Source organism: Heteronotia binoei, chromosome 16 (genome assembly GCF_032191835.1).
Source record: "Heteronotia binoei isolate CCM8104 ecotype False Entrance Well chromosome 16, APGP_CSIRO_Hbin_v1, whole genome shotgun sequence".
NCBI classification, from domain to species: domain Eukaryota; kingdom Metazoa; phylum Chordata; class Lepidosauria; order Squamata; family Gekkonidae; genus Heteronotia; species Heteronotia binoei.
In genome coordinates this window covers 306,019-806,820 of record NC_083238.1, presented here as the reverse complement: position 1 = coordinate 806,820, position 500,802 = coordinate 306,019, and the positions used below count along the sequence as shown (strand labels likewise).

The 500,802-nt window shown below is 45.1% G+C and overlaps 1 protein-coding gene across 1 annotated transcript; it reads right to left on the bottom strand.

Moving 5' to 3' along the window:
* Positions 1-15,576: 15,576 nt before the first annotated feature.
* On the bottom strand, positions 15,577-496,192 carry MGAT5 (alpha-1,6-mannosylglycoprotein 6-beta-N-acetylglucosaminyltransferase). The gene is made up of 17 exons (XM_060256988.1): positions 496,137-496,192; positions 340,596-340,991; positions 298,749-298,916; positions 268,193-268,269; positions 265,122-265,211; positions 216,570-216,641; positions 214,717-214,878; positions 205,958-206,127; positions 203,445-203,579; positions 197,486-197,619; positions 168,470-168,603; positions 145,559-145,708; positions 118,489-118,635; positions 69,294-69,410; positions 68,685-68,759; positions 48,246-48,403; positions 15,577-16,713 (listed from the first exon to the last, which is right to left on the bottom strand). Exons 2-17 carry the CDS (start codon positions 340,834-340,836, stop codon positions 16,515-16,517), a joined length of 2,229 nt encoding a protein of 742 aa, XP_060112971.1. The 5' UTR covers positions 340,837-340,991; positions 496,137-496,192; the 3' UTR covers positions 15,577-16,514.
* Positions 496,193-500,802: the final 4,610 nt, after the last annotated feature.

Here is a 500,802-nt window from a genome sequence, read left to right as displayed (position 1 = left end):
TGCATATAGTCCATCACTGTCATCCCTAAAATGCAGTTCCATGTATCCAACCATCTGTGAACTTTGCAAAGTACCCTCTGAAATGTTTTTGCTGGAGGGTAGTGGAATCTTAGAAACACCATAAACAGGGAATCTGCAGTAGAACATGGATAAATGCTGCAGGCATTTTGTTGCGGGAGGGGTTTTTGTTGTACTTCATATGATGTAGATATCTAAGCTGTCTGAAAAGAAGGGTATAAACATTGTAATAAACAAATAAATAAACAATTTGGCAGAAATCCTAGAATCATAGAATTGGAAGGAACCCCCAGGGTCATCTAGCCCAACCCTCTACACAATGCAGGAAATTCACAAATACCTCCCCCTAAGTTCACAAGATCAGCATTGTTGTCAGATGGCTATCTAGCCTTTGTTTAAAAACCTCCAAGGAAGGAGAGGCCACCACCTCCCAAGGAAGCCTGTTCCACTGAGGCACAACTCTGTCAGGATTCTTCCTAAAGCTGAGCCAGAAACTCTTCTGATTTAATCTCAGCTGATTGGTTCTGGTCCTACCTTCTTGGGCAGCAGAAAACAATTGCACACCATCCTCTATATGACAGCCCTTCAAGTACTTGATGATGATCTTATCTCCTCTCAGCCACCTCCTCTCCAGGAAGAAGAGCGCCTTCAACCTTTCCTCATAGGACTTGGTCTCCAGACCCCTCACCATCTTTATCGCCCTCTTCTGGACCCATTCCAGCTTGTTTATATCCTTCTTAAAATGTGATGCCCAAAACTCCAGGTGAGGTCTTACAGAGTAGAGTAAAGTGATACCATCACTTCACGTGATCTGGACACTATACGTCTGTTAACACAGCCTAAATTGCATTTGCCTTTTTAGCCACCGCATCACACTATTGACTCAGTTCAGTGATGGTTTAATTAAGATCCCTAGATCCTTTTTGCACATACTACTGCCAAGCCAAGCCAAGCCTTTTTAGCCACCGTATCACACTATTGACTCATGTTCAGTGATGGTCCATTAAGATCCCTAGATCCTTTTTGCACATACTACTGCCAAGCCAAGTCTTCCCCATCCTATGCATTGGATTTTTCCTACCTAAATGCAGAACTTTACATTTATCCGTTAAATATATATTTTATTGGTTTTAGCCCAATTTTCCAGTCTGTCAAGATCATCCTGTATCTTGTTTCTGTCAAGCCAAATACTTTCCCAGTTTATTTGCTCCTTCAAATGATTTTTGCTGAAGTCTTTTCAAACACCATTCCACTTCTTTATTCAACAAATGTCTTATTTGAGTTTGTAATATTGTAATTTCTTTTAGAATTTTCTTTTCCCCTGGTCTTTTTCTCAGCTCCCCTTCCTTCTTCTTTATTTCATTTTGAATGTCCAATAACTGTTTCTCTTTTCTTCTTTTATCTTTATTGTTCAAGGTAATCAACAATCCTCTCATTACTGCTTTATAAGCATCCCAGACCGTCTGAAACTCAATAACTTCCCTATCATTCACTTGGAAAAAAAGCTTTAGTTTCTTTTTTCTAGATATGTCACAGTTTCCTTATTCTGCAGCAAATCCTCATTCAATCTCCATCTTCTCAATTTCTTGGACAATTTTGACATTATTGGGTTTGACATTATTGGGTTATGCTGTGGGTTATGATCAGCCCCAATTTTAGGTAAAATCTCTATCTTCTTTGTTATAAGACTTAAGTCTTTAGTTCCCCACAGCATGTCAATTCTAGAAAAGGTTTTATGTCTTGCTGAAAAAAAAGTATAGTCCCGCACTTCAGGGTTAAATTTCCTCCATATATCTTCTAAATTTTCTTGTTTAACCAACTCAAAGAAAGACTTTGGCAATTTCCCTTCTTTCCCATCATTTTTCCCCCTCCAGATCTATCCAATATGTTCTTAACTGTTCCATTGAAATCTCCCATTAATAATGATCATAAGTCAATTCATTAAGTTTTTGTGTAATGTCTTTTTAAAAAGCGTCCTTTGCACCATTAGGCGCATACAGTTCCAATAACAACATTTTTTTTCCATTTAAAGTTGTCTCCACTGCTACAAATCTTCCATCTTTATCTTTAAACACTAATTTTGGTTCCAATTCTTGTTTAACATATAAAACCACTCCCCTTTTCTTCTGTTCCGCTAATGAAAAAAATTCTACTCCCAATTGTTTGTTCCATAAAAATTTATAATCCTTTTGTTTAATATGTACTTCTTGCAAACATATTATATGACAATTTTGTTTCTTAATCCAATGAAATGTTGCCCTTCTTTTTTGTGGTGAATTTAGTCCATTAACATTCCAAGACAATAATTTGTAATCCATCATGGTGCAAATTCTTTATTTTCTTCAAAAAATCTACGCAACTCCTGAGTATTTGTAAGTGTGACTCTTTTCCCCTGGAGTTCAAAGCTCAAACCTTCAGGTATAATCCATCTGAATCTTGTGCCATTGTCCCTCAGTTTTTCTGTCAATTTTTTATATGTTCTCCTATCATTTATCACTTGCCTTGGTAGCTCCTTCATGATTCTCACTTTACTGCCTCCCACTTTCAGTGCCTTTTCAAAAATTTTATTCATGATCCTTCCCACCATTTCTTTTGTCATATATCTTACAACATCTCTTGGTAGATTATTTTTCTTGGCAAAAAGTGAGTTCACTCTGTACATATAATCATACATATTTTTAGTCTCTTCCTCTAAGAATTCTGCAATTATTTTTATTATATATCCTTTCAAGTCACCATCCTCCACTTCAGGTACTCCTCTCAGACGTATCTGGGTTTCCATCATTTTGCAGTCATGGATTGTCACTTTTTCTTGAATTTTCAACAAGGTGGCATCATAAACTTTCATTTTCCCTTCTACTTCCTGCACTTTCTTAGCTGTTTCCCCAGCCTCCTTTTTGAGATCTTCCATATCCTTTTTAATCTCTGTAATAATTTCTTCTTTTGATTCATCTATCATCTTCCTCACCCCTCTCATCAGTCTGGCTTCCATTGCGTCCAATTGTTCCTGCATCTTCTCCATTGAAAGAGCCCTAGTTCGGGGCTGCTTGGCTTCAGACATTTAAAAAAACACCAAAAATTTTTAACTTCACAGATTTCAATTTTAACTGTCAAGTTCAAAAGTCTTACTTTTTATAGTCAGCTTAGTTTCGCCTTCCTCAGAGCTTTCTAGATCAGGATATCAATTTTTAAAGGCTTAAAACCCCCTCAAAAAACAGCGAAATTTTTGACCTCACCAATTTTTGTTTTAACTGTCAGATTCAAAAGAGTAGAATTTGCCCTTCACAGCAAGCCTAATTTCGCCATCCTCTGAGGTCCCAAAGTCCAGATATTAATTTTTAAAGTCTTTAAATTTTCCAAAATGGTGGCAGCGACTTTTTCTCACTCCTTAAAATTTCTATTCCCTTTTAAAAAATTCTGAGGACTACCCAAATAATGTGACCAATAGTTCTTATCTTCTTACCCTTTTCCCAGTTAGTTCCAGCAATTTATATTGTCCCGAATTCTTTTTATAACAATGTCTTTAATTAAGCCTCCCAGCAATGGCCGACGATGTTTCTCAATGGTATTTATTCCTAGAGTAGGTTTTCTTTTCACTACTTCCTGTTCTGGTTACTACAAAGTCACAAGAAGATCTCACGATACTTGACGTACTTCCTGTCTTGCTCAGACGTACTGCAGGTCTGTTCCAGTATGACGATGTTGCTTTTCTTTCCAAAACCGCAAATAGACAAAACAATAAATTCCTTCCCACTTTTTAGCAGTTTTTAACACTGTCCATTATAGTTATACAATCCAAATTTCGCCTCTTCCTTCCGTCTTCTTCCAAGCTCTCTATATTCCCTTTTCCCACCTTTTAATTTTGTCCCTTTAAGCTATAAATAGCTCCGGAGTGAAAAAATAATCTAATGTACCTTTTCTTCCGATTATCCAAGTTTCCACTGGTCTTTCAAAGCTTTAGCTGTTTTACAATGTCCAAGAAGGTTAGAATCCTGACGAGCTTATGTCAAATGAATGACTCTGGATACTTCTGCAGACGATGACTATGCAACTTCCCCTGAGACCCCTCAAAGCCTCAAAAGAGTCCCCGCCTGGGCTCTCTTTAAGCCAAGGTAAATCTCATTAAAGTTTTCCGTGCATGTCTTGGACTAATCTCTGAGAAAAGTAGGCAGTAGGCATTAATTTGCCCTCCACTACCCCGAACAGAAGTTCCAGCCAGCTCCCGTTATGAGAGGCAGCTCAGCTCGACATTTCCCTCCCCCGGAAGTCCAAGAGCATTTGAAATAGGGATGGGCTTGGACCCCCCCCCCCCCAAAAAAAAGAGGTGCTTTAGGGTCTGTGGTGGTCCACAGACAGTTCCGGTCCCACAAGTTCAGGATGTGGCAGAACAGGGTGGGGATTACCTAGGAAGAGGCTTCTCTTCCCCTTTCCTTCCAGCTGTTGCAAGCCGCAGCCAAGGGAACAGGAAGAGTCACCCAGGAAGGGACATTATTTAACCCTCTTGTTTTGCTCCCCACCCCTTCAAAGCAGTGGAGAACAAAACTGAAAGGTTAAATGGCTGAGGACACCACAACTCAGATGTCAGGTTTAAATGGCTGGCAGCCATTTAACATTTTGGTTTTGCTCCCTGCTGCTTCAAGGGGAGAGGAGAGCAAAAACAATGGGTTAAATATAGGGGTGAAGCGCTTCCCAGGAGCTATTTCCCCCCTCTTTTCTGCTGGCCCAGCTGTCTTGGGCTCCCTCTAGCAGCCCATTTAAAGAAATGGCACAAGGGAGCCCGAGACAGCTGAGCCTGTGGAGAGAGAACAGCCCCCAAGGGCCACACTGAACAGGCCAAAGTTCAATAAATGTTTGGGAAGCACATCTTCCCCCAATCCACTTCTTGAGCCCTGAACTGGCCCAAGTTCAGCCCTAATTTTGGCTCATGAGCCGGTTTGTGCCCATCTCTATACTGAAGTACTTGAGTAAAGAAATGCAAAAAGTGTTTGCAGGGGAAGTGTGCGGCATGAATCAGGGAGTTGGGGCTTTGCGAGGGTGGGACTGCACTCACCAATACAGGAGCTCTGGGTGGTGCTTGGACATGGAGTATAGGCATCACTTGTCTTGTTCCATCCTCTAATCTGGGATCCCCCACATTCCTCCCACTGTTGCCCCCCACAAATGAGTTCCTGGAGGAATGTGGAGGATCACATCAGGTGAACAGTCAGGTGGTTGCAACAGCAGTGAAGTGAATCTCCTTCGCTGTTGCTACCACTGCAGTTTCACTATGCCTGCTTCCTGCATGCAAAGCTAAGAAGGAGCAACAATACATTGCTGAGGGACACACTGTGGCAGAGCTGTTGTGATAATCATAAGACCTTGGTTAATGGGAGAAGTCCACTCAGGATTCCCATTGTAGCTGGCTAGCATGCTACATTAAAACACTGTTGTCTCATCTGGGAGATGCTCAGCTTGCCCAAGAGAAATAAAAGTATTGTAGGTGTGTCCTAGATACTGTGACTGCCTTGCAGCTCCCAGGATCATGGCTGGCTCCAGTGAATGTCTGGCAGGAGGAAAGCTTTGTCTGCTAGACATTTGGGCCTTCCACTGTGGTTGAGATTCTTCTGCTGTTAGAGCGACTACAATGGCTTGGCCTTGTCAGGGAGGGAGCAGATTAAGACTGACAGCTGGAGCTATGGCATCCTAATATTGTGAATCTATGAAATGATTGTTTGGTTATCATTTCCAGAGGTGAAGCCTCTCAACAGAATATGTTCAATCTCAAGTTGTAATAGTTTTTAATAGTTTTTAAAAAGTACATAATAAATGCATCTTTCCTCAAGGTAGTTTCAATGTTTTGGTAAAACTCCATTTTCAGAAAAATCAAAGCAGTACTAGCTACCAAAGAAGCCCTGCTGCTTATTACATGAACTGAAAAAGCACATCAATATGACCCTGTGACTCCAAAGTCAACCCACTTATCATCCTGAAGGCAAGATCAGTGCTGGTCAGTCTGCTTGCCCAGCTTATTGGAAATGGGACTTTGGGGGCAAAATTGTATGGTACTCCATGCTTACCTCCTTACCTCATTGACAGGATTGGCTCCTGAGGAATGGGACCAAGAACAAAGTCAAGGGCACAGTTCTGCTGGTAATCGTTATACGTAAGAGAAAAAAACCCTGAGCTGCTCTTACCTTCATTTTTAAAGTCTGTCATTGAATTAAAATAATACTTTGCAGAAGGCAAGTCACTTATTTCACATTGCATTATGCCTTGCCACTTCAGATGATTCATCAAGTGACAGTGTGTGTATTTTTCGTACCACACCACATCGTTACTTATCTTGCTTTTCTTTTTAAAAGCCTTGTGTATTAAATGCTGAAGGTATGATCCAGTCCTGCATGGTCATATCATGCACTTCATTGCATCTAGCAGTGGAAACATGAAATCAGTTTGTGTGGTATTTCTTATGGCATCATATTAGTAGAAACTCTAAGGCTGGCAGTTTGCCTCCGAATCAGTGAGTTGGCATGAGAATTAATGGTGGGGAAGGGTCACTTATAGGCACTGCATCTGATGCTCCTACATGTAACTTGTAGTTTACTCTTCCATCTTTATGTTTCAGGGATACAAAGCTCAGGGTGTGAAACTATCATTAATCAAGCACTTCAGTAGTTGCTAAGCAATTCAACCAGCTGCTAGATGTACAGAGACACTAATGCAAACTAATATTTAAGCTCTTAGACAGTTTTGCTGCCCTTTGTGCCCAGAGGCACAGTAATTACTTCCTTGTGCTATGATCCTATGGGGCATGTAAATATTCCATCCACATGAGTGAAGCTAGTCTCATGATGTTTTTTTATATAACAAGATTGGTGTTGTATTTGTCTATCTTGTGAATCCCTCAAAAAGAGACACTTCATAATGAATGAAACTTTTTCAATCAAAAACAGACTGATTTGTGGCTCCTTTGCTGTAAAACACAGCTCCTTTGCTGTAAAATAAATTATAATTGTATAATGAATGACTGAAAATTACTTAAGCTCCCAGTACTTATGATATGGATCTCTGACCTATAAAACAATGCTTTGAACAATGTTGAGATTATTCATTTCTGCTTAAGAACAGGGAAGAGATATAACACAACTGAGTCACACAGAAAACAATTTATTGAAAAATAAAGTTTTCCCTACAACAGTGAAAATGACACATTTCTTTGTCATTAAAATTCACATTCAGACATTTATTCCTTATTTTTTCTCATGTTATTAAAATTCTAATTTGACAGTTATCCGTGAATCAAATTGCTTGAACAAATATAGTGGAACACAATTTAAGAAATAAAAATTTCAAGGAAAATGAAAGCTGTGCTTTTGAAAACTAATGAAGCTAGTGTACAAATGTTATGCAGCTGATATTTCTAGAATTGGGAAGGCAATGTTCCATTCTCCCTACTGGATAGCAGTTGGCTTTCTCAAAAGATGCTTTCTCAACATATTTTCATGGTAAAATTGCAGTGATAACCTGCTCAATCTTTTATTATTCATTAATGTGTTCATCACTCTTGGAAGTATTTTTACAACTTGTTTTTGGAGATAGCACTCAGCTTCAGCAATCCAGAACAGCATGTGGGCAATAAAGGTAAAAGGTAAGTCCCCTGTGCAAGAACCAGTTGTTTCCGACTCTGGGGTGACATTGCTTTCACAACATTTTCACAGCAGGCTCTTTACGGGGTGGTTTGCCATGGCCTTCCCCAGTCATCTACACTTTCCCCCCAGCAAGCTGGGTACTCATTTTACCAACCTTGGAAGGATGGAAGGCTGAGTCAACCTCAAGCCAGCTACCTGAACCAGCTTCAGCTGGGATTGAACTCAGGTCATGAGCAGAGGGCTCCGACTGCAGTATTGCAGCTTTACCACTTTGCGCCACGGGGCAATACCTACTCATTAAAAAAACCCTCAGGCTGACACAGCACTAAGTTTGCCAACTCTGGTTTACGTCTCTAACATGGTCAGTTTCTGCCACTGAAAACAGCATGTTTTCATCATCATCAGAACTTATGGTTGCAAGTGACTGCTGGATATAAAACTAAAGGTGCCTCCCAGTTAAGAGCTTGAGATCTAAGAACCACTTAGGCCCCCTTTACATGTATTTGTTCTAGCCTACTTGCTACTACTGCTCTGTTTTGTTGTATTAAACATACTACCTAAGATACATTACAGGTGTTGTTAACAGGTTATACAAACATGACAAAAGACAGAATTGTGTGTGTGGAAATCTTTACATCTTGCCCAATCTAATTTGAGTATATTCCAAAGCAGGTATGTAGAAAGTGGATCTAAGGCTCATATGAAGGAATTATTTTGAAGTTCTAAAACAAGTCATTCCCTGTGTTGTATCATAAACTGCTTTTGAATTCCTCTTCAATTGTAGTGGAGCCATGTGGAAATGGGGAGGGAGCAGTGGGGGCAGTCTAAATCCTTCTAGAACTAATTTTACAGTCCTTTGGAACCCATCCAATTAGCATTTGCTGCATGTAGAAGTGTGCTAGTCTCTACATGGTTTATTTGTGCCACTTCAAAGCACACTACCAGGACCAACAAGAGCTGTGCTACTCAACTAGCAGCCATAACTAATTTTCTACTCTAGGCTTTTCCTTTTCTCTTCTTTCCATTTTAGCATTTGTGTGACTAGAAAATGTTTCTGCATAGGTACAGACACTGCAGTACTATAAACATACTGTATCTGTAGCAGTGCACTAATGTGCAGCATATGAACAATTTTCAATAGAAGAAATTCACTTTCACAATCTTTGTTTTAACGTAGGCCAGCTCAAACTTCAATCCAATAATGATTGGCCAGTAAAACTCATTTTTGGATATAACCAAGATTAAAAGTAATTCTTGTATCTTCAAATACCCGAGAAATTAACACCCGAGAAATTAAAACTGTCAATTTAAAGACAGGGCATGTATGTTAAATAGCATGGTGCAGTATTCTGATGAGCACTCAAGTAGGAGATTATACCAAGATAACATCTATCTTTTTATAACATAGTATTTTCTCTCTATATATAAAATTACATATATGCACACTTAAAAACATTTTTAGTACAGAATCGTTTGCCCTCACTAACAGTTATACAAGTCTTTTATCACACAACCATTTAGGTTCAACGTTCTTTAACCACTGGAATTTTTCCAGCCAATTAAAATAGAGGAAAAAAATAGTGACTTTCAATTTTGAGTTTCCAATAATATCAAAATACAAGGCTTTCATGATCCAGTGCAGAACGTCTACAACCAAATTGAATTAGAACTAAAGATAGATTTCGGTCTAGTAGCACCTTAGATACCAACATGATTTTTGAGGCCTAAGCTTTTGAGAGTCAAAGCTCTGTTTGCCAGCTGCAATTCAAGAAACAATTCCCAGCTATAACGTTGATGCAGTCAAATTTAGATTCCAGGTGGACTTTGGAAGTTCCAGCCAGGTTCCAAGTTTTTTGGAAGTCACATATCTGATGCATGGTCTATTTTTTAAAAGCAGGTGGTTGAGAGTTTAAAACAGTAACACAAGGAGAAGTTGGATCCAAAGGCTCCCTCCTGTAAGACAAGTCTTCCTCCAGAAGGAAGACACACTTAGCATGAAAGCATCTTTGCATCCAACAGACGTTAAATGAGATTGTAACTAAAGTTACTATCCCAGCCCAGCCTTAATTCTGGTTGTTAAAAAAAAAATCGATCGTTAAGCCCATGTGGAAAATACAGAGACTTTGTCTTTTGATTGGCTAGGCCACTTGGCTTTTGTAAGAATCACTTTCAGGAAAGGAAGACTGTTTTACAAATGACTCACATTGGCATGTTGAGGAAACTGGCCTGACAAAAACTGTTTTGTAACATTTCTTCCAGCACTGCTGTATTAGGGAGAGCTAGATTCAAGTCTAGTAGATTGTGTCAGCTACAGGAAAAGAGCTTTGAATCCCAGAACCTTATACTCTGTAAATCTTGTTGATCTCCAAGGTGCTGCTGGACTCAAATCTAGCTCTTTTACTGCAGACCAAGATAGCTACCCTCTGGAACAATATTAGAAAGGAACTCTGACGTTTTGAGGTGACCTTCATATATATCTATACATTGCTGCTGTTCAGTTAACAGAAGTCCATCAAGTAATGCTAGTTTTAACACACCAGCAGTGCAATCCTATGAAGGATAATTACCTGATTGTGCTGTTATTCACCTAATACATGTTAGATCACACTAGTAGTGAGTGTAGTTACTACCGTTTCCCAGTTCCCAAAAACATAGAAATTAACATTGAAGTTCTCAATATGCAAGGAGATAATAGGAAAATCTACTTTTTATCTATCCCATGTGTATGGTTGTAGAAAACACACATATATACACAAAATGAACAAAGGTTATCTAGATTATGAGTCTCTTAGATAAGATGATTAAACTTAATTCTGTATGCTTTATAGTAAATGAATGTTTTAACGCTAGATAAGAGCATGCTTGAAGTTTAAACAAAATTTGTATAACTGCTGCCATGCCAATACTATGAACATTGTGCAATCGGGGGATAAATCACAGTTTGGCTTTAGGGCATGATGACACTTTCTGTACAGCTTTATAGGTAGATGTTAATAATCATAACCTCAGTTGCAAGAACATTTTTAGGATGTGATATGATCAAAAAGTTAACTTCCCCTTCCTCCGAAAAAGAGCTATACAAAAATTAAAACACTTATTGGGGAAAAGCAAGTACCAATGTTATTTGATATCACATCAGCAATATGAAACAAACTGTGTACCTTTCTGAAGTAAGGGGACTTCCAAACATTCCAGCTTGGCTGATGAAGTACTGAATGTGTTTAATCATAGCAACAAAAGGTCTTGTGGCACCTTAATGAATTTATTGTGTCATGACTTTCTGTAAGGCTGATACATGCGTGTGACACAAAGCAACATTTTACCCATGTGGGGTTAAGTCATAAGATCAAACAGCTGATATTGATTATAGGCTACAGCGGTGTCTAACAACATCAGTGCTGAAGTAATGAATATTAACTCAATGGAAGAGACTCTGCAAAGATCTAGAGAATGGAGAAGCTGATTGAGGAATGGTGTCATCTGATTTGAAGAGGGATATATCCTCCAACAGTCGTGGTTCCTGGCTGGAGTAATCCAGGTGTGCTTGCCCAGGAATGCTACTTGAAGGCCTGAGGTAAAAAGACTCTATCCTAGCAAAGATAAGTCTTTCTTGTTTTATGTTTGCTTGTCTGTTTTCTTATGTTCTTGGTGTGATGTATTTTGGTTACCTTAGAATGGAATAAAAATATATTTTATATCAAAAGTAAATAAGCCTAGTCACTTGTGCATTCTCTCCCTGAGTGACCTGAAGAGTTGGCAACCCTCTTGCCTCACAGTGTGTTACAACTGAATGTATCCTACGCCACAACACATTTGAGAACTGACAAGCCTCTTTCAGTATGCTAACATAGCCTCCCCTCTGGAATAATATTAAATCATGCACTTCATTTTTCTTGACTTTAACTACTTTTCTCAGTATTCCACCTAAGTATGTGTACTTGTGTGTTTGAATTCTTAAAATAGCTAACAGGAATCACCTGATGTATCACAATGGTGGTGACCCTAAATCAGTTTTGTCCAAAAAGTATAAACACTAAATACATTTAACGTATTTCCTATTTACATAGTATAAAATCCTCCATGCAGAAACAGGAATATGTAAGCTGATATAACATTGGAAGCATGATCATCACTTGATATGCACTGAGCCACCTAGTGGGAAGGGTGGGATATAAATCACAAATAAATAAAATAAAATAAAAAAGTTTATTTCCAAAATATTTCTGTACTTTTAATAATATATGTTATAGGAGTTGGCCCTTATGCCGAACACTAACGTAGCAAAATACTGTCTGCAGACTAGTAAATTGTTTCTGACTCCACGAAATAGCCACATGAGAATGGCACAATGTCTAGAAGCAACAGAATGCTGAGGGCAACACAAAGGAAAGAACACAGGGGAGGAGAAATTAACCTTTGCAAACCCTTCAAATGCTGGAGGGGAACATAGTATGGTGAATGTGGCCCTACAACAGTGGTATGACTGTTGCAAAAACTAAACAGATGAGACCAGCTGTAAAAACTAAACAGGCAAAGCATGTGCATGGGAACAACACATCCTTTGAAGAAGAAAAACATAGATTTTTCATTGTCCTGGAGAACAGGACAATTATAAGAAGTGAGAAGAATAAGAGGAATCTTGCATTAAAGTTCCTTTCTGAGCAGCTACTGCAAGGCTCAGATGGTGAAGTCCTATTTTACCAAGCTGAAAATATGAACATTCTGTGTCTTATAAGCACAGCAACAAACCATACCAGTCCCCATAGGCATGAGATGACTGTATAATCTCTTGCAATAAGTATATTGTATCTGGATACAAAACTTTCTAAAATTAAAGGGCAGCGTTTTGTTGACTTGTTGGAGAATGTTCTTGTTTTTTGGAGAATGTTCTTGTTAATCCTTAATTGAAAATAATTCAGAATGTATAAGACAAATATTTACATAATAAAGTGTTCATTCTCAAATCAGTGTTCCAGTATAGTTGTTCAGGCATTGTCCACATCCCAAAACACAGTTTAAAACAACTAAAAAAGGAAACAAATATTATTAGCAGAATGTGTTATGACATTGTCATGCAAACACCAACACTTTCCCCAATACAATTGCTTCTACAAACTACAAAAAAAGGAGAAACCTCAACAAAACTATGTGAAATAAACCAAAGGAATATCTATTTACAGATGTGCAAATCAACTTGCATATATGAAATCAATGAGGTTTTTATTGGCATTTATAAACAGTGTATTCAATCTTTACCTTTCAAAGGCAAGCCATTTAATATTAAGTTTTAAAATATAAATTATGTAAATGCTTTTCTCAAGTTTTGGTAATGTCATGGAGCAAGATTACTGAAGATACCAGATCAAAACAAAAACAAAAACATCATGAAAAATAAAGTTTTTGATCTATCAAAACATATTGCTACTGGTGACTAGCATGTTTTCATTGTATTTATTGAAATGAGATCCATGAATTCAAACCCAGGATATCCTAAACCAAAATTTGCCAAAAGCTTATATTATACAGCAGGAAAGATAAACAGATCCACTTGTTCTCTTAGAATTTCTCAAAATCCTCAAGTGAAATATCTGGCCCCAGAATTCATTCATTAAGGGAAATACACAAGTGAGGACGGAGGGGTGGTGCCCACTTATATTAAATTGTACAGTTTTAATGAATGACACCATGAGAACAAAACCATCTGCTTTGCAAAGCAGATATCACATAGCTTCATTGACTGAGTTCAGACTTGACACCAAAGTCTGGTCTAATGCTATGCTGGTCAGTCTCTGCCTCATACTCTCATTCTCCTTTCATCAAAATTCCTCCTCTCCTCTTGGAACAAACCATAGTCTGTCCACAAGTAATATTTTGCAGGGATGTAGTAGCAAACGGAGAGAGGGGGAACAGAAGAGGGAGCACGCTAGCATGAAGAACATTCAGACTAACTCAAGCCATGGTTTGTTGTTATGTCTTCAGTGAGCCATTCATTTCTGCCTTTTAATTCAACTGTTCAAGAAATCTGTGATGCCTGAAGCATGGTTAGTTGAAACTCCAGTTAGCATTCCATACAAACCTCCATTTTAAACAAATACTATATTTGCCATAAGGCAAACATAAACATTCCACTCTCATGATTTGAAATTATTACTGTTAGAAAATGTTGCACTAACCCAGCACTGAAATAAAGGGAATGTAAGGTTTCATCCTATTATCAGTGAAATAATAAGATTTCTACAGGACATAGACTTTGTGTTCTACCATCTTATTACATTTTCACTCATTTTTATACCACCAGTAGCAACTAAAACATTTTTTGCCAACATAGAAATAGTCAGTATATTGCAACTAACAAATCTACAGATGAAAGGAGGATAAGTACATCCATGTCCCTCCCACTGGGAGAAAAACCTATATTACTGATCAATAAATATTGACAGCATTAACAAACTAGCAAAACCTTGGGGGTTATCCATGGAAAAGTTGAAAGAAAGTTCTTCAAGCAAGAGCCAGGCTCAAACTTCCCCACAAAATTTACATGAGCTTTGGATTCTCTTTTGTGGAGAAGAAATGTTACACTGGAGTTGAACTTCCACTTCTAAAGGAAACTAATATGTATATATTAACAAAAACATATTTATAGCACAAATATTTTCTAATGCTTTTTATTGTTGAAACAAGTGGGAGTGCTTTGTTGACTGCCAGCCTAAATTTACTGACATCTTGTTTCTCATCAGAAACACTCAATAAAACAAATAGTCAAGTCACTAGCAGCAAGTGTGAGCTGCTAGTGAATGGATGTTTTAGTAGGGTGGTCCCTGTTGCTATAAGTTGTACTTGTAGGCAACTCTGGATAGAAACAGCTTGAGACGACAACACACACATATGGAGAGAATCCAAGCTTATTGTAGAAAACTGACCAGAAGTTTCCTCATACCAGAAGACAAGGCATCATAACATGGAGTGTGAGGAAAGCTACATTTTCCTCCCATTGTACTGATTTTTAAAAACCCACACCATTTATACCTATTGTATAATATCTGAAAAAGGATCCTTTCTATTAAAAGTTTGTCATCACAATACTTAATAAAATAGTTATTGATTTTGCAAGTGTGGTATTTACAAAATGAAAAGCAACTGAAATAAAAGGTAATATTTTAAAAAATGGAAGCTGGACTTTTTTTCTTTCCTTTTTTTTAAAGAGACCCCTTATATCAGGGATGGCCAACGGTAGCTCTCCAGAGGTTTTTTGCCTACAACTCCCATCAGTCCTAGCCATTGGCCATGTTGGCTGGGGCTGATGGGAGTTGTAGGCAAAAAACCTCTGGAGAGCTACCGTTGGCCACCCCTGCCTTATATCTTTATAATTTGTTAGAGAATGTTTTGCCTCATGATCTTTGGTATGTCAAAAGATATGTCAGTGTTCATTGCAGAAAGTAATGAATACCAAATAACGAATTAAGAGAGATTACAAAAGAACAGAAATGAGTCTATTTTTCACTAGAAATCACCCTCAGATAAAATATTGAAAAAGCTCACTTTTTCCCAACCTGTGGTGGTTTTTGGATCTAGGTGCAAATGATGAAACATTCATTATCTACTAATATAATTTTCCCTCCAGTCATAAATAGTGCATTTAAGATGCCAGATGTGCTGCAAAAACATTTTTTTAAAATAAAAGTTGCTATACTTTTTTCCCAAAAAAGGAAGAACTGACCTCCTTTCTGCAGGCAAAATCTGCTTAACAGATTTTGATGAACTGAAACTTTTAATACAATGGACTGCTTCCTCATACTTTGCTTTTGTTAACTAGAAGGATGTCAGAAAAATGACCCCCACACACTCATATGCATGTTTTGTGTATGTGTGTCCAAATATGGCATATTAACAACCATTTGGATGTCAAGGCAGTCTACTCTCCTACCATACATTCTGTCATGACTGCTTTAATTATACTTTGATCTTTCAGTTACCTTTTCAATGTCTTATAGCAAAGCCAGGATAATATTGCTCCACGGACACCACTTCTCTTTGAATATTCTCACACTTATGTCTGCATGCCGTTCTGTGACAGAAGGGTAAGGGAGGAAAGGAGTGCAGTAATCATTCTAGCAGAACCAGCAAACCATTTACAATATATATATATATTTATGTGGGCATTTAAGCCCTGATGAATGCCACAATTATAATCTGTTATCAAGCCAAAAGGATTTGTCCGTCCAGCAGCCACCAGTCCTCCCAGTCCATGGTGCTATTGCTCAGGCATCTTGGAACAGCTGAGATGCTGCAAATGGTAATCTGCAAAATGTGAAGGGTAAGAGAGAAACCAATAGCCAACCGGGTGATATGTTCAGTAGCTGGGTTACCTTGTAGTTTCAAGTTCATTGGGACAGCACCAGCATTTATGGGTTAGCAAAACCAAAGAAACAGTGCACTTAGGATATGTACCAGTTTTTCCTGTGCGGTCCATTCGCTTACAGACCTATTTTTGTTCATGTTGTAATTGAAATATCATTCAGAAAATTGCTAATCTAGTTGTTGGATTTAAAAAAATGCATCTCAAACTCTTGGTTTACTCTTACAAAGCGCTGAACTTCATTTGTCACTGCCTCTCTTAAGTAGATAAGAGATTTCAATGAACTTCACTAGAATTTTTCACTTAAGGAAAAAAAATAGAAATCTCTGTGTTTTTTTAAATAGAAAATCTGCCCCAACTTGGTACAGATTTCCACTTTTCAACAGTTGTTCTGCCTGCAGCAAGTCAACTGGGCAAAGTGCAGGAAATGTCTTCTCTAAGTAGCTCTTCTCAGTAGCTCTTCTCTAAGCCACTTGTTTTCTTGTCCATTAATAAAGTTATAGGAGTTGTTGCTATAGACAGTCTTTACAAAGTGCAACTTGTCCTTTAAGGTAGTCTCTACAAGGACAGATCCTTTTGTGGTTTGGATGGGATCCTGCACAGCTGAATAGCAAGAGATCTCCTTGGAAAACACAGTGTTTTTTCTTTTCATCGAAAGATGGGATAACAATATCATTTGCGGATTCAACTGTATGGCATTCAATGTTGTACCTGCAGAATAAAATTCAAAAAACAAAATTACACTGCAGTTGCTTGTTCACAATAATCTAGGAAACAGTAATCACTATTTCCAATCTACAATACCAAATACAGGCAAGGTAACAGAGAATTGATTGTGAAGCATTAAGTTTCCATTTAGCTCATGAATAAAATATGTCATCATCAGTCAAGTCCTCCTTAGTTCCCAATTCCACAGTACCAAAGTAACACCAGTAATGTAAAAGGGAACTGCTTAGTGTTTGCTATTCTGTTTATCTAGAAATGATGTAAAATGCAGAAAATTAGGTTAAACAAGCAGTTTTAAGAACAAATCATCTAGCCATGGGATGGTATTTGGATATTTGCACTGTTAATGATGTTAAGATACTGATACTAAGATGCTCGTCCATAGCCAGAAATGGAGCAAGTGAGTCTCTGACTGAGACTCAAACCAGATGACATGCTGCCAAACAACATAATGCAATCAAATTGCATGAGAGTTCTAATAAGCAATGCAATAAAATTAGAATTACAGAATTTAAGAAAGTGCAAAAAAGTATCAGACAAATAGTAATGCAGAAAATAGAATTACAAATGTAGAAAACATAAAAGCAATTACAGCAAGACAGTAGATACAACAAAGAGATAATACAAATGGGGACCTGCAACAAATTAATGGGAGAGCTATTTATTTATTTATATTTATATCCTGCCCACTCTACAAAGACTCAAGGCAGCTAACATAAACAATATTAAAACAGTAAAACAGTAAAAGAATCAGACAATCAGCTATCCCACTGCCCCACCTTTGCTTCCTCCCCTCTCCCCTGACATCTCTCACACTTTTTCTCCCCTCTGCCACCCCTTTTCTTACACTCTCTCTCCTCCATCCATGTCATTTCATCTCTATTTTTGCCCCATCACTCTGTTTCTCTGCCTCCTCACCCTCTACTTCATACTGCTTCTTATTTTATTAGTTTTAAGCAAATTACTAAAATATAGGAAAAGCGAGACCCCATTTGAATGACTGCAAATATCTATCACAGATGCATAAAATTTTGTAGCTAAAAGAATGATAGGTCTTCCAATAAAAGAAGTAATGTCTCCATATAATCAATACTTTGGAGCAAAGGAAAAATTAAAAGATTTCTAGAGTCAGACAAGCAATTACATTCAAAGGTCATGTGATACAGGGTGTCTACACTACCTGCATAACAATTGCATGCTGAGTATGGTATGTTGAGATACCTCCCTTGCAAAACTCTCAGTGGGAGAGCATTAAGGCATACCAACATAAAGGCATGGCCTATAGTGAAGAACAGTCAAATATGAGCAGTAATCAGGAAGCTCTCCAGGTGGATGAATATCAACAAATTGAGTAGAACAAACAAAGATTGTACTGTTATAATATTACTTAAATAGCACCACTTGGCTCGCTACATTTACCCACAAACTACAAAAACTTGGCATTGAGGTGGACACTCTTTTCTTATGTGATGAATTATATATTTTAAGAAAAATCCAACTGAGGCTTATGGATCACGAATACCAAAAAGCGTTCCCCTCACATCCCCCTGTTCGCTCTGTAGCCAATCTAGGTATACTCCAAAGACATGGGAAGATACCCCATTATTTTTCTACTTTAGATTCCCCATTCCATCATCAGACTTTTACTCTGGCATGTTTAAATGCCTTCCCATCAACAGTTCTCTTTGGTAGGTTTAGACAGATACCTCTCCAAAATAGATTATGTCCATGGAATTAGGAGTCCTTGATTCTAGATCTCATATTATTTTAGAATGTCCTCTCCTGGCCTTACAACACAGACAATTTTTAGCTGAATACCTCCAACACCATGTATTTACTAAAAGGAAAACTCTAACCTACTTTTTAGAAAGATCCAAGTGGGCAGCCGTGTTGGTCTGAAGCAATAGAACAAAGCAGTAGACAAGTATCACCTTTAAGACCAACTAAGTTTTAATCAGAATGTAAGCTTTCGTATGCTCTTAAGCAGACTTCATCAGACAAAACTGGAATGGCAAGCCATCTTTAAATACAGAGAAAGCGAGCAATGAGTTGGTATGTAGAGTCATGGGAATGTTTTTTAGCAGATTAAAAGAATCACAAATTGGGTCTGTGCTTGTTTGGTATTGTTAACTGGGCTGTAACAACAGTGGGGGGTGATAAAAAGCAGACATGTCATAGGTGTGAAGTGCCATGAATTCTGGCTTCTAAGTTGTGGGTTTAAATGGAGGGCATTAGTATTAGGGGTGTGCATTCGGTTCGGCCAAACTGCATAGACTACCAAATCACCCCTGATTCAGAAGTATATGGCACCGTATACTTCCAATTCCATTTTCAGGCCATTAAACGGGAGCCATATAGATATTCGGAAGTATATGGAAGTCAATGGAAAAGGTGGGAAAGGAGCTTCTGCAGCCTCAGGGGAGCTGCTTGCTTCCTTTCCCGCCTTTGGAAGCCTTTTCCCGCCTCTCCCATAGCCTCCCTGAGATCAGGGAGGCAGGGGGAGGGGGAGAGGTGCCCCAGCAGCCAATCCAAAGCATGCATTTGCAAAATGCATTGCAAATGCATGCTTTGAAGGGCTTTTGTGTAGCTGATGGCTGGGCTAATCCCTCAGCCATCAGCTACATTGTTGTTCTTTTGTTTACTTGGGTATCCAAGTAAACAGTGTTCTCTGGCCAATCACAGAGCAGTGCTATTTTTTGAAACTGCTCTGTGTAGGGTCAGAGTCTGTCTGGCTGGACTCCATTCCATTGCTGTTGTGTTTTGTGTTGGTGTGAGAGAGAGACTGTGCTGTGCTGGCCCTTGGCCTCAGCTGCTGCTGCTCTCTCTCAGCCTTTCCTGACCTGCCTTGAGAAGAGAAGACGTCTAAGGTAAGACAGTCTTGGGGTTTTTTAGTTAGTAAAAGGACTTTTTAAGACTCAGAGTCCCTTTACTTATCCAGATTTGGGTGGGTGAGTACTGGGTAGCTTATTTGGGGTTAGGGGGTTCTGCTGGGGGTGGGGGGTTTGCCAATTTGGCCATATCTTACTTTAGTGAGAGGACTTTTAAAAGTGCAGTCTCCTTTTACTTTTCTTGATTTGGGTGGCTTGGATTTCTTGGGGGGGGGGGGGGTTGGGGGGGAAGGGTTGGTAAAGTTCCTGTATTGTTAAAAGTTAAGTTTTTTACTGTTTTAAAAGGATCCTGTGTTTGATTTGTTGCTGCTGTGTTGTGCTGCTGTTGTTCCTTTTCTCTTCTGGTTCTTTGGGAGGGGGGCTGTTTGGCCTAATTTTCATTGTTTAAAAGGCCACTTTTTAAACAGTTGAGTCTCTTGGCCTTGTCCTGTTGTCCCTTTTCCAGGTTCTGCTTTTTTTGGGGGGGGGGGGGGAGGGGATGTTGGTTAAGGAATCTATCTTAACCCAGGTTGACAGCTCTGTAATGACAGCTGGTGATCTAGCCGGCATGCTAGGTCACAGTGACCTTATCAACAGGCTGGTTTGAGCCGGCTGAAGACAAGTGAAGGAACCTGCTGAGTCAGCATGAGAGTGGACTGCCAGGATTGGCCAACTGAACTATAAGTGGACTGTGTCTGTAATGCACAGGTCTCTCTTTGAGAGTGGACGTGCTGGCGAAGCATTTTGTTCCTGTGAGTAATATATTGGACTGCACTAGTGAGCACAAGTTGTATATACTGTAAATACACTACTTTGGCACTAGCTGCAGGTGTCTGGCTGATTTCTTTCCTGGAGCTCAGTGTCGGTCTCATCACACCGCTCCCTCTGCTAGCGCCCGCACCGACAGGGTTATGGGCCCAGAGCGGTTCCGCTGCGCGGAGGAGCACCGTGAGAGTTGAGCTGACCGGGAGTTGTGAAGGAGCCGGAGGTGAGGAACGCCGGTTGCAGGACAAAGAAGCACCAGCTATCTCATTTCGAGAGCCAGAGGGAGGACGGCAGCCAGCTGTGTGGAGGAGTCGGCATCATGGCTCAGCAGCAGCTTGCAGTGGCCGTCGAGAAGCTTAACTCAGCCAACTACGCGGTGTGGAGCCTGAGAATGGAACACTACCTTAAGCATGAGGGGCAATGGCTGTTTGTAAGTAATCCCCCTGCCGTGTTATCTCCTGCCCAGACTGTGTTAGCCGATAAGGCGCTGGCAAACATCGTACTAGCAGTAGGAGATGACCAACTAGTATATGTGCGTGGGAAGGACACTCCCAAGGCTGCCTGGGACGCGCTCAGTGGGGTTTATGTTAGTACCACTGCTGGCTCCCTTATGGCCTTGATCAGGAAAATGTTCCGCACTTTAATGCCAGCTGGAGGGTGTGTAAGGCAGCACATCAAGAAGCTAACGGACTGCTTCGTTGAGCTTGAAGCCAGGGGCAAAACTGTAGCTCCTGATGACAGAGTTTATATTTTACTGTCTTCGTTGCCGCCTGAGTTTACTCCCTTAATTACATCCCTGGAGACGGTTGATGTGGCGACTCTGACAGTGGAGTACGTGTGTGCCCACCTGCTTGATTTCCAAGAGAGGATTGCAGCAGTGAGCTGTCCGGGGGTGTCGGCTGAGGAGCGTGTGGCTATCGGCTCATCTGGGAAGGCGTCCAAGAGCGAGCCGGCTTCTGCTGCTGGCAGGCAACCAAAAGCTGAAGTGGAGCTGTGACGGAAAGCAATGGGTTAACCATAAACTGAAGACGCACAGGGCTGCGTCAGGTGACCTGAGGGTGGGGGCAAAGTGCTGAGAGCTCTCAGGGAGGGAAAAGAAGTTGAAGGAGAGAAACTGCTGAGGCAGGAGTTCAGTCAGTTGATGTCTGACAGAGTGGAGGCCTGTCAGAGAAGTCTGTCAGTGGGGACCTGACAGAGACTGAGAGGGTCAGTTAGTGCCGGCCAGAAGGGCTGAGAGGGCAGCTGATCCTGTGAAGAAGCTGGAGACGGAGATGGGGAAGTCTTCCAGAGACTGCCAGCTGGACAAAACCAGCCAAGAGGGCTGTGTGTGTGTGAGTCAGTTAAGACCGGAATGGTCACAGACACCTAGGAACCACTCTGAAGATCTCGTGAGGAGGTTGAGGGAGTGGATGTGGGTCTGAGACACCAAGAAGGGCTGAGAGGAGAGACTTCAGTCGAGGGGTGAGACTAGACACATCAATCCCAAGAGGCCAGACCTTGGCTAGAGGTGGAGAGTGAGTTGAAGGGAAACTGTGAACCGTGTAACTGTGAAAGACTCAAGAAAGTAAAAGTGATTGTAAAGCCTGAAACAACAGAACAAACGTACTAGCCTATGTAAATATCTCCCATATCCCCAGTTTAAGACTTTTTGTTACAATAAATCTGTGGTTTAAGTTAAAGTTCTCGTGAGCCTATATTTTGTGCGAAGAGCAAACAAAGCTGCTGTGGTCCCATCAAAGAAACAAGTAAAAATACCCCGAAGAGACTAAAATATAGAGATCCAGTGAGGCCGTGAGGCGGGCGCTGCTATAGGAGCCGACTTCACTGTCTGTCTGACGTTGCTATGGCTGTGGATCGTCTTCGCACCTGCTACGCGTTTGCCCAGTGAAAGGGAAGCGGCGTGGACGGAGGCAGCGAGGGCAGAGGACCACCAGCCGATGTGAGGAAGAAGTCCGGCTGGTCACTTCTGCAGGAGAGAGCACAGGGTCTGCCTGGATATTAGACTCTGGTGCAACGAGCCATCTCTGCTGCGACAAGGAGCTGCTGAGAAATGTTGACATTCCTGAGCACAGTCATGTCAGATTAGCTGACGGTACTTCCGCAGCTGTTACTTGCTCTGGCTGTATTGAATTTCCTGTGCTAGATTGCACTTTGCAGCATGTTTTGTGTGTCCCCTCCCTAAGGTCGAACTTGCTAAGTGTAAGCATGCTAATTGACCAGGGATATCAGGTAAAGTTTGAAAAAGCCTGTTGTAAAATCTTAGGAGGTGGGGGGAAGCTGCTTGCAACTGGGAAAAGAGAGGGAAATATATATGCGGTACAGAGTCATTGTGCCCAGGTGGCACAGGTGTCAAATGTGCCAGTGCACAATCAATGTATACATCTGCTCCAAAGAAGACTCGGGCACTGTGGGTTTAGCGCGTTAAAAAAGACCTTACAGTTGGTGCCAAGTCTAAAGGTAAAGTCCTGCAGGTGTTACTTAGACTGCCAAGTCTGAAAAAAGACTAAGAGCAGGGCTTGCGTAGTTGCTAAGCAGAGCAAAAGAGAGAGTAAACGTGCCCTAGAACTCATTCATTTAGATGTTATTGGCCCATTGCCAAAGAGTCTGTCGGGGAGGCAGTATTGCCTAGTGGCCACCGACGACTATACAAGGTATTCTTGGGTGTTTGCCATGGTGCACAAATCCGAGGTATACAAGGTGTTTACAAAATGGGCTAAAGCGGTGGAAAGGGAGTTGGATACGCATCTTAAATCTATTCAGACTGACCGCGGGGGGGAATTCTTGTCACATGAATTAAAACGTTGGCTGGAGAATAAGGGCGTTGCCCACCGATTAGCGAACCCGGCCACGCCCCAGGAAAATGGGTTAGCGGAACGGCACGGAGCTACACTACAGACTTTGATGTACTGTATGTTAGAAGATGCCAAGTTGCCAATTTCTTATTGGGCAGAGGCCATGTATTCAGCTGTGTACGTGCATAATCGAATTTGGTGCAAAGCTGTAAATGACTTGCCTTACAGAAGGCTATACAATAAGGTTCCAGACTTAAGGTTTCTAAGAGTCTTTGGGACAAAAGCCTGGGTTGGCATCCCCTCCGAGAACAGGAGGGAAGGAGGGGGCCGGGCAGTGAGCCTAACTTTTCTGGGCTACAAGCCAGAAGCTAGGTGTTATCGCTTTTGCGATAAGAGAGCTAAGCTAACGTTCAGTAGAACTGCCAAATTTAACGAGCATTCCAGCTGGCCGAGATTACATTCTACAGAAAAAGAACTTGTGCTGCTGCCAAGTACTGATAACAGTGCTGGAACACGGCCCAGATCTCCAGCCCAGGAGCTGGCAAGCAGTAGGCCAGGAGAAGGTGAGCCAAATGTTGGCACAGAGCCACAGGCACAAAGTCAGGGAGTAGAACTTCCAAGTCAGGAGGTGCAACCTCTGAATCAAGTAGCAGAACCAGCCCAGGAGGTGGCAACCAATGAGCTCGAAGGAGTTGAGCCCAGTCCGAGCACAGGGCCACGAGTATCTGCTAGAGCCACAAAGGGTATCCCTCCTGCTAGATACAAGGTGCCTTATGTTACACTGGTAGTTAAACCAGACCCACCAGGGTTCCAAGAAACGCTCAGGAAAAAGGCTGAGGCGTGGAAGGTCTGGGTGGCAGAGTGCGAGGCACGGAACAGGGAGGCTGAAGCCAAACGCCAGAGGGAACTGGCTGACCAGGACAGTGATAATGAGTTCCTGGACTGGAAGTTGTAAACTTGTAAATATGATAAATGTGTAACCCTGCTGTCTCTGAACCAATGTGAAGGCATGTGTGCATAACAATGCAGAACATTGTGAGTGATGTACAGTTACCAAGTATGAATGTAAACTGTATCCAATGTTAAAATTCACTGTGGTTGGGTGCACTGGGTTCGATAGATTAGGAGGTGTGTTGGTTAAGGAATCTATCTTAACCCAGGTTGACAGCTCTGTAATGACAGCTGGTGATCTAGCCGGCATGCTAGGTCACAGTGACCTTATCAACAGGCTGGTTTGAGCCGGCTGAAGACAAGTGAAGGAACCTGCTGAGTCAGCATGAGAGTGGACTGCCAGGATTGGCCGACTGAACTATAAGTGGACTGTGTCTGTAATGCACAGGTCTCTCTTTGAGAGTGGACGTGCTGGCGAAGCATTTTGTTCCTGTGAGTAATATATTGGACTGCACTAGTGAGCACAAGTTGTATATACTGTAAATACACTACTTTGGCACTAGCTGCAGGTGTCTGGCTGATTTCTTTCCTGGAGCTCAGTGTCGGTCTCATCACACCGCTCCCTCTGCTAGCGCCCGCACCGACAGGGGAAGCTGGCACCTGGGTGAGAGACCCAGAACCAGTAAGCTTGTTGTGCTTGGCCAGCTCTCCCCATGTTGTTTGCGGCAGGGCTGGAGATCTGGCATCTGTAGATTGTGTGTTCTGTGGCAGGGAAGCTGGCACCTGGGTGAGAGACCCAGAACCAGCAGGCTTGTTGTGCTTGGCCAGCTCTCCCAGTGTTGTTTGGGGCAGGGCTGGAGAGCTGGCATCTGAGTTTGCTGTAGCCAGGTCTGCGGAGCGTGTTTTGTGTGGCAGTGACGTTGGCAACTGGGTTTATACTGGTTCCAGGCCTGCAAGGTTCATAAAGTAGATAGAGGGATGTAGTGCATTTGGGTCCTATAGAGATTATCTGGTGTGAAGTTAGGTTTGGCTTCGGGTGCCCCAGGGGAATTGGCCCCCCTGGTCCAATTTTTTTTTTTTTTTGGCCTTGTGGGTTTTGTGTGGGACAGTGCCCTGACGCTGCACAGCAGTTTGGGAGGCTCTCCTCAAAATCTCCTGCTCCCCAGAGCCACTTTTCCTACGACAATTACATTGAGGAAGTGGCTCTAATTGGTTTTTTCTCACCATTGGGAGCAGTGTTCCTTCTGGGGTGCCCACTGATGGGTGCAGTCTTTTTGGGCCAGGGAGGTTTCATGCTGGGGAGTCCCCTGAAGCTGCCCTGCAGTTTTGGGGTCTTTCCCTCAAACCCCCCTCTGGCCAGAGCCACTTTCCCCACAGCAATTATAGTGGAGGAAGTGGCTAATTGGGCTTTCACCATCATTGGTGGCAATGGGCCTTTTGGGGAGCCCAAACTTTGGGACTTGGGGGTTTTATAGCGGAGGGTTCCCTGCGGGTTCCCTGCGAGTTCCCTGCAGTTTTTGGGGCTCTCCCTCAAACCCACTGCCCCCCAGTAGCCTCTAATTATGCCCTACGTTGCCATTGATTTCAATGGCCCATAGGGTATAATGGTGGGATAGGGGCACCCTCTTTGGGTGCCCCTGGAATGGGACCCCCTGGCCCAATCTTTTTGGGACTTGAAGGGTTTGTAGGGAGAGTCCCTTGAAGGTCCCCTGCAAATTTGGGGGCTCTCCCTCAAACCCCCTCCCCTCCAGGTGGCTTCCAATATACCATATTTTGCCATTGATTCCAATGGCCATAGGGTATAACGGGGCCGTATATTCGGAAATAGCCACACATCTACCATATATGCGGCTATTCCGAGTACGGTAATAGGAAATACACGGTATTCCGTATCTTTTTGGCCCCGTGTATTTCCGAATCCGTGTAATTCCATATTTTTTTTTTGCACACCCCTAATTAGTATCTCAAGAGGTTATAACATCATTATAGTTTGCCATTTGAAGAAAAGAATACATTAAAATATAGTGAAAGATGGGTTAGTATATGTAATAAGATAAACAGCCAATGTCCCTATTTGAGTATGTCAGTACAAAAAACCAAAATATTCTGATACACTGTTCTAAAAGAGAAATACATTCTAGTTTGCCATTAGAAAAAAAGGGTACATTAAAATACAGTGGGAAATGGGTTAGTATATGTCATGAGATAAACAGCCCATATCCCTTATTTGAGTATATCAATACAAAAAACCAAAATATTCTGATACACTGTTCTAAAAGAGAACTACATTCTAGTTTGCCATTAGAAAAAAAGGGTACATTAAAATACAGTGGGAAATGGGTTAGTATATGTCATGAGATAAACAGCCCATATCCCTTATTTGAGTATATCAATACAAAAACCCAAAATATTCTAATACACTATTCTAAAAGAGAAATATATCCAGCTTACCTTGATTCATAGATCTTACATTCCACATTATTGTTCTTTGCAGCATCGGACTGTTCTTTCACCATCAGACACATCCACAGCTGAGTGTCCTTTCGGCTTTGGCCCAGCCGCTTCACTCTTTCTGTGGACTTGCCCAGTAGCATAGTGGGCACCTTCTGACCTGAGGGGCTCATCTTCCAGCGCCATATCTTTTAGCCTTGTGTTACTGTCTATGGGGTTTTCTTCACAAGGATACTGGAGTGGTTTGCCATTTCCTTCTCCAGTGGATCACATTTTGTCTGGGATCTCATCTGTGGCCTGTCTATCTTGGGTGGCCCTGCGTGGCATAGCCCTCACTGAACCGCACAAGCCCTCTCACCATGTCAAGGCAGTCCAGTTAACAATACCAAACAAACAAACACAAACCCCAATTTGTGATTCTTTAAATCTGCTAAAAACATTCCCATGACTCTACATACCAACTCATTGCCCACTTTCTCTGTATTTAAAGATGGCTTGCCATTCCAGTTTTGTCTGATGAAGTCTGCTTAAGAGCATACGAAAGCTTACATTCTGAATAAAACTTAGTTGGTCTTAAAGGTACCAGCACAATTTTAACAGAAAGGAAGAAGGCATTTTCATCCACCAATCTTGGTACCCAGCTCTGCAAAACACCCTACAGACGATAAATTGCAGAAAGTCACAGAACAACCAGTACATTCCACAGAACAATCAGCACAGTCAACAACCATCTTCCTTATCTTCACACCCCTTCCAACCCTCCCAGCAATTAACAAAGAACAATGGTCACATTCAACAGCCAGTTTCCTTATCACTACCCTTCCAGGAAGCCCCACCAAACAATGGGCACATCCACAAACCAATTGCCCTTCCACCACACCCCCTCCAGCCTAGAAATAGCAGCTCTCCAGCAGCCCTGGCCCCACTCAATGCACAGCAGCCAAGAAGGTCAGAGTGCCTGCTCCGGCTGCAACGCCACTGAGGATGTTCTCCGCAGCTGAGAACGAAATGTCTGGAAGGAAAACTTTCTCCAGTAGAACACGGCACTTGAGCCCGAAAGATTCTACAAACCCTAATGATGTTACCAGCCGTGAAAACCTGAAATCTTTGATAAAATGATAGTTGACATTATATATATAACACGACAGTCCACATAATGTATTTTTAGTGACAGGTTATAGTCTAAGCCAGGGGTGGCCAACGGTAGCTCTCCAGAAGTTTTTTGCCTACAACTCCCATCAGCCCCAGCCAGCATGGCCAATGGCTGGGGTTGATGGGAGTTGTAGGCAAAAAAAATCTGGAGAGTTACCATTGGCCACCCCTGGTCTAAGTGCTGTTTCTGGTTTGCTAATTTCACATGCTGAGTGCTCCATTTTGCTTCTTTTATGACTCCACATTGTGGCTTAGCAAACACAGCGATAGCAGCAGCAGTAGTCTTCACCAGTTGGGCGGGGAGTGGGGGAGCCAGACCACGAAAAACATGAGAAGCCTGAGCCCATCCTGGCCCTCTGCCAAGCATATTGGGGGCTGGAGAGGGGTAGGGGTGGGTAGAAGCCAGTTGCAGAGGCACACAGGCAGGTCTGGTGAGGCTACTGGCACTCGCTCTTCTCCCTCCCCTTCAATGGCAGCCTGAGCTGGTGGTGCCTTGGTGCCAGAGCCCTCTCTATGGCTCACAAAGGTAAACAACAACAAAAGCTCATAAAGGTTTACCTCAAAAAGGTAAACAAACAAAAAAGCATTTTCCCACTAGGCAGCTGTGTGTTCTTTAGAGGAGCCTTCAGTTGGCAGCTGCTGCAGTGCAAATTGCTGAGTGCGCCAAAGAGTTCTGATTTATAATTTTCTTAAAGAAGAGCATTGCTGGGTGAGATCCAATCCCAGAATCTAGTCCAGCATGTTTCCCTTTTCACCCCCTTGGCCACAAACCCCAGTTTTCATCCTAAAGTAGGGGATAGCTTCTTCTATGTGGAAACAACCTTCTGGTGAGTGAAAGTTCTGCTATATTTTAGATTTATTTTTAATTTTGTGACATCACACCCCACTAGTTTCCCCATTGGCACCCCCTGAGAATTTTCTGGCTACTGGTCTGGTTCAGAGGTAGTTATTTCAGTTTCTAAAGGTTGAGCCATACTTGTCAAGTGCTCCCCATACATCTTCAGGTCCCATCTTTAGGGGATCCCGAGGAGGGCTGTCCTATTTGTTTGTCAGGGTTCGGTTCCGAAGAGGAGACATCGGAGTCAACCATCAGTTCTGCCTCCCTCCTTTTGATTCCAAGGGAAGGGGCCTGCAACTCATCAAGGCCAATAGTAGGTAAGAAAACGAGTGGCACGGATAGAAGTAATCATTCGGGTCTGAATGTCAATTGAAGATGTTAGGGTGGGCACAGACCTGAACCTGAGCCAAAGTTCAAACTGAACTTTGCCCAGTTCGAGGCTTGGGAGGCATAGCGTGAAAACCACATGCTAGACACAGACCTCTTCGAGCTTTTAGCCTTGGCTCAGAAACTCGCTTGAGAACATAAGAACATAAGAACATAAGAGAAGCCATGTTGGATCAGGCCAACGGCCCATCAAGTCCAACACTCTGTGTCACACAGTGGCAAAAAATGTTATATACACACATACACTGTGGCTAATAGCCACTGATGGACCTGTGCTCCATACACTGTGGCTAATAGCCACTGATGGACCTGTGCTCCATACACTGTGGCTAATAGCCACTGATGGACCTGTGCTCCATATTTTTATCTAAACCCCTCTTGAAGGTGGCTATACTTGTGGCCGCCACCACCTCCTGTGGCAGTGAATTCCACATGTTAATCACCCTTTGGGTGAAGAAGTACTTCCTTTTATCCGTCTTAACCTGTCTGCTCAGCAATTTCATCGAATGCCCACGAGTTCTTGTATTGTGAGAAAGGGAGAAAAGTACTTCTTTCTCTACTTTCTCCATTCCATGCATTATCTTGTAAACTTCTATCATGTCACCCCGCAGTCGACGTTTCTCCAAGCTAAAGAGTCCCAAGTGTTTCAACCTTTCTTCATAGGGAAAGTGCTCCAGCCCTTTAATCATTCTAGTTGCCCTTCTCTGCACCTTCTCTAAAGCTATAATATCCTTTTTGAGGTGCGGCGACCAGAACTGCACACAGTACTCCAAATGAGACCGCACCATCGATTTATACAGGGGCATTATGATACTGGCTGATTTGTTTTCAATTCCCTTCCTAATAATTCCCAGCATGGCATTGGCCTTTTTTATTGCAAACGCACACTGTCTTGACACTTTCAGTGAGTTATCTATCATGACCCCAAGATCTCTCTCTTGATCAGTCTCTGCCAGTTCACACCCCATCAACTTGTATTTGTAGCTGGGATTCTTAGCCCCAATGTGCATTACTTTGCACTTGGCCACATTGAACCGCATCTGCCACGTTGACGCCCACTCACCCAGCCTCAACAGATCCCTTTGGAGTTCCTCACAATCCTCTCTGGTTCTCACCACCCTGAACAATTTAGTGTCATCCGCAAACTTGGCCACTTCACTGCTCACTCCGAACTCTAAATCATTTATGAACAAGTTAAAAAGCATGGGACCCAGTACCGAGCCCTGCGGCACCCCACTGCTTACCGTCCTCCACTGCGAAGACTGCCCATTTATACTCACTCTCTGCTTCCTATTACTCAGCCAGTTTTTGATCCACAAGAGGACCTGTCCTTTTACTCCATGATTCTCAAGAAATCCCACCCAGAAACATTCACGTGAAAAGGCTTGCAGAGGTACTATTTTGCAGCCCTGAAAACACACGTCAGGAGCCTCCCAAGCTTGTAGGCCGTGCTGGTTGCCAATAACAGACATCTGTCTCATAAGAACATAAGAGAAGCCATGTTGGATCAGGCCACGGCCCATCAAGTCCAACACTCTGTGTCACACAGTGGCAAAAAATGTTATATACACACATACACTGTGGCTAATAGCCACTGATGGACCTGTGCTCCATATTTTTATCTAAACCCCTCTTGAAGGTGGCTATACTTGTGGCCTCCACCACCTCCTGTGGCAGTGAATTCCACATGTTAATCACCCTTTGGGTGAAGAAGTACTTCCTTTTATCCGTTTTAACCTGTCTGCTCAGCAATTTCATCGAATGCCCACGAGTTCTTGTATTGTGAGAAAGGGAGAAAAGTACTTCTTTCTCTACTTTCTCCATTCCATGCATGATCTTGTAAACCTCTATCATGTCACCCCGCAGTCGACGTTTCTCCAAGCTAAAGAGTCCCAAGCGTTTCAACCTTTCTTCATAGGGAAAGTGCTCCAGCCCTTTAATCATTCTAGTTGCCCTTCTCTGCACCTTCTCTAAAGCTATAATATCCTTTTTGAGGTGCGGCAACCAGAACTGCACACAGTACTCCAAATGAGACCGCACCATCGATTTATACAGGGGCATTATGATACTGGCTGATTTGTTTTCAATTCCCTTCCTAATAATTCCCAGCATGGCATTGGCCTTTTTTATTGCAAACGCACACTGTCTTGACACTTTCAGTGAGTTATCTATCATGACCCCAAGATCTCTCTCTTGGTCAGTCTCTGCCAGTTCACACCCCATCAACTTGTATTTGTAGCTGGGATTCTTAGCCCCAATGTGCATTACTTTGCACTTGGCCACATTGAACCGCATCTGCCACGTTGACGCCCACTCACCCAGCCTCAACAGATCCCTTTGGAGTTCCTCACAATCCTCTCTGGTTCTCACCACCCTGAACAATTTAGTGTCATCCGCAAACTTGGCCACTTCACTGCTCACTCCCAACTCTAAATCATTTATGAACAAGTTAAAGAGCATGGGACCCAGTACCGAGCCCTGTGGCACCCCACTGCTTACCGTCCTCCACTGCGAAGACTGCCCATTTATACTCACTCTCTGCTTCCTATTACTCAGCCAGTTTTTGATCCACAAGAGGACCTGTCCTTTTACTCCATGATTCTCAAGCTTTCTAAGGAGCCTTTGATGAGGAACTTTATCAAAAGCTTCCTGGAAGTCAAGGTAAACAACATCTATCGGGTCTCCTTTGTCCACATGTTTGTTCACCCCCTCAAAGAAATGCAACAGGTTAGTGAGGCAAGATCTTCCCTTGCAGAACCCATGCTGAGTCTTCCTCAATAACCCGTGTTCATCAATGTGCCTACTCATTCTGTCCTTGATAATGGTTTCTACCAACTTTCCCGGTATTGAAGTCAGACTGACTGGCCTGTAATTTCCCGGATCTCCTCTGGAACCTTTTTTAAAGATGGGGGTGACATTTGCTACCTTCCAGTCCTCAGGAATGGAGGCAGATTTCAATGAAAGATTACAGATTTTTGTTAGAAGATCCACAAGTTCAACTTTGAGTTCCTTCAGAACTCTCGGATGTATGCCATCCGGACCTAACTTGTCCTGCTGGGTGGACACACAGCTGCCTAGTGGGAAAATGCTTTTTTGTTTGTTTACCTTTTTGAGGTAAACCTTTATGAGCTTTTGTTGTTGTTTACCTTTGTGAGCCATAGAGAGGGCTCTGGCACCAAGGCACCGGTCTCAACTTGTCCTGCTGGGAGGTGGGATATTTATAACTGATGGAGGTACACACATTGTCTTTGTTTGCTCATGTTGGGTTTTGGGAGAAAAGGGTGTCCTCATGACTGGGAAAGAACTTTGGTGCTGGGTGTGTATGTGTGTGGGAATTTACTGGATCTCCTGTTCATGATAAGCACTGTTATGCAAGACTTATTATTAGAAATATTAGTAGTAGTAGTCAGTCAGGGGCCAGGGAGCTTCAGCTTCCCTAAGGTTCCCTTGAAAAATCAGGGACCAACATATCTATGGAATCATCTCCTCTGGTAGATGGACATTACACTCTCAAGACAGCAATCTGTTAGTGGTCCCCAGTCCCAAGGATGCCTAGCTGGTCCCAACCTGGTGGAACTCTCTGTCAAATTCCATTAAGGCCCTGTGGGACCTTACGCAATTCTGCAGGGCCTGTAAGTCAGAGATGTTCCACCAGGCTTTCGACTGAGGACAGTGATGGTTCTATCTCAAGCTGGCACCCTTTTCTGTCTTTTGCTGCTGCTACTACTACCACTACTACTACCACTACCAACAACAATAATTGTTCCCAGTTACTGCCTCTGCCTGGGATTGCCTCAGTCTTTTATCTCTCCAAGAACCCTCCACACTTCTTCCTGTGTTTTCTCTGAATTGGTCCACTGGTATTCATAGGGGTTGACTTGCCTCCTGCCTGTGCATCTCCAATGCTCACCTCACTTCCTCTTGGGATTTGGCTGCTTGTACTGTTTCAGAGCAGCTGCCTAGGGTTGCCAAGCTGCTGAACCACAATACCTCCCACCTTCTTAGTTTTCGGTCTGATTTGGTCCACTGTGTCAAGATTTGGCTCTTGCCATGTTTTTGCCATGTTATAATGCATCTGCATTCTGATATGTTTTATAGTCCTACTAGGAGTAATGCCTGTTGTGGGAAAAAAATACAACAGGCTCTAGAAGGAGGCTCCCTGCCACCCTTGCTGTCTTCCCATCCACCTAAGTGAAGGTATTCACTTCCCCCCACCTTAAGGGGAGTTTATCTTTGCTATCTAGAGAGCAGTTGTAAATCTGTGTGATCTCCAGTGGTTCCCTAGGAGGAAACAGCATTGTACCTGTCTGAGGTTCCACTCCTCCTCAAACCCCACCCCTTAAATATCCATGAATTCCCTAACCTGGAGTTGGCAGCCTATCTCCTTCCCTTTATCTGCCCCTCTGACTTCAGCTTTCCATCTCCTTCTCCCTCCCTGCAGTTTCTATATAGGCTGTCTTTCTCCACAGTGCAGGGTGGGTAACCAAATCAGCTTACATAACTCTCTTCTGCCCCCTTTGATCTGAACAACAACTCTGTGAGGCAGGTTAGGCTGGAAGTCTATGACTGGTCTGAAATCAGTCAATCAGCTTCCACAGCATGGACCTGGGTCTGGCAGACCCCACTCTGAAGCCCTAACTCCTATGCCCTCCTCAAAGTCTACCACAGAATCTCCAGTAATTTCCCATCAACATGGAAAGATACCACTGAAGGCCTCTGCTCGAGTGTCTGTCACCCTTGCTGCCTTCCCACCCACTCAAGTGAAGGCATTCACTCCCCCCCCACACACCTCAAGGGGACCTGATATCTGCCATCTGGAGAGCAGTTGTAATTCTGAGTGATCTCCAGCCCTCACCTGGAGATTGGCAACAGTGGTTACCAGGAGGAAATTGTTGGTTTGGAATCTATGGCAGGAATGTCAAACATGCAGTTCAGGGGCTGAATCAAGCCCCCCGAAGGGCTCCTATCAGCCCCCTGAGTAACTGGCTGTCATCTGCTTCCTTCTCCTTCTCTCTTGGTTCATTCTGCATCACAGCTTGCTTTGCCAGGCTTCCTCAATCACACAGGAGCTACAGAGCAAAACCTCTATTTTCTCCATTGGCTGAGGCTCCCCCATTGGGGAGGAAGGGGGGAAGGCACAGCTTGTTTTTCCAGGCTCTCTCAGTTGCACAGCAGAGCTACTGAGCCAAGCCTCTCTTCCTTTTATTGGCTGATACTCCTCTCCCCAATCCCCTGGAGAAGGAAGGAAAGAACCAGAGCTTCCTTTGCCCGGTTCCCTGGATCCCATGGGAGAAATACAAAGAAAGCACCTTTAAGACCAATGAGTTCTAATGTTTTAATCATGTTTTAAGTTTTTAAAACATATATATATATTTGTGTTTGTCTGTGTTCTTTATAAAATTTATATCTCTGCTACCTAATCTTAAACAGGTACACACAAGGCCCAGCCTGACATGGCCTGGCCCAACCAGACATGGCCCGGCCCAACAAGGTCTCATTTATGTCAGATCTGGCCCTCATAACAAATGAGTTCGGCACCCCTGGTCTATGGCATTGTACCACTCTGAGGTCTCACACCTCAAACCCTGCCCTCTCCAGGCCCGGCCCCTTAAATCTCCAGGAATTTCCTAACCTGGAGTTGGCAATCCTAACGCCTTCCCTTTTTCTGCCCCTCTGACTTCAGCTTTCCACCACCTGTGCCCTTCCTGCAGCCTCTATATAGGAAAATTAGCTTTTCTTCACAGTGGAGGGGGGGAACCGAAGCACTTTACATCATTCTCTCCCCCCATGTAATCTGAACAACCACCCTGTGAGGCAGGTCAGGCTGGAAGTCTGTGACTGGTCTGAAATCAGTCAGTCAGCTTCCACAGCAAGGACCTGGGTCTGACAGACCCCACTCTAAAGCCCTAACTCCTATGCCCTCCTCAAAGTCCACCACAGAATCTCCAGCAATTTCTCACCAACCTGGAACTGGCAGCCATAGTCAGCACTGGGCCCAGTGAGTTCTGCCTCAGAGGCCTGTAGTGAGACCTTTCAGACCAACAGACTATCTCTGACAAACTGTTTAATAGGGAGGAGTCGTCAGCCATTACATCAGCTTACAGTATTCCCCTCTCCTCTCCCCCCTCCCTTTTATCTGAACAACAACAACCCTGTGAGGCAGGTTAGGCTGGTTTGAAATCACGCAGTCAAGCTTCTACAACCCTCACCTGGAGATTGGCAATAATAGTTCCCCAGGAGGAAAGGCTCCCCTCAGAGGCCTGTAGTGATACCTTTCAGACCAACAGTCTCTCTCTGACAGACTGTTTAATAGGAAGGGTTTAATAAATCCTATTTAATAGGGAGAAATCCTCAGCCATTACATCAGTTTACATCATTCTCCTCTCCTCTCCCCTCCCCCCTTTCATCTGAACAATAACTTGTGAGACAGTTTAGGCTGGTTTGAAATCACCCAGTCAGCTTCTACAGCCTTTGCCTGGAGATTGGCAACAGTGGTTCTCCAGGAGGAAAGGCCTCTCACTCATAGTCCATTCTGTCATATGAGCCCACTGTAGCCTAATTGGAATAGAAAGAGTGAAGAGTATTGGCAGGCGGAAAGGGTCCCTCCTTGCTGTGAATTAACATTTCTTTTGCCTCAGCTGCAGAGAAGGAACTCTACTGTTTTCTCATGAACACAGGCCCGTAGCTGGGGGGGGGAGGGGGCTGAGGGGCCAGGCACAACAAATATTTCCTGTTTTACACCCTCGCACCTCCCTGCCTGCTCTCAGACGGACTGTCCTGGACTTCCTATAACAGGCCCTGGGGAGAAGCAGTCCTGCTCAGTAAGCTCTCTGTCAGGAGATAACTGTCTCCGTCGAAGGTCAGTGACCTTCTGCTGGGGTTCTTGCCTGATGGGGCTGACGGTGGGCAGGGGAGAGTAGACTCAGCCAATGGCACAGCAGAGACAGTGTGAACCAATCCTGTGCAAGCCACATCTAACGAATGAAAATCCTCAGAATTGCCACCATGGTTGGGCTTTTATTTATATAACTGATGCTTTCAATTGTAGTCCATTTGCAGGCTCACATCTTTTGGTAACGTTGTATAAGTAACCTCTCTGCCTTGGCCAGTGGCACACGTTCTTTCACTGGCAGTGAAGGTCACCTGTTATCTGGCTGGCTGGCCGTTGCTTACTTTCACTTTTGAGGAAAGCTGTCTGAACTGGGCGGGAAGGGATGGGGAGGGGAGAGTGTCTGTCTTTGAATAATTGCCTGCCAGAATTTTTGCACCTAAATGTGTATGCTGTGAACATGCCAGTCATTGAATAAACCCTAATTTGATTTATATCAAAGAGGTGTGATTCATGACTGCTGAACAGAACTTGACACATAGCTAAAACTCACCTCCTCTATCTGCTGTGATCCTGTCCCCACACACCTCTGACACCATGAATGACCAAGACAAAGATGGGGAGGAAAAGAAGACTGTGCAGGCAACTCAAACTGAAGAAACCCCCGGCACTCCATATAAGGGACTGTAGGACCCACCACAGATGCCATGGTACGTCATAGCCAAAAGACAATCAAAGCCAGTGAGAGAATGGGACAACTCGCCAACCACAACCCCTAAATGGTGGCAACCATGACCCTCAGGGGTTAGAGGGCCAAAAGTTGCACAGCTACCAGCTGGATGAGTGACTCAGGAGAGGAGCAAGGGGCTGTTGGTGGATTACCTCAGAAAAAGAAAAGAGAAGCCCACTCCACAGAAATGGGTCAAGTGCTAATGGAAGTGCAGGAACTGGCCCAATCCTTAAGAGTGGAAATGATGACTATGGGGGACGTTTTTCTAGATGAAATTCAGACACTTAGCCCGCAACTGCAAGCCCTGCCAGCATAAGCATCCCCCGTCTGGGCATCCCCTGCCCAGGCACCACTGGGAGATGGACGTCTGGTCCTGGGATAGCCAGTGCTGCGGGGGGGGGGGGGAGAGCCAGGAGCTCCCATCTTCCTGGCAGGACTGGTGGTGCCAGCTCCTGTACAACCAAGTGTCCCAAGAGGCATTGTGTGGGCCGGACTTGTGGCTTCGAAAGACCCATGGGGGGGGGGGGGGAGGCTGAGGTTTGGAGGTGAAGTTTGATGGAGACCCAGACACACTGGGTTACTTCCTAGTTCAAGCTCAAGGCTACATGCAGGAATGGGAGCATCTCTTCCAGTCAGAAGCCAGCAAGGTGAACTATCTGGGGTCACGGTGGCTCAGGGATGGTGGCTCAGTGGTAGAGCATCTGCTTGGTAAGCAGAAGGTCCCAGGTTCAATCCCTGGCATCTCCAAAAAGGGTCCAGGCAAGTAGGCGTGAAAATCCTCAGCTTGAGACCCTGGAGAGCCGCTGCCAGTCTGAGAAGACAAGACTGACTTGGAAGGACCAAGGTCTGATTCAGTATAAGGCAGCTTCAAATGTTCAAAACTAGCCAGAGCATCTGCCAATTGGCATGTGACCCTGTATGAGGCTTGGGCGCTGGAACTGTGAAAAGCCAGTGGGTTCCTTCAAGCTCTTCGCTTACAATTCAAAGACCCACTCCAAGAGATGAGAAAACGAACGTCGCTGCAACGACTCTGTCAGGGAACAAAGTCAGTCTGTGAGTACTCAGTTGAATTCTGATCCTACGCTACCAAAGTTTGCAGGTGGGATAAGCAGATGAAGGTAGACCAATACCAGAGAGTCCTAGACTGAGAACTGATGCAAAATGGCTCAGACACCTTCTGGGATGGATCCAACTGGTGTGCGAAGTAGAGAACCGCCAACAAATGGTTGCATTACAAAGGCAACAGCAGTTGGGCCACAATGGTAAGGGGACTCAGTCCAGGGAGAGGGCGGGTGCAAAGAAGACCCCCGCCCAGACCAAATGAGAAAAAAGAATTAAACAAAAGCTGTGTTTCCAGTGTGGGGGTAAAAACTGCACTGCCATTGACTGCCCGGCCAGACCTCGAGTCCCCACAGTGGCCCAGAAGAAAGAAAATGGCAAGAAAAAGAAGAGAGGAGGGCAGCTTGATAGAGTAGGATGCAAGGGAGCTGATGGGGCAGCTGTGACCCTTCAACATTACACCAGACACCCCACTCTGAGCCAGCACTCTGTCATCCAGCAGGGAGAGCAGCAGTGAACAGCTGGCAAAAAATGACAATGACCTGCTGTAGCGGGCACAAGCCAGCAGATCTGAGGAGTTACCGCACCTCAAAGGGTGAGAACAACTGGAACTTTGTTTTTTATCCCCATTACTTTGATTAATCCAAAGTTGAAAAGGTTTATGCATATTAAGACTTTACTGGACTCAGGGTGTATCAGAGACTTAATCACTCCCTAAGTTGTGGTGGGGCTAGGATTAGAGACTAATGCCCTCCCGAAATGCATACAATTTGAACAAATGAATGGTACCACAATGAGAGGGAACCTGTGTACACAAGAAACTGAATCACTCCCCATTGGGTTAGGGCACCACTGGGAGGAATGGCCATTTGTAGTGCCCCCCCCCCAGCCAGCTTTGAGGTAATACTCGGGGTGGGATGTTTGGGAGACCATGATTCATATATGAAGTGATCAGTCCATAGTGTTTCCTGATGAATGGTTCAAAGAACATGTTTGGGTGGAGAAGCAGAAATTTTTGGAACTAAACTTAAAAGCATGGTTTCCTCCATCTGGCTAGCTTGCCCTATGCCACCCCCATGCTATTCCAGAAAAAGAAGGATGGGGGACTCAGGTTGTGTACAGATTACTGAAGCATCAATGCAGTGTCCATGTCAAATGCTTATCCAATTCCCCTGATAAGCATAGTAATACAGGGAAAATATTCATTAAATTGGATCTAAGAGATGCTTACTACTGAGTGTGCATAAGAGAAGGTAAGGAATGGAAAACTGCCTTTAACAGCCCCCTAGGACAGTTTGAATATTTGGTAACGCCACTGGATTATAAGGGTCTGTGGGGGGTGTTCATCTAGATGACATGTTAATTTATTCACAAGACATGGAGTCCTATGTCAAATTGGTGAGAGAGGTTCTTTCCACTCTGTAGCAGCATATATTATTTGCCAGGTTATCCAAATGTGAGTTTCACAAATCAGAATTAGATTTTTTTTGGTTACTGGGAGTCAAAGCATGGGCTGGGGATGGACCTGGAAAAGGTCAGAGCTGTGCTCGACTGGGAACCCCCCAGAACTCATCGTCAACTACAATCATTTTTGGGGTTTGCAAACTTTTACAGAGTATTCGTTAAGAACTTTCCTCAGGTAGCCTTGCCACTCACTGACCTGTAGAAAACTAAGGGGAAAGGACAAGAACATAAATGGCCTGGAGCTAAATTAGAATGGTTGGCAGAATGCCAAGAGGTGTTTGATCATTTGAAAAAACTTTCACCTCTGAGCCAGTGCTACAGCACCCAGACAAAAACAAAAAAATTGTGGTCCAATGTGATGTAGCCTGAGGGGCGTGGTTCGTTCAGCTGCAAGAGGGGGAGGATGGGTTGCTCTGTCCATGCACTTTTGTATCACAAAGGTTTGACTCCATGGAGCACAACTGTTCTGTATGGGACAAAGAAGCCTCCACCATTAAATTAGCCTTAATGATATGGAAGCAATTGCTGGAGGGCGTGAAAGTGCCTTTTGAAATTTGGACAGATTACAAAAATTTGGGGGCGCTAAAAACCTTGTGCAAATTAGGGACTAAACAAGTGAGGTGGGCAGAGTTTTTCTCCAAGTTCAGGTTCACTCTTGATAGCCACACTTTGAATTCAATAACTATTAAGGGCTAATAGAAATTTAAAGTAATAAAGTAATAAATAATAATATTCAGGTCCTAAAAGTTTGAAGTCTAAAAGACAAGCTAAGCATGCTTCTGCTTTTGTGAAGTTTGTGGTTAGCTCACCCAACAGACAGCTGAGGCCCACCCAATAAAGTGGATCTTTACAACACTAGACACCTAGCAGATAGAGGAACTTAAAGCAGTAAATAAAAAAGTAAAGGTAGTCCCCTGTGCAAGCACCAGTTGTTTTCGACTCTGGGGTGATGTTGCATCACAATGTTTTCACAGCAGACTTTTTATGGGGTGGTTTGCCATTGCCTTCCCCAGTCATCTACACTTTCCCCCCAGCAAGCTGGGTACTCATTTTACCGACCTCGGAAGGATGGAAGGCTGAGTCAACTTTAAGCCGGCTACCTGAACCCAGCTTCCATTGGGATCGAACTCAGGTCATGAGCAGAGAGCTTGGACTGCAGTACTGCAGCTTTACCACTCTGTGCCACGGGGCTGCAGTAAATAGAAAACCACAAAATGGCATAATACATGGATACATAGCCACCTGCAACTATGTGGGTGGCTCCTGGATGGGGCAGGAGGGTTGGCCCTGCCCAGTCATCACTGACACAGCCAGTAAAAGGAGGGTGGGCAGGGCCAGGTGGAACCAGGCCAGGTGGAACCACACAAGTGGCTCATGTGCCTGGCCAGGGTGGGTGGGTTTGTCCTACCCAGTGATCACATTTTCAGTCAGATGGCAGATGGTTTGGTCTATGCACTCCTTAAACCCATGTCTGACATCTCTCCCAAAAGCACTTTCTGGGGACAACTTGCTTCAGGCTCCATAACTCAGACCCCAAAATCCAATCTGCACATAACTTGTGAAGCATGTGGAGGAGCATCTCAGGGAGGTCCACTGCAAGTTGGATGGCTCTAGCTTACTCAGGGTCTGTTCTGTACACTCCTGAACCTGTTGTTTGATATCTCCCTGAAAAGCACTTTCCTGAGGTGCCTTATTTGGTGCTCTGTAACTCAGACCCCCAAAGTCCAATCTTCACCAAACTTGGTGGGCAGGTAGAGGCAAGTCAGCTGAAGATACCCTGCAACATTGAGGTCTCTAAGACCCCCAGGGGCATTTTTCATCCAAAACAGTTTACAAACTGGGCTTTCCCAGTTTTTGCCCATCCCGAAAAGATATCGTCCTATTCTTCCAGGTACCTCTGAGACACCTTGTGGGGGTTGGACAGCCATCTCATAGAGGGATGGTGCTGAGATCATGGAACTGTCTGCTTGGAGTCAACCTCTAATGGCACCTGGTCCTCTAGCAGCACATGGCCCAGGTTTGAAAGCTCCTTCTAGGATGCAGGTTGGGGATGATCTCCGATCCAGAGGCATTGCAGGTTTGTCTTGCAATGCTGGAGTAGGTTGCAGAGTTTCAACCAGTGCCTTATGCTGGGAGGAAGCTTTTTGCTTATCCTTCCCTTTCACTTTAACCTTCTTAGCAGGCAGCTCAGATGAGGCACGTTGTGTATAAGGTGAGTGTCAGCCAGAATGGGTCCTTTGAGAGCTTGGACTGGGGGATAGAGATATTCATGTAGAATTCAACAAAGTAGTCGCACGTGGCTTTTTGACAGTCTTAGAAGTTGGAGGATCTGAGGCTCTAAGTAACTCCTCCTAGAGTGCTGCCTTAAGTTTTGAAGCCCTATCTCCACAGGATTTGGGAGTAAATCTCTGGCAGCCTTGCAAGCGGACATGTTGTGTTTCTCCTCCAGACAAAACAGACATAAGTCATGCTCATCTGTTTGGGTCATGTTGGCATCACAGCAAGGCTTTTAAACAAAGCCTTCTGAGTCATTCTGAAGTGCTGAAGGTCCAAAGAACAACAGACACAAGACAATTCCTCACCAATGTTGAAGCTTGGAGATTCTCAAATGAGCAACATTCTCCTTCAGTGGAAGAAGAAGAAGAAGAATTGCAGATTTATACCCCGCCCTTCTCCCTGAATCAGAGACTCAGAGCGGCTTACAATCTCCTATGTCTTCTCCCCTCACAACAGACACCCTGTGAGGTGGGTGGGGCTGGAGAGGGCTCTCACAGCAGCTGCCCTTTCAAGGACAACCTCTGCCAGAGCTATGGCTGACCCAAGGCCATTCCAGCAGGTGTAAGTGGAGGAGTGGGGAATCAAACCTGGTTCTCCCAGATAAGAGTGCGCACACTTAACCACTACACCAAACTGGCTCTCAAGGAATTGAGGGTTGGGGCACTGCAGCATGGGAGCACATGGTTCCTCGGTGGGAACAAGTTCTATTCTGGCACACAGTGCCCCCTGGAGGCTCTCAGCTGCAAGAACCTGCTCATGCACAATATGGGACTGCAGAGAAGATCGACAATGAATCATAGCTACTACATAAACTTGTGAAGATATTAACATAGCATTCCTCCCAGGTATGTGAGGAGTTTTGAGATGAAAGTGGGGCTCCTAGGATGTAAAACAGAGCTAACTAGCTTCCAAAAATCATTCAGATTTCTATCACGTCCGGCAGCTTTGATTAGCTTTTACCAATTAGTGAGGCAAGTTTCTTCTTTACTCTTGTGTATAGCTTGTCTATAGGCATTTTTCCAAAATAAGAAAAGCTTGTAGTGTAATTGAAAAGCTAGCATGCCCGTATTCCATAAGTACCTGATAGCAAACTTTTTTAGACACTTACACTCAAGATTAAACCTGCTTTCTTTTTTTTTTGTAGGTTCAGTGTCAAGTCTGCTTTAAACTCTGGTCAAGCCTATACCTAACAGTGGCTCAGGAGAGAAGCATCCTGGGTGAAGCCAAACTGTATTCCATTGCTGCTAGCTTGAACTCTCCTCACCCCTCCTTTCCTTTGTTATGTAGTGTTGCTTTGAAATGGGAATATGTGAACGCTTTATCTGAGCCTTCTCAGGCCTGGCATCGGGGGAGGTTGGAGCCAGGGACGCTCAAGGCCGAAACGGGCCTGAGAACGAAGTAGTAACATCAAGGTGTGAATGTGCCCTGCATAGTGCCCCTCCCTCAAGAATCCCGTTGAAGTGTACCTTATATGATTGCATTCTACTGTATGATCTTTAGTCTTTCAATCTCAACATAGTCGAGAACAACAGTATCAATAAACTAGTTATTTTGTTTCAGCAAAGACTCGTTATTGAATCTGCCGAATTGACATTCAGAGCGTCAAGAGTGCCTCTTGCCATGATGTTTTGTAGTTGCTTCTGATTTCTGCTATGCTAGCCTACTATCTCTTTTGTAACAAGTCAAGCATACTTCTGCCTGGTCATAGAGACAGTCAAGGTCACTGGCTTGTCTACTGATGATTTTTGTGTGCACTTGCGAGGGGCCTGGGAACAGAACCTTGTGGGGAGGGATGGCTTGCTTCGGTGCCTTTCATTCAAAAGTGCAACAGACAGGTTAAGGAATATAAGTGTAGGGCCACTGCCTGCCATAATCAGTTTTTGCAAGAACCATCTTGCCCTATGGAAGTCAGTATTTCAATAAAGCCATTTTTGACGAATGATGAGTGTTGACAGCTGAATGACCGGGGACTTGACACAAAGTATGCAGGTAAGAAGTAGGAGTAGATCTGCTTTAGCTTACAGCAGCTATCATGCATGTGAGATCCTACTTTCCTTCCCTATTAGGAGCACAGTGTTCACCTGATAACATCAAGGTTCTACATAAAGTACAGTTTTCAGAACTCCATTTTACTATTCTCAATTTGTTATGGTCTTGACAGATGGGTATCAGATGACTATTTTAGGCATTTCCCCACACCATCACTCTTCTTCTCTCTTTCTGCCTCCCAACCCATCACTCTTTTTCTGCCCCATCACTTAATCAGCTGTCCACTTGCTTCCTACGCCTCACAGCAGCACTGGAAGTTCTCCAGGAATCACAATGGATCTTCCTGCTACAGACATCAATTCCCCTTAGAGTTGCCAGCTCCAGGTTAGGAAATTCCTGGAGATTTGGGGGTAGAGCTTTGGGACAATGAGGCTTGGGGAGGGAAACAACCTCAGTAGGATATAATGCCAGACTCCACTATCCAAAGCAGCCATCTCCAGAGGAAATGATTTCTGTCATCTGTAGAGCAGTTGTAATTCTAGGTGATCCCAGTTCACACCTGGAGGTTGGCAATGGTAGCTCTCATGGAGTAAATGACTGGTTTGGAGGGTGAAGTCTATGGTATTATACTACAATTATGTTTGCCCCGTTGTTCTAAAGATACTTTAACCAATAAGGCAGGTCTTAGATTAATTGAATTCTGCATAGCACACAATGCTATAATATTTAATGGTCTCTCCAAATTTCTGGCCACAATTGATTTTACTTTTTTTTCCACACAGGGTTGCAGTATGATAGATTTTTGTTTGGGTTCACCCAACCTTCTGTCATCTATTGATAACTTTTACATTGATTCGCGCACGGAAAGTGACCACTTGCCCCTAATTCTATCTTTAAGATTGGATCTGGAGGTTAATATGGTATCATCTTCCCAATCTGTGAAGGCCTCTGAAAATGTTCTAAAAAAAATCAAGTGGTCCCCGGCCCTAGAAAGGGAGTTTTCTTCCCTCTTTGGTTCTGAAGCACTGTGCAAATTAAAGGATTCAATCATAAATTCCAATTCAGATGATACAATCCTTTCAGGATTCTCATTATTAATTGATTACTGTAGTGCTAAAGCTAAACCTGTGATCTTGTCTAGGTCTAGTTTCTCTAGCTGGTTCAATACAGATTGTTTAGCTTGGAAACAAGAACTGAGAGCACAATTTAAAGAGGCCTGTCACTCCAAAGACCCAACAAAAATTAAAGCCTACACTGCTTGTAAAACAGCCTATCTGGAGCTTATTACATCCCAAAAAAAAGAGTTTTCTTTCAGAATAAATGGGACCAACTTTACCACTTGATAAAATCTAATGATAATAAGGCTTTCTGGAGAATCATTTCGGGTAATCTAAAAATCAATTCTGTTACTGACCCAAATATTTCTATGCAAACATGGGTTGATTACTTCTCTAACATTTTTGCTGCTCCATGTGTATTCCCTCCTATCTTAGCAAATCCCACAGTTACTGATATGCCGGTCTGGCACCCAGTAACTCTAGAGGAAATCAGTGATTTATTGAAGGATTTAAAAGCGGGTAAAGCACCAGGCCTTGATGGCCTTCCCGCTGAGGTATTCACAGAGTTTGCCGATTGGTGGCTCTTGCCCCTTGCAAAATTGTTCTCTTTCATTGATCTGCATGGCTCCATCCCAGTCTCTTGGCTTGATTCTATAATTATCCCAATATACAAAAGAGGGAGGTTGGAGTTACCAGAAAATTTCCACCCCATTAGTTTATTATCTATAGCGGGCAAATTGTATGCCAAACATTTAGAACTCCGATTAACTGACTGGATGCACCTAGGCAACATCATAGGTCCTGAACAGATTGGCTTCTCCAAAGGCAAATCTGCTATGGACCATTGCTGCACTCTGGCCTTCCTTGCTGAAAAATATATGCATACTGGGACAAAAAAATTATATGCTGCCTTCATCGATTTGAAGGGCACTTTTGATTCAATAGATAGAGCCCAACTATGGATTAAGCTAGGTTACCTGGGAATGGACCCTCGTCTGCTGTTTCTCTTGAGGAAACTTCATTCTAATACTTTTTGCCAAGTGAAATTTTCTTCTAGGGGTGACTTGACTAGCAAAATCCCAGTGTTAAAGGGGGTTAAACAAGGTTGCGTGCTGGCCCCGCATCTTTTTAATTTATTTTTAACTGACCTGGCTCAATTTTTGAACCCTATTAATGGTCATCCGCCTAAACTAGCAGGCCGAGCGGTCCCTTTATTACTTTATGCCGATGATACTACCATCCTCTCTTGCTCAAGTGTGGGCCTGCAAAGGTATTTGAATGACTTCTATGACTACTGTAATTGTAATTCACTCTCTATCAATTATGCCAAATCTAAAGTAGTTGTCTTTTCAAATTGCTGGCGCCCACAGAGATGGTTTATTGGCAACTCAACAATTGAGCAAACAAAATTTTTTAAATACTTGGGGATCACTTTTAAGCTGAGTTTTACATCGTAACAACACTGTCAACTTGGCTAAATGCTTGGCTACTCAAATTAAACAGTTTTTCTTTGCAAGGGGCAACCAATTTGTTCCAGCAGCAATTAAGGTGTTCAAAGCCAAAACGCTAGCCTAAATTCTCTATGGTATCCCTATATAGAACTCAGCATTTACCAGGACAGTGGAGGGCATTCAAGCCTCATTCTTTAGACAAATTCTTGGTATGCCAAAATGTGTGTCCTACTTTGCTCTCTGCTCTGAAGTGGGTGGGTCAGTCTCTGGTGGAGACAAAAGCCTGGATTGCAGTGTTTAAATTCTAGCTCAAAATTCACTTTAGAACAGATCCTAACAGCCTTCTTGATTGTATGAAAAGAGACCCATATATTTCATCCTGGACAGCAGTGCTTATGTCCAAACTTAATCAGTTGGGGATAGCTGATGATTTTTTTACTTCTGATGTGTCATATATCTTCAGATGTATTAAACTGAGACTGTGGAAGTTGGAGGAAACGAAACTACGGCCAACAGACCCTTATATTTTCTCCCCAGCTTCCTTAGGTCTTTATGCTTTCTGCGGCAAAATGCCCCATTATCTATCAGACTTAACCATTCCAAGTCATCGCAGGGCATTTATGTTGGCTAGACTAAATGCGTTTCCCTCCAAAGTTTTACATCGAGTCCATTTAGGCGACAGACTCTGTTACTGCTGAGTGAATATTCCCAACTCAATCCAAGTCATCGCAGGGCATTTAGTCTAAATGCGTTTCCCTCCAAAGTTTTACACTACACTCCTCAAACCCCACCTCTCAGGCTCTACCCTTCAAATGTCTGGGAATTTTCCAACCTGGAGTTATTTTCCTCTGTCTGCAGCCTTTGGTCTCTGCCACCCTCCTCCACAACCTCTAAGAAAACTACAGGCTTTCCCCACAGTGAGGAACAAAGCAGCTTACTTTATTTATGCACAACAATCCTATGAGGTAGGTTATGCTAAAAGTACGTGAGTGGTCCAAAATCACCCAGTCAGCTTCCACAACAAGACGGGAATCTGATCCTGCATCCTGCAGACTCTACTCTGAAGCTCTAACTGCTGCACCATACTGGCTTTCATAGGGTGGCTGCTGTTGAACAAGCAGCCAGGTCTAGTTATGTCATGCAAGTCAGGTAGCATCAAGTCACTCAGAGAGTGCTGCCAGAACTAGAGTTGCCAAGGTTCTCAGGCTGCTTTGTCACTGCTGCAGCCCCCAGGCTCTCCAGCAGCCCCCAGGCCCATTCTAGCCTCTAGGATCTCAGGCAGCCGCCACCCAGTCTGGTGCAGCTCCTAGGCTGCTTCATTGCTGCTGTGGTTCCTGGGCTCTGTGGCAGCTGCTGCCTGGTGTCGCTCTTGGGCTGCTTTGTTGCTGCCATGATCCCTGGGCTCTCTGGCAGCTGCCACCTAGCAAGGACCCTGGGCTGCTTCACCAACAGCACCACCATCACCAGGTCCACCATGGTTCCCAGATTCCAGCACACAATGAATTTTTTTGGGGAGATATAACTCCTCCCCTTTTTTTACATTTCAATTTTTATTTTTTGCAAACATGGGGGTGTGTCCCAAGTTTGCTGAAAAATCTGCTTAGCCATTGTGTGGCCTTGATCCATGGATTTAACTATCTGCAGATGGGGGCTCTGGGTGGCTATTAGAATATAAGATATAGCATACACAATTGCATAGACTACAATTGTATTCTCTTTATAAAAGTACTTTCCGGAATCACTCAGTTCTTCTTAAGAATGGCAGAAGAGTTAAAGGTGAGATGGATGGATGGATCTTCACAAGACAGTATTCATGGCTTCACTTTTTTATATCTAACCCCCCTGTACAGTGTACTGGAAAAGGAACTGTGAATGTGTTCAGAGTGTTGTCAACTATTGTCACTGCTGAGCTGAAAATCAGCACACTCCCAAGTTGGATGTAATACAAAGCAACGTTTTGTATTTTGAGAGTGGTGAATCTTTGCATCTTACAACTGAAGTTTATGTAGCAGATTATGCTATTAAGAAGTATCCAAGAGTTTCTCTCTCTCTCTCTCTCTAAACATAGTCCTGTTTGCCAGTTTGCTCTTCTATTCCCCCCCCCCCAAGCTTTTCATATGTGTATGTGTGTGTATGTTTTCAGACCATTGTGGTCAGGAAAACTAAAAAAATTGTGATAACAAAGACAATAAATGATACAGTATGTAGAGAAGGGGACCACCCCATGCAATTAAGAAGCCAAGATGCAACAAAAACCTGGTGAGGGAAAGCCCCAATATATGGATGAACACAGACATTTGTTGTTCCAAAGGCAGCAAGATCTTTCCTTCAGATTAGAAACTGTTTGTCTATTTATATTCAAGGGTTGGTGATACAAGCATAATTATTTTATATTGGGGCATTACTTACATTCTCTATGAATACGTATGCATTCATTTTGTATATTAATGAAAATGGCATTTCAGAATATGCTAAAATTCTCCTTTGCTTTCTTGATGCCTACACCTCAATACTTACTTGAGGAGGTCTTTGTCCTTGTTCAGGTGCTGGAAAAAGGAAGGCTCACAGATGAGCTGGTTTTCTTGACAAACCTGCTTACATGATTTCCCAGGGCCAGCAATTTTAACCTGCAGGGCACTTAATGGGGGCCACATCACTTGTCCATGGCAAAAATCCTGCAAGAATACAGAGCATTTCATGACAAAAGAAATCACTCTAATGATGCTTTCCCATTTAATATACTGTCATTAGAAGCTGCATATAATCTAAAGGAAAATAAGTGCATGTTATTGGAGCAGATCCAAAGGCCCTATGAGGCCTCTGTCAAATTTATACACTCATTTTGTCTCTAAGTAAATGCTGCTCAGTATAGGTTGTGGTTCCTATGGGTTACAAAGTGTTTTAAATGTTCTTATTCTCACAGCCCAAATTGAAAGAGTAGTTCAATCACATGTTCTATCTTGAAACAAGGATCATATAAAGCAAATGGAAATATACTCAGTATTTACTTCTATCACTACTGAAGATGGGTGACCTCAAAATAGCTGTCTTACTGCAAAGGAACTTCAAGAACAGAATGGAGAGAGAAACTGCTGAATTACAAATTATTATGAACCTTGGAACAAGCACCTCCCCAGGACTGAACAGGGATATTGGTTTTGTATCTCATTACAGGTGCTAAACCCACTCTCAGAGCTTCAAGAACAGAATGGACAGGGGAATTGCTGAATTACAAGCTATTATGAACCTTGGAACAAGCACCTCCCCAGGACTGAACAGGGATATTGGTTTTTTATCTCATTACAGGTGCTAAACCCACTCTCAGAGCTTCAAGAACAGAATGGACAGGGGAATTGCTAAATTACAAGCTATTATGAACCTTGGAACAAGCACCTCCCCAGGACTGAACAGGGATATTGGTTTTTTATCTCATTACAGGTGCTAAACCCACTCTCAGAGCTTCAAGAACAGAATGGAGAGGGGAATTGCTGAATTACAAGCTATTATGAACCTTGGAACAAACACCTCCCCAGGACTGAACAGAGATGTTTTATTTATTTTTATCTCATTACATATGCTAAACCCTCTTTCACCAAGTATAGCGATATATCCACAGTATTCCAATGTTGTATTTTTCTGTTAGGACAGTATTATCAGAATAATGCTTTTGTACTGACATACTCAAACAAGGGATATTGGCTGTTTATCTCATTACATATACTAAACCCATCTTTCACTATATTTTAAAGTATTTTGTTCTATAGGAGAGAAAGACTGACCAGATCTTAAGAAGTTTGAATAGGGTTGAATATGCAGGTTTATCTGCAAGTCAGCTGTACTCCTACTGGTTTGTTTATTTATTTACTTAAGACATTTATGAGCTGCCTTTCTCTCTTGAGAAACTCAAGGCAGCTTACAAAATAAATACAACATTATAAAAATAATAAAAACAACAATTATAAAACCCATAAAAGTCAGTTAAAAAAACTCCAATTATGACTGCCAACAATAAAAGTTTACTATCTTCGCATTATCATTTAGTACAACTACGGCTCGGGAGTAGGGGTGTGCATTCGGTTCGGCCGAACCATATATACAGCCGAATCAACACTGATTCGGCTGTATACGGAATTGGCCGTAGCCGATTCCCATTGCCGCCTATTATGTGGCAGCCGAATACAGCTCGCTGTATACTGCCGAATAGCTATTCGGAAGTATACGGCTGTCAATGGAAAAGGCGGGAAAGTAGCTTCTGCAGCCTCAGTGGAGCTGCTTGCCTACTTTCCCGCCTTTAGTGGCCTCTTCCCACCTCTCCCATAGCCGCCCTGGAATCAGGGAGGGGGGGAGGGGGAAGAGGAGCCCCAGCAGCCAATCCAAAGCATGCATTTGCAAAATGCATTTGCAAAATGCATTGCAAATGCATGCTTTGCAGGGCTGTTGTGTAGCTGATGGCCCAGCTGATGTTGTGTAGCTGATGGATTGTTGTTATTTTGATCTTTTGCTTACTTGGGTATCCAAGTAAGCACTGTTGTCTGGCCAATCAGAGAGCAGTGCTATTTTTTGAAATTGCTCTCTGTAGGGCCAGAGAACCTTTTTAAGGAGTCTTCCTGGCTGGACTCCTCCATTGCTGTGTTGGTGTATGTGGGTTGGTGTGAGAGATTGTGCTGCTGCTGGCTGGCCCTTGGCTTCAGCTGCTGCCTGCTGCTCTCTCACTCAGCCTTACCAGACTTCCCTGGAGTAGAGAAGACAAGGTAAGACAAGGTGGGGTTCTTGTTTTAGTTTTTGTTGGTAAAAGGACTAGAGTCCCTTTACTTGTCCAGATTTGGGTGGGTGAGTACTGGGTGGGTAGCCTATTTGGGGTTGGGGTTAGGTTCTGCTGGGGGTGGGGGCCTGGGGTGGGGGGGTTTGCTAATTTGCCCATATCTTAATTTAGTGAGAGGACTTTTAAAAGTGCAGTGTCCTTTTACTTCTCCTGATTTGGGTGGCTTGGATTTCTTGGGGTTAGGGTGAAGAGTTTTTTTGGGGGGGTGGGAGGTGGGGAAAGTTCCTGTATTGTTAAAAGTTTGATTTGTTGCTGCTGTGTTACTTTTCTTTTCAGGTTATTGGGGTGGTGGTGGTGCTGTTTGGCCTAATTTTCATTGCTTAAAAGGCCACTTTTGTCCCCCTTTTCCTGGTTCTGGTTTTAGGGGTGGGGGTGGTGTTGTTGACTGATTTGGCCTGAGTTTTCTTATTGGTGAAAGGCCACTTTTTAAACACTTGAGTTGCTTGGCCTTTTGTGATTCTGCTGGTTTTGTTTTGTTTTTTTTAAATTACCTCTGGTTGGTGTGGGGGTTGGCGAGGGTGTGTGTGGGCTGCGTCACTTTCTTGTTGTTATAGAGTGATTTTTGGAATCTGAGTGTGCTCTCGGTTTGGCTAGGATCACTAAATAGGCTGCCCCACTAATAAGGGTATTTTTAGGGATTGTGTTTTTTTGAAATTTAAAACAAAATTAATTCAGTTGGGGGCTTTATCTCCTTTCACAATTCAAGTAGGCCAGATAGGGGTAAAAGGCAGCATGCCTCTCATAAAAGGCAGCGTGACTACTAGGCCACATCAGGCTCCCTTTTAAAGAGACTAAGGTTGCAGCAGCGGTGCATCTGGCTTTCAGCCACTGAAAGCCGGTGCATCCTTAGATTTCCATAGGGTAAACCACAGCTTCTCTCACGTTATAGGGGACACCTGATTTCTAGTTTGCAAGGAAATCAGGTTTGTCCCAGGATCTAGTTAGGAGAAGTTTAACTAGGAGAATATAACAAGGATTGCCTTCATCTCAAGGTCTCTCACGACTTGACTTCGCGAACGAAGATTTAAGAAGGGTGCAGTAGTCCACGTCTGCTGCAGCTCGCTGGTGGCTGACAAGACCAATGCGGGACAGGCAGATCCAGCCACAGTGGCTGCAGGGAAAAGTCTGATTTGGGGTTGGTGCTGTAGCAGTGCAATTCTTCCTCAATCTCCTTTTGTCCTCAAGACCAGCTATGCGTGCGTTCTCAAAGGAAGAGACAGCCTGGTGGATGGTGTGCCTCCATGCTTTGCGATCTGAGGCTAGGTCAGACCACTGGTGATGGTTGATGCGACAGGTGCCAAGGGATTTCTTCAAGGAGTCCTTGTACCTCTTCTTTGGTGCCCCTCTATTTCGATGGCCGGTGGAAAGTTCGCCATACAGAGCAATCTTGGGAAGGCGGTGGTTTTCCATTCTAGAAATATGCCCTGCCCAGCGCAGCTGCGTCTTCAACAGCAGTGCTTCGATGCTTGTAACCTCCGCCCTCTTGAGGACTTCAGTGTTGGTCACAAAGTCACTCCAGTGGATGTTGAGGATGGTGCAAAGGCAGGAGTCGCAGGTGATGACGGTATAAAACCCACGATTCGGAGCCGTAGATGAGGGTTGTCATCACAACCGCTTTGTAAACATTGATCTTTGTGCCTTTTTTCTGATGCTTGTTGCTCCACACTCTTTTGTGCAGTCGGCCAAATGCACGATTTGCCTTTGCCAGCCTGTTGTCAATCTCCTTGTCGATCTTGGCATCTGAGGAGATGATGCACCCCAGGTAGCTGAACTGCTGGACTGTCTTCAGAACTGATTCACCCACAGTGATGCAGGGAAGGTGATAATCTTCCTGGGGTGCAGGCTGGTGGAGAACTTCTGTCTTCTTCAGACTAACTTCTAGGCCGAATAGCTTGGCAGCCTCTGCAAAGCAGGACGTCATAAGCTGCAGAGCTGATACCGAGTGGGAGACGCGTGCAGCATCATCAGCAAACAGTAGCTCTCGGATGAGTTTTTCCATTGTCTTGGAGTGAGCCTTTAGTCGCCTCAGGTTGAACAGGCTGCCATCAGTGCGATAGCGGATGTAGACACCATCGTCATCATCTAGATCTACTGCGGCTCTTTGAAGCATCATGCTAAAGAAGATCGTAAAGAAAGTTGGCGCAAGAACGCAGCCTTGCTTTACACCTGTGCCTATTGGGAAGGGCTCCGAGAGGTCGTTGCAATGTCTGACTTGGCCTCACTGGTCTTCATGTAGCTGGATGATCATGCTGAGGAACCTTGGGGGACATCCTAAATGTTCCAAGATTTGCCATAGGCCTTTCCTGCTAACGGTATCGAAAGCTTTGGTAAGGTCGACAAAAGTCACATATAGACCCTTGTTCTGTTCCCTGCATTTCTTTTGGAGCTGCCTGAGAACAAATACCATGTCGGTGGTGCTCCTGTTAGCTCTGAAGCCGCACTGGCTCTCTGGGAGGAGTTCTTCTGCAATGGTGGGCACCAGTCTGTTCAGGAGTATTCTAGCAAGGATTTTGCCTGCGATGGAGAGCAGGGTTATCCCCCGGTAGTTGGAGCAGTCTGACTTTTCTCCTTTGTTCTTGTGTAGAGTGATGATGATTGCATCGCGAAAGTCCTGTGGTAGTTTGCCTTGTTCCCAGCAGGTGACAAGTACTTTGTGAAGTGTGCTATGTAGTACTGTGCCCCCATGCTTCCAGATCTCTGGTGGGATTCCATCAACTCCCGCTGCCTTGCCACTTTTCAGTTGCTTGATGGCTTTAACAGTCTCTTCTAGGGTGGGGATCTCATCCAACTCTGTTTTCACTGGCTGAAGTGGGGTGAGGTGGATTGCTGAATCTTGAACTACGCGGTTGGCACTGAAGAGAACCTGAAAATACTCCGACCACCAATTCAGTATGGATGCCTTGTCTGTGAGGAGCACTTGGCCGTCTGCACTACGCAAGGGACTCTGAGCCTGATATGATGGGCCATATACTGCCTTCAGGGCTTTGTAGAACCCTCTTAAATCACCAGTGTCTGCACACAGCTGGGTTCTCTCTGCAAGCTTGGTCCACCACTCGTTCTGAATGTCTCGAAGCTTGCGCTGGAGGTTGCTACATGCGGCGCGAAAGATTGCTTTTTTCCCGGGACAGGAGGGCTGAGCAAGATGTGCTTGGTAGGCAGATCTCTTTTTCGCTAGTAATTCTTGGATCTCTTGATTGTTCTCGTCAAAGCAGTCCTTGTTTTTCCTTGTGGAGAACCCGAGGACTTCTTCAGAGATCAACAGGATGGTAGTTTTTAGGTGTTCCCAGAGTGCTTCTGGAGAAGGGTCTGTGGGGCAACTGGGGTCCTCAATTCTTGACTGGAGTTTTGCCTGGAAGGCAGCTTTAACTTCGGCTGGCTGAAGGCTGCCAACCTGAAGCTTCCTCCGAGGGATACCTCCTCTCCTGGGTGTGGGTTTAAAGTGAAGACGGAGATTGCAGCGTACAAGACGATGATCCGTATGACATTCCGCACTGGGCATTACTCGGGTGTGTAAGACATCTCGAAGGTCTCTCTGGCGCACCAGAATGTAGTCGATAAGGTGCCAGTGCTTGGACCGTGGGGGCATCCAGGTTGTCTTCAGGCTGTTCTTCTGCTGAAAGATAGTGTTGGTGATGGTGAGCTGGTGCTCCGTGCAGAATTCTAGCAGGAGGCGCCCGTTATCATTGCAGTTACCAATGCCGTATTTGCCAAGTACTCCTTTCCAGGCTTCCGAGTCTTTACCTACTCTGGCATTGAAGTCGCCAAGGATGATAACCTTGTCCTCTGAAGGGGTCTTCCGTACTAGGTTGCGTAGATCAGCATAGAAGTTGTTCTTTTCTGCAGGATCTGCTTGAAGGGTTGGGGCATACACACTGAAGAGTGTTGCATGCTGCTTGTTTTGAAGTGGGAGGCGCATGGACATGATGCGATCTGAGTGACCTGTTGGCAGGTTTTCGAGTTTGGAGGCAATGGAGTTCCTGACCATGAAGCCAACGCTAGAAAGGCGGCTCTCAGCTTTTGACTTACCCGACCAGTAGAGGGTATAGCCAGCACCATGTTCTTGAAGACTACCTTCCTCGGGGAAACGGACCTCACTGAGAGCTGCTATGTCAATATTCAACCTGAGAAGTTCGTGGGCAACTAGAGCAGAGCGTCGTTCAGGGCGACCACTGTCTACTGTGAAGCATGGTTCTGATGTTCCAACACGCAAGCTTAAGTCTTTGCACACTTTGTGAGGCAGGTGCATGCCTTTTCTTTGTTGTTATTTTTCGACCGCAAGTAAGGATGCCCGTTGACCGCGGCTAGCCAACTGGGGTGGGGGAGACGAGCTTTGTTTAGGCCACCTTTTCTAAGCCCCTCTCCATGTGGAGCAAGCAGTTCTGTCCCTAGATAAGGCTGCTTGGTCGTTCAGAGTGCTGCCGAAAGATGCTTTCGTCTCCGGGTCAGCATCAGGCGACCAATACCCTGAACCGCCTACATGCAGGATCGGGACTGCGGCTTCCAGTGGCATATTCCACCTGCCGTTTCACCCCTTCGCTGCAGGACTTGGTGTGTTGTGGGTTGTGGATGTGGATATGCCCTTCAGGCCTGCGCAGAGGAATTTTTAGGTGAAGCACAGTGTGCGCGGTACTGGCTCCACCCTTTCACCTTGGGGTCATCTGCCATGGCCTAGTAAGCCGGGACGCCGCCAGCGAGTCCTCCAGGTGGTAGGTGTTACATTAACGAGCTCTATCTGCCCGGGTTTGATGTTAGAGTTTTCCTTCTCTTGGCTGGCGAGGTTGGTGAGCCCAGCCTGCCCATCCGGTTATACCGCCGGACATTCGGTCGCACCATGACGTGGCAAACTCTGTGAGAAACGGGGGGGACCAGCGGGAAGGTGTTGCCACGGATGCAGTAATGCAGGAGAGGCAATTGGGGTGACCATCTGCCAGGCATAGCCGGACAGTGACCACGCGGCGTTCACTACACCGGGAAGGAGAGGCTATGTATTGTGCATACACTTTCCCTGGGGGGGCAGGATACCCAAGAGGGAGCCCACCCCTCCCCCCCTCTCAAGGTAGCCTTTTAAAAACTGCAGCCAGGTAGAGGCAGGATCACCTAGTCTCCTAAACTTTACCAGACTACTACCCCAACCCAAAGAAGGACAGGTTAGGGACCAAAAAAACAAATAAAGAAGCTTTGGTGGGAGGGTTTTTAAAAAGTAGTCAGGGCACCTGTTGGTTCAAGGTACAGTGCAGCGAGTTAGGTTTGTAAAAAACCCCACTCTCAGTTCAGGTTCTGTGAGACTGGCCAAGGGTGACATGAGTGACAGGCAGCAGAAGAGGGGCCCTGGGAGCAAGGCCAAGGAGAAGACTAGAGGGGTGGAGGGGAGGGGGAGGATCCAGGTCTGCCCCCCACCTGTGCGTGGGGCCACTCCACAGCCGCTTTCCAGCACTCCGACCTCTGGCCGGAGTGTGATGAAGAAGAAGGCCCGCCTTGGGCCCTTCATCGAGGCTGCTGCTGGGGTGCCCCCAGCTGAGGTGCCATTAGGTGCTGGCACTGCGCAGGGGTCTGCTGCTCGGGCAGTCTCTCCTCCAGCTGATGTCGCTCGACCTCAGCAGCCGGAGGAGGGGCAGCAAGAGCAGCCCTCCTTGGAGATGAGCTTTGGGGACAGTTTTCTGTCCAAAACAATCGCCCCAAGGAGGGTGCAGAGTGTCGTGCAGGAGCTGGAGGAGAAGCTGGTTGAGAAGGACCAGCCTCCTTCTTCGGTTCCTTCAGGCACCAGCAGTCCTTCAGTGGATGGCCAGGAGGGGAGGCCGCATGGGGTGGAGGGGAAAGAGATGGAGACACACGAGGTGCCTCCATCTCCACCCACTTCCCCCCGGCAGCCAGCCCCTCCTGCCACCCCAAGCACCTCAAAGGAGGTGGCTCCGGACACCCAACCTGCCAGTCAGTTTCGGCATCCGTTCACCTCTGAAGTATGGAAGAATTTCCAACTTATGGAGGATCCACGTTATGCGCAGTGCAAGCTGTGCAGGGCCTGGATCAGTCGTGGACGGGACCCTGCCCACCTGAATCCGGGGGGGATGCGGAATCACCTGCGGAAGCACCACCCGGGGGTGCTTCTTAAGGGGGAGAAGCAGGCTGGTGCTGTGTTGTCCAAGTAGACAAGAACAACACCCAGCCAGGAGGTCCGTCCCATCGCGACTATCTCCGCTCTCCAGGAGCGTTCCGTGGGAGAACAGGGACGCCAGGCATCTCTGCCTGAGATGTTTGGTAGGGGCACCTCTGTGCCAAGAGGGGCAATCAGGCACGGCAGGAGGGTGATTGCCTGGAACTTTGCCAGGTCGGTCGCCCATGGGCTTCCATTTTCAGTGGTCGAGAATCCTGGGGTGCGGGGGTTGCTGGAGTACCTGGCGCCCTGGTACAAAATTCCTGCTAGAACCACCCTTAGCAGGACCATTGTGCCAGCTGTTTTCAGGGCGACCAGATACTCCAGGAGCATTTTTCCCGTGCTGCCGGGGGGACTGTTCATTTCACCTCAGATATCTGGACCTCCAAACATGCGTTCGAGGGGTATCTCTCCCTGACTGCGCATTGGTGGCAACCCAGAGAGGTGGGTGGGGGTGGCAGAAGCGACAGGCAGGGTCAGGGTCGCCGAGCTGGCTATCGCTGGGCCTTGCTGCACGCTGAAGCACACAGCAGACACTCTCGGAGCCATCCTCTCACGGCAGTTAGAGGGCTGGGTAGGCAGCGTCCCCGTCGCCACGGGCTTCATGGTGACTGATGGTGGCTCAAACATCAAGGCCTAAACATCCAAAGTCAGGGCCTAAAACGCCTTCCTTGCATGGCCCACCTTCTCCACCTCGTGTTTAAGGACGCATTGGGACAGACGAAAAGCCAGGATCGTCTGTATCTAGCCGCGACCCATGAGTACCGACTTCTGCTCCAGAAGTGTCGGTACATCACGGGTCACTTCTCACACAGCAATACAGACTCGTATCGGCTGCGTGAGAAACAGACACTGACAGGCGTGCCAGGGCACCGCCTGATCGGTGACGTCAGCACACTCTGGAACTCCACCTGCGCCATGCTGGAGTGCATGGTGGAGCAGAGAGCAGCCCTGGATGCCTTTGTCTCTGAGACGAGGGTCTTTCGGGATGGGAACCGTCTCACCCAAGAGGATTGGGTGGTCATTTCTCAGACTGTGGAGATTATTGGGCCCTTCAAGACCTACACAGAAATGCTCTCGTCTGACACGGCGAGCATCGCACTGGTCGTCCCCATGGTCCAGATGGTCCGTGAGGACCTGGCCTCGTTTCTAGTGCCAGCTCAAGGCCGTGCAGACGTTTGTCCAGTGGTGCGCGCCCTGGTTGTTAGGCTGCAGGAAGGGCTTGAGGCCCGCTTTCAGACTTTTACCCAGGATAAGGTCTACATGATGGCGACCATGTTAGACCCGCGCCTTAAGGGCACAGTCACCGAGCGGGCCAACGAGCTCGATCGCTGGCGAGATGAGCTCTCCCAGAAGGTCGAGCGTTCCAGAGTCAGGGGGGGGGGCAGTGCCGGTAGTTGAGGAGGAGGGGGGTGGAAGCAGCTCATCTGCGACTTCTGCTGCTGTTGTTCATCCCCAGCCTCCCCAGCTATGCAGTGTTTCCCACCAGACTCACGTCACGAGGAGTGCTGAGGTGACATTCATCGGGCGGGTCGTTGGCCCCTCTAGGAGCGGTAGGGCACCGAGAGTGGAGACGGGTTCTGCGATGGTGAGGGACTATCTTTTTGAGCCCCTCGAGCCACAGGAAGCGTCTCCTTTGGACTACTGGGTCACGAAGGAGGGGGTCTGGCCGGCCCTCTCCTCCGTGGTCAAGGCGTTCCTCTCCTGCCCACCGACGAGTGTGCAGAGCGAGCGCGTCTTTTCACATATGGGCGACATTGTCTGCCCACATCGCAATCGCCTGCAACCCTGGACAGTTGAGCAGTTGGTCTTCCTGAAGGTCAACTTGCCAATGTTCGGCTCCCCGAACATGGACTTTGAGAGTGAATGAAATGAGCACCTACTTGTGTCTGCATCCTCTCTTGGCCCGTGCTTGGAAGACGCTCCTCCAATAAAAATTGTCTAGAGTCCAAAGACAGCCCAAAACTCACAAATTGATTGGCAGTGCATCCCCCCCCCCTTATCCCTCCCCAAACCAAAAGTGAATGCTGGTTTAAAAACTGCAAAACGATTCAAATTTCTCCAGTCCTCCATCCACACATGCCTAATAATACTGAAAGGGCCATTGCAGCCCCCAACTGTAACCGACTGCACCCACAGGCCCAGCCAGGATAACCCACCAGTTTTTTTTCAGGGGCAGGAGGAAGAAAGAGGGAGGTGCCAGTGATGATGACAGGCAGCCAGCAGCCATACCAATGCTGAGGTCCCTCTAATGGGACAGTGATGCTGGTGTGTTACTGCTGAGCTGAGAGAGAAGGAATGGTTGCCTTCCTCTCACATAATCTGAGGCCCTCCCAGTGATCTTCCTCATTTGGGGTGCAATTCTGGCTCGCCTCCTCGTGGTGCACCCTGGGTAACGCGAAAGAGCCGGGACCAGCCAACCATCCATCACTCAAGGTAAGTCAAAATGCTTCTTGCTTTGTGTCAGATACAGAATGATGTGGAGCTAGGTGTGGTGGTCCACCACTTCTCTTGTTTGAGACTAGAGTTGTGTTGTTTGGGGCAGGGAAGCTGGCACCTGGGTGAGAGACCCAGAGCCAGCAGGCTTGTTGTGGTTGGCCAGCTCTCCCCGTGTTGTTAGAGACTCAAATGGATTTGTAATCATATCATCTGCATATAGAGCAATCTTTTGTATATCTGAATTTATTTGAACCCCCTTTATCTTTTGGTTATTTCTTATGTACTCTGCAAGAGGCTCTATTGCTAAAATAAATAAAAGCGGTGACAAAGGGCACCCTTGTCTTGTCCCACGACATAACGGAATAGAATTGGATGTTGAGCCATTAATTTTTAATTTAGTAGATGGATTTAGGTACAAAGCTCTAATAGCAGTTTTAAATTGTTGTCCAAAACCCGTAATATCCAAAAGCTTATGAATGTATTCAGTATGTACCTTGTCATTGTGACCAAACTTTTTATTTTGCAATATATTGGAATAAATTCATCTATTCAAATTCAAATATACTTCTCCAATACATTACATATTTTCCTCCCCCCCCCCACACACTCTTATTCATGACCTCCGCCGGTACTTAAAACAAATTAAAAGCATATTAAAGGTAAATTCACAATTATAAAATCTTTAGAAAGAAAAAAAATAGCCCTTTCAATAGCCCTTTCTCTATAATTCATTTAGTATTTATTAACCACAAAGCTCAAAGTTATAAAGTCAACTCCGGAGTTCCAGCTGTCTTAATCTTATCTTAACTCATATATGCATAATTACTATGTAACTATATTCTACTAACTCAATAATCACGATTGTTCATTATCATTTAAAGTTCAATTGGTGTTGTCATAAACTACTAAATGACTCTTCACCCTCCATTGTATTTCCACGTAACTTTGGAATTTACTCCAGTCTTCTTTAAACTTCTCCAAATTGTTGTCTTTTAAGATTCTAGTAAGTTTGTCCATTTCACTCCAGTTAAGAACCTTTAAGACCCAGTCCCATTTTTCAGGTATTCTGTCTTGCTTCCACATTTGCGCATACAATGTTCTCGCCGCTGAAAGCAAATACCACAACAATGTTCTGTCTTGCTTCGGAAAGCTTTCCATTTGTAATCCCACCAGAAAGACATCTGGTGCTCTCTTAATATTATAACCCAAGATTTTCGAGATCTCCTGTTGAATCATTGTCCAAAATTGTTTCGCCTTTTCACAAGTCCACCACATGTGGTAGAAAGAACCTTCATGTTTTTTACATTTCCAACACCTATCTGAAGCTTGATTACTCATTTTTGTTAGCTTTTTAGGTGTCATGTACCATCTGTACAGCATTTTGAAACAGTTCTCTTTTATGTTATAGCACGTTGATATTTTCATTGAATTCTTCCATAGGTGTTCCCACGTCTCCATCTGTATTTCTTTATTAAAGTTAATCGCCCATTTAATCATTTGAGGCTTCACCACCTCTTCTTCTGTAGACCATTTCAATAACAGTTTATACATCCTTGAGATCAATTTTTCATTCTCACCCAACAGCATTTTCTCCATTTCTGTTTTCTCTCGTCTTATACCTGTGCTCTTAATGTCTTTCTCTATCAAGCTTTTAATTTGTAACAGCTGAAACCAATCAAATTTGTCCTGCAGTTCTTCAACCGATTTCATTTCAACTTTGCCCCCCTTAAACTTTAGCAGTTGTTCGTATGATACCCATTTCCCTTCCCTTACACTTTGCGGCATACTTATTACTTCTGTTGGCACAATCCAAAGTGGTTTCCTCTCATCTCCATACTTACTATATTTTTTCCAAGTATTCAGCAAACTCCTCCTTATATAGTGATGTGAAAAAAAAACCACCCATCTTCTCTTTCCCATAATACATATATATACGCATGCCAGCCAAAGATATTTCCATGTCCTTCTAGCACCAATAATTTTTTGTTGATCAAGGTCATCCATTCCTTAATCCATACCAAACAAACTGCATCATGGTATAGCATTAAATCAGGTAATTGGAAGCCGCCTCTTTCTTTCGCATCTGTTAAGATTTTCATTTTGATTCTTGGTTTGTTGCCCGCCCAAATAAACTCCGAAATCTTTCTTTGCCACAGGTTAAATTGTTTCTTATCTTTCACTATTGGGATAGTTTGAAATAAAAACATCATCCTTGGTAGAACATTCATTTTAACTGCAGATATCCTCCCCAGCATAGATATGTTTAGTTTATTCCATTTTAACATATCACCTTCTATTTTATGCCAGAGCTTTTCATAGTTGTTCTTATCAATGTTTTTCATCGTCATCTCCACACCTAAATATTTTACTTTGGAAGCAACTTCACATCCAGTGGCATCTTGTAATTCTTTCTGTTTGTTTAGTATCAGATTCTTAGTAAGGATTTTCGATTTTTCTTTATTAATATAAAAGCCAGCTATCTCACTGTACTCTTTAATTTTCTTTAACAACAAAGGCATCGTTTGTACTGGGTTCTCATTAATAAACATCACATCATCTGCAAAGGCTCTGTATTTATAGGAAAAGCCTTTCAACTTCAATCCCTCTATTTCACTGTCTTCATCAATTTGAGTCAACAAGACCTCTAGGGTCATTATAAACAACAATGGAGATAGAGGGCAACCTTGTCTTGTGCCTTTGCTAATCTTCAGTTAAGTCAGTATTCACACAGAGTTTTGCCTGTTGTTCTGTATATATTGCTTTGGTCATCATAAAATCATCTCCTAATTTCATTTTCTCCATAACTGCAAACATAAAGTCCCAGTTAAGATTATCAAAAGCTTTTTCCGCATCCGCAAAAAATAAAGCCACCTCCTTTTCTGGATGTTTTTCGTAATATTCAACAATGTCTATTACATTTCTGATGTTATCCCTTATTTGCCTCCTAGGGAGAAAGCCTGCTTGTTCTTCCCGAATAGAAATGTTTAAATGCTGTTTGAGTCTTTCCGCTAGAATTCTAGCAAATATTTTGTAATCATTATTCAGTAGTGAAATCGGTCTATAGTTTTTAACATTCGTGGAGTCTCTTTCTTCTTTCGGTATTAATGAAATAACAGCTTCTTTCCAAGAATCTGGTACCTTCCCATCTTCTCTAATACAGTTCATCAGCTTTTGCATTTTGGGTACTAGTACATCCGCCAAGACTTTATAAAATTTTGCTGAAAAGCCGTCTGGACCCGGAGCTTTCCCTAATTTCATTGAACAATTCGCTGCTTCAATTTCAACCTTCTCAATTGGATTATTCAAAATTTTTTCCATATTATCATTCAAAGGTTTCACTTTTAATCTTTGCAAATAGGCATCTATTTTTTATTTTTTTACCTGTTGACCTTTATATAGTTTGGCATAAAATTTAAAGAACTCCCTTTTAATTCCAGCTTGATCTACAATTTCTTTCCCTTCCACACAAATTTTATTTACAAACTTTTTCTCCCTTTTTTTCTTAAGTTGCCAAGCCAAATATTTCCCTGGTTTGTTGGCACCTTCAAATGATTTTTGCTGTAACCTTTTTAACATCCATTCCACCTCCTTGTTCAATAAATGTCTCAATTGATTCTGCAAAATTGTGATTTCTCGCATTATTTTCTTTTTCCCCGGTCGTTTTTTTAGATCTTTTTCTTTTTTGCCTATTTGTTTGTAAGTCTTTCAATTGTTTTTCTTTAGCTCTTTTGTCTTTGTTGTTCAATGAGATTAGTAATCCCCTCATCACTGCTTTATACGCATCCCAAACGGTCTGTGTTTTAACCTCTTGGTCTTCGTTTATTTGGAAGAAAGCTTTAGTTTCTTTTTCCAGATACTTCACTACTTCCACTTTTTGCAACAAATCTTCATTTAGTCTACATCTTCTGCTCTTTCTCATAGCCTTCGCTGACCACATTAGTGGATTGTGGTCTGCACCTATTTTTGGAAGAATTTCCATCTTATTTGTAATAAGTCCCAGGTCCTTCATGGCCCATAACATATCAATTCTTGAGAAGGAGTTATGCCTTGCTGAGAAAAAGGTATAGTCACATACATTAGGATTAAACTTTCTCCAAATGTCCTCCAAACTTTCTTGCTCTGTTAAATCAAAGAAGGACTTTGGTAGCTTCCCATCTTTCTTCTTTTTGTTTCCAGATCTATCCAGAGAGTTGTTGATGGTTCCATTGAAATCTCCCATTAACATAACCTGTTCATAAGTCACTTGATTAAGTTGTTGCAAAATGTCTTTAAAGAAAACATCCTTCGCCCCGTTAGGGGCATACAAGCCCAACAACAACGTTTTTGTTTTTTTTTCATTTATCAACACCTCCACTGCGATGTATCTGCCATCATTGTCTTTAAAAACCAGTTTAGGTTCTAGTTCTTTTTTAATGTAAAAAACCCCTCCCCTTTTTTTCTTTAGCTAATGAAAAAAATGTTCTCCCAAAGCCTTATTCCATAAAAATTTGTAATCTAATTGTTTAATATGCACTTCTTGTAAACAAATTATATTACATTTCTGTTTATTAATCCAATGGAAAATTGCCCTTCTTTTTTGTTGTGAATAAGTTGTTGTGAATAATTCTTACATTCCAAGAAATTAATTTGTAATCCATAATGTTTTCTCAGTTATTCTGTATCTTCAAATTCTTTATTGTCCACCAAAAATTCATTCATTCCTTGAGTGTCAACTATTACTTTTCGCAATCTTTTATATTCAAAGCTGAGACCTTCTGGTAGAATCCATCTATATCTTATGTTCTTCTCTCTTAGCTTGTCCGTCAATTTCTTAAATTGTTTTCTGTCACTAATGACCTTTCTCGGCAGCTCCTTCATTATTCGTACTCTGCTTTCCTCCCTCACCATTGGGGTTTCAAATTGCTTAAGATTCTTCCCCCCACGTCTCTCCTGGTAAACTTCACTACTACATCTCTGGGTAATTTACGCTTTCTGGCAAATTCTGAATTGACTCTATATGCATAGTCGCATAAACGCTCCATCTCCTCTGGATCTTCTTCCAAAAATTCAGCTATAATTGTGACAATATGAGTCTTCACATCCTCTTGTTCATTCTCAGGCACTCCTCTTAGCCGAATCATGTTCTCCATCAACTTACAGTCTTGTAGTATTGCTTTGTCTTGCATTTTCTTAATAGTGGCATCTTGATCTCTAATTTTCACTTCTATATCATCAGTCTTTTTAGCAATTGCTTGAGACTCTTTCCTTAGGTCATCAATTTCTTTCTTAAATTCTTTCTTTACCTCTTCAGCATTGGAGTTTATTTCCTTAGTTAATTTCTTCTCACTTCCAGTTATTAAATCCCTCATTGCCTTCAAAATTCTCACTTCCATAGCGTCCAGTTGTTCATGAACTTGTTTAGACATTTTACCCTCTCCCAGTGAGGCAGCTCTTAACCTTGTAACTCTTGATTCCAACTTCTGCTCAGACATTACTGACTGCCCATTACAGATAATGGGTTTTTAATTGGTATCTTCAATCCCCAATCTGATAGTTGCATTTAACAGAACAGATCTTGCCCTTTTCAACAAGCCAAGAAGCGCCGTCCTCAGAGCTTCCTAGCTCAAGATATTAATTTTTAAAGTTCCAAGCCTCTCTTTTTAAAAAGTTTTCCTTTTACCCTCTAGGGCTTCTTTTCCATTTTCAAGCACATAGTCCATGTTATTTAGCCCTTAGGGGAACGTTTATGTATGTTTTGAATCCTTTAATAGCCCACTTTCAAGTTATTTAGTGAAAATAAATATATTGTTTATTATATTACGCCGAGGAATAAAACCTGATTGATCTTCCTTTACATAGTGTGGCAGAATCTGTTTTAACCTTTTTGCTAATATAGTTGAAAAAATCTTTGTATCAGCATTTAGTGACGTAATTGGGCGATATGCTAAGACTGTAGTTGCGTCCTTGTTGGGTTTTGGTATCAGAATTGTGTTAGATTGTGTCCATGAAAATGGTAGCTTCCTTGTTTTTAAGATATTATTACTAAGCTCAACAAAAGGTTTGCATAACTCATTCTTAAAAGTCTTTTTAAAATTCTGCAGGGAATCCATCATTTCCTACTGCTTTGTTGTTCTTGAGTTGATTTATGGCCTCTATTACCTCTTATTCTGTTATAGCTTGATTTAGAAATTTTCGTGATTAGGTGATAGTTTATTAATTAAATTGTTACTTCGTAAATAAACTTCTAAATCTAATTGCTCTGTATTCTGATAGTCATAAAGCTTTTTAGAATATTGTTCAAAGCATTGTATAATGCTATTTGTGTCGTTATGCAGACTGCCATTTGAGTCTCTAACAGCATAAATATGCCTCGAGTTTTGTTTTTCTTTGATTTTGTACGATAAAATTCTAAGGATTTTGGAATTTTTAACCAATTTTTCTGTCTAATATATAATAAATCTTTCTGGATTTTATTAAAATTGATTCAAATATTTTCCTTTCAGCGTTTAATTTTTTCAGTGTCCTTGAATCACTTGTTCGTTTGTGTGCTAATTCCAAATATTTTACTTTCTCTGAAACAGATCTAATTGTATGTTCTTTTTGTTTTTTCAGAGCTGCTGATTTTGCAATAACCTATCCGTGAATAACCGCCTTCATTGTATCCCACGTTATCGAATGAGAAGTATCCTCTACCTTATTTTCTTTGAAATAATTCAGAATGTTTTCTGCAATTTGCTCTCTATATTGTTGTTTCAATAATATTGATTTATTAAAAACGCATTTGATGTTTCTTTTCATTTTATTTGATAATTGTAATTTGCATGACACCGGGGAGTGATCTGACCATTGTTAAATTTCAATATCTGTATTTTTTATTAAAGAAGCCAATCCATGTGTTGTTAAAATATAATCAATATGAGTATAAGAATTATGCCTGGGTGAATAGTAAGTGTAATTACGCTCTCCTTGATGCATGAGTCTCTAAATGTCACATAATCCTATACATCTGATTAAATGTTGTAAAGGAGATGAGAAATCTACCTGATTGGATTTATTTCGATATTTAGATGTGTCCCAGTATGAGTTCAAAAGAAAGTTAAAGTCCCTGCCTATCAAAATTTCCCCTCTCTGTAAAGTTTTAAGCAACTGTAAGACTTCCTCTAAAAATTGCATCTGGTTAGCATTGGGTTCATAGACTGACCCCAAAATGATTTCAATACATTCTAATTTTCCTTGAACAAACACATATCTTCCTTGTACATCAGTTAGGGTATCTATAGGTTCAAAACGAATGGTTTTTGATATCAAAATTGCAGTACCTCTAGCCTTTGATGATCCTGGTGAAGTATATTGTTGACTATACCAGTTTGTATTTAAAATCAGTTGTTTCTTATTTCTTAATGTGTTTCTTGTAACAAAACAATTTCTGGCTTATTTTGCATAGCCTGCTGAGTTATTCTCTTTTATTTAATTTTGTTATTCAGACCTCTGACATTCCATGACCAAACAGTTACCATTTCTGCTATCACTATAGTGGCGTCTTCCTCTCCAACAGAAAATAATTAAAACCTTAAGAAATACACAACTTTACCTTAAAAATTAACTTAGCAAGTTATCCTGTAACTTAACCCAATATACTATTATTAAGACCAACTTTGGTCTGTACATAACTATTACAGACCTTACAGACTCTGTATCTAATTTAAATCTTACTTTTGTTACTGGAGCTTTAACCTTTTACCTTGTTCTTCCACCCACCTCCCTCCAAATGTTATTTAAATATAACTTTAACCTCAATATTATTCTACAATACTTTGTCATTAATTTACAACAACAAACACTGCTGCATATCATATAATTTTATATCTTCACCAGTCCGTGTATTTGGTGATTTAAGTTCTTCCTGTTGCCTCTGGAACTGGAATCCTGCTTGTCTTCAGTGGAGACAAGGTGAACGATAGCTTTCTTTTGTTGGTTTTTGTTGTAGTATCCGTTGAAACATCCAGTTTGAATCCTTTCAGAAGAGACAGCCCCGTAGCAGAGTCATTGGCTTGCAAGGTTTTCCCTTTATGACGATATCTAATGTTAGCATAGCTTTCCTGCTATGGACCAACGATATCTAATGTTAGCTTCCTGTAATTTTATAGTCACGAATTTTAAAGTTTTTCTGATTTGCAGTGCTTCTGATGGAATGTCTGGGAGAACAATGATTTTTTCATTTTTATAATTCAAGTGACCATTTTCTTTAGCCTTCTTGTAGTCCATATTGTGTTCTCTCAAATCCAAAAAAACCCACCAGTATGTCTCATGGGTAAGCTTTCCCAGCTCTTTGCATAGAGCCTATTCTGTATGCCTTAGCAATACTTGGAGAAAAATCTTCTTGCCCTTGCATTTCTGCAACAAGCCATTGGTACATAAAAGTATTGAGGTCTGTGTTTCCTTCCAAAGTTTCAGCCATTCCACAAAATTTTAAATGGTTTTGCTTCATGGTCGTCTCAGATATCAATAGCCTTTCTTTTATCTTTTCTTTTTACATCTTCCTGAGTATTCTTTTGTTCATCCTTCAATTTTTGTCCCAGCTTCATTGCTGAATCTGCAACTTGAGTGGTTTTACTTAAAGTGTCAGCCATATCCTTAAGTCGCATAGAGACTGGCTGTAGAATTTGTGCCACTTTTTCCAGCACAATATCTAACAGTTCAGCTTTTAGCTTCTCAAAAGAGAAGGAGCAGTGCAGAAAGTCTTGGAGTGTTTGCAATGAAGAGGTCTCCATTTCGGTCTCTAATTGCTCCGTTTCAGTCACACCCGCCATTTTGTTTTTCTGCGGCGTTTTGCCATGATTTTCAACTCGCTGCAGTTTGGGGCTGAGGGGGACGCTTACCAGGCTGGATTTTGCTGTCTCTATCTTCTTCTTTACCTCCCCCGTTTTCTTCATATACAGCAGAGTTTGTCCAGAGCGTTTTGAGGTCTACAGTCTCTTTTAGGAAGGAGGAGTCGGAAGAACACTCAAGTTGCGTCCGCCATTTTACGTGGTTGCTCCACTCCCCAGGACTAAAAATTATGAAACACCATGGTTTAAGAGGCTTCTTTTGAAAAAAATTCCAGAACAGTAGCTGTAATGTATTACATGAGAAAGAAACAGAAGTCTAGTGGCATCAAGACTAGCAAATATTTATTATAGGCACGGCTCTTTTTGTAGCAGGAGCTCCTTTGCATATTAGGCCATGTCCCCCTGATGTAGCCAATCCTCCAAGAGCTTAGAGTGCTCTTAGTACAGGACCTACTGTAAGCTCCAGGAGGACTGGCTACATCCGAAGGGCATGGCCTAATATGTGGAAGAGCTCCTGCTACAAAAAGAACCCTGATTATAGGATAGGCTTTTGTGCACTAGAGCCCACTTGTCAGATATTTATTATACTTTAAGATGGTGTAAGACTTCAGTTTCTTTTGCCAAGTTAATAAAAAGTGCACTGCTACCAATAGGCCTTAACAGTTCCATTCGTTTGCAACAGAGAAAAAGCAGGAAAAATGCTTATACAAATAATAAAATCAATATGGAACACATACCTGTTTTTCTATGAAAACATTCATTCTCTGAAGCATCCCTTCACATGTGAACTCGTAGGGTAAGTAAGGTTCAATCTGTTAAATAAAACGTTCCATTTTAATTATGCTTTCAAAATAAATATTTTATTCAAAGTATAATTGTGCTACAACTTTGGACAAGAGCTTGTACACTGATGAATACATTAACACTTTTGAATGTGTCCTGTCTAAGTGTTCTTGTGAACAAGTCAATGTTTCATTCATCTATTCATCCTGGATATTTCTGCTTCAATAAAAATAAAACTGTTAAGCAACTTTCACAGCTGGAGCATTTCCTATCTAATATGCTCTGTGCTAGCATCTATTAAAAGCAGTTAATCTTCAAATTTTAGGTTGGTTCAAAAGAATGGTGACATCTGCTCATAGAACAGATGTTCCTTGCCTTCTTCCACCATTCTTCAGCAACCCTTTCCCATGACAACTGAAATCTGCTTTGTTGGGAACAACATGCGGTATGATGCAGGGAGCTACAGGTCAAAGGGTGAATTGCAGATCCCCCTCCTTTGCATGAACTGAAGTGTTCTCCACTCACATGAAAGCTAATTTGGATACAAACAGAAAAGTTTCAACCTTTTGGTTCAAAATGGCTCTGACTGCCCTTTCAACTTCAGAAAGATCATTGATGTTCACAGTCCAGACATGGGGCTTTCCAATGTAAACTTCAGCATATGGATGTTGAGATGTTAACTGAAATTTAAAAAACAAAAATAAATTCACAATCAGCTGTCAGATATGGCTGAACATCATAAATTCATAGGGAAACTTCACAATTATGCAGTGTGCAGACAGATTAGTATTTCTCCATTTAAACCATTTTTGTTTAATTATTTTACCCACTGTCTTATTAGGAATGTCAGCCTCTAGGTGGGACTTGGGAATCCTCCAGAATTACAGATCATTTCCAACTACAGAGATCAGTTCCCATGAAGAAAATGGATGCTTTGGAGGGTGGACTCTATGGTACTGCACCTAACTGAGGTCTCTGTCTTCCTCAGGCTCCATCCCCAAATCTCCAGGAGTTTTCCTACCTGGATCTGGCAACCCTATGTCTTGTTTAGTAAGAACTAGATATGAATGGGTACAAAACCCCATTCCTCCAAAATGGACAACCAAATGTTGATTCCATCCCAACCACACTGTTTATTGGACCAAATCCAGACTGTGGAACTTCTGAGGAGCTGTTCAATTGGGTTCATAATCAGGGGCATATTTAATTGTGTTTGTCTGCATCCTTTATAAAGTTTGTATCTCTGCTATCTGGCATTACATTTTATGACACACATGGCCTGGTCCGGCCCAGCAAAGATTTATGTCAGAGCCAGCGCACATAAAAAATGAATTTGACACCCCTGACTTAGAGGGAACATTGAGTGCGACTCTGTTTTTATATTCTATCTTTGGGTAAGTGTAATTTCATCTTTCATCTTTCTGCACATTCCTGTATTGGAACCATTAGTGAGCTTCTCACTGGAGGAGATGGGGTGAGTCTCTCATTGGAATAAAGCCTGCAAAGCCATGGCCACATCTGCTTCTTTTCTTGCTTGCAAATCTAGAGCATAATGTTTCAGAAAAGTGTCCTCTGATCACCAGGTTGCTGATGTGCAGATGTCTAGAACAGGGGTGGCCAACGGTAGCTCTCCAGACGTTTTTTTGCCTACAACTCCCATCAGCCCCAGCCACTGGCCATAATGGCTGGGGCTGATGGGAGTTGTAGGCAAAAAACATCTGGAGCGCTACCGTTGGCCACCCCTGGTCTAGAAGGAACTCACACCTGAATAGTGTGTCAGACACTAGAAAGTTATTATGATATAATGCAATGCTGGGTTCAAACTGTAATGAACTGCTTAGCTTAACTGACTACATTTTTCTATGCTATGCCATTAACCCCAAGCAGAAACCTTGCATATCAAAGCAGAAGTAAAGTTGCTACTAACCCTACTGTGAATTCCTGTCTCTGATACTAACAAAGGCAAACATCCTTTGAAGATAAAATGCCTCAGGGAAAGCCAGTTTGGCCATCCCTGTGAGAATATGAACAACAACGAGATAAGAGAAAACAACTGTGTGAAATGTATCACTTCATTGTGGGAATGTAGATTGTTTAGAAAACCTTGATGTACAACTCATTAAAATATCTATGCTTCTAGGGAAGCGTATCAGTTCCAATCTTGCTGCGCTCAGAAACTATGGATTATCAAATAAAGGCTTAAACATTGTAACAAATGGAGTCTGCTTAATTTGAAGTTCCATTGTCTGACATTTTGGAACTGATCCAATACGGGTTTATCCGAACCGGCAACTTTTAAAGCTGAATGGCTGCCAAATTTCCGGATAATGAAGAACCCACCAAACCTGTGGAAGAGCTGAAGACCCCTCCCGGAGTCACTGCTGTCCGACGAAAAGGGGGGTCCCCTCTACACTTCCAGACGCTTCTCATCACCCCGCATAAGTGGAAGCCCTGAACCTCAACCACCCTCATGGATGAGGCAGGGGGACGGTACGAAAACATATTCGCCAGACCGGACACCGGCGGGGATGGCGTCCTGAGAAGGGATGACGAGGATGGGCGAGGGGGTGGCCCGGACCGAGACAATGGCCGAACCCTATGAGGCAAGGAAAGCATCGAGCAGCTGAGGGATGAGATGTGAAATTGGGTGAGGGAAATTCGGAACGAAATCCAGGCCAACACGGTGCACTTCGCCCGCGAGGTGCAACGACAGCTGGATCAGATGCGAGAGCAACTGCGACCCGCGCATGACCCTCCTGCACCTCAGCCCGACCTGCCAGCGCCACAGCCCGATCTGCCGGCGCCGCAGCCCGATCAGACAGTGCCACAACCAGACCCACCGGTAGTCCCGCCAGGGGGACCAGCAGAGCTGCCGGCCCCGTTGGGACCCCCGGTGGTCCCAGGCCTGCTTGTTCCACCGATCCCGGCAGCACTGCCAGCGTGGCCGATGGGGCCGTTTGCCCCACAACCACTAATGCCAGGGGCCTGGGGTGGAGGCAGGGGCCGAGGGCTGGACATCACCTTCGATGGGGACCCGGAGGAGGTAGAGTACTTCACCATCCAGAGCAATAGCTACATGCATTATTGGGGAAATACCTTCCTTGAAGAGCCTAGCTGTGTGGACTACCTGGGGTCGAAGCTGAAAGGGGCAGCCAGGCGATGGTACGTGAGCCTGTACGAAAGCCGGGCTCCTGAATTGACCAACGTGGAGGGCTTCCTGCAAGCAATGCTACATCAGTATGGGGACCCCCTCCAGGAGGTGAGGGCCCTCATAGCCCTGCGTGACTTACAACAGGGATCCAAGTCGGTGAGGGAGTACATGGCCAAATTTAGAGCCCATTGCGCCAAGGTCCGGGGTTGGAACGAGAGGATGAGAATTGAAGCCTACCAATGGGGCCTCAACACGAGCCTCCTGGATCGAGCATTCCACCAGGCGCGACTGACCACCCTGGTGGGGTGGATACAATTGGCGGGGGAAGTTGAGACCAACATGAGACACATCGCTCTGCAACGACAGCAACAACAAGGGGCGAAGGGGGGACGTAGGCTCGACCGGGGGCCAAAACCGAGCCTAGGAAAGCACCAACCCAGGGGGAAAACCCCAAGCCAACACCAGGCCGGAAGTGCTTCCGATGCGGTGACCCGGGGTACCTGGCCGCCAACTGCCCGGAGAAGCCTCGAGCCCCCCCTAACCCCGAAACCGACCACCACGGGGCCAAAGAAGATACCGGGGAAGCCTAAAGAGCCCAGTTGGGACAGTGTCGCCACGTCTTTGGCGCTTGACGAGGATGTTATAACTATCGATGACTTGGGCGAGGAATCGTGGGAGCCAGAACCGGCGGGAAACGAGAGTGACCTGCACTGAAGGGTGCCAGACGGCAGGTCGTGGATTTGACGGCACCACTGCGGGTGAGAATAACTGGAGCCCTACTCTTCGTACCAGTGACATTGTTGAACCCAAAACAGAAGCGGTTCGTGCATGCCCGAGCTCTAGTCGACTCGGGCTGCACCCGCAAAATCATAACCCCAAGATTAGTAGACACCCTAGGGTTGTCCAGAACTCTCCTTCCCCACCCGATCCAATTCGAGCAGATGGACGGGACCGCCATGAGGGGGGAACCATGCACCGAAGAGACCCAAGGGTTGCCAGTGGGAATAAAAGAGCACTGGGAGGTGGAAGTCTTCGTAATTACCCCCTCATCGTTTGACGTAGTACTAGGGGTGGGCTGGTTGGCCCGACATCAGCCGGACATACAATGGGGGGAGCAGACGACAGACTTCACCGACCGACGGTGCACCCATCACCATTGGCAAGGTCAGTGGGGGCCGACCCCACCCCCCAAGAATGAGAAAATTTGTGTGTCAGTGGAGGTCCGATCCATCCCAAAGGAGTATTGGGACCTACGTAAAGTGTTTAGCGAGGAGGAGGTGAATGAGTTGCCACCCCATTGGGACACTGGGGCAGGAACTACCAAAAGCAAAGCTGTATTCAATGGGGTGGGCAGAGAAAGCAGAATTGCAGAAATTTATTGACAAGAACTTAAAGCGGGGGTTTATTAGGCCGGCCATCGCCCCGCACGCCGCCCCTGTCCTCTTCCGGAAGAAGGAGGACGGGAGCCTCAGACTTTGCACAGATTTTCGCGGGATAAACGGGATTTCAATGTCCAACGCCTACCCCATCCCATTGATCAAAGACTTGATAAGCACGGTGTCCGAGGGGTCCATCTTCACAAAACTGGACCTGAGGGACGCTTATTTCCGAGTCAGGATCAAAGAGGGGGACGAGTGGAAAATGGCGTTCAATGCGCCCGTGAGGCAGTTTGAGTACCTAGTGATGCCGTTTGGTCTGCAAGAGGCCCCCGGGGTTTTCATGAACTTTATAAACAAGGTGCTAAGAGAATACCTGTACAAGGGGGTGGTGGTGTACCTGGATGACATCATTATCTATTTGAAAGATCTGGCCTCCCACGTGCCACTAGTCACGAAAGTGCTCTCTACCCTGTATCAGCATAAGTTGTATGCGAAGCTATCCAAATGTGAATTCCACCAAACGGAACTAGACTACCTAGGATACCGTGTGTCCGGGAAGGGATTAGCGATGGACCCAGCCAAAATACAAGCTGTGCTAGACTGGGAGCCCTCGAGGACACGTAAACAGCTCCAATCGTTCCTCGGGTTCCCTAATTTCTACAGGGGGTTCATTCAAGGGTTCGCTCAAGTAATGTTGCCCTTGACAGATTTGTTAAAAACAAAAGGGAAGGGGCCGGAAGCCAAAAAACCCGGGGCCTGACTGCCGTGGACTCCCAAATGCCAAGCGGCTTTTGACGAGCTTAAGAGTCTGCTCACTAGCAAACCAGTATTAACCCACCCCAATGAACTAAAGCCCTTCGTGGTTCAATGCGATGCTTCCAATGTAGCCGTCGGAGCCATATTGATGCAGAAAGACGAGGAGGGGAGGCTAAGACCTTGTGCATACATCTCCCAAACGTTCTCGCACAAGCAGCGTAACTAGTCAGTCTGGGACAAAGAGGCGTTCACAGTGACGTACGCCCTAAAGACTTGAAGGTCCTGGCTAGAAGGGGCGAGAGTGCCTTTTGAAATATGGACTGAACATAAAAATCTAGAAGCGCTCACCGGACGGAGAAAGTTATCAGCTAAACAAATCCGGTGGGCGGGATTCTTTGCAAAATTTGACTTTATCCTCCAGCACATCCCTGGCTCAAAGAATTTTTTGGCCGATGCCCTCTCCCGCTCACCTCAGCATGAGAGCCAAAGGGAGGAGATCATAGACTCGATCATTCCCCCCTCAGCAGTCGTGGGGGGGTGACCACCCATTCCGGGAAGAAGACGAGGCAAACAGAACCTTGGGGGGGGGGGCAATCGGTTGATCGAACAGACTGAAAAGGAGGGGAAGGAGAGGCCAGACGGACTTCTGAAAGGGGAGGGAGGGTTTTGGTACCATGGGGGGAAATTGTATGTGCCCAAGACCCTCCACTCCAAAGTACTGCAGCACTGCCACTGCAGTAAACTGGTGGGCCACTTTGGCTATGTAAAGACACTGCACCTAGTGAATCGTCAATTCTGGTGGCCACAAATGAAAAAAGACATTTCTGAATTCGTTGGGTCATGTCCCATTTGCATCATGGCCAAACAGAGGGGGGGCAAGCCACCGGGATTTCTCCAACCCACCCCCACAGCTGATAAGACCATGGTCGGTGGTCTCTATGGACTTTATAGTAGAACTCCCAGCCTCACAAGGGAAAACAGTGATTCTGGTGGTGGACACTTTTTCCAAACAGGCGCACTTCGTTCCCTGTAAACAACTCCCCACTGCTAAGAAGCTGGCTTATTTATTTTTCCAACATGTTGTTAGACTACACTCATTCCCGGACAAGGTCATAAGCGACCGCGGGCCGCAGTTCGTTGCCAACTTCTGGCAGGAGTTTTGCAAAATGTCAGGCATAGAGCAGGGGCTAAGTTCCGCCTACCACCCCCAGATGGACGGACAGACGGAACGCATAAACAGTCTTCTCAAACAGTATTTAAGATGCTATGTAAACTACCAACAATCCAACTGGGTGGAGCTGCTCCCTTTCGCAGAGTACGGGTACAATAACAGCTTGCACAACTCCACCAAAGCCTCGCCATTTCAAATAGTGAATGGCTACGAAGGAAAGCCCTTTCCTTTGCTACCGAGTCCCGGGGGAACAGCACCACCTGCCAACAATGGTGGGAAGACATAAGGAAAGGCTGGGCAGCTATTCAAGAGAACTTAGAAATAGCTAAAAAAGACTACAAAGCTTATTTTGACAAAAAACACTCCCCAGAATGGGACTTTAAGGTGGGGGAGAGTGTTTTCCTATCTACCAAAAACCTGCCACTGCCACAGACTTGTAAATACTTCCCACCAAGCTGCGATGAATGGGTCAAGTCATCAGACCTGCAGGCCCCCTTTCTGCTGAAGAAGTTTTACCTACTGCACCCAGACAAACTCTGAGCAAGAGCTTAGGGGGGGCAGTATGTCAGACACTGGAAAATTACTATGATATAATGCAATGCTGGGTTCAAACTGTAATGAACTGCTTAGCTTAACTGACTACATTTTTCTATGCTATGCCATTAACCCCAAGCAGAAACCTTGCATATCAAAGCAGAAGTAAAGTTGCTACTAACCCTAGTGTGAATTCCTGTCTCTGATACTAACAAAGGCAAACATCCTTTGAAAATAAAATGCCTCAGGGAAGGCCAGTTTGGCCGTCCCTGGGAGAATGTGAACAACAACGAGATAAGAGAAAACAACTGTGTGAAATGTATCACTTCAATGTGGGAATGTAGATTGTTTAGAAAACCTTTGATGTACAACTCGTTAAAATATCTATGCTTCTAGGGAAGAGTATCAGTTCCAATCTTGCTGCGCTCAGAAACTATGGATTATCAAATAAAGGCTTAAACATTGTAACAAATGGAGTCTGCTTAATTTGAAGTTCCATTGTCTGACATAGTGGGTAATGATCCTTGTGCTCATGTAGAATGTGCCTTCACATCAAGGGGACGTGGCTCTCCAGATACCTTGCAGCAGGACTGGATGGCAGCTGCACCCACCTGGATAAGGATGGGGTTGATGCTGCTCTACCTTTCTTGGGTCCCCATTAACAAATAAATGGTGCTTTACAAAAAGACTTGTGTCTTTCTAAATAACGTAGGAGACCTCTCCGAACATCAATGGTATGCAGTGTTTTTTCTCTCTGGGAACTAGGGGCAGGAAAGAAAACAGGTAGGATTATTTCTTATGCAAGTTGGAACTCTGAAACTACTTTAGGAAGAAAATCCAAACTTGAATGTAGCACAGCTTGCTCATTGACTATCTTAAGAAAAGGTGGGTTCACTCTAAGAGCTGCAAATTCACTGACTTCTCTGGTTGAATTAACAGCCACTAAAATGCCACCTTTCTAGAGAGCATGAAGCTAAAATATCAAAGGCAGGTTTCAGGAGGCCAGCTAATACCAATCCAGAAGGGGGGAAGACATTAGACAATCCTTTCAAGAAGTGCTCAGGTAAGGCAGCTATGGCTGCCAAATGTGTCTTTTTGCTGACCTGTATTTTGGGACCTGTATTTATTAGGTACAAACAACAGATATTCCAAAATCAACAACACAGTGTAGGTGAAGGGGCAGACCCCTTGAGCAGTAGTCCAGGACTCAAATTGAGACCACTTCTGGTCATAGGAGTATCTAGTGGAAGGTTTACAGGCTTGCAGTAAAACATCCAGAACACCTAGGGAGACGTAATGATCTAAGTCTGTATCCTCCATGCTGTTAAATGCAGCCTTGCTACATTGTGATGCAGTAGCAAGCCATGTGCTAGAACAGGGGTGTCAAACATGCAGCCCAGGGGTCAAATCAGATGCCCAGAGGGCTCAAATCAGGCCCCGAGCAGCTGGCTCTTGTCTGCTTCCTTCTCCCTCTCTCTTGCTTCCTTCTGCATCTCAGTTTCCTTTGCAAGGCTTGCTCAATCGCCCAGGAGCTATAGGCTCCTCCCCCTCCTGATACCCTGGGGAAGGAGGAAGCGAGCCAGAGCTTCCTTTGCCCAGCTCCCTGGATCCCTCAGGAGAAATACAAACAAAGCACCATTTAAGACCAACGAGTGCTCATGTTTTAAGCATGTTTTATTTTAAGGCTTTTTAAAAAAAAAATCTTTAGTCGTGTTTGTCTGTGTCCTTTAAAAAATTTATATCTCTGCTACCTTATCTTAAATAGGTACATACATGGTCCAGCCCGGTCTCATTTATGTCAGATCTGGCCCTCATAACAAATGAGTTCAACACCCCTGTGCTAGAAGGGTCTGGAATGGGGTAAAGGGTATGTGTCAGACCCAAGGAACAACTCAGGTTAATAGTTCATCCTTTTATTCCGTGTATCAAAGGCAATACATCAGAATCTTTGCTAAGACTAATGTCTTAGCCCAGTGCTTCTCTATTTAACCCCTCACCCCAACCGTTATAATTCAAGCGCAAGCGCGGCAAAGCAAAAGCAGCTTTTGGCGGTACCCACTTTCCCCAAGCCTGAGAGTCCAGGTGGTCGTCATTAGTGGTTGACCTTGGTCGGTAGAAACCGCTTCAATAATAAGTTTCTCAGATAAGACTGCAGAAGCAAGCAAGATGAGCTAAGCAGGAATGCATTTAAGCCAAATGATACTGTTACAGCAAAACCATAGCAAGAGGGGTACAGAGACACTCTTGACTTTCTACCCCAAGTTCCCCTTCCCCGTGGTTTCCCCGGGAACTTCGTGTGAAAGTCTTTTATGAGTTTCCAACAGTTAGTATTGCTGGTGCGGACCCATTACACTTTGCTGCTTGGGAAATGGGTCCATTTGATGAGACAGAACAGTTCTCCATGCTTTATTTTGGCATCAAGGATCTCCTGTACTTCATGATGAATCTGACCACGAATCAGAGTTGGAGCTGGGGGTTGTTGCTGGGGGTGCCAGGCAGATGGTCCAGGGTCACGCTTGAGGTAGCTAACAAGGGTGGACATTTTTTAAGTTCTTAGGCAATTCAAGTTTAACAGTTACAGCATTTATGATTCTCTTTATGGGGAACGGTCCCAAATATTTCATGCCCAACTTCTTACAATTCTATGCGTTGGGAAGGTGCTTTGTGGAAATGTATACTGTGTCCCCCACCTTGAGATCCCATAGCTTAGAATGTTTGTTATCATAATACTTTTTGTATGACACTTGGGCTCTGAACAGCTGCTTTTGTGTAGCCTCCCAGCCCTTGGATATTCGCATCCACCAGTTTGTGAAGTCTGCTGGGGCAGTGGGAGGCAAAAGCAGTTCCGGGAAAGGCTTTCCCTCATAACCATTTACCACCAGGAAAGGGCTAGCATTCGTCACACTGTGAATGCTGTTATTATAAGCATACTCTGCAAATGGCAGGAGGGACACCCAATTGTCTTGTTGAAAGGAGGTGTAACATCTTAAAAATTGTTCAAGGACAGCGTTGGTTTGTTCTGTCTGTCTGGGGGTGGTAGGAAGAAGTAAGCCCCTGCTCCATTCCTTTTAAGGTGCAGAGGTGTGCCCAGAAATTGGCAATGAATTGTGGCCTGCGGTCCAAAATTACCTTGTGGGGGAAAGCATGTAGCTGGAAGACATGCTGTATGAACAACTGAGCCAATTTTTTCATTGTCGGTAACTGTTTACACAGGACAAAGTGGGCTTGCTTTGAAAACGTGTCCACAACCACCCACACCACCATCTTCCCTTGCGAAGGAAAAGGTCAGTTATAAAATCCATGGAAATACACTCCCAGGGTCATGAGTCCAAGGCTAAGGGCTGAAGGTGCCCAGGGAGTAAGCCCCCTCTTTTCTTTGCCATGACGCATGTGGGGCAGCTAGAAACATACTGCACTATGTCCTTGCGGAGCCCCAGCCACCAAAGCAGCCGCTGCACAAGGTGGATGGTTTTTACAAATCCAAAGTGCCCCCCCCCCCAATTTCGAATCATGGGCTTGTTGCATGACTCCCGCTCACAGCGGCTCGGGAATGAACAGTTTGTTGTTTTTGTACCATAGTCCTTCCGGGGAGGGCTTGAGTTGCAACTTGGCATCAGGCGGCATGCCCGTCAGGGCTTTCTTAAGTGACGTCAAAAACAAGTCATTTTGTTCCACCCTCTTGCATTCTTGTGCACGGGTGGTAACCAGCGCACTGAGTTGGGTGGGCGTAAATAACGAGTCTATCACCACCTCCCATTTGCTTTCGTGTTGGGGGAAGCGGGACAGCACGTCAGCCAGGAAGTTCAGCCTCCCCGAGATATGCCCCTGTGTGAATTTGAATTGGTGGAAGAACCCCGCCCACCTTACTTGCTTGTCAGTGAGCGTCCAGGTTGCAATTAGGGACGCGAGGTTTTTATGGTTGGTCCAAAGTTTGAATGGTTCCCTGGCCTCTTCGAGATAGTGCCGCCATTTCTCTAAAGCCAATTTAATAGCAGATGCTTCCTTATCCCACACTGCCCAATTGTGCTCCATGAGGGTAAATTTTTTAGACAGGTAAGCGCACAGGTGAAGTTTCCCATCCTCCACCTCTTGGAGCAACACGGCTGCTTGGGCGACATCGCTTGCGTCACATTGAACCACAAACCTTTTGTTCTCATCAGGGTGGATGAGGCAGGGCTCTGAAATAAATTTCTTCTTTAATTCTTCGAAAGCTTTTTGGCACTCGGGGTTCCAATTCAACTTGGCGCTCGCTTTCGCGGCGTGCGCACCTTTCCCCTTGGTTTTTAAAAAGTCAGTTAGGGGCAGGGTGATTTCTTCAAAATTGTTTATTAATCCTCTGTACAAATAAGCATACCAACCAAAAATATTTCCTTGACCTTCTAAAGCCAGTAATTTTTTTATTAATCAAAGTCATCCAGTCCTTAATTCATACCAAACATACTGCATCATGATAAAAGCATTAAATCAGGTAATTGGAAGCCACCTCTTTCTTTTGCATCCATCAGGATTTTCATCTTAATTCTTGGTTTCTTGCCTGCCCATACAAATTCTGAGATCTTTCTTTGCCAACAATTAAATTATTTCTTGTCTCTTACAATTGGAATGGTTTGAAAAAGAAACATAATTCTTGGTAAAACGTTCATTTTAATTGCAGATATCCTCCCCAACATGGATAAATTCAATTTATTCCATTTTAGCATGTCTTCTTCAATCTTATGCCAAAGCTTTTCATAATTATTCTTATATAAATCAGTAGTTCTCATCGTAATTTCTGCACCCAAGTATTTTACTTTTGAAGCAACTTCACAACCTGTAACATTTTGTAGCTCTTTCTGTTTGCCTGATGACAAGTTCTTAGTTAGGATTAGCCTGCTAACTCACCATACTCTTTGATTTTCTTTAACAACAAGGGTGTCACTTGTAATGGATTTTCATTGATAAACATCACATCATCCGCAAAGGCCCTATATTTATATGAAAAACCTTTCAATTTCAAACCCTCAATCTCATTATCATCATCAATTTGAGACAGCAAGACCTCTAGGGTCATTATAAACAACAACTGAGATAGAGGGCAACCTTGTCTTGTTCCTTTGCTAATCTTCATCTGCTCAGTCAAGTCAGCATTCACACAAAGTTCAGCTTGTTGTTCTGTGTATATTGCCTTGATCATCCTTATAAAATCATCTACTAATTTCATTGTTTCCATCACAGCAAACATAAAGCCCCAGTTGAGATTGTCAAAAGCTTTTTCTGCATCAGCAAAAAATAAAGCCACCTCTTTTTCTGGATGCTTATAATAATATTCTACAATATCTATTACAGTTCTGATATTGTCTCTTATTTGCCTTCTGGGGAGAAAACCTGGTTGTTCCTCTTGAATAGAAATGTTCAAATGCTGTTTTAGTCGTTCCGCTAGAATTCTAGCAAAAATCTTATAGTCGTTCAGTAGCTCTCATAACAGCTTTATATATGCGTCCCATACAGTTTGAATATTAACCTCTTGGTCTTCATTAGCCTGGAAGAAAGCTTTAGTCTCTTTTTCAAGAGATTTCACTACTTCAGCTTTTAACAACAGGTCTTCATTTAGTCTCCATCTTCTTCTCTTTCTCCTTCCCTTTACTAACCACATTAATGGATTGTGGTCTGCACCTATTTTTGGAAGAATTTCTATTTTATTAGTAATAAGTCCCAAATCCTTCGTAGTCCATATCATATCAATTCTTGAGAAGGAATTATGCCTTGCTGAAAAAAAAGTATAGTCACACCACAGTTTTTCATAATTGTTTTTAAATAAATCAATGTTCTTCATTGTTATCTCTATTCCAAGGTACTTAACTTTGGTTGTGACTTCACAACCCGTCACCTTTTGTAGTTCTTTTATTTTATTTGGTTGCATGTTTTTACAAAGGAATTTCGATTTCTCCTTATTTATGTATAATCCTGTTAGTTCTCCGTACTCTTTTATCTTAGCTAACAGCAATGGTGACACTTGAATCGGATTCTCCATTATGAACACTATATCATCTGCAAAAGCTTTGTATTTATAAGAGAATCTTCTGATTTTTAGACCTTCTATTTCTTCATCTTTTTGAATTTGTTGTAACAGAATTTCAAGGGTCATTATAAACAACAATGGTGATAACGGGCATCCTTGCCTTGTTCCTTTACTCACTTTCAATTCTTTGGTAAGGTCTGCATTTATACAGTTTTGCATGCTGATCTGTATATATTGCTCTTGTCATTTTTATAAATTGTTCCCCTAGATTAATTTTTTCCATTACCGCAAACATAAAGTCCCAATTTAAGTTGTCAAAGGCTTTCTCTGCGTCGACAAAAAATAAGGGCGCTTCTTTTTCTGGGTGCTTCTCATAATATTCCACGACATTAACAACAGCTCTTACATTGTCCCTTATTTGTCTTTTAGGAAGAAATCCCGCTTGGTCTTTGTTTATAAAGTTGATCAAGTATTGTTTCAATCGCTCTGCTAAAATTCTTGTATAGATTTTATAGTCATTATTCAACAATGAGATTGGTCTATAATTTTTTACATTTGTGCTATCTTTATCTTCCTTAGGAATCAAAGAAATTACAGCTTCCCTCCAGGTCTTTGGAATTTTCCCTTCTTCTCTTATCGTATTTAACAACTTCAACAGTTTGGGTGTTAATTCATCCTTAAGAGATTTGTAAAATTTTGATGTAAATCCATCTGGCCCTGGAGCTTTACCCTCTTGCATTGCTTTTATTGCTGCTTCTACTTCAATTTTCTCTATTGGATCATTTAATGTCTTTTTCATATATTCCGTCAAAGGTGCCACCTGAATGTTTCGTAGATACTCTTCCACTTTTTCTTTACTTATGTTCACACCTTTGAATAAATTTGCATAGTATTTAAAGAATTCTCTTTTAATTCCTTCTTGATCCACTATTGTTTTCCCATTTGCCATGATTTTATTTATAGTCTTATTTTCTTTCTTTTTTTTTAGTTGCCAGGCCAAATATTTACCAGGTTTGTTCGCACTTTCAAACGATTTCTGTTTCAAATTTTTAAAATTCCATTCTAATTCTTTATTCAGCAAATGTTTAACTTGGGATTGTAATATCGTAATTTCTTTTATTAATTTTTTCTTCCCTGGTCTTTTTTTCAAGTCCTTTTCTTTTTTATTTATTTCATTTTGCAGTGCTGACAGCCTTTCTTCTTTTGCTCTTTTGTCTTTATTATTCAATGTAATTAATATACCCCTCATTACTGCTTTATAAGTGTCCCATACTGTTTGAAATTCCATATCCTCCGTTTCATTTATTTGGAAGAATGCTGCAGTCTCCTTTTCTAAGAATGACACAATGTCTTTATTTTGTAGTAAATCCTCATTAATTCTCCATCTTCTTGATTTCCTTTGCAATTTTGTAGACCAGCATATTGGATTATGGTCCGCCCAAACCTTTGGAAGAATCTCAATTTTTTTTGTTATGAGGCCCAAGCCTTGGGAACCCCATAACATGTCAATTCTGGAAAAAGAATTATGCCTTGCTGAGAAAAATGTATAGTCTCTTACATCAGGGTTGAACTTTCTCCAAATGTCTCCTAGATTTTCCTGTTTAATCAACTCAAAGAAAGAATTGGGTAGCTTCCCTTCTTTATCATTCTTCTTTGAACTTGATCTGTCAAGATTATTTTGTATTGTCCCATTGAAATCGCCCATCATCAATACCTGATCATATGTCTTTTCATCCATTTGTCGATTTATGTCTTTAAAAAATTTGTCTTTCGCTCCATTGGGTGCATAAAGTCCTAGTAGTAACGTTTTTTTTTCACCTCTATCGTCACCTCAACAGCAATATATCTTCCTTCTTTATCTTTAAAGATTAATTTTGGCTCAAGTTGTTCTTTGATGTAAAAGACCACCCCTCTTTTCTTTTGCTCTGCTAGTGAAAAAAATTCCAACCCCAAATTTCTATTCCACAAAAATTTACTGTCTTTGCGTTGTATATAAACTTCCTGTAAACAAATTATATTACATTTTTGCTTTTTAATCCAATGAAATGTTCTCCTTTTCTGTGGTGAATTTAGTCCGTTTATATTCCAAGATAGTAATTTGTACTCCATTATGATGTTGGTTCTTTATTTTCTTCAAAAATGCTATGGACAAAGATTTGATGAAATGGAACAAGCTTAACTTGTCCTTACTGGGCAGAATAGCTGCAATTAAAATGAATATTTTGCCAAGGATAATGTATCTGTTTCAAACCATCCCGATTGTAAAAGATGCAAAACAATTTAACAAATGGCAAAGGAAAATTTCTGATTTCATTTGGGCCGGAAAGAAACCAAGGATAAAGATGAAGATCTTAACGGATGCCAAAGAGAGAGGAGGTTTCCAACTTCCCGATCTAAGATTGTATCACGATGCAGTTTGTTTGACATGGATAAAAGATTGGATAATGCTGTTAGACAAAAAACCTTTATGGTTAGAAGCTCACGGAAATAAATTCGGCTGGCACGCGTACATGTACTATGGGAAGAATAAAATGGATGGTTTTTCTCTCACCATTATGTCAGAATGGGGGGGGGGTGGGGGGTGGGCTCCCTCTGGGAATCCTACCCCCCCAGGGAAAGTGCATGCGCAATACATAGCCTCTCCTCTCCCGGTGTAGTGAATGCCGCGTGGTCACTGTCTGGCTATGCCTGGCAGATGGTCACTGCAATGGCCTCTCCTGCATTACTGCATCCGTAGCAACACCTTCTCGCTGGTCCCCCCCGTTTTCACAGAGTTTGCTACGTCATGGTGCGACCGAATTGTCCGGCGGTATAACCGGATGGGCAGGCTGGGCCCACCAACTTCGTCAGCCTAAGAGAAGGAAAACTCTAACATCAAACCCGGGCAGATAGAGCTCGTTAATGTAACACCTACCACCTGGAGGACTCACTGCCGGCGTCCCGGCTTACTGGGCCATGGCAGATGACCCCCAGGTGAAAGGGTGGAGCCAGTACCGCGCACACTGCGCTTCACCTAAAAAATCCCTCTGCGCAGGCCTGAAGGGCATATCCACACACACAACCCACAACGCATCAAGTCCTGCAGCGATAGGCAAGGGGCGAAACGGCAGGTGGAAGGTGCCACTGGAAGCCGCAGTCCCGATCCTGCATGTAGGCGGTTCAGGATATTGGTCGCCTGATGCTAACCCGGAGACGAAAGCATCTTTCGGCAGCACCCTGAACGACCAAGCAGCCTTATCTAGGGACAGCACTGCTTGCTCCACACGGAGAGGGGCCTAGAAAAGGTGGCCTAAACAAAGCTCGTCTCCCCCACCCCAGTTGGCTAGCCGCGGTCAACGGGCATCCTTACTTGCGGTCGAAAAATAACAACAAAGAAAAGGCATGCACCTGCCTCACAAAGTGTGCAAAGACTAAAGCTTGCGTGTTGGAACATCAGAACCATGCTTGACACAGTAGGCAGTGGTCGCCCTGAACGACGCTCTGCTCTAGTTGCCCACGAACTTCTCAGGTTGAATATCGACATAGCAGCTCTCAGTGAGGTCCGTCTCCCTGAGGAAGGTAGTCTTCAAGAACACGGTGCTGGCTATACCCTCTACTGGTCGGGTAAGTCAAAGGCTGAGAGCCGCCTTTCTGGCGTTGGCTTCATGGTCAGGAATTCCATTGCCTCCAAACTCGAAAACCTTCCAACAGGTCACTCAGATCGCATCATGTCCATGCGCCTCCCACTTCAAAACAAGCAGCATGCAACACTCTTCAGTGTGTATGCCCCAACCCTTCAAGCAGATCCTGCAGAAAAGAACAAGTTCTATGCTGATCTACGCAACCTCGTACGGAAGACCCCTACAGAGGACAAGGTGATCATCCTTGGCGACTTCAATGCCAGAGTAGGTAAAGACTCGGAAGCCTGGAAAGGAGTACTTGGCAAACACGGCATTGGCAACTGCAATGACAACGGGCGCCTCCTGCTAGAATTCTGCATGGAGCACCAGCTCACCATCACCAACACTATCTTCCAGCAGAAGAACAGTCTGAAGACAACCTGGATGCACCCACGGTCCAAGCATTGGCACCTTATCGACTACATTCTGGTGCGCCAGAGAGACCTTCGAGATGTCTTACACACCCGAGTAATGCCCAGCGCAGAATGTCATACGGATCATCGTCTTGTACGCTGCAATCTCCGTCTTCACTTTAAACCCACACCCAGGAGAGGAGGTATCCCTCGGAGGAAGTTTCAGGTTGGCAGCCTCCAGTCAGCTGAAGTTAAAGCTGCCTTCCAGGCAAAACTCCAGTCAAGAATTGAGGACCTCAGTTGCCCCACAGACCCTTCTCCAGAAGCACTCTGGGAACACCTAAAAACTACCGTCCTGCAGATCTCTGAAGAAGTCCTCGGGTTCTCCACAAGGAAGAACAAGGACTGGTTTGATGAGAACAATCAAGAGATCCAAGAATTACTGGCAAAAAAGAGATCTGCCTACCAAGCACATCTTGCTCAGCCCTCCTGTCCCGGGAAAAAAGCAACCTTTCGCGCTGCATGTAGCAACCTCCAGCGCAAGCTTCGAGACATTCAGAACGAGTGGTGGACCAAGCTTGCAGAGAGAACCCAGCTGTGTGCAGACACTGGTGATTTAAGAGGGTTCTACGAAGCCCTGAAGGCAGTATATGGTCCATCATATCAGGCTCAGAGTCCCTTGCATAGTGCAGACGGCCAAGTGCTCCTCACAGACAAGGCATCCATACTGAACCGGTGGTCGGAGTATTTTCAGGTTCTCTTCAGTGCCAACCGCGTAGTTCAAGATTCAGCAATCCACCTCACCCCACTTCAACCGGTGAAAACAGAGTTGGATGAGATCCCCACCCTAGAAGAGACTGTTAAAGCCATCAAGCAACTGAAAAGTGGCAAGGCAGCAGGAGTTGATGGAATTCCACCAGAGATCTGGAAGCATGGGGGCACAGTACTACATAGCTCACTTCACAAAGTACTTGTCACCTGCTGGGAACAAGGCAAATTACCACAGGACTTTCGCGATGCAATCATCATCACCCTATACAAGAACAAAGGGGAAAAGTCAGACTGCTCCAACTACCGGGGGATAACCCTGCTCTCCATCGCAGGCAAAATCCTTGCCAGAATACTCCTGAACAGACTGGTGCCCACCATTGCAGAAGAACTCCTCCCAGAGAGCCAGTGCGGCTTCAGAGCTAACAGGAGCACCACCGACATGGTATTTGTTCTCAGGCAGCTCCAAGAGAAATGCAGGGAACAGAACAAGGGTCTGTATGTGACTTTTGTCGACCTTACCAAAGCTTTCGATACAGTTAGCAGGAAAGGCCTGTGGCAAATCTTGGAACGTTTAGGATGTCCCCCAAGGTTCCTCAGCATGATCATCCAGCTACACGAAGACCAGCGAGGCCAAGTCAGACACTGCAACGACCTCTCGGAGCCCTTCCCAATAGGCACAGGTGTAAAGCAAGGCTGCGTTCTTGCGCCAACTCTCTTCACGATCTTCTTTAGCATGATGCTTCAAAGAGCCGCAGTAGATCTAGATGAGGACGATGGTGTCTACATCCGCTATCGCACCGATGGCAGCCTGTTCAACCTGAGGCGACTAAAGGCACACTCCAAGACAATGGAAAAACTCATCCGAGAGCTACTGTTTGCTGATGATGCTGCACTCGTCTCCCACTCGGTATCAGCTCTGCAGCATATGACGTCCTGCTTTGCAGAGGCTGCCAAGCTATTCGGCCTAGAAGTTAGTCTGAAGAAGACAGAAGTTCTCCACCAGCCTGCACCCCAGGAAGATTGTCACCCTCCCTGCATCACTGTGGGTGAATCAGTTCTGAAGACAGTCCAGCAGTTCAGCTACCTGGGGTGCATCATCTCCTCAGATGCCAAGATCGACAAGGAGATTGACAACAGGCTGGCAAAGGCAAACCGTGCATTTGGCCGACTGCACAAAAGAGTGTGGAGCAACAAGCATCTGAAAAAAGGCACAAAGATCAATGTTTACAAAGCGGTTGTGATGACAACCCTCATCTATGGCTCCGAATCGTGGGTTTTATACCGTCATCACCTGCGACTCCTTGAGCGCTTTCATCAGCGCTGCCTTCGCACCATCCTCAACATCCACTGGAGTGACTTTGTGACCAACACTGAAGTCCTCAAGCGGGCAGAGGTTACCAGCATCGAGGCACTGCTGTTGAAGACGCAGCTGCGCTGGGCAGGGCATATTTCTAGGATGGAAAACCACCGCCTTCCCAAGATTGCCCTGTATGGCGAACTCTCCACCGGCCATCGAAATAGAGGGGCACCAAAGAAGAGGTACAAGGACTCCTTGAAGAAATCCCTTAGCACCTGTCACATCAACCATCACCAGTGGTCTGACCTAGCCTCAGATCGCAAAGCATGGAGGCACACCATCCACCAGGCTGTCTCTTCCTTTGAGAACGCACGCATAGCTGGTCTTGAGGACAAAAGGAGATTGAGGAAGAATCGCACTGCTACAGCACCAACCCCAAATCAGACTTTTCCCTGCAGCCACTGTGGCCGGACCTGCCTGTCCCGCATTGGTCTTGTCAGCCACCAGCGAGCCTGCAGCAAACGTGGACTATTGCACCCTTCTTAAATCTTCGTTCGCGAAGCCAAGCCGAGAGAGAGAGAGAGATTATGTCAGAAATACTTTACTAAGTTCTTGGATAAAATACAAGAAATACGGGGACGAGAGAAAACCGCTATGGATAGTGCCAGCAGAAGTAATAAAAATAACAGCTGAATCCGAAGAAAAAAGAGAAATGTCATATAATCAACTGCTTAAGATTCAAGGAGACAAAATTGAATTAAAAACCTCAGAAGAGCTAAATAACAATTATGATTGGTTTCAAATGCAACAAATTAAAAGCTTGATGGAAAATGACATAAAATCAGAGGGAATTAGACGAGAACAAACAGAACTGGAAAGGGTCTTGCTAGGTGACAATGAAAAATTGATATCAAAAGTATATAAGTTATTAATGAAATGATCTACAGAAGAAGAAGTAGTAAAGTCTCAAATGGTCAAATGGGCAATCAATGTGAACAGAGAAATACAAATGGATGCATGGGAGCACCTTTGGAAGAACTCAATGAAGATATCAACTTGTCAAAGTATTAAAGAGAACTGTTTTAAGATGATGTATAGGTGGTATATGACTCCAAAAAAACTGGCTAAGATAAGTAAGAAAATGTCGGATAGATGTTGGAAATGTAAAAAACATGAAGGTTCTTTCTTCCATATGTGGTGGACATGTGAAAAAGTGAAAGAATTCTGGAAGATGATACAACAAGAAATCTCCAAAATTTTGGGCTATGACTTTAAGAAAACTGCAGAGACGTTTTTACTTGGATTACAATTAGAAAAATTTCCAAAAGAAGACAGGACTCTAATTTGGTACCTGCTATCAGCTGCTAGGACATTATACGCGCAGCTTTGGAAGCAAAAAAAAGTACCGGAGAAATGGGACTGGACCATGAAAGTTTTATCGTGGTGTGAAATGGACAAACTAACTAGAACACTAAGAGACTATGATTTAGAGATATTCAAAAGGGAGTGGAGAAAATTTAAAGGATATATGGAGAAAACTTGGAAAGTAAAGAAACATTGGACAATTTTTTAGTAGTAAGAATATATACATTGAACTTTGAGCAGTTAGAAGTGCCTTTAATATTGATTTTGAATTTATAACCTCGGGGAAGTCAACATTGGAGGGAGGGGGGATGGAAATGTCATATGGGTTAATGCGAGAAAAAAAAATTAAGAAATAGTTAAGTTTTGTAACCATATGCTACCAATAAATTGTTTAAACAAACAAACAAAAAAAGTATAGTCACGTCATTAGGATTAAACTTTCTCCAGATGTCTTCCAAACTTTCTTGCTTTATTATTTAAAAAAAAAAGACTTTGGCAGCTTACCATCTTTTTTCTTTTTGTCTCCTGATCTATCCAAAGAGTTCTTAATTGTTCAATTGAAGTTTCCCATTAACATTACCTGTTCATAAGTCATTTGATCAAGTTGTTGCTGAATATCTTTAAAGAAAGTATCTTTTGCCCCATTAGGGGCATATAGTCCCAACAACAACGTCTTTTTTCCGTTCATAAACACCTCCACAGCAATGTATCTGCCTTCATTGTCTTTAAAAACCAATTTTGGCTCCAATTCTTTTTTAATATAAAAAACCACTCCCCTTTTTTTCTTTAGCTAATGAAAGAAATTCTTCCCCCAAAGCCTTATTCCACAAAAATTTGTAATCCAATTGCTTAATATGTACTTCTTGTAAACATACTATATTATAACTCTGCTTTTTAATCCAATGAAAAATTGCTTTTCTTTTTTGAGGTGAATTAAGTCCATTTACATCCCAATAAATTAATTTGTAATCCATAATTATTTTTCAATTATTTTGTATTTTCAAATTTTCAAATTCTTTATTGTCCGCCAAAAATTCATTCATGCCTTGCATGTCTGCTATTGTTTTCCTCAGTCTTTTATATTCAAAGCTAAGACCTTCAGGTAAAATCCATCTGTATCTTATATTCTTGTCTCTCAACTTATCTGTCAGTTTCTTGAATTGTTTTCTATCAGTGATGACTTTCCTCGGCAGTTCCTTCATCATTCGCACTCTGCTTTCCTCCACCACCAATGGGCTTTCAAATTGCTTACTTAAGATCCTTCCCACCACGTCTCTTGTGCTAAACTTCACTACCACATCCCTGGGTAGCTTGCGCTTTCTGGAAAATTCTGAATTGATCCTATAAACATAATCACACAAACATCCCATCTCCACAGGGATGTCCCATCTCCGACTTCCATAAAGTCGGCTATTATTGTGGCAATATAATTCTTTAAATCGTCTTGGTCAGTCTCAGGTACTCCCCTGAGACGAATCATGTTCTCCATCAGCTTACAATCTTGTAGTATTGCTTTATCCTGCATCCTTTTAATGGTAGCATCTTGATCTTTTATTTTTACTTCAATCTCTTCAGTCTTTTTAGCTGTTGCTTGAGACTCTTTTCTTAATTCATCAATCTCTTTTTTAATCTCCTTCTTTACTTCTTCAGCACTAGAATTTATTTCTTTAGTTATTTCCTTTGAGTTTCTTTTCACTTCCTGTTATTAAGTCCTTCATTGCTTTTACCAGTCTTGCTTTCATAGCATCCAGTTGGTCTTGCACTTGTTTAGACATTTTTCCCTCTCCCAACGAGGAGGCTCTTGACTGTGTAACTCTTAATCCCAGCTTCTGATCTGACATTACTGACTGCCTATTGCAAATAATGGGTCTCAAATTGATCTCACCAATCCACAATCTGATGGTTGCATTTGATAGATTGGAGCATGCGCTTTCCAACAAGCACAAAATCGCCATCCTCAGGGCTCCCTGGTTCGAGAAATTAATTTTTAAAGTTTTTAAATTTCCAAAATGGCGGCTGCAATGTTTTCAAGCCTCTCTTTTTAAAAAACTTGTCCTTTTTCCCTTAGGGCTTATTATTCGTTTCCAAACACACAGTCCAGATTGTTTCACCTTTTGGGGATGATTTATGTTAGTTTTGAGTATTTACAGTCCAATTTCAGTTTTGAGTATTTACAGTCCAATTTCAGTAAAAAAACTTTGACCTTTCTATAATGGCCTCCGATGGTTCGCTATGATTTCTGGTTCATGAAAATACCCGGATGTTTGGAAGTTCCTCTTTCTCTCAGCAATTACTTCCTGACTCTCTGGCAATGAAGTCCCATTCTCCCTGATTGCAAATTTCATGATGTTTGAAGCACACGTCACTTCCTGCTTTGTAATAAGAGACTGCAGATTTGTTATGGCTGGGGTTTTTTTCAGAAGCCACAGGAATTTTCAACATAATCCATAGAAAGCTGGAACCTTGATGAGTTTATGTCAAATCAATGACTCCGGAGATTCTTTGTAGACAATGGAATGCAAACTCTCATCGGGGATCCTTCAAAGCTGAAAAAAAAAACCCTCTTGGGATCTCTCGTCAGCCAAAGTAAGTCCCCTCGAATTACTATGCACGTCTTAGACAGATTCCTTTGCTGGAAAATGTAGGCAGCAGGCATTAAGGTGCCTTTTATGCCCAAAACAAAGATCTCGGTCTGCTCTCTTAAGAGAAACAGGTCAGCTCATCATGCTCCAACCAGCTACAAATACAAGTTGATGGGTTGTGAACTGACAGACTGACCAAGAAAGAGATCTTGGGGTCGTGGTAGACAACTCACTGAAAATGTCAAGACAGTGTGCGATTGCAATAAAAAAGGCCAACACCATGCTGGGAATTATTAGGAAGGGAATTGAAAACAAATCAGCCAGTATCATAATGCCCCTGTATAAATCGATGGTGCGGTCTCATTTGGAATACTGTGTACAATTCTGGTCACTGCACCTCAAAAAGGGTATTATAGCATTGGAAGAAGTCCAGAAAAAGGCAACTAGAAGGATTAAAGTTTGGAACACTTTCCCTATGAAGAAAGGTTAAAATGCTTGGGGCTCTTTAGCTTGGAGAAACATCGACTGCGGCGTGACATGATAGAGGTTTAAAAGATTATGCATGGGATGGAGAAAGTAGAGAAAGAAGTACTTTTCTCCCTTTCTCACAATACAAGAACTCATGGGCATTCAATGAAATTGTTGAGCAGTCAGGTTAAAATGGATAAAAGGAACTACTTCTTCACCCAAAGGGTGATTAACATGTGGAATTCACTGCCACAGGAGGTGGTGGCGGCTACAAGCATAGCCAGCTTTAAGAGGGGATTGGATAAAAATATGGAGCAGAGGTCCATCAGTGGCTATTAGCCACAGTGTGACACAGAGTGTTGGACTGGATGGGCCATTGGCCTGATCCAACATGGCTTCTCTTATGTTCATATGTTCTTAGTGATGGGTACAAAATACAAAGTCCCTGAGGTTCTCACCTGGAAGGGTGCGGCCATCACGTTGACCTGCTGCTGCGCACAACTGTGAACACACAGTAGGTCATTGTCATTTCCCAGCAGCTGCTCCTTGTTGTCCTCCTCCGCTGATGCTTCGGGTGTTGGGTCTCACCACTGCAGGGTGGTGAGGGGGTCCCGATGGGACCTGACTTCTTCTTGGTCTCTCCCTTCATGGACATTGCAGGTTTGGGCTCTCTTGGCTTGCTGGGGCATTTGCTGGCTATGTGATTCTCCCTCCCACACTTGAAACACAGTCTCGCGTTTGCCTGCCGCTCCCCAGGAGTGATCGAAGGTTCATGGGGCCGTCTGGCCGAGGTGGGTTATGGGGTTTTCTCCTTCAAGTCTCGAGGCCCTCCCCTCCTTGCTGCTTGAGGTGGAGGGCTATGATTTTGCGGTGGTCCTCGACTTCACAAGCTAACTGGATCCAATCCACCAGTGATTGCAGGTCCCCCGCTTTGAGAGCCTCTCCAAAGATGCTGGAGTTGAAACCCCTCTTGAACTGCACGAACTGAACTCATTGGTATATTCCCTCACTGACTTCGAGCCCTGGCGTAGGTCTTGCAGTGCTGATATGGCATTTGTTTCCTGCAGTGGGTCTTCAAAGTGGTGCCTCAGAGCCCGGAGTAGTTCTCTAGTGGAATTCAGGGCGGGGGAACTGTAATGGAAATTAGATAAGTGGTGAGCCATACAACCCTTCTCCATGAGTCAGCAGAATCCAGGACAGCAGGGGGTTAAATCCTACACAGCATGGTAAATGAAGAACACCTGGGATGGGAAAGCTGTGTAGATAAGAAGTAGACAACTGTGGAGGGTGGGCGGTGACGGCCTCGGTGACGGATTCAGTGGCAGCTTTGGAAGACGGCAGAGGGAGAACAGCTTCAAGCACAGAAGACAGCAAGGAAGTGAAAAGACCTCACAAGGGAGAGGACAAACTTCTAAGCTGTGTGCAAGCTGTAGAGAAACCCTGTACTCCAGCCTGGTTTCCTGGACAGACTGCTAGCCTCATGAAGTAGACTTTTCTTTCTCCTTATAAAGTTCACTTGGGTGGGTGAGGGATATTTTCACTGTTACTCTTTGTTAAAAGCTGAATAAAGCTGCATTTCTTTGGCCACAATTTATTGCTTGTAAGAATCTCTAGAACTATAGGAACGGGCTTCAAATAAAGTCACAAACCAGTCCGCCGCTCCCTCCAAGCAACCCCCAATGTAAATCACTTTCGATGCCTCTGTTGGAAAGTTGCATGCCCACACGCTGAGGTGGCCTCTCACCAACACCATGAAGTACCTCAGCTTTGCAGGATTCCCATTGAATTTTGCTTCGGCAATCTGTGGCCCTCTGGGTACGTGAACCGGTTCCTCTGGCACCTCAATTATAGGGGGGGGGGGTGGCTCTTCACCCGCTGGAACTTCTTCCCCTGGTGCTCTCCTCATGCAGGTGCCCCAGTGACCTGAACATCTACTTCTCATAGTTGATGGGCGAGGCCTTTCATCTCCTGCATCAATAACTCATTCATCGTCAGAATCTCATCTCTCAGTTGCCGGCTCTGTGATGCTAGCGCTTCGTGAACCCAGTCACTGGAGCTTTCTCTCACCCCACTCCTACGGGGCCGTTCCACGTCTTCATCGCCAAACCCCCATGAGGGGGCAGGCTCTGGGGAGACCCGAGGGCCTCAATCTGGAGGGGGGGCTCCTCTCAGTATCTCCGATAATACTCTCCCGGAGATCTCTGGAGCCCCACTCCCTTTTTTGAACTGTGACGGAGGTGGGAACCACCTTTGGCACCTCCACCTTTGGTTCTTCTATCATAATTAGTTCTTCCTTAGCAACGTCCTTCTCTTCTCCCGACATCTTCGGGGATGGATGGTGGCTAAGGCTGTTGGTGAGTCTTAGCAATATGTCAGGACCCCAACCCAAGGAATAACTCAGATTAATAGTTCATCCTTTTATTCCAGGTATCAAAGGCAGTACATCAGAATTTTCTCTATTTTAACCCCTCGCCACAATCATTATAATTCAAGTGCAAGCGCAGCAAAGCAAAAGCAGCTTTTGGTGATACCCACTCCCTCCAAGCCTGAGAGTCCATGTGGTTATCTATGCTTTGTTAGCGGTTGACTTTGGTCGGTAGAAACTGCTTCAATAATTAGTTTCTCAGATAAGATGGCAGAAGCAAGCAAGATGAGCTAAGAAGGAATGTGTTTAAGCCAAATGATACTGTTACAGCAAAACCATGGCAAGAGGGGTACAGAGACACTCTTGACATTATGCAGTTCTTCTAGGTATGGGAATATAGAACAGCACTTCAAGTGTAAGTGTGCAACCACAACAGCTACGCATTTGGTAAAAACTATGCATGCTGTAGTCAGCCTGCAAGGGAGAAAAGTGTATTGGAACAATTGTGAGCCTTGCCTGAAAAGTAAGAACTTCCTATGCAGTTGGTGAATAGAAATATGAAAATAAGCATTCTTTAAATCAAGAACTGTGAACCAAACATCAAGGGCAAGAAACTCCATGACTGAAGATGAAGCCATTCCACATTTTGAAATTTTAAAAAATTTAATTTTCTAAGTTCCAGTATAGGTCTACATCCACCATCCTTCTTATCTACCAGGAATAATCTTGAGTGAAATCATCCAGGACTGGAGGCCACCTGGGACCTATTCCACCGCACCTGTACTAAAGAGCGCTCCCAAGTGGGATTTTAAGCTCTGGGTAGAGGTTATCTACTGTCAAGGCCAGGTGGCAAGGAGACTGGAAAAGGAACTCTAAGTTATAATCATCTTCAACTACTGAGAGCACCCAAATATTAGAAGTATTTTGGCACCAAGCCTCTATAAATTGTGCCAACCTATCCTAAAATGAAAACTATACTACTGAAGCAACTAGTTAGAGATTTGTAAGCTGTTGACCCTGGTCCCTCTGGAGGTCCTGCTGAGGGATTCTTGGTCACGGTGTGCTCTTTTTTTGGAAGTGAGTGGAACAAATGTTGAGGATACTTGAAAGACGGTTGGTGCTGCCTATGGACCCTACAGAAGGGAGTAGCAAAGCCGTGCTGTCTCTGGGAGTTGTCTGTGGGTTGGAACTGAGAAAAACATGTTTAGTTACCTCATTGTCTGTTGTCCTCCCCAATTGTATTAAAAAGTTATCATTAGTCTCTGAGAAAAGAGTAGACCCTTCAAAAGGGAGATCCTCTACCACAGTACAAGTCTCAGTTATGAGGACCATACTGCAGAGACAGGAGCATCTCCAAATAATGATAGCTGAAGCTGGTTGATACCTCTGTAGAATGTCTACCTGCATTAATTTCTTGTTTAGACAATCTAATTGCCTCAGATTGGATCAATTTTGCCAGTGACTTTAACTCCTCAGGTGCTTGTCTAGATACCAGGGGGAAATTCTCCCAGAGAAAAGCTGATACTTTCCATAATGGCTTGGTAACTAGCTATTCTAAAATTAAGGTCCAATGAAGAATAAAACTTTTTGCCTAAGGTATCCAGGCAGTGGCATTCCCTGTCTGCTAGAGATGAGTGTTGCCCAGGTCTTTGGGGTGCCTGCTTGTCTTTTGCAATTAATGAAGACAATGGAGGGTGTGTGGATAAAAATGCACAGGAATCCTGCTTTACGCTGGAAAACCAAGGTGTGACTTGCATGCAGGAAGACTTCTACCAGATTTGGACTGAGAGGTTGGACAGACATTCCAGAAAGGGAAAGGCCATTATACTGAGGGTATCTGAATAGAGACAGCTCAGGAGTTTGTTTTTAGGATGTTTGTTGGAAGTGGCCACATCCAGGGCCTTTACCATTCTAAGCATCTGTTCTCCATAGAGGCAGAGATCTTTGCTAGGAGAGGCTGGGTTTGGATCACCTACAGTGTCATCAGGTGATGGGTTCGAGGCACCCTTGGAACTGGCATGAGAAGCTGTAGAGCCTTCTTCAGGATCATGGAATGGAGACCAAAAAGAAACCATCACAGCACAGGTGCTCATATATCCTTTTAGACTAGGGCCCTGACCCTCTAATATGTTCTGCCCTCCTGTTTAGATATGATGGGAAAACATAATAAGAATGGTGAGGTGGTTCCACTGGTTGCCATGACAAAGGAGGTCTCAATTCCAATGGCTGTAACTATCCCACAGAGATACGTGGCTGATCATTGTCTCCATCAGAAAATGAACCTGCCAGGTAGGCTAGTTGAGGGGAAGGAGTGCAAAGTGAGGCCTAGAACCCTTCTTGGTCAGGTTGTAGAACCTTGGCTGGGCAATGAGTTTCAATCTATGTGTTGTCTCTGTCTTCTCCTTGTGGTTTAACTTACGTTTTTTGGTAGGAAGTTTGGACTGAGATTGGGTCTTAGTCTGAGGTTCTAATGGTGAGCATGGACATTTTGATTTTGTCTTCAGGGCAACCAAAGTGACCTTCTTTGGAGGAAGCAGAATGGACTTTACAGGCACTGAACAGGCCAAAAGTGGTCCAGACCTTAGTTTGGCAGTCAGAGTTGGAAAGGTGGACTCAAAACTGTTGATCCCGAAGTCAGTCTTTGGAAAAAGCCTTCTCCCACGGCATGGTGTTAGGTCTTGAGGACTGGTTTGACCGGGCCTTTGGAGTAAAGCACTGGCAAATTTGGCAAGATCCAACATTAAGAGCTTCACACAAGGATAGGAGACAGTATTCATGTTTGTTGCTGTGCATCATTTTTGTTCTGCATTTGGAACACTTTTTGAATAGTGTTTTGGATGTCATTGTGAACACTTTTTGAACACATTGTGAACAAGCATGAAGATTAATAGGACAAACTCATTACAATGGATTTGCCTTCTTTGAAAGAGGCTCCCACAGCCTGAAAATAGGTTTTTGATGGAGAAAAAACAATCTTCACCATATGCAAAAAGAAACAGAGCATGCTAAAAAAGTCTCCTATCCTTGCGGTGGAGAAAATGGAACTGAGGGAAGGGGATGCACTGCATTCAGAGCACATGATGCATTGAGTATGGATCTGGTGCATGCACCAGCTCTGGAAGGAGTTGAGTGCCCCCGTTTTTGGAGCTTTTAGCTAGAAAACAAAATGTCTGCGGCTGGCCTGTGCAGACACAGTTCCAATGGAGGGACTGCACAGGAAGATGGAAGATGAATTTCACCCTTCAGCCTTCCATCTCAGGACAGAACAACAAAAGCAATAACAACTTCCACACTTCAGAGTGATGTTGAAAACATTTTTTTAAAAAAGAAAAGCTGTGTAACAGAAAAAAAGGTTGCTTACCTGTAACTGATGATCTTCAAGCATTCACATTTATGGGATATGGCATGCCTGTGTTGATCTCGATCAGTAACTTAACAAGCTGTGAAGAATTTCCGTGGCCTTCCCAGTGACATGTGTAGTGGCTCCACCATACATACTCACTGGGAGGGGCACAAGGATCTTGCCAGTTCCTTCTGACTGCTGTGAAGTCCCCAAGAAAGCCAGAGGACAAACAGCAGTGGGGAAGGAGGGCAGGTGATGTGAATGCACTGAAGACCACTCAAAAATAATCAGTTACAGGTAAGCAACCTGTTTATCTTCTTTGTGGTCTCTGCATCACACCTATGGGAGAGTAACAAGCTCAATCCTACATGGAGAAGGGTGCTGTAAGGTATTAAAGGAACAGGCAGACTGCAAAACAGAGCATCCCACCAAGGTCCTTTCCTGAAGATGAACGTCTAAGGTGTAGTGCTTCACAAAGGTATGCAGAGTAGTCCATATAGCAGCCCTACAGAATTCTTGTAAGGGGGTACCATGCAGAAAAGCAGTAGATATAGCCCGCATCCTTGTTAAATGAGTGTGGACAGGTCCTGACAAGAGCTGTTTGACTCAAAAGAAGCACAATTTGATCGCCTCTATGATTCATTTTGATAGATGTTGTGAGGAGATCCGTTGGCCCTCCCTGTGAGGAGTACAGGATATAAAAATAGCAGGGTATGAGTCCTGTTCAGATACAGTGACAAAGCTCTTTTCACATCCAAGATGTCTCTTGGCATCAGTACTTGAGGATGGAAAAAAGACTGGGAAGGAAATGTCCAACTGCAAGTGGAACTCAGTTACCACCTTTGGTAGGGAGTTGACGTGGGGAATAAAAAAAAATGCCATCATCATGGAAATGGAGATAAGGAAAATCACAACATAGAGCCTTGAGTTCCCCCACCCATCTGGCAGAAGTTATCGCACAAGGAAAGCTGTTTTCCACAAGAGGTGAGAAGGAATCCAAAAAACAGAGGAGAGATCTGATGAATGGAGTGGTGTCCTATTGGATTCCAAGTAGTGAAGAAAGTTTTCTGCAGTTCAACATTATGTTTTCTATCCTATAAATGGATAGATGTCAACCTGTCCTCCACTCTGTGAACTTCAGGTAAGGAGCATCATGGTGGAATACCTGCCCCATGTGAGAGCAGGAGATCCAGGACCCATGGAAAGTGGTGAAAATCCCCCTCCAACTGATGGAGAAGTGAGGGGAACCAATGCTGATATGGCCACCAAGGGGTCACTAGTATGAAACTGGGACCCTCCCAAATGAACTTGTTTAGTACTGTTGTGACCAAGGGTATTGGTGGAAATAGATATAGGTGCTGCTGATTCCAGGGGTAAAGGAGCCTGTCAACTCCCACTTGTGAGCAAACTTCAGGGCACTTTCTGTTGGAGTGAGACACAAACCCATCAATATGTGGGAAACCCCATGCTTTGAAGACTGGTCTCAGGGAATCCCAGTTCAGCTCTCACTCGTTTAGGGAAGCACCCCCCACACTGCTTAGAGAGTCTGCAATGACATTCTGAATCCCCACAAGATGTGCCACTAAAAGGAAAATGCTCACAGCACAGCAATCCTCCCACAGTTCCATGGCAAGAGCACACAGTTTCCTGGAGATAGTGCCACCTTGATTGATGTAGCTTAATGCCGTTGTGTTGTCAGTAAGGACTGATATGACTTGTGAGGTTATCATCTGTTGAAATGATATGGCATATTTCACTGCCAAAAGTTCCAGAAAGTTTATGTGGTGACTGGTGAGATGTGAGCCCCATTTGGCACCCACACACACCCTGTTGATATGAACTCCCCAGCCGCATAGGGATTTATCCATCATGATGGTTGACAGCTGGGTCTGGAGGGTGGAAGAACAACACCAACAGGTTCCCCTTGTCTTCTTACCATTCCAGAGAAAGTAGGACCTCATGGGGTAGACTCAAACAAAGTGCCTGAGGGTGGATTTGTGGACTGAAGTTCTGAAGGAACCAAAGTAGCAATTTCCTCATATGTAGCTTGTTAAAAACTATTACTGCAGTTGTTGCAGCCATGATGCCCAATAGTCTTTGAATTTGTAGAGCTGAAAAGTACCATTGTGCCCTCATTTGATGAATCAAGGAGGTGATGATGTGTGCCCTCTCCATGGGGAGGAATGCTCTGCAGGCTGCTGAAATGAGCAGTGAATCAATGAACTGGACCTTGGTGGCAGGAACAAAGTTGGATTTCTTCAGGTTTGCCCAAAGTATCAAGCTCTGTAGGAGGTTGGTTCGTATGTGATCAAGGTGGATTTCCTCAGAGTCCACCACTAGCAACCAGTCGTCCATGTATGAGAATACAGTGATTCTCTGCAAGTGGAGATGAGCAACAATGACCACCATCGTCTTTGTAAAGATCCTGAAAGCTGCTGAAATCCTGAATGGAAGGACCTTGTACTGGTAGTGATGATACTGTGAGCCGCCCTGAGTCCACTTGCGGAGAGGGCGGGATATAAATCAAATGTAATAAATAATAAATAAATAATAAATGATCCCCTATGGCAAAATGTTTCCTGTGGTAAAGTCTTATGTTCAGGTAGAGATATGAAACCACACAAAGCCCTATAGGAGTGGATGTGTCTAGCTGAACAATATCGAAGACAGTGTCTGTGACCATCGATTGTAGTCTGAATCCTCCTGTCTGCAATTGTCATCAAAAGCCAAGGGAGACCCTTTGGCATTGAAAGGTTCAGACAGATGATGAGTCAGTACCGGGTCCTGATCGATCATCATGGTGTTTGCAATTTCGATCCTGTGGCATTAGTTGCCCTGAAGTGTCCAGCGTCAGTCACATGACAGTGTGGGCAGCTCCTGAATGCTGAGATTCTATGGTCCTTTGGTCTCAATTTACAGGTGTGTGGCCCAGTAGCCAAGGGAAGGAGGAGGCTAGCAGGTAGACAGGCTGGTGATCAATCCTGACCGGAATACGCTTCATGCTGAGGGGAGGGGAAGACCTACACACACAAGACAGTCTTTATTGGCATATATAAGAATATAAAATAGAGGGTCAACCAGGTTACATATTAAAATAATACATAATCCATACAGAATAAAATTAAGATTACAAAATAAAAACAAAGTGGCAACATAGTAAAGCCTGACACATGGTACTACATATCTGTCATATACTACATGGTGTCATGGTACTACATATCTGTCATATCTCTGGCTCAGTCAAAGAGCATTCTGGGTAGAACCAAAGTATAACCAAATGCTGCTAGCTCATACTCTCCCTACCCCCTCCCTTCCTATAGAGGGTAGCTTTGCTTTGAAATGGAAATATGTGAAAGTCTTATCTGTGCCTTCTCAGGCCTGGCTCACGGAAGGGAGTCAGGAGCCCACTATGATCAAGGCCATGCAAGCCTGAGAATGAATTGGTAACATCAATGTGTGAATGATTCCAGGAGATGGAGAGCTTCCCAACGAGGAAGGGGAGCCGGAGGCCCCTTGGCACATCTTGGACACCAGGAGAGCTGCCGCCTCCCCTCCACAGTCCCAGCTCGTGATCACCCCCCGGCAGTACCAGCTGCGGACCTCGACCACCACCATGGACAAGGCACCGGCCCACCGGGACGCCATCATTACCCGCAACGAGGAGGGTGCGGATGACTGAGCCAGAGCCCACCAACCCGAGCACCATCAAGCCGGGCGAGGTGGACAGCATTGTGACGGAACCGGCCTGATTCTGCCTTCAGGCCCGGTCCCGTCAGCTCCCTATTGAGTCGCCAACTCCTGGAGGGAGCTATTTCTCCTCCTGCCCCTTGAGCTCGCTGCCACCACCTGCTCAGTCCCGGGGTTCAGATTGAGAGGAACAGGACTCCCAATCCCCCTCTCCAGCTGTGAGGCTAGGCCTCCAGGTCCTCTGCCACCCTGCACTTGGGTTTCACAGAGACCTCAGCGCTTCTTTGGGGCACCCCTGGAGGATTGGCACCTTATCCAACTGCATGCCTTCCCCCTTCCCCGGGGCCCCCTTCCTAACACAGCGTGGTCTAAAGCGGTCTGGGGATCTATGTGGTACAGAGATTGACTGCCAGCATTTAAACAGTAAAAATCATTTATTTAAAAGAGAAAAGGATAGGGAAAGAAAAACAAAACAAAAACAGTTGCATCTAAAAAGTTAGCACAGCACAGCACACGCACAGCAAACAGCCTGACAAACAAAATGTGTTATAAACGCGTCCTGCTGGCCCTGATCTAAACTTGCCCTGTCTTGTGAATTACTTACTTTGTCTTACTGCCTGGAGGCCTCATTCTCTTTTGAATAGGCCGCATGCACAGGCAGGAGCTCTCCCACTGGCAACCTCTTCCTTCGAGCTGCAGCTGAGAACTCAACTCTCTTCCTGCCTAACACATGGCAAGAACAAAAGCACTTCCTGCCTCTCTAGGAGATTTTCCCCCTAGCGTTGTTGGTTTGGCTCTGGAAGGGAGGGGGGGAGTGAGGGGAAGGCTACAAAGCCTGCTGAGGGATTTACTGACCCCTGCCAAATGAAGCACCACCACTGACTAAAATGGCATTTCTCCACACTTCCCCCTCCTTAAATTCTGAGCCGGAGGGGTTGCCTCCTACAGAGGTGACCCCGTAGCAGAATCCAATCAAACAAGGAGAAACCCATTAACCAAAATATTACACAAACATTCAGGTATTTCTCCAATAATACACAAAGTCCAACACCCTAGGTGCCCATGTCCCTTCTGGACAACAAGTCGCACTGCTGCATTCAGAAGGAATGTCCAGTCTAAGATGTACTCCTCCAGCTCCCAGGACCACCTCTGGAGTTTGGTGCTCTCCCTTCGTTGCTGCTGTTGCTGGGGTGAGTGGTCCATCAACGGAGGAAATTCCTGGCCCCACATATGGGGATGGAAACTGCCCAGTCCCCACACAGTTGCTTCATCTTTATCCCTCATTGGTGGAATATTCCCTCTGTCCACTCTGTCCTCCCAGAAAACCACCTCTGGGGCTCCAAACAATTGCTGTCCCAGCTTCTTTTTGTCTCCTTCCTTCCTACCTCTATGCAACACCATGGACCTCGCAGAGACTGGCTGTGGTACATTCACCTGCACCACTTTAACTGCCTTTCCCATTTTCTCCATAGCCCCCACACAGGTAGCATCGTCTAGATCATCCACAATCACATGGGGTCCCTCCCATTCCACTTTCCGTTCACCAGCATGAAGGGGCAGGAAAACCATCACCCTATCCCCTGTCTCAGCTTCTGCGAACTCCACTTTCTGGTCCCTTGCCACCTCACACAGTGGATCCAGCCTAGGGTCACTTTGAACCTCAGACAGGAACATTTCTGGCTCCCCCAGACTTCCTATCATCTGTTCCTTCAAGCCACCCCTAGTCCCACTGTTTCCAGAACACTCAGCCAAAGTTTGATCTGGGTTCTCCACCCCCTCAGTTGGTTTTTCAGTGTCAGCCAACTGAGCTCCTTCCTGCCTGGAAGGCTCCACAGCATCCTGCTGCCCTTGTGGAAATTGGCACCCCTCTTCCCATTGGGCACATCCTCCTGCAGGGCTTGAGACAGGCTGGTCCTCCCCCTCCCTGGTTGGTGGTGAGGTGGCTTCCCTAAAGTTGCCTTCCTCCCCCCACCTTCCCCTGAGGGTTTGGCTTGGGTTCTCAGTCCCCTCGGTTGGTTTTTCAGCACTACCAAACTGACCCCCCTCTTGCCTGAAAGGTCCCACAGCTTCCCAGGATTCCTGTCTGCCCTGCTTCAAGACGACCTGTTTTGAGAGCGTCTCGGACGATCCCACTTCCTGATCCACAGCTACTTGGTGAACCGGTTCCAACCTAAGGCCGCTCCGGACCCCCTTCTGGAACCACTCCCGTCCCCCCAAGCCTTCAGCTATGTGCTCCTCTGAGCCCACATTAGCCTTGCTGCTCTCAGAACCTCCTGTGAAATCTCCACTCTCCACCTCGGTCTCTTCAGCTTGCACATCCTTTACGCTAGACAGGTTCCCTTCCTCGCTAGGAACATCCACAGCCTCTTGCTGCACTTGGGGAAAGCTACACCCCTCTTCCCCTTGGGAACACCCTCCTCCAGGGCTTGAGATAGGCTGGTCCTCCCCCTCCTGGGTGACTGCCCTCTCTTCGTCCTCAGTAACCTGGGCTATTTCCCCCTCCCTGGTTGGTGGTGAGGTGGCTTCCCTAACGTTGCCTTCCTCCTCCCACTTTCCTCTGAGGGTTTGGCTGCGGGTTACAGCATTGATAGAGTACTGGCCAACCAACAAATCCCGGCCCAATAACACTGGAACTGTCTGTTCCTTCATTACCCCACATTCAGCATAGGATTTACCTTCTTGTGGAGCCAAACCCCTGAACTGCTTTTGGGAGTGGTCTGGCCCCAGTTTAAACCTTTTAAATACAGTGGCTTTATAGGCCGCAAAAGTTATCCCCCCATCTTCCCTAGGCATGCTGTGATAGATGGCTGAAAGCTCTCCAGTCAGGTTGCTACAGAGGTAAGACATATAGTCCTCCTCTGCAATCCCCCACTGTTTGGCTGCCCTCTCAAAGTTGGAGAGGTATATGGAGGGGTCTTCTCCCTCTTGGTACACTGCAAAGTCCTTGGGGGTGACTTGGATCTCTTTGCTTAGTTCAGCTTCCAGACGTAGCACCTCAAGCTCATGGCGACGTTGCTCTTCCTGCTCCCGTCTGCGCATCTCAGCTTTCTCTCTTTCCTCCCGTCTGCGGATCTCAGCTTTCTCTCTTTCCTCCTGTCTGCGGGTCTCAGCTTGTCTCAGCTCCCTCTCTCTTTCCTCCTGTCTGCGGATCTCAGCTTGTCTCAGCTCCCTCTCTGCTTGTCTTTCCTCTCTCTCTTGTTCCTCCTGTCTGCGGTCTCGGTCCGCCTCGATACGCATTCTCTCCAGTTCCATCTGTAGCCGCAAAATTGCTTCTGACTGGGTAGGGGGCACTTTTGCAGGTGCCCCTGCATGCTGATGATACTCCAAAAGGAGGTCTTTCATATCTACTACAGTCATGTTGTCACACTCCAGCTTGTGCTTTGCACACTCTTCCTGGAGCTGTGGCTTTGTCATCTTCAGGATTTCCCGCATCTTAGCACGCTCCATCCTAACTAACTAAACTTTCCCTACTCCAGTTGACCCGAAAATAAAACAAAACCTCTGTTGCTTCCTCTGGGTGCTTGCACGCATCAAAAACCAAAAATGCCTGGCCAATCAAGTTCTCTGTTTGTTCTCATCCCACCGCTGCCACCAAGTGTGACGGAACCGGCCCGATTCTGCCTTCAGGCCCGGTCCCGTCAGCTCCCTATTGAGTCGCCAACTCCTGGAGGGAGCTATTTCTCCTCCTGCCCCTTGGGCTCGCTGCCACCACCTGCTCAGTCCCGGGGTTCAGATTGAGAGGAACAGGACTCCCAATCCCCCTCTCCAGCTGTGAGGCTAGGCCTCCAGGTCCTCTGCCACCCTGCACTTGGGTTTCACAGAGACCTCAGCGCTTCTTTGGGGCACCCCTGGAGGATTGGCACCTTATCCAACTGCATGCCTTCCCCCTTCCCCGGGGCCCCCTTCCTAACACAGCGTGGTCTAAAGCGGTCTGGGGATCTATGTGGTACAGAGATTGACTGCCAGCATTTAAACAGTAAAAATCATTTATTTAAAAGAGAAAAGGATAGGGAAAGAAAAACAAAACAAAAACAGTTGCATCTAAAAAGTTAGCACAGCACAGCACACGCACAGCAAACAGCCTGACAAACAAAATGTGTTATAAACGCGTCCTGCTGGCCCTGATCTAAACTTGCCCTGTCTTGTGAATTACTTACTTTGTCTTACTGCCTGGAGGCCTCATTCTCTTTTGAATAGGCCGCATGCACAGGCAGGAGCTCTCCCACTGGCAACCTCTTCCTTCGAGCTGCAGCTGAGAACTCAACTCTCTTCCTGCCTAACACATGGCAAGAACAAAAGCACTTCCTGCCTCTCTAGGAGATTTTCCCCCTAGCGTTGTTGGTTTGGCTCTGGAAGGGAGGGGGGGAGTGAGGGGAAGGCTACAAAGCCTGCTGAGGGATTTACTGACCCCTGCCAAATGAAGCACCACCACTGACTAAAATGGCATTTCTCCACACTTCCCCCTCCTTAAATTCTGAGCCGGAGGGGTTGCCTCCTACAGAGGTGACCCCGTAGCAGAATCCAATCAAACAAGGAGAAACCCATTAACCAAAATATTACACAAACATTCAGGTATTTCTCCAATAATACACAAAGTCCAACACCCTAGGTGCCCATGTCCCTTCTGGACAACAAGTCGCACTGCTGCATTCAGAAGGAATGTCCAGTCTAAGATGTACTCCTCCAGCTCCCAGGACCACCTCTGGAGTTTGGTGCTCTCCCTTCGTTGCTGCTGTTGCTGGGGTGAGTGGTCCATCAACGGAGGAAATTCCTGGCCCCACATATGGGGATGGAAACTGCCCAGTCCCCACACAGTTGCTTCATCTTTATCCCTCATTGGTGGAATATTCCCTCTGTCCACTCTGTCCTCCCAGAAAACCACCTCTGGGGCTCCAAACAATTGCTGTCCCAGCTTCTTTTTGTCTCCTTCCTTCCTACCTCTATGCAACACCATGGACCTCGCAGAGACTGGCTGTGGTACATTCACCTGCACCACTTTAACTGCCTTTCCCATTTTCTCCATAGCCCCCACACAGGTAGCATCGTCTAGATCATCCACAATCACATGGGGTCCCTCCCATTCCACTTTCCGTTCACCAGCATGAAGGGGCAGGAAAACCATCACCCTATCCCCTGTCTCAGCTTCTGCGAACTCCACTTTCTGGTCCCTTGCCACCTCACACAGTGGATCCAGCCTAGGGTCACTTTGAACCTCAGACAGGAACATTTCTGGCTCCCCCAGACTTCCTATCATCTGTTCCTTCAAGCCACCCCTAGTCCCACTGTTTCCAGAACACTCAGCCAAAGTTTGATCTGGGTTCTCCACCCCCTCAGTTGGTTTTTCAGTGTCAGCCAACTGAGCTCCTTCCTGCCTGGAAGGCTCCACAGCATCCTGCTGCCCTTGTGGAAATTGGCACCCCTCTTCCCATTGGGCACATCCTCCTGCAGGGCTTGAGACAGGCTGGTCCTCCCCCTCCCTGGTTGGTGGTGAGGTGGCTTCCCTAAAGTTGCCTTCCTCCCCCCACCTTCCCCTGAGGGTTTGGCTTGGGTTCTCAGTCCCCTCGGTTGGTTTTTCAGCACTACCAAACTGACCCCCCTCTTGCCTGAAAGGTCCCACAGCTTCCCAGGATTCCTGTCTGCCCTGCTTCAAGACGACCTGTTTTGAGAGCGTCTCGGACGATCCCACTTCCTGATCCACAGCTACTTGGTGAACCGGTTCCAACCTAAGGCCGCTCCGGACCCCCTTCTGGAACCACTCCCGTCCCCCCAAGCCTTCAGCTATGTGCTCCTCTGAGCCCACATTAGCCTTGCTGCTCTCAGAACCTCCTGTGAAATCTCCACTCTCCACCTCGGTCTCTTCAGCTTGCACATCCTTTACGCTAGACAGGTTCCCTTCCTCGCTAGGAACATCCACAGCCTCTTGCTGCACTTGGGGAAAGCTACACCCCTCTTCCCCTTGGGAACACCCTCCTCCAGGGCTTGAGATAGGCTGGTCCTCCCCCTCCTGGGTGACTGCCCTCTCTTCGTCCTCAGTAACCTGGGCTATTTCCCCCTCCCTGGTTGGTGGTGAGGTGGCTTCCCTAACGTTGCCTTCCTCCTCCCACTTTCCTCTGAGGGTTTGGCTGCGGGTTACAGCATTGATAGAGTACTGGCCAACCAACAAATCCCGGCCCAATAACACTGGAACTGTCTGTTCCTTCATTACCCCACATTCAGCATAGGATTTACCTTCTTGTGGAGCCAAACCCCTGAACTGCTTTTGGGAGTGGTCTGGCCCCAGTTTAAACCTTTTAAATACAGTGGCTTTATAGGCCGCAAAAGTTATCCCCCCATCTTCCCTAGGCATGCTGTGATAGATGGCTGAAAGCTCTCCAGTCAGGTTGCTACAGAGGTAAGACATATAGTCCTCCTCTGCAATCCCCCACTGTTTGGCTGCCCTCTCAAAGTTGGAGAGGTATATGGAGGGGTCTTCTCCCTCTTGGTACACTGCAAAGTCCTTGGGGGTGACTTGGATCTCTTTGCTTAGTTCAGCTTCCAGACGTAGCACCTCAAGCTCATGGCGACGTTGCTCTTCCTGCTCCCGTCTGCGCATCTCAGCTTTCTCTCTTTCCTCCCGTCTGCGGATCTCAGCTTTCTCTCTTTCCTCCTGTCTGCGGGTCTCAGCTTGTCTCAGCTCCCTCTCTCTTTCCTCCTGTCTGCGGATCTCAGCTTGTCTCAGCTCCCTCTCTGCTTGTCTTTCCTCTCTCTCTTGTTCCTCCTGTCTGCGGTCTCGGTCCGCCTCGATACGCATTCTCTCCAGTTCCATCTGTAGCCGCAAAATTGCTTCTGACTGGGTAGGGGGCACTTTTGCAGGTGCCCCTGCATGCTGATGATACTCCAAAAGGAGGTCTTTCATATCTACTACAGTCATGTTGTCACACTCCAGCTTGTGCTTTGCACACTCTTCCTGGAGCTGTGGCTTTGTCATCTTCAGGATTTCCCGCATCTTAGCACGCTCCATCCTAACTAACTAAACTTTCCCTACTCCAGTTGACCCGAAAATAAAACAAAACCTCTGTTGCTTCCTCTGGGTGCTTGCACGCATCAAAAACCAAAAATGCCTGGCCAATCAAGTTCTCTGTTTGTTCTCATCCCACCGCTGCCACCAAGTGTGACGGAACCGGCCCGATTCTGCCTTCAGGCCCGGTCCCGTCAGCTCCCTATTGAGTCGCCAACTCCTGGAGGGAGCTATTTCTCCTCCTGCCCCTTGGGCTCGCTGCCACCACCTGCTCAGTCCCGGGGTTCAGATTGAGAGGAACAGGACTCCCAATCCCCCTCTCCAGCTGTGAGGCTAGGCCTCCAGGTCCTCTGCCACCCTGCACTTGGGTTTCACAGAGACCTCAGCGCTTCTTTGGGGCACCCCTGGAGGATTGGCACCTTATCCAACTGCATGCCTTCCCCCTTCCCCGGGGCCCCCTTCCTAACACAGCGTGGTCTAAAGCGGTCTGGGGATCTATGTGGTACAGAGATTGACTGCCAGCATTTAAACAGTAAAAATCATTTATTTAAAAGAGAAAAGGATAGGGAAAGAAAAACAAAACAAAAACAGTTGCATCTAAAAAGTTAGCACAGCACAGCACACGCACAGCAAACAGCCTGACAAACAAAATGTGTTATAAACGCGTCCTGCTGGCCCTGATCTAAACTTGCCCTGTCTTGTGAATTACTTACTTTGTCTTACTGCCTGGAGGCCTCATTCTCTTTTGAATAGGCCGCATGCACAGGCAGGAGCTCTCCCACTGGCAACCTCTTCCTTCGAGCTGCAGCTGAGAACTCAACTCTCTTCCTGCCTAACACATGGCAAGAACAAAAGCACTTCCTGCCTCTCTAGGAGATTTCCCCCCTAGCGTTGTTGGTTTGGCTCTGGAAGGGAGGGGGGAGTGAGGGGAAGGCTACAAAGCCTGCTGAGGGATTTACTGACCCCTGCCAAATGAAGCACCACCACTGACTAAAATGGCGTTTCTCCACAAGCATCATCGTCGTTCTGGTGCCGGAGGACGATCCAGAATGTGCAGAGGAGGGAGAAGGGGAACCGCTGCCGAGAGACATGCCCGAGGAGGACGCCCGCATGTTCCGAGCCTTAGTTCGAAAGGAGGTCAAGGGGGCGATCAAGGGGCTGAAGGACGAGATGCAAGCGATGACCACCCAACTCTCCCACGCCCTGGGTTTGGCGGGGCCCTGGAGGTCCCAACCAGCCCCTCAGGCTTGGGCCCCTGCAGCTCCACCGCCAGTGCCAGCGGCTCCCCCCGCGAGAGGGCCGATGCCATGACAAGCGGGCCTAGCAGCCCCGAGACGGGGGACGAGGCAGAGAGCTGGAAGCTACCTTCAATGGGGACCCGGAAAAGGTGGACTACTTTGCCATCCAAGCGAATAGCTATATGTACTACTGGGGAAACACCTTCCCCGACGAGTTCAGCAAGGTGGATTACTTAGGCTTGAAACTGAGAGGGGCTGCAAAGAGGTGGTACATAAGCCTGTACAAGGCCATGAGCCCCGAACTGGACTATCTGCAAACTTTCCTCCAGGCTTTGATGGCCCAATACGAGGACCCCCTTCAGGAGACGCGCGCACTGGCGGCACTGAGGGACATGCAGCAAGGGTCCCGATCCATTCGAGAATTCCGAGCGAACACCTCCAAGGTCCGGGGATGGAGCGAGCTGATGAAGATCGAGCACTTCACCCGGGGCCTGAACGCCAGCATACTGGATCGGGCCCTTACCCGTCAGGCCCACCACACTAGTGGGCTGCATACAACTAGCGGGGGAAGTCGTGACCAACAGGAAGTGTGTGGCAGTGCAGCGCCAACACCAGTCTGGGAAGGGCCCGCAGAAACCTCCCCCCCCCCAAGGCCGAGCCCAAGAAGCCCGCAGGGGGAGGAGGAGCGGCTGCGGGGCCACGTAAATGCTTCAGGTGTGGTGACCCAAGCCCCCTGGCCTCCAGCTGTCCTACTCCCCCTAAGACCCCACAAGGGGAAGCGAAGACCAACGCCCCAACCCTGAAGAAACCGGCCAGCCGCCCTAAGGAAGCGGTGAAGAGCAACGTCGCCATGCTGGAAGAGCTAGAGGAAGAAGTGTTGCTGTCAGCGGAGCTGGGCGACCTAGCTTGGGCATCTGAGCCAGCGGGAAACGAAACCGACCTGCTTTGAAGGGTGCCAGCCAGCAGGTCGAACAGGAAGAGGCACCAGTGAGGGTGAGAATTACGAGATGTATTTTGTAACAGTGAAACTACTGAACACTAACCTGAAAAGGTTCATGCAGATCCGGGCCTTAATAGACTCGGGGTGCAATCAAGAACTGATTTCCCCTAAACTAGTGGAAGCCCTGGGGCTCGAGAGCTCGCCGCTGCCCTGCCCCATGCAGTTCGAGCAAATGGATGGGTCAGTGATGCGAGGGGAACCATGTAAACTAGAGACCCAGCTCCTGCCAATGGGGATCGAGGAGCACAGCTGCCCCCCCATCGGGACACGGACTGCGCCATAGAACTAATCCCGGGGGAAACCCTACCCCGGGCAAAATTGTATCCCATGGGGTGGGCGGAGAAGAAAGAGCTCCATACGTTTCTAGATCAGAACCTGGAGAGAGGCTTCATTAGACCGCCCACGGCCCCCACACCGCCCCGGTCCTGTTTAGGAAGAAGGATGGCTCGCTTAGACTTTGCATGGATTTTTGCGGGATAAATGCGATTTCCACGTCCAATGCCTACCCCATCCCCCTCATCCGGGACATGTTGAGTACAGTTTTGGGGAGCAAGATCTTTACCAAATTGGACTTGAGGGATGCGTACTTCCGAGTGCGCCTCAAGAAGGGGGACGAATGGAAGACAGCGTTCAATATGCCCATGGGACAGTTCGAGTACTTGGTCATGCCCTTCGGACTACAGGGGGCCCCGGGGGTGTTCATGAACTTTATTAACGATGTGCTCAGAAAGTTTTTGTTCAAGGGGGTGGTGGTATATCTGGATGACATCATTATTTACTCGCAGGACGAACAGTCCATGTGAAATTGGTGAGGGAGGTGCTCAGCACCTTGCTGGAGCACCAGCTCTATGCCAAGCTGTCTAAATGTGAATTCCATCAGACCAAACTAGACTACTTGGGGTTCCGCATGTTGGAAAAGGGGTTGGCGATGGACCCGGCCAAGGTGCAGGCGGTCTTAGAGTGGGCTCCCCTGAGGACACGTAGACAGCTCCGATCATTCCTCGGGTTTGCAAATTTTTATAGGACCTTCATAGAGGGGTTTGCCCAGATTGCCCTCCCTTTAACAGAGCTACTAAAGACAAAAGGGAAGGGGCCCGACGCTAAACGGCCGGGAGCCCAACTAAATTGGACCCTGAAGTGCCAAGTGGCCTTCGACAAACTAAAACGCCTGTTCACTAGTGAACCGGTCCTGAGCCACCCGGACGAGCAGCAGGCCTTCGTTGTGCAATGCGACGCCTCTGATGTGGCCGTCGGCGCCATTCTTATGCAAAGGGATGAGGAAGGGAGGTTGAAATCATGTGCCTATATCTCCCGGAAGTTCTCGGGAGAGTAGAGAAATTGGTCGGTGTGGAACAAGGAGGCTTTTGCTGTCATGTTCGCCCTCAAAACTTGGCAGTCCTGGCTAGAGGGGGCTAAAGTACCTTTTGAAATCTGGACTGACCATAAAAACCTTGAAGCACTCACAGGGAAATGAAAGCTGAGTGAGAAGCAAATCAGGTGAGCGTGGTTCATCTCCAAATTTGACTTTACTTTACGGCACATACCGGGGGCGAAAAACTTCTTAGCGGACGCCCTTTCGCGACTCCCGCAGCACGAGAGTCAGAGGAAAGAGATAGTAGAGTCCTTAGTTCCACCCTCCCAGGTTGTGACAATGATCACTACGTGATCACAAAAGAAAAGGAACCTAGAGGGGCTAAGTAAGGAAAAACTAGCCGCGGAGACCGAAGGAGAAGGAGAGGATCAGCCCGACGGAGTACAAAAGGGGAGAGACGGGCCGTGGTACAAAGGAGAAAAACTGTACGTCCCGAAAAGCTTAAGAGCAGAAGTGCTGCAGTTCTGTCACTCCAATAAGCTAGCGGGGCACTTTGGCTAAATAAAGACCCTGCACCTAATCAGTAGGCAATTCTGGTGGCCATTCCTAAAAAAGGATGTGTCAGAGTACATAGCTTCTTGCCCCATTTGCATTATGGCCAAAAGGAGGGGTGGGAACTCCTCAAGCCCCTAGAAACGGCAAAACGCCCCTGTTCGGTGGTGTCTATGGATTTCATTGTGGAGCTACCCCCCTCCCATGGGAAGACAGTGATCCTGGTGGTGGTAGACACCTTCTCCAAGCAAGCCCATTTCATTCCCTGTGCCCAATTGCCCACAGCAAAGAAGTTGCCCATGCTATTCTTCAATCACGTGGTTAGACTCCACTAATTCCCGGACAAGGTCATTAGCGACCGCGGGCCGCAGTTCGTTGCCACCTTCTGGCGGGAGTTTTGTAAATTGGTGGGGATCGAGCAAGGCTTGAGCTCTGCCTACCACCCCCAGACGGACGGACAGACGGAGCGGTTAAACGGGGTTCTAGAGCAATACCTACACTGCTTAAAGAGAATGTAAATTGGTGGGCACAATTTCTGGCATCTTTTTTCACTTATGTTGATCAAACAGGCCGAATCCCAAAGCAGTGGGGGACAGCTATAGTTGTCCCTATTTTTAAAAAAGGCAATCGAAATAATCCCGCCAATTATAGGCCCATAAGTCTTTTAAATATAATAAGTAAGATCTATACAAGACATCTTTTAGAAAAACTAGAAATATGGATGGAACAAGAAGAAATTATTCCCCTGGAACAGGCTGGATTTAGGAAAGAAAGGTCGACCGAGCACTGCCTGATATTGCAACAGCTAATTGGGAAGTACTCTGCCAGAGGTACAACTGCTCTATATGCCGCTTTTATTGATTTAAAGGCAGCATTTGATTCCATTTCAAGGCAACGATTGTGGCAAAAACTAGCGGCTTCTAATATTGATAAAAGGCTGCTATTTCTTATTCGTGGACTCCATGAAGAATCATTTCTTAGAGTGAGATGTAATATGCAGGGATTACTTACAGAACCAATAAAAACTCAGAAGGGTGTAAGACAGGGTTGCCTTTTGGCCCCCATCCTATTTAACTACTATATCAGTGATATGGTGGAACATATGACTGATACTAAATTTCACCCCCCAAAGCTGGCTCTTCGCCATCTTCCAGTACTGCTATATGCAGACGATGTGGTACTGTTATCTAGAACACCTATTGGGTTGCGGAGAGCATTAGACAGCTTTGTTAAGTACTGCGAAAATGAACGGTTGGTAATAAACTTTGAAAAAACAAAAGTGATGGCATTTGGCAAAAAAGCCAAGAAGAGGTATTGGACTATGAAAGGGAAGAAAATAGAACAAGTAACAAAATTTACTTATTTGGGAATGGTAATTCAGAATACAGGTGCCTATACTGAACATTGTAATATGAGGGTGGAGAAAGCTGAGAAAACAATGTACGCTATCCTGAGATTTTTTCGCTCTAAGGGGGCCTTCTATGTTCTGGCAGCACTGAAACTGTTCCAATACAAAGTGTTAACACAATTGCTCTATGGTATTAACCTGGGCATTTCGGCTAAAAAACTGAAGGCTCTCGAGAAAGTGCAATCTAAATTTCTTCGTAACGTTTTGCAGCTTCCGCCAGGTGTGTCAAATGCCCTTTTGCATTTAGAAACTGGGCAAATGAGAATTGAGGCCAGAATTATGTTATCTTCGGCATGTCAATGGCTAAGGATCCATAAAAACAAAAAAGGCTTCTTCCCTTTAATAACTCAAGACCCCTATAGGCCAAGGTGGCTGCAGTTGGTCAGAAGCAACTTAGAAAGTATAGGATTCTCACTTGAAAACCTCTTGGCGCAGAGCTATGCCAAAGCAAAAAGTATTATCAAACAAAGAATCTGCGATATAGAGAGACAAAGGGATCTAGAACAGGCCCCCTCTTTTTTAGCAGCTACTGAGACCAAATATGTTATGAGGACGGCCAAGTACTTTTTTTATTTGGAGGTACCAGCCCACAGAAGAGCCTTTACGTTGGCTCGATGCGCAGCCATGCCCTCAAAGGTGCTAGAAGGGAAATATAGAAAAGTCCCGTATGAAGACCGACGCTGTCCTTGTACTATGGGAGAGGTGGAGTCGATGACTCATATGTTTTTTCGATGCCCTTTCCACCAGGTACAGAGGGATAGGTTTGTTTCCCCGTTTGTAGTTAAACCAATGGCAGACGCGGACGAGGCATGTTTGGAGAAACTTTTGGTGGATGCAAGTCCAACTATCTCTAGACAGATAGCCAAATTTTGCCATTATCTTGTGAAGTTCCATACTAAGAAACAAGAAACTGCATGTCTTGTATGATCTCTTGGAATTTTAGTTTATAAATGTTTTTATATACTCTGATTTAAAGGATTTATATAAATTGGAACTGACTTGAATTTTAAAATTGGTTCAATTATATTTTAGTTATCTTGGATTGTATAGGTGGGGAAATGTTTATGTATTTTATTGTATTTTATGTTTTTTTAGGAGGGTATTTTATACTATCTTAGGTATTTTAGGAGGGTTTTATATGATGTGTTATAGTTTTTATATTGGTCTATGACTGTAATAAAGTTCATTCATTCATTCACTGTTTTATTAACCACCAACAGTCTGACTGGGTCGACCTGCTCCCGTTCGCTGAATATGGTTACAATAATAGTGTGCACAGTTCCACCAAGGCCTTCCCCTTCTCCACGGTGTATGGGTACGAGGGAAAATCAATGCCCTTATTGCCAGGAGGGGAACCCTCATCGGATCCCACCGCCTTTGAACAATGGTGGCAGGGACCGAGCGGGAGCTAGAAAACCATCCAAGAGAACCTAGAGGCAGCTAAGGAAACGTATAAGAAGCAATGTGACAAGTCCCATGCTCCCGCGTGGGATTTCAAGGTGGGAGACTCAGTATTTGTGTCTACTAAGAATCTGCCACTCAGTCAGCCTTCTAGGAAACTGGCTTATAAGTTTCTAGGGCCCTTTAAAATCAAGAGGATCATAAACCAGGTGACAGTGGAACTGGAGCTGCCAAAGGCACTTAGTAAAATACACCCTATATTTCATTGCAGCCTTCTTCGTCGAGACCCCGGGGCTTTGGTCTGGCATCCTCGAGCACCAGCCCCCCAGGCTGTGTTAATTGGAAACCAGAGTCACCACGAGGTCCAAGAAATCCTGGACTCTAGAGTCAAAAGAGGGATCTTGTACTACCTAGTTAAATGGAAAAATTTCCCAGCCAGCAAAAATGAATGGGTGGCTGAGGAGAATATCTCAGCACCAGATCTAATCAAGAGGTTCCATCAAAACCATTCCAGTGGGGCGGTGGAGGCGGCTTAAGGGGTGCAGTATGTCAAGTCTGTCTATAACTCTGGCTCAGTCAAAGAGCATTCTGGGTAGAACCAAAGTACAACCAAATGCTACTAGCTCATACTCTCCCTACCCCCTCCTTTCCTATAGAGGGTAGATTTGCTTTGAAATGGAAATATGTGAAAGTCTTATCTGTGCCTTCTCAGGCCTGGCTCACGGAAGGGAGACAGGAGCCCACTACGATCAAGGCCATGCAAGCCTGAGAACGAATTGATAACATCAATGTGTGAATGTTCCCTGCATAATCCCCCCCCTTAGGAATTCCTTTGAAGTATCCCTTATATGCCATGTATCCACACAGTATGTTCTTTAGTCTTTTCAATGCTTGGCTCAGGCCTCAAGTATCAGTATCAATAAAGTAGTTCCTTTGTATCAACAACGACTCGTTATTGAATCTGCCGACTTGACATTTTGAAAAGACTCCTGATCCAAAGCTCAACCATCCTGGCAACTTTGTAACCAGATGGCCGAAAAGATTCCGGAAGATGGGGAGCTTCCCAACGAGGAAGGGGAGCCTGAGGCCCCTTGGCACGTCTTGGACATCAGGAGAGCTGCCGCCTCCCCTCCACGACTCGTTAGTGAATCTGCCGACTTGACAATATCAGGACGAGTAACCATGGCTTTATAAAAAAACTTTGCTACTAATTCTGGTTTTTTTCCCAGATCAGAAGTATCAAGCAAGAAAAGCACCTTAAAATCATCAGAGGCCTCTAAAATTTGGGCCAATATGGGGTATAAAAGATCCCAGCGCCAAATAGAGAGGACATTGGAGAAGAACATGGGCAACAGTCTCAACACAATTAATCTTACAGGGAACAAAGCAGGAGTCAAGTTGCACCTTTAAGACCAACCAAGTTTTATTGAGAATGTAAGCTTTCATGTGCCCTCTAAGCATACTTCAGCAGATGAGGGGATCAGGGACAGCACCTACTTGAATAGGGAGTTCCTTGGAATCTGCCAAATAAAATGGCTGATGGAAGGGCATTGAATCTGGCCAAGGAAAAGGCTCTGCGCAAATTTAGAGCTAGAAGTTGGTAGTGGTACACAGCTGGAATATTTGCATTTGGAACAATCCCTAAGTTTAGAGGAGAACAGGTTCTGTTAGCAGAACTATAAAGGGTTTGTAGCTCTGTAGACTAGATTTTATTTCTAAAAAAGCCTCGGACTCAGAAAGCAAGGATAAGGATTCTAAAAATAGATTCAGGGAGCTTATTTTAGCTTCAGTGTAAGATAGCCAGCTAGAATGATCAGATTCAGAAAGTAGCTGGTACAGAAAACTAAGTGGATCAGAGTTGAAGTGGAGTCGTAACCAGAATTTAATAGTGTGAACCCATGCCTTAGTAGCCAACAAATTCTGACTGAGCTCCAAACATAAAATGGCATAAGGAACACACATAGGTACCCCCATGATCTTTCGCGAAAAGGTAGAGTGGACACGTTCAATTGAAATGTCAACTGCATCAATCCAGATAAGTATCCCGTATAATAATTGTGCTCAAGTTTTTGCATTAAAGGCCTTAAGTGCTAATGGCACATAATGATTACCTCTGTCAGAGAAATAAAAGCCAGATATTGCTGCAGCACTAACTTTAGCTACATTAATAGCCATTCTGTGATGGTGGGTCCAAGTAGTGTTGGATTGAAAATATACGCCCAGGTATTTGAAGTGCTTAACCTGTTCAAGTTTGTTACCACTAATACTCCACTTATATGATTTTCGGGGGAAAGGAAAGGCCAGTACCTTTGATTTTTCATAGTTTAGCTCCAGTCTGTTAGTCACACAATATTCGTGATAACGGTTCAGTAAGTGTTTTAATCCATCATGAGAGGTAGACAAGAGAACTGTATCATCCGCATATAATAACAAGGGAATGTGAGCAGAACCAAGTCTAGGGCTGTGGCCATCAACTAAAGAAGAGGAGAGCAAGATCATTTTTAAAAAGATTAAACAAATGGGGGGCAAAAATGCACCCCTGCTTAACTCCTTTCCTTATGTGGATCTTGGGGGAGAGTCTCCCCGACGAAGAACACCGGACTTGACAGGATATGGAGGTGTGGAGTCTTTTGATAAGAAACAATAACCTCTTATCCAAAGACATCCCCTCAAGCTTTACCCAGAGAAGTTCCCAACAATCCCAAGGGCACGGTGTGGCATCCATGATGTTGTGTGTGCTTGTGGCCTCATTTGGAGCTGACAAGAGGTTGCTTTGAGAACTGTTGGCACTGGAGGACTATGATTGTGATGAGTGCTGCGTCAGATCGATTTGCTGCTCCACTTTGGAGAGGCACAGAGACCTCAATGATCTTATTGTTGTTGTTCACATAATGAATATGCAGGAAATACAACAAAAATATGCACACAATTCTAATAACAGGAATAATAAATGCCAGAATTAATGACTTACCTCCCGGAGGGTTGGTTTGCCTCTAAAGAAATCTGTGTTTTTGCTGCTTTTGGGAGGACTGAATTTTGGATTCAGAAAAGCACATCCATTTGCAATGGCCTCTAGGGGAGCAGGTCCCTCATATGGAAAACCAAGACCAACAAAAAGCTGCAAAACATAAGCATTCTTATCTTTACTGATTTTCTGTAGAGAACAGCAATGTGGAAGTCAGCCTAAAAGAACTTTTAAAAACATATGCATTTATAAACAGAATTAATATAATTCTCAAAGATTATTTTTTTTAAAAAAACCTTGTATAATTAATGTGGACTCATTAGAAATAAGCAAGTAAATAAGAATGCCAGGCCGCTGCATTAAATCCAGTTTTTCCTCCCCCCACCCCCCGCACCTTCCCATACAAACTGTCTCCCAATGTCATTGTTAATCTATCTCTGCCCTGGTTTTGACCTTGTCATACAGCATGGCACCAAAAGATTGTCCCTTTGAAAACACACCACAGCAATCAAGGAAGCTTGTCCAAATTTATAGCGGTGGATGCTGGCAGGCAGAACCCTGAGCTGTTGAGTAGGTCTTATTAACTGTTTCCATTAAATGACTTTCCTGGAAATAGATGAAAGGGGCTATGGACTTGGTACTGTTATATACTCTTATAAATACAAGAAAAAATAAGAAATTACTTGTCCTTAGTTGTCTCACATTTACCTCAAAAAACTCTTATTTACCAAACTAGTGAGTTATTATCCCACCCTGCCTCTAAAAGGAGGTTCTCATTTTCCCATATGGTTCTCATTTTCCCATGTTATGCTCAAAACAATCCTGTGAGTTGGGTAAGGCTGAGATTATGTGACTGATTCAAAGTCATCCAGTGAGATGGGGATTTGAATCTGAAATTTCCAGATTGCAGCCTGAAATTTCAGTGACCACACAACACCTGGTTGTCTATATTGCTAAGCAAAGGACGTTAAGCAGGCCAGGCCCAGTTCATGCAGCACACGTCTACATTACTATTCAGTTTATTTCAGTTAAGTGGGGCAGGCAGACATGGGGGCACAGAATCTCAATTATTCATGCATACAAGACTGCCATGTTTTCTCATTATAGTAGAAATTATGGACTGCGGTGCCAGTTATGACGTGGGTAGAGCAAAATAGACAGCAGGAAGTAGAAGCTTTTGTGAGGCATTTTACTGTGAAACAAGGACTCACCGAGCCAACTTGGCCATTTGGCTTCCAAACTGAAAAGGGCCTATCATACAGATACTCTGCTCAGCACTACAATCACATTCAGGTTGTTGGTTTTTGCACCATCACCCTGCAGTGACAGTGCCATAGGATATCTTATAAAGTTGCCTTCACAACCTTGCTGTAATGGGTTCAAGTGAATAGAAACCATTGTGAAATAAGTTTTGTAAAACACTCTTAACTTCCACTTAGGATAAGTATGATGTGAAAGGAAATTAAAAGAAGCAAGGGGAGCATTTTCTTTTATTTGTTTTGATTTTTATTCAGCCCTCCCTGCAAGTGAGCTCAGGGCAGATTACATCAAGCAATATATAATAGATTAAATACAGTAATTCAATAAATTAGAAGTTAAAACATAAATTAAAACAGAGCCATCAATTAAAATATGATGAACTCAAGCTGAAGCCTCTGTCAGACATTGGAGAGTATTACTATGATATCATGCTAAGTATGAAGCTATGCTGTAACTTGTAATCTGGCTCTTGACATAACTAACTCCATTTTGAGCACTAGCTACTAACCATGGGACAAAGACCTTGCATATCAAACGGCTCTAGAGATGTTACTAACTCCAGCTGTGAATTCCTTTGCATAGTACTAACAAAAGCAATAGCTCTTCGAAGATAGCAGGCCTCAAGGAGAGCCAGCAGGGCTCCTCCGTGAGAAGAGGAACCACAAGCGATAAGAAGAAGGGAAAGTGTTACTTGTAGCCTAGAAGTGAGAATGTAGTATTGTTTAGAAACTCTTTGATGTTAGGGCTTAAAACTGTGTGTCTTTCACTAAATGCTATCAGCTCCAATAACTTCCCGTTCAGAACTTTGAGATATCAAATAAACATCTTAACTTTTGCAACAAATGGAAGTCCGTTTACTTTGAAACTCCACCGTCTGACAGCCGCTGGGCCATAAAAGATCTTCTTAAAACTAGGCCAGATAGGAAGAAGAACTGCAGTACGAGAGGCCAACTTGATTGGATGCCCACTGCCTCAGTCAAAGGCCTGGCGGAACAGTTCCATTTTACAGCCTCTGCAGAATGGTAGAAGTTCTGGCAGAGCCCTGATCTCAAGCAGGAGCAAGTTCCATCAGGTTGGGGCCAGGGCAGAAAATGCTCTGGTCCTGGTTGAGGCTAAGTGGACATCTTATGGACTGGGGACAGCCAGCAGATGTTGGTTAACCATGTGTAAGGCTCTTTGAGGCACATATGGGAAGAGGCAGTCTCAGATATGTCAGTCCCAGGCCGTGCAGAGCTTAAAGGTCAATACCAGCACCTTGAAACAGATCTGGAACTTGACTGGTAGCCAGCGCAATTGGCATAGCACCTACCAAATGCAAGCCTGCCCAGGCAATGTAGTCAGCAGGTGTACTGACACATTTTGCACTACCTGGAGTTTTCAGATCGGTTCCACACAGAGCAAGTTGCAGTACTTAAGCCTGGGCATGACCATTACATGTCATCATGGCTAAGTCCTGGGGGGAGAGGCAGGGTACCAATTGCCTGATCTGTTGAAGATGGTAGAAGGTAGATGTAGCAACTGTGGTTGGGCATATGGACATATGAAGCTGCCTTATATTGAATCAGACCCTTGGTCCATCAAAGTCAGTATTGTCTACTCAGACTGGCAGCCGCTCTACAGGGTCTCAAGCTGAGGTTTTTCACAGCTATTTGCCTGGACCTTTTTTTTGAGATGCCAGGGATTGAACCTGGGACCTTCTGCTTACCAAGCAGATGCTCTACCACTGAGCCACCGTCCCTCCCCCAAAAGATACAACCAAAAGATACAGTTCAAGAGGAAAAGGAGAAGGAACATTTTCTTCCATTTTGCTAAAAGAAGCATAATTGCCTGTCAAATACTTCCAATATTCCTGACTCAGATCCACTAAAAATAATTTACAATCCTAAGTACACTCAGGACGAACTCTAAGTAACTGGGGCATCATGAGGACCATGGCTAGAAAGAGACTCCACTATCCTTGTGGAGTTACCAGCATCATGCCTTGATTAATTAATTAGTTTACAGGATTACTCTACCTTTCTGCCCTCATCAGGGCCACCAAACAGCTAACATGCATAATAAAAACACATCATTCAAATAATTAAAACTAATAAGACTGCAATAAAATGCACATATATAAAAATTTAAAAGTTCTTCCTTGTGTATTTCAGCTCTACTTACTAATCTACTGAGCTCTTAAAGTCAAACATGAACGTTGTGTGTTTTACAGAAGTCTCAAGGTGTAAGCTGTCTCATATAGGTCAGGTGGTACTAGAGGTTAACTCCAAGGGTATCTCCTCTCTCCCCTTCTCTGACCCACTTCATTTCCTGGTTATGGCAAGTGAAATTCCTCCAACAGCAAAAGATTTCTGCTTACAAACAGCAGATGGCAGCAAAGTTTGCAGGAAAATGCAATTAATGCCCCCACAACAGCACAACTGTTATTATATGTAAGGGGAAAGGAGACCAAACAGTTGCTTCTATCAGCATTTTTTGCATATTATCAGTAAGAGGGGGAAGAGGAAGTATGACTTCAATCTTGTGCTACATCACTCCACAAAAGCCACTCACATTTCTCCTTTTTTTCTACATCCTATAACTTGACATGGTGTTCACTGATATTATGCAACAAATAGCTAAACCAAGTTATTTGAAGTACAGAGAGAACAGAAGCTCGCTGGAGTCCTCTGGCAATTCAGGCATCATGTTAGGAGGGGGAAATATCACCTGAAGCCTCCCTAATTAGAACATGGGTTGCTGAATGTAAACTTTGATCTGGGCATCCTGAAATAATCAATGCCACATTTGTATGAAGGTGCTTGTAGTCCCAGTAACTTCTGGCACAAAACCGTTACAGAATTGTCCATGTGGAAGATTCTAATTGGAAAATAGTGAAATAGGCTGAGAGAGAGAGAGAGAACACCCTTGGATGTAGAAACAACAAATATATCACAGAGAACAGAGATATTTTTCTAAAAGCAGTGACATTCCTTTACAACATTTCATCTTTATTGTGTATATTTTTGTTTGTTTGTTTTCCCCCTTACCCCTTCACCCTCCTTTTCTGGGAAGTTAGTTCACTCTGTGCATTCCATGCATTCTATAAGCTAAGCCTTTTTTGAACGTTTCAGTATGTATTCTCTATGTAAGGAGCTTATTTTGCAGCTTTTTATGTTGATCATATTGTATCTACTTCCTGAACTTTGCCTGTCCTAGGATAATGGTATAGATGTGTTATGATAGGTTTTTGTCTGGGGGAGACGAGAATCTAAAGGGTTAAGATTTTGTGAATATTTGACTGCACTTGTTGTATATTATTTTTTTTAAGTTTAATTAAAAAAAGAATGTATCTTTCCAAAAGAGCAATAAGGCCACATTGTGACAGGGCATTTCCTTTGTTAAGATGCAAAGAATGACTATGAACAAACTGCAGACTGCAAAAGAAAATGCTCCTGCCAAGTCTATTCAGAACTAATGGGTCTACCAAATTATATTTTCAACTCCTCTCTCAAAAATTTTAAGTAGCTTTCAGAAATCCAGTATCTATGAAGGACAATAAGATCCGTCTCTGCACTGCTATCCAAGTCAATAACAAAAAAGTTGAGAAACTATGGTAAGCCATTAAACTATATATTTCAGTTAGTTTAGACAAACATAGCTGAACCATTAATTAAAGAATATAAAATATCACAAACAATTCAGTAGTGGCCAGGTTTTAATTAATTAGAGGGAATGGTTCTGTTCTGTAGATAAGCACATTCCACTGTTTCCTTCAGAACCCTCTGAACATTTTTTTTTCTTTTCTGTCACTGATTTATTTAAGAAACACTCCTTGGGGAAGAGAGGCTGTTCCTGTATGTCTTGACAGCACACAGTTTCTGTTACCACTTAATAATAAATGTCGCACCAACAGTTCTTCACTCACATTAAATAACTGCTATCTTTTCAACTAAGTCTACCTTAGAAGTAATGACATTACAGACTTGGCTAAGGTGATCACAATACAGGACATGTATACATCATGTTGGGTTTTCCTCTTTTCCTGCTGTCCTTAGCTTTTGTCTTTTCCAGTGAATCTTGCCTTCTCATACTGTGACCAAAGTATGATACTCTCAGTTTGGTCATTTTAGCTTCTAGACAGAGTTCAAGCTTTGTTTGATCCAAAACCCACACATTATACAGCAGCTATATTAAGAACTGTGTATAGTATGCGTTACCTATTTGCTTTATGTATTACACTGCTCTCACTGCATAATAGACTTTGTTTCTAAAGGGAGCTATAATTCTAGTCCTATAATATGACTTATCAGATGTTTCATCCTATTGATTATGTCAAGGGTTTGTCATGAAAGGGTTACTAATCTACTGTACTTGTATTTCCTCTGCATATTTCTACAGTTGTTATTATCTCTTACTGATCTTCTTCGTGGTCTCTGTGCCTCACACTCATGGGATAGTGCGCTTGCGCCGATCCCCGAATCGGTATCTAAAAAGCCCGAGATTTTTCCGCGCTCGGCGCCAATGGGCATGCGCAGGCGTCCCAGTGCGCATGCTCACCGGCGCCAGCGCGGGGATCCCGCCAGTTCCTTTCTGACCGCTGCGCTGAGAGGTTTTCCTTTCCGTTTCTCCGGTCGGTGAGAATCCTTGGCTTTGCCTTTTTCTCGTTAGCCCGTTTATAGTTGTTAGTTAGTTAGTTAAATTAATAGTATAGTATAGTATAGTTAGTATTAGTAAAAAAAAAAAAAAAAGCGGTTTTCGTTTGTTTGGCCCCTTGGGGTGCTTCGCTCCCGCTTTCCCCCGTTTTCTCTCAGATCTTTCTGAGTAGTTTTTTTCCTGAGGCTTCTTTCTATGGAAAGTCGCTGGGGTTTTTTCAAGCGCTGCCGTGCTTGTGGGAAGAAGATCGCCCCTCCGGACGGCCATTCCCTGTGCCTGTTGTGCCTGGGAGAAGCGCACCGAGTTGAATCCTGTCCGCATTGTCTCCGCTTCTCGAAGCAGACAAGAAAAAATCGGGCGGCTCGTTTATCGGCGGCGCTCACCGAATCGGCGCTTCGCCCTCGTAGACCGATGGGAGTCATCGGTACCGAAATCGACCGACGCCCCGGCGCAGGAGCTTGCATCGGCCGATGCTGCTCCGATACTGACTTTGACCGATCCGCCGGAAGAGCGTGGCTCCACAAAATGTTCCCGCGAGGGATCCGTGGATACGCCCGCTAAGAAGCGCCGAGAGGACTCGGGGACCCGAGCTCCTAAGAAGACGAAATCAAAGGAGAAGCGGAAGCGACCCCGCACTCCTTCCCCATCGGTCGATACACTGGTGTCGGCGATCCCTAAACAGTTGAAGAAGATCTTGGCCTCTCCACGCCGAAGCCCTGTGAGTCAGCAGCGTCTGTCGGCATCGGAGCAGGAGCAGGAGATCGACCTGACCCAACGCTCGTCATCTTCTGGGTCCCGTCGACGGTTGGCTAGCGAATCGGCCTCGGAGGTGGAACCGTCGGCACCGATAGTCCCGTCGGTCCCATTCAGACCCCGGGACAGACGTGAACCGGAGCCGTTTCATGCGCCTCAACGCTTCCCGATACCACCATGGGAGCAACGCAGGTGGCAACCGCCCTACTCTCGGTACGCCTCCTGTCATTGGTACCCGGAGGACTACCAGGACTGGGACCGAGCATCGGAATACTCCTCCATGTCGAGGGTCTCGCACCGATCCAGGAAGGCGTCGGCTTCGGTCCCCCCTGATCGACAGTTGGTTCCGGTTGAAACTCCACGTAGACCACTGCCGGTCCAGCTGCCACCGCAAGAGTCAACCCCGATCCTGTCAGAGCATTCCGCCCATCAAGACTCTTCATCGGAGTCGGACGGCGAAGTCCAGGACTTAGAGCCTTCACCGGTCTCCCAGACGGCTGAGGATCTCCCGATTTCACCCTCGGAGGATCTAAAGTCTTATGGGGACCTCGTGAAACGCATCGCTGCCACCCTCCGACTACCCGTGACCCAGCCAGAACCCGTAGTGGACGACAACGTGTTCGATATAATGCAGAAGAACACGTCCACTGCGGTCGCTCTACCGGTTATCAAGGTGATCCTTCAAGTGGTCAAGGAACCTTGGAGCAAACCCTCTTCAACGCCGGTGTCATCCAAAAGGCTGGACCACATGTACAGGGTCCAGGAGACAGGGGCTGAATTTCTATTCACCCATCCACGCCCTAACTCGGTGGTAGTCTCCTCCTCCTCGAAGGCCAGGAAGGTTCACTCCTCTCCACCGGACAAAGAAGGGAGGAAGATCGACGGAATGGGCCGCAAGGTCTACTCAGCTGGGGCGCTCGGCATAAAAATATCTAACTATGCAGCCTGCATGGCTAGATATCAGTATGCCGTGTTGGAACAACTTGCCCCGTTCCTCTCTTCTCTAAGTGAGGACAAAAAGGCCGCTGCAACCAAGCTGCAGAAAGAAGGTCTCGCTGTGGCCAGACAACAACTGGCTGCAGCGAAACACATGGTGGAAGCCTCAGCCAAACAGATCACCTCTGCAGTCTGCATTAGGCGTCACTCCTGGCTTCGGTCTACGGCACTCCACCAAGACACAAAAACCTTTATCGAGGATCTGCCTTTTGAGGGTGACGGGCTCTTCAGCACCACAACCGACACGGCACTGCAAGAGTTCGATAAGAGCGTCAAGACCTCCAAGAACTTGGGCGTCCAATCCACCCCCAAAACTTCTAGATCCAAGCAGTGGCCTAAGCCCTGGACCAAGAAACCCTACCAAAGGGTTTCCCCTGAGCAATGGCGTCCCCGGCCTGCACAACCTGAACGACCCTCCTACTCTGGTAACGGCAGGAACCGTTACGGGGCCCAGCCCTCCAACAAGTCTAAGGGGGCTCGTCCCCAGAAGCAGGGGGTTTGACTTCCTACAAGCACGCGTCATCGCTCCCACTGTTGGCTCTTCCATCCGCCTACGCCCCTTCCTGCCTGCCTGGGAGTTGATCTCCACAGACAGGTGGGCGCTCTCCATCGTAAAAGAGGGCTACAAAATAGAGTTTGTTCAGACCCCAGACCAGTCCGTGGTAGTTACCACTCCCCCTTCCCCACCTCTGCTGGCGGAGGTGAACAACCTCCTACAGAAACAAGCCATAGAGGTAGTTCCGCCGGAGGCCAGGACAGGAGGCTTCTACTCCTGCTACTTCCTGGTCCCCAAACGGGATGGGGGCTTGAGGCCTATCATGGACCTTCGGAGTCTGAACAAATTCATTCTGTACCACAAGTTCAGAATGGCTACCCTGCAAACTATCCTGCCTCTCATCAATCAGGGAGACTGGATGGCGACCCTGGACCTCAAGGATGCCTACTTTCATGTCAGCATTCACCCTGCGTTCAGGTGTTTCCTAAGGTTTGCAGTGGGTGCTCGGCACTTCCAGTTCAGGGCCCTGCCGTTTGGACTGTCTACCGCTCCTCGGGTGTTCACGAAGCTGATGAGTGTGGTGGCTGCCCATCTTCGTCTTCAGGGAGTCGTTGTCTTCCCATACATCGACGACTGGCTTCTTGTGGCGAAGTCGAAGGACAGTTTAACAACGCACATTGCCATCACTCTGCGTCTTCTCGATACCCTGGGGTTGCAGGTCAACCTGGAGAAGTCCCATCTTGCTCCTTCAAGAACAGTTCAATTCATAGGGGCTCTGTTGGACACAGATCAGCACCGAGCATTCCTTCCTTTGCAGAGAGCAAAGGACATCATCAGTCTGGTACAGCTACTTCAAAGGCGGCAGTGGGGCACGGCCCAGCAGCTCCAGCGGATGCTGGGGCTGATGGCTGCGACGACAAGCGTGCTACGTTTCGCAAGATTACGAATGAGGGGACTACAGCTATGGTTCTTGCGCCATTTTCGCCCCCTCATGGACTCACCTCGAAAGAGGTTCACCATCCCACCTGGGACTCTCCAATCACTGCAATGGTGGGGATCGGAGAGCAACATCTGCCAAGGGGCTCCCTTCCATCTTCCAACCCCCACTGTGACTATCGCTACCGATGCTTCCCTGTGGGGGTGGGGAGCGCACCTGGAGGATCTATGTGTGGGAGGTCAATGGCCACCGAAACTGAGTCGGTGCCACATAAATTACCTAGAACTGCTGGCGGTTCACTTTGCCCTTCGCTCTTTCCGTCCACTGTTAGCGGGGAGGACTGTGGCACTGCTTACGGACAATACCACGGCCCTGTGCTATATAAACAGACAGGGAGGGACAGTGTCTCGCAGGCTGTGCTCGCTGGCGATGGATCTCTGGACGGAGTGCCTCCAGTGGGACATTTTTGTGAAGGCCACACATCTGCCGGCAGTCCTCAACATACAGGCGGACTCCCTCAGCAGGGGTGGAGCTTTCCCACACGAATGGGAACTGCAATGGCGGTTCCTGGAGCCGGTGTTCCAGCGTTGGGGTTACCCACAGCTAGATGTCTTTGCCACAGCGGAGAACAAGAAGTGTCCCTTGTTTTGTGCCAGGGGAGGTGCGGATCCAGCCTCGATGGGAGACGGACTCCTACTTCAGTGGGGGGGCTGGTTCCTTTACATGTTCCCACCCTTGCCTCTGCTGACAAGGGTAGTCCACAAGTTAGTGCAGGAGAAGCCACGTTGCATCCTGGTGACTCCTTGGTGGCCCCGTCAGAGCTGGTTCTCGATCCTGCTCCAGCAGTCGAAGGGGGTCTTCTATCAGTTCCCGACAGATCCGGACCTGTTGTCTCAGAGGTTCTACTGATTGTAGGGAGATGGAAATAGAGGGAAGTACTAATGCCTGTGAGCTGAGGAAGAGTGAAGGTGAAGGGACCCATTCTGCAGAGGAGGCCCATCATTTCCCATTAGAACCAACTGTAATAATTAACAAAGGAAAGCATAATTCCAACCTGATTGTGGCAGCTGATGACCCTGAAATATGCGAAATAAGGGATGTCCCCCATGCACCTGATGGAGGAAAATGCAAATGACTGTCCTCAACGCAAGACATGGGGATCACCAACAAACCTGTTGAAATTTTGTCATGGAACGTGGCGGGATGGCTAAGATGTCTTCATTCGTACATAGAGGTTCCTTTTTTCCAGAGAGACTTTGATATTATTTTATTGCAGGAAACGTGGATGGCAGAAACTCTTTTGCTGGACGGTTATTCCTCCTATAGTTTACCAGCAGTTCCAGGAAAAGGTCCAGGGAGGTTAAGGGGAGGCTTGGGCATTTTTATTTCCAATGCCCTTAAGGTTCAATGCGTGTTGAAACCCTCGCTGTCCCATTTAGCTATGGCTATATTGGTGAGATGGGATAGGGGAATCCTGATTATTATAAATGTATACCTCCCACCTCTAACAAAACAGACATCTATAGAAGAAAACTGGGCGTCACTAGACCAATTCATAATAAATCTTTCCCTGGAACACCCGGAAGCTCAAATCTTACTGGCAGGGGATTTCAATGCCCGTATGGGAATGAATGATGCCTTCTTAGCAAATAAATTTAATTCCCTACTAAATGAGCAGGAACAAGGCCAGAATGGACTTCCCTTCACAAGAGATTTTAAAGATTGTAAGGCAAACTTTGCCGGCCTATGTTTAGCTAAATTAGCAGGCAGAAGAGAGTTCCATATCCTAAATGGGGCATTCTATGGCGATCATCCAGGCGAATATACTTTTATGTCTGGGAATAGAATGAGCACTATTGATTATATGTTGGTATGCAATTCTCTATTACCTCTGATTAAAAATTTCCAAGTACTCCCATACTTGGAGGGTGACCATCTACCTCTATGTCTGCAGATAGCTCTCCCATTAAATCCTAACCAAAATGAGGTATGTTATACAACAAGGATAGGAATTATGGGGAAAAGAGTAAGGTGGGGTGGGGAATTGGATAAAAAAGTGAAAGAAATCTTAACTCCAGAAAATTTGCAGAAGCATGTGTTAGTGTTCACAGCTTTAGAGGAAAACCAAGACCCGTTAATAGTTTACCAAGATATAATCCAGGAGATTTACTCTATTATGACTGTGCCAGCAGGGAATAGATTACATCAGCATTATAGGAAAACAAAACGTTGGTTTGATTCTGAATGTGTCCAAGCAAAAAAAGAACTAAATCGTTTGTATTATCTTGCTATGAGGAGTAGCATAGAAAAAAGGGTAGAGACACAAAGTGCCCTAGTGAGCCATAAAAAAACCTATAAAGGCATTATTCAAAGGAAGAAGAAAGAGTATACTCGGAAACTATGGGAGGAACTTATACAGGCTGTAAAACTAAAAAATTCTGCGCTTTTTTGGAAATTAACAAAGATTGGGGGGTTTAAGATAGCCTCTCCCCTGGACATGTATATTCCGGCGGAAACATGGACTGTTTTCTTCCAGAATTTATATGATGACAATGTCCAACCCTCTTTTCCAGGTAACATAGAGAACTTCCCTCAGTGGCCACCAGTTAGTACGCAAGAAATAAAAGCCCATATAATGCAACTGGAAAATAGGAAGGCTCCAGGTATAGATGGCATACCAGCTGAGATGCTTAAAGAGAATGTAAATTGGTGGGCACAATTTCTGGCATCTTTTTTCACTTATGTTGATCAAACAGGCCGAATCCCAAAGCAGTGGGGGACAGCTATAGTTGTCCCTATTTTTAAAAAAGGCAATCGAAATAATCCCGCCAATTATAGGCCCATAAGTCTTTTAAATATAATAAGTAAGATCTATACAAGACATCTTTTAGAAAAACTAGAAATATGGATGGAACAAGAAGAAATTATTCCCCTAGAACAGGCTGGATTTAGGAAAGAAAGGTCGACAATCGAGCACTGCCTGATATTGCAACAGTTAATTGGGAAGTACTCTGCCAAAGGTACAACTGCTCTATATGCTGCTTTTATTGATTTAAAGGCAGCATTTGATTCCATTTCAAGGCAACGATTGTGGCAAAAACTAGCGGCTTCTAATATTGATAAAAGGCTGCTATTTCTTATTCGTGGACTCCATGAAGAATCATTTCTTAGAGTGAGATGTAATATGCAGGGATTACTTACAGAACCAATAAAAACTCAGAAGGGTGTAAGACAGGGTTGCCTTTTGGCCCCCATCCTATTTAACTACTATATCAGTGATATGGTGGAACATATGACTGATACTAAATTTCACCCCCCAAAGCTGGCTCTTCGCCATCTTTCAGTACTGCTATATGCAGACGATGTGGTACTGTTATCTAGAACACCTATTGGGTTGCGGAGAGCATTAGACAGCTTTGTTAAGTACTGCGAAAATGAACGGTTGGTAATAAACTTTGAAAAAACAAAAGTGATGGCATTTGGCAAAAAAGCCAAGAAGAGGTATTGGACTATGAAAGGGAAAAAAATAGAACAAGTAACAAAATTTACTTATTTGGGAATGGTAATTCAGAATACAGGTGCCTATACTGAACATTGTAATATGAGGGTGGAGAAAGCTGAGAAAACAATGTACGCTATCCTGAGATTTTTTCGCTCTAAGGGGGCCTTCTATGTTCCGGCAGCACTGAAACTGTTCCAATACAAAGTGTTAACACAATTGCTCTATGGTATTAACCTGGGCATTTCGGCTAAAAAACTGAAGGCTCTCGAGAAAGTGCAATCTAAATTTCTTCGTAACGTTTTGCAGCTTCCGCCAGGTGTGTCAAATGCCCTTTTGCGTTTAGAAACTGGGCAAATGAGAATTGAGGCCAGAATTATGTTATCTTCGGCATATCAATGGCTAAGGATCCATAAAAACAAAAAAGGCCTCTTCCCTTTAATAACTCAAGACCCCTATAGGCCAAGGTGGCTGCAATTGGTCAGAAGCAACTTAGAAAGTATAGGATTCTCACTTGAAAACCTCTTGGCGCAGAGCTATGCCAAAGCAAAAAGTATTATCAAACAAAGAATCTGCGATATAGAGAGACAAAGGGATCTAGAACAGGCCCCCTCTTTTTTAGCATCTACTGAGACCAAATATGTTATGAGGACGGCCAAGTACTTTTTTTATTTGGAGGTACCAGCCCACAGAAGAGCCTTTACGTTGGCTCGATGTGCAGCCATGCCCTCAAAGGTGCTAGAAGGGAAATATAGAAAAGTCCCGTATGAAGACCGACGCTGTCCTTGTGCTATGGGAGAGGTGGAGTCGATGACCCATATGTTTTTTCGATGCCCTTTCCACCAAGTACAGAGGAATAGGTTTGTTTCCCCGTTTGTAGTTAAACCAATGGCAGACGCGGATGAGGCATGTTTGGAGAAACTTTTGGTGGATGCAAGTCCAACTCTCTCTAGACAGATAGCCAAATTTTGCCATTATCTTGTGAAGTTCCATACTAAGAAACAAGAAACTGCATGTCTTGTATGACCTCTTGGAATTTTAGTTTATAAATGTTTTTATATACTCTGATTTAAAGGATTTATATAAATTGGAACTGACTTGAATTTTAAAATCGGTTAAATTATATTTTAGTTATCTTGGATTGTATAGGTGGGGAAATGTTCAAGTATTTTATGTTTTTTTAGGAGGGTATTTTATACTATCTTAGGTATTTTAGGAGGGTTTTATATGATGTGTTGTAGTTTTTATATTGGTCTATGACTGTAATAAAGTTCATTCATTCATTCCGGACCTGTTGTCGGCCCAGGGCGGGCACGTACTCCACCACAACGTGCCTCACCTGAAGTTGACAGCGTGGTTCATCGACCACTAGGTTTTTCCACCAGGGTCCAGCAAGTCATCCAAGGCAGCAGGAAGCCTTCCACTCGTGCCTCTTACGAGAGGAAGTGGAAGAAATTTAGTAACTTTGTGGCTGGCTCTCCTACGCCGCCTGACTCTGTTGGGCTTTCGGCAATTTTTTATTTTCTTTTAGCCTTGGTGGATGAGGGGCTGGTATTCTCCTCCATCAAGGTCTTTTTGGCAGCTATCTCTGCTTTCCATGGTTCAGTAGAGGGTTACTCTGTTTTCGCTCACCCTCATTCCAAGAGGTTCATGAAGGGACTGTTTCGTCTTCACCCGCCCCCCCTCTAGATCCCCCCCACAGTTGTGGGACTTGACTCTGGTTCTGGACAAGTTGACTCGTCGTCCCTTTGAGCCTATGGCAACATGTTCCTTACAACTTTTGTCTTGGAAGACTGCATTTTTGGTTGCCATTACCTCAGCACGTCGTGCGGGGGAGATCACGGCGATGCGCTGTGACTACCCCTACCTTGCCTTTAGGGAATCAGGGGTCTCCCTGGCTCCGGACATCACTTTTCTCCCCAAGGTGGTTTCCCAATTCCACCTTAACTTAGAAGTTTGGTTACCCACGTTTTACCCTAGCCCTTCCTTGGATGAGGAACGTAGGTTGCATGCGTTAGATGTTAAGTGTGCCCTCCTGTTTTATTTGAATCGTTCATGGGGTTTTCGTAAGGACAACCAGCTTTTTGTCTCCTACTCTGCCCCCAAGTTAGGGTCCAAGATTTCGTCTCAGAGACTTTCCAAGTGGCTTACTGAGACGATTAAACTTTGTTATTTGTTGGCAAAGAAGCCTTTACCTGGACCTGTTCGTGGACACTCCACAAGGGTGATGGCCACGTCGGTGGCATTCCTGAAGGGTGTGTCCCTTTCCGATGTCTGCAAGGTGGCTACCTGGTCTTTTCCGCATGCCTTCATGAAGCACTATGCGCTGGACGTGCATGCTCAGCAGAGGACTCGGTTGGGAGCTGCGGTGCTGCAAGCTGTTTCTTCAGGTTGACCGTCTTCCTGCCTCCAGGTATGCTTTGCTTGCTAGTCTCCCATGAGTGTGAGGCACAGAGACCACGAAGAAGATAGACAGGTTGCTTACCTGTAACTGTAGATCTTCGAGTGGTCATCTGTGCATTCACACTACCCGCCCTCCTTCCCCACTGCTGACAGTCTCCCTCCAGTAAGGAGCTTCCAGCGGTCAGGAAGGAACTGGCGGGATCCCTGCGCTGGTGCCGGTGAGCATGCGCACTGGGACGCCTGCGCATGCCCATTGGCACCGAGCGCGGAAAAATCCCGGGCTTTTTAGATACCAATTCGGGGATCGGCGCAAGCGCACTATCCCATGAGTGTGAATGCACAGATGACCACTCGAAGATCTACAGTTACAGGTAAGCAACCTGTCTTTTCTCATGCTCTGCACACCTGCTAGCCAGGCTGCATATTATGGCTGAAGGCCTTTGCTTAGTAACACATTGAATCAAAACCGCAACTTTGGGACTAATGAGAACCAAAACCAAAGTTCCAAAGAAATACTTGAGAAAAGTTGGAGGGGGGGAGGTGTAATTGCTAACTGTGCCTTTTGCTAAACCTAAATTATTGCTTGATTTATCACTGTATGGCAGTTCTGACTCAGACCCCGGTCTGAGGCACATCTTACCTGAAATTCTTAATAAATTGAACCTTTTGAAATAATACAGACTGTTTGTTGAGTACATAAGAACATAAGAGAAGCCATGTTAGATCAGGCCAATGGCCCATCCAGTCCAACACTCTGTGTCACACGGTGGCAAAAATTTATATATATATATATATATATATATATATATATATATATATATATATATATATATATATATATATATACATACACATACACACACACACACACACACATACACTGTGGCTAATAACCACCGATGGACCTCTGCTCCATATTTTTATCTAAACCCCTCTTGAAGGTGGCTATGCTTGTGGCCACCACCACCTCCTGTGGCAGTGAATTCCACATGTTAATCACCCTTTGGGTGAAGAAGTACCGTACTTCCTTTTATCCGTTTTAACTTGTCTGCTCAGCAATTTCATCGAATGCCAACGAGTTCTTGTAATGTGAGAAAGGGAGAAAAGTACTTCTTTCTCTACTTTCTCCATCCCATGCATTATCTTGTCACCCCGCAGTCGACGTTTCTCCAAGCTAAAGAGTCCCAAGCGTTTCAACCTTTCTTCATAGGGAAAGTGTTCCAGCCCTTTAAACATTCTACTTGCCCTTTTCTGGACTTTCTCCAATGCTATAATATCCTTTTTGAGGTGCGGCGACCAGAACTGCACACAGTACTCCAAATGAGACCGCACCATCGATTTATACAGGGGCATTATGATACTGGCTGATTTGTTTTCAATTCCCTTCCTAATAATTCCCAGCATGGTGTTGGTCTTTTTTATTGCAAACGCACACTGTCTTGACATTTTCAGTGAGTTATCTACCATGACCCCAAGATCTCTCTCTTGGTCAGTCTCTGCCAGTTCACACCCCATCAACTTGTATTTGTAGCTGGGATTCTTGGCATCGGCCACGTTGACGCCCACTCACCCAGCCTCAACAGATCCCTTTGGAGTTCCTCACAATCCTCTCTGGTTCTCACCACCCTGAACAATTTAGTGTCATCCGCAAACTTGGCCACTTCACTGCTCACTCCCAACTCTAAATCATTTATGAACAAGTTAAAGAGCATGGGGCCCAGTACCGAGCCCTGCAGCACTCCACTGCTTACCGTCCTCCACTGCGAAGACTGCCCATTTATACTCACTATCTGCTTCCTATTACTCAGCCAGTGTTTGAGCCACAATAGTACCTGTCCTTTTTCTCCATGACTCTCAAGCTTTCTAAGGAGCCTTTGATGAGGAACTTTATCAAAAGCTTCCTGGAAGTCAAGGTAAACAACATCTATCGGGTCTCCTTTGTCCACATGTTTGTTCACCCCCTCAAAGAAATGTAACAGGTTAGTGAGGCAAGATCTTCCCTTACAGAACCCATGCTGAGTCTTCCTCAATAACCCGTGTTCATCAATGTGCCTACTCATTCTGTCCTTGATAATGCTTTCTACCAACTTTCCCAGTATTGAAGTCAGACTGACAGGCCTGTAATTTCCTGGATCTCCTCTGGAACCCTTTTTAAAGATGGGGGTGACATTTGCTACCTTCCAGTCCTCAGGAATGGAGGCAGATTTCAAGGAAAGATTAAAGATTTTTGTCAGAAGATCCACAAGTTCAACTTTGAGTTCTTTCAGAACTCTCGGATGTATGCCATCCGGACCCGGTGACTTATTTTTTAATTCGTCCATCAGTTGTAGGACCTCCTCTTTTGTCACCTCAATCTGACTCAGGTCTTTCAACACCCCTTCCAAAATTAGTGGTTCTGGAGCGGGCAAAAAGTTCTCATCTTCCACAGTGAAGACGGAGGCAAAAAATTCATTCAGCTTCTCAGCCATTTCCCTATCCTCCTTCAGTAATCCTTTTACCCCATGGTCATCCAAGGGCCCCACTGCCTCCCTGGCTGGTTTCCTACTTCTAATATATTTGAAGAAATTTTTATTGTTGGTCTTTAGGTTTTTTGCATAACTCAGGAGAGTATTCGGGGGGGGGGGGGGGAAGCCTGACGGATTACATTGTCTGACAGTGACCAATTCCCCACTAGCCTTGTACCAGTCTCATGCTCCTTTTCTCCATGGCACTTCCGTCTGATTTCACACAAGCTTCCGTCTGATTTCACACACAGGGCTGCAACTCACTCCACCTCTTTCCCACGGTAAGCAGAAACAAGTTTTCAGAGGCTCTTGCTTGCCACGGGAAAGAGGCAGAGTTGCAACCTTGTGGCAGCTTGTGCAAAATTGGATGGAAGCCCCACAGAGAAAAGGAGCGTAAGACCAGGGCAAGGCTAGTGGGGAATTGGTCACTATGTAATACCCGTTAAGTTTCAGTGAGAGAGGTGGTCTATGAGTATATTGGTCTCATATATGGGGATTCAGGGGTCCGCCTTACAGTGGTTGACCTCCTTTCTCCAAGATCGGGGACAAAAGGTGGTGACAGGGGAGGAGTCATCCCAGAGGCACTCACTCACATGTGGTGTGCCTCAAGGTGCGGTTCTGTCCCCGATGTTATTTAACATCTATATGTGCCCACTTGCCCAGATTGTCAGGAGGTATGGACTGGGTTGTCACCAATACACAGACGACACCCACTCTATCTATGGATGGGTGGCCAGTCCAACTGTACCCTGGAAAATCTGGACCTGGCTCAGGCTGAGTCGGCTGCAATTGAATCCAACGAAGACGGAGGTTCTCTATCTGAGCCGGGGTGGTCCAAGGGGAGGGGGTCCAGCTGCCGGCTCTAGACGGGGTGCCATTGATACCAGCCCTTAAGGTCAAGAGGTTGGGCGTGCTCCTTGAGTCCTCCCTTACAATGGAGGCCCAGGTAGATCTGCCTTTTTTCATCTTCGGCGGGTGCGGCAGCTGGCTCCTTTTCTGGAGCACAATGACTTAGCAATGGTGATCCATGCTACGGTCACCTCAAGAATAGATCACTGTAATGCTCTCTACATGGGGCTACCCTTGACGCTGACTCGGCAACTACAGTTAGTGCAGAATGCTGCGGCACGGCTGTTAATGAGGCTCCCTCGATGGGAGCACATTCAGCCAGTGCTGAAAGAGCTGCACTGGCTACCTATTGTGTTCCGAATCCGTTTCAAGGTGTTGGTATTGACCTTTAAAGCCCTTTATGGTCAGGGACCTGTTTATCTGCGGGACCGCCTTTCCCCATATATCCCGCAGAGAGCACTGCATTCAGGGACAAAAAATCTGCTGTCCACCCCTGGACCAAAGGAGGCCAGGTTGCGTTTGACACAACCAGGGCCTTCTCGGTGGCAGCACCAGAGTTATGGAATGCTGTCCTGGAGGCCATAAGGGCCCTGCGGGACCTTCCTACATTCCGCAGGGCCTGTAAGACCGAATTGTTTCGACAGGCCTTCGATGCTTAAACTGAGAGAGAGCTGACACCTGACATCAGCTAGAGTTCCCAGTGACCAACCGTCTGAAAAGCAGAACCGCCAACATAGTAATGGTACAGCACCGTGGAATAATTTTTAAATTTTAATTGTATTAATGTTTTATAGATTTTATTGACTTATTGTTTTAAATCGTGTAAATGACTGTTGTAAGCCGCCCCGAGTCTGCTTGCAGAGAGGGCGGGATAAAAGTCTAATGTAAATAAATAAATAAATAACCACATATGTCCAGAAGGCAATTTGTCTTCAAACAGCTTGAGGACTAAATTATTCAGCTTGGGAGAGTTAAAGGACAATATATGCTGTCACCAGGTCAGTAATCTGAAAAAAGTGGTAGGGAAAGATGGATTCCTACCCATGGTGATACAAGGTAGTTTTATGTACTATCAAGCATGTATAGAGTGAATTCATGTTATTTTTCCTCCCATGTTGTAAAGGATGGAAAACTGTACAAACTGGGTTCAGGCATACAGATTAATACCCATATAATATCTAATCTTGTAAGTGAAATGGGCATATATTCCCACATTCTATGAACAGCATGAGGAAAAATGGTACCAGCGATGCAAGAAAATGAATCTCCACAACTTTTAGACGGTGTGCTTGCACCTCTGGACAGGGTTGGCCCTACTATATAGGGTGACCATAATGTCTGAAGGCCAGCCAGGGACACCTTTGGGGGGGTGGAAGGTAGGGGTGCGCAGCGCGCGAAGCACGCGCGTCCTCGGAAACAGGAAGTGACGTCACTTCCGGTGACGTCATGCCACCGCCGGAAACAGGAAGTGACACCACTTCCTGTGACATCATTTCCCCCGCGTCACCTGCTGGAAACGGGAAGTGACATCACTTCCTGTGACATCACTCCCCCCCAAATGACATCATTTCCCCCAAATGCCACTGCCGGAAACAGGAAGTGACTTCACAGCACTTCCTGTGACATCCCCAAAAATCCCCCAAATATCACCGCCGGAAACAATTTTGTTCTCAAATCCTGTATATACTTCATCAGTATATGGGATAAGGCACTTTCTCAACTGTGCTGCATAATGCAGCCTATTTATTTTGTCCTGTTTGCTCTGTTGGCTCTATCTGCGCCACCTTCATCACTTTTGGGGTGTGGATCCCCCAGTGGGGTGGTCTCGCGACTCCCTCCACCGGCTGCTTCTGATAGCCCTGCGCCCCCTCTTTCATTTGATATGTGTCCCGTGCGGGTGCCACCCTCCCGCCAGGAGATGCCGCAAAATGAGCCCCCTTGAGGCTTATGGCGGCAGGGCTCGGGGGAAGCAAGCTAGACTGCTGTTCTTTTGAGGGGTTATAGAGTGTTTCGAGCCCGTCCCTGTGGCATCGGTCCCATCATTGTGGGACCCAGGGGGCCGGCGCAGCAGCACGCCGAAGCAGCCTGTCACAGGTCGAGATGCAGGACAGGAACCCGGAAGTGACCGACAGGCTGCTTCAGCGTGCCGCTGCGCCGGCCCCCTGGGCCCCACAACGATGGGACCGATGCCACAGGGACGGGCTCGAAACACTCTATGACCCCTCAAAAGAACAGCAGTCTAGCTCGCTTCCCCCGAGCCCTGCCACCATAAGCCTCAAGGGGGCTCATTTTGCGGCATCTCCCGGCAGGAGGGTGGCATCCGCACGGGACACATATCAAATGAAAAAGGGGGCGCAGGGCTATCAGAAACAGCCGGCGGAGGGAGTCACGAGACCACCCCACTGGGGGATCCACACCCCGAAAGTGATGAAGGTGGCGCAGATAGAGCCAACAGAGCAAACAGGACAAAATAAATAGGCTGCATTATGCAGCACAGTTGAGAAAGTGCCTTATCCCATATACTGATGAAGTAAATACAGGATCTGAGAACAAAATTGCACCAGAAGACACAAACACAAAGCTCCCTTACACTGAATCAGTGCTTGGGTCCACCAAAGTCAGTATTGTCTACTCCAGTCACAAACACAAAGCTCCCTTACACTGAATCAGTGCTTGGGTCCACCAAAGTCAGTATTGTCCACTCCAGTCACAAACACAAAGCTCCCTTACACTGAATCAGTGCTTGGGTCCACCAAAGTCAGTATTGTCCACTCCAGTCACAAACACAAAGCTCCCTTACACTGAATCAGTGCTTGGGTCCGCCAAAGTCAGTATTGTCCACTCCAGTCACAAACACAAAGCTCCCTTACACTGAATCAGTGCTTGGGTCCACCAAAGTCAGTATTGTCACATAAGAACATAAGAGAAGCCCTGTTGGATCAGGCCAGTGGCCCATCCAGTCCAACACTCTGCGTCACATAAGAACATAAGAGAAGCCCTGTTGGATCAGGCCAGTGGCCCATCCAGTCCAACACACTGTGTCACATAAGAACATAAGAGAAGCCCTGTTGGATCAGGCCAGTGGCCCATCCAGTCCAACACACTGTGTCACATAAGAAAATAAGAGAAGCCCTGTTGGATCAGGCCTGTGGCCCATTCAGTCAGGAAGGGAGGAGGGAGGGAGGGAAGGAAGGGAGGGAAGGAAGAAAGGAAGGAAGAAAGGAGGGAAGGGAGGGAGGGAAGAGGAAAGAAAGAAAGAAAGAAAGAAAGAAAGAAAGAAAGAAAGAAAGAAAGAAAGAAAGAAAGAAAGAAAGAAAGAAAGAAAGAAAGAAAGAAAGAAAGAAAGAAAGAAAGAAAGAAAGAAAGAAAGAAAAGAAAGAAAGAAAGAAAGAAAGAAAGGAAGAAGGGAGGGAGGGAGGGAGGGAGGGAAGGAAGGGAGGAGGGAGGGAGGGAGGGAGGGAAGGAAGGAAGGAAGGAAGGAAGGAAGGAAGGAAGGAAGGAAGGAAGGAAGGAAGGAAGGAAGGAAGGAAGGAAGGGAGGGAGGGAGGGAGGGAGGGAGGGAGGAGGGAAGGAGGGAAGGAAGAAAGGAAGGAAGGAAGGGAGGAGGGAGGGAAGGAGGGAGGGAGGAAGGAGGGAAGAAAGGAAGGAGGGAGGGAGGGAGGGAAGGAAGGAAAGAAGGCCAGCCGCCCCCCCGCCAGCCGCCCCCCCCGCCAGTTGCCCCCCCCCCCCCGCTTTTGGCTTACCTGGATCCAGGGCGGTGGCGGCCTCTCCTCCGGGCTGCTGGCGGGGCTGGCGGCGGCTGCGGAGGCCGGAGAGGCCGGCGCTGGTCTCTGGAGGCATCCAGGGACCGGCGCTGGCCTCTCCACGCTGCCTCCGCTGGTCTCTGGAGGCCTCCACGGACCAGCGCAGGCCTCTCCATGAAGCCTCCGCTGGCCTCTGGAGGCCTCCAGGGACCAGCGGAGGCCTCTCCACGAAGCCTCCGCTGGCCTCTGGAGGCCTCCAGGGACCAGCGGAGGCCTCTCCACGATGCCTCCGCTGGCCTCTGGAGGCCTCCAGGGACCAGCGGAGGCCTCTCCACGATGCCTCCGCTGGCCTCTGGAGGCCTCCAGGGACCAGCGGAGGCCTCTCCACGCTGCCTCCGCTGGCCTCTGGAGGCCTCCAGGGACCAGCGGAGGCCTCTCCACGCTGCCTCCGCTGGCCTCTGGAGGCCTCCAGGGACCAGCGGAGGCCTCTCCACGCTGCCTCCGCTGGCCTCTGGAGGCCTCCAGGGACCAGCGGAGGCCTCTCCACGCTGCCTCCGCTGGCCTCTGGAGGCCTCCAGGGACCAGCGCAGGCCTCTCCACGAAGCCTCCGCTGGCCTCTGGAGGCCTCCAGGGACCAGCGCAGGCCTCTCCACGATGCCTCCGCTGGCCTCTGGAGGCCTCCAGGGACCAGCGCAGGCCTCTCCACGCTGTCTCCGCTGGCCTCTGGAGGCCTCCAGGGACCAGCGCAGGCCTCTCCACGCTGCCTCCGCTGGTCTCTGGAGGCCTCCAGGGACCAGCGCAGGCCTCTCCACGAAGCCTCCGCTGGCCTCTGGAGGCCTCCAGGGACCAGCGGAGGCCTCTCCACGCTGCCGGTGCTGGCCTCTGGAGGCCTCCAGGGAGCAGCGCCGGCCTCTCCACGCTGCCGGCGCTGGCCTCTGGAGGCCTCCAGGGACCAGCGCCGGCCTCTCCGCTGCCGGCGCTGGCCTCTGGAGGCCTCCAGGGAGCAGCGCCGGCCTCTCCACGCTGCCGGCGCTGGCCTCTGGAGGCCTCCAGGGACCAGCGCCGGCCTCTCCGCTGCCGGCGCTGGCCTCTGGAGGCCTCCAGGGACCAGCGCCAGCCTCTCCGGACCCCGCGCGCAGGCGGGGAAGGCGGGGAGTGAGGCAGCCAGCGTTCCTGCGCGTGCGCACACCGCTGTGCGCACGCGCAGGGACGCTGGCTGCCTCACTCCCCGCCTTCCCCGCCCGCGCGCGCGCGGCCCACCGGCTCCCCGCTGGCTATACCGGGACTTTGTAATGGTCCCGGTATAGGCAGCCCGGGAGCCGGGATTGGGTGGCCAGAACCGGGAAAGTCCCGGGAGACCGGGACGGTCTGGCCACCCTATATCTGGAACCCTAGGCAAGGCTAACTTCTGACACACACGCCCTACGCCTGCACAGATAACCACTTTTCAAAAACAAATGAAATGTGGGGGAAATTAAAAGCACAAAATTTGAAATTACTCCCTGACCTGGATAGCCCAGGCAAGCCTGATCTTGTCAGATCTTGGAAGCTGAGCAGGGCCAACCCTGGCAAGTATTTGGATGGGAGACCTCCTTGAAATAACAAAGTTGGGAGGGCAGGCTCTATTCATCCCCCTTTCTGGATATCCTCCAGGCCCATGGTAGAGGTCAGTCACCAGAGGTTGACATGATTTCCAGGTGCATACGCACAGAGTGCTCATCAGTTAACCCTTCCTGCCCCAGGATACTACCTGTGGAAAAATGTTTCCTGTAGTCAAAGGCCCCATTGCAGGGGGCGAAGATGGACAAAGGCTGGTCTTCTCGGGCCTGCACTCTTTTCCCCCTTTCCTCACAATTGGTTTCTTCTATATTTCTATTTTATTGTTTTGGGAAAGGGAAATCATCCTGCCATGTGAGGAGGAGAATATTACTACCTTCCTCCAGTACTGCATGCCCAAAGGTTGCCAACTCTGGGTTTGGAAATACCTGGATATTTCAGGGTGGAACTTGAGGAAGGGAGGGACTTCAGTGGGGTAAAATGCTATAGATTTTCCTCCCAAAGAAGCCTTTTTTCCCAGGGCAACTGATCTCTATAGTCTGGAGATCTCCAGGCATAACTGAAAGTTGGCAACGATCATCAGCTACAGAAATTGGGGTGAGATTCTTTGCTTCACTTTGCAGAAACAAATTGAGTGGCTTCTGTCAGCCCTTCTCCTTCGACAGGCGGTGTTTGGTGTTCAGCCTCTGTATGGCTTTCTCCACAATCTCAGGGGCAGTGGAGTCGAAATTTGCACCTCAGGTCCATTTTTAGCTTTGTTGCCTGGCTGCTACTCAGATTCCTGCCCTTCTCTTCCTGGACTAGCTGGAAGCTCCAGATTCAGTGGGGTCATGAGCAGAAGTTATGGATGGCTTCTGAAAATAGACTACTGCTATAAATTTGTCATTTCCAGAATTTGTATTGCTCCATTAACCTGTCTTTGCTGTGATTAGAGGAACTGTCTAATAATACAGAATGAACTCTTTTTTGGACATCCATCTGTGACTCTAAGAACGTAAGAGAAGCCATGTTGGATCAGGCCAATGGCCCATCCAGTCCAACACTCTGTGTCACACAGTGGCAAAAAACAAACAAAACCCAAATGCCATCAGAAGGTTCCCAAGTGGGGCTAGAAGCCCTTCCACTTTGCCCCCCCCCACCCCTGCACCAAGAATACAGAGCATCACTGCCCCAGATAGTTCCAATAAAATGCTGTGGCTAATTACTGCTGATGGACCTCTGCTCCTTATTTTTATCCAATCCCCTCTTGAAGCTGTCTATGCTTGTAGCCACCACCACCTCCTGTGACAGTGAATTCCACATGCTAACCACCCTTTGGGTGAAGAAGTACTGCCTTTTATCCGTTCTAACCTGACTGCTCAGCAATTTCATTGAATGCCTACAAGTTCTTGTATTGTGAGAAAGGGAGAAATTACTTCTTTCTCCACTTTCTCCATCCCATGCATAATCTTGTAAACCTCTATCATGTCACCCCGCAGTCGATGTTTCTCCAAGCTAAGTGGGCTTCTCCATGGGAACAAGTGGGGAAATGAGAGGATTTGAGGGCTTCCTTTGTGGGGAGGAAATCCATTCTGTGGAACTGGATCATGTCCTGCAGAGGGGAGAAGTTCCTAATTATAATGAACTCCTGCAAGACTGATGAAATGGAGGGTGGGGAGATCAGGTCTGAGAGAGAGAGAGAGAGAGTGCCTCCCTCCACCCTGGCAGGTAAAAGACCCAGAATGGAGCCAGGGAGCCAGCTTACGGAGGGAGAGGGTTACAGTCAACAGGAGCTGAGTTAATCCACCCTCCACTTGCCATTTGCAAGCCAAGTCTTGCTGCTTCAGGGATTCCGACAAACCCCCACCCCATCCAGCTGTTCTTGCAGACCCCAGACGTGGCCAGTGCTAGAGGGGCAGGCAAGCAGCTGTGCAAAGCAGGGAGGGGATGCAGAAGAGACAGATAGAGCCCAGCCATGGGTGGGGTGGGTGGGTCAGAGGAAAACGAGGCGTCAACCTGGTTGTTGAAGGGGAAGAGCTTCAGACCAAGATGTGACTCCCAAGCAGCCAGGAGAACACCTGATGATGCTGCCCTGATGGCAGGGCGGGGGGCGGGGTCCCAAATGGGGTGCGGGAGAGAGAGAGAGAGAGGTTCTGCTTGAAGTTCAGAGAGGGTTTTCCCTCCTCCCCTGCCATAGATCCACCTTTCCCAAGTTACCTGGATTTAGAGAGGGACCCACGTTGAACAAACTGTTGAGGCTGCACTAAGTGGAGCTAGATGGAGAAGCCCAGCTTCCTGGACTGGGGGTGGGAGGGAGAAGGGAGCAGGAGAAGGAAGGAGGGATGAGCAAGACGGCAGAGGTGGGGAGGCCTGAGGGAGAGTGGCGGCAGGTGAGTGGTGTGGGGAAGGAAGTACAGGTGAAGGGGGTGGGGTGGAGAGAGCGAGAAGTGTCCTGTATTGCAAGAAGAGAGGTGGGCACTCACAGAGGAGAGAAAGAATGAAGGAAGCCTTTGCCTGCTTGCCCAGCACCGGGCTCCAATCTCCCAGCCCCAGCCATGCCACACAAAGAAGCTATGCACATGCAACCGGAGCCAGGACTCCCTCCACTGCCCCCCTTCCTTGGCACTTGGAAGGGTGTGGCTTTTCAACCTTCACTGGCTACTCCCTTCCTCCTGGCTGAACAAGAAGGAGGAGATGAGTGGATGGGGCAGATGAGGGGGGGGGAGAGTCCCTAGTGCCTGCTGCTGAGCACACACGCCCTCCACCATCCCCCCTCTCCCAGGGCAGGGGGAGTCAAGTTGCTTCATGTGCAGCTGGTGGACGGGCACCCCACTCTGGGCCCCCCTTGGTCAGTCTTTTGCAGCCAGGCAGAGCTGCTTTGGCACCACGCCGCCCCTGAGGGGCCTGCCTGTTGACCTGGTCAGCCACCTCCACCAGTATCCTCCTCCTGCCACCCTGAGCCATGCTGCACTGCTCCTCCAGCCTCCAGGACTGAGGCAGTCATGTGGGTGGTGCTGGTGCATGATTCTGCACCTCTGGGCTATTGGCGCGCTAGGCCATGGCCTAGTTCACTTAGCAGGAAGGCTGGCCCTGCCTCTGAATCATTCATTTTATAAAGGAACATCACACATAGCCAAGCAAAGTAAAAGTTTGCTAACATTGTCTATTTCAAACCAGTATTCCATTCCAAGATTGAGCTACAACCCTGCCTCCCCTGCTTCTCAATAAAAAACAAACTTTGATTTCAAGTTTGAATTTCTTAAGAAGAAAAGCTAACATTTTAAGGTTATGGCTGGCCTGAAGTGCAACTTGACACAGTGAATAATGAAAGTCAGAAGTCTGGACACAGACAGGTGGAATATACTAAGGGATGCTGCTGCAACAATCACAAAGTGCGAAATGGTACATTTTTGAAATCTCTAAAGGTTATCTCCTCAAATCTGTTTCGAGGTTTTGAAGTTTGCCTACTTTGGTCTCTCTGAGCAGGAACTGTAAATCCCGTCCACTGAGGATGCCATGATTCTTCACATAGGTGGGCATGTAGACAGTACTTGTCCCGTGAACAGTTCCATGGACTTCTGTATATGTGTGAATGATATCCAAATAAGACTTCTTATCCTAGAATAAAGTACAAGACAGTCAATGTGAGACCTATATTTATTTTATTTATTTGGTTAATTTATATTCCGCCCTTTCCCAGGAGGGCTCAGGGCGGATTGCACTCAAATAAAACCAAGCAAATACAATACAATAAAACCAGTAAAATACAATTAAAACAGCAACATAACACAGTACAATATACAAAGGAGGGCGGGCTCATAGTGCAAGTTGGAGTATAATCAGTGGCCCAGACACAATCGTTCAATAACACAACAGTGACTGGGACCCATGACTAAAAAAGATATAGATCTGTAACAAACTTGCATTTAGTCTACAAAGCTGTCAATTTAACTGTAGTCTCAAGCAGAAGTTATCAGAAAAATGGCCAATAATTGCAACGAAGTGAAATCAAGAGAACAGATAAATTCTCATGAGCAGCATTTGATTAATTATTAGGTTACTAAGCTAATTCTTTAAAAGTTTGTGGGGGAAAATACATGAACTATTTTAATACTGAGCAAAATAGACTTCTGAGACACAATTTTCTATATTATCTGCAGTACTGTTTAAACAAAACTGTGCTAAATTTGGGGCCTGTACATCTGACCTAGATTCACTCTCCCTGTACTGGTATTCTCTCCCACTATCTTCTCTCCTTCTCTTCATCTCATCTTCCCATGCACAAACTGGAAATCAGGAAGTTCCCTAAGAGTATACTGTGGCGCAATGGCAGTGCTTTAATGTTGCTCACACTCCAGTGTTTTATATTTCACCCTTGAATAATTTTAGATGGGGATCTTAAATTTAAGTAATAAGCTTTGTTTACTCATAGGAGTTAAGAGAAATATAGAGCCACTGATGTTTTGGCTGCGGAATTTTTTTAATATTAACCTGCCTTTCTCTTTTCTAACATTCAAAAATGAATTGTGAAGCACTAAGTAGACCTTGGAACATATTGCATGAAAGCTGCTGATCAAATGTGCTGGTCAGTAACCTCAAAGTCTGGTTTCATAGTTAGGCAGTAAATGCTCCCTTTGTCTTCAGCACCACCCGAACAATGACTGCATTCCTCAGTGCCATCACATGCAACTGCTGCACACTATTCCCTGTTTGTGTCAAAACTGGTGAGAAAGCATTTACAGTTGTTTGTCTAATTTTTATGGGAAACTTAAAAAAAACTTCTTTTAAAAAATCTTGGCAGTCTAGAACACAGTCTAAAACATCCATCTTTTACGCTTTAAAATAGGGGCACACCAGCTGTACTTTCAAGTAAGAGCATGCAGTTGGAGTTTACTATCCTGAATATAAGTGCAGGGATCTCTAGAGATGATAGTTTGACCATGCTAAATCGTCACATCACAGAATATTTCAGTTTGGCATATACTTCCTTAAACTTTAGGACAAAAACATTTAGCTTTCATAGGAACATTTGATAGTAACAATTTCAGCATTAAACACCCCTTCAGAAACAAGATGAAGGAACAGCTTCCAAATGTCTCTATGAGACACACATAGCCAATTTCTGAACTCATTTGGAAGTTGCAAAACAAAAAGGGTACAGGATTTTTTTTCATGGAATCTATACCTCTTTTGTTTTACAAAAAGTCATGATGGTGTGTGTGACTGTGCACATGCATCTATATGTGGAGCAAAAGTTTTTGTACTACAAGGATCTTTGGAGGATTCAGGGTTCTCCTGGAATTCCACATCTATACATACAGATGCACAGAGACACATGCACACACACATACACAGAGCATCCTCATACAGGATTCCTGTGGTCAAGGGCTGAAGGCAGGTTTTGCCCTAATCAGAACAGTGTCTTTAATTTTATCATTCGACTTCCAACCAGGTGATTGGAAACTGCTCATTTAAAGAAATGTGGCCTCTGGTGCTCTCAGCAACTGACAACCAAATCTACATACACCCAAGTCTCTATTTTCCTGCCTGCATGGGTTATTATACTAAACCATAATAAACTGTTGAGAACTGGTATGTCTTATATATAAAGTACATATGTATGTATATATTAGGAAATCAAACGTAATTTTAATAATTGATGGCATGCTGTAAATATTAAGCCACTGATATAACTACAGTTCAAAAGTTTTGTCCTCAGTTGTTTTTTCTTTTTTTGGGTACATCTACTCAGTTTTTTTTTAAAAAAAATTAATTTAAAATACATGAAAACCAGGGAAAGAACTGTGCATGTGCAAAACACCTCTTAATCCAATTTCTTTGGATTACTGCTGTATGGAAAACAGAAATTAACAATGAATGATAGGATTTCAAAGGACCAATTAATTTCCCAACAATACATATGTTTGATGATAGATTTAATTCTGTGTTTTGGCTGTGAAGAGAAGTGGATAAAGAGAAGGGACTGTGTAACAATGCACATGCATGAAAGTCAGTCACATTGTGCTGACAAGGAGAACAGCTACCTTCGAACAGGCATGAGTTGTAAGCATTCAAGCCAAACATTCAAGAAATCAGCTGCCTAGCATCACGATATGATCTGAACCAGATAGTATTTGAGCAGTATTAAGACAGACATCTGTGATCAGTAGGGTGGACCAAGCTTCCTGCCGATCACTGTCATCAGCTGCAACTATTGTCAAACATTGTATAATTTTATATTGTAGAAGCCAGATTTGAGAATTGTTACTTTTATATTATAGAATTCAGATTTTAGAGTTGTTACTAACCCAGAATTAACTGTGGGCACATCAAAGTAGCAGCCCCCACCTTTCTTCTTTCACTTCTACTAACAGATGCAGGAATGTCCTCTTTGAAGATAAGACCTCCTGGGACTTGTTCCCAGGCCCAGCCAGGCCTGAACCCAGGAAGTGCTAGTCGCAATATAGATAAGGGACCCAGCATGTGAATTTCACATGTGAATGTAGAATTGTTTATAGAACCTTTGATGTGCCATTTTAAAGCATGTATTCTAGTGCTACAAAGTATCAGTTCCAATCTTCAGCTCGAATGAGCCACATGGATTATCAATAAACCTAACTTTGTTTCAAAATCCAAGGACTGGTTATTTTGAAATCTCATGCTACTGGACTCCTACTTTGTTCTATTGCAGACCAACACAGCTGCTCATCTGGATCTATTGAAATCGTATGCCACCCCCTCCCCAACCCTCACACTTGTTGTTAGGCTTTGTCAGCAAAGGTTCATTGAAGCTCCCAAAATAAGCAAGCTTGATTCTTTGAAACAAAGTTGCATTTATTGTATACTCCATAGTTTTGTTCATCTATGGCTAACAGCAACTATAGGGAGCTTGGATTTCTATAGAGGAAATGATGTGGAGGTTAGCAAGTGTTAAATGTACCACAGCCTCCCCAAAACAAGCAATCAAAACTGTCCTTTTAATTTCTTGTAACACTGCAAAGGTGAATTAATAAGCTGCAGTGCAGTTTACTGGGATACAATAATGCCTATAAATTATGCTTAAAAGTGAAAACAGACAAAGCCATAAAGTACACCTATAAAACAATGAAAAGATCACCTTGCAGCTTGTGCTATAAATAAAGTCAGATTACACATGCTGTAAATATCAATGAAAGCTCCCAGCAAAAAGGGGGCAGTTATGTCTCAATTTCATGATTTTTTTTATTATGCTATCCAAGGTGTTCTTTTTCCTGCCACCTCTTTAAAACTAAATAGCCAAATACACATTCAGCATTCATAAATTCTTATAGAGGATATGAGACATCAGACTTCAATCTACATTATGCTGTGTGAGAGAGCTGAAAACATTAATTGACAAAACAACCTGAACATGTGTTGCAGTTAGGGTTGCCAAGTCCAATTCAAGAAATATCTGGGGACTTTGGGGGTGGAGCCAGGAGCAAGGGTGTGACAAGCATAATTGAACTCCAAAGGGAGTTCTGGCCATCACATTTAAAGGGACTACACACCTTTTAAATGCCTTCCCTCCACTGGAAATAGTGAAGAATAGGGGCACCTTTGGGGGCCCATAGAATTGGACCCCATGGTCCAATCCTTTTGAAACTTGGAAGGTGTTTGAGGAGAGGTACTGGACACTAAGCTGCAAATTTGGTGCTCTATCTCAAATCCTTTTGAAACTTGGAAGGTGTTTGAGGAGAGGTACTGGACACTAAACTGCAAATTTGGTGCTCTATCTCAAAAAACAGCCCTCCCAGAGAGAGCCCCAGATAACTGAGGATCAATTCTCCATTATTCCCTATGGTAATTGGTCTCCATAGGAAATAATGGAGTGCCCAGCAGACATTTCCCTCCCCTCCCCCACTTTCTGATGATCCTGAAGTGGGGGAGGATCCCCTGCCCCCACCTGGGGATTGGCAACCCTAGTTGTAGTCCATGACAGCTTCTGGTTTAGAAGAGGAAAGACAGTGTGTGGCACTTTGAGGCTCACAACAACATAAATACCTGTAGAGAACCTAGAAGCATTATAAAGTATCTGAGAAGCTTTATAATGCCACCAAATTAATTACTGTATGGTAGGGGGTACAGTATAGCTAGGAGATCCAAAGATCTGTCTAGCAGCCTGAAACTCTAGCTCTTTTTGCAGCAAGTTAGGTTTATTTTTTTGGGCTGAGAGAACTGTGAGAGAACTGTGACAAAGTCACCCAGTTGGTTTCAAGTGGAGGAGTGAGGGATTGAAAACCTGGATCTCCAGGTTAGAATCCACTGCTCTTAACAGCTACACCAAACCAGCTCACATATGATGCCATTATTAAGCATGTTAGTACAGGGTTTAAAAAAAGATCACAAAGAAGTAATTGTCAAGCATGAGATTTCAAAATAACCAGTCCTTGGATTTTGAATCAAAGTTAGGTTTCTTGATAATCCATGTGGCTCATTCGAGCTGAAGACTGGAACTGATACTTTGTAGCACTAGAATACATGTTTTAAAATGGCACATCAAAGGTTCTATAAACAATCCTACATTCACGTGTGAAATTCACACGCTGGGTTCCTTATCTATATTGCGACTAGCACATCCTGGGTTGAGGCCTGGCTCGGCCTGGGAACAAGCCCCAGGAGGTCTTATCTTCAAAGAGGACATTCTTACTACAGTCTTAAATAGAAAGGAAGGGAATCTACATTTATTGAAACTTGTTCTGTAAGTAACCAGATGTGAGAACTTTGAACCTGAAGAGAGTTGCAGATGGGGAGTGGGAATTCTTTCAAGGACAGATTCATGTTTAGAAATCTTCAGTTCTAACCAGGGAGCAGTATGAGAGACCAACACCACCCATGAATGCAACACACAGCTGAAGGCATTATTAAGTCTTCATAGAGCAGCAGTGTTCAAAATTCTTTCAGCTAATAAATTGACTTTCCAGGAATTTGTGATACTAAATTTTTATAATGTATTTTCAATAGGGATACATAAGGGGGGAAAGGGAAATGGGGAAAAGGGGAAAACAGAATTGTCAGGCAATCTAACTCTTCCTCAAATAAAATGCTTAGCTTAAGTGCTGCCATATTGAACCACTGTTACTAACCATAAGAAAGACCTTGCATATCAAAGTAAAATGTTGTAGATTGTTGCCAGTGCTTTATGTGAACTTCTCCCCCCCCCCAATACTAACAAAAGCAAGAATTCCCCTTTGAAGATAAAGTGCCTCCAAGGACGAGCCTCTTGGCCATTTCCGAAAGACAAACCGTAGGAATAAGATAAGAGAGAGGGACCGTGTGAACCTTCACACCTCAACTCAGCAATGTTTAGAATTGTGGCTTTTGTTTAGAAATCTTTGATGTAGCCTTCTTAAGTATGCCTTGCACTGTTACACTGTATCAGTCCCAATTTCTTTGTTCTAGTGCATATGGAGTATCAAATAAAGCCTAACTTTGTATCAATTCATGGTCTGGTTGCTTTGAAACCTTATTGCCTGACATTTTGGGACTGATCCCCTTGTTAAGGCTTATCTGAACCGGCCACTTTTAAGCCGGATGGCTGAAAAAGTTCCGGATAACAGAGAACCTGCTGAACCTTTGGATAAAGTGTAGACTCCCCCCTGGCACATCACCGGGGCCCGGAGAGCCGGAGGGCTTGGATCTTTGCTACACGTCCAGACACTGTTCATCACCCCCCAGAAGTGGCAACCGCGAACCTCCACCACCCTGATGGACGAGGCCCCGGCGCGCCACGAGACCCTCCTCACCTGGCCGACCCAAGGCGGGAAAAGTGGGAACCCCGGGGACGAGGGCAACTCGGGCTGGGACGATGATGAACGAGATCAAGTCGGGTCGGACAAGGAGCGCGGCCGAGGGACCGACTCAGAGGCGGAGAATGGAAGCCCTCCAAAAGAAACAGACATCATGGAAAAGATGAGGAAGAAAATGAGAGCCATGGCCAAAGACCTCAGGGACGAGACTCACGCCAACACCACTCTCATGGCCAGTGAGGTGCAGAGGCAGATCGACCGATTGCCGCTCCGCGACTTCGAACGAAGGCAGCCAACAGCACCTGCAACACCGGCCCTGCCGCCGTCGGGACCGGCCACGTCAGATGCCTCAGTGGCACCTCAGGACCCGCCGGCGCTGCCCGCGGTGCCTGACCAGCCGGGGCCCCCCGCAGTTCTGAGACCGCTGGGACTACCACCCCCCAGGCCCCGGGAGTTCGGGTGGAACTGAAAATTGGATGTCACTTTCAGTGGCGATCCAGAAGTGGAATACTTCACCATACAAGCCAACAGTTACATGCACTATTGGAGGAACACTTTCCCTGACGAGCCCAGCTGGGTGGACTATCTGGGCTCGAAGCTGAAGGGGGAGGCCAGGAGATGGTATGTGAGCCTGTATGAGAGCCATGGCCCTGAGCTAACCAGCGTTGAGGGTTTCCTACAGGCCATGCTTCTCCAGTATGAAGACCCCCTCCAAGAGACTCGGGCCCTTACCGCACTACGCGATATGCAACAAGGGTCAAAGTCGGTAAGGGAGTACACGGTGGACTTCAGGGCTCACTGCGCGAAGGTCCGGAGTTGGAAAGAGATGATGAAGATCGAGACGTACCAACGAGGCTTCAACGCTAGCCTCCTGGATTGGGCTTTCCACCAAGCCCGTCCCACCACGCTGGTGGGGTGGATGCAGCTGGCAGGGGAAGTCGAAACGAACATGAAGCGCATAGCCCTGCAACAGCAACAGCAGCAAGGGGGAAAGGGGGGACCTGAGGCTCGGTCGGGCACAAAGACCGAAGCCAAGAAGGTGCCAGCCCAAGGGAGGACCCCAAAAACCCACCACGGGCCGAAAATGCTTCTGTTGTGGCGACCCGGGGCACCTGGCGGCAAACTGCCCAGAGAAACCTCGAGCCCCCCCCCCTTAACACGAAGCCGATGGCAGCGGGACTGAAAAAGATGCTGGGGAAGTCCTAGGAGCCCAGTCGGGGCAGCGCTGCAACCGCGATGGTGCTTGATGAGGAAACTATAATTGTAGATGACCTAAGCGAGGAATCGTGGGAGCCAGAGCCGGTGGGAAACAAGAGCGATCTGCACTGAAGGGTGCCGGGAGGCAGGTCGTGGATCTAACGGCACCATTACGGGTGAGAATAACTGGGGCCCTGTTCTTTGTTCCCTTGACTTTATTGAACCCAAAACTCAAGCGATTCATGCACACCTGAGCCCTAATTGACTCCGGGTGCACACGGGAAATTATCACCCCATGTCTGGTGGATGCCCTTGGACTGTCTCGAACCCCCCTACCCCACCTGATCCAATTCGAACAGATGGATGGGTCCATAATGCGGGGGGAGCCATGCATGGAAGAGACCCAGGGCCTGCCAGTAGGGATAGAAGAACACTGGGAGGTAGAAGTTTTTGTCATTGCCCCTTCCTCCTCCTTCAATGTGATGCTAGGGGTGGGCTGGCTAGCCAAACACCAGCCGGACATAAAGTGGGGAGCTCAAACCATAGACTTCACCGACAAACGGTGCGAGCACCACCACTGGCTAGGAAAATGGGGGTCGAACCCACCTCCAAAGAATGAAAAAATTGCATATCGGTAGAAGAAATCCGATCGATCCCAAGGGAGTACCGGGACTTATGCAAAGTATTTAGCGAGAAGGAAGCCAATGAACTGCCCCCCCACTGCAGTACCGACTGCGCCATCGAACTGATCCCAGGCCAACAACTACCAAAGGCCAAACTGTATTCCATGAGGTGGGTGGAAAAGGCGGAATTGCGAAAATTCATTGACATGAACTTAAAAAGAGGTTTCATTAGTCCGGCAACCGCACCCCACGCCACGCCCGTCCTGTTTCGGAAAAAAGAAGGACGGAAGCCTTAGGCTTTGCACTGACTCTCGTGGGATAAATGGGATTTCCATGTCCAACGGCTACCCCATCCTCCTAATCAGAGACTTAGTAAGCACAGTGTCGGAACGGTCCATCTTCACCAAGCTGGACCTAAGGGACGCCTACTTCCAAGTTAGAATCAAAGAGGGGGATGAGTGGAAGACGGCGTTCAACATGCCGATGGGCCAGTTCGAATACCTAGTAATGCCCTTCGGACTCCAGGGGCCCCCGGGAGTGTTCATGAACTTTATCAATGAAGTGCTAAGAGAGTACCTGTACAAGGGGGTGGTGGTGTACCTGGATGACATCATTATCTATTCGAAAGATCTAACCTCCCACGTACAGCTGGTGAGGAAGGTGCTCTCCACCCTGTAGGAGCACAAGTTATACGTAAAGTTGTCCAAGTGCGAATTCCACCAAACGGAACTTGACTACCTGGGATTCCGGGTCTCTAGGAAAGGGTTGGCAATGGAGCCAGCCAAAATACAAGCAGTGCTAGACTGGGAACCCCCGAGGACACGTAGACAGTTACAATCCTTCCTCGGATTCCTGAATTTTTACAGGGGGTTCATTCAGGGGTTTGCCCAGGTGATGCTGCCCCTAACAGACCTACTTAAGACTAAGGGCAAGGGGCCAGAAGCTAACGACCCGGGGCCAAACTACCCTGGTTGCCAAGATGCCAAGAGGCTTTCGATAAACTTAAGCGCTTGTTCACAAGTGAGCCGATCCTCGCTTACCCATACGAACTCAAGCCCTTTGTGGTCCAATGCGACGCCTCCGACATGGCTGTAGGAGCCATATTAATGCAGAAGGATGAGGAGGGGAAGTTGAGACCCTGTGCTTATATCTCTAAAAAATTTTCGCAAGAGCAGCATAACTGGTCAGTCTGGGACAAAGAGGCGTTTGCAGTAACTTTCGCTCCCAAAACCTGGCGGTCTTGGTTAAAAGGAGCGAGAGTCCTGTTCGAGATCTGGACCGACCATAAAAACCTAGAAACGCTCATAGGCCACCGAAAGCTAACCACAAAACAAATTCGGTGGGCCGGGTTCTTTGCCAAATACGACTTCACCCTTAAACACATCCCAGGGTCGAAGAACTTTTTAGCCAACGCCCTCTTCCGATTGCCCCAGCATGAGAGCCAGAGGGAGGAGATAATAGACTCCATTATTTCCCCCTCAGCAGTGGCAGGAGCAGTGACAACACGATCAGGGAAAAGAACGAATGCTCCAGAGCCGTGGGAGGCAGTAGGCTGATCGCAGAAACCGAGGGAGAAGGAGCAGAGAGTCCGGAAGGGATTGTGAAAGGAGAAGGGGGGGTTTGGTACTACGAGGGGAGGCTGTACGTTCCCAAAACCCTCCACCAGGAAGTTTTACAGCACTGCCATTGCAACAAGCTGGCGGGCCACTTTGGCTATGTAAAAACGTTGCATCTGATCAATAGACAGTTTTGGTGGCCCCACATGAAAAAGGACATCTTGGAGTTTGTGGCCACCTGCCCTATTTGCATCATGGCGAAAAAACAGTTGGGGGGGGGGAGCCGGAGCTTTTCCAGCCCACCCCCACAGCGGATCGGCTCTGGTCAGTGGTGTCGATGGACTTTATTGTAGAATTACCGGTGCCCCAGGGAAAAACAGTGATTTTAGTGGTAGTGGACACCTTTTCAAAGCAAGCCCACTTCATTCCATGCAAGCAACTCCCTACAGCCAAGAAGTTGGCGTATTTATTTTTCCAGCATATTGTTAAATTACACTCATTCCCTGACAAGGTCATTAGTGACCACGGACCACAGTTCGTTGCCAACTTCTGGCGGGAGTTTGCAGCCTGACAGGCAAAGAGCAGGGGCTGAGTTCTGCCTACCACCCACAGACGGACGGAAAGACGGAACGTGTGAACGCCCTTCTGGAGCAGTACCTTAGGTGCTATGTAAATTACCAACAATCGAACTGGGTGGAACTACTTCCCTTTGCCGAGTATGGATACAATAACAGCTTGCATAGTTCGTGAATGGTTATGAGGGGAAACCTTTTCCTATGCTTCCCAGCACCAAAAAAGCCTCTCCTCCCATCTCTTGCCAGCAATGGTGGGAAACACTAAAAAAGGGATGGGTTGTTATTCAGGAGAACTTAGAAAAGGCCAAAATAGACTATAAAGCCCATTTTGATAAAAAGCACTCACCCAAATGGGATTTCGAAGTGGGAGAGACAGTTTTTCTATCCACCAAGAACTTACCACTGCCACAGACTTGCAGGAAGCTGGCCTACAAATATCTGGGGCCGTTCAAAATAAAACGAGTAATAAACAAAGTGACAGTGGAACTGGAACTGCCTAAACTGTTTAGTAAAATTCACCCTGTTTTCCATTGCAGCCTTCTTCGAAAAGATCCTGGAATTACGTCTTGGCACCCGCGCCCTCCAGAGCCCAAACCTATTCAAGTGAAGGGTCAGAGTCATCATGAGGTGCAGGAGGTGCTGGATGCCAAATTGAAGAGGGGGGTTCTGTACTATTTAGTGCAGTGGAAATACTTCCCACCTAGCTGTGACGAATGGGTGAAATCATCAGATCTACGAGCCCCCCTTCTGCTCAAAAGATTTTACTTACTGCACCCAGAAAAACCCCGAGCAGGAGCTTGGGGGGGGGGGGGGCAGTATGTCAGGCAATCTAACTCTTCCTCAAATAAAATGCTTAGCTTAAGCGCTGCCATATTGAACCACTGTTACTAACCATGAGAAAGACCTTGCATATCAAAGTAGAATGTTGTAGATTGTTGGCAGTGCTTGATGTGAACCTCTCTCTCCCTAATACTAACAAAAGCAAGAATTCCCCTTTGAAGATAAAGTGCCTCCAGGGACGAGCCTCTTGGCCATCTCCGAAAGACAAACCGTAGGAATAAGATAAAAGAGAGGGACCATGTGAACCTTCACACCTCAGCTCAGCAATGCTTAGAATTGTGGCTTTTGTTTAGAAATCTTTGATGTAGCCTTTCAATGTCTGGTTGAAACCTTATTGCCTGACAAGAATAAGTACACAATATTTCTTCTCTTCTTGGCTTGGCTTCACGAACGAAGATTTAAGAAGGGTGCAATAGTCCACGTCTGCTGCAGGCTCGCTGGTGGCTGACAAGACCAATGTGGGACAGGCAGGTCCGGCCACAGTGGCTGCAGTGAAAAGTCTGATTTAGGATTGGTGCTGTAGCAGTGCGATTCTTCCTCAATCTCCTTTTGTCCTCAAGACCAGCTATGCGTGCGTTCTCAAAAGAAGAGACAGCCTGGTGGATGGTGTGCCTCCATGCTTTGCGATCTGAGGCTAGGTCAGACCACTGGTGATGGTTGATGCGACAGGTGCCAAGGGATTTCTTCAAGGAGTCCTTGTACCTCTTCTTTGGTGCCCCTCTATTTCGATGGCCGGTGGAGAGTTCGCCATACAGGGCAATCTTGGGAAGGCGGTGGTTTTCCATCCTAGAAATATGCCCTGCCCAGCGCAGCTGCGTCTTCAACAGCAGTGCCTCGATGCTGGTAACCTCCGCCCGCTTGAGAACTTCAGTGTTGGTCACAAAGTCACTCCAGTGGATGTTGAGGATGGTGCGAAGGCAGCGCTGATGAAAGCGCTCAAGGAGTCGCAGGTGATGACGGTATAAAACCCACGATTCGGAGCCGTAGATGAGGGTTGTCATCACAACCGCTTTGTAAACATTGATCTTTGTGCCTTTTTTCAGATGCTTGTTGCTCCACACTCTTTTGTGCAGTCGGCCAAAGGCACGGTTTGCCTTTGCCAGCCTGTTGTCGATCTCCTTGTCGATCTTAGCATCTGAGGAGATGATGCACCCCAGGTAGCTGAACTGCTGGACTGTCTTCAGAACTGATTCACCTACAGTGAATCTTCCTGGGGTGCAGGCTGGTGGAGAACTTCTGTCTTCTTCAGACTAACTTCTAGGCCGAATACCTTGGCAGCCTCTGCAAAGCAGGACGTCATATGCTGCAGAGCTGATACCGAGTGGGAGACGAGTGCAGCATCATCAGCAAACAGTAGCTCTCGGATGAGTTTTTCCATCGTCTTGGAGTGGGCCTTTAGTCGCCTCAGGTTGAACAGGCTGCCATCGGTGCGATAGCGGATGTAGACACCATCGTCATCATCTAGATCTACTGCGGCTCTTTGAAGCATCATGCTAAAGAAGATCGTAAAGAGAGTTGGCGCGAGAACGCAGCCTTGCTTTACACCTGTGCCTATTGGGAAGGTCTCCGAGAGGTCGTTGCAGTGTCTGACTTGGCCTCGTTGGTCTTCGTGTAGCTGGATGATCATGCTGAGGAACCTTGGGGGACATCCTAAACGTTCCAAGGTTTGCCACAGGCCTTTCCTGCTAACGGTATCGAAAGCTTTGGTAAGGTCGACAAAAGTCACATACAGAGCCTTGTTTTGTTCCCTGCATTTCTCTTGGAGCTGCCTGAGAACAAATACCATGCTGGTGGTGCTCCTGTTAGCTCTGAAGCCGCACTGGCTCTCTGGGAGGAGTACTTCTGCAATGGCGGGCACCAGTCTGTTCAGGAGTATTCTGGCAAGGATTTTGCCTGCGATGGAGAGCAGGGTTATCCCCCGGTAGTTGGAGCAGTCTGACTTTTCCCCTTTGTTCTTGTATAGGGTGATGATGATTGCATCGCGAAAGTCCTGTGGTAATTTGCCTTGTTCCCAGCAGGTGACAAGTACACAATATATGGTCAGTTTTACTAACAAAAATACTGAGTACATTTCTTAGTCAATGTACATAGATGTAAGAACTAGGATTAAGGCCTGTTGTGAAGAAAAATACAACAGGCTCTAGAAGGAGACTCTGGGCAAGTGCCCCCCCCCCCCCACTTTGCTGTCTTCTCACCCACCCAAGTGAAGGCATTCACTCTCCACCCACCTAAGGGGCGCTGATCCCTGCCATCCGGAGAGCAGTTGTAATTCTGAGTGATCTCCAGCCCTCATCTGGATATTGGAAACAGTGGTTCCCCAGGAGGAAATGTATGTATTTCTGTCGGTTTTTTAATTTTTCTGCAGTACCACCACATATGGTAAAAAGTACCATCTATCTGTTTACACCTCCAACATAGTCCTTTGTAGTTTTTGTCCTTTTTCTGAATGTCTTTAGTTATAATGTATAATTAAAATAACTTTTTGTACCAATTTTCTCAGGAATATATTTTAGTAACAGAATGCATGTAGAATTCGGCGTGAAATTTTAGGTATAGATTCTAAATTTTAGAGCTATATAATAGATCCAGATTTTAAGATCTTATGTATGGATTTTAAATGTTAAATTTTAGAGATATTCCTGTTATATCAATTTTAAATGTTAAATCTCAGATATATTCCTGTTATATTTATATCAATTTTTATTCTTAAATGTTTTATTGAATAGTTTTTGCTTTTTATTTGTACTGGTCATTAACGGAATAAACTGACAATCAATTGACTTCACTAGTAACAGAATGCATGCACACTAAAATTTTTGTTACAACTGCTCCTCAGTTTGCTCATCAGTATGCAAATGAAATGTGATCACTAAATTATGTAGTTATTTTATGGAAGTGCTTCCATTAAACCACAGAGAAAGAAAGAGAGAGAGAGAGTGAGTCCTAAATGAACCAACCAAAGATTTTGGTCTTATGCTGACATGAAAAAAAAAACTGGTTCAGATTGGGTAGCTAGAACTTTTCTGAGGGGATAAAATTAGCACCCCAACATTAAATTATATTTCAAATGGCAGCAAAAGATTCCACAAGCAAAACAGTATTCTTTCTTAACAAAAAATTTTCTTGACAGCTACAATACACTTACCATTTACTGAAGTCACTTTTGTTGATCATTGAATACAGAACTCTTATTACACTTGATGCCAATTATTTCCACTTAATTTTAAAATCCTCTACATACGATGTCTCACATCAAAGAAACTCATGAGCTTCCCACCACCACCAATAGTAAGATGATAATATAACCTTAGGATGGAGTTGAGATTTTAGGGTTGATTAAAATTTCAGAAGTTTCCTGTGCTGACTTGGATAGCTCAGGCAAGTCCGATCTCACCAGGTCTCAAAAGCTAAGCAGAGTTTATTCTGGCAAGTACTTGGAGACCTCATTGAAATACTAGCAGTTGGGAGGGCAGGGGCAGGCTTTATTCAGCCACATATCTTTTTTTCTTATTCTTTTTAAAAATTAAACTTTAATTAAAAAAACAATGATATACAACAAGTGTAGTCAAATATTCACAAAATCTTAACCCTTTAAATCCCCCTCCTCCCAGACAAAAACCTGTAATAACACATCTATACCATTATCCTAGGATCAGATTCAGACAGGCAAAGTTCAAGAAGTAGATACAATATGATCAAAATTAAAAGCTGCAAAATAAACTTCCTACATAGAGAATACAGCCACATATCTGAATATCCTCCAGGTCCCAAGTAGGGGTCAGTCACCAGAGGCTTCCATGACCTCCCGGTGCAGACACACACACAGTTAACAAAAAAATTCAATCCCCCCCAAAACTTAGGATCACCCTGCTAATCTCTCACCTGAACCCACCTAAACTCTAGCTCCTCTAAACCAACAAGGAATTAGGAAAACAAAATGCTTTTTCTCATACAGATAAATTTGTTCACATGCCTCTTTGGTGCAATGAATGATAGCTATTCATGACAGGGGAATCACTACTGTATTGGCTTGGATTATACTTTATAATCAGATGGTAGATCTTCAGGGAAGAACATTAAGACTCAGTGTGGTGTAGCGGTTAGAGTGCTAGACTAGGATCTGAGATTGCTAAATTTGAATCCCCATTCTGCCATGTAAGTTTGCTGTGTAACCTTGGGACAGATATTCTCACTCAGACTAACCTCTCTTGTATGGTCGCCGTTGCAAAGATAAAGTAAAAGACAGCGAGGACTCCGATGCAGCTGCCGAGCCCGAGCGCTTGCAGGGGCGATCGGCGTCGGAGGGACCCTTTTTGGCGTCGACCGATTTCGGTGTCAACAGTTCAGCCGAAGGTTGCCCTTGATCGGTGGAGAGCGCACGTGGTGAAAGTGCTTTCTCCATAAGCGCTGCTGCCAGCCGCGCAGCCCTGTTCTTTTTCGTCTGCCTTGAGAACTTGGCGCAATGGACGCAAGAGTCCGGCTTGTGCTGCTCTCCCAGACACAGCAAGCACAAAGAGTGGCCATCCGGTGGCGCAATTTTGCTTCCGCACCTCGAGCAGCGACGGAAGAAACCCCACTGCTTTTCCATGCGAGGGTTAGGAAAAATGGGTGGAAGGCCCGGAAGAACGGGGGGAGACGCCCCGAAGGGCGGGAAACTCACCCCACGCTCCGGATGAACAGTACTATGCTAACTAAACTAAACTACACTAACAACTAACACTAACTATTCTAACAATTTTAGACAAAGTCCAACAAAGTTCACCGACCGTGGCGAAAAGATCAACCGATCAGCGCGGTGGTCAGAAGAGAACTGGCGGGATGTCCGCTCCCGTCCTGGCGAGCATGCGCAGTGGGGGAGGTCTGCGCATGCGCGCTGGGACGGAGGCGCGGAAATCCGCAGCTTTGAAGTTTACCGATCAGGGTTGGCGCCAGCGCCTCTCCCATTGGTGTGATGCACAGAGACCACGAAGAAGATCTTGCTGGTTACTCAGAAGGTTGATATTCGGTTCACCCTTATGCCTTTTGAAAACCTTATGTCTATGGATTTGCAGCCTATAAAAGGGTTAATATCCAGGTTGTATCGATTGGTTTACTCAAAATGCATACCTCTAGTTTGTATCGATTGGTCTTATCAGGCAGCATGGGGGAAAGACCTGGGTGCAGCACTTATGTATGATCACAGTGGGGGGAAATTTGGTCTCTTTTACTTTTTAGAGTAAATCTCTGAATATCCAGGCACAAGCATATAAGACTATTTTTAGATGTTATCTAACCCTGGCTAAATTGTATCACATTTCCTGTGGTAATCACAATTCGCTATGTTGGAAAAGATGTGAACAATGAGGTGATTATTTCCACGTTTGGTGGTCTTGTCTGGTTACTTCTCGTTTTTGGGTGCAAGTTCTTGCTGAAATAACTCAGCTAACAGGCATACAAATTCCATGTTCCCCTATAATCTGTCTATTAAACCTCTGGGAGGAAAGCAGGCTTACCACTTTACAAAAGGATCTGGCTTTAATCTTATTGAGGGTGGCTAGGCATGCAATTGCGTCTAAGTGGAATCTGGCAGAACCCCCATCTGTTACAAGCTGGCTGAGTAAATGTTTGGAGTATTTTGTACTTGACAAAGTAGCAGACAAAATTTCCTGTAAGGAGCAGCTATCTTCAAGGTCAAAACTGTTAGCTAAGTGGTCTCCTTTCTTACCCTATTTTGCATCTGATACACGTAAACTGGGAGGTGTTACACGTTGTGTCTTTTCTGAATTTTTGGTTTTACACTGATTGGATGATGTAGGCTATAAGTTTCTTATTTTACATACAACAGTTACGTTTTGTTATAATATGTCTTGATTTGTATGTTTCCAATACAGGTATAGCTTATAGACCAAGGGCGTCAAACTAATTTGTTAGGAGGGCCAGATCTGACTTAAGTGGGACTTTGTGGGGCCAAGAAAAGCGTATCCTAAAATGTAATGCCAGATAGCAGAGATATAGACTTTATAGAGGACACAGGCCAACACAATTAAAAATATATATTTTTTAACTTAAAATACAAACATGCTTAAAACTTGCAATATTTTGTTTAAAATGGAAAGGTGGGGGAATAGTGGGATTCTGCAATGTAATTTTAAAAATAAAACATCAACAAAAAGCACAAAGATCACAGCAGAAACTAAAATATAAAATGCTCTCAGCCTGAGAAAACATGAAATGGCAGGGCATTGCAACTTTCTCCTCCCCCCCAGTCTACTCAGATTAGCAATGGCTCTCCAGTGTAATATCCCTCTTTGGCTATGGGTTCCCAAGTTAGAGTACTCACCAGTCACTAAGTTCTCATATCCATTGAGCAGAGACAAAGCTGGCTCAAAGCATCAATGCTTGATTTGCAAGGACCCACCTCCAGGAAGCTTCAGCTGGCCATAGGAATGCTGGGAAGTTAAACTGAGCTCCATTTCATTGAAATACATAGACAAAGTTGCAAGGAAAACATGAAGTGGATTTTCCATTCAGGTCTGCTGTGCCCAGAGGCCTGAATGAAAATCCACTCTCCATTTTCTTTGCTTCCTGCTTTAGCCTCTGACCAATTTCACACTAGGCTTGTTCTGGGTAGAGAGCCCTTTTGCTCCCAGCGCTTCTGTCCATTTTCGCACAAGCTGCCCCAGAGCTGTGAGTTGGCCTTCTGCTTTTCCACAGCAAGTGAGATCCTCTTACAAGCGGTTTCTGCTTGCCATGGAAAAGCAGCACGCCAACTCACAGCTCTGGGGCAGAAACTGAGAAAAGTGCTAGGGAAAAAGGGCTGTCCACCCGGAACAAGCCCAAGTGCGAAATCAGTTTCTGTAAAGAGAAGGAAGAAGGAGCTGGGAACACTGGCAGCCTTGGAGCTTCAAAGGGTGAGGACAGGAGGGGGGGAGGGAAGAAGAGAGCCCCTTGGGACTGACTGAAGCCTTGGGCAGGCCAGTTTGGCCCACAGAACAGACATTTGACACCCCTGATACAGACTTTGTATTTTTTTTTCTTTAGACATTTAATTTCGATATAGTTTTTTGCAGTTGTATTTGAGCAAATGCATAATACTTTATCACTGATAAACCTGAAAAGAAATTTAAAGAATTAAAAAAAAATCAAAGAATGCACTGGAATGTTTCTTGAATAACACTTTCTGCAACATCACGGAGACAAAGGAAGAGAAGTTGGAAAAAACACGTCTTTGCTCAATGGAAAATAACTGAAGGAGGGAAGTGGGACTCTTCCAGGAGCACATGATATTTTGGGTGGAAAAACACGCCTCCAGCCCCAGGAAGGGGCTCCTCCTTCCCGCTTTAGACAAGTAGGAAGGTTAAAAAATGGGAAGGAATCCTTTGGTGTTGGCCTGTGCAAGTGCAGTCCCAATGTGAGAATGCACAGAAGACAGAAGATAAACACAAGCTATGCCATTATGAAAATGCTAACTGTCTAGTCAATGCAATAGCTTCTTCATAAGTGCTCTTAAAATAAAACCAAATCGAAGACATTGTTCTATATGCAAATAAGCCTGAATATTGTAATAGATCAACTTGTAACTGAAATGAGAGAAATCATTGTGTATGTGTTATGATAGTCAAGTCTATTCACACCAGAATTGACATGGGGTGAGTTTTATGAGGATTACTCATATGCATCACATAACAAGAGGATTATAATAAGCCTCCCTTGACTGCTTTCATGACAAAAAATATTAATAGGCAAACACTTTTCCCCCCTGTCTCTTCTGCTGGGATCAGTTCATATAGAACCTGCTGCTCATGAAGCAATTTTGGGTATGCTGTATATGGTAAAAGCATTGATTTAAAGCAGCTCTGGTAATTCCAGCAATCTGAATTTCCTCATGGAGCTATACAAGAACGACTATGGCTTCATCTCAGCAATCTTTTTAATGTAGCAGTCCTTATCCAAAGAATCTTACTTAAGGAAGAAGAAGAGATTGGATGTTTACCCCAATCTTCACTGGGAGTCTCAGAGCAGTTTAAAATTTCCTTTCCCTTCCCCTCCTCACAACAGACACCCGGTGAGATAGCTGGGCTGAGAGAGCTGCTCTTGAAAAAAAAATGTTTTGAGAGAACTTGTGACTGACCCAAGGTCACACCAGCAGCTGCATGCGGAACAGTGGAGAATCAAACCCAGTTCTCCCAGACTAGTATCCACACTCTTAACCACTACATTGAACTGGCACTTTTAAGTATACTACCCTTATGGTCTTCAGAAAGGAATGTTCCTTAATGATCCTTCTTGGATACTGAAGGGGCTGCATAGAAAAAATAGATGAGGAAACAGCCCTGAATGTAATCATTACATTATGAATTTGTATTGCCTTTTCTTAAAAAACAAAAACAGCAACATCTTTAGCAGTTGTTTAGAAAGGCTTATAGGGGTTGACAAGTCACTTAACTGGAAATCCACAGATAAAATAAACTCACTTCTAATCTGACATCAGAAATCACAAGGGCAGGGAGTGGCAGTGACCTAAGGGTCAGCAAGAATATTTTGGAACCCTTGGTGGACTGGGTTGGACCATCCCAGGAGGGAGTGCCTGATGGACTCTAGATCATTTTGGTTTCCTACAATCGACCTAAGGGTTGAGGTATTAGCTCGCTTTGAAGCTTTTGTTATTTTTAATTACATTGTGTTGGGGGATTACCTGCACAGTTAAAACAAAACTTTGCTTAAACCTTTTGTTGTGTTAGTGGCTTGCAAGGTACCAGTGCCTATTAGGCTTCCCAAATCCCCCACCCTGGCGGGGGACCCTCGCTTTTGCAGCCTCCTCTCCCGCTCTCCAAAAATCTGGAAGTGGGGGGAGGGACGGCGCTTCCCCCTCACAGGGCCGCCGCAGCAACACCAGCACCGCCGCCGCTACCGCCGCCAGCCCGTGCCCGGGCACAGACACACGCAGCAGCAGCCGCCGCCGCCAGTGCCGCCGCCGCTGCCCCAGGCACAGACACAGGCAGCAGCCGCCACCACCGCCACCAGTGCCGCCGCCGCCGGCCCGGGCACAGACACAGGCAGCAGCCGCTGCCGCCGCCAGTGCCACCGCCGCCAGTGCCGCCACGACCGCTGGCCCGGGCCGGGGCACAGACACAGACACAGGCAGCAGCCACCGCCATTGCTGCCGCCGCTGCGGCCCAAGCTACAGGCTCCGAGGAGAGCGGCAGAGGGTCTCCTCTGGGCAAGTTGTGATGGAAGCCAGGAATGAGACCTGCTGGCCAGCCTGGCCCCACCCCCTGTTGTTGCTTCTCCCCCACTCAAGGAGTTGCTACTTGTCTTTCCTTTTGGTCAAGGGAGGACAATTACCGTAAGTTGGCATTGATGAGTGTTTTGCCTACACTCTTCTGGAAGTGGCACCCTGGGGGTACAAAAAAAGACACTATTTATCTTGCCTCAGGTTGTAGCTTGGAAAAGGCATCAGAGCATCAGATGTTCTTGATAGCAAAACGTAAGCAAATACCTGCCACTCCAGTTAAACCCCTGCAGGGCTGCAGTCTGGACAGATTCTCTCCCCCCCCCACCCCGCCAGGTGAAAATGCAGCGCAGAAATATGCTAAACAAATCAACTGCAGATTCCCTTTGGTCTGTGTCTTGAAAAATGGCGGCTAATGATGTTTTCAGGATTTTGGTGGGTTTCTTCATCCCCTTCCCATCTTCAAATGCTTCTTTATTCCGTAATTACATAGTTTATGGCACTGGTGTTATCTTCTGGGACTTTGGTATTGCTGTTTTAATCTGCTGTTTGCGCCAGCTGGTTTTATGGCTGTGTTCTCTTTTGATCCTTCTGGTTTTGTTTTTTTTAAATACAGGTTTTATGTCTTACTAGAAGTTGTTGTTGCTAGTTGCTATTTTGAGGCCTTGGAGAGCATGTGCCCCCCCCCCCCCAGTTTTTGGAAATATCCCAGTGGGGTCTTAAGTGCCATGAGCAGCCCCAAGGCTTGCTTCTTTACTGGCTCCTTGGTATGGTTCCTGTGGGAACCTTCTTTTTCCACCAGCACAACCATTCTCCCCACAGCTGAAGGGAACAGCAGAGAAGCCAGTAGACCTTATTTCTTGTTTTCCTTATGATCAAAATGACTCAGGTCAATTTGGGTGAAATCTCCAAGTTCCTTCTTATCTCTGCCAAAGTGATTTGAGTCATTCTGGTTTTGAGGGAAACAGACTTGTAAAAGCCTTCTTTGGTCAAAACAGAACAGAGCTGGGATCCTTTGGTCTGTACCAGTGTTCTCTCTAAGTTGAGTTAGTGTGAGCTAGCTCACAGTTTTTTAACCTCCAGCTCACACATTTTTGTCTTAGCTCAAGAAAAATGGCTCCAGAGAAAACTAATTTATGCAGTAATTCACAACTTTAATGCCAGTAGCTCACAAAGTAGAATTTTTGCTCACAAGACCCCACAGTATTGGTCTATACCCTCAGTTTGAGCGAAGTTGCCCTCAGCTTTGCTGGGCAGCCAAAGCTTCCATTTCCAAGTAGGTGAGTTTCCATTGTAGCATGTTTCCAAGTCAACGTGGCTCTGTATACCGGTGTGTGTGTGTGTGTGTGTGTGTGTGTGTGTGTGTGAAGGTTTGCAAGGCATGTTGGTAGGGATTGGTGGCTTGGCCCCAAGTGCCCTTGTATATCTGCTGGACACCTCTAATTCCCTCTTCTTCTTTCCCATGTCTTCTCCTTTTATTGCTGTCATTTGTCTTTCCCGAGCAGAATGTCTACTTTCAGAGAAACTGACTTGAGACTCCCACTGCATTACTGTGAGGAAAACACAAGTTAATTGAATCCCAGAATTTCTTACAGTGCAGCAAGGCAAGAGAGTAGGCTTCCCAATCCCCAGGTCCCAGAGGGGGATCCCCCGGTTTTACAGGCTTCCCCCCTCCCCCAGCCAGCTGGCCAGCGGGGAAAGCCCCGCCCCCAGAGCCATCATGCACCTCTATGAACAATTCCCATAGGGAATGATGGGGAATTGATCCACGGGTATCGGGGGCTCCGGGGGGGCTGTTTTTTGAGATAGAGGCACCAAATTTTCAGTATAGCATCTAGTGCCTCTCCCCAAAATACCTCCCAAGTTTCAAAAAGATTGGACCAGGGGGTCCAATTCTATGAGCCCCAAAAGAAGGTGCCCCCATCCTTCATTATTTCCTATGGAAGGAAGGCATTTAAAAATTTGTGCAGTCCCTTTAAATGTGATGGCCAGAACTCCCTTGAAGTTCAATTATGCTTGTCACACCCTTGCTCTCGGCTCTGCCCCCAGTCTCCTGGCTCCACCCCCAAAGACTCCTGGCTCCACCCCCAAAGTCCCCAGATATTTCTTAAATTGGACTTGGCAACCCTAGTGCCTATCAGCCCTACATAAGAGAAGGTGAATGTGCTAACCATCTTGGGTTAGTTGGAGACTGCTGATCCCTTAGGGGAAACTAGGGTGGATTGGGCCCTATAAAACAAACCAGTCTGGTAGCAGCAACCCGGGGAAGGTGAGAGAGCTTGGCCTCCCTCCTGTTACTAGACATATGTGCCCTGGCAGTAAGCGGAGAGGTGGCAAGTGGGACCCCTGGGCACCACAAAGCAGAAAGAAGCCAGTGGTGGCATGTACATTCATCACAAGAAAATTCACTTTTCAAATATCAATTATGTGTTCAAATTACAATATGTAATATGTTTTCACAATCACTGGCCAAACAGTCAAAATTAATATAACAGTTTCCTAAAGAGCAGTTACCAGCTACTAACACAAATAGGTTATTGCAAGTCTTCAAATTTCTGTTCTGAACTCTGGGATCAATTCAAAAGAATTTGTATAAACACAGCAACTGACCTTCCAGAAGTTATCAACTTTGCCATAAACAAGTGACTGGTTCTGCCTTTTGATGACATTGAAGTGCTTTATGTCACTGGAGTTCAAATACTGTTCCACCACAAACCCAAGGAAACTGTTGTCTGGGGTGTGAGCTGTAAGCAACAACAAAATCTGAAATGATATAACTGAATTATCTTAACTCTAAAATAAAGCAAAATATTGTTTTACAGCCATTTAAGTGCATATAGTCTCTGGGTTTGATAACATATTCAAATCACTTTACTGCCAGCATTGAGAGAGAATTTATTGTCACAATATGACAATCCATTTGCAATAAATCATAAAATGTATAAAAACAATATAAAGCATACAGATTTAAAAAATTATACATCCCTAAAATCTAACACTTTCAATAGATCAATTGGTTATATGTTTTAGCTACCAGAATTGATCTGATCTTTTTTGCTGCCAGAGCAAAAAGTGCCATTTTATTAGATATAAAGGTCAGTGTCTGATACCTGAAAGTTAACTTGCTGGAATCAGACATGGAATAAGCACTAAATACAATGTTGGCACGAATTTTTTCCTAGGCTCCAGATACAGAGGACAATTTAAAAACATAATGGGGAAGGGTCCTCTACCAAACATCTGCAGATGCATATACGCTGATCCAGAGCCACTGTCACTAATTTACTGCCAGGGCACATATGTCTAATAACAGGGGGGAGGCCAAGCATTTCACTGGACATAGTCTGAAAGCATAGTGTTTTAACAATTTATTAATAACATATGGTTACAATATTTAATTATCTGTTTTCTATACTAACCCATATGATATTTCAACCCCCCCTCCCTCCAGTATTTGACTTCCCCGAAGTTATAAATTTAAATTCAATTATAAAGGTACCACTAACCAATCAAAGTTCAATATTTTTTTTCTCTCATTAATACTAAAAAATTGTCCAATGTCTTTTTATATTCCACTCTTTCTCCATATATCCTTTAAATTTCTTCCACTCCTTTTTGAATATATCTAAATCATAGTCTCTTAAAATTTTAGTTAATTTGTCCATCTCACTCCACGATAAAACTTTCACAATCCAGTCCCATTTCGCTGGTATTTTTCCCTGTTTCCACAGCTGCGCATATAATGTCCTAGCAGCTGAGAGCAAGTACCAAATTAAAGCCCTGTCTTCCTTTGGAAATTTTTCTAATTGTAATCCAAGCAAAAAAGTCTCTGCAGTTTTCTTTCTTTCTTTCTTTATTTGTAATTTATATCCCACCCTTCCCACCAAGTGGCTCAGGGCGGCTTACAGCATATAAAATCTAACATGAGACATAAAAGTTTAAACATTTCATACAATTTACATAATTAAAATTAAACAATTTAAACAATTTACATAATAAAAATATTAAAACATTCTACAGTCTTATAAAACTACACTCAAATTCAAATTTCAGTGCCGGTTAGTTGTAAGCCTGCCAGAAGAGGGTTGTCTTACAGGCCCTGCGGAATTGAGCAAGATCCCGCAGGGCCTTTACCTCTTCCGGCAGCTGGTTCCACCAGAAAGGGGCCATTACGGAGAAGGCCCTATCCCTCGTAGATTTCAAACCTTTGGCCCGGGGACAACAAGGAGGTTTTGAGTTCCCGATCTCAGTACTCTCTGGGGAACATGTGGGGAGAGACGGTCCCTCAGGTAGGCAGGTCCTAGGGCTTTAAAGGTAATGACCAGCACCTTGTACCGAACTCGATAAAGTATTGGCAGCCAGTGCAGAGCCCGAAGTCCTGGCTGAATGTGCTCCCGTCTTGGCAGCCCCAATAACAACCGGGCGGCGGCGTTCTGCACCAACTGCAACTTCCGGGTTCAGCACAGGGGCAGCCCCATGTAGAGGGCATTGCAGTAGTCCAACCTCGAGGTGACCGTTGCATGGATCACTGTTGCTAGGTCATCACGCTCCAGGAAGGGAGCCAACTGCCTTGCCTGCCTAAGATGAAAAAATGCGGACTTGGCAGTGGCTGCTATCTGGGCCTCCATCGTTAAGGAAGGCTCCAGTAGTACACCCAACCTCTTGACCCTATGTGTCGCAGTCAGCGGCGCACTGTCAAAAGCTGACAGGGGGATTTCCCCTCCCGGACCCCGACGGCCCAAGCAAAGGACCTCTGTCTTCGCAGGATTTAGCCTTAGCCCGCTCCGCCTGAGCCACCCAGCCACGGCCTGTAATGCCCGGTCCAAATTTTCTGGGTCGCAGACTGGCCGGTCATCCATAAGCAGATAGAGCTGGGTGTCATCAGCATACTGATGACAACCCAGCCCATACCTTCGGACAATCTGGGCGAGGGGACGCATATAGATGTTAAATAACATTGGAGACAGAACCGCTCCCTGAGGCACCCCGCAGTCAAGCGTGTGCCTCCGGGACAGCTCATCCCCAATAGCGACCCTCTGTCCCCGACCTTCGAGGAAAGAGGAAAGCCATTGCAAGGCCAACCCCTGAATCCCCGTGTCGACGAGGCGGCGAGCCAGTAGCCGATGGTCGACCATATCGAACGCTGCCGATAGGTCCAACAACGTCAGCACCGCCGAGCCGCCCCGATCCAGATGCCGTTGCAGGTCATCTACCAGGGCAACCAACACCGTCTCCGTCCCATGGCCCGGGCGAAAGCCGGACTGAAGGGGATCGAGGACGGAAGCATCAAAGTCTTAAAGTCATAACCCAAAATTTTGGAGATTTCTTGTTGTATCATCTTCCAAAATTCTTTCGCTTTTTCACAAGTCCACCACATATGAAAAAAGGAACCTTCGTGTTTTCTACATTTCCAACATCTATCCGACATCTTCTTACTCATCCTAGCCAGCTTTTTCGGAGTCATATACCACCTATACATCATCTTAAAACAGTTCTCTTTAATACTCTGACAAGTTGAGATCTTCGAGTTCTTCCAAAGGTGCTCCCATGTATCCATTTGTATTTCTCGATTCACATTAATTACCCATTTGACCATTTGAGACTTTACTACTTCTTCTTCTGTAGACCATTTCAATAATAATTTATATACTTTCGATATTAATTTTTCATTATCTCCAAGCAGGACCCTTTCCAGTTCTGTTTGCTCACGTCTAATTCCATCCAATTTAATATCGTTTTCCATCAAGCTTTTGATTTGTTGCATTTGAAACCAGTCGTACGTATTGTTTAACTCTTCTGCAGATTTTAATTCAATTTTGCCTCCTTGAATCTTGAGCAGTTGATTATATGACATCGCTCTTTCTTCATCAGATTCAGCTGTTATTTTTATTACTTCTGCTGGCACTATCCAGAGCGGTTTTCTCTCGTCACCATATTTCTTATATTTTATCCAAGTGTTTAATAAACTATTTTTGATATAATGGTGAGAGAAGAAACCGTCCATCTTATTCTTCCCATAACACAAATATGCGTGCCAGCCGAATTTATTCCCATGAGCTTCTAACCATAGAGGTTTTTTATCTAACAGCATTATCCAATCTTTGATCCATGTCAAACAAACCGCATCAAGATACAATCTTAAATCCGGGAGCTGAAAACCACCTCTCTCTTTGGCATCTATTAAAATCTTCATCTTAATCCTTGGTTTCTTTCCGGCCCATACAAAATCAGAAATCTTCCTTTGCCATTTATTAAATTGTTTGGTATCCTTCACAATCGGGATAGTTTGGAACAAATACATTATTCTTGGCAAAATATTCATCTTAATTGCAGCTATCCTGCCCAATAAGGATAAGTTAAGTCTATTCCATTTCATCAAATCTTTGTCCATCTTACACCATAATTTTCCATAATTATTTTTGAACAAGTCAATATTCTTCATGGTTATCTCTAATCCAAGATATTTAACTTTAGTGGTGACTTCACAACCCGTCACAATTTGCAATTCTTTAATTCTGTTTGGTTGCATATTTTTGCATAAAAATTTCGATTTCTCTTTATATATAGTCCTCTCCATATTCTTTTATCTTAGCTAACAACAATGGTGACACTTGGATCGGATTCTCTATTATGAACACAATATCATCTGCGAAGGCTTTATATTTATAAGAGAATCCTCTAATTTTTAATCCTTCTATTTCTTTATCATTTTGTATTTGTTGTAATAAAATTTCAAGAGTCATTATAACAACAATGGTGATAATGGACATCCTTGTCTTGTACCTTTGCTTACCTTCAATTCTTTTGTAAAATCTGCATTTATACACAATTTTGCTTGTTGTTCCGTATATATTGCTTTCGTCGTTTTTATAAAATGTTCCCCTAAATTTATTTTTTCCATTACTGCAAACATAAAGTCCCAACTCAAATTATCAAAGGCTTTTTCTGCGTCTTCAAAAAATAAGACCGCTTCCTTTTCTGGATGCTTCTCATAGTATTCCACAACATTAATAACAGCTCTTACATTGTCTCTTATTTGTCTTTTAGGAAGAAATCCGGCTTGGTCTTTTTTTATAAAGTTAATCAAATATTGCTTCAATCGTTCTGCCAAAATTCTTTTATAGATCTTATAGTCATTGTTCAGCAGTGAAATTGGTCTGTAGTTCTTTACATTTGTGGCATCTTTGTCTTCTTTAGGGATCAAAGAAATTACAGCTTCCCTCCAAGTATTTGGAATTTTTCCTTTTTCTCTTATCGTATTTAACAATTTCATCAGTTTGGGTATTATCTCATCTTTAAGGGTTTTGTTATATTTAGATGTAAATCCATCTGGCCCAGGAGCCTTACCTTCTTTCATTGCTTTTATTGCCGCTTCAATTTCAATTTTCTCTATTGGGTCATTTAAAATCTTTTTCATGTACTCAGTCAAAGGTGCCACTTGAATATTCCATAGATACTCTTCCATTTTTCCTTTCCTAATTTTCACACCTTTAAATAAATTTGCATAATATTTAAAAAATTCTCTTTTGATGCCTTCTTGATCTACTATTGCTTTTCCATTTGCCATAATTTTATTAATAGTTTTATTTTCTTTCTTTTTCTTCATTTGCCAGGCCACATATTTTCCAGGTTTATTCGCACTTTCGAACGATTTCTGTTTCAGACTTTTTAAATTCCATTCTTTATTCAGCAAATGTTTGACTTGAGATTGTAATATTGTAATTTCTTTTATTAACTTCTTTTTTCCTGGCCTTTTTTTCAGATCCCTTTCTTTTTTATTTATTTCATTTTGTAATGTTACCAACCATTCTTCTTTGGCCCTCTTATCTTTATTGTTCGATGTGATTAATAGTCCTCTCATTACTGCTTTGTAAGTGTCCCATAGTGTTTGAAATTCCATATCCTCAGTTTCATTTATCTGGAAGAAAGCTGCGGTCTCCTTTTCTAAAAATGTCACAATGTCTTTATCTTGTAGCAAGTCTTCATTAATTCTCCATCTTCTTGTTTTCTTTTGCAATTTTGTAGACCAGCATATTGGATTATGGTCTGCACAAACCTTTGGTAGAATCTCTATTTTTTTTTTTTTTTTTGTTATGAGGCCCAAACTCTTGGAACCCCATAACATATCTATTCTAGAGAAAGAGTTATGTCTCGCTGAAAAGAAGGTATAGTCTCTTACTTCAGGGTTGAATTTTCTCCAGATATCTTCCAGATTTTCTTGTGTCAGCTTGTATGCACTGAAGCTTTGTGTTATGACTTGACCTGTTTATTTACTGTGAACTAACATTAGGCCATTTGCTACACTAACCCTAGAATTGTAGAAGGCTCGTCGGGAGGGGGGGAGGCCAGTACTCCAACAGGCCTTTGAAATGTAAAACATCTAGCCGTTCCCAGGCGCCTGGAAGAGACAAGCAAGGCCATCGAGGTGGAGGAGCGGCAGCTATGTAGGTGGGAGATAACAGATAACTGCCCCGGCTCTTCTCAGCCAAGAAGTCCCAGGTTTATGGTGGGAAATGATTTAAACCCCCTAGCCTTTGATGTGTATCCTTATATACTCATGCTTGCACCCTTTTCGTTATTAGTATCAACAACCCTGCGTTGTGGTATGCATTGCTGTAATCAATAAACAGAAACTTTGTTTTCAACAAAGCTAGCCTGTTTTATATTGAAATCTTCAATGTCCCTACGCTGACATCCTGTTTGATCAATTCAAAGAAAGGATTTGGTAATTTTCCTTCTTTATCATTCTTCTTTTGGCTTGATCTATCAATATTATTTTGTATTGTCCCATTGAAATCGCCCATCATCAAAATCTGATCATACGTCTTCTCATCTAATTGCCGATTCATATCTTTGAAAAACCTATCTTTCGCTCCATTGGGCGCATATAATCCTAGTAACAACGGTTTTTTCGCCTCAGTTGTCACTTCTACTGCAATATATCTTTCTTCTTTATCTTTAAATATTAGTTTAGGTTCTAGTTGTTCTTTAATATAAAAGACTACCCCTCTTTTCTTTTGTTCCGCTAGTGAGAAAAATTCCAGCCCCAAATTTCTATTCCACAAAAATTTACAATCTTTTTGTTGTATATGAACTTACTGTAGACAAATTATGCTACATTTTTGTTTTTTAATCCAATGAAATGTTGTTCTTCTTTTTTGTGGTGAATTAAGTCCATTTATATTCCAAGATAGTAACTTGTACTCCATTATGATGCAGACTCTTTATTCTCTTCAAAAAAGCTATGCATCTCTTGTTCACTCTTTATTGTAATCCTTTTTCCATGTTGTTCAAAGCCAAGACCTTCCGGTAATATCCATCTATATCTTGTGCCCTCTGCACGCAACTTGTCTGTTAACTTCTTGTATTTCTTCCTGTCATTGATCACTTGTCTTGGTAACTCTTTCATTATTTTGACTTTGCTCCCTTCTATAGTCCAAGATTTTTGAAAACCTTTGTTTAAGATTTTACCTGCCATATCTTTAGTTTTATGACAATGTCTCTTGGCAGGCCTTTGTCCTTTGCATATGCTGAGTTGACTCTATAAGCACCATCCAACATACTTCTAAAGTTTTCAGGATCTTCTTCTAAGTATTCAGTAATAATATTCACCATATAGTCCATTAAATCCGCCACTCCCTTTCAGGTATTCCTCTCAAACAAACATGTGTTTCCATCAACTTGCAATCACGTATTGTAACCTTCTCTTGGAGTTTTAACAGAATAGAAGCATGTGTATCCACTTTTTCCTCTACCTCTTTAACTCTGACCTCATCTTTAAAACCCTCAATGTCTTTTCTAAGATCTCCAACTTCCTTTTAAAATTCTTTTTTCATTGCCATTTGCATTTTGTCGATTGCTTTTAACATTCTCGATTCCAGAGCATCAAATTAGGATTGCATTTTGTCAAATGAGTGGGCCCTTGCACGGGTTACCCTCCCTTCTGACATAAAAAAAGTCACCAAAACTTTAAAAGTTTTCCAATTAAAATTCAACACCAAGTCCAATAGCTTAGAACATGCTGTTTCAAACAAGACTAATTTTGTTTTTCTCCAAGCTTCCTAGGCTGAGATATTGATTTTTAACAAATTTGACAGTTTTTCTTCCTTTTAAAATGGCAATCGTTCTTCTCTATGGTTAAACACAGTTCCTAGAGAGGTCCTTCTTGATCTTGGTCTTAATTCCTTCCTAGTTCAGATGTCACAGCTTTTGTAATCCTTATAGACTTTGTTTGATTGGTCAGTCACTTTTACTTCCTGGTTCAAGTTGCTCCGTTCTCGTGTCTAGTATCGCAGCCTTTGAAACTTGTGGGAATGTATAGAAATAGCCTTCGTCACCAGCCACAGCCACAAATATTCAAAACATCTTTCTCTGTGTTCTTTTGAAGCTATTAAATTAGCAAAGTTCAGTTTTGGCAGGCTGTATCTTCTTTCAATTATGCCTTAGTTCAGTCTATTTATAAATTCCAGCAACTTTTAAAACTTGTAGGAGTGTAGGACATCAACAAAGAGAAATCTGCGTCACCCACCACAGACCGCAGAAAGTCAAAATATCTCCCTCTTTTCCCCAATTCTGCTAAAGCCTTTATATTTACAAAGTTTAAACTTGGCAGGCGTCCTCTTGTTCAAGAGTCTCGAAGTAGAAATAGAAATAGATCAAAGTACCTTAAACAGATATTCTTTGGCACTCCGGCTTTCGTTATCTTGCAATTATAAATCAGTCTTTAAGTGTCTGGATTCCGACAGGCTTAAGTCAAATTAATGACCTTTTTGTCCTCTTCAGACGAATATTAGACTTCCCTTTCTGGCCAGATCTCAAGGTTTAAAAAAAAGGCAGCTACCCACCTTTCTAAAACCGAAATCAACAGCTAAAGGTGCTTGACGTCATCTTGGATTAATCTTTTACTAAGATTGATAGGCATAGACCCCCCTCCCCCGAGGGGTCTTTCATACCCTGAACAGAGGGGAAAAATCCCCCTTACTAGAGGGCAGCAGCACTGTCTTCCAGCCAAACAGAAAGTCCATAGTCTGAAAGCATAGTGATGAGAGTGGCACGCCTGAGACAGTGGGCTGAAATTTCTGCTAAATAAGATGCTCTAAAATGATCTTTTTAATGATTTAATGCCATGGGGCAAACTTGGATTGACTGATTAAAGAGTAATCAATTTGGGCATCTTTTCTACATAACCATTCCCATAAATCAACAGTATTTTTGGAGGGCGGAATCATATATAATATCATTAAATGTCAAGCATAGGAATTTCAAATAATCAGGCACTTGTTTGAAACAAAGACTTGCTTTATTGATAATCCATTGTTGCTCAAGGTGCAGATCCTTGAGAGTGATACAGAGTGGCTCAGAGCATAATGTTTTAAGGAATACATCAAAGGACACAGGAACGATAGCATCAAGACATAACAAGCATGTGTGAATTGCTACAACTACTATCCTGCGGTTTGAAACTTCCCTTGTTCCCATACATTCTTGCTTGTTCTGATAAGCACTGAATGGGAACTGTTCGGGGGAGGCACCTCCTTTCTCTCTATCATCAAAGTTACTGCATTCCTACATTTGCTACCCAGACGTGGGAAAGAGGAAAGGGAGGTGAGAAAGTAAGAGGGGGTTTGAGCTTTGAAATGCAGCCATGAGAAAGAACAGTCATCGTGGTCCAAAGAAAAGGGAATCAGTTTCCAATAATTGTATTGATTTAATGAATAGAAATAACATGCTTGACATTAAAGAAAACTAAGCGGGCCTTATCCTTGCTTTGCAGCAACTCAAAACTAAGTTTATTAAAAGAACCAAGATTTACCCATTGTCTTTTCCCCATATTTCGAAGATTCCCAGGTCAGCACACACCCTGACTGAAGGAAGGCTGAGTTATGCTTTTAACAAGGTCACTGATGTCACTTTTGGTAGGGCTAAAATACATCTTGCAAAAAGATTTTTGATTAGGTCCAAATTGCTGACAGTTGATTCCATCCCCATATCTCAATCCATTACAATAAATAGGCAGGCAATAATTTCATTGACAAAGTTTTATAATCCCGGTTCAATAACAAAACCACCTCTAGTATAGTGGAATACTATTACTGCTCCACTTATCTTCAAGGCTGAATCTTTTGTAAGTTTTAAATGAGTGTTTGAAATAAATTTTGAAATAAATTCACAAATAAGAAACAGTAGTCTCTTGTCAATATTGGTCTTAGCTAATTTCTCCCAGAGTTGATCTCTCTATATAGAATCAAAAGCTGTGGCCAGATCAACAAACAACACATACAGTGCTTTGGTTGGGCTGTTCACACCTGAGTAGGCTAGCTGGAAGAGCATTTGACAGTGATCTATTGTACTTTGACCTCTTCTAAAGTCAGCTTGGTGAGGGTGAATAATGTTATTATCATTGACTCAGTCCTCTAATTTTTAAGGAGGTATTTGCCATAAAACTCGGATGTTGCATCAAGGAGACTTACAGGGCAATAATTGTTTGGGTCGAATTTATCTCGTTTCTTATGAACGGGAACCACTATGCCAGTTTTTTAACCTTCTGGAAAAATCCCTATATTGTTAAACTGGGGAAAATATTTTGCTAGAATCTAAGACCACTAGCTAGAACACATTTTTATCAGAACTGTAGGGATCTAATCTTTATAAGGGGATTTATTGGAAGTTAAAAAAGTAATGAGATTTCCAGTTTTGGTTGCCATTGCTACAGGCCCTTCCAATATCTTTTGTAGATCTATAGCAGTGGTCCAATTGCTCTCTAAACTCTTAGTTGAAGGTGATAACAATTCATATATTTTCATAAAGTGCTCATACCAAACATTTCCAGGTATTTGGGCCTCTAGTTGATAAATGTCCGCCCATGCCAAATGAGACTAATTCCCAAAAACCAGAATTCTTTCTTCTCAGAGATAACACGAGCCAGTTCACTTCATAGTTAGCATGAGGAGCCTTTATTTTTAAGTAAACTCTTGTATTGTGATCTTAATCTGATAAGGCAGTCATTTGTTATGAGAGCTAGATCTGACATACATGAGACCTTGTTGGGCTGGGTCATGTCAGGCTGGGCTATGTGTGTAACTATTTAACATTAGGCAGCAGAGATATAAACTTTATAAAGGACACAAACACAATTAAAGATTTAAAAAAAAACTTACAATAAAACATGCTTAAAACATTAGCACTCATTCTTTGTATCTCTCCCATGAGATCCAGGGAACTGGGCAAAAGAAGCTCTGTTTCTTTCCTTCCTTCCCCAGGGGGCCAGCAGGGGGGGAGCCTCAGCCAATAGAAGGAAGAGAGCTTGGCTCAGTAAGCTCTGCGGTGCAATTGAGAGAGTCTGGCAAAGAAAGCTCTGCTTCCCTCCCTTCCTCCCCAAGGGAGGAACCTTAACCAATGAAGAAAATAGAGACTTTGCTCTGTAGCTCCTGTGCAATTGAGCAAGCCTGGCAAAGCAAGCTATTCTGCAGATGGAAGCAAAAGAGAGGGAGAAGGAAGCAGATGGCAGCCAGTTACTCAGGGGCCTGATAGGAGCCCTCTGAGGGCCTGATTTGGCCCCTGGGCCACATGTATGACACCCCTGTGGTAAAGTGTTGTACACTGGAGGGATTTTTACTGTTCCAAGTCAATCTCACATATATGGACATATATATTTTTGTTGGTCTTACATTCTTGATCAACCCAAGAATTGTTGGAGTAAGATTGTTGGGCCACATGTATGACACCCCTGTGGTAAAGTGTTGTACACTGGAGGGATTTTTACTGTTCCAAGTCAATCTCACATATATGGACATATATATTTTTGTTGGTCTTACATTCTTGATCAACCCAAGAATTGTTGGAGTAAGATTGTTGGTTTGGGGTCTATTATTAATGAGTAAGGGCTTAAAAGGCTGTATAATCTCTTCATAATGTTGGATTCTGTTCTAGTCCAAGAAGAGTAGAGCTTTTGCTTCTCTATCTGGGCTCCTAAGAACTAAAGCTAATACATTTTAACCACCTACACCTCCTAAAACCAGGAGATAATTTTCTGTGTTTTCTGTTGTTTGTGCAAGTTTTAGTGGGCGATGATAGCTTGCAGAATTCTCACCCACTTCAAAATAACTCACCTGATCTAATAAGGTTGAAGAAAGAGCTATATAATCAATTGTGCTGGCGTAAGATTATGTAAGATATGTATAGGTGCTACCTGATTTATCTAGTTTTGTCCATGCAAAATATGCAGGTTAAATATAGCTAGTAACTAAAAAAACTTCTGACTAGGTTTGTTAATTACAAATCCAGAGAATGACGTGCCAAAAGAGAGGCATGTTTAGCAATTTGTGCATAAGATCCTGATCATGGTTTAAAACTACCTGGCCCAATCTTGGCATTAAAGTATCCACAAAGAACCAATTTTGTGTGGGGATATCCTGATGCTGGGAAAGACAGAAGGCAAAAGAAAAAGGGGACGACAAAAGATGACATGGCTGGACTGCGTTACTTATGTAACAAACATGAATTTGAGCAGACTTCGGAGGATGGTGGAAGACAGGAGAGCCTGGTGTGACTTTGTCCATGGGGTTGCAAAGAGTCGGACTCAACTGTGTGACTGAACAACAACAAATATCGAAACACTAGCTCCTACATAATTGTCATTAACTGAGCCCATAGTTTCCTTTTATCCTGAGACACATAACATTTGGGGGATAAATAGACGATACACAGGAGAATTCGAAAGTGTTGAGCCTTAACTAGTAAGCTTGGAAAATAACTGTGTGTTACCTTAACTCTAAAATAAAGCAAAATATTGCCTTACAACCATTTAAGTGTCTATTATTTCTAAGTTTGATAACGTATTAATATAACTTTACTGCTAATATGTTTGCTGCTGCTGTTGTTTATTGCTATTATTATTAATTAAATTTACTGAATTACTCCATCCCTGCCTAAGCCATGCTCTGGATGATGTACAACAAATAAAAACAGTATATGGATTAAAAAGTGCAATAATACAAATTAAAACAGTAGATTTCTAACAGTAAATCTCTAAAACTCCGATGGCGTCCTGGTGATTTTGTTCTACATCCAAATTGTTGGAGCATATGGGGAGGGGGGGAGGGAGGAAGAAATTCCGGGTGGAAAGGTGTCAGCCATCCCTGTCCTCAAGCAAAAGCCTGGCAGAACACCTCTGCCTTACAGGCCCTGTGAAATAGCATAAGATCCCACAGGGCCTGGATGCCATCAGAACTGAGAAAGCTCTGGCCCTTGTTGAGGACAGCTGGACCTCTTTAGGGCCAGGGATCACCAGAAAATTGCTGCCACTGGAGCACAGCTCTCTACCAGAGAGATAATGGAGGAGACGGTCCCACAGATATGTTGCTCTCAGACTGCTCAAGGCCTTAAGTGTCAAAATCAATATCTTGAATCTGATTCAGAACTCAACCAGAAACCAGTGGAGCTGGTGCAGCACTGGCTGTATATGTGCGGGGCAATCCCACCAGGACTTGTGCCACCGCATTCTGGACCTGTTTGAGTTTCAGATCAGTCTTAAGGGCAGGTCAGTGTAGAGTGAGTTACAATAGTCTAATCTGGAGGTGACTGTTGCATGGATCACTGTGTCCAAATGGGACAGGAGGGGGGCCTATTGCCAAGCTTGGTGAAGATGAAAAAATGCCACCTTGGCAATGTGCACGACCTGGGCCACCATAGAAAGGGAGACATCCAATATCATGCCCAGGCTCTTGACAGACAGCACCAGTATTAAAGGTGCCCTATCAAGCGCTAGTAATTTATGCTCCAGCTCCAATCCCATACCCCCCAGCCACAGGACCATATTTAGTGGGTTCAGCGCCAGCCTGCTCTTTCTTAGCCAACCTACCAAAGCCTGTAGGCCCTTGGCCAGATCTTGCAGGACATTGCCTAATTGGTCATCCAAGGGCAGATACAACTGGGTGTCATCTGCATATTAGTGACACCCAAGCCCAACATTCCATGTCAAATACAAAAACTGGAAGCACACTGTACAGCACTGAAACCACAAACAACAATGTGCAAAAGTAGTTATATAGCAATAGCATTTACAACAGACAACAAGGTGTCTATTAAAATGTTTATACAAATTCAACCATATATTACAAAATTACAAAATGATACACCAGTTGAACATCTGCCTGCAGGTATACAAAACAGTTTCAAACAAAGTCCACTGAGAATCCTCAAAGTATATGTCTATATATCTTGCAATCCTGAACTGATATACAAATCAATGAAGTGGGTAACTCGTCTCTACCAGGACACAGTGCATAGGTCCATGAACAACAGAAGGTCTCAATGGATAACAATGAAAACAGTCTGGATATTCTAGGTGTTTCACTTTCGTTTCTTCAGAGGCTGTTTTCACAACAAACAATTTTCTATATTTGGAACCACTAATGCAAACAGTTCTTTTTCAACAAGAAGCATGTACTTCAAACTTGTCAAAGGAACCAGGTTCCTTCAAGTACAGCATACTTGAAATGTGCTACTGAGAAACTGAGGATTATTACACAGTCCAGTTACTGTTGTCTTCCCCAAATAAAATAGGAAGACTGTTTTGGATATCAAAAAAATATTCATTCTCAACACAGACTTCTCATGTAATCTTCAATTTCTACCATCCTATGTTGAAGAACTGCTTTTCCTTCATTAGATCATTAAGGTGTTACAGCATTAAAACAAATTGTATTAAAACAAAACACTCCAATACTGTGGTAATCACAGCCAGATTCCTGCTGAGATATTTCCTCTTTCAGAACTTTACAATACTTATAAGAGAAAGCCACCAAACACACCAGATAGTTACTGGGGAATGACCACTTCTATGTGGGCACAGCAGCAACCCCCACACAGGCATCGTAATGCAAAAAGGAAGCCAAAGGTGTTTAAACTGGGTGCCTGGAAGTGAGAGTGTGTGTGTGTGCATGCACACATGCATGTACATAACAATTCTCTGAGTGGCTAACATTCTCCCTCCCTTTCTGCTTGCAGAGGATGGTGGAATAAAAGTCCAATGACTTATTCCTGTGGCCATCACTACATCCTTTGACAGCAAATTCCACATTTTAATTACTTTAATCATTTTAATCATGTTCTATGTCTCAGCTAGTGTGGGATGAGCAGAAACACAAATATTAGTTTGTGTTTAGGTAGGAATACAGAACTGTGGATTTGAACTAGCTGCTGCTGGGCAGTTGCCTTTTTGCTTTCAGGGAATCAGATACAGGATCAGCAATGTTGGTGCTCTTTTAAGAATCTGTTTTTAGGACTACCCACTCTGGAATTTTTTGTATGTTGAAGATGATGTTTTAAAAAATGGGTGTGGGTGTAAAAAAAAAGCAATACTGAAGAAAAGGGCCACGTTAAATAGCTGACAATGCAGGCCACTGGATTCAAGTAGGCTGACTCCCATGGAGCATTTCTGCATAACGATGTGCACCTGGAGTTCTCCCTGGGGCAAGCACCTTACGGATGACCCCTGTCCCTGCTGTTTCAAAAGTGAAACAGGTGTTGAGAGAGGAGTGAAGCCAAGGGGCGAGCTTTGCAGAAAAGGGCAACTAGAATGATTAAAGGGTTGGAACACTTTCCCTATGAAGAAAGGATAAAATACTTGGGGCTCTTAAGCTTGGAGAAACATCGACTGCGGGGTGACATGATAGAGGTTTACAAGATTATGCATGAGACAGAGAAGGTGGAGAAAGAAGTATTTTTCTCCCTTTCTCACAATACAAGAACTCAGGGACATTCAATGAAATTGCTGAGCAGTCAGGCTAGAACTAATAAAAGGAAGTACTTCTTCACCCAAAGGGTGATTAACACATGGAATTCACTGCCACAGGAGGTGGTGACGGCTACAAGCATAGCCATCTTCAAGAGGGGATTGGATAAGCATATTGAGCAGAGGTCCATCAGTGGCTATTAGCCACAGCTTATCGTTGGAACTCTCTGTCTGGGGCAGTGATGCTCTGTATTCTCGGTGCTTGGGGGGGGGGGGCACAGTGGGAGGACTTCTAGTGTCCTGGCCCCACTGATGGACCTTCTGATGGCACTTGGGGTTTTTTGGCCACTGTGTCCTTTCGGGCATGGGGACTGGATAGGCCACTGGCCTGATCCAACATGGCTTCTCTTATGTTCTTATGTTCTGGAGCAAAAGAAGCAATGCTGGATGAGGTAGAAGAGCTCTCCTCCTCTGTTTCCTCCTGGGACACTTCTTTATCCCACGTCAAAAAGGTCAGGCAGCAGCAGGATTTCTGTTGAAGAAAGGCTTTGCTTGAGGCTGGGGCACGACCACAGCTGCCTGACTGTCAAGTGAAAATGAAGAAGGGGACTGGCTTTTTTTCTGGTCTGAGTGGAGGGAAGTTTAAAGTGATTGAAAAACGGCTATTCTTTGAGACATAGAAAGGAAAACAATTCCCAGAACTGTGGTAAAGCCTCAAACAAAGCCTTTGAAGTTGAATCCAGTGAAGACAGAGGTCCTGTGCCTGGGCCGTGGCAGCCTAGGAAAGGAAATTCCCCTACCTGTCTTTGATGGTGCGCCACTGGAAACAGTGCGCAGGGTCAAGAGCCTAGGGGTGCTACTGGAGCCTTCCTTGTCAATGGAGGCCCAGATAGCAGCCACTGCTAAATCTGCCTTTTTTCATCTGAGACGGGTGAGACAGCTGGCTCCCTTCCTGGAGCACGATGACCTGGCAACAGTGATCCTTGCAATGGTCATCTCGAGGCTAGACTACTGTAATGCCCTCTACATGGGGCTGCCCTTGTGCCGAACCCGGAAACTGCAGCTAGAGCAGAATGCGGCGACCAGACTGTTAATGGGACTCCCTAAGTGGGAGCACATACAGCCTAGGCTGCAGGAACTGCACTAGCTGCCAATTGTGTACCGGATTCGTTACAAGGTGCTGGTTACTACCTTTAAAGCCCTATACGGCCAAGGACCTGCCTACCTCAGGGACCGTCTCTCCCCATATGTTCCCCAGAGAGTGCTGCAATCTAGCTCGCAAAATCTGCTGACAATCCCTGGGCCAAAGGAGGCCAAATTGAAAATGACAAGAGAGAGGGCCTTCTCGGTTACAGCTCCCCGCTAGTGGAACCAGCTATCAGAAGAGGTACGGGCCTTGCGGGGCCTTAACCAGTTCCACTGGGCCTGCAAGACCGTCCTCTTCCAGCTGGCTTTTTAATGCGGAATTATTACACCATCGTTATGCAAAGCTATGTTATATTTGTAGCACCAAACTAATCTGTGGTTTTAAATTCTGGTTTTATTGATGTTTTAATGTTTAACTGATGAATAATTGTAAATTGGGGTATTTTATTTTGTTTTATTATTGTACTACTGTATACTGTATTTTATATTATGTGAGCAACCCTGAGCCTGCTCTGGTGGGGAGGGCGAGATATAAATTAAAAAATATTATTATTATTATTATTATTATTATTATTATTATTAAACTCCTGTCCACAGAGGCTGCAGTTGTACTTTCCAGAAAGCCCCCAATCACGTGTTGGCTTGAGGAAAGCTTAAAAAATTCACATCAGCTCTCCATCCCAGCTGCAAGTGCAAGGGACAGAGGGGGTTCATTCTTTCCCCTTCCCTTTTGTTGTGTGTGATCTGGGGCTCTCTCCTCCCTTCCCCATGCCCGAAAGGACTCCTGGCACTTGAACCTCACTGGGTCAGAGCGGCTGTGCTCTGTGCAGCCTGCTCAGAACAACAGGGAAAACCTCCCACACTGTATCCTCTTAACATAAACTCAGACAACGCTTATCAGTAACCCTGAACACTTTTGTAACTGATGAGTGAAACTGTCTGCATTACAATTTGAACTATATAACTGTTGCTTTACTTTGCTTTCACTCTGCTTAGAGACGCATCCGCAAATGGTTATCTTAGAAACTTGTTAACATGGCAACCAAGGTCACGCTGGAGGAGATGGAGGAGCTAGTAGATAGACACCTGGACTTAAGGGGGGAAGGGGGAGTAGAGAGCCCGCCAAATGTACCCGCTTTTATTTGCTGCGCTTTGCTTGAATTGGTAACGGCCCACCGAGGGTATATAGGTGGTGCCTAGTGGCTGGAACCCCAGTTTCAGCAACTTCTTGTACTGCCTTAAGAGGATGCTTGGACTAAACATCTGAAGTTAACCTCTGCGTGTTCCTTGACTCTGCGGTCTGACATATTGCTGAAACTCCATTATCCCAGCTGCCTGATCATGGCTGATCAGCAGGACCAAGCCATGGGAACGACTATAATCATGACCACCCAAACGAGGGACGAGGAGCCTAAGCCGGAGGGGCCGAAGGTGACTCTATCCACGGTCACAGTCAGAAGGAAGGAATGGGGAGCCATAGATTTCCAGGAGTGTATTATCTGCACAGTGAGATCTGCACAGCGAGGCACCCTTCCGATTCCGTACCTCAGGCCTACAATGATCCTCTTGTCCATGGGGATTTCAAGGCAAGGATGATAGCCTGGACCATTATTATTATTAAACTCCTGTCCACAGAGGCTGCAGTTGTACTTTCCAGAAAGCCCCCAATCACGTGTTGGCTTGAGGACAGCTCGACTAAATAGGTACAAGAAGCACTCACCACTCAAAGCTGACAGCCGCGAGATGAAATTCTGGCCATGAATGCCTATATGGTACAAGAGATGCAAGGTCTTAGTCGCCAGCTACGGGATGTCACCACGCAAGTAGCCGGGGGTCCGCCCCGCCAGCTACCACCCGCGGACTTACCGAGAGAGGCCCCAGCCGGGCCCCCAGGACAACCGGCGGGGCCGCCCACAGGAGGGGAGCTGCCAGCGGAGGGAGAACCACCAGCGGGGGGAAGCAACCTGCCTGCCCCCCCTCCTGTCAGACAATGTAACTTTTCCTGAAATAAAATGCTTAGCTGAACTGCTGCCATCTTGAAATGCTGTTACTAACCATGAGAAAGACCTTGCATATTAAAGTAGAGAGTTGTAGATTGTTGCTAGTGCTTGGTGTGAACATTTCTTTCCCTTGATACTAACAAAGGCAAGAATTCCCCTTTGAAGATAAAGCGCCTCCAGGGACAGCCGCTTGGCCATCCCCGAAAGACTAACCGTAACAATAAGATAAGGGAAAAGGACCATGTGAATCTTCGCACCTCAGTCCAGCAATGTTTAGAATTGTGGCTTTGTGTGATACCCTTTGATGTTTTCCCCTTAAAGTATGCTCTGCACTGCTACATAGTATCAGTCTCAATTTTCTTCGTTCTGATGCCTATGGATTATCAAATAAAGCCTAACTTTGCAACAATTCAAGGTCTGGCTGATTTGTGGTCCCATCGTCTGACACCTCCCCAACCAGAAGAACCGGCGCCAGTTCCAGGGGGACCCCAGGTAAGTGAGGCCAAATTCGACGGAGACCCAGCGAAGCTAGCATACCTCATAGTGCTAGTGAGGGGGCACCTGAATGTGTGGGCCTACAACTTTCTGAAAGAACAGTTGAGGGTGGTCTATATAGGCGGATGCCTGGAAGGAGCCGCTGCGGACTGGTTTGTCACCCTGCTCAAGAGTCGATCACTCACCCTTAATTCCGCGCAGGAACTGCTGAGGGCCTTGCACCACCACTTCGAGGACCCCCTCCAGGAGACTAATGCAATCTCAGCACTCTAGGACTTACGGCAGGGGGCGAAGATGGTTCCAGAGAACACAAGTGAGTTCCGGGCCCTCAATTCCAAGATCCACCATTGGGACAATGGAGCAAGAGTGGAACAATTCAAGAGGGGGCTAAACTCCAATATCTTCGGGGAGGCCCTCAAGGTGGGGGAACCCCACATGCTCATAGACTGGATCCAATGGCCTGTGAGATCGAGGACAGCCACAAGATCATCACCCTTCACTGCAAACAACATGGGGGGGTCCGCATGATGAGAGGGAGAAACCCTCTAAACCCAAGCCCCGGGGCCCCAAGCGAGGGACAGAGGTGACCGTAACTCAGGCCGAGAGAGACTGGAGGGCTAGAGCCAAGCGGTGCTTCAAGTGTGAAGGTGAGAATCATATCGCCAGTGAGTGCCCCAGCAAACCACGGGGCACAGTTACCTTGACCCTCATCAAAGCAAGCTCCAAGAAGAAGTCGGGTGAACCCAGCCTGGGGGGCACGAAGGGGAGAGCTGCAGTCCTGCAGTATCACGATCCAACTCCCAAGGCATCCGGGGAGGAAGACAACGATGGCCAGCCAGCAGGAAATGACAATGACCTGCTGTGAGGTGCGCGCAACAGCAGGTCCGCTTGACAGCCGCGCCAGTTCGGGTGAGACTTTCGGGCACTTTATATTATGTCCTCAGCACTTTGGAGAACCCAGTAACTAAGCGATTCTCCTGTGTCAAGGCCTTATTGGACTCGGGGTGCTCTAAGGACTTAATCTCCCCCAGCCTCATGGAAGACTGCCCCACTACCCAACCCCCTACTATTCGAACAGAGGGGGAAGCTCTGTACAGATGGTATAGAGCCTTGCGCCTTTGGGATAGTTGAACACTAGGAACAACGGTCATTCGTGGTCGCCCCGGCCGCCATATTCCAGGCAGTACTTAGCCTGGAGTGGCTGGCAGATCATGACCCATTCGTGCAGTGGAGCAGAAGAACAATCCATTTCCAAGCCAGGGAGTGCGACCACCACTGATGGGACAAAGCCTGGGGCCCCAGCCCTCCCCCACAGCTAGAGAGACTGTGTCTAACGGTGTCAGCTGATGTAACTTTGCTGGATGAAATGCTTAGCTGAACTGTAGCCATCTTTAAACTATGTTACTAACCATGAGAAAAGACCTTGCATATCAAAGTAGAAAATGCAGATGTTACCAATGTTCAGTGTGAACCTTTCTTTCCCTTGATACTAACAAAGGCAGAAATTCCCTTCTTTGAAGATAAGGGGCCTCCAGGGACAGCCGCTTGGCTATCCCCGGAAGACTAGAAGCAACAATAAGAGGAAGAGACCGTGTGAATCTTTGCACCTCACCTCGACAATGTTTAGAGTTGTGGCTCTGTATAGTTCCCTTTGATGTATCCCAATATAGCCAGCCTCCAAATGCTACAATGTATCAGTCCTTCATTCAGATACTTATGGATTATCAAATAAAGCCTAACTTTGCAATAATTCAAAGACTGGTTGATTTGAGATCCCATCGTCTGACAAACGGCAGTGGAGGCTTCCACCATTCCCTCCAAGTATATGGACCTACACGGGGTTTTTGACGTCCAAGAAGCAGATGAGCTGCCCCAGCCATCGAACTATGCCATCAAACTAGTAGAGGGGGAGCCCCTCCCCAAAGCCAAACTGTACTCGATGAGCAGGGCCAAGAGAGAGGAGCTGCAGAAGTTCTTAGAACTGAACTTGAAGTGGGAGTTCATTAGACTCGCCAAGTCCCTCCATGCCACCCCCGTTTTGTTTCGAAAGAAAAAGGACAGCAGTTTGAGAGTTTGCACAGACTTTAAGGGTTTGAATGCAATAGCTATGAGTAATGCCTACCTTCTCCTGCTTATAAGAGATCTATTAAGCGAAGTGTCCCTGGGGAAGATCTTCACTAAGCTGGACCTCCAAGATGCTTACCTTCGTGTCCAGATAAAAGAGGGGGATGAGTGGAAGATGGCTTTCAACACGCCATTGGGACAGTACTTGGTGATGCCATTGGGTGAGCCATTGGGTGAGTACTTGGTGATGCCCTTCGGACTAAAAGGGGTGCCAGGCGTGTTTATGAATCTGATCAATGAAGTACTACAACGATTCTTGTACAAGGGGGTGGTCTGTTATCTAGACCCTTGCCAGTCCGGCTTTCGCCCGGGTCATGGGACGGAGACAGTACTGGTCGCCCTGGTAGATGATCTCCAACGGCATCTGGATCGGGGCGGTGTGACGGTGCTGATGCTGTTAGATCTGTCGGCCGCGTTCGACACGGTCGACCATCGGCTACTGACCCGCCGCCTCGCCGATATAGGGGTGAGGGGTCTGCCTTACAATGGCTCTCCTCCTTCCTCGAGGATCGGGGACAAAGGGTGGCAATTGGTGGCGAGCGGTCCCGGAGGCGCACACTGGATTGTGGAGTGCCTCAAGGGGCAGTCCTCTCACCAATGTTATTCAATATCTATATGCGCCCTCTTGCCCAGATTGCCAGGAGATATGGACTTGGGTGCCACCAATATGCAGATGACACCCAACTCTATCTGCTGATGGACGGCCGGCCTGGCTGCGTCCCTGAAAATTTAGACCGGGCCTTGCAGGATATGGCAATGTGGTTGAGGGGGAGCGGGCTGAAATTGAATCCAGCGAAGACAGAAGTCCTTTGTCTGGGTCGGGGCGCTCGGGAAGGGGAAATACCTCTTCCGGTCTTCGACGGGGCGCCGCTGAAAGCGGCGCACCGGGTTAGGAGTCTGGGAGTCTTACTGGAGCCTTCTTTATCAATGGAGGCCCAGATTGCAGCCACTTCCAAGTCAGCCTTTTTTCACCTGAGGCGGGCAAGGCAGTTGGCTCCCTTCCTAGAGCGCCAAGACCTGGCAATGGTACTTCACGCAACGGTCACCTTGAGACTGGACTACTGTAATGCCCTCTACATGGGGCTGCCTCTGTACCGAACCCGGAAGCTGCAGCTGGTGCAGAACGCAGCGGCCAGACTGTTGTTGGGGCTCCCTAGAAGAAGAAGAAGATATTGGATTTCTATCCCGCCCTCCACTCCGAAGAGTCTCAGAGCGGCTCACAATCTCCTTTACCTTCCTCCCCCACAACAGACACCCTGTGAGGTGGGTGGGGCTGGAGAGGGCTCTCACAGCAGCTGCCCTTTCAAGGACAACCTCTGCCAGAGCTATGGCTGACCCAAGGCCATGCTAGCAGGTGCAAGTGGAGGAGTGGGGAATCAAACCCGGTTCTCCCAGATAAGAGTCCGCACACTTAACCACTACACCAAACTGGCTCTCTAAATGGGAGCACATACAGCCTGGGCTGCGCGAGCTGCACTGGCTGCCAGTTACATACCGGATTCGTTACAAAGTGCTGGTCATCACCTTTAAAGCCCTATATGGTCGAGGACCTGTCTACCTTAGGGACCGTCTCTCCCCATACGAACCCCAGAGAGCACTGAGGTCAGCTGGAAAAAACTTGTTGACCACCCCCGGACCGAAAGAGGTGAAGCTGCAATGCACCCGCACCCGTAACCGGGCCTTCTCCTCTGTAGCCCCGAGCCTATGGAACCAACTTCCAGAGGAAATGCGGGCCCTGCGGGACCTTGAACAATTCCGCAGGGCCTGCAAAACCTTCCTCTTCCGACTGGCTTTCGCTGACGAAGAAAGAAATTGCTAATGATTACCGCCACTATAAAAGCACAATTAGCATTAGCACTTTTATCAATTTAATTAAGTGATTTTAAACTTATCAGAATTTTTTAATGTTTAATGTTAATGTAACCTTGTCTTTTGTATAAGGGAAATTGAATGATGTTGTTAGCCGCCCTGAGCCTGCTCCGGCGGGGAGGGCGGGATATAAATAAAATTATCTATCTATCTATCTATCTGCATGACGTGTTAATTTATTCGCAAGACCTCCCCTCAAATGTTAGTTTAGTGTGGCAGATGCTGCAGACTTTCTATGAGCACAAACTATTTGCCAAACTATCGAAGTGTGAGTTCCATCAAACAGAGCTCGACTTTCTGAGATACAGAATCTCGGCCGAGGGGCTGGAGATGGACCCCGCCAAAATAAAAGTTGTGGTGGATTGGGAGGCCCCCCGAACCCGCAAAAAACTCCAAAATTTCCTCAGGTTCGCACATTTTTATAGGGGGTTCATACAGAACTTCGCCGAGGCAACCCTTCCCCTGATAGACTTGTTAAAGACCAAGGGGAAGGGGCCCCAAGCTTTGAAAGGTAATGCCAGTCTAAACTGGACACCTCAGTGTCAGGGGGCCTTTGACGACCTGAAGGCTAAATTTGTATCTGAGCCATGCCTGATCCACCCCGATGAGAATAAGAAGTTTGTGGTTCAATGTGACGCTAGCGACGTGGCCCGCGCCACCGTGTTGCTCCAGGAGGGGGAGGACGGGAAGCTGCACCCTTGTGCCTACCTGTCCCAAAAGTTCACGTCCACGGAACGAACATAAGAACATAAGAGAAGCCATGTTAGATCAGGCCAATGGCCCATCCAGTCCAACAATCTGTGTCATACAGTGCTCCATATTTTTATCTAACCCCCTCTTGAAGGTGGCTATGCATGTGGCCGCCGCCACCTCCTGTGGCAGTGCATTCCACATGTTAATCACCCTTTGGGTGAAGAAGTACTTCCTTTTCTCCATTTTAACCTGTCTGCTCAGCAATTTCATCAAATGCCCACAAGTTCTTGTATTGTGAGAAAGGGAGAAAAGTACTTCTTTCTCTACTTTCTCCATCCCATGCATTAGCTTGTAAACCTCTATCATGTCAACCCGCAGTCGACGTTTCTCCAAGTTAAAGAGCCCCAAGCGTTTCAACCTTTCCTCATTGGGAAAGTGTTCCAGCCCTTTAATCATTCTAGTTGCCCTTTTCTGAACTTTCTCCAATGCTATAATATCCTTTTTGAGGTGTGGCGACCAGAACTGCACACAGTACTCCAAATGAGACCACACCATCGATTTATACAGGGGCATTATGATACTGGCTGATTTGTTTTCAATTCCCTTCCTAATAATTCCCAGCATGGCGTTGGCCTTTTTTATTGCAAACACACACTGTCTTGACATTTTCAGTGAGTTATCTACCACGACCCCAAGATCTCTCTCTTGGTCATTCTCTGCCAGTTCACACCCCATCAACTTGTATTTGTAGTTGGGATTCTTGGCCCCAATGTGCATTACTTTGCACTTGGCCACATTGAACCGCATCTGCCACGTTGACGCCCACTCATCCAGCCTCAACAGATCCCTTTGGAGTTCCTCACAATCCTCACTGGTTCTCACCACCCTGAACAATTTAGTGTCATCCGCAAACTTGGCCACTTCACTGCTCACTCCCAACTCTAAATCATTTATGAACAAGAGCATGGGACCCAGTACCGAGCCCTGCGGCACCCCACTGCTTACCGTCCTCCACTGCGAAGACTGCCCATTTATACTCACTCTCTGCTTCCTGTTACTCAGCCAGTTTTTCATCCACAAGAGGACCTGTCTTTTACTCCATGACTCTCAAGCTTTCTAAGGAGCCTTTGATGAGGAACTTTATCAAAAGCTTTCTGGAAGTCAAGGTAAACAACATTTATCGGGTCTCCTTTGTCCACATGTTTGTTCACCCCCTCAAAGAAATGTAAGGTTAGTGAGGCAAGATCTTCCCTTACAGAACCAATGCTGAGTCTTCCTCAATAACCCGTGTCCATCAATGTGCCTACTCATTCTGTCCTTGATAATGCTTTCTACCAACTTTCCCGGTATTGAAGTCAAACTGACTGGCCTGTAATTTCCCGGATCTCCTCTGGAACCCTATTTAAAGATGGGGTTGACATTCGCTATCTTCCAGTCCTCAGGAATGGAGGCAGATTTCAATGAAAGATTACAGATTTTTGTTAGAAGATCCACAAGTTCAACTTTGAATTCTTTCAGAACTCTTGGATGTATGCCATCCAGACCCAGTGACTTATTAGATTTTAATTCGTCTAACAGTTGTAGGACCTCCTCTTTTGTCACCTCAATCTGACTCAGGTCTTTCAACACCCCTTCCAAAATTAGTGGTTCTGGGGCGGGCAAAAAGTTCTCATCTTCCACAGTGAAGACGGAGGCAAAAAATGCATTCAGCTTCTCAGCCATTTCCCTATCCTCCTTCAGTAATCCTTTTACCCCATGGTCATCCAGGGGCCCCACTGCCTCCCTGGCTGGTTTTCTTCTAATATATTTGAAGAAATTTTTATTGTTGGTCTTTATGTTTTTTGCAATATGCTCCTCGTAGTCCTTTTTGCCTGCCTGATCACAGTCTTGCATTTGATTTGCCACAGCCTGTGTTGCCTTTTATTAATCTCACTTGGACTGGTTTTCCACTGCTTAAAGGAGTCTTTCTTACCTTTTACAGCTTCCATTACTTTGTTTGTTAACCATGCAGGCCTTTTCTTATGCCTGTTTGTGCCTTTCCTAACTTGTGGTATGTATTTTATCTGAGCTAGGATTATAGTTTTAAATAGTCTCCAAACTTCCCCAAGGGTTTTGACTGTATTTACCTTTCCTTTCAGTTTCCTCCTCACATGCCTCCTCATCTCAGAGAATTTACCCCTTTTAAAGTTAAACATGGTTGTGGCGGTCTTTTTGGGCAACTCCCTATTTATACAATGGTGAAATCAATAACATTATGGTCACTGCTCCCAAGTGGCACAATCACTTTTACATCTCTCACCAAGTCTTGGGCATTACTTAGGACCAAATCCAGGATCGCCCCACCCCTGGTAGGTTCTGAGACCATCTGCTCCATAGCACAGTCATTGAGAGCATCAAGAAACTCAATCGCTTTCTCTCGACCAGAACACATATTGACCCAATCAATTTGCGGGTAGTTAAAATCACCTATTACAACACAATTTTTACGTTTAGCCGCTATCTTTAAGCCTTCCATCATATTATAATCGTCCTCTCTCTTTTGATTTGGTGGGCGATAACAAACTCCCATAGTTATATTTCCTTTTGGGCCCTCTATTTCAACCCAAAGCATTTCTAAAAGGGAATTTAATTCTCTGACCTCATTCTTACTGGACCGTATATCCTCTCTGACATACAGAGCCACCGCACCTCCAACCCTTCCCTCCCTATCCTTCCGATATAACTTATATCCAGGAATCACCGTGTCCCACTGATTCTCCTCATTCCACCAAGTTTCTGAAATTCCCACAATGTCTATGTTTTCTCCCAACACTAAACATTCCAATTCACCAATTTTACTTCGAACACTTCTAGCATTTGCATACAAAGATCTATAATTTCCCAGGCAAGCTAAGCCCGTCACCTTCCTCCCGGAATTGGTCCGTCTGGGACAAGGAAGCCTCAGCTATCAAATTGGCTCTGGAAAAGTGGAGGCACTATCTAGAAGGGGCGAGGGAACTGTTTGAATTGTGGACTGATCACAATAATCTAGCAGCTCTGATTGCCACCCAAAAACTCAACAATAAGCAGATCATATGGGCGGGGTTCTTCCATCGATTTAAATTCACACTGGGGTACATCCCCGGGAGACTGAACTTCCTAGCGGACGCGCTCCCCCACCTCCCCCTACACGATAGTAAATGGGAGGAAGTGGTAGACTCTCTCTTCACTCCCACCCAACTGAGCGCACTAGTCACTACGCGCTCACAAACCCATGAGGAGGTGAGGCCACCCGACACTTTTCTTAAGACTCTAAAAGAATCCCTTGCGTGCGAGCTGCCAGATGACGGATTACAGTTACAACGCTCAGAGGAGGGCTTATGGAAAAGGAGAGACAAGATATTCATGCCCAAAGAGCTGCAAGGCAAAGTGATCCGCCAGGCACACGACTCAAAACTGGGGGGCCACTTTGGCTTTGTAAAAACGGTCCACTTAGTCCAGAGACAGTTTTGGTGGCCAGGCTTATGGAAGGATGTGTCCCAGTACATAGGTGGCTGTTCTATTTGCGTGATGGCCAAGAAGTGTGGGGGGGGGGCCTCCTGGGAAACTGCAATCCCTCCCCCCCACGTCGAGGCTGTGGGAGTGCATTTCCATGGACTTTATTACAGACTTACCGCCCTCACAAGGGAAGACCATGGTGCGGGTGGTGGTAGACACCTTCTCCAAACAAGCCCACTTTATACCATGCAAACAATTGCCCACAGCTAAGAAACTAGCCAAGTTGTTTATATAATTCGTCTTCCGCCTCCATGCTTTCCCAAATAAGGTCATATCCGATTGCAGAGCCCAGTTTGTTGCCAAATTTTGGGAGCATCTGTGCGGCCTAGCGGGGGTTGAAAGGGGGCTCAGTTCAGCATACCATCCCCAGACTGACGGCCAGACGCAACGGACGAATGCGGTGCTCGAACAATTTCTAAGGTGTTACACGCCCTTTCAGTAGGACAATTGGGTGGAGTTATTGCCATTTGCAGAGTATGCGTATAATAACAGTGTGCACAGCGCCACCAAAAGTCCCCTTTCCAAGTGGTGAATGGGTATGAGGGGAAGCCATTCCCTCTGCCCCAATGGAATTTAAGGATTGGTGATCGAAAATATCACAAGGGTGGGGGGAGATCCAGAAACAGTTGGTACGAGCCCAAGAGGCATACAAAGAACAGTATGATAAAAAACATTGTGAACTCTGGGACTTGAAAGTGGGAGATACTGTGTACATCTCCACAAAACACCTATTGGTTACACAAAACTGTAATAAACTGGGCATGAAGTATTTGGGACTGTTCCCTATTAGGAGGATTATAAATAAAGTGACTGTTGACGTGGAATTGTCTAAAAACTTAAAACATGTGCACCCCTGTTTCCATTCCAGCTACCTCAAACGCAGCCCCCGTTACTCGCCCTGGCACCCGCAGCAGTCACCACCAGCTCCAACTCTGATATGTGGTCAAATTCATCATGAAGTGCAAGAAATATTGGATTCAAAGATAAAGCGGGGGAAACTGTTTTATTTAATCAAGTGGCTCACTTTCCCATCAGCCAAGCCGAATGGGTCCCAGCTTCCAAAACTAATTATAAGAAATTGATTTAAGACTTTCACAACAAGTATTCCGCCAAACCTGGGGGAAAGGGGTCTTAAGGGGGGCAGAATGTCAAGAGTCTACCTCCACACTGTATCCTCTGAACATAAACTTCTCAGACAATGCTTATCAGTAACCCTGAACACTTTTGTAACTTTTGTAACTGATGAGTGAAACTGTCTGCATTCCAATCTGAACTATATAATTGCTTCTTCACTTTGCTTAGAGAACGTATCCCCAAATGGTTATCTTAGAAACTTGTTAACATGGCAACCAAGGTCATGCTGGAGGAGATGGAGAAGCTCATAGATAGACACCTGGACTTAAGGGGGGGAAGGGGGAGTAGAAAGCCCGCCAAATGTACCGGCTTTTATTTGCCACACTTTGCTTGAATTGGTAATGGCCCACCGAGGGTATATAGGTGGTGCCTACTGGCTGGAACCCCAGTTTCAGCAACTTCTTGTACTGCCCTAAGGATGCTTGGAATAAACGTCTGAAGTTAACCTCTATGTGTACCAGTAGTAACTCTGCACAGAATTGCACTGTAAGACAGGCTAGCATGTAAGTAACTGAAAAGCAAGGTTATTAAATGAGCTCATAGTTAAAACTAATGCACACTCAAGAAATGAACACTGCCTAATACAGTCTTCACAAAGAACATTGGGTGATACCTCCCAAGACTTATGTATATAATATTTAGAAAAAGCCATCATGAGGCTAAAAAATAATAATTTGATGTTGTACAGCTAATTCCTCACCAGTACAGAAATTTTAATATTACTTTATTACCTTCTTTGCACCTCTGATTTGTATTGAGGGTGCTTAAAATCAACTTCGGGGTTTAATTCCTGAACTAAATGGGATGGTAGCACTATATTTCCTTCTAGAAGAAACATTATTTCCAACCCCTGTTCTGGAAGACAACTGTTTTTTATTATCAAAGTTAACTTACGAAACATCGTGTAGAACTGTTGTGGATTAAGGTTCCATTTTCCCCAAGGTGTTTTGTGGCCTTTAGACTGGGCATAATGAGCATGGTTAAACTCTGGTTCAGTCCCAAATGAATCTAGCACTCGTAACATGCACCTGTATGAAAATAACACAAAGCAATTACAAAATTAACCATTATCTACTCCCATCTTTTGAAACTGAAACTATAATTGTTTCTGGCATATTTATTTACTTATTTATTTATTTAACATACCTTGCCCTACCCTACAAGCGGGCTCAAGGCAGCTCACAACATATAACGATCATATAAAAATAATTAAACAATCAAACAAGATAGCACTAAAAACACTACCAGTTCGATGTCTCCTATAGCATTTTAAACAGACAGAATAGATAGCCTGCTAATAGCAGTTTTTAAACAGTTGGTGGTATACAACTTGATATACAACAGTATCCCATAGGTAATAACAGTATCTGGAAGGTACTGAGAGGGAAAGGCAGGGAAGGCCAAGATGGTTTAATGAACGTTGCCTCCGCCAAAGGCTTGGCAGAACAGCTCCATTTTACAGGCTCTGCAGAACTGTAATAGGTCCTACAGGGCTCTGATCTCAGGTGGGAGCATGTTCCATGAGATGGGGCCATGGACAAAAAAGCACTGGCCCTGGTTGAGGCTAAGAGGACATCTCTGGGGCTGAGGATTACCAGGAAGTGTTGTCCTGTGGAGCCAAAGGTTCTCTGGGGCACATAAGGGGAGAGGTGGTCCCATAGATATGGGCTTTAAAGCTCAATATCATAATCTTCAACTGGGTTCGGCATTCAGTTGGCAGCCAGTGTTGGTGAAACACAGGCTGGATTTACACCCGCAGGGGCATTGCCATCAGCAGGTGAGCTACTGAAGTCTGCACTAGCTGCAGTTTCTGGGCAGGTTCAAGGGATCCCTTAGAGCAGGGGTGTCAAACATGTGGCCCGGGGCTGAATAAGGCCCTAGAGGGCTCCTATCAGGCCCCTGAGCAACTGGCTGTCGTCTGCTTCCTTCTCCCATTCTCTTGATTCCTTCTCCATCATAGCTTGCTTTACCAGGCTTGCTCAATCGCACAGAGCAAAGCCTCCCTTGGGAAGGATGGGGGTGGGTGGGTAGGGATAGCTTGCTTTGCCAGGCTCCCTTGATCACACAGCAGTTACTAAGCCAAGCCTCTCTTCCTTCTATTAGATGAGACTCCTCCCCATCCTGGTCCCCTGGGGAAAGAAGGAAAGAGCCAGAGCTTCCTTTGCCCAATTCCCTGGATCCCATGGGAGAGATACAAAGAAAGCACCTTTAAGACCAACGAGTGCTAATGTTTTAATCATGTTTTACTTTAAGTTTTTAAAAAACCTTTTATTGCGTTGGTCTGTGTCCTTTATAAAGTTTATATATTTACTACCTGGTATTACATTTTATGACACACATGGCCCAGCCCAATAAGGCCTCGTTTATGTCAGATTTGGCCCTCATAATAAATGAGTTCAACACCCCTGCCGTAGAGCGAGTTACAGTAATCTAGCCTGGAAGTGACCATTGTGTGGATCGGTGAGGCAGGAACCAGCTGCCTGATCACCAAAAATGATAAAAAGCCAATCTGGTAATTGTGATGATCTGGGCCTCCATAGAAAGGGAGGGATTCCAGATCACCCCAAAATCCTCGCCCTCAGCAGTGACACCAGTGATGCCTCGCTGAGCCCTGGGAGCTGGATCCCCAATCCCAAGTCCTCATGGCTCTGGTATAGGACCTCTGTCTCCAGTTAGTTATAGCATTTTATTGCTTTTTTTTTTTTTTAAGGGGAAAGGGGGGGGGTTCCATTTCACAATACAGTGTTCCATTCTGTCTTTATTGGATTTAATTTTAGCTGGCTCTGCTGCAGCCAGCCAGGTATAAATGTGCAAATACTTCCTTTGGATAGCTACCATTAACTATAACAAAAAGTATTATTCTCAAAATCTTCTTGATACATAATATCCACTAGTTCTGTCCCCACCATGGAGAAAGGAATTTTGTCAGTCTGTCATTTGCATTTAAGGAGACACTTTGACAATTAAATGACTATCAACACAGCACTTTATATAAATCTACACTGTTCAGCTGGTTTATATAACTCCTGTTAAGTGCATTAATCTTGCATCCTCATGCAGCCTAATATGTTTTTGTTAGGATAAGGATATTACGTATCAAAAAGATTTTTGAGCATAATGCTTTTTGTTATCGTTGACGGTAGCTGTCCAAAGGAAGTGTTTACACATTTATACCTGAAGGTCCAGTTGAGTGCTGGATTAGTGCGAGCTGATTTATGCTCTCCTGGGGAGACCAATGGACCCTGCTGTTGCTTTTGGATCTGACATCAGCGTTTGACATGGTCGACCGATCCAATGACCCACCACCTCACCTAAGTAAGGATATGGAGGACTGCTTTACAGTGGCTTTCCTCCTTATTACTATTTGCTAAAAGCAGCAAATAAGTTCCACTGAGAATATAGAGTGAAGAATTTTGGATGGTCATGAGCTGCTTCGGAGGAGATGAGATGAGACAAGAGTGCGGAACAACCTTCTGGGATGGGGAGAAATAAATTCCCTGTTGTCCTTTTACAGGCATCCAGCCTTATATAGGGAAGATAACAGCAAGTGGGAGTGGCATTCAAATAACAAAAGTCCAATTAATAGGCAATCTGCAGCTCCAAACAACTGTAGATAGTGCTAAAAAGGTGTGGATGATGATGCAAAGGAGGAACAGCACTTCAGGCCCCATCATCTTAAAAGGAACCTGAAGTTCTGGGAGTGGGAGACCTGAACACACCCGAGGCTGTCTAAACTCTGTGTAGCCTGCTAGACTCCCTGGAAAGCTTAGAAGGCAATGCAAGCCAGGAGTTGCTTTTACCTAACATCAAACAACTAGAAGGAACCATGTAAATTCTAGCCAATGTAACAGGGCTCGTAACATTCTAGTTCCCCTGGCGACTCATTAGATGATCTAGTGCAGGAATGGCACAACCAGCGCTTTGAGGCCACTGAAGAAACCACCCCCAGCATTCTCTTCTTTCTTGTATCTAATTAGCCCCATAGTACACCCTGGAGCTGTGGAGGATGAACTGAGACAGCTAGAGTTAGAGTGGCTGCGTGCTCGTGATGAAGCCATGAGAACATCTTTTAGGTCATTTATGAAAACTCCCTGGCATCTCATTGGATGAGCCAGTGGAGGACTGGCACAAACAGCTCTCCAAGGCTCTTGATGAAATTGCCCCAAATGCCCTCTTTGTTCTTGTACCAAATTAGCCCCATGGGAAACTTTGGAGCTACGAAGGATGAAGTGAGAACTGAGACAGCTAGAGTGTGGGTGGCAGTGTGCTCATGACAAAGCCACAAGAACATCTTATAGGTAGTTTATGAATGCTTACGAAGTGGCAGCGAAGGTCACTAGAATTCTATGCTGCCTTCACTGAGTCTGCAAGCTCTCACCTGGCCCAATTATTTAGATTCTAGAACAATTCAGTCTCTAGCTAATTTGCCACAAAGAAGCAAAATGACAAGGAATTGGCCATCAGCTGTGAGGTGTTTGCGAGCTATTTTGTAGACAAAGTCTCATCGCTCCACCAGGACTTCCTGGCCACAGTTAATACAGTAAGAGAGCCAATATGGTGTAGTGGTTAAGTGTGCATACTCTTATCTGAAGAAGATGAAGAAGATGATATTGGATTTATATCCCGCACTCCACTCCGAAGAGTCTCAGAGCAGCTCACAATCTCCTTTACCTTCCTCCCCCACAACAGACACCCTGTGAGGTGGGTGGGGCTGAGAGGGCTCTCACAGCAGCTGCCCTTTCAAGGACAACCTCTGCCAGAGCTATGGCTGACCCAAGGCCATGCTAGCAGGTGCAAGTGGAGGAGTGGGGAATCAAACCCGGTTCTCCCAGATAAGAGTCCGCACACTTAACCACTACACCAAACCGGCTCTCCTGGGAGAACTGGGTTTGATTCCCCACTCCTCCACTTGCAGCTGCTGGAATGGCCTTGGGTCAGCCATAGCTCTCACAGAGGTTGTTCTTGATACCCACCTCACAGGGTACCTCTTGCGGGGGAAGAAGATAAAGGAGATTGTAAGCCACTCTGAGACTCTGATGCAGAGAGAAGGGTGGGATATAAATCTATGGTCTTCTTCTTCTAAGGGAAGTGGAAGCCCCTTGTCTATCTTCAGGTCTGGTTTTGGACTATTTCAGGGATGAAGTGGACAAAGATCCTGGTAGCTGTGAGCCCCCCCAGGTACCCCCTTGACCCCCATGACCGGTCAAAACTTGCGGAGATGGTGTTCAGACTCTCCTGGGAGATATTATCAACTTATCCCTGTCTTCTGGGATATTCTCAGGGGGAAAATCCATCATTGGACGCTGCAGTCCTTGCCAAGTACCACTCGGTTTTGAATCTCTCATTTCTGCCTAAGGTAATGGTGATAGAGTAGTTCCAGGTCTTCTTGGATGATGCCTCCACCCTGGATCCATTCCAGTTTGGCTTCCACCCTGGCCATGGGAGGAGACCACATTGTAGGGATATCAAACTCATTTGTTATGAAGGCTGGATCTGACATAAACGTCACTCTGTCGGGCCAGGTCCAAATTTTGAGTAGTGGTCAATGAGGGGAGCTTCAGATACAGAATTCTTCAGTCTAGATTTATGCTCCAGCACACATGCCTTTACCATTCACATGGTACTCCTGACATACATATGGGTCGGTGAACATGGGCAGATCACGGCATAAATAGACCTTTCGGTAGAACATGTAGTATGACGTTGTAAAACAATTTTAGTGCCTGTTTGGGGATGAGTAAAAGTTGTAATTTGTAAACAAAACTGAAAGGCTAGGCAGGATCCACATTTGTAATTTCCTGGCAACACATCAATGTTCCTATTGTTTCTGATTAGGTCCGAGTGTACCAGAACATCCCTGAGGTTTTTAGTCCACTTGTAACCTATTACAGGTGGTTCTTTACAACCCAGAACGTCTTCCATCAAGTACCAATGTCTCTTGATGATTTGACATACCTCATTGGCTATTGGAGAAAAAAAAAAGCCCATGTAATGCTTTTAGAACTTTCCCATTTGGCCTTATACTGTAAAAGTTCTTCCCTTTGTATGTTATCAGCCCTGGATTTGGCTGCATGAATTATGCGTCCAGGGTGCCCCCTCCGTCTAAAGTGTTGCATTAAAGTGGCACTGTCTCTTTTAAAGTCCTCCCCACGAGTAGAGTTTCGCTGAAGTCTGAGAAAGTGACTAAATGGTAAATTGTTCTGGAGATGAACTGGATGATGGGATTGAAAATGAGGGAAAGTATTTTTGTCAGTAGGTTTTTTAAAATTTCTGACTGCTAACCTACTGTCAGTGGTTCTGAACACAATAGTGTCAAGAAAAGTGATGGAATTCCTGTACCATTCATGGGAGAACATAATAGAATGATGCATCTGGTTAAGCCACAATGTCCATTCCTCTATGGTTTCCTCTTTTTCATATATAGTTATCACATCATCAATGAAACATTTACAAAAAGATACCCTGTTAAAGAACGGATTAACAATCCGATTGCAGTTTACTCATTTTCTAATGATGCCATGAATAGGCATGCCACGTTGGGAGCAAATGCACTCTCCATCGAGACCCCTCTGATTTGCTGGTAGAATTCCTCCCCAAACAGAAAATAAGTTTTTTTCAAATCAAAGGGGTCTCGATGAGGAGTACATTTGCTCCCAGTGTGGCATGCCCCACTGGAATGGACATTGTGACTAGTGGACTGCAGCAGGAGCTGGGGACACAGAAAAGTTCCGTTCTCCTGATGGAATTTTAGCAGACTTCTGTTAGTAGATTTAACCTGGATCCAACTCTGTATATCTGGAACTACAATTCCTTTTATTAAAAAGAAAATGCTTTTATAGAGAGTTATACTTACTGATAATGAACCCAGGATGGTCCAAGGGTTTTCTTAAATTGAGTGAGTCCAACAATGTCAATATAAATAAGTTCTACAACTTTATCACCTTGTGTTGGGCAGCCCGATCGGTTACCAACAACCTTCTTCATAATCCTAGGCAAAAGAAAAAGAAGGAAAAATTAAAACTCCTACACTGACATGTAAGATTTTAAAATTTGGGCTTGTCATTGTATTTGTGGGGAAAAGAAGCTAGAGAAGATCAGGATTTTTTTCCTGCAGAAAATGCAAAATTCTTAAAGGACAGCCTCTTTTCTTTGGATAGCTGCCAAAATTAGCATTATATTTAGCATTATATAGCAAACTAGTTTATTTAGTTTAAGGTATTAGCTAGAGAGCCTTCTTCACATTCATAAAGACTCTTATTTGTTTCTTACATTCTTGATTATTTGTTGGTAGCTAGCTGTTTTTATTTCCTAGACTCTGCTGTCATTACCTTGGAGTACCCTTTTTGGCGGTATTAGACTACATAATTACTTACTCATTGTATCACACATTTAAATTTATGGTTTTAGATTACACTGTTTATATAAAACCATCATTGTTTAAATCTATTATCATTAACTGGCATACACTGCCTCAGAAGCAGCACTGATGAAATATGGCTCTTATTATTCATTCATACATATTTCTCAGATTGATTATATGTACTTCTTGTACCTTGCCTATACACTAAATTGTTGTCTAAATATCCAATATAGCAAGAAAAATCCTTACAATAGATATTTCTAGCCCATGAGTTGTATACCTCAGACCTAAATTACCTTACCATCTCCATGCTTGGATGATACCATAAGATGATACCATACCCAAGTGTATGGAGGAAGAGGGAGGGAGGGAGAATGCCTATAATATATATCAAGCTTTTCTGCTGCATTTCACTAAGTTGGAAAAACTGGCGAAAATCAGTCCAGGAAATCTGAATCGTTAGCTCCTTCCCCAAATTAAACTGGTGAGAACAATTGATATGAGAACCATAATTAATAGCACTCTAGAAAAAAGAAGGTACTGTTTTATATACACACTAAAACTTCTCCTTTTCACCATAATTTACAGCTGAAGGACAGTATGATACTTCCAATGACTGGATTTATTTATTTAAAAGTAAATAACAAAGGTAATGTACAGGCAGAAAAATCAGTACATGCAATATTGCCATGTAAAACCTAGTTAGGATTCACAGCAGGCTAAAAAGAGGTAGAGATACAGTCTTACACTAAACCCACAAACATTCTTTCCACAGGCCGATCAAATATTTTAGGACTGATACCTATGCTTAATTCTTCCAACACATGTCCTTCAAAAATTTCCATTGAGGGCTTTATGCAGGGCTTTTTTTTTAGCAGGAACGCAGTTTCGGCTGGCTTGGTGTCAGAAGGTGTGGCCTAATGCGCAAATGAGCATGCTGGGCTTTTTCTACAAAAAAGCCCTGTGTGAAACAATGGTGATGAACATATGAAGCTGCCTTATACTGAATCAGACCTTTGGTCCATCAAAGTCAGTATTGTCTTCTCAGACTGGCAGCGGCTCTCCAGGGACTCAAGCTGAGGGTTTTTCACACCTATTTTGCCTGGACCCTTTTTTGGAGATGCCAGGGATTGAACCTGGGACCTTCTGCTTCCCAAGCAGATGCTCTACCACTGAGCCACTGTCCCTCCCCTGATGTCAGGGGGTGTGGCCTAATATGCAAATGAGTTTCTGCTAGGCTTTTTCTACATAAAAAGCCCTGGCTGTATGCATCTCCCCCACCCCATCTAGCTGTTACACACTGTATTTAACAGTCTCTTCAATCTGCAGTAAGGCACAATAGAATAAAGTTTGTCATGCTCATTGAGTTAAGATGCCATTCAGTTTAATGATTCTTTGAAGCTTTGTAGTTTTCATCTTTCCTCAGCTTCCATATACCCACTATGGAATATCTTTTCTATTAAAAAAGAACACAAAACATACTGCAGCTAAAGCTGTCATTCTCAACACGATTGAAATGCCAATGTAAAAACCTCAAATGATTTCTTTAGGATATGGTTGGGAAGAACAAGATTCTCAAATAATGGATCAAAATCCAAAGCACATCTAAAGGAATTAATATCAAATACAAATTAGTTGCAGCCAATTAAAAGTTATTCATCGTGTCTTCTTATTGGAAAATAAAGTGGGAATGAATAACATTTATCTTGTCACAGATGTTTAACACACTTGTAAAGGCAGAGAATAAGATGCTTAGTTTGAATTCTCCAGTGTTCATTTATCAAGCCTCAGGAGAAAGAAGTCACAATAAAATATATATTATCCTTTTTATGGTGCATATATTTAGCTCATGAGAATAATCTCCTTATCATCCATTTAATGAATTATCACTTTCATTTTCTTCTTCACAAAATTATAGACTGTACAATAGGGACTTCAAGACTTTATGGTTAGAGGAGGATTTTTTTTTTGTTTGCTTGTTTTAAAATGGAAAATAATCTCCTTACTCCTTGAGCTCTGCCAGTGAAGCTGAAATCCTAATGTCATGGCCCAGTAAATAGAGAGATGTAATTAAATCACTCCACTGGACTAATTCACCAAGTGGGCCCCCACTAAAGGCATTCTCTGCTATCTTGAATCCAGATTCTTTTGTCAGAAGTCCCAGATGAACAAGGACCTGAAAAAGAAACCCCAGTACAGTTAGTGTTTGTATTACACACACACACACACATACATTGGATGCCTGTTGGGACACACTGTGTATCCACATCAGATTTTCCTACAAAACTAGCCAGAAAAGTACTTTTACATAACTATTTCTGCTAGGGCTTTAATACTGACAAACAACAACAAAATCAGCATTTGTTCCTAAGTCATAACTTCTATTTTCTGTAATAATTTTTGGTAACAAGTCTTTCACTGAATACTTTAAGATCTGACAGGCATCTGAAAATTTCATCAGATTACATCTTTACTATGAAAAAATTGCATTTAGCTCCTAACTACTATACTCCTGAAGGAGATCTTTTATTATCTGAAGACTACTGCTTTTCTGTGTATATTCAAGTAGAACGTTTTCTGATTTTAAGCACAGCTACATTAGTTGCATTTCGATGTGGTGAAGCCTATTGCAGTCAAATTCTCTCTCATTACATCACCACATCACTTTTGGGGCACTATAGTTTCCCCCCAGGGACTGTTAAAACTTTGCTTACACCCTATGTAGAGGTTGTAAAAATGGTTTCACAGACTGGTGCTTCCATTTGGAGTGTTGTAATGTTTGAAATCCACTTACCGTTTAGATACCTGACAATATAGAGACTCTCCAGGCCAGCACATACCCAGGTAACCAAAGCCATTTATGTGCCAGTCTCAATTCTTTCCTCACATTCCTGGTGACTTTCATCCACACCAGTGTTCCCTCTAAGCTGAGTTAGTGTGAGCTAGCTCACAGGGTTTTTTTTTTCCTTGAAATGGGGTCCATACTTTTGTTTTTTTGTTTAAACTTGAAATTTTTATTGTTTTCATAAAATCAAAAGTAACATATAAACGATTCAACATAAAATAATACTTAAATCAGTACAGAAAGAAAAGTCCACAATCCTCTTATAACATTAATATAAAACAAAGTCTAGATTTTTTTGGTATTTTACATTTTTGTGAGATAGTATTGTTGATATAATAAAAAAAAACCCCATTTTTATGAACTTGACGGCCATGTTAGGATTTTCACCGAGCAACAACTGAGAGGCTATTCTATCTTGGATTACAATGTCCCATATTTTGTCTCCAGCTCACGCATTTTCGTCTTAGCCCAGGAAAGATGGTCCCAGAGCAAACTAATTATCAAGCATCTTGTTTCTTTATTGGTATGCCTAAACTGTTATTCTAATGTTATTCTAATGCATTTCAAGAGAAATGCAGGGAACAGAACAAGGCTCTGTATCTGACTTTTGTCGACCTTACCAAAGCTTTTGATACCGTTAGCAGGAAAGGCCTGTGGCAAATCTTGGAACGTTTAGGATGTCCCCCAAGGTTCCTCAGCATGATCATCCAGCTACACGAAGACCAACGAGGCCAAGTCAGACACTGCAACGACCTCTCGGAGCCCTTCCCAATAGGCACAGGTGTAAAGCAAGGCTGCGTTCTCGCGCCAACTCTCTTTACGATCTTCTTTAGCATGATGCTTCAAAGAGCCGCAGTAGATCTAGATGATGACGATGGTGTCTACATCCGCTATCTGATGGCAGCCTGTTCAACCTGAGGCGACTAAAGGCCCACTCCAAGACAATGGAAAAACTCATCCGAGAGCTACTGTTTGCTGATGATGCTGCACTCGTCTCCCACTCGGTATCAGCTCTGCAGCATATGACGTCCTGTTTTGCAGAGGCTGCCAAGGTATTCGGCCTAGAAGTTAGTCTGAAGAAGACAGAAGTTCTCCACCAGCCTGCACCCCAGGAAGATTATCACCCTCCCTGCATCACTGTGGGTGAATCAGTTCTGAAGACAGTCCAGCAGTTCAGCTACCTGGGGTGCATCATCTCCTCAGATGCTAAGATCAACAAGGAGATTGACAACAGGCTGGCAAAGGCAAACCGTGCATTTGGCTGACTGCACAAAAGAGTGTGGAGCAACAAGCATCTGAAAAAGGGCACAAAGATCAATGTTTACAAAGCGGTTGTGATGACAACCCTCATCTACGGCTCAGAATCGTGGGTTTTATACCGTCATCACCTGCAACTCCTCGAGCGCTTCCATCAGCGCTGCCTTCGCACCATCCTCAACATCCACTGGAGTGACTTTGTGACCAACACTGAAGTTCTCAAGCGGGCGGAGGTTACAAGCATCGAGGCACTGCTGTTGAAGACGCAGCTGCGCTGGGCAGGACATATTTCTAGGATGGAAAACCACCGCCTTCCCAAGATTGCCCTGTATGGCGAACTCTCCACCGGCCATCGAAATAGAGGGGCACCAAAGAAGAGGTACAAGGACTCCTTGAAGAAATCCCTTGGCACCTGTCACATCAACCATCACCAGTGGTCTGACCTAGCCTCAGATCGCAAAGCATGGAGGCACACCATCCATCAGGCTGTCTCTTCTTTTGAGAACGCACGCATAGTTGATCTTGAGGACAAAAGGCGATTGAGGAAGAATCGCACTGCTACAGCACCAACCCTAAATCAGACTTTTCCCTGCAGCCACTGTGGCCGGACCTGCCTGTCCCGCATTGGTCTTGTCAGCCACCAGCGAGCCTGCAGCAGAAGTGGACTGTTGCACCCTTCTTAAATCTTCGTTCGCGAAGCCAAGCCGAGAGAGATTCTAATGTGCTGCACATCAAAGCCATGTAACTTCTTCCTTAGTTCTCACTAGTAGCAAATGCAGGAATGTCCTCTTTGAAGATAAGGCCTCTGGGGATACTTTCCCAGGCTCAGACCTGGACCCAGGATGTTGCTAAACTGCAGTAATAGATAAAGTAGTAAGCCTGTAAATTTCACACGCCTGAGTAGGAATTCCTAAGATACCTTTGAAGTGCCCCCTTAAAGTTAGTATTCTAGAGTTACACTATATCACTTCCAATCTGGTGCCTACCCGAGCACAATGGATTATCAATAAACCAACACTTTGTTTCAAAATCAATGACTGGTTATTTTGAGATCTGATGCTTAACATTTTGGAAGTGATCTCTTAAAAGTTCAACTGACCTGGCAACTTTCAAGTCAAATGGCAGAAGGAGCTCCAGCTAACAGTGAATCGATCAATCCGCTGGAGAGAATAGAGATGCGGACTCCCCCCCTTGGCACATCATGGAGGCGAGTCGCGGGGCACGGGTCCCCTCTACACGTGCAGCAACTGTTCATCACTCCACAAAAGTGGGAACCGCGAACCTCCACTACCCTAATGGACGAAGCTCCGGCTTGCCGGGAAGTCATCTTAATGAGACCGTCCCACGGAGAACGTGGTCGTGGAGCACCAGGGGGAGACTGGGAGGGTTGCCCTCTGGAGGAAGGAGATGGACGTAAAGAACCCCAGCCTGAGGACGGCGGCGGAGCACCGCCAGGCTCCGACTCCGAAGGGGAGGGTGGAGGTAAAGGTCCGGGGGAGCCAAACATCCTGGAAACGGTGAGAGAGGAGATGATAACCACGGTGAGAGAGCTGAGGGACGAGATCCAAGCCAACGCCGGGTTCATGGCCCAAGAAATGCGGAGGCAGATCTATTGTCTACTGAGACCAGATCCGAGGGGAATACCAGGGATCCCAGGGGGGCCGCCACCGGTGGCACCACCTGCCCCACTGGTGGTACAGTCAGCTCCTCCCATGGAGCAACCCCAAGCTCCGAGGGCTCCAGTGCCCCCGGTCCCAGCACCCCAGCCGGTGATACAGGGTCCCTGCGACTGTGTGAGGGGGAGGGACCTGGATGCTACCTTTGATGGCGTCCCCAAAGAAGTGGAATACTTCTCAATTCAAGCCAATAGCTACATGCACTATTGGGGGAATATGTTCCCAGACAAATTCAGCCGGGTGGACTACCTGGGGTCCAAGTTAAAAGGAGCGGCCAGAAGGTGGTACGTGAGTCTGTACGAGATGAGAGGCCCTGAGCTGGACACCGTGGCCGGGTTCCTGCGAGCCCTGCTCACTCAATATGAAGACCCCCTGCAAGAAACTAGGGCCCTCACAGCGCTGCGGGAGATGCAGCAGGGGTCGAAGTCGGTGCATGAATATGCGGCTGAGTTCTGAGTCAACTCAGCTAAGGTTCGGGGCTGTAATGAGCTGATGAAGATAGAACAGTTCCAGAGGGGCCTGAATGCAAGCTTGCTGGATCGGGCCCTGCAGCAGGCGCGCCCTACCATGCTGGTAGGGTGGGTGCAGCTGGCAGGGGAAGTAGAAACTAATATGAAAAGAGTGGTCCTACAACGCCAACTGCAGCAAGGGAGTAAGGGGGGACGTAAGTCTCGGTCAGGAGCGAAGCCAGAGGGGAAGAAGGGCCCACAGACGGGGGGAGCTACCAAAACTCCACCCTTTCGCAAGTGCTATCGATGTGGGGACCCAAACCACCTGGTGGCAGACTGTACAGAGAAACCTCGAGGCTCCCCCTTACTCTGAAGCCTCCAGCCGTGACGCCGAGGAGAACATCGACTCGCACCAAAGAATCTGCGAGGGGAAGCACTGCTGCCTCTGCCATTCCCGAGGAGGAGACCATCTTCCTGGACGAGCTAAGCGAAATGTCCTGGGAAATGGAGCCGGCGGGAAACGAGGATGATCTGCACTGAAGGGTGCCAAGCAGCAGATCATGGATCTAACGGCACCACTGAGGGTGAGAATAACTGGGTCTTTATTTTTTGTCCCATTGACTTTACTAAATCCAAGGCTCAAGAGGTTTATACATGCACGAGCCCTAATTGGCTCGGGCTTTATGAGGGAAATAATTACCCCCAAATTGGTGGACACCCTCGGACTCATGCGAAGCACACTGCCCCACCCCATCCAATTTGAGCAGATGGATGGGACCGTGATGAGGGGCGAACCATGCGTGGAGCAAACCCAGATGGTGCCGGTGGGCATAGAGGACCACTGGGACACGGAGCTATTTGTAATTGCCCCATCGGCTTCATTCGATATAGTCTTAGGTGTGGGCTGGTTAGCCAAACACTAACCGGACATTAAGTGAGGGGATCAGACTATTGACTTTACAGACAGTAAGTGCAAATGCCACCAGTGGGTCCAAGCGTGGGGACCCGAACACCCCCCAGAAATGAGAGGATGTGTGCGGCTGTGGATGAGGTCCGGGCTATTCCCAAAGAATACAGAGACTTGAAAAAAGTATTCAGTGAGGAGGAAGCTAATGAATTTCCGCCTCATAGAAGCACGGATTGTGCTATTGAGCTCATTCCTGGGCAAGAACTACCCAAGGCGAAACTATACTCTATGGGGTGGGCAGAAAAGGCGGAACTGAGAAAGTTCATAGAGAAAAACCTCAAAAGGGGTTTCATCCGCCCCGCAACAGCCCCACATGCCGCGCCGGTACTCTTCCGGAAAAAGGAGGACGGGAGTCTTAGATTTTGTATGGACTTTCGAAGGATAAATGGGATTTCAACCTCCAATGCCTATTCCATCCCCCTGATCCGAGATTTATTAAGTATGGTCTCAGAAGGGACAATATTTACTAAACTGGATTTGAGAGACACGTACTTTAGGGTGCGTATTAAGAAGAGGGATGAGTGGAAAACAGCTTTTAACACTCCAATGGGCCAGTTTGAGTACTTGGTGATGCCATTTGGGTTACTAAGAGCGCCTGGGTGTTTATGAACTTCATCAATGGTCTTGAGAGAGTACTTATATCAAGGGGTGGTGGTGTACCTAGATGACATAATTATTTATTCGAATGATATGGAATCACACGTGAACCTAGAAATAAAAGTACTTTCCACTTTGTATGAACATAAACTATATGCCAAGCTGTCTAAATGTGAGTTCCACAAAACAGAGTTGGACTATTTGGGATTTAGAGGGTCCGGGAAGGGGCTAGCCATGGATCCAGCCAAAATACAAGCAGTATTAGACTGGGAACCCCCGAGGACATGTAGACAGTTATAATCATTTATTGGATTCGCTAATTTTTCTCGGACCTTCATTAAGGGGTTCGCCCAAGTCATGCTGCCCCTGACGGATCTCTTAAAGACCAAGGGGAAAGATCCAGAGGGGAAAAAAAATGGGAGCTGAGTTAAAATGGACTCCCACATGTCAGCAAGCATTCGATAAGCTAAAAAGGCTGTTTACGAGTGAACTGGTATTGAGCCACCCCGATAAACTCCGGCCCTTTGTGGTACAATGCGATGCTTCTGACGTGGCCGTAGGAGCAATACTCATGCAGGCGGACGAGGAGGGGAGACTGCGCCCCTGCGCTTACATTTCTAAAAAATTCTCTCAAGAGCAGCACAATTGGTCCGTGTGGGACAAAGAGGCATTTGCAGTGACTTTTGCTTTAAAGACAGGGCGGTCCTGGCTAGAGGGAGAGAGAGTGCCGTTTGAGATTTGGACTGGTCGCAAAAAACTTGGAAGTGTTAACGGGGCGCCAAAAACTAACCGAGAAACAGATTCAGTGGGCGGGATTTTTTGCCAAATTCGACTTCACTCTCAAATGCATTCCTGGCTCGAAAAACTTTTTGGCAGACGCCCTGTCTAGGCTGCCCCAACATGATAGCCAGAGGGAGGAGGTGATACTCTATAATACCCCCCAGCCACATAACTGAAGTAGTTACCACTCGCTCCGGAAAGAAAAGAGAACCGATAGAACCCTGGGGGGGGGGGGGTAATCAATTGATAGAGGCGGTTGAATTGGAAGGGGCAGAAAAACCAGAGGGAATAAGTAAAGGACAGGGTGGTTTCTGGTACCATGAGGGGAAACTCTATGTACCTAAAAGCCTCAGAAGAGAAGTACTACAATATTGCCATAATAGCAAACTTTTGGGTACGTGAAAACCCTGCATTTGGTTAATAGGCAATTCTGGTGGCCACAGATGAAAAAGGACATTTCTGAGTACGTCTCCACCTGCCCGGTATGCATCACGGCCAAAAGAAGGGGGGAGGAAACCTCCCGGACTATTACAACCAACCACAACCGCGGAACGCCCCTGGTCCATTGTGTCCATGGACTTTATTGTGGAATTACCCATATCCCAAGGGAAAACAGTGATCCTAGTGATTGTAGACACTTTTTCAAAATAGGCTCACTTTATCCCCTGTACGCAGAGATTGGCGTATTTATTTTTCCAGCACGTGGTCAAAGTACATTTATTCCCCGATAAGGTCATTAGTGACAGGGGCCCGCAATGCGTTGCCAACTTCTGGCAGAAGTTTTGCAAATTGACCAGGATGGAGCAGGGCTTAAGCTCCGCATACCATCCACAGACAGACAGCCAGACGGAAAGGATTAATGCGCTTCTAGAACAATATTTATGGTGCTACGTAAACCACCAGCAATCGAATGGGGTAGAACTGTTGCCTTTTGCCGAATATGGATACAACAACAGCATTCACAGTTCCACTAAAACTTCTCCCTTCAAGGTGGTGAATGGGTATGAAGGGAAGCCCTTTCCACTCCTGCCGGGGGGTAATACCAATCCAGCCCCTTCTTCATTTGAACAATGGTGGGGTTCGTTGGGAAAAGGGTGGAAAGTAATTCAAGAGAATCTAGAAATTGCCAAAGATGCGTATAAAAAACAGTATGATAAAAAAACATGCACTGGAATGCAATTTCAAAGTGGGAAAGACTGTTTTTCTGTCAACAAAGAACTTGCTGCTACTGCAAACCTTGGGAAAATTGGCATACAAATATTTGGGACCCTTTAAAATAAAAAGGGTAATAAATAAAGTGACTGTGGAATTAGAGTTGCCCAGACTGTTTAGTAAAATACATCGTTTTCCATTGCAGCCTTCTACAGCGAGATCCGGGGACTATAAGCTGGCATCCCAGCCCACCGGCGCCAGTCCGATTCAAGTGGATGGTCAGAGTCACCATGAGGTGCAAGAGATATTGGATGCTAAAATAAAAAGGGGCCTGCTTCATTTCTTAATACGATGGAAGCACTTCTCCTTGAGCTGTGATGAGTGGGTGGAAGCATCCAATGTCCGAGCGCCGATATTGGTGAAGAAATTTTACCTGCTGCACCCAGACAAACCCCGAGCGAAAGCTTAGGGGTGCAGTATGTCAAACATCTTGTTTCTTTATTGGTATGCCTATATTGTTAACTGTTATTCTAATGTGCTGCACATCAAAGCCATGTAACTTCTTCCTTAGTTCTCACTAGTAGCAAATGCAGGAATGTCCTCTTTGAAGATAAGGCCTCTGGGGATACTTTCCCAGGCTCAGACCTGGACCCAGGATGTTGCTAAACTGCAGTAATAGATAAAGTAGTAAGCGTGTGAATTTCACACGCCTGAGTAGGAATTCCTAAAATATCTTTGATGTGCCCCCTTAAAGTTAGTATTCTAGAGTTACACTGTATCACTTCCAATCTGGTGCCTACCCGAGCACAATGGATTATCAATAAACCAATACTTTGTTTCAAAATCAACGGCTGGTTAGCCAAATGGCTCGCTCACAAAGTTGAATGTTTAATCACAGCTTAGGGGGAACATTGGTCCACACAAGATTATAAACTTGCAGGCAGAGCTTGTCATTTGTAAAGCAACTATGGAAGACTTTGCATTTCAGTTTCCCACACACAACAACTGAAATGTGTACTTTCTGTTGCAGAGCAGAACTCACTTTTTTCCGTTTTCTCTTCTCCAGGCTTTGTTTTTCAGCTAGTGATTTGATTGCTTCTATCCAAGTATCAGCCATCCTTCTTATCCTCAGCATCATCCATCTAAATTCTTCATGTCTGGACATCATTTTGTAGAGTAAATCAAAATTGGTTCGAATTTCAGCCTTCAATTAAACAATGATTTAGAAGTCAGTGGAACTGTTCACTTCAGACCTTTCCCCCTCCATTAATAAATGTGTATATCTGTCTGTGTGCAGGTAATCTTATTTTGTTGAAATCAAATTACAAACAGGTTTTTAAAAATTAAAATCCAGGAAGCTGGAAAAGATATAGTAATTCCACAAATATCATTTCTGCGATAACTGTAACAAAGATCCCAAAGGTTTTTCACCACACTGTGATACCGCACTGTATACATCTGAAGTTATGTTTCAAGTGGATTTTAATTGGCAAGCTAACAGGAGATAACCAGACTATGCTTAAAGGCTTTTTAAATGAGTTATATCAGATGAGGAAGGACCAATGATGTATAATGTGCTTGACTTTGAGACAAATTAGATTTAATGGGGGCATCTACAGGGAATCTACATATCCCCCCTGTTCATGTGTAAAACTTGGCATGGACAGGTGGGATGAGCCCCCCCCCTTCAAACAATAACAGCAACATACAGGTAAGGGGAGCTTAACTCTGCCACTTCTTTACCTTGCTGCACTATTTCCAGACTTTTTCTCCCAGTCTGTTTCCAATATTGGAAGTAGTTGGGCTGGAAGAATAATGCTTAAAGTAACACAACAGTTAGGTGAGCTGGGAGCAAAAGCAGGACTCAGTGTCCCTCATCAGTACGCCCCCCCCCAACTACATCTATAAATCCATGGATAATCATAGTAGACAAAACTGCCATACATAAAGTGAAGCACACATCCAAGCCTTTGCTGAAATGGGTTTCAAAATTTCAAAGGCTACTTTGAGTATATATTCCAAATACTTATTCCCAAAAATACCAAAAAAGGGACAGACTGGATATTAAACTCAAATTACCAATAATCAAGGTCCACCATTTAGTGTTTTGAAGTTTCTAAAGTATTTCTGCCCTGACCTGGATCACACAGGCTAGCCTGATCACATCAAATTCTGGAAACTAAACAGGGATGTCCGTGGTTAGTACTTGGATGGAAGACTGTCAAGAAAGTCCAGGGCTGCTAGCTATTTATTTATTTAATAATTTATATCCCGCCCTTCCCACAAGTGGCTCAGGGCGGCTCACAACAAATAATTAGACATAATTTAAACTAGCAAATATTAATATTTAAAACATTCAAAAAATTAAAACCTAAAAACATTAAACAGTATAACAATATGTATAACAGAGCTACATGGTAAGCTACCTATCATTTCCCATATCAGTTAGATGTAGACTAGGTATAAGCTAGCCGGAAGAGGGTTGTCTTACAGGCCCTGCGGAACTGAATAAGGTCCCGCAGGGCCCTCACCTCCTCCGGCAGCTGGTTCAACCATGTAGGGGCCATAACAGAGAAGGCCCTGTGCCTAGTTGATTTTAGGCGGGCTTCTTTTGGCCCGGGGATAGCGAGAAGATTTTGAGTTCCCGACCTCAGTACTCTCTGGGGAACATGTGGGGAGAGACAGTCCTTCAGATAGGCAGGTCCCAGGCCATACAGGGCTTTAAAGGTAATAAACAGCACCTTGTACCGAACTCGGTATATTATTGGAATGCAGAGGTAGGCAATGGCAAACCACCTCTGTTCATCTCTTGCCTTGAAAATCCTACAATGTTGCCATGAATCAGCTGTGACATGACACTTTCCACCAAAGTATTTCTGGTTTTAAAAATCTCACCATTGTCTTTTGATCCATTTCTTCATTAGGATTTTTTGCTCTCCAAGGTAAACGAGGACACCAGTTTTCAACCTGCAAAAATAATGATCTTTTTACAAGGCATCTGGCTCAACTTCAATTGAATCAAGCAAACCAATTGTTAAACCATTTCCTTGATGCAGCTCTTCCCTACAGCAACCCCAACAGAATAGCAGGAGGAAAGCAGGTGACTAAACAAAACACCTTCTTTGTATAGAATGGTAAAACAGCATTAGAAATTCATTCTCAGGCCCTCTTTCAATAATCTTTTAATATCTGATGAGATCATTCCAACACCATAGAGCTCTGAAGCCCCCAAAGAGGGCTGGTATGATTTTTATATAAAGAAAGAATACTGGAATTCTCTGACTCAGTGGGATGACTGAACTACTATAAGCTTTAAAAAGGAAGGTTAATATCATACAGAGAGGACAAGAAATAAAAAATGTGAGATCAATAAATTGAGAAAACATCGCAAGAGTAACAGAATTCTTTCCATTGAAACCAGTGTTGAGCTTAGGGTTGCCAGCCCCAGGTGCCAGTTGGAGTTCCCTCACTTTTGGGGGGCTTTGATCTGCCACCAGTCATCTGGCTGGGAGGAGAAACCCCACCCACAAACAAGGGACATTGACCCTGGCACAATGATGTTACTTCCAGGTGACATCATTGTGTACGGAGACATCATGTGGTGATTATCTGGTATTTGGGCAAACTCTATGGCAAGGGTGTTAAACTCATTTGTTAGGTGGCTGGATCTGACATAAAGGAGACCATGTCGAGCCATGTTTGTCATAAAATGTAATGCCAGGTAGTAGAGAGCTAAACTTTAAAAACAACACAAACACAATAAAAGATTTTTTTAAAAAAAACTTTAAATAAAACATGCTTAAAACATCAGCACTCTTGCAATGTTTTGTTTATTTAACAGTCTCTGGTAACTGACACTTGCTCTGAATTATTGCATCTAAATGTCTATGCTGTAGGAATCTTGAGTGTGCTGTTCAGGTGTGTATCTGTAAGCTGCAAGCCTACTTTTGATTAAGTGTCATTCATTGCCTTACAGAAATCTCTGAGCCTAGGGCACAGAGTAAAACATGAAATGGCTTCTGTACATAAGCTGCTTCATGTGCAGGTCAAGAACATAAGAAGGCATCCTGACACAGACTGAGGGCTATGTGTTTATCTACAAAACTACAGTCTTCCCAGAGAAATAACCAGGCCTCGGATTCAGCGGGAGCTCAGAGGAGCGCAGCTCCTGAACCTTTCTGAGAGTTCCACCTCCTCCTTCCGACCTTATTTATTTATTTCTGTAGATTTATAGGCAGCTCTTTCCCATAATGCGCTCAGGGCAGCTTCCAACATAATAAAACAATCAAAACAGTTTAAGAACGATTAAAACAGTTAAAACAAGTTTAGAGGTAAAATAATTAAGCCACAATTTACATTAGTTAAGGTGGCATAGATGGTATGGACAGATCGATTAGGCATACTTGTCCCAACCTAGATGTTGAAATCTCGGCTATATCGATTTTAAGGAATCAGTGCAATCAGTGCAGGGGGGCCCATTTAAACGATAGGACGTCTGTCTGCCTCAGTTATAGGCCCGGTGGAACAGCTCCGTCTTACAGGCCCTCCGGAACAGCAACAAATCCTGGAGGGCCCGAAACTCCACAGGGAGCTGATTCCACCAGGTTGGGGCCAGGGCCGAAAAAGCCCTGGCCCTGGTTGAGGCAAGCCGGACGTCCTTTGGGCCAGGGATGGTCAGAAGATGTTGGCTGGCTGATCGTAATGACCTCTGGGGCTCATATAGGGAGAGATGGTCCCACAGGTATGCTGGTCCCAGGCCGTGCAAGGCTTTGAATGTCAGTACTAAAACCTTAAAGCAGATCTGGTACTCGATTGGTAGCCAGTGCAAACTGCACAGCATCGGCCGACTGCTCACCTGTACAGGCAATTCAGACAGCAATCATGCTGCCGCATTCTGCACCAGCTGGAGCTTCCGGATCAGCCTCAAGGGCAAGCCTGCGTAGAGCGTGTTACAGTAGTCTAGCCTGGAAGTGACTGTTGCATGGATTACTGTAGCAAAGTCCCAAGGGGCCAGATAGGGTGCTAGTTGTTTGGCCTGCTGAAGATGGTAAAAGGCAGATAATGCAACAGCTGTGACCTGGGCCTCCATAGAAAGGGTGGCATCCAGTATCACACCCAAGCTCCTCACCTTCTGGGTTGGCACAAGAGATGCGCCATCCAGAGAGGGGAGCCGGATGCCTGATCTTAGCGCCCCCCCCCCCCCAATCCAAGTACAGAACCTCCATCTTAGTTGGATTAAGCTTCAGCCGGCTCAGCTGCAGCCAACCAGTCACTGCTTCCAGCACCCTGGATAGATGGTCTGGGGCAGAGTCTGGGTGGCCATCCATCAACAGATAGAGCTGGTGTCATCTGCATACTGGTGACAACCCAGCCCAAAACCTCTGGCAATCTGGGCAAGAGGGCACATATAGGGGTGCGTTGGGTGCCCGGTACACAATCCAGATAGCCAAACTCTCCTCTGTTTCCCGTATCAGACCGACACATTCAATGTTTGGGGCAGGAAGTGCCCTGAAAGAGAAAGACTCATGAATGAGCACAACCTCCCCCCCCCCCCAGCCGGTAGTTCGCGACTGGTGGAGGACTGAGAACTAGGGGTGTGCATTTGGTTCAGTTGAACCGAATCAACCGCCGAATCACCCCTGATTCAGCTGTATACGGAATCAACCGCCGAATCACCCCTGATTCAGCTGTATACGGATGCCTTGCAAATGCATGCTTTGAAGGGCTTTTGTGTAGCTGATCCTCCAGCCATCAGCAACAATGTTGTTCTTTTGTCTGGCCAAAGAGCAGCGCTATTTTTTGAAACTGCTCTCTGTAGGGCCAGAGAACCTTTTTAGGGAGTCTGCCTGACTGGACTCCTCCACTGAGGAGAACCAGAGAGGATTGGTGAGAACCAGAGGGGATTGGTGAGAACCATAGAGGATTGTGAGGAACTCCAAAGGGATCTGTTGAGGCTGGGTGAGTGGGCGTCAACGTGGCAGATGCGGTTCAATGTGGCCAAGTGCAAAGTAATGCACATTGGGGCCAAGAATCCCAGCTACAAATACAAGTTGATGGGGTGTGAACTGGTAGAGACTGACCAAGAGAGAGATCTTGGGGTCGTGGTAGATAACTCACTGAAAATGTCAAGACAGTGTGCATTTGCAATTTAAAAAGGCCAATGCCATGCTGGGAATTATTAGGGAATTGAAAACAAATCAGCCAGTATCATAATGCCTCTGTATAAATCGATGGTGCGGTCTCATTTGGAGTACTGTGTGCAGTTCTGGTGGCCGCACCTCAAAAAGGATATTATAGCATTGGAGAAAGTCCAGAGAAGGGCAACTAGAATGATTAAAGGGCTGGGACACTTTCCCTGTGAAGAAAGGTTGAAACACTTGGGACTCTTTAGCTTGGAGAAACGTCGACTGCGGGGTGACATGATAGAAGTTACAAGATAATGCATGGGATGGAGAAAGTAGAGAAAGAAGTACTTTTCTCCTTTTCTCACAATACAAGAACTTGTGGGCATTCGATGAAATTGCTGAGCAGACAAGTTAAAATGGATAAAAGGAAGTACTTCTTCACCCAAAGGGTGATTAACATGTGGAATTCACTGCCACAGGAGGTGGTGGCGGCCACAAGTATAGCCACCTTCAAGAGGGGTTTAGATAAAAATATGGAGCAGAGGTCCATCAGTGGCTATTAGCCACAGTGTGTATGTATATGTATATTTTTTTTGGCCACTGTGTGACACAGAGTGGTTGGACTGATGGCCAATTGGCCTGCTCTAACATGGCTTCTCTTATGTTCTTATGTTCTTATTGCTGCTGTTTTGGTGTGTGTTGGTGTGTGAGAAAGATTGTGCTGTGCTGGCCCTTGGCCTCAGGCAGCTGCTGCTGCTCAGCCTTACCAGACTTGCCTGGAGTAGAGAAGACGTCTAAAAGGTAAGACAGTCTCGGGGTTCTTCTTTTTATTTTAGTTGGTAAAAGGACTTTTTAAGACTCAGTGTCCCTTTACTTGTCCAGATTTGGGTGGTGGGTACTAGCTTATTTGGGGTTAGGGGGTTCTGCAGGGGTGGGTTTTGTTTTTGTTTTTTGCCATTTTGCCCATATCTTACTTTAGTGAGAGGACTTTTAAAAGTGCAGTGTCCTTTTACTTTTCCTGATTTCGGTGGCTTGGATTTCTTGGGGTTAGGGTGAAGGGGTTTTTTTGGGGGGGAGGGGTTGGTAAAGTTCCTGTATTGTAAAAAGTTAAGTTTTTTACTGTTTTAAAAGGATTCTGTGTTTGATTTGTTGCTGCTGTGTTGTGCTGCTGTTGTTCCTTTTCTCTTCTGGTTCTGGTTCTTGGGGGGGGTGCTGTTTGGCCTAATTTTCATTGTTTAAAAGGCCACTTTTTTAACAGTTGAGTTTCTTGGCCTTCTCCTGTTGTCCCTTTTCCAGGTTCTGGTTTTGGGGGGCGGGGGAAGCTGGCACCTAGGTGAGAGACCCAGAACCAGCAGGCTTCTTGTCCTTGGCCAGCTCTTCCCATGTTGTTTGGGGCAGGGCTGGAGAGCTGGCATCTGTAGATTGTGTGTTCTGTAGCAGGGAAGCTGGCACCTGGGTGAGAGACCCAGAACCAGCAGGCTTGTTGTGCTTGGCCAGCTCTCCCCGTGTTGTTTGGGGCAGGGCTGGAGAGCTGGCATCTGTAGATTGTGTGTTCTGTGGCAGGGAAACTGGCACCTGGGTGAGAGACCCAGAACCAGCAGGCTAGTTGTGCTTGGCCAGCTCTCCCCGTGTTGTTTGGGGCAGGGCTGCAGAACTGACATCTGTAGATTGTGTGTTCTGTGGCAGGGAAGCTGGCACCTGGGTGAGAGACCCAGAACCAGCCGGTTTGTTGTGCTTGGCCAGCTCTCCTTGTGTTGTTTGGGGCAGGGCTGGAGAGCTGGCATCTGTAGATTGTGTGTTCTGTGGCAGGGAAGCTGGCACCTGGGTGAGAGACCCAGAATCAGCAGGCTTGCTGTGCTTGGCCAGCTCTCCTTGTGTTGTTTGGGGCAGGGCTGGAGAGCTGGCATCTGGGTTTGCTGCTCTGCAGACCTTGAGCAGATTGTGTTTTGTGTGGCAGTGACGTTGGCAACTGGGTTTATATTGGTTCCAGGCCTGCAGGGTTCATAGAGTAGATAGAGGGATGTAGTGCATTTGGATCCTATAGAGATTATCTGGTGTGAAGTTATGTTTGGCTTTGGGTGCCCCAGGAATTGGACCCCCTGGTCCAATTTTTTTTTGGGGGGGGGCCTTGTGGTTTTTGTGTGGGACAGTGCCCTGAAGCTGCACAGCAGTTTTGGGGGACCTCCTCAAAACCTCCTGCTCCCCAGAGCCACTTTTCCCACGACAATTACAGTGAGGAAGTGGCTCTAATTGGTTTTTTCTCACCATTGGGAGCAGTGTTCCTTTTGGGGTGCCCACTGATGGGTGCAGTCTTTTTGGGCCAGGGGGGTTTCATGCTGGGGAGTCCCCTGAAGCTGCCCTGCAGTTTTGGGGCCTCTCCACTTTCCCCACAGCAATTATAGTGGAGGAAGTGACTAATTGTGTCAGCCGATGTAACTTTGCTGGGTAAAATGCTTAGCTGAACTGTAGCCATCTTTGAACTGTGTTACTAACCCTGAGAAAAGGCCTTGCATATCAAAGTAGAAAATGCAGCTGTTACCAATGCTCATTGTGAACCTTTCTTTCCCTTGATACTAACAAAGGCAGAAATTCCCCTCTTTGAAGATAAGGCGCCTCCAGGGACAGTCGCTTGGCTATCCCCGGAAGACTAGCAACAACAATGAGATAAGAGGGAAAGACCGTCTGAATTGTTGCACTTCACCTCGACAATGTTTAGAATTGTGGCTCTGTATAGTTCCCTTTGATGTATCCCAATATAGCCAGCCTCCCCTCCAGGCGGCTTCAAATATACCCTATTTGCCATTGATTTCAATGGCCCATAGGGTATAATGGGGCCGTATATTCGGAAATAGCCGCGCATCTACCGTATATGCGGCTATTCTGACTACGGAATTCAGAAATATACGGGATTCCGTATTTCTTTCCCCCGTATACTTCCGAATCTGTGTACTTCCGATTTTTTTTTTTGCACATCCCTACTGAGAACCCGGGTGGGGTAAGCTGTTTCAGGGCGACCGACTCGCCCTCCCATACCCAGGTCTCCATCACACATGCTATTGTTTCATGAAATAATCACGTAGGGTGTAGGTCTTATTATTGATAGACCTGGCATTAATCAACACCAATGTTGGAGCCGGATGAGTCTTCCTAGCCCCATAACCTGTATACCTTGGGATGGGACGTAGGAGGGAAGAGGTCCATTGTCCATTGAATAGTAGGTGCAGCTGCATAACAATCCCTGGATGAGTGTCAGAACTTGTAACTTTATTATTGCTAGCTTAATGTAGAACCAGTATAATTGATGGTTGGCAAGTATGCATAGAATGGACCTGAGCGTTGAACCAGACCGACCCCATATTGTAACCTTTCTTAACCTGAAGTGCCTGAGTAGTAGTTAACCCTGCCCCGATGGTATCCAAAGTATTTGGGGGCTGTGGACTGAATAATGTTGTATCTCTGTACTTTCTCACACTGACACCCTTTGAAGCCGAATCGTGTGGCCTTCAGAGTAAGGAGGCAATGTCTTTGCTGATAGCACTGGTGGGAAGACAGATGTGCCTGTAACGGTGTGAATTAAAGCTTTGTGGGTTGTTTGTTTTACTGTATAAAACTGGGCCAGTGCTGGCTCTCGCCATCACTGTTATCTTGTACCTTGTATCTAACAGTTCTTAGTTCTCTCTAATAAAATCCTAGCTTGGAAACTAAGTATGGGATCTGCCTGGAGTTCTTAAGTTCTGACATTATAACAGTGATCCCATTGTTTTGGAGCTTATCTGAACTGGAAACCCGGCCCGATGGCTGCAAAGGTTCCAGACAACGGAGAGCCCACCACTCCAACGGAGGACCCGCCGCTCGACCCGAAGGTGACGGGGGTGAGGCGCAAGATTAAGGTGCCCGCACCTTTCTCGGTGGACGCGTTCGCCGCACCCCGATCCTGGAGCCCGCGGAAGTCCACAGCGGCGATCGACGCGGCGGAGCAGCGGTACAGAAGTATGCTGGGCGACGGGGCAAGCGGAGACGGAGACGACGACCAGGGCGAAGGTCCAGAACCGCGAGGCGGGGACGACCCGGTCCGGAGCCTCCGCAACGACCTGTTCGACTATGTACGGGAAATTCACAACGACGTACACGCCTCCCGAGTTATGATGGCCGAGGAGATGCAACAGAACCTTGGCGCGATCTACGACCAGCTCCGCACCTTGCAAACGGCGGTCCTGGGGATCCCCGTGGGAGGGCTGCCGCTGGGGCAACCGCCCGTGGCTCCACCGGCCCCGCTGGCCCCCGCGCCGCCGGTGGTGCCCGCTCCAGCCCCGCCGGCCCCACAACCAGTGGCGCCTCCGGCCCCGGGGGCCCCCGCGCCGCCGGTCCCAGCGCCCCCGGCGCCGCCAGCTCCGGCGCCCCCGGCGGTCCCCGTGCCCGCACCGCCGGCGCCGCCGGCCCCAGCTGCACCAGCCCTACCGGCCCTGCCGGCCCCGGTGCCCCAACCCGCGGCACCCCCGGCCGCAGGGGGGGGGAGAGAGCTGAAAATTACATTCGACGGGAGCCCAGAAGACGTGGAGTACTTCACCATACAGTGCGACACGTTCTTTACCCACTGGGGTGCGGACTACCCGACCGAAGCCAGCCGGGTGTACCACATTGCGTCCCGACTGAGAGGTCCAGCCCGCAAATGGTACGTCGGGCTGTTCACCGCGAGGAAGCCCGAGCTAGCAACCGTAGCGGGGTTCCTGCACGCAATGCTCCGCCAGTACGGCGACCCGCTCCGCGAGGAGAAAGCCATCGCAGCCCTCCAGCGCATCGAACAAGGCAACCGATCCATTCGCGAGTATGCCACGGAATTCCTGGGCTACTGCGCGGCAGTGAGAGGGTGGAACGAGATTATGAAGTATACTGCTTTTTGTAACGGGCTGAACCCGAACGTCCTCGACCGCTGCTACAGCCACGGGCGACCCGACACCTTGGTCGGGTGGATCCAGCTAGCCGGAGAGGTCGAGACCAACATCCAGCACGTGGGGCTTCGCCGACAGCAACTGGCGAAGAAGGGGTTGAAATCCACACCCACCAAGGCGGAGGGGCGACGGGCCCCGACAACCTCGACCCCTACCACTGCCCGAAAGTGTTACCGGTGCGGCGACCCGGACCACCTCGCCTCCAACTGCCCAGCCACAGCGGGGTCCACCCCGCCGACAGCCAGGCCAACCGCATCGGGGCCCAAGAAGAAAAAGAGTAATCGGCCGAAAGAGCCCGGACGGGGCTCCGTCGCCACCACCCTGGCGACTGACGAGGATTTTACCGCCGAACCAGAAACCGTGGAAGAATCGACCGGGGAGTCGGACGACACCGAGTCGGCGGGAAACGACAACGACCTGCTTTAATGGGTGCCGCGAAGCAGGTCCAGCAACAGCCGGCACTCCTCACGGTGAGAGCCACTGGGGGTTTATTGTTTATGGCCGTAACCCTTCTCAACCCGAACCTAAAACGGTTCATGCATGCCCGAGCACTAATCGACTCAGGGTGCAACCGGGACTTAATCACCCCCCGCCTAGTAGAGGCGCTAGGATTAGCCACGTCCCCCCTCCCACTACCCATGCTTTTCCAGCAGATGGACGGGGGGCCCATGAGGGGAGAGCCATGTAAGCTAGAAACGCAGGCGGTCCCCGTTGGGACCGAAGAGCATTGGGGGATCGAAACTTTTGTAATTGCCCCCTCTTGCTCGTTTGATGTGGTGATGGGCTCGGGTTGGCTCGCCCGCCACCAGCCAGACATAAGGTGGGAGGAGCAGATCGTCCGATTCCCGGACTGGAGGTGCGAACACCACCATTGGCGCCCCGAATGGGGGCCGCATCCGCCTCCCCGGAATGCGCGAGCCTGCCTCACCCTCGAGGAGGTCGCCTCGATCCCCAAGGAATACCGGGACTTAAAACTGGCCTTTAGTGAGAAGGAGGCGGATGAGTTACCACCTCACCGCCCCACGGACTGTGCAATCGAACTGATCCCGGGGCAGCAACTGCCAAAAGCGAAACTGTACTCCATGGGTTGGGCGGAGAAAGCGGAACTCCGCAAATTTTTGGACAAAAACCTGAAGCGTGGGTTCATACGACCGGCAACAGCCCCCCATGCCGCCCCCGTCCTCTTCAGAAAGAAAAAGGATGGGTCGCTTAGACTTTGCACAGATTTTCGCTCGATAAACGGGATTTCGATGTCTAATGCCTACCCGATCCCATTGATTAAGGACCTATTGAATACTGTGGCCACAGGGAAAATATTCACAAAACTCGACCTCCGAGACGCGTACTTCCGAGTCCGCATCAGGGAGGGGGACGAGTGGAAGACCGCGTTCAATACCCCGCTAGGACAATTTGAGTACTTGGTTATGCCTTTCGGGCTACAGGGGGCCCCTGGGGTATTCATGAACTTTATCAACGAGGTTCTGCGAGAGTTCCTGTTTAAGGGGGTGGTGGTGTACCTGGATGACATCATTATCTATTCGCCAGATCTCAAGTCACATGTACCCCTAGTCAGAAAAGTGTTGAGCACCCTGTGCAAGCACAAGTTGTATGCCAAACTATCAAAATGTGAATTTCACAAGACTGAACTTGACTATCTAGGCTTCCGTGTATCGGGGGAAGGGTTGTCAATGGACCCAGCAAAGGTTCAAGCGGTGCTAGACTGGGAGCCCCCACGAACCCGCAAACAGCTCCAAAGTTTTCTCGGGTTCGCAAATTTTTACCGCGACTTCATAAAGGGGTTCGCCACCATCATGTTACCCCTTACGGACCTCCTTAAAACAAAGGGGAAGGGGGCAGAGGCAAAAAAGCCGGGCGCGCGCCTAACGTGGACGCCCGAGTGTCAAAAAGCCTTTACAGAATTGAAACGCCTCTTCACCTCAGAGCCCGTGTTAGCCCACCCTGACGAGTTAAAACCTTTCGTGGTCCAATGTGATGCTTCCGACGCCGCCGTCGGAGCCATATTAATGCAAAGGGGGGACAACGGGGTTCTGCGCCCCTGCGCCTACATCTCACGAAAGTTCTCGAACGAGCAGAAAAATTGGTCAGTGTGGGACAAGGAGGCTTTTGCAGTCATGTTTGCCTTGAAAACCTGGCGCTCCTGGCTTGAGGGGGCCAGAGTCCCGTTTGAAATCTGGACTGACCACAAAAATCTCGAGGCTTTGACCGGGCGCCGCAAAATGACTGCAAAGCAAATCAGGTGGGCTGGGTTTTTCGCCAAATTCGACTTTGTACTGAAACACATCCCAGGTACCAAGAATTTCTTGGCGGACGCCCTCTCCCGCCTGCCACAGCACGAGAGCCTCCGCGAGGAGGTGGTGGACTCCCTTATCCCCCCTTCGGCCATCGCGGGGGGGGTCACCACCCGCTCCGGGAAGAGGATCGGCCCCCCGGAGCCGGACCTCTTGTCTCAGTTAGTTGCAGAGACTGCCCGGGAGGCAGACCAACCACCGAACCTCCGTAAAAGCGAGGACGGCCTCCTGTTGCACAACGAAAAGATCTATGTGCCCTCCTCCCTCCGCAAGCAGATTTTAGAGCATTGTCATTCCAGCCGCCTGGCGGGCCATTTCGGCTATGTCAAAACCCTCAACCTCATTACCCGACAGTTCTGGTGGCCTAGGCTCAAAAGAGATGTCTCCGAATTCGTCCTCTCATGTCCCACCTGTCTCATGGCTAAACGAAGAGGGGGTAAGCCTCCCGGCCACCTAGTCCCCCTCCCAACAGCCACCCGGCCTTGGTCGGTAGTGTCTATGGATTTCATTGTGGAGCTCCCGCCGTCGCAGGGCAAAACTGTTGTTTTGGTAGTGGTCGATACATTCTCCAAACAAGCCCACTTCATCCCCTGCAAGCAGCTCCCCACGGCTAAAAAACTTGCCCAACTTTTCTTTACACACATTGTACGCCTACACTCGTTCCCAGACAAGGTCATTAGCGACCGCGGGACGCAGTTCGTTGCCAACTTCTGGCGGGAGTTTTGCAAGCTTGCGGGTATTGAGCAGGGCCTCAGCTCAGCCTACCACCCCCAGTCGGACGGACAGACGGAGAGGGTTAATAGCCTTCTAGAACAGTACCTCCGCTGTTTCATTAACTTCCAACAGTCCAACTGGGTGGACCTACTCCCATTCGCTGAATACGGCTACAACAACAGCCTTCACAGCTCTACTAAAACCTCTCCTTTTCAAATCATAAATGGCTATGAGGGCAAGCCTTTCCCAACGCTTCCCCTCCCTGCCACCTCCTCAGAACCCACATCGTGCCAACAATGGTGGGAGGGCCTTCGGGAGAGCTGGAAGGGAATTCAGGAGAACCTGGAGGAAGCGAAAAAGGCTTACAAAAAACAATTTGATAAAAAACACTCTCCGGAATGGGAATTGAGAGTGGGAGACACTGTCTTTTTGTCCACAAAAAACCTCCCCCTTCCTCAGCCCTGCCGCAAACTTGCGTTGAAGTTTCTTGGGCCTTTTAAGATCAAACGAGTAATCAATAAAGTGACTGCAGAACTCGAGCTGCCCAAGTCTCTAAGCAAAATCCATCCTGTTTTTCATTGCAGCTTACTCCGGAAAGACCCTGGTGCCACGTCCTTCCATCCCAGGGCTCCGCCGCCCCCTCCGACGACAGTGAGGGGTCAGAGTCACCATGAAGTCCACGAAATCCTGGACTCCAAAGTCAAACGGGGGAAGCTGTATTACTTAGTCAGGTGGAAGCACTTCCCCCCGAGCTGTGATGAATGGGTCGAATCTCAGAACGTAGCTGCGCCGCAACTGTTAAAAAAGTTTCACCTGCTGTACCCGCACAAGCCCAAGCCGCCACCCCCCGGGGGAGGGCGCTTAGGGGGGGCAGTATGTCAGAACTTGTAACTTTATTATTGCTAGCTTAATGTAGAACCAGTATAATTGATGGTTGGCAAGTATGCATAGAATGGACCTGAGCGTTGAACCAGACCGACCCCATATTGTAACCTTTCTTAACCTGAAGTGCCTGAGTAGTAGTTAACCCTGCCCCGATGGTATCCAAAGTATTTGGGGGCTGTGGACTGAATAATGTTGTATCTCTGTACTTTCTCACACTGACACCCTTTGAAGCCGAATCGTGTGGCCTTCAGAGTAAGGAGGCAATGTCTTTGCTGATAGCACTGGTGGGAAGACAGATGTGCCTGTAACGGTGTGAATTAAAGCTTTGTGGGTTGTTTGTTTTACTGTATAAAACTGGGCCAGTGCTGGCTCTCGCCATCACTGTTATCTTGTACCTTGTATCTAACAGTTCTTAGTTCTCTCTAATAAAATCCTAGCTTGGAAACTAAGTATGGGATCTGCCTGGAGTTCTTAAGTTCTGACAATGAGCTCCACCACCTATTTTTCTACAAAACAACCCCTGGAAATAACTATAACTCCTATGAGGCAGTGCAAGAATAGAGAGACAACAATGTATAGTGGTCAGTGTCAGCCTCCTTATATGGAAAGCCCAAGTTAAAAATTCCCATTCTACAAAGGAAATGTGCTGATGAACTTGGTCTGGACACACACTCTCAGCCTAATTAATCACACTGAAGTGTTGCTATTCCTCATTTAAATAGTTCACATTACTTTCCTGCTGATAAAGACTGGATTATGAGGGCATGAATTCAGTGAAAAAGGGGAGGGAACCCAGTTGCACTCAGGAGAGCCCTGGCATAACAAGCCCAAGAAAACACACACTGTAGCAAGACACACAAAAACTCATACCTTGAAAAAAACTTTGTTGGTCTTAAAGGTGCTTTGTATTTCTCCCATGCTACTAAGGCAGCCAAGGAAAGCTAGTTCCTTCCATTTGGGGAGAAGAAAGGCTTGTCTTTGTCTCTTGTGCAATTGAGGGAGCCTGGTCAGGAGGCAACCTCTGGTGGAAGGGGAGGAGGAAGGGGAGGAGCCTCAGCCAGTGCAGAGTATAGAAGCTTGCCTATCTATTTCTCCTGTTATGACATCACCCGCCTCACGGTCCCACTGGATCGCTTCTGTATGCCGCTTATGGCTACCCCCAGTCCCTCCAACTTATGAGCAACTGAAAGTGGTTCTGACCACTGAACCAGTGTTAAGAACGCCAGAGTTTTCCAAGGAGTTTACCCTCTTTACTGACGCATCTAATGTTGGGATAGGTGCAACATTAAGTCAACAGGGAGAGGAAGGACAGTACCATCCTATTCTTTATTTAAGTAGAAAGTTGTTGGACTGAGAGCAACACCTCTCAGTAATTGAAAAAAAATGTTTAGCAATTGTGTGGGCAATAGGTAAGTTAAAACTATACCTATGTACAGATCATTCTCCCCTGAAATGGTTAAACCAGGTGAAGGATACAAATAGCAAACTAATAAGGTGGAGTTTACAGCTCCAGGATTACAACTTTGACATACAGCATATCCCTGGAAAGCAGAATGTAATTGCGGATGCACTGTCAAGACGAATGTAAATTTTGAAAAGTTTGTTTATATTGGAACTTTATTGAATGTATTAGTATGTATACATGGAAAGAATGTATATAGTTATGAATTTGATGTTATAACAAGGCGTGAAGTTATAACAGAGTGTAACCCAAGTAAGTGTGCCCATGTACCCATTGCTCAGCAAAAGGTTCTCCTCAGTTCTTCCTTTTAAAACTTTTACCTCAGGAATATATAACTAAAGGGGTGGGTATGATATGGATTTCCCTCTTCTAGTCTCTTTGGGGTATTTGTTTTCAGATGGATATATAATTCAAATCGTAGGGGACCACAGCAGCTTTGACAGTTTTCCCCAATTATAGGCACCAGAGAACTTTAACGTAAACCACAGGTATTTATTTCAACACAAAGACTTAAACTGGGGATATGGGAGATATTTACATGGGCTATAAAGTATCTCATGCAGTTAACAAGTTGCTCAGTAACTTCAGGCTTTATAGTATCTTAGTTGTTTCAGGCTTTCTAATATAACTTTCTTCTTAGGTTTCTCAGGTTCACAGTTCCTATATAATACACTCTCCACCACTAGTATAGGCTGGCCTCTTGGGTATACTGTGTCAGGTCTCTCAAGTCGACTGGAGCCTCTACTCCCAGCCCTTCAGACTCCTAGACCCACATATATTCCCTCAACCACCTCTCTAGATCTTAAGAGATGTATATAAGTGTCTGTGACCGCTCAGGTCTTCACCGTGACTCTCCTTCTTAGTCACACACAGCCCCTTGCTGTTTTCATAGAGCTAGCAGTCAGCTTTTCTTCTCACGAAGACTCTCCTTAGCTACTGTCTCAGCTCCCTCAAAGACCAACTCTCTCAGACTCTGTCAGGCAACTAACTCTCCGGCTCTGTCAGGCACTAACTGACTCCCTCAGCCGTTAGCTGAGAGTTCCGAGCACTCTGGCCCCCACCCTCAGGTCACCTGACACAGGCTCTGTGCATCTTCAGTTTTCTGTTTAACCCATACCTTACTGTCACACTTGTGCAATTGAAAGTCTGGTAAAGCAAGCTTCAATGTAGCAGCAGCAGAAGAAGGAAACAGGAGATAGCCATATCCTTGCATGATATGAGCCCTCCAGGTACCTGATCTAGTCTGCATGTTTGACATCCTTGCTCTATGGTTTTCAGGGCAAAAAAACTATAGAGTTTCATCAAAATACCAGGGCATCCCTGACGCGATGATATCACTTCTGTATGATATCATTGCATCAGGGATGTCACATGATATCCTGGACCACCCCTGAAACACCCCCCAAAATTCCCCTGCTGGATGGGCAAGGGGACTTGGAAACCCTAGTTGAGCTCCAAGGAAGCAATGCTCCCATTCACATCTCTGGCAGCTAAGTAAGACCTAGACTGAGAGTCTGTTCTTTCCTCTGCTTACAGATATTTGAGATTTGGTAGAGCCAGAAGTGAAAGGCACTTTGTGTGAGACAAAGCATCTTGCCACAGCTGGCTGGAAAACTCACATCAGTCGTCTCAATGCATCCAAGACCCACCCAGAATTCTGGAGTTTCTCTCTCTCTCTGTGTATTTTGTCTATATGAATTATATTTTTGTTTTTCTCAAAACTGCTTGGAGTACTCAGTGGGAGAAAAGCGGCGTAGAAATACTTGAAGAGTCTGAACATATTAATTATAGGCAGGGGTGGAATTCTAGCAGGAGCGCCTTTGTATACCGGGTACTCATTTTACCGACCTTGGAAGGATGGAAGGCTGAGTCAACCTGGAGCCGACTACCTGAACTAGCTTCTGCTGGGATCGAACTCAGGTCGTGAGCAGAGGGCTCTGACTGCAGTACTGCAGCTTTACCACTCAGTATCAGTGTACAAATATGCATGGGTCGTGGGAATTAGCTCCTATACAAACTTTGCTTTGTTCCTTTAACACTGAATACCCATATTTGCTGTTGGCTTCAAAATGGGCAGCAGAGATTTTGAATGGATGGGTTGAAGGAAGAAGGTGGTCTGCTAGAAGGTACCATGATTAAATATAAATGTTGTAAATATAAATGTTGTTAGCCGCCCTGAGTCCACTAACGGAGAGGGCGGGATAGAAATTTAAGGTAAATAAAATAAATATTAGGCCACACACCCCTGGTGCAGCCAATCCTCCAAGAGCCTACAAGGCTCTTTGTTGTAAGCTCTTGGAGGATTGGCTACATCAGTGGTGTGTGGCCTAATACATAAAGGAGCTCCTGCTAGAATTCCACCCGATTATAGGTACAAAAATACTGAAAGCATGGACCTCCCTCGTCTAAAACCATATTTCACAGAAACTACACAAATACATTAAATTACATTTCCTCACACGCTTTAAACTGAACACAATTAATTTTTAAATTACAATAAATTTTTAATTACAAAGTTTCAAAAAAACAAAAGGAGAAAATGTTCTATAACATTATAAGTAAAGCCCATATGTCCATAAACTTATCAGCATTTATATCTACTTGATTTGTACTTTGATACATCAGTTTAAAACATGAGCAATTTTCTGAACTCATAATAATTAATATTGGCAACCACAGAGGATTTCCAACAGAACATTACAGATTGTCTTGCAGACATTAACAAGCTCATTATAAACAACCTGAGGCAGATACATAGCCTTTAACCTAACATAATAAAGCAACCACAGGATCAAAAGGTAAATGGCTGACACGCTCTTCTATTCCTCTCTTCTCTACCTCGCTGTCAACATTTATAATACAAATTACTAGAGGACAAGAACTGGAATTTCCTCACTTACCTTTTCTCTCAGCTGATATACAAACTAATGTATTATTGTGATGATTTCCTTCTGGAAATGTTTTATTTTCATTCAAGAATTATAAGGGAAAATGCAATAGAAAAAAACAGTCGGCCTTAATTATGTTTGTATTTTAATTGTTTTTTGTATACTTCAACTATCTGATTGATTGTAGCTGCTTTGGGAGAAGGATATGGATGCATTAAATAAACTAACTATTCATGCCAGATGGATTTATCAATGGAAAAATCATAGCCACCAAACATCCAATGAAAGTATTATTTCACAATCAGAACTGCCTTGTTTTATGTTTTAGATCAGGGGTGGGGAACCTTTTTTCTGCCAAGGGCCATTTGGTAATTTATAACATCAATCGTGGACCATACAAAATTATCAACTTAAAAAACAGTGCTTCTCCAAAGAAGAATGATTCAGGCTGGCAAAATTAATGCAAATAATTGTTTTTCTATTTGAAGTCATGTGGAGAGAACCTAATTTGGCACACACACACCCCTGGCCCGTCGCCCTAGGCAAATGCCTAGGTCCAGGGCTTTTTTGTAGGAAAAGACCAGCAGGAACTCATTAGCATATTAGACCACATCCCCTAATACTGGCACATTAGCACACTCATTAGCATATTAGGCCACACCATCTGAGATAATCAAGCGCAAATTGAATTGGTGGTTAAGGTTCATGTGGAAACTGCAGCTGCTCCCAGCAGACCTTTAAAGGCACCCACATACCCCAGCAGCAGTCCTTCACAATGCCCACCACTCAGGCTCTAGAGAGAGAGAGAGGGAGGGAGGCAGGGAGGGGAAGAAAGGGAAATGAAATGGAAGGAAGAAAGGGTAATAAAGGAAAATAAAGAAATGGGGGAGGAGAAAGGGGAATAGAAATAAAGAAATGGAGGAAAAGAAAGGGGGGATAAAGGGAAATAAAGACATGAGACGGCCCGGTCCCAGGGAGGCTGTCTCAATTTCTGCTGGCCAGCTGGGCCCTGGGCAGGCCGTTGTACAGTGACCCTATGAATTAATGGCCTCTCAAATGTCCTATAATTAACAACCTTGCTAAAGTCTTGCAAACTGAAGGCCATGACTTCCTTGACTTTGTCAATCCATCTCGTGTTGGGTCTTTTCTTAGTACTATTATATTTTCAAATGAGTTGTCTTCTTGTAATGTGAATAAAGTATGATAGCCCAGTTTACTCATTTCAGATCCCAGGGAGAGTTACATAAGAACATAAGAGAAGCCATGTTGGATCAGGCCAACGGCCCATCCAGTCCAACACTTTGTGTCACACAGTGGCAAAAAATTTTATATATACGCACACACTGTGGCTAATAGCCACTGATGGACCTGTGCTCCATATTTTTATCTAAACCCCTCTTGAAGGTGGCTATGTGTCATGGGTGCTGGGGGCCCTGCAGAAGAAGCCGAGCCTGCAGAAGAAACTGTGCCCCTGCCACCTGCACCAGTGCCCCTGCCTCCTGCTGGAGAAGATCCAAGCCCCCCTGCCTCGCCCTCTCGGGTGGCTCGTGTGCGTGACCGCCTTCGTCAGGACCTCAGGGATCGGAGGAGGAAGGCATGCTCACGAGCAAGACGCTCCCTGAGCCCTGAGTTTTGAAAGGATTCTGGCCCTTCTAGGAGTGAGGGTGCTTGAGTCTCAGCAGGATCCTGGCTGCCCTCTGAGTCAGCAATTAGCCCAAATGGGCAACAGACAGCAGAGGGCTATATAGCTGTGGGCTTTGAGAGAAGGCTTTGTGGAAGCAACTAGTCACTTACCTGACGTTCTAGCATCCACTTTGGCTTCTGACTTCGGCTTCTGAACCCCCTGACTCTGGCATTGACTTCTGGACCCCCTGACTTCGGCTTCTGAACCTCTGACCTATGATACCTGGACTGTGATTCGGTTTTGGCGCTTTGGACCCTCCTTGCTACCCAGCTACAGAACTTGGACTGCCCCTGGACTTCGCCTGGCCTGGCCCCAGCCCATGACAGATTGCTTCCACCACCACAAACACCCATTCCACAGGACGGATGCTGAAGCAAGTGGAACCGCAGGACTACTGGCTGCTCTCCAAGCCCAGGTACAGCAGCTGACACAGGCAGTAGTGCACTTGCAGCAACAACCTGCGGCCAGTGCTCCAGCCAAGTGCCCAGTTCCCGCACCTGACAGATTTGGGGGTGCTGTGGAAGAATTTCCTGCTTTCCTGGCGCAGTGTCGGCTGTACTTCGAGCTAAGAGCACGGGACTTTCCCAATGACAAAACAAAGGTGTGTTTCATCATTAGTCTGTTAAAGGGGCAGGTGGCCAAGTGGGCCACACCCCTACTGGTTGAGTCCTCTCCCCTGCTGACTGATTACCCGGGGTTTGAGGCCCACCTGTCTGCTGCCTTCTCAAACCCAGTCCAAGCAGCTACAGCCAACTGGAAAATCAGGGCCCTGAAACAAGGCAAATCCTCAGTGGCTCAGTACGCCACCGAATTCAAGCTCCTGGCCTAAGACTTGGCGTGGAATAAGGCTGCCCAGATAGACCAGTTTACCGAAGGGTTGGCGGAGGAAGTCCTGGACGAACTGGCCAGGGTGGAGCAGCCACCCACGCTCCCAGGACTTATCACCCTCTGCCTCCGCATCGATGGCCGCCTGGAAAGTTGCCGCCAAGCCAAGACCAGAGGGCGCCAGCTCCCTGCGCCGTGCCACTCGGCTCCTCTTCCATCCCCAGCTAGTACCAGAGACGAGGGTGAGCCTATGCAGCTTGGAGCTGCTCGACCCCGCCTGACTCCAGAAGAAAAGGCCAGACACCGCACGCAGAATCTGTGCCTCTACTGCGGCACGGCAGGCCACTATGCCTCTGGCTGCCCTGCTAAGCGTCGGATACCCAGACCTTCGTTGCCACCGCCGCCAAAAGGGCAGCCCCAGGCGTAAGTGGACCCTCCAGCCTGGGGCGACTAGCTGGGTCCTCTGAACAGCAGGCTGATACCCCGGGCCCGTTCCTGCTACCAGTCAAACTCCGTCTGCCCGATGGACGCTGGCTGTTCGTGTATGCCATGCTGGACTCGGGAGCGGCCCACTGTTTTGTAGATGCCGCCTTTCTAAAGCAGCACCAGATCCCAGTGCAGACAAAAGAGATTCCGACGCTGGTGGAGGCTATTGACGGGCGCCTCCTCCGTTCTGGCCCTGTCACCCAGGAGACCTGTCCCATCACCTTCCACGTCCAGCAGCACCAAGAACAGCTGCAGTTTGATGTCGCCCGCATGCCTCGCTTCCTGCTGATTCTAGGCCTTTCCTGGCTGAAGCTGCACAACCCCATTGTGGACTGGGCCCAGCAGGAACTACGCTTCCGAGACCCATGCCCCCATCTGACTCCTCCCACCACTCTAGCAGCCGGCATCCCGAGTGGTGGTCCTCAGCTCCCTCAGAAGTATGCAGATTTCGCCGATGTCTTTGAAGAGACAGGAGCTGATCAGCTTCCCCCTCACCGGCCCTATGACTGTGCCATTGATTTGGTACCTGGGGCACCACTCCCGGTGGGGCATCTGTACCCAATGTCGGAGCCTGAGCTGGCAGCTCTGCAAGACTTCCTGGACAAGAACCTGAAACGCGGATTCATCCGACCCTCAACCTCTCCCCTGTCTGCCCCAGTCCTCTTCATGAAGAAGAAAAGTGGGGAGCTCCAGCTGTGCAATGACTACGGGGCCCTGAACAAGATCACCATCCGCGACCGGTACCCTCTACCACTGATCCCTGAACTCTTGGATCGCTTAAATCTACACCAAGCTGGACCTCCGTGGAGCGTACAATTTGGTGCGCATACGGCCCGGAGATGAGTGGAAGACCGCGTTTGGGACCCGATACGGGCAGTACGAGTACCTGGTGATGCCCTTCGGACTGACCAACGCCCCCGTGGTCTTCCAGAGGTTCATGAATGATGTATTCCGGGACCTGCTCGACCGCTTCGCGATCATATACCTAGATGACATCCTGATTTACTCCTGCAATCCTGCCCAGCACGCCGAGCACGTTCGCCAGGTCCTGCAGCGCCTACGAGCCCACGGCCTCTACGCCAAGCTGGAGAAGTGCGACTTTGACCTGCGTTCCGTCGAATTCCTTGGTCACATTGTGTCACCGCAGGGAATACTCATGGACCCCAGAAAAGTGGAAGCGGTCCTGACCTGGCAGGCTCCTCAGAATCGCAAGGACCTGCAGCGGTTCCTTGGTTTCGCCAACTACTATCGGCAATTCATTCCGGCCTATGCATCCCTGACTACGCCCCTGACTCAACTACTCCGCCCCAAAGAACCCTTCCACTGGTCCCCAGAGGCCGATAACGCCTTCTCCACCCTGAAGACCCGCTTCGCCACCGGGCCACTCCTGAGATACCCTGACCCCCAGCTTCCCTTTATGGTGGAAGCTGATGCCTCCAACGTGGCCCTAGGAGCAATGCTGTCCCAGTGCGAGGAGCCGTCCCAGCCACTCCAGCCCTGCGCCTATTACTCGCGCCAGCTCACTGCTGCAGAGAGGAATTATACCATCTGGGAGAGGGAGTTGCTCGCAATCAAGGCGGCTTTTGAGGTTTGGAGACATTACCTTGAAGGGGCTCCCCACCCTGTCCAAGTGCTCACCGACCACCGGCTGCCCTCTGAGTCAGCAATTAGCCCAAATGGGCAACAGACAGCAGAGGGCTTTATAGCTGTGGGCTTTGAGAGAAGGCTTTGTGGAAGCAACTAGTCACTTACCTGACGTTCTAGCATCCACTTCGGCTTCTGACTTCGGCTTCTGGACCCCCTGACTCTGGCATTGACTTCTGGACCCCATGACTTTGGCTTCTGAACCTCTGACCTACGATACCTGGACTGTGATTCGGTTTTGGCACTTTGGACCCTCCTTGCTACCCAGCTACAGACCTTGGACTGCCCCTGAACTTCACCTGGCCTGGCCCCAGCCCGTGACACTATGCTTGTGGCCGCCACCACCTCCTGTGGAAGTGAATTCCACATGTTAATCACCCTTTGGGTGAAGAAGTACTTCCTTTTCTCCGTTTTAACCTCTCTGCTCAGCAATTTCATCGAATGCCCACGAGTTCTTGTATTGTGAGAAAGGGAGAAAAGTACTTCTTTCTCTACTTTCTCCATCCCATGCATTATCTTGTAAACTTCTATCATGTCACCCCGCAGTCGACGTTTCTCCAAACTAAAGAGCCCCAAGCGTTTCAACCTTTCTTCATAGGGAAAGTGCTCCAGCCCTTTAATCATTCTAGTTGCCCTTTTCTGCACTTTCTCCAATGCTATAATATCCTTTTTGAGGTGCGGCGACCAGAACTGCACACAGTACTCCAAATGAGACTGCACCATCGATTTATACAGGGGCATTATGATACTGGCTGATTTGTTTTCAATTCCCTTCCTAATAATTCCCAGCATGGCGTTGGCCTTTTTTATTGTAAACGCACACTGTCTTGACGTTTTCAGTGAGTTATCTACCACGACCCCAAGATCTCTCTCTTGGTCAGTCTCTGCCAGTTCACACCCCATCAACTTGCATTTGTAGCTGGGATTCTTGGCCCCAATGTGCATTACTTTGCACTTGGCCACATTGAACTGCATCTGCCACGTTGACGCCCACTCACCCAGCCTCAACAGATCCCTTTGGAGTTCCTCACAATCCTCTCTGGTTCTCACCACCCTGAACAATTTAGTGTCATCCGCAAACTTTGCCACTTCACTCCTCACTCCCAACTCTAAATCATTTATGAACAAGTTAAAGAGCATGGGACCCAGTACCGAGCCCTGCGGCACCCCACTGCTTACCGTCCTCCACTGCGAAGACTGCCCATTTATACTCACTCTCTGCTTCCTATTACTCAGCCAGTTTTTGATCCACAAGAGGACGTCCTTTTACTCCATGACTCTCAAGCTTTCTAAGGAGCCTTTGATGAGGAACTTTATCAAAAGCTTTCTGGAAGTCAAGGTAAACAATATCTATCGGGTCTCCTTTGTCCACATGTTTGTTCACCCCCTCAAAGAAATGTAACAGGTTAGTGAGGCAAGATCTTCCCTTGCAGAACCCATGCTGAGTCTTCCTCAATAACCCGTGTTCATCAATGTGCCTACTCATTCTGTCTTTGATAATGGTTTCTACCAACTTTCCCGGTATTGAAGTCATACTGACTGGCCTGTAATTTCCCGGATCCCCTCTGGAACCCTTTTTAAAGATGGGGGTGACATTTGCTACCTTCCAGTCCTCAGGAACGGAGGCAGATTTCAATGAAAGATTACAGATTTTTCTTACAAGATCCACAAGTTCAACTTTGAGTTCTTTCAGAACTCTTGGATGTATGCCATCCGGACCCGGTGACTTATTAGTTTTTAATTTGTCTATCAGTTGTAGGACCTCCTCTTTTGTCACCTCAATCTGACTCAGGTCTTTCAACACCCCTTCCAAAATTAGTGGTTCTGGGGCGGGCAAAAAGTTCTCATCTTCCACAGTGAAGACGGAGGCAAAAAATTCATTCAGCTTCTCAGCCATTTCCCTATCCTCCTTCAGTAATCCTTTTACCCCTTGGTCATCCAAGGGCCCCACTGCCTCCCTGGCTGGTTTCCTACTTCTAATATATTTGAAGAAATTTTTATTGTTGGTCTTTATGTTTTTTGCAATATGCTCCTCATAGTCCCTTTTTGCCTGCCTGATCACAGTCTTGCATTTGATTTGCCACAGCCTGTGTTCCCTTTTAGTAATCTCACTTGGACTGGTTTTCCACCGCTTAAAGGAGTCCTTTTTACCTTTTACAGCTTCCATTACTTTGTTTGTTAACCACGCAGGCCTTTTCTTATGCCTGTTTGTGCCTTTCCTAACTTGTGGTATGTATTTTATCTGAGCTTCTAGGATTATAGTTTTAAATAGTGTCCAAGCTTCCCCAAGGGTTTTGACTGTATGTACCTTTCCTTTCAGTTTCCTCCTCACATGCCTCCTCATCTCAAGTTCAGGCTTGATTTGAACTAGATCCATGGAATCTGTAAAACCCTCCTCCAAAACCACATTTCACATTAAAATGTGAAATAACAGCACACTGTGTTGCACTATAATAGCAATTATATTATGACCATAGCTTTTCATGACCCACAAATTAAAAGTTTTTATTTAATCTATGAAGCACAAGCCAATTTTCTTTTGAAATTCTTCAGTATGCTTCAGTGACCAATGTAAATTTGCAATCTTTCTTCCTTTTCTAAATCTAGCTTGAACATCTAGCATTTCTTGTTGTATATATGGCAAGATAGTTGTAAGGTTTACAGGATCACTTTACTTGCATGAAAAATTAATGCAATATTCCAGTAGTCCTTGACATCTCCTTTTTTGGAATTCAAATTAATTTCCAATTTGTGGACCACTGTTTTGTTTTCCATATTTATTGACATATTAATGTTAAGATTGTGATAAACTCCACTTCTGTTGCCTGAAATAGCACTATCGATACCAGATCCACTCTTGGCAATTTGTTTCTCTCAATTGCTCTGAGTGAATAACAAAGCCACATTGCCCTCTTTTTAAAAGACAGAATGTCAAGATAAAACTTGGCTGGGGCGGGGGAAGTGTGCCATCATTCTCCTGGTGTGGAAAGATTAGGACACCTAAAGTAATATTGATCCAGAGCATAAAACAAAGACAGGTCAAGAAAAGTGTGCTATAAAAAAAACACAAGATGTTTGAACAATTTTACATATGCGAAGCTGCAAGTCTACATGAATGGAAAGTTAAGCATGTATCTTTCTTAAATAAAGCATTATGTAATAAATAAAGCATTATGTAATAAATAAAGCATTATGTAATAAAGCATGATGTAATTCAAGGATGTCAAACTCATTTGTTACAAGGGCCGAATCGACATGAATGAGACCTTGTTAAGCTGGATCATGTATGTCATAAAATGTAATGCAGAGATATAATTTTCATAAAGGACATAATGTCAAATGAATTTGCCATGAAGGGTTAACTGTTGGTTGTACCGAATATTTCTTCCTCTCATGAATAAGTCTTGCTCTCATGAACTCTTATCTTCCTCCTCCCTTTCTGTATCTTCCCTGTTCTCCCCCCATTCCTCTGAATTCCCATGGTAACACCTGTTGTTTAATCTTGTATAGCTGCAGTAATAAACTACATATCCAAAGTTGCAGCCTTGAATAGAAAGTTCTATTCCATGAATGCTAGGGAAAATAAGTTGATGTATCTCAGTCATGCTGGGGAAAGGTGACTGCTTAGTAGTTTACCCGATATTACTGAGAGAATACCTGGGTCATCTCAGATCTGACTCAAAAAGGATGTCTATACCTATTAACCTGGATCTTATAATAAAAGGAATTTTATAAAGATTAAAAGACTTTTTATTTTGGGGAACCAGGGGGGGATTTGACATATAGACAAACATAATTTTTTAAAAAAAATTAAAACAAAACATGATTAAAACATCAGCACTCTGTCTTAAAGGTGCTTTCGTTGTATTTCTCCCATGGGATCCAGAGTCTGGGCAAAGGAAGTTCTGGCTCTTTCCTTCCTTCCCCATGGGACCAGGAGGGGGAGGAGCCTCAGCCAATAGAACAAAGAGAGGCTTGGCTCAGTAGCTCTGTTGTGTGATTGAGAGGGCCTGGCAAAACAAGCTATCCTTCCCCCCACCCTTCTCAGCAAATGGAGAAAATAGAGGTTTTGCTCTGTAGCTCCTGTGCGATTGAGCAAGCCTGGCAAAGCAAGTTGTGATGCAGAAGAAAGCAAGAAAGAGGGAGAAGGAAGCAGATGAAAGTCTTGGGGTCTGATAGAAGCCCTCCAGGGGCCTGATTAAGCCCCCGGCCCGCATGTTTGACATCCCTGCTTTGGTTCACATTTCCCACTTTTCTTAGTACATTTTTAAAGTATTTGTCTTCAAACATTAAACAAGACAGTTGCATTCAAACATTAAACAAAAGCTTAGTATGCCTTGGGAAATCCTGAAACATAAAACCTGATCTCATGACAGTTGTAAACTATTTATATTCTTTTTAGCTGCTTTTGTTTTACCTATAATTTTGAAACAGTGGAGTAGGATTCCATTAAGGATGTTTGTGGATGTTTTTATTTTTAAGTGGAAGTTGGATAGGATTACCAGGTCTGCGTTATCTTTTTCCTAAAACCTTACAGCACTTTAGAACTACTGTGCTTTTTCTTTCTGACCTCAGTAGGGTACTGTTGTGTCTTGCATTTCAATCCCGAAATTACAACACAGCAGATGCTATGGAGGTGACCAGTGGAAGTCCACTGGTCCCCGGATGTAGCTCCACAAATATGCTCCGCCAATCAAGATCTGTGGCGGGAAGTTTAACTGGCCAGGATTGGACCTGGACAGACTGAGGGCTGTTCCAGGGTATGTATATAATCGGGACCCAGCCCACGTTGTGATGTACTCGCTAATAAAGCATGCTGCCTTCAATACGTCTCGTCACTCAGTACATTACAGTGGCGACGAAGGTGGGATTCTAGCCAGGTAACTCCCAAAGCGGGACTTCGCTGACCTGGCCGGAGACGAGAAAGTCACGCATTCGAGGGAGACGGAAGCGCCCACCACCACCATGGCTAACCCAAGTGGGACGACGGGCCACCTTGCAGAGTTCGACCCCGCCAACCTGGATAGGTGAGAGACCTACACAGAGCGGGTCGACTGCTACCTATGAGCGAACATGATTACAGACGACAGCCGTAAGAGAGACGTGCTCCTGCGGGGAGGCCACATTCGAGATTGCAAGGAGTCTCTCGGCCCCCACGAACATCATGGAGAAACCGTATGAGGAGATAGTCAGACTCCTGACCGGGCACTTCTTGCCCCAGCCTTTCATCAACGCCCGCCGATTCCTCTTCCACAAGAGAGATCAAGGGGCGGGAGAGACAGCTGCCATCGACCTGGCTGCCCTCTGCCAAATCGCGGGGAACTGCAGCTTCGACAAGCTGGATGAAGCCCTGAGGGATCGCCTGGGGCCTCCGAGACGAAAGACTGCAGCAAAAGCTCTTCACAAAGGAAGAGCTCACCCTCCAACTCGCCTTCAATGAAGCCACCACGTTCAAGAGAGCAACCAATGCTTACAACAACCCACGAGCGAAAGCCGTCCACCAGGAGGAGATTGCACCGGGCAACCCAGAGGAGGAGAAGGCAAACCAGCTACGTCGCCAACCAGGAATGGGGCCGAGAGCACCCACTCTGCCATGAGCGACAGAGAGACCAGCCAACACCAAGTGCACCAGCTGTGGGGATCCACACGAGTGCCGGGACTGCCCCTATCGCAACGTGGACTGCAGAAACTGCGGAAGAGTGGGCCGCATAGCGCGGGCTTGCCGGGCCAAGGCCACCCGCAGACGCCAGTCCACCAACCATGACTTGACTGATGCCTACTTGACCGCATCGACTAGCCTGCAAATAATGAACTTGCCCCTCACCAACCCAGATAAGGTCAGGGTGTCGGTCCTAATCGAGGGCGCTCCATGCCTAATGGAGCTGGACTCGGGTTCCTCCATCTCCATAATTTCAGAGGAGTCTCTAAGAAAACTTTGTCCACATGGCCGGCCCTGGCTGCGATCGGTGGACTTCATACTGCAGGACTTCCAAAAAAACCCTGTACAGATTTTGTGTTTTAACAATTTATTAATAACACATGGTTACAATATTTAATTATCTTTTTCTTACACTAAACCATATGATATTTCACCCCCCCTCCAATATTGACTTCCCCGAAGTTACAATTTGAATTCAATTCTAAAGGTACCACTAATCTATCAAAATATAGTACTTTTAGTTAATACTTAAAAAAATTGTCCAATATCTTTTTATGTTCCACTCTTTCTCCATATATCCTTTGAATTTCTTCCACTCCTTTTTGAATAAGTCTTAAGTCATAGTCTTTTAAGGTTTTAGTTAATTTGTCCACTTCACTCCACGATAAAACTTTCACAATCCAATCCCATTTCTCTGGTATTTTTCCTTGTTTCCAAAGCTGCGCATACAATGTCCTCGCAGCTTAGAGCAAGTACCAAATTAAAGTCCTGTCTTCCTTTGGAAATTTTTCTAATTGTAATCCAAGCAAAAAAGTCTCTGCAATTTTCTTAAAGTCATAACCCAAAATTTTGGAGATTTCTTGTTGTATCATGTTTCAATACTCCTTCGCTTTTTCACAAGTCCACCACATATGAAAGAAAGAGCATTCATGTTTTTTACATTTCCAACATCTATCCGACATCTTTTTACTCATCTTAGCCAACTTTTTCGGAGTCATATACAACCTATACATCCTCTTAAAGCAGTTCTCTTTGATACTCTGACAAGTTGAGATCTTCATCGAGTTCTTCCAAAGGTGCTCCCACGTATCCATTTGTATTTCTCTATTCACATTAAATGCCCATTTTACCATTTGAGATTTTACTACTTCTTCTTCTGTAAACCATTCCAATAGTAATTTATATAATTTCGATATTAATTTTTCATTATCTCCAAGCAGGACCCTTTCCAGTTCTGTTTGCTCGCGTCTAATTCCATCCATTTTAATATCATTTTCCATCAAGCTTTTAATTTGTTGCATCTGAAACCAATCATATTTATTATTTAACTCTTCCGCAGATTTTAATTCAATTTTGTCTCCTTGGATCTTAAGCAGTTGATTGTATGACATCGCTCTTTCTTCATCAGATTTAGCTGTTATTTTTATTACTTCCGCTGGCACTATCCAAAGCGGCTTTCTCTCGTCGCCATATTTCTTATATTTTATCCAAGTGTTTAACAAACTGTTTCTGATATAATGGTGAGAGAAAAAGCCGTCCATCTTCTTCTTCCCATAACACAAATATGCGTGCCAGCCGAATTTATTCCCATGAGCTTCTAACCATAAAGGTTTTTTATCTAACAGCATTATCCAATCTTTGATCCATGTCAAACAGACCGCATCATGATACAATCTTAAGTCCGGGAGCTGAAAACCACCTCTCTCTTTGGCATCTATTAAAATCTTCATCTTAATCCTTGGTTTCTTTCCAGCCCATACAAAATCAGAAATTTTCCTTTGCCATTAGTTAAATTGTCTGGTATCTTTCACAATCGGGATAGTTTGGAACAAATACATTATTCTTTGCAAAATATTCATCTTTATTGCAGCTATCCTGCCCAATAAGGACAAGTTAAGTCTATTCCATTTCATCAAATCTTTGTCCATCTTACACCATAATTTTTCATAATTATTTTTAAACAAATCAATATTCTTCATAGTTATTTCCACTCCAAGATATTTAACTTTAGTCAAGACTTCACAACCCATCACCGTTTGCAATTCTTTAAGTCTATTTGGTTGCATATTTTTACATAAAAATTTCGATTTCTCTTTATATATAGTCCTCTCCATATTCTTTTATCTTAGCTAACAACAATGGTGACACTTGGATCAGATTCTCTATTATGAACATAATATCATCTGCAAAAGCTTTATATTTATAAGAGAATCCTCTATTTTTTAATCCTTCTATTTCATTGTCATTTTGTATTTGTTGTAGTAGAATTTCAAGAGTCATTATAAACAACAATGGTGATAGCGGACATCCTTGTCTTGTACCTTTGCTTACCTTCAGCTCTTTTGTGAGATCTGCATTTATACACAATTTTGCATATTGTTCCGTGTATATTGCTTTCGTCATCTTTATAAAATGTTCCCCTAAATTTATTTTTCCATTACTACAAACATAAAGTCCCAATTTAAATTATCAAAGGCTTTTTCTGCGTCCACAAAAAATAAAGCCGCTTCCTTTTCTGGATGTTTCTCATAATATTCCACAACATTGATAACAGCTCTTACATTGTCTCTTATCTGTCTTTTAGGAAGAAATCCGGCTTGGTCTTTTTTTATAAAATTAATCAAATATTGCTTCAATCGTTCTGCCAAAATTCTTGTATAGATGTTATAATCATTATTTAGCAATGAAATTGGTCTGTAGTTCTTTACATTTGTGATATCTTTATCTTCTTTGGGAATCAAAGAAATTACAGCTTCTCTCCAAGTATTTGGAATTTTTCCATTTTCTCTTATCGTGTTTAACAATTTCATCAGTTTGGGTGTTATCTCATCCTTGAGGATTTTATAAAATTTAGATGTGAATCCATCTGGCCCAGGGGCCTTACCTTCTTTCATTGCTTTTATTGCTGCTTCGATTTCAGTTTTTTCTATTGGGTCATTTAAAGTCTTTTTCATGTACTCAGTCAAAGGTGCCACTTGAAAATTCCGTAGATACTCTTCCATTTTTTCTTTCTTTATTTTCACACCCTTGAATAAATTTGCATAATATTTAAAAAATTCTCTTTTAATTCCATCTTGATCTACTATTATTTTTCCACCAACCATAATTTTATTAATAGTTTTTTCTTTCTTTTTCTTCAGTTGCCAAGCCAAATACTTTCCAGGTTTATTCGCACTTTCAAACGATTTCTGTTTCAGACTTTTTAAGTTCCATTCTAGTTTTTTATTCAGCAAATGTTACTTGTGATTGTAATATTGTAATTTCTTTTATTAATTTCTTTTTCCTAGGCCTTTTTTTCAATTCCCTTTCTTTTTCACTTATTTCATTTTGTAATGCTAACAGCTGTTCTTCTTTAGCCCTCTTATCTTTATTGTTCAATGTAATTAATATTCCTCTCATTACTGCTTTATAAGTGTCCCATACTGTTTGAAATTCCATGTCATCAGTTTCATTTATTTGGAAGAAAGCCGCAGTTTCCTTTTCTAAAAATGTCACAATATCTTTATCTTGTAGCAAGTCCTCATTAATTCTCCATCTTCTTGTTTTCGTTTGCAATTTTTTAATCCAACATATTGGGTTGTGGTCTGCACAAACCTTTGGTAGAATCTCTACTTTTTAGTTATAAGGCCCAAGGTCTTGGAACCCCATAACATATCTATTCTAGAAAAAGAATTATGTCTAGCTGAAAAGAAAGTATAGTCTCTTACTTCAGGATTGAATTTTCTCCATACAACTTCCAAATTTTCTTGTTTAACCAACTCAAAGAAAGAGTGTGGTAGTTTCCCCACTTTGTCATTCTTCTTTTGACTTGATCTATCAATATTGTTTTGTATTGTCCCATTGAAATCGCCCATCATCAAAATCTGGTCATATGTCTTTTCATCTAACTGTCGGTTAATTTCTTTAAAAAACTTACCTTTGGCTCCATTGGGCGCATATAATCCTAATAATAACGTTTTTTCGCCTCAATTATCACTTCTACAGCAATATATCTTCCTTCCTTATCTTTAAATATTAGTTTTGGTTGTAATTGTTCTTTAATATAGAAGACTACCCCTCTATTCTTTTGTTCCGCCAATGAAAAAAATTCCAGTCCCAAATTTTTATTCCACAAAAATTTACGGTCTTTTTGTTGTATATGAACTTCCTGTAAATATATTATTTCCTGTAAATATTATTATTAATTAATATTAATATATTATTAATATTAAAATATTAATATATTATTTCCTGTAAATATATTATCCAATGAAATGTTGTTGTTCTTTTTTGTGGTGAATTTAGTCCATTTATGTTCCAAGATAGTAACTTGTACTCCATTATGATGTAGACTTTTTATTCTCTTCAAAAAAGCTATGCATCTCTTGTTCGTTCTTTATTGTAATCCTTGTTCCATGTTGTTCAAAGCCAAGACCCTCAGGTAATATCCATCTGAATCTTGTGCCCTCTGTACGTAGTCTGTCTGTTAACTTCTTGTATTTCTTCCTGTCATTAATCACTTGTTTTGGTAGCTCTTTCATTATTTTGACTTTGCTCCCTTCTATGATCCAATCTTTTTGAAAACCTTTGTTTAAGATTTTTCCTGCTATATCTTTAGATCTTAGTCTTATAACAATATCTCTTGGTAGGCCTTTATTCTTTGCATATGCTGAGTTAACTCTGTAAGCTCCATCCAACATACTTCTGAATTTTTCAGGATCTTCTTCTAAGTATTCAGTAATAATATTCACCATATGATCCATTAAATCTGCCTCCTCCCCTTCAGGTACTCCTCTCAAGCAAACTTGTGTTTCCATCAACTTGCAATCATGTATGGTAACCTTCTCTTGGAGTTTTAACAAGGTAGAAGCATGTATATCCACTTTTTCCTCTACCTCCTTAACTCTATCCTTAATCTCATCCTTAAAGCCCTCAATATCTTTCCTGAGATCTCCAACTTCCTTTTTTACATCTTTTCTCATTGCCAGTTGCATCTTATCCATTGCCTTTAACATTTTCGCTTCAAAGGCATCAAATTGAGATTGCATTTTGTCAAATGAGTGGGCCCTTGCACGGGTTACCCTTCTTTCTGACATAAACCCCCCCCCCCACCAAAACTTAAAAGTTTTTCCAATCAAAGTTCAACACAAAATCCAGTAGCTTAGGGCCTGCGGTATCAAACAAAACTAGTCCTGTTTTTCTCTTAGCTTCCTAAGCTGAGATATTGATTTTTAACCAATTTGACAGTTTTATTTCCCTTTAAAATGGCACTCGTTTTTTATGGTTAGAGGGGTCCTTCTTGATCTTTGTTTTAATTCCTTCCTGGTTCAAATGTCACAGCTTTTATAATCCTCACAGACTTTATTTAATTGGTCAAAACCTTTAACTTCCTGGGTCAAATTGCTCTGTTCACGTGTCAAGTATCGCAGTCTTTGGAATTTGTAGGGATGTAGAATTCGCCTGCATCACCAATCCCAGCTGCAAACGTTCAGAAAATCTTTCTCTTTTTTCTCCTAGCTCTTTCAAAGCTATTAAACTCAGTTCTGGCAGGCTGCCATCTTCATTAATTCAGTTGTATTTCAACTCAGTTCATTTATAAGTTCCAACAATGTTTAAAGCCTGTAGAAGTGTATAATATCCACAGAAGAAAAACACCTGCGTCATCTACCGCAACCATTCAAAACATCCTTCTCTTTTCCCGAGCCTTGCCAAAGCCCCCAAATATACAAAGTTCAAAAAGTTCAAAATTGGCAGGCAACCATCCTCCTCCTCCAGTCACTCCTCGATTCCTTCTGTTTATAAACTCCCGCAACTTTTAGATAAGCTTAGAAAGTCTCAAGAGTAGAAATGTAAATCAAAAGCACCTTAATTAGATATTCCTGGCACTTCGGCTTTTCATCATCTTGCAATTATAAATCCTTTCTTAAGTGTCTGGATTCCGGCAGGCTTAAGTCAAATTAATGACTTTTTAATCCTCTGCAGATATTGTTTTGACGTCCCTCTAATAACGCCGGACATCAAGATTTAAAAAAGGTGGCTCCCCACCTTTTCCAAATCGATATCAACAGCTCAAGGGTCGTGACATCATCTTGGATTAATTTTTAACTAAAATTAATAGGCATAGACCCCCCCGAAGAGGTCTTTAATACCTTGAACAGAGAAATAAAAATCCCCCTTGATAGGGAGCTTCAGTCTGCCTTCCAAGCCAAACAGGAAGTCTTCAACCCTGTACAGATTTTGGATTGGGCCACTGTAAGGGTAGAGTTTAAGAACTTTAAGGGCAAGCTGGACATTCTCATGGTAAAATGCCAGCTTACCACATTACTGGGGCTGGCCTGGTTTCGACCGCTAGGTATTCAAATAGTGGGGGTGCAGCAGATGCAAACGCAAAATTTCGAGCACGTGTGCCAGGAATTCCCGGAAGTGTTTGATGGATCCCTGGGGTGCTACAAGGGGCCTCCCATCACCTTACCCCTCAATCCTCACGTGAGACCGATAAGGCTGAAGGCCAGGCGAGTTCCGTTCGCTCTTCAACCAAAAATAGAAGCAGAGCTGGACCGCCTCACGGCCCAGGGAGTGCTAGAACCGGTATCCTATGCTGCATGGGAAACACCCATAGTCACTTCTGTGAAGCCGAATGGAGATGTGCGCATTTGCGCTGATTATAAGTGCACAATAAATAAGGCACTTCAGGACAACCCATACCCCATTCCGGTGGTCAGCCATGTACTTGCAGCCCCAGCAGGCTCTAAGGTTTTTGGGAAACTGGACTTGGCCCAGGAGTACCAGCAACTCCTGGTGGACGCCGAGACAGCAGAAGCCCAGACCATTGTGACTCACAGGGGAGCTTTTCGGGTGCAGCGATTGCAATTTGGGTTTAGTGTGGCTCCGGGGATTTTTCAGAGCATTATGGATTCTCTTCTCAAAGGGATCCCCAGAGTGCAACCGTTTTTTGATGACGTTTTGATCGCTGCCCCGGACGCTGAGGAGTTCAGCAGCCGTCTGTATGAGGTACTCTACAGTTTACAGGTGGCGGGACTTAAAGTAAAGCGGGAGAAGTGTTCCCTCGGGGTGTCGAGGGTAGAGTTCTTGGGGTTTGCAGTAGACGCCGCGGAAATCCACTTGACGGCCGACAAGACCAGGGCTATTGTCTACGCCCCGGCCCCCACGTGCAAGACGGAGTTACAAAGTTTCTTGGGATTATTAAATTTTTATCATTCATTTTTGCCCCACAAAGCGGCTTTCGCAGAACCCCTTCATAGGCTCCTCAATAAAAACACCCCGTGGGTCTGGGAAAAGAAGCAGGCCGCTGCTTTTCAGGCAGTCAAGGACCTCCTAGTTTCCAATGATATGCTCCACCATTTTGACAAATCCTTACCAGTGATTCTGGCTTGCGATGCTTCCCCGTACGGGGTGGGCGCCGTTCTGGGGCACCAACTCCCGGATGAGAGGGAGGTTCCCGTGGCCTATTATTCGAGGACCCTGACCCCCGTGGAGCGCAACTATGCCCAGATAGACAAGGAGGCCTTGGCAATAGTGGCGGGCGTGCATAAATTCAACTACTACCTATACGGTAGGCGTTTCACTATCGCCACAGACCATAAGCCACTACTGGGCCTCCTTGCCCCAGACTGCTAGACACCGCAAATTCTGTCACAGCGCATCCTGCGGTGGAACAAGTTCCTCAACTCGTATACATATGCCCTGGTTCACTGCCCCGGCAAAGCTATGGAAAACGTGGACGCCCTCAGCCGCTGCCCTCTATGGACCCGGATCCCGCCCCCGCCCACCATGTGATGCTTATAAAGACTCTACCAGAGAGGCCCCTCCACGCCGCTGAGGTAGCTAGGGCCATGGGTAGAGACTGCATCCCCGCAAGCATTTTAGACTGGGTAGGAAGGGGATGGCCCGCGGGCAAACTAGATGCAGAATTCAGGGCATTCACATCACACAGAGAAGAACTGTCCATGCACAAGGGGTGCATTCTCTGGGGTAGCAGGGTGGTGGTTCCCCCCCCCCCCCATTGCTGGAAGCCCTACACAAAACACACCTGGGGATAGTGCGCATGAAGGCCCTGGCACGTAGCTATGTATGGTGGCCGGGTGTCAAGTCTGTCTGTAACTCTGGCTCAGTCAGAGAGCATTCTGGGTAGAACCGAAGTATATTCACTTGCTGCTAGCTCATACCTTCCCTACCCTCCCTTCCTGTAGTAGTGTCCTTGCTTTGAAATGGAAAGATGTGAAAGTCTTATCTGTGCCTTCTCAGGCCTGGCTCTCCAAAGGGAGTCAAGAGCCTGCTACGATCAAGGCCATCGAGCCTGAGAACGAATTGGTAACATCAATGTGTGAATGTGCCCTGCATAATCCTCCCCCTTTAGGAATCCCTTTGAAGTGTCCCATATATGCAATGTATCTACAGGTTATTCTTTAGTCTTTCAATGCTGGCTTAGCCTCAAGTATCAGTATCAATAAACTAGTTTCTTTGTATCAACAATGACTCGTTATTGAATCTGCCGACTTGACACCGGGGATGGACGAGGAGATAGAAGGGTGGGTTCGTAGATGCCAGCCCTGCCAAGAGTCCTGCCCTGATCCGCCCAGTGCCCCTGTCCACTGCTGGGAGTCCAACAGGAGGTCGTGGTCCCGGTTACACCTAAACTTTGCGGGGCTATACCAGGGCCAAATATTCTTTATCTATAGTTGATTGGAAGTGATTCCCGTAGTTTCAACCACCACGGTGGCGGTGGTCAGAGCCTTGCGAAGGATCTTTTGCACTCATGGGATTCCCAAGACCCTCGTCATGCTTTCACCTCCCGGGAATTCCAGGAGTTCTTGAATCGGTACCTCATCCAGCACATTCGGTCCGTCCCTTTCCATCCAGCCACCAATGGCCAAGCAGAGCGCATGGTGCGCACCACTAAAGAGGCCCTGGGTCGCATTTACAGGGAGATTGGGATCACCGCTTGGCAGCCTTTCTATTTGATAACAGAATCACCCCCAACCCCATCACCGGGTTAAGCCCTGCCGAGTTACTAATGGGGAGGAAGTTGATCACAAGGCTAGACAGGTTGAATCCTGACCAGGCTACGGACCTCCGCAGTTCCCCCGAAACCAGGGAAGCCGCTAGGGGATTCTTTCCAGGGGATCCGGTATACGCAAAGAACTTTGCAAGCGGGCCGGAGTAGTTAGCCGCCCGGGTGCTGTGGGTCACCGGGTCCCGCTCCTACGAGGTCTCGTCGGAGGGGGGCCAGATCCTAAGGAGGCATATTGACCAGATGTGCTGGAAGAACCGACAGCAATCGGGGGAGCGGGAAGCGGGGGAGTACTAACAGCAACACCCCCGGAAGCTGCCCAGCCTATGCTGGCCGCACCGACTATGCAGGCAGAAGAGAACCACAGTGGAGGGAGCACTCCCCCCAGAGAGGAGATTCCGAAACAGCAACAGGCGATGGACAGCCCTTTTCCGGCGTCATCCCACCATGAGGAACCAGCCGCCCCGCCAGCCACGGCGGCCGCTCCAATTTCCCAAATAACCCCGAGGAGGTCGACCCGGGAACGCAGGGCACCAGCCTACTTGAAAGACTTTGTGTCTTGAACTAGGGGGGGAGGAGTGTTGCGTCTTGCATTTCAGTCCCAAAATTACAACACAGCGGACGCTACGGAGGTCCCCGGATGTAGCTCCGCAAATACGCTCCGCCAATCAAGAACTGTAGTGGGAAGTTTAACTGGTCAGGATTGGACCTGGCCAGAATGAGGGTTGTTCCGGGGTATGTATATAATCGGGACCCGGCCTGCGTTGCCTCGCCTTGTGATGTACTCGCTAATAAAGCATGTTGCCTTCAACACGTCTCGTCACTCAGTACATTACAGATACTTTATGAACAGGCATCATATTCAGCATTCAGCTTTCACCCATATCACAAAACAGTGGGAAGCAAAGATGCTGTAGGGGGTGCAGTCCACCCCAGAAGCAGATTGAAGAAGTCAGCTGGAGGGCTCATGAAGCCAGTGTTATGCTGTGTCCAGCCGAACCTCTTTCTTTTTATTTTTAAAATGCAGTTCTGGCTGCAGCCTCTAGGGATGCAAGGAATCATAGAATCACAGAGTTGGAAGGGACCTCCAGGATCATCTAGTCCCTGCACAATGCAGTAACTTAACAAATACCTCCCCCACACCCCCTTCCTGCCCTCCTTCTCATATGCCTAATTCACATAATCGATTTCAGCAATAAGGAATCGCAGTTTCACATAGACAGAAAAAAACAGCACACTGTGTTGCACTATAATAGCAATTATATTATAACAACAACAAAGCCCTTAAAGGGAAACGTCCATATCCAATTAGAAACACATTTCATCTTGCTGCATAAAAAGTTTTATTACAAAGGTCGTCTTCTCCCATCATGATGTGAGAAGCAATTACCAACCAGAAAATAACAAAACTTTTGTCCAAAACAGGAAGGACTGGTGCTTCAAATAGCAAGTTATCTTTTCGTTATGTGGCTTGAAGCCATGATGTACTAAACTGCAAAGCCTTGGCTGATGAAGGTTTTTGAAACCAAAACCATTCCCTTGAATTGACTAGATTCTTCTATTGGGTTTATTTACATCGTGATGAGACTCTTTATGCAGCAAGACAAAATGTATTTCTAACTGGATATGGACGTTTCCCTTTAAGGGCTTTGTTGCTGTCATAATGTAATTGCTATTATAGTGCTACACAGTGCTATTTTTTCCTAATTCACAGAATCAGCATTGCTGTCAGATGACCATCTAGCCTCTGCTTTAAAACCACTAAGGAAGGAGATCCCACCACCTCCCAAGGAAGCCTGTTTTACTGAGGAACTGCTCTAATTGCCAGGAAGTTCTTCCTGATGTATAGCCTGAAACTCTTTTGAATTAATTTCAACACGTTGGTTCTGGTCCGAGCTTCCGGGGCAACAGAAAACAATTCCACAACACCCTCTATATGACAGCACTTCAAGTACTTGAAGACAGTGAACTTCTCACCTCACCAGACTAAACATACCCAGTTTATGTCTCCTCACCAGACTAAACATACCTGGTTCCTTTAACCTTTCCTCATAGGACTTGGTCTCCAGACCCTCATCATCTTAGTTGCCCTCCTCTGGACACCTTCCAGCTTGTCTATATCCTTCTTAAATTGTGGTGCCAAAACCTGAACACAATACTCCAGGTGAACTCTAACCAGGGAAGAGTAAAGTGATACCATCATGTCACATGATCTCGACACTACACTTCTGTTGCTACAGCCCAAAATTGCATTTGCCTTTTTAGCTACTGCATCACACAAGAGTAAAGTGCACCATGAGACCCCTCTGAGGCACTGGCACCATCTCCACAACTCCTATATCAATCAAGTGTTGAATGGCCTTTAACATCAGCAGGTGGGATTCCAGCTCATGGTATCCACCACCCATTTGTCACTCACAGATTTTTGCCAGTGTTTTGCAAACTTATCCCCCACTTTAGTCAACTAGTCATTATGATCCTTCTTTCTTTATGTCAGGCTTAGACTCCAGATTGGGTTTCCCTGGGTAGGAAGGTCTGAAGTTGCCGCTTGCTTTTGAATGATCAGAAAGAACCAGATCTTGAGGAATTTTTTGAATCTCAAAAGGGCTGAAAACTTTCCCCCTGCCTGAGTGCCTTATTTTTGGAAGGCAGGACCCTCTTCTTGTCTCTGACGTCAATAAGATATCTATCCAAGCCATCTCAAAAGATGTGTTCCTTTAAAAGGAACCCTTCCTTGCACGGCAGCATCAACATCACAGTTTTGGAGGCAAATATTGTGCTGAGCTGCCACACCGCATGGCATCGCTTGAGTGGACTGCTGTAAGATGTCCAATGAAGTATCTGCCATGAATGCTGTCACCAGGGCAATCTTTTTGCATTCACCCTTAAACACTTTCAGCATACCGCTCTCTGCAGAGGCAAGATCTGAGGCCCAGGTGTATGCTGCACATGCAAACAGCAAACCTCTATCGATGCCCTGATGGACCTGGCCAATGTTTCAAAATCTTTCCTCAATACTTGTTCCACTCGCCTGTCACAGGGGTCCTTAGGCAGATAGTCTGCATCCACAGGGAGCGCTGAGATAGAAATCAAACTGGTAACAGGACTATTCACTACTGGTAACTTAAGTCTCTTGGTAGCCTATAGAATCAGGACATCGAATTTAGAAAACAGTTGCTGATTGGTTTTAGGCTTAGCTAGACATTCCCACTCTGCCTTAATGATGCTAAAGAAGGATGCCAGTAAAAGGACCCTGGTCTAGGGGACCCAAGCTTGGGCATCATCTTTCCCAATCCCACTGGCACTCTGGATCAAGATCCTCCCTTTCCTTGGGTATGGATGAAAACTCCAGTGCCCTGAGCACCTTGGGCAACAACTTGGCATAACATTCCTGAGAGAAAAGTCTAGTTTGCACTGTTGGCACAATTTCCTCCTCCTCTGATAATTCTCCCTTTTGTTTCTCTAATGACGGGTTGAAATGGTCTGAATCATCCTCTGGGGAACTGGGCAGAGATAAATCTAAGCCTACATTGAATTTGCCCCTTTTTTGGTCTGGGAGGAGACCCTGGATTACTCAGCTCTCTCCCTGTCTTCTTAGGCATCTGTCTGCCCCTATCCTGAGGTAGTAGAACCCATGGCTAAAGAAGATCCTTGCCCCAGTTCTTTCAGTAGCTCTACTTTAACCCACTGGAATAAACTGGACTTGGCATCTTCCCCTGCTAAGTCAGGTTCCTGATTCCTGAGTCAGAAAAGGTGGGCAGTTCAAAGTCACTCCCTTGGAATTCCCATCAGCCGTATTGCATCAATCATGCTCAAGGGCTGAAATCAAAAGTAAAAGAAAATAGGCTATGCAAAATGGCTCCTGTCACGTCTCCCTCTTTCCTCAGGATTCCCTTGGGTAACAAAAAAAAATCTGCCATGGCAAGCCAACAGGAACAAACAACACCCCCCCCCCCAGTGGGTACCTGACAAGCACAGTGCAATCACACCCCCAAGGTAGAAGCTGAATGGAACCCAGGACTCTCTCCCTTCCAGGAGCCCAAAAAGCACCCAGTTGGCTGTAGAAGTGGTTTATTGCATCCCAGTGCAAGGTGTCATCCCAGCTTCATCTTGCTGGTTGCTCTGGTCTGCTGTAGTTGCCTTCTGCAGCGCTGGAGTAGACCATGTGCAGGCTCTACCACTACCCATGCCCTGCAGAGTGTAGGTAAGGAGGCCCTACTCCAAATAGGGCTGTCTGTAGGAGTTGCTGGGGCCACCCCCAACACAACAGCTCCTCACTTTACTGACTGCTGATCATGGTCCAACTGTCGGAAGATGGAGCACCACGCCTCCACTGCTTTCTGTGCTCTCCCTGTCTTTCTCTGGATCTCTGTGCTCTCCCAAGTACTGGACATGTCCTGGTCTGTCCACAGGGCTGGAAAGACAGGAGACCACACACCCCAAATTGATTTGGAAGAATCAACATTGTGCTGAGGAGCAGCACCAAGGGCATGTGGCGCCCCAGGCAGCCCCCCCCCGCAGCGCTGTAACCCCCCCGAGGACACCGTGCCAAGGCGCAGCACCTGTCCCCTCCTCCCCTTCCCATCCCGTTGCCTCCCTGCCCCCCGTGCCATCACAGCATACCGCATCTGGGCCTGCCAGCCGCAGCTTGGAGTGCATCTTATCTTCCAAAGGACCACTGGAGAAGGCTTGGCTTCAGGGCCACGCATCCGGCAGGGCCCAGGCGCAGTGTGCTGTGATGCCGCGAGGGGGGGGAGGCAAAGGGAATGGAAGCACAGGTGGCAGCAGTGGCGGGCGGAGGAGGCAGGCAAACTAAGTGCTTGCCTGGGGCACCGGGAGGGGGGGAGCCCAATTCAGCGCCCCCACCCTCCTGGCACCCTAGGCAACCGCATATTCTGCCTAGTGGGAGAGCTGGCCCTGCTGAGGAGAGGAGCCTAACCCATCAGTAATGGACAGCTGCACTCCCTCAGATCCCCAGAGAAAATGACTCCCCCTTCAGTTTCTAATGCAGAGATTTTCCGGTTTGACTTTAGTCCTTTGGAAACAATAGAGGATGGGGGTTACTGTGTTTCTTAACATCCAGTTTGGTGAAGTTGGTGATCAGTGTTTTGTGATGCTTTTTTGGAAAAAGGAATCACAAAGGCAGACTCCTAGCTCTCAAAAATGCCTTATAGATGTTTGGGATAGCCAGCCCTTCAAAATCGAGAACAGAAGCCCTTCCAACTGCCTGCTTTGAACTCAAGTGATGTGATGGATTTTTTTCCCCCCATCAAGTCACAACTGATGTATGGTGGACCTGTAGGGTTTTCAAGGCAAGAAATGTTCAGAGGTGGTTTTCCATTGCTGGACTCCATGTTTGCCCTGCTTAGCTTCTGAGATCTAATGAGATCAGGCTATCCTGGGGCTATCCAGTTCAGGGCTAGGCTGACAGTAATATGACTGGCCAAAGGTCACCCAACAAGCTTCCAAGGCACAAATAGGAATTTGAACCTGGATTTTCCAGATCCTGGTGTGACACTTTAACCACTATACCATGGAATAGCATGTTGGAATATGATTTTTTTTATTTAACCGTGTGTGTGTGTTTATGTATAAAACCAGAAATGGATTCTGGTTTTATACATAAACACACACATACACACAGGGTTAAATAATATAAAATTTTCACTGCCTGCATTTCTTTTCTGGCCATTGTTATTATTTGCTTTATTTCATGATTATGACTGAAAATAATTTTGCCATATTGATGAGGGGCGCTGACCTGGATACCCCCAGCCTAGCTTGATCTCATCAGATCTCAGAAGCTAAGTAGAGGCAGGTAATAGCAAATCACCTCTAAAAGTCTCTTTCCTTGAAAACCATTATGTCAGCTGTGAATTGATGGCAAAATAAAAATAGAGGAGGGGGGTGTTAAAAATTATCTATCCCAGGCACCGAACAGGATAGGTATGCCACTGTATGCCATCACTGCCCATTTGAAAAATTGCTTTGTGTGACACCAGCTCCAAGTTATCTTTAGTAACAAATACAGTTCATATATCCATATCATTGTAATGGTTATTAGAATTTCATGTCATACTTACATTCATAAATATTTAAGCTTTCAGTCTTTGCTGTTTAGCATTAATCACAGCATTTATCACAACATTAAGTATGCTGAATTTAAATGCAACATTAATAGCAAGCCAAAACAATATCAGGTTTTTGTGCTGTCTCAAAAACCTCTTAGAAACACCCCCCCCCCCCCAAAAAAAGACCTGTTATGTTTGCTGTTGACTAAACATAAAACAGATTGATTAGTAAACAGTTCATTTGTTCTCCTGGGAAGCACGATACTTTCTCATCCTGCTTTGCGGGGAGGGCGGGATATAAATAAAAAGTATTATTATTATTATTATTATTATTATTACAACTATGTGTCAGAACTTGTAACTTTCCTATATGCTGAACAATGTGTTATTAGCCTAACTGACTCCATATTGGAAATGTCTACTAACCCGGTAACTTTGCATTTCAAACAAATACTAACTACTGAAGGGTGACCGATAGCCTCTGGGAACCATCTGCAAGTGGCCTTTGAAGCTAGCCTGCCAGAGAAGAACAGCGGGGTTCCTTCCTCCGCGTTTGGGGATAAGGAGGCCTGGGAACAGACAACTGTCTCTCTGGGTGTGAGAAAGGGTTTTATTGTTTCTGTTACCAATGCATAAGAATGTGCCGATAGCCTCGAAGGCTATCAGAGTCAACTTGCTTCTTTCCTGGATACTAGTTCTCAATAAACGTCTTAACTTTTGAAACAAAGTGATGCGTCTCTTTTGAAGTTCCCAGTTCTGACATTTTGACTCTGATCCACTTTTGGAGCTTATCCGAACTGGCAACTTAGCTGGATGGCAGCAAAGGCTCCAGATAACGGAGAGCCCAACACCCCACCCAGAGAGCAGCTGGTCGATCCCGGAGTGACGGTAGTGAGGCACAAGGTGAAGGACCCGACTCACTTCTCCACGCTCCTCTACACCCCGAAGAGTTGGAAACCACACAAATCGACCGCGCTCATGGACGAGGCCGCAGACCGCTATGTGGCATTGATAATGGGCACCGGAGCCGAGGCTGGGGCGACCCCGATGGCGCAAGACTGCGAGGGGGAAGAGACCACGATCCCCAAAGGGGGGGACGATGCCCGCATGCTACGGGATGAGATGTTGCTGTGGGCAAGAGAGATTCACGATGAGGTCCACGCGAGCCATGTACAACTCGCCGGGGAGCTGCATCGGCAGCTGAACGCCATCCGTGAGCAGATCCAGGCGCTGCAGGGGGGCGCGGCACTGGGCGGAGGAGCACCGGCCGGGCCGCCCGGCAGAGTACCGGACCAGCCAGCGGCACCGCCAGGAGGGGGGGAAGGCCCGGCCGGGCCGCCGGAAGGACCCCCCCCGATGGACAACCAGGAGGACAGCCGGTGGGCCCACCGGCGGGGGCGCCGCCGGGGCCGCCGGCGGGACCGGTCCTCCTTCCCGCACCGCCACCCGGGGGCCCCCCAGGACCAGCGGCGCCCCCCGCCCCAGGCCCGTGGGAGGGGGCGAGGAGCCGGGAGCTGCAGATCACCTTCGATGGGGACCCAGAGGAGGTGGAGTACTTCACCATTCAGTGCAACAGCTTCATGACCCACTGGGGCGCAAGCTTCCCCTCCGAAGCGAGCCGGGTGGACTACTTTGTCTCTAAACTGGAAGGGGGAGGAGGCGAAGAAACCCGGGGCCCGCCTAAACTGGACGCCCAAGTGCCAGGAGGCGTTTGACGAACTAAAGAGACTGTTCACCAGCGAGCCCGTGCTAACCCACCCCAATGAACTTAAGCCCTTCGTGGTGCAATGCGACGCCTCCGACGTCGCGGTGGGGGCAATATTAATGCAGAGGGATGACGAGGGGGGGTTGAGACCCTGCGCATACATCTCACGCAAGTTCTCAAACGAACAGAGGAACTGGTCGGTGTAGGACAAAGAGGCGTTCACGGTGACGTACGCACTCAAGACGTGGCGCTCCTGGTTAGAGGGAGCGTGGGTGCCATTTGAAATTTGGACGGATCACAAAAACCTTGAGGCATTGACAGGCCGGCGCAAACTGACGGCCAAGCAGATCCGGTGGGCGGGATTTTTCGCCAAATTTGACTTCGTGCTAAAGCACATACCCGGATCTAAAAACTTTTTAGCAGACGCCCTCTCCCGCATGCCGCAGCACGAGAGCCAGAGGGAGGAGATAATAGACTCACTCATTCCCCCCTCCCAGGTTGCAGGGGGAGTCACCACCCGGTCAGGAAAAAAAACAGGCCTCCCTGAACCAGAGGGGAAAAAGAGACTTGAGGCGGAAACGGAGAAAGAAGGGGAAGGGAGGCCGGAGGGTGTGGAGAAGGGGGAGGGAGGACTGTGGTATTACAATGGGAAAATATACGTGCCTAAGTGTCTGAGGGGGAAATCCTGACGCAATGCCACTCCAGCCGATTGGCGGGACACTTCGGGTACGTAAAGACAGTACACCTAGTAGCACGTCAATTCTGGTGGCCGCAGATGAAACGAGACATCTCAGAGATTGTGAGCTCCTGCCCCACCTGCATCATGGCTAAGAGAAGGGGGGAGAAGCCACCCGGACTATTACAACTGCTACCCACAGCCGCAAGGCCATGGGCGGTGGTCTCAATGGACTTTATAGTGGAACTACCACCCTCCCAAGGGAAAACGGTAGTTCTCGTGGTAGTCGACACATTCTCAAAGCAAGCTCACTTCATCCCATGTAAGAAATTACCCACTGCCAAGAAACTCGCCCATCTGTTTTTCAATCACGTGGTCTGCCTTCACTCATTCCCAGATAAGGTGATTAGCGACCGCGGGCCACAGTTCGTTGCCAACTTCTGGCGGGAGTTTTGTAAGATCACAGGCATGGAACAGGGATTAAGCTCCGCCTACCACCCCCAGACAGACGGACAGACAGAGAGGGTGAACGGGCTGCTAGTGTCAGAACTGGAAGAACTTCAATCGAGGCCCAAGACTCCGTTACAAAAGTATAGATGTTTATTGAGAACTACAGTACTGAAGGCACAGAATAACACTGATAACGAAGTTAGCATTGGTTACATTTTTATGTGCTTGTGGCAACAACAATAAAACGATCTTTCACACGGCCAGAGACAGCTGTCTGTTTCCCAGGGTCTGTTATCAGCAAGGGAGGATGGAGTCCTGCTGAGATGTCCTGGCCGGCCGGCTTCAAAGGGCACCTGCAGATGTTGGCCAGAGGCTATCTGCCACCCTCCAGTGATCACAGTTTGTTTGAAATGCATAGCGGTCTGGTTAGTGGCCTGGCTGAGAGCACATCGAGTTAGTATCTGGTTACAATATGGAGTCAGTTAGGCTAACAGCATACAGGAAAGTTACAAGTTCTGACAGCTAGAGCAATACCTACGCTGTTATGTTAACTACCAACAAACCAATTGGGTGGAGCTACTACCCTTCGCAGAGTATGGGTACAACAACAGCCTGCACAGCTCCACCAAAGCCTCCCCTTTCCAAATTGTTAATGGCTATGAAGGGAAGCCCTTCCCGCTATTACCAAAGCCACCAGAAGGGCCAGCCCCAACCTCATGCCAGCAGTGGTGGGAGGGGATCAAAGAAGGGTGGAAAGTAATACAAGAAAACTTGGAAAGTGCCAAGGAGGACTATAAAAAGCACTTTGACCGAAAACACTCCCCCCAGTGGGCGTTCAAAGAAGGGGAGAGTGTGTTCCTCTCGACCAAGAACCTGCCTCTACCCCAAGCCTGCCGAAAGCTAAGCTACAAATACCTGGGGCCATTCAAAATTAAAAGGGTAATCAACGAGGTCACAGTAGAATTGGAGTTACCCAAGATGTTTAGTAAGATCCACCCTGTTTTTCATTGCAGCCTTCTTCGCAAGGACCCTGGAGCTACATCTTGGCACCCTCGCCCTCCAGAGCCACCACCTATTCAAGTGAAGGGCCAGAGCCACCATGAGGTCCAGGAGATTTTGGACTCTAGGGTCCAAAGGGGGGTGCTGTATTACCTCATCAGGTGGAAGTACTTCCCGAGTAGCTGTGATGAATGGGTCAAGGCCAGCGATGTGCGGGCTCCGCATCTGCTTAAGAAATTCTACCTACTGTACCCGCACAAGCCCAGGGCGAAAGCTTAGGGGGGGCAGTATGTCAGAACTTGTAACTTTCCTATATGCTGAACAATGTGTTATTAGCCTAACTGACTCCATATTGGAAATGTCTACTAACCCGGTAACTTTGCATTTCAAACAAATACTAACTACTGAAGGGTGACCGATAGCCTCTGGGAACCATCTGCAGGTGGCCTTTGAAGCTAGCCTGCCAGAGAAGAACAGCGGGGTTCCTTCCTCCGCGTTTGGAGATAAGGAGGCCTGGGAACAGACAACTGTCTCTCTGAGTGTGAGAAAGGGTTTTATTGTTTCTGTTACCAATGCATAAGAATGTGCCGATAGCCTCGAAGGCTATCAGAGTCAACTTGCTTCTTTCCTGGATACTAGTTCTCAATAAACGTCTTAACTTTTGAAACAAAGTGATGCGTCTCTTTTGAAGTTCCCAGTTCTGACACTATGGGCTATCACAGAATTGCCACATGAACTTAATCTGTAAATATCCTAAATTCTAGATAGTTCAAAAGATTGAAGATTCCATATTATTTTAAGATCAGCAACTTGAACCTGCATCAACTAAAGGACATGACGCCAGAAACACATAAGACTCTTGTCTTAAAATCTTTTCTATCTTCAAATATGAGATGACATGTGCCACTGGTGGAAGGAAGTCAGGCAAGAGGCTCAAGAAGCACAGATATGAACTTGCACCAAAACACTGAGCCTAACTCTAAACACGATGGCACATGAACAAATAGTCTTGGGCATAAATGCCTTTAAAAGAGGGTTGAATTATTGGTTTATTGGAGGCTGGTTTTCACGGGAGCTTTTGCTTTGGATTCCCCTGCCTTTAAAAGAGGGTTAGATAGGACAGATCATGGAAGACAGTCCCATTATTGATTACTAGCCATAGCGGCTAAAGATAATATCCATATCAGAATATCTGTATTAGGAGTCAACCTTGGCCTATGAGCACTGTTTCTTGGACCTCCAAGTCAACTGGCTGACAATGGCATAAAACAGGGGTGGCCAACAGTAGCTTTCCAGATGTTTTTTGCCTACAACTCCCATCAGCCCCAGCCATTGGCCATGCTGACTGGGGCTGATGGGAGTTCTGGCAAAAAACATCTGGAGAGCTACCGTTGGCTACCCCTGGCATAAAACAATATGCTGGACCAGATGCACCACTGGTCTGATCCAGCAAAGTTTTCCTTGCGTTCTTACAGGATTCTAATGAGTTTTTTGTTTTTTCTTTTCTGTTTACGATGTTTTCATATCACATCAATATGGTTTTCTACCCAAAAAGGGTAAATCAAAACTTGAAGTATATTTGGTGGGAAACAAGCAGCACACACAGAAATTATTTATATAGCTATGGTTAACCAATCAAAACAAAAGTTATGTTTATATGCAAATTGGCTCTCTGTATTGTCCATCTTGTCAAGCCCTGTCTTTTCTTAGAGATGGCTGGCCAAATGTCAGGTTAATACTCTGACCCTTCTCCATTATTTACAACCTTGAGAACAAGTAGGCATCACCATCTGGCAGAAGAATGTTTATGGTACTGGAAAAGGCCTGCTGTGTTTCAAGGTGTCAAGCAATGTTTTATCTTACTATGACTGTCTATGTTTATCAGAATATAACTGCCATACTGTAACTGCTACTAACCCTAAAACAAGGCTGAGGCACATCAAAGTAGAGAATTAGCTGGCATCTCTTTCACGCCTCCTTAGCTTTACTAACAAATGCAAGAATGTGCCTTTGAAGATAAAGCCTCTAGGGACAATTTCCCAGGCAGCGCTTGGACCCAGGAAGAGTAACCACAGAGGAGATAAAGAAGGGAACCATGTGAACTTTCACACATGAATATAGAAATGTTTAGTAATTGTAGCAATGTTTAGGGAACCTTTGATGTGCCACATTTAAGTATGCATTCTACTGTTACTCTGTATCAGTTCCAATTCTTGGCTCAATAGAAGCACATGGATTATCAATAAAACCATACTTTGTTGCAACTCAAGGACTGGTTACTTTGCGATCCACTTGCTTGACACAAGGATGTACTCCCTAAATTCACAGGCTTCCTTATCTGTTCGCAATGTAATGTGAGAATGCTTTTGTAGCGAAAATGATAGTTGCTGCTGTAACCTCTGAACCTTAGATTCAAATGAAACGCCTTTTGTAATGGTTTATGATACCCTATATAGCAAGCATGTAACCTCTGGTATCTCAGCATTTCCAAGGAGCATGTTCCTTGTAGCACCTTTGAATTCCTGAATAAACCAGTCTATTTGAAATAAAACAAAGGACTTCATTATTGGGAATCTTGGGGCTTGACATATCTAAGAGCCAAGGTACAGGATCAGAATTGCGTACGTCTGTCATTATACCATTTTAGACCACAAGCTAGGTGATCAAATGCCAAAATTCAAATCAGCACACTGCATTTAAGTTTTGCATCTGGAGGCAGCTTAGTTATTTGCTATCAAGAAAAATGTCATCTGATCCCCAGAAACAATCAACAAAGGTATAGTCCAGCAACAGATACATCAAACAAATAAAAAACATTCCAGTTTCCTTTCATTTGTCACTGTAACAATATTATATATCCCAATTTACCTGTAGCTTTATGTTTAATGCAATACAAGATTACTGACCTCACTGAGGTAAATAAAAAAGGAGCACATGGACCCATCCACACCATAACTTGCGTAACAGGGATCAGATCGCCACATATCTTTCATCCACTAGACAGGGGAAAAAACACAAACAAAGTTAGGTGTTTAAAAACCTGACCACAAGAATAATTATATTTTAATAGGAAGTCTCAGGAAACTGGTGGAAAAGAGTCCTTTAGGTCAACAAGGTCAATATAAGACTTCAGTAAACAGTGGAAGGTTAATTGCTGTACACTGTGAATATTCTGCACTGCCAATCATTAGGGAGTGGACAGATTACCCTAATAGTCACAATGAAGTTACTCCCTCCAGGAGTGGCAATGAATAAGGAGGAAGTGGACAGAGAAGGGTCTGCAAGTCAAGCAGGCCTTTTCTGTCACATTTGGCGATAGTGGTGGGATAAGGACAAACAGAGAACTTGATTGGTCAGGCATTTTGAATTTGGCATGTGCAAGCACACAGAGATAGCAACGGAAGTTTTGTTTTATTTTTGGGTCAATGGGAGTAGGGCCAGATCAGACTAGTTAGGATGACTCTGCAACTTTGGATATTTCCTGTGGCCTGTTTTGGTCAACATCTTTATAAATGATTTGGATGAAGGAATAGAGGGAATACTTATTAAATTTGCCGATGATACTAAATTGGGAAGTGTGGCAAATACAGTAGAAGACAGAAATGGAACATTTTATTTACTGCAAAATAGCTTTTAGTTGTTATTCTACTTCACTGTTATCATATGAGAAAAAATATATAATTCCATGGTACCCAGTTATCAATTTTTTAACACAGAGAAGATTCTACCGAGTAATGCAATGTATTGATCTCTGACCTATTTCTAAGTTTTTTGCTTTTATAATCTATTTTTGCTTAGTTAAATAACGTCTGCTACCGAATGTTAGCTTATGTAATATAGGTATATTAATTTGCTTAGTAATTCCTTATATATATAATCAATTGCTGTTTTACCCACCATATTCTGCAATACTGCTGTATGTAATACAAATCTCAATACAAATTTTTAAAAAATACAGAAATAGGATCCAGGATGATCTTGACAGGCTGGAAAACTGGGCTGAAACCAATAAAATGAATTTTAACAGGGATAAATGTAAAGTTTTACATTTAGGTTAAAAAAAAATCCCATGCATGGTTATAGGATAGAGGAGACTTGTCTGGGCAGTAGTATGTGTGAAAAGGATCTAGGGGTCTTAGATCCTTTTCACGCTGAACATGAGTCAACAGTGTGATGCAGTGGCTAAAAAGGCAAATGCAATATTGAGCTGTATTAACAGAAGTATAGTGTTCAGATCACGTGAAGTGATGGTATCGCTTTGATATGGTAAGACCTCACCTAGAGTACTGTGTTCAGTTGTGGGCACCACATTTTAAGAAGGATATAGACAAGCTGGAACAGATCCGAAGAAAGGCAACAAAGATGGTGAGGGGTCTGGAGACCAAGTCTTATGAGGAAAGGTTGAAGGAGTTGGGTATGTTTAGCCTGGAGAGGAGGCGACTGATAAGTAATATGATCACCATCTTCAAGTACTTGAAGGGCTGTCATATAGAGGATGGTGCAGAATTGTTTTCTGTGGCCCCAGAAGACAGGATCAGAAGCAACGAGTTGAAATTAAATCAAAAGAGTTTCCAGCTCAACATTAGGAACACCTTCCCAACAGTTAGAGCGATTCCTCAGTGGAACAGGCTTCCTCTGGAGGTGGTGGGCTCTCCTTCTTTGGAGGCTGGATGGCCATCTGACAGCAATGCAGATCCTGTTAATTTACGGGGGAGGTGTTTGTGAGTTTCCTGCATTGTGAAGGGGGTTGGACTAGATGACCCTGGAGGTCCCTTCCAAGTCTATGATTCTATGAATCTCTGAGACTCTCTTGGAGCAAGTTGTCTGGAAGCAGGGCAGGTTGCAGAGGTTATGGCTGCTACAGGTTGTCTCTGGTGGGCAGGTCTCACAGAGGTGTCTTCGGGAACAGTGAGACAACTTGAGGTTCCATGGAAGAATAGGAAAAAACTCATGGAATTGGCTCATGACATTCCAAGTGTAGGACATTTGGGAATTAACAAGACTAGACAGAGGTTTTTGTTGAATTTTTACTGGCCCAAGTTGGCACAGGAGGTGAGAAACTACTGTAATTCCTGTTCAACTCGTCAGAAGTAGGCAAGGCTGGGTGCAAGGCAAAGGCATATTTACAACCCCTTCCTATTACAGAAGTGGCATTTTAGAAGGTAAATTGGCCTTTTCCAAAACCTACCCAAAGAGGAAAGAGCTTTATGTTAACTCTGGTGGACCATGCCACAAGGCATTTGGAGGCACTGCCTCCAGCCTCCACTGATTCCCAACTGTAGCAGAGGTCCAAGTCAGTTTTTTGTCAGTTGGGTTTTCCAAGAGAGACTTTGACAGACAAGGGCGCAATTCCTTTTTAGAATTAATGGAAAACTTTTGGAAATGCTGCAGAGTAAAGCACCTTAAGACTTTTTATTTAAATGCAAGATGTAACAACAACAAAGATCTTCTAACTTGCTGTCAGAACTACTGCAAGTGAGCCAGCCAATACTGGAACACTTGGATCTATGAAAGTGTTACATGTGAACTTTGCTAGGCAGAGATTTTGATGCACAGTAATAACAAAAGCCTAATTCATACATTCAGGAGAATGCGGTGGCAAAGCTCTGAGGTAGTAGAATGAGCTGTATCCTTATTTGCCTGCAACTTTGGATATTTCTTTGCATAACAGAACTCTAACTACTACAAGAACAAAACGTCTACTCCTTTTCTTTTGTTTTCAGGGGCATTTTAAACATAAAGGATTTTTCTAAAATGCAATCCTCCACCTGTAATCTAAAGCGGTGCAGTTTTCTCTACCATTTCATGGCTACTTCATTCTGCTATGCAGCTTGGGAAAGCATGTGAAGGGAAATTACACCAAGTTTTCATCACTTGTAATTCATTCGATTTGAGATAACTTAGACTCTTTCAAGAGAAGCAGACCCTGAAAAAAATGAGGCAAAAAAACAGATGCAATTAAACAGACGAGTCTTACTTTAATTTTGCCCTCACAGTGGGGGAAGCCATCCATAGGAGGCAATTCACACTGTTCCTGTGCTCCATTAATAAGATCTAAAGGGGAGAAAAAAATATACAGTATGATCATGTAATGCGGTACACATCATAACAGATTCATGCTCCTCCCTCCCAAAAGGCTGCGCAGATGAGTCATCATTGAAATGCCCAGTGGAGATCTATAACTTAATACTGTCTGTCCCTTCACAGTAGAAAAATTGGAATAGGTTCATGAAACCAAAGAAAAATGCAAGAAAGTATGCTGAGATATAAAAGAGGTTATTAAGAAAAGAAATGGAAATAAATTCTCATCATTTATAATTAAGCTTATCTAAATGCACAACCAAAAATGCAATTAGCCTATTCAACAAAATTAAAGGACAGCAATCATTTGATTAGTTGTTGGAGTCAAATGTTTGAATGACAAATCACAAATAATATAGTTCGAAGTTTAACTGGTTTAGCATTTGCACACTCTATTATCTCTTCAGAGAAGTACATACATTTACAAGAAGCACTTCCATAATTATGGATCTGTTAAAAAAATGGGGGTTGATCAGAAGCCCAACACCTGGACACTGAAATTTTCTCCCCATTTGAGCATACCACACTGCTACCCCCCCCCCCCCCCCCAAAAAAAACCTCAACACACTCTGCTTGGGATTCAGGAAGTACACTTCGGGAAAATATGTTTCACCCTGTTGCGTTGCTTCCAATAACAACCCCTCCCCATCGATAGACACATTCAAAATCCACATGGTACTTCAAGAAACAACACAAAGACCTACAATTGTAGAAACAGAAGACCTGATATACGGCTAGAATATTTGGATATATCAAGAGAGATCTTTGTTTCTTGGACTCAGTAATTTATAGATGATTCCTACCAGCTTCCAGCTAGTTTACCAGAAGATAGCAGCTGGCTTGCCAAAGAACCCTCATAAAGTACCATCTATCTTATTTATTTAAATAATTTACATCCCACCTTTCTCCATACAAACCCAAGGTGGGTTATAGTCAGAACAGATTAAATTCCACATAAAACTTAAATAACAAAGACAAACCTCTATTAAAATCTAATGCACTGTACAAAAGGCCCCTTTAAAAAGTTCAGCCTTGAACAGGTTCCAGAAATGTATCAAAGCGGAAGCTGTCCTCCCCTCACATGTGCAATTTCATGAGCAAGAGGTTTTGGGGAGGGCACTCTGAAGGCATCTGGTTTGGGTGATCACTAAAACCACTCAGAGTCTATATTTCAAGTGGTGACACAGTGATGCATAGAATGGCACAGTTTTACATCACAATATTAATCAAAACAATCATGTGCATACCTTTTGGGTGTCTTACTGAAAGCTCACAAATTGCATCTTATGATGCACATCTTATCCTCTCTATAATAAAAACACTGTGGGGTGGCCAAATGCAGGTGTCCCACTGGCTGAGAGATGACGATGCTGACCTGCATGACTTAACTAGGCCTACTTAAGTCGTGCCAGTCAGATGGCATCAAGCCACCCAGAGAGTGCCACCAGGCCTAGGGTAGGAAACCTACAGGTGTAACAGCTTGAAGCCATGATGCATTTAATTGCAAAGTTAATTCTTGGCTGATGAAGGTTTGGACACCGAAACCGGTCCTGACTTAATCCTTCTGTTTGGCTTAGTCTACAACATGATGGAGGAAGATGACTTTTGTATTTAAGACTTTTTATATTATATACAGCAAGACAACATGTGTTCTTTCTAACAAAATATGGACGTTCCCCTTTAATTGTATTGTTATATTATAAACCACATTTATAGTGCCACACAGTTTGCTATTGTTTACTTATTGTGAAACTGTGGTACTTTATTACTGTAATCCTCAACTGAACTCCAGATAACAGACACGTCTAATGCTGGTTTGAAGGAAATAATGGCAGCAGCATTCAGCTGAAAAATGTTTGAATGAAAGTGCTATATATCCCCAATATTTGGAGTATTTATCATATACAATGTTATGAACATATGAAGCTGCCTTATACTGAATCAGACCCTCGGTCCATCAAAGTCAGCCGTGTCTACTCAGCCTGGCAGCCGCTCTCCAGGATCTCAAGCTGAGGTTTTTCACGCCTATTTGCCTGCAGCCTTTTTAGTTGGGAGATGCCGGGGATTGAACCTGGGATCTTCTGCTTACGAAGCAGATGCTCTGCCACTGAGCCACCATCCCTCCCTTTCAGGCTTAAAGGCATACACAGGAAGTAACATATGCAACGATAACAGCACAGCTTTGTTGGAATTGATACAAAGGACCATTAGTCCATTAAGCCATCTACTGTGCTATTTAGGATACAGGCAATCATCTTTAAAAGCCATTTATTGTGCTATTTGTATGGATCTGTGATGCACTGTTGGATACTGTTAGTAGGAGTATGTAAGAAGGAATATATTTATATGACTGGGATGTAGAGACTGATTGTAAATTACATTGTGGATGGGAAATGCAATGATTTTTTTTGTAAAACTGTATTATTTGTAATTCATAAACACATTTTATATTTGAGTATCTGTCATGGGAAGATTTGTTGGGTATTTGACTGGCAGAACAATGGTGGCTGTACCCAGTGTGCTGTGAAGCTGTGAGTAAGAAAGGGAAACTAGCCTAGTTCCTCCATTGGTTTTATATTCCTTTCAGAAGTTGTTTGCACTGTAAAATAGAGAATAAACAGTAAACTAGAATATTTGGTTTCTCTAAATCAGTCTGAAGAACTTGGTTTATTTATTTATTTATTTATTTATGATTTGTGTCCCGCCCTTCCCACAAAAGTGGCTCAGGGCGGCTCACAACAGAAAAATAAGACATAAGATTATATATTTAAACGTTAGATTAACGTTTAAATATATAAACAATTAAAACAATCAAAACATTTAAAACCTTAAAACATCGAACCTTATAACAATATAAATAGCAAGAGTCTGATAAGCTACATTAGTTCCGGTACCAGTTAAGTGTAAGCTAACCGGAAGAGGGTTGTCTTACAGGCCCTGCGGAACTGAGTAAGGTCCCACAGTGCCCTCACCTTCTCCGGTAGCTGGTTCCACCATATAGGGGCCGTAACCGAGAAGGCCCTGTCCCTAGTAGACTTAAGGCGGGCTTCTTTTGGCCCAGGGATAGCGAAAAGGTTTTGAGTTCCCGACCTCAGTACTCTCTGGGGAACATGTGGGGAGAGACGGTCCTTCAGGTAGGCAGGTCCCAGGGCTTTAAAGGTGATGACCAGCACCTTGTACCGAACTCGGTATATTATTGGAAGCCAGTGCAGAGCCCGAAGACCCGGCCGAATGTGCCCCCATCTTGGAAGGCTCAATAATAGCCGGGCTGCGGCATTCTGCACCAGTTGTAATTTCCGAGTTTGGCACAGGGGCAGCCCCATGTAGAGGGCATTGCAGTAGTCCAACCTCGAGGTGACCATAGCATGGATCACTGTTGCAAGGTCGTCGCGGTCCAGGAAGGGAGCCAACTGCCTTGCCCGCCTAAGATGAAAAAACGCGGACTTGGCAGTGGCTGCTATCTGAGCCTCCATCTTTAAAGAAGGCTCTGATAGTACCCCCAGGCTCTTGACCCTGTCCGCCGCCTTCAGCGGCGCACCGTCAAAAACTGGCAAGGGGATTATCCCCCCGGTCCCCGACGACCCAAGCAAAGGACCTCTGTCTTTGCAGGATTTAGCCTCAGTCCACTCAGTCTGAGCCACTCAGCCACAGCCTGTAATGCCCAATCCAGATTTTCTGGGGCACAGACCGGCCGGCCGGCCATAAGCAGATAGAGCTGGGTGTCATCAGCATACTGGTGACACCCCAGCCCATACCTTCGGGCAATCTGGGCAAGGGGTCGCATATAGATGTTGAATAACATCGGGGAGAGAACCGCCCCTTGGGGCACACCACAGTCAAGAGGGTGCCTCCGGGATAGCTCCCCCCCAATCGCGACCCTTTGTCCCCGACCATCGAAGAAAGAGGAAAGCCACTGTAAGGCTAACCCCTGAATCCCCGCGTCGGCAAGGCGGTCGATTAGTAGCCGATGGTCGACCATATCAAACGCTGCCGATAGGTCCAACAACATCAGCACTGCCGAGCGACCCCGATCCAGATGCCGTTGAAGGTCATCTACCAGGGCAACCAACACCGTCTCCGTCCCATGGCCTGGGCAAAAGCCGGACTGAAGTGGGTCAAGGATGGAAGCGTCATCCAGGAAGGTCTGTAACTGTCTCGCCACTGCCCTCTCAATAAGTTTGCCCAGAAAGGGCAAATTTGAAACCGGCCAATAGTGTGCCAATTGGGCCAGGTCTAAAGATGTTTTTTTAAGAGGGGGCGGACCACTGCCTCTTTAAGCGGCGTTGGAAAATGCCCTTCCATCAGGGATCTATTTATGATATCCCATACAGGATATCTGAGGTCCCTATGGCAGGATTTACCGTATTTTTTGCACCATAAGACTCACTTTCCCCCCCCAAAAAAGTGGAGGGAAAAGTGTGTGCGTCTTAAGGAGCGAATACTGCAAAACATTCACACAAATGCCTCTAAATTCACACAAACAGCTCAAAAAACTAGGTGCGTCTTAGGTAATAAGCCAGGAGGGGCACGGGTCCAATTTACAAGTTGTTGGGTGGGCAGATAAGAGAATCCTGTCAACTTCCTCCAGGCTGAGGGGGCTGAAACCATCCAGAATGTGATCCGAAGACAGGCTCGGGGCCTCAGTTTCGCTAACTGACTCAAAACTGGCAGGGAGGCAGCGAGGCGGAGTGATGCGACCTTATCCGCAAAAAATTTCGCAAAAGCCTCACAGCCTATTTCCAATTCAATAGAGTTTGGTCTGCCTTGTGGCAGCGTTGTAAGTCCTCGAATTATATCGAACAATTGTGCCAGGCGCGAAGTTGCGGACGCAATCTGGGTCGCAAATTATGCTTTCTTTGCGGATTTGATTGCCATCTCATAGGCCTTCAAACTCTCTCTATAAAATGTTCGGGTTACTTCGTCTCGAGTACGCCGCCATTTCCCATTTCAAAGCAAAACTACATAACAAAGGAAAGGAGGGGGGTGAGGAGAGTTCAAGCTAGCAGCATTGGAATATATTGGAATACAGTATGGCTTTACCCAGGATGCTTCTCTCCTGAACCAAAGATTAAGTGCAGGCCTGACCAAAGTTAAAACAGACTTGACATACTGCCCCCCCTTAGCCCCCTCCACAGCCCGAGGCAGTGGGATAGGCTGGTTGGTATTAGAGTCCCGGGCTTCATGGATTGAATGGCTCTGGTTCCCCCTCGGTGTTGGGAAGGATCCTGGTGGTTGAGGATGCCAATTTGAAGAGCCGGGGTCTCGACGGAGCAGGCTGCAATGAAATACAGGGTGTATTTTACCAAGAGCAGGTGGCAGGTCCAACTCTACAGTCACTGGATTAATGACCCTTTTGATTCTGAATAGCCCCAGGAATTTATAAGCCAGCTTCCTGGAAGGCTGGGAGAGAGGTAGCTTCTTGGTTGACAGAAACACAGAATCCCCAACTCTGAAATCCCAAGCGGGGACATGGGATTTATCATAGTATTTTTTGTAAGTCTCTTTGGCAGCCTCTAGGTTTTCTTGGATGGTCGGCTAGCTTCTGCTCGGTCCCTGCCACCATTGTTCAAACGCAGAGGGAGTCCCCTGGTTTTCCCCCCAGGCAGTAAGGGGATGGGATTCCCCTCGTATCCAAACACAGTTGAGAAGGGAGAGGCTTTGGTGGAGCTATGCACACTAGTATTGTAGCCATATTCGGTGAAGGGGAGAAGATCAGCCCAGTCTGACTAGCGCTGGTTGATGAAGCACCTCAAGTACTGCTCTAGAACCCCGTTCACCCTCTCAGTCTGGCTGGCTGTCTGGGGGTGATAGGCTGAGCTGAAGCCCTGTTCCATCCCCTCTCTCTCTCGGCTTGACTTCGTGAACGAAGATTTAAGAAGAGTGCAGTAGTCCACGTCTGCTGCAGGCTCGCTGGTGGCTGACAAGACCAATGCGGGACAGGCAGATCCGGCCACAGTGGCTGCAGGGAAAAGTCTGATTTGGGGTTGGTGCTGTAGCAGTGCGATTCTTCCTCGATCTCCTTTTGTCCTCAAGACCAGCTATGCGTGCGTTCTCAAAGGAAGAGACAGCCTGGTGGATGGTGTGCCTCCATGCTTTGCGATCTGAGGCTAGGTCAGACCACTGGTGATGGTTGATGCGACAGGTGCCAAGGGATTTCTTCAAGGAGTCCTTGTACCTCTTCTTTGGTGCCCCTCTATTTCGACGGCCGGTGGAAAGTTCGCCATACAGAGCAATCTTGGGAAGGCGGTGGTTTTCCATCCTAGAAATATGCCCTGCCCAGCGCAGCTGCCTCTTCAACAGCAGTGCCTCGATGCTTGTAACCTCCGCCCTCTTGAGGACTTCAGTGTTGGTCACAAAGCCACTCCAGTGGATGTTGAGGATGATGCGAAGGCAGCGCTGATGAAAGCGCTCAAAGAGTCGCAGGTGATGACGGTATAAAACCCACGATTCGGAGCCGTAGATGAGGGTTGTCATCACAACCGCTTTGTAAACATTGATCTTTGTGCCTTTTTTCAGATGCTTGTTGCTCCACACTCTTTTGTGCAGTCGGCCAAATGCATGGTTTGCCTTCGCCAGCCTGTTGTCAATCTCCTTGTCGATCTTGGCATCTGAGGAGATGATGCACCCCAGGTAGCTGAACTGCTGGACTGTCTTCAGAACTGATTCACCCACAGTGATGCAGGGAGAGTGATAATCTTCCTGGGGTGCAGGCTGGTGGAGAACTTCTGTCTTCTTCAGACTAACTTCTAGGCCGAATAGCTCGGCAGCCTCTGCAAAGCAGGACGTCATATGCTGCAGAGCTGATACCGAGTGGGAGACGAGTGCAGCATCATCAGCAAACAGTAGCTCTCGTATAAGTTTTTCCATTGTCTTGGAGTGAGCCTTTAGTCGCCTCAGGTTGAACAGGCTGCCATCGGTGCGATAGCGGATGTAGACACCATCGTCATCATCTAGATCTACTGCGGCTCTTTGAAGCATCATGCTAAAGAAGATCGTAAAGAGAGTTGGCGCGAGAACGCAGCCTTGCTTTACACCTGTGCCTATTGGAAAGGGCTCCGAGAGGTCGTTGCAGTGTCTGACTTGGCCTTGCTGGTCTTCATGTAGCTGGATGATCATGCTGAGGAACCTTGGGGGACATCCTAAACGTTCCAAGATTTCCCACAGGCCTTTCCTGCTAACGGTATCAAAAGCTTTGGTAAGGTCGACACAAGTCACATATAGACCCTTGTTCTGTTCCCTGCATTTCTCTTGGAGCTGCCTGAGAACAAATACCATGTCGGTGGTGCTCCTGTTAGCTCTGAAGCCGCACTGGCTCTCTGGGAGGAGTTCTGATGCAATGGTGGGCACCAGTCTGTTCAGGAGTATTCTGGCAAGGATTTTGCCTGCGATGGAGAGCAGGGTTATCCCCCGGTAGTTGGAGCAGTCTGACTTTTCCCCTTTGTTCTTGTGTAGAGTGATGATGATTGCATCACGAAAGTCCTGTGGTAGTTTGCCTTGTTCCCAGCAGGTGACAAGTACTTTGTGAAGTGTGCTATGTAGTACTGTGCCCCCATGCTTCCAGATCTCTGGTGGGATTCCATCAACTCCCGCTGCCTTGCCACTTTTCAGTTGCTTGATGGCTTTAACAGTCTCTTCTAGGGTGGGGATCTCATCCAACTCTGTTTTCACTGGTTGAAGTGGGGTGAGGTGGATTGCTGAATCTTGAACTACGCGGTTGGCACTGAAGAGAACCTGAAAATACTCCGACCACCGGTTCACTATGGATGCCTTGTCTGTGAGGAGCACTTGGCCATCTGCACTACGCAAGGGACTCTGAGCCTGATATGATGGGCCATATACTGCCTTCAGGGCTTCGTAGAACCCTCTTAAATCACCAGTGTCTGCACACAGCTGGGTTCTCTCTGCAAGCTTGGTCCACCACTCGTTCTGAATGTCTCGAAGCTTGCGCTGGAGGTTGCTACATGCAGCGCGAAAGATTGCTTTTTTCCCGGGACAGGAGGGCTGAGCAAGATGTGCTTGGTAGGCAGATCTCTTTTTCACTAGTAATTCTTGGATCTCTTGATTGTTCTCGTCAAACCAGTCCTTGTTCTTCCTTGTGGAGAACGCGAGGACTTCTTCAGAGATCAATAGGATGGTAGTTTTTAGGTGTTCCCAGAGTGCTTCTGGAGAAGGGTCTGTGGGGCAACTGGAGTCCTCAATTCTTGACTGGAGTTTTGCCTGGAAGGCAGCTTTAACTTTGGCTGACTGAAGGCTGCCAACCTGAAGCTTCCTCCGAGGGATACCTCCTCTCCTGGGTGTGGGTTTAAAGTGAAGATGGAGATTGCAGCGTACAAGACGATCCATATGACATTCTGCACTGGGCATTACTCGGGTGTGTAAGACATCTCGAAGGTCTCTCTGGCGCACCAGAATGTAGCCGATAAGGTGCCAGTGCTTGGACCGTGGGTGCATCCAGGTTGTCTTCAGGCTGTTCTTCTGCTGAAAGATAGTGTTGGTGATGGTGAGCTGGTGCTCCGTGCAGAATTCTAGCAGGAGGCGCCCGTTATCATTGCAGTTGCCAATGCCGTGTTTGCCAAGTACTCTTTTCCAGGCTTCCGAGTCTTTACCTACTCTGGCATTGAAGTCGCCAAGGATGATCACCTTGTCCTCTGAAGGGGTCTTCCGTACGAGGTTGCGTAGATCAGCATAGAACTTGTTCTTTTCTGCAGGATCTGCTTGAAGGGTTGGGGCATACACACTGAAGAGTGTTGCGTGCTGCTTGTTTTGAAGTGGGATGCGCATGGACATGATGCGATCTGAGTGACCTGTTGGCAGGTTTTCGAGTTTGGAGGCAATGGAGTTCCTGACCATGAAGCCAACGCCAGAAAGGCGGCTCTCAGCCTTTGATGTACCCGACCAGTAGAGGGTATAGCCAGCACCGTGTTCTTGAAGACTACCTTCCTCAGGGAAACAGACCTCACTGAGAGCTGCTATGTCGATATTCAACCTGAGAAGTTCGTGGGCAACTAGAGCAGAGTGTCGTCCAGGGCGACCACTGTCTACTGTGTCAAGCATGGTTCTGATGTTCCAACACGCAAGCTTTAGTCTTTGCACACTTTGTGAGGCAGGTGCATGCCTTTTCTTTGTTGTTATTTTTTGACCGCAAGTAAGGATGCCCGTTGACCGCGGCTAGCCAACTGGGGGGGGGGGAGACGAGCTTTGTTTAGGCCACCTTTTCTAGGCCCCTTTCCGTGCGGAGCAAGCAGTGCTGTCCCTAGATAAGGCTGCTTGGTCGTTCAGGGTGCTGCCGAAAAATGCTTTCGTCTCCGGGTCAGCATCAGGCGACCAATACCCTGAACCGCCTACATGCAGGATCGGGACTGCGGCTTCCAGTGACATCTTCCACCTGCCGTTTCGCCCCTTGCCCATCGCTGCAGGACTTGGTGTGTTGTGGGTTGTGGATGTGGATATGCCCTTCAGGCCTGCGCAGAGGAATTTTTAGGTGAAGCACAGTGTGCGCGGTACTGGCTCTACCCTTTCACCTTGGGGTCATCTGCCATGGCCCAGTAAGCCGGGACGCCAGCAGTGAGTCCTCCAGGTGGTAGGTGTTACATTAACGAGCTCTATCTGCCCGGGTTTGATGTTAAGAGTTTTCCTTCTCTTGGCTGGCGAGGTTGGTGAGCCCAGCCTGCCCATCCGGTTATACCGCCGGACATTCGGTCACACCATGACGTGGCAAACTCTGTGAGAAACGGTGGGGGGGACCAGCGTGAAGGTGTTGCCACGGATGCAGTAATGCAGGAGAGGCCATTGCAGTGACCATCTGCCAGGCATAGCCGGACAGTGACCACGTGGCGTTCACTACACCGGGAAAGGAGAGGCTATGTATTGCGCATACACTTTCCCTGGAGGGCAGGATACCCAAGAGTGAGCCCACCCCCCCTCCCCCCAGTTTACAAAACTCCCGCTAGAAGGTGGCAACGAACTGCGGCCCGCAGTCGCTAATGACCTTGTCAGGGAATGAGTAGTTTTACCATGTGATCAAAGAACAGGGCCGCTAATTTCTTAGCCGTGGGTAGCTGTGCACACAGGATGAAGTGGGCTTGCTTTGAGAACATGTTGACCACCACGAGGATCACTGTTTTCCCCCGGGAGGGGGGTAGTTCTACTATAAAGTCCATAGACACCACCGACCATGGCCGTTTGGCCGTTTCTAGCGGTTGCAGAAGCCCTGGCAGCTTCCCCCCCCCTCTCTGCTTAGGCATGATGCACACAAGACAGCCAGCCACATATTCCGACATGTCAGTTCCAACCAGAACTGCCGGTTGACTAGGTGCAGGGTTTTTACGTAGCCGAAATGCCCGGCTAGTTTGGAAGAGTGGCAGAGCTGCAAGACTTCCCTTCTTAGCCCTTCAGGGATGTAAAGTTTTTCCCCCTTGGACCAGAGTCCATCTTTTCTTCTTAGCACTCCCTCCGGCCGGGCTCCTCCCTCCTTCTCCGTTTCTACTGCAATTCGTTCGCGGCTAATCCCTTCCAGCTCCCGCCTCTTCTGTGATCGGGTGGTGACCATGGCTGCCACTTGGGAGGGCGGAATTAAGGAGTCCACCACCTCTTCCCTCTGACTCTCGTGTTGCGGGAGCCGGGAGAGGGTGTCGGCCAGAAAATTCCTAGTTCCCGGGATGTGCCGCAAGGTAAAATCAAATCTAGAGAACAACCCCGCCCACCGAATTTGTTTTTTGCTCAGCTTCCTTTTCCCCGTCAGGGCTTCATGGTTCTTGTGGTCCATCCAAATCTCAAACGGCACCTTAGCCCCCTCGAGCCAAGACCTCCAAGTTTTCAGGGCAAACATGACCGCAAAGGCTTCTTTGTCCCACACTGACCAGTTTCTCTGTTCCCCCGAGAATTTCCTGGAGATATAGGCAAAGGGTCGCAATTTCCCCTCCCCGTCTTTTTGCATGAGAATGGCTCCTACGGCCACGTTGGAGGTGTCACATTGCACCACGAAGGCCCGCTGTTCATCGGGGTGGCTCAGGACTGGTTCACTAGTGAACAAGCGTTTTAGGTGGTCAAACGCCTCCTGGCACTTAGGGGTCCAGTGTAGTCTGGCTCCCAGCCGCTTGGCTTCCGGCCCCTTCCCTTTGGTCTTTAGGAGTTTGGTCAGCGGCAGGGCAATCTGGGCGAACCCTTCAATGAAGGCCCTGTAGAAATTTGCGAAGCGGAGGAAGGATTGGAGTTGTCTACGTGTCCTTGGGGGGACCCATTCCAACACCGCCTGCACTTTGGCTGGGTCCATTGCCAACCCCTGCCCTGATACCCGGAACCCCAGATAGTCGAGCTCGGTTCGGTGAAATTCACATTTAGACAGTTTGGAATACAGCTGGTGCTCCAGTAGGGTGCTGAGCACCTCTCTCACCAACTTCACATGTGATTTCTCGTCCTGGGAATAAATAATGATGTCATCCAGGTACACCACCACCCCGTTGTACAAAAATTTTCTAAGCACATTGTTTATAAAGTTCATGAACACTCCCGGAGCCCCTTGCAACCCTAAAGGCATGACCAAATATTCAAACTGTCCCATGGGGGTGTTGAACGCCGTTTTCCACTTATCCCCCTCCTTGATGCGCACTCGGAAGTACGCGTCCCTCAAGTCCAGCTTAGTGAAAATTCTCCCCCAGTAATACATGTAGCTGTTCGCTTGGATAGCAAAGTAGTTCACCTCCTCGGGGTCCCCGTCGAAGGTGGCATCCAGTTCTCGCCCTTTCCTCCGTCGGTGGGGCCAGTGGAATCGTAGGAGCCGCGTCTCTTGTGGGGGCACTGGTTGGCTCGGGCGGCCTCGGGTCGTTGGTTGGACTGGTGGTGGTCTCCGGGACCCGATCACCCCCAGCGCTCTCCCCAGTTAGGCCATCAGGGTCTGCATCTCGTCCTTCAGGCCCGCATTGCCCCGTCGACCTCTCGGCGCACCATCGAGAGGAACATTTGGTAGTCCTCATCGTGCATGTCTTTCGGTCGCGGCTCACTGCCGCCGCCCTCGCTGCACTCCACTCCCTCGCTCTCGTCTTCTGGCACTTGGACGACGATGATGCTGTCCACCTCCCCCGGCTCGATGGTGCCCCGGTTGGTGGCCTCTTGCTCGGCCATTCGGACCCTTCGGGTGTGTCGGGTCATGATGGCCTCCCGACGGATCGGTGCCTCATCCATTGTGGTGGTTGAGGTCCTCGGTTGGTATTGCTGAGGGGTGATCACCAGCTGGACCTGGGGAGGGGATGCCGCGGTTCTCCTAGAGTCGAGGATGTGCCACGAAGTCTCGGTCTCCCCGTCTTCATTGGGAAACTCCCCGTTGTCCGGAATCTTTTCAGCCATCAGGTTTTAAAGTTGCCGGAATGGTCGAGCTTCGAAGGGGAGTCTTTCAAAATGTCAAGTCGGCAGATTCAATAATGAGTCCTTGTTGATAACAAAGTAGCTAGTTTATTGATATCATGATTCTCGACTACAGCGAAATTGAAAGACTAAAGATCATGCAGTAGAATGCAATCATATAAGGTGTACTTCAAAGGGATTCTTGAGGGAGGGGTACTATGCAGGGCACATTCACATTGATATTACAATTTCTTTCTCAGGCCTGCTTTGGCCTTGAGCGTCTCTCGGCTCCAACCTCCCCCGATGCCCAACCTGAGAAGGCCGATAAACTCTTTCACACATTCCCATTTCAAAGCAAAACTACATAACAAAGGAAAGGAGGGGGGTGAGGAGAGTTCAAGCTTGCAGCATTGGAATATATTGGAATACAGTATGGCTTTACCCAGGATGCTTCTCTCCTGAACCAAAGATTAAGTGCAGGCCTGACCAAAGTTAAAGAAGACTTGACACGTTAGTTTGCAGAACTCCCACCAGAAGTTGGCAACGAACTACAAGCCACGGTCGCTAATGACCTTATCGGGGAAAGAGTGGACTCTAACAATGTGTTGGAAAACTAGGTTTGCCAGCTTCTTTGCGGTGGGCAACTTTTTGCACAGAATGAAATACGCTTGCTTTGAAAAGGTGTCCACCACTACCAGTATTACGGTCCTGCCCCGAGAAACCGATAGTTCCACTATAAAGTCCATAGACTCTGCTGTCTGAGTGGGTTGAAGGAGACCGGGGGGTTTCCCACCTCGCTTTTTCGCCATTATACACACTGGGCAAGTAGTTAGAAATTCTGAAATGTCTTTCTTCATTTGAGGCCACCAGAATTGTCTATTGACCAGATGCAATGTCTTTACGTAACCGAAGTGGCCAGACAGTTTATTACAATGATAGTGTTGTAATATCTCCTGCCTCGGTGCTTTTGGAACATATAGTTTCCCATCGTGATACCAAAAGCCCCCAGTCCCTTTAGTTAATCCTTCTGGCTTTCCCTCGCCTTCTCATTCTGCTTCTTCTATTAGTCTATTACCACCACCCCCCATGGCTCTGGCGCTTCCTTTTTCTTCCCTGACTGAATAGTCACGGCGCCGGCCACCGCGCTGGGGGGAATGATGGAGTCCACCACTTCCTCCCTCTGACTCTCGTGTTGGGGCACTCTGGATAGCGCTAAGAAATTTTTTGCCCCGGGAATGTGTTTTAGGGTGAAGTCAAACTTCGTAAAGAATCCCACCCACCGAATCTGTTTTTCAGTTAATTTCCTCCGACCAGTCAGCGCTTCTTATGATCGGTCCAGATCTGAAATGGTACCCTCGCCCCCTCTAGCCAGGACCGCCATGTTTTCAATGCAAAAGTTATTGCAAACGCATCCTTGTCCCACACCGAACAGTTGCGCTGCTCTGGTGAAAATTTTTTAGAGATGTAAGCACATGGTCGCAATCTCCCTTCCAAGTCTCTTTGCATTAGTATGGCTCCTATGGCCACATTGGAGGCGTCGCATTGGACCACGCAATGCTTAGGTTCATCAGGATGGCTTAATACTGGTTCGCTGATAAACAACCATTTAAGTTTCTCGAAGGCTTTTTGACAGGCGGGAGTCCATGCTAGCTTCGCTCCCGGCTTCTTCGCCTCCGGTCCCTTCCCTTTAGTTTTAAGCAAGTCCGTTAGAGGTAACATCACCTGGGCGAACCCCTGAATGAAGGTTCTATAAAAATTTGTGAACCTGAGAAAGGATTGTAGCTGTCTACGTGTCCTCGGGGGAGCCCAATCTGATACTGCCTGTATCTTAGCAGGGTCCATGGCGAGCCCCTTCCCAGAAACTCTGAATCCTAGTATAGTTTGGTTTGATGGAATTCACACTTGGATAGTTTCGCAAACAACTTGTGCTCGTACAAGGTGGAGAGCACCCTCCTCACTAACGGTACATGGGAAGCCAGGTCTTTGGAATAGATAATGATGTCATCAAGGTACACCACTACCCCCTTATTCAAGTATTCTCTCAGAACCTCATTGATAAAGTTCATAAACACTCCTGGAGCCCCCTGTAATCCAAAAGGCATAACAAGATACTCAAACTGCCCCATTGGAGTGTTGAAGGCTGTCTTCCATTCATCCCCCTCTTTGATCCGCACTCTAAAATAAGCATCCCTTGGGTCCAGTTTTGTGAAAATGGATCCCTCGGACACTGTACTCAGTAGATATTTAATCAAGGGGATGGGATACGCATTGGACATCAAGATCCCATTAATCCCATGAAAATCAGTGCAAAGCTTAAGGCTCCCGTCCTTCTTTTTCCGGAAGAGCACCGGTGCAGCGTGCGGGGCAGTCTCTTCCACCGACACGCACATTTTTTCATTCCTGGGGGGAGGGTTAGGCCCCCAACCAGTAGTGGTGTCTGCACCTTCTGTCGGTGAAATCTATCGTTTGGTCCCCCCACTGTATGTCCGGTTGGTGCTTAGCTAGCCATCCGACCCCTAATACCACGTCAAAGGAGGAAGAGGGGGCGATCACGAACATTTCTATGTCCCAATAGTTCTCTATCCCTACTAGTACTCCCTGAGCCTCTTCTACACAAGGCTCCCCCCTCATAACAGACCCGTCCATTTGCTCGAATTGGATTGGGTGGGGTAGGGGCTTCCACACCAGTCCTAAAGCGTCCATTAATTTTGGGATAATAATCTCCCTCGTGCACCCAGAGTCAATTAGGGCTCGGGCATGGATAAAGCGTTTAAGCTTTTGGTTCAGCAATGTCAATGATACAAAAAATAAGGATCCAGTTATTCTCACCTGCAACGGTGCCGTTAGACCCACGACCTGCCTCCCGGCACCTCTCAGTGCAGGTCGCTCTCGTTTTCCACCGGCTCTGTTCCCCAAGACTCCTCACTGGAGGTGTCCACAATTATACTATCCTCATCTAGCACCGCCGACATTGCTGTGCTCCCCCGCACCGACTCTTTGGCTCTGGTCAAAGTCTTCTTTGGTCCCTCCGCCGTTGGCTTCAGAGTAAGGGGGGGCACGTTGTTGCTCCGGGCAGTTGGCCGCCAAGTGATTTGGATCACCACATCAGAAGCACTTGCGCCCCGGGGGAGTTTTTGGCATCCCCCCTGGGCCACGTTCTTCTTCCCGTCTGACTTGGCCCCCAACCGAGCCTCACTTCCCCCCTTTCTCCCTTGCTGCAATTGGCATTGGAGGGCCACCCGCTTCATGTTAGCCTGCCAGTTGTACCCATCCCACCAGGGTGGTGGGGCAGGCTTGCTGCAGAGCTCGATCCAGCAGACTCGTGTTTAGCCCTCTCTGGAACTCCTTGATCTTCATCATCTCACTCCACCCTTGTACTTTGGCCAAGTGGGCCCTGAAATCGGCCGTGTACTCACACACGGATTTCACCCCTTGCTGCATCTCACGCAGGGCCGTGATGGCCCGGGTCTCCTGGAGGGGGTCTTCGTACTGAGTTAACAGTGCCTGCAAAAACACGCCCATGGTGTCGAGCTTGGGGCCCCTCATCTTGTACAGGCTTACATGCCATCTTCTTGCTGCTCCCTTCAGTTTTGACCCGAGGTAATCCAGTCGGCTGAACTCGTCAGGGAACGTGTTCCCCCAATAGTACATGTAACTGTTGGCTTGAATGGTGAAGTACTCTACTTCTTTGGGGTCGCCGTCTAAGGTGGCGTCCAGTTCTCGGCCCCTCCCATAGTCTCTTGAGGCCTGGGGTCCCGGTGGTGGCGTGGGGCCTCCTGGTTCCCCAGGTACCACTGGAGGCACTTGGGGTGCAGGAACGTTTGGTGGTGCCGGTGGTGCTGGTGTTGGCGCAGCTGGTGGAGCCAACAGGGCCCTCCCGAGGTCGCGTCTTAGCATCCGATCGATTTGCCTCTGAATCTCTTGCGCCATGAAGGTGGCGTTGGCTTGGATTTCATCCCATAGCTCCCTCAGCACTCAGAACCAATACTCCCTCTAAGCTGTGGAGCCTTGTGAACAAAAATTCTACTTGGTGAGCTATTGGCATTAAAGTTGTGAGCTACTAGTTTGCTTTGGGGCCATTTTTCCTGAGCAAAGACAAAAAATGTGTGAGCCAGAGGCTAAAAAACTGAGCTAGCTCACACTAGCTCAGCTTAAAGGAAACCCTGCTCAGGAACCTGTCAACATTGGAAGAAGAGAGCAGATTGAAAGAATCATAAAGTGAACTCAAAGATGGCCAAGGGGCTCCCAGTTCACTCACTGTATCAAAGTTGGCAGGTAGATCGTGATGAAGCGACATGACTTTATCCAGAAGAAGAAGAAGAAGAAGAAGAAGAAGAAAGCTCATAAACACCTCTGAATCAATAGCTGAATTAATGTTTCTCTTTGAACCTCTTTGAACCAAGGGTGTGACAAGCATAACTGAACTCCAAAGGGAGTTCTGGTCATCACATTTAAAAGGACCGCACACCTTTTAAAATGCCTTCCTTCCATAGGAAATTATGAAGGATAGGGGCACCTTCTTTTGTGGCTCATAGAATTGGACTCCCTGGTCCAATCATTTTGAAACTTGGGGGGTATTTTGGGGAGAGGTACTGCATGCTATGCTGAAATTTTGGTGCCTCTAACTCAAATTACAGCCCCTCCAGAACCCCCAATACCCATGGATCAATTCTCCATTATTCCCTATGGGAATAAGTCTCCATAGGGAATAATAGAGTTCACAGCAGACATCTCCCTCCCCCCCCCCCTGCTTTCTGATGACTCTGAAGTGGAGGAGGGCTTCCAATCCAGGGGATCCCCTGCCCCCATCTGGGGAGTGGCAACCCTAGTCCGCCCCTGCCTCTCCTGTGTTTCACCCCCTCCCCCGCGAGCAGAGGAGCAAGGAGGTTCGGAGGAGTCAGCCCTGCCCACTTCAGCAGGAAACTAGCTGATTGTAAGTCGTTTGAAGAGAAGGCTGGAGGAGGAGTTTCACCCCCTCCCTCAGCGGTAGAGCCGAGCCTCATCCCACCCCTCCTCCACCGCGTGAGGAGGGGTGGAGCAGAATGCGGTGCTGGGGAAGGGAAGGGATGGGAGGGGGCAGGCCGTGGTGCCACGTTGTGCGTGGGGGAGGGAGCAAAGCGAGTGGCAGCCCGGTTGCTAACAGGCCGCAGCCCAGTAGTGGGCCGGTCCAGGGGTTGGGGACCCCTGCACTAACAGATGATCTCCAAATGCAGCTGGACTGAGGCAGGTCGGCACTGCTTAATAGACCTTGCAGTAGCATTCAACACAGTCAACTATGACCTGTTGACACACCACCTTGCCAATGTGGGAATATGTGGGATGGCCTTACAATGGCTTTCCTCAATCCTCCACAGTTGGGGACAGAGGGTGGCACAAGGGGAGAATGTATCCACTAGATGCCTACTGATGTGTGGGGTCCCTCAAGGAGCACTCCTCTCTCTGATGTTGTTCAACATCTTTATACACCCCTTGCCCAGCTGGTATGGAACTTTGGGCTAGGGCATCATCTGCAAAGCTCAATATGCAGATGACACCCAGCTGTGTTGTTGGGTAACTGGTCAGCCATGGTCCTGTCATCTTTAGCCAAGAGTTTGGAGGCCATTTTGGGCTGGCTAGGTTGAAGAGCAGGTTGAAGCTAAACCCGTCAAATATGGAGGTTCTGTGGCTGGGGGGAGCAGGGCTGGAGTTGGAGCACAGACTGCTGGCTCGACAGGATGCTATTAACACCAGCAACAGCCTTCAAGAATCTGGGAGTGACACTAGATGCCTCTCTTTCAATAGAGATTGAGGTCACACACATTGCCAAGGTGGCATTTTTTCAGCTTGTCCAAGCCTGGCAACTAGCTCCCCCTCCTATCGCACTTGGACCTGGCCACAGTAATCCATGGAACAGTCACCTCTAGATTAGACTACTGTAACTTGCTCTACGCTGGCCTATCCTTGGGTCTGACCTGGAAGCTCCAACAGGTCCAGAACACAGGGGTGCAAGTTTTGATGGGGACGCTACACATTCAACCTGTGCTTTGCCAACTACACTGGCTTCTGGTTGAGTACTGAATCAGATTCAAGGTGTTGGTTATGACATTTAAGGCCTTGAGTGGTCTGGGACCGACGTATCTATCAGATCACCTCCTCCGCTATGTCCCTGGAAGGGCAGTACACTCTACTGGTAGGAATTTGCTCGTGATCCCTGGGCCTAAAGAGATCTGGCTGACCTTCACAAGGGCTAGAACTTTTTCAGTCCTGGCCCCAACCTGGTGGAATGCTCTGCGCCTGGAAGGTGCAGTCACAGGACCCTGTGGGATCTTCTACAGTTTTGCAGGGCCCGTAAAGCAGAGATGTTCCACTAGGCTTTTGCAACGGTTGCTGAACTGGCACCTCTCCCCTCTGTACTATTTTCAAGGGTCCCCCCACCCCCAATCCAGCATCTAAAATGCGGACTGAATTAATTGAATAAGACGCCATCAGGATTTGTGTTTTACTGACTCAATGACTAAATTTTATATATTGTTGTACATCATCTAGAGCCCGGGAGCTGCCACTGCCGCCATAATGCTACTAGGTGGCAAAGCCTGGTCCCGCCAAGATACAGCAATTCAGGAAGTTGAAATAACAATAGCAATGACATAAAGTGTACTATATGCCAACATGTGCCAATGTGTCAAAAAGGCTATATAAAGTACTGACCACCCTGAAAGCGGATGGAGCAGCTTGGTATGGAGGCCTTGGCTTAGCTCTGCTCCACAATCTATTGCAATAAATTCTTTTTCCTCCTCACCCGGTCTTCAGCTGCGTATCTTTTACTGGGCAAAGGCATTCAGATGGCAGATTTGTGCAACACTTCTATGTTTTGATTTTTGTATGATTAATAGAGCATTTTAATGCTTACCTATTTATGTAATTTGGATAATAAGCAACCCCATGGAGCAGAGTGGTAAAGCTGCAGTACTGCAGTCCTAACTTCTGCTTACAACCCGAGTTCGATCCCAGCGGAAGCTGGGTTCAGGTAGCCAGCTCAAGGTTGACTCAGCCTTCCATCCTTCTGAAATCAGTAAAATGAGTACCCAGCTTGCCAGGGGGAAAGCTTAGATGACTGGGAAAGGCAATGGCAAACCACCCCGTAAAAAAAAAAGTCTGCCGTGAAAACATCGTGATGCGACGTCACCCCAGAGTCAGCAATGACTGGTACTTGCACAGTGGACTTTCTTGTTCAGTTGCACAATTGAGTCTGACTCTTTGCGACCCTATGGACAAAGTTACGCCAGGCCCTCCTGTCTTCCACCATCCTCCGAAGTCTGCTCAAATTCGTGTTTGTTACATCAGTAACGCTGTCCAGCCATCTCATCTTTTGCCATCCCCTTCTTCTTTTGCCTTCTGTCTTTCCCAGCATCAGGATCTTCTTCAGTGAGTGCGCCCTTCTCATTTGGTGGCCAAAGTATTTTAGCTTCAGCTTCAGCATCTGACCTTCCAGGGAACAGTCTGGGTTGATTTCCCTTAGGACTGACTGATTTGACCTTCTTGCAGTTCAAGGGACTCTTCTCCAGCACCACATCTCAACAGCATCTATTCTTCTGCGCTCAGCCTTCCTTATGGTCCAGCTCTCACAGCCATACATTACTACTGGGAATACCATCGCTTTGACTATACGGATTTTTGTTGGCAGGGTGATGTCTCTACTTTTTATTATACTGCCCAGGTTCGCCATAGCTGTCCTCCCAAGGAGTAAACATCTTTTAATTTCATGACTACAATCACCATCTGCAGTGATCTTGGATCCCAGAAATGTGAAGTCTGTCACTACTTCCATGTCTTCCCCTTCTATTTGCCAAGGTGTGATGGGGTCGGATGCCATGATCTTAGTTTTTTTGATGTTGAGTTTCAAGCCTACTTTTGCATTCTCCTCTTTCACCCTCAACAAGAGGTTCTTTAGGTCCTCCTCACTTTCTGCCATTAGAGTGGTGTCATCTGCATATCTGAGGTTCTTTATGTTTTTCCTGGCAATCTTCATTCCGGTTTGTGCTTCATCCAGGCCGGCATTCCACATGATGTACTCTGCATCATAAATAAGCAGGGTGACAATATACATCCTTGTCGAACTTTTCCTATTCTAAACCAATCAGTTGTTCCATATCCCGTTCTGACAGTTGCTTCTTGACCCTTATACAGGTTTCTCAGGAGACATGTGGGGTGGTCTGGTACTCCCATCTTTTTAAGGACTTGCCACAGTTTGTTGTGATCCACACAATCAAAGGCTTTAGCATAGTCAATGAAACAGAAATAGACGTTTTTCTGATACTTCTGTGCTTTCTCCAAAATCCAGCGAATGTTGGCAATTTGATCTCTAGTTCCTTTACCTCTCCGAAACCCAGCTTGAACTTCTGGTAGTTCCCGATCGACATACTGTTGAAGCCTAGTTTGTAGGATCTTTAACATGAGCTTGCTGGCATGTGAAATGAGTGCAATGGTGTGATAGTTTGAACATTCTTTGGCATTACCTTTCTTTGGGATTGGAATATAAACTGACCTTTTCCAATCCTGTGGCCACTGCTGTGTTTTCCAGATTTGTTGACATAATGTGTGCATCACTTTAACAGCATCATCTTTTAGGACTCTGAATAGCTCAACTGGGATACTGTCATCTCCGCTCGCTTTGTTGTTAGTAATGCTTTCTAAGGCCCATTTGACTTCACACTCCAGGATGTCTGGCTCGAGGTCAGCTATTTCACCGTCATGGTTGTCAAGGCCATTGAGATCCTTCTTGTATAATTCTTCGGTGTATTCTTGTCACCTCTTCCTGATCTCTTCTGCTTCTGTTAGGTCCCTACCATTTTTGTCCTTTATCATGGCCATCTTTGCATGAATCATTCCCTTAATTTCTCCAATTTTCTTGAAGAGCTCTCTTGTCCTTCCCATTCTGTTATTTTCCTCTGTTGCTTTGCATTGTTCCTTCAGGAAGGCCTCCTTATCTCTCCTTGCTGTTCTCTGAAAATCTGCATTCAGTTGGGTGAATTTTTCCTTTTCCCCTTTGCCTTTCGCTTTCCTTCTTTCCTCAGCTATTTGTAAAGCCTCATCAGACACCCACTTTGCTTTCTTGCATTTCTTTTTCTTTGAGATGGTGCTGGTTGCTGCCTTCTGTTCAGTGTCATAAACCTCCATCCATAGTTCTTCAAGCATTCTATCTAGATCCTTAAACCTATTCTTCACCTCCACTGTATATTCATAAGGGATGTGATCAAGGTCAAACCTGAATGGTCTAATGGCTTCCCCAGTTTTCTTCAGTTTAAGCCTGAATTTTGCAATGAGTAACTCATGATCTGAGCCACAGTCAATTCCAGAATGATATGTGCTGAGTTGGGAACCTTCCCATTAACACTCCCCTGAAATAATGCAACTTTAAAAAATGTTAACATTAACTGCAAAATATTTAATCCTGAATGCTGACCAGCAAATGGAACAGTAATGAACAGAGGTTATTATCACTGAGAACTAGTCAAGCAATTTTTCAGTGTCTGTTCTAGCCAAGAAAATTAAATATGGGTGCTTGTCACAAAGATCGCCCAGCTCAGCCTGGGCCAAGTAACCTTTGGGGTTCAAGTAGGCAGGTTAACAAATGACAAACAGCTGGGGTACACCTGTGTGCACCTCAGCTTCAGTAGCTGCCACCAGTCATCTATTCTTCTCTCCTGTTGGGAGCCAAAGGATGAACTCCTGGCCTTACTGGGGATGACTAAAAATGGTAGACTCGCAGCAGGAATTCACAAAAGTTACATTTTAGTGATAGCTGGTTTGCCAGTCAGAGGCACTAGATTATATTGGCAGCTGTGAGGACAAATAACCAGAGTTATGAATTTTAAAATATATTTTATTAAGATTCAGAGTACTTTAATACTTTAAACACAGTTCAGTGAGGAGAAAGCAATAAAGCTAAATATTTTGATGCTAGCTAAAATACTTCAAAGATAAGAGTTCACAAGTACAAAATATTACCACTTCCAGTTGCAGGTTCCAAGACAACTCTTCTTCAGAGTTCAGCAAGCCAGTGCTGGTTTGGCTTCAGCAAGCTACATCCCAATATGGTCAAAATGAGCCAGGATATGCCAACAGGCCATGGCAGCACATAGGCACTTTTCAGGCTAAAGAATAGGGTTTAGAATGCTTCCTTTATTGCTAATAGTTCTGAGTGTTGCTAGGCCTTTACACCAATCAGTTTCTGTGGTCAAATGTGTTAGCCAATGACTGACCATACTGGTCTCTGACCACACTAGAGGCAGAGGAGTCCATCTGAAGCTGAACAACTTCACTCTCCCCCAGGTGGCTAATTTGATGGAATGTACTGGACAGACAAGGGCAAAGAGAAGATTAGGCACAGCTGGTGTTATTGCTCCTGTACAACATCTGTGCACTCTTCCCAACAGCGCAAGTTGAATCTCTAGAGAAAAACTGAACAAGCAGGCCGCAAAACAGTCTGACCAAAGCACTTTAAAACAGAATCCAGTTTGACTGAACCAAATTTCTTAACAGTGTTATATTTAGGTCTCAGATTCAGTGGGAGCTCACAGGAGCGCAGCTCCTGAACCTTTCTGAGGGTTCCCCCTCCTCCTCCCCACCTTGTCCATTGAATAGTAGGTGCAGCTGCATAATAATCCCTGGATGAGCTCTACCACCTATTTTTCTACAAAACAACCCCTGGCTATATTTAAAATATAGACTTGGTATGCGTGACTGAGACCTACCCCCCTACACAAGGTTTCTCAGTCCTTCATCAATCGTGGACAAAGAGTCAAGGGGAGATGTGACAGTGCTCATCTGGGAGACTTTCTCCTACAAGGTAACCCCACCCTACTCTGGCACTGATAGTGTAAACCTAGTGAGGGATACTGAGGAAAGTCTGGCTATCTTGCTGGTGCACCAACTGCCTAGTGCACTAGAGGATACCCTGCTGAACCTAATTGAGACAGTAGCTGAGTGGGTCTTGAGGTATCCCATACTAATAATTCTGGCTAATTTCAATGTCCATGCAGACACCATTTATTCTTTTCCACAGGCTTTGGATCTTGCAGTATCCATGACAGCACAAGGACTTTCCTAGGTTGTATCGAGACCCACACACAAAACAGGCCACACATTAGATATGATCTTCATGAAGGGTATGAGTATTAGCTGAATTTCTATGGACAGAGTGCCACGGTTGGACCATTTTAAGACCAACCAACTTTTATTCAGAACTTAAGCTTTCATGTGCTCTCTAAGCACACTTCATCAGACGAGGGGATCCACTATACCTGATCCCCTCGTCTGATGAAATGTGCTTAGAGAGCACACGAAAGCTTACATTCTGAATAAAACTTGGTTGATCTTAAAGGTGCAAGTTGACTCCTGCTTTGTTCAATCACTATTAAGAGACATCAAAAATGACATCAAAAATGTTAGCAATCTGACCATTAGCTGAGAGACTTTTTTCACAGAAAAAAAATCTTGTAGCTCCACTGCAACCTCTCTACTAATGTTGATACAGTGCATAAACTAGGGCTCATTGACCTTCTTGGGGTTCAGTGTTAGATCAATTTGGTTGGTTCACCCAGATCAATGCAGACAGAGTCCTGTCAGCTGTTAAACTCATCACTTGTCTCCCTGATCCTAGTCAAGGCCAGCGCAGGGAGGGTAAGAACTTCCCTCGAAGACATTATTTATTTGTCCCAGAGTTCAGGGGTCTTCCTGGGAATGGTGAAGGAGATGGTGGTGAGACTGCTACTATAAAAGCCATTACTAGATCCTGTGGATCTGATTAATTATCACCCAGCTTCAATTGTACTGTTCCTGGGTAGAGTGGTTGAAAGGGTGGTGGTAGAATATCTGCAGGACTTCCTGGAGAATACTTCGGCCTTGGTTCTATTCCAATCTGGCTTCTGTCCAGCGTGCTTATTTCTGTAATATGGTTGCTTCTTAGACATAGAGCAGGTTGCCAGCTCTCTACTGCACCCCTCTTATTTACAACCATTGCGCAAGTAATAAATCCATCTGGCCCAAAGATGTTTATGCTACAGTCTGGCTTCTACCACTTTCAAGTCGCCTCTCCCACAGGTTCACACAGAAAACTCTTATTTTCTGCTAGAGAAGTGTGAGAAAGGGAGATGTTTTTAATAGCCTAAATTCCTTAGTAATAAAAAAAGATAGTGTTTAGTGACTCAAGTATGCATCTGTAATGTAACCTTTGAAGATATCCTATATAGCAACTGTGTAACCCTGTATACGTCATTACTCCCAAGGCTTGTGTCCTTGGTACAGCTTCTGAATTTCTAACAATAAAACAGCTTTGATTTAAAACAAAAGACTGCTTATTGAGAAATATCGATGCTTGACATTTTGGGAGTAATCCTACTTGGGGACATAACCGACTTGGAAACTTTCTACCCAAATGGCGGAGAGAGCTCCAGATAACAGAGAAGCCCCCGAAAACCCAGAATGACCAATTGACGAAGATCAAGGACCCGACAAAGCCCTGAGACAACCTCCGTGGCATGTACTCGATGCCAGGAGGCCGGCAGGGCAAGGGTCTCTGCTGCACATACAGCGACTCTTTATAACCCCAACGGATTGGGGCCCCAGGAGGTCCACCAGTCTAATGGACAAAGCACCCGCTCGGAGAGAGGCGATCTTGGCACTGCCCCCCCTACGCACACGGATGGGAGACGAAAGTGACCAGGGCACCTCGGAGGCGAGATATGTGAGGTCCCACCAATGGAACATGGAGTGGGGTCCGGAACCATACTTCCTAAATGAAAAACTATGCCTCACTATAGAAGAGGTGAAGTCAATTCCCCATGAGTACAGAGACTTAAAACAAGTGTTTAGTGAAGAAGAAGTGAATGAGCTCCCCCCACACACACACAATCGAGATACGGACTGTGCTATAGAATTAATTCCAGGGCAAAGCCTCCCTCGAGCTAAACTATACTCCATGGGGTGGGCTGAAAAAGCAGAACTTCGCAAGTTCCTAGACAAGAACTTAAAACAGGGGTTCATCAGACCGGCTAAGACACCCCACACTGCCCCCGTGCTGTTTCTTAAGAAGAAAGACGGGGGGGGGCTCAGGCTATGTATAGATTTTAGGGGGATCAATGCGATTTCGACCTCAAATGCGTACCCCATACCCCTAATAAAGGATTTATTAAGCACTGTGTCAGAAGGAAAGATTTTCACCAAGCTGGATCTAAGAGACACTTACTTCCGCGTACGCATAAAAGAGGGGGATGAATGGAAGATGGCGTTTAACACGCCAGTGGGACAGTTCGAATACTTAGTCATGCCATTCGGGCTACAAGCGGCCCCAGGAGTTTTCATGAACTTTATAAATGACGTCTTTCGAAAACATTTGTACCAAGGGGTAGTGGTGTATCTGAATGATATAATTATTTATTCAAACAACCTCCCTTCCCATGTGAAATTAGTGAGGGAAGTCTTAGCAACCCTCTATGAAAATCAACTATATGCAAAATTATTCAAGTGTGAATTCCATGAGACCGAATTGGATTACTTAGGTTACAGAGTGTCGGGGAAGGGTTTGGCAATGGACCCTGCCAAAATACAAGCAGTACTAGATTGGAAACCCCAAAGGACATGTAAACAGCTCTAATCCTTCATCGTATTCGCAAATTTTTATCGTAATTTTAGACAAGGGTTCGCACATACCATGCTCCCCTTGACGGACCTTCTCAAAATGAAGGGGAAAGGTCCAGAGGCCAAGCGGCCAGGAGCAGAATTAAACTGGACAGAAAATTGTCAGGAAGCCTTCAACAAATTAAAAAGGTTGTTCACCTGCAAACCTATCCTGATTCACCCCAATGAATTAAAACCCTTTGTGGTCCAATGTGACGCCAGCGATTTCGCTGTGGGGGCAATTCTCATGCAACCAGACAAGGGGGGGGTCCCTAAAACCGTGCGCTTACATCTCTAAAAAATTCTCTCAAGATCAGAGGAATTGGTCAGTGTGGGACAAAGAGGTTTTTGCTGTAACATTCGCACTAAAGACATGGCGATCTTGGCTAGAAGGGGCGAGGGTCCTGTTTGAAATATGAACAGACCATAAGAATCTGGAAGCCCTTACCGATTGCAGGAAACTGACTAAGAAACAGTTCCGGTGGGTGGGATTCTTTGCTAAGTTTGATTTTAAACTGAACCACATCCCGGGATCTAAGAATTTTTTTGCTGATGCATTATCCAGACTCCCCTAGCATAACAGCTAAAGGGAGGAGATGATCGATTCACTCATCTCTCCCAGCCAATTAGGGGGAGTGGTAACTACCCACTCACAAGCAAAGTGCGAAAAACTGGAAGAGAAATGGGGGGTAGAAAGACTGATTGGAAAAGGAAGGAGATGCAATACCCCAGGGGGTAAAGAAAGGGGAGGGGGGTTTCTGGTACAAGGACAGTAAACTTTATGTACCAGAGAGCCTCCGAAAAGAGGTACTCCAATTGTGTCATGACAACAAGCTATCTGGGCACTTCGGATATGTAAAAATTCTGCATCTAGTGAACAGACAATTTTGGTGGCCATTTATGAAAAAAGACATCTCTAATTAGGGTGGCATTTTTTCATCTTCACCAAGCCCTGCAGTTAATCCCTTACCATTGACCTGGCCACAGTGATCCATGCAACAATCACATCTAGACTAGACTACTGTAACTCATTCTATGCAGGACTACCCCCAAATCTGCTCCAGAAACATCAACTGGTCCATAATGTAGCAGCACAGGTCCTTAGTGGGACCCCTCAGAGAGCACATATACAACCTGTGCTCTACTGGCTACACTGGTTACATACCGAATCAGGTTCAAGGTTTTGGTACTTACCTTTAAAGTCTTAAATGGTCAGGGACCATTTTATCTATGGGACTGCCTTTCCCTCAAAGGGTATTACGCTCATTCTAATAACAACCTACTGATAGTACCTGGCCCCAGAAGAGTCCAGCTCCTTAACAAGGGCCTTTTCAATTCTGGCCCCAATCCAGTGGAACTCTCTGTCTAATGAAATATGAGCCCTTACCTTCCCAGAGCTTCCCAGTGCTACCAGTTCTGGCTACCCCTTTGTTATCCATCTTGAAGTTGTTGGGGCATCATCTGATGTGATCCATTAGACTGATTTTTAGTCTTAATAGTAAGGTTTTAAGATGTGATACCAGTTTTATTATATCGAAATGCAATATATTGAATTGGATTGGATTGCAGTGTACTGAATTATATTGAACTGTTGTAAGCTGCCCTGAGCCGTGCTTGGCAGGGAAAGGAGAAGGATGTTGTTGTTGTTGTTGTTGTTGTTACTATTATTATACAATGAGAGTGGCAAATAGGTAGGCGCGGATAAATAGTGTACTAGTAAGTTGCATCTGTCAATTAAATTAGGCACTAGGTAAACTCACAGTTCAGCTTTGATGAGCAAGTGTAGTGCCCTATCTCAACTATAGCCCCTAGAAAGCCACTGCCAGTCAGAACAGACAATACTCACCTTGATAGACCAATGGTATGAGGCAGCTTCATTTGTTCATTTAACCACTGACTTCTACTTGCTTTTTATACTTATGATTTTGCCATTTCTTTTGGTTAAACTCTTTGAGTAACACTCCTCTGATAAAGGCCCTAGCTCTGCATGTATAGAGAATGAATGCCATCTATGTATTTAGCTACTATGTTATTTAATTGTATAGAAATTAGCACCTGAATGTTGTATTAATTAATGCTTTTATTGTTGTTTTACTATGAATTGTTGTTAGATTCCAGTAGGCAGCCATGTTGGTCTGAAGCAATAGAACAAAGCAGTAGACAAGTGCACCTTTAAAACCAACTAAGTTTTATTCAGAATGTCAGCTTTCGTATGCTCTTAAGCAGACTTCATCAGACAAGTGGGAATGGAAGCAGAAATTCTTAATATAAGTGGGCAGTGTGGGATCATGGGAATGTTTTTAGCAGATTAAAAGAATCACAAATAGGGATCATTGTTTTTTAATGTCAGGACAAAACGGCTGAAAAAACACTAGAGGGTGATAAAAAGCAGACTGCTGTCCTAGGTGCAGGTGCCATAAATCTAGGTAACATTCTGGCTTTGTTAGTTTAAGTAGAGGGCATGGTTTCTCAAGAAATTATAACATCCATATAGTTTGCCATAGGATGGGTTGGTATATGCAATAAGACAAACAGCCAATATCCCCCATTTGAGTATGTCAATACAAAAAAATAAAATAAAAAAACCCAAATATTCTGATACACTGTTCTAAAAAAAGAAATAATATAAGTTAGCCCTTAGAAAAACAGAAAAACAAGGTGCATTAAAGTATAGTGGAAGGTGGGTTAATATATGTAATGAGACATCATATACTAATGTATCTTCCACTATACTTTAATGCACCCTGAAAGGGGCCATTGTTTCTACCGCAATGAGCAATAATTCTGATATACTGATGTTGCTCAGTACACATATATTCCTTTTAAATGCCTTTGATTTGTCTGAACATTCCCAGGCCATCATTTTAATCAGTTAACACTTGGATTCAGAAAATTACCAAAGCCTACATCAGAAACTAGTCAATGTTTCAGCTCCAATATTCCTAAAAACATACCAAGTTAGAGAAAATGTTTGAGAACAACTGAAATTACCACTGAATACCAACAACCTGTTGACAACTGACAACCCACCTGGTAGTTGTGGTAGTTGGGGAGTGAGATCCTTTACAGGCAGGCTTCAGCAATGCTATATCACAACACTTTAGAAACTAAGTACTAACCATTCCAAACTCCTTCCCAGCGCTCCCCATTTATCTCTTATACTTTTATTTTAGCAATTTCACAGAGCCCAGTTTTCACCCCACTACTTTCTCAGAACAATCTGAACATTTCTGGAAACAAATGCTGGCCTTTGAAAAATAATGCTGGCCTTTGAAATGCTGGCCTTTGAAATCTCTCTGAACCCTCTGAGTTAAAGCCAGGGCTTTTTTTTTGGGGGGGGGGGGGGAGCAGGAATGCACACAAACGCAGTTCCAGCTGGCTTGGTGTCAGAGGGTGAGACCTAATATGCAAATGAGTTCCTGCTGGGCTTTTTCTACAAAAAAACCCCCTGGTTAAAGCCAGTTACCTCCAGATCATAACTGGTTGTCATCTAGATTCAGATACCTACATATGACAGGATAACAAGAACTGGATCATAAGTTAATAGATGAGAAGATCATTAGCATCAGCAGAAAAAAACAAATTACATCAAGGCCAGGTGAAGCCAAACTTAGTAATGTAAATCAAGAGTTAGGAAACTGAGCAACACTAAAGATAACTAATGGAATGTGATACCAATGGAACAGCTAGACAAGAAGCATGAGTGGGGAAATTCTTAGTTCATACCTTAAGTGTTATACATGACATAAAAATACTTGAGTGAAAGCTTTGTTAACCAGCTCCTGGTAAACTGGAAAACTTGGTTAAGAGGCATGCTAGGAATCTGGTGCCCACTCTGCCCGTCCTGGTGGCAGTATGCAGATAATTTTATCAAGTGGGCAGCACCAATGCCCAGGATCTGGCCAGGATCTGGCCAGCACTTAAGTCTGCTCCATGCTGCTGACCATTAGAACCAGCTGGGCAGTTGTGAGAAGGCAGAAGCAACTATGGCCAGGGTCTGTTCAGGACCTCTCACCCGCTTGACCTACTATCTCCTTGCCACCACTGGACTGACAGCAGCAGTGCTAAATTGGAAGCAGCAGATTAAGCAGTAGATTCCAGCCAGGTTTCAGGCATGGCAACTTCCTATTTACTCCTGCCTGCTCACCACCACTCCAGATAAAAGCTTTGTTAACTGGCATTTTTTGATTAACTGGAAATCCCCATCCTTCATGGATGCTGGTTAAAAAAGCTTTGACAGTATTACTATCAATGAGTTTAATGTAGGTTCATAGATCATTCAAATATTCCAGCCCACTATTACAGGACAAGAAAACCTATTTAGGTATGATCTGTCCCATAGAATTAAGCCCTCTATGGTCCATTACCATTAAAAATGCATAGTTACCATCAGCATCAACTCTAAACTGTATTATAAAGCAATATCAAAGACACCGTAACAATTTTCATATACCTACCAGCCACATTGATTTTTTCAGCAGTTCCTGAACTTGGAATAACAGTGGTGGTACTGTTTGTAGAATTTGTAGCAGTACCATTGATTACAAGGTTCTCCACTTTGGACTCAAGCCTCCCAATACGCTGCAAGATATTATCCAGTAGGACAGCAAGTGTTTTCTTCAGATCTAAGTTAGGAAGGAAATTAAAGACATCGTTTATTTATTTCCTTCATTTACAGATCTCCTTTCTCCAAATGGGGACCCAAGGTGGCTTCCATTGGTTTCCTCTCCTCCATTTTATCCCCACAACAGAAACCCTATGAAGTAGGCTAAGGTGAGAGTGTATAACTGGCCCAAGATCACCTAACAAGCTTCCATGGCAGAGTGGGGACTCAAACCTAGGTCTCCCAGATCCTAGTCCAACACTCTAACCACTACATCACACTGGATCCCAAAAATCATAAAGCCATACACAGGTCAACTAAATAAAACCAATAATGATACCAACTCATCAAACATACTCTTATCAACCCAAATTTGAAAGTTTAAAGATCCCTGTTTACAACCTAAATGCAAGTGCATTTCCAAAACTGAAAACACACCCACATTATATGGGGTGTGTATGGGGTTTGTATACAATTTTCCCCCCTCCCTCACAAAAAAGAGCTGTTTCTGTTTATGAACCAGAGCACTCCAGCAATGTCTTTGCTGTCAAATAATGGGCAGATAGATCCATTGTTTGTAAATCACCTTGAGCCAAGAGGAAAGGCAGGATATAAATATTCTAATAAACTGATTAAATTTAAAATCCCACCCAAAATTTCCAGTGTCAGCAAAGCAATTTCTGCAAGTAGAGTGGAACTTTCTCTCCCTGCTGCCCAGAATGCCCCCCATCCAATTCTTCATGAACAGAGGACCTCCAGGAAAATGATGTGGCAGGGCCGGTTACAGGTTTTTGTAGCCCCTGGGCAAAAAACTATAACAGGTCCCCTTTCCCTTTGGTACAGTCCCTTTCTCCTCTACTACCACTGCTTATCAATCTTTCGCCATGTTTAGATACACAATATCTTAGAGGGATGGTGTGATCTTCCTCTGACATTCTAAAGTATTACAACTGGAGGGGGGCATCTCTACTACCCTTTTTATCTGACATTTCTATACTATTGGACAGACTTCAAAATTACAAAATGCCTGGAAATTGCTAAAAATTACAAAATGCCTGGAAATGCAATTTATTATCTGACAAACAACTAAAAAAAACCAGTATATATTTCCAGCTTGCAGTCCTTCTCACAACACTTTTTTTGAAACATCTACTTGATTCTAATAGCTTTTACAGCTAAAACATTTGAATTGCAGTTAACATACTCACTGATTCTAGAATAAAAATGAATAATTCTATGAAAAGCAATCCATTTTTTTTGTTTAAGACCAGATATCTCCTCCATTCTTTATACACGTGAAGCAAAGTCTTAAAAATGCATGATGATCCCCCTCCAATTATTTGTCCTCACTTCTGCTCGAAAGATCAAAGAGTCCCGTGGCGCAGAGTGTTAAAGCTGCAGTACTGCAGTTAGAGCCCTCTGCTCACAACCTGAGTTCGATTCCAGCAGAAGCTGGTTCAAGTAGCTGGCTTGAGGTTGACTCAGCCTTCCATCCTTCCGAGGTCGGTAAAATGAGTACCCAGCTTGCTGGGGGAAAAGTGTAATGACTGGGGAAGGTGATGGCAAACCACCCTGTAAAAAGGTCTGCCTTGAAAATGTTGTGAAAGCAGCATCATACCAGCGTCGGAAACGACTGGTGCTTGCACAGGGGACCTTTTCTTTTCCTATTTTGCTGGGCTGCAGTTTGTCAAATGGGAATTCTCCTACTGTATCACTATAAAAGAGTTTTTCTTCCTCTGGACATGAAATAGGCTTTGCTCACAGAAGAGTATGCATTTTCTTGGTTGGATTCACCTCTCCCTCCAAAAAGATCCAAAGTTCTGCTCTGCTTTGACTGCATGTAACTTGCTATAGGAGGACTGGAGGATAGTTACAAGCCACAGGCACTCAGGCTGGAATGCTATACGGTTACCAGACTCCAGATTCGGCCTGAAAAATCTCCCAGAATTACCACTTATCTTATGAAAGGAAGAATGCAGGAGCTGCTGCCTCCACCTACCCCACTATTTTCAACCATCTCTGAACACTCCTCCCCCATGGCAAAAATAAAACAAAACAAACCTCCTCCTACTTTATGTGCTGCTTATGAGGAGACTTGATGGTTGGCAAAAGTAGGCAGGGTAAAGCATTAAAAGGACTGGGTGAGAGCAACTGCTTTGTGCACCATCATGGGAGAAACGTTGACTGTGGGGTGACATGATAGAGATTTACAAGATAATGCATGGGATGGAGAAAGTAGAGAAAGAACTGCAGTACTGCAGCTTACCACTCTGCACCACAGGGCTCTTATTTTAAGTAACTATACAACATGCAATTCAGATATGGTTATATGTGCCGTCAGATGTTCTTATAATAAAAAATATATAAGAAAGACCTCTAGAAAATTAAAAATTCATAGAACATAAAAGCCACATGCTTCGCAGAACAGTTGGTGCACCTTTGGAACAGCATTTTATGAGGAAAGAACATGGACTCACTGATTTCATTTTTTTGGGGTAGGGATGTATATAAATCTTACCACCAAAATGTAAAAAATATATTAAAACAGGAGATGGAGTGAGTTTCAAGGTTGCAGATTTTGGCCCCTCATGGGTTATATTCTGATTTTGGTCATCTGACTTTGCTCAGCTAATCTCAGCTAATCTATAAAAAATACTGTATCGTTCTCCATTAGTAAAAGAACTCATATGCTGTGGACAGTTCCAGAACTAGGTAAATCTTCTGGTCAGTATATGCTTCATTTATTGTATGCTTGTATTTACTGTATTGTATATGTTTCATTTATTGCCTTCTTTCATGTATGTATCATTTATTCAACTTATATTGTATATAGACTGGGGGAGGCTCCCTCTTGGGTATCCTGCCCTCCAGGAAAAGTGTATGCGCAATACATAGCCTCTCCTTTCCCGGTGTAGTGAATGCCGCGTGGTCACTGTCCGGCTATGCCTGGCAGATGGTCACTGCAATGACCTCTCCTGCATTACTGCATCCGTGGCAACACCTTCCCGCTGCCCCCCCCCCCGTTTCTCACAGAGTTTGCCACATCATGGTGCGACCGAATGTCCGGCGGTATAACCGGATGGGCAGGCTGGGCTCACCAACCTCACCAGCCAAGAGAAGAAAAACTCTAACATCAAACCCGGGCAGATAGAGCTCGTTAATGTAACACCTACCACCTGGAGGACTCACTGGCGGCGTCCTGGCTTACTGGGCCATGGCAGATGACCTCAAAGTGAAAGGGTAGAGCCAGTACCGCGCACACTGTGCTTCACCTAAAAATTCCTCTGTGCAGGCCTGAAGGGCATATCCACATCCACAACCCACAACACACCAAGTCCTGCAGCGATGGGCAAGGGGCGAAACGGCAGGTGGAAGATGTCACTGGAAGCCGCAGTCCCGATCCTGCATGTAGGCGGTTCAGGGTATTGGTCGCCTGATGCTGACCCGGAGACGAAAGCATTTTTCGGCAGCACCCTGAACGACCAAGCAGCCTTATCTAGGGACAGCACTGCTTGCTCCGCACGGAAAGGGGCCTAGAAAAGGTGGCCTAAACAAAGCTCGTCTCCCCCCCCCCAGTTGGCTAGCCGCGGTCAACGGGCATCCTTACTTGCGGTCAAAAAATAACAACAAAGAAAAGGCATGCACCTGCCTCACAAAGTGTGCAAAGACTAAAGCTTGCGTGTTGGAACATCAGAACCATGCTTGACACAGTAGACAGTGGTCGCCCTGGACGACGCTCTGCTCTAGTTGCCCACGAACTTCTCAGGTTGAATATCGACATAGCAGCTCTCAGTGAGGTCTGTTTCCCTGAGGAAGGTAGTCTTCAAGAACACGGTGCTGGCTATACCCTCTACTGGTCGGGTACATCAAAGGCTGAGAGCCGCCTTTCTGGCGTTGGCTTCATGGTCAGGAACTCCATTGCCTCCAAACTCGAAAACCTGCCAACAGGTCACTCAGATCGCATCATGTCCATGCGCATCCCACTTCAAAACAAGCAGCACGCAACACTCTTCAGTGTGTATGCCCCAACCCTTCAAGCAGATCCTGCAGAAAAAAACAAGTTCTATGCTGATCTACGCAACCTCGTACGGAAGACCCCTTCAGAGGACAAGGTGATCATCCTTGGCGACTTCAATGCCAGAGTAGGTAAAGACTCGGAAGCCTGGAAAAGAGTACTTGGCAAACACGGCATTGGCAACTGCAATGATAACGGGCGCCTCCTGCTAGAATTCTGCACGGAGCACCAGCTCACCATCACCAACACTATCTTTCAGCAGAAGAACAGCCTGAAGACAACCTGGATGCACCCACGGTCCAAGCACTGGCACCTTATCGACTACATTCTGGTGCGCCAGAGAGACCTTCGAGATGTCTTACACACCCGAGTAATGCCCAGTGCAGAATGTCATATGGATCGTCTTGTACGCTGCAATCGCCGTCTTCACTTTAAACCCACACCCAGGAGAGGAGGTATCCCTCGGAGGAAGCTTCAGGTTGGCAGCCTTCAGTCAGCCAAAGTTAAAGCTGCCTTCCAGGCAAAACTCCAGTCAAGAATTGAGGACTCCAGTTGCCCCACAGACCCTTCTCCAGAAGCACTCTGGGAACACCTAAAAACTACCATCCTGTTGATCTCTGAAGAAGTCCTCGGGTTCTCCACAAGGAAGAACAAGGACTGGTTTGACGAGAACAATCAAGAGATCCAAGAATTACTAGCGAAAAAGAGATCTGCCTACCAAGCACATCTTACTCAGCCCTCCTGTCCCGGGAAAAAAGCAACCTCCAGCGCAAGCTTCAAGACATTCAGAACGAGTGGTGGACCAAGCTTGCAGAGAGAACCCAGCTGTGTGCAGACACTGGTGATTTAAGAGGGTTCTACGAAGCCCTGAAGGCAGTATATGGCCCATCATATCAGGCTCAGAGTCCCTTGCGTAGTGCAGATGGCCAAGTGCTCCTCACAGACAAGGCATCCATACTGAACCAGTGGTCGGAGTATTTTCAGGTTCTCTTCAGTGCCAACCGCGTAGTTCAAGATTCAGCAATCCACCTCACCCCACTTCAACCAGTGAAAACAGAGTTGGATGAGATCCCCACCCTAGAAGAGACTGTTAAAGCCATCAAGCAACTGAAAAGTGGCAAGGCAGCGGGAGTTGATGGAATCCCACCAGAGATCTGGAAGCATGGGGGCACAGTACTACATAGCACACTTCACAAAGTACTTGTCACCTGCTGGGAACAAGGCAAACTACCACAGGACTTTCGTGATGCAATCATCATCACTCTACACAAGAACAAAGGGGAAAAGTCAGACTGCTCCAACTACCGGGGGATAACCCTGCTCTCCATCGCAGGCAAAATCCTTGCCAGAATACTCCTGAACAGACTGGTGCCCACCATTGCATCAGAACTCCTCCCAGAGAGCCAGTGCGGCTTCAGAGCTAACAGGAGCACCACCGACATGGTATTTGTTCTCAGGCAGCTCCAAGAGAAATGCAGGGAACAGAACAAGGGTCTATATGTGACTTGTGTCGACCTTACCAAAGCTTTTGATACCGTTAGCAGGAAAGGCCTGTGGGAAATCTTGGAACGTTTAGGATGTCCCCCAAGGTTCCTCAGCATGATCATCCAGCTACATGAAGACCAGCAAGGCCAAGTCAGACACTGCAACGACCTCTCGGAGCCCTTCCCAATAGGCACAGGTGTAAAGCAAGGCTGCGTTCTCGCGCCAACTCTCTTTACGATCTTCTTTAGCATGATGCTTCAAAGAGCCGCAGTAGATCTAGATGATGACGATGGTGTCTACATCCGCTATCGCACCGATGGCAGCCTGTTCAACCTGAGGCGACTAAAGGCTCACTCCAAGACAATGGAAAAACTTATACGAGAGCTACTGTTTGCTGATGATGCTGCACTCGTCTCCCACTCGGTATCAGCTCTGCAGCATATGACGTCCTGCTTTGCAGAGGCTGCCAAGCTATTCGGCCTAGAAGTTAGTCTGAAGAAGACAGAAGTTCTCCACCAGCCTGCACCCCAGGAAGATTATCACCCTCCCTGCATCACTGTGGGTGAATCAGTTCTGAAGACAGTCCAGCAGTTCAGCTACCTGGGGTGCATCATCTCCTCAGATGCCAAGATCGACAAGGAGATTGACAACAGGCTGGCAAAGGCAAACCATGCATTTGGCCGATTGCACAAAAGAGTGTGGAGCAAGAAGCATCTGAAAAAAGGCACAAAGATCAAGGTTTACAAAGCGGTTGTGATGACAACCCTTATCTACGGCTCCGAATCGTGGGTTTTATACCGTCATCACCTGTGACTCCTTGAGCGCTTTCATCAGCGCTGCCTTCGCACCATCCTCAACATCCACTGGAGTGACTTTGTGACCAACACTGAAGTCCTCATGAGGGTGGAGGTTTCAAGCATCGAGGCACTGCTGTTGAAGAGGCAGCTGCGCTGGGCAGGGCATATTTCTAGGATGGAAAACCACCGCCTTCCCAAGATTGCTCTGTATGGCGAACTTTCCACCGGCCGTCGAAATAGAGGGGCACCAAAGAAGAGGTACAAGGACTCCTTGAAGAAATCCCTTGGCACCTGTCGCATCAACCATCACCAGTGGTCTGACCTAGCCTCAGATTGCAAAGCATGGAGGCACACCATCCACCAGGCTGTCTCTTCCTTTGAGAACGCTGGTCTTGAGGACAAAAGGAGATTGAGGAAGAATCGCACTGCTACAGCACCAACCCCAAATCAGACTTTTCCCTGCAGCCACTGTGGCCGGATCTGCCTGTCCCACATTGGTCTTGTCAGCCACCAGCGAGCCTGCAGCAGACGTGGACTACTGCACCCTTCTTAAATCTTTGTTCGCGAAGTCAGGCCGAGAAAGAGAGAGAGAGAGAGAGAGAGAGAGAGATTGTATATCGACTAATACATATCAGTTTTTGGAACTATTTTTGATCCTGTCTTTAATTAATATTATTGTAATACTTTTGTGATAATTTTTATTACGGGGTTCTTATATTATTTGTATTACTTGTATTAAAAGTAAAATTATATTTTTATAGATTTCCCCTTGACGAAAACTGTATGGCAAAAGGCATAGGATTTTGTACAATAATATATTGATCAATTATCACCTGGCTTTTTTTTTTTCTTTTTCATTCTGTTGGCCTAAGGTGAGCCGCAATTTCTCATTTTCAGCCCCCATCATCACTGTTGATAGGAAAACTGAGATAAAGTATGTGAAACACCAAGCAGTCTAGGGAAAACCTCTATATCAGCTTCAATAATACTATGCTTTCAACTCCAAATACATTTCCAAATAAAGTCCCATACTGGAAATGTGATTTAAATTGGCAATTAAGTTATTTGGCATTAACATAAATGATCCTACTTTATCCTTGAATCTGAAACTGTCATAAACCCTGAATCAGATTTCTGAACCCTCAAGTAGACACACTTAACTACTTTCCTCTGTAATCAAGAAGACTACAAAGCTTTTTATCGAGAAAAGCAGTTTTTAGCTATGAGACCAATTCCTTAACACATTGAGCGCAGTTGCACAGTGCACACACAGAGTTTAGGCTGTATTCAGACATAATGAGAAGCAGTGGTTTGTCATTACAGAAACAAGTCTTGATAGGCTAGACTCAGTTATTTCCCCCATCTCTTTTCTCCATACCCATTACACTGACTGAAGACTTCCTGGTTCAAAACCATGGTTTATTTTAACATCTAGATCAGTCAAATTACAAGCTGTGCTTTGTTCTGTCGCCTACAAACTAGCGCTCCCATCCATATAGGGTTGCCAAGTCCAATTCAAGAAATATCTGGGGACTTTGGGGGTGGAGCCAGGAGACTTTGGGGGTGGAGCCAGGAGACTTTGGGGCGGAGCCAGGAACAAGAGTGTGACAAGCATAATTGAACTCCAAGAGAGTTCTGGCCATCACATTTAAAGGGACAGCACACCTTTTTAAATGTCTTCCTTCCATAGGAAATAATGAAGGATAAGGGCACCTTCTTTTGGGGCTCATAGAATTGGACCCCCTGGTCCAATCGTTTTGAAATTTGGGGGATACTTTGGGGAGAGGCACTAGATACTATATTGAAAATTTGGTGCCTCTACCTCAAAAAACAGCTCCCCCAGAGCCCCCGAAACCTCCAGATCAATTCCCCATTATACCCTATGAGAAGACGTTTCCCTCTCCACCCCCCTCCACCCCGCCCCCCCCTTTCTGGGAAATCTGATGCAGGAGACAGAACTCACTCACCTCCGGAGGTGCAAAGGCACATGGTCCTTTGGGGGCGTGGCTGGGCTCCCCTCCCTTCACCGGCCAGCTGACTGGGGGCGGGAAGCAGCCTGAGAAAACGGAAGAGCTCTGGCTGCTGCGATCGGGGCTGGGTGCGAAGGGCTGCCGTTCTCCTCCTCCCCTCCCCCCCCGCTTTCCCTTTTATGGCCAGCGGGGGGAGGAGGCTCCAAATCGGGAGTCTCCAGGCCTACCGGGGGATTTGGGACCCCTACATCCATAATTTAACCCTGGGTTGTACACAAAAGCATATAGTTTGTTGTTCATGTAACTGAGGCAGCACAAAAATCAACACACACACATTCATTGAAAATGTGCAAATCTTCAACTTTTCAGATTTATATGAATATAATACATGAGCCTACTGAGTCTACCAAGGCCATTTTTTAGTAATGTACTTGGGATCCCTTTCTACAAAGGCTGAACAGCCTTCGGAATCCATGTCTTGGGAATTTCTTTTAATAATAAATTGAAGGACAAACAACATCTCTCCTGGTGAAAGAGGATAGAACTACATCACAATTTTCCATATTGGTCAATTCAAGCACTTGCCTACAGCAAACCCTGTACAGCTATCAATACACAGTTGATCTTATTCTCCTCCAAGCTAAAGTTCCCTTCAGGCTGTCACAGACAAACATGAGTTACAGAACAATGGTTACTTGTTACCTGAACCACCAAGTGATGCAATAGTCAGCTGCCTAGGGGATACTGACCTCAACCACCCCAGCAAATGCACTCTCAAAAACACCAGAAATGAGGAAGTGAGACAAAGGAAATGAGACAAAGGTGTAACAAAAGCAGCATGGCGCCCTAGCATCTCTGGCATCTGTTCTAAGAGACACTTTCATGACAAACAGAGAAGAGAAAGAAGATATGAAGTGACAAATGAATGGCTCCAAGTTCTAACCTGTGTTCAGGCCTAATCTGGGCATCATAACCTTTGGCAAGATTAATTGACAAAACAAGTTTAAAAAAAGATTTCTTAATGATAAAAATGGCAATGAAAGAAAGAACTATTGTATATAGGAACAATCTAAACAAGTAATTGGCAGCGAACTTTCCAGACAGTCTGAAAAGAGGCTGCTACTTTCTAACAAAGCAAATAGTAAAGGTTAGTAAGGGAAAAACAGCTATAAAGGGGACACACACACAGGGACTGCTTTTAAAGGGGCCCTGAGCACATTCAAGTAATTGAGAAAATTAATAATTTCCACAGGAAGGATTCTAGAGCCATTAATTTATTTCTTTATTTATTTTAATTCATTTGTATTCCACCTTTCTCTCCAATGTGGACCCAAAGTATCTTCTTACATTATTCTCCTTCTACATTTTATCCTCACAACAACCCTGTAAGGCTAAAAGTGTGACTGGCTCAAGGTCATCCAGCAAGCTTCCACACTGTGTGAGGTTTTGAACTCAGGTCTCCCAGATATTAGTTCAGTACTGTTAACTACTGCATTACACTGTCTTTCTGTTTGTTTTTATCTTTATATAACAAGACCTTTAAAATATAATAGGTAGAAAAAGAAACATGAAAAATAAGATCTGAAAATTCAAAAATAAGCAGGTTTTCATTCTGTCAAGGGAAAAACACACTTAAACCCACATCTGATATTTGAGAAAAATGACTTGATTCAGATCTGAATTAAGTTAAGCTGTCAGCAAAAGAAACTCTCATGGTTGTTAAGTAGCAATTTGTATTGAGTAATATATACTACAATATTGCCCCCCAAGGACGGAATAAAGAGTCAGACACAGAGTATTGGTATAAAACTGGGCCACTTTATTCAATATTCTAATAAACAGCAAGGGTACCCCACCAGCGGCCTGGCCAGGGCTAGGGGTCACCGCGACCGCTCCCCTGCCATTAATCGGCGAGAGACCCAGCCCCCCAGCCGGAGCTGAGTGTTCCTCAGCTCCCTCCAGGTAGGTCCAGCAGGGAGGCACACACCAGAGGGCCCAAACCCAGACGCACGTCTCGCAAGAAAGGAACCCTCTAGCCGAGCCTCCTGGACAGTCTGCATTCTCCAAACCCAGGTCTTCAAACCCCAAGGTTGATCATGCCAGACCCCAAATTCCCCAAAAGGGGGATGCTTCACAGTCCTCCCCTAGCCGCATAGTGCCCTAAACCCCAAAAACCTGCCACTAAAGTGACCACCTATTTAACAGCACCTCCCGATAGCCAAATCCTCAACCACTGCATTGCTATGTAGGGTAGGCAAAAAACGCACCCCAGCCACTGCCAATCAGCCAAGGTGTAAAAAAAATCCTACCTGGCTCCTCCAAGGAAGCAACCAGCAATTGCCTACATAACATGCAGGGTGGGCGGGAGGGCCGATCGTCTGCCAAGATGAAAGAGACGATGAGGAGCGCAGATCTGACATTTAGACTGTCAGATCCCGCCTTTTTCTCTGCGCGCCGAAACGGGCGCCCCTGACTCTTTTCATCGATGGAAGCAAACTCTGCTCATGCAGCCTAGCAGCTACGCTGCAGGCTGCAAGCTTAAGATTGCTCCCCAAAGAGGGAATAAAGAGTCAGGCACAGAGTATTGGTATAAAAGGCACCCTCTAGTTAGAAAGGCACCCTGTAGCCGAGCCTCCGGGACAGTCTGCATTTTCCAAACCTGGGTCTTCAAACCCCAAGGTTGATCATGCCAGACCCCAAGTTCCCCAAAAGGGGGATGCTTCACAGTCCTCCCCTAGCCGCCTAGTGCCCTAAACCCCAAAAACCTGCCACTACTAAGGCCAAGTCTCTACTTAGGGCTTAGAATATTACCCTTTTCCGAGAGTTGGACCCAACCCCTCTGTAGAGGTCAGGAAATTTCAACGAAATGTCCGGATGGGGCAAATAGTGGCCCAACCCCTTTTCCAGCACCTTCCTGATCTCCTTATTAGCCTTATACCGGGCCCTTTCTATAGCTGCAGGGTCCCAAGCACAACGCCACACCAGGCGGGGCAGCATGGCTGACCAAATTATGGTGGTCCCAGGCCATCGCTCCCGAATGTGCTGGAAATCATCCCGGGCCTGCCAAACTAAGACCTTGCCCTTTAAGAGTCCCATATCGTTACCTCTCAGGTGAACAATTAAAACCTGAGGAGGAGGACCCACACAATCTTTAAACAACAAAGGCAGCAAGTCCGGCCACTGAAGTCCCCGGTGCCCCCGCCATTCGATACACACATGCTGGCTGAGTCCCAGCTGAGAGCCAACCGCAGTTCTCTGAGCCTGATGAGCGGCCCAAAACACGTGGCTATGGCCGCATACGAGAACTCAGCTCCTCTGGCCAGGAACAACCGCATCTAAAGAGAAAAAACAGTTAAACAAGAACAGAACCAACAATAAACAGACACCAAGTCACTCATGGCCTAATAAAAGGTCGCACGTATGCCTTATAGGCCGATGAATGCCACCTGCCCAATCTCTAAATGGAAGTGGAAGGATACCCCATGACAGCCGCTGTTGAGGCTGCCCCAATTCTAAAGGAGTGGGTCCCAAATCGCACCCCAGACAACCCCAACTCACCCAAAGCCCGTGACGTTACTGCCCAAAACTGATGCTTCGTCAATGGGCAACCATTCGAATGTATAAACAAAAACCCCTCCATGGGCCCCCTAACTGCCAAATAAGCAGCCAATGCAGTAACTGGACACAGCTCAAGCTCTGAACAACTACCCGAGCACCGTACCCCTCTGCAACTGATCAGTCTCAGAGCGACGGACAGTAATGACTGCCTTACCCGCAAATAGCTGCAGATCCCTTAACAACAGAGCCTTACCAGAAACATCGATTCTAGACTGTGCCACCAGCTCACTTACTCTAAGAGCCCCCCAAAAAGCTAACAAAGACAAAGCGTGAAACAGACATGCTTCAAATGACGAGGCACACACCACGTCCCAAACCCTCTTCAAACCCCGCAGAATCGAAGGAGACACAGGATTCCGCGTATCAACCCTGGGACCCGCCTCTCTGGCCCACCCCTCCAGCATCTTTCGAATACGAAAGTCAGCTGTTTCTTCCCTATAATCCAGCACCTTACTGACAAAAGCCAATGCAGACAGGCGCCCCCTAATGGATCGCACGGCCAACCCCTTACCTCGCAGCGAAACACAGTAATGGAGCAAATGCTCCACCGGGAGGGGCCAAACCCTGCAATACCCTACCTCAGCCCTAAAGTCTTCAAACTGCCGCACAGCCCATTCGTAAGACTTCCTGGTGCTGGGCGCGATGGCTAGACCTATCACTCTGTAGGCTTCGGCTCTCCAATCAGCCATAGCTCCTGGGGCATTGGCACCGGCTCTTTGTCGGCACCTGGGGCTAGCTGATGAAACCTCTCCATCTGTTTATGAGAAAGAGCATCAGCCACCCCGTTACTCACCCCAGGAACATGCTTGGCTAAAAACAAAATGTTAAGCCGCAAACAGCGCAGAGTGAAGGCCCTCACCAATCTCATAACCCGGCCAGATTTGGATGAAAGGGAATTAATGACGTGGACCACCGCCATATTATCACACCAAAAATGAACGGTGTGATTGGCCATAACCTTCCCCCACAGCCAAACCGCAACTAAAATGGGAAAGAACTCGAGAAACGTAAGATCTCGGTTCACTCCTACCCGTGCCCAGGAGTCAGGCCAACTATCCGCGCACCAATGTCCTCGGAAATAGACTCCAAAACCCAAAGATCCAGCAGCATCAGACATGACCTGGAGCTCAGCTTCGAGCCTCATGTCGTCCCTCCAAAAAGAGACTCCATTAAAGGACTCCAAAAATTCCTGCCAAACCCTCAAATCATCCTTCATGCTGCAGGTGACCCTAGTTCTATGCTGAGGCAAGCATAACCCTGCCATAGCATTGCAACAGCCTTCTAAGAAAAGCCCTCCCAGGAGCAACCACTTTGCAAGCAAAGTTGAGGTGCCCAACTAGCTGCTGCAGCTCCAACAAAGTAACCTTCCTTTTAAGAAGAAAGGTAGAAATCCTAGCTCTCAGCTCCACTATTTTCTGAAGAGGCACCCTAGACAACTGCACAATAGTGTCAATCTCAATCCCCAAAAAGGTCAACCTCTGGGTCGGATCTTCAGTTTTCTCAGGTTCTAAAGGAACCCCAAGCTCCGCCGCCAGCTCAACAAAGCCAGACAGCAACTGCCCACAACGCCCAGTCCCCTCGGGACCCACAAAAAGTAGTCATCCAAATAATGAACAATATCCTGCAAACCCACTTTCTCCCACACAGCCCATTCTAAAAATGTGCTGAAACGCTCGAAAGCAGAACATGACACAGAGCAGCCCATTGCCAATGCTCTATCCATGTAAAATTGACCCTCAAAAGAAAACCCTAAAAGCTCAAAATCATCGGGATGGACAAGTAAAAGGCGAAACGCAGACTTAATGTCACATTTCGCCAATTCTGCCCCCACCCCGCAACGCCTCACCACGGCAATAGCCTGGTCAAAGCTGGTGTACCTGACAGAGCATAAGTGCTCTGGGATCCCATCATTCACGGACTTCCCCTTAGGAAAAGACAACTGGTGAATCAAACGAAATTCACTAGGCGCCTTTTTAGGCACCACCCCCAAAGGTGAGACTCTAAGAGTACTCACTGGAGGATGTGAAAAAGGACCCAGTATCCTTCCCTCAGCCAGCTCTTTTGCAATCTTGTCCCTAATGACCTGCTCCAAGCCCTGAACTGACTTTCCTGACATAAACGGAACCCGAGGACCCTAAAAAGGGATCCTAAAATCAACTTTAAAACCCTCTAACAAATACAAACTATCAATCCATCAAGGGTACCTCAACAGACACTGCTCAAGAGGTCCCATCCTTATCGGGCTGGGCCCCTTTCTTAGCTGGAAAGGCTCCTCCGCTCCCGCCAGGCTTCTTCGTATTTTTACGCCCACAGGCTCTAGGGCAGTTGTCAAATGAGTGGGAACCACCACACATGGGGCACTCGTGCTTGAACTGGCACGCCTTCCTATTACATACCCCAAGGGATCCAAATTCCCAGCAGAGCATGCGGGGTTGAACCACCTGCCCCGCTGCACCGCGGGGAGAGCCTGATGAACCAGCAGCGGATGTGGATGACCTACTCACCAAGTGACCACTATCAGAGCGATCACCCAGATTAGGCCTAGCCAGGGACATAACCTGCAGCCAAAGCTGCTGATGGATCTGATCCCACTGAAGGGACAGATACAGGGCAGCCCTTATCCTAAATTCCTGGTCATATTTTAACCAGGCTGGTCCACTAAAGGCCATATAGCCTTTATAAATTATGTCCAAATACTGGAACAGGGATGCTGCCCGCCACGGCTGTGCCCTCTCAATCACCCCGGCATAAATACAGAACCCAGGAAGCCAATTAGCCCAGGTCCTGTCCACCTTCCATTTTTTCAATTTTTCCTTCTCTTTCTCATATAATTCCTCCTTGTCTTTTTTCTCAACCTCCCGAAAAAGAAGAGAAAAAATATCCACATACTCCCCTTTTAATATTTTTTCCCTAGTAGCGGGAAGCAAGTGGTCCCCCAGCGGCAAGGCAACATCCCCGAACAACAAAGCAGCAAAAGGCACCATCCAATATGTTGAGGGTGCCCCCATAAAGAAACCAGCCATGCCAGGATGCCCTGCGCCCTGATAAACACTAGGAACACCTTGCCCACATGGCCAAGCCCAATTCTGAAACACACCCAATGCAGAGGAGGCAGGCACCCCTGCACTAGACAGGGAAGCGCCCCACCCGGCCGCCAAAGCAGGCCCCCATGCTCCCCATGGCCAAACCTGCCCAGGCCCCACCTGTAAATTATGACCCGACCTACCTCCGAATCCAGCAAGAACCAATGGCAAACCAACCCCCAATGCTCCAGCCACCGCCATCAAACCCACATCCGGACCACGAAGGCCAGCGTCCCTGCCAGGCATGACTCCACCAGACCTGCCCTCAAGAATAGACAGCCTGATGAGAATACTCGCCTGCTTACCCTTCTAAGATTGCCTCACACCTTCCTCCCCACCTGGAGAAAGGATGCCCGCTGCCTGTTCCTATGCTCTCAATCTTCATGCAATATTGGAATCAACCACCATATCACTCTCCTTATCAGAAGAGGATAACGGCGGTGGTGGCCTTTTTGCAGGAGCCTTGGGCACCTTAGGTGCTGGCTTTTTCCCTTTGGGCTTGCCCGACCCTTTTCCACCAGCCATCTAAATAGCAAGCACAAGACCACAAAATGGCCTCCTGCAGCTCCACTCTAAAATGGCTTCCTCCTGGAACAAGAAAGGGAACTCAAAATGGCCACAAAAATCCTCTGCTGCACACCAATGTCCCCAGAAGGAGGAAAAAAGGGGGGGTTGAGGCTCTCCAAAATGGCCACCTGCCAACCTCAAAACCTAAAAAACCCAGATTGCCCCACAGGCCCACACCCTAAAAAAAATAAAAAGGGAAAGACCAACCCCCTGGGATCCACAACCCCTGCCCCAGCACACCCCAAACCCTAGGCAGACTCAGCCAACAAGAAGGGCAACGCCATGTCCTCCACCGCCTCCGATGCTGCTGCCAGCCCTCAGCACTGCAGCCGAAGCTCCAGCCAACGCCGACACTCTAGCCAACGCTTCACCCGCTGCTGCCCAGTCGACTGCCACAACAAACTCCGACGTCCAACCAAAAACAAAAGAAAAGCCTCAGCCTCAGCCCGATCGTCTGCCAAGACAAAGGAGCCAACGAGGAGCGCCTTTTTCTCTGTGCGACGAAACGGCCGCCCCCTGACTCTTCCCATCCAGGGAAGCAAACTCTGCTCATGCAGCCTAGCAGCTACGCTACAGGCTGCAAGCACAAGATTCTGCTTTACATGCTGAATAAAGAGTTATACAGATGGGTTATTATGTTTTAATATGTTGCACTGTACAAAAATTATTTAAATTAGAGTATTTATACTTTTGGGCTGGAAATTTTAAAAGGGGGGTAGATTCATGGAGGATAAATCTATCAATAGCTACTAACCATGGTGAATGAGGGGAATCTCCACATTCAGAGGCACTACGTTTCTGAATCCCAGAGCAAGGAGGCAATAACAGGGGAAGACCACCGCCTCTATGCCCTGTTGTTGGCTGTCCAAAGGTACTGATTGCCCACTGTGTCAGATCCAGTAGGGCTCTTATGTATTTTTGGTATTTTGTTTTCATAGAAATAGTGAGTAAAAACATACAAAAACAAAATTAAGTTGCTGAATAATATTAAAATTTATTCACCAAAATAAAATAAACAAGAGCACTAATAGGAAGATAAAGGGGCAGCCTTATACAGGCAGCAATTTTCTGCAGTCTCATGCAGGGATCTTTCCTAATCCTTGTACCAGGGATCATTCAACTAGGGCTAACAGGAATTTGCCCTGGTGTTAGGCCCCCTATGTAGTCCTGCAAAAGACACATTTATAATCTTTCATCCTCCGATTCTTTCACAGTACAAATGCCAGTCTTGTTCGACCCAGGCCAGAATGAGGTCTGGAAATGTACAGTATAAACTAAGATGAAGTAGGACTGAACAAAATGGCTCCTGGCAGCAAGCACAAGTTTGACTTGCTATTTTGGGACATGGGTCTAGGGCTTCTGTCATGCTAACCATGTTTCCCCCATTGAAAACAAAGAGATACATCTATCTATAATGGAGCCCACATGAAAGGAGAAATCTCTCCTTATCACAAAATCCCAACACTTGGCTTCTCCATTTCTAATCCTGTCACCTTAATCAATGGGCCATTCCCACCCAGGGCCGAATGTACCTATTTTTGGAGGGGGGAGTTAAAAAATGGTGCCCCCCACTACTCTCCCACCATGAAGATTGATCTCCCTGTTTTTGGAGGGAAAAGGAATGCTGGTGGTGTCCCCCTTGCTCTGGTGCCCGGGATAGCTGACCCCTCTGCCCCCCCCCCTAGATCTGACCCTGTTTTCACCACTGGGTAGCCTTTTCTCTCCAGCAAGCAAGAATCATCAGTGCATCATTAAGCTCTCACATTCCTAGCCACATTCCAACAGAAACATTAATAATTTCTGCTTACACCCAGAAACCCATTCCTGCCCACAGATGCAAATATGGCAACCTCTTTGACTTTTCCTGGGAGCCCCATTCAGCATTTCCCAGCATATTGTTTTACTCCCAGTAAATCTCATCAGGACATTGTTTTTGTTGGCAAGTATATCAGAATGCCCCCCCCCAAAAAAATGTTTTAGCCCAGCGTTTCCCATTTAGAGGGTCGGGACCCAGTCCGGGCCACAGGACAGTCCGTGCCGGGCCACAAAAAAGCCCTAGATAGCCCTGCCCTCAGCAGTCTCTTCCGGCTGAGCTGCCCTGCTTTTTGCTCTTTTTGTGCTGCAGGGAGGTCCAGTGGGGTGTGGGGTTTGCAGGAAGGGCTCCTCAAGAGGAGGCCTCCATGCAAATGGGGCAATCTGGCCCCGCTGAGCTTCTCCGTGCCGCAGAGAGGTCCAACGGGGTGTGGAGTTTGCAAGGAAGGCTCCTCAAGAGGAGGCCTCCATGCAAACTGGGAGATCTGGCCCTGCTGGGCTTCCCTGCACTGTGGGGAGGTCCAGCAGGGTGTGGGGTTTGCATTCTGTGCAAATCGGCCGCATTGGAGGCCTAGGTAGGTACATAAGCAGGAAGAGGATCCTTCCCCCTCCTCGCTGCTCTGGGAGTCTGTGGGGCCATTCTCCCTGCCTTTGCACCACTGGGTGCAAAAGCAGGGAGAAAATCTTTCCCCTCCCCATGCCTCCAGAGAGTTGCTGGCACTGGAGGCTTTCTCCCTGCCTTTGCACCGCTGGGGGCAAAAGCAGGGAGACTATCTTTTCCCTCCCTGCAACTTTCCAAGGCTCCGGAGAGGTTCTGGGGTAAGGGGGGCTTTCTCCCTGCTATTGTACCACTGGCTACAAAAGCAGGGAGAGGATCCTCCCATTCTATCCTATGAGCCCATAGGATAGAATGGAGGGATCGTGCCACATCCGTGACGTAACAGCAAAGAAGGGGTTTAAAATTTAAATCCCTTCTCTAACGTTGCTCCGCAGAGGCGGCATGATCCCTCCATTCTATCCTATGGGCTCTTCCTCCCTCTTCCTTGCCATTGCTAATCTGAGTAGACCCTGCCATTTCATGTCTGTCTTTCTTTCTTTCTTTCTTTCTTTCTTTCTTTCTTTCTTTCTTTCTTTCTTTCTTTCTTTCTTTCTTTTCTCTCTTTCTGTCAGTCAGTCTTTTTCCTTGTCTGTCTTTTTTTAATATAAATTTTATTTGGGAATTTTATTTTATTTGTCTGTCTTTCTTCCCTCTTTCTTTCTTTGACATTGCTAATCTGAGTAGGCAGGGGGGAGAAGAAGCTTGAAATGCCCTGCCATTTCATGTTTTTCCAGGCTGCCATTTCATTTCATTTCATTTCTTTCTCTCACTGTCAGTCCTTCCTTCCTTCCTTCCTTCCTTCCTTCCTTCCTTCCTTCCTTCCTTCCTTCCTTCCTATTGCTAATCTGAGTAGACCTGGAGGTGGGGGAAAGAAACTTGAAATGCCCTGCCATTTCATGTTTTCCCAGGCTGACAGCATTTTATATTTTTAGTTTTCTGCTATGTGATCCTCGTGCTTTTTTCTTGACGCTTTATTTTTAAGATTGCATTGCAAAATCCCACTATTCTATCTTTTATTAAACAAAATATTGCAAGAGTTTTAAGCATGTTTGTGCTTTCCTGTTTCCACCCCCAAATTTTAATGGGCCACAAAGGAGAAGTGTAGAAATAACCAGGCCATGAGAGGGAAAGTTTGGGAAACCCTGTTTTAGCCTATAATATGCCTAGCACTTTCCATTCTGGGTGTGTCTTGTCTTGCTAGAGACTTGCACTCCCAAAGTCTGTTTGGGCCACTTTCCATATCCACATACTTTGCTTCATGGACTCCTGGACCTCTGAATGGTAACTATATTTCCCCCAAATCCCTGCTATAACCATCTCATCCCTGTATTTTCTGTTAACTTTGTGTGTTTGTCTGTGTGCATTTATTCTCTGTATGTGTGCATTATTTTATTATCTTCTATTAATAAAACAACCTCCCTCGGTTAAGCAACAGTCTGGTTAATTCTGAGGGCTCTCTAAAGGAACAATCTGGTATACAATTTGTGTAAAAGATCCCCTGCTACCAGCTCTTGCTAGCCAAGGTCTCCTAAGAGCTAATATTCCGCCCCCCCCCAAAAAAAAAAATATAAGAGACTCCAATTCTGGCAACACTGGAACTTTCTGTATTCCATACATATGCTGTACAATTAAGCTACAATGAAGTGATTCTCCAAAATATATAATCAAATCTCTGTCAAGCATGTTATTTTTTATACGGTATTGAATTCTGATTGCTTTTCCTTTAGTCATTCTTTCCTTTCTCATAGCTGCATATCAAAGCTAAACCCCCCATTACTTTCTCACCTCCCTTTTTCCTTTCCCACCTTTGAGTAGCAAATGTAGGGATGCTGTAACTGTGATGATAGAAGGAAAGGAGGCACCTCTCCTGAACAGTTCCCATTCATTGCTTATCAACTGTAGCAAGAATGCCTGGGACCGAGGGAAGTTTCAACCGCAAGATATTAGTTTGCATAGTTGTAATAGTTCACACATAATTGTTATGTCTTTAAGCTATCTTTCCTATACTCTTTGATGTAATCCTTAAAACCCCATGCTATGAGCAACTCTGTATCACTTTCAAGGAGCTGCACCTCGAGCAACAATGGATTATCAATAAACTGAGACTTTGTATTCAACAATTGCTTGGTTACTTGAAATTCCCATGCTTGACTATGTCCATGTTATCATATATTGTAAATATATCACTATATTGAGACATCATCAGCTTTCTACAGATTCTAAAATGCTCTCATATGAAGAAGCATAAATTAGACCAAATGATATAGTTTGTGGGCTATCTTTTTCTTAACTCACTTTTCTGAAGCAATAAAATTTTGCATGTTCTACAATGTCTGGGGCTTGATCATTCAGCACGCCTGCTTCATAGGAGCTTGGCTGGGTTCTGACCTTTGTCGAAGCATATCCACTTCTTCACAAACAGGTTTGACTTTACTACCTCCGAACCTGCTTCCCATAGTCAAATGACTTCTGCTCTAGGTCAGTCCAAGTGTTGTATGAAACTAGATTGCAACAGTGCCACAAAGAGTCAACTAGAAGGTTTTTAAGGATTAATATCTTTTCTCCGTAAACAAAATGCCTACAAATTTATTTTTCATAACATACAGCTGGATGTTCTCAGTTCTCCAGTTCTCAGAGCTGGATCCAAGCATGTTTCAGCGGAGCTTGTTTGTTTCCTACCCTTCTTCTTTTGGCCTCAAGGATGAGAGCTTGTAGTTGGCTGGAGGAGTTGCTGCAGGTTCTCCATTCCAATTGCCTCAGTACTATACAAGTGTAAAATTCCAAAGGAGTAACTAATTTGCTTACTGTAGATAAATAAAATCACCTGAGAAGGATAAGCACTGTACTGTACCATGCGTAGATTCGCATCACTAATCTGAACAGTGCAAATTCCTAGCTTATATAGAAAATAAAGTTATGGAAGTTCTGTGTTTAGATATTGGCAATGCTGACACTGCTGTTTAATTTTGCTAACAATAAAACTTGTATAATCCCAAGGAAGTCATTATTTCTCTTGACAGACCTCCCTTGTCTACTGATTGCTTCTTTTTTCAAGTGAAAACATGAAGCAGAGTGTAACAAGATCACTGGAGAACATCAACCTTACCCAACAACTCCTATTTTAATGAATTCATTCACAACAGCAACAACAACAGCCTTTACTGACTTAGCAACCATATTAATAACAGAAAAAAGGGACAATTCAAACAAATTCATTCATATGTACAAATTTATTCATTTCTCCTCAATGGTGCCCAAAGCAGCTTACAGTGCTCTCCTCTGCTCCATTTTATCCTCACAGGAACCCAAAGAAGAAGAAGAAGAAGAAGATGATATTAGATTTATAACCCGCCCTATACTCTGAATCTCAAAGTCTCAGAGCAGTCACAATCTCCTTTATCTTCCCCCCGCCCTCCCACAACAGACGTCCTGTGAGGTGGGTGGGACTGAGATGGCTCTCACAACAGCTGCCTCTCAAGGACAATTCCTATGAGAACTATGGCTGACCCAACACCATTCCAGCAGCTGCAAGTGGAGGAGTGGGGGACGGAATATAGTGTCACTTACTGTGAAGCTTCCTTCTCGGTGGTCTGGCAGTGGGTCGGTCTGTACTGCTGGGAGATAGGCTCCTCCTCCTCTGTGCAGGGTCGATTCTTCCAATCTATCCGGGAGGGGAGTGGCCTATCCCCAGAGAGTTCTCCAGTTGTCGCCAAGCCATGACTCCCCCTTGAAGAAGGCAAAAACCCCTTTCCCTCCCACTGAACACCACTCTGACACAGAGAGTACAAAGGGGGAAGAACTTTAATATTCTTAACTTGGCAATAGAACCAACAGAATACATTCAACATTGCAAATTTACTGTGCACTTCAGACATAGTCGAAAGAAATACAAACACATATAGTCATGCTCTGGCTCCAGGATACCGTCTCTAAAACCCAGGAAGCCGCTCAACCTCCAAAGGGTGGGTCAGACCGACCCACTGCCAGACCACCGAGAAGGAAGCTTCACGGTAAGTGATACAATCTTCCATTCTCTGGTGGCCTGGACAGTGGGTCGGTTCATATTGCTAGGACATACTAAAGCAATATGACCAGGATGGGATCGGCTTCCCCATTTAGAGAGTATGCTGGAGCACTTGGCACCCAAAGGCTGCATCAGATGATGCCCACTTATCCATCTTATAGTGTTTCGTGAACATATGAACCGACTTCGAAGTTGCAGCTTTACAGGTATTTTCCACAGATGGAAAGGTCCTAAACACTGCAGAAGTTGCAGCACCCCTCAATGAGTGAGCAGTAACTCCCCTTGGGGGTTCCAACCCTTGCGCTCTGTACACCATTGCAATACAATCCCATAGCCACCTACTCAATGTGGATGTAGATATCTGCTGCCCCATAGAGGCCCTACTGAAGGATACAAAAAGGGAATCTGACTGTCTCCAAGTCTTAGTGTGATCAATATAGAAACTGATGCCGCTTTTGATGTCTAGGCAATGCAGCTCTCACTCTTTCTGAGTTTTAGGATTGGTGCAAAATTTGGCAACACCAGTTCCTGTGATCGGTAAAAAATTGAGTTAACTTTAGGAATGAATGTTGGATCTGATCTAAGGACAACGTTATCACTGTGAAAAATACAAAGTTCCTTGTCAACTGAAAAGGCTTTCAATTCTGATACTCTGCATGCTGTGGTAATACCAATCAAAAACAGAGTCTTTAAGGTTAACTCCTTAAACCCACACATGCCCAATGGTTCAAATGGACACAGGCATAAGGCCTTCAACACAAGATTTAGTTTCCATGTAGGAAACCTGTATACCTGGCGAGGTTTCAACAAAGTAGTATCCCTGAGGAATCTCCTGATGTGCGGGTGTAAGGCTAAGGACTTACGCTTCCTGGCACTTTGTATCGCTGAAATGGCCGCTACCTGGCGTTTTAAGGTGCTGGTGGCCAGACCCTTGTCTAAACCTTCTTGCAGGAAATTTAGAATGTGTTTAACAGGAGCTTTCAATGCATCACATCCCCTCTGAGAACACCAAGAAGAAAACACTTTCCACATACATCCCGCTAGTGTAACCTTTATGGGATGCCAACACTGTATCAATAACCTTCTTAGAATATCCTAGCCCCTGATGTTGAGACTGCTCAATCTCCAGGCTGCTATCTTTAATAAGCTTGGCTGTGGATGGTATGTCGAGCCTTGACTCAACATGTCCTCCGCCCCTGAAAGACTTCACGGAGGTATTGGTGACAGGCTTAGTAGGTCCAGAAACCAGGCTCGCCTGGGCCAAAATGGGGCAATCAGCACTACTTCCACGTTTTGCTCCACCACCTTTTGAATTGCCCTTGGAAGTAATTGCATTGGAGGGAATGCATACAGTAGTTCCGGAGGCCAGTCGCAACTGAACACATCAGTCCCCTCTGCCTCTTTTTCCTTGTGTTTTGAAAAGGAGAGTGGAACTTGTTGATTCTCCATCATGGCAAATAAGTCCAGTGTTATTTTGCTGTACCTGACTACTAGTTGGCGGAAAATCTTTCTGTCCAGTCTCCACTCCATTTGATCCAAGGTCCTCCTGCTTAGTCAGTCGGTTAAAGTATTGTCCTTGCCTGGCAAATGTACAGCTTTCAGAGAGAGGAGATTGAGCTTTGCTTCAACAAGCAGTGACTTGAATCTGGTCCCTCCTTGGCGGTTCACATACACTTTGGCCATCATGTTGTCCATCTTGATCAAGACATGGCAACCTGAGAGAGTGTTCTGTAACCCCAACAGCCTCAGTTGAATTGCCCCGAGTGTCAGAAAATTTATGCTGCGGTGAGATTCGACCAAACTCCATGACCCTGTGAGTGAGCCCCCCATCGCAACAGGCTGGCATCCGTGGTCATGCAAACTCTGAGAGAATCTTGTAGGGGATGACCCTGACAAAAGCGGGAAGGTGCTAGCCACCAATGCAGCTGCTAACGCAGGGTTTCTGGAAGACTCACCCATTTGGATAACTTGTTCGCAATGACAAACTGGAACAGCCTGAGAAAAAGCTGTAGAGGACAGGTATGAAACCTGGCCCAGTACATCATGTCCTGACATGATCCTAACATTCCTAATAGTTTCGCAAGGTGCATTATCTGAACCTTGCGGGTCTTTAGAACCTCCTTCAGCAGATAAAAAATGTTTAACTGTCTCTCTGGAGTTAGGAAAACTCTGTCTACAGTGGTATCTATCAGAACTCTGAGATGCACTAACTTCTACATTGGTGTAAGGTTGCTCTTCTGTATATTTACTACAAACCCGTGTCTCTGCAAGACTGCTATGGTGAGATGGGTAGTATCCTGACACCTCTGATATGATGATCCTTTCACTAGTTTATCGTCCAAATAGAGATAAAGAGCTACCCCTTTGCATTCTCAACAGAGTCACCAGAGTCACTCTTGGGAATACCCTTGGCAAGAATTTCAGGTCGAAGGGCAAGGCTCGATACTGGATGTGTTTCCCACTGTAGGAGAAATGAAGAAATTTCCTTTGACATTCTAAGACTGGTATATGTAGATAAGCCTCTGAAAAGTCCACTGAAGCAAAGAACTCTTGTGATCGTATTGCCAACAGAACTGAACACAGAGTCTCCATTTTGAAGCGTTTTGTCAGAATGAATCTGTTGAGCCACTTTAGGTCCAAAATGGCTCTGACATCCCCATTTTCTTTGGCACCAAGAAGAGTACTGAGTACACTCCAAGGCCCCATTGAGCTGGAACAGGATCCACTGCTCCTATGTCCAATAGATGTTGAATATCTGCCAGCATTAAAATGTGAGACTCCTCATGTATCTTTTGAAGAACTTGCCAAAACTGACTGGGGGGAGAAGAATTTGAGTGCACAGTCGTTCCTGACCATGTTCAGCACCCATTTGTCATGCACCAACTGTTGCCAGATGTCTGCGAATAGTAGGAGTTGCCCCCTGATCTTGCCTGGTGTCGTCTGACTGGCATAGTCATTGTGAACCTCCCTTCTTGAAGGAGGACTTGGAACTCTGCTCAGATTTTCCTGAATAGGAAAGGTTTCGGGTCTCAGTGTTTTTGCTGCCATTTTCCTTTAAAGGAGTGAAAGGATCCAGGCCTAGATGGCTTTTTAAAGTCCCAAAATGAGGAAAAGGATTTCTTGAATTTTCCCTTTTTCTTTTTGGAAGGTAAAACTTCCTTCTTCTCTCTGTCCTCGACAAGATACCTGTCCAGGCCATCCCCAAACAACAAAGTCCCTTTAAAGGGAACTGAAGCCACTCGAGCCTGAGCAGCAGCATCAACATCCCAGTTGTGTAACCAGATGTTGCATCTAGCTGCCACCCTGCAGGCCATAGCTCGTGCCGATTGCTGAATTGCGTCAATGAAGGCTGTAGTCAGCGCAATCTTTTTTAGCTCATCCTTGAACTCCTTTGGCATCCCACCCTCTGTAAGAAGTCCTGTATGAAGTCCTAGTCCACACAAGGATTCTAGATAATCCCTCATTCCAATGTCCTCTTTCTCAGTGAACTATACAAGTAATAACAATGTCTATGCACTATGTAAAGTCACAAGGAATTTGACAAAAACCAAATAAAATGCATCTTACCCCCAGATGACAGCATGTGCCAAACTATTCCATCATATGTGGTTTTTATGTCTACCCTGTGTTTTTGTAGGTCCAATTAATTAGTTGTATAATTAAGTATGTAAAACACAAAACAATTATTCTAGTATCTTTTTAGTATTTTCTTTAAAAGGATGGAAGATATCCAGCAATATTTTGTTACTTCCATCAACCCCATATTATTTTAACTAAAAATGTAATTTACCCAAGTTTTAAATTAATTATTTTAGACAAAGCACTCAAGCCACTTAAGGTAAATGTCTTCTATGACAAAGTAGCCTTGCAAAGAACATCTTCACAATCTAGTGGCTTATATAGGTCATAGCAGCTTAAAGCTACAGAAAACTGAGGAGCATTATTTAAAGTTACAGGGAACATAAGGCATCATTTACAGTTACATAGACTTGATGGATTCCATTTGAGAACTGATGAGTGTGAATTTATAATGGACTTTGTGAATTAATTTCTTTTTCCTTTGGACTTTCATGTACTCTGCCTGTTGTTTTAATGCTCCATGTTAACTGGTAATAATATTGTGTACAAATATAGTAACATTAAGACATTATAGACATTAATGAAAATTGTTCTTTATTTATATCCTTCTTGTGTGCTATTACAGCTAACAGTGTGTTGGTTAATTTTGGTCTTTCATGCTGTAATCCTTAAATATTTCCATCTGAATAATGACTGTATCCATTGGCACTGGGTGATATATCAACAGTTCCATGTTGCAGCAGTCTCTCTCTGGGCAGACACAGCTGAGACTTACCTGAAAGGGTCAGGCTGCTGTGTAGGTTTTAGGAGCCCCCCCCCTCCCCGGTGTAAATGACTGGCAAACTCAGGAACCTTGGGCAATCACACTGGCTGGCTTGCATCATCTGGGTGGGGGCCAGCCATGTTGACCAGTTCGAATTTTGGTGGGCTCGACACAATGGTGATGTAGGGCCCACCCAGAGTGATTTAATCCACACTGATGGTGGACATGGCAGTGTGATTTTCGTGGGATCTCCACCAACCCTTCCTGTTTCAGGAGTTTTGGTGGGTCTATACTTTCTGTCACAGCTAGTGGGTTTGCACATCTAGGCAGATCCTTTTGTCCACCTCCCCCCTTGTGAGGACTCCCTTAAGGGGTCTGCGGTTTGAGCCACCATGAGGGATGCTCAGCTCAGGGTGGTGCCCAGGCTCACCCCAAGTGGAAAATTGGTACCACTTAGTGGTAGTCATCCTTGTGATACCAATGATATTTGTCACTCCTGGGTTTTTACCTAGCAGGCGGTTTGTGGGATGTTGTGATTGAGTGGCAGGTAGGTCGCTCAATTTCTTAGGCTCTGTCCCCATACTTTGCCAATCCTTTTTGGTTTGTAATAAATAAAAGTTGTGGCCTGGTTTTATTCCAAAAGATTATGTGGTGCTTTTGTGGATCTTCTCTGTTCACTAAGCCCTGCATCTGCAAACATCTATGTCAGTATTCTAGCTGTTCCTTTGTCATCAAACTGCACCAATCTGCTGGCAGTAATCTCATCAGTGCTTAGGTCTACAATTCTGTATCCCTTGCTTCCTGCAGCATAACCTACATATTGCATTCTTCAGCTCTGGGTTTAAGTTTGGACCTCTTTTCTTTTGGTATAGGAGCACAGGCCTTGGATCCAAATACTTAAAAGTACCCTATGCCTGGCTTTTTGTTATACTGTAACACATAAGGATCTTTTTCTGTCACCTTGATTGGTAGCCTGTTCTTCTTCAGTCACTGCAGCTCCTCCTCACTCTCTGTAAATTCAATTAGAACACATAACTCAGGAAAGAAGAGGGGAGTCAACACAGTGGCTAAAATAAGATTATGATCAGTGGGGCAACAAGGTACGGACCACTCTTTTAGGGAATGAGCTTGTGGTACAAATCAGAAGTGGGGGAGAAAGGATACAAGTGTTCTAGCACCAGAATATAAGGCCTTAAGATGCAATTTCTGGCATAACATTTTTATCTGTGCCCAGATTTTGGGTTGGCTTTTGGTCTGAGCTACTTGATTCATTAACATTTTTCTTCCTGAAGCACAGCAGGAACACAGGCTCCTGCTTGCATCAGCTCAATCTGCACCTCAGTTGAAACATAAACAGTGGAAGCTGAAAGAACGGCTGTCTTCTCTCTAGACAAGATGCCCAATGAATGCTGCTATAGTCATGAGGAAATTCTCACTCTAATGCCACCAGAGAGATCTGAATTTGTTTTTTCTTTGCTGAACAAAGGGAAGAAAGAGAAAATATTAACCTCAGCAACAGGATAAGGTACAGGGCCAATCACAATATTGGTCTTCAAGGTATCATTAATCCAGAGCCTGAAGCCTTGTAATCATTAATACATTTAACTTTGATTTACTGTTTTGAAAATTTTGAGTCCTTTTTTACTTTAAAACGAAGTGATATAGTAGTATTTAAATAACTATGAACTTTTGATACAGAATTTCTAAAATATTATAATATTATTGTAGCAATACCTAAAACACAATATCTTCTTTTACTTGGTGTGAATAGAATGCTACCCCAAAAGTGTAACTTAACTTTGTAAAAGAGAGACATTTGTCTAAGTATAGGTAAGCCAAGGACAAAAACAAAGGAGAGGAAAAACACAAATCTTTGTCCATTATAAAATGCAATCTGGAGGCTCATACAGTCTCAATTTGCATCACAGTCCAGAAGGAAGAAGAAGAAGAAGAAGATATTGGATTTATATCCCGCCCTCCACTCCGAAGAGTCTCAGAGCGGCTTACAATCTCCTTTACCTTCCTCCCCCACAACAGACACCCTGTGAGGTGGGTGGGGCTGGAGAGGGCTCTCACAGCAGCTGCCCTTTCAAGGACAACCTCTGCCAGAGCTATGGCTGACCCAAGGCCATTCCAGCAGGTGCAAGTGGAGGAGTGGGGAATCAAACCCGGTTCTCCCAGATAAGAGTCCGCACACTTAACCACTACACCAAACTGGAAAGGGTAACCTACCAAACTCAGCTTCCCTTAAAATACATATATTAAAGGATATGTGTTTTTTTCTCACAAAGTGCTAATAGCAGAGTTCAGGAAACTACTTCCAGTTTTCTGAAACCAAGTAGAAACTGAAAGTTAAAGTGTCCCTTCTCTGCAGAATGCAAATTCAGGCTGCATGGATCTGTAAATTGGGTTTTCAAGATGCACAGAGATGAATGATGTTTGTGCTACAGGGTTGCCAGGTCCGACTCAGGACATATCTGGAGACATTGGGGGTGGAGCCAGGAACAAGACTGTGACAAGCACAACTGAACTCTGAAGGGAGTTCTGACCATCACATTTTGTTATGTGTACAATTTCTATGTATTGATTTATACAAAAATAACTAAATAATTTAAGTTCTAAAGAGACTGTACTCCTTTTAAATGCTTCTCCTCCATTGGAAATAATGGAGGATGAAGGCACCTTTTTGAAACTAGGGAGGGGGGGTTATTATTATATTATTATTATTATTATTACTTTACAGTTATATCCCGCCCTCTCCTCAAGCGGACTCAGGGTGGCTAACTATCAATTATATAAAACCATTTAAAAACAATAAAATACATTTAAAACATTCTGTGGTGCTATACACTTGATATGGTGGGATCTTCTTTTTTTCTGTTAATAATCCCATGATATTCGCAGCTCCTCAGTGGTGAGAGGTGGTGGCTCTCTCCCGGATTGAGAAGAGGCACTGGATGCTATTCTGAAAATTTGGTTACTCTACTTCAAAAAACAGCCCCCCAAGCCCCAGATAACCATGGACTGATTCTCCATTATACCCTATAGGAACTGGTCTCCATAAAGTATGGAGGGCCCAGTGGACATCCCCTCCACTTTCTGATAACCCTTAAGCAGGAGGAAGGCCTCCAACCAAGGGGATCCCTTGCCCCCAGTTGGGAATTGGCAACCCTAAATTGTGCCATCATTTTTTGGGCCTCAAGACAAAAGATCTACATGAAGACTGACCAGAGTTTGGAGCACCGTCTGGCCAAAGGACGCATCATGATGAGCATGAACATCTGAAGGATAATGGGAGACAAAAGTCAGTGGAGTTGACCAGATTGCTGCATTACAAATGCCTTGCAGTGATGCACCCAAGGAATGCTACAGATGTTGAAATGGCTCTAGTTGAGTAAGCCCACAGGCGAGTGCAGAACTTGGTGTACAAGTTATAAAAAAGGGACATCTGAGTGTACTAATTTATGTACTACATCCACCAACTTCAGTGTTTCAGAAATCATTTGGACTTGCAAGGCTGCAACCATACGATAGATGAGCTCGAAATAGGCTTTAGAACCATCTGATGGTGATAACAATTCCTGAGGAGCAACTTCTGAGTTCAGTGTCATTTGCAGTATATCTTCCTGTTCAGAACTTGCATTTTCTGAGGCAGCCTCTGAGGTCAACTTATGATCCCTGGTGCTTCTCAATCTCCAACATCTCGAATGACTCCAACACCAAACCAGGATGTCCATAGATCATACAAGCAACTCAGTACCCACCTGCAATGATCTCCTTCAGACCATCGCTGACATACCTCCCACAATGGGTGGGAGTCTCTGAGGCTCCAATGACATATCGATGACACTGGGTAGCACAGGAATCTGTGCAGTGGGCTATGGTAGATTGGTTGAACCTGTCTCTTGAGGTTGATGTGGAACCTGACTACAGTCTTGTACTGTGTCAGGATAATGGTTTGGTCATCGGGTTGGGTGATAAGATGATTGAGGATGGTGATGGCGATCATGATTAAAGAAGTACTGGTCCCTGGAAGTAGAACAAATGTGCCAATTGTTGGAATATTGACCTAGAATGATGGTAATAATCAAGTCTAGGATAGTACTGGTCATGAGAATGTCAGTAACAGCATCGATTGTAGGATTGATAGTAGTGATTTGGTGGTAGAGTCAATCAAGGTGTTGGAGATCAAGAAGCATCAGAGATCACCAGTTGACTAGGCAGAAGAGTTTCTGTGAGTGGCAGAGTTGGAATCACAAGAATAGGAAGCAGTGGTGCCCTTTTTAGAGTCGAAGGGGTAGATGATCCCACATCAAGGAGTTGAACAGCTAGTGCAGAAGCGGAAAGTCCTGGAATGACCAGAGGCATGATGGCTGCGGCTGTGAATGCCTGGGTCTGTTTGAGCTTTTTCTTTTTATGCTCTTGGTCCAAAGCAACAGATGACCATTTGGTTTGAGGTCTTCTTGGAGATCAAGGATGTTAATGATTATCCTGAAGGGCCCAGTATCCTGGATTATATCAGTGACATGGATAGTGCTGAGGATGGCATTGTAGGCACTATTGAAGACTCAAAGAAATGGCTCCAAATTCTAACATTACAATTTTAATAGGCCTGCAGACTAAATGGCCTTCACCAAGGCACTAAATGGCCTTCACCAAGGCAAAACAGACAGAGTTGGTGTCCATCAGAGGAAGGGAGCTTAATGCCACAAGAACAGCACTTTTTGGAAAAAAAAGTCTGTGCCTCCCATATGCTACTACCTGAGCCTCACACAAAGGAGGGGAGAGGAAGGGGGAGGAAATTATGAGATAAGGACAAAAAGACAAATGACTAAAGAACAGTTTGTTTTTTGTCGTTTAATGGGACAACATGGACAAAAAGAAAGGAGAAGAAACGAAGCAGAGCAGAGAAAGTAAATGGTGAAGAAAGAAATGAACAAGACAATAAACAAAGGTCAGGCTCAGAGATTTGAGTGGCTGCACCCTCCCCTCACGGCTGAGAAAAACTGGTTGCTTACCTGTAACTGATGATCTTCGAGTGGTCATCTGTGCAGTCCCACACATGGGTTTTCCATCTGAAATCGAACCCAACCTCAGAGAATTCAAAGCTAGCCTAAGCATTAATTTCGGCGCACATTCCCTCTCGATCTAGGGAGCAGGCATCCACTGCGCATGCGAGGGGGAGGCGTTCCACCCACCCAGTGGAGCGAGGGGGAGGCATTCCACCCACCCAGTTTCTTCTAGCCGCTGTGTATAGATATTTGTTAGCAGAGAGAAGAATAAACCAGCAGCAGGGAAGGCTGGGCGGGCGTGTGTGACTGCACAGATGACCACTCGAAGATCATCAATATAGGAAGCGAGGGCCCTGCATATGTCAAGATTGTGTAAGGCCCGTTGCCCCGCACCACTAGGTTTTTGGAAAAATGAGGGCAAGGTGGTCGACTTACCCAGATGGTAAGGTGAGACAACTTTCGGTAGAAACGCAGGGTCAGGGCGTAGAACCACTCTGTCATGGTGGAAGACAGTGTAAGGGGGGTCTGACCGAAAGGCACAGACATCGCTGACTCTCCTGCCAGATGTGAGTGCCACCAGCAATGCCGTCTTCCAGGACAAAAGATGCAGTGGAATGGATGCCATTGGTTCAAAAGGGGGCCTCATCAGTTGGCTCAGGACAAGCGATAAGCTCCATGTAGGTTGTAGTTGCCGAATTGGAGGTTGAAGATGTAGAATGCCCTTTACGAAGGCTCTTGTAGCGGGATGAGAAAAAACAGTGCGTCCTCCAATATGTGGATGAAGGGCTGAAATAGCAGCCAGGTGAACCTTTAAAGATGAGTAAGACAACCCTGAGTCTGAAAGAGACAAGGTGTAGGACAGAATCTAAGCTATAAAAGATGATGCAGGAGGGAAGTTGTGTTGAGCAGCATACTGTGCAAAGCGCTTCCATTTTTGAGAGTAAGATTTTCTAGTAGACGGCTTTCTGGCATTTAAAAGAACATGCCGGACTTCTGCGGGAAATTCTAGAAACTGATTCTCTAGGCAGTCAGTTGCAGAATTCCCGAGTTGTGATGTAGAACTTTGCTGTTTTGCTGAGAAATGAGGTTCCGAGTTCGGGGAAAGCGATGGAACACACTGTTCAATAGGAGGAGGAGTGTGGTGAACCATGGCCAACGAGGATCACCAGGGAGTGATAAGGATACAGTTTGTGTGATCCAATCTGATTTTCTGTAGCGTTCTCGTTATCAGCGGGATAGGTGGAAACAGATAGTGTAGTGGTCCCGACCAGTGATGGAGAAAGGCATCTCCCGCAAATTTCGCTGATGGAGGGCCGCAAGCGTAGAAACGGGCATTGGACTTTGCTCGTGGAGGCAAAGACATCTATGGCAGGGACTCCAAATGTCCTGAAGACTGCATGTAGGTAATAGCGGTTGAGGGTCCATTCGTGGTTGTTCACAAGGTGACAACTTAGCGCATCCGCTTGAGTATTCTGGATTCCTGGCAGGTGTACGGCTGTTAGGTGTATGACAGGTGTACAATTGATATAAAACATGGTTGCCACGTTGTCTGAGGTGACCTGGATGTGAAGACTGTGCAGGGATGGCAGAAATGACTTGAGTGCTCTGTGGACCGCCAATAGTTCTAGACAGTTGATATGGAGGTATTTTTCATAAGCCATCCACTGTCCTTGTACCGTTAGTGTGCCAAAGTGGGCTCCCCAACCCCACCTTGAGGCATCTGTCATGACAATGGCAGACGGGGGCGATTTTATGAATGACATTCCTGCCAGAAGATGACTTTTCCGTGTCCACCATTCCAGCGCTGGAAGAATGTGGTGTGGGACAGTAAGTAAAGTCATTTGGTGCTGCACAGGACAGAGGTTGTGGCAGCCATAAGTCCCAGCATGCGTTGAAAAATGAAGGCTGTCTTGGTAGGGTTGGATATAATGGTAGTGGCCAAAGACTGAATGTGGTGAACCCTGTCCGCAGGGAGGCAGGGCTTGTGGATACCGTTGACAGGCGTGTGCCTATGAATTGAATGTCCTGTGTCGGGACAAGACTGGACTTCGTCAGGTTGACTTGAAGGCCCAACGAGGACAGAGGGGATAGAGTGGTGGAGATGTCCCATTGAAGGTGCTCTTGGGATTGACCCACAATGATCGAAGTCGTTGATGGAATGGCTGTTTAGCTGGTGGAGCTTTGCGCTTCCAGTAGTCCGTTTGTCTAGGTGAACGGGGACGTTTATAGAATGATGGTTTCCAGACTCTTTGTCTATTGGGTTGAGGCTGTTGCTGACTGACTCCTAATCTCCTAGCTCTTTTCCTAATATCATTGACAGTAGTCAGGATGTCCTCAGTCGTCGCATTAAAGAGGCCCTGGCCGTCAAAGGGTAGATCTTCAATTTTAAATTTGATGTCTGGTTGTAGTGATGAAGAGCAGAGCCAGGAGTGCCTACGCAAGGCGATGGAAGTGGCCATGGTTCTGGAGGAACAGGCAACAGCATGACAAACCGAGTTGATCTGTTGTTTGCTTACTCGGGAAAGCTCTTGCAAAATTTGTGATGCTTGATTTTGTGCAGAATCAGGCAGAGATGGGACCAAAGTATTGAGTTGGGACATTAAATTAAAGGTATAAGTATGCCAGATAAGTATGGATCTTAAGAGGTGGCAGTCGAGAGGGAGAAAATTTTTCTCCCTAAGGTGTCAAGCTTCTTTCCTTCCTTCTCAGGTGGGACTGGGTGACGGGTCTGTTTAGATTTAGATGAGGAGTGTACAATCATGGAGTTGGGTGCAGGATGACTAAATAAAAATTTCAAATCCGGTGCATGTATCTTATACAGGGATTCGATCCTCTTCGACGTAGGTGGTACCGATGCAGGCTTATCCCAAGCCTCTTTTAATCCTTCAAGGTGAATAGGAAGCATTGGAAGGAAGGATCCCGCAGGTAAGTCTGCATGGACCACATCGGATACCCTCGGTAGATCAGTGGTTAGCTTTATGTTGAGAGTATTTGCCATGTTGGTAAGTAAATCTAGGTATGCCTTAGATCCTTCAGATGGTGAGAGATCGGCTGGTTTGGTAATGTCAGATGCAGATGATGTTGGTGAAGATGCTGCAGATTGCGAAGAGTCCAAGTATTCAGCCTCCGATTCCTCGGGGGCATCGACAGGCGTCGTAGGACGGTCGTGTAAGGGCCTGGTAGGTAGTGATAAAGCCTTGCTCGGGAGAGTAGGCTGGACAGATTGTAGTTGCTGTTTCAATGGAGCCAAAAAGGCAGATGTTGAAGGAGACGGTGATGTTTGTTTCGGTTCCTGACTATAATGTCAAGGTCGATGATAAAGTTCCTCATAATACTGAGGTTGATATGTATCTTCATGGTACCAAGGTTCATGGTATCTGTATTGGTGAACTTCCTCACGGTACCGAGGCTGGAGGAATTCTTCATGGTACCGGGGTCAATGGAGTTCCAGGGATGGTGACCTGGACGGTCTTTAATATTGGTGGTGCCGATGTGAGGATGGCGATTTGGATCTAGATGGGCTGAAATAATAACGATCCCTGTGTTGAGTTGGGGATTGTTTAGTGTAGCGTTGAGTTGGAGACTCCCAACGAAGTGGGGAGACAGCCAAATCCTTGAAGGATCGCGCTACCGACACTTCACGGAACAAGTGTACTCCCAGGAGATTGGCCCGTTGAGCTCGGAGTCAAGGTGACAGATCCAAGGACTCAGTTGCGATGTCTCCTGGTAAGGATTTGTGGGCAGACGGAGACCTAGATTGGATGTGGATGACCTCGTCGGGAATAACATCGGTGGGGGGCAAGAGTTCCGCAGGAACAGTCAGTGCTGTTGACATCAAAACCAAGGTGGATTCCGCCGGGTGCAAGGTCGATGTCATGGTGTGGTCGGAGGGTCGAGTCTGAGTGATGATCCGTCTTCGATGCAGATTTCAAAGGTACCGACTCAGAGTGTCGTTTTGACGAAGCTTCCAAGCGGTGTTTCTTCTTGGATTCCTCTGATTTCTTGGTGTGCTTGAGTCTAGCAGCACGATTTTTCCTGGCCTGCTTCTCGAACCGGCCGCAATGGATACAGGTATCGATTCTGTGGGCCTCCCCCAAGCAAAATAGGCACAAAGAGTGTCCGTCTGTGGAGGGAATTTTGGTCCCACACCAGGTACACTTTTTAAAAGTGATTTTGGAGTCCTTCCCTTCCATACGCCCGAGGGCGGGGAGAGGGAGGGAAGGAGTGAAAGTCAAAGAAGATAAAAGTCTTTTTTTTTTTTTAGGATACCAGTCGAAGAGTAGAAAAAGAAGAAATCGCAGAGTTGAAGAAGGTAAGATGATGAGAAGGCCAGATGAAGTTGAGGAGACGCAACGAGGTAGGTCTATTCCAAGCAGCAGTTAGAAAGAAACTGGGTGGGTGGAGCACCTCCCCCTCGCTCCAGGCATGCGCAGTGGATGCCTGCTCCCCAGATCGAGAGGGAATGCGCGCCAAAATTAATGTTTAGGCTAGCTTTGAATTCTCCAAGGTTGGGTTCAATTCCAGACGGAAAACCCATGTGTGGGACTGCACAGAGACCACGATGAAGATTATGCAGTGTACTTGCTGCCAAGCCCTGAAGAGAAATTGCTCCAAAACGGTTGGAGATACCGCTAGAGGATTCCAACATTGGGTTCAATGCAGGCACAGTACCCATGTTGGGACCTAACAGAAGCCATGAAGAAAAGCAGGTTTCTTGCCTGTAACTGATGATAGTCAAGTGATCATCGGTGAATTCATACCCATGGGATTAGGGTGCCGGCACCAACCCTAATCAGTAAACTTCAAAGTCAAAGGGATTTTTACACCTTTCCCCAGTGGCATGTGCCTAAGCCCCACTGCGCATGCTTCCAGGATGGGCATGGATATCCCACCAGTTCCTTCTGACCACTGTATGATCTCAAGAAATAGTTTGGGGACAGACAGTAATGGGGAAAGAGGGTGGGCAGTGTGAATGCAAAGATGACCATTCGAAGATGATCAGTTTCAGGTAAAAAAACCCTGCTTATCTTCTTTATAGTCTCTGTGCATCACAGCCATGGGAGAATAGGAAGCTCACGTCTACCTGCAGGAGGGTGCTGATGGGAACTCAAGGAACAGTAGACTGCAACACAGCATGGCCCACCACAGCGCAGTGATGAAGGCAAACTTCCAAAGTATAGTGCCCCACAAAAGTATGTGGTGAGGACCAGGTGGTGGCCTTGCAGATCTCATGGAGCAGCGTGCCTTTGAGAAAGGCAGTGGACGTGGCCATCTCTCATCAAGTGAGCCCAGAAGGGTCCAGGAAAAGTCATTTGGCTAGCAAATAACACAGTTTAATTGTCTAGGGTCATTGCAGTACAGCTGAGAGTGATGCAGAACAAGGAGCAAGGCCCGTTTGATGTCCAAGGAGTGCAGTCTCCACTCAGTGCCATCATTAGGATCAGGAAACAAAACTGGTAGTGACAAGTTCAGAGTTCAAATGGAAGTCAAAGACTACCTTTGAAAAGAAAGACATGTCTAGAACCAAGACAATGGCACTGGGATGAAACTGGAGGTAAGGAGAATTGTAACATAGCGCCATAAGGTCTTAAACCCATCTTGTAGGTATTATAGCCACAAGTATGGCTGTCTTCCAAGACAAGTGCTGGAGAGCACAAGTAGCCATGGGTTCAAAGGGCTTCCCTGTTACCTTGTGTAGAACTAGTGGGGGATCCCATGGAGATGTAGGTAGTCTTACAGGGGATACAGCCAAAGCAACCCCTTCAGGAAGCTCTTAGAGTTAGGGTAAGTGAATACAGAGTAACAAATGGAATCATTATATGCAGAGATGACTGCTAGATAAACTCTATGGGAGGAGAGATAATCTGCTAAGGATAGTAAGACGTCAAATATCAGGGGAAGATCCAGCTGAGTTGGGGAAACTGAACTAATCTAGTCCATTTGTATGAATATGATTTGCATATGGAGAATTTCCAACTATTCAGAATGTATTACTCTGTCAGAAAAGGAGTAGAGGCTATCTTCCAAGACATAAGCTTGAGATGGGGCACAGCATGGCATAGAACCCTGCCCCCATGAGTCAGCAGGAGGTCCATGGCTGGAGGGGAGAAAATGATGAAAGATGCCCTGTGACAGCTGAAGGACTAACAGGAACCAGTGTTGGTATGGCCACCAGGGAATCCTGTTGCCAAACGAATGCTCCTGTAATATCTTGTGCCCTGCCCTGGTTATGAGCAGCAGCAAAGGGAAGATGCATATGTGTTGATGATGCGAGGGGTACAGGAGGCTGTCCTCTAGAGACATTGGGTCCTAACCAACAGACGCTGGCCATTTCTTGTTCAGATGTGTGGCGAATATGTCTTAGGAAATCCCCACGAGTGGAAAACTGGGTGGAGATACTTCCAGTTGAGTTCCCATTCCTGTAGGGATTGCCCCCTCCCCCCAACTGAGGTTGGCTTGTGTCAAGCATGGCTAATTCTGATCAATAACTAATTGTTTTAGGGCCTTGCTAGAGGCAGATCTGGGAAATGTCCCCGAGAACCAAATGTTGTTAGTTTATTATTCCTTCCTGGCTTTCATCCCGCTTTATGGCTGTTAAATTAGAAGTAGTGTGAAGGGAACGAAATAATCAGCACTTTCCCATGAATTCTCCTCCGGGAGGATGAGCCACCTGGGCATAGCAAGGACGAATGTCTGATAACGCCCTGGGAATGTAGGTAGTTTTGATATTTTATGTGTGAACGCTCTCTTGCGTCCCCCCTCCTTTGGAATCCCTTTGAAGTAAGCCATAAGAGTTTTCTATCAATGTATCAGTTTCATTCTTCTCAAGGAACGGCTTCGGCCAAAGTATCGGTCTATCAATAAATGTAGTCTTTGTATCAACTTCGACTCGTCACTGAACCCGCATGCTTGACATGCTCCCCTGGGAGATGTTCAGCTCCCCTGGGAGATGAGTGTCCACCAGAAAGCAGCTGAGGAAACTGCAATCCATCCATATGTCCATATCAAGAGCACACAGTTTCCAAGAGCAGAGTGCCGCCTTGGTGGTTGATGTAGCTGAGTGCTGTAGTGTTGTCTGTAAGAACAGGTATTGTCTTGGACAGTAGAAGAGGGCAGAATGAGTGAAGAGCATGTCATATTGCCAGGAGATCCAGGAAGTTTATGTGATGGTAAGTCTGGTGAGGCAACCACAAGCCTCCCACACAAGACTGTTCATGTGAGCCCCTCACTCCCATTGTTGGGTTGCCTTGTTGGGCTATTTCAGATCATGAGGCAGTGTATGAGAGGAAGGACCCGATGGCTGACTGTCTTCTGTGACAGATCGCTGTGCTAAGACTATCTCTCAATCTGACTCAGAGGAGAGAATGAGCTGCGTCGGTACCGAGGAAAGCATCAGGGGGCTTGGTCAATGAACTTGTGAAGCCGGAAACTGCAGCAGTGGCATATGCCAGTGTGTTTGGAGAAGCAGTGGTAGCCCAGTGGTCTTGTTTCCTTGTTTGTTGGAGTTGTGTTTGTGCTTCTTTTTCTTTTCTGCTTTTGATCCCTTATCCTCTCTGCTTTTCTTAGCAAGTGTCGAGGATTCTGACTTCGATGCTGAAACTGCTCTCTTCAGGGGGCTATCAGCATTGGACTGGGAATGGCTCTGAGTGCCCATGTCTACTGACACTGATCTGGTCATCGATGTCAACAGAAATTGCAATGTTTTGATATTTCAAATAGTTTTACGTCAAAGTCTTCATATTGCATATTTTTTAGAAATAATATTGGAGGATTAAATATACAAACACCTTGTAATAAACATGTAATTTATCATTCTAAAAGAAAATATTACATAATCAATCCCCCCATTTTTTTGGGGGGGGGGAGAATGCCTTAGTAAAAAAAGCCCCCCCCCCCCAATGTTTTAGTTTTCCCAGGCTTCGCATCTCTAGCCCAGACTAGCTGGAGCTCATAAGAACTTGGAAGCTAAGCAGGATTGGGTATGTATGGGTAGTACTTGTATGGGATACCGTCAAAGAAGACCAGTGCCACTACAGAGGAAGACAATGGCAAACCACCTAGAAAACCCCATGAGGAGTCTCCATAAGTCAGTTGTGACTTGATGGCACTTGATGATTATGATGCCATAGTTATCTCAATAACACTAGATGAGCTTGTTAGCAAGGATCAAAACAAGATCACACTTCAAGATCTATCCTAGGCATCAGACATTCAGGCTTTTTGAGCATACTGAATTTTCCCCAAAACAACTGGTAACACAGTAAAACTCCTTCATGCAGCCAACTAGCCCATCAGACAGCCATGCTTTAGACCAGTTTCTAAACAGTCTACAGGATGCCCTTTAGTAACAAGCCAGAAACACTGAAAGCATCACTGATCTGAAGCTGCTGGCCTGTCAATGTATGTTATCCCATACTTGCTATTCATCCAAATTTGCCATGAAAGAGGCAGCTGTGAACAGAGAAACGGGAACATTTTGAGAAAAAGAATCTCCCTAGCAAGAAAGAAAAGCTAGTATTTGGTTGCCAGCCAGTGGAAAGACTGAGCTCACTGTGGTCACTTGCCAGCTATTAATATACCTCTTTTTAACTTTGGAATTCTCTCTTTAAAAACAGAGAAACTGAAGAATTGAGAAATATTTCTTTGCTCTTAGGAACAACTACTTAAATTAGAGAATTCTATGATCCAGATGTGTATATATTGTGCCTTTGTTTCCTACAGGTATCATTTTGGGATTTTTCAACACTGCTTATTTTTTTTAAGAACAAAGTAAATGGAAAGAACACAAAGACATCCCGCCTCACAGTGATTTAATCTTCTCATTATAGCAAGCAATATTTCTTTTTCTCACTGTAGAAGCCTATGGCTTTTGATTCCCAAAGAATACATTTTTTTTTTATTTTGGAAAAGACTCACAATCCTGTCAGAATGGAGGTTAGGGGTGTACAAAAAAAATAGTTGTTTTTGGATTCGGGTCCATGGGACTCAAAAAAATTCCCAAATATTCCTGAATCCCAGTATTTATATTGTATTGGGATTTGGGTAAATATTTGGGAAACAAAAATGTATTCAGCTACCTTATACCTTATGGGAACCATCCCCATTCTACCCACTCCCATTCCATTCAAGACTCCCAGAATTGTATTGCAGTACTGGAGAGATAAATGCCCACCTCCTGTAACTCAATGGATTGAGGAACTTGTACATTAATCACTATTGGAGCACATGGCTTATAGATGACAACTGCTATTGACTTATATTTAGGTATTTGGAAATCTTTTATAGAAACTTATGTGTAGACTTGCCTCCACTGTTGTTGTATTTTGTTTCTGCTCTCTATAAATGCTTTTCCCCCCTTTTTTTGTTACTGAATTTTGAGCTTTTTTCCTTCCTTGTTCTTTTGTTTCCTGCATTTTTGAAATAAAAAGGGGAAAGGCCCTTTGGATTTTATTTCCAGATTCAAGAAGCTCCCACAGTACCTCCCAAGCACCATGCTGGGGAATCACTCTTCCGTGCTATCCCATAAGAATTATGCTAACTAGTTTAATTGTATACCCAGAATTAAAACATATCCTCTCTTTCTACTATGTGTTTTATATGTGTTTTAAAGCTATGTCTATCATTAGGTAGTAGAATCATCCCAGGAACATGACAACTATCCCTTCCCTTCTTACAACCCCAGTCAACAGAGCACTTACAGCAGTACGTACTAAAACTTCACAGTATTATTCCACATGCTCATTCGCTAATTGCATAGATTATCTTTTGCACAGACATTGCTGAAAACAAGATCCACAAATGCACTGACCATGGTTGCTATGGTGACTGCCCCCCCCACAATCAAGAGAGCAACACTTTCCTCATCTCTAAAGTCTGACTGAGTTCAGAATCAAATTTTATTATCTGAATGGTTAGCTGAATTCAAAAGTTGCAGAGACATAGGAGATGAGCAAGGCACTCTGCAAGAAAACATTTGTTCAGTTATCTTTGTCACTCAGAGCTAGAGGGGTTTCCAGATTTAAAAAAACAAAGAAGATCAGGAAATTCATGAGATGGTGATTAATCTTTCTCCCTCCCCATCAATAAACTGTTCCAGTCACAATTCAAATCAAACAGCTTCAATTGTAGCATTTATACTTAGTAGCCTCAACTGCAAGGGACTGAACATCATGTCAGCTAAATATAAAACAGTAGGATTGGACCTTACCACTTTCTAAAAATGATGGTCGATTGGCTACTAAAGCAAATCACAATTTGTGAATACCCAGCTCAACATAAGCACATATAGCTGAGTTGTATCCTTGAAGAGGTGATTGAAGACACCTTCAAATAACTCTGTAGGAAGGGAGCCTAACTATAATAAGATATATATACTTACCATAAGCAGTCATAGTCCCAACATATGGTCCATCCACTACATCTCTATTCTCTTCTGCTAGTGCTTTTATATACCTTTTGCTGAGGTCCAGTATTTGTTCTCGAAGCACTGAACTACTTTCATGCTGAGTCTTCTGTTGGATAGTAAAATGCAATAGCATCATTCCCCAAATGAATCCAAAACTCACTAGAAAAAAGCCAAGTTTCTGAGAGGACAATTTCCATGGACTAAAGTATGCCATGGCTGTTCAACCAGCTCTGAAGTCACTCTAAATCAGTCTTGCAGCTCCAAACCAAGGACTAACTTCATTGTTCAGGTGTGTAACAGTCACAGTTCAGGAGCCACTCTGGCTCATTAGTCAGCAAGTTGTCTTCATTCAGCTGGTCCATCCTGTTGCTGCAATGAGAAAGGAAATACATGGTTATTCAAAGTAGCAAGCATGCCTTCTTTTAGTTTTTTTCCACAGTAGGAACAATATACTTCTCTGAACATTTGTAATCCTTATGAATCAATATTTTATCATATGAGTCACTGTACAGAAGAGCTGAAGAAATATCTGGACAAAGAACAAGAAATGTGTCTGAAAAGGTATAGAATATACCTTGCAAAGGGGAAAGGAAAAAAACCCTTGAAACCACTGTGTAAAGTTCCCAACTGAATTTCTAGTAAAAATCTTTTCATACACCAGAGAGTAATTATGCAAAACAGACTGAAACCCTGGATGTACCAATACAGGGACACTTTTGTTCTTTACCAGTTTTACAATGTAAGCCTGTGACGATACTGAAGTTTCCGCAACTGCAATGGCATATGGCCAGACTTCTATTTCCTAATCCTCTGATGAGGAAAGTAAAGTCTCGCATGGGAAGAAACAAAAGAGGGCTGTACATTATTTAAACAAGTGCACACTCTAAAACAGGAATGACCAAACTTACTTAACATAAGAGCCAAACAGAATAAACATCAAATGTTTAAGAGCCGCAAGAATGAACAAATATTTTTATTAAAACTTTTAAAACTTTATTCGCAAAGAAAGATAAAATACATATATATGCATTTTACAACATGACCATGCTAGAAGGAGACTTTTTAAAAAACAAGAACTGGAAATAACAGTCCCCAGAAGACCAGCACAGAGAAGGAAGTATTTTTGGCACTAGTGGGCAAAGGAAACACACATGTACCATATAAATCACTGACAGATGTTTGCATCATTATGCATCTCTCTTTGCCTTGACACCAAGGTTAGTAAATACTGCTCCTACAAAAACTGTGGAAACTAAGGGGGAACCCTGCACCACTATCTTTAATTCCATCCCTCCTTCCATTGGGACAGCCTAATGGGGAAGGCACGTGAGAAAAGGAAACCAAGGGACACAATTTCACTGCTGCTTCTACACCTGCCTGAAACCTGGCAGGAGACTAGTTAACCCAATTATTTCTAAAGTGCAGAGCAAGAGAGGGTTGCATCAATTACCCCCTGCTCAGCAGGCCTGCAAACCTGTCAACAGTGCTCAGCTGGCCACAGCTCCCAGCTACCAGGCCTGCATCAGCCAGCCAAAGACGAGAGGCAAGTCTCTCCTATCAGCTCACAGCTCACACAGCTCACACAGCTAGGCCACAGGGCCTGCCATGGGCCATCCCAGTGCATCCCAGTTCTGCCACCCTCCCCCAGTCCCACTGCTCTCATTGCTCAGCAAGCCAAGGGCTACCACTGGTGCTCATCCTCTCATATTCTTTCCCTCACTCACCACTCTTGATCTCATCACCCTTCTTGGTAGTGGCTGGTTTGGGTCATTGTCCGTCCAGCAAGGAAGGGCAGGAATCCCAAGTGTGTGTCCAGCTGGACTTGGTGGCACAGCCAGCGGTTCCCTCCCCATGCACCTGTTTTTCTCCCTTGGCTCTTGCACTCTCTTTCCATGCTCTAGGTCTCCAAGCCACCTATGTGGTAGAGAAGAGTTTGCAAGCCTATTTCCCCCTTCTTCTCTACTTCACACATGGCAGAAATAGTCATCTACCTATGGGCCAGCGCTCAGAGACTGACTGAGGTCCTTAATGCAAGCTTACTTGAGAATAAGCCTGCATTAAGTTCCTCCTCAGCCCTCGGGAACCACATAATATTTGTGAAAGAGCCACATGTGGCTCCCAAGCCACAGTTTGGCCACCCCTGCTCTAAAAGATGTTACCAGTTATTCAGATACAAAGAAGAATTGCGTATTGATTCTGTATGACCACTACCCTTTTGAAATTGCACATAATTGTAGTATCGTCACTGTCACATAATCACAGACCACTGTGATAGCTAAAAAGTACTACCTCGACCAGGAAGAGCTCACATTGCACTTTAGTGACGTTCTACCTCCCTCACGGACTACTAGTTTAAAAAAAATGATTTGGGAATTAGCTCATTTGTTTAATTTATTAGATATTTATTATATGTATTGGATCTGAATTTATGAATTTTACTGGCTAATTAAATTGAGGATAATTTTATGGGGTGGGATTTATAATTAATTTTAGCCATCAGACTTAAATTATGTATCTGACCAATCATATATAAAGGAACTGGGGGGTAGGTTTATTGGGTTAATTCGGAAATTGGGATCTAGTAGGACGGTGTGATTTGGAGAGCGTTGTGACTACTGTACATCAGTGTTGGCTAGGACAGCAGGAACCACCAGGGAGGAATGGCTGGTCTAGGGATCCCAGTGCTCCTGGGGAGGGGGCGATATGGTGGTGGGAGCAGACAATATAAGGGAGGGAGACCGAGACAGGCCAGTGATCGCTCACCCTCCAATCTGTGTCCCATCCCAATGGTGACAGGGAGTAGGGCCAGGAAAAATAACCCGCCTCCGTCATTGGTGTTATGCAACGCCAGGTCCATTAACAACAAGACTTCCATCCTTCGAGAGTTCCTAATCGAACAGGACATGGACCTGGCATGCGTGACCGAAACCTGGGTCCGAGAGGGAGATACAATAGCCCTCTCGCAAACAGCTCCACCGGGTTATTTGGTCTTTCACCAATCGCGGACTAGCGGGCAGGGGGGAGGAGTGGCATTATTTATACGTGAGGCTTACTCCTTCAGGGTGCTCCCGGCCCCAAAGATCGAAGGCACTGAATGTGCTGGCTTGGCACTGGAGGCTGGAGAGGGATTGGCGATCTGGCTGGTATACCATACGCCTAACGCACCAGCCGGCACCTTACCGTCCCTACTCGAGGAGGCAACAGGCTGGGCGCAGGAGCATCCAAGGCTGGTGATCCTGGGTGACTTCAACGTCCATGCTGATGACCCGGCCTCTAGTCAGACGGTCCTGGTGTCATCCATGGCAACACTAGGACTCTCTCGGTTTGTTGCAGCCCCCACTCACCAGGCCAGTCACATGTTAGACCTGGTCTTTGCGGCCGGGGTTACAGTGGAAGATATAACCACCGAAGTGGTGCCATGGTCGGACCACTTCGCCCTTAGGGCTCATATAGATATGCCACCCCAAACCTGTTTAGGCGATGAGCCCATTATGGCTCGCCCGCAGAGCCAGATGGACCCGGAACGGTTCCAATCGGCCCTGCGGGATCCCTGGCCCTCTGGCGATTCCCTCAATGGCCTGGTTGAGACATGGAACGCTCAACTATCTAGGGCCATTGACAAGATCGCACCTCGACGCCCTCTACGGCCTCTGAGTAGGCTGGCCCGGAGCTACGTCAGCTGAAACAAGGTCTCAGACGGCTAGAGAGGCAATGGTGACGCACCCGTGACGAAGTGACTAGATCAGCTTATAGGGCGTTTATGAGGTCCTATGAGATGGCAATCAAAGCCGCAAAGAAAACTTTCTTTGCGACCAAGATTGCGTCTGCAAATTCGCACCCGGCACAATTGTTTAGGATAATTCGGAATTTCACTACATTGCCACAAGGCAAGTCAAATGTTAAGGAATTGGAAATAGGCTGTGAGGCTTTTGCGAAATTTTTTGCAGACAAGGTCCAATCACTCCGCCATGACTGCCCGGCCATATTAGATACAGTGAGCGAACTCGAGGCTCCGTGCGTGTCTTCTAATTCGACCCTGGACTGTTTTAACCCACTCAGCTTGGAGGAGGTGGACAGAATCCTTGTAACTGCACGCCCTACTACATGCGATCTGGACCCATGCCCCTCCTGGTTAATTAAGGCCTGCCGGGAGGAGTTAAGATGTCCTATACGGGACATCATAAATAGATCTCTTTCAGTGGGCTATTTTCCATCGCCCCTGAAGGAGGCAGTGGTCCACCCCCTCCTGAGAAAGGTTACATCGGACCCGGCCGAATTGGATCATTACCGGCCGGTCTCAAATTTGCCCTTTTGGGGCAAAATTATCGAGAGGGCTGTGGCGTTGCAGTTACAGAGTTTTCTGGATGACACTTCCCGCTTTCACCGGGATCAAACTCAAGTTGTGAGCAGGGAGCACAGACTGCAGTACTGCAGCTTTACCACTCTGCGCCACAGTATGTCACAGAAGTGAGTACATCCCCTCACATTTTGTAAGTATTTATCTTTTCATGTGATAACATTGAAGAAATGACACTTGGCTACAATGTAAAGTAGAGAATCTACAGCTTGTATAACAGTGTAAATGTGCTGTCCCCTCAAAATTACGAAATACACAGCCATTAATGTCTAAACTGCTGGTAACAAAAGTGAGTACACCCCTAAGTGATAAAGTCCAAATGGGGCCCAAAGTGTCAATATTTTGTGTGGCCACCATTATTTTCCAGCATTGCCTTAACCCTCTTGGGCAAAGAGTTCACCAGAGCTCCACAAGTTGCCACTGGAGTCCTCTTCCATTCCTCCATGATGACGTCACGTAGCTGGTGGATGTTAAGAGACCTTGCGCACCTCCACCTTCCATTTCAGCATGCCCCACAGATGCTCAATAGGGTTTAGGTCTGGGGACATGGTTGGCCAGTCCATCACCTTTACCCTCAGCTTCTTTAGCAAGGCAGTGGTTGTTTTGGAGGTGTGTTTGGGGTCGTTATCATGTTGGAATACTGCCCTGCGGCCCAGTCTCCGAAGGGAGGAGATCATGCTCTGCTTCAGTATGTCACAGAACATGCTGGCATTCATGGTTCCCTCAATGAACTGTAGTTCCCACAGATATGTCTTGGAGATGTGTGCCCCATCCCCATAGGGATGCATCTGTTTTGAGGATCTCTGTAGGAACTGGGTTTGAAAGGGAGCTCCTGTTTTCTGCATTGGAAAAGGGAGAAAGGCTCTGGTGACCATGGAGTTGGGGATCACTCTGATGAACTGTACGCCCTGGGTTGGTACCATATTGGATTTCTTGAGGTTGACACAGCAGGGCCAATGTGATTTGTATGTTCTGTATTTGCTGTGGTTCTGCATTTGGCCACCAGAAGCCACTCATCGATGTGCAGAAACAGAACAATGCCCTGATGTCTCAGTTAAGCTGCCACCACTGCCATGGTCTTTGTGAGTACCCTCAGGGTAGTGTTGATACCAAAGGGAAGTGCCATATACCGATAGTGGTCGTTCCCTACTGTGAACCTCAGGTAACATCTGTGATCTGGTTGGATGATGATATGAAAATATGCATCTTGCAAGTCTATGGTTGCCATTCAGACCCCAGTGCTCAGTAGTAGTATTTGTGTGAGTGTCATCACGTGGAACTTCTGGGGTGATATGAATTTGTTCAGAGCTCTCAGGTTCATGATGGGACTGAGTTTCCCATCGTTCTTGGGTGTGGTGAAATATCGGGAGTAAAAGCCCTGTCCTCATTCTTTTCCTGGGACAGTTTCTATTGCACCCTTGCTAACAAGGGACAAGAGATGCGAAGGCCCAGACAAAATCTGGGGAAAAATTGGGGGGGGGGGCAGTTTCCCCCCATTTTTTTCCTGAAGCCTTTCTTGTTTTTTTCCAAAAAATTGAAAAACTGAATAATTTAGCTATATTAGTTTATCTTTATAACCTTTGTATAAATAATAATTTAATTACTACTGATCTGGTTCTTTACTTCCCACCCACAACCATAGATTAGTGTCGTCTTGCAAACTAACCATTAAATTATTTTTCTTTCTTCCTACTCTCAGGAAAATAGTAAGACCAGCATATAGAGGCATTTTCACATTGCAAGTTCTTCTGAGAAGAAAAATGTGATTTGCAAATAAAAAGGTAAACGTGGTCCCCTGTGCAAGCACCAGTCATTTTCAACTCTGGGGTGACGCTGCTTTCACAAAGTTTTCACAGCAGACTTTTTACGGGGTGGTTTGCCATTGCTTTCCCCAGTCATCTACACTTTCCCCCCCAGCAAGCTGGGTACTCATTTTACTGACCTCGGTAGGATGGAAGGCTGAGTCAACCTGGAGCTGGTTACCTGAACCAGATTCTGCTGGGATGGAACTCAGGTCGTGAGCAGATGGCTCTGACTGCAGTACTGCAGCATTACCACTCTGCGCCACGGGGCTCTTCCCGATTTGCAAATATTGTCAGATAAATATGCATTTCCAAATGCTACCAGGATGACAAAACACGTTCTTGTATGTAACAAGTGTCCTGTAGATATTAAAAAATCCTTCATGGATCTAAGTGAAGAGGACCACAATGATGAAAATGCACATAGTTTTTCTCAACATTCTCATTCAAGAAGTCCTCTTTCTACTCAATCTGTAACATCAGCAGCAACACAAAGTGTTGTCACATCAGCAGCATCTTCAAGTGAACAGATACTGAAGACAGCTGCATCCAAAAAATATTCAATTAGTTCATTTGTAGACAAGATGACACCTGAAGATCAGGGGGGGGGAATTGATCAAGCTCTTGCAAGAGCAATTTATTCTATTCTTCTGGAACAATAACTGAAAATACATACTGGCAGAAAGCTTTAAAATTACAAAGACCATCATACCATTTGCCCAGCAGACATTCTTTGAGCAAGCCTCTTTTGAGTCGGAATATGGACATGTAATGGAATCTGTGCAAGGAAAAATTAATGAAGCACTGTGTCTTGCACTACTTACAGATGGATGGACAAATGTGAGAGAAGAAGGAATTATACATTTTGTTATAACAACACCTCAACCAGATTTTTAACAAAAGCATTGAAACAGGAGAGAACAGACATACTATCAGCTGTAAAATATGAAAGTCCTACAGAAAACTGGGAGTGGTAAAGTATTTGCTTTGCTGACTGACAATGCCAGCAATATGAAAGCAGCATGGGAGATCGTAATGGATAAGTATCCACATATTACTGCAATAGGATGTGCATCTCATGGGCTAAACTTGTTTCTTAATGATATTATGAAACTGGACACCCTTCAAATGATCTATAGACAAGCAAAAGAGGTTATAAAACATGTAAAAGGTACTTGTATTGTAGCTGCAGTTTTCAAGAAGAAGCAAGTAGAAAAAATGCAAAGAATTAAGTAGTGACACTGAAGCTCTGTAGTAAAACTCGGTGGGCTGGAGTGGTGATCTCCTCTGAAGGTTTACTAAAAAACAAAGCAGCTCTTCAAGAAACAGTAATAGTTGAAGATCTTAAAGTACACATGAGTGTAAGAAAAACTGTTCTTGATCAAGATGTCTTCAGGATTCAGCTGCAAAATTCCCTGAAGATTCTAAAGCCAATTGCTGCAGCAATCACTGCATATGAATCAGATAGTGCACTTTTGTCAGAAATTCCTTATCTAATGAACAAGATAAAAACAAGTATTTTTGAAAATCTCAGTATATCTCCACTTACAACTATAGAAGAAAGTAAAGTGAAATATTTTATTTTAAAAAGGGAAGAATTTTGTTGCCATCCAATTCATGCTCCTGCAGATCTGCTGGATCCAAGATTCAAAGGTGGAAATATAAGTGATGATAGCACTGTTACTGCATTTGACTGGATTACAAAACAATCATCACATTTAGGACTTGCTGTTGAGAAGGTACTTTCAAATGTTGCAGAATATAGAACATCTTCAGGAATTTGGTCCAGGAACGCAATCTGGGATTCTGCCAAACATATTTCTCCTGCAACATGGTGGCAAGGTCTTTGCACAACACAGTCTCTGACTCCTCTTGCTTCTCGCCTTTTTCAGATTCCTCAATCTTCTGCAGAATGTAAAATAATTTGGTCTATGTTTGGAAACACTCACACTAAATCAAGAAATAAACTGACATGTGAAAGGGTAGAGAAACTTGTTTCAATCCAAGCAAACCTTCAGTTTTTAGAAGTCCATAATAACTGTGATAATGACAGACACAACAGAGTAGCTGCAGAAGCAGAGACTGAAACTGATACTGATAATTACAGCTCAGAAAATGATTTTGATTAAATTTCATGCTCGTTCCATTGAAATTTAGTCCCACACTCCCTTCTAGACACTTCCTCTTCAGTTCTTTTTATGAGAATGTTTTTTTTTAATTTAATACTGAGGAGAGGAAATATGAATAATTGTTATGTCTGGATTTTTAAAAAAATTTTGTGGAGGTTTTTTTGTCTGTTCCACATAAACTAGTAAACAGTTCAGGAGATAGTTGCTTCATTTATCACAATTACAAATAAATATTATTTAAAAAGTAAATTCTGTTTGTAATAATTGGATACACTATATTTTTAATATGCTAGTTGTGGTAATTTCATGCCAAGTAAAATTGTCCATAGTCATTTTTATGTTCCTAAAGTAACAGAATGACTTTCAATCTGGAAAAAAGAAAAAAGTGCTAATGTAGCATTTTTTTCAATTTTCCCAAAATTTTCTGTTTTCCCATGGAAAAAAGGGGAGAAACGGTTTCTGAGCTTCAAAATTTCTGGAAATTTTACGTCTCTAGGTAAAGCGATGGCAGTGGATGTGTCCTTTTGAACTATATCAAAGGCAAGGTCCGTCACTTCTGGCTGAGGATGGATTATGGAAATTCCTAGAGTAGTGGTCATCCACTTGATCTGTTCCCCATATGTTTTTAAGTCCTCTAAATGGGGAGATTGGTAGATCCCTGGTGACTGGTGTCAATGGAAGGGGAATGGTCGGGACTGGATCAGTTGACTCGGTGTCCATTGCGCCATCCAATGAGCTGTATGTATCTCCAGGATTGGAGGGTTCTGAGTCTAATGGACATGGAGGAGCTGGGCATTCCAGTGTCAGTACCAATGGTTTGGTGAGGTTCTTTTCCTTGTGTCGGTGTTTCTTAGGCACATGCTGCTTGGGGTGATCTGGAATGAGGCGTAAAGGTTGATCATTGTTCCCAGTCCAGAGAGGTCCAAAGAGGTACCCAGGGAGGCTAGAAGGGTATGCTCCATATAGATATTAAAGATATTGGAGGGTCAGTGTCAACCAAGTGAGACCTGGTGAGCTGTCCCTCATCAAGTCAATTTCATCAGCTGAGAAGCTGAGGTTGATTGCATCAGTACCAAGAAGTTCACCCAACGAATAAGCAATTCAAAAAGTTGGAGTGGAACTGATTTTGATAACTTTGGGTCTAATAGATGGGACCATGCTGCCGAGGGGAGGATCACTGAGCCATGCAAGGGGCTTGTGGGCTTCTTCTTTTTCCTGAAATGCAAGCTTGTACAATTGTTCAACTTGTGGTGCATCTCTTTCTTACACTTTTTCACTGGGGAGGCTGAAGACAATTGAGACACTGAAGCCAGTTTTGTTGAAGTCAATGCACCGGTGTCGATAACAGTCAATTTCAGAGTCAGTTTTGATGGCATGGTGTGGAGAGGGGAGATACTACCGTTGATGCCACTGTGTTCTCGGTGACAGAGTATTTTGTCACCATTTTAGGGGGTGCAAGACTGATGTTAGGAGGGCCATTTGGAACCTGGCTGAACAGTTCTTCCACATCTGCTTGGAGATCTTTAAACAGTGCAGGGCAAATATCAGCGCAGTGAGCTTCCCCCAGGAATAAAAGGTACCAAGAATGCCCATCCATTGGAGTGAGTTTGCTCCCACAGCAGGAACAGCATTTGAAACATCCCCACATAGGCCAAGGGCCAGATAGGAAAAAAGGGGTTTGTGGGAGAAAAAAAACAGGGAAACTAGAACTTGGAATAAACTAACTGGCTAAACTAGCTACTATATATAATTTTTTAAAGGAGCTAAAGGGAGAAGAGAAAGTTCATCAACTGGAGCCTTGAGGAAGAATGTCCTGATTACATGGTAGTCAGAAAAGAACTGGCCGGATCCTAGCACCCACTTCTAGGTATGCATGGTGGCGTTTCCAAGCCTGCTCAAAGACTGAGCATGAAAATCCTTGCCATGGATCATGAAAGTCACTGTTGGGATTGGCGCAGGCACCTTACGTCCCAAGAGTGTGATAGAGAGACCACAAATATCATTCTTGTTTGTAATTAATAGATAAGAGTGTGCAGTTCTTTTCCTGGACAAGTCTGTGCAGATTTATCAGTTCCGTTCTATTTCATTGATACCTACTGCAAACATCCATTCAATATTAACTAATGCAAAAAGGCACATTCAGTTTAAGCAGTCCACATTACACTAGCTTTTGATTTTTTATATATATTGCAGATTTATTTATTTCCTACATTAATAACCTCGTTTGCTGTTTCCATCAGATATGACAGGAAGCAGACATGAACAACCTCATAGAACCAGGTGGGCAGCCGCGTTGGTCTGAAGCAATATTGGTTTTTTATCTCATTACATATGCTAAACCGATTCTAACTGAGTATAGCTATATATCCACAGTATTCCAATGTATTTCTCTTTTATCAGAATAATGTTTTTTGCATTGACATACTCAAATAAGGGATACTGGCTGTTTATCTCATTGCATACACTAAACCCATTTCCACTATATTTTAATGTATTATTTTTTCTAATGGCAAACTAGAATGGTGTTTATAATGTATAGAATTACCGTATTTTTGGACCATAAGATGCACTTCCCCCCCCCCAAAAAAGGGGGGGAAGTGTGTGCATCTTATGGAGTGAAGGTACGTACCGTACCTTCCTCTGGGAGGGGCGATCCGCTGCCTCCGCCTCCGATCCCGGCGCTTCCCCTGCGCCTACCTGCCTGGCTCCAGCTTCTTCCAGCAAGAGCTGGGATCGCTCCACGTGGCCCCACCGCAAACCCAGCGCTTCGCAAGCGCCGGCTGCGGAGGGGGCAGCGTGCTTCCTCCTTGCCTGCCTGTTGGCTCCAGCTCTGATGCTTACAGCAAGCGCCAGGATCGCTCCCTCCGCCCTCTGATCCCAGCGCTTGCTTTAAGCATCAGAGCTGGAGCCAGGCAGACAGGCAAGGAGGAAGCACGCTGCCCTCTCCACAGCCGGCGCTCGCGAAGCGCTGGGTTTGCGGTGGGGCCACGTGGAGCGATCCCAGCGCTTGCTGGAAGAAGCTGGAGCCAGGCAGGCAGGCGCGGGGGAAGCGCCAGGATCGGAGGCGGAGGCAGTGGAACGCCCCCCAGGAGGAAGGTGCGTCCTATCGTCCGGAGCGCCTTATGGTGCAAAAAATACGGTATGTTTATAATGTATATTACACAGGAACATCACTAGGAAAAACATGTCCTTTGTTTATCCCAGACTTGTAGCAATAGAGTAATTAACAGACAGCTTTTATTACCAATGGTTTCGCACGCAAATGCTATCCAGACCAATGTTCTTTCAATTTGTTAACTGGATTCTCACTTTGTATCACTTTGCATGCTTAACCACTGCCCGCCAGATATAAGTAGCTCTGCTCACTGTACCCCATTCCATACATACGAAAGCTTACATTCTGAATAAAACTTTGTTGGTCTTAAAGCTGCTACTGAATTCCTACTTTGTTCTACAAACAACCTGATGTTATTCCAGTCTGTAACTTCAGTGATATTTGAATGCTGAACTTCTATCACATTCTCAACTAGGGTTGCCAAGTTCAATTCAAGAAATATCTGGGGAGTTTGGGGGTGGAGTCAGGGGACTTTGGGGGTGGAGCCAGGAGACATTGGGGTGGAGCCAAGATCAAGGCTGTGATGACCCTGAAGGGGGGGAGGGCCACCAAACCAGGGGATCCCCTGCCCCCACCTGGGGATTGGCAACCCTACCGGACAGCAGGGAAGGCGAGGAGGGCCTCTCCCTCCGGCTACCAGCGCAGCTCCCCTCCCGCCTTCCGCCAGCCTTTCACATTGCACTAACAGATACAATTTTAATAATGATCTACACCCCCCAAGAAAAACAAGGGGGGGCAAAGACGCTCCAGCAAACAAGGGCCCTTAAAAAGAAAGAAGCCTCCCACCGCCCAAATGCCTATCAAGCAAAATGAACTTGAAGGGACACCAAAATATTTTTTGGAATGCCCCTAAAACAACAGTCGTCTTGTAGCAAACCAACAGATGTCCCACGACGCTCCCAGACACGCCAATCCGCGATCATGCTCCCTGCAGTGCCAGAAACGCCGAGAGGACTGACGACCGGCGAACAGGGCTTGAATAGCAGCGTTGAAGCCCCGCCCCCTCCAGCCGCACTCAAAAGCGCGCTGAAGAGTCCGCTCTCCCTCCGGGCGGGCAAAATCTCCCCTGCAGCCATGCCGTGATGCGACGGGCTGCAGGAGGCTCCGTCTCCTCCGAGGCCAGCCCAGCATGCCCCTTGCCACCCACGCAGCCATAGGCCCAGCAGAGGGGCCGGGCGGAAAAGCGAAGCATGCCCCCTTTGCCCACGCAGGCCGCCTTCGCCCCTGCAGGGAATGGAGGGGCAGGGCGCAAGTCCGGCCTGCTCTCGGTCCTCCAGCGTTGCTGCTCGGGGTCCTAGAAGGACGCAGATTCGGGGCTTGCCACGCTTCTCCGTAGCTGCTCCTCCAAGATGGGCTCAGGCTGAGCCCATCTCAGAGGAGCAGCTACGGAGAAGAGGCGCCGTTTCCCCCCCTTCCGTTTTTTTGGGGGAATGGGGGAAGAAGCTGGAAATCCTGGGGTCCCCCGCCAGGGCGGGAGGGTTGGGAAGCCTATTCTCAACACTTAGCTACTTTCAACCAAAATTTACAAGTAAACAGGGCTCTTTTTGAGCAAGAACACACAGGAATGCAGTTCCGGCTGGCTTGGTGTCAGGGGGTGTGGCCTAATATGCAAATAGGCTCCTGCTGGGCTTTTTCTGCAAAAAAGCCCTTTGCAAAACTATGGTGTCATTAAGGGGTGTGGCCTAATATGCAATTGAGTTCCTGCTGGGCTTTTTCTACCAAAAAAGCCCTGCAAGTAAAAAACTGTCGGCCAGACACAGCTCACTGGCTATTGCCATGTTTCTTGGATTTATGAATTTCACTAAGGTCTCACCTTCCTAGAATCCCATTATTCCTATGGGAAATCTAACACCTTCTCATGCCATTTCCCATGTGCCTTTGGAGTCTGCCCTTAGTTAAAGAAAGGAATAATTCAGATTTCAGAGAGTGTGCTAGGATTTGTCCTGGAATATAGAGAGGATGAAGTTTTATGAATACAGTGAAAGACTTGTTATCCAGCACTCTCCATGCCTTTCTATCTGTTATGAAGGTGTCAACATACACAGCTATGAAAGCCTTGGTTAATTTCACTTCTAGATTCTAGTCTGGCCCTTTGCCAAGGCTATGGGAAATGAAACGAAAGAGACTAAGGTTTGTTCAATTTGATTTTTAATGCAGTGGGGGAGCATGGACAAAAAGGAAAGGTTATGCTCCAGGCTGTAAAGAGGAAAGGAAGCGAGGAGACAAAGTAATGCCTCTGACAGATAAATACTACCAACACCATAAACGTCAGTGAAAAGCAGCATATACAGACTAACTTAGCTGTCCGAGAGCTTCTGAGATCTCACAAGATTGGGCTTGCCTGGGCTATCCAAGTCAGGGCTCAGAATGGTGATTTTTTTAAGAGTCTGAAATGCATTTAATATTTGCCCCCCCCAGTCGAAAGAAGAGACAGACACAAGTGTTGGGTTATAACCGGGCCCTACCTTGGAAATGGAATCAAATTTAGACAGGTTTCTGCCATATAAATTTTTGGAGTAGGAAATCATGTTTTACACTACGACATCAGGACATTAATTCCCTCCATTTTGACAGACACAGATGGAAAGGTATTAGGTAGATTTTGATACAATTAGGTTTAGAGCTACTGGTGTAGGGCAACAATGAACACTGGGCTGATGGCACTTGTCTGCAATATGTTCTTGCACTGACTGAAAGTTTTTTGTTTGGTTGGTTGGTTGGTTGGTTGGTTTTTTAAAAACAGATTATCAGGAGATTTCACTATAATTTAAACTGTTTTAGCAATAAATTATTTAGTTTTCACTTTAGAGTCTTCATTTCACAAGTCAGACATAACAGGAATGAACTTGCTGGGAGCAGAGCAGGCAAAGTCAGTTTAGAGAATTGAAAGCCACTTTGTTACTATTTCCACATTACCCATCCTTGCACATACACTTTCAGCCAATCTATCTCTTCCTTCCTTCAGAACTGGTGCTGGTCATATGCAATTGCAATCCTAAACAGAGATGCACCTTTCTAACATCATAAATGTCCGTGTATTTAAAATAATGTAATTTCTGCTGTATGTAACTCCTGATACTAAGTGCAATAGAAATTGTTTATTAAGGACAAAATGGAGGAGGAATGCATGGTACTCTTGAAAGGAGGACATGCTAAAAATGATCTCCTCCTAAGGTTATGTCTCTTCTACCTCTTTTTTTACAAAACACTTTTACCACAGTTTATATAAAATTGCCTTATCTGTTCCTTGAACAAATTGGTTCAAATGCTCAGAACAGGCATATGCTGGATTGTTATGACTAACCATTAAAATCAGTGTGATGACCTTGCACCCCAAAATATAAAAAGAATCATAAGTTTCTAAGATGTAAAGATTTATATAGTCTGTATTCAAATGAGAGTTTGAAGGTTGCAGAAGTGGGTTCTCTCTCTCTCTGGCTATCTGACACCTGCACCACAGCATATCATGCCAGTCTTGAATAGGCTATGCTAACAGCCACCTTGAGGGACAAGAACTTTTCTGTGATGGTACCCTGCCCTTAAAATGTGAAACTTTCTTCCCACCAAACATCTGATATGGTTTTTGTTAAAGGTTGGTTCACAAGTGTAAATTTTGTAGTTATTCTGGACTTTTAGTGAGTACCTTATGAGGTATTCGCATGTTGGCTAGGACTGGTTTTGCTTCTTCAATTCTGAGGGCAGGGGATCTCCTGGTTTGGAGGCCCTCCCCCACTTCAGGGTTATCAGAAAGCGGGAGGGGGAGTTGAACGTCCACTGGGCACTCCATTATACCCTATGGAGACTGGTCCCCATGGGGTACAATAATATCTGGGGCTCTGGGCATCTGGTGCCTCTTTTTAAAAAACCCTCAAGTTTCAAAACGATTGGACCCTTCTATAAACCCCCAAAGAAGGTGCCCCCATCCTCCATTGTTTCTAGTGAAGGAAAGGCATTTAAAAGGAGTGCAGACCCTTTAAATGTGATGGCCAGAATCCCTTTGGAGTTCAATCACTCTGGTCACAACCTTGCTCCTGGCCCCACCCCAAAGTCTCCTGGTCCCACCCCCAAAGTTCCCAGATATTTCCTGAGTCAAATCTGGCAACCCTATTGTGCTAAAAATACTTGGCATCACAGATACTGCTCTAATCTTTCCTCATGGGTCTCCAATTCTATGTCCACACACCCTTCTTCCCAGGCCCTCCTTGCATTGTCCTACACGCTTGCGCTTGTTGTCTATGCACAATGCCTGACATGCATGACTAATGCCTGACTAAGACATGCATGAGTACTGACAAGAAGAGACATGAGATAATCTGACATGAAATCACTTTTAATCTTGAACAAGCAATGCAATTTCACTTTCAGGAAAGGCGATCTCTCATTTGTGCTTAAGTGCTATTGAGCATGCCTATGGCAACCTATCCAATAGTTCTCTAAAACACATGAGTCCTTGACTGAACTATGCATTTTGAAATCCTTCTGATTTTCTGTTAAACATGCTACCTCATACAGCTTAGTCCCACTGCAATCAATCCATCAGCAGACTGCTTCGCTCATTGTGCTTGCAACCTATTTTTGCTTGTCCTTGAACTATAATTTGTGTGTACACAAAGAACTTTCTTTTTTAGAAGGCAATCACTCTTCCACCGTGTCTTAAAACAGCTAGCTGCTAGGACATTGTATGCGCAGTTGTGGAAGCAAGAAAAAATACCAGAGAAATGGGATTGGATTGTGAAAGTTTTATCGTGGAGTGAGATGGACAAATTAACAAGAACTTTAAGAGATTATGATTTGGATGTGTTTAAAAAGGAGTGGAAGAAATTTAGAGGATATATAGAGAAAGAGTGGAATGTAAAAAAGACATTGGACAATTTTTTAATATGAATATGAGAAAAGAAAGATATTGAACTTTGATTGGTTTAGGGTACCTTTATAACTGAATTTAAGGATATAACCTCGGCGGGAGTCTAGTAACGGAGGGAGGGGGGATTGGAAAATATCATATGGGTTAGAGATAGTAATGATATAATTCGATATTGTTACCATATGCTATCAATAAAATTGTTTAAACACACAGTGTCTTAAAACAGCTTTAAGTTTACTAACTCTATGTCAGGTCTTTGGTGCCCCTCCCGGTCCCCCGGCGTCGCCGTTGCCCCACCCGGGCACTCTGGGGCGTTCCCCGGAGGTCTCAGAAACAGGGGGGTGGGCACTGGGTTACTTCACCGCAGGCCCCCGTTCCCTCCTGGCTGTGCTATGGCTCCTGTCCCTCTCTCTCGCGAGGCAGCCTCTTTGCGCATCAGCCAGCTCTCCTCCGCGACCTCCTCCCTCCCTCCTTTTATGCTTCCCGACCCATCCTCCCCCCTCCCAGGACCTGCCCCTCTCTGGCTCCTCCCCCCTTCAAAGCCCCAGACGCCCAGGAGAGGTGCGCCGGGGCCGGGCTGACTGGGCGTGCCTCGGGCGTCCCAGCCCTCAGCGGCGTGCTGCAAGGGAGCGTCTCGTGCTGCGACGAGCTGAATGGCTCTCCCTCTTGCTCTCCGGCGTCTTGCCCCGGCCAGACCTCACGGACTCGAAGCCGGGCTCGCCGTCTGGGAGGCGTCGCTCGGGTGGCTGCTTTCGCCCCGTCAGTCGAGGTGAGGGGTGGGGCCTCCACAGGGGCTTGGAGAGGTGGGGGGGCTCTTGGGGCGATGCCGGGGGCTTGGAGCGGCTGGCAGGCGCCGGGGGGTCTCCTCCGCGCAGTCCCTGCCCGGGCTGGGCGGGACACACCCCCCCCGTGTCCCTTGCTTCTCCGCTTCCTCCTCGAAGACCCGGGAGAGGTAGTCGGCCACGCGGTGGTCGGCCCCGGCTTGATGGTGCACTGTGAAAGAAAAGGGGAGAAGAGACATATACCAGCGAAGGACTCGGTCATTGGAGTCCTTCATCCTCGACATCCACAGCAGGGGGGCGTGGTCCACCACCAACCGGAAAGGGTTGTTGGTGAGGTAGAATTTCAATGCCCCGACGGCCCACTTGACCGCCAGGGCCTCCTTTTCTACGGTGGAGTACGCCCGCTCGGCGGGCAGGAGCTTGCGGCTGATGAATAGGACCGGGCGTTCGTCCCCAGGGCCCCCCTGGAGCAGGGCTGCCCCGATACCGGTCCCCGAAGCATCTGTGTGCAACACAAAGGGCTGGGAGAAGTCCGGGTTTCTCAGCACGGGGTCTCGGGAGAGGCTCGTACGCAGTGCCTCAAACGCTGCGTCTTGGGCTGGCCCCCACTGGAGGACGTTCGGGCACGCCTTCCGCAGGCAGTCCGTCAACGGGGTGGCCACTGCCGCAAAGTTGGGGATAAATTTGCTGTAATAGCCCGCGAATCCCAAGAAGCGCCGTAGCTGCTTCTTGGTGCGCGGGCGGGGCTGCTGCTCCAGGGTGACGACCTTCTCTGGCAGGGGTCGGAGTTGGCCTTTCCCTACCAGGAACCCTAGATATTTTAGCTCCTGGAAGCCGAGGCGGCTTTTCCGCGGGTTAGCGTGGAGCCCGGCGGCCTGCAGGGCGTGGAGTACCTGGCGGAGGTGGAGCAGGTGGGCCTCCCAGGTGGGACTGCACACCACGATGTCGTCGATATAGGCCCGAGCGAAACCCTCGCATTGGGCTAGGGCCTTGTCCACCAGCCGCTGGAATGTGGCCGCAGCCCCATTCAAGCCAAAGGGCATGCACTTGAATTGGAACAAGCCTTGTGGGGTGGCGAAAGCGGTCTTTTCTCTGTCGGCCGGGTGCATGGGCACCTGCCAATAGCCCTTGGTGAGGTCCAGGGCGGAGAGGTACCGGGCCTCCCCCAGCTGGTCGATTAGGATATCGGCCCGCGGCATCGGGTAGGCATCGAATTTGGCCAGTTTGTTCACTTCCCGATAGTCCACACAGAAGCGCACGCTGCCGTCGGGCTTTGGCACCAGGACCACCGGGCTGCGCCACTCACTCTGTGATGGTTCGATGACGTCGAGGCGCAGCATCTCCCTTACCTCCCGGGCGATCACGTCCCAGCGCTTCTGTGGGACGGGCCTCCACCGGGCGCGTGCCACCTGGCCTGCAGGGGTTACTACCCGGTGCTTGACCAGGGTGGTCAGGCCCGGCTGGTCGGAGAATACCGTCGGGCACTCGGCCAGGACCTTCTGCAGCTCCTGTCGCTGGCTGGGGGTGAGAGCGGCGTCCAACACCGGGCCTCCCCCGGCGCCCCCCGCGGTCGTCCAGGGCAGGGTTCCGTCCGGGAGCTCGCCCGGATCTTCGGCCACGAGCCCCTGCTCCGGCCGCGCCTCCCGCCGCACCCAGGCCTTTAGGCTGTTCACATGGAGGGTCTTCCTTTGGCGAGCACGAGGCCCGCACTGGACCTCGTACGTCAGGGGACCCAGGACTCGGGTGATTTGGAAGGGTCCCCGCCACGGGTCCCCCTGGCTCTGGCCCATCGCTCCCCTGTGGACCAGGACATCGTCCCCCGCCTGGAACCCGCGGGCCCTAACGCCCTTGTCATAACGCCTCTTCTGGACCTCCTGGGCCTGTGCGAGGTTCTCCCGGGCCTCCCGCCGCACGTCTTCTAGGCGTCCCTGCAGCTGCCTGACGTACTCCTCCGGGGCCTCTTCCGGCACTGCTCTGCCTTGCACCCACTGCTCTCCGAGCAGGCCCAGGATGCCCCGGGGTTGCCGCCCGTACAGCAGCTCGAACGGGGAATACCCCAGGGATGCCTGGGGCGTCTCTCGGATGGCAAAGACCAGCGGGTCCACATAGAGGTCCCAGGCAGTGGGGTGGTCATATGCTGTCTTCCTCAGCATGGCCTTCAGGGTCTGGTTCATCCGCTCCACCAGCCCGTCAGTCTGGGGGTGGTGGACGGAGGTGAAGAGCTGCTTGATGTGCAGCGCCTGGCACACCTGCCGCATGAGGCTCGCCGTGAAGGGTGTGCCTCGGTCTGTGAGTATCTCCCGGGGCAACCCCACATGTGCGAAATAGTGCATCAAGGCCCTGGCCACGCCCGCGCTCTTCATGGTGGGCAGGGGGATAGCCTCCGGGTACCGGGTGGCGTAGTCCATGAGGACCAGGATGTAGCGGGCCCCACGAGGGGTGCGGGGTAGGGGCCCGACAAAGTCCATAGCCACTCGTTCGAACGGGACCCCCACTATGGGCAAGGGGGCTAGGGGGGCTTGCGGCTCGGCCCTAGACGCGAGGCGTTGGCAGATACCGCAGGAACGACAGTAGGCCTGGACCTCCCGGGCTACGGAAGGCCAGAAGAAGTTGGCTAGCACCCGGGTCAGAGTACTCTTCACCCCCTGGTGGCCCGCCCATTGGTGGTCGTGGGCGCCCTTCAGGACCTCGGGCCGGTACCTGTGAGGGACCAACAGCTGCTTCCCGGGGCCCAGCCGCCCTTTTACCTCTCTGAACCACACGCCCTCTTCCCGGATGATTCGAGGGAGGCGCCGGCTCCGGCGCTCGTCTACAACCACCCCGTCTCGGACTGCTTCGTGCCGCCGCAGCGCCTCCAATTCTTCGTCTTCGGCCTGAGCCTCCACGAACTGCGGGTCCGCCGGCCACGCCTCTCGGCCACCCGCCACGGGACGTTCTGCGTTGGACGGGCCCTCCCCGGGGTCGCTGTCCTCTGTCTCCCCAGCGGGGGCGGCGTCATCATAACCGGCCCCGGCAGGCTGGCCTGGTCGGCCGGGGTTGGCTGCTTCCACTACGTCGCCAAAACGCGGAGCGTCCCGCCCGAGCAGTATTGGGTAGGGCAGGCTGCTTACTTTGGCGACCGGCACGCTCCAGTAGCGGCCTAAGTATTTCAGTGGGATGGACACCACCGGGCTTCTTTCGATGTGCCCATGGACGCACCGGATGGCGGCGGTGCGGATGACAGGCAGCGGGGCGGGCACCAAGTGGGCTCGTATCATAGACAGCGAGCTGCCGTTGTCGACCATGGCCTGCAGTTGCCGCCCTCCCAAGGACACCGGGATCGTCCAGGGGGGGGGGGCGAGCCCCCGCCTCAGCCGTCTGCCAGGACTCTTCCCAGCTCACGTCGCACTCCATCAGGGGGCACTCGCGTTTGAGATGGCCCCACTGGCCACAGGTGAAGCAGGGCCCTATGTCTCCTGCTGGACGGCGGGCCTCCGGCGGCGGGTGCCCCTCCTTCTCCCCCTCGCGGCCTCCGGGGCGTAGACCAAGTCCGGGTAGCGCCGGGCGTGCTCCGGGCCTCCACCACCCCGGCGTGGCACGGGCCGGCGGCGTCCGCGCCCGGCCCCCCCGGTCTCCGGCCCCGGGCGCCCTCCCGGGTGTCGCTCCTGGGGCGGCCCGTCCGCCGGGTGGGGGCAAGCCCTTCCCTGGCTTGCCGCCCTCTGCGCGGAAGGGCAGGCCGCGGGGGTCGGCGGCCTGAAAGTTCTCCCACAGCTCCTGGACCTCGCTGAGACGGGTTGGCTTCCAGCAGGCCACCCAATGGCGGGTACGCGGCGGCAGCACCTGCAGCAGCTGCTCCACTACCACCAGCTCCACGATGCGCCGCCCGTCGCTGGTGGTGGGGTTGAGCCACCGGGTGGCGGCATCCTTGAGGGTCGCTATTGCTGAGCGTGGTCGCGTCTCCCCCGTAGGCAGCCAGGAACGCAGCTTCTGGCGGTGGGCCTCAGGCGTGATCTCCAGGCGGTCCAGGATGGCTGCCTTGAGCGCTGTATAGTCCGCCGCCTGAGCCCGCTCCAGGGCCTTCATGGCAGCTTGGGCCTCCCCGGTCAGGTAGGGTCCCAAAATAAAGGCCCACTGCTCTCTGGGCCAATGAGCGGCCTCAGCCACTCGCTCAAACGCTTCCAGGTATGCCTCGACATCGTCCTCCGCCCCCAGCTTCGTTAGAGGGGGCCAGGGGCTCCTCCCGGCGCCGAATGGTGTTGGCCCCGCCGGCTCCGGGCGGGAGAGGAGCGCCTGGTGAAGATCCCGCACGAGGGTGGCTTGGGCCGCCGTCTGCTGCTGGGTGACCTCCCGTAGGAGCTGCGCCTGGTGGTCTGCGAGCCACTGCCCAAACTGGGCCAAATCCACGGGGGCGGGGTTAGTGTCCATGGCGGCGGTCCGCCCCACGTGTATCACGGAGTCCTCACTTGACTCGTCCGTCGACGACTCGCTGGACTCCGGCTCAATGGTTGGGGTCGCCACTCGGCTTGAGTGCCACCCGGGCGGGGCCGGAATATGGGGGCGTGGTCGTCCTAGGCTCGGGAGAGTGCCCGCATCCTCCACCACGTTGTCAGGTCTTTGGTGCCCCTCCCGGTCCCCCGGCGTCGCCGTTGCCCCACCCGGGCACTCTGGGGCGTTCCCCGGAGGTCTCAGAAACAGGGGGGTGGGCACTGGGTTACTTCACCGCAGGCCCCCGTTCCCTCCTGGCTGTGCTATGGCTCCTGTCCCTCTCTCTCGCGAGGCAGCCTCTTTGCGCATCAGCCAGCTCTCCTCCGCGACCTCCTCCCTCCCTCCTTTTATGCTTCCCGACCCATCCTCCCCCCTCCCAGGACCTGCCCCTCTCTGGCTCCTCCCCCCTTCAAAGCCCCAGACGCCCAGGAGAGGTGCGCCGGGGCCGGGCTGACTGGGCGTGCCTCGGGCGTCCCAGCCCTCAGCGGCGTGCTGCAAGGGAGCGTCTCGTGCTGCGACGAGCTGAATGGCTCTCCCTCTTGCTCTCCGGCGTCTTGCCGCGGCCAGACCTCACGGACTCGAAGCCGGGCTCGCCGTCTGGGAGGCGTCGCTCGGGTGGCTGCTTTCGCCCCGTCAGTCGAGGTGAGGGGTGGGGCCTCCACAGGGGCTTGGAGAGGTGGGGGGGGGCTGTTGGGGCGATGCCGGGGGCTTGGAGCGGCTGGCAGGCGCCGGGGGGTCTCCTCCGCGCAGTCCCTGCCCGGGCTGGGCGGGACACTCTACTATTACAAAGAAAAGTTTTTCAAATTTATTGTGGCACTCAACAGAATATTCCTTAAGGCCAGCCCTGTATGTAATGTGCTCCTTGTCTAGAATGCCTAACAATACTTTCTCAAGTGCCCAGCCCTACATGCTCTCCCCTACATTTCAAGATCTGAAGGGCTAGCAGTTGTGCTCACTATCAAGATATAAACCACCATTGTCTGAATTAGTACAGTCCAGGTTGACAGAGCCAACTGGATACTGAGAGTGGTCTACACTTTCTGAGTGCTAAGATAGTTTTGTTCTTTCCCATCATGTTGAATAAAAAAGGTTACGGTTAGAAGTTAAAAATTGGATCCATCAAAAAGGATACTATAAGATCTGCGCTATCTCCCGTGTTACTTAATATTTAAGCCCCTCACTGAGACTGACCTAAGCTTTAGAATGGGATGTTGTCAATATGGTGATGACAGTTATACATCACTAAGTAAGACTCCAGCTTTCTTTTTCCCTACTGCTAGCCATCTCTCCTCAGGAAAAGTCAGGCCACATGGTGTGGTGACTGCCTCTTCCTGGGGAAACTGAGCCCAGTGGCACAGGGGCTACCCCACACCTGGGCCAGGCTGGGCTAAGTTACACAGCGGCCTGCTGGGCCATGCCAAGTTGTGTAGATAATGAGTTTCTGGTAGTCAGTGGTAGGCCCATCCCCCATTATGAGGCATGCAAATAGAGGGGTAGGACTTCTCTGGGTCTGTTTCAGCTTCCAAGTCCACTTTCCCCAGCTTTGCTTTACAGAGACCAAGGCTTGGAAAAGCTTGGCAATATTGTTGAAGTTCCCTAGGAACCCCCAGGAGCTACCAGGAGTTCTGTGGGCATTATTTTCTTAAAACTGCAGGCATTATTTGTTACTTCATGGCATTTTAATCTCCCAATGTATTTTTTTATATTTCAGAATTTTTTGCAGATCTGAGACCACCTCTCCCCATATGAGCCCCGAAGACTGTTGTGATCGGCCAACCAATATCTTCTGGCCATCCCCGGCCCAAGGGAGATCCGGCTTGCCTCGACCAGGGTCAGGGCTTTTTCTGCCCTGGCCCAGCCTGGTGGAATCAGCTCCCTGTGGAGATCCGGGCCCTGCCGGATTGACTTTAGTTCTGTAGAGCCTGCAAGATGGAGCTGTTCTGCCAGGCCTTAGGTTGAGGCAAGCAGATGTCCTTTCATTCTACTGCTTATACCATCTATTGCCCTCCCCCACAATGGGCTACTACGAGCCAAAATATTTGTTTTTTCATCTGAAATATGTGCCTGCCTGCCTGTGTATATTCTTTGAGCTATGTTTTATTTGTATATTACTGAGTTATTGCTGTATTTTAACTGTTTTATTATGACTGTGATTCGCCCTGAGCCCATATGGGAAAGGGCGGAATATAAATCAACCAAATAAAACAAAAATATAAATTTTATTTTGGTGCCAAGTAGCAAGGAATAACTTTTTTTGGGGGGGGGGGGACACTCTAGCAAAACAAACAGCAGCAGCTTGTGCATCATCAGTCAGCTATCCGTTCAGCTTGCAGCCTGCTTATTCCAGCCTGCTCACTCTAACTGCACTAGACAAAATGCTTGCTAGTATCTGAACAGGTCAAATTAAATTTATTTAAAAAAAAAAAAATCAGTTGAGCATGTGAAATCTCATAAAGGTTTTCCGCAAGTTTCCATTTGGTGGCCAGTTAAGAATTTGATATACTCAAGTGGGCAGCTGCGTTGGTCTGAAGTAGAACAAAACAGGAGTCAAGTTGAACCTTTAAGACCAACTTAGTTTTATTCAGAACGTAAGCTTTCATGTGCTCTAAGCACACTTCATCAGACGAGGAATCCGGTACAGTGAGCAGAGCCACACATAGCTGGTAGGCAGTGGCTAATTTGTTCTGTTCTAATTTGATATAGCGTTTATGGTAAAATTAGTTCAGTCAGCTCTTAAGTAAGCGGCAACAGTTTATTGAAGAAGAAACAGTCACACACAGCACAGGCAACTTCATTCAATATGTACACTGTGACTAAACACGTCCCATTTAGACATCAGCAATCCCTCCTGTTGGTCTCTCCAGAATCCTTTATTTGCATTTCCTGGAAGAATGCCTCACATTCCGACTGGCCGGTTCTAAGAAAATGGTCAATCAGAATGCAAGTATCAGGATCCTGGAACGTAATGGAAGCATGTTTTGCAAAGCGGGAAGAAAATTCATCTTGCAACCCACTGGAAATAAATACTTTACTATGCAGAAAGGGCAAGATACTAGAGGAGCACAAATAGTTTGGGTCTGGTACAAGATGATTCAATTACATAAATATAGAAGATCTTGTGCAAAAAGCTTCAAATAGGATAAGAATTCAGAGGAAACTATGTGGAACAAGGAAACTCACATAAGACCTGTTACAGAGAACTGCTATATTCAGAGAAATGCCAGTATATCAAGCATTCTTCAGCTAAGTATGACTTGTATGTAAGAAAATAGTGATGCATTTCTGAAATCTCAAAATATTTTGAAACCAGATTTTAGAAGCTGCAGAACCTCAGTATTAAACCTGAATTCTCCAATTAGATCCCACTTGACAAGGGAGTTAAACAGGTTGTATCCTGCCCTCTCTGCTTTTTACTTTTACATCAAATCCTTGGTGCAACATCTAAGAAATCCAAGCTTCCATTCTCCAAAACATACCGATTAAATGATCCCTGCCTTTCTATATGCAGACTATGCTGTTATCTTTTTCCATTCACAAGTGGGCCTTAGGACAGCACTTCAAACCTTCACTGCATACTGTAAAGAGAAGCAGCTTGAGATAAACTCCTCCTCCCCCCCCCCAAAAAAAGCCTTCCTCATCTTTGCCAAAAAAAACATTGGAACTATAGATTTTATTTATCAAATTTATATCCCATTCCCTCTTTCCCAAAAGTAACTCAGGACAGCTAAAAGCATATAAAATACACCAATAAAAACAATTATCCCCATTAAAATCTATCCACTATCAAGCAGAATAGGATGTATGGATGGTGAAGGAACAGCTGAAGTATATCAGCTGACTGGTGGATCACAATCATTCAAAGGCCACCTTAAAAAGAGCAGCCTTACGTTCCCCGTGGAACCTAGGGAAGTCCTGCAAGGCACATACCTCTTTAGGCAGCTGGTCCACAGGATGGGAGCCACTACTGAGAAGGTCCTCGCTCGTATTGACATGACCTGGGCAGTCTGCAGACCAGGGACCTTCAATAAATTCCCAAGATAAATATTGAAGAAAATGGGGAGGAGGATCATACCAGGAAAGGAAGTCCCGAAGATATAAGGGTCCCAGGCAGTTTAGCGTTTTAAAGGAAAATTGAATTGCTTTAAAAAATAAGTTGAATTGGCACCAGAAACTAATTGGCAGCCAGTGCAGTTGCCATAAGTTAGGTGTTATATGTGCTGACCAGGACACTCCTGTCAGCAAATCTGGTAGCTGTGTTCTGGACCACTTGCAGCTTCCAAAGAGTCTTCAAAGGTAGCCCTGCACAGAGCATGTTACATTAGTCCAGTATCAAAGTTACTGTTGAGTGAATTACTGCAGCAAGGTCCTCCCAAGACAGATACAGAGAAAGTTGGCGAGCCCAGCATAAATAGTAAAATAAGAACATAAGAACATAAGAGAAGCCATGTTGGATCAGGCCAACGGCCCATCCAGTCCAACACTCTGTGTCACACAGTGGCAAAAAAATTTATATACACACACACACTGTGGCTAATAGCCACTGATGGACCTGTGCTCCATATTTTTATCTAAACCCCTCTTGAAGGTGGCTATGCTTGTGGCCGCCACCATCTCCTGTGGCAGTGAATTCCACATGTTAATCACCCTTTGGGTGAAGAAGTACTTCCTTTTATCCGTTTTAACCTGTCTGCTCAGCAATTTCATCGAATGCCCATGAGTTCTTGTATTGTGAGAAAGGGAGAAAAGTACTTCTTTCTCCACTTTCTCCATCCCATGCATTATCTTGTAAACCTCTATCATGTCACCCCGCAGTCGACGTTTCTCCAAGCTAAAGAGTCCCAAGCGTTTCAACCTTTCTTCATAGGGAAAGTGCTCCAGCCCTTTAATCATTCTAGTTGCCCTTCTCTGGACTTTCTCCAATGCTATAATATCCTTTTTGAGGTGCAGCGACCAGAACTGCACACAGTACTCCAAATGAGACTGCACCATCGATTTATACAGGGGCATTATGATACTGGCTGATTTGTTTTCAATTCCCTTCCTAATAATTCCCAGCATGGCGTTGGCCTTTTTTATTGCAAACGCACACTGTCTTGACATTTTCAGTGAGTTATCTACCACGACCCCAAGATCTCTCTCTTGGGCAGTCTCTGCCAGTTCACACCCCATCAACTTGTATTTGTAGCTGGGATTCTTGGCCCCAATGTGCATTACTTTGCACTTGGCCACATTGAACTGCATCTGCCACGTTGACGCCCACTCACCCAGCCTCAACAGATCCCTTTGGAGTTCCTCACAATCCTCTCTGGTTCTCACCACCCTGAACAATTTAGTGTCATCCGCAAACTTGGCCACTTCACTGCTCACTCCCAACTCTAAATCATTTATGAACAAGTTAAGGAGCATGGGACCCAGTACCGAGCCCTGCGGCACCCCACTGCTTACCGTCCTCCACTGCGAAGACTGCCCATTTATACTCACTCTCTGCTTCCTATTACTCAGCCAGTTTTTTGATCCACAAGAGGACCTGTCCTTTTACTCCATGACTCTGAAGCTTTCTAAGGATCCTTTGATGAGGAACTTTATCAAAAGCTTTCTGGAAGTCAAGGTAAACAACATCTATCGGATCTCCTTTGTCCACATGTTTGTTCACCCCCTCAAAGAAATGTAACAGGTTAGTGAGGCAAGATCTTCCCTTGCAGAACCCATGCTGAGTCTTCCTCAATAACCCGTGTTCATCAATGTGCCTACTCATTCTGTCCTTGATAATGGTTTCTACCAACTTTCTCGGTATTGAAGTCAGACTGACAGGCCTGTAATTTCCCAGATCTCCTCTGGAACCCTTTTTAAAGATGGGGGTGACATCTGCTACCTTCCAGTCCTCAGGAACGGAGGCAGATTTCAATGAAAGATTACAGATTTTTGTTAGAAGATCCACAAGTTCAACTTTGAGTTCTTTCAGAACTCTCGGATGTATGCCATCCGGACCCGGTGACTTATTAGTTTTTAAATTGTCTATCAGTTGTAGGACCTCCTCTTTTGTCACCTCAATCTGACTCAGGTCTTTCAACACCCCTTCCAAAATTAGTGGTTTTGGGGCGGGCAAAAAGTTCTCGTCTTCCACAGTGAAGACGGAGGCAAAAAATTCATTTAGCTTCTCAGCTATTTCCCTATCCTCCTTCAGTAATCCTTTTACCCCATGGTCATCCAAGGGCCCCACTGCCTCCCTGGCTGGTTTCCTACTTCTAATATATTTGAAGAAATTTTTATTGTTGGTCTTTATGTTTTTTGCAATATGCAAAAAACATAAACTCTTTGTCCCCAAGGATACGTTTGTCATGGTGAGCAAAGAATAGAGCCATACTCCCAAATTCCTGACAGAGTCAATTGTAAAAAGATGGACTCCCATCAAGAGTTGGTAGAGGTGGCCACCCCAGTGGTTTAGGTTTCCCCAGACACATAATCTCTCTTAGATGGATTTAGCATCAACCAATTCTCACCTAGCCATTCCACCACTGCATCCAGGCAGGAGACCAAGACCAGAATTCTGGCTACTGATTACTCCTTAAGTAAGAGGTAGAGCTGGGTGTCAACTGCATATTAATGGCATCCCACTTGAAATCTCCTGACAATCTCCACCAGAGGGCGCATATAGATGTTAAATAACATTGGGGAGAGAACTGACATGTCAGGGTCCACTTTGACAACTTCTCTCCATTCATAATTACTCTTTGAGACCGACCCTGGAGGAATGAGGAGAACCAGCTCAAGGCCATACCCCTCACATATAGGTTGGGTAGGCAGTTAACCAGGGCCAAATGGTCTACTATGTCAAAGGCAGTAGACAGATCCAACAGGATCTGTAGTGCCATTCCATCTGCATCGAAGTGTAACCAGAGATCATCAACCAGACCAACCAGAGTTGGCACAGTCCTGAACCCTGGCTGGAAACCAGATTTGAAGGGCTCTAGGGCAGATGTCTCATCCGGGAATTCCTGGAGCTGTTCAGCCACTGCTTGCTTAATCACCCTTCCCAGAAATGGAAAATTACATACTGTACACTAATTGCCTAAGTCCTTCTCAATTAATGATGACTTTTTCAGGAGCAGTGTCACCACTACCTCCTCAAGTGAACTAGGGAAAGAGCCCTGGGAGAATGGGAGATTTATAATGCTTCCCAAGGCTCCTCCTATCACTTCCATGGAGGCTTTCACCAACCAAGAAGGGCAGGGATTCAAGGAGCAGGTAGTAGGTCAAGGAGCAGGTCAATAGGACTCCATCACCCTTCTGGAAGAGTGGGTTGAAGAAGTCCAAACAATGGATATGATTGTATACACTGGGCCACTTGGTCGGGGAGGGCGGGATACAAATAAAATGTATCTATCTATCTAAGATTCCTAATGACTCCAAATCTGGCAGCCAAGTCTTGGCGAAGGAGTGAGACTTTATCTGAAAAGAATGTCACAAACAGGTCACAGCTAATAGTCAAATTTTCATCCAAAGTAACCAAGATGGTAGTCAGTTCATAATAACTCTAAATAACTGAGCTGGATGTGATGCAGCAGTTGCAATGAAGGCAGAAAATTAAGAGTGCCTTGCTGCCTTCACTGCCACTTCATAGGTCTTCTAGTGGATTCTATAAAGTACACTCATTGCTTTGTCGTGAGTTTGTCACCACACCACTCTAGCTGCCTAAGTCCCCTTTTTACTATCCTTAATTCATCTGTATACTAGGAAGCCAAGGTAGTATGGGGGCGAAGAGGGCACCGGAGAGCAACTCAGTCAATGGCCTCCTGAAACTCCAGATTCATCAAGAGAGCTGCCAGCAGAGCCAGACAAATGCCGCACGGCATTCTGGAATCCAACTGGATCCATGAGTCCCCGTAGGTGAGAATAAATAAGCTCACCGACCCTGTAAAAGGAGGAGGCAAATCTCAAACAGACCATCACAGGGTAATGATCAGTCTATGGTACCAAATGGCAAAGAATTGTTGAATCCAGATCAATTCCTGAACAAAAGGTCCAACCCAGCGTGTGGTCTGCTCTGTGTATGAGGGCCAATACAACCTGGGAGAGTCCTAACAATGCTTTGGCAATCATAAAGTTTATGGAGGCACCAGACAAGGCAGCATTGGCATGGACATTGAAGTCCTAACAGTTTGGGAAAACACAAGGCCCACTCTGCCACTACCTCAGCTGGGAGTCAGCTGGTAAGGTAGAAGGATGTTATAAAAGCAAGACTCCCATCCTCTCTCTGGAACCCCATGCCAGGCTTGCACATTCAGTGCCAGCGATGTTTGGTGCAGGAAGCCATTCAAAGGATAAAGAATCTTGGATGAGAATTGACACTGCCCCCTGTCTTTCTGTTCACAGTTGATGAAGGACTGAGTATCCTGGGGGAGTCAGCTAAGTTAAAGCCACCACTTCATCGTCATCCACCCAGATCTCAGTCAAATATACCAGATCAAAATTGCTTTTCTAATAAATTCTTCATGGGAGGCAGTCTTATTCCTAATCGATCTGACATTGCACAACATCAAGCTTGAAGAGGAAGACAAAGAAGCCTGGGTCTGCCTTTGGAGGGGAAGGAGATTAAAAGGGTCCATATCAAATCAAGTCCATATCAAAATCTCCTTCTAAACCTAACTATAAACCCACAATAGTCCAAGCCAAGTAATGGACCTCCACCCTACCAATCCCTGCAGTCAATAAATACCCCAATAACCAACCAGCTGTGATTTGTAAGAGCAGTTGTTGCTCAGACAGAGGTGCAGCTTCTGGACTCTGGCTGGCATTTTCTTGATGTCCCAGCAAGGCAGTTCCAAGCCCCCCTGGTTTTGGCCTCTGTTACTCAGCTCTGTTACTCAGCTCTAATCACCAGCCAGTCATGGTCTGCAAGAGCTGTTGACTGCTGGGATAGAGCTGCAGTTTCCGGACTCTGCCCGGCATTTTCCTGATATTCAGCAAAGCAGCCCTGATGGCAAATGGAGGGCCACACAGAGATGTAAAATTTCCAGAAATTTTGAAGCTTTGAAAAAAAACCCAGTTTTTTCCCAGGGGAAAACAGAAATTTTCGGAAAAATTGAAAAAAAATGCTACATTAGCACTTCTTTTTTCTTTTCCAGATTGAAAGTCATTCTGTTTCTTTAGGAACATAAAATATGACTATGGACAATTTTACTTGGCATGAAATTACCACAACTAGTATATCAAAAATATAGTGTATCCAAACAATTACTACAAACAGAATTTACTTTTAAAATAATATTTATCTGTAATTGTAATAAATGAAGCAACAATCTCCTGAACTATTTACTAGTTTATGTGGAACAGACAAAAAAACCTCCACAAAACAATTTTTAAAAATCCAGAAGTAGCAATTATTCATATTTCCTTTCCACAGTATTAAATTTAAAAAAACTCATTCTCATAAAAAGAATTGAAGAGGGGGGGAGTATACAGAAGAGAATGTAGAACTAAGTTTCAATGAATGGACATGACCTGGGACTTGCTGGTCCTCAGTGCACAGAAATTAGAATAATCTGATACCATACACATATTTTAGAAATGATCTGGAAAATATTTGAACACCTTGCCCTAAAATATTTTATTCATCATGTTAAAATAAAACATTCCATAATAATTTCTTTTCTTCAATTTTTCAATTTTTTTTTTTTGGGGGGGGGAAACAAAAAAAAGGCTTCAGGGAAAAAAATTAAAAAAAAACAAAACTTTTTTTCCCAAAATTTTTCCGGTTTTTTTCTGGGCCTTCACACCTCTAGGGCCACAACATCAAACGAACAAAAACTGTTAAATAACATCTTTGCCCTTAAGGCTCGTATGGGGGTGTCACCCAAAACCTGTTTAGGCGGAGAGCGTATTTTAGCTCACCCGCGGAGCCTGATGGACCCGGAACGGTTCCTAACGGCTCTTTGGGACACCTGGCCCACTGACGATTCCCTGGATGATCTGGTAGAGTCCTGGAATGATGGGCTCTCCAGGGCCATTGAGGAGGTCGCACCCAAGCGCCCTCTGCGTCCCCGCTCGAAGTCGTTGCCCTGGTTTAACCAGGAGCTGCGGCAACAAAAGCGGGGACTCAGACGACTGGAGAGGCAATGGCGGCGTACTCGAGACGAAGTGACCCGAACATCTTATAGAGAGAGTTTGAAGGCCTATGAGATGGCAATCAAAGCTGCAAAGAAAGCGTTCTTTGCGGCTAAGATTGCGTCCGCAACTTCGCGCCCGGCACAATTGTTTGACATAATTAGAGGATTTACAACGCTGCCGCAAGGCAGACTAAATTCTATTGAATTGGAAATAGGCTGCGAGGCTTTTGCGAAATTTTTTGTGGATAAAATTGCGTCACTCCGCCCCGACCCCCCTGCCAATTTTGAGACAGTTAGCGAAATCGAGGCCCCAAGCCTGTCTTCGGATTATACGCTGGATGGCTTCGGCCCCCTCAGCCTGGAGGAAGTTGACAGGATCCTCTTATCTGCTCGCCCAACAACTTGTAAATTGGACCCATGCCCTTCCTGGTTTATTAAATCCTGCCATGGTGATCTTAGATATCCTATATGGGATATCATAAATAGATCCCTGACAGAAGGGCACTTTCCAACGCCGCTCAAAGAGGCTGTGGTCCGTCCCCTCTTAAAGAAACCATCTTTAGATCCGGCCCAATTGGCACACTATCGGCCGGTCTCAAATTTGCCCTTTTTGGGAAAACTTATTGAGAGGGCAGTGGCGATGCAGCTACAGACTTTCCTGGAGGATGCTTCCGTCCTTGACCCATTTCAGTCCGGCTTTCGCCCGGGACATGGGACGGAGACGGTGCTGGTCGCCCTAGTAGATGACCTTCAATGGCATCTGGATCGGGGCAGCTCGGCGGTGCTGATGCTGTTAGACCTGTCGGCTGCGTTAGACCTGTCGGCTGCTGTTAGACCTGTCGGCTGTTAGACCTGTCGGTCGACCATCGGCTACTGAAGGGCCGCCTCGCCGACGCGGGGATTCAGGGGTTGGCCTTACAGTGGCTTTCCTTTTTCCTGGAAGGTCGGGGACAAAGGGTCGCAGTTGGGGGGGAGCTATCCTGGAGGTGCACACTCGATTGTGGTGTGCCCCAAGGGGCAGTTCTCTCCCCGATGTTATTTAACATCTATATGCGGCCTCTTGCCCAGATTGCCCGAAGGTATGGGCTAGGGTGTCACCAGTACGCTGATGACACCCAGCTCTATCTACTGATGGACGGCCAGCCGACCTGCGCCCCGGAAAACCTAGATCGGGCATTACGTGCTGTGGCTGAGTGGCTCAGACTGAGCGGGCTGAAGCTTAACCCTGCGAAGACAGAGGTCCTTTGCCTGGGTCGCCGCGGCCCAGGAAGGGGAATCCCCCTACCAGCCTTTGACGGTGCACCGCTGATAGCGGCGGACAGGGTCAGGAGCTTGGGGGTGCTATTGGAGCCTTCCCTAACAATGGAGGCTCAGATAGCAGCCGCTGCCAAGTCCGCGTTTTTTCACCTTAGGCGGGCAAGGCAGTTGGCCCCCTTCCTGGAGCGCGACGACCTAGCAACAGTGATCCATGCTACGATCACCTCGAGGTTGGAGTACTGTAATGCCCTCTACATGGGGCTGCCCCTGTCCCGAACTTGGAAATTACAGCTGGTGCAGAATGCCGCGGCCCGGCTGTTACTGGGTCTCCCAAAGTGGGGACACATTCAGCCAGGCCTTCGGACCCTGCACTGGCTTCCAGTGATGTACCGAGTCCAGTACAAGGTGCTGGTTATCACCTTTAAAGCCCTATATGGCTTGGGACCTGTCTACCTGAAGGACCGTCTTTCCCCGCATGTTCCCCAGAGAGTACTGAGGTCGGGAACACAAAATCTCCTTACTGTCCCTGGGCCGAAAGAAGCCCGCTTGAAATCCACCAGAGAAAGGGCTTTCTCTGTTATGGCCCCTACATGGTGGAATCAGCTGCCGGAAGAGGTGAGGGCCCTACGGGACCTTGTCCAGTTCCGCAGGGCCTGTAAGACGACCCTCTTCCGGCTAGCCTATACCTAGCTTGAGAACTTAACGTACTTGCCAGATCTCTTTTATATACATATGGATTATTTATTAATTTTAAGGTTTTATCTGTTTTATCTGTTTTAAATGTTTAACCCTTTACATGCCTAAATATTGTTTAATTTTTATGTTGGATTCATTATTGGAAGCCGCCCTGAGCCATTCGTGGGAAGGGCGGGATATAAATTCTAAATAAATAAATAAAAATCTGGACATTGAAAAGTTCAGGCACTGCACACTACAGCATCTGCCCATACAGCAAGGTCTGCCATTATAAGATTCTGCTTCACAAAAAGGGGCCTCCTTTATCCCTGCAGCAATTAAGGTTTTCTAAGGAAAGGCTGTTACCCAGCTTTTGTATGGTTCCCAGCTCTGTATTTATAAAGAAATAATAATAATAAACTTTTATTTATATCCTGCCCTCCCCGCCAGGGCAGGCTCAGGGCGGCTCACAGAACATGGCGCATACCATGATTACAATAAAACACAATTAATACAATACAGTTAAAAAGCAGTTAGATAAATAATTTAAAACCAATATAAATTGAAGGTGCTACAGTACAATACATATATATCAAGATGGCTAGGTGTCATTTCCAGGATTCCACCTTAAAAGCCAGTTGGAAAGAAAGGTGCCTACTGGAAATGGTACAATCTAGGCTTCCTATAAATGATCTTTTGAGTCCTGCAATGTATTCCAAATAGGGTTGCCAAGTCCAATTCAAGAAATATCTGGGGACTTTGGGGGTGGAGCCAGGAGACTTTGGGGGTGGAGCCAGGAGACATTAGGGGTGGAGCCAAGATCAAGGCTGTGACAAGCATAATTGAACTCCAAAGGGAGTTCTGGCCATCACATTTAAAGGGACGGCACACCTTTTCAATTCCTTCCTTCCATAGGAAATAATGAAGGATAGGGGCACCTTCTTTTGGGGCTCATAGAAGTGGACCCCCTGGTCCAAACTTTTTGAAACTTGGGGGGTATTTTGGGGAGAGTCATTAGATGCTATACTAAAAATTTGGTACCTCTACCCCAAAAAACAGCCCCCCCAGAGCCCCAGATACCTGCGGATCAATTCTCCATGATTTTCTATGGGAATAAATCTCCATAGGGAATAACAGAGTTCCCAGCAGACATTTCCCTCCCCTCCCCCCGCTTTCTGATGACCCTGAAGCGGGGGGAGGGTCTCCAAACCGGGGGATCCCCTGCCCCCACCTGGGGATTGGCAACCCTAATTCCAAATACCCTTCTCCAATTAGAGGTCAGGCCGATCTCCTTGGAGGCACTTATATGGCTGCTAACATCCATCTCCTGGCTAAAACACATCTTCAATCCAGCCTTGATTTTTGCTGACAGCCACTACTCAACCCAGCTAAGAAGAGTTGAGGGGAAACTCCAGGAGCATGACCTCTCAAGTTTTACTGCGTCTTGGGAATCATAAAGCAAAAGAAACAAACAGCAGTTCTCAGATCATGCCCTACAATCAAGACATGGCACAGATACATAAATATCCAGTTATTCTGCAGCATGCTAAATGTTTTCAACCAGCAGATTATCTTAGATCTTTTGAGATTGCCAAATATTGGGGAATTTTTACCCTGGCACACTTTAATGATTTAATGACCTTCATGATTTCACCATTGCAAGGGAAATAGTCTGGCTCACATTTAAATACTTTTAATTTTAGTGTTGCAGAGCAGACCTCTGCAGGGCAGCTTAGAAAAAGATCACTGCCAGGTATACTAATTTCTAAGCGTGAGGGGATCAAAGGAAACCTCCAGGCACTATAACAATATTAAAAGACAGACTGTAAAGGAGAAGAGTTTCAAAGCTGAAGAATTATGGCAATAAGATTAAAAACACAGGGAACCAGTCAGGTCTCTGCAAAAAATAAAACAAAACTATGCAAAAGTTTGAAAACCAGTGAAGGGCTCATTAATGTCATTGTTACAGATAATGCAAAGCTTAATTTGTAAGAAAGCTCCAGTTCTCCAATAGAAATATGTGATTATGACCTTTGTTGCTGATCTTTCATATTAAATTCCCCAATCTTCTGCTGCAAAATTTAAATTGACTCTCATGTTAAGACTCTGAAGTGACCTTCCATAGAGAATATCAGGGCAACAAAAATGGCCCTGCAAAGATGCAGCCATTATCTATCCATCTAACAATACAAATTAGAAAATCTGGGTGTAAATTGGAGGAAAAATTAAATATGTTGCCACTTTCCATCAATTTGAATATGAGCACTATCCACCTTGCAGTGGAAGAGACAGTGTTTTATTTAGCTATCAGAAAATAACTTTCTAAAAAGCACAACGGGTTAAACAGGTTTTTGGCTTTGGAAAACAATTTGAAAAGCCGGATATACAAAAATCTAACCCTAAGCAAAATTGATTTTATTAGTACTGTTTTATAAGATTAAAAAACAAGAATAGAGCTCTACAAAACAAAAAGAAACAAGCTTTATGAGAGGAGGCGCTGGCACTTCAGAATAAATAATGGAATCTTATTTGGGGAGGCTATTTTTTAAAGATAAACAACACATTTGCTAACTACTATAAGCCATTCCACCACCACCTCAAAATTAATGGAATTGTTTACAAAAGAAAATATCATCAGATGATCTAATACACTCTCTTTACTGCTGATGGACAAATCAACTTGCACTGTGTCTTACACTGAGAATCATACTTGAATATGGGAAGTATTGATTAAGCCTAAAGCCTTTTTATTCTGGAGCTTTTTTTCTAATAGAGAAAAACTATAAGCCAAGAGAGGAGACCATGTTCTTAAAAAATGGTCTTTATCTCCTGTGGCAGTGAGTTCCACGTGTTAATCCCACTTTGGATGAAGAAGTACTTCCTTTTATCTGTTCTAAGGCTTCAGGTGCCTCAGGCAGAGGGGAGGGAAGGGGGGGAGCAACTGCTCTGTCCCAGTCCTGCTTGGGACTCTCCACCCCGTAGTCCACCTCCATGCGCTAGAGAGGCAGGGGGGCTCTGCACATGAGAGTGAAATAACCCTCTCCTGGCAACCCTACAGAATCCAAATTCCACGATTGTGGAAGGCATCCTGTCTCCTGGCCGAATTTGTGCTCAGAACTCAAGCCCACCAAGAATTAATTGAACCATACTGTTTTAATATTTCTATTATTTTGTTTTTATGTCTTAATGTATTTTTATATTTCATGTATATACATGACCATGTAAACTGCCCAGAGCCTGCTTTGGCGGGGAGGGCGGGATATAAATGGAAATTAATAAATCAATATCTCAGGGAAAATATTAAACAAAGGGCCTCCCAGCACACACAGCTCCCATCTGTCTCCTGTGGCCTTCCACATCCTCACACAGGGCCCTGCTGTTCCACTGCACCCTCCCAACCAACTTTGGACCAGCCACCAGCAACAGCCCACAAAGCCAACCTCCCAATAGCCGCTGGCCCCATCACTCTCCTGTGGCCATTGCTGCCAATCTCCAGGTGAGGGCTGGAGATGACTCAGAATTACAACTGCTCCAGGGGAGAGGAAAATGATGCAAGCTCCTTTAGTCCACACTGTGGAGAAATACTGTACTTTTCCTAGGCAAAATCTATAGGGATGAGGGAGGAGATGGAAAGCTGAAGTCGGAGGGGTAGATCCAAGTAAGTTGATGGTTGGCTGGGTTGCCAACTCCAGGTTGGGAAATTCCTGGAGATTTCAGAGGTGGAGAGGGTGGGTTTGAGGAGGGGTGGAACCTCAAACAGGTCCCATGGTACCACGGCATAGACTCCACCCTGCAAAGCAGCCATTTCTGTCTGGAGAACCACTGATGCCAATCTCCAAGATCAGTCTCCAAGATCAATCAGAATTACAACTGCTCTCCACATGGAAGATCAGCTCTCCTACAGAAATCAGCTGCCTTAAAGTACATACTCTATGCAGGATTGTTGAACTCATTTGTTATGGGGGCTGAATCTGACATAAATGAGACCTTGTCAGGGCTTCTGGTTTCAGTGCGACGCCTAACAGAGACGTTTAGCAGGGCTCTGTTGTAACGCACTGGACCGCTCAACCCCGGGGGACTTCAGCATCAAGAAGACCCGTCAGAAACCCAGTCGGGGGTTTCTCAAGGCAGGGGGCTCATCAAGGAGGCGAGTACTGCGATGGTGGTGGCAATCAGGACTTTCTTTTTGTTCTTCCCCAAGTCGGGGGCAGAGACAAGCGCCATATTTCTGGCAAGTCAGACGCAACTGCTGGGGGGGGGGGGGAACGGTAAACATAAAACAACCAAAGCGAACCTTTTTGTTTTCGGCAAGCTTATGTTCTTTTTTTTTCTTTCTTTCCCTCTCTGTCCCTCACAATAACAAGTTGGTTCGCCTCCAGAGGCTGTTTCTTGAAGTGCAAGGGTAGAGACGAGGCTGGACGTGGAGGTTGCCTGGGAGAAGAGGAGAGGTGCTGGGGAGAAGTGGAGAGCAAGGCGTGAGTGCAAGGAGACGGGGCAGAGGAATAAGGTAGCGGAGAAGAGATGGCAGAGCTGAAGGCAAGGAAGATTAGAAGATGGTGAAGGAAAAACATATAAGACTCAGAAGAAGTACAGGAGAGAGGTGGAGCAACTATACAATAACTGGAACTTGCAGAGAGACAAACGGACACTTGAGGGGAAAAAAGGACAAGATTCAAGACGGCATTTGACAGTGAAAGAAGGAAGAAATCAGAAAAAATTAGACTGAAGATTAAAGACTAAAAAGTCTAAAAGTAGAATAAGACTGAGACTGCGATTAGAATGTGATTAGATGTGAGGTTGAATCTGAGATTTGCCTGAATATCACGAGGTGACCTTTAAGAATTAAAGGGGGGTGAAGTGTGTGACTTCAGTAAGAGAGAGAACAGTAGTGAAACAGTAGAGAAACAAAAGAAGCCTACATTTATATGATGATATAAGGAGTGATAAATATAAAGATATACTGAAACTGATGTAATTCAAGTGCTACTGAGGTTGTGAAAAGGGAATAAGTGTTATTGAAGGCTGTGAAAAGTGATATTTTTGGGCTGCCAACAGCTGCCAATAATTGTGGGTATTGTGTTGGGATGCTTTAAAAAATATTTGATATTTCGTGCCTTTGATTGAGGGAAGGAAGGTAGGAGGGGAAATAGCTTAGGGAACAGAAAGTATAGAAGCTCTGGTTCAAACTCTCCTCTGAAAATTAATAGCTTTGAGATAGACTAATACAGAGATATTAAATCTAGATACTGCTGAGAATAATCTTTAATAATGAGCAAACAAACCAGTACCCTCCCCTGGGACAACAAAATCGGTAGAGACCTCTTTAGGGGCAGCAATATCTCAAGATACTCTTAAGGAATTGAAAAACAATATGCAAACCTATTTCATGATGGCACTGAATCAAGTGCAGAGCAATATAATTAGTCAGATTGGTGGGTTGAATCAAAAATTAGATGGCCTGCAGAGGCAATTAACAGAAACTAAAGAAGAAATAAATGGACTGGCCCAATCAGTGAAAATGTTTGATACAAAGCTGGAAATAGTTAAGCAAAGACTGGAAGTGATAGAAACATCACAAAAATCAGTACAAGATAGGGTAACGAAGTTAGAACTTGATAGTGCTGCCACTATATTAAGATTTCAAAACATTACTGAACAAAAGTCAGAGGATTTGACATCGAGAATATGTGAAGCATTGGCACCAGCTATAGATGTAGATCCTATAGAGTTAGAAAAGAAGTTACCGTATTTTTCGGACGATTAGACGCACCGGAGGATAAGATGCACCTTCCTCCTGGGGGGGCGATCCGATGCTTTTTCCTCCGATCCGGCGCTTCCCCGACGCCTGCTTGCCTGGCTCCATCTTCTTCAGGCAAGCGTGGGATCGCTCCACATGGCCCCAGCGCTTCGCAAGTGCCGGCCGTGGAGGGGGCAGCGTGCTTCCTACTTCCCTGTGTTCCTGCCTTCAGCTGTGATGTTTAAAGCAAGCGCTGGAATCACTCCCTCCCCCCTCCGATCCCAGCGCTTGCTTTAAACATCACAGCTGAAGGCAGCAACACAGGGAAGTAGGAAGCACGCTGCCCTCTCCACAGCCGGCGCTCGCAAAGCGCTGCGTTTGCGGAGGGGGCAGGTGCTTCCTACTTGCCTGTGTTCCTGCCTTCAGCTGTGATGTTTAAAGCAAGCGCTGGGATCAGAGGGGGGAGGGAATTCAATAGAAGACAGATCAAAGAGTCAGTGTGGAAAGCTTTTAAAAATCAACCTTTGAAAAAAGATTATCAAAATGTGAGAATTCTACGAGAAATACCGTGGCAGCTGCGAAAGAGAAGATATGATTATAAACAGTCAGCAGAGCTTCTACAGAGGAAATCAATCCCCTATAGATGGGCCTTCCCAGAAGAGCTGTTATTCACATATGAAGAATGAAGGTATAAAATTGATTCAATATTTAAGTTAGAAGAATATTAAAAAGACTAAAAATAAAGAGGGGAAGACACATAAAGATAAAAAAAAAGGCCAGGAAAAAGGAGAGGGAATATATTCTTCAGAAGAATCGTCCCAAAAAGATAAAGACTCGGAGGAGGAGAGGGGAGCAAGTGGGTCCATGGAAACAAGACTGCAAAAGAAGAAGGAATATAAAAATGATAGTAAAGAATATCAAACATAATGGAAAGTAAACACTTGAAATTAGCCTTGGTAAACATCAACGGGCTCAACATACCACAGAAGAGAAGGAAAACATATTTACAACTGGCCAAGATGAAAGCAGATATTATATGTCTACAGGAAGTGAACATTAGGGAGAAGGATAAACGACTCCTGGAAAATAAGAAGCTTGGGAAGGTATATACTGCACTGGACTCCAAGAATAAAAAAAAGGGGTGGTAACATACATAAGTGAAAGATTTAAATCAAGATGTATCTATGTGGCAGAGGATGTGAGAATCTTATTGGTGGAAGTGCAAAAAGAAGAGCAAAAAATTCTAATCGCAAATGAAAATCAGGAACCCTTTTACAACACACTACACCAAATTTTGCAGTCATATGACTATGATAATATATGTGTAGTTGGGGATCTTAATGCAGTGTTTGATAATCTACAAGATAGGAAATCTAGCAGACAAAGAAAGACAAAAAGTTTTATAAGACTAATGGAGGAGTATAAGATGTTAGACGCTTGGAGAACTTGCAACCCTTCTGCGAAAGATTTTACCTTCTATTCTGATAGACACAAATCTTGGTCTCAAATTGATATGGCTTGGCTTACTATGGGAATGATGAGAGATCTTTTAGATGTTCAGATTATGGCTAGAACATTTGTAGATCATAGCCCGCTAGTATTGTCATGGAGAGATGAATTAAGAAGTCGAAGTTGGCGGTTAAATACACTATTATTGAATAATGACCAATTTGTCTCCGGAGTAGAGAATGAAATGAAGTTCTTCTTTAAAGTTAATACCACAGAGGAGTCGTCTCCAGATATTATTTGGGACACCAGCAAAGCATATCTTAGGGGTTTGGTGATTAAATTCAACTCATTGCAGAAGAAACTTGAGGAAGAAATATGATAAGTTAGCAGCGAATCTTAAAATAAAAGAGTCCCTTAAGATAAACCCTAGCATTAAGAACTTGAAAAAAGAGATAAAGTACCTTCAACATCAGATGAACCTTTTATATTTGGAAGAAATGGCAAGAAAGATTAAATATGTAAGGCAAAGTTATTTTGAACATGCAAATAAACCTGGACAATGGTTAGCATATAAATTAAGAAAAGAGAAAGGGAAAAACCAAATATTCTCCTTAAGAGACAAAAAAGGTGAAGAGAAATTTAAAAACAATGAGTTGGGTGAACTGATTAAAGAACTGATTTTTATAAGAAACTATATGGGAAAACTGAGATACAGGTGAAGGATCAGATCGAGTATCTACAGGCCCAAAAACTCCCAAGTATAAGTGAAGACCAGAGAAAGATGATAAACAACTCGATAACGGTCTAAGAGATTAAAGAAGCTATATCTACCATGAAGAAAGGGAAATCACCTGGGCCTAATGGTATCCCATTGGAATTTTATATTACTTTTGAAGATTGTGTAAAGGGCAATAGCCCTTTAAAAGACTAACAGAGTATATATGGGCCAAAGCTGAAATACCTGAGACATGGAAGGAAGTGAATATAACTTTAATACCCAAACCAGAGGTAGATCTTAAGGAAGTTAAAAATTATCGTCCAATATTACTACTGAACACTGACTACAAGATCTTTGCAAAATTACTATCAACAAGACTAAAGAGAATTTTGGCTCAAATGGACCAGAGTGGTTTCTTGCCAAAGAGACAGATAAGAAACAATATCAGGATGGTCATGAAAGTATTGGAATATTATTAACAGCATAGTGAAGCTAAGATGGCTTTAGTCTTTCTAGATGCAGAGAAAGCATTCGACGATGTTGACTGGCAGTTTCTCTTGGAGTTGGTTAAGCAGATGACGCTTGGGAGGAAATTTGTAGCAACAATGGAGGCTATATAGTCTAATCAGAAGGCTAAGATAATTGTGAATGGCACATTAACAGATATTAATCTTTGGAAGGGAACTAGACAGGGTTGTCCATTGTCTCCTCTATTATTTATTCCAGGGGTGGCCAACGTTAGCTCTCCAGATGTTTTTTGCCTACAACTCCCATCATCCCCAGCCATTGGCCATTGCTGGCTGGGGCTGATGGGAGTTGTAGGCAAAAAACATCTGGAGAGCTACCGTTGGCCACCCCTGATTTATTCAATAATTAGAAATATTAAATAGGGAAATAAGGAAAAATAAAGACATTGTTGGTTTAAGAATAAAAGGGGAGGAGTACAAATTACAAGCATTCACAGATGATCAGGTATTTATTTTAGAAGACCCTATGAATTCTAGCTCTACTCTGAAAGAGGAACTGGAGAATTTTGGTAAGGTGGCAGGGATGAGAGTCAATGCTGAAAAGACGAAGATCCTAGTTAAAAATAACCCAAAAAATGAACTTACAGAACTGCAACGAATATCTAATTTTCAAGTAGTCAAAAAAGTAAAATATTTGGTGATATATCTCACTAATAGATGTAGTACGATATATGAGGATAACTATTCAAAGTTAATAAAAGAAATAGTGCAAGATATAAGTAAATGGGGTAATCTTCAACTGTCATTTCTTGGTATAATTGCAGCCCTGAAAATGTCTATTTTACCTAAAATAATGTTCCTATTTCAAGTCGCTCCAATATAGTTAAATAAAACCTTCTTTCATGCTTTGAATAAATTAACAAGTAAATTTGTTTGGCAAGGTAAGAAAGCAAGAATTAATTGTAAACTTATGCAGGATTCTAGAGATAGAGAAGGATTATCATTACCTAATTGGGAAATTTATTACCAAGCAAATATACTTATTTGTTTAAAAGAGTGGGTAAAGCTAGAAAATAAAAGGATATTAACGATTGAAGGTCATGATTTAAGAATTGGTTGGCACACATTTCTGTGGTACAAAATAGAGGGCCACAAATATTTTAAGAATCACCTAATGCAAAAGTCATTAATTACAACATGGGAAAAAATAAGGAGATCCTTATATAACAAGACTCCAAACTGGGTGCCCCCACTAGAAGCGTGCTCACAGCCCCATTTATCAATACACAAAACTCCTCTAAAATATGAAGCTTTATTGGATAAGGATGGGATGTTGAAAACAAGTACTCAACTGGCAGAACAGAATATGCCTCTGGATTGGTGGAGAATGGCCCAGATAAAATCTAGACACAACAAAGACAAAGAAATAGGATTCCATTTGAAAGAAGATATATTTGATAAGATATTCCTAAAAATTGATACAAAACAGATTAGCAAACTATATGGCTACCTCCTCCAGTTGAATATGCAGGAAGAGGTAGTCAAAGATATAATGATTAAATGGGCAAGAAATGTGGGTCATACAATCAATTTGGAGCAGTGGTATCAGATTTGGCAAACAAATGTAAAAATTACTAAATCAATATCTTTCAAAGAAAACATCTATAAAATGATATATAGGTGGTATATGACCCCAGCAAAATTAGCAAAAATGTTCAAGGGTCTATCAAATAAATGTTGGAAATGTCAGAATAGTTTAGGAACATTTTTTCACCTTTGGTGGTCTTGTAAAAGGATCAAATAATTTTGGGTGAGAGTACATGAAATGCTTCAAAAATGTTGAAAATTGTAATTCTGTTTAAGCCGGAGCTCTCCCTTCTAAACTTAATGCTAAATAAAACAGGCACAGCTGAAAAACACTTGATAATCCATATTAATACCACAGCAAGGACGTTGTTAGCACAGTATTGGAAAAGAAACGAGTTACCAACAATGGATAAGTTAATTGTTAAAATAATAGATACAGCTGAGATGGACAAGCTTTCAAATATGTTAAGAACTAAACCTAAGAAATATGTCGATAAAAATTGGCATTTATTTTATGAATGGTTAACAAATGGGTGAAAGGTTACTAAAATGAGAGGGATAAATAAATTCCACCAGAGCTAGTAAAATTGATGTACATGCTAAGATAAGAGACAGCAATATTATTTCGATGTTGCAATGGTTTATGCAAGACTATGAGGTTGAATGACACATGATAGAGAATTTTTTTCTGTATTCTCTACCTCCATTTTATGTATGTTGATGTTGTGTTGATGTTGTGTAATGTATGTCTTTGTTGGGTTTTGTAATCAATAAAATTAAATATATAGCCAAAAAAAGAGAGAGAGACCTTGTCAGGCCAGGCCATGTCGGGCTGGGCCATGCCGGGTCAGGTCATGTGTCTACCAATTTAAGATTAGGTAGCGGAGATATAAATTTTATAAAGGACACAGACAAACAAAAAGATCTTTTTAAAAACAAACAAACTTAAAACATGCTTAAAACATTAGCTATTGTTGGTCTTAAGAGTGCTTTCTTTGTATTTTTCCCATGGGATCCAGGGAACTGGGCAAAGGAAGCTCTGGTTCCTTCCTTCCTCAGGGCACCAGGAGGGAGAGAAGCCTCAGCCAATGAAGAAAACAGAAGCTTGGCTCAGTAGCTCCAGTGCAATTGAGCAAGCCTGGCAAACCATGCTGGGATGCAGAAGGATGCAAGAGAGAGGGAGAAGGAAGCAAACAGCAGCCAGTTGCTGGGGGGCCTGATTCGGCCCCAGGCTGCATGTTTGACACCCCTGTATATGGTATACCATAACACAACCATGTCAGGCAAAAAACACAGATCACACACAAGCTTACACTGAAGCTGAATGCCACAAGGCTGAATATGACACGAAAAGGCAGCAACAATGCACAGCAAACAAAAGGAATGCTGCGCTTCAGCATCTGTGTTGTATATGTGATCAAGATTGTGTTCAATATATGGAGTTCCTGCCTGGCTCATTGGGCCTGGAAGACTGAGCTTGGGGACTTGGGAACAATGGGCAGCAGGATTCAAATCCCTGCTGTCCTGCTCTAATCATGGCCCCCTCCCTACTGATTTGAATGGTCCAATAGCATGCTAGTGCAGGAACCTTGTGCGTTTATATAGTTGGCCCTGTTCACAGTCTTTGAGTGCAGCCCTATATTATGCTGTACCAATAAAAGAGCTATGTTCAGTACCACCTCATCTCTTCATTGCACGGAACCCACTATATTATAGTCTGTGCGACTGTCATCATGTCCCCCTGCACCCGCCATAATTATTCTTCCTTCTAACCATTCTGGGCCTGTTTCAGGGCTTTGAGCCACCACAGACACGGGGAAACACACACATGTGCAGGGGAAAATAGAAAGCCAGCATCCATTTCAGCTGCGGGGTGGGTGGGAAGACAGCTGGGGGGGGTGAGTGAATGCCAAGGGTTGGAGGCTGGGGAGGAAGACAGAAAAGGTGGAGGGTGACTAAATGTCATGGGTGGGGGCAGTAGTGGAGTGCCCAGGGAGTGCGGGTAGTTGAGAGGAAAAAGTGGTTGGGGGGTGGTAGTTGGAGGGTGGGTGGGAAGATACAATTGGTGGGGGGGAGTGAATGCCTTCACTTGGATAGGTGGGAAGGCAGCAAGGATGGGGGGCATTCGTCCAGATCCTCTTTCCTGAGCCTGTAGTTTTTCTTCACAACAGACCTTATACCTAGTAACAAATATTTGCATCTAAAAATGCAGGGCAGTGGCAGACACATCTTGGAATTGTGCAGGCATGTTAGCACAGGAGTAGCTTTTCAAAGCACTCACAGAGGTACCATTTGAAGGCAAGTCTACATGTGAAAGTCATGAAAATAGCCCCTGCAATTTATATGATGACACAGACTGTGTTTGATCTGCTACAATCATACAAATAACCAAGGGGGGCCAATTCCAAAACAGTTATATAAATACCTGGACTCTATTTTAGTTTCTTGCCTGCTCTCAGAAGCTAGCAATTTTCTCAAAGTACATAAAAATGAAACTTTTAAAATTGGAAAATTTCCTTTCTCCCTCCCTTCTTGCATCTTTGATTATATTGTTTACAAGATTTACCTACTCTGGCAACATCTTACCACTTTGACAGATTCTCTGATTTTTCTAGCTGATATCATTAGCTGTAAACATGGCTCCCCATTTCCCCTATGCTGGCACTCCCCCCAGACTGCCAGACTGTTTAGGGAACAGCAGAAATCTTTTATTGCCTTAGCAGAAACACCTGAATCAAGTAAGAAAGAAAATTGATTTTAATGACTAGCTGGATGAAATTCTACCCTTCTTTAAAACAGAGCTTTCCCCCAGCACAGAGACCACACACAGTGGAATGAAGCTTTTACTCATCTGAAAATTCCTTAACCCATACTCAGTTGCTTCATGTATTAAACACAGAGATATATTATGAGAAAGCAGGCTTTTGTCTTTTCATAACAAATGAAGACTGGTGCAAATTGTTTTTTGTCAAGTCTAAACTGTGCATTGCAGTATTCTAAAAAAGCAACATTTCTTTCTTTCTAACCTGACAAACTGTGGAGGATGTTCCCTCAACATTTAAACTGATATCTCTTTATTTATTGTTTTTTTTAAATGTTTTGTTAAAAGGTCTTCACCCAGACTTTTAGTTTGGCTTGAGGAGGTTTACAAGTAATTAAAACATCAGAAATTAAAAACCCAAATATCTCCCTTCCCTAGGGTTGCCAAGTCCAATTCAAGAAATATCTGGGGACTTTGGGGGTGGAGCCAGGAGACTTTGGGGGTGGAGCCAGGAGACATTGGGGTGGAGCCAAGATCAAGGCTGTGACAAGCATAACTGAACTCCAAAGGGAGTTCTGGCCATCACATTTAAAGGGACGGCACACCTTTTCAATTCCTTCCATAGGAAATGATGAAGGATAGGGGCACCTTCTTTTGGGGCTCATAGAATTGGACCCCCTGGTCCAATCTTTTTGAAACTTGGGGTGTATTTTGGGGAGAGGAACTAGATGCTATACTGAAAATTTGATGCCTCTATCCCAAAAAACAGGCCCCACCCCAGAGCCCCAGATACCCACGGATCAATTCTCCATGATTTTCTATGGGAATAACTCTCCCTAGGGAATAAGAGTTCTCAGAAGAAATTTCCCTCCCCTTCCCCCGCTTTCTGACGGCCCTGAAGCGGGGAGAAGGCCTCCAAACTGGGGGATCCCCCGCCCCCACCTGGGGATTGGCAACCCTACTCTACAGTCAAGTGTTGATGGTGGCTCAGGTTCCTGCACTCTAAAAGAACCTACAATGTTGTGTTTTGCCAGTGCAAAGAAAAAAGAAAAAAAAAGCATGAAATCTGAGTTTTAAAGAATGGTGCTTTGTTGTTAACCAAAATAAAGATTTGTCATATGGATATTCTAGAAGTAGCTCTTCATCATACCACTGCAAAAGTCAAACAGTCTTTTACTCTTAGAATTTGTTTAAACTCGCTTGCCGTTTCTCTCTTACTGCAATATGAAGCATCATTCCCTCAGCAGTATCAGATTTGAGCTCCGAAGCTTCATTTCCACCTCTTTTCAAGAAAAATCTACTTGTGCCCAAATTCCATGCTGGGAATTATTAGGAAGGGAATTGAAAACAAATCAGCCAGTATCATAATGCCCCTGTATAAATCAATGGTGCAGTCTCATTTGGAATACTGTGTGCAATTCTGGTCACCGCGCCTCAAAAAGGATATTATAGCATTGGGAAAAGTGCAGAAAAGGGCAACTAGAATGATTAAAGGTTTTGAACACTTTCCCTATGAAGAAAGGTTAAAACACTTGGGGCTCTTTATCTTGGAGAAACGTCGACTGTGGGGTGACATGATAGAGGTTTACAAGATTATGCATGGGAAGGAGAAGGTAGAGAAAGAAGTCCTTTTCTCCCTTTCTCACAATACAAGAACTCGTGGGCATTCAATGAAATTGCTGAGCAGTCGGGTTAGAACGGATAAAAGGAGGTACTTCTTCACCCAAAGGGTGATTAACATGTGGAATTCACTGCCACAGGAGGTGGTGGCGGCTACAAGCGCAAAGCCTCCTCCCAAAACAGCATGTTAAAAAAGACAGGCATTCTTAACACACTGTGTTTTATGGATTTTAATTTTTGTACTAGATTTTAATATTTGTAAGTAGCCAATATTTGCTGAAAATAATGGCACTAATATTAGAAAAAATATACTCACTGGTGTTTACCCTTGGTTAAGTAGCTCACTGCCCAGAGACACGGCTGATCATACCACCTTATTCTTCAAATTATATGGTGTTGTTATAACTTATACCTATGCAAATGTTACCATGCCCACACAACAAACACATGAATATTATGTTCAGATCAACAAGGAGAATTAGCTTTGCATGTTTGTACAAAGCAAAGAAAACCAAGATCTTTTACCTCAAGTGGCAACAGTGAGGAGCAAGTTTTCAGTTGGAAAAGGATGGCAGAGATCTGATTTTAAAAGGGATACAAAATTTATTCAGAGAGTTGGTACAGTAGTGTGTGTGTGTGTGTGTGTGTGTGTGTGTGCAGGGGGAAATAACCTTAAGCAAATACTAGAAGTACTAAATCAAAAACACAGACACATTCATTATCTTATTAAATATAGCAACAAACAGCAGAACTGCTCCAAACTGGAACAAGGGATACTCTTTGGGCTAAAGGTGTACATGTGGTTTGGAAAATAAGAGAGGGACAGATCAAGAGGGAAAGTAAAGACTACCTGCCAATTCTGCAAAGAAATCCAATGGAAGAAGGAGGGATCCAATGTATGTGTTGAGAGAGGACTCTTCAGTGCGCTTTCGGCCGCGTCTGGAGGGGGCGGGGCTTCAACGCTTGTTTTGAAGCCTCCGCTCCCCGTCTCGGCAGTCCTCTCAGCGTGTTTGGGCTGCAGGGAGCATGCTTGCACGCTGTTTCTGAACGGGGAGGTGATTAGGCCGGGAGGCTGGTGCGTCGGTGGATCACGGCAGCGGGAAGCAAGGAGCGTCGTGGGACGTCCAGTTCTGTGGCTCACTTTTCCCGTTGCCTCCACCATCCCCTTCTCTCATTTGACTTCAGAGGCAGAGCGGGCGACGCCGCTGCGCTGCAGCCTCTTCTCCACTTCAGTGTAGATGGGCTGAAAAGCAACCGGACTCGCGGATCGCCCCCCTTCCCCCTCCTCCCGCTTCCATTGGGGGGGGCGGGGGAAGGAGCTAGAAATCCAAGAGACGCCCGCCAGGGCGGGAGGATTGGGATGCCTACCCTTCCCCCCTAAAAAATGTGTGCTATTCAAGAAAGGGCTGCAATGGCTGCTGAAGATCTCTAGTGAGGGAACTCCCTTCACCTCTTCAGGGAGCCCATTCCACAGAGTGGAGCCACAATGCAAAAGGCCCAGTCTCTGGCAATGCCAAGCAGGCCAACCTAAGCAGGGGAACAGCCAGAAGGTGGCAACTTGAAGTCTGAAGCTGGCACACAGGAACTTATCAGAAGACATCAGCTTTCAGATATGTGGGCCCTAGAGTACAAAGGGCTTTAAATGTCACTGCCAGCATCTTGGATAGAACTCAGAACAAGTTGAAATGGATGTGCTCAATTGAAATGGATGTGTCATCCCGGAACCCCTGGAGCAGCTTTGCCACCACAAATTCTATCCCTTTCCCAGAATAGATAAACTGGAAAGTGGCCTATAATTTACCACCTCAACTTCAGCCAATGAAGATCTTTGAAGTAAAGGGCAAATAACTACATTAAGCCAAAGTCAAATAACTAGAAGATGAATGCAGAAGAAGCTTTATTTGAGATAAATCAGCAAAGCAAACACTTATGGACAAAGAAAGCCTTTCCTTGCCAGAATGAAGTAAAGTGAAAACTAATATATACACAGATAACCTAATGACTCCAGCCTTACATGCCAGAATTCTGGGAACACAATTTCAGTTCCAGAATATATTTAAAAGAGTTCTCAGGTCCATAATGTTTTGGTAAGTCAAGGGTGCACATTCCAGACCAAGGTTACTCTCCCTTGTCTCCATCTTCTGTTTCCATATTATGGGCCTCATCGACAGAAAAGGCAGAGAAGGTGCTCATTAGAGCAAGTCATTTTTATACCACACTGAGTATATTGAGGGGGAAAAGCCTTCTGTGACATTGTCAAGGCAAAGGGGAAAAGATTTCCACCAAGAATAACACTAGAAAAAAACAAAACAAACCAGGCTAGAACAGCTGTGTCCTCACAATGCAGAAAGAGAGACTGAGGGAGCACCTTCTTGCAGAGCATTTGACTGTTTGGGCAGGAAGAGCAAATGGCCTATATTTGTAAGAAAAGCCTTTCAATTCCAGTCCCTCTATTTCTTTGTCCTCTTTGATTTGCATCAGCAAAATCAAGTCATTATAAATAACAACAGAGATAGAGGGCAACCTTGTCTTGTTCCTTTGCTAACTGTCATTTGCTCCGTCAAGTCTGCATTTACACAAAGTTTAGCTTGTTGTTCTGTATAAATTGCCTTGACCATTCTTATAAAATCATCTCCCAATTTCAATTTCTCCATCACCGCAAATATAAAGTACCAATTCAGATTATCAAAAGCTTTCTCTGCATCGGCAAAGAATAATGCAACCTCTTTTTCCAGATGCTTTTCATAGTATTCTACAATATTTATTACTGTTCTGATATTGTCTCTTATTTGTCTTCTGGGGAGGAAACCTGCTTGCTCCTCTTGTATAAAAATATTCAAATGCTGTTTGAGTCGTTCTGCTAGTATCCTAGCATATATCTTATAGTCATTGTTAAGTAGCAAAATCAGTCTATAATTCTTAACATTCGTGGCATCTCTGTCTTCTTTTGGTATCAATAAAATAACTGCTTCCTTCCGTGTATTTGGCACTTTCCCAACTTGTCTAATACTATTCATCAATTTTTGAAGTTTAGGTACTAATGAATCTACCAGAACTTTATAAAATTTTGCTGAAAAACCATCAGGACCCGGTACTTTGCCTAATTTCATTGAACTTACTGCTGCTTCAATTTCAGTTTTTTCAATTGGTTCGTTTAAAGTTTTTTTCCATGCTTTCTGTTAAGGACTTTACTTTTATTCTCTGCAAATACATTTCTACTTTCTTTTTGTCTACTTGTTGACCTTTAAATAGTTTAGCGTAGTATTTGTAAAATTCCCTTTTAATTCCAGCTTGATCCACAATGTCTTTACCTTCCGATAAAATTCTGTTTATAAATTTATTCTCTCTTTTTTTCTTCATTTGCCATGCCAAATATTTCCCAGGTTTGTTAGCACCCTCAAAATATTTCCGCTGCAGACTTTTTGAGTTCCATTCCTCCTCCTTATTCAATAAATGTCTCAATTGACCCTGTAATATAGTAATTTCCCGCAACATTTTCTTTTTCCCCAGTCTTTTTAAAATTCTTTTTCTTTTTTACCTATTTCTTTTTGTAAGTCCACCATTTGTTTTTCTTTGTCTCTCTTATCTTTATTGTTCAGCCAGGATCCCTACTCTGCAGAGTCACAAGCATTTCAGACTTCATCAATGTAAATATACCATTTTTAATTCTAATATGTATCTCTAACTCTTAACTGTTCACTCACGCAGTCTGAAATCATTTTGTTGGTACTCTTCATCATGCTGCATATTTTGGTATCTATACAAATTTAGCTCCCTCATTTCTCATTCCTGGTCATTTATGAAAAAATTAAATAGCATCACTCCCAATATAGTTCCTTAGGGGCCTATATTGCTCCATTCTAAGGATTGCTCATTTGCTCCTATTTTCTGTTTCTGTTAGTTAAGCAATTAACAGCCCATAAAATGACCATTGGTACTTACCGTGAGGGGTCATTCTCCTCTGAGTACAGGAGGACATCTTGGGTGTTTCCCACCTTCATGTCAGGGAGGCAGGAAATAGAATTATTATTCTTCCTCTTCCTATGACCCTGGAACACCCATCTCCTCAGTTCAGGTACTCCGAGAAACAGTTCCTAGACTATCAACCTTACTCAGAAAAAGCAAACAGCAAACAGCAATAATAACGAATTAAAGTGCACCAAGCATTAACAGATAGAACTGTGAAGCAGCAGGGGAAAAAACAGATAAGAACATAAGAACATAAGAGAAGCCATGTTAGATCAGGCCAATGGCCCATCCAGTCCAACACTCTGTGTCACACAGTGGCAAAAAAATTATACACACACACACACACACACACACACACTGTGGCTAATAGCCACTGATGGACCTCTGTTGCATATTTTTATCTAAACCCCTCTTGAAGGTGGCTATGCTTGTGGCCTCCACCACCTCCTGTGGCAGTGAATTCCACATGTTAATCACCCTTTGGGTGATTAAGACGTACTTCCTTTTATCCGTTTTAACCTGTCTGCTCAGCAATTTCATTGAATGCCCATGAGTTCTTGTATTGTGAGAAAGGGAGAAAAGTACTTCTTTCTCTACTTTCTCCATCCCATGCATTATCTTGTAAACCTCTATCATGTCACCCCGCAGTCGACATTTCTCCAAGCTAAAGAGTCCCAAGCATTTCAACCTTTCTTCATAGGGAAAGTGTTCCAGCCCTTTAATCATTCTAGTTGCCCTTTTCTGGACTTTCTCCAATGCTATAATATCCTTTTTGAAATGCGGTGACAAGAATTGCACACAGTACTCCAAATGAGACCGCACCATCGATTTATACAGGGGCATTATGATACTGGCTGATTTGTTTTCAATTCCCTTCCTAATAATTCCCAGCATGGCGTTGGCCTTTTTTATTGCAAACGCACACTGTCTTGACATTTTCAGTGGGTTATCTACTATGACCCCAAGATCTCCCTCTTGGTCAGTCTCTGCCAGTTCACACCCCATCAACTTGTATTTGTAGCTGGGATTCTTGGCCCCAATGTGCATTACTTTGCACTTGGCCACATTGAACTGCATCTGCCACGTTGACGCCCACTCACCCAGCCTCAACAGATTCCTTTGGAGTTCCTCACAATCCTCTCTGGTTCTCACCACCCTGAACAATTTAGTGTCATCCGCAAACTTGGCCACTTGACTGATATGGCAGAGCAGACTATAAAGGGTAGGAGTGATATAGAGAGGTGGGCAAGATGTCCTCCTGTACTCAGAGGAGAATGACCCCTCATGGTAAGTACCAATGGTCATTCTCCCTCTGAGTCGGAGGCCATCTCGGGTACTCCTATAGCAGTAGACTAATGACTGGGAGGGACATCACTCTATTCCAAGAACACATGTTGTAAGACTTTTCTGCCAAATGCTGCTTCTGCTGAGCCATAAGTGTTCAGTTTGTAGTGACGAACCAAAGCTGAAATAGAGGACCATCTTGCAGCCCTGCATATTTCATCTATTGAAGCGTGTTTGTTGAATGCAGCATTGGTCGCTGCACGTCTGGCCAAATGTGCTGTGATTTCCTTGGGTACTTCCAGCTTCAATGCACTGTAAGCCTCTGTGATACATTGTTTAATAGCGTAGCTGATAGCTGAAGTTGATATTTTCAGACCCAGATAGCATCCATCTTTCGGATTGATTCGGTCCTAAGTACGCTTTAAGACAACGTTGGACATCCAGGGTATGCCATGGGATGTTTAGGATCCGGACAGAATAAAGACAAATGAAGTTCCTGGGACTTGTGAAATCTTGACACCACCTTGGGTTGAAAGGTGGGATCCGTGCATGTCCTTGTGAAAGACACAGAGTTCCCTTTTCACAGAAAGTGCATTAATTTCCGAAACCCTTCTTGCTGAGGTAATCACTATTAGAAAGATGGTTTTCAAATGTAACCACTTTAAAGAAATGTTCTGGATAGGTTCAAAGGGTGGTTTAGTGAGCGCAGATAGAACAATATGTAAGTGCCATGTTGGAAATCTGTGTGTTTGTGGAGGACACTTAAGTGTGGCCCCCCTCAGGAACCTCTGAATGTCTGCATGTTTGGAAATGTCCTTTTCCTGTACCAGACCCTGGACTGAAGCTAATGCTACAACTTGTCTACGTGGTGTGACTGGTTTTAGACCAGACTATAAACCATCAACATGGCAAAAACAGAACATATAATGAGGGTATGAAGTTCCAACCTAGGATTAGCAAAGGGGTAGTACATAAACATCTAGTTTCTTTAAATGAAACAAAGTTCTCAGGGCCAGATGAACTGCATCCAAGGGTTCTAAAAGAGTTTGCGGATGTAATTTCTGAGCCTCTGGCTATTATTTTTGAGAATTTTTGGAGAACAGGAGAGGTGCCGGAAGATTGGAGGCAGGCAAATGTTGTCCGGATAACTACCGACCCATCAGCTTGACGTCTATACCTGAAAAAGTTTTAGAACAAATCAGTCAGTCAGTCAGTCCTGGAACATTTAAAAAGAATGGGTGAATTTTGCAGAATCCTCCCAGACGTCTTGGAAGTGTTGTAGTCTTCCCCCCACTGGAATTGAAAGCCAGTCACGCCTTGTTGGACTTTGACTCCTGATCCTGCTTGTCCATACAGTCTGAGTTCTGTTTGGAGAATCTGGAGTTCTTGAATCCTCTTCTAAAGGACTGTCTTAGCTGATTCCAGGATGATTTTTTGTTGTCTTGTCTAGGTCTGGCCAAGGTGTGTGAAGAACGAAAGGAATGAGAAGAAAAACCTCTTCTATCAAATCTCCGAATGTTCTTTGGCATGGCTTTCTTTTTGTCCTTAGCTTCCACCAGGATCTTGTTTAAGGCGCTACCAAAAAGCTTTTTCCCTTGAAAAGGATAAGAAATTACAATATGTTTGGAGTGACTGTCCCCGCAGACCATGCCCTCAGCCAAATGCCTCTTCTGACTACAGCTCCTGAAGATAAACCTCTGGAGCAAAAAGTGAGTGCGTCCAGAGATGCGTCGGCAGAGAGTTCTGTTTTAAGTATTCTAGTGGTTCCAGTCCAGGAGCTTCTTGTTGGTTTTCAGCAATAACTGGGTGAATCTCCTAGCCCAGACTATGGCTGCTCTAGATGCAATAGTGGATGCTGTGAACACCTTTATTGCCATGGCCACCACTTCTTGATCTCTTTAATGCCAGATCCATTTCCTTGTCCCAGTTGTCCCAAAGGGAACCGTGGTCATCTTCTGACACCAACCCTGGATTCTGAAGCGCTGTCACCGGGGCGTCCACCGTCAGAACCTGCAACATCTCATTTGCAAAGACAGGTAAAGTCATATAGCTTTTTCACAAAACCAGGGAATTGACAGTTGGAGTTAGGGTTTCCCCTTTGAGTTGTCTCTCAAAGAATTGGGGGAAGGGGAAGACTTTAGCTGTTGTGTGTGAACCTGGAAAAAATTCCCTATCCTCAGTAGTCTTATTCCTGTGGTTGGTTTCAGCATTGGTAGCCTCTTCCTCAGAGGAAGAATCCTGGAGTGCCAATGCCACCATGACTCTGGCTAATAAGTATTTATAATCATCAGCTTTAAAGAAAAGAGTGGACTGTTCAGAAACACAGACATCCTCCACCTCCTCATCAGAGATGATGATGATGATGATATTGGATTTATATCCCGCCCTCCACTCCAAAGAGTCTCAGAGCGGCTCACAATCTCCTTTCCCTTCCTCCCCCACAACAGACACCCTGTGAGGTGGGTGGGGCTGGAAAGGGCTCTCACAGCAGCTGCCCTTTCAAGGACAACCTCTGCCAGAGCTATGGCTGACCCAGCAGCTGCAAGGGGAGGAGTGGGGAATCAAACCCGGTTCTCCCAGATAAGAGTCCGCACGCTTAACCACTACACTAAACTGGCTCTCTTGATCTTTGGACTGTGATTCAGCATCAGAATGAACTTCCTCTGATTCTTCCTCTATGAATCTAAGCCCAGTGATCTGCTTTCTGGCTGCCTTAGTTAGCCAACTGCCATCTCTGGACAGGTTTTGTTCCAGGCAACGTGGAGGAGGAGGAGGGGAAGGAGATCTGGACCCGACTGATCCCATGCCTGTGGCCCTGCGCGGCAAGAATTAAATATATCAGTCCTAATAGTTTGCTGAAGCACAGTCATTAATTCCTTAGGAAAGAGCCCCAGAAAGTTGGATACATTACCACACCATTGAATCAGGTCTGGGTCCACATCGGAGGCAATCCAACAGGGGCTGGCCTCCCAGAGTGGCTCCTGACTGGAGATTGGCAACTAGTGAAGCAGACATGGCTTGGAAATCAGGGTGCCAATTGGGTGCAATTCGCGCCAAAAAACTGCCTTCAAAGTGGCTGCTGCCAGTTGTAATCCTCTGGTGAGGAGCCTCGAATACATCCATTGCTGACCCTGGACGCTTCTGCCCATGGTGACTTGAGTCACTAGAGTGGGAAACGTTGCCGGGAACTGCAGCAAGCTGAGAAGACATGCCAGAAAGGATTCCTTTCCGCTGCTTGAGAGCCAGGGAAAGACGCGTCTTCAAGAAATTCATCTCTGAAGCCCTCCATTCGCTGCTTCTTGCAATACGCGGCAAAGCGGTCGCTTTGAAGTAACCACGTCAACGCCGTTCCCTCGCTGATTGCAAGAGAGGGAGGGGAAGTTGAGAGAAGAAAGAAGATGGCAGAGGGAAAATCTAGATCAGGTAAGGTGATGAAATAAAAGTAATAATAAGAGTAAGAATGAGTAAGGTTGGAAGAGGAAAGAAATAAGTAGAAAGTAAAGTAAGGTACTCTAATCCTTTGGAGCTAATCCAAATAGTTGCTCTCCCTCTTGAGGCAGGAAAGAAACTGAGGAGATGGGTGTTCCAGGGTCAGAGGAAGAGGAATCATTCTATTTCCTGCCTCCTTGACACGAAAGTGGGAAACACCCAAAATGGCCTCCGACTCAGAGGGAGAAGGACCATTTACTCAGAAAGCTCTTGCAAATGACTTATCAAAGAGTTTTTGGCAGTCCAAATATATGTTTCTTGGATCCAAATATTTGCTGACACTGTCCAAGAGCTCTTAAAGGTTGAATAAGCATGTCTTCTTCAGTAAGACTGCCTCTTCTATAACCTTTAGCAATACTTTCCACCAGTTCCAGGGCAGACTAATGGACCTGTAATTCTATGGCTCCATCCTGTATCCCATTTTTAAAAGTCAATCATGATGGCTGCCTTGCAATCTTCTAGTAAAGATTGTAAGCCAGTTTGATTCCACACCATGTGTTTAGTGACAAGTTGCCTAGTCAATTTCTTGAAGAACTCTTAGATCCGTACCATCTGGGCTTAACAAAATTAATTTGTAATTTATCAATTAGCCCTAAAATGTTATCTCATTCTCTCTAAATTCTCCAAAGCATTTTGAAAAGTGGGCTATCTGTTTAATATCTCCCACAGCAATGTTACATGATTTTCTTACATACAGAGCAGATATATTATTTGAATATATTTCAGGGTGTGTTCTCATTGAGTTAAGAATACAAATATTACTAAAAAACTTGTTTGTGGAAACACTGCTGATGAACTTTTATGTGCTTGCCTTCATGTTTTCTTAAGAATAGAATGGAAATGTTTGTTGTAGCTTCTCACAGATCATTGGTCAAATGGCGAATATCTGAAATTAGCAGCTATTGTAATCCACTATGCAAAGGAACAATTTATGTACATAAGGGATCAGGTGCACTGGGATCTCAATCTGCTGTTCAACTTTAGCAGTGGCTTGCCTCATCTCATATTTAACTGCAGAGGCAAAACTAAAGAAAACATCCTGGCTCAGTGTACAAATACTGTATAAATGCGCAAACACTTCCTTTGGGCAGCTACCATCAACTATTTCAAAAGGCATTATCTTAAAATCTTCTTGATACATAATATCTTTATCCTAACAACAAACATGCTAGACCGCATGAAAATGCAAAATTAATGCACATAACAGGGGTTATATAAACCAGCTGAACACCGCAGGTTTATATAAAGTGCTGTCTCTAAAGTAATTCCACTTTCAAAGATTGCCTTAAAGGCAAATGACTAGCACTCAGATAACACAAGTCCAATTAATAGGCAATCTGCAGCTCCAAACAACTGTAGATAGTGCTAAAAAGGTGGGGATGATGATGCAAAGGAGGAAAAGCACTTCAGGGCCCATCATTTTAAAAGGAGCCTGAAGTTCTGGGAGTGGGATGACCTGAGCACACCCAACGCTCTCTAAACTCTGTGCAGCCTGCTAGACTCCCTGGAAAGTTTAGAAGGCAATGCAAGCCAGGAGTTGTTTTTACCTAACAGTTGTGAGATCCACCCATCGAACAACTAGAAGGAGCCATGTAAGCTCTAGCCAATGTAACAGGGCTCATAACATTCTAGTCCCCCAACTCTGTATCTTGGGAATTTCATTTGACTTTAAATTTAACTTAAATTTCCATAATTTTCAATTAAACTGAACTAAACATGGACTATAAACTGAAACTAAGCATTTTGCTGAAGTCCTATTGATGTAGTAAAAATGGCTTTTGTGTACAAACACTACTGATGGTAAATCTTATTAGGAGATGACAGGCCACTAAAGAAATCTGCAGTTGACACTGTCCCTAGCAGTCAGCACTGCTATGGGCCATAGGAGAGATCTGTGATCCAAATCCTCAACAGCCACCACCAATCAAAAAGTAATTCAACAGTTCAACAACACTGCATTCATTACCTGGTTTGACAAATGAACTGCACTCATTACCTGTCTGGCAAATGAACAAAGAGAGCATGGGAAGAACACTGACAGCAGAGAAAGACCTGAATTGAGTATCTGCCCCTTCCCCTTTTGCCAGTAACCTGAAGCCAGGGATGTGTCAAAGGCCTGTAAACCCTCTGAAAGCCATGTTGGTAGAACCAGCATCAGCCCAGGATGGTCTTGTGGTTTATCACTTGTTTAAGGTTTGGGCTGGGCACTTACTGGGTTGTTGTTTTTTTCTTTAAATTTACTTTGCTTATACATGTTTTTACTTTGTAAGCCACTTTGATTCCACATCATGGGACAATGATATTTAAATAAATTATCTGTTTCAGTGTTTTCATCCCATCTTTATAGTCTCACTCTATGCATCAGTAATTATGTTTTCCCTCAGTTTAGTAGTCCATAAGTGTTATAGATGTCCAACGATTAAAAAATATAACCAGTGATAAGGATGCACTGGTTACATGTGAACATTCGATGTTCTTACTGAAAGTGCTTGAAAATTAGTAAGACGGACTACATTAAGAAGATCCACAGTAACAGATCTGTTGGGGTTTACAGCACCTTCCCAAAAGCATTATATTGCATGCTAATGCCACCTTATCAAGCATACTGATGAGGTCTCAAAATCCAATTTGTTAATTAATCAATTTCTTTCTGTAGTCTCTGCCCTTGCTTCTCTCTTTTAAAAATAAAATGAAACCACCACTTCTGCATCAGGAAATGTGGCCTTAAAATATATGACAAGGCTGATAAATATTCTGCAGGGGTTGCAACAGCCAGACAACTGCCCTATTTTCCTGACTCATTAATATGGCACAGCTGTCACCACACTCACTAACAATGCTAGCCTCAAGGGATCTGACAAATATAGGTCCATAGCAAAGGTAAGAAGAAAAAGATTAGAAGACAAATCTAAAGGGGGGGAATATATTTCTCTCTCTGCATACTGCAGCAAATTTGTCCACAGCAGCAAACCTAGCCAAGTTCTCCTTCATTGACGAACTCCTTCACCAAAACAAACAGCTTTGTGGAAAGAAAAAACATATTAGGCTGCTTCTCCTCTCCACCCAGCAACTACAGGAATAAAGCAGCAACGATGGAAAAGCAAAAATTTGAAGAGAACAGTACAGGAAATACAGAGACAACTGTAGCCAGGGAGCAAGAAGTGCCCAAATAAAAGTCCTTTGATTTTCTCCCTATTTCAGCCTACAAAAACACAGAGGTTCCTTCCTCCAAGTTACATAATGCAATATGTGAGGTGTTCCCTTGGCTTTACAATTTGTTTTATTCTCATCTATCCAATCCTGTATCACTGGCATTAATATAAATAATAGCAGTATTCCCAGCTTGATAGTAGGAGCTAATGGGATGGGTCTCCCATCTTTTCTTCCCTCTCATTACTCTCCAGCAGGATCGTAATTAGGCAGCCTTGAATCCAGTCCACTTTACTTCTTTTTCCTTTATAAGCACCAGTCCCAGCCTAGTCACCCCTTACTTATGTTTCACCTATCTCAGAAAAGAAATGACTATTCTCTCAGACTGGACTGAGTTTATGTTTATCATCCTAATAGTTACAGGCAAAATTATGTTGTGGGATTAACCTTTTCCACACTGTTTAGGCTATTTTCCTAAAATGATACATTAAACACATACATTTTAAAAGAACATCATCTGCAAGCAAAAGCAAAACAATGGAAAGAAAAAATGGCCTCAAATAGCAACAACAACAAAAGTGAACTCAAAGATTGTATATCGTTTATGTTGGGATCATTTTAGTTAATTTGAATTCAAACTTCAACAATGTTGTTAGCCGCCTGCTTTGGCGGGGAGGGTGGGATATAAATTTGAGAAATAAATAAACAACAACAGTTGCCAAAGCTAAATACTGCCTTCTTCCATCTCAACCTACCAGAGGCTCCCAGGCAGCTGGCTCCTTTGTCCTGTTGTGCAGAACAGTTCAGTAGCTCAGGGTGTTCTGCTGCACAGGACAACTCTGTGGCTCAGGGACCTACCAGGCATGGGGGCTATCACCATGATGATCCCAACAGAGTGGTATTTGGTAACAGCAGATTCTTCTAGGTAGGCAGTAGGACAGAGAAAGAAGCTTGAGTACCTAGCAGTGGCACATCTGATTAACTGTCAACATTCATTCCCCATGACTGCTAAGTAACAAAGCTTTTACTATATCTACTTGATATATACGGAGTACCATCAGGCCTTGAATTCAGCAGGAGCTCACAGGAGCACAGCTCCTGAACCTTTCTGAGGGTTCCCCTCTTCTTCCCCACCTACCTTGTCCGTTGAATAGTAGGTGCAGCTGCATAGCAATCCCTGGATTAAGAAAGCGGGCAGCCAGCCAGCCAGCAGGAGCTTTGCCACAACCTCAACAGCCTTCATTATCCCCTGGAGAAGCCCACACCACCTTTTCTTCACCTCTTATGTGATTTTGGACTGTGGGGAGGGCAGCCAAGGAGCGCCCCAGGTGAGCGATGGCTGCTTGGGCTGGCTGGATCTCAAACAGCCCAAGCAGGCCTCGCTCTCCTGGGGCTCTTCTTTCTTGCATCAGGTTGCTTTTGTCTGGTGTGGGAGAGGCATATGCTAATAAGTTATGCTAATGAGCTCCACCACCTAGTTTTCTACAAAACAACCCCTGAGTACCATTGCTAATTAATCATTAAGAAGTCTGCTGTTTCCATGTGACTGCATGTTGGCAGAGTCAGCACCACTTTCTGACTATCTTAAATGGACATAAAAGCAAAATTAATGCCACTAAATTAATTCAAATCTTGTGTACAACAAGAATTTCAGGATATAGGTTTGGGTATACTTGGGTGTTCCCGCAAATGGAAGGATTTCTGCCAGTGGAATGTGCTTCCATATTTCTACTGCAGGTCCTACTGTTCTACTATGGAAGCACAGGAACAGCATTTAGGGGGGCCGTGTGGGCTGCAATGGGAGAGGTGAGCCAAGATAGCTTCAATCCACCAGTGAAAATACTTCCCACTGTGAAAACTGCTGGATCCACTGCTGGATCCAACCCAGTACAGTATATATTTTGTTTGTCCATCTTCAACAGCAGCAAACCAATAATAATTTTAACTACTGAGACATTGACATAAAATTTTGATCATTCAAACACATGATGCACATATGACACTGTGCTTTGGATACTATAAAACTGCTCCTTCAGAAATTTTGTCTTAATAAAGATGCCGCATTAGAAAAAATACCAATTCAAACTATTTTAAAGTAGTATTTTCAAAACAATGTCATTGCATCATATAATCTCAACACATACTGGAGGAGGAGATTAGATTCATAACCCCAAAGGAGACAGAAAATACTTGTCCAAGCACAATTACATCTTCAGTAGCCAAAAACTGCATTACATATAATAGCAGTGCACAAATTATATTGAATCTTCATTTGCAAAGTTTTCAGGGATAAAAGGGGATTTTCAGGGAACACAAAATACTCCATTAGAGTAGCCACCGAAGGTACTTCTCATTTTTATAACTGATCTTAAACACTTGGCTCCCCCCCTCCCCTTTTCCAGCACCATTTTCTTTTACTGCCACATTTGGCTAATAAGGGATCACATAAGGGAGGTAATATAATGCCACAAAGGAGCCCTGTTCACATGGGAATGGGGTGGAGAGTCCCTACACTGCTGAGGCATCTCGGCAATGCTCTCATCTTTTCCTGCTGCAAGACCAGTTTCATAATATGGTTTTGCAATACAGCAAGACAGGGAGATTCTCAGTGCATGCTTGAATTTCCATTCTGACACCTATTCCAATACACATCTGGGCCAAGGACCCTTATCCTACGCAGCAGTGGTTTTACTGCCACAGAACTGATCATATTTATTTCATTTGTTTACTTCATTTATATCCCACCTTTCACCCAATGGGGATCCAAAAAATCATACATCATTCTCCTCTCTTGAATTTTATCCTCGTTATCAAGCCTGTGAGGTATGTCAGGTTAACAGTGTGTGACTCTCCCAAGGTCATCCACTAAGCTTCCATGACATAAATGGGGATTTGAACCCAGATTGCCCAGATCACAGTCCACTACACCATGCTAGTTCTCAATAACAACAAGAAGAAGAGGATGCAATGCCCTGATTGCCAACGCATTAGAAAAATATTGCATTTTTTTTAAATATAGTAAAATGGCACATCAGGGAGAAATATTTTGCACAATACATTTCAATGAATTGCCATACATGAACTTTTTTTTTACTTTCAGGAGTATTCAAAAATAAGACACGCACCTTCATCTAGATTCTAAGGCTGTTTCCCATGTAAAATTCAATGCCTCATTCTGCATAATGAAAAAGATCCCTAAATAGGGTTGCCAAGTCTGATTTAGAAAATATCTGGGACTTTGAGGCCTCTGGAAATATCTGGGGAGCAGGGCTATGATAAGCATGACTGAATTCCGAATGGAGTTCTGGCCATCATATTTAAAAGGACCGTGCTCCTTTTAAATGCCTTCCTTCCATCAGAAATATTGGGGGATGGGAGCACCTTATGTGGGGCTCAAAGAATTGGACTCCCCTTGCCCAACCTTTTTGAAGCTTGGAGAGGTTTTTGAGGAGAGACATCAGATGCCTATGCTGAAAATTTGGAGCCTCTACCTAAAAAAAAAAAGTCACACCCCCCCCCCAGCCCCAGATACCCATAGATCAATTATCCATTATACCCTATGAGGACCAGTCTCTATAGGGAATAATTGAGTGCTCAGCAGACACTCCCCCCCGTTCTAATAACACTTAACTGGGGGGAGGGTCTCCAAACCAGGGGATCCCCTGCCCCCAACTGGGGACTGGCAACCCTACTACCTGTGCAATCAGAAATGTACTCATCAAGATTCAACATGAATCATGGTCATTTGTAAATGCTGAAGATGTTCCAATCTGAACAAAGTTACTTGCAATATTTGGGAAGGAACAGGTGGAAGCCTTCTGATCTTACAGCAAACCCAGTACTTCTCTCAGATTCTGATTTCCTCGACATAAGTCAGAGGGAAAAGAGTTGACTCAGCACCAGCAGATACACATATGACAGGGATACAGGGAACATGATCTGCCCCACTGTTTTTTTAATGCTCAGCATTTCCTGAAAATTACTGCATCATCTCACTGGCTCTGGGAGGGGCTTTCTGAGTCATAAATGTGAGCCCTGATTGCCCTGCTCTTTCTGTTAACTGCAGCAGCACTAATCATCTAGGAAAAAGGATTTGCTTATATATGCTGAAAGCAGGGAGGGAGAAAGGGGCAATGCCTATGGTTCCTCTTTCTGTTACTGATATTAAGTTCCAGCCTAATTATTCATACACCCTACAAGGGACCAAAGAAGAGAAAAAAAGCAAAGAATCTGTTGATTGCCTTCCTCACAGACAGCAAATGCTAACCCGTCCAATGTGCCATGCAGGGAATGCAGGAGAAAAAATGCCTTTCTTGATTTAACTGGCTGGAGAGGTCAGGTGAAAATAGAAGAGACTAAGATTGCAGCCCTGCAACCACAAACATGTGATGCAAGAGAACCGTTATGAAGAAAGATCAGATCATTTCTCAGAACTGTTAAGGACCTAATCTCTCTCTTAACTTCCATTACTAAATGCAAAAATCACTAATCAGCTTAACCTCATCTGGATAACACTTCATTCCTTCTGCAGTTGCTATTAACCTCTGCAGAGGACAAAAAGGAAGAAAACCCACTTGTTCATGTATTTAAAAAGTGAGGAGCTCTATTTCAAACAAAACTGTAGCGCACACATTAAGATTGTCTAACCCCTCTCCTCTTCTGTGGCTCACTTTGGTAATTTGGATATTGTGTCCAAGTTCGGCTCTAATTATTCAAGTTAGGGGGGGCAATCTCTAAGCATCTAATAGCAGCAACCAGCAAGGTAAACAAGAAGCAATGTAGCTCCTCCTACTTGTACTGGTGTGCCTCTTTCTAAAATAAAAGATATGCCACTCTCCACTTCAATGTGCTGGAGAAGGAGGGGAAAGGCTCATTCACATGCCAATTCAATTAACAATAAAAAGGCGAGGGGGCGGAGCGTCGCTTGAACATGGTGGACGCAGTCTGATCGAGCTCCTGATCATTCCCCCTATATAGCCTATATTAGAGTCACCAGGCACAATTATAAACTCTGCTTTCGATGGGACAACACAACAAAACTAAAAAGAAGACTATCCCAAGAGAAAAAAAATCGGTACTAGACTTCTTCAAAGTGGACGCTGTGGAAGAGGTTAGTAGGCCTGTAACCAGATCTGTACTAAATATGGCGGCTAGCAATGTTAATCCTCCCAGCCCCAGCATAGAAAATGAAGACGCCCCGATAAGTAAAAGAGATCTAAATCTCCTAAAAGCTGACATACACCGCTATTTTAATGAATCATTGGACTCCTTCCTCAAACCTATCCAGTCTAAAGTACAAGAAATAACAGAAGAGCTCTCCGTTACCACCAAGATGGCGGAGCAAACGGCTGAAGCAGCCCTTGTACTGCAAGACGAGGTGAAAGCTCTTAAAAGAAAGGAGTCTATTCTGGAAAACAAAATTCTTATACTAGAAAACCGTTTTAGAGCTTCCAATCTAAAATTTCGAGGCCTGGAGGAGGGAGAGGAGAATTCCACTGACTTGGTTTCTTTTATTTCAAAATGGCTAAAATCTGCACTGAAAATGGAGGCGGGAAGTACTTTATCAATAGCCAAAGCACAAAGGCTGGGAGCAATGGCGTCGGCCAGGAGAGGGAGACCTAGAGATGTACTGGTCCACTTCGCCCTCCCTAAAACACGGGACTTTATTCTAAAGGAAGTGAGATCAAATGGGGTTTTGCTGTATAAAGGGAAAAAAATTCTAACTTTGCTAGACCTACCTCCTGAAGTACTTGATAAACGCAGAAAGCTACGACCTTTTGTTTCTAAGTTGCATGCGGCTAACATTAGATTTAGATGGAGCCCTTCGTCAGACGTATTGGTTTACAAAAACGGCCACTTACACACAGCAGCGGACATTGACTCAGGCAGAGCGTTGCTTAAGGCACTTTCCATAGAAGTAACAGCGGCGGATGAAGAAGAAATACTGAAAGCCAACCCTCCCTCTGAAGACGTCTCTCCTTAACTTATACAAATTTGAAGGAGCTATATTGTTAATTTTGTACGAGTTTCTCTCAAAAGATTAACTACTGTTCTAAGCTGTTGCGTCACTAGGAAAAACTGGTAGCGGACTTCTTCACTCCAATAGATCACAGGATTCCCTCTTCCCTGGAAGATTCACCTTTTATATTTTCCTGAGAGAAGGAAATGATTTATCCATTAACGTTTTTCTGAATATCTGTTTGATTTCCCCTTTTTATATCTCTTTCCCTTTTTTCCCATCGATCGCCGTTGCATCTGATGGAAAACTTTTGGCGGGCTCCTGTTCCTTTAAAAAACGCCACAAGCCTCCTGAACTTTGCGGAGCCCGGCTCTATTGTATATCTTTACTGCACCATTTGCTAATATAAATGACTGGTGGATATGCTAATGAATGGTTGAAAGGTGACTGGTGAATGCTTGATCTCTCTCTTTTTTCCGTCGCTGGGTTTTTTGGGGGAGGGGAGTTATCTGTAGTATGAAGAAATCCGATCTGCCTCTGCAAAGCCGCACAAAGCAGTTCGAGAAGAGATCGAAGCGGGGGAGAAGCCGCATAGTTATTTCTCTGCCTGAACTTTGGGGCTTGCTCAGAACTGTCCTCCCTGATCCCATTGCCTCTCCCTCTTATTTTCGGGGGAAGGGTAATCTCCGCAGCCACCTTTTTACGCTGGGGTTGTTCTTGCCTACCCTTCGTTTATGGATCTCTCCACCCCTGCTGCCAGTCTTTTGGTGTCTTTTCTACTGGATTTTCGGGACGTTTCTAATCTCTAACTTTCCGAATCCCACTGCTAGCGAAGTTCCAGAACTTCGGAAGGAGCTGTTCTTTTTTCTTTTTTCACCCACCTCCCCCCCCCCTCATCAGCAAAGATACCCTAGAGTGTTCTTCGTGAAAACCTTGTTGCTGATCATCGCAGCTTTACACATGCCCCTCGAGGCAATGCACCGGAACACGCCCCCCCCCACCCTCCCTCCCCAACTCCCCTTCCTGGTAGTCAGATCAAAGCACTCTTTTCCCCTCCCCCCCCCGTGTAATGATCTCTTGGTAAGAGAACGTTTGTAATATGCTTTGCTATGTGTCATGACTAAAGACTAGTGAATGACTGAAGGTGAATGGTTGGAGTGTTAATTAAATGAGAGAGTATGAATGATAGGTAGATATGAGTGCAGAATGTGTGTGTTATTGAAATGATCATTTAGGGTTTATTTACTTACAATGAAATCTAAAATTTAAGTGAGTATGCTAAATCATGGTTGCTATAAATTTGGACTAGTGTATTTGAATGAATGTGTATAGTTAGGAATGATTGTAGTGTAGTAAGTGATTGATTTTTTGGTGGATGAGATAGAGTGAATAGGGGAAATGTCTGTATTGGTGAATGCTTTTGCAACATTATATAATGATAAAAGGAGGAGATATGAATGAGTGAGAGGTTGGAATAAATATAAATGGAGTAGTGATGGTATGACTATAGATAGGCATAATTGTATTTAGCCTCATTAACATCTCAATACAGTCATCAAATGGTCTTATAAAATATCTTAATCACCTTAGGTGGATTGTAACTCTTGGTGATTTCTACTTTCTGGGAAATCAAATGTAAATAAGAACTCTTAAGGGTTATAACCCATATAGCATAATGTACATCTTCCTATATACATTTCCATCTTTCTGGATTTTGGTTAACTAAGAGGAGGGAACTAGGTCAAGTTTGATATACCTTAAATTGTTAAATAAGATAATACATTTTATTTCCCAAGTGAGCAGGAGTATTTTTTTTTGTGCAAGGTGCCTGGTTAAGGTTTCATCTTACAAACCTGGGGAATGTTTGGGATGTTTTAAAAAAAAAATTTAATTACATTCAAATATTCTTTAGTTCCCCTAAAGGTGTGAGTAGTTTCACTACTAGGGAGTACCACGGGTATTTCTCCCTTTTCCTCTGAAGGTAAAGAGGACTGGTGAAGCATTTCCCCCAATTGAGGGTAGTTGGGGGTGTTTGAGTTATTTGTGTTGTTTTGTTTGTTTGAAGGTTAAGAACAGCATAAGTTGGGGGGTGGTTTAGGGTTAACTGAAATATCCTTTGGGGAGGAATCTCTGAAAAGCTTCCCAAATTAGGAAATTAAGTTTAAGGTTTTTAAGTTTGGTTATAGTTTGAGAAGTGGTGCTGTATTGTGGCACCACTGAGTTCTTAATTTTTCTTTTCTTTTCTTATTTTAATTGAAAGATGACACGCTCATATAAGCTCCTCAGTTGGAATTGCAGAGGCCTCAATAATATTGTAAAACGTAAAAGACTTCTTAACACTTTGCAAAGGGATAGAGCAAACATTGTATGTCTACAGGAGAAGCATTTAAAGAATATAAATGGAAAACTATTGTCCTCAAATTGGTTTAACCAAAGCTATTTGGCAGCAGGGACATCAAAATCTAGAGGAGTAGCAATTTTACTGTCAAAATCAGTACCTTTCCACTGCCAAAAAATAAAAGCTGACCCTAGAGGTCACTATATCTTCATTAGAGGAGAATTAGACGGCCAGCCATTAACAATAGCATCTCTGTATGCCCCAAATGTAAATCAGAAAGATTTTCTTAAGACAACTCTTCAACTACTATCAGAATTTCAGATAGGGGAAACTATAATTGGTGCTGACTTGAACTATATAATGGCTCCCGAATTGGACAGGACACACAAACCAGGGGAAAAAGCAGTAAAATCAACAGGTTTATTGAATATATTAGATACATTCAATTTGGTGGACATATGGCGTTCATTAAATCCCGGAGTAAAACAATACACTTATTATTCTACTGTACACCAAATTCATACAAGAATTGATTATCTTTTAGTAAGTAAAAGAATAGTTAATCAAATTCAAGAAGCAGACATAGGCCCACGGACAATTTTGGATCACTCCTGGGTCATGGGGACACTTTCTGTTCAAAATGAAGACAAACAAGGCTACCATTGGAATTTAAATAAATTACTGCTACAAGATGAATCGATTTGTAAAAAAATTACAGCAGCAATAAAGGAGTACTTTAAATTTAATACCACTAAAGAGGTATCACAGGGAACGTTGTGGGACGCTTTTAAGGCAGTTATAAGAGGGCAACTAATTGCAATGGCATCCACCTATAAAAAAGAAAGACAGTCACTAATACTAGAAATTACAACTAATATTAAACGGTTGGAACTGCAGTACGCTAAAAAGGATGGGAAAAAACTGCTAAGGACATTAGAGCAGGAACGTAAAAAGTTAGATTTGTTGGAAACATCCCAAATACAAAAAAACCTGTTGATACTTAATCAAAAATATTTTACTAAAACACCAAAATCGATAAAATTACTTAAACAAAGGACCTCTCAAAGAAAGGTATCTCACCTTATTCATAACATGCGAAATCATCAAGGATCTCTAGTCGCTAAATCTAGCGAAATAATCCAAATATTTCATAAATTCTACCAGCAACTTTATAAATCAGAAAGTCCAGAGCCTACCAAAATTAAAGAGTATCTCACTTCTATAAATTATAATACTAAAATATCTCCTGAACATAAGGCGTATTTGGAACAAGATGTAACACCACTTGAACTATCTGAAACCTTAAAACATATCAAAAATAATAAAGCCCCAGGTAGGGATGGTATCCCTATTGAATTTTATAAGACATTTGAGCATGTATTGGTGGACCCCTTGGTGCAGACCTGTAACTCAGTTATGCTCAGAGGAGTTATGCCTGCCACATGGTCAGAAGCCAGAATTACAGTAATTCCCAAACCCGGAAAGGACAAACAAAATCCTGCTTCATTTAGACCTATTTCTGTTTTAAATAATGATTTTAAACTCTTCTCTGCTTTAATGGCCAACAGATTGAATAAAATTATTGCAAACTATATACATAGTGACCAGTCAGGATTTATTCCCACAAGAACTTTAACGGACAATATCCGTAAAACATTGGACTTAATTATTCTGGGAAAGCAAAGAAAGGAAGAATCAATCCTTTTGGCCATTGACGCAGAGAAGGCCTTTGATAAGGTGGAGGTCCCCTATCTACTTTACTTTATTTTACTTTACTCTACTTTACTTTATTTTACTTTACTCTACTTTACTTTATTTTACTTTACTCTGTACTGACTGGCCGACTATTGGCTGTAATCTGCATACCCATCGGTGGCTGCTAATCCATAAGGAACGCCCAAACTGCACGCACGCCGCACTTTAAGAACTGCCAACCCACTCCGGAACTTAGTAGTTAAAATTAATTTATTACTAATTAACTCAGTGATTGATTATTATTATATATTTGAATTAGATTATATAAATATTACTAGCAAATTGATGGGAAATAGGGAGGGGTAAATTAATTGCTATTGGAATTAATTTTTATCAAATACATATAAGGAATTGGAGGGGTTTTTTGGGTTAATTGGAATTAGGGTTTAGTTAGACGGAGTGAGGAGGGTGTGTAATTAGACGCCAGCCTGATAGTAGTTTCATTGCAGCTGCTGCCAGCGAGGAATGGCTGGCTCAGGGATTCCGGTGCTCCTGGGGAGGGGGAGGTATGGCGGTGGGAGCAGATATTATAAGGGAGGCGGACAGAGACAAGTCGGTGCTCGGCCCCCCTCCAGTCTGCGGCCCATCCCAAGGGTGACAGGTAGCAGGACCAGGAGTAACCCGCCTCCGTCATTGGTGTTATGCAACGCCAGGTCCATCAATAATAAGACCTCAACTCTCCGAGAGTTCATGCTCGAGCAGAATATGGACCTGGCTTGCGTGACCGAGACCTGGATCCGGGAGGGTGATACAGTGGCCCTCTCGCAAACAGCTCCCCCAGGTTACTCGGTCTTCCACCAATCGCGGACTAGCGGGCGGGGGGGAGGAGTGGCATTATTTGCACGGGAGGCTTACTCCTTTAGGGCGCTCGCGGCCCCAAAGATTGAGGGCATTGAATGTGCCGGGCTGGCGTGGGGGGATGAAGAGGGGTTGGCGATTTGGCTGGTGTACCGTACGCCTAACGCACCGGCCAACGCCTTACCGTCCCTGCTTGAGGCGGCGACAGGCTGGGCGCTGGAGCACCCAAGGCTGATAATCCTGGGTGACTTCAACGTCCATGCCGATGACCCGTCCTCCAGTCAGGCGACGGACCTAGTGTCTTCCATGGCGACACTGGGACTCTCTCAATTCGTTGCGACCCCCACCCACCAGGCCGGACACATGTTAGACCTGATCTTTGCGGCCGGGATTGTAGTGAGCGATATAACCACAGAGGTTGTGCCATGGTCGGATCACTTCGCCCTCAAGGCCCGTGTGAATATGCCCCCCCGAACCTGTTTAGGCGAGGAGCCGATTATGGCTCGCCCGCGGAGTCAAATGGACCCGGAACGGTTCCAGATGGCTCTGCGGGACTCCTGGCCCTCTGGCGGCTCCCTTGATGGCCTGATTGAGACCTGGAATAGCCGGCTCTCTAGGGCCATCGAGGAGATCGCACCTCGGCGCCCTCTGCGACCTCGGATTAAGCTGGCTCCGTGGTATACCCCGGAATTACGCCAGCTGAAACAAGGCCTTAGACGGCTAGAGAGGCAATGGCGACGCACTCGTGACGAGGCGACTAGAACATCTTATAGGAAGTTTATGAAGTCCTATGAGATGGCAATCAAGGCCGCAAAGAAAACATACTTTGCGGCTAGGATTGCATCCGCAAATTCGCGCCCAGCCCAATTATTTAGAATAATTCGGAATCTGACTACATTGCCTCAGGGCAATTCTAAAGCTAAGGAATTGGAAATTGGCTGCGAGGCCTTCGCGAAATTCTTTGCGGATAAGGTCCAATCGCTCCGCCAGGACTGCCCCGCCAATTTGGAAGCAGTAAGTGGACTCGAAGCCCAATGCGTGTCTTCTGATTCAACTCTGGATTGCTTCGACCCGCTCAGCTTGGAGGAAGTCGACAGAATTCTTGCCACTGCACGTTCCACGACTTGCGATCTGGACCCTTGCCCCTCCTGGCTAATTAAGGCCTGCCAGGAGGAACTAAGATATCCTATACGGGATATTATAAATCGATCCCTTTCAGAAGGTGTTTTTCCAACACCTCTGAAAGAGGCACTGGTCCGCCCTCTCCTGAAAAAACCGTCATCAGACCCGGCCGAATTGGCACATTACCGGCCGGTCTCAAACTTGCCCTTTTTAGGCAAAATTATCGAGAGGGCCGTGGCGGTGCAGTTACAGGAATTTCTGGAGGACGCTTCCGTCCTAGACCCATGCCAGTCCGGCTTTCGCCCGGGCCATGGGACAGAAACAGTCCTGGTCGCCCTCATGGATGACCTCCGACGGCAACTGGATCGAGGCGGCTCGGCAGTACTGCTGTTGCTAGACCTATCGGCGGCGTTCGATATAGTTGACCACCGGCTGCTGACCTGCCGCCTCGCCGACGCAGGAATTCGGGGGCTAGCCTTACAGTGGCTCTCCTCCTTTCTTGAGGGTCGGGGACAAAGGGTGGCAATCGGGGGGGAACTGTCTCAGAGGTATCCACTCCACTGCGGAGTGCCTCAGGGGGCAGTCCTCTCCCCGATGCTGTTTAACATCTTTATGCGCCCCCTTGCCCAGATTGCACGGAGGTATGGGCTGGGTTGCCATCAATATGCAGATGACACCCAGCTCTATCTATTGATGGACGGCCGGGCTGGTGATGTCCCAGCAAATTTGGACCGGGCACTACAAGCTGACTGGCTCAGGCTGAGCGGGCTGAAGTTGAATCCGGCGAAGACTGAGGTCCTTTGCATGGGCCGTGGCGGACCGGGAGGGGAGACTACTTTACCGGCCTTTGACGGTGTGCCACTGGTACCGGTGCACAAAGTCAAGAGCCTGGGGGTGCTACTGGAGTCCTCCCTATCAATGGAGGCCCAAGTAGCTGCCACTGCCAGATCCGCCTTCTCCTATCTCAAGAGGGCGAGGCAGTTGGCCCCCTTCCTGGAACGCGCCGACCTGGCAACTGTGATCCACGCAACGGTCACTTCGAGGTTAGACTACTGCAATGCCCTCTACATGGGGCTGCCCTTGTACCGAACACGGAGACTCCAGGTAGTCCAGAACGCGGCGGCCAGGCTGCTGGAGGGACTACCACGGTGGGAGCCTGCACGGCCTGGGCTGCGCAATCTGCACTGGCTGCCGGTTGTCTACCGTGTTCGCTATAAGGTGCTGGTTATTACCTTTAAAGCCCTATATGGCCGAGGACCTGCCTACCTAAAGGACCGCCTCTCCCCATATGTACCCCGGAGAGCACTGAGGTCTGGTTCTCAGAACTTATTAACAATCCCTGGGCCAAGAGAAGTTAGGTTGAAGGCCACTAGGGAGCAGGCCTTCTCGGTGATAGCCCCTCGCTGGTGGAATGATCTCCCAGAGATGGTGCGAGCCCTGCGGGACCTGAACCAATTCCGCAGGGCTTGCAAAACATTTCCTTTTCAGTTAGCATTTGAGTCACCATGTGGTAACTAAGACAGAACCTGATTAATGAATGAATAGACACTTAGCCATCTTAAATACATCATTTTAGCACCTATTTTTATATCTTATATGTTTATATGTTTTTATGTATTTTAAATAATTTATTGTAATTAATGTTTAAATTGTTATGTTTTATGAATCACGGGACTCCCATGTCTATTATTGTTTAATGTGAATCATGAGACTCCCGTGTCTGTTAGCCGCCCTGAGCCCGCCTAGCGGGGAGGGCGGGATATAAAAATAAAATATTATTATTATTATTATTATTACTTACTTTGTTACAGTATATGGGATTTGGTCAAAAATTTCTAACCTCCATCGAAGCATTATACGCTAAGCCAATAGCACAAATTTACGTGAATAATTATAGATCAGAGGATTTCGATCTACATAGGGGTACGAGGCAGGGATGCCCCCTGTCTCCTATCCTATTTGCCCTGTCTATAGAACCACTGGCCTTTGCCGTACGTAATGAGACATTAATAACTGGTATCTCTGTAGGGAAAGAGGAATATAAATTAAGTTTGTTTGCAGATGATGCCGTATTTTATTTCACTAATCCTGTCCAATCTATTACATCATTACTATATCATATTCAAAAATTCAGTGCGGTATCAGGTTTCACGATTAACTATACAAAATCTGAATTATACCCTATTGTTATGTCCCCGAGTACTAAATTAAACTTACTAAACGCCTTTCCTTTTAAGTGGGTCCAAAAATCTATTCGACATTTAGGTATCCAAATACCATTGAATTTACAGGATCTTTATACTGTCAACTACAAATTAATAGATAGCACTATTAAAACACAATTAGAGCAATGGAACAAACTAAATTTAACTTTGTTAGAAAAAATCGATATGATTAAAACTTTTGTCCTTCCTAAATACTTATTTCTATTTTATAACTTACCCTGCGATATTTCTCCCAAAGAATTCAGAGACAGACAAAAGTTTATTTCTAAATTTTTGTGGTCAAACAAAAAACCAAGATTTCAGTTTAAGTTAATGACGAGGCCAATAAAACAGGGGGGGTTGGGTTTACCCAATCTAGAAGCGTACTATTTAGCTGCAAATTTAAAAAATATATTACTGTATGCAATAAAAGATTGTGATAAACCTTGGGTAAAAATTGAGGCATCTTACTTAGTAGGGGACAATCTATGGGAAGCCATTTGGAACACTCCAAAAGATAGACACTTTACTGTTGACAATAACCCTTATCTATCCTTGACTTTAAAACTTTGGGATAAGCACAAAAAAACTTTAATACCATCCACCTCGCCGATGGCAAGCTTCTTAGGACAAGCATGGTTTAAACCAGGCCGTGCACCCGAAGACTTTAGAGTTTGGAGAGAGGCGGGTATTTTCCAATTTCAAAACATCATTAAGAATAGACAAATGCTGACTAAAACACAATTGGAAACTCAATATAAAATACCAATTCCATGGTTTCAATATCAACAAATATATTTTATTTTACACAATCCCAGAATTGTAGAAGTGATCGATAGGCCGTTAACAACCTTTGAGAATATGTTGAAAAAGAATCTAAAACAAACCAAAACATTGACATCGACTATTTATAATCTACTTAATGCTAAAGATTGGTCCGAAGTTACAAGCCAACAGAAGGCCTGGGAGAAAGATTGTGGTATGTCCTTTACGTTGGAACAATGGCAGACTATCTGGGAATCTCCACTTTACACCACATATTCACTAAATTTGAAACTTCAAAATTACAAACTTTTTTCAAGATGGTATTTGACACCCAAAAAACTATTTTTAGCCCATATAAAGCCTACTTCTGAATGTTGGAAGAAATGTCAGCAGGAAGGGTCATTCTTACATTGTTGGTGGCTGTGCCCAGAAATTAACAAATTTTGGAGGGAAATTAAATACATAATAGATATTATTGCCGATGACGATATCCCTTTTACCCCAGAATCTTTTCTCTTAAATTATTGGCCCAACTTAAAACTTTCTCATTTGAGAAAGGAATTAATAACTCTTTTGTTGATGGCAGGAAAGTTATTGGTAGCCCAACATTGGAAACGAGATGCGTCCCCTAAGATACAACAATGGTTGACTAAAGTATGGGAGGTAGCAGCATTAGATAAACTGGCTATACAAATAAGAGCAATGGATATACAACAGAAGAATAATAACTTTATTGAAAAATGGTTTCCTTTTTTTAACTATATAAATTCGAAAGAAGATCCTCAAAAGCATGTCCCAAAAAAATATATTGATTTTTCATACTATTGAAAAGTATATTTAAAGGTTATATATTGTTTTGTAGTATATTAGAATTTTGCAACTGAGTGTAATGATAATAGGACTAAGAGGAGCTCTAGTTAATTTAACTTAAAAGATAACTAAGACACAAATGTAACGCAGGTATATTATTGTATTTATTCGATTACTAAGCGTGTATCTGAGTTGTTGGTTATTGTTGAAAAATTAATAAAAATTTAAAGTTTAAAAAAAAAAACAATAAAAAGGCAATATGTCAGAAATCACAAGAAATCTCCAGTTCAAAAATGTGAGATTCAAGTCAGCCTTTTGTAAAACTCCTCAGCTTTGTTAAGTGCATTTGTAAAAAAAATATTTTCAAACCAATTGACACTTCCCTCTGTGGTCTAGCTATTTCAGAAAGATTTCCTACCCCTCCAGTGATTTCCCCTGATTTCTTTTCAAATACTTTTTTACAAAACTATTGAAAGAGCCTATGCATCAAAGAAACATCCCCAAAACAGTATCTCCATCACATTGGTGACAAATTTCTCTTGAAATTAAGCTTTTTCCCCCACCTTTACATAAATCAGATTTAGACATCTTTTCAGGTCCTGTACAAAACAAGCATATTTTCTTTAGTTGTTGTTCAGTTCACAGTTGAATCAGACTCTTTGCGACCCCATGGACCAAGTCACGCCAGGCCCTCCTGTCTTCCACCATCCTCCAAAGTCTACTCAAATTCATGTTAGTTACATCAGTAATGCTGTCCAGCCATCTCATCTTTTTGCCGTCCCGTTCTTCTTTTGCCTTCTGCCTTTCCCAGCATCAGGGTCTTCTCCAGTGAGTGCTCCCTTCTCATTTGGTGGCCAAAGTATTTGAGCTTCAGCTTCAGCATCTGACCTTCCAGGGAACAGGGTTGATTTCCAGCAAATGTTGGCAATTTGATCTCTAGTTCTTCTACCTCTTCAAAACCCAGCTTGTACTTCTGGTAGTTCCTGATCCACATACTACTGAAGCCTTGCTGGTGTGTGAAATGAGTGAGAACATTCCTTGGTGTTACCCTTCTTTGGGATTGGAATATAAACTGACCTTTTCCAATCCTGTGGCCACTGTTGCATTTTCCAAATTTGCTGACATAATGTTTGGGAACTTTGCTGTTCATGTTCTGTTTTGTAACGGCCAATGGCTATACACAATAAATTTTTGACTGCTGAGATGATTGCATCACTTTAACAGCATTGTCTTTTAGGACTTTGAATAGCTCAACTGGGATACCATGATTTCCGCTCGCTTTGTTGTTAGTAATGCTTTCTAAGGCCCATTTGACTTCATGCTCCAGGATGTCTGGCTCGAGGTCAGTGATTTCACCGTCGTGGTTGTCAAGGACATTAAGATCCTTCTTATATCATTCTTCTGTATATTCTTGCCACCTCTTCCTGATCCCTTCTGCTTCTGTTAGGTCCCTACCATTTTTGTCCTTTATTGTGGCTGGCTTTACCTGAAATGTTCCCTTGATTTCTCTAATTTTCTTGAAGAGATCTCTTGTCCTTCCCATTCTGTTATTTGCCTCTATTACTTTGCATTGTTCCTTCAAGAAGGCCTCCTTATCTCTCCTTGCTGTTCTCTGGAAATCTGTATTCAGTTGGGTGAATCTTTCCTTTTCACCTTTGCCTTTCGCTTTCCTTCTTTCCTCAGCTATTTGTAAAGCCTCATCAGACAGCCACTTTGCTTTCTTGCATTTCTTTTTCTTTGGGATGCTGCTGATTGCTGCCTTCTGTACAATGTCACGAACCTCCATCCATAGTTCTTCAGGTACTCTGTCTATCAACTCTAGTTCCTTAAACCTATTCTTCACCTCCACTCCACCTCCACTCCATTCATAACGGATGTGATCAAGATCAAACCCGAATGCCCTAATGGTTTTCCCAGTTTTCTTCAGTTTAAACCTGAATTTCGCAATGAGTAGCTCATTATCTGAGCCGCAGTCAGCTCCAGGTCTTGTTTTTGCTGACTGTAAGACTTCACATTTCTGGGATCCAAGATCATTGCAGATGGTGACTGTAGACATGTAATTAAAAGACGTCTGCTCTTTGGGAGGACAGCTATGGCGAACCTGGGCAGTATAATAAAAAGTAGAGACATCACCCTGCCAACAAAAGTCCATATAGTCAAAGCGATGGTATTCCCAGTAGTAATGTATGGCTGTGAGAGCTGGACCATAAGGAAGGCCGAGCACAGAAGAATAGATGCTTTTGAGATGTGGTGCTGGAGAGTCCCTTGGACTGCAAGAAGATCAAATCAGTCAGTCCTAAGGGAAATCAACCCAGACTGTTCCCTGGAAGGTCAGATGCTGAAGCTAAAGTTCAAATACTTTGGCCACCAAATGAGAAGGGAGCACTCCCTAGAGAAGATCCTGATGCTAGGAAAGACAGAAGGCAAAAGAAGAAGGGGACGGCAAAAGATAAAATGGCTGGACAGTGTTACTAATGTAACAAACACGAATTTGAGCAGACTTCGGAGGATGGTGGAAGACAGGAGGGCCTGGTGTGACTTTGTCCATGGGGTCGCAAAGAGTAGGACTCGACTGTGCAACTGAACAACAACAAAAGGAGCTTCTCAAAGATGGTCAGAGTATATAATCAGTCTGATTTCTGTGCTGCCCATCAGGTGATGTCCATTTGTAGAGTCGTCTTTTAGATTGTTGTTAGGGTGTTTGCTATGACCAGCTTGTTCTCTTGACAAAACTCTATTAGCCTTTGCCTGGCTTCATTTTGTTCTCCAAGGCCAAACTTGTCTGTTGTTCCAGTTACCTTTTGTTTTCCTACTTTGGTATTCCAGTCCCCTATGATGAGGAGGACATTTTATTTTGGTGTGTTAGTTCGAGAAGGTGTTGTAGATCTTCATAGAACTGGTCCACTTCAGCCTCTTCTACGTCAGTGGCTGGGGCATAGACTTGGATTACTGTGATAGTGAATGGTTTGCTTTGGATACGGACCAAAATCATTCTGTCATTTTTGAGATTGTATCCCATTACTGCCTTTCTCACTCTCTTGTTACCTATAAAGGCCACACCATTTCTTCTACAGGACTCTTGCCCACAGTAACAGATGTAGTGATCCTCTGAGTTAAATTTACCTATTCCTGTCCATTTTAGTTCACTGATTCCCAAGATGTCAATGTTCAGTCTTGCCATCTCATATTTGACCACATCCAGCTTACCTTGATTCATAGATCTTACATTCCACATTCCAATGCAGTATTGTTCTTTGCAGTATCAGACTTTTCTTTCCCCCATCAAACATATGTCCTTTTGGTTGAGCTGAGTGTCCTTTTGGTTTTGGCCCAGCAACTTCATTCTTTCTGTGATTACTTGTACCTGCCCTTCACTCTTCCCCAGAAGCATACTGGTCACTGTGACGGACTCAGGAACTTAGCCTCAGAAGCTGGGAACAGCCTTATAGTGATTGGCGGAGATGCAGCCATGGTAACTCAGTCACCCTGAGCCTGCTTTGGCAGGGAGGGCGGGATATAAATCCAATAAAATAAATAAATAATGTAGCAAAATGAAGAGGCTGGCAGGGAACACCTCAGGGTTTTAGTTTAGTTGAGGAAAGTCTTCAGTGAGAGTCTGGAGTGTGAATACTGAAACTTAGGCTGGTCAGTTGTGGTGTGAAAGCAACTGGACAAGGAGCTGAGAACAGCTAGTGGGGCTGAGTTCCTTGTGGAGACAGAGCTAGGCTGAGCTTCTGTCTGAGAGAGAGTTTGAAGTCAGAAGGGGGCAAAACCAGGCACGTTCTGTGAGGGAAACTCTCTGTGGGAGATCTGCCAGCACATCTAGACAGACTCCTTGTACAAACTGAGATCATACTAACACTCAGAAAGGAGGACTGAATTCTGGTGGTCAGCAGGGTTTCCCAAGGTTCAGACCAGAAAACTAGCTGGGGCTGAGACACACCAGGAGTGAGGGTCTGGTATTAGCTCTCAGTGGTGTGAGTCCTGGCTGCTAGTGTGTAATGTTGGTGAGGGAGAATTAATCTGGCACCAGTCAGGCGTTCTCTCTGTGTGTGGGAAAAGAGTGACTGTCAGTTTGTTATTTTTTATTATTCGAGTAGCCAGAACATAGGACTATATTATCTGAACTGCAAAGCATTCCTAGTACCCAGTAGGCATTGCCTGCCTATCATAGAGTTCCGTAGAATTCTAAAGCTTGCCTGTTTGGTAGTTTAAAAATCTTCTGCCAAGGTTATATATTTAATTTTTACCTCAGCCTGACAAATCTCTGTGTTGAGTAATTGATTATTTTGCCAACCATCTGCCTGCCAACTGATTCGCTGTTATTGATCAGATCTAATCAATATTATTTTACCCCTCTTCCTTGCCTTTTGTAATCCAATGAATATTTATTTGGTTTTTGAATTTAAAACCATCTGGTGCCTATTTTTTAGAGGTCTGACAGGATTTCTGTATGTGTACCTCAGGGACTGAGGGAAGGTGACTAGGAAAAAATTTATAGTGGTCACCCTCCCAAGCTGACACCATTCCCTCACAGTCACCTTCTTACCCAAGGAGCTCATCTTCCAGTGCCATATCTTTTAGCCTTTTGTTACTGTCCATGGGGTTTTCTTGGCAAGGTTATTGGAGTGTGTGACGGAAAGCTAGGGGTTAACCAGAAACTGAAGACGCACAGGGCCTGCGTCAGGTGACCTGAGGGTGGGGGCCGAGTGCTCGGAGCTCTCAGGGAGGGAAAGTGGTTGAGTGACAGAAACTGCTGAGGCAGTCATTTCATTCAGTCAGTTGGTGTCTGACAGAGTTGGTGCCTGTCAGAAGTCTGTCAGAGTTGGAGCCTGACAGAGACTGAGTGGGTCAGTTCGTGCCTGACCGAGGCTGGGAGGGCAGCTGATTCTGTGAAGGAGCTTGAGACAGTGGCGGGAAAGTCTTCCAGAGACTACAAGCTCGACAAAACCAGCCAAGAGGGCTGTGTGTGTGAGGAACAAGTGTGAGTTAGTCAAGACCTGGACGGTCACAGACACCTATATACATCTCTGAAGAACTAGAAAGGTGGTTGAGGGAGCAGATGTGGGTCTAAGAAGTCTGAAGGGCTGGTAGTGGAGGCTCCAGTCGACTAGTGAGACCTGGGCACATCATACCCAAGAGGCCAGCCTTTGCTAGAGGTGGAGAGAGCAAGATATAGGGAAACTGTGAACTGAAACTGAGAGACTTAAAGCAAGAAAAAGTTTGTGTAAAGCCTGAAACAACTGAACAACATGTTAGCCTGTGTAAATATCTCCCATATCCCCAAGTTAAAGACTTTGTGTTATAATAAAATCTATGGTTTGCGTTAAAGTTTCTCTGGAGCCTATATTTTTGGGAAAAACAAACAAAGCTGCTGTGGTCCCCTATGAAGTGAATTCTATTTCCATCAGAGAACAAAAGTAAAATACCCCGAAGAGACTGATAGTAAGAGATCCAGTGAGGCTGTGAGGCAGGCGCTGCTATAGAGTGGGTTGCCATTTCCTTCTCCAGTGGATCACATTTTGTCTGAGTTCTCCGCTGCAGCTCATCTGTCCTAGGTGGCCCTCCACGATATAGCCCACAGCCTCATTGTTGTTAGTAATGCTTTCTAAGGCCCATTTGACTTCACACTCCAGGATGTCTGCCTAAAGGTCAGTGATTTCACCATTATGGTTGTCAAGGACATTGAGATCCTTCTTGTATAATTCTTCTGTGTATTCTTGCCACCTCTTCCTAATCTCTTCTGCTTCTGTTAACTCCCTATGGATTTTTGTCCTTTATCATGGCCATTACACTCTTATAAACCATTTTTTCTTTCCCTGAGACTTACATAGATGCAGAGGTTTTGGCTTACACCTAGAATCAAGCATATGTACCTAGAAGAAAGCCTTTAATTCACTCTCACATGCATACACACCACTAGAGATGTAAAGTTTCTGGAAATTTTGAAGCTCGGGAAAAAAACCCAGTTTTTCCCAGAAAAAAATGGAAATTTTCAGAAAAATTGGAAAAAAGATGCTACATTATTACTTTTTTCTTTTTCAGATTGAAAGTCATTCTGTTACTTTAGGAATATAAAATATAACTATGGACAATTTTACTTGGCATGAAATTATCACAACTAGCATATTAAAAATATAGTGTATCCAAACAATTATTACAAACAGAATTTACTTTTTAAATTTGTAATTGTAACAAATGGAGCAACAATCTCCTGAACTGTTTACTAGTTTATGTGAAACAGACAAAAAAACCTCCACAAAATAATTTTTAAAAATCCAGAAGTAACAATTATTCATATTTCCTCTCCACAGTATTAAATAAAAATAAAAAACTCATTCTCATAAAAAGAACTGAAGAGGGGGGAAGTGTATAGAAGGGAGTGTAGGACTAAGTTTCAATGAATGGGCATGACCTAGGACTTGCTGGTCCTCAGTGCACAGAAATTTGAATAATCTGATACCATACATATTTTTTAGAAATTATTTGGAAAATATCTGAACACCTTGTCTTAAAATATTTTCTTCATCATGTTAAAATAAAACGGTCCATAATCAATTTTTTTTCTTTTTTTTCAATTTTTCAGGGAAAAAACCAAACAAAGGCTTCAGGAAAAAATGGGGGGAAAAACAGTTTTTTTCCAAATTTTTCCTATTTTTTTCCGGGCCTTCACATCTCTACACACCACAGTTGCAACTGGAAGCTGGCAATCTGAATTGTCAGGGTATTAAACATGTTACGTTACTAACAAATAAACCCTTATGATGTTGTGCAACAACAAGCTCTTTAGCTTGGAGAAACGTCGCCTGGTGACATGATAGAGGTTTACAAGATAATGCATGGGATGGAGAAAGTTGAGAAAGAAGTCCTTTTCTCCCTTTTTTTTTTAACTTTAAACATTTTATTAAGGCATAAAAGTAGCTTACAATCCATAGCGCAAGAAGTTTACCGTCAAGATTAACAGAAATAACATCGTAAGCTTAATAGACAGAATACAGAGCAAAAATAACCTTTAAAAACAAAATACAAACTGAAGGTAATAGTAATTCTAATTATAATAACACAGTATTTGAAAATAAAATAAAATCAGGGAAAGGAAAAAGGAAGATATAATACACTTTAAATAACTTGAAATTAACTTGTTAAGAGAATTTTATAGCAAAAGGAAATCCTTATACATTTTATTTTTAGAATAAGAGTTAGCATAAAATGGATCGGTGTCAAGCTTTTCTAGAATGGGAAGCCAAGTTGCCAGATATTTAGCGTAGGCTTGGTATGGGTCTTTGTGGTCTATGGCTGCCTGAATTTTATCCATTACAATGTGTTCCCAGACTTTAAGTAGCCAGTTGTCAAGTGTCAAATTCAATGAGTTTTTCCAGGACTGCGCAATCGTGGTTTTAGCAGCTGTCAGGAGTTTAACTATCAAGGATTTTTTAGAAGATGAAAGACGGGTATCGGACCAATGATTGAGAAGTATCCTTGTTGGTTCATCTAGGATCAAGACCCCAGTTAGGGAGGAGAGATGGGCACAAATTGAGGTCCAGAATGGTCTGATTTTGGGGCAGTCCCACCAGCAGTGAAAATAAGAGGCTTTGAGCCCACAGTTTCTCCAGCAGTCTGAAGAGCCTAACTGGGTCATATGGGAGAACTGGTTAGGAGTAAGGTACCAACGTGCTATCAATTTAAAGTTTTGTTGAGATATATTTATAATGGTAGATTGTAGGGCATCACTAGCCCATATAGAGTCCCATTGGTCGGGAGAAAGGATGATGCCACAGTCTTTATGCCATTGGGTGGTGTAAGAGGGTAAGGTTGCTTCGAGTTTAGACAATAAGATTCAATACAGCCGTTAAATGAGACTTTTAGGCGTTCTCTCTTCGTGAAAATGAAGAACCAGATGTTCGTAGTCAGATGAAGGGCGAGAAAATGAAGAGATCACTTTAGGGTCCTGAAGAAAGTGCCTGATTTGAAAGTATTCAAACCAAGGTGCTGGCTTAGTCAAAACTTGGTCTAGATCATTTTTAGGTAGAAGTTGTTTAGAAGATGAAAGAAGATTAAAGAAAAAAACTTTTGAGGAGTCTCTCCAGACCTTGAAAGAAAAGGGTAGTTGGGCAGGAAGGAAATATTTTTGTCCTATAAAAGATGAGATAGTAGAGAGTCCTGGAGCCAGAAAATGACGCTCCGAATCCCATACTGACAAGAGCGCCCTGAGGAATGGGTTCATAAATTGCCACGGTGGGCGTTCATTTTTCTTGAGCCATAATAGTTCGTAGTATTTCAGTGGGGTAAAGTAAGCTTCCTCTATGGGCATCCACGGCGGCGGGGGATGTTGGTACAATATTTTGGTCATCTGGGATAAAATAGTAGCTTTATAATACTTTGCAATGTCGGGAACTGCTAGGCCACCTTTTTGTCTTGATCGACATAAAGTTGAAACTTTGATTCTAGGCTTTTTATATTTCCAGATAAAAGAGGTCAGTATTTGTTGCCAGGATTTTAAGGTAGGCTGAGAGATCTCAATAGGAAGAGCCCGAAAAAGATATAAAAACTTGGGAAAAATAAAGGATTTAATTACATGGATTCTTTCCATCCAGGATAGTTGCAACTTATCCCATTGCTTGAGCGTGGTAGTAATCTCAGAAGCCGTGGCCGTGTAGTTAGTTTTTAATAGGCCAGCTATATTTAAGGGGATTTTCAGCCCCAAATAGGACCAGGAATCAGAGACCCAATGAAAGGGGTAGTTTGCAACTATGTCTTTTTTAGAAGTATCGGAAATTTTAATCGGGTAGAGAATTGATTTCGAGTGGTTAACTGAAAGACCTGAAAGTTTACTATAATCAGACAGGAGAGAGGAAACGGCTTTAATAGACTGTAGTGGATTTGTAATATATAAGACTATATCATTGGCAAATAAACTTATTTTAAAAGTAGAATTTTGGACAGAAATACCAGAGATCTCTGAAGAAAGCCATATCAAATTTGCAAAGGGCTCTATGACAATGGCGAATAGCAGTGGTGATAGGGGGCAGCCTTGACGAGTCCCTCTTTCTAGGATAAGTGAAGGGGACTGTTGACCATTGATTTGTATAAACGCGGATGGACAGGAATACAAAGAATCTATAACCGTTCTGAACCTAGGTCCGAAACCCATGTGATGTAAGACTTTTTTAAGGAAGAGAGGTTCTACACTATCGAAGGCCTTCTCTATATCTAAGGCAAGAATGCAGGAGTCGTATGGCTGAAAAGTGCAATACTGAATTAAGTTAATTGTTTGTCTAGTATTGTCCGTGATATCGCGATTCGGAATAAATCCTGATTGGTTGGTGTGAATATAGAGCCCTATGATTGTGTTCAATCTAGCAGTCAAAATGGAAGTAAATATTTTATAATCGTTATTTAGTAAAGAAATGGGGCGGTAAGATTTAACATTTAATGGGTCTTTGTCTTTTTTGGGAATCATAACTATTTTCGCCTGGGACCAGGAGGGAGGCATACAGCCGGAGTCCAGAACAAGATTGCAAACAGTGGTAAGGTGAGGTACCAGGGAAAGATTGAATTTTTTATAAAATTCTGAAGGTTGTCCATCTCTACCTGGGGTTTTATTGATTTTGGAGGCCTTAATGGCGTCAACGACTTCAAGGGAAGAAATCGGAGAATCTAAAAAGGCTTGGTGTTCGTGGGAGAGTTGGGTAAGGATCTTCTGGTTTTGAAAAAAGTGGTCTATTAGGTGAGAAGGAGGATTGGACGAGGTATATAGCTGTTGGAAAAACTGATGGAAGGTGTCCAAGATTTTTTTATTTGATGAGTGTATTTTGCCAGAGTTGCCTCTAAGACATTTAATCTGTCTCTCACCTAGCTCTTTCCTGAGTTTCCACGAGAGTAGCTTCAACGAACGGGGGTGGTTATACCAGTATTTTTGTTTCACGAATAGTAGATTTTTTCGAATATTAGATGTTTCCAATAAGTCTAGTTTCTGTCTTTCGAGAACAAGTTTTTGGTAAATTTTATTAGAGCAGGTTTGCTTGTGTTTTTGTTCCAAGTGTTTAATATTGTCTAAAATAAGTTGTTTCAGTTCTAATTTTCTTTTTTTGTAGGCCGAATGCAGGGAGATACACTTGCCTCGCAGAACAGCTTTCATTGCGTCCCACACAATTTCTTTGGAAACCCCACAATCCAAATTGTTTTTGAAATAAAGATTAATCTCTTGCTCTAATTGTGTACAAAATTCTTGGTTCAGAAGGAGTGATTTATTTAATGTCCAATTAAATGAAGGCCTGTCCTGAGAACCAACATGCAGTGTGCACTCCAACCAGGCGTGGTCGGAAAGTGTCCTGAGGCCAATATTGGTGTAAGAAACCTGGTTCAATAAGGAGGGAGAAATAAGAAAATAATCAATCCTTGTAAAGGTATTGTGTAATGCCGAGAAGTAGGTGTAGTCCTTAACCCCCGGGTTATGCAGTCTCCAAACGTCACATAGGTTAAAATTATGAAGGACAGATTGCATAGGTGCTGGGGAAGAAGTCGGGGGAGAGTGTGGTTTAAAGGATCTGTCCCACCTGGGGTCTATGATTTGGTTAAAGTCCCCCCCTATAATGGCTGCCCCTTCTTGGAAAAGGGCAAGTTTAGAAAGCGTGTCTTTTATAAAGGTAATTTGTGAGGAGTTGGGAGCATATAGAGAAACCAGAGTAAAGGAGAGTCATTAAGTGTACCTTTTATAAAGATATAACGTCCTTGGGGATCGACTTCTTGAGCCGACAAAACAAACCGGGTATTTTTTGAAAGTAGAATGGCGACTCCGCGTGATTTAGAAGAACCAGGAGCTACGTACTGTGTATGGAACCACTTAGATCGAAGTATGGTGGAGCTTGCCGACTTAATGTGGGTTTCTTGTAGGAAAAGAAGATCAGGTTGTAATTTGGTCAAAGCGGAAGAAAGCCGCTTGGCTTTAATAATGTTGTTAAGGCCTCTGCAGTTGAGAGAAATTAACTTTAAGTCAGACATAATTTAGATACATTAAAGTAAAAAAAAACATTGTTAAGATCCATATAACGCCTGTAGAACCCGGACTGGGGCTCTGTATAACAATGATGAGAAGAAGTAGAAAAAACAAGTAGCAATGACCGGATTTCCCTTGTTCTCACAACACAGAATAAACAAAGAGAGAACATTGGGGTGGGAGTACCAGGATTGGTGACCTGACTGCAAAAATCTAGGTTCCCAATGACAACCATATTTGTCCGAACCAAATTGAACAAACACAAACCACTTTTCAGTATAAATGTAAAAATTTCCAAAAACCCAAACACCGCTAAAGGGATCCACTGAGTTCGTGGGTCATGGCCAGAGTATACCAGAACATACCAGTGCTGGTCAAAAAGCACCGTCTGAAAAGGGCCATAAATAAACACCAGTAAAAGGTACCTTTTCCCCTTAAAAAAACAAATCAACAATATTAACAACATAAATCTTACTAAACTGTTCATTGTTTCCAACCAGGAAACAATGCAACTTTACTCAGTATATAAGAAATATACAATCTAATATGGAGGGAGCAAAAAGAAGGAACATCCCGGCTGTTCCCTTAACAATGTGACATAATAAGAGGAAAGAAAGACCCCGCTCCCTTAAACCAGAACAAGATGGCATGGGTAGTGCAAATACAACTGTTCAGAAGCAGGAGATGGAAGTAGCAGGAGGTGAACTGAACGTCCGTGGAGAAGTCAGCGTCGTCTTCTTGGCTTGAAAGAAAACGGTGGGTTGGTTGAACGAGATGAAGTAGCCCTACTTGAGTCAGGAGATGAAGGAGAGTCAATGTTTAGTTGTTTAAGAAGATCACAGCCGGAGGTGAAATCAGAAGCTGTTAACCGAAGGCCCTGGTGAACAACCAGTATCTGGATAGGAGAAGCCCAGCGGAAGCGTATTTTGTGTTCAAATAGTGAGTTTAGAATCGGCTTCATTTCTTTTCTATGCTGCAGGGTTTCCGGTGAAAGATCAGCTAGAACCAGGATCTTTTTTCCCTTGAAGCAAGCCATGAGGCAATGAAGATTTTTACCTCCTGGTTCTCTTCCGCCTGTTCTGGCAGGCCTCTAAATTTCAGGTTAGCAGCCCTTAATCTGTTATCCAGGTAAAGCACCTTCTCATGGAGCCATAGGTCTGAGCTTTGCAGGGCTTGTACAGCCTCGTGGGCCACCGTAGCCATTTCCAGCGCTGAGTCTGCAGTTTGAGTGACTGCTGAAAGCGTTTCATTATTTTTTTTTAGTTCTAATTGTAAGGGGGTAATAGCTTTGCTGATCTTCTCCCCCATTGTGACCCCTATTGAGTCCTCCAAGCGTGAAATCGCCGCTTGAAATGTTTGAGTTGTTAATAAAGAGCCCTCTTCCTGAGCAGGGCCAGGGGAAGGGCTGGACGCCATTTCAGAGAGAGGTAAGGGCCCGGGGCTCGTTGGAAGAAAGTTTAGTACCTGCTGCGTCGGTGTGGCTTTCGCAGGAGTTTTCTTGGCTGCCTTGGTGTTCCCTGCAGTTCGTTTGCCCATGCCAGGTGAAAGAAATAGTTGGGAACGGGAGCAGGAGAAGCGGGAAGGGACTGTGAGCCGGGAGCTGCCGCTTCAAGCGTCCGCCATCTTCCGCGTCGCCCTCTCTCCCTTCTCCCTTTCTCACAATACAAGAACTCGTGGGCATTCGATGAAATTGCTGAGCAGTCAGGTTAAAACGGATAAAAGGAAGTACTTCACCTAAAGGGTGATTAACATGTGGAATTCACTGCCACAGGAGGTGGTGGCAGCTACAAGCATAGCCAGCTTCAAGAGGGGATGGATAAAAATATGGAGGTCCATCAGTGGCTATTAGCCACAGGTGTGTGTGTGTGTGTGTGTGTGTGTGTGTGTATGTATATGTGTACATATATATATATATATATATATATATATATATATATATATATATATATATATATATATATATATATATACACACACACACACACACACACACACACACACTGGCCACTGTGTGACACAGAGTGTTGGACTGGATGAGCCATTGGCCTGATCCAACATGGCTTCTCTTATGTTATGATTTCTTGGTCCTGGGAGTCCCGCCCAGAAGTGCCAACAGGTGGGTTTTGCTCCTTGTGAATGCACAGCAATCAGCCTAAGTAAACTAATCAAATCTTCATACCATTCCATAATCTGGTACTTGTACAGGAGATGGGAAAATCCAAGGTTTTCCAAATGTTCAAGTAAGCTTACATTCTGAATATGAAACTTAGTTGGTCTTAAAGGTGCTACTTGACTCCTGCTTTGTCTTAGTATAGTAACTGATCTCTTAGTGAAGCTTCCAAAGTGCTGACAATTTCTGTCACACAAATATTATATAAATTCAGCTTTACTTTGAATTAAACAGGTATCAGTAGCATGGCTGGATCCGAAATTTATTGTATGCTGGTAGGAGACTACTTCCATTGGCAAAAGAGGTCTCTACTTTCCTCACCTACTGATGACTTCCCACATAAAAGCACGAAAGCCCACAAAAAACCCAGAAAAGAACCCCACCCCCACCCCCAAGATTTTTGTTCAATTTTTCCAATGGAAAAATCTGACCAGTCACCTGTGTTACTAGTCTGCTGCCAGTTCCGGCTGGCTTGGCTTTGGGAGGGGGGTAGCCTAATATGCAAATTCGTTCCTGCTGGGCTTTTTCTATAAAAATCCTGTGTAAAACAATGGTGATGTCAGTGGGTGTGGCCTAATTTGCAAATGAGCTCCTGCTGGGCTTTTTCTACCAAAAAAAGCCCTGGATATATGTATCTGCAGATAAGCCCACTGTGACAAGGCAACCTTTTTTTCACCCCAGTAAAATGATCACCCTGTTGTTGCTTCAATTGTGAAATATTTTCCTTTCAGCAAATGGCACTGCAGGCACAGGTAAAGTTTTAAACAGTTTGTGGTTTATTGGAACAAACCGTCAAGGAATGGAATTGATATTTACTTAGGGTCTTGGATTTGGAATAGGTAGGCAGAAAGTTAAATATAAACACAGAACAGTTTCTTAGATTGCTGAATTCACAAGAGATAGTTTTATACTTAAAATAGTTTGGCTTTCACGAAAGGTATTGCAGATATTATGAGACTTATTCTTAAAGGATACTTGCTATAGAGTTCCTTATAAACGTCTTACTTGATAAACATATAGTCTTGAGAGCATCCCTGTGTTTAAGACCAAAGTCTTCCCACTATACTCCATTTTCTGGTAAGACTGTCAGGGCTTTTTTTGTAGCAGGAACTCATTTGCATATTAGGCCTCATGCTCCTGATGTAAACAATCCTCCAAGAGCTTACAGGGCTCTTATTAAAAGGTGTACTGTAAGCTCTTGGAAGATAGGCTACATCAGGGATGTGTGGCCTAAAACGCAAAGAAGTTCCAGCTACAAAACAGCCCTGAAGATTGTTATTATCTCTTCTTTAAGATAAATAACATGGGCCTGTGGTGTGCTGAGGGTCTTTCAATACCACTTCAAACCCTTTTGCCCCATCTTTATCTTCTGGACTGTCAGTCTTTACACCATGGTCAGTAAGCTTAAAACTGAACTTCTCTTTCAATATGTGTGTGTTTGTTTTACACATGCAGGGAATGTTTAACTTTTGGGAACAGTCTTCCACCAGAGCCTCTTATAGGTTCAAAGCCACACCACACTGGCTCTGAAACAGACTCTGGTTTTGTTTCAGGCTTTTCTCACATTAGAGAGACTCTCAAAGCCACCACTCTCTTATCCATCCACTCTCCAACTGCCTAACTGGCCCCCTTTCTCAACAGTTAGTTGCAGTTCCCCAATCAGAGTGAGTTCCATTAGCTGTCACTCATATGCACTGCCTCTAACCATGCATATGCCTGCTGTCCATTGCACCCACACTTGACTATTAGAAGATAATTCCTTTTGTACATTGCAGGCATATAAAACATTCTCAATAATATTTTTTCTATAAATGTGAATAACTTTGGCAACAATACAGTAATATAATAATGGTAATATATTATTAAAGCATTCAATGTTTTCAACGTTATATCCAAATATGCTGGTACATTCTGACCGTAAGAGTGTTTGTGTGCCAGTGATCCACTTGCTTTGTTTACTACAGAATTTATTTTCTACCTTCAACTTCTATTTTTCCTATCTCTCAGATGGCAGCAATTAAGATCTTTGTCCTACAGTGGCATAGGGTGCAGCAGTTGACAACTGTTTCTCAAATACTGGGTATACTTGCAATTTTCCTTATAGAAAACAGACATTTTAACATTTTGTGACGGACTGCACATAAAACAGCTTTCCTAGTGCAACTATTTCAGATAGCTGGGAGGTAAAGAGTTAATGCCTCACTGCAATGCAGAATTTGATTGACAGGCTGCTTTCTGCCTGCACCTCCCCCCATTGGTCAGCTCCAGTTGAGGAGAATTTTGAGAGCAGCTGAGGGTCTTTGGGGCAGTTTGTCATCTCTAGCAAGTCAGCAGCCAGAGAAGTGAAGTTGGTGCGTTCATGAGAGGAAATCAGACAAAGTCACTTTTAAAATAAGGGGACACAACACCTCGATCTTACAGAATACTACCAGAATCAGAGGAAAAGATCAAAATAGGAACTTTAGTCTAGCCAAACAAAATATTTCCTTCTCAGTTATTCAGCGGGTTCAACTCTGAGAAGTCCGTTGGTTTGTGTAAAATAAAACAGTATTAGATGCCTCCAGAGTTAAAGGGAATGCTATAATCTCTCAGAGAGGGAAATAAGTGCAGGAAGAAAATACTAGTCTGCCTCCAGGAAACTAAGTTAGTTAAATGAATCTTTATGAAGACAGACAAAGAAATCTCACTGTTAAGAACCTAGCATTTGTGAAAATAAGCATCAACAAATATTCTGTAGTCTATCAAAAATATTATAGCTTGTAAATACAATAAAATTTACCTCTGCTTTCTCATCCCCTGATTAACCCTAACCCAGCCATGCCTGTTAAATAAAACTGTTATTTCAGATTGAACTTTATAATGTCTCAAGTGGCATTTTAAATAAAGGGATCATCAAGAGGGTTCCCTTATCAACAAATCTCTGAGCTAGGCAAAATTTCTCTGAACAAAAGGGGTGGGACACAAAATTTAAAATTCTTTTATTAACACACACTACTGGGGGCTGCTCAGTCAAAGCGGTGAACACCTTATTTGCACTTTTGGTGGGAATATATGCCTCACACTAAAGAAGCAGTTTTACCCCAACGGCATACCCAGCACAATTCCTGGGTTATCCATACTTTGTTGGAACATTTGGGGAGATGAGAGGCTTCAGTAGGAAAAAGAAGGCATGGAAATTTGGTTCCATTTGCTGAACTGATTCATAATAATTTGGATTCAAGCCACTATTTCTGAATAGAGAGAGGTATAGATTGATGTCAAAGCTTGTCTCACTTTTATGTTCACCACCACCCATCTCCTACCTCTTTCTATTGAAATCAAAATTATATATCAAACTGCAAAAGTTGAGAGTCCTGACCTCTATAGCAAGTTGTGTAGCACTATGTTTTAGGCAACTAAAACTAACATTTATCGTGATTTGACTTGAAACTCCCAACAAAGTGGAGGAAGACCTCCCTACTAAAAATGTGGATGTTCTGAAAAACTTCTTATGAAATATCTTCTCTTTTGGAATGAGTGAAATGTTTCTGAAGACAAAGTTTTACTCAAATTGTGTGGCATGAAGATTTTAATGTAATTTTTGCATATATTATAGAATGTAGACAAAGACTATATGATTAAATATGATTAATTATGACCACAATTAATATGCTCTGGAACTATATGCTTCTGCTCACACAAGACCAGTGTGTTTCCATAAGTACAAGTACCCAATGCCAGAGGAACATACTCAGTGACCAAGATCCAGCTTAACAAAGAATGAATAGCAGGACAAGCGGAAGTGTAGGAACTAGCCCTCCAAACAAAGAAGTGGTGTGGCCCTAATCTTTGGCATTCTTCTCTCTGTTCCCGGAATTTCACTCCAAGTATCTTCCACTGAATTTTGCAGGACTCTGAGGAGGAGGAGCCAAGGAGTAAAGACAGAATACTTTCCCTGTTTTCCTAGGATTCACAGATTTTTTTAAGAAGTTGCATGAGTACTCATTTCTGTTTCTACAACACCAAGAATCAAGGATCCTAGGAAAGTATGCCCCTGTGTCACAGCAAAAAAACAAACAAACCACAATGTAAACTACTTTTAAAACTAGCTAGACATACGCTTTTTGGCACAAAGATCAATTTTGAAGGGTTTCTATTCAATTTTTTTGCTTCTATGTTCCACCACAGTGGAATTGCAAAGCAAAAATTAAAATGCCTCCTCCAGTACTAACCCTTTGTATGCCAGAGGCATTTGTACATCACACATACACACACAGGGAAAGTTTTGAATAGGTGTTTTATCTATGTTGTTTCTCCTATGACCCCTAAATCCTAGGTTAATAGAAGTACTGATCAGTGGGACTTCAGCATTTACCCCATGTTTGTCATCTCCAGAGGATACCAAGAAAAGCAGAGGGGGCAAGAGAAAAACCAAACCCCCATTTGGGCAATTTATTAGAACTCCCATGAATTAAGTTTCAATCTGAAGAAAGGACTAAGGAATAAAACCAAGATACATGTATCTCTTTCCAAATTCTGACCAGTTCTCAAAAGGAATGGCTCCAGATTCTGCTTTGGGATTTCAACTGCATTTACTGTGGATATGAAGACAAGAACAGCCTTTCCGACATCACTTCATCACTTACAGCAGACAGTAAGACTGTCTTCTCCAAGGGAAAGAATTCTGTTCTTCACCTCCTCATTTAATCTGTTCAATCACGTGATAACAAGATATGAAATCATAAATGAGTTGCAGGAGAAAGACACAAAGAAAACCTTGCTGTACAGCATTCTTTACAAGATTGTCCTTCTGAGGCTTAAACACATAACATTCTTATGATCGCACACCACCTATACAGAGACAAGTGGGAAGTCAATTTAGCTTTCAGAAGAACTGGATGAGTAGAATTTATTTATACTTATTTTGGGGATTTCTATCATGCCGTTCCCACCAAGGCAGGCTCACAATCCTGAAAAACCAGAAGAAAGTTGCTCCATTTAATAACCATAAAGAGAAGCCAATACAAGAAATGAACTCTGGAGACTCCCACTTATTCAGCATGACACATTATTACATAATGTTTATTAGTGGGAAACAAAATTGTTTCCTATGGTTCTTTCTTAACAAATGCCTTATATTGCTCAGTATATGGTAACGCAGGTGGGCACCCATGTTGGTCTGAAGCAGCAGAACAAAATTTAAGTTCAGTGGCAGCTTTAAAATCAACGAAGTTTTATTCAAGCTATAAGCTTTCATGTGCATGCACACTTCTTCAAATACAATGAAACAGTCCATACATATAGGTAGAGGGTGAGCAGTAAATTAACATGCAGCATAATCAAGATGTTTAACTGATTCAAGCACCAAACGGGAATAGCAGGCTTAATTATATGGTGACGTTATCATCCAGCAGAAAAACACAAGATTATGTACGTCCCCTGGGAGGATTAAGTATACATTATGTTAGTAAAAACTGCCTGAAAGCAGGCCACAGAAACACAGCTTTAATATATAAAATCACTGTGAGCCAGGTAGTGGATGCATACCATTTCCCTTCTAAGTTCTCATTCTTACTTAAACAACTGAGATTTGTATTTAGACTTCACCACAATTCTTATTTAGCTCCTATATGATAACCTAACCCTCCCTCAAGTGCAACATTCTCCCTCCATTTTTCTCTCCCTTTCTGACTGAGCAGCCCTATTTATCTATTTTCTTCTCTTCTGAAGAAGTATGGCTGTCATGCCTTGTCACTTTTGCTGCTGGCTAAGCCCAGAAACCTGAAGAAAGGGTCAAGATCCAACTCAAAACACTAAAAAGGCACTCGACACTTTTTAAAGTTCAAAAATAACAAAATATTTTATTCAAAGTAGCAGGAAAAGGTCAGGTGAAATCAGAGGTAAAATTTCTGAGGTAAATCAATATAAGTATAGGTTACAGTTCATATGTTTCAAGCAACTGAGAATTTCTTAAGCTTTTCACAGTGACTCAGTATCTTTAAAATGAGAGAATTTTGTTTCAGTGTCCAGTATACACTCCAGTCTACTTTCTTGAGCATATTTGGCTCTTTTGGTTTCCAGAAGATGATGATGATATTGGATTTATATCCCGCCCTCTACTCCAAAGAGTCTCAGAGCGGCTCACAATCTCCTTTACCTTCCTCCCCCACAACAGACACCCTGTGAGGTGGGTGGGGCTGGAGAGGGCTCTCATAGCAGCTGCCCTTTCAAGGACAACCTCTGCCAGAGCTGTGGCTGACCCAAGGCCATGCTAGCAGGTGCAAGTCGAGGAGTGGGGAAACAAACCCGGTTCTCCCAGATAAGAGTCTGCACACTTAACCACTACACCAAACTGGCAGGGATACATTGTCCTATACCCAAATTTCTTCACTGAACACACCAGTCCATTCTTTGAATTTTAACTGACTTCTCAGGATTTAAAAGGCAGTATTTAAATACAAATCAAAGTTCTAGTTCTTGCTATTAAGGCTTTTAGTGGCTTGGATTTCTCAGGGTGAACAAAGACCTGGAAAAGCTCATGAAAATTTGGATGAGTGGTGCTGAAGGCCTTTTGTGAAACTGCTTGATGTGAACTAAAAATGTTAATGTTCTCTGATTGCCCTTAAATACAGTATGGGAGAGGTTATTGGGTTATATGAATAGCTTGTTAATCAAGGTGAATGGGTAAGGGGAAGCATGACCAGGTGTGATGAGGTCACATCAAGGTGGGCCATTGTCTTTCTGAGAAACCCACTGTTGAGATTAAGTATCTCTTTAGGGTGGAGAGGAGAGTCATTAGCAAGTCAGCTACCCTGGTCCACCTTCCCAAAATATTTTCCCAGGCTTGTCTCTGGCCAGTGTTTATTTTATTTGTGCCAGTTCCATCTTGGTTGCACTTCCAGGCTAGGCTCTGCAGTGCTCCAATGAGTTTGGGGGTGATATTAAAGAGGTGTGTCTTGTATAAAACTGTCCTTCCACTTGAGGGGTCTGCCTGCTAACATGGGGGGCAACAGTGGGAGAACTTCTAGAGTTCTAGAAGGACCTTTTGATGGCACTTGCATTTTGGCCACTGTGTGACATAAGAGTGTTGGAATGGATGGGCCGCTGGTCTGATCCAACATGGTTTCTCATGTTCATTTATGTTTTTATGTTCACTGTGAGTTTTGGAAATATATACACACATACACTTTTTCTTATTTTAGAGACAAGCTCATTTACACCACCACACTTCACCACCCACTATATTCTCTAAATAACTTCCAAACTTGATGTTAGTGTTAAAAATACTTGGCAGTCTATTTAAAGGAAGATCCACCTCTCACAGTTCTTTTCACTAACATGAATAATGAACTACCAAGAGGGTAATGTAGTGCAAGTGAAATGATTTAACAGCTTTGAAATATTAATCAAATTAGAACCAAGCCTTCACATCCCAACTACAAAGAAAACAAAATAATATTTATATATTTGAATAAAATTATAGAAATCAGAAAGTGGCTTATCATTACAGAACAGAATCTAAGTAAAACACAGCAAATATAAATGTGAGAAAACCAATATTTCACTGTGATACGACAGTGTAATAGCACGACAGAAATTGCAAAAAAACCAGAATTTAAATAATAAGATTTAAAACACTGATTTAATTAACATTTCCCATTTTAAAATCCATGTATTTCTTGTAAACAGCTAAACATATTAACCAGTTGCCGTAATAAAGTATATTGACATAACTAAGTAGGCTTCATGCTTAATCCAAAACCTTTCATAATACTGTTTCTCTAAGAATGAGAACATCCACACTCTGTAACTGGGAGAATGATAAAAATCTATGTTTTCAGAACTATAGCCATTACAGATCTCAAATTGCTGAATAATATCAAATAGGAAAGTAAGATCATGGTGAATATTTATTTATTGACTTTATAGTTCACTTTTCTCAACAGGACTCAAGGTTATTGCAATACATATAATCAGAGAATGTATATGAAATCCTTCGTATACTGAAGCTATAGAAATGATATAAAAGGCTACCTTGTAATGCTAAAACTAAATTTGCCTAGAAATGACCAGTATCTTCTCAATATGATTGCCCACAATCTAAAGATCACACTATTATGTTTCCTGATTTAGGGCCTTCCAGAAATGTTTCTTCAAAAGTTGCTCCCAAGCCACATAACTTGCTTCTAGCTGAAGTTTAACAAATCTGAACACATAGAACATGAGACTAAAGTCAACGGAATGAATGTATTAGTATTCAAACAATAACAGTTTCAACACTATTCTGAAGCGGAAGAAATGTTATAGGTAAATAAGAGCTTTGAGAACATGATAGAAAAACACCTCATATCTCAGTTTGGGAGTAAAATTAAGACAGTCCTTCCTTTGAGACTTGGTGTAAAGCTTACCCCTAAAAGTACTGCTTAGTTTGAGAAGCCCCGTGGCGCAGAGTGGTAAGCTGAAGTACTGCAGTCCAAGCTCTGCTCACAACCTGAGTTCGATTCCAGCGGAAGGTGAGTTCAGATAGTCAGCTCAAGGTTGACTCAGTCTTCCATCCTTCCAAGGTCGGAAAAATGAGTACCCAGCTGGCTTGGGGGTAGAGCGTAGATAACTGGAGAATGCAATGGCAAACCACCCTGTAAAAAGTCTGCCAAGAAAAACATGATGTGACATCGCCCCATAGCTCGGTAACGACTTGGTGCTTGCACAGGGGACTACCTTTATCTTTTTACTACCTAGTTTAAAGGAACACAATACTTTCTAAGTTCATTTTAGAAAAAGGCAGTCACCTACCACACGTGTGCCAACTCCTTGATATACAAGAACATACCCTTTGATACTTCCATAGCAGTTCAATCAATCCTAGCATTCACCTGTAATATGACACTACTTCCAACCAGAAAAGAATCTGCAACTTCAGGGAGTCAAATGACACAAACAGCCTTATGCAGTCTGTAGTCACTCAATCTCCTTGGTAACCCATCAGTAAGCCAGATGATGGGAATACAAGCTGCAACAAGATTTGTAACTGTAAAAAACCAGAACCCATTACACTATTTTTCCATTCTGTGGACAGGTTTTTGGTGTAATTAAGATCTTCACCCATGACTATGATTACAAACGTAGTTATTTCATGATTCAACAAGACTTTATTCTCAATCCAGCTCTTACTTGACCTAAGCATGTGTGCATGTCAAAATCCCTAACACAGTAAGAGTTGCTTCAGAAGGGACAAAGAAATAAAGAAGAAACTGGAAATGCCCTGCATTGTTAGTTTACATATCTTCACTGTGATGGGAGAAAGGGCTCTCACTCAGGTAATGGAAGAAATCATGCTCAGAAAACAGGTGAGGGGGGAGGTGGAAATCAGAAAATGCAGCACCTGAAGGCCTTGAGGGGTCAGCAGTGGAAGAGAGAAGAATCACTATGTCCTGAGGAACCCTCCAAAACCCACCAATCCCTGCAATGTCTTAGAAGGATGGAAATGTGTAAGTAGGCTTTCATCAGATACGTGGAAGCCTGATAGATCACAAGGTCTCATGCAGAACTCACCTGTTTACATACTGCAGGTCAAGAATGGCTCTCCAATCCCCATTTCTCTTGGGCACACAGATTCTCTCATTCTGTCATAGAACACTGTGATTCCATCTTGTCAGGGATGATCTAGACGGATCCTGCATTGAGCAGAGGGGTTTACCAGATGGTCTATATGACCCCTTCCAACTCTGTGATTCTATGAAAAATACAGAGTGAACTCCTGAGCAATGCTCACAGGAAACTGGTTTTATAGCCCATATCTTTGAGAGGTGTCTATTTTTGAGAAAGATTTAGAAGACTGAAAGAGGCAATCTGGGAAAATTGCAAAACTTTATCTTATAGCCAGCCTGGACAGCTTGGAGAACCCAGCAGACTAAAGCCACTGGGTTTGAATTCCTGAAACTGGCCATCCACAATGGTTTCCTTGCTTTGCCAGCCGGTCAGGTTTGTTGTACCTGTAGAACTGAAACTGGAATGGGGTCCTCTTGGAAGGGGCTTTAAGTACTTAATCACTGGGCCTTCCTGGGTCTCATCCAGAATATGGTACAATGAGAATGAAAGGAATGAGAGGGAAATGTCTCCTATTGTCCCCCTGCAAACTCTTAGACATGACTCTCTTCTTATTTCTGGTTTCCACCAGGTTCTTGTTGAGACAGTCCCCAAATAGCCTTTCACCCTGGAGTAGGGTAGGATGTTACTATGGACTTTGAATAAGGATCTGCTTGCTGTGCACAAAGCCATGAAGCAGAATGCAAAAATCACTGAATGGAGGGAGGCATCTGCTAGGAAGGCAACTGCCTTGAGAATACAGTTGGTGCCCTCTATTGCCCTTTTGTTGCTGCTGGGAGTGAGTTGGACCAACTTCAGAGCCCATACAATGGGTGTTCTAGAGATTAAGGCAGAGAAAACTCCCTACTCCTAAACTATCATTGCCATGGCCTCATTGGACTCGTGCAGTGCACAGTATGCTTTTTTGTCCAATCCATCCTTTATGGATCCAACACAAGCCTGAAACCAGGCCAGACTGTTGTAGTGCTGCTACTGGAGAGTCCAGTAGGGGAATCTGCAAAAATTCCATAGTATGAGGAACCAAGGAATAAAGCTTTTGGTAACACTTTGTAACTGCTTGCTAGACGCAAGCTTGGCTTACTCTCCCTCCATCAGCCTTTGGGGAAAAAAATCAGGTAGTCAAACTGACTTATCTGAGGAAGAAGCCCTAAAAACAATTCCCTGTTCCCTTAGAGCCTGGATTTACTCCCTGAGGGTTCCTCTCCAGGGCCAGGGATTTTTGTGAGGTCTAGGGCTTTGGATAAAGAGATTGGTAATTGTCTGTATAGAGCAGGCACCACTCTAGTGGTCAGCTACTATGGGCACCTCCTCTGAGGGAAAATTCTCCCACCTCCCTTTGTGGTTCTGATGCTGCCTTGTGGTGGAGGGGCCACTGAGAGCAAGAGTTCCAATAGGATGAATTATGCCGCTCCCTATGCCTAAACCCTTTCTTGTAAGCAAGCAAGGATGATCTCAGGTTAGAGCAAGCATTCCACCTGCCCACAACCTCAGAAGGGCAGACTGCACATTACCCCCTGAAGATCCCCTCTGGCAGTCAGAGTCCCTCTGGTTCAGGGAAGGGTCCAATGGAGGAGCCTGTCATAACATCACAGCTCCCCAGGGCCAAACTGGCAGCTGAAAGAGCTGGAGCAGGTGTCCAACAGAGGAGTCTGCCCCCCCCCGAACTAAACTCCAAGGCCATTCTCATCCAAGCTCCTCTACAAGAATGGAGGGGGCAAGAGGGGAGCAGAGAAAAAATGCGAAGACAAAGAAAGCAGCAGAGCCAAGAGGTGGTGTGAGCGAAGGAGTGAAAAGGAACAGGCTCTGCAAGTGTGTCAAACTCATTTGTTACAAGGGCCAGATCTGACATAAATGCAAGAGCAAAGAGATCTGCTTCAAAGCTGCACTCCCTAGACGAGACATGAAGCAAACTTATCATGGTTGACTCCCATCTAGGAAACAGGAAGTTGAAGAGTTTAGTCCTGCCTCCCTGAACAATTGCTGGGAATCACCCATTCCAAGATGCCCTCCTCCTCAGAGCGAGGAGGTGAAAAAAGGACTGTAGAAAACTTTTATTTGGGTGATAGAGTCATCCATTAATGCATCTGCTAGAGAAGCATTATCTTCTACTGGATGACTGAATTCCCTCGCACCTGGCACACCAGCTGGGCTTCCATGTGACCAAATATGAATATGGATTAATATTCGCAGTGCCAGATTAACATTACAGGCTACCAATGGACTTCCGGATTGAGTCATGGCGGATTGAGTTGCTTCTCAGATGAGGAGCAGACCAGAGCCTCTGTTCTGGGCAGAGAAGGTGATCGCTGTCAAGCATGCAGGTTCAATGATGAGTTGACGTTGATACAAAGACTACGTTTATTGATAGACCAATACTTTGGCTACAGCCATTGCTTGAGAAGAATGAAACTGATACATTGATACACAACTTTTAAGATACACTTCAAAGGGATTCCGAAGGGAGGGGGAAGCAGGGGAGCTTTCACACATAGAATGTCAAAACTACATACATTCCCAGGGCGTTATCAGGCATTCGGCCTTGCAGTGCCCAGATGGCTCATCCTCCTGGAGGAGAATTCATGGGAAGGTGCTGATTGCTTTGTTCCCTGTAATTAAGCAGTAATAAAGCAGGAGGAAGGTCAGGAAAGAATAATAAACTAACAACCTTTTGGTTCTCTGGGATCTTTCCCAGGTCTGCTTTTAGTCAAGCCATAACCCCATTAGTTATTGATCAGAATTAGCCATGCTTGACACCTGCTGCCTACTTCTTCCAGGCAGGGAGAAGGCCAAGACATGCATATTAAGTTCTGAGGAGATTTACTTTGGCTGATGAGGGACTCCAGTGGGGTTCTTTTTTGGCTTTGAAGAGTCCCCGGACAAGGATTGTATTCAATCGTCTACAGAGGATTTCTGAGGTCATTAAGTTGACTTAAATTCATCAAGATTCACGACTTCTTTGGGACTGATTAACATCCATTTTTTAAAAGAGCAGTGGACCGAAGGATATCAGCATTGAAGGTAAAAGATCTATATCTATCACTCTGGGACTAATATAAGACTAATTTAAAGTTAAAACAAAGGTCTGGATCCAATTATACCATCTTAAACTAAGGAAGATAAAGGAGGGGGTAAAATTGGGAATGGTGAATTTGGAGGAATAAGGCTAAAAGAGGAAAAACAAATTTTGTTTTGAATACCTGCAGTCAGGCCAGACAACCCCCTCCGAAGAGATCTGCTGACTTGGTGAGGATGACACAGGAAATGGCGTCATAGAAATAACGTGAGACTTCTAATACCATTGAAAATGAGGCTTTGTGGCAAGAAAGGAAGGAAGAAGCCATTAAGAGAAGGGAAAACAGCAAGCCTCCCAGCCCTCTCTAGGACTTTAAATCATAGAGAAGTACTGGCGGCCATTAAAAGGTCAAAACTTTAAAAATTATTTGAAAGAAAATGGGACTTTAAAAAATAGTGGAGCCAGCAGATATCATTATTAAAAGGTGAAATCTATTAGACTATATGCTTAGAATCAACTTTGGTGCAGTTTAGGAGAAAAAAAGAAAAACTTTTTAAAAGGGACAGAAAAGCTGCGGGTGCCATTTTGAAGGAATAAAAATTTTAAAAAATTAATATCTGGACTTAGGAGCATCAGGGAATGGCGATTTTGGGCTCATATAAAAGGGCATGGTCCAATCTATAAGACTGAGTAACTGAAAACTGAATTTGTGAGATCAACTTTGGAGCCTATTTAAGCAATGGGCAAACAGTGATGTTTGTGCAAAAATCAGCAGCAAAGCAGATTCAAACAAGGGCTGGGTCACTTGAAGAAGCAAAAATGGCTAAATGGCAGGAGTCAATGGATGCTATGGAAGCAAGATTGGTAAAGATAATAAAGGAGTCACAAACAGAAATTAAGAAAGAATTTAAAAAAAGACATTGAATCCAGTGCAAAGGAAGTTAAAAAAAGAAATTAAAAAAGAAATTGAAGACCTCAGAAAAGAAACCCAAGCAGCGTTAAAGAATGTTCAAGAGGTGGAAGAAAAGGTGAAAGACCAAGGTACAAGAATAGACACAGTGGATTCCACTATTCAAAAAATGCAGCATTACTACAAGACTGTAAACTAATGGAAAATCAGATACGGTTAAGAGGAGTGCCTGAATCTGCTGAGACTGATTTAAGGACATATATAATAAAAATGACTGCTGAATTTTTGGATGAAGACCCAGATGAAACCAACCATTTTTATGACTACATTTACAGGGTAAATTCGGAATATGCCAGAAGAAACAAACTACCAAGAGATGTGGTAGCAAGATTTGTGACAAGAGATATGGTGGGAAAGATTCTGAGTAAACAATTTGAGAACACATTGGAGGTGGATGGCAGAAGAAGAAGAAGAAGAAGAAGAAGAAGAAGAAGAAGAAGAAGAAGAAGAAGAAGAAGAAGAAGAAGAAGAAGAAGAAGAAGAAGAAGAAGAAGAAGAAGAAGAAGAAGAAGAAGAAGAAGAAGAAGAAGAAGAAGAAGAAGAAGAAGAAGAAGTATTGGAGGATCCCACCCTCCACTCCGAAGAGTCTCAGAGCGGCTCACAATCTCCTTTACCTTCCTCCCCCACAACAAACACCCTGTGGGGTGGGTGGGGCTGGAGAGGGCTCTCACATCAGCTGCCCTTTCAAGGACAACCTCTGCCAGAGCTATGGCTGACCCAAGGCCATGCCAGCAGGTGCAAGTGGAGGAGTGGGGAATCAAACCCGGTTCTCCCAGGTAAGAGTCCGCACACTTAACCACTACACCAAACTGGCTCTCCAAACTGGCTCTCACCAAACAGTAGTGTAAGAATTATGAAAGAATTGCCAAGGAAAGTCATCAGCGACAGAAGACTCAAAAAAAGTTGACAGAGAGAAAGTTGGCTGAGAGAAAATGAAATGAGATACAGATGGGTACTCCCTGAAGGTTTAAGTTTTGAATACAAAGGACGGAGATTTACCATTACAAATACTCAGGAAATGGCAACGTTTTTGAGGGATCATAAGGAATTTGGGGGAACAGATCAAGAATAAAAATTTTAAAAAAACATTATGGATTACAAATTAATATCTTGGAATATAAATGGACTAAATTCACCACAAAAAAGAAAGACAACTTTTCATTGGATTGGGAAACAAAAATGTAATGTAATTTGTCTGCAAGAAGTACATATCAAACAAACGGACTATAAATTTTTGTGGAACAAACAACCTGGGATGGAATTTTGTTCACTGGCCAAGGAGAAGAAAAGGGGAGTTGTTTTTTATATCAAGCAAGAATTAGACCCAAAATTAATTTTTAAAGACAATGGCAGATATATTTTGGGGTGGAAGTGACATCGAACTTTCAAAAGAACTTTGCTGTTGGGAGTATATGCCCCAAATGGAGCAAAAGACTCTATTATGCAACAATTAGACCAAGTGGTGTATGAACAAATTATGATAATGGGAGATTTTAATGGAACAGTTAAAAATATTTTGGACAGGTCTGGGGAAAAAAATAATGAAACTACCAAAGTCATTTTTTGAGTTGGTAAAACAAGAAAGTTTAGAAGATATCTGGAGGGAACTAAACCCCAAAGAATGTGACTATACGTTTTTTTCAGCAAGGCATAATTCTTTCTCAAGAATTAATATGATATGGGCTACAAAAGATCTTGGACTATTAACAAAGAAAATAGAGATACTTCCTAAAATAAGGGCAGACCACAATCCAATAATGTGGTCTGCAAAATCAGCAAAAAAACTCCAAGATGGTGGATAAATGAGGATTTGCTACAGAAGCAGGAGATAGTGGTGTCTCTGGAAAAGGAAACTAAAGTCTTCTTCCAAATAAATGAAAAGGAGGACACTCCATTCCAAATTGTGTGGGATGCCTATAAAGCAGTAATGAGGGGCATCTTAATTACATTGAATAATACAGACAAAAGAGACAAAAATAAGCAAATGATGGATATTTCGAAAGAAATTGGGGAAAAAAGAGAAGGAGCTTAAAAAGCGACCTGGTAAAAAAAAAATTATAAGGGAGATTACAATATTACAAAGCCAAGTGAGATATTTGTTGAATAAAGAAGTAGAATGGAATTTAAAAAGATTCCAACAGAAATCTTTTGAAGGAGCGAATAAACCTGGAAAATATTTGTCTTGGCAAATGAAAAAAAGAAGGGAGAATAAAGTTATTAACAAAATCGTGTTGGGAGGAAAAAACGTTGTTAATCATGAAGGAATGAAAAGGGAATTTTATAAATACTATGCCAAGCTATTTAAAAGTCAAAGAGTGGACAGGAAAAAAAATTGATGTGTATTTACAGAAAATTAAAATACATCCCTTAACAGAAAATATGGAGAAGGTGTTGAATAAACCCATTGAAAAAAGAAAAATAGAGGAGGCAATTAAGTTGATGAAGTTAGGAAAAGCACCCGGTCCAAATGGCTTTAAGGCAAAATGTTATAAAGTCCTCACGGAGGCGTTATTATAAAAACTTCAGAAACTGATGAATATTATAAGAACAGATGGAAAAAATCCTAATACATGGAAAGAAGCAGTAATTTTGTTGATACCAAAAGAAGACAAAGACGCTAAGAATGTAAAAAATTACAGACCAATTTCATTACTTAACAACGATTTAAAAATATATGCAAGAATTCTGCAAAACGCCTTAAACAGCATTTGAATAGTGTTATTAAAGAAGAGCAAGCAGGATTTCTTTCCGAACGCAAATTAGAGATAATATTAGAACAGTTGTAGACATCATTGAGAAACATCCTGAAAAAGAAGTAGCATTATTTTTTGCAGATGCAGAGAAAGCATTTGATAATGCACATTGGGACTTTATATTTGCAGTGATGGAGAAAATGAGATTGGGAGAAGATTTTATAAGAATGGTGAATATATTCTGAACAACAAGCAAGGCTCTGTATTAATGCAGATTTGACGGAAAAAATAAGTAAAGGAACAAGACAAGGTTGCCCTCTATCTCCACTGATATTCATAATGACTTTAGAAGTCTTGCTAAGGCAAATTCAGGAGGATAAAGAGATAGAGGGTTTGAAAATGAAAGGCTTTTCTTATAAGTACAGAGCGTTTGCAGATGATGTAATGTTTATAAACGAAAATCCCACTCTTGTGACACCATTGTTGCTTTGTAATATACAAGAATATGAAGAACTGGTGGGCTTTTACATAAACAAAGATAGATTGAAAATTTTGTGCAAAAATATGTCAAAGAAAAAACAGGAAGAACTACAGAGTTTAACAAAGTGTGAAGTTACTGCCCAAGTTAAATATTTAGGCGTGGAAATAACAAAAAATATTGATCTGTACAAAAATAACTATGAGAAACTCTGGCGTAAGATCGACAGAGATTGGATAAAATGGAATAAGTTGAATTTGTCTATGCTGGGCAGAATTTCTGCAATTAAGATGAATATCTTACCGAGAATTATGTTCCTGTTTCAAACAATCCCAACAGTGAAAGATAACAAACCATTTAATAAATGGCAAAGGAAACTTTTAGAGTTTGTATGGGCTGGGAAAAAACCAAGAATCAAAATGAAAATTTTGACTGATGCAAAAGAAAGGGGTGGATTTCAACTGCAAAATTTAAAATTGTATCATGATGCATAGTATGCCTGGTATGGATTAAGGAATGCATGACATTATTAAATAGAAAATTACTAGCATTAGAAATATTGGAAATATTTTTGGATGGCATGCTTATTTTTATTATGGGAAAAATAAGATGGATGGTTTTTTTTCGCATCATTATATAGGAAGTAATTTGTTAAATATTTGGTCAAAATATAAAAGATATGGAGATGAGAGGAAACCTCTTTGGATTGCACCAACAGAAGTAATAAAATTGTATTCAGATATTAAGGAAGAGAAGTGGTTATCATATAAACAGCTTTTAAAAATCCAAGGAGGAAAGGTGGAATTAAAATCAGCTGAAGAACTACAATCTAAATATAATCGGTTTCAATTGCAACAAATAAAGAGTTTGCTTGAACAGGACATTAAGAATGAAGGTATAAGACAAGAACAAACAGAATTGGAAAGAATGCTATTTGGCAAAAAGGAAAAGTTGATTTCAAGGACATATAAACTATTATTGAAGTGGTCTACGGAAGACGAAGTAGTTAAATCATTTCAAGGACATATAAACTATTATTGAAGTGGTCTACGGAAGACGAAGTAGTTAAATCACAAATGATTAAATGGGCGATAAATATAAATAAGGAAATACAAATGGAGTCATGGGAATATCTATGGAAGAACTCTGAAAATATCTACATGTTATAATATTAAAGAAAATTGTTTTAAAATGCTGTATAGGTGGTATATGACACCCAAGAAATTGGCAAAAATGAACAATCAGGTGTTGGATAGATGTTGGAAATGTAAAAAACAAGAAGGATCTTTCTACCATATGTGGTGGACTTGTGAAAAGGCAAAACAATTTTGGCAAATGATTCCACAAGAGTTGTTGAAAATTTTGGGATATAATATTAAGGAAATATATTTGGTTGGCACGCTTATATGTACTATGGGAAGAAAAAGATGGATGGACTTTTCTTCATCACTATATAAGAAGTAATCTGTTAAATACGTGGATGAAATATAGAAAATATGGAGATGACAGGAAGCCGTTGTGGATAGTGCCAGCAGAAGTAATTAAAATATCAGCTGAGACGGGTGAAGCAAGATGGTTGTCATATAATCAATTACTTAAAATACAAGGTGGCAAGATAGAGTTGAAAACAGCTGAAGAATTGGATAATAAGTATGACTGGTTCCAGACGCAACAAATAAAGGTGGAAAACGATATTAAAAATGAAGGAATAACGAAGGAGCAAACTGAATTAGAAAACGTTCTGCTTGGAGATAATAAGTTGATTTCAAAACTATATAAACCATTATTGAAATGGTCCACTGAAGATGAAGTAGTAAAATCTCAAATGATAAAATGGGCAATTAATGTAAATAAAGAAATTCAGATGGAAACATGGGAATACTTGTGGAAGAACTCTTTGAAAATTTCGACATGTTATAGTATTAAAGAAAATTGTTATAAAATGATGTATAGATGGTATATGGCTCCTAAAAAGTTGGCAAAAATGAATAACAAGATGCCGGATAGATGTTGGAAATGTAAAAAACATGAAGGTTCTTTCTACCAATTGTGGTAGACTTGTGAAAGAGCGAAACAGTTTTGGCAAATGATTCAACAAGAAATTTGTAGAATCTTGGGATATGAATTTAAGAGAACTCCAGAGACTTTTTTATTGGGATTACAAATGGAGAAATTTCCGAAAGAAAATAGAACTATAATCTGGTACTTGCTTTCAGCTGCTACGACATTATATGCGCAATTATGGAAGCAAGATAAAATACCAGAAAAATGGGACTGGATTGTAAAAGTTATGTCAGAAGTGAAATGGATAGAATTACAAGAATATTGAAAGACTATGATTTAGAGGAATTTAAAATGGACTGGGATAAATTCAGAAGATATATTGAGAAAGAATGGAAAGTGAAAGGACACTGGGTGATTTTTGAGAGTACTAATTAGGTTTTTAGAAGAAGAAAGAAGATGAACTATAATAACTGAGTGGGATTTTATAAAACATAAGAAATGTATTTTTTATTTCTTTACAAAATGATATATATATTTTTCTTTTTTATTATTAAGATTCTTTTAGTGTTAAAGATATTTTTTGATATTAGAATTTTAAGTAATTGGCACTGGCGGAAGTCAAGATTTGGGGGGAGGGGAGGAGGGAAAAGAGTAATGCATGGGGAAGGTGTTAAGTGTTTATTAATATTTTATTAGTATTAGATATAATTACCATATATTACCAAATAAAAATTGTTTTAATTGAAGAAAGTCTGAGATGCTAATCATTCCAAGTATTGTACTTACTAAATCCATATCCATATGTAATGCCATCTAGTAAGAATTTAAAAGTATATAAGCTAGATCCAATTCTGTCCTTCCACTAAATGTGCTGTAAGGAGGCACACATACAGTCCTTTATATCAGTTTATCAGTTTGTTTTTCACAGGTTAGTTGATGCATCCACCTTATAGAAGGGAGGTGAGGATGCTCCCCTCTCTTCGAGAGTTTAGGAAGGGATGCAAGGCAGTGTTGTACACCAAGTCTTTCAACAGGGCTTGAGTGAATTATTTTTGAAATACTGTTGTGTGTTTAAATCTGCTTTTATTGAACTGGTTGTAAGCTGCCTTGAACCCATTTACATGGAAAGATAGGATTATAAATGCTTTAAAAAGTATTGATATTGAGATGATCAAATAGAAACTTTTAATAACATAGAAACTGACAATATTGTACTTGAACATATTAATGTATTTCACTGTCAAGCCTGAAGCCTGAAATCAGAAAACACAGAATGCAAATTGGTGGAGGGGGTGTTCCTAGTAAATCATTCTACTAAAAGCATTTTGTAAAAACAGTGGAGAGAAGTCTGAAAATGCTTTTCCCAGTAACAGCTGCAGACTATATCCATAGTCCTGAAACCTCTAGTGGCTCTTATTTGACTGTTCCTTCATTTAGTGTTTCCCATATTAATTTCAATGTCATTCAATACTTCAGTTGACCTTCCACTTACCTTTGCAGAGGGCTCTTCAAAAGTACTGTTTTTAAGATGTCAAATACAGGGTAACTGTTCTTTCGGTCCACAAGCCCTCTTTACTCAGGACTGTACCAACAAGCTCTGCTTTACTCCACTGAAACAATGCAGCACATTAGATACAGATCTCAGGTACTGGTTGTATGTCAGAAATCTTGCATCATTAATGACTTTGTAAAAAGTAAAATCCTCCTTGTCATGGTAGACATAACTGCACTAAAAATAACACCTATTGTGAGGAAAAATGCAATGGGTTCTAGAAAGAGACTCTGGACAAGTGTCTCCCCACCCTTTCTGTCAAGCAGACGGATTCAATGATGAGTCTCAGTTGCTACAAAGACTACGTTTATTGATACACCGTTAATTGGCTCAAGCCTTGGCTTGAGAAAAATGAAACCAATACATTGATACATGAGTTTTAAGGTACAGTTCAAAGAGATTCCTACGGGGAGGGGAAGCAGGGGAGCATTCACACATAAGTCACAAAACTACATACATTCCCAGGGCGTTATCAGGCATTCGGCCTTGAATCACCCAGATGGCGCTTCCTCCCGCAAGAGGATTCATGGGAAGGTGCTGATTGCTTTGCTCTCAGTAATTACTAGTCATAAAACAAAGAGGGGCCAGGAAAGGATAATAAACTAGCAGCATTTGGTCCAGTGTGATCTTATCCAGGCCTGCTTGTGGCCGGCCAGGAACCCAATAGTTCTTGAACAGAATCAGTCGAGCTTGACATACTGCCCCCCTCAAGCTGACCCCCTCGGTCTCTGAGGGAATTTTCAGTGAAACTTATTAATTAAATCAGAAGCTAATACATCTAATACATACACCCATTCATTTTCACTAGAAGGAAAGTGTTTCCATTTGATTAAGTAATACAATGTCCCTTGAGTAGAATGAAACCAATACATTGATACAAGCATTATAAGATACACTTCAACAGAATTCCTACGGGGAGGGTAATAGGAGAGCGTTCACACATAACTACAAAGATACATTCCCAGGCTTACTATCACACCGTTTGGCCTTGTTTACATGCACGGCTCCTACTACCTCGCACCTCTGTCTGGGAAGGCCCAATTTACTTCTTTCACAGCAATTACCAGCCATAAATGAAAGGAGGGGTTACTAAAGGAAAATAACCTAGCAGCATTTGGCCCATCATGATTTTAAGCAGGCCTGTTCTTGACAGGCAGGACCCATCAGTCTTTGAGCAGAATCAGGCTATCTTGACAGTACTTTACTAAACATTTTTGGCAGTTTCAATTCTACAGTGACCTTGTTTATCACCCTTTTGATTTTAAAAGGTCCCAGATATCAGTACGCCAGTTTTTTGGAGGGCTGATTCAGAGGCAGATTTTTTGTTGAGACGAACACCGAATCCCCCACCTTAAAGTCCCAGGCTGGTACATGGGACTTGTCATATTGTTTTTTGTACGTCTCCTTGGCAGCCTCCAAATTCTCTTGGATCTCTTTCCAGCCCTTGCCCAAAGTTCCCCACCATTGCTCAAAGGAGCTAGGCGCTCTGGTTGACTCTCCAACTGGTAGTAAGGGGATTGGTTTGCCCTCGTACCTGTTTAGACCACAGCATAGGAACAGGATGGGGCAATCACGAATGATTCTTGGTCCCAATGCTCTTCAATCCCCACCGGTAATAACTGGGTCTCCAGTGCACAGGGCTCTCCCCGCATCACCAATCCATCCATCTGATCAAATGTAGGGGGCAGGGGAGAGCCGTAGTGGTTAACCCCAGGGCCTCCACTAACTTCGGGGTGATCAGCTCCCGATTACATTCTGAGTCAACCAGGGCTCTCATCTGCATGAATCTTTTAAGTCTAGGGTTCAACAGTTTCACTGGCACAAAATATAACGACCCCGTTACTCTCACCTTAAGTGGTGCCGGTTCCTCCGCAACCTGCTGGTTGGCACCCTTTAGAGCAGGTTGTCACCGTTTCCCGACAGCTCGTCCATCCACGCCAACTCACTCAGCTCGTCCCCTAGGAAGGCGTCTTCCTCCGACTCCCTGACAGCCGCTACGCTGCTCTTCGTCGCATCCTTAGGGCAGCCCGGTGTCTTCTTCGGGGCAGGGGTGCCCGGCTTGGGTCCACTTGGTGGTGCCCACGGGGGGTTTGGGCAGCTACTGGCCAGGTGATTCGGATCTCCACATCGAAAACACTTGCGGGGCCCCGCAGCCTTCCCTCCACCACTTCCTCCTGCGGGTTTCTTCACCTCCAACTTTGGCGTCGACTTTGGGTCTCAGCTCCCCTTCCTGGTTTGCTGCTGGCGCTGCATGGCCACGCGCTTCATATTGGTCTCAACCTCACCCGCTAGCTGGATCCAGCCCACCAGCGTGGCGGGTCTGGCCTGGGTGAGGGCCCGATCCAATATGCCCACGTTCAGGCCCCTGGTGAAGTGCTTGATCTTCATTAATTCACTCCACCCTCTCACCTTCAAGGCGTTGGCCCAAAATTCAGCGGTGTACTCCCGAATCAACTTCGATCCCTGCTGCATGTCCCGCAGGGTCGTTAGCGCTCGAGTCTCCTGGAGGGGGTCTTCGTACTGGGCCATCAGAGCCTGGAGGAACGTAGCCACATAGTCCAGTTTCGGGCTCATGGCTTTGTACAAGCTTGGTGGTCCGGTGGTGGTGTGGCCGGGGCTCCCGCGGCCGCCGGCGGGGGTAGTTGGACCCTCTGGGGTCCTGGCAGACCCAAGGACTGAGAGATCTCCTGGGTGATCTCTCTCGCCATCCTGGTGGTCATCATCTGCATTTCGTCCCTCAGGCTCTTGACCACGGTCTCTACTTCCTTGCGGACCATCGCTCGGAACTTGCAAGCTACCTCGTCCTCCTCCTCCTTCAGGGCCGGTGCCTCCGGATCTCTCTCCTCTGGGTTGGGACATTTGACTGGCAGGGGGACGACCACGATGGTGTCGATCTCCTCCGGCTCCATCGGTCCTGGATTGGTGACCTCCGCGTTGGCCATCCTCACCCTGCGCATGTGTCATGTTAGGATGGCTTCCCTTCTAGCCGGTGCCTCAGCCATCGTGGTGGTGGACGTCTCTGGCTGCCACTGCCGTGGGGTGTCCAGGAGCTGCTGGATCTGAGGAGGGGATGCTGCTGCTCTGCAGGCATCCAGTACGTGCCACAACACGGACGGCCCTTCCTTGAGATCGGGAAGCTCACCATCTCCTGGAATCTTTTTAGCCATTCGGTTACAAAGTAGCCAGGGCGGTTAAGCTTCAAAAGGATTCTTCTCAAAATGTCAAGCAGACAGATTCAATGACGAGTCTAAGTTGCTACAAAGACTATGTTTATTGATACACCGTTACTTTGGCTCAAGCCTTGGCTTGAGAAGAATGAAACCAATACATTGATACATGAGTTTTAAGGTACAGTTCAAAGAGATTCCTATGGGGAGGGGACGCAGGGGAGCATTCACACATAAGTCAAAAACTACATACATTCCCAGGGCGTTAGCAGGCATTCGGCCTTGTATCACCCAGATGGCGCTTCCTCCCGCAAGAGGATTCATGGGAAGGTGCTGATTGCTTTGCTCTCAGTAATTACTAGTCATAAAACAAAGAGGGGCCAGGAAAGGATAATAAACTAGCAGCATTTGGTCCAGTGTGATCTTATCCAGGCCTGCATGTGACTGGCCTGGAACCCAATAGTTCTTGAACAGAATCAGTCGAGCCTGACACTTTCGTTCACTCCATCCCACCCTTTGTGTCTTCCCACCCCTACCCCTGACTTCTTGCCTCACCACCCTCCAGCTACCCACCCCCACCCCAAACACTTCTTTCTCTTAACTACCTCCACACCCTTGGCACTCCACTACTCCCCACATCCATGACACTTACTGCCACCCCTGATGTCTTGCCACCCACCCACCCTTGGCCTTCACTCACCCTCCACCTTTGCCCCACCCCCAGCTATTCTCCAACTCCTCTCCCAGCCTTGACAATCTGTCAACCCCTACCCTTGCCATCCCCCGCCCCCCCATTGCCATCTCCCACTGCTTAGTCCCTTGTGGGAATGTGGCAGCAGCTGCAGCATCTTCTGGGGTCTTTTGATGGCCTTGGGAAGCCATGGAGAGCAGCAGTGGTGGCTCCCAGGCCCTGCTGAAGGGCACAGGAGAGCACTGGGGCCAGTGTGGTTCCCAAGCCTTTTCAGAGGGCTTGGGAGGCCGAGGGAGAGCAGCAGCATTAGTGACAGCTCCTGAGCCCTCTTGGAGGCTGTGGGAGAGTGGTGGTGGTTGCAGCGTCTCCTAGAGTTTTTCAGCTGCCTTCGGAGGCCACAGAGTGGTGGCAGCCCCCAGACCCTATTGGAGGGTGTGGGAGAGCGCTGGGCTGGCAGCAGCTACCAGGTCCTTTCAGATAGCTTGGGAGACCAAAGAAGAGCAGCAGCATTGACAACAGCTCCCAGGCCCTCTTGGAGACTGGTGGTAGTGGCTTTGGCCTTGGGAATCCACGATGGCTCCCAGGCCCTGTCACAGGACACAGGAAAATGCTGAGGCTGGCAGCGTCTCCCAGTCCTTTTCGGAGGGCTCAGGAGGCCAAGGGAGTCAGTCAAAGGGAGAGCTGAAAAGTCCCAACACACTTGGATATATTTTCTAAAAAGCAAAATCTTTTTTATAGTGTGTCTGTAACTCTGCCTATTGCAATATGCAGGAATTACATTATGCTGGTTTTATTTTTAAAAAACATGCACAGATGGTTAGAAATCACTGCATAAACGTTATATTTTTTGATGTGAACTTTGTGTATTAATCCATAAGAAGTGTACTTGGACGACATAGAAACATGCCTTCGCCACTTCATTACCAGCTGGTCCTACGAACAGAATCATGTTCATGTTCATCATCTGAGTACGAACTTAATAGCTAGATCATTTTCAGCCTATTCACTGCAGTGACATTGCTGACCTGGTTGATTTTCTATTACGATAACAGATCTATGTGAACAATATTCATACTGCTTTAGTATGAGACAAATTATGCAAAGTCCTTCCCAATTCTATGGAATTAGAGAAGTGGCAATTTTGGATATTTATTTATTTCATTTAAATTATTTTTAGCCACCTTGCAGAGCTCAAGGTAGCTTATGTGTGAGTAAAGAGCCACCAAGTTGCAGCCTGCTTATGGCAATCCTGTGGGCCTGTCAAGGCAAGAAACTAACAGAGGTAGTTTGCCATTGCCTTCCTACACCTACCTACCTTCCTACCTCAAACTCCTTGGGGGTATACCAATGTAAACAACAGTGATTTAAAAAAAAGAAAGATAAAAGACCATAATTTAAACTCTCAATAAATAAATAAAAACTAAATTAGTCAGATGCAGTTCTAAATAAAACTGTTTTCAACTGCCTCCTGAAGAGTGAAAGTGAAGAGTGAAAAGCACAGATCCTTGGCAAAGTTGTTCCATAATCATAGGGCTGCCACTGAGAAGGCTGTCTCTTATGTGCCCATGTGAGGACTAAGTTTATTAGTTTTGATACAACAGTTAAACCTTCTAGCAGGGAGAATGGCTTGTTAGGAAGGAGGCTGTTACAGACAGTGATAAAATAGTCAAATTGTGTGGGCAAATGTGGCTTCTCCACCCTTCCCACCTTTTCACACACCCGGTTGTATATCATCAGAAAACACTACAGTTCTTTCCCTTTGCACCTTCAAGACCATTCACATCCCCTGGTCATGGAAGGGAGACTCCATTCTAGACGCCATAGCCCCACCTCCTTGACAACTAGATAAGCTACAGGCTACAAAATACCAGATCCAAACTACAAAGTGAAAGAGCATCACTCCCCCCCCCCCCTTTACAGCATATAGATGCAATAAACATGTGGCAGGAAGAATCGTCCATGACAGGACACAGTCCTGACAGCCTGGTGAACAATCGGGGCAGGGGGCTCTCCGTGACCTTTATTCCGAGGCAGGAATGTATGGGAGAAGAAGATCCTTCAAAATTAGACTTAGTAGCAGATTGGTAGCCAGCGGAATTGCTGTAGTACAAGCACAGCCAGCTTTAAGAGGGGATTGGATAAAAATATGGAGCAGAAGTCCATCAGTGGCTATTAGCCACAGTGTGTGTGTGTGTGTAAATGTATGTGTGTGTGTGTGTTGGCCACTGTGTAACACAGAGTGTTGGACTGGATGGGCCATTGGCCTGATCCAATATGGCTTCTCTTATGTTCTTATGTCTCATGTTCCTGATATCTGGCCCTGACCAACAGTCCAGCCACAGTATTCTACACTAGCTGCAGCTCCCAAACACTCCTCAAGGGTAGTTCCAAGTAGAACACATTGCAACAGTCCAGTCTAGACATAACTAAGGCACAGATCACTGTGGCTAGATCTAATTGAACTAGGAACAGATGCAGCAAACACATCAGCTAAATCATTTCAATCAAGCTCAAATCAATTTATTTGTTCCTAGGACAAAAAATAAATAAATCCTAATCTATATTACTAGGCCCCATGGCACAGAGTATTAAAGCTGCAGTATTGCAGTCTGAGCTCTCTGCTCACGACCTGAGTTCGATCCCAGTGGAAGCTGGGTTCAGGTAGCCGACTCAAGGTTGACTCAGTCTTCCATCTTTCCGAAGTTGGTAAAATGAGTACCCAGCTTGCGGGGGGGGGGGGAGGAGTGTAGATGACTGGGGAAGGCTCATCCTTTAATGTGATTTATACCATCATGTGTCAGCAGTGCCCTTCGACTCTCTACGTTGGGACAAATACGCCAGTCCTTCAATAAAGAATTAATGGACGTAAGTCTGACATCAGAAACCACAACATTCAAAAATCAGTGGGGGAACATTTTAACCTTCCAGGACATTCAGTTGCTGACCTAAAACTAGCAGTTATTTTACAAAGGAATTTCAAAGGGAGATTAGAAAGAGAGACTTCTGAATTGTAACTGATAACAAAGCTCAAGACAATGCATCCACCTGTACTGAATTGAGACCTAGGTTTCCTGTCTCATTACCAATGCTGATTGCTCCATGCCTACTACTTCTCTGCATATCACACCTAATCCAATTACACCTGCTATTGTCATTTGCCTTCTCAAGGGTGAAGAAGTACTTCCTTTTATCCGTTCTAACCCGACTGCTCAGCAATTTCATTGAATGCCCACGAGTTCTTGTATTGTGAGAAAGGGAGAAAAGTACTTCTTTCTCTACCTTCTCTGTTCTATGCATAATCTTGTAAACCTCTATCATGTCACCCCACAGTCAACGTTTCTCCAGGCTAAAGAGCCCCAAGCATTTTAACCTTTCTTTATAGGGTTAAGACCCCAGAAGAGCTGCTGCCATTCAGAGTAGATAATACGGACCTTGACAGACCAATGGCCTGGCTCAGTATAGGGCAACTTCATGTGTTCAGAAGTCATCTCTGCTGCAAATCAGGCAAAACAATGGACCTTGAGATGGGTCTTGCCCAGCTGCCAATAACAAATAAATATTGCTTCTAGGGAGGAAAAAAATATATTTTTTTTTCAACCTGTAAATGTGTGCATATCACAAGTGCATACCACAGTCAGAATACCTGGGGAGGGGGGTGCCAGAAAAATCTGGTTATTTATAATGCTCCCTTCAAAAGAGATGGCACACACAGTATACTGATAATGTTTTAGGAACAAGTTAGGACAAGAATCATGCACATTTCTCTTTCAAAAGAGCAGTTAACTCCCTTTCCTCACTTTAACAAAATATAGATCAAGATGGCTAGACATATTAGTCTGTTTGTAGCAGTAGAAAAAAGTCCAGTAACACCTTAGACTACAAAATGTGTGGTAGGATATGAGCTTTCATGAATCATCACTCACTTCTTCAGATACAGTTAGAATGTGAGTCTATCTGTCCTATATATCGGAATGTGGAGTGATTTCAGATGCCAAATGGCATTAGCAGGCAAATGACAATAGCAAGTGTGATTGGATTAGTTGTAATATGCAGAGAAGCATTGGTAATGAGACAGGAAACCTAGATGCATTGTCTTGAAATTTGTTATCAGTTACAATTCAGAAGTCTCTCTCTCTCTAATCTCCCTTGTGAAATCACAGCCATTTACGTCATCCCCTCCATTTCATAACTAGAAAGTGCTCCTTTTACCAGGCATATTTTAAATAACCTTCCATGAGCATTCATACGAGGAGGAAGATGGTTTACTTTTAAAAAAAAAAGTCAATGTGCCACAACAAGTTTCCTAGGCAATAGTAGTCCCAGAGTGGGTCAGTCCTGACCTATAGGAATATAACTCCTCCTCTCCATAGGCAGGGCTAGCAAAACAAGTTCCTTCCAGGAGGGGGTGTCAGAACTTGTAACTTTGATTGCTTTGCTTTAACCAAACTGACTCCATGTTGTAACTTAGAGTGCTTGACAGCGGTCATTGACCCGGGCCTCTCTGCTATGCCAAATATTTAGGGCAGTAAGACAGGCGGCAGAGAGTCTCTGCTTAACATCCACAGGTGCCCTTTGAAGCCGAGCCGTTTGGCCTTCGCAACAGGAGGGCATCCTCCTTTTCTGATAACGAAGGCTGGGAAAGCTGGGAAGAAGAGACAACCATTTGAGACCGTGTGAATTATTGTTTTATTATGCTTTGCTGTGGGCATAAAATGTAACCAACTGCCCAGAATCACCATTACTGTTATTTCGTTACTATAGTACTGTAGTTCTTCAATAAAGACCCTGACTTGCAACAAGTACTGGACTCTTTTGAAGTTCATCCAAGTTCTGACATTATAACAGTAATCCTTTTGTTTGGGCTTATCGGAACTGGCAACCTGGCCCGATGGCGGCACTGGCCCCAGACAATGGAGAGCCCAATATCCCACCAGACGAGGAACCCCTCGACCCGAAAGTAACCGGAGCGAGGAGGAAGATTAAAGTCCCCGCGCCGTTCTCCGTCGACGCCTTCCCTCCCCGAACCTGGAGCCCGAGGAAATCTACGGCCGCTATGGAGGCCGCGGAGCAACGCTACCGGATTCTCGCCACGGGCGGGGGAGAAGGGGACGGAGACGAGCCCAGAGACGAGGGGCTCGGCACTTATGGCGGAGGGGACCCGATTCGAACACTACGCAACGAATTGTTCGATTGGGTGAAAGAAATCCACGACGAAGTTCATGCCTCCAGAACCCTGATGGCAGAGGAGATGCAGCAGAACCTGGGAGCGATCCGCGACCAAATACGCACGCTCCAGGGGGTCGTGGCCGCAGGGCAGATCCCGGGAGGAGGACCGGCGGGCCCCCGGCCGGCCCCCTGGCAGGACCCCCTGCGGGGCCGCCGCCCGGCCCTCCAGCGGGACCCCCGGCCGGGCCGCCTGCGGGACCGCCGGCCGGCCCTCCGGCGGGACCCCCGGCCCCACCACCCGACGCAGCCCAAATCGACGCCCACCGCACCGAAGAAGAAAGGCGGGCGAGCGAAGGAGCCCAGTCGGGGCACCGTCGCCACTTCCTTGGCGATTGACGAGGATGTTACCACCATAGAAGAATCCAGCGAGGAGCCCTGGGATCAAGAGTCGGCGGGAAACGACAGCGACCTGCTTTAACCAGTGCCGCGAGGCAGGTCGACACAACGCCGGCACTACTGACGGTGAGAGTTACCCCAACTTGAAAAGATTCATGCACGCCCGGGCCTTGATCGATTCTGGGTGCACGAGAGACATTATCACCCCCCGTTTAGTGGAAGCGCTGGGGTTAGCCACGTCTCCCCTTCCCCACCCCATCCAATTTGAACAAATGGACGGGTCGCCCATGAGGGGGGAGCCGTGCACACTAGAGACCCAGGCGACCCCTATGGGAACTGAAGAGCACTGGGGCGTAGAAACTTTTGTCATAGCCCCATCCTGCTCTTTTGATGTGGTGGGGTGGTCGGGGTGGCTAGCAAAACACCAGCCGGACATTCGATGGGCAGAGCAAATCGTGCGGTTCCCGGACTGGCGGTGTGAACACCACCACTGGAGGCCCGAGTGGGGGCCGAAAGCACCCCCCCAGAATGAGAGACTCTGCCTCACCCTTGAGGAGATAGGATCGATCCCCAAAGAATACAGGGACTTGAGAAAAGCATTTAGTGAGCGGGAGGCGGACGAACTCCCCCCGCACCGCCCCACGGACTGTGCTATTGAACTCATTCCAGGGCAGACACTACCAAAGGCAAAACTGTATTCAATGGGCTGGGCGGAGAAAGCGGAACTGAGGAAATTCATTGACAAAAATTTGAAACGGGGCTTCATTCGACCAGCCACAGCCCCCCACGCGGCCCCGGTTCTATTCCGCAAGAAAAAGGACGGGGGGCTTAGACTTTGCACAGATTTTCGCGGGATAAACGGGATTTCTATGTCCAATGCTTACCCGATCCAGCTGATAAGGGACCTTTTGAACACGGTGGCCGAGGGCAAAATCTTCACTAAGCTCGATCTCAGAGACGCGTACTTTCGGGTGCGGATTAAGGAAGGAGACGAGTGGAAAACTGCGTTCAACACACCCATGGGACAGTTTGAATACCTAGTGATGCCATTCGGGCTCCAAGGAGCGCCGGGGGTTTTCATGAACTTTATAAATGAAGTGTTGAGGGAGTTTCTCTTTAAGGGGGTGGTGGTGTACCTTGATGACATCATTATCTATTCGAAGGATCTTGAATCCCATGTACCCCTAGTGCGAAAAGTACTAACTACTCTATGTAAGAACAAATTGTATGCTAAACTGTCTAAATGTGAGTTCCACAAGACGGAACTAGACTACTTGGGATTCCGAGTGTCGGGGGAGGGACTTGCGATGGACCCGGCAAAAATCCAAGCGGTTCTAGATTGGGAACCACCTCGAACCCGACGGCAGTTACAATCTTTTCTCGGGTTCGCAAATTTTTACCGCGGATTCATTAAGGGGTTCGCCCGGGTGATGCTTCCTCTCACGGAGCTCCTAAAAACGAAGGGACGGGGGGAGGCAGCGAAAAAACCCGGGGCGCGCTTAACATGGACGCCGGAATGCCACAAAGCTTTCCAAGAACTCAAGCAACTCTTCACCTCTGAACCAATACTGGCTCACCCCAATGAATTAAAACCCTTTGTGGTGCAATGCGACGCCTCCGACGTCGCCGTAGGAGCCATATTGATGCAGAGGAACGGAGAGGGGGAACTATGTCCCTGCGCCTATATCTCTCACAAATTCTCAAACGAACAAAGGAACTGGTCGGTGTGGGACAAAGAGGCTTTTGCAGTAATGTTTGCATTGAAAACTTGGAGATCCTGGTTAGAAGGAGCCCGAGTCCCTTTCGAAATCTGGACCGACCACAAGAACTTAGAAGCCCTCACGGGCCGCCGCAAACTTACAGCCAAACAAATTCCATGGGCGGGATTCTTCGCAAAATTCAACTTCGTGCTGAAACATATCCCCGGCACTAAGAACTTTTTGGCTGACGCGTTATCACGCATGCCTCAGCACGAGAGTCAACGAGAGGAAGTAATTGATTCTCTCATTCCCCCCTCGGCAGTCGCGGGAGGGGTCACTACCCGTTCAGGGAAAAAGACCGGGGCCCCAGAATTACCACAAAAAGAACGCTTTGCGTCAGAGGCAGACTTAGAAGGAGCAGAACGCCCCGACGGGCTCGAGCAGGGGGAGGGGGGACTTTGGCTCCACAAAGGGAAAATCTATGTGCCTAAGTCCATGAGGAAGGAGGTGTTAGAACAGAGCCATTCCAACCGCCTGGCAGGTCACTTTGGGTACGTGAAAACCCTCCATCTAATCACCCGACAATTCTGGTGGCCGAAGTTAAAGAGAGACGTTTCTGAATTCGTACTAGCATGCCCTACTTGCATCATGTCCAAACGCAGGGGGGGGAAACCCCCGGGCCACCTCGTCCCCCTTCCCACGGCTAGCCGACCCTGGGCCGTGGTGTCGATGGATTTCATAGTGGAACTTCCTCCCTCTCAAGGGAAAACAGTGATACTGGTGGTAGTTGATACTTTTTCAAAACAAGCCCACTTCATCCCCTGCAAGAAATTACCCACAGCTAAAAAATTGGCCCGGCTTTTCTTTAATCACGTGGTCCGCCTACACTCATTCCCCGAGAAGGTCATTAGTGACCGCGGGCCACAGTTCGTTGCCAACTTCTGGCGGGAGTTTTGCAAGTTAGCTGGCATCGAACAGGGCCTTAGCTCCGCTTACCACCCGCAAACGGACGGACAGACGGAGAGAGTGAACGGGCTTCTGGAACAGTATTTGAGGTGTTACATTAATTACCAACAAACCAATTGGGTGGAACTTCTGCCGTTTGCAGAGTACGGATACAATAACAGCCTCCATAGTTCCACCAAAACCTCTCCTTTCCAAATAGTCAACGGCTACGAGGGGAAGCCTTTCCCAAACCTCCCCCTTCCCGCCGGACCGAAAGAACCCACTTCATGCCTCCAGTGGTGGGAGGGGTTAAGGGAGGGGTGGAAAGTTATTCAAGAAAACCTGGAAGAGGCAAAAAGAGAGTACAAACGACACTTTGACAAAAAGCATGCCCCGCAATGGGAACTGAGGGAGGGGGAGACAGTGTTCCTATCCACCAAGAACTTGCCCCTTCCCCAAGGATGCCGCAAACTTGCCCTGAAATACCTGGGGCCATTCAAAATAAAGGTTATCAATAAAGTGACTGTAGAGTTGGAGTTGCCCAAATCCCTGAGTAAGATCCACCCTGTTTTTCATTGCAGCCTTCTTCGCAAGGATCCTGGAGCTACGCAGTTTCATCCTCGCCCCCCGGAGCCACCTCCGACATTAGTGAAGGGTCAGAGTCACCATGAGGTGTCAGACATCCTGGACTCTAAGGTCCAAAGGGGGTGCTGTACTATCTGATCCGGTGGAAGTACTTTCCCCCGAGCTGTGATGAGTGGGTAAAAGCTACTGATGTGTCTGCACCGCAGTTACTCAAAAAATTTCACCTACTGTACCCACACAAGCCCAAGCCGAAGAGCTTAGGGGGGGCAGTATGTCAGAACTTGTAACTTTGATTGCTTTGCTTTAACCAAACTGACTCCATGTTGTAACTTAGAGTGCTTGACAGCGGTCATTGACCCGGGCCTCTCTGCTATGCCAAATATTTAGGGCAGTAAGACAGGCGGCAGAGAGTCTCTGCTTAACATCCACAGGTGCCCTTTGAAGCCGAGCCGTTTGGCCTTCGCAACAGGAGGGCATCCTCCTTTTCTGATAACGAAGGCTGGGAAAGCTGGGAAGAAGAGACAACCATTTGAGACCGTGTGAATTATTGTTTTATTATGCTTTGCTGTGGGCATAAAATGTAACCAACTGCCCAGAATCGCCATTACTGTTATTTCGTTACTATAGTACTGTAGTTCTTCAATAAAGACCCTGACTTGCAACAAGTACTGGACTCTTTTGAAGTTCATCCAAGTTCTGACAGGGGGTGCTATTCCCCTTAACTTTCAGTTTTGCTTGGCCCTGCCTTCAGAGCAGGACATTCCAGCTGAGCTTAGGCTCAACTTTGCAAATAAAAATAAAATAATAAGACCGCAGAAGCGACAAGGAAAGGGACGAGGCAGCTTACTCTCCCCCCCCCCTTCCCTCAGCATCTGAAGCCTCCTGGAGTCCAGCAGAAGCCGGGAGACCCAGGAACGCGGCTGCAGTTTTTCCCACGCCTCCCTGAACACGGCGGTGAGCGGCGAAGACTGCAGACGACCGGGGCGGAGACAGCAACACACGCGTCGGTGGCCCCGTGGACATCCCAAGCCTCTGTCTGGACCCGGCAGCACGCACAGGACAGACAGAACGGTGACAAACTCCTCCTTCCTCCTGAGGAATAGGTAGGGTTCCAGAGACCCATGGAATGGGGGTTTTGGTGGAGGAGGAAGTTCAGGAATGGGGAAAGTAGGGCGGCCTGTGCAAGGTTGCCTGGGGGAGGACTTAATGAATAGTCTGCACCCCCCCCCCAACCCTTCCTCTCACTGGAATAACTGAGCCTCAAGGGCCCCTATGCCAGGGTTTTTTCCAGAAGGCACAACAGCACTAGTCCAGAAGCTGATTACTTCCATAAAGGAAGACCAGGCGGAGAGGAGGTCCAGAGAACGAAAGGGAGTCCCACAGCCCAGTAGCAAAGCCTGAACAGGGCCTACAGGGAGTGGAAGGGGAAGGAAAATTTAGGCGGGAAAAGCAGCAATTTTGTGTCTTCTCTTTTTACAGTATCCTGGGCACTTCAAAATGGCTACCCCATCTGAATTCCCCAAGGCCAAGGACACAGCTATATGTGATTTGGACTTGTCTGACTCCCCCTCTCAAGAGGACCAGACAGAAAGCCCAATAGTGGATTTATCTGGAACAAGCTGCCAAGAGTGGATGACCCAGTTAACAGCCTCGCCTCCACTTCCATCCTACCATTCGATGCCAATGGCACACCAAAGGACCCCACGGATAAAAGGATTGAACAAGCCCTACGAAGGGATTTTGAAGCTTCAGCCACCTCTTTGCAGGCATCAGTGTCGGCTTCTTTGGCTGTCAGAGCCATTTATTCGTGGGCTTCAGAATTGGCCAAGGCGGAACAAGACTTGCCCAAGGAAGTTAAAGATGAGCTAAAGAAGATTGCCTTGTCTGCGGCCTTTGCAGCAGATGCCACTCTGAACACTATGCAACAATCTGCGAGAGCCATAGCCTCGAGCGTGACAGCCCGACGGAAAACTTGGCTGCGAAACTAGGACACAGATCCATCTGCAAGAGCCAAAGTAGCAGCGGTCCCTTTTAAAGGTGATTTACTCTTCGGCCAAGGCCTAGAGCGCTACTAGGTGGAGGACAAGGATAAGAAGGTTCTTCCATTCAAAAAGCGGGACAGAGATAAGAGATGCTTCCAGCCCTTTCGGGATCAAAGGAGGGACTCCAAGTCAAATTACTCCAAATCCTATAGGGGAAGATGGCAACAGAAGCCCCGCAGTTCCAGATCATCTTTCAGTACCGAAGGGCAGTCTTCCAAAGGCCCAAGGAAAGGCAATACCACCTGACTATGCACAGAACAGTCCCCCAGGGGCTATAGGGGGCCATCTCCAACACTTTGCCGAAGTGTGGAGACAGACAGTAACAGACAGATGGGTGGTGGAGACGGTGTCCAAGGGCTACAGTATAGAATTCAAGACAGTTCCACGAGACAGATTCCTGGAAGTTCTCAGGAACAAGTCTCCTCAAAAACATCAGCTTTTGCTATCAGCCATCCTCCATCTCCTCAAGATAGGGGCTATACAACCAGTGCTGGAGGAGAAGAGGACCTAGGGTGTCTACTCGATCTTCTTCATCGTCCCAAAAAAGAATGGGGATGTGAGAGCAATCTTAGACCTGAAATGGCTCAACAGAAAGGTAGAGATGAAGACGTTTCGGATGGAAACCTTGCGGTCGATCCTCCTAGCCCTACAAAAAGGGGACTTTCTGGCATCGATAGATCTATCCAAGGCCTATTTACACATACCAATTTGGCAGGGGCACCGCCGTTTTCTCAGATTCTCTTATGACGGTAGCCACTACAAATACAAGGCATTGCCATTCGGCTTAAAGTCCTCACCCAGAGTCTTCACAAAGATACTGGTGACACTAGTGGCAGCCCTGCGTCTCAGGGGAGTGTCATTGTTTCCATACCTGGACAACAGCCTAGTCAAGGCACCATCATTTACACAGATGAAAGCGGCCCTGAAGGAGTCAATGGATGTTCTGTCCTCCTTCGGGTTTGTCATAAATCGGGAGAAGAGTTCCCTCATACTGGCTCAATCCATCCTTCACCTGGGGGTGCAGATCAATACCAGGGAAGACAGAGTCCCAGGAAAGACAAGCGAAATTGACACAACTGATCCATTCAGTGTTGCAGGCCAAAACCACGCAAGTGATGACTCTAGCAAAATTGGTGGGACTCTTAGTCTTGTGCCAGGACCTTGTGCAATGGGCACATTCCCATACACGACCCATCCAGTCCTTCCTACGTCCCTTCCAGACAGCCATTGTTCAGAGGAAGCCGCTCCAGGTAGGAGTGCCAAAACGGGTGAAAGTGGCCTTGCAATGTGGTTGTCACCACGGCAGTTCCAAGCTCTGCAAGAACCAATTCGAACAGTCGTGACGACGGATGCCAGCTTGTTTGGCTGGGGGGCACATGTGAAAGGACAGATGGTTCAAGGGCGCTGGTCCGGGCAGGAGACTTCCAACAGTATAAATGTCCTGGAACTGAGGGCGATCAGACTAGCTCTGCTCCACCTTTCGGACATAGTGAAAGGCCAACATGTTCTCGTCCAAACGGACAATATGACGGTGAAAGCCTTTGTGAACAAACAAGTGATCGAAACTCTTACAGCGAGAAGCAACTCTGCTGATGGACTGGACAGAGACAAATCTTCGGTCCCTGAAGGCAACACACGTTGCGGAAAAGGACGACGTGTTAGCGGACTGGCTCAGCAGTCAGACCCTGGATCCAGTGGAGTGGTTGCTGAATAAGATGGTCTTCCGTCAAGTTTGCCAGAGGTTCGGGTTTCCAAAGGTGGATTTGTTCGCATCGGAACTAAACCATCAACTTCCTGTCAAGAACAAAAACTCAAAAGGCCATGGGCACAGCTGCGTTGCACGTGAACTGGCCCAAGACTCTTCTTTATGCCTTTCCCCCTCTCCAGGTGCTGCACAGGTTCTTGCTCAGGGTACAGGAATTGGGGGCGGAGGTAATAGTGATACCTCTATTTTGGCCAAGAAGGGTCTGGTTCCAGGAGTTGAGGCGTTTCACGGTAGCCGATCCCTGGATACTTCCGCTAAGGAAGGATCTTCTGCTACAGGAAGAGGCACTGTGTCCACAACTAGAGATGCTAAGACTCACAGCGTGGAAGTTGAACGGTGGAAACTAACTGAGTTGGGGTACCAAAAAGGGGTTAAAGATACCATGCTGGCCTCTAGACGAATGTCTACTAAGAACATAAGAGAAGCCATGTTAGATCAGGCCAATAGCCCATCAACTCAAACACTCTGTGTCACACAGTGGCAAAAAATTTATATATATATATATATATATATATATATATATATATATATATATATATATATATATATATATATATATATACACACACACACACACACACACACACACTGTGGCTAATAGCCACTGATGGACCTCTGCTCCATATTTTTATCTAAACCCCTCTTGAAGGTGGCTATGCTTGTGGCAGCTACCACCTCCTGTGGCAGTGAATTCCACATGTTCATCACCCTTTGGGTGAAGAAGTACTTCCTTTTATCCGTTTTAACCTGTCTGCTCAGCAATTTCATCGAATGCCCACGAGTTCTTGCATTGTGAGAAAGGGAGAAAAGTACTTCTTTCTCTACTTTCTCCATCCCATGCATTATTATGTAAACATCCATCATGTCACCCTGCAGTCGACGTTTCTCCAAGCTAAAGAGTCCCAAGCGTTTCAACCTTTCTTCATAGGGAAAGTGTTCCAGCCCTTTAATCATTCTAGTTGCCCTTTTCTGGACTTTCTCCAATGCTATAATATCCTTTTTGAGGTGCGGCGACCAGAACTGCACACAGTACTCCAAATGAGACCGCACCATCGATTTATACAGGGGCATTATGATACTGTCTGATTTGTTTTCAATTCCCTTCCTAATAATTCCCAGCATGGCGGCCTTTTTTATTGCAAACGCACACTGTCTTGACGTTTTCAGTGAGTTATCTACCATGACCCCAAGATCTTGGTCAGTCTCTGCCTCTTGGTCAGTCTCTGCCAGTTCACACCCCATCAACTTGTATTTGTAGCTGGGATTCTTGGCCCCAATGTGCATTACTTTGCACTTGGCCACATTGAACCGCATCTGCCACGTTGATGCCCACTCACCCAGTCTCAACAGATCCCTTTGGAGTTCCTCACAATCCTCTCTGGTTCTCACCACCCTGAACAATTTAGTGTCATCCGCAAACTTTGCCACTTCACTGCTCACTCCCAACTCTAAATCATTTATGAACAAGTTAAGGAGCATGGGGCCCAGTACCGAGCCCTGCGGCACCCCACTGCTTACCGTCCTCCACTGCGAAGACTGCCCATTTATACTCACTCTCTGCTTCCTATTACTCACCCAGTTTTTTATCCACAAGAGGACCTGTCCTTTTACTCCATGTCTCTCAAGCTTTCTAAGGAGCCTTTTATGAGGAACTTTATCAAAAGCTTTCTGGAAGTCAAGGTAAACAACATCTATCGGATCTCCTTTGTCCACATGTTTGTTCACCCCCTCAAAGAAATGTAACAGGTTAGTGAGGCAAGATCTTACCTTACAGAACCCATGCTGAGTCTTCCTCAATAACCCGTGTCCATCAATGTGCCTACTCATTCTGTCCTTGATAATGCTTTCTACCAACTTTCCCAGTACTGAAGTCAGACTGACTGGCCTGTAATTTCCCGGATCTCCTCTGGAACCCTTTTTAAAGATGGGGGTGACATTTGCTACCTTCCAGTCCTCAGGAACGGAGGCAGATTTCAATGAAAGATTACAGATTTTTGTTAGAAGATCCACAAGTTCAACTTTGAGTTCTTTTAGAACTCTCGGATATATGCCATCCGGACCTGGTGACTTATTAGTTTTTAATTTGTCTATCAGTTGTAGGACCTCCTCTTTTGTCACCTCAATCTGACAACACCCCTTCCAAAATTAGTGGTTCTGGGGCAGGCAAAAAGTTCTCATCTTCCACAGTGAAGATGGAGGCAAAAAATTCATTCAGCTTCTCAGCCATTTCCCTATCCTCCTTCAGTAATTCTTTTACCCCATGGTCATCCAAGGGCCCCACTGACTCCCTGGCTGGTTTCCTGCTTCTAATATATTTGAAGAAATTTTTATTGTTGGTCTTTATGTTTTTTGCAATATGCTCCCCATAGTCCCTTTTTGCCTGCCTGATCACAGTCTTGCATTTGATTTGCCACAGCCTGTGTTCCCTTTTACTAATCTCACCTGGACTGGTTTTCCATCGCTTAAAGGAGTCCTTCTTACCTTTTACAGCTTCCATTACTTTGTTGGTTAACTATGCAGGCCTTTTCTTATGCCTGTGCCTTTCCTAACTTGTGGTATGTATTTTATCTGAGCTTCTAGGATTATAGTTTTAAATAGTCTCCAAGCTTCCCCAAGGGTTTTGACCGTATTTACCTTTCCTTTCAGTTTCCTCCTCACATGCCTCCTCATTTCAGTGTATTTACCCTTTTAAAGTTAAACGTGGTTGTGGCGGTCTTTTTGGACAACTCCCTATTTATACAAACAGTGAAATCAATAACATTATGGTTACTGCTCCCAAGTGGCGCAATCACTTTTACATCTCTCACCAAGTCTTGGGCATTATTTAGGACCAAATCCAGGATCACCCCACCCCTGGTAGGTTCTGAGACCATCTGCTCCATAGCACAGTCATTGAGAGCATCAAGAAACTCAATCTCTTTCTCTCGACCAGAACACATATTGACCCAATCAATCTGCGGGTAGTTAAAATCACCTATTATGACACAGTTTTTACGTTTAGCCGCTCTCTTTAAGCCTTCCATCATATTATAATCGTCCTCTCTCTTTTGATTTGGTGGGCGATAACAAACTCCCATAGTTAAATTTCCTTTTGGGCCCTCTATTTCAACCCAAAGCATTTTTAAAAGTGAATCTAATTCTCTGACCTCAGTCTTACTGGACCGTATATTCTCTCTGACATACAGAGCCACCCCACCTCCAACCCTTCCCTCCCTATCCTTCCGATATAACTTATTTCCAGGAATCACCGTGTCCCACTGATTCTCCTCATTCCATCAAGTTTCTGAAATTCCCACAATGTCTATGTTTTCTCCCAACACTAAACATTCCAATTCACCAATTTTACTTCGAACACTTGCATACAAACATCTATAACACTTCGAACACTTGCATACAAACATCTATAACACTTCGAACACATGCATACAAACATCTATAATTTCCCAGGCAAGCTAGGCCCACCACCTTCCTCCTGCTGTCCCTTCTGAGGGCACATTCCCCTTATCCTCAGCACGGTGCCCTGTTCCCTCTCGACCCTCACACTCTCTGGCAGCAACAGGGCTGCTACGTTCAGAGCGGGGCTCATCTAATATGCCCCCGAGAGTCTTCCCCAAGTGCCTAACTGACCGTCTCTGCTTCTCCAGGGCAGTCACCTCGGCCTCAAGGGTATGAACTCGTTCCCTAAGGACCAGGAACTCCTTGCATCAAGCACACACCCAAGACTTCTGCCCTTTGGGCAGATAGTTGTACATGTGACACTCAGTGCAAAACACTGGAAAGCCCCCAACCCCCTGCTGGAATTCTATCTTCATGATATATATATTTTTTAAAATATACAGTCCTATTTAAATGCTGTTTGTTTAAGTGGCTCCCCTTCTGGAGGGACAACTTACCTTATTGGGAGAACAAGGAAATCAGACATCTGGGTTCCTGGTCCTTAGGGAGCCCCTAGGCGAAGAGTCACAGGCCAAGACCCTTTGGCAAGGCGCAGCTTAAAATGCAAAGAGGGTGGAGCAGAGGCACTCCTAAGCAATTTTATATTTTATTTATTTATTTATTACTTTACATTTATATCCCGCCCTCTCCGCAAGCGGACTCAGGGCAGCTCTCTCAATCAGCAGCAATCACTCTCAATCTCTTTCACCTTTAGCCCACTCAACCAAACAAAGAGCAAACAAAGACCAAACAAAGAGCAGTTCCCCAGCTATCACAACTCAGAATTTTAGGCAGCCCCACAAACCTCAGAATGAAGTCTTTCAAAACTCAGAAATTCTCAGCAACTTCTCCAGCTGTCTCAGCTATCAGAGCTGCTCTGCTCTGCTCCTCTCAGACCTCTGTGAGATTGTACACTAATAGAGTGTACATAGAGTGAGACTGTACACTAATAGAGTGTACAATGCCACTTGGCAGACCTTTGTATCCTGGTGTCAGGAAAATAGTGCAGACCCAATGGCTGCTAAGATAGCAGTCGTGCTAGCCTTTCTTCAGGCAAGGTTGGAGAAGGGACTTAATATCAACACCCTCCGAAGGCAGGTGGCGGCCATTTCAGCGGTGAGAGGTGATAGGAAGGGCAAGTTGCTGTCCAAACATTCACACATCAAACGCTTTTTAAGAGGGGTGTCTCTCCTTAATCCACCGCAGGCACGCAGGTTCCCTTCTTGGAATTTGAATGTAGTGCTTGAGGCATTAAGTCACAAGTCTTTTGAGCCTACAGCTTCATCCAGTTTAAAGATGCTTACTTTTAAAACTATTTTCCTGGTAGGGATTACTTCAGCATGCAGGGTGTCTAAGATTAAGGCATTGTCTATACACAAAGATCTTTGTGTTTTCCACCGAGATAAGGTGGTCTTGAGACCTGATCCGGCCTTTGTCCCAAAAGTTAATTCACTGTTTCATAGATCGGAAGAGCTTATTCTTCCTTCCTTTTGTCCCAATCCGCAGCACGAAAAGGAGAGACTATGGCACTGTTTAGACGTTTGCAGAGCCTTAAGCTTTTACTTGGACAGAACTAAGCCTCTAAGGTCTTCTGATTCCTTATTTGTTTCTTTTAGTGCCAGAGCCCTGGGTAAAGCAATTTCTAAATCTACAATTAATAGATGGTTGCGAGGCTGCATCATCGAGGTGCATAAGGCCAGGGGATTGGAGCCTCCATCAGGCATCACAGCTCACTCCTTAAGGGGAGCAGCCACTTCGGCAGCTTACAGAGCTTTCCCTTCTATGGAGGTGGTGTGTAGAGCGGCCACTTGGTGCTCCGTTCATTCCTTTACAAAGCACTACCGTATTGATAAGCTCGCTTCAGCAGAGGAAGCATTCGGTAGGAGGGTGTTGCAGGCTATTTGATCCAAAGGACTGAGTGGGCCCACCCTTGGGAACTGCTGTTATAAGTCCCATACGTCAGGACTGACCAACTACTGGGACTACTGGAGAACGGAAGATTCTGTTCACTTACCATGAAGTCTTCCTTCTTGGTGGTCCCAGGGTGGGTCAGTCCTCCCCGCCGGGTTTGGGATTGACTCAGTCTTTGCATCAATACACTGGGAGACCCGGGTGTTCGGGTATTTGTCTTTCTGCTGAGTTTACTGTGGACCATGTAATTGCACATGGAGAGTTATTGGTTACAGGCATTCTGGTTTGGTTGTACCAAACTGTCCAGTTCCACAGTTATGAATAAAGGAAGTTGGATGATTCTGTGTATGCTTCCTTGATTTCGGGTCTGGGAGGGGACGACAGATATTACTGTGGTGTTTCTTCCCTCAGTTGCAGTTTGTTTTCTAGTTTCTAGTTGAGAGTCGACTGGCTTGAAGATGAACTGAAAGGAAGGAACTTGTTTTGCTGGCCCTGCCTACGGAGAGGAGGAGCTATATTCCCATAGGTCAGGATTGACCCGCTCTGGGACCACCGAGAAGGAAGATTTCACGGTAAGTGAACAGAATCTTCCGTTTCATCTGACTTTCATAATCCATAGATACAGATATAACTCATCTGCCGTACAAGAAATGAGTCCTAGTGCATTAAGGCTAACAAAACAACCTACAGAAGAGGAAGAAAAGTTTGAATGGGTCTTCGTACCACAGAAATCTGCATAATAATCAATTAATCACAAGAGTCCAAAGTGTACCAATGGTTAAGCGCAAGAGATCAATTCAAAACAAAGGAGCAGGCCTCGGATTCAGCAGGAGTTCACAGCAGCACAGCTCCTGAACCTTTCTGTCGGCCCCCCACCCCCACGTTGTCCATTGAATAGGAAGTGCAGCTGCATAACAATCCTGGATGAGCTCCATCACCTCTTTTTCTACAAAACGACCCCTGCAGAGGAGTCAAACAAACCTGAGCTCTAGCCTGAAAACTGGTTCTTTGCTCTCAGAGATTTTTGTTAATGAACTGAACTATGTATTTCACTTTCCTTTTTTTTTTTCCAGATATTCTTTTATTAATTTAAAAAAAGAAAAACAATAATATATACCAGCCAACAGATAATAGTAACAAACAACACAATAAAGTAATCATATAATTGGCCTTTCAATCATCCTTAAGGAGGGTTGTCTGTGGTTTTTATCGTAACCAGAAAATAACAAATATAAGCATTTGGGGAAAAAAAGAAAAACAATTGATCATTAGTCTATCATTAATCTAGCATTTTTTTTCCAATATCTTTATACAAAGTATAAACAGCGTTCAGATTTTCCTTCTTATTATGCAATATTAACGCCTTGCTTTGCTTCGTACCATTTATAAAATTTAACCCATTTTCTACTAGCTTCAGTTCTGGACTCTCCTTTTAACATATTCAAAAGTATATCCATTTCGGCAGCATTAAAAATTTTGTCAACCACTTCGTTTAATTCGGGACATATCCTTTGTCGCCAATATTTAGCAAAGACTATCCTTGCCGCCGTAAGAATATATATCGTCATATGTTCATCCTCAGAAGGTACAACTTTCTTAACAAATGACAACAACATCACCTCCAGTTTAAACTGCAGATCTAATTGTAATATTGCCTTTAGTGTATCGTGTACTCTTTTCCAAAATTTTTTAGAAACTTTACAGTTCCACCAAATATGATAAAAGGAACCTATTACTAAACCACATTTCCAACATAAAGGTGAGATTGATTGATTGATTTTAGACAATTGCAGGGGAGTAATATACCATCTGTGATAAAGCTTAAAAAAATTTTCTCTGTAGTTAATCGGTTTAATAATTTTATAATTCACTTTCCAGAAATTGGACCATTGTTCCAAATCGATATTTTTTTGCAGATTTTGGGACCATTTTATCGATGACTCTTTGACCATTTCATCCTCTAATTTAATTTGTAAAATATAATTATATACTTTCTTAATTACCTTATCCTCATCTGTAAGTAAAAGCTTATCAAAATCAAAATTATATTTGGTAAATCCTTTCAACTTATCCATGTTGTATTTGGCTATTATCTGATTCATCGTCCATCAATCAAATTTTATCCCCCTAGATTCAAGATCATCTTTCTTTCTTAAATTGTCCTTCTCATCTAGGAGATCCTGATACCTAGCCGTTCTTGTAGAGTTCCATAACTGTGGCAGGGTTGAGGCTTCTTCCGGAGATAGCCATCTCGGTGTCTTATTATAAATTATTCTTCTGATTTTCAACCAGACCTCATATAAAGTTTTGCGAATTAAATGATTCCTAAAATAATTCTGTCCCTTGTGAATATACCATAGGTTCGCGTGCCAGCCGGCCTGCAAGTCAGAACCTTCCAAAGCTAATATACGAGTATCCTTCAAAGAGATCCATTCTTTCAACCAAAGTATGACACAAGCAGAGTGATAAGTTTCCCAATCCGGAAGGCCCAGTCCTCCCATATCCTTTTTATCTTTTAAAATTTTCCATTTTACCCTAGGTCTCTTGCCTTGTCAAACGAATACTTTAACTAATTGATCTAATTTAGTAAAAAAAGATTTCTTAACCACAAAGTTAATCATTTGAAATAAGAACATAACTTTGGGTAGGATAGTCATTTTGATCAATGCTATTCTACCCATAAAAGAGAGTTTCATATTAGCCCATTTTTTTAAAGAAGAATCAATCTCATTTAAAAGAGGGACATAGTTATAGTCGTATAAATTGCTACATTTATTTGACATAGTAATCCCCAAATACTTTACTTTCGTTTCATTACTAAACCCTGTTCTTCTTTCAAGCTCTTTAACCTCTTGTAAAGGAATGTTTTTAGTGAGCATTTTGGACTTCTGCTTATTTATTCTTAATCCAGCAACTTGTCCATAATCAGCTAATTCTTTTAAGATCTCCTCAACGGATTCTACGTCATTTAGAGATATCAGAACCATGTCATCAGCGTAAGATAGGACCTTATAAGATTCTTTTTTAATTTTTAGCCCCTTAATTTTGCTATTGCATCTTATAGCATTATTTAGAATTTCTAATGATAAAATAAAGAGTAACGGCGAGAGTGGGCATCCTTGTCTCGTACCTTTGGAAATTTTTATCTTCTCTGTTAATACACCATTAACAATAATTTTAGCTGCCTGTTCTGTGTAAAGGGCCTGTATATTTTTAACAAAAGTATCACCGAAATCCATAACTTTTTTTATTAAAAGTTATGTATTTCACTTTCCTATGCCTAAAATTTCCTGGTTGTATTGAACTTTAACCAAACCCATAATAAATGTTTGGGGGGTGGGGGGTTAAACCAATATTGTGCGATAAGTTCCAGACTTGGTTTGACTTTCTGCTTTTAACAAATCTATTAAAGCCATGTTATATATCAGGCAGATATGTAAAATTTCCAGAAATCCCAGTCATGAAAAAAACTGTATTTCTTCTGTTTCCCCCCAGGAAAAATGGAAGTTTTGAGATATATATGCAAGAGTTATTTTTCTTCCAAACCTAAACCTATTTTGCTGCTTTAGCAACACAGAGTGCAACAGTTATAACTTGACTAGCATATAAAATTGTATCAATATGCATTTATGGAATTTAAAAGTATAAATACCATCAATTTTATGCAAGCACAATTGCAAACCCACCCATACTAAAGCAAAAGCGAGCTGCAAGCCATTGCACCCTATGCTATTCTAGTAGAGTTCACTCATCCCAAAAGTGTGTTTATAAATTTTCCCACAAGAGCTTTTTTCCACCACGGCTCCACATAATTTCCCAATTTTTCAATCAAGAAGGGGGGTGGGAGTCCTGCACCCTCCCCCCAAAAATTGTCAGGCCTTCACAAGAGCACATCTCTAACGTTCTACAGGCAAACTTTCCAGGAATCACAAACCAAATGACATGTAAGAAAGCAATCTTCTTTAGATTCCATTATAGGGTATCAAGAAGGTACAAGACTTCAAAAAATCCCAATCCAAGGTTGCAAACCACAAAAAACATCAACAACTCTGTGCAGTTGATTCTCCATTTATTCACTTTGAATATGGAAGACAATCACTGTAAGCTTACTTCCAAATGAGAACTCAACATATATCAGGAAGAAGACTCAGTCTGGGGACATGACTGCTTTAAAAAGCAAAAAAGAGTAATTTCCTGTGCAGTCCAGCTTCAAAACTGAACTTTAAAATTAACTTCACAAAAAAGTATCCATACAATGCATACAAATTTAGATCAGCTGAGCAGTAAAGGAGTATTTGCAGCATCCTTAGAACACCCCTGCCCCATGGTTGGGAAGAGACAAACATAATGTCATAAACAGTCTGGGATTTACTAACAGAAACACTAAATTGTTCAGGGTGGTGAGAACCAGAGAGGATTGTGAGACACTCCAAAGGGATCTGTTGAGGCTGGGTGAGTGGGCGTCAACATGGCAGATGAGGTTCACTGTGGCCAAGTGCAAAGTAATACACATTGGGGCCAAAAAACCCAGCTACAAATACAAGTTGATGGGGTGTGAACAGGCAGAGGCTGACCAAGAGAGAGATCTGGGGTCGTGGTAGATAACTCACTGAAAATGTCAAGGCAGTGTGCAATTGCAATAAAAAAAGGCCAACAACATGGTGGGAATTATTAGGAAGGGAACTGAAAACAAATCAGCCAGTATCATAATGCCCCTGTATAAATTAATGGTGCAGTCTCATTTGGAATACTGTCTACAATTCTGGTCACCGTACCTCAAAAAGGAGGAAAAAGGGCAGAAAAGGGCAACTAGAATGATTAAAGGGTTGGAACACTTTCCCTATGAAGAAAGGTTGAAACGCTTGGGGCTCTTTAGCTTGGAGAAACGTCGAGTGAGGGGTGACATGACAGAGGTTTACAAGATTATGCATGGGATGGAAAGTAGAGAAAGAAGTACTTTTCTCCCTTTCTCACAATACAAGAACTCGTGGGCATTCGATGAAATTGCTGAGCAGACAGGTTAAAACGGATAAAAGGAAGTACTTCTTCACCCAAAGGGTGATTAACATGTGGAATTCACTGCCACAGGAGGTGGTGGAGGTTACAAGCATAGCCAGCTTCAAGAGGGGATTGGATAAACATATGAAGAAGAGGTCCATAAGTGGCTATTAGCCACAGCGTATTGTTCGAACTGTCTGGGGGCAGTGATGCTCTGTATTCTTGGTGCTTGGAAGGGGCAAAGTGCAAGGGCTTCTAGCCCCACTTGTGAACCTTCTGATGGCACTTTGGGGGGGGGGGGGTTGGCCACTTTGTGACACAGAGTGTTGGACTAGATGGGCCATTGGTCTAATCCAACATGGCTTCTCTTATGTTTTTACCTGCCTTTTTCACAACAAAGTCAGATGAAGGTCACATTTACCCTGTTGGAGAAAAGTGAGTTGTTTTTAAGGCACATATCCTAACAAGAAGAGATTTGTGAGGACTTGCAAGGGGTATTTCATTATCCCCTCCCCAGTACTTCCTCTTCCCTGAGAACCCCCACAGCCTCTGCCTTTTCCTGCTTCTTTCTCTCTTTACAATCCCACCAACCAAGCTATCTGCCCAAAGTTCAAGTTTTCCTCCTTCTTTCTCTGGAAGCCTCTTCCCAAGAAAACTTGGGCTCAGTTGTGCAGTGTTAGCCAGCTGCCATGCCCAGTTGCGCATTGGGAAACCTGCAAGGACTTGAGGTAAAGTACTTCAATTTTTTTCCTGTATTAACCCCCGTACACACACACACTATTTCCTCTTTCTCTCCTCATGACAACCCTCACTTTCCCCCACATACTTCTCTCTTTCCTGCCCACCATATTATCTGTCCCCTATATTTAGCTTTATGTATTTATTTACACCCTGCCTTTCTCCATACTAGGGACCAAAAGCAGCTTACATCATTCTCCTCCCTCACAACAACCCTGTGAGGTACCTTGGGCTAAGAGCAGAGGCCTGAGCCAAGGTTACCCTGTGAGCTTCTATAGCAGAGTGGTGATCTGGGTCTCCTTGATCCTAGTCTGAAACTCTTAACCATTACGCCACATTGCTTCCATGGTGGTGACTGCTGTTGAACAGTAGCAAGCAGCCTTGCCTGGGTGAGTAATGCTAAAGCTGGCTAAAGTTGCCTGGTGACTGCTGCCAGGCCTGGCCCAGATGAGTCCTTCCTCAAAGATCAAAACACCACTGAAAAGAATCTTCCCCCTCCCACTGCCTTTTACTGACGGAGACTAAGGCTTGAGGGTTGGCAGTACTGCTGTGGTTGCCTAACAGCAGCTACTGAGTTTCTTAAAGCTATAGACACTCTTTCTACCTTGGGAAGTAGAAACAGTGATCTTTTTTCACATTACAGATTTTTCGGCAATTGAGGGACATTAAGGAAAGGTGCATATGGGTATCTGTGAAGTATTTTGCTGTCAGAAGTAGTTCTCTATTAGATAACTTCTGTATACTCGTATCCTGCTTACGTAGCTAATTTTCCACTAACTCCCTTACACTGGTGCTGCTGAAGCAAGGGGGGTGCACACATGTAAAACAAGCATACGTATATAACTGATACAGGATGGGAATTTTTGTAGAGCAGCCCCAAGTATCACCACGTGTCAATTCTCTATATTGCAACAGTTTAGCAATGTTAATAAAAGTAGCTCAGAAAGTGTCAAAGCACAATCCTTTGTTTTCTAATGGCTATTTTAATACCTACTTTTTTATTCCCATAATTTCCAATTTTACCAATTTCCTATAGTTATGAGAAATGCATTGCTAGAACACAATTATAAATTTATTATTTAATAAATCTACTATTTTGCAAATATATACAACAGATACAATAGGCTTATTTACTTTACTTATATACACTGCCTTTTCTCCCCTCTGGCAACCTAAAGCAGCTCAGATCTCCTCTGCTTCATGTTATTCCCACAATAACAGTCAAGTAGGTTAGGCTGAGAGAGTGCAGCTGCCCCCAAGATACTCCACAAGCATACCCCACAAGGATCCAAAACCTGGGTTACCCAGTTCCTAGTCCAGCAGTCTGACTACTACATGACACTGGCTCTTTCATTTGTCACATAGGAAGACTACAGCACTGCATTCTTAAGTAAAGTATACAACACTACAAAACACAATTCAGAATGTCCTTCAATGTGGCCTTGGAATTTCATTACTGAGTATTCATCAGCATCTTGCAAGAATGACTTTATTCAATAGCATTTTTATTAAAATATTTTCAGCTCCTAATTTCTCCTCAAAAATTTTCCTCAAATTTAATGTAATTTTATCAGGAATACTGACAATATTCTAAAACTGATAGCTAAAGCAGACATGTCACAAACTAGTTGCCTTGCAGCCTGGAAAACTGAATGACTTTCACTGGAATAAAAATATTACTTGGCATTTGTATATTATTGTCAAGTGTAGTGGAAACTTCACACACAATGCCCATATTACAGAAGAAGAACCAAAGGCTTAACAGAAAGTGGTTTGCTTAAGGCCAGGGTTGGAATTCTAGCAGGAGCTCCTTTGCATATTAGGCCACACACCTCTGATGTAGCCAATCCTCCAAGAGCTTACAAGGCTCTTTCATGTAAGCTCTTGGAGGATTGGCTACATCAGGAGGGTGTGGCCTAATATGCAAAGGAGTTCCTGCTAGAATTCCAACCCTGCCTAAGGCCATCATTCAAGTCAATTGCAGGGAAAATCTGTACCAGGAACTTCCTGATATATCACTCACTTTTAACGGCTAAATTAAGAATTCTGAGAATCTAAACTTACACAACTGGTCCCTTTTAATGAGGTTTGCAGACCCACAAACCACATGAACTGATTCAGTTCATAAATGAACCTCCCAGTTCAGGGTTCAGTTCATGGTTCAGCCACGAACCCAACTGCGTTTTCCTAGTTTGTACCCATCCCTACTTCAGAACACACTTCTAGGATTCATGACTTCATAGAATATCTTGAGGACACGATTGCTTTCTGTACCCCTACCTCAAGACACTTTTCCTGATGTAGTTAACCAAATAATGCCAATAAGAACAGTCAAAGAAATATTCAGTGACGTCCATACCATTGTGACAAAGAAAGCAGTCTTAAAAAGCATTTAAAAAGATTATAGTTAGAACTGTATATTTCATGTATCAACAGGTTTAGTCTCTTAATATATTTTGAATATGACATCTTTTTTTAAAACAACTTTTTGGAATACATGTTGGAATACATGGGGGGCGGGGAGGAAGAAACTGTGTACAATAAGAGTTTACAAAAAGATTAAGAGTGTTTGAATACGGCTTCCAATTACCAGGGGTCTACAAATAACAAAGCCAATCAGTAAATTTAAGTCCAATTACTAGAGAAAAAGACTATAGTACAGTTAACTGCCAAATAAATTTCTTCTAAAAACTGATGGTCTGTGTCATGACAGTTCCTTGGATAAATAGGTCAGGTTTTGTGCAAAACAACAAACACCCATACTTTGTCCTCTTTCAGTTTGCTTTCACAGCTGATGTTATTTGTATCTTTAGTGGGCAATACTGAATGGACCACACCTTTGTCAGGCATCCCTGAACACAGTAGTCATACCAGTCTAACAAAGGATAAAGGCAGTCTTCCATTGTGACCTGAAACAGTGCTTCAGCTAGCTGTATTAGATCAGTGTAAAAAGAACTTGAAGAGTTTTGTGCCATCGACTCATAATGATTTCTTTTCTTACGCCACAAATGGGATAACATTTGTGGGCATGTTTCCCTTTTAAAAACTACTGTAATTGTTGTTGTGGAAAGAATTCCTAACCCTAACCCTATCAGCCCTATACCCTTCTCACACAAAAGTTCTTCCACCACTCTAGACCAAAGAAAGAAAAAATCCAAACGCACTTCAGAAGATGAATACGTATAATCAGCAAAAACATAAGTGTACATAACTCATTCACCACGCAAGAATGGGATTCCAAAGAACAGAGATCTCATCTACAATTATGCAAGCTGGCAGAAATGCAGAAATCAGAACTAGAAAATTATTCCAAATTCCTAGAAACTGGTAAAAGAAAACAAACAAATCAGTACGACCAGGGGATTTTTTGAGCAGGAATGCACAGGAACACAGCTCCAGCTGCTTGGTGCTGGGGGTGTGGCCTAATATGCAAATAAGTTCTTGCTGGGTTTTTTTGTAGAAAAAGACCTGATTGCGACTGTGATTAACACTTCTCTGGGAGTAAGCCCATTGAAGCAGGATTCTGAGGAGACATGTTTAGGATTGCTCTTTGAATTATCATCATCATCATCATATGGGGGCAAGAGAGATATTTATGGGATTTGAAAGCAGAGTATGTTCTAGAACTAGAGCAGTGCAGAACTCATGGGATTTGCCCATGATGCCTCACATCTAGACAGTGTGAGTCAGTATTTTGTATGGTCTAATAAAACAATTCTGCCAGCAAAACAACTTTGTGTTTGTCAAGCATGAGATTTCAAAATAACCAGTCCTTGGGGTTTTGAAACAAAGTATGGTTTATTGATAATCCATGTGGCTCAGCTGAGCTAGGTATTGGAACTGATACTTAGCAACAACAGAATACAGGTTTTAAAATGGCACATCAAAGGTTCTATAAACAATTCTACATTCACGTGTGAAATTCACACTCTAACTTCCTTATCTCTATTGCGTTTGGCTCTTCCTGGGTCCAGGCCTCACTGGGCCTGGGAATGAGTCCCAGGAGGTCTTATCTTCAAAGAGGACATTCCTGTATTTGTTAGTAAAAGCGAAAGAAGCAATGGAGGGGGTTTGATGTGCCTGAATCTATTTCATGGTTAGTAGCAATTCTATACTCTGTTATAACAACTAGAAAATTCACAATGCTTGACAGTGTTGAGTACTCAAGGACATCTAAATGTTATGCCAGTTCCTAAAATAATCCTGAATTTTATATAAAAATATCTTTCGTTTGATAATCTGTACTCTTTTAGTATATCAATACCAGCAAGTTCGATGTTACAGATTGTAATGTTTTATTATTCTTATTATTGTACTGGCTGTATATTATGTTTAAAAATAAACGTGTTTTGAAAATGAAAAAAAAAATGTTACAACACTCATATTCTAAACATGCATTGGTACACACCTAATTTTTAATATGTGTTTTCTAGAAACACAATTGATTAAGTTTCCCATTATACACAAGAGCTCTGCAGTGTAAGTGATTAAGCATGGGCTCTAAAGACCTGGGTTGACATCCCACTTCCCATTAAGTTTACTTGGAAGTTTATTCAAGGTATGAACTCCAGATACATAGAAACAGAAGTTAACATTTCTTATATATAGGCAGATGCCCCTACATAGGTGAACATTGCTGTCCTATTGCTTCAGACCAACATGGCTACCGATATGGATCTATAATGTACAATCATTCAGTGGAGGTCTGGTATATAATGAATATAAAAGTGGATCAATTATTTCCAGCATGGATCACAATTAAAAAGATCTGCAGCAAAACCCCAAATGATAAGTATCTAGGAGTATTCTACCAGTGTCAAATTTAGGGATACTTATTTGCTGATTCACAGTGAAAAAGTTTCAGCAACTGCAACTCATACTGTAGTCAGCTGGTAGTAAAAAGCTCTTCAAGACTTCAAACTCAGAATTCAAGATTCCCAGTTTCTGCACAGAGTGTAAAAATGCTTTTGTCAGCCCTGGCTTGTGGAACACTAGTATGCCTCATTATCTTTTACTGCAAGATACACTTGTCCTCACTGCTTCATTTACTGACATCTCTAACTGCACGACATCTGAAATACCCTGCCACAAAATTTATTTCATTAAAATTTTATTTTTCATTTCTCTGACTTTCCCTGACCACCATTTGTCAATTTCCCTGACCACCATTCAAATATAACCACAAGTTAAAAAATGAATAGGTCATTGTTGCCAAAGTAAGAGACTTAATTTCAGCTTCTTTCAACATTAACTGCAGCAACATGTTTTGCAATTACATCAAAAATTATACCAAGATACAAACTTCAATTCAAGTAAACTCTGAATACTTACAAGTAGGAACTTTACAATGAGCAGATCAGCAGCAAGAAAGAAAGACAGGTTGCTTACCTGTAACTGTAGATCTTTGAGTGGTCATCTGTGCATTCACACTTGTGGGATACTGCGCCTGCGCCGGTCCCCGATCGGTATCTGTAAGAAAGCCCGGGAATTTTCCGCGGTCGGCGCCACTGGGCATGCGCAGGCGTCCCATTGCGCACGCCCAACGGCGCCATCGCGGTAATCCCGCCAGTTCCTTCATGACCGCTGGAAGCTCCTACTGGAGGGAGACCGTCAGCAGTGGGGAAGGAGGGCGGGTAGTGTGAATGCACAGATGACCACTCGAAGATCTACAGTTACAGGTAAGCAACCTGTCTATCTTCTTCGTGGTCTCTGTGCATCACACTTGTGGGAGATTAGCAAGCAAGGCATACCTGGAGCCACCTGAAGACGGTCAACCGGAAACAGCAGTTTGTAGCAACGCAGTCCCCAACCGAGTCCTCTGCTGAGCATGCACGTCTAGCGCGTAGTGCTTCATGAAGGCATGCGGGGAAGCCCAGGTAGCAGCTTTGCAGACATCCGTCAAAAACACACCTTTCAGGAACGCCACCGACGTCGCCATCGCTCTTGTGGAGTGTCCACGGACAGGTCCAGGCAACGGCCTCTTTGCCAGGAGGTAGCAGAGCCTGATCGTCTCCGTCAGCCACTTCGAGAACCTCTGGGACGAGATCTTTGAGCCCAGCTTGGGCGCAGTGTACGAGACGAATAGCTGCTGGTCCTTGCGAAAGGCTTTAGAGCGCTTTAGATAAAAGAGCAAGGCACGCTTGACGTCCAGGGCGTGCAGCCTACGCTCCTCGTCCGAGGAGGGGTTAGGGAAAAGGGTTGGTAGCCAAACCTCTAGGTTGAGGTGGAATTGGGAGGCCACCTTAGGGAGAAAACTAATGTCTGGGGCCAAAGAGACACCAGACTCTCTAAAAACTAGATAGGGATAGTCACAACGCATCGCCGTGAGTTCCCCCACGCAGCGTGCAGAAGTGATGGCCACCAGAAATGCAGTCTTCCAGGACAGGAGCTGCAGAGAGCACGTGGCCATAGGTTCAAAGGGACGCCTAGTTAGTCTATCCAGGACCAGTGTCAAGTCCCACAATTGAGTGGGGGGCTTTGATGGTGGATGCAGCCTAAACAGACCCCTCAAAAACTTCTTGGACTGAGGGTGAGCAAAAATAGAGTACCCCCCCACGGGTTCGTGATAGGCAGATATGGCTGCCAGGTAGACTTTAATGGAAGAGAAAACTAGGCCTGCGTCCACCAGGGATAGCAAGAAATCAAAGACTGCCGACAGGCCTGCCTCATGCGGTGTGCCTGATCGGTCAGCCATAAAGTTCGAGAACCTCCTCCACTTCCTATCGTAGGAGGCTCTGGTGGAGGGTTTCCTGCTATTCAGTAGGACCTCCTGGACCCTGCCAGAGAACTCTAATGGTCTATCAGCCATGCTGTCAGTTTCAGGTGTGGCACGTTGTGGTGCAGGACGTGCCCCCCCTGAGACGACAGGAGGTCTGGTTCCGCTGGGAAGTGGTAGAAGCTCCCCTTCGACAGCTGTAGTAGGGTGGAGAACCAGTTCTGGCGGGGCCACCATGGGGTCACCAGGATGCAACGTGGGTGCTCTGTTGCTATCTTGCTGACTACTTTCGTCAACAGGGGAAGGGGCGGGAACAAGTAGAGAAACCGGCCCGCCCAGGGAAGGAGGAGCCCGTCCCCCAGGGATGCTGGGTCCGCCCCCCCTCTGAAGCAGAACATGGGGCACTTCTTGTTCTCTGCTGTAGCAAAAACGTCCAGTTGTGGGTGCCCCCAGAGCTGGAAAACTGGTTCCAGGAAGCGCCACTGCAGCTCCCACTCGTGCAGTGACGCCCCCCCTCTGCTGAGGGAGTCCGCCTGGGTGTTGAGGACCCCCGGCAGATGTGTCGCCTTCACGAAGATGTCGTACTGGATGCACTCCGACCACAAGTCCATCGCCAGTGCACAGAGCCGACGAGACACTGTCCCACCCTGCCTGTTGATGTAAGACAGGGCGGTGGTGTTGTCTGTGAGCAGTGCCACCGTCTTTCCCGCCAGCCTTGGGCGGAAGGAGCGAAGGGCGAAGTGCACCGCCAGCAGTTCCAGGTAATTTATGTGGTGCAGGGCCAGCTTGAGAGGCCACTGGCCCCCCACGCACAGTCCGTCCATGTGGGCCCCCCACCCCCACAGGGAAGCGTCTGTGGTGATAGTTACAGTGGGAGCCAGGAGGTGGAAGGGGGCCCCCTGGCAGATGTTGTCCTTCGATTCCCACCATTGAAGCGATTGAAGCGTCGTAGGGGGAATAGTGAACCTCTTTCGAGGTGAGTCTTTGGTCGGGCGAAACTGACGGAGAAACCACAGCTGCAGGTCTCTCATCTTCAGTTTCGCGAAGAGTAGCACGCTTGTCGTCGCCGCCATCAGCCCCAGCATCCGCTGAAGCTGTTGTACTGTGCCCCACCCTTGCCTCTGAAGCAACTGTACCGTGCTTATTATGTCCTCTGCCCTCTGGGTGGGCAGGAACGCCCGATGAAGGGTTGTGTCCAGCACTGCACCTATAAACTGCACTGCCCTTGATGGAGTGAGCTTTGATTTCTCTAGGTTGACCTGCAGGCCCAGGGCATCGAGAAGACGTAGCGTGGCCGTGATGTGGGCAGACAGGCTTTCCCTTGATCTGGCTACCAGGAGCCAGTAGTCTATATATGGGAAGACTACGCTCATCATCTTTGTAAACACCCTGGGTGCTGTGGACAGGCCGAATGGTAGGGCCGTGAACTGGAAATGCTGTGGGCCCACAGCAAATCTTAAAAACCTTCTGAACTCTGGGTGGATGCTGATATGGAAGTGAGCATCCTTGAGGTCTAGGGTGGCCATCCAATCCCCTTGGTTGATGAGGGGCAGGATTGATTGCAGTGTGGACATCCTGAACTTCTGGTACAGGATAAATTTGTTCAGATTCCGAAGGTCCATAATAGGTCTCAAGCCTCCATCCCTTTTGGGAACCAGGAAGTAGCGGGAGTAGAACCCACCAGCCCTGTCCTCTGCTGGTACCCTCTCTATGGCTTGTTTCTGTAGGAGGTTGGCCACCTCCGCCAGCAGAGGTGGGGAGGGAGGAGTGGTGACCACTACAGACTGGTTTGGAATCTGAGCAAAGTCTATTTTGTAGCCCTCTTTGATGATGGACAGGGCCCACCTGTCTGAGGAGACCAGCTCCCAGGCAGGCAGGAAAGGGCGGAGGCGGATAGTTGAATGGGTGGGGGCGATGATGCGTGCAGCAGCAAAGTCAAAGTCCCTGCTTAGAGGGGTGGGCACCCTTAGATTTGCCCGAGGGCTGGGTGCCGTAGCGACCTCTGTTGTTACCCGAGTAGGCCTGCTTGTCGGGTTGCGAGGAACGAGGGCGCCACTGTTGATCTGAGGGTGGCTTGGTAGGGGGCTTCCTGGTCCAGGATCTGCTCCACTGCCTGGCTCTGGGTTGCCTGGAGGGTGCCTGAACCCCCAGACTCCTAGAAATCTTTAAGTTTTTATCCAGCTCCTGTAGAGCATTGTCTGTGGTGGTACTAAACAGGCCGTCCCCTTCAAAGGGTAAGTCCTCGATGAGCGCCCTGGTGTCTTGCTGTAGGGCGGCAGACCTTAGCCAGGAGTGTCTACGGATGGAGACGGCGGACGTGATGGCCGTGGCCGACACGTCAACCATGTGCCTCGCTGCTGTTAGTTGCTGCTTGGCTACTGTGAGGCCTTCTCTTTGCAGTCTCTTAGCGATCACTTTCTTGTCCTCAGGTAAAGAAGAAAGGAGGGGGGACAGCTGTTCCCACATGGCGTACTGGTATCTCGCCATGCAGGCTGCATAGTTGGATACCTTCGCGCCAAGGGATCCCGCCGAATAGATCTTCCTGCCCATACCATCCAATTTCTTCCCCTCCTTGTCAGGCGGGGCAGAATGCACCCTGCGCGACTTCGAGGAAGATGAGACGATGGCTGAATTTGGTTTTGGGTGCGTGAAGAGAAACTCAGCCCCCGCCTCCTGGACCTTGTACATATGGTCCAGCTTCCTCGAAGACACCGGTGCCGAGGATGGCTTCTTCCTTGAGTGCCTGTAGGATGACCTTGGTTACAGGCAGAGCTACAGCCGTGGACATGTCCCGTTGTACGATATCAAAGACGTTATCGTCTACGACTGGCTTGGGCTGGGAGATGGGCAAGGAAATGGTGGTTGCCATCCTTTTAACCATCTCTGCATAGGACCGCAGTTCTTCTGAGGGCGAGACTGGGAGGTCCTCCGCTGTGTTGGGATCTGGCGAGGGTTCCCAGGCTCTCTCCTCGTCGCTCTCCGACCCCGATGGCGAAGACTCTCTGTGCTCTGAGCGCTCTGACAGGGGTGGTGTTGGCTCCCTCCGTGGCGACTGGATCGGTGTCGGGGGTCGGTGCTGGGGCTCTGTCGGTGCGACGCGTCACTCCGGTGGGATCGAGACCGATGCCGATGGTCTTCTGGATCGGTGCGATGTCCTGGAGAATGAGGACATTTCGGACCGCTGCTCCCACTCCGGGTGCTCCCTTGGTTGGTACCAATGGTACTGCGGGCAGCAGGGGTAGGGCGACTGCCATCTATGCTGCTCCCAAGGGGGTATCGGTGGGAAGCGTCAAGGCTTGACCGACGGCTCCCTCTGTCTTCCGTCTTTGGGCGCCGCAGTTCTAGCCGCGTCGGCCGATGTCGATGCCTCGACGTCTGAGGCCGATTCGCCGCTTCGCCGAAGAGAGTCCGCCGAAGGAGATCGCCGCGTTAGGTCGATCTCTGCTTCCGATGCTGGGGGGCGCGGCCAGTGGACGCTGGCCCTGGGCGTCGATGGGCTGTGTGGCCGATGAGCGCTGGCCCTGGGAGTCGGTAGGCTGCGTGGCCGATGAGTGCCGGCCCTAGGTGTCGATGGGCTGCGCAGCGGAGAAGGAGGAACCCTTCTCGGCGGCTCGGCGGTGATCGGCGCCGACACATCGGGGGAAGGCGAAGTTGAGCGAGGCCGTTTTCGCTTCTCCTTGCTCTTCGCCTTCTTGGAGGAAGATTCTCGCCCCGCTTCCTCCCGTCTCTTTTTCGCTGGTCTCTCGACCGACCCCTCGAGGGCTCGTTTCGTGGGGTCTTGCTCCCTCGGTGCTTCCCCTTCGATCATGGTCGCATTGGCCGATGGGACCGTCGGGGCTTGGGCGTCCGCCATTTTTGGTACCGATGCCGAAGGGCCCGCCGTTGATTTCGGGGGACAAAGTGCCGAGGCAGTTAATGCAGCCGATAGCCTTGCCGCCCTGTTCTTCCTCGTTTGTTTGGAGAAGCGGAGGCAGTGTGGGCAGGCCTCCACACGGTGCGCTTCACCCAAGCAGAGGAGACACAGGGAATGGCCGTCTGGGGGGGCGATCTTCCCGCAGGCCCGGCACCTCTTAAAAAACCCCCAACGACTGTCCATAGACAATCGTACTAGGGGAAGCCCTCTCAGAATCCTCTGAGGAGGGAAAAACTAGGGAGCAACAGGGAGAGGAAGGCCCCGGAGGGCGATCCGCCAACAACACGCACCCGAAAAACACTTTTTTTTTTTTTACTAACTAACTAACTAAACTAACTACTACTCTATGAAAAAACAGCAAACAGGCTATATATACAGAGGAGAGGGAAAAAAGGTAGAAAAAAACCGAAGCTCACCGACCGGGAACACGAGGAAACGCAGCTTCTTCGCGCAGCGGTCAGAAAGGAACTGGCGGGATTACCGCGATGGTGCCGTTGGGCGTGCGCAATGGGACGCCTGCGCATGCCCAGTGGCGCCGACCACGGAAAATTCCCGGGCTTTCTTACAGATACCGATCGGGGACCGGCGCAGGCGCCGTATCCCACAAGTGTGATGCACAGAGACCACGAAGAAGATGGTGGAGTTTCTGCAATCCAGAGAAGCAGACAACCCTCATTTACAACTTTTATGCATGGGAGAAGTCAGGAAAGAGGGTAAGAAAGCTGGTACTCTATAAACTCCAGCAGGGACAAGCAATCACATTCGCAAAATTTACTTTGCAAGGTGCAGAGTAGAACATGCTAGTTGTTTGTGAAATCCAACAGCGGCAAAACTCAGTTGCAACTCTGTGCTGTGTTCATCAGGAGACAAAACGTCCATTCCATACACAAGCATGATTCCAAAACATACTTATCTTTATATATAAGTTAAATGCAGTACTAGCAGGTAGGGATGAAAACAGATGTTTAAAAAGTTTGAATATTGCTAAATGTTTAAACTAGGCTTGCTTTGCAAATGCTACAGGCAGACCTTGGAAATCATGCAGGGACAGAGCTCAACAAACACAATAGGCTGCTTGCTGGGATAGAGCTGAGAAAAAGGTAGCGCTGGGAAAGGGCATCATTTTTTAGAAGAAGATACCATCATTAAGTTTTACTTGTATTCTGCTACTTCTCTATTCCAGTTATCACAAGGACAGATCATGCTCTTATAGCAGCAGGTCAAAAATCCACTGCTTAAATATATTTTAATCACAATTTCTATGACTCTCCCTGACCAATTTCCATTTCCCTGACTTTCTAGAAAGTAGCAACCCTGCCTGCAGATGGGCCCATTTTCTTGCTTTTCTCCATTCTATACATTTATATTGACCAAAAAAAAATTGACAGCATGCTTTACCATGCTTGGGAATCAGTGTCAAAATTCCATATTCATTCCTTGTTACGCTTAGCACAAAAGTGCTTCTTCCTCCAGCAAACATGCCTACTGTCATATTACCAGTCAAAAAAATGTTACATAATTTGAGAGCATAATGAAAGGACAATGCAACAGCTATATGTAAAATATGAAGCATTTGATAAATTTTGCAGTATGTTATTGGCCACCACATATACAAGTCTTTATGTTGAGGTGGTTATAGCCAATTAACAGAAAAATATTTCACCCACAGAACAGCTCTTTTCAGTGACCTGGTATTTCTTATGGATGTCACCATAAAGCATTCCCTGATACTGCTTTGCTTTTCAAATCTCAAGGGAGACCGAGCCATAAAGCATTCCTTGACATGTGTGACCATAAAGAATTCCCTGACATGTGTTAAGAGGATAACAGACTGAAGAACAGGTTGGATAAAAATCAAGGATTTTTTTTTTAAAAAAAACCCGTTAAAAATCAATTTTTTATTTAAATTGGATTTTAATTTAAATCGGATTTTAATTTAAATCGGATTTTTAAAATAAAATGCTTTTTGAGGAAAATATATTATCATCCAAAGGTCATTCCATCATGAAATAAGGAATAGTTTTTAATTCTGCATAAGGCTGTATATTCATGCAATGTTTAAATTTTTTGGTAATAAATTCTATTAATCCATTCGCAATGACATGCTCTTCCAGAGGTTTCTGAAAGATTACTGGGCAGTTTCTCTGTCTACAAGATATTATCACAGAACACAGAGTATACTCAGTGAGTATAGCTATACATCCACAGTATTCCAATGTGTTTCTCTTTTAGAATTGTTCATCAGTATAATTATTTGTACTGACATACTCAAAATAGGGATATTGGCTGTATATCTCATTACATATACTTTACCCATTTTCACTATATTTTATTGTATTCCTTTTTCCTATGGCAAACTAGAATGGTGTTAACATGTTAAAAAATAAATTAGGTGGACAAGAACATCACTATCCAATGTATTTCTCTTTTAGCTGTATTGACACACTCAAACAGGGACTTTGGTTGCTTATCCCATTACATATATTAAACCCATCTCCCATTGTCATCGACAGACAATCTCACATTTTGACATACTACTGTGTTATTGCTTTCGCATGCTCATGCTACTCATATCAAAGGTTTGCTCAATTTGTTAATTTTACTGCATACTGCTGTTTTGTTGCTTTCGCATGCTCATGCTACTCAGATCAAAGATTTGCTCAATTTGTTAATTTTACTATTCTGTCATTGTACCATTTTACATTCTAAGCCACTGCCTACCAGATAATTTTACTTCACTGTCATTGGTTCTTAAATCTGTACCATGTTGCATTCTGGGCCACGGCCTACCAGCTATGTATGGCTCTGCTCAGCTATGTATGGCTTTGCTCACTGTGCTGGATTCCTCATCTGATGAAGTGTGCTTAACAACACATGAAAGCTTATGTTCTAAATAAAAATTGGTTGGTCTTAAAGGTGTAACTTGACTTCTGTTTTTAAGCAGAATACTCCACAAGACTTTGGATCTTTTGTGTGTATAACCCGAGGTTTATCACATTATTCTTTCCCTGGAGGAGAAAACCTATAATGGCAGCAGGCCGTAAAAGAGAACCAGTTGGGGAATATTTTAATGAAGTTCCTCTACCTATTGGTAAGACAGGCATGCGTGCAAAATGCAAACACTGGAACAAAGAAATGCAAGGCCTGGTGGCCCGAATGAGGCAACATCATGAGAAGTGCTATGATGAAGATGACAACAGAAACATGTTTGAACAGGCAGGATCTTCAGGTTGGTAAACATTTTTATGTTATCATATTTCTTAAAGAGTGCCTTGAATGGTCATGTTTGAGCAAAATTATATTTCTTATTATTACTGCATGTTACTATCATTTTGATACAGTTATGAAGAAAAGCAAATATTCCTTTTTGGGCAGTGCTGCAAAGCAATGAATACAATAAACAGAAATTGTATAAATAATAAAATAACAGCATTGATTTTTTGTTGTTGTTGTTGGCTGTTTTGAGCAGTATATCATGAACTGGCCTATTCTGATGACAATTTGTGAATAAAATAGAGATAAAATAGATGGCACTGTCATGGCCAAAATCCTGTTCTACAGTTTCAGTTATCTATCCATGATAGTGTTTCAGTTGCACCATATACATCATCATCAGACACCCGCAGTATATCATCTAAGTCTAAGAGAAAGAAAAAACCCTTCTCTCCTGGAACCCCCATAGATAAGTTTTGATAAAAACCAGCAGATTAGAAAAAGAGTTAATTGACGAAAAAATTGTCCAGTTTGTTTATGCAACAAACTCTTCTTTCCGTCTGACTGAGAACCCACACTTCATTAATATGGTTCAATCACTGAGGCCAGGATACAGTCCACCCAGCAGAGCAGATGTTGCAGGGAAACTGCTGGATAAAGTGTATGATAGAGAAATGGAGCAATGTGCAACAGCTCTGGAGGGTAAAATTGTTAACCTACATCTTGATGGGTGGAGTAATGTCCACAATGATTCAGTTGTATGTATAACAGAAGAGAAAGTCTTCCTTGCACAAACAATTGATACATCAGGAAATGCAAATACTGCAGAATACTTACAAGAAGTGGCAACAAAAGCTATAACAACATGTGAACAAAAATTCAAATATCTAGTACCCAGTTTGGTCACAGACAATGCTGCAAATGTATCCAAGATGAGAAGAAATTCAGAAGAGCAGGAAGGAAATACAAAGCTAATAACATAGGGTTGCAGTGCTCATTTGCTGTACCTCCTAGCCAAAGACTTCAGTGTTCCAGAAATAAAAACTAATGTTGTTGATATTGCTAAATACTTCTGTAACAATCATTTTGCTGAAGCAGCTCTGAAAAGAATGGGTGGAACCAAGCTAACGCTCCCATAAGATGTTAGATGGAACTCTGTGATGGGCTGTTTTGAGCAGTATATCAAGAACTGGCCTATTCTGATGACAATTTGTGAATAATATAGAGATAAAATAGATGGCACTGTCATGGCCAAAATCCTCAACACTGGGCTTAAGAGAAATATTGAACATATGCTGAGCATCCTGAAACCCATTTCTGAAGCTTTAAACAAATACAGAAAAATAGTTATTTTATTGCTGATGCTGTTGAAATTTGGAAGGAACTGAGTGAGCACTTATAAACCGAACTACACATTGACATAATTAAATTATAAGCATTAAAAAAACGAATGGGACAAGCACTGTCTCCAGCTCATTTCCTGGCAAATATTATCAATATCCGGTACCAGGGTCAAAACTTAAGTGCTGAGGAAAAGGAGTTAGCTATGACATGGATATCCAGCAATCATCCATCTGTAAGGCCAACTTTAATAAACTTCAGAGCTAAGGGGGAACCATTCAAGAAATATGTTTGCTGAAGATGTTTTAAAGAAAGTCACACCAGTGAACTGGTGGAAGTCACTTGGATTTAGAGACTATTCAAATAATGATTTCACTTTTAACAGCAGTAGCTTCTTCTGCAGGCGTACAAAGAATATTCTCTTCTTTTGGACTCATTCATTCTAAATTAAGAAATCGATTGGGACCCAACAAAGCAGGAAAGCTTGTTTTTCTTTTCCAGGTTATGAACAAAGAAGAAGATGACAAGTGAGCTAAAGAGGACAGTATTTAAGTTTTTCATGTGTAGGCTGGGCTAACAGTTTAAGTTTTAAATATATATATATATATATATATATATATATATATATATATATATATATATATATATATATATATATATATATATATATATATATATATATATATATATATATTGTTTAACCACATCAGTTAACAAACATGGATGTTTAAGCAAACATATGCTATAATGTTATTGTTTTAGTTGAATAAAACAATTTAAATTATTATTATTGTAATGATTATTTTTCTCCTTCCATTAGCAGAAAAGTTGTCCAAATATGAATGATTAATCCGGGGGTCCTCAAACTTTTTAAATAGGGGGCCAGTTCACTGTCCCTCAGACTGTTGGAGGGCCGGACTGCTGTTACTGTACAAGGCCACAGGCCGTCAGTTCTCCGTCTTCTGCATCTCTCTCCCTTCCCCACACCACACACCCCGGCCTGGGAACTCACCTCACCTCGGTATCACCTCACACTCTGCCTCAGCCCAGTGCCGGAAGTGTGCGTTGCTAACGCGAGTTTAGGTCAAACGTCACTTCCGGTCTGATTTTGCCATAACCCGGCGGGCCGCATAAACGTCCTCAGCGGGCCGCATCTGGCCCGCAGGCCGTAGTTTGAGGACCCCTGGATTAATCTATTGAACTGGAGATAATTCACCTCACAATAATTTCATACTTACTTATCTAGAATGTGTTTCAATATTTTTGTATAACTGTAAAACTAATATGAACAGTTGTTATTCTAAAAATGAAATCATCTTATTGTGAATATTACGGTTATACCAGCAAAAATGAGTCTTTATGTAGAAAACTATGATTTAAACCAAGTCTTACTGACTAGTGATTTAAATCAAATCCACCCTGCTGAAGAAACATGGACTCCAGCCCAAAAACATATTTAATCATTTACTCTCATCTTTCCTGTTTAAAAACAGCTACAGCCAGCATGGTGCAGTGGTGAGGAGTGGTGGACAAAACACTAATCTGGATAATGGAGTTTGATTCCACACTCTTCCACATAAAGTCTGCTGAGTGACCTTGGGCCAATCACAGTTCTCTCAGAACTCCCTTAGCCCCACCTACCTCACAAAGTGCCTGTTGTGGGGAGAGGACGCCACTTTAAGACTTCTTAAGTAAAACAGCATATGAAAACATGGTTTTCTTCTTCTACATTGAATGCCTGTTTGTTTCTGTGTTTAACTCGGTGCCAGTTATAACCTTTAAAGCCTTTTGTGGCCCAATGCTAATTACCTTTAATACCATTTGCAGACATTTGATGAACCATCTTTCCCTATATATGTCCCTCTGCAGCAACTATAGTTTTCTGGTTGCTACCTTTGAACTGTTCTCCCACTTAAGGTGACCTACTCAGCATCTACTACAGCCTATTTCCTTCCTACAAGGGCTCCAGGGCTGTATTAAGGCCAATTGATGCCAAAACACAGCGCAAGGATGGTGCCCCTCAGTCCTTCCATTGCTTAACTGACAATATATTAAGACTCAGTAAGTGTTGACGATGAACTAAGGAATTAAACATTCAGTTTTCTTCCAGGCCATCCCTCAGACCAGACTCAACAACTGCAATTTAAACTTTTTAAAAAAAATTTAACACTAAATAGCAGTAAGAAATATAAGCCAAAAAAACCCAACAACCAATGCTGCTGTGCCCCTCTTCCCTTGCTGCCCTAAGCACCTGCTTATTTATATTAGAAGCGCTGAATGGTCCCACCTTGTGGAATGTACTGCGGTGGATGGAAGGAACTTAAGGGGACTGTTTAAAACAGATTTGTTAGGGCTTTTAATCAGTTAAAAATTGCAGGCATTTCCAGAGTGTGGGCTAAGGGGGATTAATGAGGCACTGCTGCATTTTGTATTTACTTCAAAAATTGGAACTGTATGGGGAACAAGGGAAAGGTGACACAAAAATATTTTAATAAAATAAATCCCATTTTCAAGCCTTCTGCTGTTATGGTTTTGTTTTCTGCATTTGCCTTCAAACAGTCCCAAGCAACTGGAGGGGGGGGGGGCAGAGGCAGGTGACAAGAATTGAAAGCTCTGCTGGTAGCCTCCCACCCCATACACAACCAGGTCAAGGCAGCACACAGCCTACCAGCCCAGTGAGGGAAGGGGAAATTAAGGCCAACAAGTGTTCAGTGGGCTGGAAAGGGGGGCCATTCCCTAACAGAAACAGGACTGAGAAAAGGGAACAACAACTGGCCTTCATTAATACAAGGGAGGGAAATAAACCGTTTCTCTTGCATGCAGAACAGATAACAGCTGTCTACAAAGACAAAGGGAAAACATGTTATAAACCGTGCCTTGAAAAAAACAGGCACTAAGCAGAGGGCGGGGGGGGGGTGTCCGCTGACCACGCCTTCATCCCATCCTTTCAACACATTCCATAAACGCTCGATTATCCTCTAAAGCAAGGCAGAAGAAAAAAAATGATCCTGTGACCAGAGGAAGAAGAGATAAATTAAAGGTTGTGTCTCAGCAAATTATTAGGATAATAGTTCCTCTGACCCCAAAAGGGGGGGGGACGGGTTAAAAAAAGCAAAGTAGTAAATACTAAACAGGACAAAGTGCCCAGATAGCCTGGCCAAGGAAGGGTAAGAGATATAGCAGCCGCTATCTTCAATGCGTTCTTAGGACGGAGCTCGCACCCGCCTTCCCCGCGCAACAAAAGCAGATAAGAACCGCGTTAGGTAGGAAAACTGGAGGACCTTGGCCGGGGGGGGGGAACCGTAAGTGGGAGGTGAAAGTACGCAGGACAGGCACCCAGACGGGGGGAGGAGTCTCTTTTTTCACCCACATGAGGAGAGGCGGCGCCGATGGAAAAGTGCGAGATGCATTGAAGCCACCAAAAGACACCCGCCAGCTCAGCTCTTCCCCTCACCCAAACACGCGATGGAAGGCAAAGCTGTTTTCGGCATTTAGCTTCACCCCAGCTCAGAGATGCAGTTAGGGACAGCCCGCATCTATTCCTGCGCGCGCGCACCCTGCAACCGTGAGAGTTCCCATCCACACGAAGCAATACAGGCAGAGAACTGCGCTGCACGCACACAGCCCTCCAGGAAGCAGGGGAAACAGCAGCACGTCTAACTAGGACACCAGTCAAGGAGAGGCGGCGGCGGCAGCAGCAGCCGCCCTCTCCCAGCAGCACCGCAGCAGACCGCCCCCCCCCCCCCGGCATTTCCAGCAGAGCTTCCTGGTGTTGGAGAGGGAGGAAGAAACCTCTTACCAGCTTCTCCGGCGTCGCTTGCGAGCTGCCCCGTCCTCTCCCATTCTTCCCCCGCCCCGCGGGACCGGTGTTTTGCTTTCTCCCTGCCGGACTGACGAGAAGGCCAGACCCGGAACAACAACACAGCCGCTAGTGGAGCTGGGTTGCGGCCAGACTGAGCCGCAGTCGCAGAGACCCGAAGGCGACGGTTCCCCGGAGCTGCTGCTGCCGCCGCCGCTGCAGGGTCAGGGAGCCCGGGCCGAGCAAGGAGCGTCTACAAGCTGCCCCCCCGGCCAGGAGCGTGCACAGCAGCCTCGCCTCGTCAGAGCCAGGAGGCGTCTCCAAACTATCCACCCTGGCAAAAAGCGTGCAAAACAAAACGCCTCAGTTAAGGGAGCATCTGTAAAGTGGAATCTTTTCTCTACCCAGGGAGACAAGAGCAAATTGATCCCAGACAAAGACGATGGAATGTTTGTTGAATCACGACGCTTTAGGCGCGTATTGACGTGTATCGAAAAGCAGCAGCGTGCGTGTTCGCACTTCTCAAGTATGCAATAAGCAAGATTCCCCCAAGAGGCAGGAGAGGGTTAAATTTCGATTACCATCCTATCTTCTCTGTGTGCGTATGCGTGTAAAACAAGACTGTATGAGCAGGAAGCATCTGCAGATGTCGTGTCTAGTCGTTCTGAAATCCCCACAAACTATTAAATGTATAGGTGTTTGCAAATAACCTGTATCAGCCAGAGAAACTGGGTTATCACCTGATTTCAGATAAACTCGATTTTCCATTTTAAACGGCTCGCCTATATTTATATGTCCCATTCCCTCTATCTTAGGATTTAACCATTGCCAGAATCCTCAAAAAACAGTCTAACAAACCTTTCTGCAATGCAGGCTTCCTTACCTTGACACATAAGGAGACAAATGCTGCAATCCTAGGAACACTTATCTAGGAGTTTGTCCCACCCCACTTGAATTAAATGGAACATACTTTTGATTAGACTTGCTCAGAAAGGCTCCTGGAAATATCAGATCAAAGCAGTAACACAGCTGATCAAACAAGCCATAAAAGAAAGTTCGGACCAGGGCCCAAACATAGCTTTCTGAGCATGGAACAACAAGCTTCACACACCCAGTCCCTGAACCTGTTCCATATACTCAGCCTTGTAAATCCTGGAATAATAATTTTTATTTTATTTATGAATGACATTCATAGATGATCATATTGAGGTTTTAATCTCACAACACATACATGCACATACAAAAACATGGATGGAGCTGTCCTGGATGACATGAATTGTTTAGAATTGATCTGCCTTGGTCACCCTTGTAGATGACCTGCACTCGGCAATGGACAGAGGGAGTGCAACTCTGCTGATACTTCTGGACTTCTCAGTGGCTTTTGATCTGAGCTGCCTTTCTGGGCTGGGACTGGGAGGGTTAGGGTGGTTCCAGTCCTACCTGGAGGGTAGGTTTCAGAAGATGGTGCTGGGGCTGCTAGTTAGCCCCTTGGCCTTCGGCCTGTGGGTTCCTGCAAGATTCCATCTTGTTGCTTATGTTCTTTAACATCTGGGTCACAAATCTCATCTAGAGATTTGGGGAGGGTAGTCACCAATACACAGGTGACACCTGTCAGAGACACTTTAGGCTGATCCTGCATGGAGCAGGGGGTTGGACTAAATAGTTGGTATGGCCCCTTCTAACTCTATAATTCTATGATTCTATGACACTCAGCTGTATTGTGTGCTTCCAGTTGATCCTAGGGAAGTTGTAGAAAAAATGAACTGGTGCTTGGAGACAGTTTTGGAGGGGATGTGGGCTAATAAACTGAAGCTTAATTTTTATATGAGGGAAGTGCTACTGGTAAGCAGAAGGTCTAAACCAGAATTTAAGGTGTCACCATTTTGGATGGGGTTGCACTACCTTTGAAGGAACAGATTCATAGCCTTCAGGACTACTGCTGGATAAGCATGTGGCAGATGTGGCTAGGAGTGCTTGTTACCATCAATGGAACAAGATGCAGCCTTTCCTGGGCAAAAAAGATCTGGCCACTTTGGTACACGGCCTGATTCAGGGCTGGCGCATAAAAGTAGGCCAGGTAGGCAGCCGCCTAGGGCACCACCTGGCCTACAGGGGCACTGCCAGGTGCCCCCTCCCCCCACCACTCTTAGCTTCCTGGGTCTGTGCAGATCCAGAAAGCTGAAGCAGTGGGGCAGCACATCGGCATGCGGTCTAGATTAGTTCCCCTAGAGAAAATGAATGCTTTAGAGCAGGGATGGCCAATGGTAGCTCTCCAGATGTTTTCTGTCTACAACTCCCATCAGCCACAGCCAGCATGACCAATGGCTGGGGCTGATGGGAGTTGTAGGCAAAAAACATCTGGAGAGCTACCGTTGGCCTCCCCTGCTTTAGAGGATGCACTCTATGACACTGTAACCCACTGAGGTCTGATCTCCAAATCTCCATTAGTTCCCCAACGTGAAGCTGGCAACCCTATGCCCCCACCTGCCAGCAGCCAAGGGGCCAGCCCTGTAGCCAGGATTTGGGGGGGAGGGGGCACCTGGGTGCAGGGCACAGCTATTTAAATTAAATTAAATGAGCAGTGCCCCCCACCCCTCCCCTGGCTTAAACTCTCTCACCCCTCCAGGCCCAGAGCTAGAGGGGGATGAGATGCTTACCTCAGCTTTTCCTGCTTGGTAGGCCAGGCCAGTATTCTTGAAGCTGTGCTGTTGCTGTGCTGACCTGAAGTGATTTTACTAACCTTCCTGTAACGTACTCAAGGCGGAGACGAGAGTAGGGCAACATGGTTTATTAGGAGCACGTTGCAAGAGAGGGAACACGCGGGCCGGGTCCCGCTTATATACAATCCCCGGTACAGCCTACAGGGTTGGTCAGGCCAATCCTGACCCGTTGAACTTCCCGCCACAGCTGTTGATGGGCGGGGAGATTCGCGCCCTGCGCTCGGTCGCATATTATTTACTGATACACTACACCCCTCCCCCCCTGGTTAATGAACATAGTCTTGCAGATATGCGGGAGGTCGGCGCTCTCTGGTGGACCGTCTGGGGAGGTCCTGTGGGGGAGGCGCCGCCACCGCATCTGATGCTGCGGGGGACCCTGGTGCGGACGGTGGCGGCCGGACTGGTTCTTCGGCCCCTTCGGGCTCTGGCGGTTCCGGTGCTACCTGGGCCGGCGTTAGGGGTGATGGGGCCGCGTCCTCCGGTCGGTCCCCGATGAGCTCCTCTCCGGCTCTTGCCTCTTCTGTGTCTGCCAGTTCCTCTGGTAGCGTGCGGCGCCTCAATTGGTCTATGTGCCGCCGTAGTACCTGGCCCCCCTCCGTTGATATGTCGTAATGGCGGGACCCGGTGACTCGTAGCACTCGGCCCGCCACCCAATTGGGCCCCCTGGCGTAGTTTCGGGCGTAAACCGGGTCGCCCGCGAAGAAACCCCTGACTGCGTCCCGGACCTCGGGGCTCTCTCGGGTGTCTGACGCCCGGTCAGGGTGTAGTCTGTCCAGCCGAGTTATGAGCTTTCGCCCCATGAGGAGCTCGGCCGGGCTAACCCCTGTGACCGGGTTGGGGGTGATCCTATTGTCGAATAGGAATGCTGCTAATCGGTGGTCCCAGTCTCCCTGTACAATACGGCCCAGGGCTTCCTTGGTGGTGCGGACCATCCGCTCTGCCTGGCCGTTGGTGGCTGGGTGGAAGGGGGCCGACCTTATGTGCCTAATAAGGTATCGCTGGAGGAACGCCTGGAAGTCTGCGGACGTGAAAGCGGTCCCATTGTCCGAGACTATGGTGTCCAGGATACCGTGTGTGCTTAAGACCCTGCGTAATGCTCGAATTGCGGCTGCGGACGAGGTGGACCCTACGGGGATGACCTCGAGCCATTTGGTGTAGGCGTCCACAATTATCATGAAGATCTGCCCCTGGAATGGCCCCGCGAAGTCGAGGTGGAGTCTCGACCATGGTTTCCTGGTGGACTCCCACCTAGTGGCGGGGGCGCTGGGAGGCTCGGGCCGCGACTCTTGGCACGTCTGGCACCTGCGGACCCAACTCTCTATTTCCCCGTCCATTCCCGGCCACCAGATGTAGCTTCTGGCCAGGGCCTTCATGCGAACTATGCCGGGGTGGGTCTCATGGAGGGATTCTAGAACACGCCTTTGCAGCGGGGGCGGAATCACCACCCTACTCCCCCATAGTAGGCACCCCTTGTGTGCCGCTAGTTCCTCCCTCCTGACCTTATAGGGTTTGAAATCTTCCCCCATGTTCCCCTCTGGCCACCCCCTCACCACCCAGTCGAGCACCCGTGCAAGTGTCTTATGTTTCTGGGTGGCCTTGGCGACCTCCGCTGCGTGAAGGGGCGGCTCTGGGAGGCTTTCCATCAGCATGACCTGGTGTGCGGGGACGGGGTCTGGACCCGTTTCCGGAAGCGGCAAGCGGCTGAGCGCGTCAGCGTGACCCATAGCCTTGCCGGCCCGGTGTACCAGTGTGTAAGTGTAGGAGTTGAGGAATTGATTCCACCTCAACACGTGCTGTGACAGGATTTGGGGGGTTTGTCGATCTGGGGCCAGCAGGCCTAAGAGGGGCTTGTGGTCCGTGGCTATGGTGAACCTCCGCCCGTACAGATACTCATGGAACTTGCGGACCCCCGCCACGATCGCCAGAGCCTCCTTGTCTATTTGCGC

Excerpts from the sequence above, each read along its gene's own strand:
- MGAT5 (XM_060256988.1), bottom strand. The coding sequence starts at position 340,836 with ATGGCATACTTTAGTCCATGGAAATTGTCCTCTCAGAAACTTGGCTTT. Across the intron at positions 203,580-205,957 it reads TCACTGGCAGAGCTCAAGGA|GATTATGAAGAAGGTTGTTG; the intron begins GTAAGGAGATTA and ends TCTTTTGCCTAG. Across the intron at positions 68,760-69,293 it reads GAGCCATTTTGAACCAAAAG|ATTGAACCTTACTTACCCTA; the intron begins GTTGAAACTTTT and ends TTTATTTAACAG.